This window comes from Corvus cornix, chromosome 3, assembly GCF_000738735.6.
Source record: "Corvus cornix cornix isolate S_Up_H32 chromosome 3, ASM73873v5, whole genome shotgun sequence".
In the NCBI taxonomy this organism is placed as follows: Eukaryota; Metazoa; Chordata; class Aves; order Passeriformes; family Corvidae; genus Corvus; species Corvus cornix.
The window spans coordinates 1647861-2144539 of record NC_047056.1 but is presented as its reverse complement, the minus strand read 5'-3'; the positions used below and the strand labels follow the sequence as shown (position 1 = coordinate 2144539).

The 496679-nt window shown below is 43.6% G+C and overlaps 10 protein-coding genes and 2 long non-coding RNA genes across 50 annotated transcripts in view; 5 read left to right on the top strand and 7 right to left on the bottom strand.

Annotated features, from left to right (window-relative positions):
* Positions 1 to 2923: 2923 nt before the first annotated feature.
* PPP4R3B (protein phosphatase 4 regulatory subunit 3B) lies at positions 2924 to 23836 on the top strand. 3 transcript variants are annotated; one of them, XM_039569642.1, is made up of 16 exons: positions 2924 to 3368; positions 4682 to 4737; positions 10583 to 10681; positions 11193 to 11813; positions 14743 to 14820; positions 15023 to 15139; positions 15745 to 15861; positions 16218 to 16349; positions 16772 to 16874; positions 17535 to 17576; positions 17829 to 17987; positions 18213 to 18382; positions 19004 to 19143; positions 19615 to 19778; positions 20245 to 20447; positions 21204 to 23836. In XM_039569642.1, the coding sequence occupies exons 1-16, from the start codon at positions 3227 to 3229 to the stop codon at positions 21297 to 21299; spliced, it is 2439 nt and encodes an 812-aa protein (XP_039425576.1). In that variant the 5' UTR covers positions 2924 to 3226; the 3' UTR covers positions 21300 to 23836. The 3 variants fall into 3 exon arrangements, with proteins under 3 accessions (XP_039425576.1, XP_039425577.1, XP_039425575.1); XM_039569643.1 differs by having other exon boundaries at positions 2925 to 3368; positions 19594 to 19778; positions 20323 to 20447; XM_039569641.1 differs by having other exon boundaries at positions 2925 to 3368; positions 19594 to 19778.
* A 1073-nt stretch (positions 23837 to 24909) lies between these two features.
* Positions 24910 to 39537, bottom strand: CFAP36 (cilia and flagella associated protein 36). Its single transcript, XM_010402999.3, has 10 exons — positions 39388 to 39537; positions 35770 to 35834; positions 34785 to 34886; positions 34267 to 34381; positions 33209 to 33296; positions 32523 to 32574; positions 31517 to 31643; positions 31079 to 31248; positions 30511 to 30666; positions 24910 to 29824 (listed from the first exon to the last, which is right to left on the bottom strand). Exons 1-10 carry the CDS (start codon positions 39500 to 39502, stop codon positions 29738 to 29740), a joined length of 1077 nt encoding a protein of 358 aa, XP_010401301.1. The 5' UTR covers positions 39503 to 39537; the 3' UTR covers positions 24910 to 29737.
* Positions 39538 to 56563: 17026 nt separating this feature from the next.
* CCDC88A (coiled-coil domain containing 88A) lies at positions 56564 to 121856 on the top strand. Of its 18 annotated transcripts, XM_019287956.2 has the most exons (35): positions 56756 to 57569; positions 57690 to 57790; positions 72145 to 72253; positions 75905 to 75974; positions 79603 to 79661; positions 80267 to 80350; positions 80918 to 81058; positions 82197 to 82366; positions 85195 to 85276; positions 85825 to 85983; positions 87371 to 87517; positions 88032 to 88176; positions 88771 to 88955; positions 90323 to 90460; positions 92568 to 93638; positions 94072 to 94199; positions 97051 to 97192; positions 97776 to 97952; positions 98460 to 98621; positions 100927 to 101204; positions 101391 to 101534; positions 102066 to 102252; positions 102605 to 102750; positions 103426 to 103518; positions 103719 to 103933; positions 108677 to 108760; positions 109781 to 109984; positions 110272 to 110343; positions 110898 to 110984; positions 111115 to 111171; positions 111316 to 111396; positions 112779 to 113044; positions 114249 to 114738; positions 118486 to 118585; positions 119124 to 121856. In XM_019287956.2, exons 1-34 carry the CDS (start codon positions 57507 to 57509, stop codon positions 118548 to 118550), a joined length of 5802 nt encoding a protein of 1933 aa, XP_019143501.2. In that variant the 5' UTR covers positions 56756 to 57506; the 3' UTR covers positions 118551 to 118585; positions 119124 to 121856. The 18 variants fall into 18 exon arrangements, with proteins under 18 accessions (XP_039425886.1, XP_019143491.2, XP_019143499.2 ...); XM_039569952.1 differs by adding an exon at positions 56564 to 56649 and having other exon boundaries at positions 57188 to 57569; positions 114249 to 121856; XM_019287946.3 differs by having other exon boundaries at positions 56752 to 57569; positions 97054 to 97192; positions 114249 to 121856.
* Positions 119979 to 124462, bottom strand: LOC104691497 (prolyl-tRNA synthetase associated domain-containing protein 1-like). Its single transcript, XM_010402998.4, has 3 exons — positions 124351 to 124462; positions 122254 to 123757; positions 119979 to 121077 (listed from the first exon to the last, which is right to left on the bottom strand). The coding sequence occupies exons 1-2, from the start codon at positions 124429 to 124431 to the stop codon at positions 123320 to 123322; spliced, it is 519 nt and encodes a 172-aa protein (XP_010401300.3). The 5' UTR covers positions 124432 to 124462; the 3' UTR covers positions 119979 to 121077; positions 122254 to 123319.
* Positions 124463 to 126679: 2217 nt separating this feature from the next.
* On the top strand, positions 126680 to 136553 carry MTIF2 (mitochondrial translational initiation factor 2). 2 transcript variants are annotated; one of them, XM_039569625.1, is made up of 15 exons: positions 126680 to 126885; positions 127173 to 127296; positions 128124 to 128355; positions 128831 to 128936; positions 129871 to 130042; positions 130219 to 130379; positions 130791 to 130967; positions 131369 to 131508; positions 131897 to 132021; positions 132766 to 132970; positions 133570 to 133822; positions 134501 to 134641; positions 135410 to 135574; positions 135788 to 135928; positions 136289 to 136553. In XM_039569625.1, the coding sequence occupies exons 3-15, from the start codon at positions 128131 to 128133 to the stop codon at positions 136456 to 136458; spliced, it is 2181 nt and encodes a 726-aa protein (XP_039425559.1). In that variant the 5' UTR covers positions 126680 to 126885; positions 127173 to 127296; positions 128124 to 128130; the 3' UTR covers positions 136459 to 136553. The 2 variants fall into 2 exon arrangements, with proteins under 2 accessions (XP_039425559.1, XP_039425558.1); XM_039569624.1 differs by lacking the exon at positions 127173 to 127296.
* Positions 136554 to 137103: 550 nt separating this feature from the next.
* RPS27A (ribosomal protein S27a) lies at positions 137104 to 138788 on the bottom strand. Its single transcript, XM_039569626.1, has 5 exons — positions 138643 to 138788; positions 138315 to 138369; positions 138039 to 138124; positions 137605 to 137736; positions 137104 to 137297 (listed from the first exon to the last, which is right to left on the bottom strand). Exons 1-5 carry the CDS (start codon positions 138688 to 138690, stop codon positions 137148 to 137150), a joined length of 471 nt encoding a protein of 156 aa, XP_039425560.1. The 5' UTR covers positions 138691 to 138788; the 3' UTR covers positions 137104 to 137147.
* Positions 138789 to 152121: 13333 nt separating this feature from the next.
* On the top strand, positions 152122 to 185613 carry LOC120411702. 3 transcript variants are annotated; one of them, XR_005604208.1, is made up of 5 exons: positions 152122 to 152271; positions 178648 to 178824; positions 181465 to 181524; positions 184222 to 184321; positions 185342 to 185613. It is a non-coding gene; the product is annotated as an uncharacterized LOC120411702 (long non-coding RNA). The 3 variants fall into 3 exon arrangements; XR_005604207.1 differs by lacking the exon at positions 152122 to 152271 and adding an exon at positions 165277 to 165447; XR_005604209.1 differs by lacking the exons at positions 152122 to 152271; positions 184222 to 184321 and adding an exon at positions 165277 to 165447.
* A 349-nt stretch (positions 185614 to 185962) lies between these two features.
* On the top strand, positions 185963 to 226713 carry RTN4 (reticulon 4). Of its 5 annotated transcripts, none has more exons than XM_039569200.1 (9): positions 185963 to 186522; positions 199882 to 199938; positions 200743 to 203184; positions 216225 to 216432; positions 218244 to 218382; positions 223380 to 223449; positions 224105 to 224151; positions 225190 to 225248; positions 225630 to 226656. In XM_039569200.1, the coding sequence occupies exons 1-9, from the start codon at positions 186069 to 186071 to the stop codon at positions 225670 to 225672; spliced, it is 3519 nt and encodes a 1172-aa protein (XP_039425134.1). In that variant the 5' UTR covers positions 185963 to 186068; the 3' UTR covers positions 225673 to 226656. The 5 variants fall into 5 exon arrangements, with proteins under 5 accessions (XP_039425134.1, XP_039425135.1, XP_039425136.1 ...); XM_039569201.1 differs by having other exon boundaries at positions 185964 to 186522; positions 200860 to 203184; XM_039569202.1 differs by lacking the exons at positions 199882 to 199938; positions 200743 to 203184 and having other exon boundaries at positions 185971 to 186522.
* An 8-nt stretch (positions 226714 to 226721) lies between these two features.
* Positions 226722 to 317512, bottom strand: EML6 (EMAP like 6). Of its 9 annotated transcripts, none has more exons than XM_039569195.1 (45): positions 317383 to 317512; positions 315425 to 316096; positions 290598 to 290757; positions 285070 to 285168; positions 283914 to 283982; positions 281196 to 281381; positions 279211 to 279346; positions 276980 to 277181; positions 272901 to 273038; positions 271459 to 271715; positions 270192 to 270404; positions 269373 to 269540; positions 268359 to 268468; positions 266399 to 266517; positions 265474 to 265660; positions 264633 to 264738; positions 261774 to 261867; positions 259045 to 259145; positions 257636 to 257838; positions 256331 to 256442; positions 255513 to 255640; positions 254669 to 254810; positions 253462 to 253614; positions 253086 to 253217; positions 252168 to 252256; positions 251363 to 251539; positions 251063 to 251264; positions 250729 to 250855; positions 243397 to 243411; positions 242167 to 242175; positions 241061 to 241139; positions 239946 to 240075; positions 238794 to 238892; positions 237581 to 237601; positions 237049 to 237222; positions 236162 to 236370; positions 235561 to 235718; positions 234810 to 234924; positions 234105 to 234293; positions 232874 to 233094; positions 232002 to 232164; positions 231405 to 231508; positions 230209 to 230362; positions 229845 to 229945; positions 226722 to 229234 (listed from the first exon to the last, which is right to left on the bottom strand). In XM_039569195.1, exons 2-45 carry the CDS (start codon positions 315619 to 315621, stop codon positions 229210 to 229212), a joined length of 5973 nt encoding a protein of 1990 aa, XP_039425129.1. In that variant the 5' UTR covers positions 315622 to 316096; positions 317383 to 317512; the 3' UTR covers positions 226722 to 229209. The 9 variants fall into 9 exon arrangements, with proteins under 9 accessions (XP_039425129.1, XP_010401280.2, XP_039425132.1 ...); XM_010402978.4 differs by lacking the exon at positions 317383 to 317512 and adding an exon at positions 316889 to 317020; XM_039569198.1 differs by lacking the exon at positions 317383 to 317512 and adding an exon at positions 316889 to 317020 and having other exon boundaries at positions 232874 to 233046.
* A 5507-nt stretch (positions 317513 to 323019) lies between these two features.
* SPTBN1 (spectrin beta, non-erythrocytic 1) lies at positions 323020 to 439946 on the bottom strand. Of its 5 annotated transcripts, none has more exons than XM_039569956.1 (36): positions 439188 to 439284; positions 405507 to 405706; positions 370441 to 370592; positions 365909 to 366082; positions 365196 to 365287; positions 364744 to 364824; positions 363917 to 364032; positions 362954 to 363066; positions 362163 to 362350; positions 360710 to 360827; positions 359280 to 359438; positions 358373 to 358675; positions 357416 to 357569; positions 355880 to 356750; positions 355606 to 355740; positions 354239 to 354995; positions 353819 to 354021; positions 348931 to 349021; positions 345072 to 345218; positions 343469 to 343732; positions 342946 to 343170; positions 342712 to 342801; positions 342192 to 342470; positions 340953 to 341083; positions 339436 to 339640; positions 338951 to 339325; positions 336994 to 337238; positions 336524 to 336662; positions 335538 to 335622; positions 334783 to 334979; positions 333601 to 333707; positions 332987 to 333050; positions 327814 to 328052; positions 326408 to 326581; positions 324724 to 324766; positions 323020 to 324447 (listed from the first exon to the last, which is right to left on the bottom strand). In XM_039569956.1, the coding sequence occupies exons 2-36, from the start codon at positions 405652 to 405654 to the stop codon at positions 324232 to 324234; spliced, it is 7080 nt and encodes a 2359-aa protein (XP_039425890.1). In that variant the 5' UTR covers positions 405655 to 405706; positions 439188 to 439284; the 3' UTR covers positions 323020 to 324231. The 5 variants fall into 5 exon arrangements, with proteins under 5 accessions (XP_039425890.1, XP_019143451.1, XP_039425891.1 ...); XM_039569957.1 differs by lacking the exon at positions 439188 to 439284 and adding an exon at positions 439768 to 439946 and having other exon boundaries at positions 323109 to 324447; XM_039569958.1 differs by lacking the exon at positions 439188 to 439284 and adding an exon at positions 439537 to 439592 and having other exon boundaries at positions 323109 to 324447.
* A 15755-nt stretch (positions 439947 to 455701) lies between these two features.
* Positions 455702 to 464109, bottom strand: LOC120411785. The gene is made up of 3 exons (XR_005604304.1): positions 463536 to 464109; positions 456152 to 456350; positions 455702 to 456071 (listed from the first exon to the last, which is right to left on the bottom strand). It is a non-coding gene; the product is annotated as an uncharacterized LOC120411785 (long non-coding RNA).
* A 21770-nt stretch (positions 464110 to 485879) lies between these two features.
* ACYP2 (acylphosphatase 2) overlaps positions 485880 to 496679 on the bottom strand; it is a 33745-nt gene continuing 22945 nt past the window's right edge. Inside the window, exon 5 of the mRNA XM_010402972.3 lies at positions 485880 to 486820. Coding sequence (XP_010401274.2) covers positions 486706 to 486820 — 115 coding nt within the window. The 3' untranslated portion in view covers positions 485880 to 486705. The remainder of the gene's footprint in view (positions 486821 to 496679) is intronic.

The following is a 496679-nucleotide window of genomic DNA, read 5'->3' as shown; positions in this document are numbered from 1 at the left end:
GGCTTTCTGCATCTGGAACCAGCTTTAGGCCCTCTGAGAAGGGGCGGGGGAAGAACACACTTGGGAACTGTCTGGGAGGAGCAGAAAGCAGCTGCTCTTACCTGAGGAGAGAAGCTCAATGGGAGCCAAGAGTTGAGTAAGCGTGTGCTGGTGTGACCCTTCCCGGGGGAAGGACGTCCCAGGCTCTCCGAGAGCCGGCGCTGGGGCCACGGCAGGAGGCACTCGGTTCTCAGGTGGGATCAGCTATGATCAGAAACCAGGTGGGTCCACAGTGCTCAAGAGGACAAGCTCAGTCCTTTTGCAGCAACTGGTTTTTCGTGTTTGAAATAGCGATTTAGTTCCTTTTTTTTTTTACTGCTCAACATAATTAACTTCAGTAATGACCTGTCTTAAATGGAGCTGTTGAAAGGAATTGCCTTGGAGAGTGAAGCTGGGCAGGTGCAGCACTGCAGCAGGTCAGGAGGGCCAGAAATGCCTTTATTTGACAAGTCTGAAGTTTTCATGCAGGTGCAGAGTCAAGAGCTGGGGTATTTTTAAATGCCACCAGTAAATATTACAAGTGCTATCATAAAAGTATAAGAGCTGGCCTAATTGTACTTCTGGGATTACATGCCAAAGGGAATGATAGAGTCTCTTAATTTCACTCCAAGAAATTTTAAGTGATTTAGGAATGAGTTGTCTGTCTTGCTTTGGAAAACAAAAAAAAGGAGCTCTCTGCTGCTCGTGTTCTGACACTTGGAGTTGCTCTGTCTGCTGTCTACCCTAATGAAATCCTTTGTTTTGATGAAGAACAGAGAATTCTCAGCATTGATAACTTGATGGTGGTAATGGGGAAGGATGAGCTGCTGGCAGGCGCAACACCACAGTGGAAAACACGGCTTTGCTTTCTGTTTGTCTTAGAGAGCAGAGACTCAGATGCTTTCCTGGTCTTAGCCTGGGTTTAAATCCAGTATGTAACATTTGTTGGGGCAAGTATTGTGTGTCTGGTCCCCAGAACTGACTTGCCGGTTGTGGGTACCGATGGCGGGGTCATGCTGGGCTTTACAACCCCCTGGATGCTGTTTTGGGCAAAGAGAAGCCCCTTATCTGAGTGAATGCAATCCCGGTGTGTTCTGGAGTGATATTTTTCCACAGAGGTCATTGAGTTCATGCCTGGAGAGATCATGGACTTATTTCACAGCTGAAGCATGAGAAATAGTTTTTCATGCCAATTCTAATTCACGTATCTCCTTTCTGTAGCTATTCACCATAAGAACTTGCTCCAAAATACTCTGCTGTGGTGTCTTGCTGTTTTCTGTATCCCGAGAAGTGCTGCATTTAATCATGAATAGAAGTCATGCTTTTGTTTTTGTGCATTTGGTTTGAAGAGCTAAAAAGCACGCACAGAAGTCGTGCGGAGGAGAGAGAGGGTTCATGAGCAGCAGATGTCCTGGGGCAGAAATATGCTGTGGCCATTGGGATTTGTGTTTCTTTTTGTGTGTTTGCTTTTTATTGAGCTTTCTCTAAGGTAGAAATATGCTCCGTGTGTAAAACCTTGAGAGAAAAGGCCACTAAAACATAGCAGGGAAGGTTTGTGTGGAACCCGACTGTAAACTGGTTCATGTGACTCTCAATCCAGGGTTTTGAAACCACTTAACATGGTCTTTTTATAGTTACTGACTCACTTATCCATAATGATGCACACAAGTGTGCTCATATACAGCTAAATATAAGTGTATATGATAATTCTCAGAGGTGTATCTTGTATTTTCTTGGTGACTGTATGATGAATCGTAGAGGCCTGTTACAATGAACGTCAGAGCAAAAGCTGAGACTTGAATGTTACTTAGATGCTAAGTTTTCTAAATCTGCCTAGAGAATGTTCGGAAAAGTTGCACATAGTTACGAGTGGCACAGTTTGTTGGAAACATTTCCTTTCCCTTCCTCTGGAACGACAATTGAACTTGCGAGCAGAGAAATGCCAGTCGTGTAAATAAGAGCCATACCGGTGTAACTGCTTTCACCGTGAGGCAAGAGCCAAGGAAGTCTGTCTTTGTCTGGGAATGAGGCACACCCTGGCCTCGGGAGCACTTGCCCTCCCCTCTCCTTCCCCTTCAGAGCCTCAAATATTGGGTTCGGAGACGCATTCAAGCTTCCCCTCGTCCCCAATTTCCCACTGTTTCACACAGCTTGACTCCCTGAACACTTTTGTGTCCTTTTTCCCTATTCCCACGCAAGCACGGAGATGTAATTATTTATTTGTAGTACAGAGGAAACGTGTAGATTGTGTTTAGTGTGGAAAACTTAAGATTTATAGACTCCACGATGCTTGGCAAGTGGTCTGTCTTAAATTGTACAGTGTGTGTAAGGGCTAATTAAGCACGTTTCTCTCATTTTGAAGCTTCAGCTCCAGTTTCGCTTTCGAGCCTTCTGTGGAGATGTACAAAGCATGCACAGACTGTATGTTACAGTATGGCTGTTGCTGTGAGGAGACGCCGCTCACTAACCTTTCCGCCGTTTTGCGATGCAAGGGACACCTTTTCTTCCTAAACATTCAAGCTGTGTCGCATGCGCTGTTTAAATTTACCCTGGCCGGGGTGTGGGGCTCGCCCGTCATTTTGTGTGACGGCGGTGGGTGGCACTTTCTGTGGCGTGAGCGGGGGAGGCGTGTGGTTCGTCAGCGGTGCCACCACCGCTTCTAGACAGACTTGCAAAAGAAAAACAAAAAAACGAAAAGAAAAAAAAAGTTTTTTCGGGGGGCCATGTGAGCTATTTCCCCCTTTAGACGCTGTGGGGGTTAAAAGGCAGTGATCTGCCCACACCCCCCTGGGGGTGAGGGCAGCCGCCATTTTGTTCCCGCCTCCCCGTTCCCGCCTCGGCGCCGCCCGGGGCCGTGAGGGAGCGCGCGCGGGCCCCGCCCCGCCCCGCCCCTGTGGCCGCCGTCCCGTCGGCGGCGCGGCGGCAGCGGGCGGCCGCCGTAGCCCCTGCGAGGGGAGCCCGTGCCCGGGCGGGGAGGAAGAGAAAGGCGGCCCGAGCCGGGTTACAAGATGGCGGCGGCGCTGTGGTAGCTGCTGAGGCGGAGCGGCGCCAGCGAGGCCCGGCACGGGGCGCGGCGGCGCTGACTCGCCATGGGAAGCGGCGCGTTAAGGGCCCCGCGGTGCCCCTGAGCGGCCCGGCGGCCCCGCTTGCTCCCCGCCGCCCTCGCTCCATCACCCCCGCGGAGGCGGAGCGGGCCCGGGGTTGCACCATGTCGGACACCCGCCGGCGAGTGAAGGTCTACACGCTCAACGAGGATCGGCAATGGGACGACAGGGGCACCGGGCACGTCTCCTCCAGCTACGTGGAGCGGCTGAAGGGGATGTCGCTGCTGGTGCGCGCCGAGTCGGACGGTGAGAGCGTGGCCGGGGCTGCCCAGGCCGTCCGGGCCGCTTCCCCTCGCCCCCCGCCCGGCTCCGGGCCCCCCCAGCCGGGCCTTCCACCCACCGTCGCCGGACTCGGCTGATGGTGCCTTCCCTTGGGAGACCCCACAGGATTATTGTTATTATTATTATTTCCATCCTCCGTGCCTTCCCTTATCTTGCGGCTCCATGTGAAGTTTCCTTACCCCCACAAGCCACAGCAGCGTTTGATACCGTGGTCCTAGACTTTTCTCCTCCCAGTTCACAAAATTATGGAATATGCTGAGCTGGAACGGACCCACAAGGATCATCCCGTCCAGCTCGTGGCCCTGCACAGACACCCCAACCCTGGGCATCCCTGGGAGCATTGTCCAGGCTCTCTGTGCTGGAGCTTTGGCAGCCTTGGGGCTGTGACCATTCCCTGGGAAGCCTGTTCAGTGCCCGACCACCCTCTGGGGAAAGAGCCTTTCCCTGATACCCATCCCAAACCTCCCCTGACTCAGCTGCAGCTCCCCAGCCTGAGTAGAGCTGAAGCTGTGACATGTGACGACATTTTGTTCGCTTTCAGAGCAATATCCTTTGCTTTTGAGGTGCTCTTTTCTTACTGCTGTAAAAAGTTGTTTGTTTGTTGCTTTTTTTCCCCCCCTTAGGAATTCACTGGTGGAGTTCGAGTCGGGTGGCATCCCTTGTGTTTTATTGCACTTTAAAGTCACCTTTAAGGGTCTTTTTTAGAGGGGGGAGGTACGTGCTCCCCACTTTGTCAGCCGACAGGTGCTAATGTGCTAAATAAACCACCTAAGACTGGTATAAATTGCTCCGGAGCTGTTGCCAGGAGACATACACTACTTGCATACACAAGATAAAGTCCCTGCGTTTATAGTAGCTGCGTGATTCACTTCTGAAGGGCAGCTGAAGGGAATAAAAGCAAGTGGCCCACGTGGCTTCTCTGGGCAAAAACATTTTTATGCTGGGCAGCACGTTACCTGCTGGAATCTGTATAGGTGGCCTAAAAGACCACTAAACAAGTTGGTTCTGGCATCAGATTTCAGGAGAAAAGAGTGCTACAGTGGATTTTGGACTAAATTAGAAGAGAAAAATGTATTTTAATAGGGGTATTTCTGTTGAATTTTGTCTTATCTGGCTTATTTTAGGAAATTATATTTAAAGGAGGCAGTTCTTGCGGATTTTCTGGGAGATTTGGATTAAGCTGAGGGTCTGTTGGCTGGCACATGGGCAGTGGTGTGAGATGTGTGGAGATGTTTGTTTTGTTGAGTTCAGTAAATCTCTCTTCGTACCTTTTTCAGGTTCACTACTGTTAGAATCGAAGATAAATCCAAATACTGCATATCAAAAACAGCAGGCAAGTATTACTGCTAGGCTTTACTTTCTCTGGGTGCTGATGCTGAGGAATTGTTTTGTGCTCGGAGTAATTGCATTTTTCAGGAAGAAAGGAAAAGCGGGACGACATGGAATTGTTGATGGTGTTTTTTTATAGAGGTGACAATCTTGCTTAGAAACCTGTGGGTGCTAAACACTTCACATTCTAGGAATTAATATGTGGGTCTTCTAGAAAAATACATTTTGGACTTCAGGCTTTGAAGTTAATCTACGCAATTTGGATAAATATTGAAATCATTACAGGAAAGGAAAAGTCACGTATATGTGTGACTTTTGTTTCCCATCCCAGGCTGTCTGAAGTAATTGCAAAATCAGGGAGGCAAAACTTTGGCCAGGTCTGTTGAAGTGTATTTACTTACCTCTTGAGTTCTTTTTCTGGAAATAACGTGAAAGAATTTGTCTTTATGGGACTTTGTTCTTTGTTGTTGCTGTTTAGTTTTTATTTTAAGCCCGGAAAGCTTCTGTTGTCCTAGGTAAGGCCACAAGCCATGGTGAGAGTTACCTTTCCTAGAGGTAAACCTGCTGCAAGACAAAGAAGGAAAACAGTTGGGAGATGTGTTAATAGGTTATTTTTGTTTCATCTACTGAAAAAATCAACTTACTGAATCTCTTCTGCTTTTACTGTTTTCCTTTTTTCAGCATTAATTTTTGATGTCTCTGCCTGCATTGTTCTCATGGGTTTTCTGGAGTTTTTTCTGTCTGTTCCTTTGTTCTACAGTAGAGTCTCTGTTCCTTTCATTCATTGTTTGATACTGTTCTTTATCATTATGGTGTCCAGAACTGTTCCAGTGCTAGAAAACAGTAATTTTGTTCTTCCTAAGTCACAGAGGGACACGTCTTTAAGGATTTTGTTATCGTGACAAGTTACAGTGTGAGAATTTGAGAAAGAGACTTTGTTATCTCGTGAACATTGGTTGGCTCACTTTAGGTTAGGACTGAGGTGGAGTTTTGGGCCAGCCTTTCCAGGAGGCTGTTTGCTGTGGTTTCTGCTTTTCACTTGTTAGGGATTGGTGGCTGGAGGCTTTCCTTGGGTGGGCCATGCTGAGGAAGGAGCTCTTCAGAGTTCCAGAAGCCGACAGTCTTCAACTGCTTCCTGTTTACTAGAGGGAACCTATACATAGAGAAATACAAATGCCGATTTTGTGGCTGCAAAGTTTTAAAATGCTTCCTTTCACACCCTGTTTCCTGAAACTACAACTGATTAGTTGTAGGCATTTTTTACTTAATTGGTAACAAAGTTTCAAGTGACTTAAGTAGCTTTTGTTGCCATTTTTCTTGTGGAAAAGGTAGATCATAGTTTAGGAAAACTCAAGCTGAGGTTTATTTTGGCTGGCTTTTATTTCTGATACTAATGCTTTTGCGTCCTTGTGGCAGAAAGCGTTTTCTTCGCTGTTCGCTCTTTAAGGCTTGTGTAACCTCGTGCAGCTTCACGCAGAGCATTGTCCTCAAGTTGGTGGTCTTGGATTGGGGAAAGCCGCAGGGTGGTGCAGCTTGATGGAAAAGAAACGTGCCCTGCCTACACATCTGTCTTCATGTAAATAACTTGAGTGGACTTAGAGGGTACTTAATGCTTAATTGTGGTTTGCATAACAGCGTCCTGTGAAAAAAGGAAACCAACCACTGATTTTTCGGTGCTGTGCATCCATCTGTGACTTCCAGTATTACTCTGTTGGTGCCAAGTCATGCAGTAGCTATTGACTAACCCCAAACAGGACAGGCCTGTTACCTGTCTGCTCCAGTCGTGTTTGCGGTTCCTGGGGAATTCATTCTGTCCAGGTGCTGGGCACGCTGTCATCACGACTTCTTTCTCGAGGGAAATAGGGCTTGGATGGGACATAGGTGCCAAGCTGCTCAGCATACAATGTGTAAAATTATCTCTAATTAGATGAATGCAAAGAACACGAGAGCCTGAAGAGCTTTAGGTCCCTCTCGATTTTGGAGCATAGGCTTTGAGAGTTACACATCTCTGCTGGACACCCCACGATAGCCAGAGGGCAGGGTCAGATGTGTTCTGGAGTCTCTGGCAGGAGCAGTTTTAAAAGTTGGCACCACACCCATTTGTTGTTTCAGCCTCTGCTTGAGGTTACTGTTCCCTGGCAGAACTGGCAGAAGAGAGTGTCCATGGCTGAAAGACCTTGAACTGCTGCAGAAATCCTTACTGGGAGTGCTGTCCTCCCAGCGGTCCCCAAAGGTGTTACCTTTCCTGTAGGTGTGCTCTGTTTGCAGCTCTGAGATGAAGATCCTGCGCAAATCCTGTCTTTTGCCCAGGGTTGCCATCACTCCTGTGACAACAGAACGTTTTGCTCGAGGCAAAATCGGAGTTCCTTTCAGCCGGGATTTAACACGTTTGCAGAGGTGCTGTTAAAGCCAGCCTGAGTGGTTGCCAGAGGGCTTCTTCACTGCTGTTTTATGCCAGCAGGAGTGTTCACATTACCGTGTGGCAGGTTAGATGTAGGACTGAGTCAGTTGAAACATGTCTTCCCCCTGGATTCATTTTTATCAGCACGTGTTCCCCGTCCGCTTCCCTGTGCAGCACTTCGGTGCTGGCGTGGGGATGTGGTGCAGTGCAGGAACATGGAGAGGTGGAGCAGCAGGCACTGTGCGCACCAGTACCAGAACTGGAGAGGGGTTTGAGCTGCTGTTGCAGTTTTTGTTCAGAATGAATCTTTTTTGTCTTTATATGGTGTTTGAGTGAATTAAGGAACGTTGCTGTTGCTCATGGATGGAGCAGCATCCCCTCTAAGCATGTGGGGGTGGTAGAGCCAGGCCTGGAAGATGTCTGTGCTATTGGTGGGTTGTCTGAGGTCGTGCAGGAAGTGTGTGCCAGATGAGTACATTTTATATTGGTATTGGACAATTATTTTCTGTTGAAACCAACTTCGAGTCTTTCTGAAATATTTTTGGAAAAGCTTATATAACTTCTGCTTTGTGTGGGCAGTACAGATTGTAACGAGTACCATTCAGTAACTTGAGAATTTTCACAAATTTTTGACTGCAGTCGCTGGGTGCCTGGAGTCATTTTAAGTTACTGCATTAATTCCCTTCCTTGAATCATCCTGAGCTATGAATAGGGCTGCTGAGTGTGTGTGTCCTTCTTTGTTCAGTGAAGCACCTTTGAGGCTCAGCTTACCTGGGAGTGCATTGATTTTGAGTGCCAGGGCATCAGTATTTGCACAGAATGTTTCAGGATAAACGTTTCAGATTTTGAATTCTGTAACAGCCATAAAATTGTACTCAAGAATTATTTTTTGATTAATCTCTGAAAGGGAACCAGATCAGGGAGCCAATGAAGCTTTTCAGTGCATGCAGTTGACAATTACTATTTTTCTCTCGAAGCCCAGTTGAACTCTTGACTCTGAAATGGCACACGGTAAACACAGAGATCCAGCTGTCCTGAGCTGGAGATGACGGGGGACAGCTGTGAGTGAAAACTATGTCTGCTCTAAGAACTTGGACCAGTTGTGCCCATGAGTTGGAGCCTGAGAGCAGAGAGGCTCCCTATTAATATTTGTCACTGTAGGAGAAAAATGTAATATGCATAAACAACTGACACCAGTGCTCCAACCACAGTGCTTGAACTCCGCTCTTTCCACAAGAGGGAAACTTTGTTTCTCTAAAGAAATGTTTAAAAATTAGTAAGAAAGGAAAAAAATTGTGTCTGTGCAAATTCCATTGTTTTTAGTGTGGCCTGTGATTATTTTGGGAGAAGGAAGCAGATCTATTGGTAGGCATTTGTCAACAGTGATGTCATTCTAAACTTTATTTTCAAAACAAAAAAAGGCAAAGACAAAACCCCCAAGATATACTACTCCACATGGATGTTGAAGGATTAGGATTACTGTAGAAAAGAACTGAAGGATTAATGCTGTTATCAGTGCTGCTGATGTTCATTCATGTTCCAGTGATAGCTGGAGCAGCTGGGAAGTTGTGCTTGTTGAGAGAGATGTGTGTTTTCCAAATACCTTCCAAATGATTGAAGAGGGAACCTACTGTCCTATGCCAGCAGTCCTTCCCAAATGTCAGTGTCCTCCTGGAAATACACAAGTGCTCCCTGACCCGTGTAAGCCCAGATAACTGCATTTACAAAGGGCTGTTTAAACCTCACGGCCCCTGAAGCTTCCTAAGGAGTATCAGGTATCTATAATCAGGCATTTCTTTGGGTTTCCTTGCTGAGCTTACAGATACCACTCTTAATATTTTGTGTTCACTAAAAGTGGTGCATAAGGTGAAGATCTAACCAGCCTTGATGAATTGTGTGGTGAATATTGAACATTGTAAATGAGGGAACTAAGTTACCTTACTGACCATTAAGCAAGGGCTTGCTAGTGTTTTAAAAACACTTCAGTATTTAAAAAACTGTGGTAACAGTTCAGGAAGTCAACAAACTTGGAATGTTGAACAGTTTTGCTGAAGCTCATCAAATATAGTGGAGAGTTAGCAGAGAGCTGCTCAGTTTGGATATTTTTATATGAAGATGAGTTTGCTGTGGGATGGGGAGCTGTTGTCCTGCTCTTGTCTGGGACAGAGTTAATTTTCATGCCAGTGGCTGGTGCAGTGCTGCGGTTTGGATTTAGGATGAGAATAACACTGATAACACAGGGATGTTTTCGTTGTTGCTGAGCAGTGCTTACCTTGAGTCAAGGACTGTTGAGTTTCCCGTGCTCTGGCAGTGAGGAGCTGCACAAGGAGCTGTGGGGGAGCGTGGCCAGCACAGCTGACCTGGCCAAAGGGATGTTCCATATCCCAGGATAACAGGGGCAGTGGATAAACTGGGGGGTTGGCTGGGAGGGGCCGATCACTGCTCAGGTGGTGCTGAGCAGCTCTATTGTGCATCATTTGTCTGTCATGGGGTTTGTTCCTTTCTTCACCTTCCTTTTCATTGCTGTAACTATTTATAATTATTCATTATATTTTACCTTATTTCGTTTTTTAAACAGCTCTTATCTCAAGAGTAAAAGTTTCACCTTTTTCTGATTCTCCTTCCCAACCCACTAGTGGGAGGAAGTGAGTGAGCAGCTGTGTGGTACTTACTTGGCAGCTGGGATTAAACCACAACCACTCTATATTTGAATGTTGAAGTACAGGCTTGCATTCCTTACAGGACAGCAGCAAGTGTCCTAGTAAAACCTCTTCAAAAACCATTTTAGTCTATTCAGAAATTCCATCGAAACTTCCAGATCTACTGTGCAAGTGCACAAATTGTATTGATGGAGACAATAGTAACACAGATAAAAAACCTGGCTCAAATGAAAATAACCAGCAAGATGGTTGTAACTTTAGTAAGAACTTAGGAGTTTTATATTATTCAGGTTGTATGGTTTTTAATTCAGAAAGGAATGTTTGAACATTAGCTAGGCATTATATCTCACATATCTAGGGTTGTCTTAAACCCTTTCTAAGGGGGAAATTGAAATTTTAGGGGTTTGTTTCAGCCTTGCTAAATATGACAATACTTAAATGGTCATATTGCAGGTTTTCTTAATCTAGTGTGTGCATTCCCATTTCAAGACTTGGTTCGAGAAACGTATCTTGCAGAGAAGTGCCATCATAAGTGGTGTGCATATGAAAAATAGTATCTTTAAATATGGTTTGTGTAAGGTAGTGGTCATAAAATAACAAGAAAGAAAGTTGATGTTACTTATGGCAGAACAGGTGATTTAGTGTTTTGGTGTCTTACATTCTTTTGCCAAGTGTAGCTTTAATTAAAATGATTTATTCTGTAGACATTGTCTGTAAGGGAATGGAGATTAATATGCAGTGCAGACCTGTTTCAGAAACAATTCTTTTCTTGGTTTTATCTCAAACAGGACACACTGATTGTTTGGTCAGAAGCAGAGAACTATGATTTAGCACTGAGCTTTCAAGAAAAAGCTGGCTGTGATGAAATTTGGGAAAAAATCTGCCAGGTACAGTAAACATGAAACATCCTGGTTTTATTCCAGATTTTCTTGTGTCTTCTGTGACTTGATGTATTTTTGCATCCTTTTTGAACCTGATTGTAAAAGAATCAAATATTCATTGTTATTTTCTGTGTAAGATCTTGACTTGCCCCTGCTTGGAACATGAGTTGTTCTTTTCTTAATTGAATGTCAGGCTTTTGAAAAATCACTGTAATGGTGGGACTCAGGTGGTTGGTGTTTTTTGGGAAGGGAGTGGTGTTTGTGTGATTGTGTTTATTAAAAAGGGACTGCCGGAGTTCCATGTTTTAATTGTCCTTCTCCCAGCCAGCCTCAGGAAGCAGCTTGTTGGAGTGCAGTGGAACTGCAAATATGCTGTAAGGAACCAGAGGGCTCAGATTCCCGAGCAGCTTCCTTGGACAAACGGGGCAATTGAGATGTATTGTTATTTCAGTTACTGACCTGCTGACTTCTGTGTGTAGTTTGGGATCAGACAGTAACTGTGTGCACTCTTTCTTAGGTTCAGGGTAAGGATCCTTCGGTGGAAGTCACGCAGGACCTTATTGAGTCAGAAGAGGAACACATAGAGGAAATGCCTGAAACCAGCCCTCTGATTGACCTTCCTACTTGTGAACTCAACAAACTTGAAGAGATTGCTGACCTAGTTACCTCTGTTCTCTCCTCACCCATCCGTAGGGAAAAGCTGGCGCTGGCCTTGGAGAACGAAGGCTACATTAAAAAACTGTTACAGCTTTTCCAAGTCTGTGAGAATTTAGAGAACACCGAAGGCTTGCATCATTTGTACGAAATTATTAGAGGGATTTTGTTCCTCAACAAAGCAACTCTGTTTGAGGTGATGTTCTCTGATGAGTGTATTATGGATGTGGTCGGATGCCTCGAGTACGATCCTTCTTTGGCTCAGCCAAAACGCCACAGGGAGTTCTTGACCAAAACAGCAAAATTTAAGGAGGTTATTCCTATTACAGACTCTGAACTCAGGCAAAAAATCCACCAGACTTACAGGGTACAGTATATTCAGGACATCATCTTGCCAACACCATCTGTTTTTGAAGAGAATTTTCTTTCTACCCTCACTTCCTTTATTTTCTTCAACAAAGTTGAGATTGTCAGTATGTTACAGGTAAGTGGTTTTTGATATGGTCTGGATGGATTGTGTGTTGATACCTGTAGTTGTAGTTTAAAAATGGATTACAGTTAATCACACACACTTCATTTGCTCAATGTTTTGAATGTTTCCACTGCTCTCTGATACCTTTGATTTTGTATTTTGTAAAGGTACATTTCAGGTGAGTATATTAATATTTTTTAATGGGCTGTAAAGTTGAAGATTTTTCTCCCTGATTCTCAACCAACGTACACCTTTTGGTCAAGTTTGTGTAGGTATTTAGGGAACAGGCAACTTCTTGTATTCTGTATTAGGGACATTGTAACATTGTTTTTGTAACAAATTCTGGATCTGTGATCCAAAAGGGCATGTTCAGACCCATTCCTGTTTCACTGTTGTTACATCATGGTACTAATTTCAAATGTTCGTGTTGTCTTAAAAATTAAGTAATTAGTTGCTGGGGTTTTTTCCTACTATGAGAATATATATCCAGAAGTACTAACTAATAAATAACCAAGCTGTTACTTTATGAAAAGCTGTCCTGCACACTTTGTAGTCAGAAGCAGGCTCCAAGGTGGTTGGGACCCTGTAAGGAGCCTCGGTGAAGAGCTGTGTGAACTTCATAGCATTTTGGGGTTTTCAGTTGGTGCTGCGTTGTGCAAACTAACGGGTACTGAAGTGGCTTTATTGTGTTCATCTGTGTCCAAAAATGGTACATTTGTGTAGGACAGGTCACAGACCTCTTGGGGTGAGTTTGGAGAGACTCTATAATAAACACCAAGAAGAGCTGAGAAGAGGAAGGGAGTAAAAATGGTGGAAAGAGAGGGGCACTGGAGACATAATATATCCATATGGAGTATGTTAATGAGCTCAGATATGGGTGAAATGCAGTAAAGAGTGCAGTACAGGACTGGAAAATAAATCAAAACTGAGTAATTGCAGAGGATTGCATGAGTATGCTATTTGGCTTCTTTGCACTTTCTTCTTTGTGGCTCAATAGCAGAAAGAATCAAAAAATTAAATCCCTCTTGCAAAATTAATGGCTTTGTGTTAAATAAAGATTTTCCTTTAAATTCTTTTTGCATATGTTTTCAAAAACTACAAATAAATGCAGTATTATTCTCCTGAGGCCACAGTCCTGTTTACATTTAGAGATCAAGTCTGTAGAGTTCTTTATTTTTCATTGAGGCTGTACAGTACTGAATGTTTAATTGTGCTGTAACAGAACTCTGATTTGCTGTTACCTCGAGTGCTCTTTACAGAAGGTTCTGAAATCCTGACAGTTCTTTGCTGGTTCTGTCGTGGCTGTCCTTGCCATCACAGATGGAGTATGTGGCACACAGGTTTGCCTGCTTGTTCTAAAGTCTGTAATTGAGGTGTGTGCTGATTTACCAATAATGTTGATCCTTGAGAATTACAGACTGAGAAGAAAGCACACATGGAGACGATGTTACAGCACACTTGAGGAGAATTCCCTGGTGGTGGGGACCTCAGATCCAGGACTGCTTTTGCAGCCCTGTAAATCAGCTTGTTGGGCACAAGAACTCTAAAGCTCCTTTGGGTTTGGGGAACACATTGGACGTCCTGTTACCCTAAATACACTGGCAAAGCTCCCTGGGAGAAGGCAGTTTAGAGGAGCAGCAGATTGTGTTTGCCACGGCAGCAAAGCTCCTTTCTACGTGCCACAGAGCACTAGATCCCAGTGCTGCTGCTGATGGAAGGGCAGCCATGTGGGAAAGGAGCCTCCATCCATCCTGTGCTTTAGGACACAGGTCTGGGCTGTGTAGCAGCCTTAGACATGCAGGAGATATTTCTGTGCTTAGGTGTTCTGCTGTAGGGATTTTCTACCATATCTGCTGTTGATTGTAGTATGGCTGGGGGTTTTTTTTGTAACAGGCTTAATTAAGCTGTTTAAGCCAGCAAAGCTTAAAATAAACTACTAAATCTACTAAACTACTATGTTGCACTCCCTGTGATGTTGATTCCAGGTATCATTTGTTTGTAAAGCACTTCTATCCCCACGTCTTAAAATTGTCAGGAAAAAGTTTGCCAGTCTTTGGTTGGCATTGCTGTAACTGTAAAAATTCTGTATTAAGTTACGCTAATAAAGCACAGAAATTTTAGTGACAGCACACAGCAAAATAGAGAGGTAAGCACGCTCTGTGTTATGCAATGTAAAGTTCATGTACATTTATTGGAATGCTGCTATTCTGTTCATTTTTGTTCAATGCACAAGTTTATTGAGTAGAATTGGTACAGTGATGCAAAATTTTGTAAAGCTGTAGCATGTTACTGTTTGCTGTCAGATTTATATTGTCTTTAAAAGGTAACAGAAACATTTGAGAGAATGCCAACACTGTTTTTAATGTGAACGAGTGCAGACTAATCAAAGGGCAGAAAGTGCCCAAACCCTTGAGAGATGCCAATGTTCACCCTGGTTTTTGGGTACTTCTTGATCTTACTCAATGGGGTAACTGAAATGCTTTGCAAGAAGTGCGGTGTTGTCCTGTATATACTTAAATATCTCTTGGTGTAGTAGAGGATGTGAATATAAAAAGCCAGTAATAGTCCATAAAGTTTCCCAGCTTGGCAAAGCAGAAGGTCTGCAAGTGGGAGAGATTGTTTTATTGTAAGAAAGGTAATGGGGACATGGGTGCAGAGTTGTCCCGTGGCCGGCACTTTGTAGTTGCAGTTTTAGGGACTATCACTGAGCTCAGCCTTACCTGGCTCTGGTCTCCTGGAGCTGCTTCTGCTGCTCAGAGGGAGTGCTGAAACAATGCCCTGGGAATGATCCCGCTGGATGTGTGCTCTGGCATTTGCCTTCTTTGGGATAAATTGGATGGAGAGGTGGAGAGCTGGACTTCTGCAGGGTTGGATCCTGTAAAGATGGAAGTTCTTTTCCAGAGGCGCTGTGTAAGGTGTGTTCCTTTTGTGTGTTGCACAGGAAGACGAGAAGTTTTTATCGGAAGTTTTTGCACAATTAACAGATGAAGCTACAGATGATGACAAACGGTGTGAACTGGTAAGTCCCAGCTCCCTGTGGTGTCTCCAAGGCTTTACCTGAGCGGGATGAAGGAGAAACAGTGAAACCCTTCTGCAGTCACTGGGGGGTTTCTGTAGAATCAGCCAGCGCACAAACTCTGCCACAGAATGTAGCTGTTTCATCCTTTCACAGAGTTTTCTGACCCAAATACACCTGTAATTACTTTTTCCCTGTGCAACAGGTGAACTTTTTCAAGGAATTCTGCGCCTTTTCTCAGACGTTACAACCTCAGAACAGAGATGCGTTTTTCAAAACGTTGGCAAAGCTGGGAATTCTTCCAGCCCTTGAAATTGTAATGGTGAGTGAAACTTAAAGCTGATTTTAACCCAAGCAGAAGAGCCACAGCCATTGAAGCAGTTTTGGCTCTGCTGAGCCCTCTGTGTCAGTTTTGCTGTGCTGGGAGTGGGAGTTGATTGGAGCATTCCCAATGCAGAGGCTGCCCCTGGCTCTGCAGTGCTCTGGGCATTTTTACTCCCTCTGTGTGAGCCTGTGGGCAGCACAGTCCTTGGGACAAGGGGTGTAAAAACTGGCAGCTGGATTGTTGTTGTGGTTGTTGCTGGCCCAGGGCCAGAGAAGTATTTTTAGATAATCTTGAACTGTTGGCTGGTTCCTCCCAAAAAAGATCCCGTAATCCTGTCATTAGCAGATTAATCTGTCCTAATCAGCAGTGGGAAAATGGAATGTCTTTCACTCCTGTGGTTGAAGCAGCTGTTGCTGCCTGACCATTGCAATTCATTTTGCTGGTTTATTGTTGTTTTTCTGTAACCCTATTACTGTGTTTCTCATAGAAACTCCTGTAATGTGATGTTCTCAACACTTTGAACTACCTATTATTTGCAGCTGTACTTGATAATAAATACCAAACTTAATTTGTTCTTGCTAATCAACTTCTCTTTTTATTAGGGAATGGACGATCTGCAAGTTAGATCTGCTGCTACAGATATATTTTCTTATCTAGTAGAATTTAGCCCATCCATGGTCCGAGAATTTGTGATGCAAGAGGCCCAGCAGAGTGATGATGTAAGTCACAGTGGTTTGCAGTTTGTTGAATATACCAGTCTTTGGGCAAGCAGGCAACAAACAAAACATCAAAACAAACCCCTAAAAACACAGGAAAAAGTAGATTTAATACACAAATATACACTTCTGAGCTTGTTGGTGTTGCGTGAGTTTACAGTTTTGGAGGTCTGACTGACAAGGATTGTAGGTGTGGAGGGTTGTGCTTAACAGAATTTCTGTATCCAAATGCAACTCTCAGTTCTTCCGTTTCATTTAAATTTGTCTTCAAAAAATGACAGAAACTATGGAAATTACTTTCCTCTATTGAAACTGTGGCTAATTGTTTGCTGGTGTGTTTGTTTGGGATTTTTCTGCAGGACATCCTCCTCATCAATGTGGTCATTGAGCAGATGATCTGTGACACGGATCCGGAGCTCGGGGGAGCTGTTCAGTTAATGGGGCTGCTGAGAACTCTGATTGACCCAGAGAATATGCTGGCCACAGCCAATGTAAGGAGATGTGGGGAGTGCAGACACTGCACTGTCCCAGCAGAGCTGAAAACCTGATATTCTCTGTGTTTGCTCTGATTCTGAATTTAAACAAGCCAAAAATAAGCTTAAAGTTTCCATTTTGGGGGATTGTGCAGGTGTTTATTAAAAAAGTTTTGTCAAGCTTTTTGAGTTGTTGATGTTTTTTCAGTAGATGTTTGCATGGTGGGGATTTTTTGGTGATGGTGAGCTTGGTTCGTTGTCCCAGAATGAAGAAACTGATCTTTTTTGAGCAAAGACAGTCCTGCAGGCCCAACAAATATACAGGCAGACCTGAAGGAGCCAATAGAATTCTGTGTGGGCTGTTTCCTGTGTTACTGTTCTTTCTTATTTAAAAGCCTGTGTACAAATCCCACTGTTTAATAAAGCTGTTTTTGTTTTAGAAAACAGAAAAGAGTGAATTTCTCAATTTCTTCTACAACCATTGTATGCACGTTCTCACCGCGCCGCTTCTGGCCAATACATCAGAAGATAAATGTGAAAAAGGTACTGAATATTTCCATTTTCTTTTTCCTCCTTGCAGGCCCGTAGTGTTTGGCAGTGGCTGACAGTGCTGGTCCCAGGGATCAGCCTGAGGTGCCAGCTGGGAATGCACTTGTGGAAAACTGCACAGAAGGGACAGGGCTTCTGTGGGCAGCAGTTTTCAGCTCCTTCCTGCAGCTCTGGATGCTGCTGTAGCTTCATGCTGTGCTTTGTGAAAGATGCACTTCCTTGATGTTCATCATGCGAATATACAGTTGTTGATTGCCTTGAAAAAATACTTCCTGTAAAGCAGAACGTGTCTGTAGGTCTCGAATATTAAGCTAAAAAAAGTTTTGCACATTCCATCTAAAATCTGTAGTACTTGTTTTAATGCATTATTTGAAAAATTTAGGATTGGTAGTCTTATTCTATATAATGTTCCTAAGTTTTAGGTTATACGTTTTCACCTAGATGTATTTAGAACTTTGTAAGGTAAATTAAATACAGAAATCTCAACTGGCTGTGTTCTTGCTGCACGTTTATGTCCCTGTAGCTCACAGAAACTTTTGATCTGATGAAAAATCTGACCATCTGGTAGAATTTATTGTTTATCCCCATCTTTTAAATCTTGACAGTGCTTTGAAAACCTTTTTCTGACATTTGTTTTTATTTTCTCTCTATTAGATGCAGTAGTTGGATCCACTAAGAGTAATACAATTTGTCCTGGTGAGTTTGAATTGATTTTGAGTTTTGAAACTTTTCTTGTGTGCTGTGTATGGTATTCTATTAAACAAAAAAGTTAGGTACGCCCATACTTTATTTCTTTTAATAGTTTTTATTGAAATAGATGTAAGGGCTTTGCTTCACTTGGGACAACTGGAAGCTGAAGGAACGTTTTCATCTGGTTTTAAGTTACTGAGGCTTTTTTTCTTAGTCAACCTTGCTACTGAAAGCTTAAATTGTTAATTTTTCTTGCAGATAATTACCAAACAGCACAACTACTTGCCTTAATTTTGGAACTGCTTACTTTTTGTGTGGAACATCACACATATCACATCAAGAATTACATTATGAACAAAGATTTGCTAAGAAGAGTACTGGTATTGATGAATTCAAAACACACCTTTCTGGCCTTGTGTGAGTATGCAGCTGTTGTGATTTCCTTCTTCCAGGCTTGGTGTGCACTGTGTGGAAGGTGTTCCAGTGTACACTTGAACTTGGAACTTGTGTTAATGAGTGTGAATGAGATTTTAATGCTCTGGGTTTGGGGGTGCATCTTCCTCTGGGTAACAGCAGGTGTTTCAGTTCTTTCCATGAGCCCTGGCATGTGGTTATTAACTCCTTGATTCTTTCTTCCCACAGGTGCTCTTCGCTTTATGAGGAGGATAATTGGCCTGAAAGATGAATTTTATAACCGTTACATCACCAAGGGAAACCTCTTTGAGCCAGTTATCAATGCCCTGCTGGATAATGGCACTCGGTACAACCTGCTCAACTCTGCTGTGATTGAGCTGTTTGAGTTCATCAGAGTGGTGAGTCCAGCTGCAGCTCCAGCTCTTAGAGGAACACCCAGCTCCTTGAAAAACAAGGACTTAAAGCAGCTCCTGAGCCACTTGCTGCCAGTGCCTTGATGTGTGGGAGGCTTTGCTGGGAATCTTTGTGGCCTGTGAAAGTGAAGGGTGGCTTTTAGTTGTAGGATATTGTAGCTGCTGTCTTTTCCAGCAAGAAGAACATTAGGAATGTTAGGATTTGCCTGATAATGGTGAGAGACTTGTTAGAGGGGGCTGACCAAAGTTCCTGGTCCCACATGAGCTGCTGTAGCTGCTGAGGACTGGGGAGAGCTGTAGCCTGTGGGGAGAACAGGGCACAGCTGTCCTACATAAAGTATCCTGGTTTAACAGAAGCATCACAAATACAGTTGGGACACTGCTGAGTCCATTGTCTGTTTCTGTGGGAAGCCTTATAAATATTTCTCGATCTCATCTCTTTTATTAAGGATAAATCTGATTTCATGCTTCACTTTTGTATAATCTTGTACAATAATGCTTTGGCTCTGGGCAAGAAATCAGTTACTTTCCAAAGTGAACTCAAAAGCTTTCTGAACTTCTGCCTGTGCCCATTTGAGGCTGAAATGCTGCTTTGTTCTTCTGCAGGAAGATATTAAGTCCCTTATTGCACACATAGTTGAAAACTTCTATAATGCACTTGAATCTATTGAATATGTTCAGACGTTCAAGGGACTGAAGACAAAATACGAGCAAGAAAAGGACCGACAAAGCCAGAAGCTGAACAGGTAGGCCCCGGTTTCTGTGCTCCGAGCCTGCCCGTGGCTGCCACTCTGCAGGGCTGCTCCTTGCTTTTCTCTTTCCCAGAGGACATCAGGAGCAGGAGGCTGGGATTGGGGTTGGGTTTCATTCTTGGTGAAAACTTCTTGGATTAGAAGAAAGCTGCATCTGCCTTTCCTTGTGGCCAAGTGTAGTAGAGCTGATGTTGGCCAGTGCACTAAATGCTATGTTCAGAAAACTCTCAGCTTAAGAGGAACAGAATGTTGCTCTGATTTGGGATTCAGTCTGGCTCATCATCATATGGGGTGTTGGTGAGTCTTGGGGTGAGGGCAGAACCAGAGGTGGAGCTGGATTGCCTTCTCAAATACATCGAGCTCCCTCTAAAACTCTGGAAGGTGTTTCTGGTCCCGAGTCTGAAACAGCAGCCAAGCTGGAATCACTGTGTGTGTCTCTTACAGTGTCCCATCCATATTGCGTAGCAATAGATTCCGCAGGGATGCCAGAGCCTTGGAGGAGGATGAAGAAATGTGGTTCAATGAAGATGAAGAGGAAGAAGGCGAAGCTGTTGTACCTCCAGTTGAGAAGTCAAAACAGGAGGATGATTTTCCAGATAGCTATGAAAAATTTATGGAAACTAAAAAAGGTATTTACTCGGTTTGAGCTTGTTGGCACTGGAAGTGCTCCATGGCAGATTCGTGGAGTATCACCTAAACCAGCCTGTGGTTTGTGCCCTGTACCTCGAGCAGCAGTACAGGGCATTCTGTGTGATTGAGTCATGAGATCCAAACGTGTCCTTGCAAGCCAGTCTAGGATTAAAAGAACAAGTTAAACTGCTTGGAGCATGCATCTGGTTTAAATGCCATTTAAAAGCAGGACTTTGAATGTGCCTGTGTGCTCCAGGTGAGCCATGTCCCTGGTGCCCTCAGCATCCAGGCCCTGCTCAGTTTGCTGCTGGTGGGCTCAGGATGGGCTTGGTTGGGGAACTGAGAATTGCAGCAGAATTGGAACCAAAAAAACCTGCTGGCTCTTGCCCCGCGATTGCACTGTGATGTGGATTGTACTCCTTGGTGTGCAGCTGATACCTAAGTGTGGCAATGTTTGTCCCTCAGCTAAGGAGAGTGAAGACAAAGAAAATCTTCCAAAAAGGACTTCAGCTGGGGGATTCAAATTCACTTTTTCCCACTCAGCCAGCTCAGCCAACGGTGCGAACGGTGCAAACAGCAAATCTGTGGCAGCTCAGACATCACCAGCGAGCTCCAACAGCTCCTCTTCCAAGAACACGGCCCTGAGCCCGGCGGTGCCGGCCCCCAAGGTGGGAGAACTCGTGTGGGGCTGTCCTGGTGCAGGGCTGTCCCAGGGTAACAGCAGCAACAGCCTGTGGGCAGTGGGGCTGAGCTGGTGATAAATTCACCCTGAGCCCTCCAGTGAATCCCTGACTGCTCTGGGGAGGTCTGAGCAGGGCTGGACTCTGTTGCAATCTGGTGGGTGCAGTCTCATCCCGCATCCTCTGCATCATTTCGCTGTTGCCACTTTTTTCCTTGCCCAGTTGCTGCTCTGTGTGTCTGATGTACAAAGGAAATTGGCGGTTTGGGGAACTCTGTTAGTGCCCCTCCAGATTGGGAATTGAGTGTTTTTAAGGGGACAGATGCAGGGAGTGACCCCTCTGTGGTGCCTGACTCAGCTGTGCATTACTGGAATCCTCAGCCCTCGAGCTCCTGAGCAGCTACAAAAAAGCGTGGCAGGAGTTGGTTTCCCACCCTAAGGCAGAGCAGCCAAAGGGATGTCAGCCTGCACGTTGGAGTTCATGTCTGTCCAGCTGGGCTGAAGGTGATTTTTAAACAATTTGCAGTCCAGACCCAGAGGAGCGAGGAAACTCCAGTACTTCCTGCAGCTTGAGGTTCAAACCCACTCTCCAGACAAATGGGACTTGGAATGCCAAAGGCATCACCAAGAAACCTTCAGGCTGGTGTGTCCCAGACAGGTTGGCTGGAGGTTGAGTACTAAAGTTGCAATTCCTGGGTATTTTTTCAATGTGAGAATTTCTTTTTTCCTTGTTTCTGATTGGCAGGGAAGTCTAGTTGGGCTAGTGGATTATCCTGACGATGAAGACGATGATGAAGAGGAGGAGACATCTCCAAGAAAAAGACCTCGTCTGGGTTCATAAAAGAAACCAAAACCTTGGAATAAGAACTTTTATTACGGGGTTTCAAATGCTGCAACCGTTTTAAGAGCTAAAAAGAATCTGATTCAGAAAGCTTTCTCCCATGAGTATATAAGATAATACAAGGAGTAGCAAAAGAAACTCGGTGTATCAGCTAGAAAGGGTTAGTTCTGTAAACACAAAGCTTCCAAGGAACTTAATGTCTTTCTAGAAAGTAAGGAGTCTGCCATTCAGGCTGTCAAAAAAATGAAAAATTAAAAAAAAAAAAAGGTGGGTTAGTATTCTCAGAACCTGGATGATGGCTTCTCAGCAAGGAAAGTCTCAGGTGTCGGGAGGGAAAGGGGGAGGGAAAGGTATGGTAACACTTTTTTTAAAATATTGCAGGGTTTCCCCAGTGTTTAACAGAACTAGGAAAAAAAATAAAATTCAAGCTTAAATTTTGAACCCAGTAATCTTAATTTTGTAATGGTGCTGTCAGTTGTGTTCTTTTAGCAATGCCTCTTTTAAAAAAAATTTTAAGGGAAAACTAACTCTGTTTGCATAAGAACAATCCGTATTTTGGGACCATTTATTACCAACTAAGCTGCATTTCTCATGGTTGGAGGGAGGGACACTGCAGTTATAGTGCATGTTGAGTTGTTTAAAACAGTTAAAATAAGTTTTAATTTGTATTTTCCAAGAGGAGAGAATGGAAGCTGGATTCAAAATTGAAGGTTTTGCTTGTTTTGTCAGTGAGACGTCCAGAAATATCTATGCCAAGGAGCAGTGGCTTCCCAAGGGTCTCCCGGAGCTGCTTGTGTCACAGTGGGGCTGTACCCGGCACATCCCACAGCTGTCGGCTTCAGGTTGGGAAGAGCCCGAATTCCAGCCACGCTCGGCGGTGTTCCAAGGGCCGCCTCCTCTCGGAGCAGCCGTTTCCCTGTTTGGGAGTTGAAATCGCGTGGGTGAGGTGGGAATAAAAAACACTCACAGGTTTTTCGTAGTGATGGACTGAGCAGCATTTTAACACCAAAGTCAGTTTGGACCAAGATGGGATTATTGCCAAGAGAACACCTTGAGGGCTTGGAGGCGGAATCCACAAGCAGCACCTGAACCTGGGGGTGGTACAAAAGCTGCTTTTTTAAAACACAAAAGCACATTCCACATAGGTGAGTGAACTGTGACAGGAATAGGTGAGTTCACAGCAAGGTGACAGAGGCAAACAGTCCAGGTTTTATTTTCAAGAGCAGCACATGAACTGTAAATATTTTAATGTTAGTTTGCCCATATGTGATCTGAGATCATGACAAAGTGAGAGGAGATTCCCAGCAACTGTGTCAGAGATGTTAAAAGATGGAACCAGCTGCAATCCACCACATAGATCACTCTTGTAATATGTGTTATGGGTCCATTTCTCCTGGAATAGTTTAAACTGAAGCAGTTTCTCTGTTTTGGAGATTTTTGTAGTTAGTTTTAATTTTAGCTCTTGTTTGAAAAAAGATGGGCTGTCTGTGTAGATATGAAGTATAGTTTTTTCCATAAAACAGAAGTTTATTTTGTATTAAAGATACCACTGTACTTGTTTTACACCATTTGTATACATGTGGTGATATTAATGCTGAACTGTAAAATTCAGGAATTAAAATGTGACCCTGTAATTCCATAATTAGTGCTTTTGTTTGGTTTGTTACACATGGTAAGTGAACTCAGAATTTTCAATGTGGCTGTTGTACGATATTGTTTAAGGTTAGTTATCCATGCAGATTTCAAAGTAACTCCGTACCACTGGATGGAATCCCAGAGGGAACGGGTCAGCTCTTCCCGATGCGTAAGCGAGACACAGGCGCTCTGATGGACCTGGGGACAGTCGTGGTGTCCTTGGAGAGCTCCAGGCTGCCCGGCACAGGACTCTGATGGAACACCCTGTCAGCTCCGGAGCCAAGGAAGCCTTTGCCAGTAAAGAGGAGCTTCAGCATCATCCTCATGTGCTCACTCTTAGGCTGCTTTGCTTCCCAGTGGGTCTTTCCATCAGTAAAGATGATTCACAGGCCATGAGAGCAGCAGTTACCTGGGATGTGCCTTCACTCACCTGAGGAGGAGAAGTGGCATCACCTGGACCCGTGTTCCCAATTCTCTTCAACAGCCTCCCAAGCCAAGTTCTCCATGGGACTCCTGAGGAGCGTCAGTCCTTGCTCTGCTCCTCACCACCCCAATCAATGGCTGCTGCAGTATGGCAGGAGCTTTAAAAACATACTCAGACAAACAGGAGATTGTTTCACAGCAAAACCAAGAATGTCATGAATTTTTATAGTTCTAGGAAAGGACTGGCTGAAGTGGCATTAGATGTCCCGTTAAACACAAACCTGCAGTCCCAGGAGAAGGTGACACCCAGCACTGTCTGGCTGTCACCCCTTGGTGCTGGTTCCCAGTCTGCCCTCGTGAGCAGCCGTGTTCTCCTGCCTGGGCTCCTTCCACTGCCACTCTTTGGGGAAAGAACAGAACATCTACCAACGTGTACCAGTTACAAATGCTATTTTAATAAAAATTCCATGAAACTCGAATGGGTAGGTTTGTCTGTTTTCCTGGGAGTTGCTGTGGCAGTCAGGGAGGTGATGCCATGGGCAAAGGGCAGCCTCTTTCCTCAATTTTTCACAGCCAAACGAGTAAAGGACTTTAAAAGATTTCTGCTACTCTGGCAGTGAATTGCTGGCAACAGCCTCAGCTTTCAAACTCAAGCAACTCCTTTTAAGTAAAAGTTGCATTTATTGCAAACTGGGACCTGGGAAACTGTCCCAAAAGCCTGTAAAATGCTGTAACCTGGAGTTAATTTGTGGATGTCTTGGCTCCCGAGGTCCATTGGCTTTCTCAAAAATGAGGTGGTCAAGGGTGCACTTCCTTGTGAAGTCAGACTTTATTACACTGTGCTGCTGGAAAAGCCATTTGTTTATAAGGGGCTAAGGAAAGGAACCAAGTTCTGCACTGTTAAAATGGGGAAGTTAAAACGTTGAGCCCAGAGCTGTTGCCACAGGAATTCCTTTCCCAGCTCTCCATCTCTGCCTCTGCTCTGCGGGCTCAGGGCTGGAGCAGGGCTGTGCTCTGCAGGGATGGCATGGCCTCGCTGCGGGACAAAGTCGGGGAGTTTCCAGCACTCTGGAAAAGGAGTGTTCATGGTGTGTTTCAGTGTCACTTGAATAGGGAGTGACCAGGTACTGAGCTGCTTGTCTGGAAGTTCTATAAATCCCACTGTAAGATTGGAAATCCCTTCACTTACTGATGATTTATTCTAAAGCATCTTTCTGTTCTTGCCTGTGTAAGTGGTTCAAGTATGGGGAAAAAGAAGTATATTTAAATATATGCTGTGTAAGGCAGTGCTCATAAAATAGTTCCAAAGAAAGGTGATGTCCCTTACGACAGAACAAGTGATTTAATACATGTCTTCTACAGGCATATATGGTAAGGGAATAGAGATTAATATGCAGTGCAGACCTGTTTCAGAAACAATTCTTTTCTTGGTTTTATCTCAAACAGGACACACTGATTGTTTGGTCAGAAGCAGAGAACTATGATTTAGCACTGAGCTTTTAAGAAAAAGCTGCCTGTGATGAAACTGGGGAAAAAATCTGCCAGGTACAGGTAACATGAAACATCCCATTTTTATTCCAGGTATTTTAATGTCTTCTGTGACTTGATATATTTGTGCATCCTTTTTAAGCCTGCTTGTAAAGTAAGCGAGTATTTGTTGTTTTCTGTGGCTTTTCTATGCAAGATCTTAAACTGCCCCTGCTTAGAGCACCAGTTGTTGTTTTCATGATTAAATGTCAGGCTTTTGAAAAATCACTTTAATGGTGGGACTCAGGTGGTTGGTGTTCTGGGGCAGTTTGTGTGATTGTGTTTATTAAAAAGGGACTGCTGGAGCTCAATGTTTTAATTGTCCTTCTCTCAGCTGGCCTCAGGAAGTGGCTTGTTGGAGTGCAGTGGAAAAGCAAATGTGCTGAAGGCAAAAGGAGCTGGAGGTGTCAGGGAGAGACAAAGAGGTGGCAGCGCTGTGTGAGCCCCCAACTGTCAGAGCAGATCTCAGTGACTCTCATGTTTTAGGGCTATTTTCATCTTTGTTGTTTTATTATGAAGCAGTTTAGATTTTACACTTGCAAAGCTGGGAGCAGCAAGGCAGTGGAGCTGCACCTGTGTGTCCTTAAAAGAAGCAGCACTTTCCCGTGGGAATCATCACAACCTTCCCAGACTGTGACACGGCCCAGTGTAAAGCTGCGAAGTAAAGAACCAGAGAGCTCTGATTTCCAGCAGCTCCCTAGGGACAAACTGGGCAACTGAGATGTGTTGGTAATCTTTGCATGCACTACGGTTTAACATCTGCTCAGGCAGTTCTGAAGTCCTGTTGCTGGAAGGAACCAATCCTAATAACCAGTCAGGAAGGAATAATACCATTTTCTAGGAAGGTCCATAGCAGCCAGCACACAAACTCTGCCACAGAATGTAGCTGTTTCCTCCTTTCACAGAGTCTTCTGACCCAAATACACCTGTAATTACTTTTTCCTATGCAAAAGGTTTTCAAGGAATTCTGTGCCTTTTCCCTCCTGTTACCTCAGAACAGAGATGAAGTTTTCAAAACGTTGGCAAAGCTGGGAATTCTTCCAGCCCTTGAAATTGTAATGGTGAGTGAAACTTAAAGCTGATTTTAACCCAAGCAGAAGAGCCACAGCCATTGAAGCAGTTTTGGCTCTGCTGAGCCCTCTGTGTCAGTTTTGCTGTGCTGGGAGTGGGAGTTGATTGGAGCATTCCCAATGCAGAGGCTGCCCCTGGCTCTGCAGTGCTCTGGGCATTTTTACTCCCTCTGTGTGAGCCTGTGGGCAGCACAGTCCTTGGGACAAGGGGTGTAAAAACTGGCAGCTGGATTGTTGTTGTGGTTGTTGCTGGCCCAGGGCCAGAGAAGTATTTTTAGATAATCTTGAACTGTTGGCTGGTTCCTCCCAAAAGATCCCGTAATCCTGTCATTAGCAGATTAATCTGTCCTAATCAGCAGTGGGAAAATGGAATGTCTTTCACTCCTGTGGTTGAAGCAGCTGTTGCTGCCCGACCATTGCACTCCCTGTTTGAGTGCTGTTGTTCCTCAGAAACATGAAATTCCAGGGAATTTCTGTGCTGCAGTAATAACCTGTGGACTGACCAAGGGACACAGACTGCAAGGAAAACATTAAGGTCCTGTAGATGTTCAGTGATTAGATCAACCTTAATCCTATTATTCTGTTCCAGGACTAGCCCAGTCCAAACGTGTCCTGTTGTGTTACTCTGTCAGGCTGAGAAGTTGTTCTTTTCTCAGAGAAAATCACATCCATAAGGAAGTTACTCATTCCTGTTGCATGCAAATGAGCACAGAAAGTTGTGTACAAGGTCATGTGTCCACTTGGTCGTTTGGTACAAAATGAGTAAATTGTGGATAACAGGTACAGAAGATCAGTGTCTCAGATATTCTGGCAAGTAGCACGAGGTGAATGTTTCCTGCCTGAATTAGGGCTGTTAAATCCACAGAAAGTCTTGTGTCCTTTCCAAAGGAGGGAAAGAGTGGGGAAAAGATGTTGCTCTTCTGTTGTTTTTCTGTAACCTTATTACTGTGGTTCTCATAGAAACTTTGTAATTAAATGTTCCCCAAACTTTTAACTCCATTTCTTTGCAGCTTTACTTGATAATAAACACCAAACTTGACTTATTCTGAAAAAGGAATCTCTTATTTATTAGGGAATGGATCATCTGCAGGTTAGATCTGCTGCCAGCCACAGCTATATTGTCAAATCTAGACAACCTTTGTCTGTTCATGGTCCAAGAATTTGTGATGTAAAAGGTCCAGCAGAGTGATCGTGGGAGTAAAAGTGGTTTGAAGTTTGTTGAATGTACCAGTCTTAGGGCAGCCAGGAAACAAACCAGCCAAATAAAATTTCTCTTTTCTATTTCATTTTAACGTTTGTTTTTTAAAAAATATATAAACATAGGGAATTCATACTCTTGTAGCTAATTGGTTTGTGTTTTGAGTAGTTTTGGGGTTTTTTTGCAGGATGCTTCTCATCACTGAGCTGATGCTGCTATCCTGACCCTGAATTTGGAGGACCTGATCAGTTAATGGATGTACTGTGCTCAATCCAGGGAATCTGCTGGCCACAGCTGATGTAAGAAAATACAAAGTCTACATTCTTGGTAGGCTGTTTCTTCTGTTACTTCTCCTGTTATTTACGACACATATGTGTGTGCCAGTGTTGAATGAAGTGATTTTTCCTCTTAGGAGTCACAAATATTTACATTCCTGGATTTCTTTTACATTTCCTGTGTTCCTGTTCTCACGGTACCACTTCTGGCCAGTGCTTCAGAAAACACATGTGAAAAAGGTAAGGATGATTTTTATTTCTTTTCCCCCTTTCAGGCCTGTGGTGTTGGGCAGTGACTTGGCAGTGCTGGTCCTGGGGATCAGCCTGTGATGCCTGCTGGGAATGTGCCTGTGGAAAAGTGCTATTGAGGAGTCCTGGGGCTGAGAAGAGGCTAAGCAGAGTACTGGTCTTGATGAATTCAAAACACACCTTTCTGGCCTTGTGTGAGTATGGAGCTGTTGTGATTTCCTTCTTCCAGGCTTGGTGTGCCCTGTGTGGAAGGTGTTCCAGTGTACACTTGAACTTGGAATTCGTGTTAATGAGTGTGAATGAGATTTTAATGCTCTGGGTTTGGGGGTGCATCTTCCTCTGGGTAACAGCAGGTGTTTCAGTTCTTTCCATGAGAAGCAGATTGGAGCCCTTGCTCCAGTTCTTGAGTTTATTCTTCATACACATGGCTCTTCACTTTATGAGGATAATTGGCCTGAAAGATGAATTTTATTACCATTACACCATCCCAAAGAGGGAAACCTCTTTGAACCAGTTATCAGTGTTCTGTTGGATAACGGCACCTGGTACAACCTGCTCAACTCAGCTGTGTGAATTCATCAGTGGTGAGTTGAGCTCCAGCTCTGACACATCCGCGGCATCTCAGGTCCAAAGGCAAAATGCAGCTCTCCAAGATTGCAACATCCTGGTTAAAGAAGTCACAAACAGCACTGGGACACTGCTGAGTCCATTGTCTGTTTCTGTAGGAAGCCTTATAAATATTTCTCGATCTCATCTCTTTTATTAAGGATAAATCTGATTGCTTCACATTTGTTCTTTACAACAGTGTTTTGCCTCTGAATGAGGAATCAGTTACTTTCCAAAGTGAACTCAAAAGCTTTCTGAACTTCTGCCTGTGCCCATTTGAGGCTGAAATGCTGCTTTGTTCTTCTGCAGGAAGATATTAAGTCCCTTATTGCACACATAGTTGAAAACTTCTATAATGCACTTGAATCTATTGAATATGTTCAGACGTTCAAGGGACTGAAGACAAAATACGAGCAAGAAAAGGACCAACAAAGCCAGAAGCTGAACAGGTAGGCCCCGGTTTCTGTGCTCCGAGCCTGCCCGTGGCTGCCACTCTGCAGGGCTGCTCCTTGCTTTTCTCTTTCCCAGAGGACAGCAGTATTCTAGTTCCCCCTGCACTTGTTTTACACTGTAAAGATGTTTTAATCTATTAATGCTGAGCTGTAAAACTCAGGAATTAAATGACTCTGTAAGTGTAGTAACATGTATTGTTTATAATAGTTGTTTTAATAAAAATTCCATGAAACTTGAAGGGGTGGGTTTGTCTATTTTGTTGTGAGTTGCTGTGGCATGCCATGGGCAAAGGGTGACCACTCCTGGCTTCTTTTTGAGTCTGTGAAAGCCAAACGAGTAAAGGACTTTAAAAGATTTCTGCTACTCTGGCAGTGAATTGCTGGCAACAGCCTCAGCTTTCAAACTCAAGCAACTCCTTTTACTTAAAAGTTGCATTTATTGCAAACTGGGACCTGGGAAACTGTCCCAAAAGCCTGTAAAATGCTGTAACCTGGAGTTAATTTGTGGATGTCTTGGCTCCCGAGGTCCATTGGCTTTCTCAAAAATGAGGTGGTCAAGGGTGCACTTCCTTGTGAAGTCAGACTTTATTACACTGCGCTGCTGGAAAAGCCATTTGTTTATAAGGGGCTAAGGAAAGGAACCAAGTTCTGCACTGTTAAAATGGGGAAGTTAAAACGTTGAGCCCAGAGCTGTTGCCACAGGAATTCCTTTCCCAGCTCTCCATCTCTGCCTCTGCTCTGCGGGCTCAGGGCTGGAGCAGGGCTGTGCTCTGCAGGGATGGCACGGCCTCGCTGCGGGACAAAGTCGGGGAGTTTCCAGCACTCTGGAAAAGGAGTGTTCATGGTGTGTTTCAGTGTCATTTGAATAGGGAGTGACCAGGTACTGAGCTGCTTGTCTGAAAGTTCTATAAATCCCACTGTAAGATTGGAAATCCCTTCACTTACTGACACTTTATTCTAAAACATCCTTCTGTTCTTGGGGTCAGCAATGAGCCTCTTAAAACTACCGCTTATTAATTACTTCTTCTTTTAGCTTTTCTGCAAGCATCTTCCTCTTCTGGAGCAGCCTTTGCTTCTCTTCTGACATTTCCTAAAAACAGAGTGAAAACAACACTGCAATGAGCAGCTTCCCTGGCAGGTACCAGCCTCCACCACAGACCCTGCCCTCTCCCAATGCCCTGATCCTTGTTTTGGGAGCCCCAGCCTCAGTTTCAGCTCCTACTGAGCAATTGTCCTGAAGGCTCCCCAGTCACCAGAATTTGGGGCACCTTCTGAGCATAATACTCAGCAACTCTGAAAAATATGTGAGGCAATAGAAAGTCTTTGGGATTAAGTACATGCCCTTAAGTACTTGCTTTGTAAAGGAGAGTAATGATTTTTGGATTTGAAATAGAACAATCACTATATTGTTTCGTAATGTAAGAGGGTTTCAAGGTCTTCTAGTATTTTCCTTTTTTGAGAGAGTTTTCAAGCATTTGCAGAAGTAAAAGAAAATCCCTGAGATTTAAGGAGCCCAAACAGTAGGTCACAGACTAAGAGCAAACTGGCATTTTATCCATTCATAAACTGAAGTTAGTCATGAGCATTTGATGATGCTGAAGCAAACCAATGCCAACCCCATCACTGAAACTTCCAGTGCAAAAAAAAACTTTCTGCAAAAGCAGTAACTTGGAAATACTTCCCTCCCCTTGTTGTTTTTAACCCATTCCCACTATTCAGCAGCAGCATGGACACCTGCACTGAAACCACCCAAGGGTTTATATGAAAGTCCTTCACCTCTTTGGGAGGTGATTCCTCCTCTTTCTGGTCAGTGTTTGGTGGTGGTGGTAGATTATTTTTTGACTCTTTCTTCGTAGCCAGCAGCAGGTCTCGTTTTTTCTTTAGGTAATCCTCACGTTGTTTCAGCTGCTGCTTTTCAGTTTCTGATAAATTCTGGAGAAAAAAATTAAAATTTCAATTTTTTTTTTTGTATCAATGTCCTGTGTGAGAAAAGCACATTTACATCCTATCTGCCTCCAAAATTACCAGGTGAAAACAAATCCGAGTTGAGGCTTCAAGTCAGAGCTGTCTCCTAAGAAACTACCAAAGGACTGAATGCTGAATTCTACTCTGAAACCAGAAATCATGAGCTGAACTTTTGCTAATTAAACTCTGAATAACATGAAAGAGTGTTTACATGTTGGTTTAAAAAAAACCCCCAAAATAACCCAAACCCACCTGATTACAATAACAGAAAATCTGTATTTCAATATAATACTATTTTATATATATATTCTACATGTAATCTCTCTTTTTGCATTCTAGTTCTATATTTGGCTTTTTTTCTTATTTGTTTTTAACTTACAGGTCCTTTCACCCCAGCTTTTTGCACTGTGTTCTCTGAACCTTTCCCAGCAGACCTTTTCTTAGTGTCTTCTTTCCCCTTGGTACAAGAGGGCTGAGGTAAGTTATCAGTTCCTTTTTGTACTGGGCAAACTGGTTTTGGGTCTTCTTTTGTAGATTTATGAGATCCCTCTAATTTGACACAGAAAACAATTAGAATAGAAAGAAAGAATAGAAATCCATCAGATAAAAATAGTAAAACAGAAGTTGAAATATCATGGAATAGTAAAACATCCCATGTTGGAAGGCATTCCTGCAGGGCACCTTGTGCAAACACACTTTACTCACAGCTTTATCCAGTCAAGTTCTTAAAATCTTGATACCAGTGGATTCCTGGATAATTTAACACCAGCATCACGTTGCCCACTCAGCATTGCTCTCCCCCCCGCCCCAAAATTACCTAATGGGCATTTTGGAGTTTCTTCAGAATCCTCAGCTCCCTCAGTGGATTCCTTAACTTTTACAGCTTCTCTCGGATCTCCTGGAAAACTGTGGGTAACATCTGGAGCTTTGAGTTTAGCATGTGCCTTGAATTAGAAAACAAATAAACCCAAGTGTTACACTTCCTGGCACTGTACCTCAGGCACTGAACTGTCCACACAAAGGAATCTCCCAAAAGAACTTCCAGTTAAAATTGTGTTGTTTACACTACAGACAATGCAGCCGATCTCTCAGAATTTCTGCCCAGGAAAGGTCTATGCTGTTCATGAGTTACATAATTCATGTTAGAAGCCCCCAGCATTCATTAAAATATGAAATTGTTTTGTGTTAAAACACTCTTTTAACAAAAAACATATCACTGAGCACTAACTATCGTCTTCTCTGGCCAGGGGAACTCGACTGGGGCCTCTGCAGTCTGGCTTGTTTATCAAGAATATTGATACTCTTGGTGGTCTGTAGAGATTTGGATAACCTGCCTGTTTTCCCAGTCAAGAGGAGGTTTATTGCCATGATTCCTCAATTTGGCCAGTCCCCATTTACATTCAGTTTCCTTTCTCTGTGGTTTACTCTGACGGACACCAAGGGATGCTCTCTGGGAGAGGATTTCTGGGTCCTGGTGATTAGTTCTGTATTGTGAACGCTTAATGAATAGCGACACTATCTATAGAGTGATCCTGAAGGTAATTCCTGCAGGATTATGAGTGCTGTCATCTCCAAGCAGCTTACACTTGGAAGTGTCTTTGATCCTGACAATATTAGTAATTCAGCTGCCCTCTGGATCTGAAAGGTTGACACCCGTTACCAGGATTTCAGGATTCAGGTGCTGAGCAGGGAATATGCTTCTTGTGGGATATGTGCATTGATGGAACACACGGCCTGGAAGGGATTCAGGCACAGCCAGGACAGGAGTATCAGGGGATTTCTTAATCATCCCCATAACTCCCATGCAAAGGTAAGATACTCACTTCTTCAGTCCTCTTTCTCTCTTGCTCTATTTCATATTCTTCCTTAGATTTTCTGCAACAAGAAACATGAGTAAATACTCAAAACTCCTTTAGTGTTAGTGATTTTCAGGGAAATTTAACACTGCTTAAATATTTGAGGACTATCAAAGCAATTACAAGGTAATGTGAATTTGTCAGTATCCAAAATATTTCCACAACTTAAGTCTTAATAGAAACAAATAATTGGGATAAACACACAAGAGGCCACTGTCCTCAACTGTCTTTGTGCAAAAGTAATTGTGTAAGAATTTCCATGGCTTATCTATCCCTTTATTTCATTTGCTAATTTAAAGACAGGAAGGGAGGTATTTCCAGAATACAGAGGGAAAATAGCACTATCTAACATAACCTGGATGGATTCATCTGCTATTCTTTATGTGTCTGTGAACTGGAGTGGGGGAAAATCTGCAGAAGTTGTATTGATCTCATGCATCTCAGATCACAGCAACAGTTCTCACGCACTATTTCAATATTCCTGAGCACACCCACTGTGCAGCACCACCCATTTTCCCTCAGGTGGGATGTTGACAAGAATATTCCTGTCATCTGTAAGATGAAGGCAGTTTCCTGGAAAAGGCTGGAAGAATTAGTTCCTACAGACCTTTATTTTAAAATAATGTACAAAGTGGGACTGATGGATTTCTTACCTTAGAACCTCCCTGAGTATTTTCATTTCTTCCTGTTCAATTTCACTGAATACATCAGAACCCTCTGTCAAACACTCAGGCAACACGCCTGGAAAAAACCAGCAAGATTTATGCATTATTCTAAAGAAAATGATTTTGAGCTCCAATGGGCAGAGAAGAAAATTAAAAAAACCCCAAACCCAAACACAAGAAAATCACATTCACAAAACCAAAGCTATGTAATTCTTCCTCTGAAACTGTTTCTACAAAGGTCCTAGATCCTAGAGGAAAAAATCCTAAATCCTGGTAGGAAAAAGGCAAAGATTTCTGGCAATTAAAGTTTTGACATCTAAGGTTAAGGCCAAACTCTGCATTGACCATGACGTGGCATCTCCTGCAGGCTGCAATTCAGTCATGGCCACCTGAACCATGCCAAATTTAGTTGTTATATGAAAGGTGAAATTTAAACATTATTCTCTGAAAAACACACATACAGTAATAAGGTAAAACAAAATAGTGAAACTAAAGACATGGAAGAAAGGAGTGGGATTAAAATCCTTTCAGAAGCATCACCAGAGCAGCAAAGTTGGGTATGGATTATTTTCTCCTTATCTTCTTTCTCATGCATGTATTAGCATCATGAAGGCCTTAACTTGTGCTTTCTTATATGGATTTTTCAGTGTGAATTGCAGAGTAAGCACAGCAGACACTAGAACATCCTTGCCATGCAAGGAGCAGAATTCCAATTGATATTGCCACATTTGAGGAACTGCTCTAACTGCTTTAACTCAGAATTGTCACCAAAATTCTGCAGCAGAAAACTCAGTCAAGTTTCACAGAGAAATTTAGACAAACAGACCTGAAAAATCTGTTAACTTTAAAATACAGAGAGCTGTCACTGAGAGTGCAAGCCAAGGACTAAGTAATGAAATCCCTGTCCCAGTAACATCAACTGGATGTTTTCCAGTAACTTGAACTGGAACAGAACCAGCATTCCACACTCATTTATGAATGGCTTAAAGAGTCATCGAAAGAACACTAAAAACCTGCAGTGAACCCCCACATTCACCACTTCTCACCATTTCTTTCTTTGATGATTCGAATTGCTTGCAGTTGCATTTCAATATTTTTCTGTACCATCATTTTTTTAAACAGTCTAAAATCTTCTGCTGCCAACACTGTTTGCAGAATGGCCTGTGGGAGGAAAGGTATGCACAAAATTAAACCCCCACAGAAATCCTAACCAGCTCAGTCTGTTTGAAATTAGCTTGATTTTTCAATTCTGAGCAGCATGTTTTTAATAATTACATTTCATTCTCCTATCTGTCTATTTTTCCAGATATACAAGAAGAGCTCACGGTCAGGAAAATAACTTGGTGGGTTATGTTTTTAGATCAACATGCCTACAATAACATTATGACAATATTATAATATTATGACAAAACTGGGTTTCCCAGTGTAAGTTTACAGCTGCGGCTGAATTGAAAATTACAGTTTCACCATGAAAGCTTTCCCAAGTTTCATCTCCTGCCAGCTGTGTAAGTGAAAGCATAAAGATAAGAATTAAATCCAGACATTCCTTAATGAAGGCAAATACCTGTGAGGTGTGAGTCTTTGCAAGAGGAGAAGAAAAAGCTTCTTGAAATTTCTCCTCATTAATTCCAACTTCTTTAAGGTAGTCCTCTAGTAATCTCTCCACCTGTAAAACAATACAAGCCTTACCTTCTAAGGTTTTTCCCTGAGAATCATAGGAATTTTTGTCATGGTTGTCTGTTCTTTTCTGTTGCGGTTTTTAAACTCAAAGGAAAATCATTACAATAGCATAACTGATTTTTCTGAACTCAGGCTTCATTTGCTTTCATGAACTGTTCAAAATGAGCATTTTTATTGCTAAATTTGATTACTCCTTAATGTATCGTCTCCAGTTTCCAGGATTCTCACTCGTGTACCTTTCCCCCAGACTCCTGGCTAGTATTCCTCATGGGTTTTTGATCTAAGTAAAAGACTTTTTGCCAGTCTGTGTCTGAAAGGGGTCAGAGCAGAAATGAATGTTGGTTTGTATTTATTCAATCAAAGGTTTTTAATATCATGTATTTCCCAGCCTCATTACAGAAAGAGTGTGTTAGAAACCTGCATGTATTGTTTTATAGGTATTTAAGCTCCAAAAATCTCCTGTAGTTTTTCCTGATAATTGAAAAATAATTCAAAAGATTTCCCAGAGTCATTAGTGAACAAAATACCAGTTGTGAGTGTTCTCAGGCATCCTGCTGTTTGTCATTTTAACTTGACAGAAAATAACATTATCAAGCTTACAAATACAGTCTTGAAGGTAGTGGATATATTAATTTTAATGAAAAATATGTAAAACAGCCTAAGAGCTATGACTGTGTTACAGTTTCTTTTCGGTGTACCTGGTCTTTAGGCATAAAAATGCCTATGACAACTACAACTCACAGGATTTCTAAGTAACACTTGGAAAAATTCTAAATAACAAAGATAACCCAATCAGAAGTTCATCTAAATACTCAACATTTTAAATTGTTTTGCTTAGAAATTTACCATCAATAGTGAATAATGCTCACCAGAGCTTGGTACTCCTGATAAATTTCTGTGTAAGACAACTTGCTTTCTTCTTCATCATCAAAAACTGGGGAGGGGGGAAAGAAAAAACATTTTGCAGTCAGTGTACAAACCACCACAAATTAATTTATGCCCTAAATAGCAAGATTAACCTTTACAGGGTAATATATTTAATCACATGAAAACATAGGCCATGGTTATAAGAGTCCTGTGTTTTTCCAGACACTCAGGCTAAGTGTGTGCTTTTGGTAAGTGAAAGTAATAAAGCTGCATAATTTAATATTGGGAAAATCTTCACAATAGACTTGTAAGCAAGTTGAGGATTCAGCAGATACATTCACTACAAAGTAAGTTTTAATACAATAATTACCCCATGAACCTGTGTAAGGTTGTTCCAAGGTAGCAGATGACACATCAAGCAGGAAATTTCGCACTCTCCATGTATTTACATGGAAGATGTTATTTATTAATGACTTAAACCACTTCTTAAAAAATGTCATTCATGTAGTGAGAAGCCAAGGTGATGCAGGAAAATGAGTCCCTGTCTGCATAAAACCAGATAAACCCGAAGAGGAAATGTGGTGCAGTTAAATTATATTTTAATTATATCTCTCCTGATTTAGGAAGAATGGACATTCCTATACTATAGGCCATATTAATAATATTCATGTTAATTCATATTAAAATCCCTGACTGGAACTACTCAAGCAAATGATCTCGATGCTGCAGGATAGGTAGAAGAAGCAGAAAATCAGAGAAACTGAAAACTAAGGTTTGAAGGGGTTCATTTACATTTTTTTCATGCCAACAACGAAGAGAGGTAATGTAAAACCTGGCAATTAAAGCGGAGGCTTAGAAATAAGTCTGCCTCAATCCCCTTCAAGATTAGCCACTTGGACAAGTCACTTCCCAGGAACATCCTTTGAAGTCATTTGAAAAATGGGAATTCCGCTTCAATTGGTGGATGAGCGTGATTTATTCTTCATGTGTACGTGACATCTCTGATGGTGGTGCTGCTCATGGAACCAGTGTAAATACAAATTTAGAGTGACTTTTTGAAGGCATCCAATATCTTTCCCAGCTGTGACAGCCCCAAGGCCATGTCACTCCGAACCTGGACGCAGCGTGAGCTGAGGTGGCACTTCCTAGAGTAGGAGGTACTTGCATCACTTTCTAACACCTCACAGCAGTGCAATGATAGAAATCCAATGACACAGTTCAGGTCCCCCAAAAGCAGAGGAAAATCTGCTTTTTAATCATAATTTGGAAAACCAACATTGCTTGTGGGTTTTGCACAAGGCAAAATTTTTTACGAAGAAATTAAAAGGTTAACAAATACCTAGGATTAAATTCACCTGGTAGGAAAAGTATTATAACCATCAGTCCTATGGCAATCACCGTATTACCAAGCTCAGGAGGGTGAAGACACTTTACAGCCTCTGTTGTCTCCTCCTGGCTGGGGATCCCTCACAGCTCTTGCAGACCCCAACTTTCACCTTGGTTTCTCTGTTCCCTTTTTCCCACCCTTCCTGCCCTGGGGATCCCAAGCAGGGGTGACACAGGGATGTCACCCTTCAGTGACAGCTGGCCTGGCACTGCCAAGGGGATGTTCCTCTTCCTCCTCCCACGGCTGCAGAGCAGAGCAGGAAGCCGGCACACACCGTGCTCTGTCCCCGGGCTCGGGACACAGCGGGATGAGGTTCAGTGCCAAGGAAAGCAAGCTGCAGTCAGCATCTCCTCCCAGCTAAGTGGCTTTAAGAAGTACTTGGAACAGAGGCCTTGGATTTTCTTGAGTCAGGGCTCCTGAATCACACAGTCATTATTCCTTAAGGTTTTGGCACAGTCTTTGGTCGCCCAACAGGAATGAAGAGCTGAAGAACCACGGTATCAAGACAAGCCAGGGGACACAGATGTCATTATTTTCCTATTAAAACTGAAAATCTTGGCTAGCACCCCTCAAATGGGATGATACACACCCATCAATGTGTTAATTTCAGTTTGATGTAAAAGGAAATTAATCAAGCTATAAAAAATTAATCACGTTCTCAGAAAGAGGGAGAGAGAGAAAGCAAATGCTTACTAACAGATAGAAAACCATTGCAATAAGTTTACAAGTTGAAGTGCAAGGACTTGGCCTAAGTAACTACAGTTCTAAAGTCCTTACATACCAATTACCAAAATCCAAATTGTATTTTCAAGGAATCACAAATTATTGTCAGTTACTCAGACTGTTGCTAATTTGCTTGTCCAGCCCAAAGATTAAATGTTTGGGGAAATGCCGAAGACTCTGTCCTGACAAAGTGTATCAGTACAAACCCAGCAATGGAATCAGCACAGCAGGAAGTGACCATCATGAGAGCCTGCCTCACACTATGTGGAAATTTACAGCGGTTCCACAAATCTTCTTACTGCCAGTAAATTCCCCTCAACCTTCTGAGGAGAAGGGATCATTGCTCCTGAGAGGGATAAATCAATTCCCTCGATACCTAAACCTAGACCCTTTGCATCATAACCAGAATGTTTGGCCCACCCCAAGTTTAGGCAGACTTTCCAGGAGAAAACTTCCAGTCTAGGTTTCTCTAACTCTTCCTAGCTGTGAAGGCTCTAGGAGCTTTCCCTTCCTCTTTTCCTAGTTTTAAGAGGGAAAGGCGTACGGACTCACAACAATCGTGCCTCATGCAAAGTTTGGGGCAGTAGAAATGATTCAGGGAGAAACTGAGAAGCAATTTTTTTTCAAGAATCACGAACAAAAGCTGCCTTTTTTTTCCAAAGGGCTTAGGCACTGCTTTCAGACCTGCCCAAATTGTCATTACTGTGCTACCAGAAGGATCCAGGTGGTTTTTGGCAGCAGAAATTGTAAGCAGCAGAAATAATTTAGCCAAATCTCTACATCAGAAAGTCTATTTCCTCCTTCCCTCTTTGCAGACACAAACCTGCACAGGTCTCCCTCCCCTGGCTACAGGGCAATCCCAGCCCCCCTCACTGCCGGTACTTCTACTTTACCCAGGCTACTATATGTCCCAAATTATGCCTTGATTGCCTCAAGAATAGGAAGGAAGAAGTGGAAGTTTTAACTGGAGTTACTTCCGACCTAAACTCACACACAGGATCACCTACAAAACATCCCCGGTAACCACTGACAGTGCTGACCATCATTTTTTGCGAGGTCCTAAAACTTAGGGGTTTTCACCTCTTAATGGACACCATTCCTGATAATTGCAGGAATTTAACTTTGGGCCTTCTCCTCCTCTGTCCCACGGACCGGATGGCGCTTTCGGTTGCCCTGCCCGGTTTCCTAAGGAAAACTCCTGCCTCTGGGAGAGCTTTGCAGGCCGTGCCGGGGTCCGAGGCGCCGCAGGGTGCAGCGCTCGCTCGGTGTCAGCGGTAAGATCATGCCATAATCCCAGGACGAGCTAATGGATACAAATGGCACGTCCTGACGCACGGCTCGCGCAGGGAACACCGCGGCCCCGGGGAGCGCCCGGCGGGAGCGCGGCCGGAGGGGCCGAGTGCGTGCTCCTGCACAACCCCGGGGGCCGGAGGGACGCCCCGCACACGGGACAGGCGCCCGGCGGTGGGCTCGGGGGGCCCACCCTGCCCTGCCCAGCGTCCCTGCTCACCCTCGCAGTTGTGCTCCATGAACTCCAGGATGGGGATGGACCAGGCGGGCCCCCGCAGGAAGCCGGCGATGGTGTCCACCACCCACTCCACGTCGTCCTCCTCCTCGGCCGCCATGGCCGGCGCCGCGGCCGCTATGGCAACCGGCGTCACGGGGCGGGACCTGCGGGCCGGGATCCGCCCTCACGGCATTCCCGGGAATCGCGGCACGGTGGGAAGCAGGCCTGTGGAATGGGGCCAGGGGGTGTACCTGGCGCGGGAGGAGCGGGTGGGGAGCGGTGGGAGTTCGGCTGGCAGCAGCCCGCACGCAGCATCCCCGGCCGCCTGGCGCGCGGGTCCTCCACAGCACTGGAAAGAGAAGGAATTAGTAACTACGGTGCTTGGTAGTCACCAGCGCTGAGGGTAATGGAGCACGGGAACAGGAGGTTCAACCAGGCTGCGGCTTCCCCGTGCTTGGGGATAGCCGGAATATGAGGGACACGGCCCTGAGAAGCCGCGTTGCACTGGCCCTGTGCCCTCCGGAGATCCCCAATTGTTACAACGCCTCTCTCACTCAGTTTCACAGTACAGTCCAGGTTGGGCTTATATATTTAAATTTTATAAAAAATTATCCCAGACGATGGAAAATTCCTGTTATCCCTTATTTTATCACGTGCAGAATGCAGTGACATTGTGGAGCAAACAAGAACACACGTGTTCTTTGTTAGCTGTTGAAGTTGGTGCTCTAATTCTAATTAAAATCACTCATCGGGCCTTCATAAGAACACGGATAATTTGTAACTTAGTAATACTGTAAATACCCTACAGTGCTAGAATTGGGAAATAATTTACAAGGCAATAGGTGGGAAAGTTTACATTAACACTTAATTATTTGGGTATTTCTTAGGGCTGCTGGTTGTGGCACGTTCCTTTTCTCCACTAAAATTAAGGTAATTTCTCTCACTGTCCTCGTCTCTTACACTGCTGACAAACTGAAAAGTTTTTCCAATGTTTCAATGTATGTTCTTCCCAATACTGGATGATTGCTTGCCTTACTGGTGCATGTCACTGGTAAGTTAAAAAAAAAAAAAAACCACAACAAAAAGCCCAACCCAAAAATAACCTCTTCATCCTTTTCAAAATATTTTAATGACCACAAACAGTGGCAGTTCCAGTTTGTTACATCAGGCTTTAGCTTGCTCAAGAAAAACTCTTGTAGCCATTAATGAGATTTTACAAAAAGCACAAAGTTTCAATGCTGGGTGAAGGCTAATTTCTTTTATCACTAATTTTTCTCAAAGGTAACAGTTCTATGCTCTCAGAACTGCAGAGAAGTACCTGATCACCATTTAAATAAGAATCTGCACTAGAAAAACTTCAAATTTTCCTTTTGCAAGCCACTTTTTTTCACCATCAGCACTTCCATTTCTACAGCCAGTTTTGTGGTCTGATAGCATCAATAGTATGACAGGATATTCACTTCCTATTTGTTGCATCAAAAGTTAAAGCATTTCATCACAGTTACAAGAAAAAGTTGCTGCAGTAATGACTATGAGGAAATCTGTCCACTGTAATCAAATCCATTTTATCACCTCACAGGAAACTGCCTGATGTTATCGTGTTCTGTCCGTGGATGCCAGGGGGAACACTGGAGCTGGGGTTTTAGCTGTTAGTAATACAAAAGATAGAGCAGGAAATGCTCCCTGTCTTAGTTACAAAAAGCATTTATTGCTTAATTTTCTGTCTTCTCTGAGCAAGTTGCTACTTCAGACATTTTGACATATATACATACATATACACACACACTAACAGGCAAATTTTGTCAAGCCTTTCCAGTCTCCGTGTTCTACTGAATTCTTTATGTCAGAACCCAACTCTCTTCACATCCAGTGCACAATAATAAAGAAGTTTGAAATTCCAGAATCTTGAGAATATCTGGCTTCTTTCTGGTGAATGCCATTTTTGATTTGCTAAATTTATAAATTTCTTTATCTATGTATAAGTAAAGAGGCAAGAAGTGAGGCAGATGAGCTTTTTAGCTATTGCCAAAGGTAGTTTTTACATAGCTTTAAATTTCTTCAGTGTGGATAATTTTGTAGACTTTGAGCAATTTAAAGGACATTGCAAAAGTGCAATTCCCAAATTAACTGTTAAACAGTATTATTTTTAATTACTCTTTTGCTTAGGCTTTAACTCTCCCATCCACCTAATTTGTCTTGCTACTGCAACAGCTATAAATATTTTTACCTTAGTAAACTTAATACTTCTTTTCCAGTTTGTTTTTATAAGTTTTAGTTTGGGAGGGATTTTTAAAAATAAATCTGACCTCAAGGAGAGCTCTGAGCTCAAGCTTCTGAGAACCTGTGGTGCAAAGACCTTTCCTTTCAGTCCAATAGAACGAATTAAACGTGACTTCTGTATAAAAGATTGAAAGTTAAAATACTAATCGGTTTGGGTTTATTGGCAATCATTTAGTGTGGAGATTTTTTGGTTAAATATGTTATACTTCAGGGACTTCACTGTACTTTAGTCAAAGCTAAAATAGAAGAGAAATTGGTTCTGAGCATGCAGACACGTTGAAGAAGTGCTTAAAAGTCAAGTAAGGAATTGTGAGTTGTCTTCATTTTCCTCCCCTTTGGGATATTGAGCTCCTGCAGGAACTTCTAAAGATCTTCCTATTTAGGTCATTTTCTTTCACTTTATAAAGCTGTTCTTTTCTCTTGTGACTTGAAGGTTTTATACAAATGTAAGGCTGTTTCAGAGAATCCATTCTGCCTGAGAGGCCATTCCTAATATAATTTTCTAATAATAAGCATATGCCATTGCTTTTCCTATAATCATGCTTCTTAGCTAAATTATCTAATCTTAAAAGCATCTCAAGTGTCCAACATCTAATGCTTTCACTTTATGGCTTGTGAAAATAAGAGATACTGGAACTACAAGAATATTTTTTTCTCACTTTTAGGTTTTTTCATTTATATACTTGCCACAAACTATGCACGTTACCCACACATTTATGCAAAAGTCTATCCATAAATTTGATTTCGTATATTTTTCTGAAGCAAATTTTGTTCTTTATTTGCCAACAACAGGATTTATTCCCATATATACTTTTCATAGGGATTTTCTCCACACACATTGACCAGGTGTTTTAGTAATTGCTGCAGTGCTTTTACCATTATTTTTCCTATGGTGTCTGCACCTCTTGAATTCTAAAAAGCCTTGTAACGATGTAGATTTTTCTGTCCAATTCCAGCTGATTGTTATTGATGGAAGATGAACTACAGCAAGGTGAAGTCTATGGTTTGATCTGAAGCCTGAGAGCTTTGTTATTCTAATCTCTTCTGGCATGGAGTTCTGCAGCCATGAGCAGGTTAAAAGGGGAAAAAGAAAAAGCCTCCTGACCTTTCCTTGGAAATGGAGAGTTTCACTGAACCAGGAGAGGCAGCATCTGTGGAGCATGAAATGTTATCAAAAAGGGTATGAGATGGTGAGAAATAGTAAAATAATACATTGCCAGATGCATGGGCATTTTACTCATTGCAGAATACAAGTGGGAGAAAGGGAACATGGCTGCCACAAGTCCATGATAATAGTTAAAAAAGAAAAAATTATAACCTTCAGTTGTGTATGGATTTTGGGGAAAGATCTTGTCTATTTCTGAGCTCAAGAGACTTTCTGCACAAGTCCCAGCTTCCTCTTTTGAATCTCTAACACCTTCAGCCAAGTGTCATGAAAGTTGAGCAGAAAGACTTCTACACACAAACTCATTCACTTTCTCTTCAGTTTTTACCACTGTGAGAATTATGCATTTTTAATTTCATTTTAGAACTTCCCTTAAAAAGGACTCCTCAATATTAGGATTACTGAAGTGCTACCTGAGGATATATGGGGAGTGGAACTAGAAGAGGTCTGAAGGCTCCCCAGCCTTGGGGTTTCCTTGACTGCACAGTGCAAGAGAGAATTTATTTGAGACATGAGTTTGGTTTGAGTCATTTAGTATTACCTCAGGGGTTTGGCTTTCAAGAAGGCATTTACAGACAAAAGTGCTGGGTCTGAGGGCTCTGGGGAAGAACTGGAGTTTGTATTTCTGAGTTTTATTACCCACATGTTTCAGTTGCCCCCAAGAACTTTGGCTAATTGCATTGTATTGTTGATTATAAAAGCCAAAGAAAACCCCCAAGAAAGACAATGCACTGGAGTGCCTCACAGAAACTGTGCTTTCTACTGCTGAAACAAAAAAATCAATTGGATGTTCAAGAAAGAAATACTTCCATGGAGATACAGATGGAAGTGCTTTGTACAGAACATCATCTGTCCTGTTTCATGGATTTCAGACGTATAGGACTTGTAGCAAGTTGGATATTGGAAGAATTATGCAAATTAGATTAGCAGAGATATGCTGGAGAGCAGAAGTTTATCCCATTTTCCAGGGTGTGTTATCTGGCTCCCAGGTGCAGAAGGGACTCCACGCTCACAGCTCATGCTCTTGCTGTGCCAGCTCACTGATGTGATGGACCCCCATGTCCAGGGTGACACAGGAGTGTCAGGGTGACTTGTTTTGAGATCTGAGCAGAGCCCAGGAATTCCAGACTCCTCACACCACACATTAACTCTCATCACTGCTGCAATTGGCCTTCCAGCAACTTGCGGGTTTCAGGGGCACTACTCCATAAGGGGTTTTGCCACCTTAGCCAGCACTGGGAAGAACGGAGGTGCTGCTGTGGTGCTGCTGCTTCCCTCTCGCTGTGGTATTTCCTTTTTATTTTCTAAGGTGCCATCTGCTCGGGCTCATAGCGGAGGCTCTGGAACAGAGGAAGAGCTGAGGTGTGTTGGGTGTGGCCAGGAGCTGCTGAGCTGTATCTCCCTGAATATCTGGATACAGCTGCCACACCAGTAGGTGTGACCTCAGGAAGGCACAAAAAACAGAGCTGAGGGATGAAGAGTGGAGCTTTTCTCAGGTTAAATGATAGCAGCATAAGTAGTGCTGCTCCTGTTCTTACTTGGAGAACACACCGTAGAATTTCCGTGTGTGCATGGTTTTCATTAAGTTCTGTGTTACTTTTCATAGTTGATTTTTATGAAAGCACCATGAGTTAGTTATTAAGTAGTTTGTATTTGTGGACTATGGGATTTTTACTTGTGCTTTAATGTTATGATTAAAAAAAAAAACAAACCAACAGTTTGGCAACTATGCTTTTATAGAATTTTCACTCTCAAATGATGCTGTGTGTGACTGTGGGTTATTTTGTGACTGGATCATGGATTACCTCACAGTGGAGTTCAGAGCTGGGGCCTGTGCTGTCATTGCATAGGACGTATTTCACCCCCTGCGTGTCTTGCTCATGCTTTTTAACCTTGAAAAACTTCCCAAATATATCAAGTGTGTAAAACTTGTCACCAGTCTTTACAAAGGTGTGAACAAGCAGGCTAGGCAGATTTAGTAGGAAACAAAGACAGCGAATGAGGTGAAATGAGTAGTACAAAAAATTGTGATTTCAAAGTAGTGTAACGATGGAAGGTGGACAGTGGGAAGTTACTGCTGCACAAAGCTTTATGCCCTGGCTTCTTCTGTCCAGTCCTAGTTCTACTTTCCGGAGAGGAGTGAAAGCCACCCCTGCTTTCAGCTGAAGGGGTCAGAAGTCAGCCATGAGCTTTTGTTTTCAGTAGCCTGCAGGGAGAAAGGCTGACTGGACAGCCTTGGAGATAAACCGCTGTCCCCAAAATGAAGGAGCTTTGGGGATCTTAGCAGACCAAGATTATCACTCCTTGTTTGTTGGTGGTTAGGGCTCTTGGGGTTTTATTGTCTTGGGGCTGGGGTTTTTGGGGATGGGGTGGTGATTATCATGTTTTCTTAGCCAGTTCCTGGTATTGGTTCCTCAGAGCTCAGTGTCTGTTTGGAAGTGTTTGCCCTATGTTTCTCTGCGAGGTTTTACGGAGTTCTCCTGGTTTGCATATGCCCACGGTGGGCTGGCAGACGGGGCTCTGAGGCTCACGGGGTGAAGCTAATCCGTGCTTTTGCACTCTTGGCAGAAATCCTGGCAGGACTTTACGCCATGAGGAGTGTTGGATGGAGGACAAGGGTTGGGGGGAGGTTGGAAATTGCATTTAAGACTCTGCTGGGAGTCTTAATACCGGTAATGTGTTCACAGTGATAAAGTAGGAAAAGTGCTTGTTGGGAAAGCTGACAAGAGACCAGCCAGATCCATTTTGGAGCTAGGGATCAGAAGGCTTCTTCCTGACACTTTGCTTGGCTGGACAGGCTTAGTTCACTATTTTAGAGCAAACTACAAAGCAGCTCTGCATTGTGGTGCCAGTGTAGTAATAGAGCACTTCCTGTACTTGGAATTCAATTTTACATTCCCTGCAGAAATACACATGGTTTTCACTGAAATAAATAGAGTTTAGCATGTTTGGTATTAATATTACTGGCTCCTTGCTGTTTGTATGCATTTTTGTGCCAGAATACTTTTATATGAGAAAAATATGTCCTGAAAGCTTTTGTAGGGATGAAATGCCATACTTTTTACTTGGAAAATGCCTCCAGAAGGTCTTGTGTGGTGTTGTGTATTAATCTATACTAGGATGGAGTGATTCAAACTGACCTTCACAAAGTGTTTAGCTGGGTGAACACTTTTTGTGGTAGGGTTTTCATTTGTAAATCCAGGATGCCAGAGGGAATAAGGGATGGGAAAGAGAAGTACTTCCAGAGTAGCAAACTCTGAAGGTGAACCAACATGAAGGAATGAGATAAGGAAGTCGTTGAGCAAAAGGTTCAAGTGAATTAAGTGGGTTTTTCTGCCAGGCCTTCACTGTTCACCACAGAATACATGAGTGAGGAGGTCTGACACTAAGAAGTCGGGACAGGGAGCTTGGAAAGAGAAGGTGACAGTTTGTGACAGGCTGAGTGGCGTTTGGGTTGGCTAGGAGCAGGTGACTGGAGATACACAGGGCAAGGGTTATTTTCTTTCAGGTGCATATTGAGTGAAGTGTACTGCTGATGGCATACAGCCGCAAGATAAACACCAACATCTCAGTTGCAGGTCTGCATCTTTGGGTGTGCACAGGCATTGAGAGCTGGCAGATAGCAGGGCTGAGAGATTTGTTATCAGGGCCCAGTCGAGCACTTGCTGCTCCTCAGGGCTCAGCCAGTCCCTTGCATAAGGCTCTTTGAGTCTAATGCCAGTCCTGTAAGTACAAAGGACATCGGGGCTCTACCGGTGACAGCAGATCCCAGAGCAAACTCCCTGGACTGCTGAGGAGGCAGGTTGGGTGGTAAAGCACCAGGAGGACTGCAAACTAAAGTACAGCTCTGAGGCATCAATATCAAAGTCAGTACCAGCTTACTACGCCTGCAAATCCCCACTCTGTAGCAGAAGCAGATGTGTGATATCGTGCCAGTTACTGACTGCATCGTATAGCTTCAGATCGTTTCAATAAGCAGTAACTGAGCTCAGTGCAATTAATTTGTTCCATTCCCCTATGTGGGCACACCCTGGAACAGAAGCAACTCTTAGATTTTCAAATCAGCAGTTCTCTTACGAGATTTTATACACGACACTTTCAGAATTTCTCATATGCCATTTCCTCGTATACTTTTGCCATGTCAGGGAACTTTTGTTTTAACATGCTTTCTCCTTTTCTGCTCATAATGTGGTATATCATAATAAATCTAGTTTATTTCTGAAATCTTTCTTACCTGGAATTATTTCTGAGGATTTTTTCCCATTTTCATCTTTTGAATCAAAGCATTTTTATGTTGGTCTTTACTGCAAATCAGCACTGTTATTTTTGTGAAAGATTTGGTAGACTTTTTTATTGCTTTGTGGAGGTGGACATTTAATTACGTAGTTTTATGTTTAGCCAAAATTACACAGAGGTTTGGAAGCAACAAGGCCTGTTTGGATCCACATCAGCCTAATAAAAAATCTGTAGAAATACTTTGTGCAACTTTCTGGGCCTTATTTGTAGGAAAAAGTACCAAGTTTAATTTCCCTTGAAGTTGAATAGTCACCCTCAAGCTGTCTACTCCTATGCATATATATATATTAAAAAAATCCTCACGGGGGCACTCTTGGTTTAAGCACACTGTAGAGGAGGTGCAGTTTCATCTTGATTTTCCTTTGTAGTACACTGACAAAAAAAAAGCTTAAGGAGCTCCTAGAATGACTTTCAAGTCACAGTTAAAAATAAGCTAAAATAAGTGTTACATAAGGTAAAGGAGCTTCAATTTTGTAATTCTGGTATAAAGTAAATCTAGTTATATAATCTCTACCGCCATAATTTTGACTTTCACTTAAAATAGGGTCATAGTAGGAATGAAAGGTCATTATTTAGAAATTTGGGGTTTAGTTGACTTACCTGTATCATCGTTTTTCTTATTTCTTTCGCAACCACTACTTTCTTTGTGTGTAGAAGCAGGGGAGAACTAAACTGTCACTGTATGTGATGTTGTGGCTTTCCTGCTGTGACAGATTCTGATGTATAACCCACAGTGACAGGGAAAACCGAGATACCTATGGGAAGAATTTATTTGGTAATTTGGAGGAAGCTTCCTGCTTGTGTCCATTTCCCAAGCCCTCGATAATTGAACTGAAATTATTTCTAAGTTTGTTTGCTGTTAAGCTTCTTGACCAGTTGGATTTCTCTTTGTTATCATTAATAATAAGCACTGGAAGAATTATTAGTTGTTCAAAGAGCAGACATATAAATATATTAACAATCATAACAATACCATCACAAAACAGCTCAAGAAAAATTGGCAGAAAGGGAAGAAAATTACATTAAACACCTATTTTTTCTTTTTTTGTCTTGCTGCAAGAACATTTAGTAGGTAAAACTGAACTATGTCATGGGCTCTTGAGTGAGGAATTCCTTGGAAGAAACAAGCCTTGTATTCTTCACAAGAAGGATTAGCAGTTCCTAAATGCCTGACTAATTTCTTAAACACAGTCCACGTCGCTGTTACAAAGGGAACTACAGAACTCCCAATACTTCACTGTTCCCTGCTTCCACTTAACTGCATCAGGACAGAAGCACTAAAAGAAAGAACTAGACAGGGCAGAAGATCTGAGCTCGGAGCAGTTATGAAGTCAAGTCAATCTGAATCATTTGCAATGTGTATTTCCACTCAGTGTAGAAGGATCAGCTCTGAAATGTTAAAAAAAAAAAAAAAAAGCCTCACAAGCTGGAAGCATGTCAGTCATCTTTTTAATGGAAGTATGGATGAACTGGAGGAAGTCTCCAGGGAGCAGGGGTGGATAATTTGAGTCAGAGGTTACTCGTGGGCTATTTCCACTGTTAGTACACAAGCCCTCTGCAGCAGCCTCTGCTTTCTTGCCAGCAGCTCCCTGTTCTCTGTGCTCCACAGGCACCCAGGCTGGGAGCTCCAGCTCCAGCAGGGATCTCATCAGAGGCAGGAGACCTCTCCATGCTTTGGGATAATGATTATTATTACTGCCAACACCCCTTTTGGGTGACTGTCAGCCTCAACTATAGCACGAAATTGGCTCTCCTCGTACGTTAATTAATTTTGTTTGTAAAATACTCCTCTGAGGGAGAGGGAATAAATGTTACCATTAAGGACTTAAATAGGCTTTCAGATGAAATACCATAACCAGCTGCAGGTCAGCAACAAACCATTCTTTGTTAAGGTGTTTTCCTTTTGCAGAGATACAGCCTGAATAAGCTGAATAATCTCATCCTTTTAAGGCGGACTGTTAAGGTAGACTAATTCTATGATCAAAAATATCCTATAGATCATAATAGTAGAAAGAATTAAATTTCAAACTATTCATTATTGTAGTAGAACATTTTCTGTGTGCAAAGGGCTACAATGTTCTTCTTACTTTGTATATCAAATATATCTATTATATTTTAATACTTTATATATTTTTGACCTGTTACTAATATTTAAAAGTAATAACCTCAAGAAAAATTAAACCTTCTCTGGCCCACACAAGAATTATCAAGTGCCAAAATCAAGACTGATATACATAGAAATCAGAATTCTAATATTACCCAGGTCATTAAAAAAAACCCCAAACAAATCATAGACTCCTTTAGATTGGAAAAGATCTTTAAGATCGAGTCCAACCATTCCCCCAGCCCTGCCAAGGCCACCATTAAACCGTGTCCTCAAGTGCCACATCTGCATGGCTTTAATCCCTCCGGGGATGGGAACTCCACCACTCCCCTGGGCACCCTGCTTCAGTAGTAATTTTAGGTAATTGCTGATTAATATTAGCATTAATAATCAGGAGTGTGTTAAATTGCTTCATAATAGATTTTAAAAAATCCCAAACAACTGACATCTCAGTACAAGCCTGAAATTAGAAGGAAATTTAGTATTTTGCTGAACCATCCTTTGACCTTTCAGCCACTGTACACTGCTATACCCTTAATTCAGACATTGTGTTACAGAGTGGAATGTAGAAATCATTAAGAACCTCAATATTGTATGACCACCTTAGGGAAAAATAGAGCATTTTATAGGTACATGAAGCTGGCAAGAAAAATCCACCTGAGGGAGATATTTTGGCAAAGGAAAGGAATGGAAAGGAATAGGCAGGAAATAGCTGTTGATGGCAATTGTTTGGAAAAGCCTAAACAAAATGACCAAATGTCACTGTAGGTTTTAGCAGAAGAAAAACTACCTGTCGTAGAAAAATACTTCAATAAGAAATTTTAAAGGGTGGTACATTTGGGTTAAAAAATGGCATATTTTCCAGGGATGAACAGGAATAGGTAAGAATCCCAATTTTGTGTTCATCGCCAATGAAATTCACAATTCAGCCGGTATCACAGTGAATTGAACCCTCTGGACTTAATGCAAACGAAGGGGTCACACAGTTAACAGTGGTGTCTGAAAGAGGTGTGAGTGAGCGGGTTGTTCCCAGTTTCAGGTGACTCAGAAATCCACCCTCTTGCAAGAAGCTTCATCAGGAATGCTATCTAATAAGTGTAATTACTATTTTTTAAATCCAGCATTAATTATTTTTTTATGACCTATGGTTTTTTCTGTTAATTAGTTCATATATTTTAATATCAGTCTTTTTAATGTAATGCTGTAAATAACTTGTGTTTTCTTGTTCTATAAGCTTGTCAAATGATTTTTCCAAAGGCAAAATAGGGATATCTTAAAAGCTTTTAATTGTTTCACCAGTATTTCATGGAGAGAAAAGCTGTTTTCAGACGTAAATAATTTGACAAATAACCAGGGGTAAAATCAGACGTGAAAATGAATAGGATAATCCTGAGGAAGGGAGCTCAGAAGAGCAGGGGTTTGAACTGGAATGATTCTACTACAGCTGCATTCTTAGTGCTGTATATTTTTTCATAACTAAGTCCATGTACACAAATGGAAATCTCAAAGACAAAATGCTCTCCACCCAGTTCATTATTTCCTGACCTTGGGAAGATCCATCTCCAGCTGGTGAGGAATGCCTCTCTAATGAGACATGCTAACATCAAAGGTGATGCAGGGCTCTGGAAATTAATAACCTCTCCTGAGCTCAGAAATCTGGGTCTCATGGCAGCACTGCCCAAGCTACTGGGGTCAAGTGACATCAAGACTGCAAAAACGTGGGTGAAAGTAGGGAGGCACCAGCAAGAGTCCACGGCAAAGGACAGGGAGCCAATTACCAGGAATGTGGTGCTGTGTGAGGGAAAGCAAACTTAATGTCATAATAAAGCACAACTGAGTCAAATGGAGTTTTAAGAGGTACAAAAGTCTTTCCTGGGGATACAAAACCTCTTCTGTTTTGTGAAGCTGAATGGGGAGAGTTCTCCATGCTGAAGGAAAACACTAGAGAAGAAAATCAGCTCAACATTTCGGTACATCAGGGATCTGAGATGGCCTAGCACTGTTGATACAATTCCAGTATCCTGCTTTCCTAAGCCACGGATCTGCAGATCCGCAGGCAGCTGTGACTGCTAACAATGAGCAGCCTGGGCTGCACTTTGCTCCTCATCAGAGGAAATGCAGAGCGTGCTCTGTAATTCATCTTTCTGACCCAGTTCATAAGAAACACTGCTCGCACTGGCAGGATCTCGTCCGACAGAAGGCATGTCAGCAAGAGCTTTTGCTCAGTCTCACTCCACTGGCCACAACAGAAGTGAGTACCAAAGCTATTGTCCTGGTAACTGCTGTTCTTGCTGTAATACTCAACGCTTGCTTTTAGGAAAATAACAATCTATTTCCTTTGTATGCAGCAAATAACAAAGGGAAATTCACAAACAGCATTATTAGGCAGTGTTGTAGTTCACAGATGACAGTCAGAAACAGATAAATGTTTTATTGGCTAAACAGGAAAAAGAGCTGAATTGTAATACTAAGTTCAAATGAATTTTCTTTGAAAAGGAGTATTTCTCTGACACCCTTTTAAGAGTTTAAACCTGTGGAAATACTTAGGAATGGCTGTTAAGTTTAAAAATCAAGATAAATACTTGGTTTATTTCTGATCACATCAGCTGGCCTGCCACAGTAACATTCTTCCTGCCTGTTCAACTGATTGAAGAGAAACAAAAAGCTGTAGGCTCCTCCCTCCTCAGAGGAATGCCAGTATTAAATATGACACTTTTACTAAATGTTTCATCTTTTAAGTACTGTCCATGTAGTCCTGGAAGGAAAGTGTGGACATGTTAGGTAGGCATGGCTAGAAATGGTCAATAGCTGTTCTTGCAATGAACGCTGTGCCTGACAGGAAATTCTGATGCATTTGACACTGGTACCCACTACAGGGTATTCTTTGTCTGCTGTCTCTGTACTAATTTATTGCTACTTGCTACAATTGGACGCAAACTGTAAAATGTCTGGGATCTGTACAAAATCTTAAATGGTCAACACCGACTTTCCCCAAAGCCCCTGTGGTTTTCTTCTTAATTTTTCACTCAGAATACCCTCATTTTGAGGTTACTTACAATTTTCTCAGGAAGTTCCCTTAAAGTTGATGGGGAATTTTGGTCACATCAGAGCAGATGCTGTAGCAGAGAAGACATCTTCAAGAATTGCTGTGGAATTTTCAGTTCTTTATTCATGTCACAGAGGGATTTCCCCTGCTTTCCACTCCTGTGGAACAAAAAGTAACTTGTAGTCTACTGTATTTGTGGGACCTGTAGGAATTCCTAGCCATACTTAAAAAGGTTCAACCCCTCAGTGCCCTTACTCTTCTCTTTATTGCCCCATCTATTCCTATAGTCTTGGTTTGATAGGGAAACGGGATTCTCTGGGAGAAACACAGGACAAGAAAGGTGGCTGTCCTTGTTACTGGCTTGCAGTTTTCACTAGGCACTGTCCTATGAAGTCAGCCCATATTCAGAACATTCCAGTTTTTGCTGTGGTTTCATAATCCTGCTGAGGATCCCAAACATCCACACTTGGTCCCTGTTTTTCCTGTTTTCTGAAGTCCCATCAGGCAAAGGCCGTCAACCCAGCAGTGCTGACTGGGAGGCAGAGCCAGCAACGAGAGCAGCGTCACCTCTTTCCTTTGCTCGTGCACAAGAGGAAGAGAAAACCACTGCGTCTTGCATCAGCTAAAAAGGGCAGGTTGGTTGTAATCTACTCCCCAAACTGTCCCCTCCCTTGCCTCACTGCGGGCAGGGCTGACCCAAAGTGTTCTGACAAACCCTGACAAGGTAAGAGGGGCTGTACATGGCTACACTTTCTTGCTTTCTGCAGATTTAAGGCATCAGGTTGTGTTCTAGTCATTCTTTTTCAATTTTTATTTTGCAATAGCAGGCACAGGAAATGATGCTACAGCAAAAAAAGGTCACTGAGAAGATGAAGTAACTGTAATTTGCAGATCTGGGATACAGGCACAGATAATTTATAATTTCGATGTCTTTTGTGTAGAGTCTTTGTGGTACATAGGAGATGCAAAAGAAAAGAGATGGGGATGCTTTAGCTGTGCAAGAACAAGCACTGCTCTTCAAACAACAAGGTTAAATCTCTAAATCTGTTTTTTTCAGAAGCAGTAGGCCACACTCTGTTTTAAATACTGATGGCGCTGTTCTAGAAAAGGAGATGTTCTCTACGCATTTTTTCAAATTATAAAAAGGATATTTTTTTTAGTTACAAAATATTCCTGAACGTACATTCTTAGAACAGTTAAAACTATTAAAACTTCAGTTTTATAATAATGTTTCTTCTCTGTTTCTGGGTCAGCTAACTTCAGCTGTCAACTTCCTCAGCTGGTACCAGATTCTAGTAACAGTTCTGGGATTTACCACTCTTAAGTGCAGTCATGAAACTTTCTTTTAGGAGCCTTCCCAGGTAAAAAGTGCTAAAACAATGCAGCCAAATATATCACAAGCTACAGGTTACAGTAATGCAGCCCTGTAGAGCTGTGACTTCTAAGTATTTCCTAGAACAATCCTCCTGGGACTCCCAACAGCCACGCTAAAAATGAAAGCCTTCCGTATTCAGTTCAGGATCAGAGAAACAACTCAAAAGACAAACATTTTAATTCATTTTAAGGGTTGTCTGTCAAACAAGGGCTCAGCAATCAAAGGCTGACAGCTTCCTGTCCTAGGGCAAGTTGTCTCACCTCGCTGAGGTGGCTGCAATCCAGGTTCTTCTGGCTCTGACTCCACTGCAAACATCTGCCCTGGCAGCGGTTCATTCTGGTTGGTGTCTGTGTGTACCTGAAAATGAGGTAATATTCTCACACTTGGTGGGACAAAGTGGAAGCCACTTAGAAGAAACTTTAGAGCTTCTTTACAGCTTTTCAGGGCTCTTAGTCTTGGGGAAAAAAAAAGTAAAACCCAACCCAAACCAAAACCGAAACCAAAACTCCTCTGACTGTGTCTGGATAACTTTACCGAAATTTTATCTTGTACTAATCTCCAGTTCAAATAGGGAACTGTAAATCATCCAAGATAAAACAGCTGACAATGCATGTTGTATCTAAAATGTAGCAGTCTTTCTGCAGGAAGAGTGAGCAACAGCCATGCTGAGCACACAGGCCAACTGCATGATGTGGATGGAAGCAAAAATACTTACAACCATTTAATTGAATTTTTAATGCTAGGGAATCTCAGTGTAAAATGGTTTCTGTGAGCCAGCTGCTGTTACTACTACATGGGCTATCAGCTTCTCCTGGCCGGTCTCTAATTCCTAGAAATTGCTTTATGCCAAAGTCATTACTGCCTAATTAGAGCCCGCAAGAAACAAGGGGATGAGCCAGGGAAGTTCCATGGCACTGAGGGCACAATCGCATGTTTACAGACTGCTGCCAGACACAGGGAGCGGAGCGGTTGGTTGGTCAGGCTTGTACAAAAATGCTTTTGTGGCTGCCTTTAAGGGCTGGGAATTTATTGGCAGTATTTCACCCATGGATCACCAGGTTCTTATTCAGAACCAAGACTGCAGAGTTTTCCTTTGCCCTTCCTTATTTCTTTTGTTTCACAGGAGGGCTGAGTTCACTCTAGAGATCTGGTTTGGAAGGGAAAGACCTGATTTTTGCTGAAAAAATACAGTTGTGAGAATCAAAGTCATTTAACTATGCAACATTGTTTAAATTTTAAAAAACCTTTAGAATGCAAAAGACAGACTAATATTGCAAGGCCCATAATTTATTTTTCTAATCTGTTACGTAGGCATTCTTCATGGAAAACAGGTCACAATTGGAATTAGTTTTTTTCCCAATCTTGGACATTAGGAAAAATGTATATCCAGTACTTGGGTTAAGAAAAGCCTAACCTGTTTAGTTGTTACTTGATTTTTTTTTCCCAAACCACTTAATTTCAGTCACTTCTATTGCAACGTTTTGTGGGGTTTTTTGTTCTTTTTCTTTTTTTAATTGGATGTGCAAAACTAAAGGTATTTGAAAGAATGCTGCTGCACTTTAATTTATACCACACGGAAGAGAAGCTGGATTTAGTTTGAGATTTTGTGAAATGCTTTGTCAATGAACCACATAATGTATTAAGCAGAAATATCCATGCATATTAATGCAGGATTGAATACTGGAAGCACAAGTAGCAGGAGAAGGCTCAGGGAAGGGACAATGGATCAGGCCAGCACACTGGTTGTCATCCTCTGATTCCCCACAAAACCCTTCCAGAAAGTTGGGGTTTGCCTTAACGTGTGTGCGTCTGAATTCCACCTCCTGAGGAGAAAACCTGTGCTGCTGCTGCTGCATTCCACTTCCTGAGGGGGGAACTTGCCGTGCTTCTGGATTCCACCTCTTGAGGGTTAGAGTTTTTCCCCTCACGGGCACCTTTATTCCCAAAAAGGGAGATGGAAGAACATCTCGCTCCTGCACCGACTTTCTCCCTCACGGGCAACTTTATTGCCCAAAGGAGAATGAAAGAGCATCTTTTCCTCCCACACTTTCCCCCTCATGGACACCTTTATTCCCTAAGAGGGAAACGGGAGGTCATTTGTGTCCCACACCGAGGTTTTTCCCTCACAGGCATCTTTATTCCCTAAAGGGGGAATGGAAGAGCATCTCCCTCCCTCACATGCTTTTCCCCTCATGCGTACCTTTATTCCCCAAAGGGGAAAGGAAGAGCATCTCCTTCCCGCCCTTTTCCCCTCACGGCCCCCTTCATTCCACAAGAGGTGATTGGAAGAGCCTCTCCCTCCCGCGCTTTTTCCTTCCCTCACGGGCACCTTTAGTCCGCCAAAGGAGAAGGGAAGAGCGTCTCCCTCTCTTCCTCCCTCACGAGCTTTTTTCCCCTTACGGGCACATTTATTCTTCTAAGGGAAATGGAGAATATCGCCCCTGGGCTGAGTTTTCCCCTCACGGGCACCTTTATTCCCCAAGAGGGGAATGGAAGAGCATTTCCCTCCCGCCCACACTTTTTTCCTCGCGGGCACCTTTATTCTTCTAAGGGAAATGGAGAATATCCCTCCGGCGCCGAGTTTTCCCCTCACAGGCACCTTTATTCCCCAAGAGGGGAATGGAAGAGCATCTCCCTCACGGGCACCTTTATTCCCCCACAAGGGGCATTGGAAGAGCATTTTCCTCCCTCAGGAGCACCTTTATTCCCGGAGCGGGGAAGGGACGACGATCTCCACCCCTCACGCCTCAAGCGGAGCGGCGACCGCAGCCGCATCTCGCGCGCGCGCGCGCCAGGCGCGAGTCCTGCAGCGGTTTCGCTGCGGCCCCGCCCCTTTCTAATCGCGCCGCCATCCCCGAGCGGCGGCGGAGGGATACCCGGCTCCGGGCGGAGGGATCCGCGCGCTGGAGCCGCCCGTGGGCAAGGGAGAGCGGGAGGGAGGCAGGGAGGGAAAGAGGACGAGGCGAGCGATGCGGCGCGGCAGCGCTGGCTGAGGCGAGGTGGCCCTGCAGATCGGGAGGAGGGGGGTGGGGAGCGGAGCTGGTGCAGCGGGAGCGGTGGCGGAGCGGCAGGAGAACAGCTGGGGAGGGGTCGGGAGGCGCTCCGGGAACGGCGAGGGGAGAGCGGAGAGCGGAGCCTGAGGGGAGCGGCCAGCGCGGGGGAAGGGCGAGGCTGCAGGGCCGGGCGGCGTGTGCTGGTCCTGCCGCTCTCTGGCGTCGTAGTTTAGTGGAAAAGGGAAGGGATAGAAAAGGGAACTGATTTAAAATAGCCCCCGATCCCTCCGGGGGCCGGTTCCCTGTCGGTGCCATTGCACCGGGGGGCAGCGGGGCTCTGGTGCAGCCGCAGCCCGGGGGGCTTGGCTGCGAGCGGGGCGGGGGTCGCTGCCCTCGCTGCTCCCCTCGCCCGGGGTTGGGGCTTTTTGTGTGGGGAAGGGGCAGGATGAGCTTGCGGAGTTTCGCTGGAATCCTTCCTTTCTGCGGCGCTGCCGCTGCTGAAGCAGATCTTTCCTTCCTCTCTTTTTTTTTTTGTCTGATGCAGAATCCCAGTAGCTAGGCAGCCTCCCTCTTTTCTTTCCTTCCTTCCTTCCACCCCTTCGCTATGTAGGAAGGGAGAGGCATCAATGGAAAGGCTGAAAATCGCGTAGATGGACTTTCAGATGCATTTTTTCTTGAAAGAGGAAGATAAATCCCGCTTGCCAGCGCACTGACTTTTGTTGCTATTGCATCGCTCGGTAAAAATGGGGTTCACTCACTCCAGCTGAATCCTTGGAGCATTCCAGAGAGTTGCTGCAGTGAAGGACTTACCTTTATTTTTTGCGTCAGAGGAGCTGCATTGATGTTAACCATTTTTTTGTAAAATGGAGAACGAGATCTTCACACCCCTTCTGGAGCAGTTCATGTCGAGCCCTCTTGTCACCTGGGTAAGCGTTCGTTTTCCCCTCGCTCGTTCCTGGGCTTTTTTGCTCATTGTTTGAGGAGAAGAGCCTTGCGGCAGGGAGCGAGGTGGCGTTGGTGTCACGGTGCTGCTGATTCTGTTCCAGGTGAAGACATTCGGACCGCTAGCTGGAGGAAATGGGACCAACCTGGAGGAATATGTGGCACTGGTGGATGGAGTGCATCTGAACGAAGTCATGCTGCAAATGTGAGTGTGGGCAAGCGCTGCTTTGGGGTTATCTTTTTTTGCTGGTTTGTTTCTCTTGTGTTTTTTTTGCTGCCTTGTGAAAAATCCTTTTCCCCCTCTCCCCATATTGACCTTGGTAAATTACTTTCATTTGTGCTTGACACGGTCATCTGGTGAGTTAAGAGACTTGGGATCGTGGCAGATCCTGACTCGCACAGCTGAATGTCCCAGCAATGTATTTGCAGGATGTATAGTGTGATACAGGCTGAATCATCATTGTAGAAGTTACTGGAAAATGGGATGACTGTAAACAGTTTCCCAGATTTCCACTGAGAGGCATAAAAAAGGTTCATCCCGTTGTAAGTCATGCTTATAAAGAAAATTTTGAATAAATTTGCTTGGCTAATAAGATTCTAATCCATATCTTGGTGCACGTGACATGCAACTTAAGGATGGCATGCAACTCAAACAGGGTTGTTCACTGAGTGAAAGGGCTGTCCTTAAACTCCTTCCTTCTCATTTTCCACGCTTCCAAATTAGAGTAGATAGCACTTAAGCAGTAAAGCTGATGCTTTAATTGTGAGTGTAGAGTGTTTTCTAGCTACAGCCCACAGAAGAAACATTCTTACATGCATTTATAAACTGTTTATTGAAAACTCCGGTTGTTAGAAAAAAATCCTTTACAGTGGCTCTCTGTTAATCATAATTTTGACTGGAATGTTGCCCACTACTGTCATGCTGGAGAGTAACACTTGTCAGGTGTCTAGTGATATAATTATAAAAGTGTTACTAGTGCAAAGATTTCTACATACCTTTTTTTTTAAATGTATTTAAAGTCTCTGCAGAGAAATACATCTATTTTCTGTATAGGTATGAAAAGCTATGGGCTTATTGCTGGCTGGGTACATCCATCAGTGCATGAGCAGCTTGTATTGGCAGCTGTTCCTCAATAACACTGCTCAGGGATGGGCATCCTCTTGCTCCGTTTATAGCTTTTACTCATATTTAATGATTTAAAACTTTTTGCTCTTGGTGTTCAGCTTGTGTAACTAATCTGTGTCAAAAGAGCAACACTTTACCACATTTAAGTGTGAATGCACAGCCTTTTGAAACCAATATTTTCCTTGTCACCTACTTCTGTGTAACTAAAACTCCCAAGTATTCACTTCTAATATTCACTCTATTGTTGAAAAACTGGAAAACTTGATGGAATGGAACTTTTTGAAAAAAAAATCCTAAGTGGATTCTGGCACACTTTAATAAGAATTTTAAGTGATGCATTTCACTGAAGAATACTATTTTTATTTTACAACTTCCTTCTTTTTTTTCTTGCACTACGTAAAGTAAGTAGATTGTCAGCTGTGGCCATGCATTTAATATGTAGAACTTCTATGGGATAAAATAGTTCAACAGCTGGAAGGCAAATTTGGCACTGGAACAAGGTGATTTTGAAGAATATAGTCTTCAAGTTAAGCTTTTATCAGTCAGTTTTTTAATACTGAGTATAAATTGATACCTGATGCGTGTATGTAGAATGGAAAATTGTGGAGAAGGAACATTCCCATGCCTAAGGTGCTGTGTGTTGAATTTGGCTGTGACTTTGTGCATCCTTGACCCCGTGCCATGATTGCTGTACTTAGGAAGCACTGGGTGTGTACGTGTGCAAAATGCACATTGGAGATGTAAATTTAAAAAAAACTAGTTTGGTAGTCAGAACAGTGAAACCTACCTCAGACTGGAGGTGTGTGTAAAAGCATTGGTGTACAAATAAAATTAATTTTAGAAATATGTCCCTACACTGGAAGGTCCTTCAGGAACTGAGATGTATTATGGCTGGTTACTGCTTAGAATTGCCTTTTAGATCTCTGTTCGTGTTTTGGGAAGGTTCAGTTTGTTTTGGGTTTTGTGCCAGGATTGAAATAGGGGAAAAATTGTTTCATGTTTTGCAGTGTGATCCTGTCTGCGGTGAAGTCACTGTGGAAACCTGTGTTAACTTCTGGTCCTGTTCAGTTTGAATATCCACCTATTAAGCACCTTCATTTGCAAAAACACTGCAAAGATGCAGCTCTAACTAATCACCAATATAGATTATTTCCAGTGTTTTCCATTTTTATTTCTCTTTTATTTTCCTTTCATTCGTTATTACTCTATATTGAGGAAATATGGCAGAAAAATACTTGTCATGTGACTTCAAAAGAAAAGTGTTTTTCTTCAGAATGTTGGGGTTGGGGAATTTTTTTGGTTGTTTGTTTTGGGTTTTTTTTAAAGCTCAGTGACTTCACATGAGAACTAGAGGTCTGTGGCTAGGAGCTGTGGCAGTGGAGGCTGTTAGAGGTGCTGCTGCATATATATTTTAATACTTACTTTATTCTTGCCAAATGTTGAAAAAACACATTCCGTGACCATAAAAGTGAGTGTTAATATTGGATTAGGCATGGTTTGTAAACAGTTACACAGTCAAAAAAAAAGTGGCTTTGTTAGTTAGAGAAGGTTTTTTGTTCAGTTAAAAAAGAGTTAATCCTGCCCTCCATCATCTGCAAGTGAGAGTTTGTCAGTCCAGCATTTGTTTCTCCTTGTGCTTGTCTGGATCAACTTTATTTTCAACAATTGTAATGATTCAGACAGGGAAGAGAGGAGTCAGCACTGGAATAGTTGCAGGATGCTGGTGGTGCTGAGATTGTGGGGTGCATCAGCACTGAGTTTATTAGTACCTCATCCATGAGAGAATTCATCACATTCCTTGTACGTTTTTTACCTTTGACTTTTTGGATGTTTTGGGACATGTGAAAATTGCACAGATTCTGTTCAGTGTCCAGTTACATCTGAAGGGCTCTTCCTTGCTGGAGATGCTGCAGGCCAATTTAATTATTATTTTTAAAACTTTATTTTTAATTAAGGAGAATTCCAGTGCTTATAATATTAGCTCCCAACTTGAGAGAATGTCTCTAATTTCCTGTTTAAATTTAGGTCCCATTCTTCAAAAGTATCCGGTTACTTACCTTCTGCTGGGATCAGTCAGCATCTGATACTTGTGGATAGAAACCCATCTGTCTTTCTAAATCTGAGCCTTTATCTTTGTGCTCTTTGATACAAAAAAGGGGTCATGCTTCTTGGAAATAAATCAGAGCACGAGAGATCACTGCAGTGGTGTTCTGCCATGGTAGGGAGGTGGAGAAACATACCAGGAATACTTCATACCTTCACTGGACCTCTGCATCATAGTGCTTCTAACATTATAAAGTGCTCATAGGCTGGAATAAAATCTGTTGTGTATGGTACTGAAATCAGTGAACCAGTGTGATTCAATGGATTAGTCACCTGTTGCACACCCAAGTACAATTGCAGTAAAATAATACTCAGTTGTCCTGGAGATATTTTTCCAGAGCCTGATTAACACCACCTCAGGTTTTTTCAATAGTCTTAGTGTTATACTGTTTATAAACGCCTCTGATCCAAAAAAATCACAGTATTTTTACAGAAACACTCATTTTCTGAGTGGAGTTTATTTCCATTTTTGATAGGTCTTGTTCTCTGATATTTGTTAACTGAATTCCAATAGGATTGTGTAAGAAATGCTGAAAGTCTTCTAGTATGAGCTGTGGTTCCCAAACTGACAAGAGTCTTGCTGGTTCCTTTGAATAAAAAGAGACAGCTGCAAGTAGTTACAAGATTGGGGCTTTCATTACATTTACCACCACCATTAATATTTGGTCAAGCAACAAAGACTTGAAACAGTATTTTAGCTTTAATTGTTCTATTTTACTATGCTTTGTGTTTGTGGAAGTAAATCTGGTTTAAAGGAACTATTGGACCCAGACTGTATGCAGAGTTGGTAATGTACAGAACCAAACTCTGGAACTGAGTTAATTTAATCCACTGTCTGGAAAACCTGGCTGTTTTCATCCCAGTGTGCCGTTTATAACTTTGGTCTTAATTACATATATTAAGTGATACTTTCCATATCAGTCTTTGCATCCAGACATGCTGAAAACTGCTTCAAAGATGAAGTCTTTTATTATTCTCCTGGGTTTTTCCCCTTTTACCATTCTCCCACTGTTTTTTGCTGACTGGATCCACTAGCAGGCCTTTCACACCATCAGATTTTCCAGGTGGACTGGCTGCCTGCTTCCTCCCACCACCCTGGTGGTGTGTGCCTAGAATGTGGACAGCTTCCTTGGCTGCTGTTCTGAGCTCTCAGCCTTCAGTTGTTTGCTTTTTTCCGAGCCGTTGAGCTTGCCAGCCCATACTTCTGGCTTGCCTATATCTTCCCCTGAAAACTGGACTCTGTCTCCAGTGCTGGAGCCAGCTGCTGGCTCTGTGAAAGAGTGCAGGAACAGCCACTCAATCCAATTAACTCCTTCTTGGGGACACCAAGGGGGAGAGGCAGCTTCAGCCAGGCTCTGGCTGGGTGGGGAAATGGAAAAGAGTTTTGAGGAAAAGGAAATGGGTGGCTTTGGCAGCAGAAGTAGGAACATGTCTTTTAGAAAAAGGTCAGGTATTTTTAAGTCTACACCTTTATCACTTCATGGATTAGATTCGCACTTCCAGATGTGCTCTGTCAGGTTTCCACAGGTGCAGGGTGTCACTTGGAATTTGTGAGAGTTGTTGCTCCCAAGAATGGTTCTGCAGCAGCAGGGCTGGGATTTTTCTTCACAAAAGCTGAATTTGTTACAGTCACTTTTTTTGTAAAGAAGCAAATTCTTTAAGAAGTGGTCCAGCACAATGCACACCAGGACTGTTGGAATTAAACCTTTTTGATTAGAGAAAAGGAAAACTTAGTTCTTAGTGTAAAGATGAATAATTTCAGACTGGACCATCAGCCTGCAGTGAGCTCTGAATTGGGCAGGTGAGGTGGACACAGACTGATACCTGCACTTGTGAGCTGATTGGGTTTTTGATAGATAAAGGGGAAAAATGCATGGGTTGAACATGGAATGCTTGAAGTTTTTGTTCTTCACTTGTCTCTGTTTTACTAGTTTTTGTTAGCTTTTGTGCTCTTTTCCACAGCTGATGTCTGCTTTCCTTCATCCTGGCTACCCTGATTTATTTCTGATCAGGAAACTACTCTGTTGTTCACTCTTGTTCCTTGCAAAATTTGAAGTTTAAGAATTAAATAATCTAATCTTCCTTTACACGTCCACATCCACTTCTTTCCTCTCCTTCATGTCCCGTCTTGATTATCTTTCTTTGACTGTGTCTCCTTATATCTTTTGATAGCCTGCTACTTACCCCATCCTTACTCTAGACTACTACCTTGGGCCAGGGAATAAAAACTGAATTAAAAACTATTTTTTAATATATACAGAGGTTTCTCTTAAGTCTGTCAACCTGTTCCATAAATAGCCATCTTAGATCTAATACCAAAATAACTTGTCTCAGCATTGAAAGCATTCTGTCAAGGAAAGAACCTACATTCACTATGGCTTTACAGTTTCTTTTTCAGAGAATTTTGCATTTCACATTCTACATGCTGTTTCAAAGCACTCCATGAGAGTAACAGCAGCAGTAAAATCCAGAGTTTTAAGTTAGTTACAGACCCCTGGCTGATCAGCTTGTACCCTTCAGTGGCAAGGCTGTCCTGCTTCAGATTTCGTGGCTGGTCTGGGGATCTCTCCATGACAAACCTTTGCAAAGTATTGCTCTGCTCTGATCTTTCTTTTAAAAACGAACCTGGTTAACTGAATTTGGGTGCTAAATCAAGCTCATCCTACGCCAAATTTGAGATTTACTTCTGGGTTTTCCTCACTTGTTTCTTCTGTTAAGAAGGGACCTGTAAGTTTTGTGTTTGTTCATATGTTCCTCTTATTTTTGATCCCTCCTCTTTTTTCTCTTAGCTAAATAGCAATTTCTTGCCTTCCTTGTCTTTCATAATGCACCACTTTTCCCTAGGTAGTAATTATTTAGGGATCAAGACATTTTTCCAAGATGCTGCTTTGTTAGCACACATGACCTCAGTGGTCAAAGATTATTTGGGACTAACTGTGTGAGAGTCTCTGTGTTTGTTTGCTTTGTTTTAGAGTCCAGTCTTTATCCTGAAGATGCTCCAGAGGCAGTTGTTGTTGAGCACTATTTGCAAAATGCCTCCCCTTTGTTTCATGGGATTAATTGATGCCAAGGCTTTGAATTGAAGCAAGGCTACTGCTCGACCCAAGCAAAAATTATCTGATGTTGTATTTTTGGGCTGGGAGATTGTATGGGATGAGCTCATAAATGGTGTCTGTCACATTCCTGGCCATGCAGTGAATCTTTGTGTTGCACATTTAGAGACACTCCAATGCTTGCTTCCTTTCCTATAGTGATGGAAGACAGTCCACTTAGGTTTATTACAGAATTTTATCTTGGTTTAAGCTGCAGGGAAATATTTGTTCCAGTTTTTCTCTGTGTGGTGTCTTTGTTTTTCTTAAATAAGCCCCTGAGCAAAAAACGTCTGGTGGAATTTCCTGGTAGCTTGGGAATACACTTGCTGTGTATTTATTGTGTGTGCTGGGCAAAACCAGAATACAAATACTAGGAGATGTATGAGAGAATGTAGGCAAATGTTACATTGTCACTAGTCTGAAATTGGGTGTGGAGAAAGATGAAAATGTGTATTTTATTGTTTGTCATTTACTTATAGTGGGTTTCTTTCCCTTCCTAAGGAAGGGAAATTATCTAAAGTCAAGGTGTTCTAACCAGAAGTACTTAGTGGTAATGTGTGTGGTGCTGTTTTTACAACTGAAGAGCTTTCTAGTCACTAAAACTGCAATATGTTTGTAGCTCTGGTGCCATCTTACTTGACAGATCACACATCAGTATTTCCTGCAGTTCTTAATATTCAGTGCTGAGGTGTTTACCTGTGGTCAGACTACTGTGAGTCTAAAGTAGTAACTAATTTTTTTTGAGAATTTGTACCTTCAGCAAAGTTCAAAGTCAAGAGTAAAATGAGTGAACATTTTTCCAAGTCTTTCAAAGGAGAAATTATTTTTGGTAGTTATATGATTATCAAATAAAGCAAAGTACATGCTGCTGTGATGCTGTTAGGATAGAAGAAAAAAACCTGTACTTACAAACTTCTCTTAAAAGTTTTTTTCAAGCTTAAATAAAGAAGGCTGCATAAATATGTATTGCTTTTAAATCCTACATAGTAATTTTCCCTTATATTAATATTTTAAATGTCTTAGAAAGCATATTAGCTCCACAAATGTAATTTGCTCAGGGCCATAAGTGTTTATTGTCTTCTCTGCTTGCTGTTTCCTGGCAGTGATGACAACTTGCTGGCCCTATTCTGCTTCTTTTATAACTGTGCCTGATGTTTCTTCCAAACTAATACCCGCATGTTTGCAGAGTGATCCTCCCAAGGTGCGCTGTGAAAACACTTCCTCACTCCAGTGCCCTGGGATGTTTGGTGCCAAGTCATGCTGCATCTTGTGATGCAGATCTGGGTGTGCTTACGTGTGAAGCCGATCTTACTGTTGTGACAGGATTTCTGGGGGTGGCAATGTTTGCAGCGTTCCTGTGGTCAGTTGCTTTGAGGTGTTAATCACAAAGTCGAGTAGTTCTCAACTACTCTGTTTGTTAATTGGTACTGAACTGAATAGGTCTTGAAAATCTGGACTCATCTCAGAAGTAAAAAATGTTGGCTCTGAGAGTGCTTGAAGTAGAAGTCAAAACTTCAGGCTTCATGATCCTTAGTATTTTGCTTCTATGGCATGTCCATCTCCTTGCTTTCTGGACCTTTAGCCTGTACCCTCTTGCATCCTGGGCACCTTTGGGGTTTAGTTTGGTTTGGAAGGTGATGTGGTGCAAGTACAGCAGTTGAATTCTCTCTTTGCAAATGAGATTTGCTGCTAAATTGTCTGTAGTTAAAAAACCCCTCCAAACCAACCAAGTAAACCAACAAGATGTCCCTTGAAAGATATTTAGATTGTTGCAGTAGTGTGTGTGTTTGTCAGACTTTTTGGTTTTCGTGTGTTCCCTGAATAAAAAGTTTTGTTTCTTGATGTTTCTTGTAGGAATTGTCAAATTTTTAATGCCTAGATGTGTTTATTTTGTGTATCAGTGTTAAGTGTTCTGTGCTGCACTAGATCCTATAGATTTTCCTTTCTGTGAGTGGCACTTGTTTAATTTGGTGGCAGCCAGATTACCTTTTGCCAGCTGTGGAGCAGAGAGGCTGCTCCACCTCCATTGATTTGTTGTGGGGAGCTCACCCAGGTTACTTGGTGCAGTCAGCAGTGACTCACTAGGTTCAATTTGTGGCAGAAAGCTTTATTTTTTTTACATACTACCTTCTAGTGTGATAGGAAAAGAATAGTCAAGATCAAGGTGAAACAATAGTAATAAAGTTATTTCATACTGTTTGATGATAAAGACAGTGGTTGCTCTGTAAACTTGGAAATTAGGATTTTTAGGGGGATGTTGATTCAGCTACAGGTGTGTGCTTAGTCAATGACAGGTGAACTGTTTTACCTTCTTTCTTGTTTTCTCATGCATTTTGTTCATCTGCATGCATCTTCTTTATTGCTGTTAGGGAAAAGAGAACAGAAATAAATTTGGGCTGTTCTGGACTCAGTTTGGTTTTTTTTTTTTAAACCCTGGGAGGAAGAAACTAAAGATCAGTCATCAGACCTGTTGAATGTACTTTGATTTTGCCTGGCTGTTGGCTCATTCACATGTAAACCTGGGAGTGTAGAGATGTGAGGGGATGTCTCTTCACGCTGATACTGCTGCTGCAGTGGGACCAAGCAGAGGTTGTGATGTGCAGCAGGTCCCCATCCCTGCTGGGAGCAGGCAGACGCGGGTTACTGGGCAGGACACAGTAACCTGTGCTGCAGCTCTTTTAGCACCCTCAGCTGTGAGGAATCCCGCAGCTCCTGTGCTGGGAGTGCCAGCCAGGCTGCTGAGGAACCGTGCAGCTGCCCTGCGTAGTTGAGCCCCCTCAGAGGCTGAGCTGAGGCTGGCAGGAGGGAGGCTGTCTGCATATGCTCAGTATCCACGGATACATTCTTGGCAGTGCTCCCTGTGATCCCACCAGCCACTCCATTTGGGTTAGGCCAGTTGGTCATGGTTTGATTGGTTTTTATTTTTAAGTAGGCATAGGGCTTCAGCCTCCTGACAGTTTATGATGTTGGACATAATCCTAGGAAGTGGGGTTTTGCACAAGGGCCAAAAGACTTTTGGTGCTAGGTGGGCTTCCTAAAGCTCGCATGATCACGAGGCAGAAAACGTTGGATACAGCTGTTGAACTTTGGGCACACACAGTCGATCCTTGCTAAGTGCAGAGTTAGCAAAGTGCCCTTAAACTGAGGTATTGGTACTGATTTTGTGGCAAAGGGTATCTCAGTGTTTGGGATATCTTCAGATGTTTGAGCAGATGTCTGCAGAACTACGTGACCATTTCAGCTGTTCATTGGCTGCTGCTCAAACAGTCTTGAGGGTAGAAATGCAGGTGTTGTACAACTAAAAGGTAGATTGTCAAATCTACCAATTATTCTCCAGGGAAAGCCCCAATTTTATTTTGACTTTTTTTATTGTTTTGTCAGTAAAAGGACGCTGCTGTATTAAATCTCTTTGTAAAACATGTTTTGAGCATGCTTATTATTTTCTTGCCAGTAGTAAATAATGAAGATGCCCCTTTATTACTTGAAATCTATCCCAAAATTTTGTTAGCAGTAATTATTGAAATATTTGACAGATACCCAGAGTGAACCTCAGCATTCCAGTAAAAGGACTTTGCAGAAAATATAACTTTATTAGGCAAGCAGCATTTGTTTGTACAAGTGAATGCTGTGCTACTGTAAGCCTAACCACAGGGTAGCATTTCACTGAACCCAATACATTCAAACAATGGTATATTTCAAATTAGGGTGCGTTATGATACCAGACTTAATCATTAAGTACCATCAAGGAACAGATGGCAAGGGAGGACACAACTGGTTTGCAGTCTGCATAGATTTAAGCATGAGGCCATTAAGCTATCACATTCCCATTTCTGATAGATTTTGGTCAATGAAAAATTAAAGACACATAATCCCTGATTATATGAAGTCCCAATCTGTGATTCATGACTGAATACTGGTAGTATTTCAAAATCACTGAAGTTCTCTCTGTAATCAGGAGTTTTAAACAAATGCATTATTGGGATAGATGCTCCTGTCTGGTTTTATTGCTATTGAAATTAATGTATCTTGTCATAAGTAGGTTGCTCTTAAATGTAAAATTGCTTAAGGGTATCTTTTAGTGCTCTGCTTCCTATTGACTTCTAGACAGATTTGCCCTATTTTGCCGGGCTGTTTGCCACTGAAGCAGCTCAGTATCCCCACCTCATAAAAGGAGCAGTTCAGAGCATGGATGGCCTTAAAAATGTTTATAGTAGCCACCAGAATCTTACGGTTTTAAAAAGCTGCTTTCTAAAGCTTTGTGATATAAAGGTCTGTCTTGGAACCAGTTATCTTCAAAATTCTTTGTGTCCAGTTTATTTCGGTGTCATTGGACCTAATGTGTTCTAATAAACAGAATTGCTTTGCATTAATAAAAATATAATCATTATAAACATTTTACTGGTCATAACAATTCAACAGTTCAGCATATGGGTATAAGTACTTCATTGAAATATTTAATAAATTAGTTTTCAAGAACTGTAAACTAGTTTAAAGATGCTCTTACAAGGTTTTGGCAGTTCATGTTTAGAATTTTATCTTTCTGTGTGAAAAATATTTGCACATCAGATTACTTTAGTTATTTCAAGTGCTTGGTAAAAAAACGAATATCCCCTGACTTGGACCAGCCTGAAAAATGCAATTCTACAAAAATACAGTGGAAATGTGTAGCCGACATCCTGCTGTATTATTTCCTCTTTGAGAGGGACAAATTAAGACATCAGTACTTAAGATGATGGACTATATTGACTAAATGAAGAATATTTAAAATGCTGTTTAGTGGATTAAGGAGACTGCTGAGCATTCAGGTTGGAGTCTTTGAGAAAATGAGACCTGGTTATCAGTAATGGAGTGAAGGTGGGTTTAGTTATTTTTTTAAAATAAGGAATCTCCCGTTGAAGGACCTGATTGCGGTCCTTTCAGTAACAGTGGTGTGAGGAGGGATCTGTCAGGCCTGTGCTTGGCTGTTCCATACACAAACCTGACAGTTCTAACACAATCTGAAAGGTAGAAGTAAATCGGTGACTGAAGATTAGGGAGCTCTGTTAAATACCAGCACAGAGGCCACTTGGTAGAAGAATCCCTCAGTTTTAAACATTTGCTTTTCAGCATGAGGTTAATTTTAGTAGGCAGCCTGTAAATAGTCTGTGTTTATAGTCATTTGATGACCTGATGTGGTTAGAAAGATCTCAATTACTGTAGCACAGAGGTAGAGTCCTGTTTGCACTGGAAGGTGCTGGAAGCAGGATTTCACTCTGGGAAGCATTGGAAACAATTTTCTTGCCAAGTCACTCATCCTAGTCATGGCTAACACTTATTGATTGGAAGTGTCAAAGACAACTGACCTCCCATGGTTGTAGAATAATAAGCTAAGAGGACATTAATTACCAAAAAACCAAAAAAAGGAATCTACTACCAACAGTGAGTTATTGAGGGTACATGTTTAATTAAATTTAAAATGATTGGCAGAGATTAGTAGTGTTAGTACTGATGTCTCACTACCTTGTTTTTATTGAACCTCAAAAACAGTGGGTTAAATTTCTTGTTACCATTTCCTATTTTAAAGTTCTGCTGAAAAATGTTAAGGGAACTTTGAGTTTGGGGCTTCTGTTGAGCCCTTTACCACAATCTTTTGAAAAAGTTTAAAATTACTAAAATAAATTTGTTCTGTGCACCAGGTTGTCCCAGGGCTGATGTTCTGATTTTAATTGCTGGTCATCTGCACTAGCAGAGCTTCTTATAACTGGACAGTTGAGTTTTTCAAGTGGTAAAAATACAGTTCCAGAGCACATCTCTGGCCCAAGTCTTCCCAGCAAAAATTCACAAGCTCACTAAACTGCTTCCTGCAATTTAAGCCAACAACAAAAAGCCAAACCAAAACAAAAAAACCCCCAGCTTTCTGTTTTAAGCTACAGGAATGAATCATTTTGGCACTAAGCAAGTCTGCTTGTCGTAGAGGAAGGTGAGGTTGTTAAAAGCAGCCCAAGCCTTCCCTGGTGGCTGGGTCTGATCCCCTGGTGTCAGGAAGATCCAGTGCTATGCAAATGTTAAAGTTTTTGCTCATCCAGGATCAATCTCGGTATCCAAGTACAGCTTTTGAAATGAGGAAATGGAAAGCCTGAGCTTTTATGACATTTGTGTTTTGGGTTCTTGTGGTTGCACACTAATTTTTGTGTTGATGCTAAAATAAGAGCTGTCACAAAATCCAGGAAACCCCTGTGCTCTGTTTTGAGTGCTCTAAAGGGAGAGGCATCTGAAATGTGTGGCTGTAGAAATGCTGCTGAAGATGATGAAAAAGCCCAGAGATAATCCCATGGTCATTAAGATTAAAGATGAAGATTAAGGGCCCAAATCGGCCTTTTGGAGATATGAATGTAGAAATAGGAGACTTCAGCTGATCTCTGTAGGTCAGCAGGATTTATTGTGGATTTTCTCTTCTGATTTTAACAAATTTGAATGAATTCGGCATAGAAAGGAGTCCAGTCCTTACATCTGCAAAGCATAATTATTTTTAGCCCATTTAGTTGCTTTTTCAGCTACAGGTTGGCTGAACTAATAAACCCAAGGTCACATCTTAGTCACATGGTTTGGCTAATATGTTCTAAAATGTGTTTTAATTGTTCATAATATTTTTAGGAACATGGTGATGAGCATTTAGGAATGAGGCAATTACTCCTGTCCTAATTTTCCTAGATTTGTAATAATAATTGCAGAAAAAAGATACTGTGCCTACTGCTTTTCTTTTAAAAATGTCTCTGTGTTGGAGGTGCATTTTTTATATGACCTGACTTCCTTTCCCAGCAGTGTTTTTTCTATTATTTCCAGTTGTGCTTATAAGCCAGGAAATGCTGATAGCAATAAACTGAAGAAAAGACATAAATATGTCTTTAAAAAATAATTTAATATGCTAAAAGTTAAGCAAGCTGTAAAAGGCAAATAAAGTTTGTGTAGGGAACTTATATATAAGTGAAAAATATGTAATTTGTACTGAGAGTATGTGAAATTACCAATCAGTGATAAATTGCATCAGAGTAAGTCATGATAACACAATGTTCAGGTCATTTTTGTCTTATAGCAAATGACTCCTCTTTCTGCATTTGATTCTGACTCTAATCCTTCGCCTGTGTGTGAGTTACTGAATTCCCTTACTTTTGCACGTTCCCAGGATCATTCTCCATTGCCATAGTATTTTTTTGAAGGTTGTTTTTTATTTTTTTTTCTCCCAAAGTTTGCCAGTGGCTGTTCTGGAAAGCGTATTCTGTATTCCATTGTCTAAATCATTAATGACAATGTTGAATAAAACCAGAGCCAGCAGACACATATCCCTGCAGGAAGCCCTGGTTTGACAGGGAGATGTTGGTAGTTTGTTTTTGAGTGCAGCATCCCAGCCAGCTCTCATTTATCTGATAATAATATCATCAAACAGTACAATAATACCATTAAACATCAAAAGTTACATTGTGCAACTGTATCAAGAATCTTTGTAAAAGTGAGAAACTTCACACTGGCCATCCCTTACGAAATCTTTAAACATTTCAGAGAGTGTTGTTGGGGGGTGCTTTGATTCTGCCTGGTTTTCCATGAGAAATCCCAGTGAATGGTTGTAGTGCTGTCCTGTGTGTGTTAATAGCTCGGTGTGTTACAAGGTACTGAAGAAGGGTGACTCACCTGCATTTCCTCAGATCCTCTCTGCTTTGTGAAGGAAAAAGTGACTGATTTCCTCTTTGAAGCCAAGACAAACTGGAGAAAAATCTGGTAGTATATGACACTACATGACAAAAATTCCAATTAATACTCCTTTGTTGACGCATCTCAACGATCTGTAAATATATTTAAAATAGTGTAGTGTGTGCTGGCATGATGTGTTTCATATTCATCATCATTCTAAAAGTTAAAAATTACATTTTGTTTCTTGTGCCTCATGGTAGTAAAATAACATCATGTAGCCACAAAAACTTCCCTGTCAGACCCATTCCCTGGGAATTGTGGTGGGTGCTCCCAGTTTCAGGCTGCATTGATGGCAAACAAGAGTGTGGGCCTGGCTGGCTGTGTCAAAGACACATTTCAGGCTATTTCCATCTTCCACAACTCCTTATTGATCTGTGGAGAGAACAAGGCATGGTAATCAAGACAAGGAATGGCTGTGCTGGCACATTAACTATACCATTTGTTTTATACAGAAAGCTTTAAAGATTAATGTAGTGTGTGTTTCATGTATTCTTTTTTCTTTTCTTTTTGCAGCAATCCAAAGTCTGCTAATCAGAGGATAAACAAAAAAGTAAACAATGATGCATCATTAAGGATTCAAAATTTGTCTATTTTGGTGAAACAAATAAAAACTTACTATCAGGTCAGTAATTGTTTGTTGTCTTATGTTTTGCCTGGAATTATTTCTAAACTTTTTTCTATAGTTACGGCTTTGAGGGTAACAGGAATAAGATCATCAAGAGATATTTGTATGGATGGTTGTTTATATATCTGGTCAAATTTTTTATCACTATTTACAGGTATAGGGGTGGTGTGAACACACTTTTGTATGAATGATGGTCTCTTTATAGAATAGATACTTCGTGTGTTCAATTACTCCTGTAGTACATTAAGTACTATTGGTTGGTATCTTCTGAGTTGAAGTAAGTTTTGTGCCAGTGAGAGAGATTATTACATGTGCATTTAGTCTTGTAAATGGAATTTTTGTAAGAAAAACGTGGTGAAAGTTACTGGGCTTAGAATGAACTCGGGAATTTGTAGTAAACGCAGTGAGGATCTAAGTCAGAGCTGTGAAAGAGCCACTGAAGTTTTATGCCTTTTTTATGCTGCTCCTGTGCCTGCTGGGTGCTGAGCTGGATAGGATGTTGTACACATGGACGTGCCACAGCTGGGCACTGCAGCTGTCACCAGCGTCCCTTTAGTGTGGCTTTTAGTGCCCCTCCACACTTCCCTGCTCCTTCCTGCCAGGAGAGCCCAGACCTGGGAGAAAACCTTTGCTCTGCCTCTCCCCACACATCCTGGCCAGCCTGTGCTGCAGTCTGCTTCTCCTCCTGGGTACGCACATAGCGTGTGCTTTCCAAAACTCCGAGTGCAGTGAGAATTCCCAGCTGTCACTGCCGTGACCAACCACAGAACATCTTCCCAGCACTTCCCACCCTTCTTTCCTTGGCAGCCTCTGTGCATGGATATATGTGTTGCCTGCTAAGGCCCATGTGCTTTTCCTTTTCCTAATGGAAGTCGTTTTCCACCAGGCATTAGTGTTCCACAACTGGTGCAACAGAAGGCACAAACACTGACAGGATTGATCTTTATTGGAACACAAAGCATTCCCTGTCCTGCACTGGCCTCATGGTATCGCCAGTCCAAGTCCTCCAGTATCGGGCAGAATTGCTGGCATTTAGGTACCTTTGGATGATTCAGGATTGTGGATGTTGCTCCAAACCTTTGTGATAGAAATAAGTTTATTAGAGCTTTTTTAAAATAAAAAAGTATTCTTATGTAAGAAATGTTAAAAACAGTCACCATGCCTTCAATGGTCCAAGCTATATTAAACTGCCCTTTCAACTGTTTCACACAGTTTTCCCCCCTTTCCCTCCCCAGTCTTTCAGGGTTTTGATCACACGTGAGGGACCACACAAACACTGAAGGGCTGGTGTTCTAGCAGGAGTAGAGGCATTTACTCTCCAAACTGGAGAGCTCCTTTGAATTCAAAATTGCTTTTTGCCTATGTAGATGTTCACTGCCCTCGTGCCTGCAGGGAGGTTTGTGCTTCGTGGTAGTGGAAGTGTTAAAGGATGGACTGTTTCACAGAGGGGTCAGTTGAGTTCCTGTCACCTGTGAAATTCCCCAAGGCAGGAAAGCTGGGGCTTGATGGATGCCTTGGAATCAATCTGAGAGGCCTCCCTTAGCCTGGGGTGAAGCAGGAGCCTCACACCCGAGTGCTCCTGAAAGCTGAGTGTACAGGCACCGTGCCTGGGGGTGTTCCCTGGGGATGCCTGGGATCCCAGGGGAGGGAACAGGAGAGCACTCACTGTACTGAGAGAGGATATTATTGTGTTGGAATCAGACACTGATGAATGTGGGAATCTGGAATTTTTGCAGTGTGTTAACCTAACTCTTAACACTTCTCATTGTGAGCTTGTCCATGCTGGTTTGTTCCATGTGTTTTTACAACTGTGGAAAACCTCCTCCCAATTTAGGGAATAATTGCATCAGTGCTGTGGATGTACTTGTCAAAAAGCCCGCACTGGTAGAATATAACATTCAAAATTAAGGTGTAATGTTAGATTGGTCAAGTTTATTTTGTTCCTGTGTCATCTTTGTTGTTCTCTGGAATTACAATTCCGGCCCTGAACCAGTAATTTGAGCGTGTACATTTCTTGGCAGGGTAAGAGTGTGGAACTGTTCTCAGCAGTTAATTCAGGACTGTGATTCTAAATTTTTGGTGGGCTTGAAAGGTTTAATCCAGTGAGCTTCCGTGACACTCAGCAGATTTGACTGAGGATGTGAAAATCTTCAGTACAATAAATGCTAATGAACTGTCAAAGTTTGTGCAAGCTAACCCAGTGCTGAGGTTTAACACCGAGTGACAGAAAAGGTGTCAGACATCTCTGGAGCAAGGCAGGGGTGTTGTAAGGAAACAGTTGATCATGTCCATACAGGGCACATATTCTGGTAACTGCTGCTCATACTCTGCTTTATGTTACATGATCAGCTTTATGATAGCATCATGGAATTATTTGAGGTACTACCAAAAAAGACCCCCAAAAAACAACAAAAAGCCACTCTAAAAATACGTGATTTTCTTTCATAGTAGCTATCGATACTCAGTAAATTCCTTATATTTTATCTGTTTTGTGTTGATTTAAAGCATTCTGTGGTGCACTTCATGTCTTGTTTCTATTTGAAAATTGTCTTTATCAAAGTCTGAGAAGTACAGGTGTCATGGTTGGTTGAAATTCATGATATTTGAGGAGGTCAAAGCTGTTTTCTCCCTCCTTATAATTTGTCTTAGGCATGCCCAGAAGGAATGTATGTTTTGCAGTCTACTATTAATCAATTCAGATATAATTTTAATGTCCTGTATTAACTGATGGGAACTTTCAAGTACAGCTGTGGCTAATAATTTCTACAGGTGTTTTTAAAGAAATACAGGGTTTTTTTTCAATTAGACCTAAAGCAAGTGGACTTGTGTTAGGTTTTTGCTTACAATATGACACCTGGTGTGTGCCTTGGACTCTTCTGGAATACATTTTTTTTGAGTAGGAACATTTTATATAGTAATGGATCTGTCACTGTGGAGAAACAAAAAGCCTGACTATAGGATGGGAATAAACATCTGGGAACAGGAGAAAGACTATTCTGCTTCAGGAGAATTAGACTCTGTCTAGACTGGGGATTTGACCCGATTACAGCCATTACAGGAGCTCCATTGATGGAATCCATGGAACAGATAGGCAGAGCTGCTGCCTGGTGTGTGGCATTTCCAAGCTGAAATTCCATGTGATTGTGCAGACAGGGGTTTGTACCTTTCTATTCACAGCTGGTCCAGTGTCACTGCAGCAAAAACCCCTGGGATTTTCACATCCACGTTTTGGTGAGGCCAAAGAAAGCGTGAAATAAAGGAAATGGATCCTTTGCAGTAGAAATGCACCTTAGAGCCAGTAAAACAAATGTGTATCAATACATTAGTCAGGGAAACGTGAGCATAATAAATTTAAAGGGTTTTGCTTCATTCTGAGACTTGGGATCTCTTTGGCTTAAGATCCCTAAGCCAGCTCATTGCCACAAGAGGATTTTCCTGTGTGAGATGATTGTGCAAACAAGTAAAACAAGGCTTTTGTAGAAGTAACTTGTAAGTTTGATTTTTTTTAATTGGAGTGCAAATAATTAAGTATTGAATGTCTATGCATGAAGTCCTGAAAAATATTAAACTATTTAATGAATACTAATTTCTCTTTAGTGGGTGTTGATGTACATATGATGTAAATAATGTTTTGATTAACTTTTATAGGAGACTTTGCAGCAGCTGATCATGATGTCTTTGCCAAATGTGCTAATAATTGGCAAGAATCCTTTTTCTGGTAAGTTTATTTTTGACTAAGGTAAAAATGTATGCTGGTGTGATAATTTATATTATTTCACTGGAAATAAAATTCCTATAGGATTGAGCCTTTCAGCAGAAGATTGTGTAAATACTTTATCAGATAAGTGGTTTAATAATGATGAGTAATGATTTAATAATGATTTTCTTTGTCCATACTAAGGGTCCACACTGTAAAAAATGTGTTCTGCCCCAGCTTCAGCCCTGGCTGTCACTAGGATTTATACTGAGCCCGAGTGCATTTCCCAGCAACCAGGGAACCACTGATGGCACAAAGTTGAAGTTTCATGTACTCCCAGCTACTGCACTTTCACCTTTCTTTACCTATGTCACCGCTGAGGGAATTGGCAGTTCAGTGCATCTCACTTGATCCAGCTCCTAATCCTTGTTTTTCCTTCCCCCAAACTCTCCTGCTTCTCTTGCATCCTTACCTGAAAAATACTGCAATTACCTTCTTGCTTTCTCCCCTGAACTGACACTGTCTTCTCCATGCTCCCACCTTCTCTGCTTCCAGCTCTGAGAGTTGCAATTTTCAGACCAAGAAAATTAGCCTGTGTGGAGCCAGCTGACTATCCACAGCCACTTGGGAATCTCTGCACCATGCTCTCAATTCCAGAAGCACGGAGCAGACACACCTGGCCTGCATGGAGCCACTATGGATTGGGCAGAATTTATTTACTTGGGTCTAATGTGTCCCAGGTGTTCTCCTCCTGATGTTCTGACACCTCAGCAGAGAGGTCAGGAACTGCTCTAACAGGCTGTGTAGCTTCCCCTGGCTGTTTTTATTTCTTTGGGATGTCTTCTCTGCCATGCTTCTGTGTCTGTGGGCCAGGGGGTTCCTCATGAGCCAGAAGAACCATCTGTGTTTCCTCACTTCTCAATCCCAGGGCACATAATGTTGGTATTTTCCGTATCCCATCTGCACATATCCCATCTCTGTAGGTATCTTGCTTTAATTCTTTTGGTTTTTACTTTCTGCTTCTGAATATTGCTGCTTTTGCTTCCGAGGTCACAGCTTTTTCAGTTTTTATATGTGCAGCTGCTGTCATATGCACCAAGAAGTGTGAATGTGGTCTCTTCCTTTCCAAAAGAGCAGAATGCATTGTGCTTTTGTAACTTTGATTCCAGACTTTCTTAAGGCTTTCGAAAGACTCCGTGGATTTGCCTAGAAACCAGATTTACTGGAAAAACAGATTAAAAAAACCCAAGGTCATAGTATTGTTTTGTAGTTGACATTTTTTATTCTGTTCAAAATACTGAGAGAAAATGTCTTAACAATATTGTGTAGTATAAGATGACATTTTATGGAAAATGCACTATCAAACCCCACAGAGATAATATTGCATTCAGTTGTATACATTCAATTTTATGGTTTGGTCATTTTTAAGGAGTTGTCTTTGTGTTCTGGGATCTGTGGTTTGGCAGCTGGAACCTTTGCTGGTGTGTGCTTTGCTCTTCTATGGGGATGTTTTTGGATTTGTGAGAAAATTTGGACTTTCCTGTAGCGTAGCCCTCACATGGAAGAAAAATTGTTATGCTTGGACAACATTCTTGAAGGTATTTCAGATCCCTGCTGGAGTTCAGTCACAGAGTTTGGACTGAACCAGCAGATAGACCTGTTCTTTTGGGTTCTATCCAGAACCTTTCCCCTTTGAAAGTTAGGACTGCTCTTGCTGTGTCAGCTTGGAAAAGGATCTCATCCCTACATGGATTTTTAAGCTTTTTTTGGGCAGTTGCAGGGAAATTAAACCTCAGTGACCTTTGGAGACACTTGCTGTGTAAATCTGGTTGCATCAAGGCAAGCCCTGGAGTAAAAGTCAATTCCCTGATAAAGACTTGGATTTGGTCCACTAAAACTTAGGCTGGAGGTGTGATTTTTCACAGGGATGTCTCCCAGTTTTTCCCCTTTGCACTTAAGGAATGATGAGTAGAGAAATCCCGGAAGATGCCAAACTGCAGATGGCAGGAGCAGATACCAGAAGCAGTTGGCTTCTGGAGGAAAATGCAGGGAGAAGGCTGGAGTAGAGGTTTGGTAAAACGGTTCGGCAGGGATTTTATCAGGAAATATTTCCTGAGCTGATTGGCAGGAAGGCAGTTGGAGGAGAAAACTGGAGGACAGCAGCTACAGCCCGTGACTGTAAATGTTAAATTAAATTACAAAGGGATAATGATGAGGCAAAGGGGAAGGGGAAAGATTAAAGCAAGTTCATATTTCTGAGGGAGCAAGGCAGGGGAGGATGGAAGCCTGCGGAGGGTGGGAAAGGGATAAGAGTGAACACAGGGAGGATCAAACGGTGGCACAGGGTAGGGACAAAGTTCAGCAGCAGCTTGGAGGGTGTAGAAGAGAATCATCTATTTCTGTGGTTTTGATGGAGGAAAAGGAAGAAAAACATAGATGATGAGGGAAGCTGAGCTGGTTCAGTATTTTGCCCTGGTCCTTCGGGGAATGTGGGGGAGAGACAAGGAATCAATATTCAGGCAGGCGTTTGAAAGCCAGTCAGGAGATGAAGAGTGAAGAGGAGCTCAGGGATTACTTAAAAATTTTAAAAGTGTGATTAATTTATTGGGATAAGTGAATGTAGGATATGAGCGGTTGGCATGGATTCCTCCTGTTCCACTATTCCTGTTAACCTTTATTGATAAGCCAGACAGGTGGAATTCCCCTTCTTCACCTGAAGCGGCTTCTGGTGAGACACATTCCGTGATGTTTTTTCTGTTTTGCCATAAAAGACTTCACAGCTCGAGCCTTTGGAACACAAAAAGTCTGAATAAATGATTAAAATTCTCCCATTTGAGTCCACATTTTTTGTAATGTGTTTATCCACCTGAGAAACCTCTCTGGAAAAACTCAAATATTCCGTGCTCATTTGGATTATACACATTATGTAGCTCCCTCCAAAAGAAGCAGCTTGAGTCAACGCCTGAACTATTTTGTCATCCTTGAAGCATTTGCCTCATGGCATTTATGTTCTAGATATAGAATATATTTCTATATTTAGTTGCAAGATGAGGACATTGTGAACGTAAAAAGTAAGAAACATTTTTATTAATCTGTAAAGAGTTCTTTAACTTAAGCTTCTTTAGGAGATTAAGATGCTTAAGGCCAGATTTGGAAACACATTTTGATTTTTTAGATGCGCAGATGAATATCTAATACAGCTTTGTAAGGAATTTAAATGAACTTGTCACCTAAGTGAAAGAATTTAAATGAACTTGTCACCTAAACTCTTCCAGTTGGGAGTGGCAGATAATTTAAGCCCTTTTGTAACTATCTTGAGATACTCGAGATTACCGTTGAAAACTTGATTGTAGGTCTCCAAAGCACTTCTAAAAATGTCACTCTGAAGTTTTGCTTTTTGAAGGGCTGAATTTTTTTTTCCATTTGAAATTGTTATGGCTGTTGAGGTGTTTGTTAACTCTGGAAGTTGGCAGTTAATGGCAAAAAGGACTGAGCTGAAAGATGGGCTTTTCCTCATCTGGTTGTTTTCTAAACTAGGTTAACATAAATTTTATGGAAATAATGAGAAAACCTGGTGTTTTCTGAGGTATAGGGGAAGAAGCTCCAATTAAAATTGCACAATTACCATTTTTTCTTGTTTTCTTCTTAGAACCAGGTACTGAAGAAGTAAAAAAGCTCCTCCTGCTTTTGCTTGGTTGTGCAGTTCAGGTAGGTTTAATTATGGTTGTGTCTCTATGAAATTTTTGAGTTACTGATCTCTTTTCTTATTATTTTAATACTTGGGGTGGTGGTATAAAAGTTTTCTTCCTTTGGTGGTACAGCTGGATTCCTTGAAAAATCTGAACATTCTGACAATTAAAATGGCTACAACCCTACACCTCTTATTGCACAAATACCTCCAACTGTGTATGTAGGATTTCTAATGGGTTACTAATTTCAATAGCGTTAATTTACCTGATATTGTAAAGGAAGGAAGGAAATGCTAAAGCACTGAAAATTCACTTACTGCAGCTATTTTTGTGTTTTTAATAAACCACAAAATTTGAATAAGTAACAATTTCAAGAAACCGCTTCCTTAACCCATTTCAATTTGTTTTCCTTGTATCATTTAATTAGTGTTGAAAGTTATAATTACTGTAGCATGGCATAAATTACAGATTTACTGGTCACCAGAATTATTGGATGATAATTTAGCCATGTGACCATTGCAATGTCAGCTTTATAAGTTTAAGCTCTTTGAAATACAAAAGAGGAGTGAAAATACTTGTGATTATACATACAAATGTGTATAAAATAGATGTCTCTATTTTTAGTGTCAGAAAAAAGAAGAATTTATTGAAAGAATCCAAAGTCTGGATTTTGATACCAGAGCAGCTGTTGCAGCCCATATTCAGGAGGTATTTTGGGGTTTTTCTGCTTTTAATATTGGGGGTTTTTTTGAGATGAGCTGTTGTATTGCAGGAGGGGGAGCTGCACATGTTCAATGGCAAGTAAATCAAGTATGTGATTTGCATATTGAGTGGTTGTACTAAGCAAAAAAAGGCTTTTATTTTTTCACTCGATTCACCAAAAGATTTCATGATTGAGCATTTTTGGATTATATTTTTGGAGCAGTACCAGAAAGCAAGTTTGTTGCTTTAAGGGTTTCTTAGTTACATGCAGCAAATTTAGTTTAGTGGAATCTTTGTATGCAAATTTATTTATAAAATACAATTCCAATCAATGTATGTGGTAGGTAATTTATAATACATCATTGTCACCTTGCCAGAAGGAACAAGGTGCTGCTTCCAGATAGATGAAAACCCCCCTCCATTTCATATAATTTAATATATTTTAAATGGGTATTTTCATACCTTGTATAGAGAATTTAACCTGTAGAGTTGCAGCTGTATTTTCTTTATGCTTCCTTTCTACTCTTAAAATTCCAAGAGGAAGTTTTTTCTCTTTCATTTCACCCCATGTAGGTAACTCATAATCAGGAAAATGTGTTTGACCTGCAGTGGATGGATGTCATTGTGCTGACACAAGAGTATGTTGAACCTCTCCTGAAAAATATGGCATTGCATTTAAAAAGACTTATAGATGAAAGAGATGAGCACTCAGAGGTATGGATGTGGGTTGGTGCTTAAGAGAAATACAAGAAATCTTTTTTTTTTTGGAGATGATGCAGCTCAGGATGTTTCTAACTAACAGTTTCATTTTCTTCTGACATGTTAAAGCAAGGCTTCCTGACTGCCAGAAAGTTGTTTCAGGGAGTTCCTTTGTGCAATTTGTTAAATAAATGTAGGAAAGTTAAAGTAGGAAGGATAGCAGGTGGTATTTTCTGTGTAACTGAAATGTGAAATAACTTCAACATTCATCTGTAGCTGAAAACAGAAAATCCAAAGCTGTTTCAGCTGCATTTACCAGGAATCAATAACCCATCAATTTGCAAGCCAATGACTGAAAGCTGCCTGTTCTATTCCTGTATCCTGTCGTCCCAGGTTTGAGGGGGATAAAGCAGAATCCATACCAGGAGAGGACGTGTTGCAGGCGTATCATGAGGCACAGTTGTTGTACCGTGTCAGAATCAAGGAACAGAATTGTGTTTAATAAAAATTACAAGTTATGAATCATCTCGGTGGTCCCAGATTTGCCCCTCAGTAGAGTGCATATGTCAGTGTTGCAATTATTCCAGATATTCCTTTGACATTTTTTCCAGATCACAGCCTTGACAGGAGTAAAACAGAGGGTAGGGGATGGCGGTGATGCCTTTGTGCAAAGGAAAAAACAAAGGAAAAATACCTTAAACTACAAGAGATGTTCATATTAGGCTAACCCCTTTATTTATAGGAGGAAATAGGGATGTTCCTGTAGGTCTGATGTTTTATTTAGTTGTTAAGGATGCTGCTGCTCACTGAAGAGCACAACTTTGTTTAGAGATACACGTTTATTTTCAAGAGGTGGTGGTTTTCAAGGAATTCACACCATTCATTACCCAGTCCATTCTGAGCACTGGTCATTTTGTGGGCTTAAAAGTCTAAATTTAAAATGAAAAATAAAATTTCAGATAGCCAGATGGTCCTGTGCAAGAGCTGCAGCTCTTTGCTTTGGGTGTAGAGGTGCAAGTAGAGCTTTTGTCTTCTTCTGTGGCCAAAACCTTTCCATCATTCTGGTGCCATTCCAGTGTCTGATATGAATGATAACTCAGAGATGGCTCTGTGAATGCCACTCTGGACTTTTGCCTGTGCTCTGCTTCCCCAGACCATCATTGAGCTGTCAGAGGAGCGGGACTGTCTCCGTTTCCTGCCTCACGCGTCGGCGGCGCAGTCCCCGTGCGGCTCCCCCGGCATGAAGCGCACGGAGAGCCGGCAGCACCTGAGCGTGGAGCTCGCTGACGCCAAGGCCAAGATCAGGAGGCTTAGGCAGGAGCTGTGAGTACCAATACACACTCAAATCCTTTCAAAATGCACACTTCTAGTCCTCTTTGACCAATTCTTCATCCTTTCAAGTGGTAAATTACAGCTTTAAATGCTTCTTTTAGTTGTTGCTTCCCAGGAGGGGTGTTTTTATAATACAAGAAGATTTGTGGACCCATGGGACAAATACAACTTTTCATCTGTGTTTGTCTCTGTTTGTATTCATAATGGTATTTTGACCTAAATTTTACACTCTGGTGTCCCTGAAATTGGGGAATAAAGGTGGAAGTCTCACAAATCTCAGCCTTTTGTTCTCAAACCAGGTGGTCATTAAAAGGAGATGGTGCAGGAGGGATTCCTTCTCAGTGGCATGATTAGGTGACCTGTTTCCAACAGGAAATATTTACCTATGGTTCATTCATGGTTTAATTTCATTGCAGATAGGACAAAAACTTTCCATTAGAATGATTTCCTGTTCCCCACCTCTTTGTTCCTGTGTAAAAGATTTCTTGTCTGCACAACACGTACTTGCCCCTGAAAACTACTCCTGATTCAGTAGGTTTCTCTGGGCACTTTGTCTTCATGGTCAAGAAGCAAATCTGAGCAGAGTGAGGAGTTACTTAAAGAGAAGATCAATAACAGACCTGTGGAGAATCTGCTTCTCCCTGTAGCAATGTGTCAGTTGTTTTAGCAGAGTGAAGTGTGTGTGTGTGTTCTGAATTAAAATGCTAAATCTGAAGAGATTCAATATGTGTGGAAACAGCACGAATAAAGATTTTTTAAATTCAGCAATGGAGAGAGGAGACAGGTAAATTCAATTACAAGCTGAAGGTGGCATAAGTCGCAATTCCCAGTTTGTTGATCAGATCATTTCTAGCTGGCTGGATTAAGGATCTTGTTGATTTAGTCCGAGGATCCCCTTCCCCCACTGCAGCGTGGTCTCCATGAGGAACAGAGGACAAAAGATAGGGCTCTTTTTTCCTGATGTCTGTATTATTATGTGTCTCCTGCAATGAGCCCGCCCAGGATATTCTATAAACAGCTGCACCAAGAAAATTAGTGAAAAAATTGCTGTTATTAGTTTGATTGACAGTTAATAGATAGCCTAAACAGTGAACACTGGTATGTTCTGTATAATTTAGTCCAATCCTCTCCAGTCTGTAGCTGAAGCGTGCAATTAGGGCAACACTGATGGCTCAGAACAGTCCACATTTTGCACTCTTACTTGAATTCAGTTGGTAAATAAATTCCCTTTACATGTAGCAGTATTTTAAAATATCAGATGGATGAATTAACTTCTGTCTGCAGTATTTGGTGTTAAATGATGCATCTATTTGATAAATTTAAAATTGCTTTAATTCCAGACTTGAAAATACTCAGCGTAAAATTTATTTATAATCTGGTTTTGGCAGTGAACCTTCATACCTGGTTTAATATGCACTGTAGCTGATGTAATTTCATATAAAAGGTCTGTAAAGATGATTTTTCAGTTGGATGCAAACCAGGGAATATAGAAACTCCAAAACTGGAAATTGCACACCTCATTTTCTGAGTGCTGAGTTCTGTGTGTTCCCGTGTAGAACAATCACAGGAATATGGATGCTGATGGAAAAGTTACAGAAATCAGGAATACATTTCTGTTTGTGCCTGGTTTCTGAGCACCTCTGGAGGGGGAGAGCTGTGACAGGGATGTTGCAGTGAGCTGTGCAAAGCTGAACCTCCTGTGCTTGTAGGCTCAGTGACCTTTTCCAAACAATGTCTGGTTGCAAAAAGATCATTCATGGTGAAATTGGCTCATTTTTAAAAACAGCTGCTCTAGTTTTGTTTGAAACATACCTATTCTTTGTTGGTATGATTGTTTTGAGATTGTATTATACATGTCAGTCCATTAAAGTCTCTTATTTCCTCCTTTTCTACTTTTGTGTCTTACTTGTATTCCAGAATGTGAAATATACAGTAACACATTTGTGTATGTAATACATCTTTTAAGAATGTTCAATATTGGCAGGTTTTTCAATAGCAAATACTTTTTGTTCTGAGGTGCAGTTGAATGTTGAACATCAGGTATTCTTTGTCTGTGAGAGAATTAAATATTTCCTTTGCACTTAGTCATGGTTTAACAAACTCATCTTTCAAAGATTGAGAAGTGAGTTGGAAGTTAAGAATGAATCCTGTAGGAATTGCAACATTCTATGTCAAATTGTTTTTAGCACAGGTTTCTGAGGAGACTAAAACAGACACTGTGTTGTTTCCATAAAATTAAAATTCATTATGTGTTTCATGAAATTACTGAGCTTATTAAGCAGTATCTTCTTCAGCTGAGTAGACACCTAAAAACCTTGATTCTTCTCTGCAAGAAAAAAAGGAATTATGAATCTACAGAAGTGCTTTTAAAATTGGCTTTATATGATTGTGACAAGGGATTAGTGTCTGGTTCTCCTGGAAAGAATCTGGGCCTTTTGAATGTATATTTTGACATTATTCTGAGTTGACTTTTGGATGTGAATCTCCTGGTACACATTCATGTGTATTGTCTGTGGTTTGTTAGCAAAAATCCCTTACTGCAAGAATTCCTTTCTTGCACCCTGTTTTCTACCCTGCATGAGTAGGAAACAACAATTTAAAGGACTACAAAAAGACTTAACATTTAAAATATTAGATAAAGACTTAAACCAAAAGAATAACTAAGTCATAATGGCAACCCTAAATTTTATACTCTGATGTCCCTGAAATTGTGGGTTAAAGGTGGAAGCCTCACAAATCTCAGCATTTCGTTCTCAAACCTGGTGATCATTAGCAGGTTTCATGGCCATGTTTAACTGGTTTGTGTTTTCTCTTCTAAGTGAGGAAAAGACTGAGCAGCTGCTTGACTGTAAACAAGAACTGGAACAGATGGAAGCTGAACTGAAGAGACTTCAGCAAGAGGTGTGGGTTTAATAATTTTATTATTTAAAAAAAAGTTGCCACCACCAGAACAATTCACCACTCTTTCTTTGATATTAAGTATGTTTCCATGTTTCTTTTTTTCTATTTTGCACTCTGAACCTGATCTTGTGTCATTTATTCCTTTATTTGGTATATTATGATGGAAAAAAGTGTCCTGACTTAGGTTAGTATTTCTTCTCTAATATTTTTGTTTCAACAGTCAAGCAATTTGCCCCCAGTGCATCCTCTGGGAGGATTTTCTTAAAATGAAAGCGCTCTAGTTTTGTCTGGTTTTTCTTTATACTTTGTATGTCAATAATGAGGGAAAAACCCCAAAATACATACATAAATATGCAACACACAAAACTACAGTGAGTCCTTGAAAAAGGCCAGTGCAGTTTCCTTGGAAATACGTCATCTGAACGAACCCTCTGAAATATATTCTGCTGTTTCTTTGTGTTTCTCAGAATTAACTGATACCTCTCTGCATTACCCTGATTTAAACAATGAAGATCTTACCTTTATTTCTGTGTCTCCCTTTGTGCCAGAACATGAACCTGCTGTCGGATGCCCGCTCTGCCAGGGTGTACAGGGATGAGCTGGACGCGCTCCGGGAGAAGGCGATCCGAGTGGACAAGCTGGAGAGTGAAGTCAGCCGCTACAAGGAGAGGCTCCATGACATTGAGTTCTACAAAGCCAGGGTGGAGGTGAGTAAATCCAGGGAAAAAGTCATCCACAACCACCGTTTTTCTCTTGGCTGGGGCTTTTTCAAAGCTTTTTTGGAGATTAAAACATTGGGATTTGAAAAAGGGTTGCAGCTTCTTGCTCTGGGATATGGCAGTCAGATTTTTGTGACAAACTGCGGTTTTTAGGGAATTGTCTCCGTGTCTAATGGCATGGAGGTCAGCAGTGTTCACCATAGCTCTAAGCTAGCAAGGCCAGTGGAAGCCTCTGTGAAGGATGGGTTGAGAAACCCACGGAGGAATTAATTCAAAAGATGCTATAAATATAATAATTTCTTTCTCCTCCTGTAGGTCTCCTAAGGGAAGGCAATTTTCTAAGTCAAGTGTTGAGGAAATACAGGCTGTTCACATAAATGAGTACGGGACAATGGCATAAAATACACTAAAAAAAGATGTGCCAACACCAGGCAAGGGGAACTTAGAGTTCTGCCATGAGTTAGTGATTTAGGAGTCAAATCAACATGCAGGAATTTTTCAGGCCATCATTCTGTCTGTAAATGCCAAATTTGATGGGCAAGTGCCATACGGCATAAAAATTAGTAAAGGAAAGCAGTCTGGTATACAGGATTTGACAACAGTGGAAGTTTCATTTTCATAGACTGTTTGAACTAATAAACCCCCTAAAATTTGTTTATATGTTTTCATTGCTTGTAAACTATTGTTTATTTCAAGCATACTTTAATGCAGATAGATGTTAATTAGTTGGGTTTGCTTCATAATAATTAGGAGTTAATTTAATATTTGTGTAGGGAGGAGTATGAAGGATATTTATGTGATCTTTTCTCAGCTTTGCAGCTGACTATGTGGTGAATTTTGAAAAGTTTTGTCTTTATATCATGAGGAAAATTGCCATTTATGTATTTTGCACATTACTTTCATCACATGCTATGAAAAAATCCTCTCTGTACTGAAAGCTGCTCAGGACCTTGAGAGTGGCTGGTTTTATTTTAAGATTGTGGTTGCATTTTCAGATCATGGCCTGACTTTGGGCCCAGTGGCCTATAAACCTAATTTTGGGCTGTACATGCAGGAGCTCTTTCCAGATTGCAGCCCAAATCACAGAGATACTGATGGTTTAATTATAATTATCAACACCTTATTTGTTCTTAATGGCTTAGGGAGTATTCCATCTAATTTATGTCAGATTTTATTTTCATCGAAATTCATAAATTGCATTTGTATGAAATTGCTGTAAGTGTGCTTTTTATTATTTTTATTTTTTATTATTTATTTGCAGCTCCCAGTTTTAGTTTAGGTTTCTGAAATAGCTTGTGATGGTGTCAAAGTTGGTATGAGCAGGGAAATATTTTCGGTTTGGGATTTATTTTTTGTTGTTGCTCAATTTTTGCAGGAGTTAAAGGAGGACAATCAAGTGTTGCTAGAAACCAAGACAATGTTGGAAGATCAATTAGAGGGGACACGAGCCCGTTCGGATAAACTGCACGAGTTAGAAAAAGAGAATTTACAGCTAAAAGCTAAATTGCATGATATGGAGATGGTGAGTGTCAGGGGAGGGTGGCAAAGGCAACTGATACACACTGAATTTCGTTTCCATTTTTAATAAAAGCCTTCAAAATAGTGGATAGAGAAGGAATGTGATGATAAATCAGCAGAGACTCAAGAGCAATAGGATTGGTATTTTGATGTGAATATAATGAATTGTCACTTAAGTGTTGTGTTTACCCCATGCACTTTGTTTCCTAATACTCAGAGAGAAGTAAACTTTGGAAGAGTAGGGAGTGATTGCTGCAGGTTATGAGGAGAAGAGGTTCTTCTTTGTAATCTTCTTTACTGGTTGTTCCTGTTCCCTTCAAAGTTCTCCCAGCTTTTGCCAGTTCCTCCCCATCTCACTGTGTCAGCAAATCAGAAAAGAGCACTTTGCCCTTCCCTGTGACAACATAATAAAGATAATAGAATATAGATATTACTAGAATATAATAATATAGATAATAAATAGATAATAAAATACTTTGCACATATTGAGACTTTTAACCTGTGAAATAATTTTCAAGGAGCGTGATATGGACAGAAAGAAGATTGAGGAGCTCATGGAGGAAAATATGACCCTAGAAATGGCTCAGAAACAAAGTATGGATGAGTCTTTGCATCTTGGCTGGGAGCTTGAGCAGATAAATAGGACTACTGAACTTTCTGAAGGTAAACATAGTTAATGCTTGCAAAGTGATTGAAATTAAAATCTCAGAGGCAGGATGGCATTAGGAAATGAAATGTCCTTATTTCTGAAATACAGAGCGTGTCATCCTCTCGGGAAATGCTGATTCCCATGTATCCATGGAGATACAGCCTACATGAAAACTCTGTTCTTGTGATTCTTGTTCAGTGGTGTAAACCCCCTAAATACCTTGCACTTACATTCAGACTTTTGTACTCCTCAGCACAGATTGAGACTTCTTGCTTTGCTGTTCTCAAAGCTAAGGAGAAGAGCTGTGGTAACAATTTTGATTGTTTCAGTATAACATGCTTGGATATAAACTGGATTCTGTGCAAAGCACTTGTGGAAATTTGGAGATACATCCCAAGTTGTGGGAAACAAATCTCTGCTGTGATTAGGAACTTTAGGAGAGTAGAACATACTTTAATTTTTAACATTTCTAATCCTAACCAGCTCTGGTCACCAAGAAGGCATCAGAGGGACCTTCAAAGGCTGCTAAACCCCCTACGTTTAAAAATGCAAAGAACTCAGGGTAATAAGTCACCTTTTATTTTAATGATGGTGTTTTTCTCCTGCAGTGCCCCAGAAATCACTAGGCCATGAGGTGAATGAGCTGACATCCAGCAGGTTACTGAAGCTGGAAATGGAAAACCAAAGTTTGCTGAAGACTGTGGAAGAACTGCAAAGTGCAGTGGGCTCTGTGGAAGGCAGCAGTTCAAGGATTCTGAAAATGGAAAAAGAAAACCAAAGACTTAGCAAGAAGGTAAAGGTCAGGGTGTGCTTGGATTGTGTGAGAACTGCCTAATGTTCTTTGCTATTTTCTTTCTAAAGGGTAATTTTATGAATTGCTGTTATTTTGGGTAAGGCATTTGGATAAGGGTCTAAGTGGAGTTACAGCGTTTGTAAGTTTATGGTAAAAAAAAAAACCACCTCCAAGAGGTTTTTATCTTCTTTAGTTTTGCTTGTTTATTGATGTGACAGTGTGACCAGTTTATTCAGAAAGGTCTTGGACCAGTGAGGGGAAAAATAATAATATATTGGGGATATGATGAGTAATGAAAGTGGTTTAGAATACTGGAGAACATTAATTTTGGTAATTGTGAAGCAGGAGAATGTGTGTGCAGAGGTGAAGAGTGAGGGATGAGTCTGAGCTGAAAACTTGGTCCTGTGTCCTCATTTTAGCTGGGGAAGGGAGAAGGTGGGTCAAGGAATTGATAAAGAGGGTAGTTTGTCAGGTTTAACTGTGCTGATCTGTTATACTTTACTTCTCAAATTATGGGTATCAAATAGAATAATGTAGTCAGTGGTATTTATAGAGAATAAAAATTTGAAAAAAAACCAGGGACTAATTACAGTGGAGTGAAAATGTCTAAAGTTCCTAAAATAGCTTTGACTTCAGCAGCTATTTCAGGTGAAAGACTACTCTTAGAGTGGGTGAGAGATAATTTAAAAAAGACAGTAAATTAAAGAAATCCCTGCTGCATTCCATGTTCCCATAAGTTTTCTGATTCCTAAGAAGCTAGTATTTTTTGGAGCAGCCTCTGTGCTGTGCCCAGAAGGCAGCTGGGAGGTACAAAAGAAAGGAATAGGTGTAAGAAGCACACAAACATCATTCAGGTCAACTTGGTACAACTTAAATGTGACAGAAAAATCATGCCTTGGGTATTTTAAATATTAAAAAGTTTTGCTCTCTGCAAGTTGGAACCATTTGACAAAACAAACCCATATATTTAATTCCCAAGGAATCATCTTAATTATCTCTTGAAATAGTTAAGTGAGATCAAACAACATTCAACCTTCCTAAGTTAAAAGGGTCTTGGAGGAGCAATATAAATCTCACTAAAATGGAATTTTAAGAGAAAAAAAAGATGCTTGAGGAAATACCCAGAGCCTGAGAAAATCTGACCCTTTTTTTTAAAGTACTTTATAGATGCTGTGCTCTGAGCCAGGGAGAAAATTCTGGCAGGAGTAAATATATTCCCAGAAGAAATTAATGTTTCAATTAAAGATTAGAAATTTCTGTTTTATTCTTCCCCTTAAGCTTCTTTATTCATTTCTATGAGGGTGCCTTCAACCCAGCTAAGAGTGTCATTTTTAAGTACATTTCAAAACTTCTGTTTCTCTTCCCAGCTTGAAGAGCTGGAGAATGAAATTAGCCAAGAGAAACAAAGTCTTCAGAACAGTCAAAATCAGAGTAAAGATTTGATGAAAGAAAAAGCACAGCTTGAAAAGACACTTGAAGCACTTCGAGAGAACTCCGAGAGACAAGTGAGTAGCAGAACCAAAAGTTTTAATGCTGCTTTGTGCTCTGCTGGTCTCCTTTTGTAGGATTTTACAGACATAAAGGGATTGTAAATGTAGTGGATTTGCCAAAAGGACGTTTCTGCAGGAAAACAGCTTTTCTGAGAGCTGCAGCCAGTGAGAGACGTGACTCATTTCTGGCTGGGGTTTTGCTGGTGGGTTTAGAGCTTTGTGATGTTTCTAACGCTCCTGTGGCTTCCGTGGGCATCTGCTGGAGTTGCTTGGAGGGTGTAGCTCAGCCAGGAGAGAGAATTGGGAACTTTGGAGGGAAGCCAGACACCTCCCAGAGCAGGAGAAAGGTCCCAGGCAGCTGGGCAGTGCTTGGAGTAATGTTGGAGTATTGATGAGAATTCCAGCAGCCTCAGGTCCAGCTCCATAATCCTGCCTTGCACTGGGATGGGTTCCTGCTGTAATGCTGTAATCCTGCCTGGATTTATTTGTGGCTGCCAAAAACTGGCATCTGAATCTTGGTAAAGATGTACCTGATGGACACTGGCACCTTCTGAGGTGCCTGCAGAGCAGACAGGTGGAAGGCAGCCACCAGGAAAAAGAGTTCTGGAAGCTTCTGGAAATGCCAGATTTAGGAGTTGAGTGTTTCAGAATTAGAACTGCAGCTAGCTTTTATAAATTCTATTTATACCTCCTGATGACATTGCCATTTAGTTTAAGTACAGTACTTTGAAATACAGAGTATTGTATTTCAGGAGATGCTGAAGATGTTTTAAGGCCCTATTTAATCAGTAAATGAAATTCCAGAAGAAAGAAAAAGGGAGAGGAAAAAAAAAAAGGCTTGGCGTATAAGGTGTACTTTCATTTAAAGATACATATCTTGTTTTGGGACTGATATTTCAGTGAGACTAGTTCTGCTTAAAAATAACATGCTTAAGGGCTGATGGGTCAACAGCATCTTTCTTATCTCTTACAAATCCTGTGCTGACACTGGAATTAACTATAGGACGTTCATTTGATCTCATCCAAAACCATGGAGGCATTTGTCAGGATTTTTTGTGGAATTTGGATTATAGAAGCAGAATTCATGGAAAGTAATTCAGTGCTGTGCCAGGTGCCCCAGAGTTGTGTTTTTAGGCACCTGTTAATGAGTTTCTGGTGAATATTCCAGAGCAGTTTGTCATTGCTGGGAGCAGAGCTGGAGCTCTGTAATTAATAGTTCCATTCAGATTCCACTATGGAAGAACAGCCTATAATTTTCTCAGTCTGTTTTTCATTGCAAGCAGCACTTTTGCTTTTCTCCAAAACAGTTTATTGTTGAAACATCCCTTACACTGGGTTATTGGTGTACACTTAAATATTGATCCAAACAGTTTTACTGGATTTTGCTGTCTGGTGTTACTTGCCCAAATAATTCCTGATGATTTGGAGCAACCTAAAAAGTCAAGAAATACTAAAAATTAAGATGTGAGTTTTGCTCTTATCCTTGAGGTAGATCTGGAGAAATGTTTCCTAGGAAAATAATTCCAGTATGGTTTACTTTCTCTGAAGCTGGCTTGGAACAGAATATCCAAGGGTTCTTTTTAACTCAAAAATCAGTGTAACTTTGGTGTGTTTCTTCTCAATTTGTTGTTGACTGTGATCAGGATTCCCTCATATCCCACCCATCACCTCCACTTTTTCCAAATGAAATAAAGAGATTTTAGTGGTTCCCACACCTCCCTCCATCTCAGGTTTGGTTTAGAACTTGCCTGCAGCCCTGTTCCTTGTGGACACACAGCTCTGGAATTCACTGAGTATAAGAAAAAGCAATCTAAATACGGGTAAACACAAATGAAAATTAAATTGTCCTAAGAAATAGATAAAGCTTTGCTTGGATTTCTGCTTTATTCATTTGGGGTTTATGTTTATCTATTCATATTCAAGAGGAAGAGATTTGAAGATTTACGTTGTTGTCAAACTTGAAATAGTGTTTGTAATTCCTCACATAAATACTGGCAGAGTGAGAGGTTTTTTAACTTAAAATAAAAGGTAAATATATGATTAGTATCTTTTAGTTTATATATGAAAGCAGTTCCTTGTTGGCACATTGTTTATCACTTTACCTTTTTTCTACCCAAATAAGATTAAACTCTTGGAACAAGAAAATGAACACTTGAATCAAACTGTGGCTTCTCTAAGGCAGCGCTCCCAAATCAGTGCTGAGGCAAGAATGAAAGAAATTGAAAAGGAAAATAAAATCCTTCATGAGTCTATCAAAGAGACCAGCAGTAAGTTAAATAAGATTGAATTTGAAAAAAAACAAATCAGGAAAGAACTGGAACACTACAAAGAGAAAGGGGAGAGGGCAGAAGAATTAGAGAACGAGCTGCATCGTCTGGAGAAGGAAAATGAGTTATTACAGAAAAAAATCACCAACCTAAATATCACTTGTGAGAAGATCGAGGCCTTAGAACAAGAGAACTCTGACCTGGAGACGGAGAACAGAAAGCTGAAAAAAACCTTGGATAGCCTGAAAAACCTCACTTTTCAGTTAGAATCCTTAGAAAAGGAGAATTCCCAACTCGATGAAGAAAATTTAGAGTTACGAAGGACAATTGAATCCTTGAAGTGTACAAGCATTAAAGTGGCACAGTTACAATTAGAAAATAAGGAGCTGGAGAGTGAAAAGGAGCAACTCAAAAAAAGCCTTGAACTGATGAAAGCCTCTTTTAAGAAGACTGAACGCTTGGAAGTCAGTTACCAAGGCCTGGACACAGAAAACCAAAGGCTACAGAAAGCCCTGGAAAACAGCAATAAGAAGATTCAGCAATTAGAGAGCGAATTACAGGATTTAGAGTCTGAAAATCAGACCCTGCAAAAGAACTTGGAAGAGTTAAAAATCTCTAGTAAGCGCCTGGAGCAGTTGGAAAAGGAGAATAAGTTGTTAGAACAAGAGACTTCTCAACTGGAAAAGGATAAGAAACAGCTGGAAAAGGAAAACAAAAGGCTTCGACAGCAAGCAGAAATTAAAGATAGTACCTTAGAAGAAAATAATGTAAAAATCAGTAATCTGGAGAGGGAAAATAAATCTCTGTTTAAAGAAATTGTTGTATACAAAGAGTCGTGTCTGCGCCTGAAAGAACTGGAAAAGGAAAACAAGGAGCTGGTGAAAAGAGCAACCATTGATAAGAAAACCCTGGTCACTTTGAGAGAGGTAAACACAGAGGAGTTTCTGTTCCCATCATACTCTGTTTGTAATGTACAGAAATTATATCTGGGTTTCTGATTTGGGGACGTTTTTCTGCTTTAATCTGTGTACTGTTAACACCTTTATGCATTAGATAACCAAAATTTCTATAATCGTAGTCATGAAAAGGAAGAGTATCATGCTACTGGAACATTTCCCCTTCACTGTCATGTTCCAGACCAAATTTAAAGGGAAACTGTAAAAGAGAGAGCACAGAGAAATCATATTCTAGTTACAGTGTAATGTCTGATACAGCTGGAAGCTGACAACTGGAAGGAGAGTTGAACATGAATTATTGCAGTCATGTAAAGATAAAACGCCCTTGTCTCAGCCCTCCTGGAACTAAGACTACGTTGTTTTATTTCTCTGAAGATACTGACTGTAGTTTTTTCTGTGCAAGGACTTAGTGAATGAGAAGTTGAAGACACAACAGATGAACAATGATCTAGAAAAACTGGCCCACGAGCTTGAAAAAATTGGCTTGAACAAGGAGCGTCTCCTGCACGATGAGCAGAGCAGTGATGACAGGTGAGAATGGCAGGGCCTACCTGAGAGAGAGCACAAATGAGGGTCTTTTTTATTCATGAAGTGGTTTTGCAGACTGGTTCTGTGCATACTCTTAGATTTTTAAGGCACACTCGTAGACCCAAAATGGAACTTGATATTTTTGGAAATTAATTAGTTGATGTGCTATCACATTCAGCTGACTGTGACAGTGACTTGCCGCTTTTTGTTGCTAAGAGACTCATTGAAGTATGTCAGGAGATACAGTTAATTATAATTAAAATGTTTTATGCTCTAGTCAGCAGCAGCAACAGTAGCAGTAAAAGATAATGAGCTCAAAGTGTTGGGGTTTTTTTTTCTTTTTTGACTGCCTGTCTGATACAAATGGTTTTTGTCACATAGTGATTACCTTAAACTGCCTCACTCTTTCCTTGCAACCATTTCCTTCTAGTTCTTCCTTCCTAAAGGAAGCTGCATTCCCACTTTCCCTGTCTGGGAAGTATCCAGTGCTCCAGTGTCTCCAGAACTTGGTGGTGGCTCCATCATTCCTCCACACCTGCCATTGGAAAGCAGCTGCTGCCCTGACATCTGTTTCCTCTGCTGTATTTTCCTCCTCTGTCTTATCCTGCAGGGATTTAGGGAAAATTGGTGGCAGGAGCAAAGCAGACTGGTGTGGGCTTCTAGCCAAGCTTTACTTCCCGGTGCTGTTCTGCTGTCATGATCTGTCATGAGTATGGAGATTGATTTGGGGCTTTGTGTGTCCAAAGGAAACCAAGTAACACTTGGGGTTTGAATCCAGTTCCCCTTTCTTGCTGCCAGTGCTCTGTCATGGGGTGCTGCCAGAGTCCTGTGGGTGAATGTGTTACCTGCTCTTGGTTTCTGCTGGTGGCTTTCACCTGCATTTCTCAGCTCCCAGATGAGTTCAGGCAAAGTCCTCAGAACCTGGACTGGTTGGATTTCTTCTGATTTAAGCACTTCTGTGTCCCATACAGCACTTGATAAGCATTTGATATGTCCTTAGGTGAATATACCCAGCAAAAAACTACCAGTCCTTGATCCAAGGTGAAGCTTAAGCTTAGATGAAGCCCAAATGGAGCAACATTTAATCAAGTTCTAGGTTAGAAGTGGTTGGGCTCTGCTGCTGGCTTGAGCTACTTCCCAAGCTCCGTGTAGAGCTGGAGGACCATGAAAGGGCAGTAGTTATTTTCCATGTGAAAACTTGGGTTGGTTTGAAATTTTGCTGTGCCAGTATCCTGCTTTTCCATTGTTCTCAGCTTCTTCATTCATCCCAAAGACACCTGGATTGCTTTCCTTACATAACAATGCATAGGTGAGGCAGTAGCAGTTCTTTAACCAGGCCTGTAAAGAGGGCGTTTTCATTATAGGCAAAATTACTCCTCAGTGTGGGCAAAATTACTTCTTTCATCTGTCTCTGTCATTTTGATGATGGAAATTAAAAATGTACCACTTTCCTCCTCCTGGCTGGAAAGAGCTGCTTGTGGTTTTTAGTGAATGATCTTGGTAGCACTTCAGAGTGTTTTTATTGAGGTCTAAACTGGCCACGTTTTATGAGTTAACTTTGAAGTGTTTTCCATTTTCTCTTGCCTGCTGTCCTTGGACAAACAGATTTATGGATTTTGACTCTCAATCCAAAGTAACCCAGCTTGCAGTTATGTTACAAAATTTGTACCATCTTTCATTGTTCAAAATGAAAGTGGATATTGGATCTCTGCTATTATTCTTTTCCCTCCTTTGTTTTCTATAGAATTGTGTAGCTTTTCAGTAGCAGGAATTAGTTGTAGCCAAGTCTGTACTTCAGCTCAAGAAGGTGAAATACTGTATATTCTGCTAGTCATAAGTTGCCTACTCTTCTGTAAATCTTTGGGAATTAGTTGTCATATCTTAGAATCTCAGATTCTCATCCTGCTGCATGATGCTACTGGACAGCTTTCTGCTTATTAATTCTCTTCCCGTTGATCTTCTGCTCCAGTTCCTGACTGGATCTGATGCCACTGTCCATTCAGGAGTCTCCTGCAGTTTATTCCCTTCACTAAACTGATGGATCCTTCAGCAGCCAGGATTAGAAAGGGGGATATCAGTGGTTTGGTTTATTTTATCCAGCTGTGGGGCGGAGTGAGGTGTTCTCCAGATTCTGAGCCACACACAGGGACTGAACTGCTTAGAAGTGATTCATGATTTTGGTTTCAGTATTTCCCATAAAGGATGTGCAGTGCTAAATCAATACAGTTTAATCTGACCACTTCTCTCTCAAATTGACATTTTGGGGGGTTTTAGGTGCCCTGCAATATTGTGAATATGGTTAAAAATGGAAGCTTTGCACATCAAGGGTGGCAGCAGTCTTAAAATATCAGCAGCTGGGCTGAGTGAGCAATTTACACATTGATGCACCAAACGAGTGTGCACCTGCACAGTCCTGTGCTCCATCTCCTTCCCTGTCCTCCCCTTTGGAGCTGGCAGGAAATGGGAACTGATGAAAATCTTGCTCTCCAAACACTTCACATTCTAATTGAGTTCAGGTCCCCGCTGGATTCGCTGGAGTGGAGCCAGAAGGAGGAGTGCAGGCACCACTCACTAATGATGCAGAGAAGCTCAGCAGCCCCCTGGTGTGCCTGAACGGGCCGATTTCTGTGTCTGACATGTTTTAGAAGAATGAAGGAGTCAAAAATGGTTTTGACAACATCTTCTGGTTATTTTTGACATAGGACTTGCTGGGGATGCTGAGGTGTCTTCGTACTTTTGTCTACAGCACTCAGGGATTTTTGAATGTAGCTATGAGACTGTTCTAGAGCATTTTAGAATTTAAATACCTCGAATAGTTATTTGAAATACTGACTCTTTTTTTGTTGTTCGCCAGTAGGTACAAGCTTTTGGAGTCCAAATTAGAGTCCACGCTCAAGAAGTCTCTGGAAATAAAAGAAGAAAAAATTGCTGCTTTGGAGGCTCGTCTGGAAGAATCAACAAATCTAAACCAGCAGCTGCGTCAGGAACTGAAAACAGTAAGGAAAAGGACATTTTTCTGTAAGGTTAAATGACTCCTATATGAGCTGTTGTTACTTCTACACTTTTTGGGTAAGACAGCCAAAAATGGCCATCGTTCAGGTGCCAGAAAGCAGGACAAAGGTGTGAATGCTTTTAAGACTGTGTTGACATCACTCAGTTGTTGAGTTTATTCACTGGCCATGAAAACATCAGCTGGATAAATCACCTGGAGTCGATTTGATTTGGGATGTCATTTCCAGTTAGGTTTTCTGGCCTACCTTGAACAGCCTGAGTAGATTGGTTAAAAAAGGAAATAAATCACCTTGCTTTAGAATTTTAGTATAACAGTTGGGGGATACAGTTGAAAGCACTGAAATAAAATAGAAAATAGAGGTCTCCTGTTTGTTGGGGTTAAACTGTCCATGCCCATAAATAATTTGTACCTCATCTCTCCAAATATGTACGAAAAACAGGTTTACAAATTCAGTAACAGCACTTCTGTTCTTTGAGAAGGGGCATGGTCAGGTGATTAATTAGTAAATTATGACATACAAAATGGAAAATTCTAAACCTAACTTAAGTTGTCCTAAATAATTCCAGGTGAAGAAGAACTATGAAGCTCTCAAGCAAAGACAAGAAGAGGAAAGGATGGTTCAGAATTCTCCTCCAAGAAGCGGAGAAGAAAATCAGTCTGTCAATAAGTGGGAGAAGGAAAATCAGGAGACTACTAGAGAATTATTGAAAGTTAAAGATAGATTAATCGAGGTGGAAAGGAATGTAAGATATATTTTAAATATTATTCTGGTGGTAATTATTTGTGGTGAGCTGTTCCAGTAATGCAAATGAGGGTGCTGTTGAGACACTTTAATTTATCACCTCGTTTCCATCCCAGGCAGAATCTGAATTAAATACTGTGCATGTAGCAGCTGGATTCTGCTCTGTGGGATGCCATAAAGCACTTGACAGGCATTTAAAAAGGAAATGTGAAAACATGAATTTGCCCTTTTGAATCCACAGCTCTCTCTCAAATCCCTGTTCTGTAATCCCTGTTTACATGAGTCCTGGAGGTTTCTCTCCTGTTTCTCCATAGGTGCCATATCCATTACCTGTTTTTCCAGTGATAAATCCCCCCAAAGGTTGTTACTTTGTTCTGCAGTTTTATCCCACCCTGTAAATCTCTGCACAGTCCTGCTGCTTTGTATGGTCTGGAAAACACTTCTGTTTTATCTTGGAGTTCCTGGAGCAACTGTGAACTGAGGTTTTGTGTGGTTTTAAACCCCCCAGAACGCAACGCTGCAGGCAGAGAAGCAGGCGCTGAAAACGCAGCTCAAGCAGCTCGAGACACAGAACAACAATCTGCAGGCCCAGATCCTGGCCCTGCAGAGACAGACTGTGTCCCTGCAGGAGCAAAACACAACTCTGCAAACTCAGAATGCCAAGCTGCAGGTAATGCTTCCTTAGTTTGCTTTCAAAAATAAAATTAAAGGGTTTTTTTCCAAAGGAAAACTTAAAATACATCTTCATCGTTGGCTTTAAAATCCCATTTTGCTTCCTGGAGAGACATGGGAAAGAAGGTGATGTGAAAATAATCTGCACTCAGCAATCAAGTAATGGTTTGTTTGCTGATGGAAAATTACATTTTTAGAAATTGGTTTAAATCCTTTGTCCAGTGTAAAATCTTGATTTTATACTTAGAGTAGATTCTCTTATCCAGCATTCCAAGATTACTTGGGTCTTTTACTGTATTTATACATGTAAATTAGGTCAGGGAAGTAGTGTGTGCAGCCATATTCTAGTAAATTTTATCTATTTTTTATAAATATCTAAAAAGAAAAGTAAAGCCATACCTAAAAGGAAAATCAAGATACTTAAATACAGAAGATTTTAAAAAAACAAAAGGAAGTGGAAAGCTACATAAATATGTGAAGACATGAATTTAGATAATTGAGAGGCAGAGTGTCTTGCAGCTCTTCTGGCCAAAATTCGGGTGTTGTCCTTATATTTTACAGGGTTATTAAATATGTATCTTTTTCTTTAAAAACGAAATATTCTTGTCAATGGATTTAATGCTTTTTGGAGTTCCAAGAATCAAAACTCCTTCAAGGGGGAATAAAAACCCCACAATGCAGCAGAAATAGTAAAGAGTGTCAGAAAGGATGGAGGGTTGATGGAAATCCGAGTGTCAAGGACTGTTTAAATGAAACAAGTAATGCATTTGGTGGATGCCTGGAGTCTCCTCCTGGCTCTTCCTGAAAAGCAGAACATTGTTGTTCCACGGATGCACTTTCTGCTGCCAAGCTGAAATGTCAGTAGTGCACAGCACTCCTGATAAAACGGGACATTGGTGCACACCCTGTGCCTCCTCTGGTTGTTAAAAACCAGTGGATATGACATGGAAATAGCCTGTTTAACCAGATGAGAGTGGATTGCTGGGATTCAGAGCTCTCTGAGTACTCTTGTAATTCCATTCATTAAAAAACAGAGGAATATCTCTGTAGTTCCTTTTTTGCCTAATGCCCAGCAGCACAGGCCTTTCCTCTCTGGCAAGACAGTTCTCCATGAGCTGTAAATCCAAGTGGAAGTTGAAATATGTTCAGGAAAATCAAGAGCGATGAACTGTTGGCTAAATCTGAAGCGCAGACTAAGCTGCTCTACCTAGACTGTGCCAAAACTGTTCCTGGGCAACTAATTCTTCTCTTCCTCCTGATAGCCATAAGGAGCAGCCAGAGAGAGGAAAGGATGTCTGAAAGGGTAACTGGGAATTCTGACCTAACCAAACTCAGGATTCAGCCTGGGAAGTTTCCCAGCACACCCATGCCATCAGACATGACTTCATTTCCAGTGAAAGGTTCAGCTTTCTCATGTGTAACAAAGAGCGCTGCAGTTCCAGCAGGAAGGGATTTGTTCCCTGGTAACAGCAGGAACTGGAGTGAGAGATGGAATTTTCTTTCCGTAATAGATATCCCGAGGGTATTAGAAGCCTCTGTAGTTTGTGGTTTTCATCTCTTGAACAGGAAAGAGAAGGAGACTGGTACAGGTCAGGTGACAAGCACCAATTCTTAAGGATATCCAAGGATTCAATTTGGTAATCTCTCCAGAGGCACAAAAAGTGAAGTTCTTGGTTGTTTGGGGCTTTTTAAAATTGTCTAATGGTGAAGGCTTTGGTGTACTAATACACATTAATACTGTTCTGAGATAGTTGTTGGAGAACTGGTGCTGTTCCACGAAGAGCACAGAACAGAACATGCGTAGTTCCTTCCAGGTGCTATTATATATCTCCCTCTCTGTGTTAAATGGATGCTCCTGTTGGAACTCTCATTGTAAAGGAATGTGTGGATACCATGAAGATTTTATGGTGACAGCACAGAATTTTTAAAAATAGAGATCTCCATGCCAGTGTGAAAGTTCCTTTTATTTTAGTCATGTCACAGATTTTGCTTTTATTAGCATCACTGGGGATCCATTTCTCCAAGGTATCTTGATGCTAGAGGAAAGTGGCCCTGTCAGCAAGATAACACTTTAACAGATGTTGAAAGGTAAATAATGGTTTGATCCATCCCTGTCAATTTAATCACACGCTTCAATGCTTTCTGCTAAAAAACTCTCGTGGAACGTTTTGAATTGGAGCTGTCTCCTGGGATGTAAGAAAAAGTTGTCAATGGAACAACCAGAAGGTCGTGAAGGGTTCAACCCAAGAAATCTTCAAATGGGAGATAAAATAACCCGGGCTGTGCAATGTTCCTGGCTGCAGGTTGAGAATTCCACGCTGAATTCCCAGAGCACCTCGCTGATGAACCAGAACGCGCAGCTGCTGATCCAGCAGTCGGCCCTGGAGAATGAGAACGAGTGCGTGCTGAAGGAGCGCGAGGACCTCAAGGGGCTCTACGAGGCCCTGCTCAAGGACCACGAGCGCCTGGAGCAGCTGCACGAGCGCCAGGCAGCCGAGTACGAGTCCCTCATCGCCAAGCACGGCAGCCTCAAGTCTGCTCACAAAAACCTGGAGGTGGAGCACAAGGACTTGGAGGATAGGTAAATACTCAGGGAAGTGAGTCTGCCCTTCAGCAAAAGCTGCTGTCTAATGAAATGACAGAATGAATAAAATCAGCATCACTTAATCACTAAGATTTAAAACTTTGACAGAGGCCATTTCATCAAAATTCCCTTTTTTTTTTGTCATTCCACAAAAAGGAGTGTAAGTACTGTCTTCCTCTGCAGGTACAATCAACTGCTGAAACAGAAGGTGCAGCTGGAAGAACTGGAGAAAGTTCTCAAGACAGAGCAGGACAAAATGCTGCAGCAAAGTGAGAAACATGAAACTGTGGCAGCAGAATATAAAAAGCTTCGGGATGAAAATGAAAGGTAAAGAGAACTCTGGCACCTGAGCACCTGCCAGCGCAGCCTGACCAAGTGCTGTGTTCCTTCACATTTCTTAACATCTAATGCTGCTATTCCAAATACCCGTGATCCCAGAAAAATAATCATTATATCCTGAGGGGACATGTGGGACAAAAGGACATGGCAGGGCCCAGGAGGGACAAATAGGGAATGGGTATTTGTAGCCTCCATGATTGCCAAAGTTTGGGCCATTCCTATTTTGTGTTGTCAAGAAATCCTGGCTGTTTTGTAAGATTCTTTTGTTCTGAAAAGTGGCATCTTAAAACTAGTTATGATGTAGAGATACTCCTTTGTATTTAAATATACAGAGAACAGTGCTTGGCTCAAAGGCCAGTTTCCTTCTCAAAGGAAAATGAGGCTGGGATAACTTACAGTGTGTGATAGTAAGGAATTGGTATATGTATTTCATGGAGTAGTTGGAAATGTCCTGTTTCAGAGGGAGTGTGGGTAACAAACTCATTTCCAGCACTCTCTGATGCTGTCTTTGCATCCCAGGCTCACTCACACGTACAGTCAGCTCCTGAGGGAAAATGAAGTACTCCAGACTGACCACAAGAATCTGAAAACATTATTGAACAATTCCAAACTGGAACAAACACGGTTGGAAGCCGAGTTTTCCAAACTCAAAGAACAGTACCAGCAACTGGATATTACATCAACAAAACTAAATAATCAGTGTGAGGTATGTGGGGATTCTGGATGGATCATAGGAATATTTATATCACTGTATTTATAGGTTTATAAAATCATATGAAGAGCTGGAGAATCAGTTTACAGATAATGAAGTGGATCCAGAGGCTAATTAATTTGCCTGCTCTACAGGCAATACAAAATTTCAGGCTCATATTAGGGAAACCGGTTTAAATTATTTAAAGCATCAAAGAGGCTTTTATCAATTGATTCGTGATTTAATTTTGGGTTTGATTTGACTCTCTGAATCCCTCTGTAGACCTAAATTTTCTTGATAATCTCATTATCTGTATGTAAAATACACTCACATATAAGTGCATGGGCAATTTAACCTGTTTTAACAGCTGCTCAGCCAGCTTAAAGGAAACCTGGAGGAGGAGAACAGACACCTGCTGGATCAAATCCAAACTTTAATGCTGCAGAACAGAACACTACTGGAGCAAAACATGGAAAGCAAGGATCTCTTCCATGTGGAGCAAAGGCAATACATGTGAGTTGTGACAACAATGGAATCACTGTGATGAGGGCAATTAGGACCCCAATACTCGTATTTTTAAACAAAGCTGTTATATATAGAATCTAACACGTGTGCTGCTTCTGAAATGTTTCTTTTTAAAATAAGAATTCCAGTAACAAATGTAAAGCAGATAATTCAGTATCAACATTATATTTGTAGTTGTAAAGGATCAGTACAACTGTGTTCATTATTGATGATGCAAATAAGGAATAAAAACGATATTTATTCCTCATTCTACTACTGGCAAAGTTTAGATTTGTAATCACTGTATTTGTAGGTTCATACATTCATACATGAATCTACATCAACTGAAGATTAATTTGTAGATTTGTAATCAATTTCTTTAGTGGACTCGAGAGAAGGGAAGAGAAAATGTGCTTGTCTAAATGATAGAGCACTTTATTTTAAAAGGAGAAATATGTAATAAAGGCAAATGGAATTTTTTTCAATTTTATATCATGAAGTTAAGCCTAAGGCTGATTGATTGTTTGCTGTATCTCTTGTTTTTTTCAATAAGAAACACGTGCTGTGTAAGAATTCCTCACAAAAGGTGACAATTTTCAGATAACAGATTCCCAGAGGAACGTGCTGCCCACGCATTGTGTATACGTTTTTGAGGCATAAATTATCATTAATTTCTGTTTGCAGTGACAAACTAAATGAATTGAGGCGCCAGAAGGAGAAACTGGAGGAGAAGATAATGGATCAGTATAAATTTTATGAGCCATCTCCACCACGAAGGTACTGATGAACATGATGTAAAAATCAAGCACAGCTCTAAAGCATGACAGACGTGTTCTGTTCTGTTCCCACTGAACATCGAGATTCTGTGACATTCATGGGATCAGAATCAAGTCTGTGTCTTGCATAAAAATTAGGAGAATCTGCAGGCCTAACAGTGTGTTATAAATGCAGTGAATGTGCTGTGTTATTGGTGACAGAAGGGGCAACTGGATCACCCTGAAGATGAGGAAGCTGATCAAGTCCAAGAAGGACGGGAACCGCGAGCGCCTCAAGTCAGTGACGCTGACGCCCACGCGCTCCGAGTCCAGCGAGGGCTTCCTGCAGCTGCCCCACCAGGACAGCCAGGACAGCTCCTCCGTGGGCTCCAACTCCCTGGAGGACGGGCAGACCCTGGGCACCAAAAAGAGTAGTAGTGAGTACTGCAAACCACTTCATTCCGTGAATAAACCTTGGCTAAATGTTGGAAAAGACTGCGTATTCTGGAGGATTTGTAAAGATCGTTTTTAAGTCTGTAGGAATGAAGCCTGGATTAATTTATTAAGGACAGAACTTGTTGCAAACTCCCTGAAGTGTTTGGGCAGAACTAGTTTTGAGCATTTCTGTTTCACCATGTAAATGTTGAAGTACACTCACAGTGCCTGGGTAAGATGAAGCAGGCACTGGTACTGGGTCAGATGAGCAGGATTTGGGATAGAATGTCAGATGTCATCTCTAGGACCCTTTTTGTTTCTCCCTCTTGTCCCAGCATGACTCTTTCCCCTTGTCTTGGAAGTGTTTTCCAAGCTGTGGCTGTGCTAACATCCTTGAGTTGCTAAAAACACCTTCTGTCTGAAGGTGTTCCCCCAGCATCTCACAAAACCAGCGATGAAATTTGGATATGCAACAAGAAGTGTTAATGCAGAGACATAACCTGTTAAAAAGATGGGAATTGCTACTGATCCTGAAATTGGAGTGAAGTAGCTGAGAGGGAGAATGAGGACTTATAAAAGTGTGATTAGATGGAATATTCCAGGCACAATTTGCTGACCTTGAAAGATCTGATACCCATCCCATTAGGGTGCCCATGATATATAAGGCCAGATTCTGTTTATTATTATTTATTACCTATGGTTTTTGTTCTCCGCTCTTGGCATGAATCATTAACTGCCCAGTTTCTCACAACTTGAGAGATAATTACAGCCAAGTTATCAGGATGTAATGGTTCTATTTAATAACTGTGCACCAAAAGCATTTTGGCTGTGCATGTAAAAGCATCAGAATCCATGTGCATTAACAGTCACTTCCGATCTTTGCACTACTACTTCTAAATTTAATGTATGGGGTTTTAAAAGACAGCAGGTCTGGGGTTTGTGCCAGCTGTGAATTATTGCAGCCACTATGATGTGGTATTTTTTCTTCTGTGCTTCTTGCAGAAGCTTAGTCAAAGTTAAAAACATCCAAAAATGCTATTTCAGGGAAAGTTAAAATCAGATGTGTAATTTTTAATAACTGAAGAAAATAGTTCAAGGGTACATTTTAGCACTTTTGTTACTAACTTCTTCTCCCTTTGGGGAGCTCAGCCTTTTCCAGTGTAAGCTTCAAAACAGGTACTTTTAAACTTTTTTTAAAAGCAGCTGTTGCTTTTACATCCAAACCGTGAGTGGTGTGGAATTGGGGAGTGACTGAAGCTGTCCTGGATGTGTGTCAGTGGGAACTGAGAGTGTGCACGCTGTCGTTCAGCCCATCTGCATCTGTGTCAGCAATGTCATGTTCTGGAAGGGCTTTTCTGTGACAGTTTTCTTTGCATGATCCTTGGGACCTTGTAGTGTGCAGTTACCCTCCTGGGGAGCCACGGCTGCAGTTATGGTGGCTGAGCCTCAAAAGAGGTTTGAAGCTGTTCAGACCTCATTAATTTTTCTACTCCATGGACCTTGTTCATGTTCCTCTTAATCCCAGTGTATTTATCCACAAACTGGAAGGGCTGATCTAATTCCGGATCCTGACCTTCCTCCAGCACACATGTCGCCATGGAAACCACAGTTTTGGAGAGAATTCGGATGCATTTTGTGCCAACTCAGCTCTGACAGTCTCTGAGACAGCGATCTGAGACAGTTTGTGCCTCACAAAGCAAAGAGAGTATCTCAGTATGACAAGTGCTGGTGATGGTGCACATTTTGCAGTCTATTTCTTCTGCTCCTAGAGTGACCGTAAATCCTAAATCCCGGGATCTGGGGTCCTTTCTTTTCCGTGGGAAGCAGTTTGGCAGTAGCAGCTTCCACTGAAGGAGCTACAGGAGGGAGCAAATGTGTGAGTGCCCCCTGTCTGTGCCAGCGCTCAGGTGTTGGAGCTCTCCGTGCTGGCTGAAGGCAGCTCTGCCTCCAGAGGAGTTCTGTGCCACCCTGATCTCCGGCATCTGGGAAAGGAGCTGGTTCCACCGGGAACTGCCGAGGTGAAATGTCCTGTGTGTCCTTGAGGAGGCAGGAGAAGGTAGCTCACCTTCCCTGGCACAAACCAGCGATGTTCTGAGCTGCAGGACTGAGTGTCTGACATAGAGATCTCCAGGATAGACAGGGCTCACACCCCACATTCCCTGTCAGAGATACTGATTCCAAAAGTATTTGCTGTGTGTGACATCTGTAGTTTTTCCTCTTTTGTGGGTGGTGATGGAGATTGTGTTTTCCCAACACAGGCCACTTTCTCATGCAAATGTTTCCAAGAGAGCTGTTATCTCCCTGGGAAAGGTGATCTTGGCACAAAAATCAGGTTACCCTGTTCTCAGAGAACACCACCCGAGGTCTCACAGTGCGGCCAGAGCCTGTGTCTGATCCCTCTGGGAAGGAGGGGGTGCCTGGAGGGCTGTTGCTGTCCCAGCAGAGGCTAATCCTGCAGGAAGTGTGTGTTCCCGACTGCAGGGTTTCACCTTGGCTTTTCATACCTGCTGGCAGTACAGCCTCCTTCTTCCCAGGTACTGCCCACAAATTATTACTGATCACCCCTAATGATCAGGTGAGTGCCATGGATCTGACACCTGCTATGTGCAGAGCTTTTCCAGAGAAAACCCAAGGCAGGCAGAGGGGATTTTTGTTTTCTGTGGAAAAATACAGATACTCTTTGCTGACTTCCACTTGAGCCATTTCAGGGGATTAACAACTTCCCAAGGAATTAGGGCTGTTAGTAAACTGTCACCTCTGCTAGGAACACCAGTAGCAGGCACGCCATGTCACAGAGGGAATAAAAGAAGTATTCTGGGCTCCATTTTCCAGTACCAAGGCATTTTAAAGATTTCTGTCTCGTATTTTCTTCTGTGCCTGAACAAAACAATGTCAGGATTTTAATACAGAATTCCCCAGAGGATTTCAGGCAAGCAGGAGAGTTAAAAAATGGAACGTTTCCTGCTTAGTTGAGGAATTCTGCAATAGTCATCATTCATTCTCAGCTCAGAAAGCAAGAATGTGTTCATGGAATACTGAAAAGAGAAAGAATAGTTAATTGCTGCAGTAGCTCTTCCATCCCAGTATTAATTACTATTTCTTGAGGTGAATTCTGTGCAGACATCACTGACACGGTTTCCCCTCCAAGCATTTTGCCTTGTTGATGCAGGATTTCCAGACCATCAGTGGTTGCAGGGGAGTTTCCTGGTGGGCACAGTTGCTGAGAGCCATACATCAGCCCTTTTGGAGGTGGTCTGTGTTAATGGACAGGAAGGACAGCTGACTCAAATGGTTCTTGAGCATCCTCTGGTTACTTTTTCATAAGATAAAGGCGTTTTTGGTTAAGAGGGATCAGTTATCTTTCGTAAAAAGGATTACAGAGGGATGAGTTATTTTGTCTGTAGAGGATTATAGAAGTTAGAGAAGAATTTTTTTTCTGTGTTGTCTTGCTGAGAGAAAGTAGAAATAGACCAGAATGACCTCTTGGTCAGATTGGTTTGAGAACCTGTTCCTGTGGGTGCAGACACGGGAAGAGCTGATGGAGAGGGAGGAATATGGAATATTTCAGTGCCAGGGTAGCTCATGTGCACTTGTAAATGGTATATATGATATATATGCACTGCTCTGTAAACAGAGCTGCTGTGTGCCAGGCTGGGGGAGCAGGGCACACCTCCCAAAAGGGGCTGCAGAGACAAACCAGGCAGAGCGTGGTCTCACTGACCTCTGCATGAACCAGAGCTGCTGCTGTCTCTGCAGAAATCACCACTTTGGGGAATTCCATCCTGTGTCCCCTTTTGGATCTTTATGTGGTGGCTCCTGTGCCTGGCATCAGCCCCCTAACTTACCCAAGGCAGGTCAGCAGCTCCTAATGCAGAGTTCCTGACTCCAAGGACAAGATTAACTCGTGACTTCCCCCTCCTCCCTCTTTTAATACTATTTGTAATTTTAACTCTGTAATTCTCCTGGTAGAATTTAACTCGGTTTTCCTTGGGCCCTCCCAAAACGTTACAGTAACACTCACATTTGAAAATTTTTGCTGGGTTTTTTTTTTCCTTTGGTATTTTTTCAGCTAAAAAATTTGCACATTTGAAGCAGATTGATTTGAATTTAGATTGATTTTTACCAAAATACTACCCACAAACTACATTGATCAAAAGGCCTATGCAGGTTTCCTTTGAGACAGTAGATGACCAAAGTTATTACTGAGCACAAAATGGAAGAACTGAAGACTATTAATAATAGACTGTGTCCTCTTAGATGTGCAGGCAAAGCATTATAGAAGTTATTAGCCCCCAAAAATAATGATGTGAACATATTTTAACATAGAAATTGTCCTTAGAGTTGCTTTCATTTTCAGCTTTTTTTGCTTCACATTTTTTGTAATGTTCAAAAAAAGTTATTTTTCACAGTAAAAATTACATAGTGGTCAATTTCTGTAATCACCTGCAAAGAAGTTACATTTACTTTTTTAAGAGCTTCAAACTGTATTACCCTCTGCACTGTAATCTTCAGTGCATTTCTGAGTTACCTGTGGAAGTCTTCCTAGTGCAGTTTTCCTATTTCAGTGTAGCTTTCATATTTCATTATCACCCAGAAGCAGGAGAATGATAGCTTTTAGCATAGCATAGCTTAAACTCAGACATTCATTTCTGTCCTTAGTTTCAACATTTAACTTCCATCTGTTCTTCTCCCTTTTTTTCTTTCATTTCCCTGTTTCCGTTTTTCCTCATGCTATGACATAAAAGTGGGTGCACTGAAAAGACTGCCCTTTTTGAGGAACAGACCGAAGGAAAAAGACAAAATGAAGGCCTTCTACCGTCGCTCCATGTGTAAGACTTTATGACAGTTCAGCTTCTTCTCGATGGCTACACTGGCTTCCGTTACTAATTTTTCACTAACCTCTCCCTGGACTGCGCTCTATTTTTCCTCCTCTTTTGCAATGTGCAAGTCCTGCTACGGTACAAGGAGCTGGAGCTTTTTCTTTTTACCTCCCCCGCCCCCCCCCCCCTTTTTTTTTTTAAACTTTGGCACTGAATACTTTATATCTGTGCAGCTGTGCACACAGACATAGCCACACGTTCCTGTGCACATGCATATAATCTATTCAGTGCAGTGTGACTGCATATATTTGTATACATAGATGTCTATATACACATGGCCCCATGTGTATATAAATTTACAGTGCACTGTGTTAACGGAAATAGTTTTAAATGACACGTTTCATAAGCCTTTTGTTAAGAAGTCACTGTAATTTTTTTTTTTTGTTTAAAGCAAGTGTAGGAGATTGTGCAAGGCTCTCTGGTGGTCTGTCACTCTGCGAGTGTTCATCAGTTCTCGTTGCCAAAATGTTGCATTGATTTCTTTTGTTTCGTTTTATTTTCTAATGAGAGGTGGACAGTTTTCTCGAGTTTGGGGAAGTGAAGGTGAATATCATCAGATGTGGTATTTTTCAGATCCTCTCTCTGTTGCTCTGTAACCCCAGTGTGCCTGCAGTAACCTGCACTGTACAAGGATCCCGTGTCAGCGCTGGCACTCCGTTGTATGAGCACCTGTGCCCGTTTTGTCCCTGCTCATCCCATTTTCTCATGGCAAGCAGCTGTCAGAGCCTCTAACAGCACCTGGCGCATGGCGACCCCCTGACAAGCCTGTTTGAGCACCTCCCTGGGCTGCAGGAGCCTGAGCCCCCTCCCTCCCGCCGAGCCGGTTGCATGCGGTGCCGGGGTGTGGTTTGCTCCTGCCGGCTGCGGGCGCTTTAATGCTTAGAAAACTGTCCGACCTTTGCAATGCAGATTAAGAACCGGAGCGGGTACATTGCCCACGCTGATCATTTGCTTTCATTTGCATCCCAGCCATGAATGACCTGGTGCAGTCCATGGTCCTGGCAGGAGGACAATGGACAGGTAGTTCTGAGCATCTGGAGGGTCCTGATGATATATCCACGGGTAAAAGGAGGAAGGAATTGGGAGCTATGGCCTTCTCTACTACAGCTATCAACTTTGCCACTGTCAACTCCTCCACAGGCTTCAGATCCAAGCAGTTGCTAAATAATAAAGGTATAGGTAGAAGCTTTTTGCACCATGATGTGATTATGTAAATATTGGTTTTACTTATGTTTTACGTTTTTCAATCTTAATAACTGAGTTGCAGTGCTAAGATAATGAACTGGTTTAATAACTGCAGTTATAAAATGTTCCAAGGTTTTTCCTACAGAATGTTTCCTAAGTAAAAATGGATTGCTTTGAAAAATATTTTAATTTTTACCATTTTACCAATGATAAGTATTTTAATAATCTTTCCATTTTATTTTATTTTACATCTTCCTTTATGTCTCTGTGTGTAGATACTACATCCTTTGAAGATGTAAGTCCACAAGGTATTAGTGATGATTCTAGTACAGGATCGAGAGTTCATGGTAAGATGTGAGCTTTAATTAAATGAATTAAGGGTATATGATGTGAATGTTAATGAATTTGTGAGAATACAGTGAATGGCATCATTGCAATGAGCATGCTCTCTCTGATTTTCATATCTCTCAAATGTATTGTATCATTTCTTCAGACTCTCTTTTCTCTCTTAACTACTACATCAGACAGATGTTCTGTATCTCTGGTAGAAAGTATTTGTGAAGTGCATCTGAACAGGATCAAAACATTTTCCCTTTTACTGGGAAAATGTTTTAACTTCCATTGGGAGTTAATAGTAAATAAAGGAAGTTAGCATTTCAATCCTAAAATATCGAGTCCAAATCTGGCCTGAGTTTTCAATGTTTATTGTTCAGTGAAGCCCAAATTTGCCATGTGCTGTAGTTTATAAAATCATTGCAAGTTCCTTCAAGCAAAGCTTTGGAGTGAAAAATAGGCTATTATTAGAAGTGAAGTTTTAACTGTACTATAAACATTTACAATGAGGACAAGCAGCAAACATTTTGGAGGCTACTAACAGTGCATTTCCCTTGTATTGGCTTAGGAGTACAGGACTTTATCTGTGCAGATGCTCTTGCTCCTCCTGTCCATGGCATTCCAGCCCTGTGCAGGGTTCCCTGTCAGATCTGTTGTAAGTGACCTGACCACAGCTGCCCCTGCATGCCCCTGTCTGAGCCCTGCTTTCCCACTGACCACTCAGTTTCAATTCTAAACTACACTCTTTCTCTTTTCCTCTCCTCTGTACCTTGCTATTCCTGTAGTGCCCTTTTCCAAAGTGTCCTCTTGGACTGCCTGGAAATTCCTTCGCTTTCTGATCTGTAAGAAACCACTTTGTTCCCATGGGCATGTTCAGCCTGGGAGGTCGTGCATGATCCTCTGAACATTCTGTGAGCAGAATGTGAAGGTGCCGTGTCCTCTGCTAAAATGTTGCTCATCACGGTGTCTCCTAATTTTCCATTCAGCTTCCAGACCAGCCAGCCTTGATAGTGGCAGGACATCCACTAGCAATAGCAATAACAATGCTTCACTCCATGAAGTCAAAGGTATGCTGGGGGTGAATTCGCATCCGTGCTTCATTTCCGTTCTTTTCTCTGTAAGATCATCTGTAGAGGTTCAAAAACCCCCACAACCAAAAACTTCCCACTGCACAGCACAGCATGTGCTTCCTCAAGCGTTTCACAGCCTCCATTCCCCAGATTAGGAGCGCAGGTATTTTATGCTTTAATAAATACTAAAAGGGTGGTGTTAGTTTTTAAGTTACCAACTATTTTAAACCAAACCTAACCCAGATAACATTGTTACAAAATAAGAATTCCCCCCCAAATTACTTTAAAAGCTTTTTAGGATGAGAAGTTGCTCTTTTTTTTTTTTTCTCCAAGCATCCTCTTGCACTGCACTGCTGCTGTGAGCTGTGTGCTGCACCACTGCACAAAATGGCACACGTGATTCATGCCAGAAACCTTTCTATTTTGGTTTTAATAGATTAATAATATCCCTGGGTTTATCAGTATTCTCTAAATTTGATGTATTAAGAACCCTGGTACATTTTTGTGTCTCATGGCTTTTTTAGCTGCAGACTGCTGTACAGACTAGACTAGGGCACTGCCAGCTCAAGACTTCATTTAATATTCATGGCTTGCATCTATTAAATGGTGCCTGTCTGGAAATTTAGGAATGAATGCTAGCTGAATATTTCTAATAGTTTATTTTAGATCTGTTTGATTACTCCCTTCTGTAAAAGATTCCTTGAGGTCCTCCTTGCCCCAGTGTCTCTACAGGATTAGGCGTTTCCATTGTAAACAACTTATCTTTGTTCAGACTTAAATTCATTTCTTAGGAGTAACACAAAGTTGGAAATACTTGATTATCCATCAGTGGTTTTTAAGCAATTCATAGTTACTGACTATTTACAGATAAAATGAACTGGTGTCGTGGAATTCATTTTGCATCTAATACCATGTGCTTCCTTCAGGTCCCAGTTGTAACAAACTAGGAGTAACAGCAGGAATTGTTGGAGAAGCAGCATTCTTGAGTAGTTCTTGTTGGAGAAAATATTTTCTTTCCACTCAATCCTTTGCATTTCCTTTAACATTTAATTACCCTGTGCCTCTCAGTGATGCTGAACAAGAGTGGAGGTGTCTCTTTAGCCTCTTGGAATATAACATTATGCAGGTGGAGGCCCACATTACAAGTGAAAGGTAGTTCTTAGTCAAAAAATCATGCATTGTTTGAGGACCTGCAAAAGGTAAGTCAGGGGAGTGCAATTTTACGGAGTAAAAAATGACAACTGGACTTTTTTTTAGTCTTTTAAATAGAATGAATGTTAACTGAATCTGGTAACATTCCAGATTTGAGTGGGATTATACAGGTTTACAGCTTTTTTGGTGTATTTCTAATGGACGTACTTAATGCCTTCCCCCCAAAGCAGGTGCAGTGAACAGCCAGAGCAGGCCCCAGAGCCACAGCAGTGGGGAGTTCAGCCTGCTCCACGAGCACGAGGCCTGGTCCAGCAGCAGCAGCAGCCCCATCCAGTACCTGAGGGGGCACACCAGGTCTAGCCCTGTGCTCCAGCACAGGATGCCCGAGACGCCGGAGAGTCGTGGGAAACAGACCAAAATGGGCTCCCCTGGAAGTGAAGTTGTCACCCTGCAGCAGTTCCTGGAAGAAAGCAACAAGAGTAACTCCAGTGAGGTCAGTTCAGAGAGTGTTAAACTGCGTAGTGTGCCATCGGTGGGCTCAGAATTAATGCAAGGATCAGTGAGTGGAATTCCTTAAAGGCTTGTTGGAGCTGTTGTCACACCTCCATTGAGAGGTCACAGGCACTGTCTCCTGATGCACTGTCCGGTTCCACCAGCAGGAAATTTGTGGAATTTTGCGGCTTGACCCTCTGTGGTCCCTGGGTTGGGTAGGAAAGTCGACCTGTACTGACAAAGCTGTCCATTGTCCGGTGCGTGGGACACCAGGGCTCGGAGTGGGTTCACTCTTCTTCTTCCAGTGCAGCAGCAGCTGTTGTCACATCTGTCCTGCATCAACAAGAAGGAAGATGTTTCACTTCATTCCCTGAGGAGATTCTTGTCTGCTTCAGTTTCTTCTTCTTAACATACTGGGAACCTAAAAGTGACCTTGGAGCTTAATGAAATCTGAGAGGAGTAAGACGAAGGGAATGTTTCTGTCAATCAGTGGCAGTGCCTTAGAAGTTCCAAATCACCTCATCTCTGCTGGTATTTCACATTCTGCATCCCTAGTTCTTGAGTAGACGTGCCCAAACTCCAAAAGTGCTGTAGGATAAAGCCAGCCAGTCGCTGTGACTGGGGCCTCTGAGGAGTGAGGAACCGGGCTTGTCTGGGGCAGTGACACAGATCTGGAGAAGATTCTGCATTTTTTGCTTAGATACTTAAAATTATTCTTGCCCATTTTGGACTTTGGTGTTTTAAGCACTAGACAATTGTCTTCTGGCAATAAAAAATAAAAAACCTCACCTAAGTCATCAAGCCAGGTCCGCTGCAAGTCACAAATCCCAGAACCCCTTTCATAGCCTCCCAGACCCATGCTGAGTGGAAGGGTATTCAAGGGGCTTCTTTCCAGTCTTCTGCCAGAGCATTTCCTTAATGTCTTTAGCTTAATTCTTCCCCAATTGTCTCTGGTACCATTTTGAAAACTACTGCAGTCTTTCTTCACTGAGTCTGAATATTACTCACCTAAACCCTTTTTTTTTGTAAGCTGTACAGAAAACTCCTAAGTATGTGTCATAAGTGTTTCATATTGCTTAGAGAGCTGAGAAATAAAAAATAAAACCCCAACAAATCTTTGTAGAATTGTTCATTTATGTCTACAAAAATTGTTTAAGGAAAGGCAAAAATTTCAATTTATAAACTTACATTTTCTGTTTTTACAGATGAAATCTGCAAGTGAAGAGAACCTTTTAGATGAAGTGATGAGAAGCTTGTCCGAGTCTGCGGAGCTGGCAGGGAGGGAGAAGCTCCGAAAGCAGCCAGCAGCTGGCTGTGGGATCGTGAGATCCCTGAGTGTCAGAAACACAGTTGATTTCTCAGATGGACGATCCCTTAAACCAGAACAGCTGGTAAGGCCCAGCCTCCGGAAGACTGAAGATCTCTACTTCAGTAGCTCTCCAATCAAGTTCACCCCCGGCGCCCAGGGGAAGGCCAGGTCCGTGAAAGAAAAGATCCAAGCAACTGTGACCCAGCGACAATCCAGGGACTGCAATCCCTACGCCACCTTACCTCGTGCCAGCAGCGTGATTTCCACGGCAGAAGGGACCACCCGAAGGACAAGCATCCATGATTTTTTGTCTAAGGACAGTAGGCCGCCCGTGTCTGTGGATGCAGCCCCGGCCCCCGCTGACGGGAGTGCTCCGCCCACCTCCAGTGAGTACTCGGCACTCCGGGTGTCCTCTCCTTGTGTTCACTGTGTGCCTGGCAGGGGGGAGCGTGGCCCGCAGGGCGAGGCAGCTCCCTCACTCCCAGCACGTAATTTAGGAGGTAACTCTGAGTTTCCCAAGCCGGCCAGGATGGAAAGGCCGGGTTGTCGTGAGAGGACTTTGCCGAGCGCGAGTGTGTTCTGGGATAAAGCCAGCGGATCTGGGAATGGCAGCGCAGGGTCCTTCACTGCACCCCAGCCGTTCTTATCCCTCAACACCGAGTTAGTCAGCAATATCAGTGGATTGCCCCCAAGATCCACCTCCAAAGCAGCCAATCAGGCAAACGTGTCGGCATCTAGGTCAGTGCCGAGGAGCCAAGAACAGCCTTGTGCTGCTCAGAAGGCTCAGGGTGACCCGCGGGCAGCTCTGACCGGGGACCCTGTCCCTGCCCCCGGCCCTGGCGAGGCCCAGTCCCCACTGCTGGTCTCGGAAGATAACCAGACCCTGTGGTATGAGTATGGCTGTGTATGAAAGAAGGCCATGTTATTAAATCTGTATAAGCCTAACATGCCGTAGAGGTGTTCTCCATGTCCACTGGATGACAGAGAAAACTTCCCTACAATGAAGGAATCATTCCTGGTTGATCCGCGGGTGGTCGTTCCCTGCGGATGGCGGCTGTGGACTGTGGCATGTTTGAATGTGGAATTGTAACCCCACCAAAGTCTGCATGAAACATTAATTGCACTGTGTATATTTTGCATGCCTTTATAATACGAGCTATATTTTTATTTGTCACGCATTGCAAATATTTTGGTGTTTTCCTGTTGGTTACTGCTGCATGTTAAACCAAGCGCATGCCCGGAACGGCGCAGGGAACAGCATTCATGGGACAAGGACAGCACTGGCACTGGTGCTCAAGCTCTCAGAGCTATCAGCAACGCAACTGAGTATCTACTTGCAGGGAAAAAACCCTTTTTTCCCCCCTCCTTTCAAATATGAGGCGCTAATGGAAAGAAGTGTTTGGGACATCTCAGTGTCTTCTTACCCTTTTCATTTATGCCGTGTTGTGGCATAAATGCACAAGGAACAAGTGCCCAATAATCCCAATAATCCAGTGCCTCTGGTTTGCACAGCAAATATTAATTACTGTCCATACAGAGCAATAAACAGACCATTCATAATCCTAAACAGAAATGATCATTCTTACAAAGAGGTGATAAATAGTCACGATACGCAGCACTTGTCATGAAAAAATTACCTTTTCCACCTTTTCCCTTTGGTCTGCTTTGTCATTCCACATCGTGGGTACAACTGTAGTGAAGTGTCTGGTTTTATCAGGGGTCAAATAACAGGCTCCTTGTGATGTATAGCAATAAAAACCTGTCTTGAGTATGGTGGAAATTAATTTTTTCTTCTCAACGGAAGTAACACTGATATAATAGAAAACAAATGGTGCAGCAAAATAACAGGGAAAAAAAAGTGAAATTAACACAGTTAAATAAAAGAAAAAGAACAAAGTTGCTTGCAAGGTTATGGGAGGATATGAATACTTCAGCAAATAACTCCTTAAATTCCAGACAAGCTGCTAAAGACAGATGTTGAATAGTAATTACTTGATGTGCCACTGTTTCTGCAAGTGCTTGAAACTTTGCAATGGTAAATTTAAACAGTTTAAAATTGTATCAGATTTAAGCTATAATTGCATGAGGCTTTAGGCATGAGCATTTCTTTGCAAGAAGGCATCGGTTATGCCAGTTGTGGGAGCTAAAATACGTTATAAAAATTTTAAATGACAGTATAGCTAGAGGGAAAATATTTAAAATTGAAAATAAATATTGAAAACAACAAATGTCACATTCGGATTTTTACAACTGAATTTATTCTGCCAGCAGTTTTGTGGCAGTCACAGAACTACTGCGTGGGCTGAACTTTTAATTCCTTGGTGCTTAATTAGGGAGGGGCAGTGAATCCATAGTTCCCCAAGAAAGAGCAGCAGATATCCCGTGTGGGAATCTGGAAGGGCTCTGTTTTATAAGGGATAAGAAGCCCTGCATTTCAGGAACAAGGGGAGGATATTCAATGTCTGTGGAGAGTAAAATGACTGTTTCAGGATGTGACACAGGCCTTCCCCAGGTCTGCACCACTCGTTGGTATTGGGCTGATAAATCTCTCACTTCTCCTAGTGCTGGGCACAGCAAGCAGTCGGTTATTGCTATGTTCCCTCTGGAACTGCCTCAGCAGCAGAAGAATGAGAAATCTGATACACAGAATCTTAATTTCACACACATTTCCTCTGACAGAGCAAGATCAGTGTTCTGGTCTTGGCTCATGCCATTTGACTTCACTCCCGTTCGTCTGTAGCTGTGTTGGGATTAGGTGGGAGGTGAAGAGCGCTGGTATCCCAAGCAAAGTGCTTCAAGTTATTTAAGCAATTACAATCCTAGCTCTGAGTAGTACAAAGTAGCACAGGGTGAGTTAGTACAAACTTGCCCAGGGTCTGGCTTTTCTTACCTTTCTGCAGAGATGCTGATCAGAGCACAGTGTGTAGCTGCTTTAGATCGACTCTGGTTGTAGAAGTCGGAGCAGCTCTCAGGTGTGCTGTTACCTCCTCGACTTGCTTAGGTCCTTAGACAGTCACACCTACAAGAACTGCCAGTGTTGTCCCCAGCTTCCCTCTTAAACCCCAAGGGCTTCGGAATGACCGAGCATGAGTGTCCTGGAGCACTAGTGTCTCCAGTCTGCTGGAGTTGGAGACCAGCCTTGTCCAGCTCAAGCCACTCTGCTTTGGTTTGTAAATTTGGATTGAATTGCATTTCAGTTCTGAGGATAACAACTTGTTTTGCTCCACTGAGTTGGGCAGCAGCAGAAGCATTCTGCAAGAGAGTGTTTAATGGCTCTGAATAATGGCTTATCAACATTGTTTGTTACATGTGAAAGAAAATGGTGTCATGGTCGAAGGATCTTTTTTTTCCTCCGCTCTTTGGTCCTTAACAGGAAGTTCATGGATGTCTATCTATGTTCAAACAGTGGAAGGTTCCATGGAATTCTTTTCATTCCCAATCCCTGCTGCTCCTCAGCCATGTGCATGGCAGGCTGTGAAACACACGGAGCCCTTGCTCATTCCTTGGTCCCTGCTGCCTTGGGCAGTGCTAAGTTAGGACTCTGCATGGTACTGGTAAACACTAAATACGTGGCTGCTGCCCAGAAAGGTTTTGTTGTTCAGGCTCAGCCGTTTGCTCACAGTTGAGGTTTGCTTGGCTCAGGGTTTGCTTGATGCTTTGCTTTCAGTGACTGGTGAATTCAGATGCTGCATTTTGCATGTTCAAGCTGTTGCATGCAAAGACAGTTTTGTGGTTTGTGGAACTGAATGTGAACGTTTGTCGGTGTGCAGCAAGTCAAAATACAAAGAAGGAAGTTCTCTGCTAGGGTCAGTCAGCTGTGATTGCACCTCATTATTACTTTGTCTTTCCACACATGCAGAAAGGTAGGATTGGTGACATGTATCTGACTGTGGCTTTAGGAATAACACCTAGCTGTTCTAAATGCTGAGATGAATGTCAGTGAGTGTAGCTAAGCAGGCACTTGCAGTGAGTTTCTTCTGTCCCTCTCCTCTGTCCTTTCCTCTTAAAAACAACCAGAAAGTGTTTATATATCCTTTTGCTCTCCTAATGAGTAGAATGTGTTTTAATGCATGAGGGGTTTTTTTCATGTCCTGATAAACACAATGAATAACCTGAAATGCTTTTCTCTGCAGATGTGGAAGCTATCCCAGAAAGCAGAAATTCAAAAAGCAGGTCTAGGGAGCAACAAAGCTCCTAATTCTATTACCCACTACCTGAGCTGTGGGCCAAGTGGTGAGTTTCCTGCCCAACCTGTAAATGAGATGAATTTCATTTACAACAAACTAACAGCATTCCATCTCAGCCCCAGAGCACACTGCATTAACCAGATGTAAATCCTGCTTGCTTACCTGGCTTCTCTCTCGCTCACTCACTAGGCCGGGGCCGGTGGCTCTCCAGAGCTTCTTCCAGAGGCAGGGAACCTTGTCCTGCTTAGCCCTTTGCCTGTAAAAATGACACTTTTATTTTTTCAATCTCCTGAAGAAGAAAGTTCAGAGAAATCCCATTAAGAAATAATACTGAAGGCAGTTTTTAGACAGGGACAGGTAAATCTGAAAAGAATTGTTGAACAAAACTCAAGAGTATTCAGTACCCCACAGAATCTGCCTTTTTATAAAGCTTGTTTTTGGTGTTCTGTCCTCCTCTTGACTTCCCTGAGCCCCTTTGGTGCATGCTGTTAGTGCTGTTAGTGACTGAACTCTGTGTGTTGTGCCTCTACACCTGAAGCTTTTTCTTACATTCTTTTCTCTTTCTGCCTTTCGACTGAACACAGAGAGAAAAGTGTCCTTCAGTATCTCAGTGTGAAGCCTTTTTATCTGAAGTAACAAGACAGCGACTGTAGGAATCATTAATAAAAATTAAGGGAATTTTGTACATTCTTCGTGACTAGAGCAGGCAAGAAATAAAAACCTACCTACCTACCTTCCTTCCTTCCTTGAATCAAGGAGCTCTACTGGAGTCTACTGCCGAAAATGTGTAGATGGTCTTAGGAATTATTGCACATTGCACTGTTAAGATCTACTGAATAAAGGACAGTTCTCATCTCCCTAAGGACCAAGGATTTTAAGGTCTCAAGAATTACTCCAGGGAAAACAAAACAAAACAATACTTCTTTCATCTTCTGTTTTTGAAATTAGCCACTGATTTGCTTAAGCTTCTGCTAATACTAGCCAAAAACCCCCATACCTAGCAGTTTCTATTTGCGTCTGTAAATCTGAAGGAAATGCTGTAGAATTTTGTTGAAAAGGACTGTATATACAGATACAAAAACCTCACAGCTACTGGCACTTCACTGCCTTATTTGGTTAGCATAATCTGCATGAAATTGCTCTTAAGAAAGTTTATGCTGATTTTTGTTGCATACTGCAAGAGAAAAATTTGTTTACATCCATGGAAAAGCTTGGTAACTAACAGAAGTGGGAGTCATGGGATAATGGTATTATAGAGACATTGTTTGTCCTTTGTGTTTTTCACATTCCCGAGTTACTCTGCATATGTATGTTCAGATGTTTCTGACAGGAAATTGTCGGGTATGGTTTTTCTGTAACTTTTATTTTAATATAAGGCTGTTTTCCACAAATGCCATTTCCAGGATAAGACTGTCCTACGATGTTTGTGTATTGACTAATTTTTTTTTTTTTTTTTTTTACTGTTTGTCTTTTGACATGAGCTGATTGTGGCTTAGGAGGTTTCTTGATGGCAAAAAGAAATGTAAATAATATCATATGCATTTTACAATCAGTTCCCTTTAAGGTTATCTTTTACTAGATACATTTTGTTCATTATTGATTTATATTAAAGTCAACAAATGTTATTGGTACAGTTGGTGGTTGCATATATTTGTCTGGAAAGATTTGCAGCGAGCTCAGAGGAAGTGGACAGGAACTGAGACCCAAAACGAGTTGTTCTATTTTATTAAAGCCATTAAGCACATTCCTATTCCTCATGTAAAGGGTTGAGTTCCCTGTGTCACCTCCGAGCATCCAGCAGGCAGGTGCTTAATGTCACCTGCAGCTTCCTCAGTGAAGGTGAGCCCCACTGCTGAAGGCTGTTCAACAGATTCAAAAGCATGAAATCTTGTCAAAAAGGGCAAAAAAGAGGCATGCTCAATAAGCTTTAGAAGGGGAAATTTTCTGTTTGTTTTCTTCAAAATGAGTTTCTTCTGAAAAATTTTCGTGATAAAATGGGCTAAAAGATCTATACTAAGGGCATAGCGGCTATGACAGACAATTCAAAGGCCATGAAGATTAGGAAAATCTCTCTTAACTCTAAATGATGGCATGTTCAAGCTCATTTCAGGGCCTGTGCCTGGGTTCTCCTCACTCTGCTGACAGAGGACTGATGCAGCTCAAACCCCCCAAACAGAACCATTCGTCCCCTTACTGTTACAGGAAAATGCATGGCTTGAACCAAGAGATTGAAACTGCAGTGCCAAATGCTGCCTGTGCTGCCAGGATCCGAGCAGGTGGCTGTGTCTGGGGACACTGTCACTGTCAGGACTCTGGCACACACCCCCATGTGAGGCACGTGTGACTGCCCTCACCACACCTCGATGTGTCATTTCCATCACACAGGGATCCCCTCCCGTTCCACTGGCCAGCTCAGCTCTTCTCAACTTGTCCACGTTGCTTTGCAGGGAAGTTCCATGGCATTTGAGCAGTCAGGTGGCTCTCCGTGCTCTGCTCATTCCCCTCTTCTTCCTTTCTTAATCTTCCCAGTTTGTGTCCCTAAAGTAAAACAAAAAAGCAAATTTAACTTGGGAGCAGCTTCACAGTTCCTGATACTCCCAGTCCCAGGGAAGCACATGGCAGCTGTGGGACTGTGTGCACAGGAGCACACACACCCCCTTTGTACCCCAGGAATCCCAAACCCATCACTGCCAGTTCCAGGTTACAAAGGAGGTTCTCATGCCATCCAATGTGTACGTTTTGTTTACTTTTCTGGTAGTCTCTGAGGATTTAGTAACATTCCCAACACGTACGATTATGATTATTGTTGTTGTTATTATTATTATTATGATTTCTAATCTTTGTCCAGGACATGATGCAGCCTAACAAAGGAGCTCATGTGTGATTTTTAGGGGTAGCTGATGATGTATATGTAAATAATGCTTTGATATTAATAAAACTGCCTTAAAGGAATGTACCTAGGTGTGAAACAGAACTTAAAAAGCTCTTATTTAAAACTGTAATTTCCTTTACATATTGATTTTTTTAATGTTTACCATTGTATACATTTATTAATGATGTTATTAAAATGCCAAACCAAATAATTTTTATTCTTATTTTGTGTGTGTATATTTATACACACTTTTTCTGGAAACTGATGTTACTGGAAGGGTATTGGTGTCGTGGTGATGTGTGCAGTGAGTATTTCTTCTGGAAGGAAACTGATAAAACTGTAGCAGAATTTTTCTGGACCATGTGTAGTTTGTTCTGTGTGATTTGTGCAGAGCTGGGTAGCTTTTAACTGTACACTGTTTTGATACTATTATTTAAAAAAAAAAGGACACTGATTTCATAAGTAAATACAAAAAGAAATCATTCTAGATTTGCCAAATGTAGTATTTGAAGCCTGGTAGTTATTTTTGCTGAGACAAGTCCAGGATGCCTTCTGAGGATCAAGGTAGTCACAATTCAGGCAGTGCAGATTCCAGGATTCTGCACATCCTTCAAATAATCTGTCACATTTAAAACATTCCAGATTTAAAAACCTTAGCAAGTTAAATCTAATATTCTTTTTTTTAAGTGATAAGGGAATAAAACCTGAAGCAGGAGCGAGAGTGAATGGCAGAGAGAGAGCAAGATAAACTTTACTTTTAAAGATGTATCTTAACACTGAGCTAATTTAGTGGTGCATTTGTCAGTCCAGAGCTCATTCATCAACCCCGTATCCCTAAATACCAGGTGTTCCCTTCAGCCTGTACAATCACAAGCATCTGGCCATCTCTCCAGTGACGACTCCTGCAGCTTCAGCAGTTTTGGTCACTTCTTTCCCACTGGACGTGACTCCCGGGATAGATGGGGTTGGTTTGTGTCTGTCAGAGGTGGAGAACCTAAACTGCTGGGTGGTGAAGTGTTCTGTCACTCAGAGCTCTGAGAACAGGTGCCAAATCCTTTGAAAATGATGGAAACTGTGGTAAGGCTGAGGGCAAAGGAACTTGCCCTAGATGGTGTTTTTTTCATACTCAGTTAATAGTAATTGTTCATGTACCCAACATCACAAATCCTTTGACACGTTTTTAATTCCTGCTCCGGTAGTTTTGGTTGCAGTTCATCCCAGCCTGCACTGATGCTCCTGCCCTGGAGGCATCGCTTGTACGTGACATTTTCCTTAGGGTGCATCCAAAAGCCTTCACCCCCTTCAGCTTCACATTCCATCCCTCACTCACTGCTCCCCTGGCTTTGGGTTTTGGGGGGTGCTCGTTGCCATGGGATGTTTACTGGACTGATGGAGTTTCTGCTGCTTCTGTCTTCAGCACACCTTGGTTGAAAAATGACAATCAAATGCATTTTCTGTAGTGTAGGTGCGTTGTTTTTTTAGGTAAAAAGAATAAAAGCGATGTGTAGTAGGGCATAAATGGGTGCAGGGACACAGTGGGGGCAGCTCTGTCCTGGAGGTATTGACGGATGTTCTACAGCTTTGAATTTGTTCTTTCCTGGTGATGTCAAGTTTAAGCCTTCAAGGCCAATCCCACACCCAGGAAATTCTAGTTGTATCCATTTATTGATAAATACTATAACAGTATTTAAATAATGCCTTTTGATTGCAAAATGTCTTATTAAGAACATTGTTAAACTTCTAAGAACTCAAAGGCACTATTTTTTCTCACAAGATTATACGATATAAATTTACATAATTGAAACAAAAAGGAATAAGCCATTTTTTTTCAAGTTTTATTTGTACCGAGATTTTCCACCAGTTTTGCTCTACAAAATCTGTGAGTAGTAGTAGAAGAGTGAACTTCCTCTACTCAATGTCTTCATCGAAGTGTACAATGATGGGATCGTGGCCTGTTGATCTCACAAACTTCAGGAAGTCGTCGGGGCTTAAGCCCATGGTTGCAGAATTTGTCATTGGATGAAAATACACCTTCTCGTGGCCCCCTTCGAGCAAGGCAGCGTCCAGCACCAGCCTCACGTCTCCCTGGTCACAGAAGAGGGCGAGCGGCGTGGCACAGCCCTGGCCCACTTTGAGCTTTTCCAGCATGGCATTTTCATCAGCAAATCTTAGGTTTCCACTTCCAACGCCCAGTTTTTTACCAAGTTCGTTTAAATTGACCTGCCTGTTGTGCAGGACGGTCACCAGCCAGAACGCTTTCTTCTTTTTGTCTTTAAGAAACAGGTTTTTACTGTGACCTCCTTTCATATGTTGGACATGGGGCATCATTTCTTCAACAGTGAACACCTGGAAAACAGCACCAGTGCTGTGTCAGACTCTATATCCCATTAGACTCCCAGTCGTGTGTACTGGCAGGCATCTTTTGTTCAATATTTAGAAAATACTGAATGTTCTAATCGGCCTAAAAGCTGTACCCTTTTATGAAGGAATTTTAACAGAACACGAATAAATTGTGACGAACTGCTCCGGCACACTTTCAGAATCGTTTCTGTCGCGTGCGTACAGCAATGCCTCGCTTTAAAGGCAGCGCTGGGAGCGCTCCCGTTTGCGACTCCACACACTGGAATGACGTGGCTTGTAAGCGGGAGCGAGCAAAAGTTTGGAAAGCATCTTGGATGCCGCCGACTTCAGGGAAAAGAAGTGGGTGGGCCACTCCTCAGACTACCGGAGGAAAGGGAGGGTGGATCGGGAGGCAGAGACAGAGTCAAAGCCACCAAAAAACACCCCCAAGCATTCTGCCAGGCCCCGCGAGAACTTCCACGTTGATACTTCTGCTAAAACCCCACGCGCAGGGCCTGATCCCGCCCTGATCCCGCTGTGCCCCCCGCTGGCAGGCAGGGGTTTATTCCCGGGTTTTCAGGAGGCTGGGGGTGCCGTACCTGGGGGTGCTCGGCGGTGACGGTGGCGATGCCCAGGTCCCGCAGCCGCCGGTCCAGCGCCTCCCGCAGCTCCGCCGCCATCGCGTCCCGTCCGCTCCGCCCTTGCCGCCGGGCCGGGCCCGCCCACGGGCAGCATCCTGCCACCAGGAACGGGTCAATTGGCTCGATTTGCACTCATTTTAGCTAAGGAACAACCCCCACGGTTCAGACGTGGGATATAATATGTCACCGTCCCACCTGAGCCTCCCCTCCCGCGCAGTTCAATACATTTCATGTGCCTTAAAGCAATTTCCTTCTTAAATAGTGGCATTAACACATTGCTTCGACACGCATCCAGTGTGAACTGTATTTGGTTCAGATGTTGTTTCAAACAGGTGTTTGTCTCAGATTAAATTAACCTATTAATTTTTTTGTACGTGCCCTTGCAATAATTTCAGGTTCTGGCTTGCTCCTTACGTACAGTTTTGCTGAAAACGCTGCTAGATAAGAGAGTTAAGAAAAAATTCAAAGCTTTAAAGAAAATCAAAATTCATGATACACCCTAAAAACAAAAACTGCATCATTTGCATTTTTTTAAAGGCAACCAATAATGATCAGGAATTGCAACTAAGGGGCAAAGCCAAGCATGAATGGCCACACAGTTGGAAAGTATTTCTACAATCTGAACCATTGCCCTGACCTATGACACCAAGAATTATTTGTTTTCAGTTTGCCCTTCAGAAAAACGGGCAATCTGTAATAAAGCTTTAAATTAAAACAGTATGACTCTGTGGTTAAGAGACATGTGGATAAAATATGATCCCACGCTAATTCCCAGAGCCTCACAGCAGCGCACAGGAAGATTTCCAGGCAGCATCCAATGGAAGATCAACTCAGAAAGCAGATTTGCAGTAAACTCTGATGCCCGTTTCTCACGCTAAATTTATCTTTCCAATAAAACCTTTTTCAGGTCAAGCCCAGGCACTCCCAGGATGTGTTGCCCTGGCAGTGTCCCTGTCCAGCCCTTCCTTCCCAATGTGCCTCCCTGTGCAGGAACAGGAGTGCTTTTAATGCGCTTTGCACAACTTCTGGTATTTAAGGGAGTTTTTTTCTGTGATCTCTTTTTGAGATGATTATTCCCATTTTACCCATGGAGAAACACTCAAGGGCCCTGTGCATTTCAAGGTGTCAGTACCCAGCCTTTGAAATTCAGAACACTCTTTTTTTCAACACTCAGCATCATAAATGAGCAAATACTTGTAGGAGAGATACTGAGGGCAACAAAACACGTAGTTACGGCTCTTGTAAGCGTGTGGAAAACCACGTGTGTGAAACTACCACAGGTCCCACATTATGGGCAAAGAGCATGAAATACACAGCTCAAATATATGTAAAGGAAATTATGGTCCTTACTCATCACACTCAATTTGCAGTGGCCGGACAGGGATCGCCGCAGCAGCAGCACTGTCCCAGGCAGACCCTTGGGATTATCTCTGGGTTTTGCAACCAGCATTAACCAGGTAACACTAAGGATTTTTCATTTATAGAGCTTCCTCTTAGATTTTCGTTTTCCCTAGTCCATTAAGTGGCGCTATTTTAGAGACGCCAAATTAGAGAGGACTTAAAAATCAGCCACGTTAAAGCTTTAGGTTGGAGGTGGGCGGGAGGGCTTTGCAAAGAAAAAGCTGCTGTCTCCTGGCAGGCAGGAGTAAAACGAATTTAAGTGTGTAGATAGATAGATAAATAGATATTTTTAAAAATTAGTTTCAAAACCCTAGAATGGGGATAAACTCAGAAAATCTGTCCCGTGACGGGCTCCGTGGCCCCGCTCCGCTGAGGGGGTTTCCCGCCTCCCGTGAGGGACTCCATGTCCCGCCTCCCCTGAGGAGAGCTCCCGCCTCCCGTGAGGAGCTCCATGTCCCGCCTCCCCTGAGGAGAGCCTCCCGCCATCCCGCTGAGGTGCTCCATATCCCGCCTCCCCTGAGGAGAGCTCCCGCCTCCCGTGAGGGGCTCCATGCCCCGCCTCCCCTGAGGAGAGCTCCCGCCTCCCGTGAGGTGCTCCATATCCCGCCTCCCCTGAGGAGAGCTCCCGCCTCCCGTGAGGGGCTCCATGCCCCGCCTCCCCTGAGGGGCTCCATGTCCCGCCTCCCCTGAGGGGCTCCATATCCCGCCTCCCGTGAGGGGACTCCATGTCCCGCCTCCCCTGAGGGGCTCATGTCCCGCCTCCCGTGAGGTGCTCCATGCCCCGCCTCCCCTGAGGGGCTCCATATCCCGCCTCCCGTGGGGCGAGGCCCCGCCCCCCGCCCGGGCCGCCCGAGGGTCGCAGCTGCGCCTGCGCGGTGCCCTCGCGCCCCCTCGCGGCGCGTGCGCAGAGAGCGGTGCAGCGGGCGTGAGGCGCGGAGGGGACGCGGAGTCTTTTCCCTTCCCTGCTTCCTTCCTTTCCTTCATTCCTTTCCTCCCTCATTCCCTCCGTCATTCCTCGGGCTGTCAAGGCCGGGACCCGGGGCCTCGGAGAAGGGTGCTGCCCTCGCGGGGAGGGCGGGCTGCAGCTGACAGGTATTTATTAGCCAGAACGATGGGCAGGAGAGCAGCGGGAGTCACTCGCCCGCCCCGGGAGCCGGGAAGGGTTTTCCGCAGTCAGAGCCTGGCGTGGGTTTCGCCGCTGTGAGCTGGCCCAGTGTCTTCTTGTGTTGTTTGTGTGTGTGTGTGCAGCGGCTTGTGGCAGCTCCGCGGCTCCCTCGGTTTTACCGATTCAGCCCCTTTAAGGTTCTCTTTGGGCTTAGAAGAACCACCAAAATAGCTGGGTTTGGTTGGTTAGTTTGTCATGTGCTCGCTTTCTGCAGGTGTCCGGGTGCAAGGGAGGTTTTAAAGGGCCCACAGGCATTCTGAGAGGAGCCCAGAGCATTCCCTGCCTTTGGAGCTGCTGGGAAGGTGACACAAGGACACCTGTGAGAGGGGACATGGAAGGTACAGAGAGTCCATCTCTGAGCAGGACAGAATCACAGAATCACTGAAGGGTTTGGGTTGCAAGGGACCTTAAAGCTCATCCAGTGCCACCCCCTGCCATGGGCAGGGGCACCTTCCACTATCCCAGGTTGCTCCAAGCCCCGTCCAACCTGGCCTTGGACACTTCCAGGGATGGGGCTGCCACAGCTTCTCTGGGCAGCCTGTGCCAGTGCAGAATAGGCAGCTCTGAGCAAAAGGAGAAGCTCAGAGAGGAGACTGTTGTCCAGGGCAGTTGGCAAAATGACTCAAACCAAAGTTAAGATGGTTAAAAGAAGATGTGGGATGATCTGACAGAAGCTGAATTGCTGAGCCAGGGCTCAGCCTCACAGGATGGTGTCACTGTCATGCTGTGGTCTTTCCGTGGTGCTTTTGTCTTGAAATGCTCAGGTAAAGGGCATTTTGTAGGTGTGTTTTGCTGCTTAGAGAGGTAGGTGGTACTTGGGTATTTCTGTCAGTATAGCATGAGGAGTGCAAATGTGGGGGTTGGTTTAGGAGATGTCAAAGAACCTCGAAGGGGGAATTAGTAGTTTATATCAAAGATCAGTGGAGAAAGATGAAAGATCTGTAAGCTCTTAGTAGATCTGTGTGTCTGCAGTAGGGGAGTGGAGAAAGGTGAAGCACGGAAGGAAATGGAAAAACTGGATCAGCTCCTAAATAGTTTAATTTTGTTAGTGTTAAAAAGCCTGTTTGGAAACATAACATATGCCTTGCGTTCCTGTTCATTTTATCCTGAGAAACAGGGTCTTTGAGCCTCGAGGCTGATCTTGGTGTGTGCTTTGTGTTTTCAGTGGGGAAATGAACCGAGAGTTGCTGCTGAGGTTTGAAAACCTGGTACAGCTCCGCGGTGCCTGCCGGCAGCTGCGTGCCCTGTCCTCCAGGAAAGTTTGTGGAGCACCATGGAAGCCTGTGCAGTTCTCTGCACATCCCATGGGGTCCCTCCTTCTGCAACCACAGCTCTGGCAAAAAGACAGATCAGTCAGCGCTGCCTTATCACAGTGCAGACATCTAGCCACAAAGGAGGTAATTAAGGACATCCAGTAATCCCTGGGTTTGTGTGGAAGTACAAGAGCTCAGTTGGAATATTTAATTTTTTTTAAAAAAAAGGTGCTTTATTCTTGAATATAGAGAAGTTGTTAGAAATCTGTAAGACAAAATGTACTTAATGTGTAATTTTTTTGCCATTCCCTCTCAAATACTGACTTAGGCATAATGAATTTTTGCTGACACTGGAGGAAATGATTGCAAACAAAAATGGAAATGGTTTTATTGATTTTTGTCCTTGTTCTGAAAAATTAAAAATGCAAAAAGATTAAGGGTAGTGTGCTATACATTTAAAATGTTCATTATGATGTGTCAAGTCATTAATTTATTGCAATTGGTATTGTAGTAAAAAAGATGTCTTTACCTCATATGGCTCAAGAGCATTGTCTTTTTAATATTGTTTTTGTTATTTCTTAGTTTATGTATTCCTATCTATGTGTCTAATTCCATGTAGGAGACAAAAAAGAAGAAAAAGAAGATTCCCCTGACTAGAGGTGAAGTGGAGATAAGGCAGAAGATGACTGTGGAGGAACTGGCACAAGCTATGGGCAAAGACATAGGTGAGAGCCTGCTCTGGGGTCTGAAACAGCAAAATCTGCCACACCCCTTCCACCAGTGGGAAAGGCAAAGATGTCTTCAGTGGCCTTAAGTGGCCCTAGTTAGTGGTTGTTGATCCATCCCTTGGGAAGGGAGGTTGTACCCAGCCCCAAGGAAGTGTTGGGAGACACAGTGCAGACTAAAGAGAAAAGAAGTCGGGCCAGCCAAAGTACCAGGCCAGACATCTAAATGTGAAGAAGCCAGGTCTGTCTGCCACCTCCAGCAGAAGGGCCTCAGATCCATGCGGGCTGCTCCTTATGGCTGTGCTTCCCAGGGGCTAAATTATTCTGGAAGGAAAACATGGCACCCTGCTTTGTAAGAGCTGGACCCCTGTGAGTTAAGAACTCGTGGCTGAAGAGCTTCAGCCCAAAATCCAGAGTAGCAGTAGGAATTTGGGATTCAGGAGCAATTTGTGTTTCATTAGAACAGTCATTTGATTAACTGGGAGTGGGCAAGACTTGTCTGGCATTGCTCCCTGTAGCAGTTTTTGACTACTGTAATATGTTCTGTGTTTCTACAACCAAAGAGAGGAGCATATGGTCAGATGTGTCAAATTTCCTTCCTCCTTGAATCGCTCCTTTGCTGTTTGCTTTAGATGAGTTTCAGTTGTTTTCTTTTTTGGAGTTAGTGGAAAAGTAAGCTAGGAATATCTGAGTGAAAAATAAGATGGTAGCAGCTAACAGAGTAGTAATTTTCAGTAAATCTGCAAAAAGTTCTTCTCTGCGAGTATGTAGATTAACGGCAACTTTTAGATAAATCTATCTAAGGGAAAACTCCCTTGTGAATAATACTTATTAGCACAAAAAAAAATTAAAAAGCCTAATTAAGTGGGTTGGGTGGGTTTTTGTCCCACGTTTTTGTGGATGTAATTGTTAAATGTGTTTATGTTTTCCACAGATCATATTTATGAAGTGCTGCTGTACACAGACATTAACCTTGATTCAATAGAACCAGATTCCATCTTACATGAAGACCACATCAAGATGATTGTTCAAAAATCAGGAATGAAGTATAAATCAGCAAAACTGAAAGAGGAAAAGGAAAGAAAAAACACAGATGCTGTGAAGAGGCAAGTTGTGAGCTGTTCTTTTTGGCTCTTTTAGTTCTGTGTCTTTCTGCAGGTCTTCGGGGAGGAGGCAGCCCCAACTGTGAAGCACCAAGTGCTGGTAGATGCCTCTTCTTAGCTGTTGTGGCTCAGTGAATTTTTTTTGGCGTTTACAACCCCCATTTTTGCTCTAATTACAGACCTCCTGCAGACCCAGCAGTACTGACCCCACGGCCCCCAGTTGTCACCATCCTGGGACATGTTGACCATGGGAAAACAACTTTACTGGACAGCCTGCGGAAAACCCAGGTGGCGTCGATGGAAGCAGGAGGCATCACACAGCACATTGGGGCTTTTCTTGGTATGGTCCAAGTCCATGTGCTCATGTCTAACACAGTTTCCTCTCCATCTCACACAGCAGGCTGACTTGCTGCCAGTTCACTCGGGAAAAAAGGTGCCACATAAATGGTGAGAAAGGAAACCATAACATAAAATGTCTGTTGCTGATACCTGTCATAGCTATGTTGATGGAACTTCAAAGTGAATTGTCTGCACAGTTGAAATTAGACTGTTTTGGATTATGGAGGATCCCAAGACACTTCCTCCTTCCTGAGGCTTAAACAGCACCTGTGATCTCTGTGCCAACAATTGCCTGACTGCCTAAAACATGTCGTTATTATTAGAATGCTCTCAAAGGAGTGATGCTTGATGTACAATACCTCAACTAAAGCTGGGTGAAGTGCTGATTTTGAGCCGTACCATTTGTTCACAGTGCACATGCCTTCTGGGGAGAAGATAACTTTCCTTGACACTCCTGGCCACGCAGCCTTTTCAGCCATGCGGGCGAGAGGCACCAACGTCACCGACATCGTGATTCTGGTGGTGGCAGCAGAAGATGGAGTGATGCAGCAAACCATAGAGTCCATCCAGCACGCCAAGAACGCAGGAGGTACAGTGTGGGGTGCTTTGGGAACCTGGCTTTTACCTCTCAAACCTCCTTGGACTGGGATCCACAGAACTTGGGGAGTAACTGTCCTACTCCCATTCATCATCCCCTGAGATGTTTGAAAATGTACTGAATGTTGCAGTAATACATAAAGATCCTAAAATACAAATATTTCCAAGACAGGGGTTCATTGTTTGGGTTTTTTTTTTTCCTTCCCTACATGGATAACTCCTCCAGCTTCTTCCTGGTAGCTCAGATCTCAATGGCTGCTCAGGGAAGAGGCAACAAGTGAGACGATGATCTGTTCTAAGTGGCCATAACTTGCTGTAACCTTTTCTAGCAGCTGTGGTGCTAGCAGCAGGTTTTGGTTAGGTTGGTGCTGAGTTTGTGTGTTCTCTTTCTAGTTCCTCTTATCCTCGCCATTAATAAATGTGACAAACCTGAAGCTGATCCTGAAAGAGTAAAGAAGGAATTGCTGGCTCACGATGTGGTCTGTGAAGAGTTTGGAGGTGATGTTCAGGCTGTAAATATTTCTGCACTCAAGGTAAGATTGTGGTAGGAAAAATGATGGTGTTCATGGCTGTCTGATACGTGCAGAGAGATGCATTTTTATTTGGCAGCTGGAAAATAAAATGCTTCTCTTCCTGGTATTTGATACCTTGCCATGAGCTCAGTGCTACTGGCTCTTGCCAGAATTATTTGAAACACACTGAAATGTATTTTGAGGCTCAGACTTCCAGCAAGCAATAATATCTCGTTTTTTTTCTGGTAATCCAGTCCAACAGTTTTGTCTCTGATATCCTGAAGTCTTGCCTGGGTGTTAAATGTCATCACATTTCAGTGGGGGAATTTGGCACTAAGGGTTCAACTTCTGATCTCACTTTGATTGGGCACTTCCTTTATTTGGTGTGGTTTTGTGTGGTTTCATGCAGGGGGAAAACCTGATGGTTTTGGCAGAGGCAACTGTTGCTCTGGCAGAGATGTTGGAACTGAAGGCAGATGCCACAGGGCCGGTGGAGGGGACTGTCATTGAGTCTCGGAAAGACAAAGGGAAAGGGTGAGTCAGCTGCCACCTCTTCGGCTTCAGTGAAGCACTTTGTAACAACACAGACACGCTGCTCAGGGCACCTGTGCCTCAGTAAATAAAGCTGGAGCACTTTCTTTGCAGGGTTTCTAACTAAAGCCTTGAAATACTGCTCTGCAACACAAGAGGTTGTAAACCAATGGGGCAAAATTCATCATATCCCTGAAATGAAATCCTGTAACAGGAAATAGTTTAAAATGGTAGAATGTGTTTTTTAAGATGTTATTAAAACAGTAGGAATGATGAAGTTAACAGTCAATACATAAAAAATTCTTTACAAGTTTTGTGTAACGTGACATTCTACCCTTAAGTATCTTAGTCCTCCATTTGCAGGTTCTGTGTGAATGAGGTGTGTTCTGCCCTCTTTAAAACTGAACTGAATTCTAGGAAATTGTTGGGATTTGTTGTTTGGGGTTGTTGTTTTTTGTTTTTTATTTTGGGTGGGGGTTCACTTAATGTGTAAAATCATTCTCTTCCTGGGTTCACAAATGCCAGATTTTGGATTGATCTGCAGAAATGAAGAGTACAGTACAGATTTTGGGATTTTTTAACTCACTTAAAAATTAGGTGAGTGCTCTAGTAAATCATCACAGGAATATTCTGCCTGTGATGGATCACAAATCCATCCTGGTTATGTTGTGCCTACACTGACCGTGAAGACAGGGAGAAACATCACTTGCATTTTGTCTGTTATTTTTCTCCTCTGCTCTTCACTAGTCCACTCACCACAGCCATCATCCAGAGAGGAACTCTGAGGAAAGGCTGTGTTCTGGTTGCAGGGAAGACCTGGGCAAAAGTGCGTTTCCTGTTCGATGAGAATGGCAAAGCTGTGGATGCAGCCTCACCAGGCATCCCTGTGGAAATCATGGGCTGGAAGGAATCCCCTTCAGCAGGAGATGAAATCCTTGAAGTAGAGTCTGAGGTACAGAAAGAACTGTTCAATGGAAAGTTCCCACTGCAGGAAGGTGGATGGGAAGGAGCTGAGTAACAAAATAAGTGAGAGCTTTAAATCACCTGGATAATTTCATGAAAGGTCGAGCATGGGGATTAAGGGACCTGAGTTAGATGCTCTAGAAGAGGAATGAGGGCTTGCACTTTGCCTCTTTCTTTTTCCACCTTTCCCCTGCTGGAGTGTCCTCATCTCCATTGGAACAATCCAGTACTTCAGGAGATCAGTGTTTTAATTTGAGAAAGAGAGAACTCTTGTCTGACAAAGAGAAAATGCACAAAATACAGCTTGAAATAGGTGTTGCGAGAGCTGGAAAAACACCACATGAAAGAATGAACAATAAATTCTCTTCTGCAATGCGGGGATACTGTAAAAATAGGCCTTGAGTCATGTGGTAGCTTAGGGAGGAAAAGCTCTTGTCTCATTCTGTGCCATCTGTGCAGCAAAACCTATAGTTAAAAGTGAAGGAAAATGAGTGAGCCTGTAGAGAAGATGCAAAAGGATGAGACTGCATTATTGCAGAGCATTCTGATGCAGTGCTTTAAAGGTAATCTTTCTGTCTTCCTGCCCAGCAAAGGGCACAGGAAGTTGTGGCTTGGAGGAGCTATGTTGAAGAACAGGAGAAGATGAAGAAGGATCTGGAAGTTATTGAAGCAAAGCAAAAGGAACACAGGTTGGAATATGAGAAGAAGCAGCAGAAGCTGTCCCACCTGACCTGGAGACAGAGGAAGGCAGCGCTGTACAAGGCCAATAAGCATGTGATGTTCTCAAGGCCTAAGGAGAGAGCAGAGATGGATGAAAACACACTGTCATTAATAGTTAAAGGTGCTGTCCCTGTCTGTTTGCTGCTCCTTTGATGCTGTGCTTCTCAAATGCTCAGTCTGAAACAGAGCTCTAAATTAAACACAGTTTCTGTTACCAAAAGTTTAATCAGTTTAAAACTGATTATTGAACTGCTCTCCTGAGAGCAGGGGCATCAGAAAGCGTCCAGTGGGCAGAAGGACGTGCTTCCAGCAGGGCCAGAACAACAGGAAAACTTCACATGCCCAACCCACTTATCCAGGAACTCCTAAGTAAAATCCATACATATAAACCCCTATATAAGCATATATATACACATATATAAAACCCTATATATATAAATAATAAAAAATACAAGCTATAAGCATTTTGCGTCAGCAAAATAGAGAAGAACAATTATATATTAAAGTGGGACAGGAGGAACTTGGTTTAACCTCATGTAGTGATACTCAAGCAGTGACTGTAGTTGAAAACCTGGAAACTTGACCTGACAGTGACAGCAGATGTAGAGTCTCTGGCCCTACTGTATTTATCCAGTTTATTTTTGGAATTAACAGACTTTTTGGATGAATTTTAACATACTACTCGAAATACAGTGACAGATGTCAAAAGACTTTGTTGCATAGTGTGGAGTTGACAGTAGTTGTATTTCTGTGTCTTTGACTTGCACAAAGTCAGCAGTACTTCCATTTATCCATGCAGGTGATGTGGATGGATCTGTTGAAGCTATTCTGAATATCCTGGACAGCTACGACTGTGAGGATGAATGTAAACTCGATGTTGTCTACTTTGGAATGGGAGATATCAGTGAAAATGATATCAGTCTTGCTGAAGCATTTAATGGTGTGTGTTTAAAAATCATTTTACAATTTTGGAATTCCTGACTTACTGAAATGGATAGGCCTCAGTCAAGTTTTCTTTTCTCAATAAAAATTAGCAGCATCAATAAGGTAAATTTATGTCAATCTTAAAAATGCTTTCTTGAACCTCAGGCTGGTGCAGGAGGGGAGCCTGGAAGTCTCATGGAAATGGAAGGACTCTGGAAAAGCTGTTGCCAGAAACTCAGTTGTTAAGGTTAAACTCTGACTCTTCACTCAGGGTGCTTTATGATGTTCACACAGGGCAGAGCTAGAAAAGCAGGTTAGAAAATCATTTCCTTTTGCTCAGGGAGGCAGCTGGATCTAGGACTGAGTCAGTTGTTGCTGTTCATCCCCTGTAATTCTCACCTGTTGCAGAGGGTGAGGTCAGTGCACCTGCCATAGCCCACAGGTGGGCAAGAATCATTTAGAATTCACTTCTAGCTTTATTTGGACAGCTAAGTTAGTTCTCCAGCCCAAGAACGAGAGATCTGTGTCCTTTATATGAGCTGTGTGTGTTATTTTCTGCTTTGATACCTCCAGCTCTGTCATCAGGGACTTTCTATGGGCTTTTTTGGGCCATTTATTTCGGTAGCAGGTTTGTAGCAGTCCGTGTGCCCTAGTGAGTGAGGCAAACGGTCCCCCCTTAAAAGAGAAGGAGGAATAAAATGTACCCTGTGCTGCAAAATTTCACTTTAACTGTTCAAAGACTCATCTCTTGTAGTCATCACTTGACAGTTGTTTCATTTATCAGGTGTAATACTTGGATTCAGTGTGAAAGCCAATGAAAGTATCAAAAAGCTGGCTGATAGAAAGGGAATAAAAATTAAACTTCACAACATCATCTACAAACTCATAGAAGACTTGAAGGATGAGCTGAACAGCAGGCTGCCCCCAACTGTGGTGGAAAGTACAGTAGGTGAGTTTTCATTGACTGATATGTTTTTGCCTCAGAATGTGGCCTCAAGTTTATTCCCCAGAGGAGTGTTCCTCTTTTATCAGCTATTTTATACTACCCTGTAACTGCTTTTCTGTTTTGTTAAAAAGCATGGCAAGTAAAAAAATGCAGCCTGCTTCTACCTTGTGCCAGTTTGTTATTCCTATGGACTTCAACTTTATTTTTTACTTTTAGGAGAAGCTTCTGTTCTTGACACCTTCTCTGTCACAGTAGGAAAAAACAAAATTCCAGTGGCTGGATGCAGAGTGCACAAGGGGCTGCTGGACAGAAAAATGAAGTTTAAGCTAATCCGCAACAAGGATGTCATTTGGAAAGGTGAGTGGAATTCCCACAAAACATGGATTTGTGTTTAGTATTTTTAGACATTGCTAGTCCCCTGGGAAGTTAGTACCAAGGATCCTAGGGCAATCCTGAATTCTGTCCAGGATGGAGAGGAAAGCCACCAAATGCTGGTGTACTGTTCCCAGATCTTTTTCCAACCATCCACTCTGGTAGGAAAGAGTCCAAAAGAGCTGGTGTCTGACTTCCATTAACCCCAACACCCACAATCCCGACGTTTTCCTGCTTTCCTTGTGTAGTCACAAAGTGAAACATTAATTCTGCAGGAAGGGCAAACCAAACCACTCCTCTGCTCTGCTGCTGGTGGCCTCTCTTTCATGCATTTTCTCTTTGTAGGATGTTTATCATCACTGAAGTACCATAAAGATGATGTTCAGGTAATAAAAACAGGAATGGATTGTGGATTGAGTTTGGACAAAAATCTGGAATTCAGTATTGGAGATGAAATTATCTGTTACGAAGAAAAAGAAGTTCGACAGACAACTTCCTGGGACCCGGGCTTTTAAAGACATTTTAACACATGAACACTAAAGGACATATATTATATTCCTGGCTGGCCTTTTAAAAAACTCTTAACATTAAATGAACTTCCAGAGATGCACAGGAGCTGTTCTTTACATCAGAGCACTTCAGATACATTTTGTATCTGAAATGTTCTGCTTCTCTATCATGTCAAGCAACCAGCTTCCCTCAGTGGAAGATGGGATAAACCACCAGAGTAACTACAAGCACTTCAAGTGTGTAAAACTATCACGGTAAAATATTTCTGATGACAATCTCTTGGCTCCAAAACAGCTGAGCCATCTCTGCCCTCCCCTCCCAGTGCTGATGTGCACTATTTCAGTGTGTTCTCTGCATTCTGTCACCAGGACTCCCATACCCCATTCTCCAGCACTGACCCACTTGCAGACCTGACTCTGGACCTCTGAATTTCCAATTCTTCCAGATCAGAACTGTCTCATGTTAAAGAGACCACATCTAAGGTTAGCTCAGGTGTTGGTTTTTTCCCTTTTAAAACTGGTACCCAGTATTCTTTAAATCAAGTTGCTGCTTCGGTGTTATACCAAGTATTTCACCCTAGCTGGCAGGCAGCACCCAAAGGTCCACAGGTTTTTCTCACTGATCAGCAAACACAGCGCCACAAAAATAAATCCTTAAACCGTACAGAAGCTCAGATTTTTATTGTCTGGTACATTTACTTGTCTTCTGGCTTATTGAAGCAGTATGTCAGACAGCACTTGCCACAGTAGTGTCTGTCAAAGTGACTGGCCATGAAGACTCCGGCGCCACACTCCTCCGAGGGGCACTCCCGGCGCAGGCGGCTGATCTTGCCGTTCTCATCCACCTGGGAAGGACAAACAGGCAATGGCTCACATACACTCTCCACCTCTTAGCAACAAAAATAATTCTGAGTATTTTCCACTGGCATAATAGTTTTTGTAACAGTAACTACATCGAACTTTTGGAGATAAAAGTCAGAAGGGCTCAGCTGCAATAGATCGTGTGCCTTTTATTTTACACGTAGGATGTTTGCAAATAGAATGAGTTTAAATATTAAATACAGCAGGCTCTGTGCAGACCAGTTACAGGCTCCACATCCTCCCTGGTGAGAGATGAGTCTCCATCAAGCTTCTCGAGTTAGTTCTGCCTACCTTGTAGTACTTGAGCACTGCAAGCTTAACCTTCTTTCTCTTATGCTTGTTCTTCTTGGGAGTTGTGTAAGACTTCTTCTTCCTTTTCTTAGCACCACCACGAAGTCTCAGCACCAGGTGAAGGGTTGATTCCTGTTTGTAAAGCACATGAAAGAGACTCAAAATGCTTTCTCAAAGCAAGTGCAGCATTTAAGCAGGCTTCCTGCTTTTACCTAGAGAAAGTACATCTGAAGTGCCAGGCACTTAAGAAAGCTCTAAAAGGATTATTTGCTATTAAGGTGGCATCCCAAGCTCCCAGCATCAACACTGCCCAATCCCTTGATTTGGCTAAATCTATTAAGAAATATTTCTTAGTCAGCAAAGAAAAGGTCAGTCAGCTCTGCCTGTGCCAGTTCCTGGGTACTGCACTGTTCTGTCCACCCTTTCCTACTCACTTTTTGAATGTTGTAGTCGGACAGTGTGCGTCCATCTTCCAGCTGCTTCCCAGCAAAGATCAGCCGCTGCTGATCCGGAGGGATGCCTAGTGGTGAGATAAATCAGGAATGACAGGAGTGAGCTACAACAGGCTGCAATAAAATCAAAAATTGCTGCAGAAAATTACAACTGTGTAAGGCATACATCAATCCACTAGAGTGCACTGACAGTAATACATACAACATATACGGGTTGATATCAATATTTAATAATCAGTAAGTGCCGATTGAACCTACCCTCCTTATCCTGGATCTTCGCTTTTACATTTTCTATAGTATCAGAAGGCTCAACCTATTACGAAACACAACAACAGAATCAAAACGCGCTGCACATTTCAATTAGCCCAGATAGGCCGAAAAAGCACGAGGAGCTCCCGGCACACGCCCGGTGCTGCCACGGCCATTCCGGCCTCCACCGCGTGGCCCGAACCGCCCCAGGCAAGGCAGGGCCGCGTTTCCCCACACATCCCGGGCTTTCCCGGTGCATCCCGCTGCCTCCCGGCACATCCCCGCGTTTCGGAACACCGGCAGGCACGGGCGGCGCGGTCCGGCGGCGGCGGCTCACCTCGAGGGTGATGGTTTTCCCCGTGAGGGTCTTCACGAAGATCTGCATGGCGAGGCGGGCAGGGGCGGCTGGGGCGGGGCGGCTGGGCCGGAGCGCGGGCTGCCCGCGCTGCTCGCGGAATGGCGGCGGCGGCCCGAGAGAGCGCCGCGCCCGCACGCACGGGGTTTCCGTGCGCGCCGGGGGAGGGAGGGGCCGGGCGGGCGTGCGGCGCGCCGGGACTACGGCTCCCGGCATGCCCCGCCGTTGGCGGCCGCGCCCGCGCCTGCTGGGAGGTGTAGTCCCGCCACGAGAGGTGTGGGCGGGAACTGCGGCTCCCACAGTGCACCACGGCGGCCGCCGTGACGGGTGAGGCGGGGCCGCGGTGAGGGGAGGAGGAGAAGTCGCCATGAGGGGATGAGGCGGGGCCGCGGTGAGGGGAGGAGGAGAAGTCGCCATGAGGGGATGAGGCGGGGCCGCGGTGAGGGGAGGAGGAGAAGTCGCCATGAGGGGATGAGGCGGGGGCTGCGGTGAGGGGAGGAGGAGAAGTCGCCAGGAGGGGATGAGGCGGGGCTGTTGTGGAGGCCGGGTTTTTCAGCCGCCTGACTCGGTTCTGCTGTGCATTTTTCTGTCGCTTTTTCACGTACCTGAGTCTCTGTCAAGGCCAGGTTGGACACGGCGTGGAGCAACCTTGTCTAGTGGGAGGTGTCCCTGCCCGTAGCAGGGGGTTGGAACTGGATGAGCTTTAAGGTCCTTTCCCACCTAAACTGTTCTGGGATTCTATGATTTTCCCGCGGCGTGCAATCCCAGAATTCGATGTCCTGGTTCCTGGGGAGGCAGTTTAAACACGCCTCACAGCCACTTTGCCACCGGCGGATTCCTTGAGATCAATTCCAGGTTTATATTTGGGCAAAGATTTTTTAAACTGGAAAAGCTGTAGATAAGTTGGGAATAAAGGAGCCCTGAGTCATGACTTGGAAATTATTTTTTAGGTGGTTTTATGGTTATGAGTCTAATATGGGAAAGGCTAAAGCAGAATAGGACCTGCTTGAATAAATCAGCTGGGACCATTTTAACAATTTCAACCCTTCTGTGTTTTGATCAGAAACCGAGAAAGCAGGTTGTGCTGGGTAAGGACTGTCTGAGGAGTGCTACATTATATACACTAATGCATTTCACAACATAATAAATATTTTTCAGGTAAATGAGCACTTGACAGTATGTAAAAAGTGGTTTGCTGGTTTTTTTTTTTTTCTCCAGTTGGTATGAGCAGACCGGTTGTGACCTCTGTGTTGTTACAGAAATCAAGGATTGATACATTTTCAGCTGGTTTTTGTACCCCCGTGAACACTGCAGCAGAGTCAGGAGCACTACAATGAATTCATTATCCCAGGAATAACAGTAGGGTTCATGCTTGAAAACCCCTTTTTGGGAGTTTTGAAATGACAAAGCTGTCCTAAACCAGGAGAAAATCAACATAACTAAGATGACCTGTGACATTTATCCCACATGCCTTGTGTTAGCATTACCAACCCTTCTGTGCAAAGGTTATTGCTGAAGTTCCTGAGGGATTCCTGCCTGCCTGCCTATGTCTGCCCTTTTCAGACACTGAGATGGGAAAGGCCTAGAATAAATAAAAATTCTTAGTTTTTGAGATAGGTAGGAATAAGGGATACTGGCTCTGCTTTTAAATCTTGAATTGGATTGGTATTTTAAGACACTAAAATGCACAGCCCCTGCTCCCTTGGTTTTCCACAGCTGTAAGTGCAAAGGACATTTAGTGCCCACCTAGAGAAAATATACTATATACACAATATGTTTGATGCTGCAGCTGTCCAAATAAGTGCTGGTTACCTTAGTTTTAAGTAATATTGGTGATTATTTAATCTCAGGTGAATTTAGAGAATGCCTCATAATGAAAAGTTTTTCTGCATTTTCATTGTCTTGAGCAATGTTGCTTTGCTTTTGGGGCTGGTTTTTGTTATCTTAGAGCAGCACAGTGGAGCTTGCTCTATTATTTTCTCTATTCATTTTATTTTCATTCTACCATATGTACTTAATAGCTTAGGATGTCCCAGAAAGTTGTTTGCCTGTTCATTCTCTCTATACAAACCTCATATCCAAAAATACATCCACGGATAATGGAGTATGTTACTGTGTGCAAGGACATCCTCCCTTCAGCCAAATGGGAATGTGAGGTGTTTATTGCCACAATCAAGAAGGGTTAAAGGAATGCAGTTTTTTCTTCATAGGAGATTAAAAGCTCTGGAATCTGAACCCATAGCTCTGTAACACTATTGGAAAAGAGCAATGGAGCTTGAACTAAATTATAATATTTAAAATACATGCAAAGTATGTTGCTTTAATTAAGACATTAATAACCTAGTTATCTCTGCCTTCTCTCATTTATATTTTTAAATGTTTCCATTCTTGTTTTATTTTTATATGGCAGCTGCTAATGATTGTGTTAAACCTCACTAACGTGAAAACCTTAATTTAACTGATGCTGCAAAAGGTGTTTCATAAAAAATCATCTGCCTGAGGGGACTTTTTTCAGTTCCTAAAAAAAAATTCTCAGATTTAGAAAATATATTTTCAGTGTATTAGCTTATAATGTTTGTAATTGTTTGGTTTGGGTTATTTTTTATTACCACTTTTTAAAGGCTTTAGCAGTTTTGACTCTGAATTTGACTCTGACATCTGAATTGATGAGACGGTACTGGGGTTATCCTGCCCTGCCATGTTTTGTATTTCAGCTGTTCATGTCCCTGGTAAAACAGCTGAAGAGTTGCTTGGATATTTGGAAAGGAAAGTAGAAAAGTTTGTGTGCTGTGCTGTAGCAATTTGAAATATCACAGTTCACACGCCACACCGAATGCAGCCCTTCCTTGCCACGTTCTTTTGGTGACTCTCGTGGTGTTTATAAAGTGCTGGTGTGGCAGCCATGTGCATTAAGTCCGTTTTTATCCATTTTTGGGTTTTTCCTTGGCCCCTTCCCTAAAGGAACTGAAATTGGAGAGCTCAGCTGTTCTGTGTGTTGTGAAAACTGACAAGCTAATCTTAAATATATCTCTGTGTGTACAGATGAAAATGTATGACTTGAGGTTTTTCCAAAAGAATCCAGAGTCCTGGAAGGAATTGGGCATTCAATGCTGTTGAAAACCTCAGTAATGCAACATTCTATTTCTAGGTGCTTAGATCTCATTGCTAATGTAATCCCTGGATATCAAACACACAAATTAGTTCATTAACTCATCTCCTATAGCCTGCTGAGTAACAGCTACTCAAAAATAGCTTTCTCCTGTTTCTGCCCATTGGTTAATTAGATTTGTTCTTCCCAAATCACAGATGTTATATTTTCTGAAATTTCACTGGAAAAGACTGTATGTTTTAAGGACCTCCAGCCCCCTGAGATTTACTCATTATCTGCCAGTGGTAAAATGTGTCCTTTTCTTTCATCTGTGTTTTCTTCCTTAGACTGCTGTTGCTTAATTAAGATACAATTTTTAATTCTTATTTTATTTCCTGGCCATATTTCAGACCATTTTATGGGATCATTTTCAGGTTGCCGTGTCTTCTAGTGTTTCTTGATTTTGTCACTCCAGGACATTTCTATTTACAGGAAAAAATATTCTTTATATCTATGTTTTCAAGTAAAAGGTTAGATTTTCATTTCACCACTAGCTTTTCCACAGCTTGACTGACAAATCAGTCAAGATCATTGTGGGGCTTTATGGCAGGGAAAGGGAGAGTTAACCATACATGAATACAGCATGATCTTGCTAGTTGATTTTTCAGATGATTGCTTCTTTCTGTTGGAAAGCTGTCCTAACACTGCATTAATTCACTGTCTCAGTCAACAGTGGATTAGAAAACTACAATTTTCATTTATGAGGGCTTTTTTTATCTCAGCCCACCACAAAAAGGATGGATTTGGGCTATTGGAAGAAATAAGCAAGAAAAGAAAACACAACAAAATTTTAATAACAAACTTTGAAACTTGAAATTTTAACTTAGCTCCCATTCCAGCCTGCAAATTACTTTGGATTCAGTGCTCCTTTGGGTAACTTTCCATGGAGAGAACTCTGCAGGCACTTGGCTTTTAGTGGAGCCTCTATGAGCAGACTCTTGGGCAACCTGCAACCTCAGCACTTAGTGCTTAGGACACACAAAAATAAACAGAGTCCTGCTTGGTTCCAAGGTCTGTAAGTTTTCAGAGAGGCTTTTTCTTGCACTGCCAGACCCAAGGGCAGAAGCTCTCCAGGCAGCAGGAACCCAAGCCAAGGGCAGACAGCTGCAGCAAATCACATGGGCAGCAAGTGCCAGGGAACCACTCTGCAGACAAGCTAACATGTATCTGCCTGGACTTAGCTAAGAGAAGTGCTTGAATTGAAAGACAAAATTTCTGAAAATTAGGTTTTCTGCATCCACACATGGTTATTTTCATCTATTGTGCTTTTTGTGTCTTGCTCCAATAAACTGCCCTTGACTTCTGTGGCTGCAGCTCCTCTGTCATTCTGTTGCTGTTACGGGTTTCAGAAATTATTTTGAGTGCAAGCAGGGATTTTGGCCTTTAAATCTTTTAAATTAAAATAAATTATGTGTCATTCATTTCATCACCTTTATTTTTTTCAACTCAGTCTTTGGATTTCTAATCTACATTGAAATTAGTGAGTGAGCTCTGCAATATGCTTAATATGAATAGTAAAAAGCTTTTTAGGGCAAATGCAAGATATTTAAAAGTGGTTTTTACTTTTTCTTAGGCGCGTTGTTATTCTAAATGATACCGCTGGTACTTTGGAAGACTGGGACAAGACAGAAGTTGCTTGGGGAGAAAATAAGCAAGAAAAGTTATCTCAGGATGGAGTACTTGAAGATCAGAAAGATGCCAGGCTGATGGAACATGTTTGCTGGTAGTTCTTCTGCGCGGCAACAGAGGGAGCGCTTACAGCAGGCAAGTGAAGACTCCTCCTAGCTCGGAATGAGCTGTAGGAAACACTGAGCGTTACAAACAGTGCCGAGAATTCTTTTACCAACAAATAGCAGTTATTTTCCCATTTAATATGTCTGTGTGAGAATGTGTGCATGTTTGTATTTTAACTGGAAATGTATTCTCCGTGAGGAAGAAAGCTCTGGAATGGTACGGAAATGGTAAATGCACCTACGTTCTCAGCTTCAGTACATCAGGCCTGGCCTTGCTGTGGTCTGCGCAAGGGTTTAGAGTCAGTGGGAGGGAACTGCTCTGAATGGCTCCTCATTAGGGAGCTGGACAAAGGGGATGCAGGTAGGCATGTCCCGGTGCTTGGTCTTTTTGGTTTGTTCCCTGCTAGGTCATTGCTGGAGTCATAGCACAAATTAGATTATCAAGATAATCTAACAAATCCTGCCAAAACAGCAAACACCTGCCTAGAACAAGTGTAGGCTTTGGTTAATGCATCCACCTGCTCCTTGGGCTGCTGTGGGAGTTGTCTGGGTTGTGGACCATATAAAACTCTAAGAGCCAATATGAGAGCTTGGCCCAGGATATCCTTAAGAAATGGGTAATTCCGCCTTAAGGAAGAGAAAATGCCCGCTGCAGATTCCCTGGGTGCCTGTTGGTAGAGCCTCTTTTAGCTCTCAGCCCACAGCCAGTATCCACAGGAAGAATACTGAAAGTCATTTGCTGTTGCAACCTGTTCCCAAATAACATTTATCTCGATAATTAAGCTACATGTAGCTACTGCTGGTTTGATTCAGATTTAATACATTTTGGCACTCTCTAAAAGTATATTTATTATATGGATGAATCTGCAGAGTTAGAATTCACAAGAGAACTGTAGTTAAAAGAATTACAAGTCTACAGATATTGGAAGTATTGTGTGGATGAGTAATAGAGAAAGGTGTGCAAGTTCACTTTTCAACATGTAGAGTGATATGCCCTTAAATATGTAAGCCTTACAAATGTAACTCAATTTACAGTGTAATAGAGATCAGATATTGACCAAAAGAGTGAAAACAGTGAATGAAAAGGTCACTCACTGACATTGTTACTGCACAGAAGCTGACATCAAGAAAGCAGTGCAGATGTAACTGCCACCCTTCCTAGAGTGATTTCATGGTTCTTGTTTAATGTTTGCAGCAGCTGAGAAATGAAAGTGCTTGTTATATCAAACAAGATGGTGATGGACCAAACCACAAAGTTTTGTTCTTTTTTTTTTTTTTCCTTTGTGCAACAGGGATTTCTAGCAGGGATGCATGATCAAATGGCAAGCCTGAGTTAGGTGCTTCTGTTGTTGACATATTTACTTGTTAGTTGTTTTGTATTCAGCATCCTCTGGAAGTTTTAGAAATCAAGCTACCTAAGAAAGTGCAGGTGAAGTGTCAAATGAATACTATCTAAAGCAAACTGGGAAGGATTGTACTGGTGTGGCCTTGTATGTCTGTGTTTCCTTCAGAAGAACTTGCTGTCTCCCAATCCAAGACTCAGTTGCTAACCGTCCATTGGGATTTAAACCAAATTAGATGTATTATTCAGCAACCTCAGGAATTTTCAGTCACTTTTATCTTGAAAAAAATAAAAACTGTCTCCAATCTCAGATATTATTAGGAAGAAAAGGTAGGTGGTTTCACAAAAGGAGAAACACGAGTGCTGTCCTGTCACCTCACTCACTGATGAGAGATTCTGAAACGTTTCAGATACTGGCAGTACTCATATTTCTTTTTTCTTATTTATTAATCAAACTCAGAATTTATCATTTTCTCAGTGTCTGACTGACTTTTGGATGAAACTGTCTGGTCAAAATATGTCATTGTGGTCCTATGCAATTTATGATTGCCAAGCTCTGAGAAGCTGAATTTATTCTTGTCTGTACTTGTCTGGTGTGCTGCAGTCACTCCCAAAGATCAGCCACAGCTTTATACCTTGATTTATGAGGAAATTAGGCTGTCACAAGATCTTACTGAATGGGAGATTAAAGATATGGGAATAAGAGGAAATGGCAGGTTACTTACATAGCCTAATGCCCAGGACACTTATCTAAAGGAGGAAGTCATAAGCTGTTCTTCCTACTTCATTGAATTCTTCCGATTTAAAAGTAATTCATTATCCATCTTCTGTCTTTAATTCGTTATTCACTGGCCAAAGTGCAAAGCCCATCCAAGATCCACTTCCTGCTGAGTGCCCTTACCACATATAAGATGGTTATAAGATGGTTTTGCTCCACCCCCTTGCTGAGAAGTTTCATTAGAGCTTGAGAAAGTGATAATATTATTTTTATTGAAGTCTTGTCTTTGTGAGTTTTTTTTTAATACTACTCTGACAAGTTTTATGGAGTGAAGATGGGCATAACTAAGCTTTTTGCATCCTTTAATCACAAATCTCTTATGTGATGTGAGAGTTAGGTTTTCTGAAGTTATCCAAAGCCAAATAAAATTTTGTGATACAGCTTTTACCAAATGAAAATCACAGGTAGAAGGTTATCTGTATAAAAGAATTCATGTTGATAAACAGATAAATGATAAATGTATTGGTGAGGGTTTATATTGATAAGAGTCTATAAGTGATATTCAATAGGACCTTTTAAGGGAAATCAGAATATTCAAATTTTTTAAAGTTGTTTCTTCAAGCTCTTACCATTATTTCACTTTTCTTCTTCTACCTTCCTTGTACCCCCCTGGGCCAATTATCCTTATACTTGAAATCTCAGCATGGGAGGAGCAATCTTTCCCTGACAGAAGATTAATGATATTAGCATGGTGACCTAATATGGTAAATGTGGTCTATTTCCATCCCTCTGTAATCCCATCGAAATCCATGAGTCACACTAAGGATGTTTGGCCTTAGTCCCTTTCCTCGCCTGAACTCCATGACTCTTTCTGCTCTAGAAGCTGGATGCAGCCACCTGATTTGTTGAAGCCATTAGTCAGAGCTGTGGAAAAGGCACCTCTGGCCAGTGATCCAGGCTCTCCCAGGCACAATTACCTATGGCCTAGAGACAGCAACACTTTTGACAGATGGTTTTGAAACTTCCAGATACCCTGAGAGATCCTGGTAGTTCTATTCCAAATTAATTGATGGAATCTGCTGTCTAGTCACAGCGCTCCAGACTTCATCAATTAAAGCTTCTCCCTGAATTTGGTAAGCCATAAATTCTGGACTGTGTTTTGCTCCAGTGATACTCAGTCTGACTGTTCTGCTGGATAGCTGAAAATGGAAGTAGGTTATCTCTGAAGAAAGCAGAGCAAAAAATGAAGGATTAGCTTCTGAGCTTTTTGTGGTTGGGTCTGTTGGGCTTAAACCCCAGTTGTTCTCTATTTTATGCTGAACAAAAATAAGCATAGTCTAAAAGAATTTTTTTAAAAAGCTCTATAAATACAGTGCAAGGGACAGGATTAGCATGCAGGCAGCTGCTGAAGGCAGTTGGATAAGATGGAGTAAATTAATTTAGAATGAAGCTCACATCGATATGAAATTTTAAAGGTCAAATAATTTCCTAATAACTCAACATTAGTGCCTGATGCAACTGGAACATCTAACTAGGAGTAAAAGTTAAATTATAATAAAAAGAGAGTGAAGTGTCATAGTAGCTACACTCATTTAAGATGTATCAGGACAGATATTCCGTGCTTGATGTTCCAAGTGATAGTTGCTCAAAAGCAGGAAAACCCGCACAACCCTCCCTCTTGTAATCATCAGAGCAGCAAGTAGCCAATTACAAGCATTTTGATCATAAACCATCAAGGGAGGGGGAGGCAGCCCGTGGAGTTTCATAAACTGTAGGAACACAAAACCGTGTAAGAAGAATGCTATTAAAAAAGAAAAAAAAAAAAAAAAGATTTCTTCCAATAAAACGATATTAGAAAAGAAATCTCTGCTGGATATCTTGCAGAGATTATTATTTCCTGCACAGCTATAGCACCGAGACTACATTCTCATTTCACCAGATATTGTTCAAATACCAGGAGACAGACAGCAAAGATGAAAAGAAAGCACACTACAAATATTGAAGTAGATCTGGAAAGGTCATTGATAGACACTTTTGTTTTGGTTACTTTTCTGAATTCTAAAATACACAATGAAAAGAGCAGAGGGGGAGAGAGACACTGCATAATAATTTGAATTTTTTAGAGCAGTTTCTGATTCTAGAGATTAATTGCTGGTTAATTTGTACATCTGAGTTCTACTAGGACCAAAATTAAAGAGTAACAAATGTGATTGCATTATGAATATAATCTAGGTGTGTAGATAAGCTGAACAACTACAGCTTGACAGCCTTGAGTGTTAGGTTATTTTATTCGTAATTGCACAAAAATATAAGGTGGTTGCAAAATCCCAGCACTAATAAGGAGGTTGCACCTCACTCAGCTGAACTGCTCATTTCCTGAGGCTGCTGCTGTGGGCTCAGAGCGCAGAGCTGCTGCCAGAGCACACGGCTGGGCCAGGCCCCTCTCCCTGCTCCCCTCCTCAGCTGCCGTTGCTCAGGCAACAGGATCATTCAGCAGCAGAGGAACACAGAAGGAAACTGTAAGGAGTGGGAGGAGAGAGATTTCCCGAGGGCTGTAGAAAGGGTGGAGGAAAGAGGAGGGAGAATATTAGTACATGTTTCAGAGAAGATATTTGCCCTTCTTGTAGAGACAATGGTGCCAGAGGCTCCTTCAAAGCACTGCAGTTATGCTGCTTTCTAAGTTTCCCGTTTGGAGCAGCTTCTTTCCCTGTCTTGGCTTTTGCAAGAGGTGAGCAGATGGAATGAGGTGCCAGGTTCTGGATAGTGTTAATATCCTCCTGGAATGGCGTGCTTGAGGGTTCATGCAAGTGACTTTACCTGGTAAACTTGGGATGAGGCATCTCATCTGATCTGTGTTGGGCCAGTAGCAAAGCTCTTCTGGCTCACAGACAAGCAGTGGGACCTCGAGGAGCCATTGGCAGCACTCAGGGCTTCTCCTCCCCTTGGGTCTCAGGAGACCATGGTCTATGTTTTGGGAGGGCCTTGCCCCAAGAATCAGAATCAGAAAGTTTCTGGTAACTGGTTTACCAAGTAGGGAAGATGGTGTCTATGATCATCCCCTCTTAAGAAGGAAAATATTAAAAGGAAAAAGATCACCCCTCCCACTTTCCATTAGCGTTTCTACAAATGCCTTTGCAGTATTGATCCCATTATCAAAGCTGGTCAAAGTGAGGGCTTGTTACTGAAATGTCTTTAAACTTAACACTGATGAAAAAGAAATGTTTCTTAATTCTTAACATTATCTCTTCATTATAATTTGATTTAATAGCTATTACTTCATCAGTAACAGAACATGAACACTGTAGGCTTTACTGCAGTCTGTCTTTGCAATTCTGATTTCCAGTTAATTAAAATTGATTGGCTGAACTGACATTTATATCTATCACATCTTATGAAGGATCCAGGTTTTCCTTCACATAAATTTTACTGCTGTTCTCTGTTAGCTGTTTAGTGGAAAAAAGCTTTGCATTATGTCAGTTACAGTAAAAAAAAGCATCTTAATCTTTACAAGTTGCACTGCAGTCAAAGTTTCTATCAACAACAAGATTTTTCTCTTTAATTGCAAAGAATTATGTTGTTTGGATCAAAATGATTGTTTTCATGGTCATTTTTTGAAAGTTCTGAAATGAATTCTTACAGTGATGCTGACAAAAATCTTGATCATAATTGTATGATTAGCACTTCTCATGTTGGCCAATACTATTATCTCATTACTTCCCTTGTAGAAAGTTTACATGTGTTGTGTCTCATCTCAGAGGATAAATTCCTTGGAGCACTGATTGTCTTTTGTTCTATATATAGTTGTCCTGCAAATGAATCTTGTTCTTGAGCAGGGCTCTTGTGCAGCATGGTAATAGAAATCGTAACTTCCTCCTGTGTATTTTCCCATTAAAATGGGTAGTGAAGGCAGCAGCAGAACAATGATGTTGGCAGACTTGTTCATGCTGATTGGGCTGCGGAGTGCTCCCAAAGGCTGCAGGGGGCTGGTGGAAGTGGTTTTGCCACTGCTGCAAAACAAATACTCATTCAAGTTTTCACACTTTGCCTCCAAGTTTGAAGTTCATCTCTTGAGAAGAACAGTTGGCTATGTTTCTATCAGTCCCCACTGAGAGAATTCTTTGGAATGAGATGTAGAATTTAGAACCAATAAGAGGAATAAACAGAATTTATTAGATCAGGGTAGGGAGTGGTAAGGTAAGTGGAAAGGTGTCAGAAGGGGAAGAAAAGTTAGCTAAGAGTCATCTGCAAGATAATGACTGCTATGGAAAGAACAGGAGATAAGAGCTGGCAGAAGGGATGGTGATTCTGTGCTGGAATCTGAGGCACTTAACTGGTATTTAATGTTTTTCAGCAGAGCATCCAGGATCTCACATTTGGTAGAAAGCTGTGACTTTGTACCGTGTATGTGTGATATTATTCCATAAAATTGTATGTGTCACATCATCAGGTACATAAATAGGTTTTGTTTTGTAACCCTTTTCATCAGTGCTTTCATGGATGAGTGGATGGCTCAAGAACAGGAAGAGCAGAGAAGGACAGTGTATTGCTGCACAGAAAGGAAAGCTGGAAGAGGAGACCTGGATGCAAGTGATGGAGGAGGAAAGAGAAGAGGGAAGTTTAATATTGTTTCTGAACTCTCAGATGGTAGAAAAACAAAACAGGAGAAAACTATAGGAGAGGATAGAGAAATTTAAGGGAGCATAGGCACTCCTTGAGCTGTGAAAATCAAATAATGCAAATGTTTCTGGGCAAACAGCAGGCAATGCTCAAGAAAGCAACCATGAATTCATTAAAAAAGACTGAAGGAATGTCAGAAGACAGGTATATCTTTATTTTTCAGGTAGAAAAGATTGTCATCCAGTGGCCCTTCAGCTGGTGGGTGTACAGCTTGTACACCTTTCCTTTTTAGTTCCTCTAGGGGAGTCTGTTTTGGTTTTTTGGGATTTTTTTTTAGTATACAAAAAGCTCCTTTTCACTGAACTCTTCAGTAGAAGGAGACATAGGAGCCCAAAGAATGAATGGGATTGTTTACATTCCTATCAGCCATATCAGTATTGAACTGAAAACTCTGAAAAGTGAAATTATTCTGGTTAGGAGGAGGTATTTCTTTACAGTGTGGGTATTATGGAAGTGTTGTTCACTTGTGTGTAGTTTTCTCCGCCGGGATATTTGAAACTGGATTGAAGACTGGTGGGTTACTGAAGGTTCTGTGTGAGCACAGGAGCAATGCAGGATCAGTGCCATGTGCAGCTGAACCAGCATTGCTTTGCCATTTGCAGCAGGTCTGTATCTTTAATTAGACTCATAGACAAGTAATGCTGCGTGAATTTGCATCCCAACAGTTGCATTCCAGGCTGGGATTTGAAGTGCAAACAGGAACTGGCAGCTGTTCATGGAATATTTGAATACAAGGTTATATTCAGGATTTTCCTTCAGCACTGAGTATGGGTATAAATATTCTTATGCATCAGGATTAATATATCCCTCATTAGTTGCACATGTCTAAATCCTCTTTGCACTGAGATACTTACAGGGTGGGTTTAGTTATTCTTAGGGTTGATCCTTTGGCAAAAAAATGTATGACAGGGTTTAATAGTTGTACACTTGCTTCTGCTAAGCCCTGCTATTAAATATACTTCTCATTTCCATTTGGTGAGTATATGCAATTTGTCTTCATAGCTGTGGTTTTAGGAACAGGTTTGTATTTTTCTTTAGCTAATGCTTCCAAATTGAGTTTTGTGTCATTGGCAGAGAATTTTAGAGCTGAATTTCTTCCTCATTCTACAGCCTACATGTGGCAGGAGGTTTTTTTTGAAGAGGGACAGCTCAATGGTCTTCTCATTCTAAAATGCTTCTGGAAATTCCCTGTTTGATTCATACACTTGTAAATTTAGATTCTGTTTGTCACACACAAAAAATGGCAAATTCTCTTGTGCCTCATGGGAATATCTGACTCTTGGAGGTATTTATTCTTCTGGGTTTGGAATGACAGAGATCTGTACAAACAACAGTTTGTTCTTTCCAGAACAGTGTGTGATGCCTTTGTCTGCAGAGAGAGAGTAAGTCTGGACTAGGAATAGGCATGAACTGGAGTCTTACATCCGTGTGTTTGTGAGCTGCAGGAAAATAGTGATTCATGGTCTTGAAGGATTCATGGGTTTGAGTCCAGATCTTGGCACAAAACACACTTTTATCTCTTATCAAAAGGTGAATCAGCCTCACTGCTGGTCAGAATGACCACAAGGCTTAGAGTCATGCAGTTGAGACCTACATTTTGGGGCTTGGTATCAACTGTTGAGACACGGTGGGGTACCAGCAGCAGCATAAACAGAACAGGGTATGCTTTAGGAGCTTTGCTGGACGTTGTGGGTAGCACACTTCGATCTCTGGAAGGGAAAATTCCTCTTGGAAGCACAGAGGTGGCCGAAATCAATGAGTTGCCGGCAGGTGGAGCCCGAGAACACAGAGTGCCTCGCCGGGTCTTTGTTCGGCGTCACCTGGTGCAGCTCCCAATGGCCTCCCCGTGGGATGCCTCCAGGAGTTAAATCCTACAGCAACAAGTAATGCACCGAAGCGACGCCCACCCATTGCTCCGTGTAAAACCGAAGCTGTGTGGAGGCTGGCTGCAGTGCTGGTGACAGGGACAGAGAAGCGCTGCAGGATTCAGAGGGTAATGCCCGTGGCGGGAGGAAAAAAATCCCTCATTCCAGATGTGGCTTCATTAAGTAGTGACTTGTGTGAAACAAATTCATGTGGCAGATAAACCCCTTGTAAAGCCTTGCAGAAGGTTGGCTCATTGCAAATAAATAATTCCTTGGGTGGGTGTAACAGGGATGGCATGTCAGGAATGATTTTTTTTTTTTTGCTTAGTCATACTCTGCAACATGTGTTCAAGTATTTCTTTGCTCTCATAAATACTGGAGAGAATAAGATGGGAGCCTAGATGTTGGAGCTTTCTTCTCTTCTTCTCAGCACTCAGGTGAAAACACAGAGGGATTAAAGATGGATTAGATAAGCATTCTTGAGGGAGTAGAGAACTCTGGGAACAGTGCTCTGGCCTATTAATTGTGAAGGATGCAAAAAACTGCCTGGCCCTTTTCTGGTTGGAAAAGCACAATATTTATATTGGGTTTTATCTGGTGTACAGCTTGGTTTGGTTCTGTTGGACTGGATGATTATTTTTTCTGCCACATATCTTTCTTTTTAACTGTTTCAGGGTACCCAATGTGTCTGCACAATTCTATTCAGGTGTCCTTTCCCTGGTGTGTGCCTTAAAATGTCGGCAGGACTGGAAATAAAACTGTGATCCATAAATGAATACTAAAACTGTCATGTAATGCCAGCTTGTCAAGTTACAAAAATTTACTTTTAGGCAATTTATTCTCTACAGAATTCTCTGCCTGATTATTTCAGATCTTTATTGTTGAATTCAATGGGAAGGAAGTGAGGCCATGCCACGAATATACTTTGTGCGCCTATTTTGATTTAATCTTGTATGTTTGCTAGATGATGGGTGTGGAGGAGAGTCAGAGCATGTAATTATTATGTATTAATTAGTACCCTAAAGCTATATTTAATTAAACCTTTAATAGCAACAGATTACAAATATTCCTGGGAAATAAATTCCTCTTTGTGAAGCAGGGCCATTGTAGTGCAGCCTAACTACAGACCCACAGACTGACAGCTTGCACCATCCAACACTGATTTTTCTGTGGGGAAAGATAAGAACACGGGTAACGAAGGGCAAAGTGTCAGTGTCACCATTTTAGCAGCTGAATCTATTCTGTCTGTCTCCTGCCAAACAGCCTATTAAACCTTTTAGCATTATGCTGTCTGTGACAGTAGGAGTTGGTCCCATTTGTACTAATAGCTTTACTGAGAGAATAGCAGGAATACCCTTCAATAGTCCTACAGATACAATCCCACAGAGTACATGGAACAGAAGTTGCTTAAAATATGTTGTTTTCAGTGTATTGTAGCATATAATGTATTACCTACCTATGTTTAACATAAAGCCTAAATGGCACGTCACTGAAGTTGTACATTGGATTGAAAGTATGAAACTGGTGTCTATAATTTCCATTTATTCTCTGGCTTCTGTTGAATTATTTGACCCTTTACAAGTCCATTTGTCTCTTCTCTTCCATGTGTCCTCTTTGTAATTCTCAGTATAGTTTAGGGTGGCACAAAGAAAATGTGCCAAGCTGAGCAGAAGTCTGTTCCTAAGACCTGTCAAAAACATTTTCTCAGCCTTGCTGCACTTCAAAGCAACAATGTTATCCTTTCCTAAGGTTTGCTTCCTTACTTAGCAGTAGTTCAGAAATTCAATATGCCATTTGCTCATGTGCCGTGATTTGTTTCACAGAAAAGCTATTTTTTTGCAGTGATGCTAGTTAAGAACCCAAATTTGGTTTGGTTTCCCAAAGTGCAAATATTATTAGAGGTTTAAGAGTTACGGTACTGCTTAGAAACAGATCTCAGACTTTCATTGCACTCAGCAGGGACTCTAGAGTTCTGTGAGATTGCAGTGTGCAAGGTACTGAAGGAATGGACAGAGGCTGAACTCTTGTGCATGGTGAGATACCACACTGTGCTGATCCAAAAACCTAATCAAACAAAAAGAAGTCCAAGGTAGAAATGTAGCCTGTGAATATTTAGTCAGAATTAAAAATAAAATTGTGGCGGTAAAACTCCTCAGATCCTATGGAAATGTTGCTACTCACTGAGCACACTTGGAAGAAAAAGCTTCTAAGACTTGGAGTCACTGGCAGAGGCCTCCTGCTGCGGAGTGTTTGAGCATGTTATTCCATGAACAAAGACAACCCTCAGCCTCAGCAAGACAGACCTGTGTTCTAGATGAACAGAACCATCAAATAAAAAATAAGTAATTGGCAGTGAGGTGAGCAGAGAGGGAAAACTGCCCCGATTTGCCTATGCAAATGCAGTTCCTCCCTGCTGTGTACGTGCACTGTGGGAAACAGCTCAGCAAAGCCACACCAGGATTTCTCCTGTCCACACTTGTGCTGCCATGCTATGCAAATGTCTACGTTCCCACATGTTTATTCTCTGCATTTCCCTTCTCTTTAGCTCCCTCCCCAAATAATTAAATAATTAAACAGCTTATTTCCTGCAAAGATCTGTTGGCCAGTAAGTTTATTTCCAACTTTGTTATTGACCAGGGTTGTAATTGCTGCAAACTGTGGTGTTAAAGCAGTGTTTCTATTTCATGGTCTAGTTTTTTCTCACACACAGTTGGTTTTCTTACTCAGTGTACCTTACTCAAAGGTACTGCTGCTCCGCTGTGAATACCCATTTTGTGGTATCTTTCTGGTTAAATGAAGTTTTCCTCTCTCAGGCTTTTGAGTCACCAGATGCTAGTGAGACAGGCTGAGAGGTCTAAGCTGATAGAAGATTTTGTCCCCAAAGCTGCAGTCTGGGGAAACCTACAGTAAATTCCTGGTCCCCATATGCTGCTGTACGGAACAACATGTGGTGTCCTGCTGTCCTTCCCGGGGAAGCAGTGTTTGGGAGGGTGAGCTCTGTCTGGCACTAAGATGAATGGATTCATTTTTGCAGGGTTTTGTACACAACTATTGGTATTACTTCCAGGCCCTGGTTTCTGTGCAGAATGAACTGATCTTGAGACTTCCAGGGGGAAAAAAGCATCGAAAGAGAGAAATTCAGCATTTCTTCCACTAGATGTTCTCTAAGGAAAGAAGATATGCAAATTTCTTTGGCTTTCTTTATACCAGACTGCATGCTGCTGCTGCTGCTAGCTGTGTCTCCACTCAGCCCTTTGCTCCTGGATGGGCACTGCAATAAAACCTCAGAATACTTACAGTGCTGCCGTAGTGTTTGTGCCTCACACATGCAGTGGGTTTGGCTTTCATTTTCAGAATTTTCTTGTGCCACTGAAGGTTTCTTCATTTAGGTTTACTGAGCAGAGATCTTCCAGCTCCTCCTTAAAGCCTTGCAGAAAGCCTTCCTGCTGAGGCCCCACCATTTTCTGTTAGGTAATTGAGGTTATTGTAACACACTACTTGAGGGGCATACAAGAGAACAGACTTCATCTGATATTCCAAAATAAATGCTGACACAGTTTTTAAGTTAAAAAAAGTTAGTCAGAGTTATTTTAGAAACTAACAATTAGATGCTAATATTTCTAGTCTAACAGGAATAGAAATTAGAATTAATGAGTTCTCTGCAGGTACATCTGTCACATACTTAATGATATGAGGTATATTTCATGCTCCCGGCACTCTGCCAACATTATGCAACCCTTGTAATAGCTTTCTGCAGTAAATACCAATCTTTACCTGCTTTGTTGCTAGGGAAAAGGAAACTTAGTTCCAGGCATGACACCCTGAGCCTTTAAGAGTGTCTCCCCCTAAAATCAGTGGATATAGACATTACTTGGGCTGTCTGTGGACTTGAGGGGATTATTCATGACAACAAATGTCCTTGTCTAAGCCCTCTGCACAGCGTGGAAGCTCTGGCTGCCATCACTCTACATGGCCTGGCTGGGTGCATCAGTTGGCTGCTGCTGAAGCCCCAAACACAGAGAAGCAGCAATTCCCAAACATACCTGTTGAGCTGCTCATGGCTTCCGGGATAGAGAGAAATGCTAAATAAATATATTTGCTTGCAGAACAAAGTTTACCCTGGAACAACACTGTCAAGCTTTCAGTGGGTGATAATTAAGGGACCTGATTAGTGTCTGTTACCATTCTGCCCTGTGTAAAATTACAATCATAATTGCACCTTAGAAGAAACTGGAAGGATAAATATTTTCCTAGTGCTGAGTCAGTGTTGATCTGATAGAAATATGTCTTCATCTTTCTTATGATAGAATAAGAGTACCAAGCTAACGTGCCAGGCGCTGCTGTCCTTGAGATTGCACATTCATTGACAGAGACATCCTCTTCTTTTGGCAAACTCTGTTCATTCCAAATAAACCGAGAGACACTGGACTGCTTCAGTCTTCCCACAATTTACAATATGGCCATAAACAAATTGCATCTGTGGTTCATTTAACCTGAAGTTTCTAAAAGAGTTTACTCATAATTGGAAATTTGCTTCAAATTTGCTGCTTTTAACTCATTTGGCTCCCTCTCACTTTTAGTCACAAGTAATATAACTGTTACTACTACTAGTAGTTTTTGAGGTAAAAGTTGAATATAAGGAACACAGGCATGATAGTTGCAACAGCTGCTGCACTTCTACCTGAGATGTTGGTGTTGGCAGGCATTGAATTCACTTCCCCAAACCAGAAAACCCACTCCCAATTGCTTTGAGCCTGGTCCTGGGAGATGTTCATGTTTCTTTTTGAGCTACCACACTTCAGGACAGGATAATTCCATGTATGATAGATGTTTTCAGGCATACAGGGGGACCTAAAAGAGAAGCTTCAATTTGGATCTTAACTTCCCTTGCATCTATGGGCTGTTTGAAGGTCTATGGGAATCCCATTAAAAGCTTGATTTCTAAAGCTCAGTTCAAGTTCTGAATTTTCCTGGGCTAGAAATAAGGAGGATTTTTTTCCATCTAGATGTCAGGTATGTATATTGTGTCTTTGACATCACTCTTGGCAGAATTGACAGAACAGAAAACCTTTCATTTCTTCCACTAAGGGAATCTCCATTTATCCTGTGTGAGAAAAACTTTTCTCATGAACATAGGCTGTGCCTATATAATTTTGTTCTTGAACTGTGTATGAGAAGTTATTCCTTATCCTGGGAAATGGAGACAGTTCTGCAAACCAAAATACTTCCATGTAGTGCAATCTCTTGCTGCACATGAGTTAGGAGGCTTCCGTGTTGCAGTGCTAACACACCTGGCAAGCTCTGTGGTAACACTATTTTCCCCTTCCTTTCTGGTGCATCAGAACATCTGTTGTTTTAAAAATGTGCCTGTGCTTTAAAATTGGTCTCTTCCTGCAGACCAGCATCCAGCCAAAAGGACCTCTTTGCACATAGATCATCTTGGCTACTGCCTAGGAGATTCCCAAGCATATATCAGTGATCAAAATTACCCAGCAGCACTCATTGTTAGTTCCCTCACAAGGGCTTTTCAAGAACATCTTCTTTTTTAAGGATATAGAAATAAGAGTTGTTGATAAGAACTGTTGATGCCTCACCACTGGACTAAAGAAACCAGTGTACATCTGTTGCTGTTCTTTTGCTTTATTTTTGAGCTGTAGCATCTGGAAGAACTGTTTTTAAAAAGGAAAAGTAAATCCAGGATGATGTAATCCCAACAGGACACTCCTGATGACTTCAGGCTGAATGTAAGTGCTTACTTTCCGCCTCAAGCCATGTCTGCACTGCAAATTGCATTGTGACTTCCAGGAATCCAACCTGACCCTGAACTAGGCTGTCCAGAAGCAGGGAAAATTAGCCCATGGCAGACTCTCCTCAGGATTGCTGCAGCCATGGAACTTCCAGGTCTCAGTCAAACAAGCTGGGCTTGTTTAAAACTAGTTTTGGTTTCTATGAATTGTATCTCAGGCTTCAGTAAGGATCCAGTTCTGGTTTTCCCACTTCAATCTAGGGAAAATATTCTGTGTGCTATAGGAAAAGCTTTATCAGTTGTGAATAACGATTGTTAGGTGGGGCCAGTAATTTCTGTAGAATGTTTTTAAGGGCTGCACAAGCATCAGCAATTAGGCAAGAAAGGATGCTGAAGTGGAAGGAGATAATGTCTTGGGTCTCTTCTCTATCTGAAAGGGATGTTGAAACTGCATCCAAATAGCAATAACTCTTTTGATACTACTAAAATGAATTCCTGAGAATGATGTATGAGAAAAAAAAGGATGGTTTTAATTCTTTTGATGTAATCTGTGAAGTTTAATTAGGTGTCCAGTTTGAAATCCAGTTAGGTTTGCATGTGGCTTTAGCACTGCCTCTTAATTCAAGAGGCCATGTGTCCATGTTAACAGACCGCCCTGCAAACGGCCTGTAAAGTTGAAATGCCCATCAGAAATATTCATTAGTTTTCTTCGTGACCTGCCTTATTTTATTTCTGAAAATTTGTTTACTAACAATTTAAAAATGTGAGTCAGCTTTGCTTAAAAAGCCAGAAAAACAGGCAAACTTGAGTCAGCCAAACTGACTGTTCCTTCCTTTTTCTCAGAACTGAACCTCAGGGAGGTCACAGAGGAGGTCTCGCCTGCCTTCTTACTTTACTGAAGAAACATTGCACCTTGCATATAATTCCAATTTGTAAGGATTTAAATTGTAGAGGGTGAACTAAATTGTCCAATGTTCAGCAGCCTGCACTGTTCCTGATCCCAGTTTGTGTTCTTTCAGGCCCCACAAGGGTCATTTGTGTATTGGTCATTGCCTCAGCTTCTCCTTGAAGTCCAATGTGAATAATGATGAGTTGGGATCTAGGCCTGTGAAATCCCAGAGCAAGGGCCATGTTTCCTGCTGTGCAGTTCATGTTTCACTCTGAGTCATGCTTAGACAGGTTCAGCAGCTGTGCATGTTAAATTGCTCTAAAGGCGTGTTATTTTCATGTAAAGGGAGATGTAAAGGCAGAGTCTGAAATAAATCCGGGTCGATAAATACCAGCTGTGCTAATTTTAGCTAGAATTAAAGATTTGCATTTGAGCCTGTGGATGGTTTGGGAACACCATGGACAGTTGTTTCTCCAGTTTTGATTCCTGTTGTTTTGTATGCCCACCTTTTGATTGAAATAGTCCCTTCCAAACTGGCAAGAACAACGTGTGAATGTCTGGACCTGGCCATCTTTATTTAACTACTTTGGCACAGATGTTTGAGATAACTCCCAGCTATAACCAATCTTCCACCTACCCTTTGATTTCACTAGGGTTTGATTCTGGGAATCACATCTACCTATCCATACTACCAACTATCTGTAGCAGCCAGGTACACAAGCACATACTGCACAAATTGATAGTGCATCATGTGTTCAAGTTCAGCCTCCTCCTCTGAATTCCTCTGTCTCCTATTGTCAGTTATCTGTATTATATATTTCATAACAGGGTAGCTCATGCATTAAAGATCCTTATTGATCAGCCATGATTTGAAGAGGCGCTGCTCAGACCTGGTACAGAGTTAAGCAGGAGTCAAATCAAGGACAGGGCTGGCAAGTGTTCAGGCTCAGGCACCACAATGCTGAAATCTGCATTTATTTTAATCTGTTCAGATACGATTTCTGCAATGCAGCCAGTGGCTAAGGCTGACCTTAAATCCAAAGAATCCTTGGCTGTTGGTCTGTTTCCAAAGGCTTAATCCCTTTTGGTCTTGAATTTCTTTTGTTCCTCCTTGTATTTCCACAGAGTTTAATGGTATTTCTATAGCTGTGTTAGTTTTCCTGAAGAAGTCCTTCAAATTACTTATGGATTATTGGTATTTTTGCACTTTCTTCTTGAAGTATTAATTTCCCTTAATCCTACTTCTGCAGCAGTGTTTCAGCTGACATGCAAGCACACTTGGAATTGCATCAGGGCTGCCCTGTGAGCCCAGAGGCAGGACCCAGTGTGGTACAAGGCACTCCTCCAAAGAGCCTGAGCTGAGCACTCAGCCTCTGCTTTTCTCCCTGTCTCCCTGTGGTTAAAGTCCAGCCCTGTCACGCCACAGATCAGCAGTTCAGTGCATTGTGTTACAAATGTTATGATGGGAACAAAGAGGGAGAAGTAAGAGACAAGCTGTGCTGCCCCAAGTCCCCATCTGTGATCCTTCTAGGTAACCTGTCAACGTTTTATTTTATTTTAATAGGTGAAATCTTCAGTAGGTAGAATCAGCTCTCTGTGGCTGTGCAAGCAAGACATTTTATCCCTTTTTGCTCACTTCCTGTATAGCATCCTTGCGTCAATCTGGAGAGAACAGCTGCTTTCTTGCACTGGGGAGGAGGTTACCATGGGCAGAACAGGGGTAACCAGGTTCCTGGCCCCATTGTCAGTGCCTTTGTCTTCTAGCACCTGTTTTCAGCAACTACAGATCAAAGTCCTGCAAGTGGGTAGTGCTTGCACTGTCTGATTACAGAGAGAGTTGTAAAAGATGTTGAGATCTCTAGAAATTTATGGGCTTCAAATTCAAGAAACTCTACAAGGTACATCTGAGTTAGAATTCTTCTGAGGGAGGCAATTCCCCCCCTCTATTCTGTTCTTGTGAGACCCCACCTGGAATATTGTATACAGTTCTGGTGCCCCCAACATGAGAAGGACATGGAATTGTTGGAGAAAGTCCAAAGGAGGCCAGGAAATTGGTAAGGGGGCTGGAGCACCTCACCTGTGGAGACCTCCCAGCACCTTCCAGTATCTGCAGGGGCCTACAAGGACGATAGAGTGGGACTCTTCATCAGGATCTGGAGTGACAGGAGAAGGGGGAATGGCTTCAAACTGAAAAAGGGAGAATTTAGGCTAGATACACAGAAGGAATTCTTCCCTGTGAGGGTGATGAGGCCCTGGCACAGGTTGCCCAGAGAAGCTGTGGCTGCCCCATCCCTGGCAGTGTCCAAGGCCAGGTTGGCCAAGGCTTGGAGCAACCTGGGAGAGTGGAAGGTGTCCCTGCCCATAGCAGGGGGTAGAATAAGATGATCTCTAAGATCCTTTTCAACCCAAACCATTCTATGATTCTCTATAATTCTAATATTTATGCATTTATTACAGGGACAACAAGATGCACCCTACCAGTTACATGCTCTTCCAGATAAAAAAAAAAAACCAACCAAAACCCAACCCTCTAAAAACTCTAAAAATTTCTTTTTTACTATCACCATGACAGTGTGTTTTTCCCTCTGACTTATTTCCTGGAAACAGCTGAATCATTTCTTGCTCAAAAGCTCTCCAGAATTTGCAGCCAATGGCATGGAAAATTTTGACACAAAGGTTTGTAAAAAGCTCAAATCAGATTGTTTTAATGGGGAGTGGCAGGAATGTTCACAGTATGGAATTCTGGGAGCCTAGACTCTAATCCATACATATATAAGCAGAACTATAATGTTAGATCATCCAGGGGGATAGAAGAGGAAAAACTTTTATTCTGGTTAAGGAATGCAAAAGATTTTAAAGCAATCATTTTTCACTACGAGTAATTGAGTTCCTGTGGGTAAGCAAGGCCAGCACATGAGATTTGCAAGTATTATGGAAATCTGCCCTTTCCTGTAAATCTGCGTGAGATGACATGCCTTTGGTTTCAGCCCAAGTGTAGATTTGTATCTTAACACGGTGGCTGGAAGCTTTTCTGGTTGTGGCAGACGCTGTTTAGCCACAAGCTGAGGTTCCCTATCACATGCTCAGTGAGATTCCGCAGTACAAAGGCTGTGTAAATTGAATTACACTAACACCACCTATGGATTCGGGGCTAGCCCATTTGCATTACAAATGCCCTTACAGTGTGCATGCCCTACACTCACCAATTAGGCTTTCTTCTCAACCCTCTTGGTCCTTCATAAAAAGAGGGAAGGTTTTTTCTTTCCTGATGGAGTTGCAAAGAAAAGCTGCTAATGAAGGACTGATGAATGGTCTGATTGTGTTGCTGTTTGTATAGTTTCACCTTCATTTGCATCAGTACCAGGCACAGATCCCAAGGCTCATTTTTCACTTTTCAGTGCTCCTCTTCTTTGGTCCCCGCCTGCACTAGGACCAACCAAACAAGCACATTTATCTTTGCCTCCTGGAACACAGAGAATATTTCCCTCTGTTCATCCCAGGGGCCTACACGTGGTGGGATGGGACCTCTCCCCAGCACATCTGGCTTCTGTTGCAGGTTGATTTGGAAGTCTGACACCAGCTGGAGCGACACAAAATGTACTGGGAGCAATCACTACTTTCCCTCGGGAACTCTTAATGCAGCATCTCTAAGTGTGTGTCTCCATTTCCTGCTCCAAGGAATGGATTTCCTATTTAGTATCTCTTTCTAACAGTTCCCACAGTGTGTTTGACACTGTAAAATAACTCCCCACACCCCCATGACCAGAGAAAGCATACAAAACAGCATGTTAAATTGCTTACATAGAACACCCCTAAATGATTCCAATCAAAACTCTGAGTCAATTCTGCAAACAGTGGAGCAATTCCTCGCTTCCTGTAGGAGCAAACGAGTACACACAAGCCACATTTGACAAGTGACTCTTCAGTTCTGGAGTTCTTGGGTTCTTCCTATTTTTCCTGTCATTTTGAAAATATAGCAACTGCCAAAAAATAATTATTTTCTTTTTAAAGAAGAAAAAAAAGAAAATGAAAGAATGTGGCCCTTTGTTCAGGGAACAAGCTTCATTGATTGAATGCCAGGAAGAGGATAATGCAATCTCCCATTAAGCTTGTTTGCATCTTTTTCCAGGATGACAGTTTAAGTCTGCTGGCTACAGATGGCCTTTGACAACTGACAACACTCGCTGTTATGCCAGTGCATGACTTCATCTGTGTGACACTGCATGTGACTGCAGCTTTCTTCCTCTGCTTGCAGGAACTGTTCTCCATTTCAGGAACACCAGAAGAACAGAGGTTTCCCTTGCCAGAACCAGAAGCCTAAAACTGCCCTGCAGGCACCGGAAAAACAATATTGTTGGAATACTGTTGTTTGCTTGGGGCTTTAACTGCCAAGTCTGAAGTTAGGTGGCCGGATTTGGTAAAGCTTCAATACTTTTTTGAATGGACATTTTTCTATACTGGCAAGGCCCACATGGGCATTTCAGAGTGTCTGTAGTCCCTATGTCCCACGCTCCAGAGTGCTTCCCAAAGGAACACCAAGCTTTGCAGCTTGTGCTGGAGGTGCAAAGCCTGCAGACCTGTGCTGGAATTTGGAGAAGTTTTGTCTTCTCCGAGTCTTGGCAACCTCAGGGAATGCTGCAAGTTGAATGAATGAAGTCATCCATCATCTAGCAGTAACTGGAGTAGGTTGAACTCATTCCCATTCTGTCTTTTGCTTCAGAAGCAGGAAAAAAATTAAGGCTTATATTCTAGACTTTTCTGTTTGCTACTTTTAAACAGGGGCCACAAATTGCTTTATGGTTAGTAGCTACTGCCTTGTCCTAATTTTTATTATAACTGTTTGATCTAAACTTGGTTCTCAGACCTGTTCTAACACAGATAATTTACTACTGGCTTTTTTGAAAAAAGGGGGAAATACTTTTATATTTTCTTCAACGATTTTTCTGCTTATTGCACCAGGCAAATAGAGAGCTGAGATAACAGTGGTGTGGCTCATATGCAGTGCATGCAGGTGCTGTCAAAGTAGTCCATCCCAGGCCTGAACTGGGGATGAAATTTAGCAAATACTGGGCCTCATATCAGAAGATGACAGCCAAAAAGCTAAATAGAGACAAAAATACTAGGAGTTGTATTTTTCATCCTTTTCTTTTAGTTTTAGTGGAACTCAGGGAGCCTCCTCTGAACTATATGGCACAAGTGTTTCAGAGTCTTCATATTAGTAATTCAGTTTTAGCAAAATGATGTGTTTTTCAATATCTGGGGAACAATGAAGAGTATGTATAATGATCTCTGTTTCTTGGAAGGCCACATTTCAAAGATGATCCTGTCTTCACCTTGGAGCCACGTTACTGTGCAAATGCCACTGCCATGAGGCTGTGAACCATGCTAACGAATAGGGAAATTAATGTCCTTAGCTGAAAATTTATTTTCTTTGAGTGATCGTGTCCTTGAGTCTGGCCCACTGTCAAAAACTGTGGGCAGCCTGGGAAGGAAATAAAAGCTGACATCCCAAAATTTGTTTGGTGTTAGTGAGGAGAGCCCTGCTTCTGCAGAGCATGAGGAAATTCCATAACAGTTTCAAAAGGCAGTTCATTAAAATAAAACTTAACTGTCCTGGATAAATAAAACGTCTTAATTAGAGAGGAGTTTAGGAAAAAAAACAACATTCTGAGAAGCTGATTCTATCTCCATCTTGCAAGCAGGCCAAATAAGCCCTTGTGTGCTGAATAAGTCACAGAATAGGTCTGTGACTCTTCAGAGGATAACTTCTTCAAGTATCACTAGTATAATAATATGTTCCCCACATCCTGCTAATAATGAGTGGGACAGATGCTGCAGATTTAACTTTGACACCCCATCTGGTCAGATGGTAATCTAGGGCATGACAAAACAGAGGAATGACACTGACAAAAAGAATTTCTATCCCAGTTCCTTTAGTCATGTGGTGGACGTGTTGGATGAACAGTCAGGGTGACATCCAGCATGTTGGAAGCACTGAGTTATAGTTCCTGTTCTGTTCTGAAATCCATCACCTCCTCTATCAGGCAGTGATTGATCCCTTCAAGCTGGGAGGCACGTGGCCAGCTAAATGTCACCTCTGCTGTGATGCTCCAACCACCCTCTTCACAGGCTTCGCTACCAAAATGTTCGTATTATTCTTACAGTCTCCTAAAGCGACACCGCTTCCGAAAGATCTTGGACCAAACAAACTGATTGCTCCTTCTGCCCTTGGTTCTTATGACAGTGGATGAATCTGCTTTCTTGTTTTGAGACTTAAAAATGTGTGAATTTTCCCCTTGTTCAGGCTGATCTTTCTCTATCTGCTGATGTGAAGTTGAGCCCTTGGAAAGGACAGGGAAGAAAAGCAGCAGCTTGGCTCTGAACAATCACTTTGGCTGGCAGTCTGGGAGAGAACACAGTCTGTTGACTGGCAGTGATATAAATATTCAGGGCTGGATTGACAGTATGCAGGACATAAGCCTGCTGGGAACAGTGAAATTGAGACATGACTTCTTTTCTGCTCCTTTGTGAAGGCATGAAGGGTGTCCAGCAACAAATTTCTTTCCTTCCCCAAAATAAGCTGTTAGAGGACAAATGGAGCTGAGCGGCGAGGAGTTGTTGGTATTGTTTTCCACTTGGTTTCAAGTTCTGCAAACAAAGCTAGAGCTGGTAAGTGAATATTGTTTAGCCTGGCTGGCTGGACCTTCCCGAAAGTGCTGAGTCTCAAGGCTGTTCTTGCTTCTCCTCAGCTGAAGAGGGGCTGTGTGAATGACAGAGCACTTTGGTGTTGGCTACATGGGGCCATTTTATTTCTGTAGTTCACCTCATTGCCTATCAGTTTGAGGCTTGATGCAAAAGGTAATGAATTTCTGTAATGGTGAAGAAGAAGCTCTCAGTGATAGTTAGGGGGCTGCATTTAAAATCAGATTAATATGGTGACATCAGTACTGAGGAATGTTACTTGTGGTTTCAAAAGTGCCAAAGAGACCAAGGGTTCTACTCCAAGATGCAACCATTAAGAAAAAAACTTTAAATGGCTTTCTAGTATGCTTGTTTCCTGAACGCTGAACTGATCATTAGAGCCCTTTTTAACTTGTCCACTCATGGATCAGGTAAAACCAGTATGATTACTCAGCAGCACTCATAATACCCAGCTGGGTTGAATATGAGTGCTAAAGTAAAGATGTGCAATCCTGCTTATCAACAGACCTAAAACTGCGTCAGGTCCAAGATTTTTCCCAGTTATGTAGACAGGACCTTGAATATTTGTGTTGTGGAGTTGCATGTGAAGCAGAACCATTTAATCGCTGTACTTACATTTATGCCCTTTATTTCCTCTTTTCCTTTGGGACATTTTTGTGTGCACAGCAGTGGCACACCTGAGATGGGCTCTGAAAATCGTTGTGTAATCTGCAGGGAAAGAGCACAGCAGGGGAAAGCCATGAAAGGAAAACTACCAGATTGTGAAAGGAAACCAAGACTGACTTTCTGCATTGTTCTTATTGACACATGCAGTTTCTGCTTCACATTCTTACGTTGCTGAGAAACCCTGTCATCTGCAAACAAAACCAGCTCCTGCAGGCTAGAGTGTGTGCAGAATGTAAAGAGGGAGGTGTCTGTAGGCAGTCTGCAAAAGCTTGCCACGTTGCTTCCATGCACACAAGAAGTTCCTTACTTTTTGGCACCAGATTCACCACCCTGAGAGGCAACCTTTCTGCATTTAATGTACTTTATGTCAGGAAGTTTTTCTGAAAACTTGTCTCCCATATTCTTAAGCAGGAAATATGAAGCTGATATTAAGTTATGCATTATGTTCCAAAGCATTGGTCAGTGTTGTATTGAAATTACAGCATGTGGAATTACAGCATGTAATTTTCACCGGGAACACCCATCCCAGGGTTTGTGACTATTTCTCCATACCGTTGAAAAGATAGGTAGTTTTAGCACTAGATTTAGTAAATTCTTGCAGAGTATCTGTAGTTCATATTTTATTGATGATAGCATTTGATCCTGTAGTATCTTTAAGAGTTTGGTTTCTGCCCATTTTGTGTGTCCTGCCATCCTCAGGAAAATAAGGAAATAAGCATCAACTCTCAGGATGAAAAAAGGTGCTTAGTTGTGGATTCCTTTCTGAGCTGTTCACCAGCATTTACCCACTAAGGGCCAAACCTGTCCTTGAACATTTAGAAGTGTAGCTCTAACTAGGAAATGCTGAGACTCTAAAATAAAAATGTGTTCCCAGTGGTGAAACAACTGAACATTTTCTCAGTCAAAAGCTGCTGAGCCAGACAGCCTGAGAGCAATGGCCTGGCTGCATTCAAGATCCCGAAGGGAAGACACTCCTGGTAATGAAGCCTTGCCACCAGGAGGCTGGTGGTAGCAGATGGCAGTGCACAGGCTGGGCCAGGGGTCTCCTCACATTCCCATTATATCTGCAGGGGTCTTCTCTCCTTAATAGGGAAGTCGGAGCTGGGCTTAATGGGCTCTGACTAATGACTAAAAAGGGGAAAAGATGAAGAATTAGCTCCTTTGTGATTTTCCTTTCTCTCTTTCACCCATCTTTGACAGGCTGTAAATGGATTTTCTGTAGCTGCTACATTTCACTGGGAAAATGAGCAGGGTGTGTTTTTAGATGATTAGTCATTATCTGTAGGGTTTGTGCTCAGCTCTTGCACTACATCCCTGTGAGACCAAGGAGGCCTTTAAGTTTCCAAGTGAGAATGCCTGCTGGGGTGTTGATGGGGAAAAAAATTGCCTAAATGCTGGTCATGCCCAAGGCAGTAACAAGACCTGTCTGACCTCATGGCTTGTGACTAAAGCAGGCTCTGGGTAAGCATCGTGACTACCTGGCTCCTCTTTAGGAGCTGCATCTGTGTGTAAACGTGTGTAAGGTGGTGAGAGAAAAGACTCCATTGCCTCAGCCCACCCTCTGCCTTTTGGAAGGCTTCAGATTTCCAGATATTCATATATATGTTGAACAGACAGCTTTTTGTTGATAAGATTAAGAAATGTAGATGTTTATCCTTCAGGCTTAGCACGTAATTCCAATTTACAGGAAAACTCTGTGGAGTAGATTCCCTGATGCCCCATGTTTGTGCTCTGCTGGAGCTGGACATATGCCATGTCCCAGTGTTTGTAGGAAGTATGTTTGTTGGCTCAGTATTTCACTGCTGCAGTCTTGAAATAGAATGAGGGAGATTCATGAACTGAGAATACTGCTGTCTGTATAGGAAAAACCAAAAATAAACCTTTATAATCAATTTGTAATCCAGCTAGAAAAAAGTGCTGTCTGTAATGATATGTCTTACTTAGGTGAGGCTGTAAGGTGGGGGAGGAAAAGCCTTTAGTTGAGGCAAGCTTTTTTCAGAGCTGAATAACCTGAGAATATTTGGGTTTTTTTTCAAAGTACGTGGAGTCCCCAGACAGATGCAGCCATCAGCTTCTTCCAGAAGCCCAGTGTGGTTATGCCATACTGCTCTGTGGTGAAAGAGAAATTGCAGAGGTTATTTCATGGGGATTCCCACTTGGGTGTTTGTGGGAAGAAATTTCCCAGTGTTAGTTTTTGGCAGGTGAAAATGTGTGAAGCACAACAGGGGCTGGGAAAGAGAAACCTATTTCACAGACAGGTAAATGTATAGATAATTTAGGCTACAGATTTATGTAAGATGGGTAAGTCAAGCCATGAAGATTTAATGTCTGTGGAACTCAGAGGAAAGATTCCCTAAGGAGTTGGTGTAATCTGGAGGCGAAGGCTGGGAGACAAGGTTTGCTGTCACCTCACAGCTCTGTGTCCCCTTTATTAATCACCAGTGAATTTCATCACTATTTCCCCAAATACAAAAAAATTAAAATATGTTTTTGTTTAAAAACCATAAAAAGATTAGAAGGTGTTTGAAGGAAACAAGCATAGAAAGACGGAAATAACTATAGAGGAAAAGAGGAAGGGAAGGAAGGCAGAGTGTTGAAGTGAGGTCAGAAGTTGCTTTTAAAACTGCTGGATTTGGGTGTATGATTTGAGAAGAGGCTACTCCGGGCTTACTCTGGTGGCCTTTGCTGTGTTGGCTTTTACAGTCAGTAATTCTGCTTCTCCACAAGAAACAAGGGCAAGTCTAAAAACCAGACACCTCCAGGAGGCAGTTAAATTCAGCTGGCCTCAATGACACAGGTTAATTAACATAATTGGTGTCTCCTTGTTTATTGTAGCTGAGGATCTGGCCAAAATAAGTACAGTGTGTAGCACAATTGTAATGTACCTTCAATTAACAAAAAATTAGAAACACTTGTAATTGCTGGTATATCCGGTAAAATAACCAAAAGAGACTCAGTCATTCATGTCTATTTGAACTCCACCCGGAAGAAGCAATGGCAGATTTTCTGACTCTGAAATGTCAAATGAACGCTTTTGTTCTGCCATGAAGCGAGACATTTGGATGTGGTAGACCACCCACACTTTGATAACATAAATAATGAAGTGGTAAAATGCTCTTAGTACCCTTTTAATTGGTTACAATGGAAGTAAATTACCTTGGTTGAAAATTGCTTAATGGGCAAGGTGAGATAGGTTTCCTTTGTTTCAGAGGTTGTTTAGGTGTTTATTGTACTGTACAGATAAGAGAGTTTTGGTCAAAAGTTTTTAGCCTAAGTCAAAAGAGCAAGATCAAAGCTCTGAAAGAAAAATCAGTCTGTTTCAGACAGGCTTTAATTGCATTTTGGAACAAGAAAAGGACAAAAATTATCTGTCTACTGTTGGTGGAGGAAGAGAAAGAAAAGGATGGTCAATAGAGCGTGGAAATTAAGAAGAATAATTGTAGTCATGTCAGTGAAAAGTTTTTTTTTTCAAGCAGGAACTCAGTTTCCGCTGTCTCAGTTTACCCACTGGCTGCTTCTTTCAGTACTTTCACTTTCAGTGGCAGAACTTTCACTGATCGTTTCTCCAGCTGGACATTCCACATTTCTGCCTTCTCTCCAGAGATAAATTCTGAATATCCTACAGTCCAGGTGGTTGCTGTCTGGGCTATAAGGGGGAAAGGGACAGTTATTGAATTAATTTTTCTGGTCAGAATTTAATGAAATAACTCTCTGCTTAACTTGCTGCTCGATTTTTTATTATGCTTGAACAGGATTATGTCATGCTTTTGCATGACTGCTAGGAAGTAAGTCTCTACCAAAGGTTTTACACATCTGTCTGCTGTTCCTCTTTACCATAACGAATCTTCTGTAAGATCCCATTTGGAAAAGTCTGAAGCTGTGATAGCTTTCAGTTATGGTTAAGTACTCTTGGATCCCTGGGATCATACAGGGCTAATTCTGCAGTGCCTTGGGGCTGTACAGAAATAATGGGAGCAGGTGCTCCAGCAAGTTCTCAGGGATAGTTCCTGAAATTCAGGTCCTCTCTTTGGAGCTAATTCTTTATGCACCTCAGTGTTGCAGTTAAGCAACACAGGCTTATTTCCCTGAGTAAAAGTCACATGTGCAGGTGGGGCTTGCTGGGTTTGTTTGGCTCCAGTGTAAACATGAAGCAATGTACATCCAAGTGTGCTGTATATATTTTTGTTGCTGTTGCAATCTTGTTGCTTCAATACACAAACAGTAAAATAAAATTTAGGGGAAGCTAGAAACATTATAAGATTTATTGGAATATTTACCAGTGCAAAGGCCCAATCTTGATATCTTTGTAATGACGTAAATTATTACACCCTAATGTAAGTATCTGCTGATGTATGAGGCCTGGAAATATTTCTGCATCTTTGAAGTCAGAGGATGGATATTTGGCATGAACGGTTTCATAAAAATTGAATGCAGATCACTGCCTGACAGCCTGGTTTTCCCTGTGTGTACTAAAGACAATTGCAGGGGGTTGTACTGTGTGCCATCATCTTTTTGGCTGGAGTCTGCAACTTTTATACACATGAATTATTATATTTATGTGAATACTTTTATTGAACTCTGCATGGAAATATTTTCAATGTGGAGCCTTGGTCAGTGTAAATTCTTCAGAGGAGCAATTATTATGCCTAATTTTTGGCTCTGTTGTAACAGGAATTATAATTTAAACACATACCAGAAATATATTTGTAACAACTGAGGAGGGAAATACTTTTTTTAACATGTGTTTTGAGAAAGGCCATATCACTTGCTAACCACTGAGTGGTTACAGTGGTTACAAATTTACAGGAGTGAAAAGGCATTGGATTTATGTAGGCTGGGAGACAAAATATAAATTTTTCAGATAGACTTGTCTGTGTCCATGCATTTGACTTTTCATGCTACAGATATTTAGGAAAACGGAGATTAATTTTTTAACTGACTACATTTGAAAAGAAACTTATAGTCAACGGTGTGGGCCAAGTAAAATCTGGTCTCAGTGCTTTCACTCCTGTGGATTTTAGTTGGAGTGCTTATGGTAAATCAGATTGGGACTTGACTATCAACCATTTGTTGATCTTTTCACAAAAGATCAAATACAAGTCTTGCTGTGATCAAGCAAATTTCTACTGAGGTTACCATCATTCCAACTAATTTCTGACCATGTCAGCCATTGCCCCTTTTTTCACATAATGGGATACTTAGAGTAGATTATGGTCTTTGTATGGATATGTGGGAACACTCACATATATTCTGCTAATTTGACAAAAATTTTGAGCCGAATATTCCATGTTAATTAATTATATCTGGATGAAGTTATAAACTCAGATTAGTACTTTACACTGCTGAGTAAGTTTCACCAATTTAGTAAGGAAATGTGTTAGATTGTGTAAGATTTCCTGTTGCAACACCTCTCTTACTGAAACCTTTCCTAACAGAGAAAATCTACTGACTCGGGTAAGAACACTCATTTTTTTCCTGAACCATGGAAGTGTAGGCATTCAGAGACATGTATCAGGTCTTGTAATTTATATTTTCTAACCGCTGTATAATGTCAAGGGCTTCAGCAGCATCTTTGTGTGCCAGGCTGGAGCTCACTTTGCGTGCCCAGCACTAGAAATGCCTGGCTGATAAGCTGATGCACTTTTTATCTACTTTGGAGCCTGACTGACATCTCCAAACACTGTTGTATCTAAACAGCTTGAATATGTGACCTCATTCCTTAAATACCATCACTTGAACAGCTCTTGTTGCTAAAATAAAAGCAGTGTTGATTCTCTGTTGTGAAAACTCCCCCAGCCCCTCTGACAGGCGCAAACCAAACCACACCTTCTTTTTACTATGATAAAAAGGTTGGTTTGTAGCAATTCCAGGGTACCTGCAGCGAAGGCACAGTGAGTGAGGGGTTTGTCACTCTCTTTATGTTGACCTGCGACTGCCACAGAAATTCAGGCACATGGAATAGGACTAGGGAACAGATCTCAAGGAAAATGATCCCAGAAAGGTGAAGTGGCTGAGTAGTTTTGTTTTCTTAGGCTGACAAGTAGTTTAACTACTTTCTAAATGGAGGGAAGATTGGAGTTGAGCCAAACTTTCCAGTAAAAAGAGGCCAGTATCAGCTTTCCCCTTTTATGCTGGCTTTTAAAGCTCAGAAATAAGCCCTCTGCATTGCAGGCCTGTGTCAGTACTTTGTTAAATATAACCAGAGTTTTGAAAACACAAGCTATGCCCTCCATTCAAACACAACCACATGTTCCTCTGCAAACAGCGTCTGTTAAAAAAAGCTTAAAATTTTAATCTGAAAACCATTTTTGTGGGAGAGCTGAGGTGCACATCCCCTGCAAAGTAAATAAAAAAGAAAAAACTGTTCTTTTGTGAGTGCCCATACTTGCTGCCTAATGCTGAAACAGTATTTTCAGTTTGGTGCCGAAAATCTCCAAAGAGAACTCACTCTTTTTAATCTTTTCATCCAGTGATAGGAACTGTCATCAGGGTTGGTGTCTGATTGTCACCTTCTTCTTAAAGCTCAGTATTGTTTTGGTGAGGGAAGAGTGACCGAGAGTGACAACTGCAGTTTGTATTTTAATTTATAGCAACCAGATGCAGCATTTACTTAGAAATAAAGGACTTCCGTGTAGCTTTGGACACCAAACCTGCATTTTGGGGTAAAAAAGAGTAAGAACTCCTGTGTAACTGTGGTGATCACAGCAGGTTGGACATGTCTGCAGGAGAAAGACAGTCCGTGCTGCTGACTTGCCCATTACCTGGGCACACCTGGTACCTGCTGGTGGGACAAGGAGGACTCAGGTGAGCCTGGGTTTGGCACTTGGAAGGTGAGGGAATCACTGTCATGGAGAAAGTGCTCAGTGGCGACTCCACAAGGCTCTAAAGGTCAAGAGGAAGCACCTTGAGGCCAATATTGAATGTAGCTGCAACCAGGGTAACTAAGCCTCTAAAGGAGTTATGTGCTTACTCTGCCTGCTGCCAACAAAACTCCTGCCAACATCTTTTTGTAGCAGATGAAGTCTATTAATTCTGCATGCATACACAGCAGCAGAGAGGGTCTGACATCACGCTGGCCTCAATGGAACAAAACACAGACATGAGGAAGGGCAGGCGCATCCCAAAGTGGCAAGGAAGTGGATTGGCAATATTCCCAAAAAAGCAAGGAGGAGCATTTCACTCCCACGAAGGCACACTGGTTGTGTGCTGGTCCCTAGGGTTGAGAAGGAGCACTGTGAGATGTTGTAAAGGATCACAGGGTTTAAGGGTACCTAACAGGCATTTTCTCTGCTCATACTGCAATAATTTGCAGACTTCTTAACACTCTGCCTACAGAGGAGTCAGGTGCACTGACAGTGCACAGAAGTGGCAGATGAAATCCTGGTAATGATTTTTAATTACATCTTTGTGATACTTGGCATATGAATGAAATTTAGGCTTTGTGATGGTTTTATTAGATCCATAACTGAAAAATTTACAGACTGAAGGAAAGAGCTGAAAATAGGGCTGTGAGGAGATCCATAATGAGTGATTTAATGAAGTAGTTAAATCCACTGTAGAACACAAACTGGTTTTAATTGGAAACATTGGACAGTTTAATCTTTCTATCAACTGTTCAGAGGAAATCAAATACCCTGTTGTATAAAAAGCAGCTGGGACATGGGGAGAATGGCCCTTATATCAGTGCTCTGTAAGAGGTCAATGACGATTTTAATTGATGCTATTTCAGTTCTTGTGGTATGGTGGTAACTAGAATAGAAATATCTGAACTGCTTGTTCTTAGAAATATGTAGACTTTATCCAGGAGTATTTTCAGCTTAGAATCAAGTACAAAGATTAGATGAAATCTGCAAACACAAAAAAATGGGTGCAGTTAAAGATCGTTTTTTTGGGTACATCCCATTCCATTAATTTCTGAAAAATACATGGAGTGGCAGCATTCACTTATTATCAAAGACACAGAGTTAGCAGTGAGGCCAGGTATCACTAAAAATGCATGTTGTACAAAACCTAGTATACAGTTCTAGAAAAAAAGTTTATAAACAACAATTGCTTTAAAACCTTATCTTGATTTTTTAAAAAGCTTTGCAAAGCCCTTTTTATGCCTCTTTCTTTGTCCTCCTGAGAGCACAGCATGGTCCTACTAAATCCGTCTCTTTGGTGTCAGTGCTGCATACCATCCCAAGTAGAAACTAAAGGAGTGCGAATATGGGCTCAAGTTGGAACAATAGCAGTATTCCCAGCTTGGTTTTGCTTTTTTCAAATACGCAGAGGAAGATTGCTGCGGGGGATTAGAGACAATAACAGGAAACAGAATGTAACCAATTTTGAAGGTAGAGTATTTCTAAAGTTTATCTGTCAAGAGACCTACATTCATTCATTTAAAAAAAAAAAAAAAAGAAGAAAGAAAGTAAAAAGAAGAAATCTCTGGTCTTTTGGTGTTTACTGTGGGCTGAAAGATGTAGTAGGGCATTGGGAGGTGGTTTTTGGCTCTGCACTAAACATCTGGAAGGTGGGCTTCAGGAGTCTGTGACACAGGGTGAGTTTGGTATCAGCCCTTAGCTTGGAGCGTTCAGCACAGAGATACCTGCTGGTACTGTGCTTTTCATGTAGCCCATGTTTCATGTAGGTAGTCTTTAACCTCTCCAGCCTGAGTGCAGCCAGCCAGGGGCTGAGCTCACATCAATCCCCAGCAGGGGAGTTGCACTGGAGCAGCCTGAATCCGTGCAAGCTGAGGGTCTCATCCAATAGCTCATTGCTTAAGAAGCTTGGATCTTATTTTAGTGACAGTTCTCTTAAATGCATAATGTGAACTCTCTAGAGCTAATCTTTTCCCAGGCTGGTAAAAATTAAGGGTTGCTTCCCTTTTCCCAGAAGCAAATACACCTTTGCAAGGTTTCACACATTTCCTGGGTTATCTTTTGAAAATGATGTAGTTTACCAATGTCATTAATGTGTAAAGCTGTGCTGTGTATTCTTAGAAGGAGGTTGTTCTCCTTCCACTGCAGAGCTGTGCAGAAAAGCTCCCTCTGGAGAACCAAGAAGGAGAGGATTTCTCTGCCCTGCTGCATGCCCAGAAAGTGGTCCCTAATCCACAGCTCCAACCACTGCAGCAAGGCTTCACATCAGTGGAACTTCAAACCCTTGTGAGTGCTGAGGATTATATCAGTATTGGTAACTGTGTTAGGATAACACCCACTTTTAAAGTGTCCTTTTTCCCCTGCTAGCTGGGCTTCATGTTGCTTTCCCAGACCTTTGTTAGTTTGGCTCACTTGTATTTCTCCCTTGGTCCCAGCAGTCCCTGGGTTTGAGTGGCAGAACTGTCAGTCCTGTAGATGTACAGAAGGAGAAATGCTGAGCTGAGCAGCTGCATCTCTTCAACTGTACATTTCCAAGTCTGAACACCTTTTGATTTTTCTCCCCAGCTCCTTTGTGCTTTCTAGGTTTTAGGTGTAATCCTTCCAAAATGCATTAATCACATTAAAGGTTTAGTCGTACTGATGGTTTTGCTTATTACTATTATTATACATTCAAATATCTTTTCAGCTTTATTTGTGGGTGGGATTTTTTGCTTAATAGTCAGTTGAGGCTGGATTCTTAGTCTACAAGAAATTTAATCTGAGTGATATTCATAAATGCAGAGACTCAAATTTGTTATTATTCGGTAAATGAATGCATGGCTGTTTCGGAGAATTGTGTCAGGACCTTCCTATTTTGATATCTTTGTACAAGTGGAACAAGCAGAATGGAAGGTCAAGCTGTAAAGTCAGTCCTGGTCATACTGAGAGCACTGTAACAACTGTCTCTTGATTTATCTTGCACCAGATTTTAGTTCTCTTGCCTTCAGATACCCAGAAGAAGTTGCATTTTACTGTAGTAACACTTAGATACACATCCCTGAGAGAAAAACTGGTCCTCAGAAATAAATATGAATAAAAAGGTGAGTAGAGAAAATACAGACTTAATTGTATGTCTAAAATAACAGAACTGACTCAAACTGTAGATACATTAAGTGCAGCAAGGGAACCTGAAATTAGAATATTTTTCTTTTGTTTTCTGCCTCATCTGGTTTTCTGCTTATAACAAGGGCTTTATGCCCTTTCTTTCTTCTGTCATCTTTTCAAATAAAACTGAATCAAACTATTAATACATTCAGTACAGCAAGGTAACCTAAAATTACACTTTTCACTGTTTCTCTGCCTCATCTATTTTTGTGCTAGAAAAGGGGATTTCTTGCCCTTTCCCTTTTGTCTTCATATGTTACAATTTCTGTATATTAGGCTCATGATTCATTTCACTCTTTTCTCCTAACCCTCTCATGTCTGGCCACAGGCCACTTTTGCAAAACCTCATGGATACGGATTCCATTTTGTTCTGTTTTCTTCTTTCTCCACCTGCTGCTGACTGAATCTGCTTGGCTTGTCCTCTGTCCCAAAGCTTGCTCAGCGACCAGCACAGCTTCTGTCCACAGCTTCCATTCACAACTTCCCACCTATCCCATTTGCTGTTTCAACCTCTCCCCCACGTAACCATTGCCGGTGAGCCCCAAAACTCCCAGCTCCAGTGTTGGTTGCTCTGCCCAAGAAACTGATTTTATTCAGGCCCATGGGCAGGAACTGCCAGCCATTCTCTGTGCTGGCTCTGTTGGATGACCAGGATTTTTGGAAGAGCAGCACACAGCTTACGGCAGGGAGAGAGTTTCTGTGTAGCAGCACTGAGAACACAAATACATGCACGAACCATGTGCGTTCCTTATCTAGGTATTGCCAAACCCCAAACCTGCCTGTCTTGTCCAATCCCATGTGATGTTGCCCCAGGTGACACAGCTATAAACACACATATCTCACGCATCTGTGTGTTGCCAAGGCTCAGAGAGGATTTTAGACCAAACCAGTCCTGTGCTGACATGACACAGAACAAATGAAAATGAAATTGTTCTTTGTATCATGCCTTAACTCCATGGGCAGAACGATTCCTCTGAAGTTTGCCAGTGTGGGTTACCAGGTTCGGCAGTGCTCCCAGCTGACGTGTCTGGTCTGGCTGCCAAGTGGTGAGAAATCTGATTGGAAAAGATTTGAAAAAGCCCATGCTGGCAGAAGGTATTTATAGCCCCGCCACAGCATCAGGGGCTGCCTTCGGCATCGTGGGTTCGTGGTGCTGCGCTCTGTAAATCGCAGATTATGGGGGCTTTGCCTTAGGAGCTTACTGCTGAGGAGGGCTCACAGGAGTGTGTGCCATTACCTGTCAGAGAACAGATAGTGCCTGGATATGGAGCTAAACCGAGTATTATGGGATGTTATTCTGAGCTCTCTTTTATTTTCTCAACGCATGTATATCTTTCTTTACTTGTTCAAGACCTGTCTTGCAAATCCAAGCAAATCCCAAACATCTGCAAGAGAAAACAACTACCCAAGAACGAGAGGTGGCAAAGCTGACTGCTCTTTTTCCACTGACCCCTTTGGTTTGTTGTTGCATCAGTTTTCCAAAACACCCCTACGCAACACATCTTTCATCCACCTGTTATATTGTACTTTGTGAACTGTGTGTAGGAGGAATTGACTTTGTAACGTGCCAGTGTTGTGTAACACACTGAGCCTTGATACTTGACTGGGGAGCCTGAGCACTCCGGAGGGTAAACTGAACCTGACGAATGTCCAACAGCCAGTCTGATACATTTGGCTTTTTTGGTTCACATTTTGGATATGTATTTATCCATCCGTCCATATATATGCCACGCACAACTATAAATGTAAAAATACTTAGACTGAAGGAAAAACTGTAATTTGTACCAAAGTTTCTAAGCAGAGAGGAAAAAAATCCCTAACAGTGTGTTAAAAATTACACATTGGTGGGAATGCAAAAAAAAATACCATTCAGTTGCCATAAAACGATCTGAAACTGAACCCATGTATCATATACTATGTATTTATATTGTGGCCCCTGATTTCATTGTCAAAGCAGTTTAAATAGCTCTTGCTATTTCTGAAAAATATGAGCGATGATATCCTGTGCTATTTTTAGGAATAATAAGTTTATCTTTATTTAGTTGCGCTTAGACGGATGCTATATGGAGAAGTTAGAGTTACCCAGTCCTGGGCTGTTTCAGTCTGGAGAACTAAAGTTAATGATTTGAGATGGTGCCAGTTGCTGGTGCTGATCTTTCTGTTCTGTGGGTCAGCGGCCGGAGGTCTAGTCCATTTTGGAATCTCTTCTTGTCTGCTCCCAGCTGTCTTCCCTCTTATTCCATAGTGGGATCCATAAATTACTTTTACAATTTCAGCATTCTGGAGCAGTCATAGAAATTGGGTTTTATCCATAGAATGTATTTTAAGGGAGGGGGGGGGGAAATATACTCAAATGAGGGAAGAGAGGCTGATTCTCCTGAGGTAGTAACCATTGCCCATCTCATGGAAAAGCCAGGATGGAATATTACACTTATTTAATATAAAAAGCATATACTTTGTGGTGCCTTACAATTTTCTTTTTCTTATATTCTTGAAGAAAAAGAAAGAATACTTTGCTTCAAAGAAAGAATTCAGTGCAACAATTGAACATGTGTATGAACTTCCAAGCTATAAGAAGGGCAGATGAGCAGAACATGAGGGCAGTGATGATCTGCTGAGGGGATTTGGCTGCAAGTGGACTGAATTTGAGGATTCTCTGAGGCAAGAGTAGAAGGTAAGCGTGACACTTCCGTAAGTACTGCAAAGACATCACATGAGTGACCAGAGGTACATTTGACCATCACATCAGCTACATGAGCACCCCAAAGTATCAAGGAACTGCCAATATGCAATCTGGGATCACCAGTTGCTGAGCAAAATGAAGGAATTTTTAGATGTGACTAATACAAACAAGGAGGTTGTCTTCTGAATACATCCAAAGAATGTATTTAAAATGCCAATCAATAGGTGTTTGTTTTGAGTCTGGGCTTTTTTGCTAGGACATCTACAAAACAGTTCTATCCTGTAAGAAATACAATATGCTGAAAGAACAACTAAAACTGATGTGAATTCAGTGGCAGCCTAAAAGGGAGCACATATCTGTGTGCCTCGTTCCTCCTCCAGGTTACAGTGTAGGTAAAAACCTGCTACTGCTGTAGTGTCCAAAAACTGCTCAGGGAGATTGGCTTTACAGCCCACTGCAGAGTTGAAGAATTATATGATTATGTGATTTACACTTCCCTGGAGTGTTCAAGGCCAGGTTGATCTTGGAGCAACTCGTTCTAGTGAAAGGTGTCCCTGCCCATGGAATGGGGGGAATGAAATGGTCTTGAAGGTCCCTTCCAACCCAAACCATTTTATGATTCCATGATATTATTCTTTTAAGCAGCCATCATCTAGAAGAACCGTGTTGAATCAGTTTAGCTGGATAACTCATAAAAGACTGCTAGTTCTGAATTCTGATTTTAGTTTCAAAAACTTCTAATGGGTAGAATTGGATAAGAAACAAATAACATACAACTAACTACCTCTAAAGCCAAACTGATTGGTTTTTTTCAATTTACCCAGGCATTTCTACTCAGGATATGGTCAAGTTATGTCCAGGCTCATGTATTAAAACTTGCACTGTTTAGCAACCTGATTCTACCTGATGGAATAAATCCAGTAAATCTTAGCTAACAACCTGTGCTGAGGTAGTAATTTGAGCAGATGTTACATGTCATTCAAGTAGCTAGTTTTTACTGAAATATGTTAGTTTTTCAAAAGTTATAATGAGAAGAGTAAAAGCTGTGCACTGAAAAAAATGCATTGAAAATAGTTTAGACTAAGGGATACCTGCCAAACATCATGCTCCACCAGTCTGAAGAACTTTGGTTTTCTGTAGGGGAATAAAGTAGCCCTGTGCCACTTCTTTTTCGTGTGCTGTTTTCTCAGTATCTTTTCCTTTTGTTTCTGCTCCTTTTCACAGGATATATCAGAAAGAATGTAGCCTACAAGATTTATTTTCCTTTTTTTCCCTTGCCAACACTGTGGTTGCACTTAGGTAGTCTTCACTACTGGCATGACTCACCTAAAATATACCCCTATCTACACCAGTCAGAAACTAATTCCAAAACCAGTAAAACAAGCAAATTCAGGTTTCCTATGGCTCCAGGTCTTACATTGTTTGCATCTCTATCCTGGAATATCTTCAGTCGTTCTCACACCTCTCATCCTCCTTTTTGGTTTTGCCATCTGGGTAAATGACAGACAGGCCTGTAAAAACTACTTATATATACACCAGTGGAATGGGGAACCACCAGGTTCTCCTGGCTCCCTCTCCACAGGAGAGCTCATCAGCTCTCTGTAATTTAGCCAGCTGTTGGTTTCTATAAAACTATCAGGGGTTTAATATCCTTGAATCTTCTGCCACTACCACAGTTAACTGAAATTGTCCGAAGTGTTCGAAAGCTGGAATATTTTATCTGGGGAAGGGTGAGGGAGGTAAAGGGCTTCAGTGTATGACCAGCTGGCCGTGATGCTGCGAAAGCAGGGAAGTCATGTTGGACATTTCTTAGCTGTCCTATCTTTGTCTGACCCAGATAAAAGGAAGAGCTCCCTAAATACTCTAAGATAGACATCCCAGTCCTGGTGGTGTTTTCCAAAGCTGCCCTACATTCTGTCCCTGGAAGTCAGAAATCCTCTGTGGCCCCAAGCACCACCATGACCCAGGTGAAGACTCCAGCTGCTGTAGCCTGCTAAAAGCAGTTGCAAGGGACAAGCCATTAAGCAGTGAGAGAAGTGGAAAGTAGCAGCTCTTCCTTTCAAATGTGAGTTCAGATCAGTGCTGCTGCTCCCTCTGCACACTTTGCCTGTATAGTTAAGTTTCCTAATTCCAGCAGTGATGATATCAGCCTTGTCTACAGTAATGGTGAAAATGTTGCCACCGTCAATCTGTTTTCTCCTCGGGCACATTTGGCAGCTGAGGGAATAACCCTGAATGTTGGTTACTAGGCTGTTTCTCTCCTAAGTGAGTCAATATCAATGCTGAGAAAGAGCAAAAATTGATTTCTAATATAAATTAATTATATGCACTTTTCCCTTTACAAAGCAAACCAGTTTAAATTCCAATTTATTATAACTGTAATAAATCCCTACGTTTTAAAAAAGCTGTTAAAATAATGTAGGTAAAATGCCATGATTTCAGTGCTCATTCTTACTGTTGGAAGTTCTAGTCACTGGGTGAATAGCACCACTAGCTCAGTACCTGGAGTCAGTGTGGAGGTGATTTAAAATGAAAAGTAGGAGGGGGGGAACATGAATTAGAAAAAGTAGTTGGTACAACCTGGAGCCGTTTGCAAGAGGTGTTAATAGAGAACGGATTTTTTGTGTCTAGGTCCAATGGAGCTGATGGTCCTTATGTTCCTTAAGAGTGACAAGTATTATGGCCAAGCTGGTAAGTGAATAATTTAATTGTATTTCTTGAAAGTGTGAGGGGCTGACAAGTAGTAACATTAAACCTAATGTGGGGAAGTACCTGTATTCTGAGAATTAGAAAATTCTTGGAGTGTCAATAAGACATAAAATTAATTGTATTGTCCTTTAAGTAAGACCTAAATGGTTTTTTTCCAAGAAAAAGAGTAATCAGACCAAAATCCCATTAACAGTGGATCCCTGTGCAGCTTTAGTGAGGTGAATTTTTCATGTCATAGTCTCGTTTGCTGGAGAGCATTATCATTTCGGTTCCCTTCAAATGTTACTTATTTTAATGATGAACAGATGTATTCTTGTTCACTGTTGTAATATCATTTAATGCCGTGCATCAGCTTTGGTCCCTTTGAACGAGAGCTTACAGAGACCAAAAAGAAATTACCTGGATGTAGGAATTTAAAGCTACAGCTAATGGCAGCTTTTCACTGGTGGCACTTTGTGTCTTGTAGAGCTGTCCTGAAACTGCTCTCATTTATGCAGACTTAGGCTTAGCACTTGGCTGGCTGAAGGGAGTGCTAAAGGCTGTGTTGTGACCGGTCTGAATCAGAATACTGTATACTGACACGGTTACTAGGACATTTACTATAGAAATGGATGGGCTTGATTCCAATCAAACAATTCCAGAATAAGAAGTGCCTGCAACACTAAAGAATATAACAGGTTAAAAAAGTTATCACCAAAAAATGTTATTTATAGCAGAGGACAAGGCAGGCCCCACAGAAGATTCTGATACAGCCCAGCCTGGCTCAGTTACCATCAAGAGATGGAAATCCCTTTGTTCTATTGTTTTCACACCTTCCCCTCTCCATATGCTGCATTTGTATTAATAAACTAAACAGTGATTTTTGTCACAATATCCCACTGCTGATCTTGAAAAGAAGTACAGCAGGTGTTCAAGGGAAGACAAACCTGTGAGGCAAATCCGCTTGACGCCCAAGGCTCTGCAGCAGAGGCATAATCTGAAAACAAAGAATTGCAGAGTTTTATCCTTCCAGAGATAAAGACATTATGTCTGAAACCTGGGAGATTGTCCGTAAAGCTTGAAAGGAGGGACAGAAATCCAGCCACCTTCTCAATTTTAAATCTATCTTTTAAAATCAGTATCTGAGACCAAATTGGGGGGGGGGGGGGTGTTTCTGTTGGATCATGCTGTGAAGAGACAGTACTGCATTTATCCCATCACCATTATTATCCTAGTCTGTGGTAAGCTGTGATATCATGACTTCTGTGTAAGATCAAGCAGAAGATCGGAGTGGACTGAAAAAATCCCACCAGTACATAACCATTGGCAGTACCACTGTGGAAATTCAGAAACATCCCTCCTAGGGTTTCACTCATGGAATGCTTTCCTTCCTAACTTTGCTGTAGGAAAACAGCTCACGAAAACTAAGTTGGTAAATTAAATTGCTGAGTATCTGCAAAATAATCCTACTTGTTGACAGTCTTCCTAGCAAAATTGTAAAGTACTTTTCTAAAGAGCTCAAATCCGGGGTGTTTTGCAATATACTTTCAGTACTGCAGAGCTCTGTTTTCCTCTCACTTGTTAATTTGACTTGCTCAGGGAATCTGGAACTCCCTTCCTGTTTCCCTCCAAGACTTTTAGTCACTTCCTGTCTCTAAATAAAAACCCCTTTCATTTGTCCTTAATTGATGATAGATACTCTTCCAAGTATTCTGATAAAATCAGCCAAATTATATATAGATTTTTCCTTCTTGTAGATGACCAAAAATCCCTGTAGTTAAATATGTTAAATTTGGTTTCAGCACCGTGTCTGTACTATACTCAGAATTTTACAAATTTTTAAAGGTACCTTGTTGCCTTAGGTTATATTATAATGGAATTTTTAAAATCCATTTTCTTGTTTAACCAAGAGATGCAAAAAGTAGATTTGCTGATGAAATTATAAAGACCTTATTGAATCGAACTATTTTATTTGCTGTGCATCTATTCTGCTGCTGCTGTAACATCCCTTATATCACTGTAAAAGGGGCTGACTTGAAAATAGAAATGGATAATTTGTCAAAGAACGTACAAAATCTTAGGGGCAAAGAATGACTTACAAAGACCTCACAGGTTGTCAAGAGCTTATTCACCTCCTGGAAACATTTATTTCCATCAGGATAACAATGTTGCCATCACTTTGTTTATAAAAATACTTTGCACATATGTTCTGGTAATTTCTGATAGCGATAGGGAATATTGATGTCTTTGTGCATTCTTGAAAAAAAAAAAAAAATCTCATCTGGAATTTCCTGTGCCTGATCTGAGACTGGATTGGGTGCAGGGAAAGGCTGCTTGGAGGAGCAGGGGAAAGGGTGATAGCACAACTTCTCCACTGTTAGCTTAGGAAGGCAAGGGCTAGACAAAGTGTATTGTTGGGAATTAAAACTCAGAGAAAAAAACCGATATAAATTAAAAGAAAAAGTGGTAAGAGGATATTCATTGGCCTTGAGCAAATTAGGACTGGAAGCTGGAAGGTCTCTAGTTAATTGGAAATGGGGGTATCTTAGAATGGCCTTGCCAATACAAATAGCAGCAACAAGTATTTGGGTTCAGACAGTTCATGCAAAGAACACGATATGTTTTCCTGAGGCAAGAGAGGACTCAGTGCTGGGACCCCTTGGAGCCCCTCCATTCACTTGTTGCCATCCCGTTTCTCAGACAGTAACTGAAGCTGGTGATTGAACTCCGGTTTCCAGCCAGAAACTCTTCCCTCTGCAGTGTGAGAGGCAGCTGCCCCTCAGTCCCTCCGTGTGCTCAGGTACACTAAACTCATCCCACTCAGGAGCTTCTGCTCCAGGGTGTCAGTCCCTGCCTAATGGGACAGCTCACGGAATGTCCATCTCGGCAGCCATTGCATCCTACACGGCAGAAGGGAAGTGACAGGAGAGCTGCTGCTTTTCCTTCACTTCTCGTGTCTCACTGAACTGGCAGCTGCTTGCTCTGAATGTTTCCATGAACTAATCTCTTTATATGGGCATATGTGGGAGAATAAATAATCTGTGGGTTAAAAACCCATAATAATGTTGGAGTAGTGTTAAATATAGAATTATAAGGCCTTTTGGTCTTACTGAGGCAGCTGTGTGGGTGGAAATTGCATCCAAATAGACGCTATTTTAGTTAAATTCAGTGTTACCCTAAGGGCTTTGGCCAATGTTCCATCTCTGAGCAGAAAGCTGGAGACCACACCAGAGTCTAACACCAAGTTTTCTTCTGCTCTCCCTCTCCTCTTTCCTTACCTCTTTCCATTCCTCTTTTTTTCCCCCATCCCTCTTTCCTTAAATTTCTCCTTCCCTATTTTCTTTCTCATCTTTCCTTTCCTCTTAGTCCTTTTTCCTTTCTTTCCTTCTTCCTTTCCTTCCTTTTTTTCTGTTTCCTCTTCCCTTTCCTCCCTTTCCCCCCTTTCCTTCCTTTCCCCCCTTTCCTTCCTTTCCCCCTTTCTTTTCCTTCCTTTCCCCCCCTTTCCTCTTTCTTTTGTTTTTTCCTTTTTCCTTTCATTTTTCCCCTTTCTTTTTTCTTTTCCTTTCCATACTTTCCTCCAGAAGATGCACAATTTAAATTCATACTCTAAAGACATGATGAGATCTGCTCGTAGTGCCTTACACTAACACGGGTGGTTAAACAAGTTTGTCTCTTCTGACAATGTTTCCTCTCTGGTGGGGTTTTTTTTTTTGTTTTTGGTTTTTTTTTTTTTTTTTTGGTTTGGTTTGGTTTTTTTTCCAGACACGGGAAGGTTTTTGCATCATGTTTTGGTTAAAACTTCCATTCCCATCGGAGGAAGGCGCTGCCTGACTCCGCTTTCCGCCCCAGGGGGATGTGCCTGCGGTGATCGGCGCGATGCCCAAGGAACAGGAGCGGGACGACGCCTCACCCTTCCCCGGCCCCGCAGTGCGGCGGCGCCCGGGATGCCTCGGGATCCTTCGGTCACATCCAGGGTGAGAGAAGCCGGGCCAGGAGGGATCGGTGCCCTGCACCATCCGTACCCAGGAGCCCAGCCATCCCCTTCTCTTTCTGGAAAGCGCTGAGGGTTTCTGGCCGCTGTTTAAAACAAACAAACAAACAAAAAAAAAAAAAAAAAAGAGAAAACCGTACTACTCCTGGCAGAGGAAAGCGGTGAATCATGACACGCACTCTCAGGCTGTCTGTCACGGGGGGATGGAGGGTCCCCGGGCCGTGCTCCCTTTCCTTTCCCGCCCCACCCGCGTTCTCCGCGCTGAACTTTACCCGACTTCTCAGCCCCTCTCTGCCAGCCCTCGGGCCCGCCCCCTTGATGCATATTCATGAGGGACCGCGCCCGGGACCGCCCCTCATTGGCTGCTCCTTGCCCGCTCCCGCTCCCATTGGCCGGCGCCGCCGCCGCTCCGGGCGTTGGGCGGGGCGGCCGCACCCGCGCCTCCCGGGCGGTGACTCACTGGGCGTGGAGTGCGGGTCCCGCAGCGGCGGCGGCAGCGCAGCCCGCGCCTCCCCCCGCACCCGCACCGCTCATTGTTCCGCCCGCTCCAGGCACCATGGACGAGCTGGACCAGTCGCCCCTGGTCTCCTCCTCCTCCGGGCCAGCCCGGCCGCAGCAGCCACAGTTTAACTACCAGTTCGTGCTCGACGACGAGAAGGAGGAGGAGGAGGAGGAGGAAGAAGAGGAAGACGAGGACGAAGACTTCGACGAGCAGCTGGAGGTGATGGAGAGGAAGCCCGCCGCGGCTCCCGCCGCAGCCCCTCAGGAGCGGCCGCCGCAGCTGCTGGACCTCGGCGCCCCCGCCGAGCCGCCCCGCCCCGCCGCTCCGGAGCCGCCGCAGCCCGACTGGAGCCCCCGGGGAGCCGTGTCCTCTTCCTCCTCCTCCGCCACCACGCCGTCCCCCGCGCAGGAGCAGCCCCCGGCCCCCGCCCGGCCCGCGCAGCCCCAGCCGCCCAAGGCTGAGCCTGCCGTCGCCCCCCGGAGAAGAGGGTCCTCCTCCGGCTCAGCTGGTGAGTGCTCCCGCCCCAGGCCCGGGGAGGGCGGCGGCCGGCCGCCGGAGCCTTCGCCCGAGCCGCTCCGGTTCTCGAGCCCTGCTGCCCCGCCGGGAGGTTCCCTTTGTCTGCCGGCCCTCGACCGCCTCCTGCGGCATCCCTCCCTCCCTCAGCCGCTCTCGGGCGCGGCCCCGCTGCCCGCGGCCCCGCTGCAGCTCATGCGGGAGAAAGGGCTCCCCCTCTCCTTTTTTTTTTTTTCCCTGAATTTTTTTAATTGTAATTTCTTCTGTTTCCCTCCTCTTCCCGTCTGGGTTATGCTAATGGCGGGAGGGGGAAGCGCCGCCCCGGCCGCCGCCTCGCACATGGGCCGCCCGGGGGCGAGGCCGCCGCCGCCGCCTGGCAACGGCCGCGTCGCGGGGGGAGCGGGGGGCAAGCCCGGGCTACCGGCCGAGCCCCGAAGGACCGGCCGTGTGCGGGGTACCGGCTGAACCTCGCGGGGACGGCCCTGCCCGGGGCACCGGCCGAGCCCCGAGGGAGCGGCCGCGGGGTCCGCGCGGCTCCGGCCGGTTCTCCCCCGACGCAGAGCCCGCCCTTCGCCGCATTGTCCCGGGCACGGTTCCCCCCGGGGCGGCCCGGCACTGCGGGTTTGGGCGTGGGAGCGCGGGGGAGGAGGGCAACATAAGATACTTGTAATCTTACTCATGTTTAACACGGCGCCTGGAGGGAGGGGCGAGGCGAGGGACTGCGGAGCCGCCAGCCGTTCACCTGGCCGGCACAGCCCTGCGGCCCGCGGCCTGCGTGGGGACGCCGCGCCCCGACCGCGGACTGCGGGGCTGAGCCCTGGAGAGGGAACCGCTGACCTAGAGAGGAATGTGTGGTAGCACAAAGGGCGACCAGGCTGCTCGCTGTTGTAGGTGTGGCAGTCCTGGAGAAGAATGTCAACCTCGCGTCCTGGATGGCCGCCGCTTAGCCACGGCTGTCACCTGGGGCTTCTCCAAGGCGTCGCCCCGTGATGTGGGGGTTCGCTGGAGTCCAGGCTGTGGAGCGGAGGGCGTGTCACCCCCCAACAATTGCTTGTGCTGCCTGAGTGCCAGAGCCCTTCTCAGGTCTAATCCGGGAGCTGACCCGCATGACTAATGCCTTGCATGCAGATTGCGAGTGTGCTTTGGCTCCACTTCTCCTTAATTCAAAGTGCAAGAGCTGACTTGAGGCCACTAAAACAGTGAAAAGGAACAAATTCAAGTGCCTTGAGATCATCATGGTGTGTGCTTATCTTCATTGCTCTTGTCGTGTTTGTCATGTTGGTATGTTGTAAAGATGCAGGATTTCAATAATAACTGAACAGGATGAGGGGGCATGATACTCAAGATCTAATAAAAAAAAGCATCTGGAACAATGGTTTTTTAAAAAAGCCTGTTAAAACATGAATTTAGTTTTGTCAGGGGAAGTTTCACAATGCATTTTATTTACATGTGTGACAGGACTTGTGCTGTTGTCTTTCGTGAAGCCTACTTTGTTTTGTTCCTCTGGAAGCTCTCTATGTTGCAATATGCCGAGGAGATGAATTTTTTTTTGTTTCCACCATTTGGAGGGCAGATGATGACAAAAGCTTGCAACAGACTGAAGAGGAGGGATTCTATATGATGGATGAACAGAATTTTTCCTAGGCATGTTCTCTGACTGGAGCTCTGGATGGTTTAAACAGAACTGAATGGAAGAAATAGGATCTACCAAATCATGTTGCTTTGAAAAGGAGGGATGAAAGCGTGTTTTCTGGAAATGATTTGGTTTTTTTTCTCTCTGACCCCTGAAGGATAAGGCAAAAAGAGCACAGTAATTCCTGAAATAGTTCTCTGTTAAGAGACCTATCTGTGAGAATTGCGTAGTATAGCTGAGAAGTGGCATCAAAGAGTTATTTTAGTTTGTCAGTGATGATTAATTTAGGGCTCTGAAGTAAGGACTGGTATCTGGGGGAGGCCTGGTTTCCAAAGACAAGGTGGTGTAACACAATGCTCATCTAATGATGAGTTGAAATATTAGAAGCTCTGTACTTGAAACTCCTAGATGAGAGCAAATTGATGTTGATAAAAGCATTGCCAGGTTATCTAATGAGTACTTTGGCCTTCTCAGATGCAGGAGCATCATGTTAAATATCCATTTAAACATCAAATATTTGTTAGTTTTGCATTTAGCAGTGGGTGTTAAAACTGTCTGGGTCAAGACATTTGGCTTGGCTTCAAATGAGTTCACTCTGTCATGCTGGGAGACTGGCAAAATGAATTTGCTGGCTGCAGCTGGTGGCAGGGCGACCATGGCAGGGACAGCCACGTGGCCCTGTGGTTTGCTCTCTGCAGAGTTGTGGTTTCACTTACTTTGACCTCTGCTGTTTGAATTTAAGGTATAACTGAAGACTTACAGTTCACAGTCTAGAAATTTTGAAAAAAAATCTCTTTGTATTTGAAATCTAATGCTTTGATTTATGGGGATTTGAGGCAAATAACTTTGAAATTCTGTTTCCAAGTGGAGGAGAGTAAGGCCTGTAGTAAGTACGCAGAGAATAGTAGGGTTTCTTTTATCTGCAACAATTGGCTGTGGTGCTGCCTTTTGTCAGGGGAACAATAGCAAAAATGTATTGCCTACTTGATGGCCCATTGAAATGTATTTTATGTATATATGGAGGTGGTTTTTTTAAAAAAAAACCCTTTGTAATTGCTATTAGTTACACACTTAAGAGTATCCAGTATCATTGTGACATAATTATATGTAATGCAAGTCTCTGGCAGGGTAACAGCAGCCTACCATCTGAAGAGCTAATATAAATATTTGCAGGAGGAGAAAACAAGCAGGAGCTCTGTAGTCGAACTTGGGTTCTCCTGAACAATTTCTGGGGTTGTGGTACTTGCTGTTTTGTGAGTAGCAGAAACTGCAGTTCTGGAGGGATTACTGCTTAAATCTTTTGATTACTTGAATTTACATAGGGTGCAAAAAAAGTTAGTTTGAGGTAGTTATATATGGTCAAAGTAATACTCCCCTCTTTTCTGGCTAGCTGCCCAAAGTAAGAATAACCAGTGTACTATGATGAATAGATACCACTTTCCTTCTTTGAGTCCTACATCCTGCAGCAAAAGGAGGATCATATATATCACTTTCCTGGAAGGGACTGTTGTGTTTTGCAGTTAAACTCCACTTACCAGAAGCCTGTATACAAAATCCACCAGACTGGCCCTAGGCCAGCATGCAGAGAGAATAAAGATGTTTCCTTGTGTGTCCATTGCCTTCAGCTGACCTAGGTTAAATACCTATGCAAACGTTGTGAAGGGCCAGTTTATTAATTAGTCTTGCTTTTCCATTTGATTATGTAGGATTTTTTCTTTAAGTCATCCATGTTGAGAAGAGGTTTCAGGAAGGTTTGCCAGACAGTGTCAAGCAGAGGTCAGCAGAGCTGCCCGGAGCTGTCCCTGGCCAGGCTGAGCCCAGCCGCAGGAGGTGCTGAATAAATGCAGATCTATACACGCTTCTGCTCACCCCAGCGAGTGAACCTTTTACCCTGCACATCCTGCATTTGCATTTTATACAAATTCTAAACCAGCATATTTGCTCCTCAGATTCTTTCTGCTTCTGTGTCTGCATGGGCTCCTCTAGAGGAGTTGTGTGCATTTTAAGGACAGGATGCAGCAGGACTTGGAAAAAACAGAGCTGTCCTTGAATACTACCACTGGTCACTTTCATTTGCACCCTTCATTTATTAAAATATGTACCCACTGATTTTCAGTGTTTCTCTGAGAGGCAAGACCCTTTCTCTTCCCTCGTACAGTCAGCACAGCCCTAAGGGAGGTGTTCATAACCTAGGTTATCTAATTTAGAACGTAATTTTCTTTCTGTTGTAAAGAGGAGACTAGTGGGCAATTTGACTGGTATAGTAAACCTTCATTTTCGTATTTCATGTTCCCATCTTGGTGAGTTCAACCAAGGATCATTTTATTCAGTTTTATTCATTGTCACGTGCAGTGTCTAGCACTGCGGCCTGCGTCTGTAACTGAGCTGGTGTAAGAGTTTCAGAAGCCAAACAGCTCTGTCTTCTGTTAACCAGGAGTGTGTGCAAGGATAGTCCTGCCACGTTTGATGGTATGTTTGCTTTGTGTGTGTATCCCTTGACTTGCTTTCCAGGATAAAACCACACAGCTTCCACCTACCCTATAAAGATGTAGCCCTCAGGGAAGTTTTGAATTGCACTGGGAGTTTTTGCCTTGGAGATGAAATCCTACAAACCACAAGTGAGGAGACAGTGAAGAGCCACTGTTTGTTTGCTCTCTTCCCCGTCCTCCCAGCCTGTACTTAAGGAAGCTTGGAGCATGGCTGTGGAGTGACCACTGTCTTGTCCACCTTGTTGCATCATCACTGGTGGCCACAGAACCTCTTTCTTATCTCACAGATAACCACAAACAGCTGCACTTGTGGAAGTTGAGGGGAGCGTTCAGGCTTCCCAGTCAGAGGTTTTCTCAAAGTTGCTGGGAAAGTGGATGTTGTTTTCATTTTCCTTCCTCTTCCTCCAGTGCCCAGGATTTTGGAAAGCACTCAGTCTGGGAATCTGGCTACTTAGCAGGAGGCATTTATGCATCAGTCTTCTTAACCCTGGAGCCCAGTGTTCCCATGCTGCTGGAATTTTGGGGGCTCTGGTGCGAGGCTTTGTCTGCCTGTTTCCATGTCCATTCTGCCACACCCAGCTTCTTGATGGCTCTCCTCATATCTGCCTGGCCTTTGTGCGCTGGGAAGGAACAAAGGGTGGTTAACCTTCAACTGGAGCAGAGAAAAGAAAGTTATATTTCTTTATTTTCTGTTAATATTTTGACAGAAGTGTCTTTTGTGTGTGTGTGTGCTGGCAGGTTTCTATAGTAACTATGAAACTCAGATAGAAAAATTAGCAAAGCATAGTTCCATCTGAAAATGTCCTTTGGGTTCTAGTTTGGAGGCAAGGAAATAGTTCTTGGTCTTTTATTGGCTAGAAAATGGAAAGCAACTTGGAGCTTACAGGTAAATTATCTTGAGATAGTCAGAAGTGCTTATGCATGAAGTAGGAGGAAAATTGTGTAACTCAAGCTGCTTTAGAAATGAAAGAAAAAAAAAGAGCTATTATTGCCAAGTAAAAATAGCGAACTGTGAGACCTCAGTAGAAAAGTAATGTTTTCGTGCAGGTTTTTTTAAAATTTTTTTGTTTATGATCTAAAATAGAAATTGTTCCTGTGTATGCTTTGGAAACGCTGTATAATGTTATCTACTTATTCTGCAGTCTCAGTTTTTAGGGCAGCACAGGACAGCCAGCACTGAGATCCTGCACTCCAGACCGATGACACGTGCTTGGTGGATGGCTTTTCTAACTGGTTTTTCCATCAATAAGAACTATTACAACAGCAATGAAATAATGGCCTTATTAATATTCACAAAGTCTGAGAAAATCAAATTATCTCAGTAGAATGTTTTTTATCTTTCAAATGGAAATAATCAATCTGCTGCCAACTGTAGCTGTCAAAATATGAAGATTTTAAGTTAGGTTAGATTTTATGGTTTTAAATTACTGCTTTTCCCATTATTTTAATGGGTTTGTCTCAATTTGTTGCTTTCTGATGTATAAAGAAAAAGTACTTTTAATTTTATCTTCCTTCTCTGGGTAGAAGTATTAGAAATACCAGTGTGACCCTCCCTGGTTTTGCTTGGAGACTTGCTTTGTGTCTGAGAAAATACTCTCAGCTTCTGCTGGCAGCTTTTTAATGAACAGGGCAATCATGTCATCAACTTCATCAGCTAGGGAGAATATGTTAGTTAAGATGTCTTCAAATAAGATGCAAGACTGAGATAAATATAAACTTTCCTGTTGCCAGTTAAAAATGTTCTCAGTCTGTTAAAATCTCCTCCTGCTTATCCAGTCAGCACTGGTTTGTGACAGTTTTCCTTGAACTCTGCTGTCCCCTCTTTCCTGACAGGAGAGAAAATTCCTTAATGCCTGTTGTTCTGCATCCCCTGTGTGTGGCAAGGAAACCAGTGCCAAGGAAAACAGATGAAAGAGCATGTGTGAGGCCTTGCAAAGCAGGTTGTAGCTGCAGAACAGAAAGGAACAAGGAAGAAGAAAAATGTCACCGGTGGCAGAGAGGCTCCTTCTTTCATGGGCTTCAGCCAGGTCTGCCTGGTGGTGCCTTCAGCCTGCTTAGAGGGATGGATTTAGAGTGCTTTAAACCCAAGTTTTCCTTAAAAGATCACACTGTTAGACAAGAAAATGGGTTTTCCCGTCTGTGTATTGTGGCTTAAATGACAAAAAATCAGATGGTTGGGCAAAACCTTTTTTGACCAAAAATCTGTTGTAGAGCTGTTGATACCTGATCCACTTGGTTTTCAGGAGGGCATCAAGACTCTGAATCTTCACACTGCTTTTTCCCTTTAATTAAAAGATATTCTGCAGATACTAATGGCTACAACAAATCCATGTTCTTGCTCCTTGTTTTTCATATCTTATACATCAGACATCTTATGCACCAATTTGTTTTTATTTTGCAGACTGTAAGCTCTTATGTCAGAGGCTTGTCACACAAGGTAATGTGTTGGGAAGAGATGCCAAAAGAAATCAGTAGCATCTCGTCTCCATTCTTTAAAGATTATTTTAGCTAATAAATACATTCTTCTGCAATGATAAGGTTGCTCATCTAAATACTGCTTAATTTGTTTAATTGTGGGGAAAGCAGGGAAAAATCCATCTGTACAAATCAGTGAAAGGGAATCTTATGATTGGTATAATCTCTAAAATTAAATTGGATAATGTCTGCATAATGATAGGATTTGCATGGCTCTTTAGACCTCCTGCCTTTGAATAAGTTCTGATGTAATTACTGTATTTTTCTGCTTTGTGGCACTGCCAGAACTCAAATTTCTTTTTGTTATTTCAACGTATGGTTAAAGAGTCTGGGTCTTAAGGAAAAGTTACTTCATTTTTAGAGGAATTATGTAGCATTTTTTTGGTTACAAATGTTGCCAAAGACTGAGTACGTGGCTTCAAAGCTATGTCTAGCTGGACGCATGTGTTTGCAGTTGGCTAGATGTTTCTTTCTGCTTCTCTTTAATCGAATGGATTGAAACAGTATAAATTGGTGGCTGTAAATGCTGAATCTGGGAACGTTCATATCTTAGATTGTTCTAAATTAATTTTTGGTTTTGCTATTAAATACATTCAATTTCTATATTAAATGTAGTTGTGATTATGAAGTGGGTATTTCAGGCCATCAGAGATAGGTTGTGAACAGTTGGGATTAATTGTGGCCACCTGACTTCAATAAAAGGAGGCTTTACCCAGCACCTGATGCTAATTTGGGTAATAAAGCAGAATTTCTGTGATTGGGCAGTTGGGAGCCTTGAGGGGAAGGTACAGTCAAGGTGTGTGGTAGTCGTGCTGTGCCATTTACTCCTCCCTGAGCTTCAGTTGTGCTCAGGAGCAGAACACTTTTCTCTTTGTTCCTGAGAGGATTTAATTTCCTCGTGGTGAGCTCCTGCGGATTGCTGGCCTGGGATAGGTACGTGCATCCTGTTTCTGGGAATTCTCTGTGTACGTGGTGGGAGAGTAGTGAAAAATTTCTTTGGAGCTGAGCTGTGAGACTTTTTTCTTTGTTTAGTTTTAGTAACAAAAGGTGGCAGATAAAATCCTGTCCCTGTTCTGAGGGGATGGGGTGACACTAAGTAGATGAGAGACTTTTAGCAGAAAAACCGCTCTCTGAAATACTTTGGATCCTGGTCTGGTGTTACTGATCAAAATGGTTGCAAGAGATGAGAGTGGCAGTTGTGTCTGAAGTATTTCATGGCCTTTTAAAAACACCCTCGTGGTGGGTTCTTACTTTGGCAGCTTGGAAATTGGAACAGGGAGCAGTATTGATAGAGCCAGGATTAATGTCTCTTCCTTGTGTCCCTCTGTTCGTGCTTAGGTTGGCACTTGGGTATTGCAGGGGAGTGGAACTGCCTTCTTTTCACTCAAGAGCTGATCAAAAGAAGAAGAAATGGCACATAGCTCACCTCTGTCCCGGTCCTTTACAGCCCCTGTGTTGCTGGGCAGCTTGTCTCAAGTGGAGTTTTTTTAAAAGAGGAGATGCTGCAAAATTGGACCATATAAAAATGATATTGAAGAAAGCTTGCCTAAACCATTTTGGTTATAGATTTGTGCTTAGACAACAAGAAAATGTTACTTGCAGAAGCAGACTATTTAAAATGCTTGTTTTGGACTTGATTTCTGTATGCATTTCAAGTAGTGCAGGACAACTCTCCTTGCAGGTGATGCATGATTCCACTTTGCAGTAATTGCCATGAAAGCCTGAAATGACCTATGGCTAGGGGTTGTTAATGATCAAAGGTCTTGGCTCCTTTTGTGATCCCAGCTGTGATGCCCTCAGGATGTCCAAAATGGAGCTCCTTTTTCCCCTTAAATCTTCAACAATCCCTATCTTTTGTAGCAGTTTGCATGCTTTTCTCCCAAGATTTCCAAATAGTTTCCTAAACTGGAAACTTCTCTGTAAAAACTTGCACGTATAACTAAAAAGAGCCAAATGAGAAAAACGAATTTTGCTGTGGCTCTGCTGCCTGATCTAATGATGTGAGAAGGTGCTATTAATAGTTAATGTTCTTAATCTCGAATGGTTTAAATATTTGGCGAAATCCCGTATTTAGAACAATCACATCATAACAGGAGATGATTTAAATGGAGTTTGTGTAGGTAGCTGCTTTTCTCAGGAATTCTTGTGAAGTTGTGTGCCCTTGTTTTGTACTGCAGTAGGAAAGTAGGCATCCAAGAACTTGAAATAATTAACTTTTAAATGGCCACATGTGTTGCGAAACAGCTTGAGATAGAAATGCTGCTGGGGCAGCCTCCACTGTGGGCACATGAACAACTTGATGCATTGAAGGAACAATTCCTCTTTCATATCTGTCCTAGAGGGGTTGCTGCAAATGGAACTTTTACAGGATGTGCGAGTCATGTCACAGATGCCATTCCTTGGAGTATTAATTTTACCCTGTTTTCCTTTATTGTTAAATATTTATGTTAACAGGAGAGGCTTCTCACAATGTCCCCCCTGTGGGAGGTCTGTAAGGTAAATGCAGTCCCTGGCCTGTTAGTTTGGTATCTTGCTCATTTCCTAAGCTTGCAAAGGTGGATTCTTAAAGACTCCATTTTTGCTAATTTTGTTTTAAGAATAGCACACATTTTGCAGCAAACTAATCCAGGAAGTGGTTTGTGAGTTCAGAAGGCTGAAACTCCCATCTAGCAGCCTAATGCAGTCTCCTGCCAAAGCTAAACTGGGCATCAGGTGAAGTTTGCTCTGTATTTTTGCAGGTTTTTTTCTGTTTTAATGTTGAGCTCGTGCACAAAAATAAGGAGAGCAGCAGAACAATAAAGCCACTTTACTGCAGTCCTGCTGGTGCTGATTGGAAGGAGGCACATGGGAGCAGATGGAAGGGTCCTTCACTTACACAAATCCAGCGATGAGGGATAGGAATTGTTCTGGCTCAGTTCTTATTTTCTCTGAATAGCCTGATGTCTTCTGCTTTCCTTTGTCAAGTCTGTTTTGTGGGAAGAAAAAAGGCTTTTTTCTCATAAATTGCTTTTCTTGGAATTGTCAGTTTACCACTTTTTCATTTTAAATATTTTTCTCTTTTTCTCTGGAAGTCTTTGCAGATAACTTTCATTTCATTAGTTGTATAAGAAATCTCTCTCCATTTATTTCTCTCCTTTTTATCTGAAATGTTGATATTTAAATGTTAAGTTTTATGCTGGTAATGTCAGCATCTTGTGGCATCAGCAGTTAGTGGGAAATCAGCAAAAATTGAAATGAGGGTTTAAAATTACACATCTTTGTCACACTGGTGTCAGGGTTCTTTATTTTTAAACAAAACTAAAATCTGATTCTTGTTATGTTTTAGCTGAAATCATAATGCAGTTTTAAAGTATGAGACTTCATGCTAATGAAAGAAGCTATGGGGCTATTTGTGGGTGATTTGTCTTTTGGTTTTGGAGGGTTTTTTAGGGACTATTTAATTTGCGAAAATCCAAGGTAAAATTTACCAAATGTTTAAAAACAGGAATGCAGTCAGACAGGCTGAGTCTCTAAAGTTCTCTCTAAAAGCCATCAGCTGGAGTGCCTCAGTAACTCATATAAAGTGGTACCACTCATAAATAAGAGGTCAACCTTTATCTTGGCTGCAATGCTGAAAGTACTTTACTAACTTACATCATTACGGATTTTTGGCAGAAAAAAATTGGAGTAAAAACTCTTTTCATGGAGATTGTGTTCATTTTGAGGTCTCATTCTTCTGTGTTTCATGAAACAAAATCTGCCTGCTGATGGAAGTGTTTATTGAGCAGTTCTTACTGAAGGAGTTTTTAGTTATGATTTGTAAAAAGTGAAGATCACTGAGATTTTTTCTGTACTTATTTGGGTGGAGCTTTGCTGTAGTGAAACTCACTTTGTAGGTCAGTTAAGGTGTTTTGAATATCTACTTTTGCTTGACAATAATCTTGCTTAGAGCTCGATGTATTCTGAAGTTTTTTTACTTGGTTCTGTTGTACTGCTTGGTTGTGTTTGTTTTTGTCACCTAATTTCTGCCACTGAGATGCAAATAGGAGAAGCCACCCCTGGTGATGGATCCTAGAAGTGTCCTACTTACCCACAGAGCTGTGTTTCTGAGAGGTTTCTACCTCCACATGGGACGTGGGGATTCTTCAGCAGTGTCACTGCTGGAAGAAATCCCTTTCACCATGTCACTTCAATTCCCCTCTGCAGAGAGTGGTGGTTCAGTCAGCAGCGATGCTGATGGGGGAGTTGTCCTACTCCATTTTCCCTGCTTGCCTGGAGGTGTTACACAGGACCCACAAGGGCAGGAAAAAGCCCTTGTATCTTTTTCCTTTCAGCAGGAAAAATGCCATTTTGATGTGGGTGGAGGGAAAGTGGGTGGTTCTCCTTGGCTGGTTAGGAAACACTGCTTTTATGTAATCTCTTTTCACACTCCAGCTATGTGTGGAAAATAAAGTTTGGGTGTGGACATAATATCCATCCATTAAGACAACCTGGGAATTCAGTGGCTGGCATAGCTATTTCATGGTTCTGTGCTGAGTAAATGGAAGCCAGACCTCAGAAGGAGTTTTTTGCCTTGTGCTGTCTTAAGGAACCACTGAAAAATGAGAGCCCATGCTCTTAAACCCAGTGCCCTTCCCTAGAAACTGAAATCTCTTTCTCTGGGGTTGGAAAGCATTCAAAAGATTTTAAATGTGGAATTTTTGGTAGAGATTGCAGTTGGCCTTTAGACAGGAAGGGAGCTGCACCTTTCAGGGATGACTTGTGTGTTTTCCCTTCACCTCCTTACACCCCTTGCTGTATTTCTTTGCCCTTCCTCCTGCGTTTCCAGCATCTCCTCTCCACTGTCCTGGTGTTGGTTTCCCTGGGAGGCCCTATTCTTTAGGGCTGTCAGGGTCTCTGTTCACAATGTGGTCCCATCAGGTCCATCCTGCTTTCTCTCCTGCCCGAAAGCGCAGACCCCTTCCAGGAAATCTGGGTTGTGCTGCTCTGAGATGATCTGGAGGAGGGCAGGTGTATGGTTTCAGGAAAGGTGTGGGCTGAGGAGAAGTCTCTGCTTGTGGAAAGGATCCTGGTGAGCCAGGGGATGTGGAATCAAGCAGCTACTGGAATAAAGGGCCTGTAGTGGTACATGGTGTTGCAGTTCTGTGACTCTGTGTCACATACCCATCAGCTGTCCTCCAGCGTGGCTTTTGTCCTTAAAAGCTTTGCCACCATTGAACTGTGACACTGCTTTAATGTGCTCTAAATTTGGAATTGAGGTTTCTCTCTATATGGTCCTTAATTGAAAAATGTAATTTTTAGAAAACTGAGCAGAAATCCCTTTGGCCCAGCAGGAGTTGAGGAACCTTCTGAATACCAAGTCCTACACTCGGCTTTATTTCTTACTCTGTTTTCTGTCATATTCAAGTGGTACTTATAATCCACAAAATACAGCAAGAGAGAAATGTTCTGTGAAACAAACCCAACTGACTGTGTATTGTGACAGGAAAGGCAGGTTGTGAGGAGACTTGATTTTTGGAAAACTGCTGGTGGGATTAACTTGAATAAGCCAGATGGGTCATGAGTGTCTGCAAGTGGCCTTGCTTCTGCACAAGTCATGGTTTAGTGCCAAAACACAGCTTAGCTTAATACCTTGCCTGACTGGGTTATTATGTATGTGCTGCTTCATCTACCATATTTCTCACTCTTGCCTTTCATCTTTTCAAATCAATTGTTTCTATTATTTCTTGCTTTTAATAATAGTTTAAAAAACCCCAAAAAAACAAACAAGCCAAAAATACCCCCACCTCTTTTCCACTACTTGGTTTTGTCCAGGCAAATAGCAAAATTAAAGACTGTTGGTGTCTGTACTGAGAATAAAAATCTGATTTAAGTGCTTTAATATAATTTAGTGTCTGCTAATACAAGTGTCTGCTAATTGATGTAAATTGCAAATATCCTTTAACAGCCTCAATTTGAAAACTTTATGCACTTTTAGGTAAATTTATTTCATTCTGGAATGTTAGAATTCTTAGATCAACGTAAAGCAAACAGGCCATGATGGACCTGGGAAAAAACACTGCTGCTGACACAGAAATCCAGAGAAGGACTGCTTTTGCTTTACCTGCTTCCTCGTGATGGCTGCTACTGCTGCTTTGAGTGGAAATTGGAGAGCTGGGTTTGTCTTAGGAGATATTAGGCTTAAAACAAACTCAGCAAAGCCAAATACACTCCTTAGATCGTGCCAAAAAAGGCTTTAAAGCTGTCACCTTCCTCTGGGGTCTTGTCTATGTCACACAGAAAAGAAAAGAGTTGACAAAAAGCAGACAGTATGGCCATGCCTGAGGAGTGCTGCGTTTGTGGGGTGTTTCAGAGCTTGCTTTAGCCATTTGAACTTTCACCGGTGTTTGGCTGAGTTTGTTGGGGCTGCGCTCACACGCACCGAGGGGTGTGAGGAGAGCAGAGTAAGGACCGTGTGCCACTGGCAATGGCAGGTGTAGCTGCTCAGTGGTGTGCAAGGTCAGGGAATGAAAATAAAGAGTAGCTGCCAGGGTGTGTCTCACCCTAAGGTTGGTCACTGGCTTGGAGGGTGGAGATCCCTCAGTAAAGATCCCATTGTGAATGGGGAAATCTGGGTGTTAGCTGCCCCAAATCAGCTGGCTCCGATGATGGTGTTCCGTGGTTCTCTTGGGTGTTGGCTGTGGATCTGTTGGGTTTATTGGGAACTGACTCCTTGTGTGCTTTCTCCCTTCTTCACCTTGGCCCTTCCTTCTGCTGAGGTTATTTGTTTGTTTTTCAGATGAGACCCTTTTTGCTCTTCCTGCTACATCTACGCCTCTGATGCACTCCTCTGCAGGCAAGTTCTTTCTGCTCCCCTTTGTCTGAGTACCTCCTGCCTTTCTGATCTCATTAACCCTTTCCCATTAGTCTGCCTCTACTAAAAGTCAGCATGGGTCCAAGAATAGCCTCTGTCACATTTTTCAGTTTTGACTTTTCAGTTGATCTATTCCAGATTTTAATATGCATTCATTTGTTTATGTGGTAAACTGTTTCATAAACAAGATATAGCCATCTGTGAATTCTTGGACCCTTGATGTAGGAGAGAAGTTGATACTGTTAACAGGTTAACACATCAGAGCATAGTTGCTTTGCTGTTTGAGCAGAAAGATTTAATCTATAGTAACTTTCTGCAGTATTTTAAAGAAGTAAAATTTGCACCCGTAGTATTGAGTTAGTGGTTTTTATTAGGTACACCATCCACAAATTCCCATTTTAAAAAAGGTGCCCAAAAAAGGCTTTGGCACACATTTGTGCAATATGTTTGTGCCCAAGCATCCACACATCCCCTCTCTCTGTCTCCCCTTGCCACCCTCCTGTTCTGGCTTTGTTAATATTGCCCCCTGTACTTGTCTGGCATCTTCAACTTTACTGAGACCTTTGCACTGCATAAAGTTGCTGCTTCTTGAGCCTCTTGCTCACTTCTCTCCTAGCAGAGAAATAGAATAGCTTTAAGTGATACTGTGTATTAATGGCTTATAGTATCCATGCCAGTACTTGGAAGAGCCTTTTAGTCGCTAAAATCACGTGAACCTGTTGAAAGTTTGCATTGACTTTGAGAGCACTTGCATTCTCTAATTTTCCTTTCTGTCCACGGTCACAGAAAAAGTTATGGACTTGCAGGAGCAGCCAGGTAGCACTAAGTCGCTTGGTCAAGAGGATTTTACTGCAGTCCCGCTTGATCCTGCTCCTTCTCTTCCCTCCTTCTCTCCTCTCTCAGCCGATCCCTTTAAAGAGCACACAGCCTTTGGTACCCTCTCAGATGGATTTCCTGCAAGAGGCACTTACAAAGAGAGCTCCGGGGAGGTTTATAAAGAACCTATGAAAAATTCCAGAAACCCCTTTCTTGCAGAGGGAAATGACAAAGACGTTTCAGAGACGAAATACTCGCAACCCCCATTTGCTAAAGAAGAAGCAGCCATTTTGTCTCCAGCTAAAGAAAATACACAGCTAGAGGGCCCTAAAGAATTACCTAACCTGGAGAAAATGCCTGCAGAGCAGCTGAAAATGTCTCCAGAATCTCCCCAAGATTTGTTTGAGAGGAATGAGGAAGATCTCTTCGATAACAAAGACAAGTACGGAGGAGATGGTGATCATGGTGAAAAAGGGGTGGTGAAAGAAGATCCTCTTAGAAGGGAAGAATATGCAGACTTCAAACCATTCGAGCCAGTATGGGAAGTCAAAGGTGCTAGTCATGGATTGAGCAGCATGAGAGAGGATGTTGGAAGTAAGATCGATGCCAAGCTGGAGAGCAGTTTGGATGAGAAATATGGTGTGGGTATGCTGAATGTGCAGAAGGATTACGAAAGAGAGAGTGAAGGCAGCGCTGAAGATCCCTCTTTCCCAAGCACCCCAGAAGCTGTAAAAGAACCTTCGCAGACTTACATCACTTGTACTAAATTTGACTCCTCTCCAAGTCCAGGTGGTAACAAAGGCAAATCTCTTTCTCCACTAGAGGAAGGCACTTCAGAAAATAGAACTGATGATGAGAAAAAGATTGCAGAACTGAAAGCTCAGACAGGCCCAGAACAAGGTAATTTTGGTGCTGGAGCAGTTGGGCAGGAAGGGCAGGGAGCTGAGTCCCCTAAAGCACAGGGGGTCCCACCAGTGCCGCCCGACAGCGCCACAAGCATGCCCGAGGGTCTCACTCCTGACCTGGTGCAGGAGGCGTACGAGATGCACGATGCAGCCTGCACAAAACTGGCTTATGAAACCAAGATTGATTTAGTGCAAACCTCCGAGGCGGCGCAGGAGACTCTGAAACCCACGGCGCAAATCTGCCCCTCCTTCGAAGGCTCGGAAGCTGCTCCGTCGCCGATATTGCCGGATATTGTTATGGAAGCCCCGCTAAGCACTGGGACTGCTGGGGCAGAAGCATCTGCTGTGCAGCTGGAAGCTTCCCCACTAGAAACGTTTATTCCCACTGCCAAGTATGAGAATGTAAAAGAGGCTGAAAAACCTCCTGTATACCAAGAGGCAGTGAATGTACCGCTGACACAGACCCAGGAAGCAAAGGAGACATTGGCATTTAAACAACCTGATGGGGAGAGTAGCACCACTCCTGAAGATCTGGAGACTCCTTATATATCTATTGCGTGTGACTTAATTAAGGGAACAAAGGTGTCTGGTGAATCTCCTTCTCCATCCTTCGCAGAGTATTCAAAGACACCGGTAACAGAAAGCATTTCTCAGGATGTACCTGAACACAAGGAACTAGATGGAAAAATGTCTCCACAGTTTGGAAAAGCTGGCCTGTTTAATAGCCAGATGATATCTGACTTTGCTGAGGAAGCGAGTGAAGATCCATCTCTCCTCTTAAAAAGTAAATCCACTGAGAGTATTCCAACTGATGAAGAACATGAGGAAGGACTGGTGGATTCAGTAGCTGCCACGGGCAAGCCTTATCTGGAGTCATTCCAACCCGAGCTGGACTCTTCCAAAATTGTTGCTGCTCCACCATCTGAGCCAATACCTGCAAAAACAGCCAAGGCAGAGAAGATTCCTCTTCAAATGGAAGAGCTGGATGCTTTGGCTTATTCAGCTGATGAATCTGTTGCTATGGAACCAAAAACAGGAGATGACAAAGCTCTCTCACCCATGGAGTCTTCCCCAGGCTCAGTGGAAGAAGACTTCGTGATGTTAGGTCATCCTAAAACTGCTCCTGAATTTGTGACAGAGGTCACTGACAGAGAAATAATGCACAAAGATGAAGGTGAAGACATCAGTAAGGTGATCCAGGGTGAGAAGAGGCAGTTGCCTTGCCCAGAGCTGCCCTGTGATCTGTCTGTGAAGAATGTAGAAGTAAAAGCTGAGGAAGATACCAATGCCTTGAAAAAGTCGTTGGAGGCTGTGGACAAAGAAGTGCCTGAAGTATCCACCACGTGCTTACCAGCCACAGATACCTCACCTCTATCTGCTGAAAAAGAGATAGTCAGTGTAGTAAAACCAGGAGCTTTTGAGAAGGAAGCTGAGAAAGAAGCTGCTTCTGTTAAAGAAAAGAAAAAACCTACTGCTGTATTTTCAGCAAAGCTGAATAAGTCTTCAGGTAATCTGTGTATGCTGTCTTGCAGTTTGCTAATCTGCATAATTCTTTAGCTAAACTTAAGCATGTCACAACTTAGTCTTTTTAAATCACTTTCTGTAAACTTCTCTGTAGGCTGAGGGTAAAAGAAAATGTCAGTGCCTGCACTTGGACCTTTTTCATATTCTGATTGCTTTAGTGCCTTTTTTCTGTTTATCAGGGATGGACTCAGCATCTCCAGGTTTCTCCTCCAGCTCTGCTGCTTGTGGTCTGTCGACGCAGAAATGAGTGTCTGCTCACTGCAGGCCCTCCCATGGTTGTCCACAGGCTGGGCATTGGGTGGCCTCCCAAACTCTGGATGTGGGATACTGTTTGCTGTGTGCACATGATTTGAAGAGGCATTTCTTCCTTCTCATTAGCATTTCAGACATCAGATTGTAAAACTCAGGAAAATACTCCTGCTGCTCCTATATGTGCCTGGAATCTGTACAAGAGCCTGTGCATCTCCGGCGTGCATTAGATCAAGGCCAGTGGTTTAAAACAAGTGGTGAACATGAGGGAGCTTAGTATGCAGGTTTCTAGAAAAGTGGTTGTTAAGAAGTTGAGTGTTCTGTGAACACTAAAATTGGTTTATGCCCACAGCACAGGTACTCATTTCTGTTTCTCTTTTCAGGTGGGGCTTGCACTTCAGTGTAACCCTAATTTTTCTTAGAGTAATGTGTAGTTACAGTAGAAGGAAGTTGTATTCTTTTCTGTAAACTGAACACCTCATGAAATTCCAGCTTTTTGTAGACTCTAGGAGTACTTTGCTTTTTGATATCGCAGCACTCTGCTGCTATTTAAGCTTTGACCAGAAGCATTCACACCAAAAAAGACAGCCACTGCAGAAAGCACAGTGCTCTAAATAGAAAACCAGGAGTTAGTTTGACTCAGCAGCAGTACTGTATTTATGCAGTAGCTGCAGCCTACAGCTCATAAAATAGAATTATACCCTGAGTTGGAAGAGAATAGCAAGTGTATGTTGAAGTGAACATCAGTGTTGGTGCAATTGAAATAGGTTTGGGAAATAAGGCAGAAGATGTATTTCTTATGTTTACCTTTGCCATTTCTCATGTCTCACCTCCTGTATATGTACAGGTAAGGCAGAAAGGAGAGAGTTTTGCTTTTCCCTTGGGGCAAAATTTCAGTGATAACCTGCACTGCTAAAACTCCGTGTGTGTCTGTGTGTTCTGTGAAGGCTCCCCAGGCTTCCAGCAGATAGTACTGTCTAGAGAGCAGCTGCTGTGTATCTTGGACTTCATGTCAAGGGGTTAATTGCTTAGAGCTCAGACTACTTAAAAAAACAACAAAGCAAAATGCTGCACTTAATAGAAGAGCTTTTGTTAGTTCTTTTAAAGGGAGACCTTTGCAGAGAGTCTTTAATCATTGCATGGGTGTAGTAGGCTGGCGGTAGCAAGTCCTTGCCTGGGGAAGGCAGCCCCTCACTGTGGGTCTGAGGAGGACACAGCTGCTGCTCTTCCATCCGTGGGAAGCTGCCCCAGAAGCTGCAGAGACCCAGCTGCCAGAGCAGAGAGGAGGAAGTTGAACTTGAACAGTGTCATCGCTCTCCCATCCATGGCCCAGTGCAGGGACAGGGCCCAGATCTGTCCAGTGAGCTGGGCTGGGGAGCTGCAGCCTCTCAGCGTTGTGTTCACTCTGGAAAGCAGCTGCAGCTTTCCTTTTTGACATGCTGTGTTGTTTGGGAAGAAATTTTTTTGCTTTACTCCAGAGGAATATTTGCTTAAAGCTAAACAGATGAGAATACCAACTCAAAAATGGGCCTTTTTTTCTGGATTTTTCTCCACACTCTGCTGTGTTGCAAAATACAGAACTGGACTTCTGAGGCAAGCCACAAACAACATCAGTTGTCTGCTTTAAATACCACACTGCTTAGGCACAATTTCAGAGAATCGTTGAGGAACTAACAAGGAGGGATTGTTCATCACAAGGCCAAGTGCATTTGTGCATGTGTTTGGCCTTCTGAGTCTACCTTTGTTCTTTGGGGTTTTTTTCCTACCCATCAGTGGAACTGAAATAGATTTTACTGTGTCTTAAGACTTGTGGAATTCAGCTGGTGTGATGGTGTGACTGATGCTTGTTAAAGCTTTAATCTGAGCTGCCTTACTGGTGCGCTTAAATCCAAAGTTGTGGAATGCTTACTTAACAGTGCTATTTTTTGGAAGCTAACCTAAATGCCAGTATGTTGTAACTTCCCACAGCCCCAGTGGGCTGCGGGGAGCTAACAGGGATTCTAAAAAGGCTGCAGACACTTTTTAAACTTCCCTACTTCTCTGAAGCAAATGTAAAGCTCTGAAGGGCCTCCTGGGTAGAAGGAGGTTTGTTAAATGGTGCCTGGCACACCTTTGGGTAACCTGGATAGATTTAAGAAACAGAAAACCAAAAAACCCCAAACCCAAACAAATTCAGAACTGTAGGTAGTTATACAGAAACCCCTCTCCTTGTAACAATTGGAACCATTTCAAGGGCAAACACCTCCCTGCAATACCAGCAATTTCTGATGTCTTGAATACTGTGGGGTTTTTTTTTTCAAATTTGTATTTCTCAGTAGGTGCTGTATTTGGCTTTGAGCAAATAGCCTTGCTTCTGTCACCCTCACCAGACCTCAAAATACGCATTCCTGAGCTCCATCAATGCACTGCCTGGTAAGATGTGACCTCAGAGGGCAGCTTCTGTGGGTTCAGGTGCTGCTGCCCCAGCTCCTGCAGGAAGGTGTGAGCACCAGGCCAGTGCAGCGGGCACTGGGGAGCCATGGATTAGGGCCAGCCTGTGTGACAGGGCTTTAATGCCATCTAGTGTTTGTCACCGAGGTGGAACCTCAGCTCCTGCTGGACGGGAAGGGATCCATCCCGGGTTTGGAGAAATTCCCAACTCCTGAAATGAGTTTGAGAGGTGAAAGCTAAATATACACATTACATCTCTCAGCCCTTCTGTTGCACAGTCTATCTTCTCTCATACAGATCATTAATCCTCCCCAACTTGTGCTTTCCACAAACCTGGTTTTGATTGACAGGATGTGGAGGTTTTTACATTATTGATATTATTGAATTATAGACTCAAAACCTCTGACCACTACAAAGTTATGAACTAGAATGGAAATTGGCAGTTTAAATCTCTGTGTGTCCATGTTGAGCATTACAATAATATTTGGAAATAATGTTGAGATCTTTGCCATCAAGACACTCAGTTTCTCAGAACACCCTTGTTTCATGGCTCTGTAGACATTCCTTTCAGGTTAAATCTAACTGGTTTATTTGCTTTCATTACAGGCACTCAGAAATGCAGCTAATTACTAATATTGTACATTTCCTGGATTTTCTTGAGGGGGCAAACACAAAGGTGAAGCCCAGGTGGGAAATGTGCTAATGCTGAGTCTTGCCTTTTTCCCTCTGCAACATGGGGGCAGAAATCAAATACTTCCTGTGATGCTGTAACACAAACCAGGTCATTGCAGTTGTGTGAAGCTTAAAGGGCATTAGATGTTCTGCTTGATACCAGCTGTACCCATTTGGTGAATTTCTGTTATTTTCTGTGTTTGTAGTGAGTTAAATGGAGCCACTCAGCAGATGGGAGGTGTTGGGTTCTATTTGTTGTTTTTCACTGGAGAAAAAATGCCTTGGAATGTCTCTGGAGTTTCTTTCAGAAGCAGATTGGTTAAATGCCATTTAATTCAACATAAAATATCTTGATTTAATTTCATCTCATTGTATTCCTAGATTCTTTGCTTGTTCAGGTCATCTTTTATGCTAGCAGGTAAATAATAATAATTGGAGAGTACCAGAGGGCAGAGAATTTGGAGAGGAGTAGGAGGAATGAGGAAAAAACCAAACCCAATGAGTGAAAATTTTCTGAAGGAAAGACACAGAGCTGCTGTGTTTCATTAGAGCTCTTGTGACCCCTGTTGAGAGGCAAAGACTTGTTGTGTAGCTGAGGCTGCTAAAAGAGCAAAGCCTGAGGGATGTTCCTTCAGAGTGGCAGAATTAGGGAGAAAATGGAGCATTTGGGCTAAGTTTCCAACTTTGCCAGGAGCACAGATAGGCACCAGCACTGAGGGAGAGCAGAAGGAAGTGCAGTGCAAAAGTGCTGTTCTCAGTGCCCCTGCTCAGGGTGATTTACGGTGTGAGTAGGGACTGAGTAAAGCCCTCGCCCTGCCAGGCAGCAGCTCCTTGGAGCCTGGGGCGTTCCGTGACACGTGTCCAGAACTGATTGTGTCTGACTTGTCTGGGGGACCTGATAATGCCACCTCCTCTGGACTTGGCATTCAGGCGTGCTGTAGAGGCAGGTGTGCAATATCCCTGCTGAAAACAGAGCTTCTCCAGAGGTTTGGCAGTGCTGGTGCCTGGTTTATGTGCAGAGTAGGGTTCCCTCTTGCTGGAAAGGGGAGATGGATTTCATTACGGGTGTGTTTGCATGGAGTGGTGAGAGTGAACACTGAGTATGCAAAGAGTAAAGAGGAGGGTCTGGGGGGCAGTGAGGGCGCACTGGAGATGAGAGGAAAAGGACAGGTGGTGCAGCCTCTCTGCTGTGGCCACAACAAACCCTCTGGTTAGAGAAAGTTGCATAAATGCACTATTTTAAGTATAAGATACAAAGAATATAAATACGAAATGAAGAGGCTTTAATTGGGTATCTTTAGAAATTAGATAATTAGTGGAAAGACCTTTGAAAGCATGATGTTTTTTGGCAAATACAGTGGCAGTGCAAATATGGAGAGAGACTCAGGTTTTGGTGGTTTCCAGTTCAGCTTGAAGACAGAAGCAGATTCTCAGATGTATTTTGTACTTTTTTTTTGGTACAGTGCAACTTTTCACATTTGCTTGCACTTTGATGTTTGAATATACACTCCCTACTTCCCTCCTAGTTTGGATTTACCTGTTGAAATTGGAACTGAAATGCATGTCTTTGTCTAAGTTAAAAAGAGATGTAACTGGTAAAGGAGGCCTTAAATTTATGTAGCAGTTGAAGTCAAACCCAGGGCTTTTGGGTATCTTTGTAGTAATCTTTCTCAGTGTAAGATTGTTCTAATGAGAAGAGAAACTGTCTATTTAAGGTCTGAATCTGGATCTCTAGCCCTCCTGGTCTGCTGTATTTTTGTGGAAATGTGGGAATGCCCTTTTCTAGTTCTTTAGAAAATGGTGTATTAGATTTTTAAGAGGCTTTGGAGCAGCCCTGGGAAGATTTTAGCTTTTTGCTGTCAGCCCCAGATCTTAAGAAGAGACTCCAAACTGGGAAAGAAATGGTGGTTTTTCCAGCAGGGTTTGAAACAAAATGACAACGTGATTCCCACAGCTCTTCTCTTTCAGATTTGGAGTTGCAGTTCACCTCCTCTCCTGTTTGTGCAATACTTTCTATATGTTACCTTCTATATGTTGGTACTGTAAACTGTCAGGTTCCGGTTTTTATTTAAATGAAGGGAACAGTTAATTGTCAGGTCAGCAGCTGCTGACAGAGAATGCTGATGTAAAATAAAAAAGGGGAAGGTGTTTGCTGGTAGGAATTGGGTAAAGGGCTGAGTAACTTTTTCTGCGGGCTTCCTTAAGAGGAATAAATACGGCTGAGCAGCTCCTGAGGACTAAAGATACCAGCAAAAGGATTAATCGTGTTCTTCATGAGCCTCTGCTTTTGTTCCAGGCACAGAAAGGGTCCTTTTCTGTTTCCCTTCACGCTGCTTGTTGTGAAGGGAGAGGTGTTACAAAGATGTCGCTGTTAGTCCTCCAGCAGCCAGACATTAGTTTACAGAAACCCGAGGGGAAGCCATACATCTGGGAGCTTTGTAAACGCCTTTGAACCTCTGTTTGAAAAGCAATCTATTTAAAGCTCGTCTGGTGACTACTTTTAGCCGGGCCGCGAAAAGCCGCTTAGCGCGGCCGGGCTCCGCGAGCCCTCGCTGCCGTCCGTGCAGCGGGGCCGCCGTGCCGGGAGCAGCCGCTCCCCCGGGGCCGGCAGGAGCCGCTCCCGCCGTGCCAGCGGCTCCGTGCCGGCGCTCCGGGCTGCGCCGGGCGCAGCGGGGCCGTGCGGTGCCAGCACTGCGTCAGCTCCACACCCCGTCAGCTGACCCGCTCCTGCAGCACCAGTGCAGCACCACTGCGGAGCCCGGGGAAGCCCATGGTTCCCTCCCTGGGCTGCAGGGCGCTTCTCCCGCAGCTCTCCCCCTCTTGGAATGCATAATTGATAATCGCAGCTGGAGAGATGGACAGTCAGCCGAGCAGTTGGAAGGATAAGGGTATTTATTCTTTCACCTTTTTTCCTTATTTTATTCCTTAAAGATGCCGCGGGTTGTTTTCAGCAAATGGTGTCTGTAGCTTGTATTAATCTGATTGTGAAGTGTAGCCGAAGGTGCGGGGTCTCTTTGTGCTGCATGCAGAATTATAAAAGCTGCAGGTTAAAATGGGTAAATATGAGCAATACAGAAGAATAAATAATTTATGTAGGTGAAACAGCTCGTGTGACACTGCAGATCTTTTCCAGTCCTACAGAGCATATTAATGAAGGGCTTGTTTTGGTATGCGTGGCACAAATACTGGCATAGTCCGAATTTAGTCCGTGGTCTTTGGAAATTTCGAGATTATTAACAATCTAACAGCACTAACCATTAACTGAAAAGCCCCACAAAGTCTGCAGGTCATGCTCTAATATTTTTAAGAGGAGAAATTGCATGCAGGCTACAGCAGGGTGGGGGGATTTTCTCTAAAAATCTGTTTGAAATATACCCTTAATCCTATTTGCTTTGTATTGTTCATAATTCTGTCGAATTCTAGGTAAAACTGTGTCTGATTTTTCAATATTTACAGCCATAATAACAAATTGTTTTAGGTAAATAAGTAGCTAACCTTAAATTAGTGTGGTGCTGACCTTTGTTCCTGTAAGCACCAATGGGAGATCTCCGGTGTAAATCTCTGTGGATCATTACATTAGTGCTCAGTGTGTTAGAGTTTAAGCCTTATTTGAATACATAATCTTCATACTTTATCAACAGGACAAGCTTTAAAAAAATGTCATCATCTCTGGATACTTGAATATATTTTAAAGGGCCCTATCGTGCTTGGTGCTTGTGAAGTTTTCATCTTCTTTAGGGAATTATTGTTTAAAATCCGGGGTTTTTTATCTTTTTCCACTTGTACAAAATTGCCAGCTGTCTGAAATCCATAGAATGCTTTATCAGAACCTGAATATATAGCAAAAAAAGCCCTGCAGGTGAAAACACTTTGCCCCTGCAAAATCAGGTTCTCAAAGTTTAATCTTTCATTAAAGGGCTGTAAAATATTAGGAAAAAATATTATGCGGTGTTTAGTAATATGTTATTGATGTGTAAGTAATTTAAATGTTCAAGGCTTTGTACCTCAGGCCTGAAATTCTTGGGGAAGAAAGAAAGGAAAGGGGGAAAAAAAAGAAAAAAAAAAAGAAAGGGGTGAGGTCAGAAGGTTTTGGTAAAAATCGAAAGGCAGGTTCCCTTTTTGTGCTCAGGCCCAATTTGCAGGTTTCTTTTACAGCCAGCCAAGCAGGGGTGGTGCTGATCTGAAAGCACTTTTCCCACCCTGGAATTTGAGGCCTTGAGAATAATGGAGTCTGTTTGGGTTTAAAACCCCTGAATTGCCCATTCTGAGCAGAGATCAGGTCTAAAAGAAAATGGAAGCAGAAATGAAGGTTTTCGGGGAAGCAGAAGACCCTGGTTCCTCTCCTTTTGCAGCTGCTCTTCAAGCCTGGTTTAGTGTTGTTTTTTTGTTTAGAACAAGACGAAGACGCCGTGTTTCACGTTCTTCCTTCCTTAGGTCAGGCTCCAGTGGCATGGAAAATGATGGGTAAAGTTCAGGGACTGATTGCACTATTCATCAAGCCCCAAAATAAATATAGAAGCAAATATTGCAACATGCTTCTTTCCATGCTAAAAAATGACTTTAAAAAAAAATAAATCTAAAACAAGAGAAGAGCAGAAAGTATGGTGGTTCATAGTTGGATTTTGCAGCTGAAACACTACATGCTAATGAATATAGTCTTAAATTTAGATTTGGTATATGTGTTGTAGTTGGGGAACAAGCACAATGCAAGTGGTGCAACTTGTGGCATTGATTAATACCTGTGGTATTGATCATCTAGATAGGATGAAAGAGGTCTACCCTGGGGGGGGGTAGAATGATTTTAAATTTTAATGCTTTTAAAGATAGGCCCTATGGAGTAATTGATACTAAACTGTAACATTTTTTAATTTAATTTTTAATAATTTCAATGAATTGTCAGGTTTTAATGGCTGAATATTGATAGGTGAACAGCACAGCTATACTTCCAGGTTATCCCAGGATTCTTTTCTAATTAATGAGCAGAAAATCTCTCTGAATTTTGGTTCAACTTAGTTAACTGATGGCAAGGACTGCATAGGCAACCTTTATCTTGAATATTTGGGGCTTTGGAATGGTTTTCCCAGTTGGTACATTGTGCACACATGCACGAGCATCTGGCCAAGTAGAAACGAAAGAAAAACGTTGGTTTTGGCTTATCAGTATTTGGGATTTTTTTTTTTCTTTTTTTTTTTTGGAATCTGTTAGTGTTGGTCATGTTGTTGTTTTAACATGTACTTGTGAAATCTGTATCACTTTTCTTGCTGTGGGTTGTGGTGCAGATGTGCCAAGCCTGTGCGTGGTGCAGCCTTGTTTTGTGCCCTCTGGCACCCATTCGGAGCCGCCTGTCCCGCTGGACGTGCTGCTCCGCGGGGATGCCTGTCCCTGGGACAGGGACAGCTCTGTTGGTGGCAGTCCCACGTGCTTGGCACCACCTGCAGTCCTGCTGTCACCACCCAGCTTCTCCAGCCTGGGGCTGGTGGTTGTTCCTGGCCTGTAGGGAGACAGTCAAGGACCGAACTGGCTTCCCATGTGGCTGATGAGCGTAAATGGAGGCTGCAATTTTGTGGCCTTGTCTCTGCTCCTGTTAGGATGTCAGCCAGGATTTTGAATAATCATCTTGATGTAGGAAGCCTTGAAAATGCCAGAGCCCAGTCTGTGGTGGTGCTGGTGCTTGACACACCAACCACTGGATGGTTGATGGCTTCTCCTGGAGGTTGGGCTGTGTCCCGGCCCCACTCCAGTGGAGCTGCGGGGTCAGCAGTTGGATTCTCTGCACAGAGATCAGTAGAAGCCCTGAAGATCGCATATTTACATAACATCCTGTGTAAATATGAAGTTTTTTACGTGTAAGTGGAAAAGGCCTCTCTGAGCAGAAATGCAGAGCAATTTGTGGTTGTGGATTTTGTCCCCAGCAGCTTTTCCTGCTCGGTGACAGATGGGACACTGCGCCCCAGCCGTGCTGAAAGCTGCCCGTTCTCAGCACTGCTGTCCCATTTCTCTATTGGCACAACGCTAAATGGATCCAGAAAAGGCTCCTCCCTGTGCCTCCACACTGTTACTAGGAGAATATAAAGGATCTGTGCCTACCTTTCACGTTACAGAAAGGTTCCAGTGTAACAACGCCCGTAAATCACACAGTGTTTCTTTCCCCCTCTCCCCTCCCCTTTGACACAAACAGCCTTTCTTTGGCGCTGAAGCCCGGCGTTTGTTGGGCTGTAAATACTGGATAGAGGGGAGTTGTTCATTGTGCAGGGAGCCCGTGGCTCCGCAGCTGCATTCCAAGGATTTAGCGCGCACGCAGCCATTGGCGGGGCCGCTGGATTTGGGATGGCAGCGGGCGGAGGTTGCGTAGCTCCGACCTCCGAGTGCCCTCGCAGGAAGTGGAAAGCGCCGGGAGCGAGCCGTGCCAGGGCTGGGTGCTTGCAGCACGCTCAAGATGGATGCCAAAATGGGTTAGTCCCTTTTTCCTGGTTTTCTCTGGTACACGTGAGCTCAACTCGCTCGTAGGTCTCGCTTTTAACTTCTCTTTCAAAAGATGAAAAAGACAGTTTCTTGGTTCAGAGTTTTTTAAAAAAGGATTATCAGGTTAAGTGTATCAGACCGCTTGTTTTTGTCATCAAAACCCGGTATGACTTGCTCAGTTTTAAGTTAAATATCTGAAAGGAAAAGACTTTAAGAAATACAGTGCCAAAGCTACCGCAGCACTTGCTTTAAAAGCAAAATGTAACTGGATGAGTTGTGCATGTAAGGCACGGATGGTACGGGACTATTTTTAGACGTGCCAAGTGACAGTTCGTGCTTACCAAATGTAGGCAGCTGTTCTTGTTTTAGAACAGGCCTGCAAGACGTGCATTAATATTATTTATTTTATTAGACTTCATATTGTATAGAATGCAGCTCAGAACAGTTTTCATAAGGAAAGACATTGTGGGGCTGTTGCTGAGAATTGGTTTGGGGGTTTTGTTTTTCTGGTTTTATTTTTAATCTGCTGTGAATATCTCGTGTGTAAATTAAAGCCAGAAAGCTGCTTCTAGTAATGCTTTCAATCTTTTCCTTTTGAAATGAATGAAAATAACCTCCTTCTGATCAATGGGAGAATACAAATCAGTGGTATCATGTGCTTTCTTGGATTGCAAAATTACAAAGCAGTTTTTCAGTGACTTAAACGCCGAATTTCCTTTGAGGAATTTAGGATGAAACCAGATCCATATGCCATTAAGCCGGAACTTGTTTGCTCGTTCTCCGAAAGGAGTGAAGATGGAATGAGGAAAAATGTTTTATGTGCAGCTTAACTCTGACCCAGGAGCTCCTGGTGTGAGGATTTTTCTTACTGATTACCGAGAACAAAAGACTTGATGGGTCGTTAAAGGCCATTTAGCTTTTGGCCGTGTGCTTTAATTCCAGCAATGTACCTTTGTTTCTGGCATTCTGGAACTGTCATACAGATGAATTACTCTCTTTACATTTCCCATAACTGGTATAATGCATTAATGCATGGGGTAAGTGATTTCCTATGGAGCGGGAAGAACCCACAGCTTTAAAGCTGTGCAGAGAGGAGGGAGCAGCTCATTTACAGAAATAATGCTGTCTGCAGGCAGAGAGGAGCAGGGCTCATACTGAATGTGACACCTGATACAGGGGCAGCCCCAAATTCGAGTGCATGGATGCTCAAATTGCAACATTTAAAAATAAACACAGTTTCAGTGCTTGCAGCAAATGCTCCAAAATAAATGAGTTTGGGGTTTTTTGGGTTTTTTTTTGGTTGGTTGGGTTTTTTTTTTTTTTTTCCCAAAGATGCCTTACATGATTTAAGAGCACAAAATCCATCAACTGGTTTTGGCAAGACTGGTTGTGAAGATCTCACCCAGGTGTTGAGGCTCCTTGGAGCTCAGTTTAGGTTTACTGGTTACAAGGATTCTTAGGTCAATCTCATGGTTTTGTTGATGCTTAATGCAAGGTGTGTAGAGACACTTTTGTGTCCGGAAGCAAAGAAAGAACCCAAAGAAAAAGTTAGATTTTGGGATCGCAACCCACACAAAAGGAGATCTACAATGACTTGATTTTGTTTGTTTGATTTTTACAAATGCTAAGGAAAAGTTGTATTGCTTGGGGCCTGGGCTGCAGTGGGAGGAGGAGTTTGGATTGGAGATGCTGGGGAGAGCAGGAGCGTCGCCTCCGGGCGATGCCGCTCTATCTCTGCCCCCATATGTTTGTGCAGTCACATGGTGGCAGCTCCAGGCCCTGATCTGGCTGGCTCCTGGCTTTCTGGGATGGTTTTGGCACAGCACAGGCAGCCAGGCTGGAAGAAAGGAGTGGGATGGATAGTGGTGGAGCGATCAGGCTGTTCCTTCCACAGCACTTCTGGTCTGTGATAATTTGAAGGTGTTGGTGCAGCTGTAACCTGGCTCTGTCTGTGAGGCTGCAGGAAACTTCTGCTGAAATGTGAATTAAATATCGGGGTAAGATACTTTGCATTATGGTATGTTTAAGTTTCTGACTGTGGTTTTCATTTTCCTGCTATGCAGTACAGTTTCCCTGTGGGAATAACTGGAAAGGATTTCAGCTCTTGAAAGTCTGGAAAAACACACCCCAGCCCCAGGGGCTTTGGCATATTGTACCTACAAAAGGGTTTCACAGACTTTGCCCTGCAGAGGTTACCAAGTGTTGAATGTTGGTGCATGACTGTGTGTTCATCCTGCAAGAAATAATAGACAAATTCTACTTTTAAATGGTTTTATAGTCATCCAGACAAAGACTCTGTTCTAAGTTGTGGTACACTGTTTTGCAGTCAATTTTGCTGATGTTTAGGATGAGGCAGGATTACTAAATGTGCAGTGCAACAGTAATAATGTTTCTGTAATTCATCTTGAGCTCTGTATCTAGTAGGTTATTGCTGCTCTGCAATGAGTGTGTCAGGCCATTACCTATGCCTTGTGTAAGGGTGTAGTTTGCTCTGAACAGTGATGCTAAAAATGGCATAATATTGTGTTCTCTAATGAGGGTCACTTAAGGAAAACTAAACGGGGTTTGCAAATGAAGTCTTCTGCATTGGAGCACAGTAGATTTAGCCTGGATTGACATTTCAGGGAGTGTATTCCCTCTTGATGGCTCAGTCTGTCACCCATAATCAACATTATAAACTCCCATGGGAATGCTTTCATCAAAAGAAAACAAAATGAACTGTTAATGAGTCTTTGAGCAGTGCCTTTGCCTCTACCAGGCTTGGAAAGATACAATGGTTTGGAGATCTGCTGGTGTCTTGTCATGTGTCCTAACAGGGGAATTGGAATCAATCTCTCCAGGGAGTGACCTCCACAAAATGCCCGACAATGAGAGGAAATGAAGCACAAAGTGCTGTGATTCTGGTGCAGAACAGAGCACAGTAGCTGAAGAGATGCATTCTGACATTGCTTTAAGGGCAGCATTGGTTTAAAATTTGAACAGTTGCATCTGAGGTAGTCCTAATAGCAGTAATTCCAATAATCTGAAGTCCAGAGCAGAGCCAGTACTAAATAACCTATTTCTAGTTGTGATTTCAGCTCTGGTTTGGCGGGGGTTCGCAAGTTCCACTCTTGGTGACTCTCAGCAGTCGAGTGAATAATGAAACTTTACTGTCTTCATATGGCTGTAAAAGGTGTCTTGTTCTAATTTCTTACCTCTTTTAAATTGTAGTTGTTGACCTCCTTTACTGGCGAGACATTAAGAAGACCGGGGTGGTGTTTGGAGCCAGCTTGTTCCTGCTGCTCTCATTAACAGTGTTCAGCATCGTGAGCGTCACAGCCTACATTGCCCTGGCCCTGCTCTCTGTCACCATCAGCTTTAGGATATACAAGGGAGTTATCCAGGCAATCCAGAAGTCTGATGAGGGCCACCCCTTCAGGTGAGATTTTTCTTTTAATCGAGCAAAAGTGTGTAGTTTTGGAGAGCAGCAGTGTTGGTGCTGCCAGAAGCAGTGGGTGACACGTGCTGGAAGATGTTGCATAATAATGTAACAAGACTCTGCACTGAAAAATGTGTTCCCCGCTTTCAGATTTTCTCAGGAGTCATACAATAAATACAGAAAATGGACTGAGGGCTTGGTACAAGGGATGGAAAAATCAGAATAAATGTAGCAGGGTTTAAACCATGACAAGGGACTACTTCTATCTTTTGGAACTTTTAAGGATGTTCTTAAAACGTGTGGTTTGGTGTGCAGCAGTGTAGCTGTGCTCCCCACTTGCAAGGCTGCCCTGTCAGTGACAGGATGCAGGTACCCACTGCTGCAGAGCTGCCTCTTAAGAGAAACAAAACTTTATTAATCTGTGTTGGAGGACTTGTAGGAGTGTGTGTTTCCTGTTTCCCTGCCAGCCCTGTCCCACTCTGCCCAGCCTTCCTGTTCCCTTTTATTAATGAGTGAAGTGGCTCAGTCTCTCCTTGCAGCCTTCAGAAAGTCCTTTTTGCCCCTCTGTCTACAGCCCTCTTACTAATTCTGTGGTATTCCCTTCTTCCCATCTTTTGTAAGGCAAAGCAAAGTGTTTCCGTAGGTTTCCCTCCATTCCTCCCAGACCACGTGCAGTGGCTCCTTTTCCAGTGGAAGCCAGTCTGTGGGACAAAACTCTATGGAGAAAACACCCCCTCGTCAGGGTGAATATTCCCAGTTGAAATCTCGTTTGCTTCTCATTATCCAAACAACAATTTCAAGTTTTTTCTTAGCAGGAACAAGCAGAACTTGTTCTACCTGTGCTCTTTCTACAGTTTATTTCTGAAAATACTGATATTCTTGAGCAGCTTCCAGACATTCTTGCCCAGCATACCTGGTTGCTTACTTTTTTCTGTATAGCTTAGCTACAAGAAGGGTGTTTTTACTTGAAAAATCTCATGAGAACAGTTGGATTTTAGATGCAGGTACTGAGTATTCTGTGGATGAGCTGGGAGGGGTGAGCAGATGGAAGCCAAGGGTGGATGGCAGAATGCAGCCCTGAAATGGCCAATTGCTGCATTCACCATTTGAAGTATTTTCATTTGTCTTGGACTTGCCACAAGGTCATGTTTAGCTTTGCCTTAAATTGCACAACGCTCCCATGTATGTCATTTTCTTATTAAAAAAGCCCAAACAAAATCACCCCGAAGCAGAATCCCCCTAAGCAAAGTTTTAACAACTGTAAAATGATTGCATTGCTCCTTCTGCCTCCAGCATGCACATTAGAAAATTAATTTATACTTTGTTTAAAGACTCCTAATTGCCATAGCCACTACAATTACAGATAAAAGTGACAGTGGAGTGGAAAGAACACATAACCAGATAGGGGCTTATATCTTTATGTAAAAGAACTGCTCTCACTAGCTGTAAGAATTTTTTCTAGCAAATGAGGAATTTAGCCCATTTTCTTGTGCCATAGTGTGTTACAGCTTAATGGTAACTCCACAAGGTCCTTCCAGGGGCAGAAATGGATATATTGCTTTTGTAGGATTTTTTTTTTTCCTTGTCTTAGGCTGCCCACCTTTTCTGCCTGGTGCAGGTGACTGAGTAAGTAGCAGTGAGAAAAAAATGGTTCACGAAGAATACCGGAAGTTAGTTCTGTTCTGTCCTTTCAGCATTCCTCGCACTGTGAAGTTTGTTTCTCTAGAACGCAGAAAGGAGGTTCTAGTGATACTGTATCTAACACACAGCTCTGTTTGCAGCGCTGTTACAGTGAGGCTTCTCTCCTGCAGGGCTTACCTGGACTCCGATGTAGCCGTGTCGGAGGAGCTCATCCAGAAGTACAGCAACGTCGTGCTGGGCCACGTGAACGGCACCGTCCGGGAGCTGCGGCGCCTCTTCCTCGTCGATGACCTGGTGGATTCCCTCAAGGTGAGTTTGCCTCTGGGAGGACATTGCTGCTGACCCAGCTTAGCAAAGCCTGCTGCTCCTTGCAGAATGAACAGTGGCTCTGGTTAAGTAAATAACGAGGTGTAGTTTGTTGGTGGAAGTGTTTGGCACAGGGCTGGCTATCGAGTGCTGCCTGCAGTGATAGGGGTAGCTGTAAAGGATAGCTTGATCTGCACCTGGGCAGAGCAGGAGAACGAATGGAAAGCAGAAATAAGCTGTGGCTGCCTGCAGTTCCCTGTTCCAGCTCCTCGCTAGTGCCTCTCACAGCAGGAATCTTCTGAAAAAACAAGCCATGCTCCAGTCTTGGGCGTTGGGGGTGTGTCGCTGATGTGTGTGTCCCTCTGGAAAACCTGGCTCTGGGCTGGATTGCCCCAGCCTGGTTTGGAGTTGGTTTTCTGTTTGTGGTTAGTGCACAGCTCCCTGTCTCAAACAGGAGTTCTTGTTCCACTTCTGCTGGAAGAGTGGGGGCTGAGCAATGCCCGTGTGTTACTGGGAAGGTGGACACTTGTTCCAGCCCCTGGGTTTGGGAGTGAAAGCTGCTGCTTTTAGTGATGGGAATTACTGAAATGGGGTTTGCAAATTACTCTACCCAGTGTGAGCGGTGCTGTGTAACAGCTTGAGTACATCCATGTAGAATTTAATGGGATTTATTGAGGGTGGCAGAGCACAACTGACTGTGAAGAATAGTAATAAATTAAACAAAGTGTAACCAAAAAAGAAAGAAAACAACAAATCACACCAAAAAAACCCTCCAGAATAAAAGAATTGGCTGAAAATGCTTCAGTTTTGTTCTGGGAGAATTATATTCTCTCCTTTCAAGCTCTAACTGCCTTTCTTTGTTTTTGAAACTGGTTCTTCCTTTACCAAGTAGTGTGTTGTCCACTTCTTTTTCAGTTTGCTTAATCTTCTTGAAAAAAAACTTGCATTTATCCTGCAGTAAATCCCCTTACTTAGTGCTTTATAAAGTCCTTTGAGTTGTTGTGGAGTTGGGGGAGGGGTTCCTTGTGAAATGTGGGGAAAACCAGGAAGGCTGTCCAAGTCCTTGTTGTATTTGTGCAATAGAAATCTGCAGGCAGATCTCGGGATCTTACCCAGAGTTTGTAGATCCAGTTTCTCATTATGCTCCAAGTTAAACAAAGTTTGTGCCAGCAAAGCTGCACCTGATGCCCTGCTGGCTCCTGCAGTGAGGCAGTTCCCTCTGGCAGCAGGAGGGGTGGGAGCTATAAGGGGGCTCTGCTGCTCCCAGGACAGATCTCTTTTCTCAGGAGGGAGAGAGGAGATGGAGTATTGGCCTGGGGGTTGTACAATAATTTCCCTGCTCCTAAAGGGCTCTGCAGGAAAAGGCTTTTTAGGAGCTGGTTGTGCATTCCTTTTCTGGTTGTTTTTTGAGACATGATCAATAGTGCTGCTGCTTAAGTCCTGTTTGGATCTGATTATCAACAGCACAGAAAAACTCAGAATCACAAAGTCGCTTGTGCTTCTGATTAAACCCTTTGTGATCTGTGCCTTGGTCTGAGTTTGGAGACTTCTCACAGTTTGTGTAGAGATCCCAACCCATTGCAGTGAGCAGCCAACTGCTGTTCCACTAAACACTGGTCTAAAAACAAGGCCTTCTGGAGGAATTATGTTAGAAGCAGAATTAATTCCAGCCAGAATGTCTTCAAGGCACTGTAATCACTTAAAATACTACAGTCCATAGGAAAGATGTGTTTATTCAGCTGAACTAATTCATTTCCCCTCTCTCCTTCTGACATTTAAAATGTTTTATGTAGGTTAATTAGTCTAATTTATGGTAGTTGGAAACAGCCCTTTATCAGGAACCAGTGAATGTCAGGACAGTTTACCAGCACAAGTTACTGATTTTGAAGAGTTTGTGCTCGAGGAGAACATTGGGATTCCGGGGTCTTATGTAATATAATGGCCCTGGTTTAAAAAATAAAAATACCTTGGCTTGTGTAGTTTAAACATCTTCACTATAGGAAACCACATGTTTGTGTATAATTCAAGTTACAGAGCTCTAATGTAGAAAATGTCTGCAGGTCAGTTTATTGTGTGTAATAGTTCTGACTGTAAAATCTGTCTTGTTAAGATTTCTTTTCTTCTTTATTAAACAATGCTTCAGTCAGGGAAGTCTTAAAATGGACTCTAAATATTTATGCAGCACAAGGAGAAATTCCTCACAGCTCTTGAGGAGTAATTCCAGACGAGCCCTTGCCAGAGCCCCAGGAGAAGCTGCATTTTGTCCTGGTAAAGGCTGTGCTGGCACTTGGCATGGCTGCTCTTGCACTTGCTCAGCTGAGGCTTTGAGGAACAGAGCTCTGTGCTGTATTCTGAGTATTCTATAGTAGAGAAGGGGTGCAGGGGCAGTTCTGGATTTGCCCATTTTGGCTGGCAAAACTGGGTTCAGTCCATCATCCACACAGGGCTTTCACTGCCTGGCGTACATGTCCTTGGAAGGGTCAGGCCAAGCTTGGCTCCTGAGCTTCCCCTCACCCCAAGTGGATGGGAGGGACAGTATCAGCTCTGGAAGGAGGTGGAGCCTGGGCTGCCTTCTGCTTATTTTTCTTGTCTTAGAGCTTTATTTAGAGATGTTTCAGGGAAGGTTTTTGTGTTTGTAAAGGTCTCTTAGGTGTGTTTCAGGCAAGCCTTTTTGTGTTTCTGAGCGTGTCTGGGTTTGCATCATTTATAAGAAAAAGAAAATAGGGACCAGTAGGTAAATGTGGGATTGAGATGGATTCCAGGATGGATAATCCTGGGAGAGCTGAAGTGTCAGAATGGTGCAGGGAGAGAAGTTGTGGGATCAGGGTCCTTCTCCCACTCAGTGCTAGCAAGTAAAGGGGATTAAAACCTGCACATGCAGCAGTTTATGGTTCTACCCCGACGCTGCTCTGGACAGACTTTGGGTGGAGAAAAGCTTGTGTGGTCAAGTGTGAACTTCTGGATTTTGCTCTTTCTTGAACCATAAATTTAATGCTCACTAAATGGGAGAGTTCTGATAATTGTTGGACTTTGGGATTGATTTGTCTTGTTACCCCTGTGCGTACGTAAACTCACATATTCTGCCCTGGGCAGAATCACCAGCAGTGTTGCTGGCTGCTGAGCTGGCTGGGGGTGCTGAGCTTCAGGAGTTGTGTCCATGTGGAGCAGGTCATGGATAGCTGTTGGGATGCAAGAGAACCATTGTGAACCATCACACGCTCAGGGGCTCTTTGCCCAGTGCAAGCTGGTGCCTTTTGTCCCTCTGGGGGCGTGCTGCACCCACATGGGAGTGTTTGCTCCGTTAAAATGCCTGGTGCAAAGAGGTCGGCTCCAGGCTCACCTGGAGGTGAGTTCTGCAGGGCAGAACTAGGCCAGGGTTTGAATCAGTCATGAGGGAGTTCAGTAAAATCTGCATTATTTTCCTTGAGAAGCCTGCCAGAATCCTTCAGTGGGAATGCAGCTGCTGGGAATGGTGCAGCCTCTCCAGGGGTTAACTTTGTGCCCCTCCCTGGTGCTCCTTTGTCACATCTCAAAAGTGCTGACAGATAAAGAACTGCATCACTTGCAGTTAATGCACCTGAATTTTGAACAGGATCAGTTTTGAGTGAAGCTCTTGAAGTCAACTCGATTTCATTGTGGGGATCATGGAATTAAACTTGTATTGATTGTCATGCCCTTATCTTGTTGCTGGCTGTTGATTTTGTTTGGTTTGGATATTTTACATCTTTTGATAAGCTAAAATTGGATGTTGGGATACCTAAGTTCAGAGTACCTTGGCTGCAGGCCAGTTACCAGCATCCTGGCCCACACCCGCAGTCCTGCACTGTGCATTGTTTTCCTTGCCAGCACTCTGTACCCATCCTTTCCTTGGGTGCAGCTCCTGCTGTTGGGAGTGTTTCCACCTTGGGTTGTTCACTGTGCCCAGGTCTGCCCTTCCTAGTGCCAGTGCCAGCCTTCCTGTGGTGCCTGTCTAGGGTTCTGCTGGAAAACAACCCTGTGTGCAGAGCTGACCAGGGGCTGGAGATCTCTGCTCTGTGCAGAGCAAGGAGTAAACACTGGGAAAGCCACTGTTCCTGGCTGCTGCTCAGCTCCTCACCAGCCCTGCAACTCTAGAAGAAAGCGGCTGATTTTCCTTGCGAGGAATGCTGCCCCAAAATAGAGCTGGCAGCCCTTGGCCCCTTCCCACTGCTATAGGTCAGAGGTGTGCCTGGGACACTCCACCTGGCACTAAACGTGGGCAGACCTTTGTGTGGAGCTGGGAAGCAGAGCCTGTGTCCCCCTGGGAGCGGGACAAGTGCTGTCAGCAGGGAGGGGGAAGGGGGCTGGGATAGGGAGCCAGCAGTGATGGCAGTGCGGGGCTTTAGGGATGTCTTTGCCTCTGAGCTTGATTCTGACCTGGAGCCAGCTGGAGCACTGTTGACTCCTCTCTTTCCTAAATTTTTTTATTATATAATATCCAATATAATATCCAAAGTGCCTTTGGGTTTTTTTAAGCCCACCCTAGCCCATTACCTTCCAGATGGGCTTTTCCTGATGAAACAGAGCCTCTGCCTGGTCTGGTCAGAGCGTGGCTGGGCAGGTGGGTGGGCACTTGGGTGGCAGCAGGGCCACCACACACACAAGTGACCCCCTTTCTCTCTGGCTCTGTCATGCACCAGCTCTTTGGCCTCTCCTAGCCTGGCCTGTCTCCTCTCTCTGGAGGATGGGAGGTAGGAACTGTGTTTGCCCATCATTCCTCACCATGGAATTGGCAGTGCCCTGTGAAGGCACGGGGCAGTGTTTGGTCACTGCTGACTCGGGCTGAATTCAGCCCCGTGACCTGGACGCAGGAGGCCACGTATCCTATTACTGAATCCTTCAGCCATCTCATCACCCAGCTCTGGTTACAGGAGCTGTACAGGGGTGAAGTGCAGTTTGGGGCTGGTTAGTTCGTGTTTACAGCAGACTGTGGGGTGTCCTGGTCACAGACTGGGTGCTGACGGGCTCTTTTTCCCTTGCAGTTCGCAGTGTTGATGTGGGTTTTCACTTATGTTGGTGCCTTGTTCAATGGTCTGACATTACTGATCCTGGGTAAGTGTTTGCATTGTGTTACACACCAGGCACACAAAATAACCCTGGGAAAGCAGTGGGGTCTGGTCAACACTGGGAGGCTGATCTGTAGCCTTAAGATGTTGCACTTTTAGGTCCTTTTTTTTTTTTTTTTTTGGATAACACAACAGAACAAGTACTTTTGTGTTGTTGAATTCCTTGGGATTGCTGGTGTCCAGACATTACACTGTTTACAGGCAGGTTTGCTGTGCTTGTCCATGTCAGGGTCAACCTGCCCTGAATGTCCTTGCTGTGCTGGGGCTTTGGAGGAAGTGCAAGATTTGCTGTGGCCCTGTCCCACTGCAGGATTTAATTTCTTGTATCCCAGAGCAGGCTGGCTTCAGGTGTCAGAACCAACTGATGCCTGAGCAGCCTTTGGGAAGAATTTGCATAACCCACAGTGAAAAAGTGGCCTGTGACCAGACTTGTACTGTGGCGAGACCTGGAGAACAGCCCAGGCTCTCCTTAACAGGGATTATTGAATTTACTGGCCAACAATTGGTGCGTGGGGCTTAGTTGTTACTCCTTGTTCTTGTACCTTTTTGCAAGACATGCTGAGGTGTGGAAACCAGTTCTTGTTCTGCCTGAACACCATCCCTGTTCTCAATATTTATACATGCGACGTGCTCTTTTCCAGCTTTGATTTCGCTCTTCAGTGTTCCTGTTATTTATGAGAGACATCAGGTGAGTGTTTAATAGAATTCATTAAATGTTTCATAAAATCAGCTCTGGTGAAGCAAAACCAGAAGCAAATAATTAATTAAAATTAATTTCAGTCTTCTGAAATATTTAAAGCCTTTTAAAATAGGCCTTTACCCAGGAGCCAGGGCCAGGGAAAGCTAGTTCAGTTTGAAGTTCAGATTGTGTGTGCTTTCCCTTTTCCTGCTTGGTAGAAGTGGAAGAAGTTTCCCCAGCAAAAAGTCCTGGAAAAGGCCGGATGAACCTGGAGGCCTTTTCTGCTGGTCCAGCCTTGGTCAGGACTGGAGCAGCACAGGGTATGGTGTGTTAATCCTGCTGTACCTCTTGGAGCTGCTATTCAGGATTGGTGTCCCAAAGCTCTGTGGAATTTGTAGCCCTGGCAAAAACAGGAGGTGGGAGCTGCTTGGTCTAGTCCAGTGCTGCTCTTAGGGAGAGACTCCCATGTAAAAGGAGGAGGGAAGAAGGAGCCAAAGTAAAATGCTTTTGATCAAATTATGGCCAGGGCTGATCTTGGGCAGGTCACTGCACAGGAGGGGGGAGCCAGCTCTGGCTTAGCTGTTTGTCTCCCCTTTCAGCAAGGAGGCCGCCGTGGGCCGGGCGGGGACTGGGGGGAGGCAGGAGCAGATGGTGAAGCCTCATGGGGTCCTGCCCCAGCTCCTCCCCCACGGGGAAAGGGAGCCCTGGAGCCCCAAGGCAGGAGCATGGACAGTGTGTGTGGGGCTTAGCCCAAGCTGCTCAATCCTCTGGCCAGGCTGCAGCCTAAGCTGGTTACCTGGCCCAGCCCAGCTAAGCAGCTTTTGCTGCTCCTGTGGGGCCCAGAGGGGCCCAGCCCTGCATCCACAACTGGGGATTGATGGACCAGGGAGAAGCCAGGGATTGATTCTGGTGGGTGCATTCTTGGAGTTCTGGCATCACCCTGGGAAATACCCCTGGCTGAGCTCCCACTTGCCCCAGAGTTCTGTGGGACTCTGCCAGGCTGCAAACGGGGAACTCGACTGTAACTTCTATCTGCTTCTATTCCAGGCCCAAATTGACCATTACCTGGGACTTGTGAACAAGAATGTCAAAGATGCCATGGCCAAGTGAGTTGGTTTGGGTTTGTTTCCCTTTGGACTGATGACAGTGCCTGACATGTGGCACTCCTGTCTAGGACTAATGTGTTCTCCATGTGCCAGGCCATGGAGTCTAAGAGGTCTCTAAGTCTGGACTGGTGAGGAAATGAGCCTCTATTATTTCTAATGGAAATCTGTGTATTTCAACCCATGAGTGGCACCTGAGCCCCTCAGCAGGTGCAGCTGAGGGCAGGGAGTGAGGAGCTCAGCAGTTTCATTGGGCTCTGAGGATAAAACTGTGTGTTGTGAGGGTTCTTCTCACACGTTGCTCTTTCTAAGATTGTGTTGAACCTTCTCTTTTTTGTCTGTTACTCAAACTTACTTTTGTCTGTTTCCTTCTTCCTCTTTCAGGATCCAAGCAAAGATCCCGGGGTTGAAGCGCAAAACTGAGTAAAAGAAGCCTGAAGCAACTTACCAATAGGAAGTTCATCTTTTAAGGGGGAAAAATACTCATTGGATTTACACGGGGAGGGTCAGGGAATAGCAAACCCCTTGACATTGCAGTGCAATTTCACAGATCTTTATTTTTTAGCAACGCAGTGTTTGAGGAAAAATAACTGTTTTGACTGCCATGTGTTTCATCATCTTAAGTATTGTAAGCTGCTATGTATGGATCTAAAACTAATCATCTTTCCTTATCCTGTGTGCAGCACTGGCTAATACAAACGACTGAGACAGCTGTACATTTGCTTCATCAGAGGTAGTTCCTGCTGCGTTCCGGAGGTGTAGAGCAGGTGGGGCAGAGGAGAACACTTCCCAGTTTGTGCACTGTGTATGGTCTGTGTAGATTGATGCAGATTTTTCTAAAATGAGATGTTTTAGAAGAATATACCAGTTTAGCAAGTTTTGAAAAATCTTGCCTTTTTGGTATGAGTATAGCTGTATTGTGATTTTATTGTTTTATCAATTGCCAATATATATATATGTGTTTCACAAAGCTTAGATCTTTCAGCTGCTCCACAGTGCTTTGTACTTCAGAGAACTGACTGAGGCCTGGACGAGCTCCAGAGCACACAAGCTTGAGAAACTAAAAAGTCTCTGTAAACACTGGCATCTGTTGGAAACAACAAAAGAGAAATGAACAAAGAACCTCCACATAGAGTAAAAGAAAATTACAGCATACACTTTGTTGCACAAATGTACAGTAGTTGATCTTGAGCAAATAATTCTCCAGCTCTCAGACTCTGATAATCTGTGGACCGAGTATCTAATGCTGCAAATGTTGTTTGGAAACTTAAAGCCCTGTCCTGTTATGCAAGAAATGATAAGTGAAAATTTATACACTTGCAGTTTGAGCTGTACTGAACTAAGTCTGTGGAATGCATTGTGAAATGTAAAAAAAAAACCCAACAAAAAAGCAAAAAAAAAAAAAAAAAAACCAACCAAACCAACCCCAAAACCCCAAGTATCAATAAAGCTTATAGACATAAAATAAGACCGGTATTTGGCTTTCTTGAGGCAAGTTTAATACATTTGTGTTTATTTGAAGGTCGTTGTGATAAATATCCATTGTCCATGGTGGTGGCAGTAGTGTCCGAGTAGAGCGCGGTGCAGGGTGGGTTTGTCACGGTCCCTTTTCTCTCTCTGCAGTGTGAAGGAGTTGCTCAGGGGCAGCTCCAGGGTCCCAGGGAGCTCTGGAGGGTGTTGGGTTCTTGGACTTCTGAGACAGGAGTGGTCAATGCCATTTTCAAGTTTGAAGGAAATAAGTCCCAGTAATCTTTCCAGGTCAATGTGTTAAGAGCTGGATATTGAAAACTTGTGTACAAATTTATTTGAGATGCAGATTTTAAATGAATGGCTTCTTGGCCATTGAAAAATACAAATTCATGCATTACTATTTCAGTTTACCGTGAAATACAGCATCACTTCTGAGCATTTCATACAGGAAGCCAGACCACAGAAACATACAAACCGTAAGTGTTTTCCTGACAGACACTATTGCTTGAAGATATTTCTCACATCACTGTTGGTTAATTCATTCTGCCACACAACTGGTTTTATTTGGGATACAATCAACACGGAAGGAAGGCAAACATGAGTGGTTACAACATAGGCAGAGGTGCCCACTGATGGCAGCACCTAACAGAACAGGATTTGATCCCGAAGGTTTCTTTAAAAAAAAGACTGCATAGGGACTCGTACTGTGTATCTGACAAACTGCTCTGCTGTATAGTCATATAAGGCATTAATAAATTCAATTGTAAAAAAAAAAAAAGGTGATTCTTTGAGGTTGCTGAAGCACTTTGTGTGTTAAACAGGAATCCACTCCTTTAATGGGATGTTTTTGCTACTTTTCTATGCAGAGGTGGGCAGCAGAAACGGACTGGCAGGAAGGTTCCAGAGTTCAAAATCCTATTGTCCTGAACTGGGACTAAAGCACTATTGCTTTTCAGAGACTGCATGTAAGTCTAAATGGTTTATTTTGGCCTTTATTTCTTTTAATTAAGAAAGGTAATTCCAAACTATGGATGTTGTTCCATGCCTGGAATCTTAAATAGCTTAAGTACATATTTCGATACTGCCCATATCTGCTATTCCTTTCTAAACTTTCTCCAAGTCCACTGTCCCTTGAGTTTTTGGTTTTGACAAAATGTTGTAAAAAAGTAGTGCTGGGCTTGAGTTGCCTTTTGGGAATATCTGTCTGTGGTTCCACTTCCCCACAGTGTCAGCTGTCCCCCAGGCCCGGACAAGGTGCTCTTTGGGGTGAGGGAGAAGCAGGGATGGGGAGAGGAGGCCAGAGTGAGCCAGGATGAACTTTTCCCAAAAAAAAAGCTGCATTTCCTGGTACTGGGGATTTTATGTTCTGCTTACAAGCAGCATGGAGTGGCTGGAGGACACACACAGCCCTGCTATAGGGACATTCCAGGGATTCCTTTGGAGGCTTAGGATGCCCCTCCAGAACAGGAAATAGGGACTGATGGAGGCTTTCCTACCAGGCCGAGATTCTGGCTGGCCACTGCCTGTAGGAGTGTAAAGCACATTTTCCCAGAAATGGGGAGCATGCAGGAACACTTGGGGAATGGCTCCCTCAGTCTTGGTGTTAAAACGTCTTGAACCAAGTCTGTCCAAACCCTCTCCTCTCACTCACTGTTGGAGTTCAGCTTGCACTCTCTGCTGGCTGCAGGAGCAGCTGCCCAGGAACTGGAATGCCGTCACTTTGGCCTGCTGACAGCACAGAGCCGCTCGCTGTCCGAAACAGTGGGGAATTCACTTGTGAAGGTATAGAAACCAAGCAGAAACCAGGGATAATGTAAGTACCCAGCTGGAAAAGGTGAGAATGGTTTAGCCCTCCTCTGGGTGAGAGTCATAGCACCGTGTGTGGAAAGCAGGTGGGGGGAGGCAAAGCTGCCGCCCAAACTACTAGAAAATTATTCCAAGGCACTTCATGGATAGAAAATTCTGCCAAGTATATATATTTAAAAACAAAATGGACTTAAAAAAAAAGGTTACTTTGCTCCTTCAATTAATGAAAGCTGAAGGGTGGCCTCCCCCCTCCCCAGCCTGCTCATTAAATGCTCCCAGCTTTACTGAGTGCACCAAATTGGAGTTTTAAGCAGGTGTGGTTAAAACCCACCCACTTCTTGAACTTTGTTCAAGCCACAAATTTGGAAATTAAAGGGCCCAGCCTTTTGTCAATGTTTTCTCCCTTTTCAGACATGGTTTGAACAACACAGTATTAGGCAAAAGCAGCTTTGTGAGTGAACTGTTCATCCCTTTGGGATCCCCAGGTTACCCTTCAAACCTCAGCTTCCTTCGCAAGGGCGTCAGGCTTTCCAACGCCAGCTCCCATTCCCTGTCAGTACGTTGGGATGAGTGATCTGGAAATGTCAGCCTGCAGCAGGGCTGGGATTCCTGCAGCCGGAGGGGCATCCCCAGCTGTCCCAGCCAGCGCAGCCCTCACCAGGGCAGGACAGCAGCAGCCAGAGGCTGCTCAGAGGCAGCGCCACACGAACACACTGTGGAGACAGGAGGGAGAGCAGGCATCGGCCTTCAGCACAGCCCAGTGAGACAGGAGCGGAAGATAAACACACTGGGTGTGAATACATTCTGTGTGTGTGTGTGCGTGGTGTGTGTGCGCCTCTGCAGCTGGGGGCTGTGTTTACTGTGTCTGAATGTGTCCTGTGTGTGTGCACTGTGTATGTGTGCAGTGTGTGCACACTTTATGTGTCTCTGTGTGTGTGTGCAGAGTGTCTGTGTGTGCACCGTGCACGTCAGTGTTCTCTTTGTGCATCTCTGTGTGTGCCCTGTGGAGCTACAGTGTGTGTGCACTGTGTGTATCCACGCCTGCTGTGTGAGCACACTGCATGGCCATGTGTGCACACTGTGGTTGTGCACTGTGTATGTGCAGTGCATGTGTGGGGGGTGTCTGTGTGTGTCACATTACCGCGGCTGTGTGTGATTGTGTGTGTGTGTGTGACTCTGGTCTGTGTGCATGGCCCTGTGTGTCTGTGTTTGTGTGGCTCTGTGTGCGTGTGTGTCTCAGTCTCCATCTGTCTGGCACTGGCACTGGCACTGGCTCTGTCTCTGTGTGTGTTGTTCCCCGTGCCCCACTCCGGCCCCAGTTACCTGCAGTCGTCCCCTCCGGTGCTCACCACGAACTTGTCATCGTGCGAGAAGCGGATGTTGGTGACATGTGCCGAGTGCCCAAAGTACCGCTTGTGTTTGGCCTGTGGGACAGGACAGCAGCTCAGGGATGGCACCAGGCACAGTTCTGTGCCCACAGCCATCCTGAGCCCGAGGCCTTTTCACTCCATGGGGGCTGCCTGTGGATGGATTGTGCTGTTTGGATGCTGTAGGAGCTGCCCAGGGGACAGCCCAAGCAGCTTGGATGCTGTAGGAGGATGGATGACACTGGTTGGGTGCTGTAACTGGTGCTGAGGAGTTTGGGAAAAGCAAAAGCTGCTCAGATGAAAATAAAACAGGCACTTACAAATTTCTCTGTGCATGGGAAGTCAAACAGCTTCACCAGCCCGAAGTCGTCTCCCGTGACTATATTCAGGCCAGCGTGGGTCACACAGGCACAGTTGACATCTGCTTTATCTGCATTTCGTGGCCAGATCCCAATGACTTCATCTCCAAGAATGCTGTTCCAAAACCAAGGTAAATAAAAGACATTAGACCATAAGACTTAACTTGCTGCTGCTCTTCCACAGGGTGCTGAGCCAACACAGCTCAGGAATAAAAAATCCCTGCATTTAAAATAAAATTGTCCCCTCTAAATGATTGCCTTGAGCTCATCGTGGCCACACATCATTTTTGTGTGATTCTTAAGGCAATCTCTATCCATAAACCCTGAGGTTTATTTCCCATGAAACCATTGCCATCATTCTATGCCAGCATCTTCTGCAGCTCTGGTGTCTGTGAGCCTCCCCCCAGGATTTCTGAGTGCAGTGTTCCCTTAGCCATGAGTTCCTGAATGAGGGAATGCTTGTCTGGATATCGACTCTTTCTCAGAAATCAGTGTTCTGCCCCTGGCTTCAGTTCTCTGTAATCATTTACCCAGAGTCACTGACTGAGGCATCTGCCCCTCCCACCAGCTGTCAGGAGTCCTCAAGAATAGGGAATTTGGGGCGGATTTTTATGCCAGCAGAGCAGTCAGAGTAGGAGGATTCTCATTTACCTTCTCCTCGCCCTGCCTGGTTCTCACCCACTGTCAGCTCTCCCTTTGGCCTGTCCCACTTCTCACAGGAAGAGCACAGCCACAGTTCTGCAATGCTGGGGGGAGATTCCTGTGTTCATCCACATCAGGAAATGTATTCCAATGACACTCAAAACTCCTTAACACAATCAGTGCACATTTCCAGGCCTTCTGTGCTGCTGGTGTTTGCTGATGTGTGACAAGGCAGCCTGGAGGGGCCCGGAGGCATGGGAGGGGCCAGGGACAAGTGGCAACTAGCCACTGTGGCTCTGTGACAGCCCCTGGTGTAATTAGCACAGCACTAATTACTACAGACACCAAACAGCCAGAGCTGTGTGTAAAATCCCAAGGGTGTCAGGTGGAGCTCTGAGGAAGCAGAGCCCGGGTGCGCTTGCAGGTTTGCCAGGCCCTGGGGACATGTCAGCATTTCCACACTCAAACCTGTGCCCTGGTCCCAGTTCTGGCCCCACACTCTCGTTGGGTGTTACCTGGTCCATGTGGCCCAGGTGATTTTCTCTATGACTGCAGGGTCTGTGATTTGCTTTCCCAGTGGCACCTCATGAACTTGACGCTTGTAGGCTCCTGTGGATACCTGAGAGTGGAAAAGGAAAAGCCTGGAAACTCTGCTATAAATAACATATTTTTCTTTAAGATTTCCAGCAGTCTCACCAGGTTTTATGAGGAATTAAACATCTAGGGATAACATTTCTCTTTTTTCCTCATTAGCTGGAATTCAACATGTGCCATATGAAGGAATAACAATGTCACAGGATGATGATGGAAGGAGGTGTTCAGAGCTGACAGATTTTCCTTCACTTCTATACTTTACTTTATCTCAACCCAATTTTACTAAATTGGAAACATTTCTAAAGGAAACCCCCCAAATTAACCCAGCTCTCACACACATCCCAGGCTCAGAGAGGAAGAGAACTGCTTTTGCATGGTTATAATCCACAATTTCCTTTTCAGTGTTGTACCTGTTCCATTAACCTGGGATAATGCTTTGCTCTTAGCACAGCTCATGCCTCCATCTCCTTATGGTGGCACAAGAAATCCGAGCACTCCAGGGGCTATCCCAGACATACCTGGATATACCTGCTGTCTGCAGAGAAGTCCATCTGTATGACAAAACTGGCAATGTCCTTGCAGTAGCCAATTCGGTTTAGGGTCGTGCCTTGAGTGAGATCATAAAAATCCACAGTATGTTCTTGTGAGCCCACTGCCAAAAACCTGTTATCTGGGCTGATTCTAGACAATGAAACATGGAGAGGGGATGTCACTGCCTGTTTTGGTGCAAGATTTGATTTTGTTTTTCATGCTAACAGTAACTTTGTTTACTGGAAAACATGAAAAGTCTTCTATTGACAGCAAGACAGAACTCAAATGAAACCTTGTTGCTTAACAGCAGAGGAAGACTAAAGATATCTCTAACAGTGGGCAGGGTTAGATGGGATATTGGGAAGGAATATTGTGAGGGTGGGGAGGCCCTGGCACAGGCTGCCCAGAGAAGCTGTGGCTGCCCCATCCCTGGAAGTGTCCAAGGCCAGGTTGAACGGTGCTTGGTGCAACCTGGGATAGTGGGAGGTGTCCCTGCCATGGCAGGGGGTGGCACTGGATGAGCTTTAAGGCCCCTTCCAACCTAGACCATTCCATGGCTCTCTTCTATATTGTTTGTAGTTAAGTGATGTTAATATTGCACTCACATAAAGCCACAGCACAGTGTGCAGAGTGACACTAATCCTCTGGGAGTCAGTGACAGAAACTGCAGTTTGGAAAATTAATTCCCATAATCACAGCTGTGCAGTGTGGATGTAACTGAATTCATGCACCACCACAATGCCCCCCTCCAGCTCACACAGGTTTCAATAAACATGGACTAAGAAAACCTCTGCAAATGCACCTGGGACTCGATGGCCATTTCCTTGAGCCAGAGCCGTGTATTTTGAGCACTTCCTACCTGATGTCCTGAATTGCAGACTTCCTGTCCCGCTTCTTGCCCCACACCTTGAGGCTGTTGACCAGCAGGACGACGAACTCTCCGTTCCTCATGCCGATGGCCACCATCTCGCCGTCGGGGCTGTACGCGGCGCAGCGCGCGGGGTGCCCCAGGCTCACCTTGTTCACCAGCTTCTGCGGGGACACACGCAACAGGCTCACACCTCCCCAGCACACGGAAAGCTTCCAAACACAAAGTATAAAACTCACTTAATTCAAAACAAATCATCTCTGTTTCCCTCTAAACATAAACCTGAAATGTCACACCGAGACTCGCATCCCACCAGGCATCTGTCACTAAGCAGACTTCAAAATCGAGATGTGATTCAGATGGGGGCTTCATGTTTGCATTATTTTGTAGGGTGACATCCAGTTTCACACCAGACGAAGGTCTGTTTAGCAGAAAGAGCTGAAAAACCAATTTCCTACTTTGTTTCAAAGGTGACTTTGACAGCTGCAACAACTGCTGACTGGCACAGAGCTTTCCCATTTCATTGGATATGTGAAAACATCCTAGAAAGCTCTTACATTTTCACCTAGCTGGTTGTATTTATAATATATTAATTTTCCTCATTAAAAATTACCCTTGTCAGCTCAGGTAGCAACCTTGTGAAAAGGTTTATGCTGGCTAAAATGAGCAGAAACCTTTCTGGTAGGTTTTTTTTATTAATGTTTTATTTGTTATTTTTTAAAATGGTTGTTGTTAGTCAATCTGACTTGGAAAAACCCCTGAGGCAACATGCTGAGCTCCAAAGAAAGGCTCTGAAGAGGAGGGATCCATGCCTGCCAGGAAGGTGGAATGATGGGCAGGGGCTCTGTGTGTGACAGCACAATTTGTGTCACCCGGACTGGCAACATGGAATTAAAATGCCTCCTTGATCCCCCAGCCTGCAGATTTAGATTAAAATAAGCAATGCCCAACAAGAGGCACTCCAAGGGCAGGTGTGCTGGTGAATCCCCGCATTCCTCTGGGAGTGCTGGCTGTGGGACAGCCCAGCACCTCTCCCACAGCAAGGATTCGCCTTTGCACTCACAGCAAGGCAAGAACTGGGGCGAAACAGGACCAAACCCTGCTCAGGACAGAGGCAAAATCCTGCTCTCATTCCAGGGCTGCTCAAAGGCACAGGTGGAAAATGGATGCTTGGATAAAATGTTCATTTTTAATCACACACCTTTACGTTCACGGTACTCACTTTGTCCGACAGGTCCCAGATCCTGGCTGTTCCGTCGTTGCTTGCAGAGATAAATATGTCTTTGGAGGGGTGAGTTGCCAAGCCCCAGATTTCCCCTTCCATGTGACAGTCAATTAACAAGTTTGAGGCAGCATTTTTTTCTCCTACTTCAAGGATTTCTCCATCTTTCGTTCCCACTAAGATTTTCCCCTGTTTGTAGCCAAAGAAAAAGAGTGGAGACAGATGGTCAGTGTAACAGTAACTGCCATGGTTTAAACTTCCAGGGCTTTCTTAGCAAATACTTGGAAAAAGCATAAACAGAGGAAGTTTGGAACTGGTTAATGGCTACTTGGATTGGAAATACAAAACAACATTCTTCAGTGGTGGTGTTATCAAGGAATGTGTCAGATTCCCAGGCAAAGTGAAACAGAGACCATCCCTGGAGCGGTCGGCTGGACAGGTCCATCCTGCGCAGCATCACGTGCTCCTTTCTCATTTCCAGTTTAAACACTTGCTCAGGAGTGACTGCAGCAAGTCAAATTACTCCATTATTTCTCCTGTGTTCCACTTTACCAAAGCTCAAGGTCTCTCAGTAACTCCCAGTGGGGGTTTTGTGACTTTGAAAGAACCAGCGGAAGCTGTGCTCCGCTGTGCCTGGGGAAGCAGCTGAGCTGTGCCCTCTGCCCCCGTGGCCCCGGCTGCCCCGGAGGAAGGGCCGCTGCTCACCTTGCCCCGGCACACGGAGCGCACGCACTCGATGAGCTGCCCGGTCTCCAGCTGGAAGGCTCGGCACCGCTTCATCTCCTGGTCCCACAGCTTCACTGCTCCCCCCTCCTTCGTGCTGCAAAGGAGGCCTGGTGTCACCTGGATGGCTCCTTTGCACATGGAAATCCCACCAATCCCACCAGTACTTTTCTGCTTAAATCACAAAACATACATTGATCCACCCTCCACTCTATATAAGGACACTTCTCTATGATGCAATGAGAAGTAAGTAACAAAAAACTAAATGCTTTCACACTTCATGTTTTAAACAGCACCATAATTTGTACAAACCAAACTGTTCTCTTGTCACTGATCTCAAACCTCTGTTTCTTGGCAAACATGTTACTTGTGGTAACCCTAAGACATGCAGCATCTCCACTGGGAGAGGCTGTCTGTAGTTTGACAGAACTAACAAATGAAGAAAACTCCACTTATGGCAGGAGCTCAGGCAACAAGGACCTTATCCAGGTGTTTGGACCAATCCCTAAGAGGTTCAGAGTGTCCTTGGCATGGAACATGTGTGTGTGGAACCCTCAAGTGTCCTCCTTTAGTCCTTCACTTACTGAGCCATCTGGGCAGGTTGTGCAAAATTGAGAGTGAAACTGCTACAGCACAGAGACCGTTCACCTCTGGGGTGCTGGATAAATAATGAAAACAAAAACCACACAAGAGAGACAGAAGTTGGGCACTTTAGGAAGATTCTGCGTCTTACGGCCTCTCCTTCCCTCCGGTGACAATGAGCCCGTCCCGCAGAGTCGTGTACATGGTGAACACTGGTCCTGTGTGAGCTTTGGCCACCAGCCTGACCAGGAAATGATCCTTCCACACGTAGACATCTCCATTTATGGCACCAGTGAAGGTGAGGTTATTCTGCAACAGACAGCAGCAACCTCTGCTACAACAGACACCTCGGTGTTTTTGTTCAGCTTCAAGTAAAATTCTTTAAATTAAATTTACAAGTCCTTAACAACCCACACTGGACTGTCACCATTGGTGGCACCACTGGCATGTGTCACACCACATACTATTAGCAGAAAAAATGATACACAAAGTAACAGATCGTGGTTTAAGTTAAACAGCTAAATAACCAGCAAAAAAAAAAATAAAAGCCAGGGCAGTAGGTGTGCACGAAACTTAATAGAAGATATTCAGCCACTTGTGCTCAGGAAATTTAAGGAAGGATCTCAAGGTGCACAGGTTTTAAATCCACATTTCACTAACAAGTGCTGGTTGGATTTCAGCAAAGACAACTGACCCTTGCAGATTTAATACAAAGGTAACCTAAAATCCCATAGCAGGTAATTTGAACTCACTGCTCCAAAGGCAACAGAAAGCATGGTCTGCATTTTGGCATCTTCCATGGAACCAATGACTCCTTTCTTGTAGAGCAAAGCACTGCCAGCCAAGGTCCAGAACTTCATGTGTTTGACCCCCACGGACACGAACTGAGTGTCGGAGTCTGGGCGGAACTCCACAACGAAGATCCTCTCCAGGTGTCCACCCCTGCTGGCAACTTTAGCCCCTGGTTTAATTAGGAAATCATAAAAATAAAGCTGAATTTACCTGAGAAATTAAAATCTGATATGATTTTATCAAATAAGTCGAGCTGGTATTGGATTAGAGATCTGGATCCCAGATGCTGAAAGCTGCAAATCCCAGCACTATTTAGTGTATCAAACATCTTAATGCAACCCCCAAGGTCCCTGGTTATTCCATTGTTTCCCACAGATTTAGGAAATGCAGATTTAAGGCCTTCATAACACAATTTGTCTCCTGGGTCAGTGAGAACACAAGAGAAATGCTGGATATCATCTGGTGAAAAATGCACAGGGACACACTAATAGGCTGAGGCACTTTTTCTCTCCCTTCTACCATTTCCAAAGATAATTATTTTCTGGAAATTACTTCCCAAAGGCCTATCTCCATCATAGTATTTCAAGTGTTTTAGGAAAGAAAAGCAGTAATTCTCCTTAATTTCATGTAATTTTACGTTAAGCATCATTCTTTCCTTAATTTCCACTTACCATAAATGTTTAAAACTTACCTTCTTGCCCATATTTTCTAGCCCTTTGCCATTTTTACCTGATTAGCTGGGATACTCAGAGTGAGGACACGGAAGTCCAAAGACGTGAAAGGCAAAGCAAATCATTGTGCACAGCTCTGCTGGGCTGAAGGAACACGATTTCCCCCTGGGTTTTACCTTCTTGCCACCTCCACACGGTGATGGTGTGTTCTGGGTCGACTCCCACTGACACCAGAAGTTTGCCAGTGGCACTGAAGTTGACGTAATTGACCCCTTTGGTGTGGAAGCAGCGCAGCATGGAAAGGGTTTGCTTGCTCATGGCATCCCATATATGAATTGTGGGGGTTGTACCTGCGGGCAGAGAGAGGCATTAAAAGTGAATTAATTCTGGAAAGCTTCAGCGCAAACCAGGCATTTTGCAAGAACATTTAACCTGAACAGACATTAGTTGGGGGGTTGGATTTGTCTGAGGATTAGCACTACTGGAAAACAAAGAGAAATCAAAATAGCTTGCAAAACACGGGGGGGGGAATCATTGTAGTCCATGAAGTCAGACAAGTTCTAAAAGAACAACATAACATTCATGAAGAGCCTCATGCAAAAGAAATTGCCTGCAGATGTTTCACTTGTATCCATGGTTCACACAGATACAACGAGGCAACATGGAACTCGTACAGGACTGCTAAATTCACAAACAAATCAGCCTTACCTGGGAATTCTGTCATGTCACCTGCATTGTGAGAGCAATGGCAAATGAGGAAGCACCAAGGGAAAACAATAGGTGAAATAAGTCATGTGTCTCGTGCTGAAGTGCCAGCATCAGCACCAGAAGGAAAACAAAATTAAAAACTTGGAAATGGATATGGATTAAATCAACAAAACAAATAAGCAGGAATATTGTTGAAGTTTTTTGGGTATATTGGCTTTTATACACAAATATTGCAACAATATTTAGTACTTCTAAGTTTTTAAAATGGTATCTAAAAGAAATGCTAAAGGCATGCAGGTTTTAAAAATTATTAGATTCAAAAGTGGAGTGAATCTGTAGGTACACAAAGTATCAGCCAAACTCAGAAGCACTGATCTCCCGGGGCCCAGGAAAAGGGCTTTGAGCATTTTCATGTCACAGAAATCAGCACTTTGCACAGCTCTGGCACCACGTGTGGGTTTGGGTGCTCCCTTCACATTCCAGCTGAAGTGACCGTGCTCAGTACAGGCAGCAGAGGGTTTGTGTTTGTCACTGTGTTCATCACTACCGTTCCCTGCCCCCTGTTAAGTGACTCCTGTCCTCCAGTTATGGATTCCATTCTCCTTCCGGAATGGTCTGAGGAGACGTTCTGACCCCGTTCTCCTCCATAAAGTTAATTATTCCAGCACTAAGCTGAAAGGCAGCAGATCCTTCTCAAGGCTTGGGACAACTCATCCTGCATTCCCCATGCAATGTTTACTCCTGCAGAAGGTCCTAGGGAATCTGGCAAGACTCTCCATGTAAATAATAAACACACAAATACGTATGGATTCCCAACTGTCCCCTGATACATGTCCTAACTTCTGCTGAGATCTCACTGTTTCTGGCCTTTTCTGTACAGCTCCTGTATTCCTGCAGAGAAAATGATGCTCAGTGTATTCTCACTGCTAAACAGTGCCTTGGACACAAGAAGGAAAGAAGAAATTCTATAAATCAGATGATTGAGATGATTAGGCAGTTTATCAAATCTTGCCTTGTGAAATACGATTACACAACAAAGAACTCTGAAATCCATTCACTCACAATCAGAGATGGAATTGAAATCCTAAGTAAACCCTGGAGCTTGATTACTTATTCAAAATCAAACAAAAAGTAAAAGTCCTCCACAGAAAAGCCCCAAATAAGTCAGGGTCCTGATAACTGTGAGTAAAGCTTTGCTGTGGGGGTCACGTACCGATCTGGCTGGTGGCCACCACGTTCTTGTACTTGGGGTGCTGGTTCACTGTCAGGCACAGGATGTCATCAGTGTGCTCCAGGTAGAAACTCTGGCTGCCTAATGACATCCAAACAGGACTTGAGTCACCACAGGACCGAGGAAGGAGCCCACACAGAAGCACAGACTACTGGGCAGCTTGTTACTACTCCCCAGGGGGCGTGGGGGGCACTAATGCTGCCCATGGCTGCTCTGCTCTCATTCCCAGGCACTCTTCCCAAAATGTGCCATGGACACAAGCATCAACACACAGAGGTGGATACAATATTTGGGAAATTTTCTGTATGTCCAGGGAATCAGCCCAAGAACAGCCTGTAGCCACCATAACTGCAGGAAACACCAAAACTGCCAATGCAAAGCCCAGGCTTCCCAGTGAAATCCCAGTGAATTGAGGCAGTGAGTGGGAAGCCAAGTGGAGGCAAAGCCCTCCCAAGGGAACAGGCCCAGAAAGGAGAGATGGGGCCATGCTTGTTTCCCAGCCCACAGGTCAGAGGCTGCACTAGGACTGGAGTCCCCAAAGGCCACCAGATCTGACAGCTTTTCCCCCTGGGCCCTACCTCAGCAGCAGAGCTGCTGAGTGCATAGCTGGGACCATATGGGAAAAAATCAAGTCAAAATTCCTTTAACTCCTCTCTTTTCCTGAGAGACATGAAGGACACAGAGATGTTGGTGCCACAACTTAGGGCCAGATAGATTTTTGGTGGTTTTTCTCCTTTGCATTACCCAAAAGGCAGGGAATATTTCTGTCCCCTCCAAAGAGCAACTTGCTCAGGCTGCATTGCACCAGAACGTGCCCTTCCCTGGAGCATGGCTTTGCTAAAACAACTCAAAATGAAATTATGGATGTTACAGCTTCTCACATTTTTGGGGGTACTGGTCACTTCACCAGCCAGGCTCTCTCCTGCTGGGAGAGAAAGCCATTCCCATACCTTCAGCCACAGGATGAGAACCTGCCAGTGACACACCAGCCACCTACAGTGGGTTTGTGCTATTGTATCAAGATGCAAAATGTGGGAAAGTCACAGGAATATTAAAAAGTTCAGACTTTCGATTAAAAATATTTTCCTTGCAAAGCATTTTCTTATCTCCAAGTAGTGTTTCAGGTGGAATTACCAGTAGAGAGGTTTTGGACAATGCCTGCTGCAGCTGTGTGGAAAATAATGTCAGCACCATCGTTCAGGTAATGGAGGTTGTTGCGACAGTCAAATCCTCTGTATCCAAACACATGGTCTAAAGCCAGCTCCTGCTCCAGGAATACAAACAGATTAAGAGTGAAATGAAAGAAGAAACAAGGAGATTTCAGAGTCTGGACCGCTTAAGAACGATTCTAAATTACACAACTACAAATATCTTGTAGGGGCAATAGAATAATAAAACAATAATTAGCTATCCCCATTCTGCTCATTTATTGAGGTATTACATTATCATAGGCTATCAACAGCCTTTAATTGGTCAACTAAAGCACTGCACTATTTTTTTTTTTTTTTAATAATTATGGGGGCTATAAATGCGCTCTGGTTCTGTAAATTTTCATTCCAAACAGATACAACTCACAGAACAGGCTTGGTTTTATTACTCTTCCCATCACAGTTTAGTATTTCTATAGGGTATCAGATATTTTAAAGGACATACTTGCAGAGTTTTCAAAAATCATTCTCATAAACTACCAAATTTCCACAGACCAAATTCTGATCTTAAAGTCCTTAAAGAAAGCCAGGGCAGGCCGTAAGTAACTCTGTAATTAAGACATTAATCAGAGGTGTAACTGCAGCTTACAACGAGCAGTTGCCAAGGAAATTTCCTCCAGGAACCGAGGATGGTTAATGGATTGTTGTTACTGCCTTGGAGCCCTGAAGCCAGACTTAATGACTCTCCCAAACACAATCACAGCTCGCTGGGAACAATCCCAATTAGCCACAGACCAAGTATTGCAAACTGCCCACAGGTCACAGAATATTCCTTGTTCTGCATATTAGGTAGGAATTCAAACAAGTTGTCTGGGGAGAAAGGGAAGTTCCAAAGTCAATGAGCAAATTCCATAATTCAAAATCCCACACAGGATTTTTCCTGGGCCCAAGTGCTGGCCCTGGCTGTACCTCCCTTGGGACTGAGCAGTGAGCACAGGAATGAACACACTCTGTGATTGTACCTGCCCTTCACTAAGCCACAAAATGGATTTCACCCAGCCATGTTACTTTTAAAGAAATTAAAAAGGTATTAATCCTGACCTCAACCAGTTTCTTTTTTTTGTTGACATTGTTCTTTCGCAGTTTCTCAGGCTGAGGAGCAGCTCTGCTCACTGGTGGCCTGAAAAGAACATTTTAAAAAAAGAGACAATCAATATGTTTGAAAGTAAAATACAAGCTTCAGAATCACAGCATGTGTGAGCAGCAAATGGACAGTAGCCCCCTGTATGAGCTTTTTCCAGAGTTGTAAAATAAACTGTTTAAAATCCTACACTTTTTGATAGAAAGAGCAGAAACATTGATGTAGACTTTGCGGATGAGTGGCAGAACAAACAACCTTACACCATTCAAAAGACCCCAAAACATAATGATTTAAACCCATGGAAAAATCCTTGACATGAAATAACGGTAAACTGGTGCTTTCAGAAATGATCTACAGTAATTTCTGCAGCTGGCAGTTGACCTCTGCCCAGCCTTGCTTCTTCTGAGAAGGCCCATCCCAAAACCTTGACATGGCTTCAATAAAATCTTCTCAAAATCATATTAAAAATAAAATGGTTGCATTTAAATGCACAAGTCTTTCATCCAAGGGAATTTAGGAGACTAAGGCCAGCAAAGCTTTTTTATATAATTACAGTTGCTAAAAGTAGCTAAAGAGACAAATGCAGAACACAGGCTGAGATGAAATCTGATGTGTGCAAATGGTCTGTAAGGCCAGATAACCTCTGCTGCTGCTATTGATCTTGCTGGGAAAAGAGGGACAGAGCTAAGGGAAGCACTTGGAAAGCATTCCCAGGGCTTATGATTCCAGAAAAATGTGACCTTGCTATTACATTCCATACGCTGTGAAAGTTGTTCCTGTCCTGAGACTGTAACTACCAGTAATTCCCATTTTGCAAAAAATTAATTGGAGAAGAATGAATTCCCTTTTGTGTATAGGGAGCTGCTTTTTCTGGAGCTGGATTTTTCATGGAAGGTATTAAAGGCACAGTGGGGACTGAGCACTGTGGGAATGGGCAGCAGGAAAACCTGAGCTCTGAGACAGAGCACAGCTGGAGATAACCAATCCAACCCACTTCTCAGGCACACCAAGGACCAACAAGCACATCAGCAGGTGACCCGTGACACAAAGAGAGTGAAAGAGTTACCTTGATCCCCTTGTAAGCAGCAAATAAAGCCAAGCAAGAAACTTAATAGAGTTTAGGTGTCACTTCTGAGCACAAGACTCATGCACAAGCACTTTCAGAGCGCAGCAGTCATTCCTTGGGCACAACACGTGCTATCCAAGCATGCCAGCAAGAACTAAAACAGAAACCAAAGAGTGCCCCAGTCCACAGACCCGGAAACATCGCACCTGGCATCCCTGGGCAGACTCAGAGCTAAAGATCCTACGGGATGGAGGGGAAAGGGAAGCTACATCCGAGCTTCCTGTCCACTTTGCACCGGAGCAGAACGGGACTCCACGGCTCGTTTACTTTCAGGAGCCACACAGAGAGGAACTGGTAGGAAGCTGACAGTCTCCTTAGCACTGCTGAGATTGCACACAATGGATGATTGTTCTCTATCCCAGTTCAGATGCAATTTAGCCCACGATTGCTGTGGGGAGGCCAAGTCACTCCCAGGACAGCCTGTCCTGCCTTGTCCGCAGGAACAAGTACCTTTATTTCCTCAGAAAGTGGTCACTCGTGTCCCCTGGGGTGACCCTGGGTGGAGCAGGACTGAGCAGCGGTGCTGTTACTGGCAGGGAAGGGACAGGGGAAGTTATTACAAAACAAAATAAATTATTTCATTTCAGCCCAGATTTATGAGGGCCTCTGAATTGGCACTTAGGAAAAGAATTGTTTTCTTGTATGCTTTTTTCTGTTTTAGTATCATTTCAAACTGGATCATTTCCACATTTCTTTACCTAGGAATATCAAAGTTTATGACAAGAGCAAGCCAAAATACTTCACGAAAGCCAAGAGAGCACTACCACTGTGACATGCTTGATAGTCACTAGATTGTAAGCATGAGGCTTAATTTGGAGACACACATACACAGATACTTTTATAGATATTTACTCACAGCACACACAAGCACAGATGTTGTGTGCATTGATATATACATAGCCATGTATATATACACACGTGTGCATTCACTGCCTCATCACTATCTCAATAAAACAAACAAAGCAGCACATTTTTCACATTTTAAAAGTCATTTCACTTTTAACAAGCCTGTGACTACACCTAATTTGTTTTGATACAGAAGGTGACACTGCCAAGACAAGAAATTTGCACTGCAGCAAATGACATCCCTTTGCCCTGTTGGACCTGTGCAACCTGCATGGCACATTCCCAGCAATCCAGGCCTCTGCTGGGCTCCCCATCAGTACTTACTTGACAATTCCCTGCCTCCAAAGGACAGCAAGTTAAAACATAACACAAGCATTAACGGTTTCTTTGCAGCAGTTTAAAACAAACGCGCTTAGATTACGTTATGGGATGGAGCAGTTCCGGGAAAGATAAGACACAGTCAGACATTCGAGGGTCTCAAGTTCTTTGGGTACTGTGAATACAGCAGAGAAGATTTCTGTTACTCATGGCAGTCTTGAGGATGTTCTCACACGAGTACACACAGGTGTCAGACAGGGATAGAACTCCAGACCCACAGCGACAAAACCTCAGCACCACCTTCATGCAGAAATGTGAAAAGGTGTGAGTGAACATTCCCTCCAGCCATGGAGGGAGAGGAGCCCAGTCAGGGGTGGGGTGGACAGGCAGCACCAGGATGGAGAACAACAGGTGGACACTACAAGAGCTGGGCTGAGGGAATGGGGTTTTGGAAGTGTGAGGCACCTTGAGGGAGAAAAGAGATGGGATCTTAAAGAACAGGGCCAAACTATGGGGGGGGGGAGAAGAAGCTACATTTGTTTAGATGGAAAATAAAGGAGAGAAAAAGCAGATCAAAAACTGTTATGATAAATTCTGTGAGGGAGGGGATATAACCAACTCCTGTTTCCAGGGCACGGGCCATCACTGCTGTCTGGCTGGAGATGCTGCCTGCAGTGGGAATAAACTGGGGAGAACACAAGCATCCTGCTCAGAGGCCGGTGGGAACAGCAAGGGAACTCCAGAAGCAGCAGCACGTGAAAGGGGCCAACAAGGTCTGGAGCAGGGACAGATGGACAGGAGTGTCCTGCCACCCAGAAGGTGACAGGCTGAGCCAGCAGGAATGGGTAGGGAAAAGCTTAGAGCACAAAAGGGAGACTGATATGGATTTACATGGCTGCAAACTGGAGAGGGAACACACTTGGATCTACACAAACATGAGCAGGACTGCTCCTGAGAAGAGAAAGCAAGGTTCAAAGAGAGGCAGGGTAGTAGGGTTGGGTAATAGAACAAAAATCCAAGATTTAAAAAATATACTTTTCATTTCAGAAAATATGCAAAAGCAGCTTTAAAAAGTGCCTTTTTTAAAAAGTCCTGCCCAGTGACAGGAGAGGACTCCCAAGTGCCCCCAAACTGCTGAGAAATTCCCTGAGCTTTTTTTAATCCCTTCCTAGAGAAGGGATTAAAAGATTTTGTAAATTCTAAAGCCTTGTATGTAAAACTCCTATGTATGTTGGAATGGGAAAATCCAAGTTTTCCTGCTGTTACTTTTTCTTAACACTTTGTAGCTATCATAAGACAACAAAAAGAATAGGATTCAACATGAAAATATCTCACTCTCAAATACAGCAGATCAGAGCAAAGCTCAAACAGAACCAGAGAGAAACATCAGTGGCAAACTGAATTATTTTTTTAAAGCACTGAAAAAGCCTTACATGGTTACAATACTTATAACTTCACGTGTATGCTGATACACTCTTTAAAAAAAGAAAAATTTAAAAAAAATCAAAAACTACTGCAGGACTTTGATAGGGCCAGCCATTGTCACAGCCTGTCAGGGCAGCTGGTCACTGCATTCCCAGGTCATTCCAGCCCAGTGTCCAGTGAAAGGAGCACTCCAGCAATTAGTAACGAGGGCAATCACTTTGGAATGAAACCTGAGGGCCTTTGCTCTGGACACCCTGGGAAGTTGTTCCCTAAACAACTCCTGTACCACAGACCGGCCCTGCTGCACCAGGACCTGCTTTCCCTCACACTCTGGACTCTCTGGACATGCTGTCCCTCACACACTGGAGGAACAGTCTTTTCTAGTTGTTTTGGTATTCCCTGCATAAGTTTCAGTACGTTTTGCAGCTGTATTGTGTAAATAAAAACATTGAACCAATCGTATATGGCAGATCCCCCCTCTGCATGACAAAACACAAGAAACACGGCTTTTTCCATCAGTCCTGGACTACTTCTCAAACAACAGCCCTCAGAAAAGCTGAGTATTTCACATCACCCTCAGTGCAGAGAGCACTCAGGTTCGGAGACAGAAATGTTGGAAACACACGGCAACGTTGGCATCCCTCAGTTCAACCCCCCCCGAGTGTCACACAAACAGAGAAGACCTTTGGGCCAGCTCTGTGCTGACCTGTGGGAGCAGTGAGATTGACTCTGAGTTCAGCTGCTTGGCAGGGACTGACAAATACCAGTCACAATGTGTACAAGCCTTGGGGACAACTGGGATGAAAGCAGCAGGCTGTCAAATGCATTCACGGTGCATTAACTTGACATAATGCTGCTGAGAAAGTAAAAGTGAATATTCCAAAGGATGCACCTCATGCTCAAAGAGTGGCTTTCTGCCGGAATAAGCCCAAAGTTATTTTCTCCACTCCAAGGATGTGTTTTTCCAGATACATTTTGAATAGTCCCCACCTACACATAAATACAACACAGATTCACACTCAAAACTTTTGCACTGCACCCACAGACGTGTGTGTGTAAAGGTACAGGAACCAAGGCTGTAACCATGTGTCTAATCATTCACTTTATGGTGCAAAGGCTTGTGGGGGCTATTTTGAAAACTTAAATAAGTCAGTTCATATCGTTTTAGAGAAATCAATAATCTAAAGAGTAACATTTGAACAGAAAAATCCAAGATATTTAACTTCTCATCTTTATCAGGACACATGATTATACATGAGGCAAACACCATGATGGAGACCAGGCTCTGAGGTGGGTAATTCATGGAGAGTGAGACAAGCCAGGATGCTGAGAAAACAGAAAACCGGACAAACATGCTAATGCTGCTTTTTGTTTTTCTACACATTCCACCTGCTTTGAAGGAGTTCCCATCACCAGGGCTCATGTGGAGTCATGCAAATTGAGCCAAAGGAGAGCTGCAGACGCAGGGGGTGTGTTAGGGGTTAGTAGGAGGCCAAATGCAAACAGATCTTTGCCTTTAGGATTAGTAACATCAATACAATCATCAGCAAGCTCATGTTACTTCTCATCATATCAACTCTTGGTTAAAACGGTCCCAATTCAAAAACTGGCCCTTTTCTGAAATAGCACAATTCCTCTGTGACACAGCAGAGCTTACAATTGTCCTGGATTGTCTGGGACAGTCCCACCAGTGGCCAGGGGGTCCCGAGGAGTGGGAGCGCCGCGCTGGGAGCTCCCACCCCGCGAGACTGGTCCTGCAGCCCCTCTCGAGGGCACCCCGCTCCTGCACCACGGGCACGGCAAGGGGTGCCAGCCAAAGAGGCAGAGAGGGAGAGAAGGGGGGAGCAGAGGAGGGAAGACATAGAAAGGGAGAAGAAAAACAACAAGGTCGGGGAGAGGAGAGAGAAACAACAATCGATTAATGATCTTAACCAAACGCACCAATACAACTGCAAGACATTTTAGAACTGTCCCTCAGCCTCAAGTCTCCTGCCACTTTGCCATCCTAAAGCTGTAGCTGCTGATAGAGACAGGAAATGTTGGATTCCCCCAAAAATACCAGGCCGTGATTTGATTCAAATCCTGCAAGTAAAATCTATCATGTAACTTCTACACTCCTCCAAGATACTTGCAGAATCATGATTATTTTAATTACGTTCAAGTTAGACAGGAAAAATAAATTTCATCAAGGGCTCTCCTTTTCTAAGGGAAAACCTTATTATTACTCCTGAGTTTGTATAAATCATTGTACAGTTCAGCTCCCAACCCTACACTTGCAATCTTCTCAGGAGTCCCATCACAGTTCCCAAGACCAAACTCCTCCTGAATCAAACAATGATTTGTTCTTTCTAGAGAAATAAGTTTCCCGGAGTTTTTCAGATTCACCACTTTCTATTAGAGAAACACAGAGTCCTGCAAGCTTATTCCAGCAAACAGAAAGATTAAACAGATGGACCTGTCTCAGAGGTGCCACATGGCACCTTTGAAGCGTGTTTGATTATGTAAGCTGGAAAATAACTTCAGCAACAGTTTACCCTCTAAGCATTACTATTAAAAGAAAAAACCCCAGTGAGCTCCAAGCCTTTGCCCCCAAGGAGCAGCTCAGAGCAGCAGCCCCAGCTATTCCTACTTCTTGCTTAAACCCAAAGCTTGCTTTTTCTCTTTTTTTTTTCCTTTCCTTAATTTAAACTTGCTTAATTCCGAGTTTCTTCTCACTACACCTTCACAATTTTTCCTTTCTCAGACTCACAATGAAAACACAGCACAGGGGACACTTCCAAGATCCTCACTGCATGTTGCAGTGAAGGGAGCCAGCAGTTTTCCAGGCCTTGGGATTAACTCACGGTTTCTGTCCTAAGGGGCCTGCCAGCTTGTCCCACAGTTTTCAGCATGTGCACAGTAAGTTACAGTAAGTTACCAACACCAGAGTATTCCGTGCACAAAAGCCATTAAGTGCACAGTCACTGGGTCTTCAGACAGACGTATGGCAATCAAAAAGGGAAAAATTTGGAATACTTCCTCCAGAAAATCTTCCTCCTCAAAAGCCTAACAAGTTTCCCCACATGCCTGCCTGAAAGAGAATGCGACACATCCTCTGGGTTCCCCTCTTCAAACCTGGAGGGACCGGGAGAGCTACTTCAGCTGTGCCTTGGCAGAAAATTTAAAGCTTTGGGAGCTGCCTCCAAGATTCCTTGTTGCCACTTCGCTCAGCCCTGTGCACAGAGATTTCAAGACTCCACAGCCTCAAGACCTGCTGACTTGGGCCTTGATTTCCCTGAACATTTAGGATTTCTCTGAACACCAACAGTTGAATACTTGCAGACTTTCCATTTCACCTGGCTTGATCGACTGTCACTTCGGACCCTTGGAGGTGCAAAGAAAAGCCAGCCCAAGGATTCCAGAACTCTGTCATGGGCAGACAAACCCTTTTCCAGCTGCTCTGTTCTTTTGTGTTCTCAGAAGAGATGGAATCTGGCACAGGTATGAAGCTTCCCTCACACTTAATACGTCTTGTCAGAGAAGACAGCTTTAGCCTGAGGCACTCACAACTGGCAGTGCCAAGATTCTGCAGGAATTGTGCACACATTGTACCACTGTGACCAGGAATCGCAGTCTTGCAGTAGCCAACACATCAATCCCATCTTACTGCACCCAAAACACGGCACCTTTCACAGCTTAAGGCCCTATCCAAGTACAACACCCTCAGAAAGCACAGTTTTGCTGGCACTTCACCATAAAGTTGCTGCTTCTGATTATCTCCCTATAAAGTGTCACTATTTGCATTTATCCCCTGAAGAAAGGGAAGTCAATTTATCTTTGCCTAATGACTGACATATGAAAATTATGGGGTTTGTTGTCAGATTTATCAAAACAGCAAATTCCAAATACCAAAGGTGTGATTGTACTGAAGCAGCTGTAATTTAAAAAGAATATAAAAATGTGCACAAAAGCTGTGACCCTCAAGCAGAAAAGATGGCAAGGACAGCGATAAGGGTTTATTTTTAACCTAGTTTAGAATGAAGCACAAAACTGTTGATGACACAGAGACAGCAAGAAGAACAAAGATAGGGAAAATTTTAAGACCTTGCTTTTTACTCTCCTCAGTCCAGAACTTGGGGATATAAAATGGGATAGGTTATTCCCTTGGAATGCTATTTTAATGTGCAGCCATTGTGAAGGGACTATTCTGGAAGTCAGGGGCAACCTCACTGCAGAGGAGGTGCCTCCCCATTTCACCAGCCACCAGCAGAGTGGGAGGTGTGGAAACAGTGGAGCAACTTCCAGCTTCCACAGGGCTTTGTGGTGCTGCATAAACACAGCCTGCTCTCCCTGAGAGGGGCTGAGGATGAGGACAGGCTCCAGACCCTGTGGCACCACACAGCACAGCCATGGATGCAGAGAAGGGAGGTTTCCCAGGGACCTGAAGGGTGATTTTCACTCCTGGACTGGAAATGGTGCTGAAAAGCTGCACAAGACACTGATGCTCTTGCTCAAATTGTTGGTAACTCATGAGCACAAGACATTTTAAAGACCAGCTTAATCTGTCAATTAAACTCATTCGACAGTTGCTTTTGCATCACCAAAGCAGAATAAAACAGCTGGAGGGTACAAGGGTTTCTGGTGTGAAGCATCTGGGCATTGTGTGCCACTGGAACTTATTATTCCTATAACAATTTAGCAATTCACCCAAAATAAAATAATAATTTTCCTTTTTTAAACTCAACTTGCAAACATGTATGTTTACCAGATGATACATGATGCCTTTTTATAGAAAAATGGAGGAACAAATTCTTTATTTGAGGAAAAGAGATATTCTTAAAAGAAAGGGAAAAGCAAAGGTTATTATCCAACATTTTATTGTAAAAAACACCGATCCTCCTCCTGCATGGTATCGTTAAGACATTGTGATAAAAAAAAATGGGTGCAACATTTTTCTTATAGTTCATATCCCACGTTTCACACCCAATTCTCCTATTTTGCACATTTACTGAGCAAAATTATTAATTACTTTCTGTCCAAGAGGTTCAGCACTGCATTCCTTGAGAGCTTTAAAGACAGAAACTTATTTTTCCAAGGCTTGCATGAGATCAGGAAGTATTATTAACTGCATTTTATTTCTTGCAATAACAGAACAACTTAGCTGAAATCCTTTCTGTGGGCTAACCCACAGCAGCCCTTTGTGCCAGTGCCCAGTGTGGGGGCAAGAGCAAGGAAAGTCCTGACAGAAGAATGATCACTTCTAAGAAAATACTCCAGCAAAAGAGAACGGATTCACAGCTGAGTCACCAGCTGGATTCACAGGTAAGGATTTACTGCTCCAGATTTTGAGGGGGAATATACTTTACCAGTTACAGATGCTCCTGTTCTGTCCCATCAGATTTTACCACCCCCTCCCTTTAGGTCTGTGTTTCACTGGACTCATCCTCTGTTCTTAGCTCTTACCTCTTTTCTTTGCTGCCCTTTCCAACACTGTTCCCCTTCCAGCTAATTTTTTTTACAGTATTTCAGCCTAAGGCCAGCATGTGCCCTGGGAAATTCCAGCTTTAACGGTGACAACCCAAAACAGTTACATGTGACTGAAAACCTTCCAATAAAAGGACCACCCAAAGCCTTAACCACAAAATATTTACAAGCTTACCACTATCACAAGTGCTCTGCTGCAGACATACACCAGTTAGGAGAGAATATAAATGCTCATGTGAACTGCAGAAAAGAACGCAACACTCCCAGATGCATTATATACACGTGTTTTTCCCCATGGTATTATCATTTTGTACTCTTTGAACACCATTTTAAATGTCTGGTGAATTTCAAAATCCCTGTCTTACTTCTAAGGACTAATTTTAGTTGCATGAAAAGAGATGCAAAAGGGCACAACATACACTTGAAAGCAAAAGCCTTTGTGGGACATACCTCTCTTCCACTGACACTTCCTTCTGCTGCTGGTGGGGTTTTGTGCCTTCCATTTCTCGAATGCTCACTGCATAGATCTTAGTGGTGTAGTCAATTGCTTTTTCTCTTGCAACATCACTATCATAACCTTAGAAAAATAAAACATAGAATAAAACAAACTATCCTTGTTTCATAGCAGGAAAGTAGAGAACAAGAAGATCTGCACCAATAAAAGGAAGGAAACAAATCCTACCAAGCTCTCCTTACACTGAAATTTAGTACAGCAAAGCTTCGAGTTAAATGCCTGTGTGAATCTCTGATTCAGGCAAGGAAGACTGAAACAAATCCTCTTTACCTCCATCTTCTTCTGCATCAGTGTCTGACTCTTCGCTGTCCACCAGCTTGCTCTCCTGGATGCCCAGGAACTCCCTGGTCCAGATCATGAGCGCGGTGTCGGCACCGCCGACAGTGAGCAGCACGGAGTCATTGTGCAGCCACTGCACGTTGGTCACCTGGGCACTGTGCCCCACGTACTTCTTGAACTTGGCATGTTGGCCCTGCAGCACAGAGAATCCCCCAGCTGGCAGCCTGACACCCCAGGAACAGCGTCTTCCTTACTTTTCTTTCCAATTACTGAAATAAATACACTTCTTACCTTCACTGGGTAGGAAAAGAGCTTCACAAACCCAAAATCGTCTCCCGTGGCCAGGAGGGTTCTGTCCTTTGTGAGACTGGCTGCATTGACAACGGTGACATCGCTGTGCATGGGCCAGATTCCCTCACAGGTGGGACCAAGCACACATGTCCAGGTGTCCCATTCAATCTTCTCTATCTGCAAGCAAAATTCCCCCAAAAGAAGGCTTCGTACTTCAAACATACCAAATACACACTAGTGTCATATGCATAGTTTCCTATGTTTGATATTAATTTTTATTTTCATTTTTTTAGTTCTTAAGAAAATGTGCTCGTTCCAGCTTGTTAACACAAACTATGTATCTTCATCCAAAGGCTTAACACTTTGAACGGTCCTGTGTTCCCAAGGCAGAGCACGATTTGAATACAAATCTCCCTAGAGATTTTCTGAGGTGCTAAACATCGGCAGTTTTGTAGCAGAAATACAGGCCACAAATAATCAAGTTGATGAAAAGCCAGGTCCTGCTGTTTGAAGGTGGTTTATAGCCTGTATGTGACTGGTTACACAGAAAACAGGTGACTTTGGGAAAGGGGATTATGGCAAATGGCTGCTAATAAAGAAACAATAATAAATTTAGAGATACAAGCAGAAAGCTGCACATTCTGCCATTTACAAATGCTAGGAAAGACACTGTGGAATGATTAAATAATTCTAATTCTAACCACTGCAAATATAGCATTATAAAAGGAAAAAAAATACACCATTTGAAGACAATTCTTAAAGATAACTTTCATAGTAAAAATAATCCAGTAAACATAATTCATACCTCAGCAATTCTTATAATATGCCTTTTCCCCCTCGGTGCTTCAAAAAATAGTTGTTCTTTGGCACCAGAATTGACTTGCAATAACTTTCCTGGACACAAAAGGGGAGTTCATTATGAATCTTATTAATTATTATGACTACTAAAGACTTTCTTTTGATTGAGTGAAAAGATTTCTGGGGGTAAATTAAGAAATTCTTCTCCAGAAAGTTACTCACAGCAAAAGAACACAGATGCTTAGAATCACTTGTAAGGGTCCTATCCTCTGGTTCAATGAATAAGTAATATTTTAAATACCATCCAATATCCTTAAGAAGTTGCTGTCTCGCAGCATATCAGTTTCTGCTGACAGGGAATATTTTGCTTGTGTTTCATCATCACACTAATGGAAGTCAAAAATAAATCCATGTGCTACTGATTTTCCTAACAATTTTACAAGGCAGCTTTGCCAAAAGTGGAACATTTGCCAGCTCCTATCCCTTCTGCACTGCCCCTCTGGCAGAGTCGGCTCCACTCCAAGCTGTCCTGGGATGGGAAGTTTGCTGTGCCCATGGAGGTGCTGTGGTGGTGCTGCCAGTGGGTCACACCATATTTGGGGACTGGCACACAGCAGGGACAGGGCTCAGGCACACAGAATCACATCCACTCTGGGAAGGCTCACTGGCATGAGCTCATTACGGATCCTGCTGGACTTAATTAGCTGTGACAATCAGGCTCTAGCTTCTTGCAGGGGTTGCCATGCAGAGCTCAGCAAGGAAAGGAAATTGGATACCAACAAATGTAATTGCACTGGATCCATACAGTGCTCCATGGGGAAAAAGCATTTGCATCAGTGGCTGATCTCAATAACTGGAGAGGAACAGTTTCCTGATATTCCATTTTATGGGTATTTCCAGTCTGTATCTCTGGCCAACACTTTACCTCTGGAGTCCCAGTCGATGTGGGTGATGTAGCTGGAGGCACCTTTGCAAATGCCGACTCTTTTGCTGGTAAGGACATTGTAAATATCTACAAAGTTATCGTGGGAAGCCACAGCCAGGTACTTTCCTGATTCTGTAAGGAGGAGACACTGAGGTTATTAAAGGGCACAGCTTCTAACTAATATTGGTGTGATTTTCACCACCGTAGTGAATTCACCAGACAGGGGTGGGCTGTAGCACACAGCTACATGGAACTGTAAAATATTTGAGGCAGTAGAACACACACAAAGCCAGCCTTCCGGCACAACATTCAACCTTGTCTAGACAAGAGAAACGAACTCCAAGATAAACACTCCCACCTTAACATCTGGTTGTACCTCGTGAAAACTTTATATCTGAGATCATCTCCTTCCTGTGATGAAAAGAGACCATGTCCTCCACAGTGTCAGCATTCACCACCAGAAAACTGCCGTCGTTCAACCCGACTGCCAGGGCTTTCCCGTCGGGAGAAAAGGCACAGCAGCGCCCGCCTATGGAGGAACGTGGGAATGAGTCTCTCAAGGCTTAAAAACTGCGGCTGAGAAAACCAACGATGAACTGCAACTGAAAGGTTTTTACATCAAGTCTATCGTTTTAAAATAGACTTGCTATTTATTAAAACCTATATGTTACAGAGGGCCATGATCAATGCTTTGCTACATGGGAATGTTCCCTCTGTACAGGGTGCTCTGGAGTTGACAATGCTGATCTGATCCCTCTTGAAACAGGTTTATGAGAAAATATCACCTTCCAGCTACATTTTAAACACTCCAGTGACAGAAATAAAACAAATCCTAAAACATGTACAGAAAGGAAATCCAGATGGAAGATTCAAAGACTCATTAAGGGCAGTGTAATTCTGCCTCAGCATTATTCCCAACCATACTCTTCCCTACAGCTATCCTCATCCCTCCCCAAATTCGCCTCTCCAAAATATTTAACTCTGTTTTACCCCAGCCAGTTAAGGGCTCCTGTGCTCCAGATCTGTCACTGAAAATGAACAATGTAAAATTTCCTGAAGGATATCAATAAACTAATAAAATAAGAGTAATTTTGAGAAGACAACATTTCAACATAGCTCATCTAATTTTATACAGAGGAGAGGGCAGGAAAATTGTTCATTTTAGAGAAGTTGGTTTAACAGGTAAAGCTCATATTGGCACCGAAGGCTGAGAGTGCTCAACACGCAGGAAATTGTACACTTGTCTTTATAAGGAAAATCTTTTAGGTCAGCAACAAACATACCGGCCTTAAGTATTCCTAGGAAGGAAAGTGATTCTGAGGTCAATTCATTCCCCTTGAAACTGGGGGAAGTTCATTTTATTATTATTCATTACAATAGATTACAGTCCTTTTTCTTCCTTCCCTTTGCCCTGACTTGACACATGCCAAAGATAATTTATTTCCTGTGCTCCCAATTTCTTAATGACTGTGTCCTTTGCCTCCCCAATTAATGCCCGTGATGTGCACTGAAAGCAAAGAGGGAGCTGTTAGAGGAACAGAGGGATCCACGGCTGCCCCAGGGCCTGGCCAGAGCAGAATCACCTTTTTTGAGCTTCCTCACTGCCAGCATGCGGTGCTGCGACGAGAGCTCCCAGATCCGCAGCGTTTTGTCGTCGCTCACGGTGGCGCACACAGGCAGGAGAGGATGAGCTGCCAAGCCCCACACTTCTCCTTCCATATGGCCCTGGAGGAGAGCATTCCACACAAGAGAAAATAATGCATTTGGGGCCATGTAACGTGTTCTAACCTTGCCCTGCCTCATTTTACAAGTCCCAGGCAATAAACCCTTCACCATCTCCTCCCTCCAAAGCTTTCCGCATTCAAAAGACCTGAACATCATCTGTCTCCCCTGACAGCTGTCTAAAATACTCTTCCGTAGTCCCCTCCACTGCTACTGGCTGTAATTCCTGTTCTTCCAATACTCTCTTTTCCAAGCTTGAGATGAATAGGGAACAGTTACACCCCAAACAGGACCTTATCCAGACATCCTAATATTGGCTAATCCTCAAAGTTTATGTCCTTTTTTAGATCCTTGTTTGCACAACATACACTACTTCGTTTTATTCTTGCCTCAGATTCTCAGTTTTCCAACTTGTTAATCACTCTTCCTGCTTTTTTCCAGCTTTCCTTCAGCTTGCATACAGTTTGCTGGCACTGCATATCAAGGTTAAATAATTTCTTACTACTCTCAATCTGCATTAGTGAATGAGTTCAGTATTTTATAAAACACAACCTCACACATCTTGGTTAGTAAGGCAGTCATGCAGGCAAGACAAATTTGAAGGATTACTTCACGTGACCAAAATTCACTGAAAAAAGAATACCGGAGAACCAGCATTTTAAAAAAATACAGGAAATAGTTTGCTATGGAAGATCCACACAGTACCTGAACAAGCAGAGTCATAGGCCCACTTTTATCAATTTCAAGTATTTCTCCATTTTTAGTTCCTACCAGGATGTGCCCATGTCCCAGGCTGATGGCTCGGATGGAGGGGTTGTCTTCTAAAAGTAAACCTGAAGAACACAAGATACTAATTTTTTTTTTTTTTTTTTTTTACATTTCATATCATTTGCAGTTTATATATAATTCAAATCTGTTTAAAATCATGAACATGAGATACAATTGCCTGATCAAACTTCCAGATAATTCATGGATTCCTTACTGTTGAGGGAGGGGAGTTTGTCTGTACTAGTGGCAACATAAAGACGGCTATTTTATTGCTTTAACAATGACAGGGTCTAAGGGGCTCAGGAGTTCCAGCACCTTGGACTAATTCTGTAATTACAAGTGAATATCCCTTCCCAGACTTCCACACTCAGGTCTGGGGAATTTAACAGGTCTTTCCAAATCACAGGGCCCTTGCTCTCACCACAGGGAATGTGGCCAGCCAAGGAAACTGGATTGACTTTGGAACTGCCAAACTCAAGGCTGGGGACATTTCTCCTTAAAATCATTTCACCAATGAAAACAAAGCTCAATATCATGAAATAGAGAAGGGAATAGCAGAACAAACAATAAATGACAAGGAGTACAAGAAATACATCTTACATGGATCAAACCAGAAAATCCCAGCACAGAGTAAGTGGTGTGTTGCTGTTCCCTTTGCGTTCTGGTAAGATTTGACACCCAGCACTACCCTTTTACTACCATTGTACCGCCCTCCATGCACACAGTCCTTATTAAAACACACTGAAAAACAATACCTTTAGAACTAGCAGAGAGTGCTGCTCTTTTAATAGCATATGTCTTCAGACATCTCTCAAACATATCATCCCAAAGGGCCACAATTCCATCTTTTCCACCCGTTACAAAGCCCTGCACAATCACAGCAGGAAAACACACACAGATGTCAGCACTCATAGGGGGAGATTCAAAAGGACATGTCCAAAGGCACAGTAAAGTCTCCCCTGCACTTTATTCATGTGTCAAACTAAAAACACTGGAGCCTGTACCTATGAGGGAAAAATTCAAGTGGACAAGATTTAGAGCTGCTTTTCTAAGGTTATAAAGATTTACAACCATATGGAGCACACACTGTAGTAAACAGGAATGCTGGACCAGGACATTTGCCTGCATGTAGAAATGAGCTTTGGAAAAACGTGTTTTGCCCTTAGAAGAGGCAATAACAGCTTCTCAAGTTATTCCAAATTCAGTTGACTTAACAGATGCTTCAACCCGAGTTCTAATAATGCATCAGGGACCAATTCTCTCATTAATTCCCTGGGTAGATTATCTGGGCCAAGTGAATGCAAAAGAGCATAAATAACTAACCAACAAAAATCTAAGTGAAGAGGATGTTCAGTGCCAAGATCAAATAGAAAAATTGATGGGAAAGCTGGGAACAATCAATTAGGGCCAGAAAGGATTGAGCCACAGGGATCTTAATTGACCTTGATATATAAAAATGTTAATAGCTAACATTCTTCTCATCCTTTACTTCTACAGTTGAAAGCATAACCTCAAAAGGGATATTCCATTATCAACATTATCTTCAAACTGCCAAGGGCAAAACTTTGTCCTCAGCTCATTAACGTGATGCAAATAATGTATTTTGCCATAATTTCTTTTATAGATGTATTGATGCAACCGAAGGAGAATTCTTTTGATACCTGGAATAGTTAACTCGAAACCCAAAACCTTCGGATATCTAAAGTCTTGACTAAGAGACAGTGATAATACTATTAGAAGATCATGTTTCATATTTTGGAAACTGCTAATGCACAATAATTTTTGGGATTGGGTTGAAGAGGCAATGAATGTTACCTGTTACTCTTCTGCAATTTACACAAACATGAAAATGACACTCCTGAGCAGAGTGAGAAATAAGTTCTCCATTTTTAGAGGGCAGAAAGCTGTTGGTCAGGTACCAGCACATGGAACAGGGTGTTTACAAATCCAGGCCTATCAAATAACAGAACTCATTCCTATTGTCTTTGTGATTTTAATCACAAACCCCTCTAAAATCCATTACTGTAACAAAAATCAACATGAAGGAAGGTGGTAAATACCTTGTCCAGTGCATGCATGGCAAACACAGGTCCATCATGGGCCTTCACTGTCCTCAGCAGCAGGGTCTCCTTCCAGATGTAGATGTCCCCAGTGGCAGCCCCAGAGAACACCAGCTCTTCCATGCGCCCGTACGAGACGCTCATCATCGTCTCCAGCTTCCCTGCACTCCCAAACGTGCCCCGTTTGGAGGTGAAGCCTCCACCTGCAACACCAGCACAAGGCTTTTTCTACGTGGGATTGTAGCCACAGTGCTGTAAAGGACAAATGTTTGACCGCAAGATCTCCTGTGGCTGCCTACGGTGCAGCAGATAATGGAAATCCAGAATTCACTGCACAATCAAAGGAAGTGAACCCAGCAAGGACAGCTCTGAAGCAGCTCAGATTTTCAGACTGTCTTTCCAAGCAAGTGATAAATTCAGTGAGGAATTGTGCAGAAAGAACTACTGCAATGGCTAGCAGAATGTTTTTTGCCCACAACAGCTTCTGCCATGCTGCCTCTCTGTAGCGGTGACCACAACTAGAGGATTGGTTTAGTTGTCCCTGGCACCCTGAGCACTGGGCAGCAGTTTGGCAGAATAAATGGCAGGGTTTGCTCCTCCTCTGCTTGTCAGAGAACCAAATCACCACAGCCTTGCTTTGGTTCAGAAAGCAGAAGCAGCCATAAGGCCCAAGAACCAATGCTTAGAGACAAAAATACACAATTACAAAATATCACCTGCAGTGGTGGCCTTGTGTCAAGGCACTGTGGGCTTCACAGCCGACACCACACTGAGTCCTCACTCTGCTGAGCAAATCTGAATTCAAAATACACCACTTTCATTGCAAAGAGGCTATTCCTGGAGTAAGATGCTGCTTAATGCACATTCCCATCATGGAATTTGGCAAACAGCAATGCAAGTCTATTTAATCACTGCAAAAATAACTTAAAGATTAAAATAAAAAGCAGAAAAATTTTTTTTTAATCTGAGAGCACCTGAACCACTCAAACACTTCAAGTATGGTACGAAGTGTAGGAAACTCTTAAAATTACCTAATTTTGAATAGTCTTGAGTACTTGTGTCATGTGTACACAACTAAAAAGTCATGAAGAGAGAGAAATCCAGTCCTGAATAAAAAATATCCTCAAACAGAACCTGATTTTCTGGGAACCAAGGGTGCTTACTCAGGAGAACTCCTTAATAGTATGACTAGAGTTTAAGCACAATTAGCTGGAAATTCTTTCCGAGGAGGAAGGAATATTGTGACATTTGCTTTATTCAGAGGTGGGTTTTCACTCCTTCAATATTTTGGTTAGTGGAAAATTGCGTAACAAATAAAACAAATTCTTAAACTGAGAACATGATGTTCCTCTTTTAAAAATATTCACAAATTCTCAAGTAAATTAAAGATAAAATATTCAATACAGTACCTGTTTGCTGCCAAAATTTGATATGCTTCATCCCAACTGTGACTAGTCTGTCCACATGATGTGGATTACACTTCACTACAAATATTTTATCTTTATGGCCCCTGCAATAAAGGTAGAAATTTTAAAAGCTTGGCAAGAGATGACTTAACATTTCAAACTAATTGAATCATTGATATAAATCGTTTCCCTGTCTAAGAAAAATTAGAGAGCCATATTTCTAATCTGCAAGGGTTTAGTCCTGGGAGTTTGCCCCATGGAGCTGGCAGAAGAAATTTGAGCATACACCACGTGGGGAGCACAGAAATGTGGGAATAAAAGTTCTCTCCCACTGAATTTCAGTTCATTTAAGTCGTAACAAAGGAGCAGACAATAAAGGTCAAGGCAATTAAGAGAAGACATAAAGGTCAATGTAAGTATTTAAATGGATGAGACCTTAATAAATATTAAATAATACTCTAACAGGAAAAATGAGGAAGTGTTTAATCTGTGTGCTTCAAGATAGAAAATAAAATCACAAATTCTAAAATTATAGTGTAGGAAGCAGTTTACTCAGCAGCACATGCACCTCCAGGTTTAGTTCTTGGGTAATTAAAGTTATCCTTGTTGATGTATTTATGGGAATTTACAAGCTTGGGTTTTATCATAGCAAAAAATATTCCCAGGTGTAAAGCATTAATTACATCCATGTCAGTGTTTTATAAAGCCCCCAGAGCAGGAACCATGAGCTTTTCAATATGCATCTGCAGGTTTTGTGCTAGGATTAAGTCACTTTTTCCTGACAGGCTCAGCAGACCTGGAAAATCATGTGGTTCTGGAACCCTTCTCAGGCTCAGGATTTCCTTTTGGTGGATCAGCCTGGATGCAAACCAGTCCTGACCACTTTTGACATCTGCAGCACATCATCCTGCAGTGCAGAGGTGTTTGATTCCACTTTATTCAACAAGGATTTTAATGAGACCAGACAGGAGGCTGCAGAGCCAGGACAGGGAAACAAGCTGTATAATTTAGCTCTGAAATAATTAAAGCAAGTAAATAAGTGTGTTCTGATGTTGCAACAAAAACCTGAGAAGTCATGCTGAGATAAAGCAGCCTAGAAAAATTAAGCAAAAAAAACCATTCACAAAAACGACATCTCACTGCAGAATAAACATAGTGGGTGTCTGTATATGGTGAATGGACACCTCATTTTTCAGGTTTATATGGGTCCACATGATTGCAAGGAAATGTCCTTTTATTCTCGTGTGAAAGGCCACATGAGGGCTTTTGTCTCTCTCTCTCTCTCTGTCCTCCTGTGCTCACCAGAACAGGGGACTTGCCTTTAGGTGCTGCTAAAATCTAAACAACAGATTAAACTGCAGCATTTTAGAAGATTAATTTTTTCTGCTCTCTGTGAGGACCCTGCATATTTTCAAGATAACAGATTAGCAATAATAGATCCACTACGTGCATGCAGCATTACATGGTGAAAAGAATCCGAGTGCTCCATGTTTTATCTATCCTGTGAGCACCAGCAGCCAGGTAGTGACACAGCTCATCGTTATCTTGTTTTTAAAAGCTTAAAGGTCAGCATGGGAATATATAAAGTATTTCTTTGCTTGCAAGTCAAGCACAATCTGTCTGGGGACAGCAGAACCAGGACTGCAAAGCCCAGGAAAATGTCACGTGTTACAACACACACAGGGCGGTTGCTACGCAAAGCCTCCAGCACAGATTTTAACAGGATTTAAAACCTCACTGCCTAATAAACTGCATGTCTGAGATGGAACTGTGTAGCTAACAGATTGTGGTACACACACACGGAGTAAAACACTGATTTCTTCAGTAATGGTACACTGCTAACAGAGAGTGCTGCCACCAGAAATTCTCATTTCTTCTGCAACATGTCACCATGGAGCCATTAAAGTAAATTAACCTTTCACCGGCACTTTTTCCTACTGAGCAATGCTACATTACATGGTTGCAGAATATGGAATTCTCTCCTTGCCCTTCTGGTACATGCATCCACACTCACAGGAGTTCTGCTCAATCCCAGTGACCAGGAGCACATTTGCTTTGTCCAAGGCTGAGACAGAAACCAGGTTCTCAAATAGTTTGATTCTCCTACACTGAACAACTATTATTACAATCAATATTTGAGTATAAAGTAGCAAACATGTAACTTTAATCCAATTCTCTTCCCAGCACTGGTCCCTTCATGCAAAGGACTCTTCACTGTCAGGTTATTGGCTGAGCTGTCAGTTGGCAACTGAAAAAGCAAATAGCTCAGAAAAAGCAGGCTCAGAAGAAAGGCAGGATCAGCAGTGCTTGAAATATATAGATAGATAGATAGATAGATAGATTAGAGGGAACTATTTTCTTTTCAGAAAGTGATGGAACCCAGCACGCCATTGAATGCATAAAGGAAGTGACACCTCTGATGACTTCTGCCCTGAGCCAGGACATGAAACTGGAAGAAAAAACTTCACTTGAAAAGTCCAAAACAAGCTACAATGCCCACGGGGCTCTCCCAACAGAAAGGCTGAGGAACTCCTGACAGAAATAGTTCACAGGATTTCCAAACACTGGGCTCTGCATCCCCAGGTTTTTAATCTGGGTATATTGCTCTGAAACACCATCCTGTTTTCAAGAGGGGAGTTCTGCTTTACTTCCTTGTTCATAGGAAAAATGTGGATGATGCTATTCAGGAAAATGTAATCAGAGGGGACATTTTAAACTGTGGGTATTCTTACCTGGTTGTTGCCAGCTTTTCTCCCTTTTTCCAGTCCCAGAACACAATGGCATGATTATCATCCAGCCCAACAGATGCCAAACATTTCCCATCAGCTGTACAGAAGCAATACTGAGCATTAAAGGTGCTAAAGCTTTAGCTGAAAATGTAACAGGCAATGAACACAACAATTACAGTGCAAACTGAATTTCTAATGATGTATTATAAATGAAACAAAAAAAACCCCCCCAAACTAATAGTTTGAGAGATTGGAGTTCAGATCTTTCCCAAAGGCAGACACAAAACATTCCTATGTGTAAGTACAAGGAAAATAGGAACGATCAAACAATGAAAGTCAACTTCATAAAGCCCAAGCACTCTAAATTCACATTGCATTTTATTTGAAATATTTCTGATCAGATGATGCTTCTTTTCTTTTGCTTGAAATGGTACAGAGAATTATTTGTGTATGAAACATTCATAGGCAGGGTGATGAAACTATAAATATGATATGAAATTTTAAGGCCAAAAATAACTGCTGGCTATCTTCTCTTTCACTGCAGGAAAGACACAGCAGTACTGATAATGAGAGGAAGGAAAGCCAGAACAGAATATCATCCATAATTCAACAGTGCCCAGGCACTGCTGCCACGTGCATGAAATAATGATAAACACAACCATCTCTAACAAACTTACTGAGACAAACTTCTGTCCTGAAATTCTAAAAAGTTTATAAAACTAAGCCATAATTATTGCAGTTTCTGATAAGACAATTGACCCTTATACGGTGTAGGAGGAGCTGATCACCTGCTTGGTTTTTTTTAAGTGAAGGAAAGTTAAAGCTGGAAGAGCAGAGCTGGGCAGAGACTGAACAGGAGCACTACTGATGTGGGAATGTGCTTCTTGTAGAAGTGAATGATGTGAAGGACTCGGGGCTTGGGCATATTTGACTTGAAGAAGAAAAAGAGAGTAACTGCTATAAATTATTCCATCAGAACTACTCCAGAGTTCACAGAGCTGAGTAAGTTCTCACAGACTTCAATGACTGAGTTCTGTTAGAAGCAAGTCAAGAAGGAGTAGGGGAATTTCAGAACGAGGAAGAGAATTCATGGCTGAATGAAATAGGACCAGATGGAAGAAGCAGAACTAGGCAGGAAGGAATGAAGTTAAAATACAGGACAGGAAACCAAAACTGAGTTTATTTAAAAAACCCCAAACAACACCACAATTTAAGCTTTATTCACTTGAAAGAGGAGGTTTTATGCACTAATATGGACTATACCCTCCAAACAAAATCCCAAGGTGTCACAGATGTTAAATTAGCCACCAGAGGGCACAACCAAACATTGCAGGAATAAAATGGAATCACAGTGTCATGAGAAGGGTCGTAGCAGAGGGATCCAGCTTTCATAAACGCGCAGCAACAGATGTTTTAGAGAGGGAGTAAGGGCAGAGAGAAATGGGGGAATAGAATCAGCTGCTGCATCAACTACAGCCAGAAAAATTTGGGAGTTTTGGGTTTCTTTCTTTAAGCTCCAACTAGTGTGACCTGAACCTAATTCTGAAATCTCTGTTTTTAAGACAATGCAAACCCCCTACATAGGGCAGCCTCTGACCCTGCATGGACGTGCACATTTGCTCAGCTCTCTGTCCCTGTCTGTGCCAAGAATCCCAACCAAAGCCAGTTAGGAATGCAGTGTGTGCATTATTCTTGGGATCAGGTCCTAAAGCAACACTGTAATGTTGAGGGGTTGCTACTTTTTAAAAGACATTCAGTATTCTTTTACAGATTTATGCCCACAGAATATTTGGCCAGCTTATTCTTTACAGGTACATGGGTTCCAACACCCAGAATATTCCTACTTGGACAGGAATTTACTTGGTGTTAAAAATGCAAACCACAAACTATTTTCAAATATAGGAACATTCGTTCAACTAAGGATTAACAAGAAGTTTTTTGACATCTATGAACACAATGTCAGTTAAATCATCCTTATCCATTTTCCCTCCTTCTGGCACTTTATCTTGAAGAGAGTGAGCTTACACACCACAGTGGGTCAGCAATTTCATATTTGAATTCCAGCTCTTGGATGAACACCAGGGCTCCTGTCCTGATAATGGAACATGACTGAGTTCCACAGATTTATCTAGTCTTTCATATAGTCTTGTCTTATAAATGTGATCTACATCCTAATGAATTCTTACCACATTTCTGGAGAGCATAATATGAAATAAGTTACGTTAAATTGAAAAAAAAAATTCAGATCAAATAGAGGATAGTTCAGATAATCTTTTTTTTTTTTTTAAACAGAAGAAGGGAGAATGAATTTTCAAGCCCTTTTATAAAGATGTAGAAGTATTTAAGTCCCCCCCATATGGATGATATTCTTCAGTGCTGCACACAGGAATTATCTCTTAAAAACTGAGACAGCTTAGGGCAGCCAGCTTGGAAAGACAAGTGGGAAACACAGCAGACAACTGTTTGTCATATTTACTACTTCTGTAAACTCACTGAAAAATGTGGCAATCGTTAGCAAATGTGAAGCACTGGATGAGCCCAGAGGTGACATTTCCAATTCATTTATATGCTTTGAGTCACCATCCTGCCTGCTTTAAAATTCTCACACCACCATGTAGACAGTGACCAGAATTCCAGCTGCACACTTGGTATTATCTATCAGACACCACCAAAATCAATCACTGACTGAGTGACCAAAGGCCCATGACTGACTTTACTACACACACTATTTTTATCCCAACAGTCAGCAGCCTTCCACGTAAAACTGGTACTAGCTGTAATTTTACACCTCTTTGAATTAAAATTTCATCACAAGGACTGTCTTTTAATTAATCATTTAGATAAACATAGGCTGTGGCTGACCTGAAAAATCCAGAGCACACACTCCTCTCTGGTGCTGGCCTTTGAGCAATGACAAACATTTCAGGGTCTGGGTGTCCCAAACATGGATAGCAGCATCTCTTCCAACCTGAATCAGAAGGTTAATTGGGATCTCTGCCCACAGAAGTTCGAAGCACACCAATAACAGTAATTAGCAGCATCATGTCTTTAAAACACTATAGAGGTAACTACTTTGTCATGTTTTTATCTTTTTCAAGATTTATTTTCTTTTTATCTTTTTCAAGATTTATTTTCTTTTTATCTTTTTCAAGATTTATTTTCTCTTTCAGAGAAGTATCAGTGGATAGTCTCTAAAACGATCATTGTTCAGCAGAATATTCATGGTATCATTTATCCTGATGTCTGAACGTGTATGTACACACCGAAGACATCATACTCAGTACCAAATATCAGAAAGAGCCCAACAGCTTTTATCTGAGCAAGGCTGTTGAAAGCTCCTACAGTACAAAAATACTGCAACTGAGTAATGGAAGTCCATAACTTTCTAGAAAGTAGATAAAATACAGCTCCTGCATTTCACAGCAGGGGTTCAAAGCGAATGTAAGATTTTTGAAGGCCACAGCACAAGACTGGCAGTGTTTATGCTATATAGGAACGGTTTCATCATCACCTCCAACAGTTTTGGCAGGAAAATAGGAAACAACACTCAGCTTGGCTGGATTTAGGAGGAAACACTACATTTAAGTGTAAATTAAATTTACATTACTTAAATTACATTTAAGAGTAAAGGAAAATTGAAGACAACGGCGTTTTCCCTAATTTTCATACGTAAATATTATTGCTATCCCTTTGAACTCCCCACCTGCCCAGTAGCCACATAGTCCTTGACAGGGTGGATGCTGAGGCTGAGGATGTCGTCGTCGTGGCCGAGGTAGAGCCGCTGTGAGTGCTGCTGCCGGTTGTAGACGACGGCCACGGCGGCGATGTGATAAACCACCTCTCCTGCCTGCGTGTAGAACAGGTTGTTCCTGCAGTCATAGCCCCTGTACCTGCAGCAAACACCAAACACCTCGTGGCTGCCCCAGAACTGCTCAGGAAATCTGTGTTACACATCATTTGGGCATTAGAGGAAGGAGTCCTGTGCTTGAGCACAGAAGTATCAGAGACTGCTCCCACCAAGAGCAGGAATTCAGGAATCTTCTCAAGGGTTACTTTGCACTCAATTCTTAAATCAGCACTGATTTCACAAAAAGGCTGAATCGTTTACATAAAACTGTGTCCAGGTAGGCTTCACAGGGAATTGGATTGGAGCATAACTCTACCAGGCATTTTAACAAATCACAACTGTCACAAGCAATTAACAGAGAATCTTTGCTTCAGGAAACATCAGGGGTAGTGAGCAACAAGTACAAAATGTAATTTCATAGAATTCAACACTGGTGTATTATTTATCAGTGCTATAAGCTTCCCTTGTTCCTTAACAAAGAGAATCATGGAATGATCTGGGCTGGAAGGGACCTTATGGATCATCCAGTTCCACCCCCTGCAACAGGCAGAGACATCTTCCACTGGACCTGGTTGCTCAGAGCTCCATCCAGCCTGAAATACAACTGAAAATAGAAAAGCTACATCTGATGTTCTAAGAATTACCACAGTAATAATGACAAACAAATCAGTTGTGGGTAAGCACCAAAAACTCCTTTGCCTGTGCTCTGATATGAATTGTTAGAACAGCCCAGCAACATGAATCCATCAGAAAAAGCAAATCTTATCTGATATTACTCTACCCATGTATAAACTGCAACTTCAAGCTGTCCTCGGGCGCTCGCTCTCTCTTAAGGAAGGGCACAGAATGGTTTTTCTCTTTACTTTGCTGTTTCAGCTGAGGTAGGTCTTCTTTGTAAACCTACAGAAGAAGTGCTAAAGTTAACTGCATGTCTCTGGTTTTCTAAATACTTGTATATGTGAGTGAAAGTGACTTTAGGCATGAAATTTAATATATGCTAATGTGATGTTCAGTGGTTCCAATGCAGAGTCAGGCACTGTTGTTCCCAGCCTTTAGATGATAATAAATGTTTTCTGGAGAATGAATTCCCTGACAGAAGTGGCCCAGAACAGCAATCTGGAATAGCAGCAGCAGGGTCTGTTTTTTCTAGAAGATTCCAGTGTCGCTTAGTGAAAAGGAATGTAAATGTTGACTGGAAGTTTCTAGGTGTTGTGCTTCAGTGTTCATGCTCAAAGCTGAGCATGAAGAGCTGATTCTGCCTAGGGATTATGGTGACATACACAGGAATCAAAACCACTTCAGTAATCTGCCAACATGTCCAGCATCCCAAAGTACAATTACAGCTCTATAAATACACAAAATACTTTCCATTTAAACATTTCAGGCATGTTAAAACTGTGGAGCCACTAAAGGTGTTTGAAGCATCCTCAGAGCTGTGGCCTCAAACAAAATCCGTTACTATGCTGAAATGTAGCTTTAGCATTTGTTTTCTGTGCCTACATCTCTTGGACAAATGGACAATGAAATTGCCACTCCCACAGAAGTCTACCTGACTTCCAAGATGCAACACTGGATTTTTGGAAGAAAGGAAAAGAAAGAAACAAACTCAGTGAAACAGAATACTGGGGCATCATGGTCCGATGCATCTCAAAATGTAGAATCTTCTCTGCTGCTTCAGACATAACATTAAAAAGAAAAAAAAAAAAAAAAGAACCCCAATCCTCAAAATAAGGTTAATGGTTTTATTTCCCTGTGCCTTTGTCAATTATTTCCTTTAACAAAATGCCAAGTGCAGCTCTTGCTTGGGGCTGTCTCACACTTCCTATATGAGATGCTATTTAAAGTTGCTTCTGGTTTTCCATGCATTAACCTGCCTGGAATACTGCTGTTTAACTGCCTACAACGATATTGTCACTTGTAATTTTTAAACCCAGACGTCCTTTTTGACACACAGGCAGCGTGGAGGAGGATGATGATGACTGATTTGAATACAGATGGAAAATCAGGAGGAGGAGGAGGGGAGGAGGAGCATGGGACCAGCATTCTGATGAAACTCGGAGTAAAAGAGAGGGGAGGGAGAGAATTTGACAAAATCTCTGTTTCATTTGCCAATCACAACTGATCTCTGTAATAAACAGGTGAAAGAAGCTGTTGGCAGAAGGACCTATGCAATTTATTGCTGTCTAGAGAGTGAGGTGAAAAGATAAAGGATGCCTTTGGCTAAAGCCTGGAATGTTAGAGGTGAACTTCCCACATTCCAGAAAGCAGCCCCATGTCAGCCATTAAATCTCTTAAATCAACATGAACCAACTTATTCTGTGATTTTCCCCCTTAGTACAAGACCCCAGTCCTGCTCTAAGGAATTTCTGACCTCTCCCCATTGCAGCTACAGGTCATTGGAAAGGGGCCAGGCAATACTCAATTTATAATGACAACACCCCTGGAATCAGGTTCAAGTGACTTGTAAATAGAATCAAGATCACAGAGTGGTATGGGTTGGAAGGGACCTTAAAGATCACCTAGTTCCAACTCCCCAAAAAACCACTTTTAAATTATTTTCTCCGAACTCTTTCAAATTCTCATCTCCAGCTCAAGGGTTTATGTATATTGGTTGCATAATCAGCTGAATACCACCAAAGTAACTGAGAGCAGTCTATGAGTCAGCAGTAAACTTCTTCTCTTTGCTGAATAGTGATGGGAACTTGCCAGGTAATTGGCAGTGTGTGTTATTTCACACTCACCTGGCGGTCATAGTTGATTTGAGCTTCCTGCTCAATGTCAGAATCCAACTCTGGCACATCGGATAAATCTGAATCCGATTCCTCGCTGTAGGAATCAACACCACCCTCTGCTTTAAAAAAAAAAATCAATATATTGAACACGTGGAATTGCAAGAAAATAGTTAGTGATGTTTTTATATCATTTGGACTATGGGCAAAGCACTATTCAAGAAGTTTCAAAGCTCAAGCAGCTTGTAAAAGTCACGGGGGCTGACTGAATGTGTCAGACTTCATTTCTGTCTCTCCTGTTTCCCTGCCTGGGGCAGGAGGGTGGCAGAGAGAAGCAAAATCACTGAACAGTTACTGGTACAGTTCCAGCATCAGAGAATTCTGCTTTCTTAACAGGCTCTGGAGTGCAGACACACAAAAATGGCAAATGAAAGCTTCCACTGATCACTTTTTGTGCTTAAAATATTTGCTGTAGATATTTTACCAAATTGTGTGTGTACAGAGTGAAGTTTTGCCCTTTTGCTGCAGGGAATCTAGATTTTAGCAACCACCATGACACAGTGCATATGGCTGTGTTAGGATATTATAAGGATCACAAATAGAACAAGAAGAATATCCGAAGCACAGCTATTGCATAAATATGAGATATTTGTTGTGAGATATGTGAGATTGCATTGAAAAATAAAACTAAACAATTAAACACGTGTAGTGTGACTTCTGAATGCAAGTTAGATGGCTAAGGTTGAAAATTCAACTATCCAGTCCCTCGAAATTTCTTCTTCCAGACACTTAGAAGAATGCTGCTCATGTATTCCCAAACACAAATATTGCAGGCTGCAGCAGCTTTTAATGTGCCCCAAACCAAGGCTTGTCTTTGAGAACTCCAATGTCCCCAAAATGTTGAGCATATGCAATTCCAAAGAACTATAATTTTTTTTTCCTGTTAATTCAATGAAAGCTCTTCCAGCAGTGCTGCATTCTCTGTTGATTTAATTTAATAAATACTAGAGCAGAGATGATGTTTACCTTGCAGAGAGGCTTCCAGGATGCCGTTGGTTATCCCTTCTGGAACAAATCTCCACTGAAAAACAGAGTGATCAGCACCTCCTGTGCTCAAAACCCACTGGAAATCATGGGACCAGCGCACATTGGTGACATGGGCTGAGTGGCCAACATATTTCCTGAATTTAGCTCCTGAAAACAAGAAGAGAACTGCTGGTATGTAAGGGGGGAAAAAAAATAACCTTGTAACTACTGTAACTAATGAAGTTAGGCTCCTAACAGAAACACACACTTGTGAAATCTGAAAACCAAAAAATACTCAAATGCCTCATTTGATATTCTAATACAAAAGTAACTATAAGGATAAGTGGCATAAAATAATACGGACAGTATCTTCAGTTGTCAGAAAAGTGCTTCAATCTTGGCAGGGAGTACCAGACACACACAAGGTTTAATTTTCATCTTTCTGGCCATGAGTGCCAGTGTGAACTCGACCCATGCATTACATATTTCCTAAGAACACCGATTTTGAAAATTCACTGAGATGTGATATCAAATTAAACACTGAAGCTCACAGAAGGGCAAAAGGTTGTTTGATTTGGATTGCTGGCTTTATGCTAGGTAGAGTTCAAATCCTGAGGAAGCAGCCACACATGCTCTACACTTCTGAAAACAACTACACAGGGACGGTTAAAGTCTGGTCTCTATATCCATTAATACTCACAGGAATTGTGCACACTAATTTGAATTATACACCAGAATGAAAAGCCACCATTAGAAAACACACTGACACAGTGTTGAGATAAATATTGCATTTTTCAGCCATACAAAATTCCATCTTACCTTTCTTTAGGCATGGAAACCTGAATAATTTCACCAGCCCAAAGTCATCGCCAGTCACCAGCACGGAGCTGTTGTAATTCCCATCCACAGAGTTGACATCTGTAATGTTTGTGTATTTTGGCCAAATTCCACTCACTTCAGATCCTATCACACAAGTCCACGAGGCCCAGTGAATTCCTTTGATCTCATCTTTGCTCGTTAGATGCTTCCCAGCTGAAAATGTGCAGGTGAATAACCAATTTCATAATTTGCTTTTAAGAAACTGTTTCTTTTCATCATATTTATCTGTATTCTAGTTGTGATTAATTTTTAACCTCAATTAAGAAGAGTCACAATCTTCTTTAAATTACTATAATCTCTCATTTGTGGTGTTTGAGGACATCACACATCTGAGGAGTTCTAATGCAGCTGCATTCGAAATAATTAGAATACTAATGAGAATTAGCATGCTAATTAGAATTAGCATGCTGAAAACATACAAAAGTGGAAAAACTTCATAATTCCAAATCACTTCTACCAAAGAAATGCCTTCAGTAGAAAGTACTGTGAATAGCATGAGTTCCTAGAACACTTTCAAGTACTAGGTTAATAATACAAATTTCTAAATCACGCTCATGTGCTACTAGGAGTTTTTCGTCCACATTGTCTTATATCCCTGAAATGTGAGTACTTGGTCAGTCAGCCATTCTGTGGTACTTTTTACTTACAGGGCTGTTTTAGAGTTGATTGAAGGCTGCCAAACTAGCTCAAAAGAACTCAAAATTTTCTTTCTAAAGCTCTCTTCTTCAACAGTTTCCTCTAAATATTTTAAAGCATTCTCAAGTAAAAGTGAGAGTAAGTCAATTAGTTATCAGTGCTGTTTCTACTCACAAGCTTTAACACTGAGAACCTCAGCAATTTGAGCTGACCCAAACAGTTCTCCTATTTTTAGTTACATTTTTAAAAACATTCTGATCACTAACAGGAATCATTTATCATTTGAAGGAAGCACAACAGGGTCAGAGGGGCTTTGGTGGTTACCTGAGAGTGAGTCAACCTGGAAAAGTTGCTATGAAAAAAATGTATGATTTACACAGCAGAGACAGCTTTTCCTTAAAGCTGAGGCTATTCAGTGAGTACTGATTTGAAAACAAGCAGTGGGTATTTCTCTAAGTTCCAGCCAGAAAACTCCACTTGCAGCTGTAATATTTATATCTTATTTGTGGTGTTTTCTTCAAACCAAAACCAACATTTAATCGCTCATAACACGAGCCCCTTGTAAACTCACAGGGCATCTTGTAGAAGAGCCTCTCTCCAGCACCATCGTTGGTCTGCAGGAACTTGCTGTCCACAGACCAGTCAATGTGAGTGATGAAACTGGAGGATTTGTTGCATTCCCCGATTTTTTTGTATCGCTGGGCGACGGCGTAGATGTCCACAGGCCCGTCGTTGGAGCCCACGGCCAGGTAGGAGCCATCCGGGGAAAACTTCATCTCATGGATCACCTCCTTGCGGTCCTTGATGTGAACCACCTCAGTCATGTCCCTGCAGGAGCCAGAGGTGAGAATGGCAACTGGGAACCCAGGAACTTGAATCCACAGATAAGAAGACAAATGCACTGAATAATGTGTACAATAAAAATCAGATTTCACTTTAAAACCCCTTTTTTTTTGTGGATAACTTCCCACTGCTTCCTTCTTTTTTTGTGGATAACTTCCTATTGCTTTCATTGGTTCTAAGCATCTTCTAAAGCAACAAATAGAAACCACACTGTCTGTCCACAATGCTCTTCATTCTCTCCACTTGCTCTAATGAAGTACTGCTAGTATCATCCAACCCAAATTTATTTAGGTACATTTTGTAGGTGTATCTTTTAAATCCTGACACACAGTACTTTTAAAAGCAAAGTCCTGAAAGGAGAAGCATTCCTAACCCAAGACAGAGATTTCTAGGAGGCATCAGACAAATTAGCAGGACAAGATTACAGGGAGACAAAGAAGATTACCTTCTTTAGAAAAATAGTAATCATTGGGAAGACTTTTAAATTAATATGAACAGCTCACTTAAGTTTTGTTAAAGTCATTGAAGCAGAGCATTACAGGGGTTTTCCCAGGCTTTTCCCTCCTATCAGCTAGGAGTTCCAAGTATTTTAAGTATATGCTTGGCAAACATATGGAGTAACGGCCAAGAGGGGGTAAACTCTTCCAGGTATCAATTAAAACATGTTTTGTGTTTTGAAATCACCCTGGGGATCTGCCTATTTCACATTGGCAAATTTCACGTTTTACCTGCTTTTGTGCGCCCTCCATAACAGCATTCCAGACAGAAAATGCCTAAGAGGCAGCCATGCAAAAAAAAGCTTTCCTCTAACACAAAAAGGAGAATTCAGGTATACCTTGAAAGTACTTAAAAATGTCTTTTGATCACCAATTATTTTGCCTGGTATGTGTATGACAGGAAATAAATCATGCAGTCAAGGAGATCCCTCTCAAAACTATGCTCTCTCTGTTATGCACATTTCTTCTCACTAAATACCTGTATAATTTCAGACTACAGGAAAAGAGCCAAACTCGAAAACCTTAAGTTTTATCAATATTATTACTAAGAGCTAACATTTTGAAATTAAATAAAGCATAGATTTTCTCCTCATTGCCGAGCTACCACCTCTTAGAAGTGATATGGATGCATCTGCAATTATTATTTCTTTTTTCTGATAAAATACCATCTTACCTTACTCTGAGGACAATGAAGGAGCCATCCTTCATCCCAAGTGCCAGCTGGGATCCATCAGGACTGAAGGACACGCTCCGCACGGCCTCTTCCATATTACAGCGAGCAATCAAGGCATGGTCAGCAAGGCTCCACAGCCTGCCCCAAAGGGAAGGGAGAGCAGGAGGGGGCTCTTCCTGACTCCCCAGGATTTGGGTGTCAAGAGGAACCCCAAAGGTCTAACTCAGTAAAATCAATTGCACACACCCCTTGCGTTAATATTGTGTAAAGGACTGAGTCTCTTTTAACCTGAACACATAATGTGGAAGAAGAAAACAGAGTGAAGCTCAATTACACCATCACTTGGTGCCATTTCCAGACTTATCTGATAGAATTCCCCAAAATGAATAAGAAAAAGTGCAGCTTCTGTAGACAGGAAGGGTCAGTGCAGCTCTGAGTGAAATTTTCACTGAAAGCAACACTCAGGGAATATGAGCATTCCAACCACAGGGAAGATCTTCTTGTCCTAACTCTGAACGAGCTAGGAGACAAAACTGCATATTGATTCCCTCATTTACAGCAGTGCAGTTAAAAAGAATCAACCAGTAAATTATGTCCTAAGATAAAGGCAAATAATGGCCCTATATTTTTCTGAAGGAATGGAGGGAGCTTCCCAGATCACTATAGGCTGGTTAGTCAGATCTCAGTAGCCTGCAAAACCCAGAAATTTAAAGAACAGTTAAAAGAATGGGGAAAATGCATAAAACACCTCTCTCAGCGTAGAGAAATTAAGCCAACAATACCCAGCTATTTTTATTTTGAGGACAGTCATAAATGCAATATATTGGTAAAATCTTTGGTAAAGTATGAGAATTACGAATCAGCAGGTGAGATTATGTGCTAAACTGGACAAAAGAACAATTTGTGCAGGAACTGTAACGTGACACTGGACCAAGTTGTAGAGCAAAGCTGGACAGGAAGGAACGCTCAGGCCGGATGGGAGATACTACTGAGAGTTGTAGCACAAACTTTGGAACAGTAACAATTCCCGTTTCCAGTGAAGGCACGGGCACAAAGAGAGCTGTACTGAGCTCTGCTCTGCACAGGAAGCTTGGAGGCACTGGGAGCACAGGAGTGCTCCAAAGGAGAAAAAGTTACGTTGTTGGCACTAGAACAAACAGTATAAACACAACTTGGATGGAGCTTGAAAAGAAGGTGGAAAACAAACAGATGTAAAACTGGTTTCGAAGACAAACCAGAAGCAGGATCAAGAATCTTGCAGCCTCATGAGGCAGAAGCTGTGAGCTCAATACAAAAAGGAATGAACCAGGAAGGCTTTGGAAAGATTTTGGAGGAAACACTAGGATACAATTGTTGCTCCAAAATATTACTTCCACAAAAATCAGTTTGTCCCATACTCTAGAAGCCTAATTGCAATACATGACAGTCTGTTTAGTAAATGTAATAAATAATTCCCTGTGCCCTCAGAGAATGATAATTTCTCCCGGTTCCTGTGGTAAGAGACAGGGAGCAGGCAGTTTTCCTAGCTGAGATGCTTTGCTTTGGAAATGTAAAATGTAAGAAGCCTATATTTGGGTAGAGCCTTCTCTCAGCTGGGCTAGGGAAAAATACAGTAACTCCTCATTTAGACATCGCAGACACAAGAATATCATCTGACTCACTAAATACTTTTATTTCTAAACCAATTTAGATTTATATTATATACTCACTCTTTGCAAAATAGTGTGATAATCAAATACTAAGAAAAATTACCCAGTGAAGTGCAATACAGAAACATCCCTGTTGATGCAATTTTAGTGTTACAGAAAAATTGTAGGGAAATCCTTTTGCGTACTTTTTTATCTTAAAGGAAGTATTTATACATTTCACTGGAATTCCTCACATGAAGCCATAATCTATTAAAAAATCCACTAGGATTCAAATCCCCCACTGTTCTAGTGCCCAAACAGCTCAAAGATGTGCGATGTAGGGCAGTAAAATCCCTGCACACTTGAGAGATGGCATGTCCAAAGGCATCAGGGATATCATAACTGCTCCAACAGTGATAAGAATGATAAGAGCAGAACTCATCAAGGCTTGATGAGCACACAGATCCTGCCGTGCTTCCTGGAGGGGCGCAAACTGCGTCAGGCTCTGAGTCAGCAGCACCCTCCCCAGCTCCAGGAGCTGAATTACTCTGCTCACCAAGAGATAAACCCAAGACAAGAAATCCCATCTTAGTGGGGTTTATTGGCTCGAGGGCAGTGCAATGCTAATCCCAGCTTTGCAGCCCTTCCTCCAGAGCTAACCTGCATCCTGACAGGACACTTGTGCCTGTCTGTAACACTGGACAGGCAAACCCCAGCAGAAGAGACAATTCACGCACTGCATAAACTGAAAGAAATAATCCTCCTGCAGGAAGCAGGGAGAAAACAGGACTGTAGAGAACAACTGGCAGTTCTGTTGGTTTCACACACAGATTTTAATTGGGGTTAGAAACAGATGAGGGATAGTATGGATAGGAAACCAGTACAAGTGAAAAGATTGAAAGGGAAGGAAAAAGAAATTCCAGCTGAGAAGCAAGCCTCAAGGCAGAGGTGAATCATAATGTGCAATCTGAAGGAGCATTGATCAGAAGATGGGTGTACAGTAGGAGATGGATTTTTCCCATTGAAATAGGGCCAAAGGGTAAAATCCACATCTATGTTTCCAAAATAGGTTGTCTAGTAGTCCCTAAAAACTGTAAATCTCTTTGGTAACTGCCTGGGGTTGATTTATAAATATGCAATCAAATCATCTGTAGAAGACAAAAAGCAGTGCAATGGGTTTGGAAAAAAACTGATGGAGGAGTTAGAAATCAGGATAGCAGAGTGAGGAGAAACCACCGAGCGGGCCATCAGGGGACAACCAACCCGGGCCTGTGCTGTGCTGCAAGGGTGGAACCACCACGGAAGGTAGGACATGGGAGACTGCCAAAACAAAGCCAGGTCTCCCCAAAACGTCTCCAGTAGCTTTGGCACTCAGGAAAATCTCCATCTCTTTAATCACAGGTAAATAATAAGTTCCACTGGGCAGAGTTCATGCTTAGGTGAGAACACACAGCAGCTCTGTGGTTGTGGACTCAGGGAGAGTGTGAGCTGGACCTCCAAACTCTACAGTCGAGTCTCACTAAGCACAATAAAATGCCTTTTTTCCCCCAGAGGCTTATCAATTTGCCAAATTTTCATAGGGACAAGAAAAAGGAACACCCTTCACTTTGTGACAATGTCCACAAATATGTAGACAAAATTTAAAATCTCTGCTACAAAGCCTCAAGGCACAAGTGCTACAACTAAACATAGAAACACAGAATATCCTGAGTTGGAAGGGATCCACACGGATCAAGTCCAGCTCCTGGCCCTGCACAGACACCCCGACAATCCCACCCTGGGCATCCCTGGGAGCGTTGTCCAGGCTCTCTGTGCTGGAGCTCTGGCAGCCTTGGGGCTGTGACCATTCCCTGGGAAGCCTGTTCAGTGCCTGACCACCCTCTGGGGAAAGAGCCTTTCCCTGATACCCATCCCAAACCTCCCCTGACTCAGCTGCAGCTGTTCCCTTGGGTCTTGTCACCGGTCACAGAGAGAAGTGATCAGTGTCTGCCCCTCTGCTGCCCCTTGTGACACAGGTGCATTTCATCAATCTCATTTTCTGGCATTTTAACTGAATTGGTTTTAGATCAGATTTCCTAAACACTCAAGGCTGAAGCAGACACCTTCTGAGTAAAACACTGGATGAAGGTATTTAGGCTTGTTGCTTGTTTTACCAAAAGAGAAGTACAAGGTGGCCACTCTCTATTTAGGTCACTTTTACACAACAGGAATAAATCAGTACTTCAAGCAGAACACATAAATCCAGCACATTTTGAATATAAATTCTGATTACTTTTACCCAATGTGTGGCACCCAAATATGAAAACTGAAGAGAAAAAGCAAAGCTGCTAAGAAAAACACGGGGGAAAAATGTTGTCTTAATAGAGTCTTAACGTAAGGCCAGCAAGTCAATCCATTACAAATTAATGGGCACGTGAAGTAATAAAATCACCAAACCAGATGCAGCCTTACCGCACAGATCGATCGTCGCTGCCCGTGACTGCCAAAGGCTTCTTGGGATGCACGGCCAGGGCCCAGAGCTCCCCCTCACAGTGGCCCTGCATGATCAGCATGGGCTTGTCCCTCTCCCTCACAAGCACCTCGAAGATCTCGCTGTCCTGTGTCCCCGCCAGCAGTCTGTCGGCTTTCCAGCACACGCTGCGGATGGACAGGCCTGGGGGGCACACCGGGAGCTGCCCTTAGTGCCAGCCGTGCCAGGGGATGGCACAGCCAGCACTGCTGAGAATTCCAGAGGTCATTCCCAGCTGGCATGTTTGGCACCGGGGTCACACAGAACATCCCAGCTGATTCGAAGCTCAAAGCAGTTCTGTCAGATTTTGCCCATTTGACACACAAAGAGAAAGCCCAATCCTGAGAAAACATGCTTCCTGCACACCTTGGGAATTTAAAAACCAGCTCCATTTCACAGGATTTAAAGATCTAAATTTTATATCAGCCAAGGGGTTGCTGTGACTGAAGCTGGTTCATTCCATTTTTCAGTACTTTACTTTCTTGCACATTCAAATAAAATTTTAATGGTGAATTTAAATGGTTTGTGCCCACGTTATCACCCTTACCCACTTCAATCAAAATGGATTATTGAAACAAAAAATAAAAAAAGAAAAGGCATCCCTCCTCCCAAAAGCCAAACCAACAGAATTTTGCTTTGCATAACTTTTAGAGAGCTTGATCTTATTCCACAAATCTGAGCCTAGCTTTGGAGCTGGAGTTTTACTGATCATGAGCTTAAAAACACCCTCTCAGCAGTCTGAGGAATTTGGTAGCACTCTGGTCAGCTGCTTGCAGGGTTCGTATTTTCTCTTCCAGTTCATGCAAAAAAGTTTGGATATCGGATCTAGATGCTGTGAGACGTGAATGAATAAAAAAATCCATTTGTCATGTAGTCAAGGTCATCCACACCATCATTTTCTTTTTTTTTTGGAATCAAATACATAATGCAATGAACTACTGGTCACACAAATAAAATATTCTCATCTCCTGAGAAGGTTAAATGAATCTTCATTTATTTTCTTGTCCAGTTCCAGCAGCTTTTAATTTTTATAATGCCATTTTATGACTTAGCTAAATTCATACTGAAGTTCTGACTGCCATCTTCTTCTTGATAGACACCTATGACCACACAAGGAATGGAATTCCAATTGGAATTCAGCAGAAGATGGGCACTGTTACATTTTGGATTACAAAGCACATCTTTGGACGTGGGAAAGGCAATGCTCTCTGTGAACATACTGCACATGAAGAAAGATTTCTCAGGGTTTGTTTGACAGCCAATGACTTTGCATGCTTTGGAAAAAGAACTGGAAAGGAGGGACAGAAGGTCCCAGGTAAGCATTAAGGCTCCACCACTGCTCGAGGCTACAGATGTGCTTATATTAATCAGTGCCAATGACAACTGAAAATGAAACCCCACTTCCAGAGGTTGGGATTAGCCTCCAAGGCAGTTTTCACTTGCCCAGATCTTTGCTTTTTGGTTATTTGTTGCTACTGTTTTCTAGAAATTCATGTTAATGAATTCATTATGATTCAAGCTGCAAAACCTACGTAACGCCAGGAGTGCAGAGCACAGGGACTGCTGCTTGGGTGTCTTGGACAACTTTTTGAGGGCTAAATTCCATGAGGGAACACTACACCCTTGATAACGCATGCATTGTGATCTGTGAGATTGTAAGTGCTTCAAATTATAAAATAAAGTGATGACTGAGCTCACAGGAAGCAGGATTAGATTCAACAAATGTAATTATCACCAATTTAATAACATTCTCTCTAACAAATCTGCCAAGTGCTACCATTCCAAATGCATGAGTGGAGTGTTCAGATGGTCAGCACCTGGGAGTATCGGGTTCCAGAAATCTCAATTAGTTAAATGAATTGCAAGTAATTAATTAATTAAGGTCTGGCTAACTTCATTCTCCCATCTTAAAGTGTTTAATTAGTTCTCACTTATCTTCTTGCATTTGCATGGTGGGGAGCAGTGACTGGATCCCTGTGTTTATACCATGAATCAAGGAACACTCCACAGGTTACAGAATTGTCAGAGAGGGAAGGGAACACAGATCCAAAAATAAGTACAGTCATTAAGTAAAAAAATCAGCAGTATGCAGAGACATTTATACTTCACATTAAATGCTGTCACAATCCATTATCCAGATGTGTGAAAAACCATTAAAGGAACAGCTCATTACCTTTGTATCCTTGTTCAGTCTCCCTGAGATCAATTTTAGTAATTGGTTTGAACTCGGTGTCCCACAACCGAATGCAGCCATCTCTCCCTCCAGTGGCAAAGCCTTCCTCACAAGCATACATACTAAAAATTCCAGCCTGCCAACCAACAGCATCCCAAGTTTTAAAGGTCTTCACAACAAATTTAAACACACAAAGCAAACGTTTTCAAACAGACTCTTGTTAAAGGCCAGAAACTGCTGGGCACAAAAGTGTTGCCCATCCAGAAAGCAAACCAGCAAACACAGCTTTTATTTCAAGTGCTCCACTTGAGTGGTTTATGTAGAAACCTTTGTGCAAATAGCAGTGATACAGCCTATCTGCAGAACTTCAAATTTGGGTTTGTTAATATTATGACAAGGACAATTGAATAACTAATGGAGCACTTAAAATAAAGAGTTACCCGGGATAAACAAAACCAAGCAAACAAGCAATACAAATATTCTTACAGGAGCAGAGGTGACTGAGACATTCTTTCATGAATTCAGCTCAGACATCGTTTGGAATCTGACAGGAACTGAAAGAGTGTCAATTCATTCTCTTTGTTGAAAACAAGGTTTTATTACAGTTTGAGTTTCTCCTTTGTTTTGAAAATGCCTCATGATTAGTGACTGTGCTGAACCACCTTGGAATAGCTCAAGGAATGCCTGCTGAGTCAGTATTTTATCAGGAAAACCTTGGTTAAGAGATAGGTTGAACTGCATGGAGATAAATACAATGGAGAGAAGACCTCCATTTTCAAAGTGGCCTTGTACAATGTCTTAATAGATTAATATTTCTAAATATTAATTACATAGAGATTAGAAATTGGGCAAGAGATTGCATATCAGCCATGGCAAACTCCATAATTTATCACATTGTATACAGAGTGATTGTATTTAATCATTCTAATGAATCTAAATAAATTTCTGCTAATATACTGCAGGGTGTTATTGCTTGCCGAAGGCATTCCTGTGTTATTGCAGCTGCAGTTTCACAGTAGTTCCTCAGGTAAGATGTCTCACTGACTCCAGTCTCTTTGCTTTCATAAATTAGGGGCTACTTCTACAAATAACCAGAACTCTGCTGAACACTTAGATCTCCTTTGAATCCTAATGAACTGTCACCATAACCAGTCTGGGGAGGTCAGAAAAAACACGTTATTTTTGCAGTGCTCTTCCTAGAACAAAACTATAGTGACAAGTGTTAGAAGTCATATCACTCTCCTTAAGAAAATTGTCTTGCTTCCTTTTTTTCCAAAAACCCCACACCAGGATGCCATTACGCATAGTCATATTCCAAATAGGAGCAGTTCTCAAATACATCTGAAATAAGACAAGGAAGTCCTACTGTGTCTTTATTGTAGTAACAACAGAGGCAAATTAATTACATTGGAGTGGTTAGAAATCTAACACAACCCTGTACATCCCCCTTTCACTCTGTAATTATGAGAGCTCCAGACTGGGGGTGGTGGTTTGTGGGTGTGTGTTATGAAAGCAATTGGAGTAAACTGTCTCTGGAGTATGGCTGGAATGCAAACTCACAGATTCAACAGGTTTGCTCCACACTGAAGCTCTTCTGAAGAGTCAGACTCCAGTGTTGGGAATTTTAGTAATTCTATAATAATAGTAAAATTCTATTTAAGCCCAGATAATCTGCTTCCCAATTATTTTTAAGTAAACCGATAATAACTGAAGCTACTCAATCTGTGAAACTTTAGATTTAGAGACTTCATCTGACATTTGGTTTATTTGGTTAGATGGAGGCTATAAATATCAACAGTTCTGGCACGATCAGCTCAGCATCTGTTGGCAACACGTACAACATTGCATCTAAGTTCTTAATTGCTGAACAGCCTCAGACATCCTTCTGACCCGAAATGGAAGGAAATCTTTGTAGCTAAGCCTTCAGGAAGTTTTTCAATTCAATGAACAGTTCCTTATCAAACAGACATGAAAGCACCACTTACACTGTGTGCTCCTTGAATTGTGCGGACCAAGTTGAGCCCTTTCCAAACATAGATGTCTCCATTTAAAGCCCCGGAGTAGGTGATGTCTTCTTTAGCGCAGGCTAAACACAGGATTGTTTGGAGATCTCCTGTTTTACCAAATATTCCTCTCTTTGCTGTCAGGGCATTTCCACACAATGTCCAAAACTGTGAAATGTAAATGGCAGATCAGGAGAAGTTTCTGCAGAATTTCTGGTTTTTCACATTAATGTGAGGATCTCAGACACACATCCTGACAGAGCAGTGCCTGGGCAGGCACTGAAGTGATTCCTGTGGTGCTATCAGAACACCCACCACTCCAAAGCCTGCCCATTTACCAAGGAAATATCCAGGCAAATGTAGTACATCTAAACCCAAACCAAACGATCAAACTGCTTAAGAGGGTGAGGTTCAATGCTGCCTCACTATAGCCACACTGCCCCTTCTCATTCTCTCACTGTCCTTCATCAGGTTTTGCTGGGAAATGCTGTCCAGACAAGTGCATGTTTTTAAACCCAAGAAAATCCCATTTTTCTTTTCTGCAAAACACAGCTACAGCACTGAAGTGATAAAATGCTTTATCTTACACCACCTGCGTGCTGGAGCAGACATTTCTGCCCTTCCCTAGTGCACTGAAAGAGTTCTGTCCCTCAAATATAGTCACAGAGAAACCATCTGTTCCACAGGGACTGCGAACGCTCGTACATGAGACAGCTCCCTGACTCCCAGAGTAACAGGTTCCCAAGGGTGGAATGGGGACTTGCTCAGCTGCCACACAGAAGTCATCAACATTCTGCAAAGAGGAATCTAAGACTGACTGGGGAGGAGGAAAAAAGTGAAGAAAACAGCTTGTCTCAGAAGGTTGTCTTTGGAGGAGAGCTAGAAATATCAGATGTTTGTTTCTGAATAAGAGAGCTTTTTTTGATTTAAATAAACAAGCAGAGAGGACAGTTTGTGTACTCAGTTGTCCCTCAAGGACCAGACCTTCTGGGGAAGGCAGAATAAAGAGACTATCAATGAGAGATAGCAAGAGAATTGCTGAAATCTCCAGTCCTGTCAGCACCAGGACATTCTAGACACGTGCAGATACAGAACAGCAAATCCCTGGGGTGCAGCACAGCACAGTCTGTCAGTGGAGCCATCCCTGCTCTTCCATCCAATGGACACTGGACAGACACAGGCAGAGACTGGACAGGAATAATGATGTGTCTGACATGGATTTATCACATCCATCTATTCCCATTTCTATTCATTTGCCTACAGCCAGATTTTTAGGTATTTTTCTAAAATTCTTTATTCCAGAAAATCCTTGGATCAAGGCTTTTTATTTCAGCTCCTTCTCTATTGTTAATTCAATTAAATTTTCCCTTTGCCTCTTAACATCAGCCAATTTAGAAGGCAGAGGGAATACTGCCCCCAGGGCTCTCATTCTGTGAGTAAAACCTAAACTCTCCTCCCTTCTGGTCTGCTGACGAAGGGTGGGAGAGCAGGCAGCACTGTTAGAAGGGTGGAGGGAGGATCCTGAGCTCAGTGTGAGATTCCTTTGCTCCTGGGCTTTACCTCAGCTTCTAATCCCTGCTCAGCCAAATGAGCCAGCAGAACTGGATTGCTAAAGGCATAAACAGCACAATTCCTAAGCATTAGTCCCAATTCTCACAGTGATACTATTCCTTCAGAGCTGTTATTATCACATTCCCGCCACTTTGTACTGAACAGCAAGTTCAGGCCTCTGCTGGAGCACCACTGGAGGGAAACATGGAGTCACTTCCCCTCCATGCTGCATTTTTCCTATTTGTTGGCATTCCTTTTTCTCTGTGTATCTACAGTGCCTGGTATTCTCTGTGTTCAGGGTGATTATGGCCATTTTAAACAGAAGACAGGTGCCAAAGACAGGTTTTGGAAAACAGCTTGTGGAACACAACAGATGGTATCAGTGCTGCCAAAACCACCCACAGTTGAAAGCAGTGGTGGTTTAAGGGCACGAGCTTCTCAGGAACCAGAACTAGAGATATTAACTGGTTTCCTAAACTTCTAGTTAAAGCTCTTCCCACCCCAGTCATGTGAAATAATTGCCATCTGTTAGGAATGTTTTTGAGGAGACTAGAGAAAAATAGAAACCTGAAGGGGATATTGGCAAACAAGGATTTGTTTCTAAGCTTTCCACAGGCATGAGAATGTTTTACCCCAAACATCTGATATATATTAGGTTTACATTTAAAACACTTCCATAAAGGGTGACTTAGAGGGAGCAAATAGTGGGGCACCAGAGTTTTCTCTCTGCAGGCCCTGCACATTTCTCAGTGGTGTTCCATGAGAAGCCCAAGAGCAGGTCATTCTGTTCATACTTTGTATCTTTATTCCTCCTACAGCTGCTCAGGGACCCTTTGTGATGCTGGAAGAGGGAAACCCCTAAAGGCTGAGACCATTAGGGTGGAATGGAGAGGGCAGAAGACCCAAAATTGTAAGTATATAATGAATGAAAATTACACCAAAGGATCTTCCCGACTTTCTTGTTCAGGGAATCTGCAGCTCAGGCACTGCTGAATGTCTCAACTGGCTTCAAACAAAACATTTTGCAAAATGTTCACAGCGTAAAGAAAGAAAAATATAAACAGTCCTATATTTCAAGTCCTCATCAGGTAAGAACCCAGATTTTTTTGTGCAAGTACTTTTTCCAAGTAAATAATGAAAGCTCTTTACCTTTATGTGTTTTACTCCACAGCTGACAATCCTGTTTGGCTGATATTGATCCCAGGAAATATCAAATATCTGTTAAGAAATACATTAAGCTGATATTTTAACCTATACAGTAACGGCATCTAGGTTCAGCTTGCTTTTACCAGTGCTTAGCCATAATTTCTCTTGAAACGTATTACTACAAGTGAAAGAGCACTCTTCAGGTAAATTTGGAACTCTTTGTAATCAAAGGTCAAGGCAAATATGGAGGGTTCCTCACAGAGTTCTGTCAACACACTTCATCCCTGACTCCACACTGCCAATCCATTCCAGCTCCAAGATGTTAATGAATAAACAATACTTACATAGGCATTCTTTCCACTCCCTCTTCTGTGCAAAAGCTCCTTTCTCTGGGTGGGAAAGTCAACTGGGACTAAGATTTTAATACTTCTTGCCTGTCCTGGAGAATTCTGCTAATTCAGAACCTGATCTTGTACCTACTGAGGCCAGCAGCAAAACTTCCACACATGCAAAACTGGGAAGTGAATCAGTTCTGGAAGAGAAAATCTGAACAAGGACTAAGATGCTTTTTGTATTGGGAACATGGCAATGTACTTTAATGTATGCATCCATGTGCTTTTAAATATGTCAGGCAGGTATTTTGCTTATGCTAAACCCGGTACAACATTCCCTAATCCTGAATAACATTCTAAATTCAAACCTGGTCAGTTCACATCTTTATTTAAGTTATGATCCTTTACCTGAAGCTAACAGATATAAAAGAAATATTTATCCCAATTAAGTTTCTTCCACAGGCAACTGTCTTAAGGAAAAGTGAAAGGGATATAAGTAAATTTTCCCTCAGAATAAATTGTCTTTTTGACATACTCAGAGACAAGATGATCTTTGGCCATTGAGCTCCCATTTCACATCCCATATGAAGACCTACAGATCACCCTACTCAGTGTGTAGGTACAACATATTTCCTCTCTAGGCTTACTAACAGTGCCTTGTGCTGGGTCTGGCACAATGAGAAGGAATAAATATCTTGTCCAGTATTTTACAAGTCAGGTAGAATGACCAAAATTGCCTTTGCATTAACCTAACACAATCAAAAAATTACTTTTAAAACACCCATGCAGCTCCCAGACAAAATCCAGGAATGCTTCCATACAATTACCCTGTCAGAATGGCCTGTAGCTGTCGCCAGGAGCTTTCCCCTCTTCCAGTCCCAAATACACACTGTGTTTTTGGCATCCAGTCCCACAGAAGCCAAACGCTGAGGAAAAACAACAACAATCCAGTTAACAGGAAATCAACCCCAAATCACTTTGCTGTAGATCCCAGGATTATGTGCACAAATGGATTTTCCCACACATGACCTGGGTTTGAACCACATTCCAAAGGCATTCACACTCAACATTTACTCACTGGAGAGAGCACCGAAATGTCTCATCTCTAAAAGGTCAGGTTATTGATTTCAGGCTACCAATGTTCCAAGCGAAATTCTTACCCTGAAATATCTGAGGTTCAGGTGCACACCTCTCTAGCACTTTGATTTATTAATCTGATAATAAAAGTGAAAGGGAAATAAAAGCTTTCACTATTTCCAACTACTGCTTTGTTCATTATGCTCATTTTGTTGAGCTTTAGAACCAGAACTGGATGTACTTTCAATAATTACCTTTTATATAGCTTGATGTATCAAATCACCAGTTAAAATAACTAATTCATTAATAACCAAGCTAAATTCAAGTTTTCTTGGTCATCAATTAAAAGAACCTAACTTTAACACTTTTCAATCTCAATAATGCAAGAAATAAAAAGAACAGAATAAAATGGAGGGGGAAATCTGGAAGGGAAAAAGCAGAGTGCATCCATCTCTGACATACCCAGAAGATCAGCAATTACTATGGAAGTTGTAGGTCTTTTCCCTTCCAGTGACTGTCCTCATTTTGTCCAACTTAACGTGAATTCCGTAAAAAATGGGCTCAAACTTTCAGTAAGCAAAATGTTTAAAATCTGGAGCTGTCTGTGATAACAGAAAAGGACTGAGCCACCAAAGAAAACAAGTGTCATTACCAGAAACTCCTCTGACATGCTGTATTAGAAAAAACATTTAATGCAATAAAGCCCTTAACAACCATATAACAGAGAGAGAAAGTAACTGTTCAGAGCGGAACAGAAGGCTCCAGTTTTCATCCTGTAGCAATAATTCAGAGAGCAGGTACTCAAGGCCTTTTCATCCCATTCCTGAGTGTAAATCCACAGTGCACATTTTCCCTTTTGGGAGAGCCCCTCAACAGCCTCCGCATCAAGTGCAGTAGGTTCACACACCCTCTGCTGTCTTAACAGTTACAGTTTCCTGATTTAGAGGAATGAAAAGATGTTTTGGGACTTGGGTTTAATGGGAGCTGACAACAGGCATTATCCCAATGCAATACCTGCCTAGTGAATAATGCAGAACTTAACCACCGTCCCACCAGAAAACGCACTAAGCAATGTGGAGCTAATGAAAACAACAAAACAAAAACCATCCAAAAGACCCTACTCAAGACCCCTCACCACCAGAAAAAACTATTTACAGACTTATACCACAAATTCCTCTGAGTCCAGTCTCCTTCCACTGGAATCAAAATACAGAGAGAGGAAATGAGCTGCTCCTAGAGGAACAGAATGTTTTCATGAGGCAGTCTAGATCTGTTCTCAAATATTGTTGGGAGGAACAAGGTTCCCTTGGAGGGTTCACCCTATGGGGGGGGGAAGGTAGAACTCTGTCAATGGGCTCTGACTCATAACAGAGTTGTGAGGGGAGAGTTAAAGAAGTTTGTACAGTGGAACAAAGAAATAAAATGATAGTTTTTGCAGGATTTAATAATATTTCCCCTTAAGAAACATAACCCTGTTATAGCTAGAACTCACAATGTGGATGGAGTTCTGTGCTTTAACATTACTCAAAATGTCCATAGAACTTAGGGTGCTGGAGCTGGTCAGTGTCACACCACTCCCAGCTGCAGGGCCACTGAGAAACTCCACTGGCCCAATGGCACTGAGGACACAGAAGAATCACACATCTGAGCCCTGCATCCATCAGCAGGCCAACAGTGGGAAATAGGAAATCAGACCTTCGGTACTGGGAATGGGACCTATTTTATATGTGGAGACAATGCCTATAAGTGGCTTCCTAAAGGTTCCTATTTCCAAGCACTATTAATGTCTCCCCGCAGGGTACTTTGGCAACAACCACGAAGAAGAGTTAGGGCCAAGAGAACATTTTCCATCCAGGGAGTGCAGGACAATCTCCAATTATACTCCTTTGATTTTGGAAAGCAATTTAATTCAATGCTACAGTTGTTGCAACACTTTGTGCGGGAACATGAAGTATTGAGACTTGTCTGAAAGAGACAGTCTCAAGAGAAGGGGGGACTCGACAGACAACATGGAGGATAGAAATGCTCCATTCCCTTGAAACTGCAAAATAGAGTGTAACAACTAACTAGCCAACTAGATAAAAGCATATAAAAGACCCACAGGATACTAAAGGTAGCTGGAACCAGTGGATAAACAGATAATGAGGAACCTGAGCGGGTTTTGTGGCAGTTGTGAAACAAGAAAATCCAATGCACGCCCTAAGAGAAGTTCAAGGCAAGGTCATTACAATATTGGGGGCTCTCAGTGAGTACAAGCACCAGAGACCCCTTTAGACAAAGCTCTAGGACCACAAACGGAGCTCCAGTAAGGGGCAGAGGCATGGAAATTAGCTCTGGGGAAAATGGCGTTTATGTATTAGCTGGGAAATACATTGTAATATGTCTGATCAGGATGGAATAAATGACCTGTTGTAAAGTTTCATGACACAGAGTTGTGATTAGTGAAAAAAATCACTCCTCCAACTGTGTCCAGGGCTGGAATACAGAATGGCTGCTTTTTAAAACTTCAAATTGTGTTAGAAAGTTTATTCCCTTGCTGACTTTGGTATCAGCAGTGAAAACACTATGGGAAACTAAGAAGTATTTTGTATTTTCTTTTAACACAGGCCTGCTGAGGAAGGTCTCCTGCCGGCAGAAAAGTGATAAATGCTGAATTTCCTTTTTGGTAGAAACACACTTTTAGTTCTCCTTCTGGAAGAGAATTTGAATTCTATTCAGAGAATTCACAGAACTACCAGAAGAAAATATCTGCCAAGTAGTTCAGGCACAAAATTAAACAATTATTTAAGAATCTATATGGATTTGGAAGATCTGGCTAAAGAAGCCTAATGTTGCATTTCTAAATTTTTCATGAGGTGTGTATGAACTATGGCAGTGCCCTTCCCACTCCAGTAAAAAATATTTTTAAAAGCACATAAAAAGGGTTAATCTGAAATAAGTCAGAGCAGAAATTGAACTGTGTAGTACTGATAAAATACTTCAGTATGAGGCACCTGCTTTGTAGGTAATTCTGTGAAGGGGAGATGTTAGTACTTTTAAGGACAAACTTTAGTTAACTCATGATTGAAGACATTTTAATTGCAGGCAAAATGACAACTCCTCATTAAACATTTGAACAAAGTGCAGTTTCCCTCCTGCTAAATGGCAGCTCCTGCTCAGACAGAAAAAGCCCAGACTAAACGATGTATTTTTAAACAGCAACACTTCTGCAAGAAATTCAGCTCCCATCAGGACTGCATTAAACCCAGGTAAAACAAAATAGGAAGTTCACTCTGACCCTACTTGTCGCCAAAAGCTGTACTGAAGGTATATAAAACAAAGGTAGCATTCAAGCTCTCCCATGTGTATTGATCATCTCCATTTATTAGAAACAATAACAAAGCCTGTGCACACCGATCTGCGTTCTCCACCCCGTGGAACACGATGCCAGGGAAGCACTTGCAGGAACGACTGTGCTGTCTCCGTGCAGGGTCAGCTCAAGTCTGGCCAGGAGGAATATTTCCCAACTAATTCATCCAAAAGGAACAGATATCCCAGAGTTTCTAGTTCAGTAAGAGTCAATTAACTTGGCTCAGGGAGAGGTAGGGTGGCCCTGTGTTTGAGACCTGCACATGGCGCAGCAGTCGCACAGGAACGCACAAGGAGCCAAGCTGAATCCATGGAGATCCCCTCTGGGAATGCAGCAGAGTCACCCGGGCTTTGCTTCTGCGTACTTTTATTTAGGAAATGGACAGCTGGCAGAGTTAGCAGTGAAAAGAATACAGCTCTTATTGCATCTACACCATACCTGACTGTTGCATTTATTTGTGTTTTGAGGCTGAAATGCAAATCTTCCCTGCCTTTTAACAGCCTTTGCATATAAAAGAAGGAAAGCTTTGCACTGGGAGGTGCAAGCAGCGTCTGCACAACCTGTTTTGCCCCGTCACAGACACCAGCTCCCTTGGGAATGCTGCATAACAAACCAGAACTGCCAGCAGCTCTGAGTTCCAAATACTCACAGACTTCCTACCATGCCCTTTAATTCTGGCTCAGTGCAGCAGCTTCTCCTGCAAAGCCAGGAAGAGCAGCAAAAGCCAAGATGCATTATCCATATTCATGTTCTCCAGCACTGGTTGTTCTCCAGATAGAAAAGTGTTCAATGCAGTTTTTTATTTCCAGAATAAACTGCAACTTCCCAAGCACTTCCAGAAAGGGAATTGTCACTGTTCTGCAAGGTCAACGCGGGAGTGAGTTTGGGTTTTAATTACAGCAAGCACCCAGCAGGATCTTCAGGAAGGCCTCCACCTCAAACACCCTCTGGGCTCCTGAGTCTTCATTCCCATGAGGTGCTTAAATAGCTTTAAGTTTAACCACCAGTCTCACGAAGTTAAAAATGAGGGGAAAAATGAAAAGCATTTATTTCTGAATGAACAGTATCTTAAAAAAATATTACACCATTAGAAATTTTGTTCTGTTGATCCGAGGGTTTTCTTGTCTGAGGTTTTTGGTATCAACTAATCTAAGCATTCCTAAAAATACTTTAGCAACTATTACATCAAGAAACTCACCAGGACAAAATTGTCATCAATAATGACAAAATTGCACAGCCAGATATTTATTTATAAAGCTCTGTGAAGTATTTCTCAGGTATATGTGAATTTTAGGTCTGTTTGCCTCCTACTTCACTCAAAACTGAAAGCTTTTAATACTGCCAGGGAGAAAAAAATCCTTGTGTTTAGCTGGGAACAGCCCACCATTTAGTTATACTTTAAATTTTGTCTCAAGGTATCATCTAGACTAACCCAATTGTACAATGCAACACTGTGTGTCCTAATGCCATTATTCAATTAAATTGCCTGTGCACCCCAGCCAAGGAGACTCTCCCAGCAGTGAAATTAGTGCAGCTCTTCTGCCAGAAAAGCTGCAGGGTTGTGAGGGCTTTGCCAGGAACTGATTTCTTGGGACAGCAGGTAACAAGTACATGGTGAAGCCACTGCAGTTAAGCCACAGAGGGGCATTTCTGCTCTGGATACCTGTCCAACACCTGATGCCTCCACTCCACTCAGAGGCCAAGCTGTGATTTCATCCCAAAAGCACCTCCTGTGCACGAGCTGCATTTGCAGTCCTCCTACTGCAATTACAATTACAATACAAACCTAGGCCTTGAACTGCAATCACAATTAAATCGGAACAGCAGTTCCAGCACTGCAGCTACTGAAACACAAAACACGGAACGTGCATCTTTCTGAGAACCAGAAATCCAGCTCAGTTCAGAACCCAGAGAAGGAGCTGTACTGACCTGGCCGTCCGAGTCGAAGGCCAGGCAGGCGACTCCGTGCGTGTGCGCATCCTTCAGGACAGACACGGTCTGCACACGGTAGGAATCCCAGATGCAAATGTAGGGGTCCTTCCCAACCTGCCCTGTGGCTACCAGCGTTTTATCCGGGTGAACTGCAAGGCTGCAAACAACACACTTCAAGTTATAACACACCTTGGGAATGATCACAGCAGCTGTCTTCAAAACGCAGTCTCTTCCAGTATTTACTTAGAATGTTTTGCAGAGAGTGACATGGTGAGTGCAGAGTACAATTTATCATGTAATAATATTTTAACTAGAAAAAGGAAAAGCATAACCAGAGAATTTTTAAATACTTTTTATTGATAAGCTGATTGAAAACACAAACTTAGATATTAGTCTTTCACAGGTTTATAATGGATGATTTTCTACTATTTATTCCTCTTTTGCACATCAGCTCAAATATTCTGAAATATGGACCAGAGGCTCAATAATGAGTATTGTTCACTATGAGAAATACACACAAGAAATCCTTTCATCTTTATATGTTTAAACATAGCAATCTCAGGGTGACACAGAAATAAATTGTTTCACCAGCATCAAACCATATTTCTGTTCACAACCCTTCAAATATGAAAATAATAATAAACCCTCCTCTGCAAAGTCATATGAATACAAAGGCAGATTTACACAGTTGCCCAGGAAACAAATTTGAACAATGGCTGAGCATGGGAGCTACGCATGGAATAAGGAAAAACATCCTATTAATAAACTGGCACTCAACAGGTGGCTCAGGGGAGCTGAATACTTCTGCTATCCCAGGAGCAGATAAAACTAATTATTAAGAAGAATTAATCAAAAAGCTTAAGAAAGTTTTGTAAACATATGCATTTAAAGGAAAAAGAACAATGTTAGCACACATTTAACTGTTCTATCTCCCCTGCCCATTCCTCCTTTCCTCCCCAGGCTTGGGTTGTACATTATATAGAGTACCAGCTTACCTCAGTTCTAAACCTATACAGGCAATAAAAGGTGACACCACAAACTTAAGGTGTGATAGCTGTAATTAAGTTAGGATACTTTTCTTCAAGAACCAGAAGGAAAAGATTAATTGGGCTGATCTCTTCTCACTGCTAGAGGAGAACTTAATCACACGTGCCACCATTTAGCTCAGAGCAGTTCTCACACACCAGAGCCTCCTCTTGGGTTCAGAGCAGGAACATATTTCCTAAACATCAGCACATCTGTACTGAATGTCTCTGGTATTTGTTTTATCCTTTCTGATGCATGAAGTCAGCCAGTGGGGGAACTAAAATTAGGGAATAATATCAATTTTTGGCACCTAAATTAGCAATCTGATTTCCCACCCCTGCTGAGGACATCATCTCCCGCCACCAGCCTTTCCGATGCACACCCCCTGCCCACGTTCAGTCTGGCTCTTAGATAATCAAGAGCTTATTTTTGGCAGATAGAACAGTGGGTTAGAGGAAGGAAATGAAGCCAAATTTCAAGAACAACTCTTGGTGACTGTTTGATACCTGTATATGACTTACACGTTTGATGTGTGTTCAACTATAAAAATTCTAAGTGTACCTATACAATATCTCTGTTGCAGAGATCCCATGCTGTCTTCAGGGTGTAAGATTTCCATGCCCTTCTCTGCCTCCTTAAATGGGTGTCAACTTCACTGCCTGTGTTTTGAACTGTAAAGGTGCATTTATTCAACTTTTCTAAGCCAACATCCCACAACTAGACCATTTGTAATGAAACCGCATCACTATTTGCACCACTGGAAAACACTGAAATACTGTTATATTTTTATGAAAATATGATTAGAAGAGACAAGGCATTCAAATAATAGCAATTTATGGTACAGAAAACAAATTATTACAGGGTTAATTCCTATTCTTTCTACAGGGAGGATGAGATCTAAGGGGGGGGGGGGGGTGTGGAATGTGAGCAGAAGAAATTTCCCAAGAAAATGTCTCTGTTTTCCAGGTTTGAGGGAAAAGGACACAAACTCCTTTGTGCTAAGGAGCTGGGATGGAAACAAGGGATCAAAGCAGCAGCAGTTGCTGCTGGTGCTGCCCACTGTCCCTGGCAGACACTTCCCCACACAAGAACTTCTTTCTGTGGGAACAGCAACAGGAACAGGTGCACACAGAGGGAAAGAGGCAGAGATCAACTCTTTGGGAGTGCCCATTCCTTTCCTTCCAGGGAAGGCAAAGAAAGCAATGGGATTCCTGGCTGAATGTACCTGTGTAAATTCCAAAAGCACTCTGATGTGTCTGCAAAAAAGCTCTTTAAGTGCATCCACAGGCACTTCTTTTACGCAAATGATCCATTCAGGATGAGCCAAGAAAGCTCAGGTAATATTTTAACATTATACCTCATTAATAAAAACATCTGCTAGGAAGATGATCTTTCAGGGAACATTTCCTTTTCCTTCCCTTCCAAGATCAACAAGCCTGAATCTAAGCATCCAAGGCTGGAACCGTGTTAATTTAGGATAATTAAAGATGCCGCACTCGTGTTCCAGCAGGGTCTGATGAAATGCTCTATAAAAGTCATTAGTGGATCCATCTGGTCTGGGGGCCTTGCCAGATGGGAAACTCACACTACCTCCGCAATTTCTGTTGCAATAATATCCCGCTCCAAGATTTTTTTTTTTTTAAATAATACATTAGAATTCCAGTGGACTAAAAGTATTTGCTTCTTGTCTACACTGTATTTCTGTCTATATTGGCTTTCTCTAACAGGTTCCATACACTTGTAAGCAGAGTACAAATCTGAAGTTCCAAGGTAGAATTAAGTAGAAAAGTTCAGAGGTGGCTCAAGCCTCAAAAGCAGTTACAGAGAAGGTGGAGATGCTCTTTTCACATGGATGCACAGGGAGAGGACAAAGGAAAGAGACACCAGCTGTTTTGAGGGAAACATTGTCTGGGTACAAGGAAAACATTCTTCACTAGAAAAACTAAAGATCAGGATAGTTCCCTAGAAAAGTGGTAGAATTCCTCTCACTGGAAATGGTTCAGGACTTAATTGGCTTGACAGGACCCCAAACAATCAAATCTAAGGCCGTGCTCTCAAGAGAAAGTTGGATTGGATGATGTCTGAAGGCCCCTTCCAAACTAGACTTTTCTATGGCTCCAAATACTGAAATACATCAAGAAAGCCTAAAGTAATCAAAGTAAAAATGCATTTTGGCTCACAGCAGTTAACTTGCATTAGATAATTGCTCCCTGATGCTGCAAAAAGTAAGCACTTCTGTTATCTTTAATACAGGCATAGGGAATTGATGGAGACCTTGAAATGGGTGTATCAGATGAGAGATAGAGGTTTAAATCTCACTACTCTGGGTCTTTTAAATCTATCACTGCACTATCCTATTTATCAGAGAGGCAAAATACTTTTTCACTGCAGCAGCCAAAAACTGAACATTTGCTTTTGTAGTTTTGGTGCATAATTTTTTAAGTTATGTTTTCTATTTCAAATGTCATATTCATTTGAATCTTTTAATAACCATCCTATCAATGATTCTTTGTTCATACAAACCAAAGCTGGTTTCCAGAGCATCCCACCTGACAAAAAAGAAAGTGCTTTTTGAAAAGGAAACAAACACCTGCAGTTCTGAACAAAATCACTAGACTGGTTGAAATCACCTGCTCTTGACAATATAATTCATCCTCCATGCTGGGATGTTTTGCACTTTAAAGCAGCATGTAAATTTGATGTTAATCTAAACTAACTCGAGATAGTTAGACACTGATCAATTAATCTCTATTTCAAATGCATCCAGTTTTAAATTTGGAATAACCTTTCCTGTTTAGACAAACCTTCACAGAATTCTGCAGTTTTCTGTAACAGCGCTAGATCATGCTAATGGAGACTTTGGGAGAGGCAGATAGTGTCTGTACTCTATCAATTCTCCTCAGGAAGTCTCTTTTCACAATGAAAGAATTGATGGTTCTTGTTAAAAACCACCTACAAACCCCACAGTTTAGCAGAACAGAGAACACAGCAGGTCTTTCCTCAGAATTTAGGTGAAACTTGTGAAGTACTCAGGGCACTGACTCTGCTATGCTTGAACAAAGGACATATTAGAAAACAACAATTTTTCTGAGGCTTTTTTCTCTGCAGCAAAAATATCTCTGAAGAAACATCATTTCCAAGAAGCTCCAAGCCTGTCCCAAAATAGCCACTATGTGCCAGCAGGTATTTTCTCCTTTGTTGCCTCCTCTTGCTCCTGGCAGGACACTTCCAGGCTCCTGGCAGGCCAGCCGCACATAGGAAAACCAGGGATTTTACTGCTTACATAGTGCTAAGGGACAGAGCTGTCCTCACATGGCAGCGAAGAACACAAACACTCACTCAGCAATTCCCCATTTCACAGAGCAAAATGAGTTTCTTTCCTCAGTTGTGGGGTCAAAAGGGAACTCGCTGTACAGACAGAGCTATTTCAGCAGCAAAATAAGGCAAGATGCAGCCTGATCCCTGTTTCTGAATACAACACAAAACATCACCAAGCCCCATGGAAAGGAATAATGGAACAAAGACCAGCAGTTAAATGGAAGCAAACGCAGGGGCCTTCACGAGCAAGGGAACACCAGAAAAGGAAGAGGAGCCAGAAAAAAGGGAAGAGTAACAAGGTAACAAGAAAACAATCCGCACAAACCCCACGAGATCTGTAAAAATTGAGAGAGCATTGAGACAAAAACTGCAGCAATCTGACAGGCTAATGCTACATCTTATCTCCCCCCCAAATAACTTCTGCAACACCACAACCATCTTTTGAGGAAAATCCAGCTCTTAACAACATAGGAGATTGTTGCACGTGCACAATCACAGCTCCCAACCTTTGGCTCCTCCAGCACAAGCCCAAGACCCGCAGAGCAGCACAGAGCTGGCAGGCAGATCACATGCCACGATAACCAATTTTAATCGGCATGTACCATTGGGCAGGTGATGGAGGCTTTGGGAGGGCACTGCAAACATGTGGAACAAGTGGGAGAACAGAGGGAGCAGATCTGTCAGCCCTGAGACACAGAGACTCTCTGTGTGCACATATAATACAGTTAATGCACACACTCATACAAGTGAATTTACACATCTGAACATAAAGGTCTAATGATACTTTTAAATATACTAAATATTGCCACATGCTTCTTGCAAGCAACTCGAGTACAGAGCATATTTATCCTGACAAAATAAAAACAAATGCTGATGGAAATACTGCAATGGCAATGTTTTAATTTACTGGCTTGATTTCTACATGGCAATATCTTGTTTATATATAACAGAGAACAGGATATGTGTACAGAGTGATAGGCTTTTATTAAGATCACTTAGGCATGTTTTAGTTCCAAGCTCTTACTAGCTGTTCCACTGCTGGTTTTCCCCTCCATGCTCCCTGTGTAGGAAGAAGAGCCACACAGCCACAGGTTCTAGCATTTACTCATCACTCTGCACCAGCTTCCTATTTCCAAGAAGCCAGGCTGGCTCTGCACTGCAATTCCGGAATTCAGTGACCTGTCCCAGACAGATCCCATCTGCTCCTCCAAGGAAGCAAACACCCCCAGATCCAAATGAAGTCAGAGCAAACTGTGACTGGAATCACTGCATTGGGCTGGGCCACAAACCGAGCCCAAATGGAATCATTTATGAAGTGGATGTGCAGCTCAGACCTAATAAAGGTCCTGGAAACACACACATTAACAGCTTGCTGTTCCGCTCGAGCACACTTAAAGTGCCCTGGGAATCCAAGGGGCATCTTGACAAGGGTTTGATTTCTGACTATTCTGCAGAACTCACCTAGGTGGAACAGTGACAGAAGCAAAGTTATAAGCATTCCTGCCACTCTTTATCCTGGGAAAATTCCTACTGACCTGCTCCTTGTGCCAGTGTTTGTTATTCAAGCCCATGGAGTTATTCCACCACATTTCAATAAGGTTTATTCAGCTGCCCAGGGCGTATTAGAACTCTTGACAGATCAGTTCCAAAAGGCCTGAGCATGGCAGAACACGGAATTTCTCATGGCACCATGGAACTACAGAGGGATCAGAGTCAAGCCAGATTTAAAAATAAATAGCTATTGAACAAGTGATTAAAATTTCCCCAATAACAGAAGGTGAAAGAAGCAAGAGAAAAAAAGCTCTTAAAATGCAATGCTTTGAGCAAAAGCATTCTGCACTTTAAGATCAGCTCGGATTTACATTCATATGCATCTGCACACGCAGAAATATTGGGCAGATTCCCAAATAAAAAGGGAACAGCACTGCAGCACAGTCCTGAAGCACTTGGGGCTCCTCTTCACACACAGCTGCAATTCTCTAATGATTTATTTCCTCATACATGTTATTTCATGGATAACTCAGGGATATTTTGCAACTCCGAGCTTCTCCCAGTGAAAAGTAATCCTAGGAGATTTTATCCAAAGCCCACTTTATGACACTGAAAACTAAGCAACAACAGCTGCTGATGTCCTCATGAATTGTGGGTTTTGAGCAACAAGTGATCAGGAGAAAATGTGCAGCCACACTACCCCAAAGAGACCCCACTGTGTAACTCTGAAATTCAACCACCATATTCCAGTTTTCCCATGCATGCTCAGAGTTTCTATTTGAGTCTAATGATATTTGAATTCATGATGATGAACCAAACACCCGTTTTGATGGCCAAAGCAGTTGTCAATAAATACCGAAGACAGATACACATGACACCTTCCTTGATAAAAGCATTGTGATTTGATGCAATCAGTAAAATGGACCTGAAACTATCAGCTGTAAAGAAAAACCTGCTAGAATTGGAGACCAGAGAGGTCAGAAAAGAGCAAGAACTGTACTTAGTTCAGCATTGTATTTGCCCCTGCCCTATTCTATGCTTACGATACTTTTATGGACAATGTAACACATTCTGTAATAAAATACACAATGAACCAGCAAAAAGATATTGGTTTATGATGCTGAGATAAAACCAGCAACTTAAATGCTATCAGCGATTTCTCAATACATGGAAAGCTAATGAAACACTGCTGTAAATCTAGTACTGCTCACCAGGAACCAGCAAAACTTTAATGGTCATCTGGTATAAGGAATTTGAAGGCCAGTCTGAACACTGTAATCAAAAATATAAAATTCATACATCAGATGAAGTCTGGAAGTGAAGAAATCACTGTCACATGTTGGAGCCTCCTTCATTTCCTGTGTTCACCTTATTCCAGCCTGACTGTGGAAACACCCGAACCAAATGCAACCCAAACCAGACACACAAACCACGCCCAGCTGCCGGGAATCAAACCCTTTATTTTTCCCATGTCACCACACTCCAGGGCTGAAGCAACTGAAAACAGCCTGGATGTAGCTGTGCCTTTCCCCCAAAGGCAGAGATGTGATGATCATTCAGGCAAAGCCTAAGCAGACAGGCCTACAGCTGGTGGTCACAGTGAACAGCAAATCTGAGCACTAATTAATTGCCCACAGGCACTAACTAATTAACTGCCCGAAGCACAGTGATGGGTGCAGATGGCCCCCCGTGCTTGGCAGCACAGCAGGAGGGATTCCCAGGGGGATTCTCCTGTTCTCTCCAGAGGCTGACTCAGGCACAACTGCTTTGGCATTTCCTGGATCTACTCTGCTTTTTGTATAGCCAACAGTCAGCACTGAATATGGGTATAACTATACAGATCACAGTCTGAATCAAAACATTTGCAGGAACAGCTGAGAAAAGAGGAGAGGGAAAATGGGAAGAAAATTTTGGAAACAGGACAGACAAAAGATAGAGCTGACAAAAAGAGGAATCGTGGGGGAGCTGCAAAATGAATACAATATAGAAGATGTGATAAAAATAACCAAAAAACCCGGAGAACAGCCAAGGAGAAATGGGAAATACTGCAGAGAACAAGGAAAAAAACCCAGCCATTGTCACAACTTTCCTGGATCACTCCCACTTTCATTTTTAGTTTAAGAGATTTCATCTTATCTCATCATATCCCCAGGTATATTCACATCTGTGACAAATTGTGTGGTCTGACAAAACTCTCAGGCTGTTGTTAAAAATTCACACTGGGATAATAATACTGTTTGCATAGGTTTACCCTCATCTGATTATCAGAAATAAGGATTTTAAGCCTTTTTACTTCAAGTGCAACAAAGACACAGCTGCCTCCTATTTGGGCCTTCTTCTCATGGCTATCCTGCCCTACAACATTTAAAGTTTAGGCACTTTAGTGCCTAAGAAGAGAAGAGGAAGGATTTAATTCCATAATATATCAAACCAACACACCGCATTTCATGGGTCAGAAGCAGATGATTCTTTGTACACTGAATGTCTACAGGAATGATAAATGTGGCAATATTAGATGTGGCTGGTAAAAAACGTTCATTTTTACACCTCTCAGGGTAGGGGGAGTTTTCAGTGCTACTAAGAATGCTTTTTTTCGCTCATTATCTCACAGGAATGTGAAGCCAAGACCAACAATTGTTCTCAAGGAAAATATCTTTCTCTCTATTTTAGAGGTTGAAAATCAGCAGAAACAGCAAAGAAATAGAAAGTTCTTATACAATCATATGGAAATTCTGCTCCCTGTTTGGCCATGCTGAAGTGAATAACAACAAACATCAACTGGGGCAGAAACCACTGCAGAGCAAATAGGAACCATATGTAACATCAGAATGGGTCTGTTCTCTGAACCTCCAGTCACAATGGATCAGCAGCAAAGTCATGAGTTATCAGTTCTACGAGCACTCTTGCCAGGCTTCTGAAATTCTGCTTCACCAGTTAATTGTACAGAACACAAATACAAACACCACTCCTAAAAATTCAAACACTGTTTATAACAAATACTAAATATAAATCCATTTTCCTTTTTTCTAACAATTCAGACAAGAAAGATTTCTATACAGTTAGCCACAAAACAATCTTATTTTTTTGAGAAGTGCACTTACTAAAGTTAAGTGTGACTGTTTTTGTCTTGCTTTACATTGTCTGACACAGCCTGAAGATTCTAAGTATCAAGTGTCTCTTTTGTGTGGGACAGATTAAACAAAACCTCTGTTAAACTTCTCAGATAACAGAATTTACCTGGTTTCCCAGAGCCTGTTTTAGCTGCAAAAGACCTTACCCAGCTATAGCCTAGTATTAAACAAAAAGCAGCTAAGTACCATTGCTTTTAGAGCCAACACACAGCAACTAAAGATTGAAACCAACACCTTGATTTCACCGTACCCTGCTGTCCTGCTGATGACAGAATTATGCAGCACCACAGTAAAACCAACAAATGATTCACCAACAGCATACCAATACTCTGCACATAGAGTCCAGAAAGATAAGCATGAAAACACCAAAGCAACACACTCAGTAATTAATGCTGATTAGAATTTTCCACCGCTTCCCTTTTAGCCTTCTCTCCTTTCTACCACAGGCTTTGTGGGTTTGGGTTTTTTTGGCTGTTTGGTTGTTTTAAAAGGCATAAATAAATAAAAGAAGCACTTACCAAAGCTCCAGAGCAGCTTCTAAGAGGGGAGTTTTACCGGAACCCTTTATATAACCTCCTACTCCCACCCCCCCCCTCCCAGCTGACCCATGTTTGTTACAAACGAGGGCCTGGCAACTCAGGTGCAGGGACTTTCATTGCTCATTGCTTGATTAGTTCTGTTACTTCCAAATTCTGCAGATTAAATTCAGGTGAAATGCTCACCTGAGAGCAATCTGTGCTTAACAGGTGGCAGACAACAGAAAGTCCTCAGAGGACAGAGCTGCTTTTTATCAGAACAAAAGCTAAGACTATAGTTCACATCAATTTGATACCACAAAATTCACTCTCTAGCCAAGGTCTTTTTCTCAGTGGAATCTCTGATGTCTAAGGCAGGGATGTTACACTAAACATCTCATGGATCTGAGGTGTTTGCTTGGCTGAGTGGAGGTTTCTAAATGTCTAGAGAAAGGAAGTTCATTTTGAAGCTTTTTACTGAAATAAAATCCTTATTAGGTGCAAGTAAGCAAAGGACACAATTTTAATGGGAGTCTGGCTTATGGACTGCCTGCAGATATTTGAAATGTTCACACTGAAGGATGGTGTGTATTTTGCTCCACTTGTGAAAATACACCTCAATATGCTCAATTCACAAGTCTCAATTCACAAGACACATCTTCCTTCACTCAGCACTTACAAATATTGTTGAGTTTATCTTTACAGAAATTACTAAAATAGTAGGAAACTGCTACCGTTTGTGTAAAGCCCAAAAGATCTGTGAATTAAACAAGTTGCACCTGTATCTACTGAAAGGCAGAAATTCACTTTGGTCATTTTTAGAAGTTAACTGAATATAGAAACTATAATAAAGAAAAAGGTTTGTTTTAACTTTTTTGTGTGTTTCTTGGTTTATTGGTCATTTTAATGTGTAAAACAATAATTCTATTATGTTTAATAGTCAAATCAACTTTGTATGGTCACTTAAAAATGTTTTAGTTGTTCCACTTTTAATTTCTTTTTAATCCATAGTATTTTCCTGTGATGTTATTGAATATTTCCTCTAATTCATGTACTGCCATGTTATGTAAGTATTTTATCTGCTTTTATTTAAAAAAAAAAAAATTAAACTAAGGAGAAAAGAAGGGAATAGCTTCATTAGTTACTTAGAAAATCAAGTTCACCCCAGTCTGGAGGGCCATGCAAAAGCAGGCTTCCTGAGGAGTTAGGAAGCCTGTTTTATTATTCCATCAATCCACTGTCTAAGGAAGTAAAAGAAAGAAGCAGCTTCAAATGTAAACATTAATAATAATTACAAAAGCCAAAGTAAAATATTCCTTTGCCTTCTGGAATCTCACAAAGGCTGTGCAAGCTCTAAAAACGTGTTTTTTCAGACTCACATGGGTATGAGCAGTGCTTTCAGATGAGAAGCTGTAATTCATCAGAACTAGAAAATCGAATTACTTCTTAGACTTCTACAATAGCAAATCTTACTCTAGAGAGTCCAAAAACCAGGAGTTAATACCAACGTGCCAAGTGCATCAGGCATCCTGTCTCTGCTACAACTACTGAAGTAAAATAAATCAAAATGCTGTTTTCCCAAGAGTCGTCTCCACAATCGTAATGTTTTAAGTGCATATTAAAATGTAGGATTTGAACACAATAAATTCACCTAACTCAAGTTACTCTCTCCCCGGGGTCTGTGGGACATACGTCAGGGGTATCGTTATCAGAATTTTGTCCTGCAAACCAGCTTCTGAGCTGATTCGGGGATTCAGATCTTTTGTTGTGCTCCCAGTATAGGCAAACAGATCAAATGGGAGGCAGACTTAATTTAGGTAACGGTGCACTGGAGGAATTCCCAGATTTGCCATAGAAGGAAGAATAAAACTGAGGAGAGTTCCATGCCAGTGTACCTAAGTTTGTTGGTTAAAAATATCTATATTACAGACTGCAGTACTGATACACTTGCAGCTCAGCTGAAAATACAGCTGTCAGTATTTTCTGATCAGGTTTGTATTTCTGAAAGCAAAAGATTAATAGAGATGACTGATGTGTGACACATTATCCACATTCTGCTCTCTCTTGCAAAAATACCAGACGAGTTGAGAAACAACCAGAATTTTAATGCATGTTAATTTGAGCAATGTATTTTGCATACATTTGCTTTTATTTTTGTATTCTGCAGGCAGCTGGAATAAGTAAAAAAAAATCTGTAATCATCTCAGAATTAGAAAAAAAAAATTGAAAGCAAAATCTTTATTCCATATTTATTATTTAAATATTAAAATAGTAAAATTATAAACTTTGGCTTTCATGATCTTACAATGAAGCCATAAACAGATCTAGAAATGTTTGCATTTTTACTTTGGAAATGAGCTTCATAACTTGACTGGAACCCACCTGAAAACAATTTGTTTTGTTTAACATGGTATTAGATAATAATAATTTTTTTATTTAACTAGGAAACGACTGAACTGATTGCACTTCAGTTTAATAGCATTCAGGTTATCTTATTTGGCTGAAAATAGGGCTTACTAGATGGGGTTTTTAACTTTTTTCAAATTATCCAAACCAGGTCCAACAGTATATCACCCCTTATCAGTGTCTTAAAATCTCCAGGTGCAGTTCAAAAAACCCCCCCATAAACCCTGAGGATTGCAATCTATTTTTCCAACAATTACTCATTTTAAAACCACCTTCACACTGAGATGTAGGTTTAGGAAGAGGAGCCTTTGTAGGATTTCATTTAATCTCTTTACAGGTAATACACACATTTGAGTCACAGTTCCTCCCCGGCAGATGGAAATAGCTTGTTCCATAGAAAGTTGGTCTCAGGTTTTAGGTGAGTGTTTTGGGAACAATCCAGACCCTTCTTCAGAACAAATACCTCTACTGATGAATTTAATTGCCCTCAACCACTCAGGGGAGGAGCCACAACATAAATATGGATTTTTACGAAGAAGGGTGAGAGTGGAACAAGCAAACAAACAAAAAAAGGATGCAAGAACAGAATGAAGAGGAAATAAGACATCAAGGAAACTTCCCACATTAGTCCAAGAATGTCTCGGAGTTAGAGAGACTGAGGCAGCCTTTAGGGGGGTGACTGTGGGGTCATGATGCAGAGCAGATTCCAGCAGCTGAGTGGGAGTTTAATTGATAACTCTGAAGTCATCTCCCCGAAGGCTGGTGAGAAGCACTCATCTTTATTCACTCTGTCAGCTGCGCCTTCTTGTTACAAGAAAGTAAGAAACAGAAATAAAATAAATTTGAGAAAAAAGGAAAAAATATTCAATCAATCAAAGCATACTCTAACATATAAATGAGGATTCTAATTAAGGAAAATAAAGATTATCTTCAAAATATATGATATGCTGCCAGATTTGTCTATGAACCAAATTCCTCAGGGTTTTTTGCTGGTTTCTGAAATAGCTGATCAAAGACACATGCTAATATTTTCAACAGAAGACAGGTGAAATGTGTTGGCATGCTGTATGAACAACCAAGTCTGGGAAGCCCCACATCCATAAGCAATCCAAGAATTAAACAGGAGACCAACCTACTCTAGTAGTCGTTCCATTGGAATTTTCCCATTTGGGGTGGTGGATGCCAGGGGTACCAGTAAAGCAGTTCTACCTCACTGACTCAAGGGAGCCAGGAGAAAAACTGAAATCCAGCATGTTACAAACAGTATGCTAACATTCCTACAGGAATAACCAGTGCAGGACATAACTGGAAATGACATCTGAAACGCCACAGTCTGTCTTCAGAAGAGAGAAATGAAGAGCTAAAAATCCCCAGGACCTCCTGAGCAGAATGCAACGTCGTATGCCTTAAATTCATGCTGACATACAGCGAAGCTCTTCTGTTTTAACATATTTGGGCATGTTGTCCTAAAGCCTCAGCCCAAGCCCCAAAGAACAAACCATGGTTGTGGCAATTGCTTTGTTTTGGCGACTCTCACCTTTTTTTTTTTTTTTTTTTTAATTTCTATCACATACTAGGGGAAAAAACCCTCCTGTCACAATGCAAGAGATTTGTTTTTACTGGAAACATTTCCTAGGAGCCTAAATTCTGCCACCACTCAGAAAAAGCTTAGATTTGCCAATACTGAACATCTCTACATAGTCCCAACTGCTTAGCAATTCCAGGTTTAAGTGCAGTGCGTTCATAAATGGAATGAAGGGACATCATCACTCCCCACTGCTTCCTCCAGCACAGAAAAGAGAGAAGTGAAAGGGGTAATCGAGTGATGACATTTAGTCAACAACTTATTTGAAAGTCAAAAATATCAAATTCTTATATTTATGCATTATATAATACTGCAGAATTATATAATAATATTGTGTATGTATATATATACACTATATATATTTATACTTGTGTGTATATATGTTTAAAAACCCAGAACACAATCCTGACAATGGCTAAGGTGGATCACAGAAACTCCAGCTCTGTTGATAGCAGCCTGTGACAGCTGCAGCAGATGTTCAGTTTTGAGGGGCTGAGGCTGATAAAATTGTTATATCTGATAGGGAGGAAGAAAGCAGAAGAAAATGTGTGCAGTGCACTAAACTGTCATCATGTATAAAATAACTTCTACCAAACTAAATGACAAGGTAAAAGAACATTTACCCCTAGGCAGTGGGGAGTCCCATGGATTGAAAATGAAAAATAACAGATACCGCGGGGAAAATGGGAAATGCAATACACGTTCAGAATATTCCATCAAACAACTATTTAATACAGCAAGAAACAGGGCATTCTGAAGACCTGACTTATTTAATGGCAGTGTATACATACTTCATTTAGCCTGACTTCTGTTGAAACACAGAATACATGGTTATTCTTAATTTAAATTATCTTATGACCCTTCACCAGGTCTAACAGTTAACCAAAATACCATTGTGAAGTTATACTGATATAGACACAAGTGCCAAAATACTCCTTGCTCAGACAAATGCATGCTGCTTTCTCAGCTCCCTTACAGGAAAATTATGTTTTATCTCACATAAGGCCAGCTGTCAGAGAACAAGACTCTCTGTTCAGATTTACAATATTCTTAAAATAGGCATTTACAAAAATAAATAGCTCTCACCCATCTCCCATGCAGATCTAAGATTTCCTCACATGCCTAGTCACACTCGTGTATCCACCAGGCTCTGGAAAGCTAAAGATCCATATCCCGGTTCCCATCAAAACACACAACCAAGCCCTCGAAATTCAAGTATTTTCTAGAAATTTTAGACATGGAAGATTAATTTACTTCCAAGCTTTTAAAATGATCCATCTGTGTAACAGAGCAATTCATATGTTCACACATAAGGCAGTGCCCACAGAGCCATCACCATGGCTGAAAAGCAAATTATGTCTGTGGCAACTCCACAGAAAGGGAAGAGAAATAGCAAAAAAGTGAGGACAGAGTCTGGGAATTTAGCAAGTTCTCTGAACCAGATAACTTCCCTTCTGTGCTGGCTACAAAACGGATAGTTGGGGAAAAACATGAAGGGAAATGGTTCAGAACTTCTATTTCGTGTTATTTTAGGCAACAAACTTGGTAGAGGTTTGAGGAAAGCTGCCCTTGCACATGGAATAAGCTCAGGTCCTGACTTTAGGGTCTCAAGGAGCACCACAGCCAGACAATGGAAAGAAACCACACAAATACCTGACACACTGTTCAAAGCCACAAGCCACATCCAAATCGAACTCAACAGTAACTTAAGTCATGTTCATGGGACTGCTTTACAGTCACTTCAAAATGAACTCTCATCAAGATAACATAAATACAGCAAGTTTCAAACAGAAAGTTATGCCATGTTGTTAAATTAATATTTTCCATAAGTAAACCATTCAGTATTACATTTCTGAGGAAGCAGCATGTCACTGGAAGTGTTCACCAATCTTCCTGCTCTACTGAAAGACTGATCAGACATTTTGAAAAGATATTTGCAAACCACTTCAGCTTATCTCTCCTTCCATAGAACCAGCTGCACTAGGCACCCTCAGAATATAGGACCCTCCCTATTATTCAAAACATGTCTTCTAATGCAATATACAGTAATTAATTATCCAACTAGTAATTCATTTTATCTGGGTTTTAATGGATGTGCAGCCAGTCACAAACAGGAAAGAGCAGGTGTGAAGTTAGGACACCACCAAAATCCATGACATGCTGTATTTAAGGGAGATTACCATGATCCAAAGAACGCCTTTCAAACTTCTGTTTTGTGAGACTAATACCAGGAGTTATATAAACAAACATGGAATTATGATTTTCTATGTTTTTATGTAAGCACTGTGACTCACTTTCTTGCCTATTACTATTTTTTCTCTTTTTCTCTTGATTTCTTAGCCAACTCTTCAGAGCAGAGATTGGGAACCTGGAGTTGTGCTTTCAGTGAAACCTCGGAGAACCGGACTCGTGGGAGCCCTTTTTGCTGTATTTTAGTCTCAGTGCTGCAGTGGAGGCTGAAGAGTTTTGTGCCATTATGTAACTGCCTGGCAGCATGTAGCTTCAGGCGGTTATAATCTGGTTTACTGCTTGTCATTTGCTAATACTTCGGGTTTTTCTCTAGCTTATGCTATCAGGGATGTTACGGGGGGGGTTGCCTTCCCCTTCCCAGTAGGAGAGAAAGCAGGCTTCAGCCACAGCTGCCAGGTTCATGTGGAGAATAAACCACATCTCCCTACTCGTCCCATCCCCTGTGCTTCCCTCTGCCTCAGCACACAGAGCAGTGCACTCTGCCCTGCCACACAGGGCGTGGGCTCTGCTGATGGCTCCTATGGCACAGGAGGCTGAAGCTGAGCAGAATCTTGGAGCACAAGCCCAGGGTAAGATGCGGGTGGTGCTGTTCCAATAAAATCTGCTAATCAAGTGCATTCAGCAGGGTTGGGCAGACTTCCAGATTTAACCATACCATGGCAGACAGCCAGGAGCGGGAAATAGCAACACACTTGGTTGTGTGCAGGGACAGACAAACAGGTCTCTGCATCACTGATTGAAGATCCTCATTTCTTTCAGAGCTTCAAAAATTACAGGCTATTAAAGAAGGCTTCACATGTCCTTGATAACAGTTCAGATATCTACTTGCTCTTCTATTCTCTTACAGTTTTCCTGAGCAAAATATCCTTTTTCCTTCATTCTTTTCATCCATGCCAGGTAAGATAAAAAGATATAGCACACCGAATTCTTCAGTATACCTGAGGTAAGAATTACAGTGGACAAGCTCTCTCTGGGAAGGGAGCAGCCAAGAGCCAGTGTGAGGTCTCATTAGGCGTCTACACCCTGCTCATATTGCAAACAAAACTAAAATGGTATTTTTCGTGCTGTATTTTATTTCTCTCTCCATGAAATCAGTCTCCTTACAAGGAGAGAAAAAAAAATTAAATCTGAAAATCTGACAGAAGCCCAGAATAAACTAAATATGAAAATAAAAAGAACAGAAAATGCAGAGCCCTCAAAACTCTAAGTTCTTGGCTATGTTCTGTAAGGGAGAAATTACTTTATATCTATTTTCTAAAATATAAAATCACTATGTGTTCTTCCAGGGAGGTCCTGAATTTATGAAAAGTGATTTTTAAAAGAACATAAGGATAATTTAAAAGGATAAAAGAAGAATTTTTAATAATCTGAACTGTTCTTGCTAGAGAGGAGATAAGATGGAATAGAGATGAGCCTAAAATGGATGTGCAGATTCCTTTCAAAAGGTGTTCTTGCTCCACTTAATGGAAGAGAAATAATGGGAATTAGCTCTCTTAATGTATTCTTTGTCAAAATTTTCTGTCACAATACGAAATGTCAAATTTTCATTTGAAATTAATTTGAAATATTTATTTGGAGATGTGATACAATTATATCACAAATTCTGTACTGCAAAGAGTGACATATCCAAAAGAAAGCCCCCAAAATTTTGACTGCATTCTGAATGGTATGACCTGTAATATAGAAACCAACTGATTAAAGGATGCAGTGTGGGAAATAAAAAGAGGAGGAAAATGCCACACACAAAAGAAAAGAAAAGGAAAATAACATTTCTTTAACACCATTATTTAACAACATTAAACAATCAAAAATATCACCAAGTTTCAAAGAGGAGGAGATTTTCTTGCGCGAGCCCATGTCCAATAAGCTCCATCTTCTGAAAGTATCCAAGCTTTTGGACAAGCAACTTTTCTACCACAATAAATGTCACATCTGGTTCTTGCAGGTGCATCCAGCAGGTTCCTTGGAATAAGTTCTGGTAAAATCTACTGTGAAGACATCCTAGTGCAGCAATGGGAGTGCCTATGAAAGGTGATAGATTTCTCTTTTGTGCATCTTTTGCAAATGCCTAATGAATTATTACTTATTGACCCAAGTAATGAAACCTGCCAGACCCACGTCAACCCAGTGCGCAGCTATGAAGGTAAAGCAATATTCCTGTCTGGGATTTGAGTGGGCTCCTTGCTCTAAGGATCTTTTGTAAAATGCTCTTTTCTGCAACCCCATAGCATAGGTGCAATTCTTTAAAATTTAGTTCCAGTATTAAGACATAAAAGGGCCACTCCGGGCAGAACCTGGGGCATGTCTGGAATCAGTAACTCTGGGTGAGACCCTCAGCTGTACCAAGCCTCACGTTTACACAGCCAGCCCAAGCAGGGGAGGTGACAGCAGAGGGACAGTTCACTGCAAGGCCACTGCCACACACCCAACCAAAGCACAAAGAGAACTCCAAGGGAAAGGCATGCACATTATTCCCCTCTTGGGAAGGAGGGACTGCATTATAAGGAATACAGCACAGAGCTGCCCATCCTAAAGCAGCTTGAGATGGTTCTACTAACTTAATCCCAGACAGAGCCACACAAACTTCTTCAGTCTGACAAGCAAAAGCTTTAAAATAGCTCTTTCAACTAAAGACAGCTTTCATACAGACTCAATATAATATCCTTTTAGATACTTGTGGCCACCTCCAGATGCCACATATTTTAAAAAAAACAAACTAACCCTCTGTGGAAGTAGAAGGCCAGCACACGTGCAAAGATCACTGTATCTGCACAAGACCTTGAATCAGGAACATAATTGCATATTATAAACTTGTTTTACAGCCACTAAGAGACAGAGCAGTTTCACTGAACAGCATTTCTTTTTCTTTTTTTTTTTTAATAATTTCTAAACAGATTAAAATCTCTCAGAATCCTAGAGGGATCAGGAACCTGCTGTAGACCTACTGCTAAAATCTCATTTAGGTGCAGTCACACTCATACATGTTCAGCACCGGTGTGACCAGGGCCAGAGAGCAGCTCCCAGTAGTGTCATCTCTGATCTGCTGTCAGAGAGAAGCCACAAAGCTCAACTTTTACCTAATCATAGATTCCAGCAGTGGGAGAAGCCAAAAGATCCTTTAAGTACCTTGCAAATAGTGCTCAAACACTAGAGAGATGAAAGAAAAAGTTTAGGAAATTTACATTTAACACTTTTTCTGGTCAGACAGCAACTGACTGTGACTAACCTCCAGTTAAAGAGCTCTCAGGATACAGAGAAGGAATCATGGTCTGCCTAGTCAGGGTGAAAGAAAAAGGAATCCAGCCTTAACTGCAGGTAGAGCTGTGAAAAACTGAGGGCGCACTTTATTGTCTTTTTTACTACAGGTAATTTCTAAAATAAACAACATCTCTTTAAAAAAGAATCAGAAAATTCTTCTTCAAAAGTATGGATCATCTTGCCCAAAACTGTTACTTTGCAGTTAATATTTGCAAGTAGTAGGTTACTACCACAGTAAATGACACTTGCAATATTTGTCTCTGCATATGGAAGACATATGAGGACGAGGAAGCAGATGTTTGGCATGAAGGGATGCCCAATGTCCATGTGGAGGCATCAATATTAGTATGACTACATATAAACTGCAGTGCCAGGCAGCAATTTTCATGTGGGGTTATGCCTTTAACATTCAAGTCTGCTAAAATAATGGAGGCACTCAAAATTCCCTATAAAAAATCCGGTAAAATCTTTTGTAACAAGGAGTGTTAGGCAGCCAAAATAACGGGGTTGCTGTATCACTCTGAGAGTAGCCTTTATTTTATGTTCTGTTCTAATTACCATCATTTTAGTGTATTTCCATCCATCTGTCACAGAAGAAAGAACAGACTTCACCTCCAGCACCCACAGAAGTTCCAGCAATCAGATGCAGTGTACCAAGGTTCATCGTGCTGCTGGAATGCTTAAAGGAGCTTGACATAAACATACACTTGGCCTTAAGATCAGGCCTCCCTAAAGCTTTGGAGGTCTGTTCCCAGGCCTTTATATAAATACCAGCTCCAAAGGAGAATTTAAATTCAACATGTCTCTTGGACAGCCAATGCAGACAACTAAAAGTTCCTGAGGCAGAAACACACCTCATGAAAAACAAGGTGCTGTTCCTGAGAACAGTCTTTAGGTGGGAAGAAAAGGAGGCATTTTTGCTCTTTACCAAGGTTCCCACAAACCTGAGCAGCTGGCAAGTCAGCAGAAGACCCTTTTACAGACCACAAACCCCCTCCCACTTTCACAGAAAAGCATTCAAATACTTGGAGCTGTAGAATTTTTTGTTTTAAATTTGAAATTAAGTTAACTCATATGAAAACATTTTCTATGTAGGTTTTCTTCCTAGTAAAGAATGATTACACACAACTGTGTGACCATCATGACTCCTGGCCATCTGAAATCAAGTTGAAATAAAACAAGTAAAAACATTGCAGAGTCTTAACACATAGAAAATGTTAAAAAATATGCTTAAAAATTAGGGTTAGACTGCTCTGGTTAAAGGGTTTGGTTAAATGATGACCATTCTCATTGACATATTGTGACAAATGCTTGCTGAGTTTCTCTCCACTTTTAACTGATTCAAGTATTTCTAAATCACTTTCAATAAGAAACTGTAGCTGTATATTCCAACACAGCAGATGCATTAATACAGATATTTAAGAAGCCAATGTATGGCAGCTCATGCCCCAGTAAAGACTTCAAATCTAAATGCAGCACAGCACTCAAGCAGAGGCAAAAGAGGCCACTGGAACTTCACAGAATAAACAGCATTTTCCCCAGGTTTTCCAAAACTGAAAGCAAAGGAAGCAACAAGCTGATTAAAGGATTTTTTAATGGGGGATTAATTTCTTTCACATGAAACTCATTTAACAACTTGCTGCCTCAAAACAGTTCCCAAAACCCTGCCTCACTCGAGCCATGCCATGTCTGTCAAGTTTGGATGGCTTGGTGCAGGAACTGGTGTAGCATCCACATAAGAAACAGGGCTGGAACTTGTGCTGTTGAAAATCTCAGATGGTGCTATGGCTCCTTTGCTGCCTTTTAGGGCACTGAATCTCAGCGGTCCTGTGTGTTCACCTTGGGTGTCTGAAGTCCAGGGTTACCCCAAGCTGCAGACAGTGCTGCTACCGTGCACTGATGATAAACAACAACCACAGTGACCCGAACACCAGTCTACATCAAACGGCTGCTGTTGCCATCCAGAGGGTGGCAACTGAACAGAAATTTAAAGTATTTTAGATCCCTTCAAATAAGCATCACCCCATAAACAGAAATAGGATAACAAGTAATTTTAAATAAAAATATTAAAGTACAATTTAGATCTTCTCTCTCTGAGGCTTTGATTTGCATACCTCTGTCATCAATTCACTAATTCCAAAATTCTACTCGCTGTGGCCAGCAATACACAACACTGCTTTAAACATACTACTCCTTTTTTTCCTAACTGCAGCAAGACAAGAAAACGTGTTCTGACACATATCCTGTCTCCTGAAACAACCCTCGTGGAGAACAAGCCAGGCCTCCAGTGGCTCCCGCAGCCCAGTAAATCCCATCCCCGCTGGCACAGCCACGGTTTTAATCTCAATCTGTCAGCACAGCGGCACCCCCCAGCACACTTAGAGCAATATTCTGATAAATCCGACACTGCTGGTACCCTGTGAGCAGCCTTACATAAACAACAGCTCTGGAATCCATGGATAACAGGATGGCTTTGCAGGTAGTACAGAGACCTGGGAGAGGGAGCAGGCTTGCTGCCTCATGAGAGACTGGCATGGAGGCAGTCGGGATGCAAAGCTGCTTTTGTGAATGCATAACATACAAAGTATCAGATTCCACAAGAAACCAGGGTGTGTAAAAACTGCAGGTGAAGTCTTCAGTATGCTGCCGGAGGTGCTGTGTCAGAAAGTTTTGACATATTCAGGACAATGGTTCAATACTGCAAAAACTCTCAGAACTCAAAAAGAGAGAGACATAACTTCGTCACTACACCAGAGGAAGAATTTCTCGGGGTTAGGAATCTCTGTTAACAAATGACTTCTGCAGATACAGATAAAATCAATTGTATTTTAAGTGATAATGAGAAGTATCTCAACTGGTTATATTTTTATTTTTGCTGTTTGTTGTGGCTTTTACATACAAATGCTGGTAAGTTATAGGAAAGAACTGCCTGCATTCAATACTTAATTGAGAGAAAAATGAGGATTGATCTAATTGATCAGTGTTCTACAAGTAACGCACAATATAAAAGTAAAAAAACCCGTTCTTTTGAAAGTTTTCCATTACTGTCAAAGCTACTGCTGTGGAGGTTACCCACAAACCCTTCTGCAAAACAGGGCTCACTTGACGGTTCAGGACCTCCTCTCCTCCTGAAGTTAAAGGAGGAAGAGCTGGAAGCACAGCACCTGGTGGTGGCTTTGCACAGAAAGCAGGACAATTCCGAGCTCCCTTGCTCCTTCTCAGAACATCGACCTTATTAGCTGAGTGCAGAACATTCAGTTCTTATACATGCAGAACTCACCTTTCAAATGTGAATCTTGGAAAAAATGGCATTTCTCCAATACAACACAATTTAATCCAATACACACTGGTCTGCTTTAGCCCAAACTAAATTATGTCCAGCTGCATTATTTTGATGCAAAACAAGAGACAGAACTATTAATCTTGGAGAACATATACACCTGCCCTTTTCACCAAGGACAAATATCCCCTTTAAGGACTTCAATAAACACTTCCAGGTAATACATGGTGTTATCCCTGAGAATCATGGGTTTATCATCTTTTTTTTAAACAAAACAGCATTCACAAAACCACAAAAAAAGCCACAGAAGGAGATAACAGCAGTCCTTGGAAGCAGAAGATCTTCCCTCTTGAAGGTCTCCCAGTCTCAATGATTCACAGTATTTTCCAAAATTCAATTTTTCTTTTCTAAACAGTGTTTCAAACCTCTTTAGAGATTACAACCTGTTGGACTGCAAATGCATACCCTGCTGTTTAGAAGCTGGTCTCAAGTAAGTAAATCCCAAAAAACCCAGAAAAATTAGGTAAGTACATTCATCCCATTCATCTCAAATGGATAAGGGCTGTGAAGCTTAAAATGTGAGAGTTTAAATTCCTGCATTTATTAGTCATATCAGCGATGATCACACAAGGCATCATCTACTTAAAAGTATTTTCAGTGATGGGATGCATTTCAGTGCACCAGTGGCAAAGGAGGCAACCACCCATGCCCCGGTGCAAACAACAGAATATTCCAGCAGCCTTCTGGATAGTCTGTCCTTCCTTAAACCCCACACGGTGACAGCAACAGTTCTTGGCCACTAAGAGCTGCTTGGGTTCTGCTGATGCCTTCTGGACCCAAATGTTTCATCCTTAGTGGAAACTACAGTTTTCCACCAGAATTCTGATGGTGCTGCAGATCAGAAACAAAACCCATTTTTCCAAAGCATGCGTTGGACATTCGGCAAGTCCCCCAAGACACAGCTAGTTTGAACACATGGTTCTAGTTCCCTTTAAAGAGCACAATAGGCAGAAGCAGTGTCAGAGTACAAATTTGAGACATTCATTCTTTCCATCCCAGCTGTACCTTCTAAAACACGACACTGCCAAAAGCACACTCCTAATGTGACAGATCTCAAAGTAAAGGGTACTGAAGCTGTACAATACATTTGGTATGGGGAGGGAGGTGCTGTCAGGTATAATAATAACAACTCAAACATAAGCACGGAAATACACAACTCTCTACATGGATTACACTTCCTATTGCAAAGAGTATCAAAATGTATGCCCATACAACATACAAAGGAAAACATTTTAATGTCATGATCCTGCAGATGCCTCTAAAATACTGATTCTTCTCTGAGCAGCCCAGTGTCTATTTCAGCAGCCTTTTGGAGCTGATAATACCTTTGGAACCAAAATAAACTTTGATGCACATGCACTGTACTTGATGAAATGCTGCTGCTTTAACACACCCTAGAGAGGAGGAGAAGGATGCTATGAGGATACACAGCAGCCAAAAGCTCTTCCTGGGAAAAGTGAATGGCTTTCTGCAAACAATGTGACAATTGTGTGGTTTGGTTACGGAGTGTCAAAACTCTGGCTTCAGCAGATGCTTCCATAGCACTCCCACACCATGAGTCACCTGGGACTGTTCTGGTTTCACATCATCCAGAAATCGCTTCATTGATGCTGAATTGGGTGAACAGGGAGGGCAGCAGATAGCTGTGCTCAGAGGAGTGGCATCACCAGGCAACATCCTTCATGAGGATATTCTAGGCTCAGATTTATCTCCTCAAGTAGTAGCTACATTAATTTTCTATTTTACTGATGTAAATTTCCTTATTCTGGAGAGATTTTTTAAAGGGCTACCTTGAACACTGTAACTGTGTCTTTATTTTGTGAGGTGCAGTAAAAAATCAGCATTTCGGTAGGACAAAAATGCCAATTAAATCCACTTCTCAGGCAGAATTTGAGAGAAAGAGACAATAAACTGGACAGATGAGGAGCAAGACCTGTTCTTCTGTAGCCATCTTGCACCAGCACACTTGGGATATTTTGTCTGTAGTGCAAACAGCTGAACTTGATTTTGATTTAGATTTTCTGGATATTAAAACAAGATTAGTTTGAGCTACGTGTCAGATTTATGGCACTCTCGTGCTGGGATTTGCTGAGGGCAAGGAGAGCTACACCTGCCTTCTGTACGAGGTCAGAATTGATGAGCTGGGGTCCCAGCTCTGGAAACATCAAGGTGCCGGAGCCACGATTTTGCAGCACTGTTGCACTGAGATCTTCCCAGTGCTGAAATGAAGTGCTTTGCTTTTGGTGCAGTGCAATAGAAAAACTTACCTTCCCTCCCCTATTATTGCAACATTTTGAAGCTTTGCTACAAAATAATGATAATCAACAGAATCTAGGCATTCAGCTTTCACAGCGACTGCTGCTAACAAATCTGAGCTGCTCTAAAACGGCAGGTACAAGCCGAGCTGTAAGAGGCGAGGAGGGGGTATTTTGCCAGCACTACATTCTCCTCCCTTCCCTTTAAACCCCACCCCACCCCACCACCAGAGAAGTCAGCCCCCTTACCTGATAATATCATCGTTGTGCCCGAGGAAGAATTTCTGGCTGTGCTCCCTGGTGTTGTAAACCACGCCGACTCCAGCCACGAAGTACACCACCTCTTTCCCTGCCGTGTAGTACAGGTTGTTGCGGCACTGGTGGCCCCGGTAGCCGTACACCCACTCCAGCCGGAGCTGGCAGCGCGGAGCCGTCCGATCCGCCATGATAACCAGCCCCCTGCCCACCGGCACACACAGCCGGGCGCCGGCCCGCCTTCCCCCGGCACGCTCTCCCCTTCCGAGCGGTGGCGATCCCCGCCCGCCTGCCGAAGCCTCAGGTGTCCCTTCCGCGCGGGGATGGGGATGGGGATGGGCAGCGCATCCGCGGATCCGGGATGCCGCCGCCGCCGCGCTACCGCCGCGCCGCCACCATCATCTGCTGCCGCCGCTGCCCAGGACGAGCCGCCGCCGCTCCGCCGCCGCTGCGCGACCCGGGCAACTTCTCGGGGGCACAAAAACACACCTACATAAGCAGCAGACCGGGCTTTTTTCCTTTCCGAAGGCAAAGTTACTTCTGTGCGTCACCAGCACCACCTGCCAAAGACTCCCCGCTGCGTCTCCCGGGTTGCACCTTCTTGGTTTCCTGCAAAAAGCTTCCTGGGCGCTCTTCTTTTTAACATATCTACCCTCGGGGCTAGAGCTGGAAGAGAAGAAAACACAAAACCCGTGCTCTTGAACCGCAGAGCGCACCGTGTGTTTAAAATGCAAAGGGACTGCCTGGATAGGGGAGCTCTCCTTGGATGGGGGAGCTCTCGTTCGATGAGGGGAGCCCTCCTTGGATGGGGGAAGCTCTGCTTGGATGGGGGGAGCTCTGCTTGGATGGGTGCTGTGGCCGCTCTGGGGGCTTCTGAGGCTTTTCAGCAGGATCCAGTGCTCCGAGTTCTCATACAAACCCTCTCCTTCAATATCATCTCATATATAACATCCAGCATAAATATGGGAATATTACCCCACCTTTCCTCACGCCCCAGCAACCAAAAACTTTCTCCTTTTGGAGTCTATAGCAACTATGTAATTAAGACAATCTTATTTTCCCGTTTTCAGTCACAAAATACTCCAAGTCACCATGAGGTAGTGGGGACTGTGGCCTTTTTTTTTTTTTCCCTTTTTTTTCTTTTTTTTTTTTTTTCTTTTTTTTCACTGTCATCCTTTGGAATGATATTATAGGGAATACATTTCCTCTCTTGCCTTCTCCTTTTCCTAAAGCAGAATTCATACTACCATTGTCAGTCGAGCGTGGTTGCTGCATGTTGTTGGTGATAAGACTTTATAGTATCACTGCACAGGAACCCAAACCCAGCCCTCCAGACATTCGGCCACAACCGCAGGGAAGAGGATGCTGGAATCAGAGGAGCAGAACCAAACACCCATTCACAGAGCACAGCGCCAGACGGACGGCAAGAGGGAATTCCAAGGCTGACAACCCCTGTACCTTTTCCCACACAACACGCCTCACACCGACCGAGCTGAAGAGCGGCGTGCCGCCACCGCTCGCACACGGGGTCACAGCACCAGCAGCACTCCAGGACACGGCACAGAGACACCCGCCCTCGGGGGAATGCGAGCCCCGGAGCCTCGGGAGCCGCCTCCGACGGGAGCGCCGGCCCCGGGCGGGCGGGGCGACGGGCGGAGCCCTCACGGCGCCGGCCCTGAGGCGGAGCTTCCTTCCCGCCTCACGGGGCGCGCGCGGGCGGCGGCGCGCGCCTTTCCCGCCCTGCTGGGGGCGCGCGGCGCTTCGCGCCCTTCCTCCTGAGGGGGCCCGCGGAGCCCTCAGCGGCCGCCGGCACAGCCCAGCCCAGGCCGGGCCAGGCCAGCCCTGCCGCGCAAGGCACACGCAGATTTAGGCAAAAAAACCCCATCTTTCTGCTTTCCCCGTGTGCAGTAGTCTCCAAAAGTCTCACAAAATACAGCCAAGTTCGCACTCACCTTTTTTAATTCCTTCCCCAACAGCCGCTCACCACAGCCACCTTGTTTTATCGTAGAATCGTGGAATACGTTGAGTTGGAAGGGATCCACACGGATCATCCAGTACAGCTCCTGGCCCTGCACAGACACCCCGACAATCCCACCCTGGGCATCCCTGGGAGCGCTGTCTGTGCTGGAACAGGCTCCCTGTGCCGGAGCTCTGGCAGCCTTGGGGCCGTGACCACTCCCTGGGGAGCCTGTTCAGTGCTCCAGCACCCTCTGGGGGAAGAGCCTTTCCCTGATCTCCATCCCAACGCCCTGACTCAGCTCCAGCCGTTCCCTCAGGTCCTGTCCTGCTCGTGGGAGTGAAGAGATCGATACCGGCCCTTCCACTGCCCTCACGAATTCTTTGATCCTTTCCCACCCTGGTATTATTCAAAGGAATAACTTCCATGTGATCATAGCTTTCTTTTTATGATTTTTTTTTGTTACATTATCTAATTTACATTAAAAAATTAATCGATGTGACAGATAGGCTCTTCACCTACCCAACTAGGACAAACAAAAAACTAGTTTCAAGCCTCTGCTGGCATGGCTGACACTTCTCTATGAACAACAGTGGTCAAGCTGAACTTTGTATTTAATCATTTGGGAAAACTTATATCCTCAGTTTAAAAAAAAAAAATTATAAATCATTATCATTATTTTAGCAATTAAGTACACTAGTCATGAACGAACACCCCATAAAAACCTCAAAGAAAAACCTTAAAATAAACATGTGGAGCAATACAAGTTCAGTTTCATTCATTTTTCTATAATCTGTACTCTCAAGAATTTGGTACATTTTCAATAGTGATTGAATTAATTCAATTTAAGCATGAGGTTTTGTGTATTTTTTTTCCAATTAAAAAAAAGGCATTATTACTTTCCTGTTAGGAGCTGTCGTGTTGCTGAAAATGTTCCTCAATGCTGCAGCCTGCTGTTCACGGTCAGCACAACGTAAATATCCTGGATGCTCTCATGGGGGTTTTTTTGGGTGTTAATTCTGGGTTCTGAAGTCCTCAGCATCACAAAAAGAATGGAAGGAGCAACACAAACCAAGACAAAGTGTGAACCTAAGTAAAAAAAGGGGCATTTCTGTTAAAAAAAGAGTAGTCTGGATGTACTTCCTATTTCACATAACTGTAAAAATGAACACTTTAAAATAGACTGAAGAACTTAATTAAAAGAGACATAAAAATTGGCAATACCGGCAGCATTTTTCCTCTTCGTTGTGGCAAGGAGCCCATATCCTGTGACTTTACTACTTGTGGTTTTTTTATATGAAATGTAAAAACCAACTAATGTAGCATCCTGGACGAGTAGTACCTGAATGACAGTCACCTCTCTGCTGAAGGGACCATTTGCTGCTGCTGTTGGGTTTTTTGAGGGCTTTGGGGTTGGTTTTTGGTTGGTTGGTTGGTTGGGTTTTTTTGTTTGGTTTGCTTCTTTAAAGCAAGCCTTGTATAGAAGATGCCAGAAAGCACCACATCTCGAACTCCAATCCTCTGTGATACACCCTGCCCACTCTGTACATATCCAAGAGCTGTGATTAACAATGAACACTGAGGTTTTCCCTCCCAGAAACATCTGTGTTGTGTCCTAGATCTCTGCTCCACAAAACAGGCTTTATAACTCTTATTTTTATGGATGAATGTACAGCAGATGCACAGAGATGACATTAATTGGTATTTCAAAATTGGTACCTCTTATTTGAGCTGCAAATGCTTTTTAAAATTATATAAAATCCCTAAGAACTCAGGGGAGGGATCAGAAGCAGGAGGTGTGATCTACTTCTGTTTATTTGTTGCCTGGCACTACATTTATCCAATCCTGACTGATGCCTCTCAGTGTTTTTACCATTTAACTACAAAATCTTAACAGGGGAATTGGCTCTAAGCTCTTATTCCTTGTGGGCAGAAATACTGATTTGCATTAATGAAACACTTGGATCCAGCCAGAAACAGCAATAGGAAAAAAGGAGAAAAATTGGAGACTTTTCCATCCTCACACCCATTTTGGAGAGAGACCTGGCAGACCGGACTCTTTCCAGAACCAGCCTGGAGGGAAAGCCCTTCTGACCAACGATGACAGATTGGTTCTGCTGCCATCCCAGAGCTGTGCAGGACAGCCAGGAACAGCAGATGGATCAAGGCTCCCCATCCCACCTCTGCACTCAGGACACAGAGGCCCGAGGTCTCCCAGACCCCCTCTCTCATGGGATACTTCCTGCCTTCATCCAGCCTGGGGGGCTGCCTTTCTGCCATCTCTTCATGGAACCTCAGTGACCAATTTAAAATCACTGCAGAAAGCTTGATCTTCCCACAGAACCTCCTTTTTTTCCTGCCACAGCAAGGATGGTGGTGTTTCTCGCCTTTCTGTATCCTGTCTGCCATACTTGACTCAACTTCCCTCCTACGATGATTCAGCTGAGACGTGTTTAAATCTTGCCACGAGTTTACATAACTCCTTAGAAATCTGACTTTCGGAGTGAAGAGAACTTTGATCCGACCTCTTCATTCTCTCGAGTGCACCAATAACCCCCGGCGTGCAGTCCCGGGAGCAGCGGCTCTGCCGCAGCTCAGCATCTCCCTGGATACAGTGACCTCTCATGGACGATGCCGGCACTCGGTGAGCAGGGGACAGTTTTGTCTCAGCTGGGCGTGGGAGGAGAACAACAGTAGCAATAAGAGACTTGTAACAAAATTCATGGTGGGCCCAGATAATTTTTGCCGTTACAACGTAATGAGCCACCCCAGCGTCTCATCTAGCAGAGAAGGAGTATTGTGTGACATTCCTTACTTTGGAATACAAAGTAAATGCTATTTCAGACACAGAGAAATGTGTATTCACGCTGCACCGTAGCTGTGGCGTGCACCTGCACCGGGCTGATCAGCTGGGCGGTGGTGCTGAACAGGGGAGGATCCGGCGGGCACCGACGCACGAAATGCTTTCCCTTCGCTCCATTAGGCGTTCCAAAGCCAAGCCGCCCGTTCGATGTCCGTGGCCGCGCGTCCTGGGGCTGCCCCGCAGCCGAGGGCCCCGGCAGCCCGGCCCGGCCGCTCGGCTGTGCTGCATTATGACACACTGCGGATGCGCCCACGTGGGGCTCGGGCGGCCCCGCGGCGCCCGGGCACGGCAGCTGAGGCGCCCGCCACCCTGCACCCCCTTCCGCAGCACCTGCTCCAGGCTCCCCGGACACACCGCGGGGACCTGCTCAGGGGTGGCCTCCACTGCGCAGTCCACGGACACGGCTGAGGTGTCCACTTTTTCCAGTAATTTTATTCTTAATATTGATCAGGGATTTAGCAGAGCCTGATATTCTGGTTGTGTTTTTTAAACGAAAAGGACTAATGTTTGTTCCGACTCACTGTGATTCAAGCTTCTGTATTTCTTCAGCCACTACATTAGCAAAGGTAGCAAAAAAAAAAAAAAAAAAAAAAAACCAAAAAAACCAAAAAAAAAAAAAACCCAACCAAACAACAACCCAGCCACCAAAAGTAGCAAAACTATCATACCTGCAAGTTATTTATTGCAAAGTTGGATTCTTGAAGACCCTACCCATTTAAAGTCTGTGAACTCAAGCATAAGAAAGGAGACCATGGTGAAGGGAAAAAGCATCTAAACCAATATTTCACCAGGACACAGATTTCACCAGGACAGAGATTAAGAATTCCTTTCTTTACCATTACCATTAATCTTCCTCATACAGAGTACAGCCCTAGCACAGAGCATGTTCCCTGTGCAGAACAGATGGATTAACAGATTATTTGCATTAATCTAAAAGAAAACCCTTCCACCAACACATACTAAATTCTGATGGCCAAGGAGTTCTGGGTTTTTTTCCCCACATTGTACTCAATTTGCCAGGATATGGGAAGGACCCTCTGACACCTTCCCTTAGCTTAGAATGCAATGTGAGGGTCCCTCCAAGATGGAAAAAGGAAGACTGGCCTGACTACAGGACAACTCCTCTTCTTACCAATGACAAGCAACACAGCTGGGAAGTGGTTTGCCTTAATTAATTTTCTTTGAAAATTTTAAGGTTCAGGTTCTGTATGACTTTTGTATCTCCAGCAGAAATATCCCAACTTAGGTACAAAACAGCTGAAGTAACGTGTTACACTGTGCTAGAAATCCTTACCCTTCAGTGAGGCTCCAGGAGGAACAGAACATTCCATCTGTCAGCAGTCCAGCCAAGGCCACTGGTGCAATTCAGAAAGTGTCATGGCCACTTCTGAGCGGGTGACACTGGTGGCAGTGACAGCCTGCTCCTGTTTCAGCCCCATTTCCATCACCCACCTTCGCAGTTTCCTCTTCCCCTGGTGTTTTCCAGCAGCAGTCCCTCCCTTCACGTGACCCAAGAGATTCCCACACTCCTCTCCCTCCTGCCCTGGCACACGGATGTGTGCACTGACCTGACTTCTCTGACCTGGCTCTGTCCGGGGAGGCTGCTCCTGACCTCTCTCTGCAGGGAACTGCTCCCTGAGGCTCCAAGGCTTACTGGGATTCACTTCTGCTCCTCAGCAACTTCTAATCAGTCCCTAAACAGAAGGGATATTTATTCGAGTCATTCTTGGGAACAACTTCCAGTAGGGAGTGAGACAAACAAGAAAACAACTCTAAAGGCAATGTTCAACTGAATCACTACAGAACCACACACTACAGGCAGTCAAGATCCATCTACCTGACTGCTCATGGCACCAGTTCATTTGAAGTGACACATATGTAAGGCATCAACATCTCTGTGCACATTAATCAACTCACCAAATTGTTTCACAGCCTCTAAGATGGTTAAACCTCAGCATTTTCTACTGTATTAAATTTTACATTTAGGATACTTGCAGTGATAGCCCACATTTTACTAATAATGAGACTGAACAATATAACATTACAGAGTAAAAACTTGTGTGCATGAATACTCCATTGTTTAATAACCAAAAACTTTGGAAAACAAGAAAAACCCAGAGAACACTGTACACTCCATGAAAATAATTTAAGACACCGTATAGGTCACAGGTTCAGGAAACTGTCAGTTGGAAACACATGATTTTGCAGTTTATCTGCTTTCCGTCAAAATTAATATTTGAGCATATTTTAATAATCACAATACATTAAAAACCCAGATTCCTTACATTTCATTGATTTTAAAACATATTGGAACTTCTTAGAGCTATTCCTATTAGAAGGTTCCCTAGGTGGCATCCAAGGCAAGGAAAGGATGCAAGCACTTGAGCAAAAAGTGGGTAAAAAGTTGGAGACTGGTGCTTACTCAAAATTATGTCCTTTTGCTGCCAGCTGGAACATGGAGCTTTACCTCCATCGGGTAAATGTTCAGGGAACTCCATCACCCCAGCCTCTGATGTGCTTACTCCCATCTACTCTGCTGGTTTCACTTCCCACAAAAAGTATCTATATCAGAATATTTTGCAAACTATTCATTAATTCCTTTTCTCTTTATTTTTGGCACTTAATTTGGGAGGCAGGGTAAAAGGGAAGGCAGGTGGGAAGTGAAGGGAAAGAAAAGTGGGAAGAGAGAAAACAACTATTGCAGAATGAACTTTCACACAAAAGAATGGAATTACATTTGAAGACATCAGTTTCAGTGCACAGGAGAGATGACATTTTAAAATAACTTTATTTTTGATCCTCTTTCAAAATTATGATTTAACATCGTCAGAAATGAAATAAGAAACTTACCCAGCATATTTAGTTTTAAAAGCATTTAATGACATCGCATATATTTAACAGATAGGGTAAAAGTCTAGAGGTACAGTTCGATACAACTGAAAGCCAGTTCCAGTACTACTCTTGACTACAGGCCCAGTCATTGAAAGTTCATTCCTATTAAATGTAATTTTTGATTGTGCAGTAAGATGAAAATTTTTCATTACAATAGTTACAGTGACAGAAATGCACACTATGTATCAAAGAGCAAGGTAATGTAGCAAAATTATAACACACAGTGCTGCAGCTGACAAGCAAGTAACCATTTGAGTAACATTACTTTTCCAGTAAATGCTTCAGTTCCACTTTTACACTTATCGATGATTTTAAAGGGTTTATTATACATCTAGTCTTATTATACTTTGTACTAGAATTATCTGAAACATACAATATAATGTATTTTGGAGAAAAAAAAAAAAAAAAGAAATTTGAAATTACAGCTTATTTAAAACTGTACCAGCCTGTTAATCCATCTTGAACACCAACATTCTTATCTGTCGTACTCGATGCGGGGACGCTTCAGGTGGTGTTAATACCAACGTTGGGCTGTGAGTCAACGCATACCTGCACTCTGTTACAGCAAAGAGAACACACTACCACTTTAATTCCTGTTAGAATTGCAAGGGGAGGCTCTACTAGTCAGGACTCAGCATAACAACCTTAACTGGAAGTGAACACCTTTGAGAATTTGTACATTGGTTTCTCATGTGCACAGTAGATTCGAAAGCACCGCTGCCTTGCATACCAATAGCATTAGGAGTGGGTTATTTTCCAAGACAGCCTCACAAAATTGAGGAACAGTTTAAATATTAAGATCTAATCTACATTAACTTCATTTAAAAAAAAACAAAAACAAAAACAAAAAAAACCCCCAAAACCTGGTCCTCCCTCTCCTACAGAAGCTGCCCAATGCACCTCATACATTTGTAACTTTAGGTTCTTTTTTTTTTTTGTTGGCTTTTTTTATTTTAAAACGCTCTATAAATAAAAAAATGTCAATCACATTGAGGAACATGAGGCACAGAGAGTAACGTATTGGTTCTGAGCTCGCATGCTGGAATTCCACTGGAACGGTCAGAGAAGTGCAGTGTGTGGAGATGGAATTCACTTCTTTTTACCAAAAAGGCTGAATCTTTTCTCTTTGTCTTTCTCTTTGTCTTTCTCCCGCTTGCCAGGGCTGGACTCGCTGGTTATTGTGACGCTGGCAGGCAGGGTCTGGGCACGGCTGGAGGCTGGAGTGCTCTGGGTGGTCGGGGACACTTCGATTTTGTCCGAAGAGATCGCTGATGTGATGGCCTGAATCCACGTGTTCATCTCCTCCTTCAAGAAGCCCCAAAGGCACAAAACTGTTACAACCAGCGCGCCCCTCTGACTCCCGCCACAGTGCGGAGGGGGAACAGACACAGGTGGGAAATGCAAGGAAAAACAGCCCCAACCATCCCCTCTGGCTATGCACCTCCAGAGACACCTCCTGAGCAGCCCTGGGCCTACACATCACCCACACACAGAGTGCACACCAGCCCTTAACAGCTGCTTCTCCCCGTGGTACAACAGCACAGACAGCACAGTAATAAACTGTAAGAAAACCACACTTACATCGTCTTTGGCTTGGAAGAGGTATTCGTTGCCATCGGTCAATCTGGAAAGAAAACACCATCACAAATTTAGTTCAGTTGTGGTCACACTGCTTCAAGTCCTGCTTGTTTGGCATCAGCACATGAGCAGCCAGAGGCACACAGGACTGCACAGGACAGTGCCCACGTGCCAAATGCCCCCAACAACCCCCGTTGCAGCCACACACATGGTAGCTCTGGGCTCTGGACATTCTCAGGGTGGTGCTCATGTTCTCGTGTGGCTGCTGGCTCAGTATTTGCTCTTTCAGGTGCATCTTTTCTCCTTTGCAAAACACATTATCAAAGTTGACTCAACACTTTAAAAAGAAAAAAGTCACAGGCAGCACCCAGAGTTTTCATGGCTCCTGTGAAAACCCAGCAAAGTTCTGCAGCTGCTTTGCTCTTGTAGCTATGGTGGTGCTGGCTTGAGGTCCTGCAGAGTATTAGTGATGAGCAGCTACCTCTCCTCACAGTGAAGGCCAAAGCTTCCCTTCTGCTTGATTCTTGTGCTGATTTTACCCAGGTGGTTTAACTAGGAGACATTTAACGATGTATGTGATGATACATATAAATTAAAAACCAACTGAATAACACCACAACAAGCAGGAGGCAGGGGCAGCAGGAGCTCTGCTGCAGGCTTCCCCATCTTTCCCAACAAAAAGTAAGCATTTTAACAACTCTTTATGAAATGAAATGAAGGTTTAAACAGTAAAATAACAGTGCCTGAGTAAAGGAAATATCTACATGCAAGTAACCGAAGGGCCTGATGCAGGTGATGGAGCACTGGGAAAAAAGGGCAGTTGGTTTTTTTGCCTAACTTTGCATTTGGAACAGCACATCCTTCCATTAGCAATTCAGAGAAGTTTAAAATAGTCCCGAGGATGAATCACATAGCTGCAGGCCTGTCTTCAAGAAAGGTACATTTCCCTAAATATTTGCTATATATTTTCTATAAAGCAAATTTTCCCTGTGTAGGGATTCTATGATCTTTAGAGGATTCCTGTACCAATATAAAATTATGCCACCACCACCCCTGCTCTGCCAAAAAAACCCCAAAACACCTGTCTTGGAATACATGACCCAATCAGTTCTTAAAGTGAGTCTTCTTTGACAGGATTACCTCGCAGCTGTGTAATGATATATATTTCTTAACTGTTTGCACTAGAAGATTTTTCAGTAAAACAAAGAGTTTCCCAAGGAAAAGCCTTTTTTTTAACCTTTGAACAACAGGTCCTTCACATATTTAGAGTGAAATGGTCTGTAACTGTATGTTCTAGACCTGAATATGTGAGAGATGTCTTCAGTAGTCTCCTAAGTTCATAGTGAAAAAATTAAACATGAGGCTTGATTTGGAAAAGAGCAGAGCCACGACCACTGTTGTCAATCAGTTCCAGAGGGAGTGGTTGAAAAGCCCAGCACTGTGAAATACAGGCCTCTAACTCCAGGCACACACATCTGGTCTTGTCCCAGGTGAAAGTGCTCTGATTACTGTGACACTGTTCTGTGCTTGCTCACTCTGATGAACAGACCACGACTCAGTGTTAGAAGAGCTTGCTCAGAAAAGCAGGGATGCTGCAGTTAACATTCGTGGTCAGTTCCTGGGCTGGGTTTCCCAGTGAACACACCCACCACGGCTTTCCAATGGCAGAACACTGCCCCAGGTTTACCTGAGCTTGAACACATGCTTCTTCTTTTTGTAATCGACCGCTACTTCGCAGACTGCGTCCTTTAAGCTGACGGGGATCTCGTTGTGGTAGGGGATGCCAGAAGCAGCAGCTTTTGAGTCCTTGTAGAAGCCCATCTCTTGGTTGTTTATGACACAGTACACGTTATGCCATGACCTTTGAGACATGGGAAACAACAAGAACATTTATAAATCCAATGCTCTCCCCTGCAGAACTGGAGAAACCAACATAATTATTTCTGTAAGTTAATGGAGATTGGTTCAGTGTGAGGACGTGAATACAGCCTACACTTCCCATAAAGTGCAGACAGGGAATTATTTCATGGAAGCACAGCTTGAAGACAAAAGCCAAAGGGAACAGAGATTCCCAGAGCTCCCTGTGATAGCACATCAGCCTGTCCTCACAGTGGGAGGACTGTTTGGCAGACTGGGCACTTTGCATTCTTGAGACAGAAAATGATTGACCTTTTAATGGCAGTGCTCTGTTGTAGAAGGAATTCTCACTGTGCTGCAAACCGATGAATGGAACGGACTGTGTGTGAAATCCTTGACTGACACAAATACTCTTAGTGGCATCAACTGCCTCATTCTCTAATTGAGCTGGAATTACTGGAAATAAGAGTACCCAGACACTAGTACTCGTGGCTGTCACTGCCTCAAAGGCGTTGTCTGGTGTGAATAACTCCAGTGGAACAAAAATCCTGGTACTGCTGTACTCACTTGTGATCTCAGCTCTGCCAAGTGCTTTGGCTCCTACCAAATCCCACAGATGTTGCTGCAGCTCAGCACTTACTGTGAACATTCCCCTTGTCAGCCAAGTCATAAATCTGGTTTCAAGAGTTCTCTCAGGTCACGAAGGACTCCAGTCTGCTTTTTCAGTGTGGACAAATCTCAGTCCTGCCTGTTTGAAACCTGCAGGACATTCCTTGGGAATGGAATTGACTATGGCACACCGATCGTCCTCTGTTCATGCTGAACAGATTACGGAGTAGGTGGAAAGTGGTAATGTGCAAACAGAAAATGTCAGAAGAATACGAACATTTCTAATCTCACACCTACGTGGTTTTCTTTTCTTGTAGTAATGTATGACTTGAGAGATCTGGAATCAAATCCCACTACTGCCACAAATCCATCGTGTGGAGTGGGAAAGTCGTGGTATCTCTCTGCTTCGGTTTTCCACCTGACAAATGTGCCTAACGCTGCCTTTTGTACCAAATATCTTTAAACTGCAGTTCCCCACATGCAATGCTCAGCACTGCAGCCTCTGCCCCTACAGCAACAGGAGCCTGGGAGGTCTCTGGCAGCTGGGAGAAGGCTGGAGATGGTTGTGTGCCATCCTGGGCAGAGCCCCGGGGTGCCCTGCCCTGTGTTATGCATCAAGCACTTTACCTGCTGGAGGCTTTCTTGCTGTGTGTCTCCCACTCGTGCTTGCGGTGTAAGAAGCCCTCCATCTGGGCTGAGGGGATCTCCTGGGTTTTGGCTGGGAGGGTAGCAGCAGTCTGGGCCTGAACGCCGCTCTTGGCTTTGCGGTCTGATGTCGGGGAAGGAACGGGACTGGACTCTTTGGAACTCGTCCTCTGTTCTGCAGCTCCATTGACCATTTCATTGGTTTCTGCGGTTTCTGCCACCTGGGAACAGTGGAGAACACGTTCAGCCAGAAGCCCCCAGCACTGAGGCATCCTGAGTTAATCTGTCTCCCTGCACAACGTGGCTGTGTATAAACTTTGCCTGAACAATGACACAGGCCAGTAAGTTCTTTCTCGCACTCCATGGAGACACAGGAGGCCAAGGAAATTAGAAGGTAGGAATGGATTAGTACCCATTTTATAGGTGGAGAGACGGGAAAATAAGAGCAGCTGAACATCAGTGTGAATTTTACTGTGCTTTGCTCTGCTGGTCAATTCTTTTAGGTATTGTTATTCCTAGAATGAGAGCATTCAATTCTGTTGCTAAGTACTCAAATATTTGGAACAGTAACAATCACACTTTCTGCAAACCTAGAGGAACAGTAGAAGTTATACACATCAGCCACCTTAAATACATTTATGGCATTACTGGGGCATTAAAGGTCCATAAAAGGTACTAACTATGAGTCAGCAGAGAAAGATGTCACAATCTCCCAGGAGCATTTACAAAAATGTGGGCAATTGATTTGTTTCTGTAAAAGCTCCTTTCCCGCTTTCCCCGTTCCCCTAGTGACACAACAAAATCAAAACATGCAGAAATTAGAAAGATTACACCATGCATTTCATCTCCACCATCCCAGTTAGGATATTGGATTGTAAAGACAAGGGGAATGAGGTCATGTGTCAATTGATCGAGGTCTGGTTCAGACTGGCGTTATTAGGTGGATTGGATTTTGGTTAAAGGAACTGAAAACCACCACAGTCACACAGCATCACACAGCTATTTACCCCCAAACAAAGACAGAACCAAGGCCTTGCCCATCACTTGCTTTGTTGGTCGCGTTGCCTGGCGCACTGGGATCGATAGCCTAGAGAGCAGCCGTGTTTCCAGCAGCTCTCACTGGTCAAGCTGGCGACGTCTTCAGGAGCCATTCATCCAAAAATCATTTAAATTGGAATCCTAATGGCTATAAGCTTTTGAAATGCAGCTTGGTCCCAGTTTTTTTTTCTTGTACCATTACTTTGACGTGTAGAGCCATTGGTAGCAGCTCAGGAGTTACACAACCAGTGTGTAGTATTATTATTAGCAAGTTACTAAAGCTCAGTGCTGCTAATGCTCTAGTAGATTACAAACATTCTGGACTGGTTTTATGCAGACAAGCAGGTTTTTGTGAATGGCACAATAATTAGACATTCCCACTTCTGCACATGGCCTGGACAAATCAAAAGCAGCCGAATTATTATGCAACAAACTCAATTTTGCCACCTTTTGCTAGAAATTCTTATACCTGCCCAATATCCATTATTGTGCCTCACACCTTGTACCTCACCATTGGCCTAGGAAGATCTGAGTGTTAGCTTGCTCTGAACATGGGAAGGATTGGTTAACTGCCTTTAGCAACCTAAACCTCCAGAGTACAGACACTACACCCTCAAACAGGGAGAGAATCACAGTTCACATTGCACTTCAGTCAGATCTGGTTTACCCTGTCCCTACAAACACATAGCCTTACGCTGCTCCTTCACAATTAGGATCAATCTAAGCCATCAACCCTCACTACTTGTATCCAAATCTCAAAGTAGAACAAAAATATTGCATTAAAGAGGGGGAGAGGGTAAATAGATGAGGCTGAAGATTATGCAAACACTGCCAAAACACAGGTAGTGGAATGAACAACCCCTGAGTCACCATTCATCACCCATGTCAACCACCCATGGCCAACAGATCCCTTCAAGAACAAGGAGAGCCCTTTGCACACCTTTCTGTCCTGTGACAGCTCCTGAACCTGGAACTCTGCTTTGCCGCTGGCTGGAGCCCTGTCTGAGGGACCTGAAACCTCTGAGCAGCACTGAGGAATCACACAGCCCACAGGAACTTGTCTCCACAACTTAAATAAATTCCCCACATGCACCTGGCCCCTGCCCTGACACAGAAAGCAGCACATTTGCTGGAATGCTACCAACCAGAGGTGAAAATAGGGCTGATTTGGGGGTACCTAGAGCCCCTAATCTGAGGTAAACCAGACCAGTTTCAAACTAGCAGCCACTGCACAGCTACTCAATGTGTTTTATGGGAAATAATATAGAATTCAGTGCTGCAATCTGCAACCCTATGGCTTTGAACAGTAACTGCTAACTTCAATCACACCACCAGACCTGCACCATCTACATCAAATTCTACTGGTTGTAAAAGGCCTATGAAAAGCTTTTCTGATGCTCTTTCAGGTTTTATTTCCTTTCACGTGTTATCTACAATTAACAGAAAACAAGCAAAATAAATCATGAACAGCTCTGCAAAGGACGTGTCATGAAAACGGAGAAAAAACAGGAGCTGAACACACTTCAATGGAAACATGCATGGGGCATGCGGCGACAACGCCACGGAGGACAAACAGCAACAGCAAACTCCTGTTACAACACGAGGTCTCGTGTACATGATACGGTTCTCTCAGTGGTGCCTGAGGGGTTAGTTGGAAGTGCTTTAGTGGCAACAGGCTACTCTGGAAATCTTTAAAGCAGGACTGAGACATGCAACAAGACAGGTGGTGACAATGACAGAGGCGCCCCTTTGGATTTCACAGTGCTTGAAGCAGCATCTGCTCAGTTCATCGACTCAAGGCTCTGCCCCACAGCTGAAGAACCAGATGATTTGCCTGGTTCAGATGCCAACCTCTAGGCTGTTCTAGCAAAAGGACCTTCCTAACACCTTTAGCCAGATGCACAGGCTGCAATAAATAGGTGAAATCCTACTCTTCTAGTGCCTGTAATGATGACCTTAATCAATGACTTACTTTTTCTTCATCATCATAAAAGTGGAATTTTTATGTAAGTGTACTAATACAAATAAAAAAAGTCTCTCTGTAAATTCCTCTATAGACTACTTTTTCACCAGAATACATGTGAAGGCTCTGCAGATGGTAGAGTCTTAAGCTACAGCTATCCTGACCTGAGAACTGGCACACTTTCGAGGCACATGGCAGCCACCAGAGCATCCCCATAAATTCATATGGAATTTTAAAAAGCATTAAGAAGCTATATGTTGTTATCCTGACAAAAGAAAAAAAAAACAAAAAAACATGCATCATGAAGTGGAAAGACAAAAGTACAGTTACTGAAGCACATCCTTTCAATCACCGCTCTCAGTTCACAAGCTCAGCCCACACAGAACAATTCAGCTGCACTGCTCAGCCAGTTGTCAGAAGCCAAAATTCTGACCAACAGCAGCACACCTTGTGCCTCACAGCAGAACTGACACAGCTCTGTACACCCGAGATATTGCAACACAGGACTCAACAAACTGAGCTTGAAAGTTCTCATGGAAGACTAAAGTGCAGATAGCAAAGATGAACATGGAAATGCATTATGTAGCATGGCAATAAAATAAAATTTCAAAAGAAGCAAACGTGATGTATAAGGCTGTGCTAACCAACAAGGCGATGATCTGGGACGTGCTTGAAGATCACCTCACATTCCCTGCCTCAACTGTACAGAATTTATAAACACTAGAATGTACAACAGCTCGCTCCAAATGCTAAAGAAGAACCAAAAGGTTTTATTTCCAGAAAGAGAAAGGTAGAACTGCCATGTACTGTGGCACATTGGCAGAGTCTGTGTGCAGATTCAGACCTAACTGGGATGGGCTTCTTAAAGCCAAACTTGTGCTGAAAGACATCTCCTGCTAGAGCCCTCGGCTAGGACCCATGTTTGATCTGCAGCACTGTAAGAGCCCTGATATCCATGGGTCCCAGCCTGCCAGGAGCCTTTCCTGCACTGAATGTGACCCCAGAGAGCCAGGTTCCGTAACTAAGAGAAGTGTCCTTTCGCTCAAAGCGTTAACTGCAACAAGGAGGCTCTGCAGGAAGGGGATGGGGACGGGAGCCAGATTAAGCTCCTGTGTTGCATTAACTCCAGAGACATTTACTGGCACTGTCACGGCTGCACGTGAGGATTCTTGGCATGCACCCTGACTCCACTGGGACACTGCCTATCAAGAAGGAGCAAGTAAGGCATGGAGCATTCAGCCTACACCTATGTAAAATAAAGAGCTGGGATCTTAGACAATGTATTTTATTTAGTTTTTAAAGGAAAGTATCACAACCTTTCCCCAAGAGGCTACACCCTACTCCTGTCTCTCTGGTGCCCAGAAATCAAATTGCTGTAGTGCCAACTGGACAGGACTGAGGCCAAGGGGGCCCCAACACAGCAAGATCACAGCTCTGCATGAGGTCTAAACCCCCAGATAAATCTAGATACTGGTTTTGAATGGTTTATTTCATGTTTATTTGTCTTTGCAGTCAATGAGTCCATTCTGCATGGAATGTTATACAAACTAACCTTAAGGCTTTTATTTGTCCAGTCACACTCCCCCCTCCCAGCCCTTCCTGCCCAGCTCACTCATGTGGATTATCTTTGGCCTGGTACATAACTCTTGCTAATGCAGCTGATTTAATAAAGTTGCCGTGCTGAGACCTGTTAGTATAACTCGATGCGTCATACCTGTCAGGTCCTAGTGCTCTTCTTCATTAGGATGTAATCTCATTACATCTCAATTACTCATATAAAGGACGCTTTCGCTGGAAAATCTTAATACTATTAGCAACATGAAAAACTCACAGTAAATAACATGAAATAAATGTGTCACCTTAAAGCAACTGAGTGTCAGTGGGGAGATTCAAATAAACAAAGATTAAAGTGAAGCAAATATATGTCCAAGGGGCTGCTAATTAAATAAAAGTCAACTGATGGGAAGGAAGAGAAAAGCAGCAGGGAAATCTGAAGCCAGAAGATTAAACCAGTACCAGTAAACCATACTGAAAAAAGGTTTCTTTTGCTGCAAGTGATTCTGTGGGTCACAGTCCAGACCACGAGCGGTCATTGGCTGTCCGTCTGCTAATAAAGTTTTTGTAGTTTTGGTAGGTTTGGGAGCGGTAACTAACCCGTGGAGATTCCTGGTCTGAGGGCAAACCGTTTTGGGAAACCTGTTCTCCTTTTGTCCCATCCCTGTTGGAGAGAGGAAAAAGAAAAGAAACTGTGTAAGGTTCTTGGAAGTCACCCATCTTGTTCAACAAAATGAGATTTTCTTACTGAATATTAATTTAAGAAATTTAAGCATGTTCCTAAAATCCTCAGGCCCAACTGAATAAACCCAGTGTGAAGTGAGATTTAACCAGGCTTTACTGATGGTTACCCTACAAATAAACATCCTCCTATCACATAAGCAATTTCATAAATGTCAGTGTTCCATGGACACAGCTTAAAATCTGTAACTGATGCTCATTAAAGACAAAAGCAAAGATTGTTCAGAAACTGCAATTGATGGCCCAGGGGATGTAAAACCAGCATTCCTATTTTTGGGCCAGGGCTGCCTCAGCAGTGACAACTGGAAAATGGGAACTTAACAGGGAATTCAGGGGTTTGGGAGGGGTCCTGTCCCTATAAACCACCAAGTCTTCTAACAAGGGTCCTGTTACAAACCCATACAACCTCCTCTCCTTTTACAGACCATTGTCAGCCCAAGGGTTCCTCGAGGGAAGTGCAGAGCCCGGCTCACCATTGCTGCTGGGAGTCTCCATCCTCTTCAGCCTTGGTCTCCGGAGTGGGCGGCTGCCTCTTCCGCTCCTCCTCTTCTTGCTGCCGACGGACTTCCAGCAGTTCCAGCTGGGAGAGGAAACATTTTTTATTTAAAAACACTGCTCATTTTTCACAGGGTGTTCTAGAAACTAACAATAACTCTGTATGTTTTTCTGAATCATTACTGAAATTAAAGTGAACGGGGATAAAATTGGAAGGCATCAGTCTTTAAAAGCATCATTCATGCCAAATTTGTGGCACTGAATTTGTCAGGGAGGGCATCAGCATCAGACCCTCTGACAGCAGCCCACCACCGGCCATGTCTATTTTCCAATTCATTCTATGAGAACAAAACCCAGACAAACAAGGAAACAGACCAAGTTATTAAAATATCCAAAAGCAACATCTTCTTGTGTGCTTGCCAAACACAGAATAAAAATGTTCCATGTCTGAATCCCTGAAATTACCCATCCCCATAAAACCAGCCTGATTTGTGAAGAAGCTGAGAAACTCCAGTTCCTTTTGTCTGCAGCTGTGACGCTCAGTCTGTGTGAAAACCCAGGCCACTTCAACTGTAGTGGCTAAAGCCAAATTGTTCTCCAAAGATGGTAAAATGCTCTCCAAGCATTAATGACTGACATCGCAGCTGTGTTTAAAATGGGGCTTGGGGTTCTTTTTGCTTACTGTGTCTTCCTAGGGGACAATACAGCCTTGCAGTGGACCAGTCACAAGACAACAAACATCATTATCACTGCCCCCTTCCCACCACTGTCATCTTTAACCAAAAAGAATTTAAAGTGTTTGGATCTGGGTCTCTTCACTCAGATTCACCCTTCCCTTTTAGGACGCAACCAGTACAGCAGAAGGCTGGAGCAAACTGCTCAGCTCTAAAATTTCCTTCTGGGTCATCATTCCCAGGCCCAAGACAGCTCCTGTTGATCTTGAGGTCAATTATCATTTAAGCTTTTTCCTTGCAGGTTGTTGAGTTCAAACTAACCGGACAGGGTTTTTTAGTATGGCTGGAAACATGAAGCCTCAGGCTCTGGGTAGTTGGCTGAGGTCGACCAACAACAAACCAACAAATGGAGATCAGGCTCGTGATGCTGGCAGCTATTCCAAGCCATCAGCCAAGAGGAATGGCCAGGGAGGTTCCGCCACTCACCGTGGTCAGTCTTTCCAGCGCTGCAAACCTCTCGTCCCAGGTAGCTGCGGATTTCTCAAACGCTTCATGCCGCTTGATTAATTTTTCCACCTCATCGACGCTCTGCCCTATTTCACGGCTGGACAGGTAGGGCTCCTGGCCCAGCAGCCAGGCCTCAGCCACGCTTGCATCTCTGGAGAACTGGTGCACCTCCAAAACTGAGCAAAGAGAGCACAGGAGTCAGTGCCATTAATGTCACAAAGAAGAGCATCATGGAGTCATCAGGCAGCTTTGGCATTTACTTAAACACAGCCCAGGGAACAAAGTACATGCACTTGGCTAAGTGTTCCCCTTAGCTAAGTTCAGTGAAACTGATCATTGAAAAGACAGAAACTTCTCCTGTTGGCTTTGTTTTAAGGAAAAATGCAGGATTCATTTTGCAAGTTTAATGTGTTATTTTTATTCTAATCTGCTGTAACCTACTAACTTCAGCAAAGAAGTTGGAATGTGACACCTGCAAAATACAGCAGAGCTACTGCACCGAGCTCCAAATTTGATCATCTAGAGCAAGACCTTTGGTGCAGGTTTCTTAGTTTCAAATTCTCCATTATTTAACAACGAACAGGTGTGAACCTTGCAGCTATTCCAGCATAAACACACTTCCAAGCACTGTAACAGAAAAGTGAGGAGCTGCAGGGTTTTTTCAATGCCCAGAAAGGCACAAAGAAGAGAGTTAGATATGGCCCAGCCCAAAAGAAATCCAAGGGTGTCCTTACTCAGTCTCAGCCACTCCCATCTGTCTTCCCATTTGTCAATCATTTCTTTTCTCTTTTCGGTCAGCTGCAGGAGCTTTTCCTTGATCTGGATGGAGAGCAGAGAGCAGGGCTGTTACACAAGCACCAGGCAGCAGCTCCCCCCCCACCCTGCACTGACAGACACTGCACGAGTTCCTCAGGAAGTGACTTCACCGTGCAAACAACAGCTGCTTTTCTCTTCCAAGTATAAATAAATGTGACATTTTCATTAAAATATCACATTTGCATAAGTATTCAGTGTCTGTGAAAAGCTACGGCACCCAGAGTATTTGATAAAAGGATGTAATGGGCAAACAAATGTAAATAGTACAATCAGGCACTGAATCTTCTGCCCTTTTACAGCAAATAATGCAAAATGTGCTGCTCAGGATTGTTGCAGAAGCTCTCCCCTTCCTGAGAGGGAAGTGCCTCTCAATGTTTGGTTATCCTCCCTTCCCCAAAGGGAGGCAGGAGAACCAAGGGCTAAGCCTCTATCCTCTGGCCTATACATATTGAATAATAAATCAAGGCTTTAAGCAGTTGGATATGCTTCTCTTAATATTCCTTGAATTTACTCCCTACACAACAAACATTTTCTTGCTCATTCCCCCAGAAGGCCTCTCCACAGCATTCCATTTTCTCTGTAGGAAGTTCAGGCTGTCTCACAGCTGCCTTTGCCCTTGCTCAAGGAAGACACCTTTCCATCCCAGAGCCATTCCCTACAGAATGGAGTGCAGCAGCTTCTTTGTACTTTTTGAGATGAAAAGGACACTTTAAATCTCGATGCCACCTCTGCTACCCACCATGAATTCCCAGAGTGAAGTTATACCCTGATTTCCCAGCAGCACATAAGTGCACCAGTCCCTGAGGTGACACTTGTCTTTGTTCCTCTGTGGGTGACACAGGGCAGGTATCTCCCATGGAAAGAAGCCCCAGGAGCCCATGGCTGTATGCAGGGAGCACGGTACCTCCTCAGATGCGTAGTGTTTCCTGGCCAGCAGAGACTTGCCAAGCTCAATGCACGTAGTGAAGCTGTCATTTCGGGCATCAATTTCCGCTTTGATCCCCTGGTGATTGTTCATGAGGAGTTCCACGGATGAAACGTCCCTAAAATGACCAGAAACACAGATTTCAAGTTTAACAGCTGTTACATTTTCAAACTGACCCACAACTCAATGAGGAAAAATTGAATCCTAGATTGTCTTTGTAGTTCAGGAAGTCTTTCCTTAAGAACAGCACCACTCTGGCCTGAATCAGAGATCAAATAACCCCAGTGTGAGACTGAATCTCTTTGGCTACTATTTTCCAAGGCTATTATTCCAGCAGCCACCCACAAGCTGCTGCAGCAGCAGGCTCTGAAAGCCACTCTCAGTGATACTGAGCCCTACAGATGTTCCTCAGCCTTATCTTCTGATGGAGAAGAGATGCCTCACATTACCTTGGCTTTTCCTGGGCTTCTATCTGCCGGATAACGTCTTCCATCCAGAGCATGAGATCCCGAACCATGCTGAAGAAACGGAATTTGTCTCCTGTGTCCACCAGCCTCACCCTGCGGCCCTCACAGGCATCCAGCAGTGCCTTCCATGCCTCCAGGACCTCGTTTTCCCTCTTCTGGATGTCATCGGCCTTGTCCCCAGCGTAGGCAGCCTGGAGGCGCGCTGCATCCTCCTGCAGCTGTCGCACCTGTGGTGGTTTGGGAGACACAAAGCCATCAGTGGGTTTGTGACTCCTGAGTCACAGATACAGGGACACTTATCTGCTAATTCATCACCTGAGGGGCTTTCTAAAGTCACTGCAAATGCATTTGGTCTGTTGACAGTAGAAAGGTCTGTGCTGTTATTAAGCCAGCATTATCCCTCAGAGAACACTGTAGGGTCAAGGGACCCCGAAAATAGCAAAGATTTGCCACTGCCTGAACTCGCTGCAAGACATGGTGCCAAAACAAGCTGACTGTTACATGTCAGGGCAAATGGGGACCATTTTCATCATCAAACTCCCTTCCTCTCACACAAGTGACAATGGCACTTGGGAACTCTGTATCCAAACCACTACTCCAGCTGACAGAGGTCATTTTTCAAAAACGTAGATAATGACTTCACAGAGAAGAAAATTTGGAAATGTTAAGAACCTTCTACTATTAGAAATCTTTTCCTTTCAAACACTGTCTTGGGATGGCAAATGCTAATTCCTGACTGTTTTCCATATTTTTCAAGCCAGGAAACATTCCAATAGCTCTTGTCTAATTATGTTTTTAGCATCAAATCAAACAGCCTTCTAGCTACAGGCACAGAGACCATGCCTCTCTCATAATGATCTATCTCAGTGCTCTGGCTGCTTCACCCAGAAATTATCCTAAGTGCTTTCCCCACAGCTCTGTACTGTGATTACATATTCCTTCATTTAGGTCTTGATTATAATTACCTTTTTGAGAGACTGGGATTGATGTTTTGTGAATGTCTCCCATTTTCTGTATAAAATCTACAGCTTCTGAAAGTAAAACACCTGGAAAAGCAAATGCTTGCTCTATCTCCTTTGTTTTAGTGTAAATTGCTACATAACTGAGAATTGGCTGGCAGCTGGGCCATAAAAGCTCTTTCCTGACCTACTGAGATAAATACAGTCAGTTGTAAATTCCTCCATTCCTTAAGCAACTTGCTCCCTTCCCAAATTCTCCTTGTGGCAGCTGAATGTTGTATTTTGATTTAGAATCCCCCCTGTGCTGTATGAGCAGCTGCCACCTTCTACTTGACACACCTTGGCTTCAAAAGATTCAGAATTAGATCAAGTTTGGATGCTTTTAAAAATCTTAGCCTGAACTGTGGATTTTAAATCTCTTTTGCTCTTAGGAAGCACCAAGAAAGGCCATATTCAATTCAGAATGCCCAGGTTCATAACCAAGTCAGAAAGCCTCTGTGTGGGTCTTTGCCTCTCAGAAAGGAAAAATAAACAGTACCTGGCACAAAGGGTTTGACCAGGGCTTTTTGTTGTTTTTAAAACCCAAAAAAACCCAAACTGACCAACGAAAATAAAACCAAACCTCAAAAAGCCAACCAGGCTTATACATTCCTTCATATTTTGTACTTTAAATCAATACAGAAGCTCTCTGCCTTTCTCATTTCTTCTTCAGCAAAGGACAGGAAATGGAATAACATCCAACAATTGCCAACATGTTCAGAAGCCCGTGTACTTACAGATTGCTACTTTAGATAATCAACTGAATGCAATGGTAGAGCAGCAGACAGACAGATAAGAAAAGGATGCAGGTGAGGTTATTCCCACAGCACAACACGTGGGAAGCAGCTGGCAGCACTCTGTCTCCCAGCCACGGAGCAGCCAAGGGCAGCAGCAAACTCTGCAGCTCAGGCTCCCACACCCACAGTTCACCTGCCACACACCTGGGTGCCCAGGGCCTGGATATCGTGCTCAAATGTCGTGTGCATTCTCTGTAGTGTTTCCACTGTGTTTTGGTCTCTACCAAGCTCCTCGGGCAGTTTCTTATGTTTGTCTTGGATACGTCCTAAGACCTCCTTGGCATCGTGGTAAAATTTGTGCAGTTCATAAGAGGCTGCAAGGATCTGTGTTCTCGTGTCAATGAGCTCCAGGAGATCTGCCCAGGCCTCATTGAGTCCGTCCTTCCACTCGGCGATCGTGGCAGCGTCCGAATGGCCGGAGTTGATGAGTTCATCCGCCATGTGGTTGACAGTATCCACCCGCTCCTGCCCGATGTTCCCGGTGTCCCGGGCGAATTCCCGGAACCGCTCCTGCAGCATCTGGAGGGCACAGAAAGAGCCTCATGCAGCGCTGTGACTACAGAGAGACCTGAGCGAGCCCAGCCACCCTCTGTGAGCAGCACCCAGAGAGGGCTTCCCCAAGGACTCACTGTGACGTGTTCGTAGTCCTGGCCCAGCTCGTGGGACCCTGCCACCACCTCCCTCTCGGCGATCCACTGCTCCAGGTCGTCCACCTCGCGGTTGAGCTGGAACAGCCGGTGCCTCTCGTCCAGCTTGCCCCTCCTCTCCTCAGCGAGGTCCTTCAGGCCTGCATAGAGCTTGTCCACCTTGGACTGGCGCATGCTGATGCGCTCGCTGGAAAACCAAACAGCACTGAGTCTGCACTGCCTTTGCAAGCAAAACCAAATGGGGAAAACTGCAAGGAATAAAAGTCATTCGGGGCATTTAATCCACAGAACGCACGTCTGCTGCAGGCAGGAATTCAACTTGGACACGCTGGGCAGATCCTCTGCTGGCAGAGGTGACAGCAATAGCTGGGAAACTTGTCTGTCCTGTACTGTAACCCCCTGGCTTTAGAGAGGGGAGCTGGAATCCAGCTCTCCATTTGTCTGGCCACAGATCACACCAGAGTCTTCTCCCAAAGCTACAGGCAGGATCTGAGCTGCTGAGCCAGGGAGCAGTTCCTTTTCAGTCAAACTCTGCTTCAGAGTTCAGCAGCACTCATGGGTTTCTTACCCCCTAAAGCTCAGCATTTGCACAAGGGATGAATATTTCTACTTGCTGTATCTTTTGCCTCTATTTTGTCTGAGCCATACAGTGCTGTTAAAGTGCCTTCCCTCTGCCTTGTAAAGCTGATGATGTTATTCCGGTACTCAGACAGCTCAGCCAGGAAATCTGCTCTCATCAGAAGCAATCATGACCACAAGAGAGTGCTTTAGAGTTAAATAACAACCTTCCACCGGAGGCAGAGTGTGTCTGTCCTAGGCCAGTGCCACCTTCCAGCCTGTGCAGGCTGAGCAGTTAAATACATCAGCCTCAGAGTGGAATCAGCCTTCCAGCTGAAGCCAGTGGAGAATTGTGTCTGCTGAGCTGCAGCTCTTACAGCAAAATGTTTCTTAAGCTTCCTAAATTGTCCCCCAGGGAAAGCCATTTATGAAAGATGAGCTAAATTTGCCAAAAGTAAGATGTTAATGTGCCCATGTTTAAAGCATCTGATTCCAGGTTCTGCTTCTGCTGGAACCTCAAAGAGAAGAGGCAGATCTTGGGGAGCACTGCAGAAGGATTAACAACTGTGACCTTCTGTGCTGGACGTAAAAGTTGGTTGGAGGAGCAGATCTGGACCGTGTCCCTGAGGACTGCCCCACCTCTGTGAGGTTCAGCAGTGCTGGCAGACCTGACACTGCAGCCTGCACAGGGGACACAACAGACAGGTACTCCAGGTGTCCAGAACCACCAGAAATCAGCAGCTGCACATACTGACCCTGTCTCTGGCCAAATCAGGGTGGTCCAACACACACCCTGAATTGAGTGAGGCTGAACTCCTCTCCTCTGTACGAGCTTCTGAGCTACTTACTCTTTGCTGTGGTCTTTGTGTGTCAGAACCACCCAAGGAACGGACTGAATTGATAAAACAACTCATGATCCAATTAAAAATGGCAGTTAATACCTTTCTGGGTGATTATCTGCCACCAAAGTTCTGCTGGTCTTTGAAAGCTGGTGCACAGTTTCAGCATAATCTTCTACAGCTTGTTCCAAAATCTGGTGTTTCTTCAGCATGGACACTGCACTCTGTTCATCCTGTAAGGGTGACAGAAAATGATAGGAAGAATTATAAGGAGCTGCTCCCAAGTACAGCCTGAAGACAAGCCCTTCTTCCAGCGGTATAGAACAGTTGATGTCACAGCAAATGGTACCCCCAAAAAGCAAAATAATGAGTGAAAGAGATAATGCATCAACCCCTCTGGGGTACAGAACAAAATTACATCAGCTGGGCATTGAGCATGTCGAGTTTCCTCTTCTATGAAGCTTTTTGTGTGTTTCCACAACACTGGTGCAGGGCTCAGAAACATGGAACAGATTAAGACACACCACTTGTCAGGTATCTCAACAACAGCATGGGGCAAAGAAAAGAAATCCTACACAGCCCATGCCAATGGATTCTCCACCAAAGTACCTGGAGAAGTTCCAATCAAAACTTTTTATGCACTGCTATAGCTAAGAAAAACAGCCCCCACTCTCAGTGCTAACTGATACTGTCCGTAAATCTTTTCAATACAGTATTTTGCACAGTCAGCTATTTGCAATAGACAAAAAAGAAAACGAGCCATTTTTAACTGGAGACTGAATTGAGAACCTTTGGAATGTGTTCTCCTGATACAAAGCTGTGCTTTATTTTCTCAGGGCAGTGAACATGGTGCATTTATGTTGATAACAAACAAGCTCCAGCACTAACATCTCCTTGGAAAACAGGAGTTTACTTTCTCTTTGGTATGGTCTGAAGCTGGGATTCAAAGCTGATGGTGGCTGGGAGTCAAGGCTGGTGACAGTGGTAGCAGCTGACTGACTGTCAGGCCCTCTTTCACAGCCAGGTGAATTGTGCTGTCATTCAAAACTAACAGAAAACTGGACCTAACTGGACCGCACTGGCAATCCTAACCTTGCAGTGAAGGCAGGCACAGAGTTGCCCTCTGCAGTGTGAGGATGCTTACCTGGCTCCACACAGCACAGCCTATCCTGCACACTATCAGCGATGTCAGAACAGATAGCAGCCATGATCACTTGAGGCTTCACCAGGAAGTTAAATTTGTTTATGTTACCATTCCATAGTGCCACTTTAAACTATGTCACCTGCCTCCCTCCAGCAAAGCAATTAAGCCCACAGCAGTGTCACTGTGGAGCTGCTCACCTTGGCTTTCTCTTCTGACATCATGTAGAGCTCCTGCTCACTCATCCAGGCCTCAGCCTCGGCTGCATCGAAGTAATACTGCTGAGCCCTGTGAGACTCCTCCAGGCGCTTGTGGCGCTTCTCCGTCTCCTCGATGAGGAGGTTCCACAGCTGCTTCAAGTCTGCAAGTCTCTGCTGAATGACTTCAGCATTGGGGCTGCTCTCTGTGATAATGTTCTGACTCCTCTCGAAGATGTCATCGATACGAGGCTGGTGGCCCTGGATTTCTTTCTGAAGGGTCTACATGGGAGAAAATTGACTGATGAGACAATGCACAAATGAATAGGAAATGCAAGTCAGGGGTCTTAATTCCAGAGGGGCAGCCAAACACATGCCATGAGCTCATGTGGGCAACCTGGCGCTGTGCCACCACCTGTGGTCACACCACAGCACCCACTGTTTTAGCCCAAACCTTTCCTTGCCGAATTAGTCAGCACTAAGGAGAAATAGCAGATATGGAGCTCTAACAGCACCTACTTACCTGATTTTTCTTTATTAGTAGCTGCACAGTCTGGAGGTTGTGTCCATGATCAGTAGATGTAGCTATGGGCATCCTCTCTCCAACCCACAACTGAAAGAGAGAGAACACATGATTTCAACCAACTCCAGATACAGTTGGGGCAGCAGAGAGAGGCTGGTGCACACAAGCTGCAGAAAGCAGCAGTATTCCAAAACTGTCCTACTGGCGCGGGAGCGGGATTTCTTTAATACTCACAATTTCATCTTCCACATCCCGGTTGAACTGGTGGATCTCTTTGGAGGCCAGCAGGTTGGCCTTTCTCTCATTCAAAGGCTCTAGCAGCTCCAAGAATTTCTTTTCTACAGTAAGGCGTTTGCCATCGACTTCATCTGTGCTCTTGCCCTCTTGGCTCAAAGCCCTTGCCTGGCTTTGCAGCTCCTCTATCTCCTTCTTACGGACATCCATTTGATTCTCCAGCATCTAAACAGAAACATGGCAAAAAGGTCCTGAAAACTTGAGATGAAAGTTGTTGATATGATTAGGGCACATCAACAGCTTCCTCAGAAGGGAGAACAGATGCTGGTCACTGAGGATTTACCGTGTTAATAATTAGTGTCTGATTTGTTGCTGGATATATTTCTTCTTCTTCTTAAAGATACATGAAAGAATAGGAAGAAAGAAAAGCAATTCTTTCTTTCCAAAACTGAAAGCCTGCCCTGCCTGTTCCTTTGAGTGCAGGTATCTGCTGTCTGCCCACTGCACCCCATGCTCTGTTTACCTGCTGCTTCTTCAACAGGATGTTGACACTGGTGAGATCTTTTCCGTAGTCATCTGACTGGATTTGGCTCTCCAAACCATTCAGCCACTTATCCAGGTCTGCACAGCTCTGGGTAAAAAGCTCTGCCTTGTTTGCATCAAAGAGACGCTGAGCCTTGGTCTGGGTGGTGGATTCAAGCTCGTCCCACATTTGGTGGAGACCCGTCAGCTTCTCCTTCACCACGGCCTCGGTCTCTGGTTTCTCTGCAATGAGCTGCATTCCCTCCTGCAAAGCAAAGAGCAACCAAATGGTACCTCCTCGGGAGCACTCACAGCCCGTTAGGGCAATTACCCTGATTAATAAGCACTCAGGATTCCTCATCTGCTGACAGCATCAACCACTCATTTTCTATCTCCAATTATCCAGTGACTCCTTCCAGAAAATCAGCTCCCAGGTCCCTCTGCTGCCTGGAAGACGGGTTTTTAGCAATGGGAAGGTCAAGCAATGCTTCCTTTCTCTTCTCCATTCCACACGTTCCCTGAAGGGAGCTCCTGGGGCTATGGCTCCGGCACCATGGAGCAGGGAGCTGGAGCTGCACACACTGAGTCTCCTGAGGCCCCAGCTTCTGGGGGCCACATCACCAGAGAACCATGAACACCCAGCATAACGCTGGGAGAGTTTGGGAAATATTGTCTTTATTCTAATTATCCTTCTATCTCTGCACCCGGGTGCAGATGGGAATGCTGCCCCCAACCCAGCACATTCCATATGAATGTTAATCCAGGGACTGTCACAACTCTGTACACAACCCTGGTCCTTTGCTGCAATCTGATTTTCCAGAGGCAAAGGAGGAGGATTATTAGCATCACTAAAAAGGAACTTCCAGTACTAAGAGCAGCCTTCTAATTACACCATTAAAGGGTATTGCTATTTGCAGATCACAGAAAAGCCTCTAATGGGATATGGAGTGCCAAAGTGGGAGAGGAAATGAGCAATTAAGCTAACTTACACTGAACAGAAACCCACTGTCAGAGCTAAAGAGGAGACTCCTCAGTGCTCCAGAGCTGCACAGGAGAAACAGGGGGGGAAGCACAGCTCACCACAGCGTATTAAGGCTTCAAAGTAACTTGATACAGAGCTGTGAATCTTAATTAATCACAAAACTGGATGTTCTTTACCTCATGCCCTAATTTTGCATGGGGAAAGGCAACTTGGTTATAGTCCTAAATGAATGAACACCAGCTTAGCAGCACAGGAGAATAAACTCAGCTATTCCCTATATTCCGTTATTTCCCGGGAAGTGCCTCTACTTCACTGGCTCCAATCCCAACATTTGCCCCACTTACCCTTCGGGTATGAAATTTAGGCTATGCCTTCCTTCTGAAAGACTAGACAAAACTAAACTGGCACCTCAGCCAATGTCTGAGTGAATGTCTTGGATAAAAGCCTTTTAACATCAGTGAGGAATAAAATGGGTTGGATGGAGATACAGTGCACCAGAAATCTCCTTTAGCCTCAGCTGTGGGATGATTTAAGGACCAGTTCTGCAGAGCAGCAGATCCCATCTTGGTGCACAACCACCCTGGACAAAGATAAGGGCATTTTTTGAATGTTCTTCACTTACCTTTTCAATCTTCTCCAGCCACTCTTTGTTGGATGCAAGCTCTGCCATGAATGCCTGATGCTTCAGCCACTTGCTGTGCAGGTTCCTTGCCTCATCATAGGACATATCCTGGGCTGTGAGCATCTTCTCATTGATCCAGAGGGAGAGCTGGAAAGGAAAATACATGGGGGTGTGAGGAAACATTTCTAGTGTGAAATAATGCAAAATGCCTCCAGATCAAGGGTAAAGAGAGGCCTCTACAGAAGAGTTGTGTGAGACTCAGAGACTGCTCTTACTCAGGGTTCAGTCAAGGATTTGCCTCTTTAACAGTTCAATTCAAGCATCCATCTCCAATACATAAATAAGACATGATTCAAGCAGAAAGGAATCACCTCTGTGATAAGCAAAATCAAACACACAGGTCTCACCCACTTCAACAGCAAGAGAAAGGCATCACAGGGACACCTGTCCTACTTATTGGCCAGATGGTTTTGTAGAGATTGGTAGAGATGGTTTTGTACCATTAACTCACAGCACATTTGTACCTTTTCCCCTCAGCCTTTTCTCTGTATATGATTACATAAGTATTTTGTTTATTTGTCCAGTCTCCAAGAGTGTTTTGGTGTTGGAGACTTTCCTTTTCCCATTATATAAAATCCAAGACTGTTTTCTTTCTGATTTTCAGCAAATGCAAAGGCACTGGGGACAATTTTCATAGCACTACTAGAGAAAACCAATACTTTAAGAGACAGTTGATTTGCCAAGGGCAAATGGAATGTGAAAATGATCCTAGCAGCCAACATCACATTTCCTCCTAGGGTGAGTCTGAGTGCCTCATCTATCCCTGAGGTGTGGATAAAAACCACATTCGCATGAATGTTTATAGAATTTGAAAAGGTTCATTTTTTGCATAGAGCGGAAAATGTCAAAACAAATCTTAGTTTGGTTTCTAGAACAGCACTTGGGTGAGCAAGCAGCCCAAAAAGGGGAGGAACAGAGGCCTCTGCTGTGTGCTCAGGACACAGGGCAACAAATTCCATTGAGCACTCATGGACCTCTTTTCAATTGCTCTTTAAAATTTAAATTGTCCCTTAAATGCACCCCTCCACAAAAAGGGAAAACTTAGAGCAATCAGAGAAACTCCTCATTGGATCTTCCCATCAAGTCTAAACAGAAAAATGCTCATGTTGGTGAAGAGCTTTGTAGGCAGAAGTTTACATTAGAACAGGCTACTGTGCTGCTGAACAGTCAAAGGCTACATGGGGATTAGGATATAACCCAGAATTAGTGGTTTTACTCCTGCCTTTCTGGGGAGGAGACAGCTGCTCTGCTCTGCAAATTGCACTGCTTGGCTTTCACTGTTTGCTTTTACTCAGCCACAGCATTAAGGCTTCTGGGGATTTAAAAGTGCTTCCCAAGGAGAGGCTGGATCATTCCTGTTACCAGCTGGGGGGAGGCAAGACAGGGACAACATGTGGCTCACAGGCAGGGCCTGTAAGGATAAACCCCTCGGAGCACAGAAAAGCAGAGAAAGTATTTAAGGGCTCACTGCTAAAATCTGGGGTTTGCAACCACTACAGGCACTAAAAACCAGTACCTTGAGTGTTAAAAGTAGATTTTCAGAAAACATTTCCCTAAACTGCCTCAGAATGACACTTAAGAGTATTTATTTCTCCAGAAGTTGTTAAGGCCAGGAGAGGATGAGGCTTCCTCCCATCCTTTGCACCTGTACACAAGATCCTGCTCCCACTCCTGGCTCCCATTCGGCAGTGCCAACCCGGCATGAAGGAAGGGAAATGCAGAGACAGCAGCAAGGCAAGGGGAGAGGGCTCCGAGTGCTGCTGCACTTCCCAGACTGTGCCAGGAGCCAAGCTGACACAGCCCATCCTGCAGGGAGGCTCACATGGCAAATCCTGCCAGCACACTCCAGGAGAGAAACTTTGGAGTGCAGGGTCTTGCCAAGAGCTTTCACCATGTCCCTGGAGAAATGAGCCCAGACAGTGCTGGGACTTCCAAGCACTCAGAGAGAAGGTCAGCTGTAAACTCCTTAAAGGTGAGCTGAGAAAGAGCAGGAAGTCAAAGAAAACTAAATTTTAACATTTATCACATCTCATCCACTCAGGATTTTTTGCTGTCACTGTTTCATTCACTCAGCAAATTTATTTAACACATTCATATCGATGAGTGGAAGAAATAGCCAGAAAAGCAGCGCCCCAGGACTAACCTGTGACAGTGTTTCTGACTCCTCCCAACAAGAAAATCTGCTGTTTTCCCTCACCTGTGACCCCGCAGGGAAGGTTTATCACTGCTGAGCTGCTGTGAGGAGCATTATCCTGCTGCTCCCCGGCTCTGCAGGAAGGAGCAAGGGGCAGGAGGCCACAAGCACAACACCACCTCAGCACAGGGTGACAGTGACAATGTGGCTGCCCTGGGGAGGGCAGGGCTGCAGACAACACTCTGCCTTTCCTCAAGTTACACACAGATGGGAAACTCTCCCTACGGCAGCAGCGGGCAGGAAGGCCAAAGGGTCACTGCCAGGTGAAATGGGGACTGGCTCAAAGCTGTTCCCTAACAATTCCCAACTTCACAGGCAGAGCTAAGGAAAAAGCCAAGGGGGAGGTGTTGCCTTGACTCCCTTCCACCCTGAAGGACCGTGCTGCTCCATCGCTGCTCCATCACAAACCCTCCAGGCCAACGGAGGTGTCAGCAGGCCCCACACTGATGTAAATTCTAAGTTTTCTCAGGAAGCAGCCCTTCAATTATCACCAAGGTTAATGTGCTCTCCAAGAGGATTGGAGGAATCCCTGACATTTGGGTAATTGTAAGTTTGTCTTTGAACCATGTGGTCGAGACATCCACGTTTTAGTGTCTGGAGAGAAACAAGGGAGAGGAAAGGCATTCAGGCAGCCAACACTAGAGCTTTTATGCTTTCCTATTTCTTCCAGTGATATAGGAGAAAAAACAGCTCCTAAGGAACGCACCCACACTGACACTGAGGCCAGGAGAGCCCCGAGAGCCAGGGGATCTTTGTACCAGAGCAGTCACAGAGGAAGGAAGAAGCTGCTGCTAAGAACAGCAGAATTTTTGCTAATCTGTCATGTTTTAACTACTAAGGAAGGAGCATTTGAAGGGAAGCTCATAGACAGCTTATGCAATGCTGAGAAACAGATTGAATCCAGGCAACCAAGCAGCAAACACCACTTGCCCAGCTTATGATCAAAACCTCACAGGCAAAGCTCTTTATTATCTGCCAGTACTCCATGAAATAACCTGAAAATTACTTGATTAATTCCTTGTGCTAGGAACAAGACTATTCCAAACTTTCAAATGTTTTCTTCAGTGTAAACAGTCCATGTAAGTGATTAGAAAATCTGGAAAAATGTTCTCTTTTCAAATGTTATAATACTTAACAATTTTAAACACATGTAAACTATCAGGTAAATCACACATAAATGACCCAGCCTAATCTTGCTCCTTTTTTATTCTTAACCTCCTAGTCTTCTAATGTTTGCTAGACATCACTGAAATCCCTTGCACCAGGCCACATACATCTGTACAGCTGTAGACAAAACTCTTAGTAAGTGCACTGCTAATCCCACCACATTCCACACGGTCATAATTTATATCACAGCAAAAAATCTTCACTGCTTTCAACAGTTTTCTATGTCTTTAGCTTATATGACAAAAGAAAATTTGGCTCGTGGGAAAAGAGAAAAGAAACATTCTTTTTTGCAGCGGTATGGTCAGGGGGTTTTTTATGTTTATTCCACACTAAATACTACTGGATGACTGAGCATTTCAGTCCTCATAAAACGTGGAGTAAGAATGCTCTTCTGCAGGATGCAGCTTTCAGCAATAAAAGTGAAAGGGCATGATTTACCTCCTGGCAATCCTGAAGAAACTTTTGGAGATCCCTGTTATCTTTCAGTCTCATCAGAAGTTCACTGGCTGCTTCACGGTTCTTCCTATGTCTGGTCAGAAAAAAAACAATAGAGAAAGGAAATGAAATAGGCATTTCATGAAAAGCTGCCACTGTTGGTTTCTGGAGCCTCTTTGGACTACAGGTGCTGATAAGTTTGTGGTGTGTGTCCTTAGCTGCCTTTCAAAGGACATTTTGGAGTGTGTTATTTAATGGACTCCCTGAAGTTCAGCATCTCCTTGTTTTTGTGACCCGTTAAATACACAGAGAAAATTCTGAAGTCAGCAGGGCTTTACAACATGTTATGGACAGAATTTGGCCCACTCATTTCAAGCCCACAGGAGAGTTCAGGCTGTTTGCCAAAAACCATAAGAGAACTGCAAATTGCAACAATAAGATGACGTTGTGTGGCCCTTGCAGGGTGCACCTGCTGTAATGCTCTTTGTAAAACTCCTTCAGCACCTCCTTGTCCTGCACAAAGCTGAGCTGGGCCACAGAACCTTCCCAAGGCTGTGTTTAACCACGTGCAGCGCCCTGTGCGGTTCTGCACACAGAAGCTTTATGCATTTGGAACATATTTTTCAGAGTGTTTAAGAGCAGTCAGAAGAGAAGGAAAGGTTAATCCAGAAGCCCTAATTTGATTCATCACTGTTTGCCCCTTGAAGGATGAGTCATGCTGGCAGTCCCAAAGGTTGTGGTGGGTCCTTCAAATGGAATGGGGCTGATTCCCAAGGTACCTCTGGCCATGTTTTTAAAAATGCTTATTTGGAGTAGCTATCCCTCACCTTCCATCCTTTCATTATTTATGAGGCAATTTACAAGGAAGAGACAGAGTAAAGAAGACAATTTCTATTTACTGCTCATTGTGCTAGGCTTGTTCCTATTGCACTGTACAGGGGTTTAAAGTGAAATATTGCTGCCATTTGTAGTAAGATAAATATGGATTGAGAGTTGGAAATTATTTTAAAGGGTGGCAGTTTATAAGATGAGCTCAGCACATGCTGGCAAAAGCTAAATAAATCCATGTTAGTGGAGATCTCCAGAGACTCATGATACTCCAGAAGATCATAAATTACATTTTGATGACAACTGGATTATGACACCACTTTTCCTGATCTGCAGTAAGTTACCACAGCAAGCTCTCTGGCACCAATTTAGTGACTTCAGAAACATAAGAAATACTTGGAGATACAATTTCTATAAAAGCAAAAAGTCTGTAGGCAGAGGAATAGGAGAAAACCCTCTACAGGACAACAATTTGCTTCTCTTTGGCCTCAACAGCTGCCTTCAAATAACCAGGCAAGCAACATCTCTACAGGTGTAGTCAAGAAAATGATTTATAGATTGGATGGCACAGAAGACACATGGAACCATCAAAGCAAGAGCCTGGAGTCCAAGCCCAGGTGATCCTGAAGTTTTGACAGAGGTAACACAAAGGAAAAGACAAACTGTGCCTTAGGAAAAGCCTCTCTAACGAAGCAAACATCCCCGGGTTTGATTCCACTCTTTCTTGGCTGGCTTTTATATGCCTGGGCAAACACACTACATTACTCAGGTTGTTAAAATGAAGCAAAGAACTCTCTGGGTGATTTTATCAGGCCAATTTCAGAGATTTAAGGCTAGATTACATTACAGACTCATGTACTCTGGAGAGGACAGGAGTTATGCAGTTAAAAGCAGAACTTTCACAGCACTGGAATAGATTTAAGACTAAGTACAGAAGTTCTTCTGTTGAGAAAACCTGAATTTTAAAAAACTAATACAAATATCTCCCATGGAGTGTTGGAAATACTGACTTGAAGGACTTTGAAGGAAACCATGCAGGGATATCAAACAGATGATGCCATAATATAACAAATACGATCTTCGGTGCTTAGAGCTATGTAACTGTAAAAGGTGGCTTTGTTCAAGATGACCTGGAGTGAGACTCGACAGTGAGTTTTCTCTGAAGAACAGGGCTGAACTGTAACAAGGGAGAAGCATTTTGAGGATGGGCACTGCTCGAACAGACAGGAATTCCTGTGTTTTCATCACTGACTTTTTTTTATGGGAATAAAGGACTTTAAGAAGTTATTTAGTCTGTTCTCCTGCTCCAGACTGGCTGTACCTAAATATTATTAACTCCTTGTTCAAATATCCTTAAATCCTTTAAAAGAATTCACACTTAAGCTTGTCAATGACTGCTTCTTACTAATTTGCTAAAATAGTTTGTGGAAGAAGAATAGTTTGCTCTGCAGACTCCAGTTATTTAGAATGACTTCGGATTCTGTATCACACATGTGACTTCCACCGTAAGTGTAAGATCTGTTCAGCACAAGGAGATGTCTGACGCAAATTAATCCAGAATTTGCCCAGTGTCCCCAAGCTGACTCCCAGCGCCCCCTGAAAATGCTGACAGTGCTGAAAACTGACAAAACCACTTGTGGTTTAACTGTAAGCCTGTGGGTTTCAAAGCCTGTGCAGAAATAATAAATCTTACACGTGGTGTGAATGCAGCTCCCTGCTAGGAATCCTGAGATATATGAAAGGCAGTTTTAGCTTCTTTCATTGCTCCACAAAACGAGGCACTCTCCCTTCTGAATGGACAAGAACAAAACTTACTTCTGTTCTCTGTTGAGCAGAAGGTTGCACAAATACAAAAGTTGATGTAAAACAGGCTCAGATCACAACTTGTGCCAGATCTGCCACTGTCTTTAGACTAAATCTCCCTTGCAGAATTGGAGGCCATGTGCAAGTACACAGACTGGAGCAGTTCCCCAACACTTTTCCAAGAGAAAATGGAGGAGAAAATGCTCCAGAGCAGCAGAAGTCACCCAAGCAGAGACAGCTGCACAGGGAGAATAGCTTCTTCCCCAGCTGGAGAAGCTAGTTAGTGATAGCTGGATGCAAACCCACCTTCTCCTTTCCTCACCCTTACTCCGTTGTCCTTATTCCCATTGACTCTTGCCTGTGAGCTGCTCTAAAAGGTTGTGCTGAAGTATTTCTTTCCTATTGCACTTTCCTCCCCCTTGCGCCATCCCGACTGAGATGGGAACCATTCCAGGGCAGAGCCTGTCTGCTACACCAGGGCCAGTGGGGTCTCCTCAGGAACAGCTCAAAAGCACAGCTCCAAAACCTACTCTGAACAATACCAGAAACTACAAAGAGCTCCCTATGGGAAGTACGGAGCCACTGCACATAGTTGCGCTTGTTTGTTTTGGTCCTTTGTTAGACATGCAGGTGGAGCTCAGCTGGGACAGCCACTTTTTGTGAAAGCAAAGAGGCTTCCTTTGCTACCCCTCCCAGTGCATGAAGCCCCAGGGCTTTGTTCTGGAGGCTTATCAGCCCCGCAGACTCAGGGAGCAATCACACAGATTTCCTGGATAGCAGCACACCGGATGCTTTTTGCAGCGCTGGGCATAAATAGCTTTGGAATTGAGGAAATGCTCCGTTCCAGTAGGAACTCCAGCACACGTCCCCCAGGCAGGACAGCAGGGACAATGGAGCACAGAGGAGCAGCTGCACTGGGGTGACAGTCACCAGAGCCTCTGCAGAGCACACAACACAGGCCAAAGCTGTCTCTCCAGCCACCTCAGACAGGGCTGCAAGATGCTGCTGGCCATTTGCTATGATATCCTTGGATGCTTTCTTTTAATATTCCAAAAGCTGCAAAAAGAGGACACCTGACCAGAAGGCCAGGATCAAGCTCTCCTGCTTTCCTAAGCGGATGGGAAAACTTAGAGCAGAGGACCCTCAGAGAGGGTACCTAAGGAAAATCACTGTCCTAGTTGTCCCCTTGATTGCTTTCATGTATCTCCTCTTCCTGGCCTTGCAGATTCTCTCTGGGATCTAGAGCCAAGCTGGTGAGAGAGAGAACGGAAACATGGGGTATCCTGGGGGTTCAGTTGTCAGTGGGCTCAGCAGACCTCAGCAAGCTCTGGGAACAGAAAGAGCTGCTTTTCCTGAAGCCATGAGGCACGGCTAAAGTGGTTCCACAGACAGTGGGACATCTCTGCCCAAACCGGAAAGGTCCAACATTTTCTGAACTACTTCAGTTTCTCCTTGGAGATGAAGGCACCTGGAGAACTCTGAGCTTACCAGCTGGGGGGGGATGCAAGTCTGATGGGAGGGTCATCAGTGACATTTCACAGCTCACTGCTGTGTTCTGACACTCACAGTGCCTTGAAAGACTCCACTGTAATCCAAACCAAAAGTAGAAAGAACAACAGCCATCAAAACCGAACATTTAGGTTTCAAAGAAAAAGAAACTTTTAATGTTCTATAGCATCCCTGCCACAGCCAGAGAGAGAAAGCAAAGGACTTGTTCTGGGATGAAAGACACACTTGTACCAGTGCTTCCTAATCTGATCTCAAAGGGGCCAGACAAGCTGGAAGAGGCGATCAAAGGCGAGCGGATGGGGTGGATGCAATGCCAATTACACCCTTGAAGAGCCACATTCCTTCTCCAGAGGAAGGACAGGAATACGTTATTGTAATTACACCAGCTCAGGGGCACCAGAAGAAACTGAGACTTGTGGAACCAGACACAGCCAACTGCTACAGCTCCCACCAGAGCATCAAGTCTGTTCATACTCCAAGAACTACATGACAACACTCACACAGCCAAATTCTGGGTAGGGAGCTCATTACCTACCAAGCCTCTACAAAGTGGGAGAGGTATTATTTAACTAAGATTAGCTTCGTGCATTCTTGAAACATGACAGTTCCTATTTTTCCACGAGACAAAGAAAACAGTCAGGAACAGACATTTTCTAAGCTGTTACTTTGCCTTTGAATCCTCGTAAAAGGTCATCTCTCAGAACAGAATTAAAGCAGGAACAGCTACATTGTGCCACTGTTCTGCCCTTACCTGTCATCAATAGAGTCCACTTTCTCCTGGATTTTATCAGAGTTAATGTTCCCATCACTAACGAGCCTCCTGCCTGTCTCCACAACTGCATTGATCTTTTCCTCATTGGCATCCATGGTGGTCATGAAGTCCTCCTGCTTTTTAATAGCAGCTTCTGCTCCTTCCAAGGTAGTTGGCATCTCCGTGTGCGCCAGAACATACTCCTGGGATTAAAGAAATCAGAGAGAAAATTGTTACACTCAGGCTATGCTGCTGTTCCAACAACAAACATCTCCCAAGAACAGTTTGAAGTAAAATACAGTTAGAAAAGGGCAATTTGTCTGTTTGTGGCTCTCCTGCCAATAGATTTTGTCTGTTAATTGCTTGCAGTGCACAGTGCCAACCTGTAGAAATGAAGTCAGGTATATCTTGACCACTTGCCTGGTTATTAAGGAAAGCTTCTGCTTGCTTGGTATCTCTGAGAAACAGCTGGTAGGCATGAGACTGGGAAAGGAGATTTTGCCTGTTCTCCCACATTTTGTGCAGCTCATTCCATCCCGTGTCCAAAGCTTGGAGGCGCTGGCGTAGGAACATGTACTGAGCATCAGTTTGCCCTTGCGTCACCATCTCACCCATGTCCCTCATCTTTTGATAATCTTCCTCATAGTTGTTGATTTCATTCTTGATATTCTCATGCTGAGTGAGCAGCTTCTCAGCCTCTGTCAGGGTGTTGGGCATATCTTCGGAGGCGATTGCAGTCTGTGTTCTGGAGAGCCAGGACTGGAAGTCATCCAGATCTCTCAGGAACTGCTGCAGCTTGCTGGCCTCTCCCAGGGACTCTTCCCGGTTCTTTAGGGTGGTCTTCATTTCTTCCCACACATCATTGATCTCTGCAAGCCGTGAAAGGATGGCTTGTGCCTGGTCAGGATGCTCTGATTCCAGCTTCTCCGCCTCCTTTTGCAGGTCACTGAGCTTGGCTTCAATGGCCACCAGGTCCCGTTCCATGCCCGTCAGCTTCCTCTGCAGGGCCATCACTCCAGCCAGGTCGTTACCCAGGTCTTGTGTGGATTCGATCACTTTGGTCTTTTCCCTGATCCAGGATTTGGTTTCATTACATTCAAGATGGTAGTTCTGGATACTCAGAGCAGAGAGCAGAGCATCCTTCTTCCTATCTACCAGTTCTCTGAACTGGCTCCACCTGAAATGTGTGAGGAGAGGAGAGCAGAGAAATTGAGCTTTGTGGGAAAAGGATATGGCAGCATTGCTGAGTGAGCAGCTGCTCCCACCAGCTTGGTAAGCCCTGCTGTAACCCAGCTACTCACGGTTTCCTCAGTCCTTCCCACACCATCAGTATTTCTAGCAAAGCAACCATTAACCCAGATATGGTGTGTATTAGAATGTGACAAGTACCAGCACACCGGGTATAATTTTTCCTCAAGTGAAAAACTGGCAGTTACACCAACTTTTCACACTCCCTTGGTTCATTCTGAAGCTAAGAAATGAGGGAGTTTACATAAAACTGTATTGATTTCTTTTTTATCATAATAATTGTTACAGTCAATTTCCAGCTCTCAGATCAAGGTACTGACACACTCAGGGCCTGATTAAGTCAAGAGCAAAACTCCATCTGATAATCAAATATTTGAAAGGCACTACTCTTTCCTTTTGAAGCTTTAAAGGCCTACCTTGAAAATACTCCAGGTAACAGCATCAGAATATCTTAAAAAAGCATACCTAAGATACACAAATGACCCCACCATACTTGTTCCAGCTGGTGTGATGTTCCTGAGCACGAGGCTTGCACTTACCTTGTGTTGAGTTTATCTTGCTGTGCTTTGATCTTCTCACCGGGGTGGCCACTGTGCATCAGCTGCCTGGCAATCTGGTTCACCACGGCCACGCGGGACGCCTGGTTGTTCATTTCTGGCTCCAAGCTTTCAAACCTGGGGTGGGGGAAAACAAACAAACACAAGATCCCCCAAGCATTAGAGAATCTGAGCCACAGGCAAGCTGGGAAAGGCAGCTGGGGTAAAAAAACTTCTACCCAGTATTCCCCAAACTTCCTGGTAAAGGCATTCTCACCTGTGCTGGATCACTTCCAGGTCCTCCAGCTTCTCTGGAATCTGCATATTATTCAGCCACTTCTCCTTTTCGTCGATCCAAAGCTCGCAAGCATCTGCCTCACTGAACATCTTATAGAGAGCGAGGGTATCCTGCAGGGCCTGTTTACGCAGCCGGGTCAGCTCAGCAACCTCTTTGTATCTCTCCTCGATTCCGGACAACCTGCCTTGCACATCTGGGGACCCCGCGTGCTCCTGTGGCAGGGCCTTGGCCTGCTCGTGAAGAGAGTCGATGGTCGGCCGGTAGCTCGCAATCTCCTCAGCCACATCTTTGTGTTTCTTGACCAAGGACTGAGTGGAATATTCATCGTGGCCAACATCATTGCTGGAGACAATCTTGAGGATGTCCAACATCCACGCATCAATATCATCAGCATCGGCCTGGAACTGGTGAAGGAGAGAGGCTTCCTCCAGCCGCTTCTTCCTAATGGCAGATAACTGCTCCAGGTTAGCCCACTGCTCCCGGATATCCTTAATTCTTTCTCTGATCTTCTCAGACCCAAAATGCTCTTCCGCAATCATGTCTTCACCTTCTTTTATCGCCTGCTGAAAGTGGCCGCTGCGGCCACTCATCTCGTCCTCAAACGCCTTGTGTTTACTCAAGAGTCGGACGACACTGGTTAGGTCCTTCCCATAGTCATCAGATGACAGGATCTGTTCCTTCTCCCTGATCCAGCCCTCCTCTTCAGCCATTTCCCAGAAGAATTTCCAGAGGCGCCGGGACTCCTCGAGGCGTGCGCGGCGCTCGGCTGCGAGCTGGCAGAGCTCCTGGTAGCAGAACTCCATGTGAGCCACGCGGTCCCTGATCACCTGCGGGTCGCAGGGCTTGTAACCTGCTCGGACAGAGAACACGCGTTACCACCTGGGCTCACTCACTCCCATCCCCACAGCTGGGGCCTACACGGAGCTCTGAATTCCTGTGTGTTCCAGCTACAAGGTCTACATGAAAGAATCCATAGTTAGTCTCATGAAAGTGAGTGGGAAGTGCTCAAGCTCCACCACACAATAACACAGATCAGAAAATACTATTCTTTCCAAAAGACAAAAAAACCCCAAAAGGAAAGATATTCATGACTGTTTCCAGTGAGGCGAAATTCACTGAATTCAGATTTATACACAACTGCACAAAATGGACGTAGTTTACTCTGGTTAACGACACTGGGTTCTAGGGAATTGCTTCCTTTTAGGATAAATTGGGACACCATCTGTGTTGTTCGCATTAGGAACACAGCATGGGGAACCGTGGCGACCTCTACAAAGCCATGGCAGCTGCTGCTGAGGAGCGTGACGTCCCATGCAAGGCACAATGCCACACTCAATTCCTGAGCAGGTTCCTGGACAAGTGAATCATTGACACGCCGAGTACAGAAGACACAAATGGAGCTGGATTCTCTCGTTCTGGTGGGGAGTTTAGCTAACCTATCTTGCAGAACTAATGAGTCTCACCGATAACCTCACAGGTAATTAAGACAAAAGGGGTATGTTGGGTGCTGGTTACCTTCTCCATCGGTGGCAAACTTCTGAGCAGAGGCATTGACTCCTCTCACTCTCTCAGCCTGAATAGCAATGTCAGCTTCCACCAGAGCATGTTTCTGCAGCAGGTCTTCAACTCCCAACAAATGTTTGCCGTAGTCTTGGGACAGCAGAAGCACCTGAACAAAGTGAGAAAGACAAGTAAAACAGGCTGAAGGCCATAAACTGTTTACTTCTTTGGGACTCCAGGCATGGCACTGTTATCTGTTGATTCATTAGGTCAGAGAAATTCCAGGCCCCTAAGGACAGCAATTCCAAATGTAGAGACACGGCTGATACAAATTTGAGCCAGTATTTTTGAAATCACTGGCAACCACGAAGAACTTGACTGCCCTTTAATGAGTTCTCAGTCTAGGATGCTGAGAGGCTGAGTTAGCTCAGCAGGGCCAAGGAGCAGCACTCAGCCCAGATGCTGTGAGCTCCTGCAGAGTTACACACAGCTTTCTTTCCTCCAGCAGTTTCCAGGTTCTGCTGGCTGATGGACAAGTCGTGGTCCTTTCCCTTCCCAGATCCCAGGAGAACAGACAGGAAAAAATTCAAGCTTTTTAAAGCAGAGAGGTGAAGAGGTGACTTGTTCCCCATGTAAATCATGATGGAGAGAGATTATTTAATTCATTTTCACCAAATCTGTCATCTTTACCCAAGCACTGTGACCAAAACCTCAAAGGCCTCTGGGCCTTATGAGACAGACATGAAGCTGGAAAGTAGCTTTTTATAGGGGTAAACTTCTTTTTCCTTGCTTGTTTTTAATCTTTATTGTTAACAAATCATCATAAGGAATTTGTTCACTACTCTTGAATGTGTATCATCTGGGTCTGTCTACTAAATCAGAGGGGCAAAATGAATCTTAAAACTTGACAGAAGAGGACACGTACGCCTCTGAGGAATATTTGCTCTGTGTTCTCAAAGGACTTCCACCCACCTTCATTTCATCCATCCAGTCCATAATGTACAGCATTTCCTGGAAAATCTTCTGCAGCCCAAGGTTCATCTCGAGCCGCTGTCTCCGTGCCCGGAGCAGCTCCAGGAGATACTCCCACAGGCGGATAACATTGTCCTTCCTCGCAGTGATGCGTTTGATGTCGTGGTAGTTTTCAGTCTCGAGCTCCTTGGCCACCGCCACCACGGCCTGGACCCGCTCCTCGTACGCCGCAATGTCCGTCTCGATGGCCTCGTGCTTCTTCGTGGCAGCCTCCACTGCTGGGAGGTCAAAGCCAAAATTGTCCTGCAAAGACAGAGGCACTTCTTCAGGAACAGCTGCTGAGGACAGAAGTCCCACTGCTCAACCTCTGTCATCAGTTCTGACTCAGCAAAACACACTTGTTAGCAAATCTGGGATCTCAAAACGCTCCCAGGAGTCTTCTTCAATAAAATAAGAGATACCTCTGATAATAAAGAGCCACCGATAAAATCAGAGATATTATTCACCACCTTTGGGGGAAGAATCATGTGGCCATCAGGATTAGGTTGGGGCTAATCTAATATTATCATCTCTAATATTAAACAATAAAATTAATTCCTGGGCTAATTTCACTGAACTCACCAAAATATTCAGATAAAGAAAATGTTGACTGTGGGTAGCTATTTCCTCATCAAATCTCCCGACCACAGGCTGGTAGGTTCGAGGAAGGGAATCCCAAATGTATAAAAGAGAGGATGTACAGTACATAGACATACAGAGTAACTAAATACAATAAATAAATACACACATACATAGATGCAGTAAAATACGAGGCACAGGGAAGAAAATGTTCTCCTTGCAAGAACTGCATCCTGTAATTACTCATGGGAACCATTTTAGTCACCCAGACAATTTCTGAGAGCAGCACCTGAGAAACGAGACGTTGATTTTCACTCAGCCAAGTTTCTCTCATAGCTGCCTTGCGATCGAATCTCCGTGCAAGTTGTTCCAGTTTCTCTTGTCTGATGAGCTCATTTCGCAGTGCCAGTTCTCTTTCATGTTCAGCTTTTTCCAGTCTTTCCCAGGCCTGAAGACGTGGAGGAAAAACACACGGCTTCTAAACATACATTCTTACAAGATTATGACAAATCCCATCTCCTTTGCATGAAATCAGGGCTGAAGTCACTACAGGCAACTTTCACCAAACTGGCTCAATTATTTATAAGCCAATAAATCCAGTTCGCACTGGCTGGCCTTACATTTTGTTTGCTAATATAAGCACATGATTTAAAATCTGGTCTCAATTTAGTCAGTCGTTTTGTGAGCAAGTCGTTTACCTCACATGCATTTTCTCTGGTCCTTTCTTACACCCCTTCCCAATGAAGCCTAAGGAAACCACCTGGCTTGAATGTGTAAGAAAGTGTTTTTAAAAAAATAAAATCTCCTGAGTGCTACTCCCAAACAAGCAGATTCTATCTTCCTCCTTTAGGAAATGGGAATTAGAAATTCATGGCCTCTCACCTCTAAAATCAACATACAATTGTTGTTCTTTATTACACCTTGGAAAAGAAAACAACTGCAGAATTTGGTTACTTCTGGTGCTTACAAGTCCTTTCTTCCCCCAAGCCAGAAGTTATTCACATGCACGACACTAATAATACAAAAATCAGAAGTCTTAGCAGCATGTTGAAAGTCAGCTAATCACCCTTCAGATCTTGCAGACAAAAAAAATACCCTTAATTAAACACAAACTAAATCTAAATCCGAACAGATGTGAAACTGCATGAAACATGACTATTTTGGGCATTCCTCCTGCAACCAGGAGAGCTGAGCAGTTTGCTGCTCCCTGGGATGAGGCCACAGACACCCACAACAGCTGGTCTGGGAATGCCAAGCATGATCAAACACAAAGAAGGAAGCTGCCAGGCTGAAGCTGTTTGTTACCCTTGAGAGAGCCTGTCAGCTCTGCCTAGCTCTGCCCTGCCCTGCCAGCTGCAGCAGCAGAGAACAGGCTGCAGGACCCCAGAGGGATCCACTATGCCCAGGCAGGGCACTGGGAGGTGAAGGGGAGGGCACAGCACCTACTGCTGCTGCCTTCTGCCACTTCTCTCCAACAGCCAGGACCATGAGGGGCAAGGCAGAGCTGGCAGCCCCAGGAGCAGAAGCTCCTACAGACGCTGAGGACACCCAGGGCCTGGCCCAGGGCAGTGAGTCCGAGCTATAGGAAAAGGTCACCCCACCTCACCCATCCCTTACAGCCCCCACATCAAGGCTGGAGATCACAAATGTTTTTCTGCCCAGTTTTCTGAGAGAGAATAACAATATTTCGAGTCACAGGGGAGGAGCTGCTCAGTTTACCTTATTAATGTCAGAGATGAGTTTGCCCTCCCTCGGCATGTACACTTTCTGATTGTTGGCTCTCATTTTGCTTTGGATGGTAAAAAGCAGCACTTCCAGGTTCCCTTTTTCTGTAAATCTAAACAAAATTTTTCAGGATAATTGAGTTACAATCAAACTTTCATTACTGCTAAGGTATAATCATAGAATCACGTACTGACAGAATGGATTGAGTTACAATCAAACTTTCATTACTGCTAAGGTATAATCATAGAATCATGTACTGACAGAATGGTTTGGGTTGGAAAGGACTTTAAAGCCCGTCCAGTTCCAACCCCTGCCAGGGCAAGGTCACCTTCCACTGTCCCAGGTTGCTCCCAGCCCTGTCCCACCCAGACTGGAACTCTTCCAGGAATGGGGCAGCCACAGTTTCTCTGGGCAACTTGTGCCAGGGCGTCCTCACCCTCATAGGGAAGCAATTCTATAAAATATTGAATATAGTTGACTACAATAAACTATAATAAAGCACTTGTTCAAAATGTTGACATGACGAATGGAGCATTCACATAAACACCTCCATCTTGTGTGGAAGCTGGGAGCAATGAAAATAGCCCACACTTCCCCTGGAGCCAGTTGGGGCAGACAGCAAAAGCAACTTCACAGAAGTCAGCTGTCTGAGTGTTTGAATTCAAACCCCTTGGGGGTCAAGAAAAGGCTTTTTTTTTTTATTCTAGTACACGCACTGTCCTAGTTTACTCCATCAGCACAAGAAATGGAAATTTTATTTAAAGCCCACTGCAGTCAATAAACTTTTCCCACTGTTTTCCCTGTGTTGTACGCCTGGGAAATAAACAAACTTCATGGGCATTAGGGAATAGTCTGCAATTTTAGAAGATGTCTGCATCCTGTGTAATGCTTTGGGTTGTGATTATTATCCATTAGAACTCGTATTAGACAAAAATAATAAACAGATTTGATATCACGATGCTAAAAGAGGCTTTCCAGAAATAAGTTGCCCAGTTTTGCTTGTATCAGTTTGAGTAAGCAGAGCTGTTTGACAAAGCCAGACATACTTCCTCTTCATGTGGGATAAGCAGTAGGGATCTTTTAATAGCAGCGTTTTGGTATTATCCACTGCTATTAAAAGCACGAGTGGTGACATTACTGTACTACCACGGTATGCTATTACCACTCATATGATAAGACAGGCATCCCAGGGCAGGGACAGCTTCCACGACTCCAAGATCCTTTTCTCATTGCTGCTGCTATCTGCACATTGAGCAGCACAAAGCGAACGGGCCCCGAGTAATATCGAAAAGTGCCAATCAGGAATATGAGAATTGGGCTTGTTCAGGAAAATAAATTCTTAAGTCACAATTAAAATTACTTGGATGTGTTAGTTTTTAAAAAAATCAATGAGTGACTAAGCCAAACAAGAGCACTGACTGTTGTGTTAAGCTGAGATTAAACTCACTTGGGTGGTTTCTCCACTGTGCGGTAAGTGTTGAACGCCTGCAGCTGCTGCTGCACCCCAACCAGGGAGTTGGCAAATTTGCGATTGTTGAGGATGATAATGGTTTGCTCAATCCACTCCAGCAGGTCAGAAGCCAGGGACTCGTATTTTTCTATCATTTTCTCTGTTTCAATGGCATTGTCAAGCACCTGCAACAGCAGCACAACACACATGAGTCACAAGGGCAGTACTCTTCAGTCATTTAAATCCAACAGGCCACATAAAAGGAACTGCTGGGAGACTTGAGTTGTGAATCAGAGCACTCACTGCCGGGATCCCTGATGAATGAGAGCTCAGCATTTTCAGCGCTGAACTCCCAAGATCCCACAGCAATAGGGGGGCAGAGATGAGGCTCACACAAGGATTCATAATCAGCCTGCCCAGCTGTAAGGATGGGGGCAATGTCGCCAAAGGACAGAGAATGACTGCACATGTTTTAAATGAGAGACTTTTCCAGAGGAGACAGAGGGCCCAGAGGGTGAGGAGCAGTTAATGAGAAAGGAAAAGTAGCCATGATGCAAAATTAACAAGGAAAAATAAAACACCAGCCAAGTGTTCTCTAATGTGAGGCAGCTGGAAATTAACTACTTCTCAGAGTCACATGGGAATATTTAACATTCAAAACATGTTCAAAAGCAAAAAGATAAAAATTACCACAGAGTGGACTCTTAAAAAACTAACAACCAAGAGGAAAAAGAAAATCAGAAATATTTCACCTGCTTTATAAAAATTTATAATTTAAACTTGCAAACCTTTCCAATACGTTTTCCTTCAACAGCCAAAGCTTTCATCTTGGAGAAGTAGTGGTAATACGTCACCACATAGGTGATGATTGACTTTTCATCAGGGTGATCAACACTGATATCTGCAAACCAAAGAAGAGTTACCTCATCATGCTGAGTGTGCAGGGGTTACACCAACAGAGCCCAGAGTGCACCAAGGATGTGTTTGGGAGTCAGAGATGGGTTCAGTGGTAATTCAGCCCCTAAGGTTTGTATCCAAAGCAGAAGCAAATTGAGCAGCTTTGCACCGGTTCTGGCAGTAGTGTGGGCTGGGGCTAAAGCGTGGGGTCTTTGGGCTTTACAGTCAAGTTCCAGACTTTGCTACAGCTTGTGCACAGCCAAAATAACTCCTCTGGTGTCTGTGTGAGTTGACACAACTACTGTTAATTGACAACTTCAGTGCTGTGTCAGCATTTGGAGAGAGGAATCCAAACCTATGTCTGTCCAGGCGAATCTGAGAGATACAGGTGGAAAACAAGATATTTCCTCTCCTGCAGCAATTCTGAGGCACTGGAAAACAAGCAAGACGAAACTTGCCCAAACACATCACTCCTGCCCTGTGACACAAAAGGCTCTTGCACCAGCACTGGGAGCACACACACTCCCACAGAAGCACGGGCTGAAGCTTTTCTGCTTCTCAGAGCACATCAGAAGGAAGCCTCTGACCGGAATGACTTTATGAATATGTGGCCAGGCCAACAAACTTGTCAGATGGCAGTAAATAAACACAGGATTAAGGGCTCTTGTGCTACTGCTTCTCAGTCTGCTGCCGGAGACATCTCACATTCTCTCCCTCCCTCTCTGCCTGTATCACCAGGTGAGTCAGCAGCATCCAGCTGCTCTTGGACACAAAAATCTGTCACAGAGATGTTCTCTGACATGGAGGGGTGGGAGGAAAGAGCCCTTAAGTGCTGAAACTGCTGGAATTCTTACCCTCAGGGTCCAGGAGCTTGGTAAGACCAAGGTGCTGCTCTGCAAGGTTAAAAGCATTCTGCAGATTGTAGTGTGCATTTGATTTCTTCAGCTTGTCAAAATCAATCAGATCAGGCCTAGACAGGATGGAAAATTCTTTAGATTTCCCAAAGCACAGTGCAGCCACCCTTAAATGAACTAAGATCTCCAACCCTCAGAAAACTCGGCCAAGGTTTCATGTGCCCCACGCATTTCCCAGCAGCGTTAAAGGAATGAAGCAATGCCCAGCATATGGTACAGCAGGACCTGGCCATGGGAGAGAACAGGGGAGAGCTTAACAGCAGTGAAGGTGACCCTGGAGAAGAGAAGAACAAAGTTGTGGTCACGAGTCTCTCCTCACACCCATGGAAGTGTGCAATCCATCCGGATAACTCTGCCTGAGCTTGCCATGAGCAGCATCCCCAGCCATGGCAGCCTGGCACCACATTTGGCCATCCTTGGGCACGGATTTCCTTCCCCTCCAGGCTGCTCTGGGTGTGCTTCCCCACTCCTGCCCCCAGATTCCAGACCTGGGCATGGGTTACTCACTGAGGTACAACAACCAAACCAAACCCAAATAATCACGAGTGTAATTTATTCCCTTGAAACCAAACACAACCTGTTTTGACTTGTGGTGTGAGAAGCTGCTGCCCAGCTGAGCTCACAATGACCACAAGAGCTGTAAAGCTCAAAACAAGGCAAGTTGCTATAAAACTCTCAGCAACTCCTCAACTTCCTGCTCTTCACAGATTTTTAAATCAAGCTCCAAGGTAGCTGCAAAACCAGGGCAGACCTTGAGCCACACATACCTGTGCTTATGGATCAGTGCATTGAACGCCATCCCATCCCTCCAGCTTGTTGTAAAGTTGTGGATATTGACGTTGGGGTACCTGCAGAACAAAAATCAAGGAGAGCACAATCAATACACCGCCCCCAGTGCAGCTCTGCACGCTCTGGCACCAAAACCCAGAGCAGGCAGACATTAAGTTTCCCTTGAAATTGTCATTATTTCTTCAGAATAGGGTGAAAAGAGTCAGCATATTGCTACATATATTCATGGATTATCAGATTGCTGTGTTTATCACCCAGCATTAATATCACAAATTCAGACTTTTCTGACTTGTAAACATCAGCTCACGTCTCTTGAATTCCTTCTCTCTGAGTCCACTTAAGAAGAGATGTGTTTGCCCATTTAAAATTATTTCAACAAAAACTCAAAATGTGTAAGAGCTTTAAAGATAATCACTCAATCCACACTCACCCAGCTGTTTTCATCTGGCACCACAAAAGCAAAGCATCTTTAGCAGATTTCTTCTCTTTATTGTCCTCAGTTTCAACGCTGATATCTTGGATCTAAAATTAACATAGAAGATCTCAATATTTCTCTGAGAAAACACATGGCCTTTTTTGAAAAGATGAAAGGAATGCTGGGAAACACCAAAATTAAAGCTACTAAATGTTTATTACTATGCTATTTATTATGAGTTATGTATTCATTATATGGATTTATTATTCTTTCTGCAAAAGGACTTCCCAGCCTTTTTTATCTGAGGGCAAAGACCAATATGCAACTCGCTGGAAAACAAGAAATCTCAAGCCTTAGCTGGGACACTGAAATAATTCCTATGTGCACCCTTAATCCATGTCAGTGCCAAGTCAGCCAGGTTATGGATAACCAGCATGGAGATGGAGAGCAGCCAAGGGCAGCATTTCCTCCTGGGTCTAGTGTAGAGACTGGAGCTTCACATTTATTTTTGATTTAGAAATAAAGCCATATGAATTTCCCCACAGGAAACTCCCACCACAGGTCAGCAGCACCACGGAGACTGATTTATCCTGAGAGGTTCCCAAGCACTTCTCCCTCCCATCTGCTGGGAGCACGTGGGAGCGCTCTGCTCCTAAAATGCACAGTGAAGTATGTTACACACAGGCATGGAAAGCTCATCCATGTATCTGTGTGTGCAACAACCCTACCTGGAATCTCAGGATAATAGTCCAAATAAGGCCAAGTGTCAGCCTGTGATTCCCATCCACAATATCATGAGATCCCATGTTTTCTAGGTGCACTCGTTGCTCTTTCAGGAACTGGAGGGCTTTATCCACGTTCTCCAGGCAATGGATGCGCATCCTTCCTTTGGTTGGTTTAGGCTAGAAGGTAAAAGGAAGAATAAAATCATTTATTACTGTAGATGGGAGGGGAAAAGCCAAACAGCTTTAAACTCTTCAGTTCTGGCTGGCGCATCACCTCTCCCAGGCAGCAACTTCACATTTGTTCCTCAAATTCCAGGGACAAAACCACCTCTTGCATCTTCCAGCCCATTTTCACCAGGGTAACGGTAGCACGTGTCAAAACCATGGTAAAAAACCAATATCCTGCGCCTGAGCTGGACACAGAGGCCCAATTTCATTTGCCTTTCAAAGGATTTTTCCTGCTTCCTTCCCTCATGTTGCCTCTCTAGGATATTCGCTCACAAGCTCAGATTTGAACCGCGAACTAGTCAGTAAAACTCCTCAAGAAGGAAGCGGCATTGCTTTTCTTTGGTCAGTAAATCAGATAAATAGTAAGAAAATAACAGAGATTGATTACAAAGATTTCTTCATAGGAAAAATATACTAATTACAAAATCAGCCACACCAACATAACACAGTTATATGAAAGCCCAGTGCAACTGCAAAAAAGCAATGAATGTGTTATCAGCATGCAGAATTCTGCTGTAAAACTGAATAAAGGAACTTTGTTGTGCAGATAAGGATTACAGCTGAATAGCCCGTTCAGTGTTCACTGGGATGTCACCAAAGGTACTCAGCCAAACAACTAATTGCCATAATTTCCTTGTTTTCTACAATGATTGTAATTAACTGGCCATGGAAATAGCTCAGGCAGTATCCTTGCCCCAGCCTGCATTCAAGGGGAAGAGTTTCAGCCAGTTCCACAGTACAGTCCCTGGAAACACAGCCTGTGCAACAGGGGATGGTGGAGAGGGAAGCCATGCGGGAAGATGCCCTTTGGGACACACGAACCCTGAGTCCAGCAGCTTTAGCCTCAGTCAGCCTGGGTCTGTTCTCCTCCTGAGGCTGGGGAATGATGCAGAGTTAACCCGCAATTCTCAGCAAAAGGGAGATTTTCCAGGAGCCTCCCCCTGCTTCAGGGCATAAAAGTCCTTCCAAAGAGGCCCAAATTGCATGTCCAGCCTGTGCACACCCCATCCATCCCAAACACTGCCAGTGCAAAGAGCCACAGCCAGAGCAGGAACAGGAGGGAGCTGCATGTTTGGCTGAAGCCAGCCAGAGATCCCTCACCCAGCAGGGACAATCTGGGATCCAGCCTTTAGCTGGCACCATCAATTACCAAGAGTGTGGAAAGCTGGACCTAAGGCTTGACTGAACCTTGCAAAACACAGGTAGGAGGCTGTTCCAGGGCAGGAGGGAAGGCGGAGGCCCGGCTGCACCCTCAGCTCCAGCCCACAGCTTGTCCCAGCCATGGCCACACCTGGAGCCCTGGAGCAGCTTCCCAGGCCTGCTCACCTGCACAAGGATGATCCCAAGGCTCAGGAACGACTGTGACTGTGGCCATTTCTCAGCAGCAGTGGCAGAGCCCAAACTGTCCCCTCGGCCTTAACACAGCCTTTTCCACTGCCCAAAGCAGTACCTGCACTGCCTCTATTGCCTCAAACTACTGAGCAGAAAAGGATTTGTAAAAGCTCTTTTTGTGCTCTCAGAACCTCCAGTACCGTGGTGACGGAGCCAAAACCACTCACCAGAGATGTTTTATGTAGAGGAAGAGGCATCTGAGTCTGGATTGTGCAAGGTGTGGCTGTGCTTGCCACACTCCCCTGCATAACCTCGGGATGAGGCATAGTGAGACATATCTTGCGCATTTTTTGGGCTAACACAGATCCAGACACTGAGTGGAGGGAAAGCAAGTACCAAACCCAGAGTCTTCACACGCACATTACAGGAAAACTGGTTCTACATCAAAACCCTTCCTCTTTTCCAAGAGAAAATGTGACAGAACTCACTACAGAGAACGTGCTTAAGTGATTTGACCTTTGAGCATCCAGGAATTGTAAGGAATTTACTAATCCTTAATTTAGTTATGGGAGAAACTGCGCTAAATGCTTAATCTTAGGCCGAAAACAATTCCCAGCTTTATTTTTCTGTTAGGCACAAGCTGGTTTACCAGTGTGTGCAAACCAAATTACAAGTGTCCTTTCATGCTGGCTGGATTCTTTCCCACTGTTCTCAGTGACAGCATTGCATGCTATCAGTTTCCTTCCAAACGCTGCTGTGCAGAGGACATGATGCTGTAAGGCCTGGACTAAACACTAGGATTAGGAATCAAGGTGAGCAAGGTCAAGAAGATGTAGGTGTTGCCCTTATTGGATGCTCTCATTTTGAGTTTCTCCAACACACCTACAAGGACTGTGGGTTTTCATCAACAAAAATCACAACAGGTATCAGAAAATGCAGGGTTTGTGCAATTGAAGTGAGAGAGCAAAGAGCAGCCCTGCTTCCCTGATTGGCATCCAAAATCCTGGACTCTGCTCCCCAGGCTCCAGCTCCAGAATCTGAATCCCAGTTTCAAAAGAGAGGAAACAACTCCTGTTTGTTCCACTGCACCAGTAAACACACCACATTTATGGGATATTTATCTATGCTAGTTTCTGCTTTCTTACCATTTGATGTTTCCTGTCTTATTTTAAGCCTTCTACATAAGGCCTGCCTTTAGATTTCCCTGGCAGGGGGCACGGAGTTGTCAGAACCTACCTAATATTGACTAAAATAAATTCCAAAAAACTGAAGAGCAACAGCAAGTAGATGCTGTGTGGCAATCCTCCTGGAATATTTTTGGTGTGTGTAAGATCCTCCTAGAATACTTTTGGTGTGCGTAGTTGTCTCAAGGTTTAGTGCATTACGTTTACTCTTGTTTGCAGAGGAAGGTGTGGTGGAATGCACTGTTCAAACAGAGCCTGCTGTCCTCCAGCCTGCGATAAGGAAGCTACAAAAAGAATGTGTGGTGGTGCAGGCAGCTGCCAATGCCAGACACAAGCGATGATGCAAGTGCAGCTCCACAGAGTCTCCTGCCCTCTCCCCACCCCGCAGCTGCCTCAGCCCTGCTTGCGTTTTCCAAAACCTGGAGTGAAAAATGTAAATGAACGGTGCAGCCAGAGTCATGGGACTGCTCTGAGCTTCCTATTTGCTGCTGAAAATCTTGGCAGGCAGACAGGCAGACTTAACCAGAGGTGACACAGTTGGTGCCTCAACCCTCAGATAATGGGGCATGTTGGTCTCAACTATCCCTGTGTGAGGAACACCTGCTACCCGCAGTGAGCACGTCAAACCCAACACGTCGCTGAGGTGAGCAGTCTGGCAGACACAGAGAGGGGCTCTGAGCAAACTGCAGCTGATGAACACCAGGATCTGTTACCCCATCCACACAGGCACTTCTGTGCATGTCACAGCTCCCTCGCCCTCCCAGATGCACACAGAAAGCTCCTCTCCTGCCTCCCGCACACACACACTACACTGGGCCATATGTTCCACTCATTAACCAGAGTCTTAAGCCATGGAGCTCCACTAATAGGAGAGCTTGATGACAAGTGATTACCCAGCCCACTGGAGCCTTGGGTCTTAGCTAAAGACCCGTATTTCTTTGAAAAGATTTCTCTAAATTAGGCAGTTAAGAGCATCGCCATCATTTAAGGAACCGAAGGAGAAGCTGATACCCAGCCATTTCCTGGCACCCAGTTTTCCTGTTGTGCAGCAGCATTTTTCACTACAAGGACTTTCTTACTCACCACTCCTTGTGCTGGTACCAAGGGGGTGCCTCAGCACACCCAAAGAAAGAATTTCACCCATTTATTTAAACTGACTTTAGATATTCCCCCAATCAAAGAAAGCCCAAGCCTTATCTATCTGAGTAAAATCAAGTACACTCAGGGACATTCCTGAGCAGTTGGGTGCAATGAACACCACAGCTCCAGCTACTCCCAGGGTGGCGTGGCCCTCTCCAACTGTTGTCCTGCACACCCCTGGCACCCTCCAGGAAGGGAGTAGGGATGTGCCAGGCCTGCACACCTGCATCAGTGCAGGGCTTGTTAGCAGAAAAATGGGCCACTGCCCACAGGGCCCAGGAACGTCCCCCAGCACACCTAACTCACCACCACCGAGGGATCTAAGGGGCTCAGGAACATTTTGTGCTCTGTGCCTATCAGATTTGGGAGCAGGGAACACGCTGCTAGAAGCACTCAGCATGTTACCAGCAAGGAACCTTTGAAGAAGGCATCCTTTGATTCTCACTGAAGCCGGTAGGAAGGCATTTTAATGGTGTCTGGATCCAGCTGAAGCAATAGAGCCCTTTTTTTTTCCCTTTAATATATAAAAAGACATTTTCAGTGCTGAACCCTCAGCACTCAGATTTCCTGTACTGCAGTTGGGCCAAGGATTCACAAAACCCCACCCAAACCCAAACCAAACCCCCCCAATGGATATCAATAAGCACTTACAAGTCTCTCTCCTGAAAGCACTTCCAGGAGTTTGATGAGCATCCTCCCATCTCGAAGGTCAGTGTACAGGTCTGTAATTCGGCAGGACACACGAGCCAAGTGGGAATTCACCCACTTTGTGAAGGTCTTCTTCTGAACTGCCTCACGTTCATCTGTGGGGAAAACAACACAACCTTACTCGAAATGAATCACAGCTCATGTTTCCATGTGCAAATGGGATGTTCAAACACCTAAGATTAAATCAAAGGTATGGCTTGTCTTTTTTGGAGAATCATTGATGAAATTAGGACTTTTCATTGAAAACCCATCGTTTTTCACCTGCTGAGTTCACCTGCTCTGGAACACACACACAAATCCACAACAGATCCCCCAAAATACCACAAGTCATTTTGGATTAAGACAGGTATGACAGAGAGCAGAGACCAAAGCTTACCACTGACGTTTTCCCTTCTCATGACAATATTTATTTGCAGATTCAACATTTATAACTGTATTTACACAATGTCAAGATGAATTTTTCCATAACTGCATGCCTGAGGTAGACAAGCATTTATATCAAGCCATAGAAAAATAGATTCTTTCCACCTTCCCAGAGTCTTTCACAACTGTTTATAGAGGAAAACATTGGCTGTGGGAGCACTCTTACTGCACAGGCTCACTGCAATCCACATTAATTCCCAAACTCCTACCCAGCTATCTGCCAAGCCTAGAGCTCTCAGACAGAAAACATTATACATCTCTGTGGTTACATTCTCTTGCCAAGGGCTTTGGATGAAGCCCTTCCTTGTTAGCCAAAAGTCATTTCACTGAGCTGGGAAATACTGCAGACCAAATCTGTCAAAACACAGGTGCTCTGACTCGGACTCTGAAAGCTACAGTTAGACAGCTGAATGGAAGTGCTCTGCTTTCCCAGGCAGACAAGATTCCAAGCCTCCCATCAGTCTCTATAAAGTTGTTGTCATGTGCAGGAACAGGACATGAAGACAGGTTAATCCTAAACTACAGCATCCCCAGCTCTGAAAGCTCCAAGAATGTTGCTTGAAACACAGAGAACATTCCAGATATGACTGCCCAGGGGTTTGGTGGATGCTGTCCTGCCAAAGGAAGGATGTGCTCCCTTCCTGGCAGTGCAGCATGGTAGAGGCATGGTCCCAGCACATTCATAACCAGTCACTGACCCCAGGACCTTGGAGACAGCAGCAAAAATCCAGTCTTGGTGACGTGGGATGACAAAGATGCTGAGTGTAAAGAGGACAGAAAGATGGGGAAGAAGTAAAAGAGGAAAAGACAGTAAGAAGAGAAATCAGATAACAGAACAGTGGTGAGTGGGAGGGAAAGCAGCCTGAATTGTGTGGTGGTTTGCCCAACTGCACAAACCCCACCCTAAGATTTCCGTTCCTCCCACTTATTTCTGAACTTGTCCTTCCTACCCATGTGGTTGGACATGACCAAAGCTACAGCACTGAAACTGCCCCGTTTTGACAGCTTTTACCTACCTGTAAGGTGTGAAATTACAAATGTGGCTTGGAAAGCTGTCAAAGGTGGGGTTAGTGACAAAACAACATGCTTTGGGTGAACTGACAGTTTGCATTACTTGTGTTTGCCCTCACTCTGTGTGGAGCAGAGGATCCCTGTGATAGAGGAAAAGCACAGGAAATCAGCAGGAACTGCAACTAGTGTCTACCAGCTTTAAATATATATTTTATGAACTATTTATAGCAAGTGCCTGGGAATGCTGTTCTTGCATATCTGCTTGTCTAGTAATCCATGCCTTTATTTTAAGGGGTTTTTTTGAAATTAGTCACAGAAGAGAAACCTTGCAATAGTTGGTGCTTTTAAAAGAAAATTCCAACAGAAATTATGTCTCCCTTCACCAGCTTGAACAAGCCCCAAAACAGCTCAGGAAGTTTGTTTATTTAATCACTGTAGTCTCTACACAGAAACACAACATTCAGTGATCCCTATGCTTACATTCATTCCAAAGAAAAATGCCACTGTACAGGATCATGAAAATAGAGCTGGATATACAAAATATGATGTAAAACAAGGAAGCTATCAAATACCATCTTAAAGCCAACCATTAAAAAAATCTTTGGCCAAAAATTATGGTTATCAATAATCCTCCCAATCGGGGGTCACAGTGAAAGTAAAGAGTGGGAAAAGAACATCCACGTGTGTTTAGTAAAAGGAGATAAAGAGTCAGGGCCTAATTTTGAACAGATGAAAGACATGATGTGGGAAATGCAGTGACACAACAAGTCACGTTGTGAAACCTTTGGAGCCGTGGTATTAACTGACACCAGCTTGGGACCTTCTAGTGTTGAAAGCAAGTCAAGGAAGCCAACAGAGCAAGCGGCCCTTCCAGGACAGGGAAGATGGGTCCCTCCTGGGGACACTGTCCATGTGGCTCAGGAGCTGCTTTCCCAAAAAGCTTTACCACCCCAGCACTTTCAGCAGCCCCAAAGAAGGACAAAGTGCATTCTTCAGGCAGTGGGGACTCAGGGAAAAAACCCGAGAAAGCTTGACTGACTCCTTGTCTGGAGTAATGCCTCAGCATCCTCAAGCACAGTGAACTATCAGGGAGGGAGAAGATGGGAGCCCAGGCTGGCTGGAGGCCCTCTGTGCTGGGGGAGCCGATGGTGGTGCCGTTAGGAAGTGCTTTCTTTACTCTAGAGTTCAAAGCCAGTTGCTGCCTCTCCCCTTCTGCCTTCCCGTTTCCTCAGCCTTGCTCTCGGTGGCCTCGATTTCCTGTTTACAGCGAGAGGCTGCAGGGCCCGGTTGGTTTCTCTGCCTCCCCACCTCTGCCCCCACCCCAGCTCGCTCTTGCCTGAGCTCCTCTCACCTGATCCCCACCCATCTGTGGCACCGGCCTCCTCCCTGCTGGTCCCACCACTTAAAAATAGTGTGAAAGTCTCTACTGGGACCACAGCTGTGCTGGTTCCAACGCTAACTCCTCGTGCTGAGCCTACAGTTGTCTTTTCACATGAGCTCCAGCAAGTTCAGTGCTGGAGCTATTCATGGCTTTTCACTTTCTTTCCATCTCTCCTCTGATTTATGGCAAGCAGGGCCCAAAGCAGGGAGATCCTCACGGGTGCAGCCCTGTGGGAAAACCCTGTGGCACCACACAAGGGCCAGGCCCCACATGCCACTGCCAAGTTTTGGGGACAACCAGCAACTTATGTCAGAAAAATGCCACTGGAGAGACACAGCAGCTCTTTCAGGCTCCTAATGGGGCAGTCACCCAGGAAGGCCGGGCTTTATCCCGCACTTGGCACAGGCGGAGCACAGCTCTAATTCCCCCTGATATTCTCAGCCAGAGAAGCCCCTGGAGGGAGAAGGCACAGCCCTTCTTACCCTGCATCACTTCACTCCTCTTGCACTCCCACAACGTGGGAAAGCAAACCAAGCCCATTTGGAAAGTGGCATGACTGGAGTTGGTCATGTTAAAACCTCTCCTGATTATTTCTACATGGTGTTTCACAATGACAGCAGGTTTTTGCAATGCTTTTATCAACCCTTTCTAACTGATAAACTATTTTTCTGCTCTGGGGTTTCAGGTTAAAACACACACAGAATTAAAACCAAGAAATTTTGGTTGTAAAGAAGAAAAGAAAGATACGTACAGAAATGGGCTTAGAGCCCTGACAATTTGGTTAAGCAAACAACACAACTGTGACTCTCTTAATGTGCAAAAACCTCCACAGTAAGGACTAGGTACATCCATGAGTGATGACTCCAGGGATTTAACATCAGCCATGGGCCCTGAGTGCTATTTACGAACGTCATGTGATGGTTTTGACAAATGTCCTTCATACTTTCAAAAACACAGTTATGGATTTTGAAGATTAATTAAAATGAGAGGATATGGGTGGAGCTCCAAGTGTCCTACAGCTTGTGAAAACATTTGTTTCCCAAGGGTAAAGAGAAATGAGCAACATGCAAAACATGAACAGCAGGAAAACGGAAGCCACTCTCAGAGCAGTATCGATAATAGAGAATCCAACTTATCTTGAAGCAACACTGGGAAGGAAATTTCCTTTATGCGGAAGGCCCCATGACAATGCTGCCACCAGACAGGCTTGCAAACTCTGATGCTGTGATTGTGACGCATCAAGGACTGACTTTGTTTAGGAGTTTAATAAATAAACCAGAATTTGTACACTGAAAGCATAAACTGAGCTGGACAGGATCACAAACAGGCATCTAACCCTTTCCTCGCTTGGGGGGAAACACTTCTTCCTCCACTAATTTGATAAGAAAAAATCCTGACAAAAATGCAGTCAACTTTCTGAAAGCCCAGAGCTCAGTCACTGAGTCCCCACTGTGGGACAGTGGTACCAGGGTCACATGCACCTCCCCCTTGTCACACACTCAGCTCTGCTGGGTGAACTCAATAGGGCTGTGCCAGAATAATGGTGAACTTGTTTTAATAACTGCCCTGGGAAAGGCAGGGCTGCAGGAGCAGACCGAGACCAACGTGGGCCCCGTGACCCTGTGCACTCCCACATGCCAGGAGGCGTTACGGGCCCCAGGGCCTTCGCGCGCAGCAGCGCTGACCGCAGCTGTGGCAAAGGTTACCTGTGCCACCACCTGCCTGCTAAACACCGCTTCCAGACACCCTGCTCGCTTCCATACCAGTCAAACCACATTTCCAACAAACTGACCTTGAATCCCTTTCAAACAGAATGGTAAATCTGCTTGGGCCACGCTGCTGCCAGCCCTGCAATGACTTTGGGTGTGGGACAGCTCCCACCAGCCCCTGGGCAGGGGCAAAGGCCTCCACACAGCAAAGGGGATGCTCCCAAAAGAGCCCAAACAGGGAAAGTGGAGCACAAAAAGAAGAGCTGAAAGGAGCAGTCTGGGACTGCTGCTGGGCTCTCAGCCCCTCAGGACAGCCCAGCCATCAGTGGCACTGACAGCCTCCCTGCTGAGTCCAGCCCGAGGGCAGCTGCTCTAGGCACTGTCACTGTCCATGGATCCCTGCAATACCTCAAGCAAGACAAATTACAGATAACTTTTAATCCCTGACTCCAAAAGCTCTGTCTCTTGCCGGTTTACATCTTATATTTCCATGCTGGAAGTAATTTTTCCAGCTTAAAATGATTATTTTTTTCACTATAGCATCCAGTGTGTGTCCTACATGAAGCACTGCTGCACCCACTAACTCCGAGATCAGCTGAGTGCTGCTCTAGGCACACCACTTCTGCTAATATCCACTATCCACAGCTTCCCAGAATTTCCCAGATCATATTCTCATTTAACAGAGCACAGAGAAAACAGAGCTTCCTTTCACAGGACAACGTTCCCATTGCTGTTGGTTTTCAGGGTGCAGGATATCACCCTAAGCTTTCTCACAGATGCAAGGATGTGGAGTGAATTAACCAGTAATATCCACAGCTTCACAAATTCCAGCTGTGCTTAGAGGTTTTTCAGTTGAGAAAGAAGCCTGAGAGAAGGGCAGATCAGCTACTGGGACCAGAATGTGGTGATCAAACAAGATTTTATCAGGAAACAACATGAATGGATGTGCTGTGATAACCTTCACTGTTTATTGGAATAAGAAAAGAGCGATAGTGAACATGAAATAACTCTAACATGGGTCCAACCTCTGGTGTTCCAGGCAGGCTTGAATGGAGTGACCTGGCCCTGAGGCACAGAGTCCTCAGTGGGTCTGACACAGCTCCTTTGGCCACCACTCCAGCAGCATCTTGACAAACAAAACAGTGTTGGTGGCTCCTGCTCCTTAAATTCCCTGTCCAAACTGAGGGCTGTGTGCTCAGACAAGGCTGGGGACTGCCAGCAGCCCTGGGCTGTGCCCCAGGCTGGGGAAGGAGGCTGAGGCTGGGTTTGTTCCCACCTCAGCCCAGCAGAACCCCACCCTGGGGGAGACCCACTGTGGGACTGCGGCTTGTGGGGTGTGTAGCTATGCAAAGCACACAACTGATGCACCACTAAATATAGCCCAGAGGGGAAAACGCACCTCAGTGTATCCACTGAGGATCAGCTGAGGAGAGAAACACCTGCTTGGGTAAACACTTCCAAAATGATGGCCTTTCCACATGGTCCCACACATGCTGTATTAGTCCTTACGGCATCAGGAAGCCCAGAGAACAATGCATAAGCATGCACAGCCAGGCACTGAGAGTCTAAATGGAAATATATTGGAATTGATCTATAGGGAGGAAAATGAAGGAACGAGGAAAGATCACTACTAGCTATCAGTAGAGAAAAGGAAATTTTCTCTTAACATTGAAGTGTCCTATAGCAATAAACTAAGCAGTGGACGCTGCTTTTCTCCGGCTGCAGATGACAGGTTAGGAAAACTGGGATTGATAAAAATGGAAAAAACAGATCTTAATGTAGAAAACACAAGTCCATAGTGCACACATACAGGGACAAGGAAAAAACTAGAACCAAACCTGCAGGGAGTCAAATTTACACGACATACAGAGAACATGATACACATGGGTCCAGTGCTTAGAAAAAGGCATCTCCTTCACTTTAATCTTGCCAACAGTTTACCACGGAGGAATGGGAGTGGAGCAGCTGATCATTCTGATGCAAATAGGATGCATTTGTTAATGGTTATTTTATGGCACAAAGTAATCTGTGGAGTGACTTCCCATCTAAACTGGTGAGATCACACCAAAGCTTTTACATGCTCCAGCATGACTTAAACAAGAACTTGAATGCAAATGTTAAAGATGACGAAGAAATGAGGGGATTTTGTTTGTGCTGTGTTTAGCTGGTGATTTCATTAGAAACAAAATCCTTGCTGCTTTCCCAACTCTGCTACATGGAGACAATTGTGGAGAAACCAGGGGTGTGTTCAGCAATCCTTTTGCTTTTACTAGGAAGCACCAGCCAGCTACTAAATCCTATTAAATATCTACCCTTCCCTAACAAACATTACAGCATGTGACCACTTTCACTGCTGAAAATGCTCTGGAAAATAAAAAAGGGAAAGCTACATAATGGAGCAGGTGGAACAAACAATTCTGCTGCTTTCTGTCTTTGATGGCACTAAACCTCCCTCACATAAACATGATGCACAGAACAATGTCCAGGAGCCAGCCAAGCATTACGGGGTGTGGAAGGGCAGGTCCTTCCATTGTCTTCGTTTTTACACAGAGTTTATGACATTTTGGCGTCAGCAACACAAAAATAAACCTTCCACAAGCCAGATGCAGATTCATGTACAGGAATGATTATGTTCATCTGCAAAAAGTCATTGTAAAGCCTCCCACAGCAAATAGATATAAAAGTCATCTGGGTTTAACAGATTAAGCTGGTGGAAGAACTCAGCTTGTGATTTTTAACTTTTGTTTCCATTCAGAAGATGAAGATGACACATTTAAGCAGATTTAGAGGAGCAGGTGCTCAGCTCTCCCTGCATTGGCGGTGGATGTTTGAACTGCTTGTTTAACTTGGGGGGGCTGGAATACAAACCTGTGTAACCATCTCCCACAACACGTCCAGCTCCCTGTGTGGAGAACACCCATCACAGAGCCCATTACAGCAACAGCAACCAGTCAGCTGCTCTTCTGGTTCCCCAGGAACCCCCACCAACTGCTTGTTCTTCTGTATGAAATGCAAAGCAGCTATAGAAACACAACCTTTCTAGTGGGTGATTCAAATGGTTTAACACTTCCGCGTGCTGCTCTTGGAAACACCTACGCCCACCTTCAGCCTCAACCACCAGCACCTGCCCTGGGTTGCACATGACCACTGAACAAAATGGTCACAAAGATCAAGGCCTGGACCCCAAACTGCATCACAGAATCACAGACTGCTTTGGGTTGGACAGGACCTTAAATATAATCCAGTTCCACCTCTCTGCCATGGGCCAGGACACCTTCCACTAGGCCAGATTGCCCAGAGCTCCACCTAGCCCAGTCTTAAACATTTCCAGGGATGGGGGCATCCACAGCTGCTCTGGGCAATCTGTGCCATGGCCTCACCACTCTCATAGAGAAGAATTTCCTCCCCATGTCCCATCTAACCCTTCTCTCTGTCAGTGTAAAGCCATTCCCCCCCTTGCCCTGTTACTCCAGACCCTTGTAAATAGTCTCTCTCCACCTTTCCTGTACCTTCTTCAGGCACTGTCATGCCACAGTCAGGTCACCCTGAAGCTTCTCTTCCCCAGGCTGAACAATCCCAATTCTCTCAGACTTTCCCAAAGGAGAGGTGCTCCATCACTCTAACCATCTTGGTGGCCTCCTCTGGGCCTCTCTTCCTCCTTTCTGAAGAAAGATGTTACAAAACCATATTTACAGCAAAATAGCAGAAGAACAGATGAATAAAGGAGTAACTTTCTGGCCTCATGGCGTGCAGTGTTCAAATGGGCCTCCTCTAAAAAGCAACGTGGAAAATGTCTCAGTGCTGTTGGCATTTTACACGAAAGGACACAAACCCCTCGCAGCTATTTGATGTCAGTGCTTGTTGCCACTTTTCCCTCTTACGTAAGGAACAAATCACTTCATCAAAAGGAGCATGGAAAAAGCATCTGCCTGTCCCAGGACACTGACTCTGAAATTTCCACAGAAGAACAATGAAAACCTGAGGTCACTGCACTGTTTCAAGTACACACAATCTGGGGGGTCTTGGCAGTTTCCTTTGAAACACATTATATGCATAATGCAGGGAAGTGCCAGGGGATTTTTGAGGGGGACAAAAACATTTTTCTATACTTGTCCAAACTACTCTTTGACTGACAGTGTTGAATGAGGATGAGAGCAAGGCTTGGCACAGGCAGGGAACATGCCAGGTACTTCCCTACATCAGATTCATCTTATTTCTTCCCATGTTCAGCAAACCCAGCAGAATGAGAATTTTTACAGTGGACTCCCGCTCGTCTGTGGGAAGGAAAACAAGGGTAGGAGGAAGGAGCTGGGGGGTTTTATTATTTCTGTTGTTCTCTTTTCCTTTCAGTGTTCCTCCCTGTTCTCAGAACTGCAGGGAATGCAGCTGCTCTCACATAAGACTACTGGCACTGCTATTCCCACAGTGCAATTCCTACTGGTCCTGTGTGCCCAGCCTGGGACCCTCCTTAGCTAGGGATTTGGAAATACAGAATTGTAACTGACATTAACCAGAGAGAAGCCACAGAGAGATGGGCTTCAGGAGTCAGCATTCCCTGTGAAGACAGCAAAATGCATGGTGAATCCCATCTTTTCCAGAGCAAACCCTGGCCCTGTGGGCAACCACTTCCAGTGGCACACACCACCCTGGAGAGAGGAGACCTGCCAGGATGCAAGGCTGGGGGGAGCCAAGCAAGGGCAATCCTGATGGGATATCCAGAAGAAAGCTGTCACTGTGAGGGTGTTGAGACACTACCTCCCCCACAGGCTGTGGGGACTTCATCGTTAGGGAGATTCAGATCTCAGGAGGACAAATCCCTAAGCAACCTGATCTACCACGGGAGTACCCCTGCTCTGAGCAGGTGTGCTGGACCAAATAAACTCCTCTCCCAACCTGAACTATTCTGTGATTCTATGAATTCCAGCAAGCTTAAACAAGAATAGGCCAGAAGACTGCACTGCCAGTATTCTTATGGAATCCCACCGAGGGATTTCAGAGAGCTGTGGGATCTCTTCTTTCATCTGAGGCACAAGTTGAGACATTATATGGAAAGCAAAGTCAAAGCTGTGGTATATTTTGACCATGCTTCTGTAAAAACTCACTGCAAACAGAATGAAGAATAGATGAAAGAAATGCCAAACCTTTGTTGGTTTCATGTTTAAATCTAATTTCACCTTAATGACAGAGAAGCATGAATAGAAAATAAAGAAATCTATGATGATTGCATTTAATCCTTTCAAAATATTAAATCTCTGTGCTAAGAGATGTTATCATTATAATTAATTGCTGCTAAATTATAATTTTCATTATCACAGAAATATTTTAAATGGAAGAACATGTATTTAAACAACCACTGTGCTGATCAGGGATTAATAAGAGCTGAATTCATAGCCTTGCTGAACAATGTGTTTAGTTCCTGCAGTTTCCATGGCCACACAATAATTTACTATTGTTAATTGCGTGCCACAATGTAGAGTCAGATGCACTACACTGTGCTGACAGGATGCTGAATAAAAGCAGCACTACATAAAAGCAGAACCACCACAGGTAGGACAGACCATAGCCCAGCAAACTAAATCCCAAAGGTGAAAACTGAATGAGTAACAGCAATAAAAATACTGTAGGTTACAATAAAAATCACTTGTATAACTGAAGGAACCTTGATATTTATAAAATGCCATTATTTCTAAAAAGGGAGTTTTAAAAATGCATTAATTTTAATGAGATTTGAGACAAACTGCTAATAAGAAGCATTAGAGGAAAAATCCCTAATCTTCTCTGACTCTAATCTGCAAACCCATCATGCAGAGCTCCCAAGAAAGTCCTGGAGTTGGTGTCTTTTGAGACTGGCAGAACTGACACCTTCACCTGTTTGCTTGCTTAAGAAAAGCTCCAGAAAACTGAACCATGATCTCAACTTGAACACACATTCCAACCAGTCACTCTGTGTAGTAAAGGAGTTCTTTAAGAAATCCATGTGGCAATTTAAAAAAACAACAATTAATAATAAGAAATCTTTCTTTTCATGCCACATTTGCTTTATTGCGAATTCTGAGGCACAAACTAGTTGCACATGCATTCTAGCTCCTCACCTCAACATTTTCGTACTTGCCTGTTTGATTCCAATCCAAAGGTCATTTACTGATCTGCTTTTGTGGGACAATGTGGCATGTTTAAGCAAAATCATTTTAGCCTTTGGAATTATGCAAGAGTGGGGAAAAGAGATCCCTTTCCAGCACAGTATTTCCTGCCCAGGTAATAACTTTCAAAGCAGTACCAGAAAAAAACCCTTTGTTTGAAACCCTCAAAGGTCTCTCTGAGATTTAAAAGGTGATGCAAATTTGAAGAAATTAGGGTAAAATTGTACTTTGAATACCTTACATGTGTATCTTCATCCAGAAACATCACTTGTTTCTTGTTTTTCTAGTCTTAAAAGTGGACTTGTGAGTTGTACTGATTGTGCAAGGCCTTGACTGCAACAATTGAAAGGCCCTACACAGGGACAAAGGTGTGGCTCCTATGGAAGGGATCCAGGAGAGCTCCCAAGAACTTACCTTTACTTACTTTCTTTCATTTTTAGCACAATGAGGAAATTATGAAAGCACTCAAAGACTCCTGATAACAGTCGTTTCACTGATGCCTCTTTAGCCATGTTGCACATGGGCTCCATATTCTGGGCTTTTCCCCCTCAAAATGTGAATTGGTGACGTGGTGTTTCCTTTAAAAGCCCCAAAATACAGAATAAAGCCCCAAACAGACTATGGGGTAATGGCAATTAATAAAGGAAAACAACTTCTGAAAGTTCAGTGTCTAATTAATGCTCCCAGTTGTCTGTTAGTGCAACAGCAATGTCACTAGAACAGAGTTCAGGTATTGGTTAAGCACAGAACTACTGCACATTTGCACAGACTATGTGTGCTTGCACCCATCTTACACACCTCCAAATCACACAGATACAGGGGTACACAGGCACCAGAATGGCATCTTACACTCATTTGTATGTTCCTGAAGCCTCAATCACAACTCACCGATTTTCAGGTCTCCAAACTTACAAACATTTCACACATTTCAGCGTAACTCAGATACACCAGATGTTTATGCAAAAGGAAAAGCCCCATGAATACACTTCTGAATGTGAAGGCCACGGTGACCTGCAGCTGATGCCAGAGAAATGTTTCTAAACTTGGCAACAGGAGCGAAACCAGAAGGAAAAGCTGAGTTGTGCAGCACAGAAAACAAAAGGTGTTCTGGCATTAGGTGGCTCACACAGGTACACCTGAAACCTGCCAGGAACTGGCTGGGGTGGGCCACGCTCACGAGGCTAGAGGAGAGGGAAAGGACAGCCCCACACCCAGCACCCTGAAATGGGCACTGCAGAGATCACACCACCCTGCCCAGCCATTTCAGTCATTTGGGAAAACCAGGGGGAAGTCCCCTTGGAGCTGCTGTTTTATTCCATGCTTGTCCCAGCCCTGCCATACCCAGCCTGGGGAGCAGCTCTGCTGGCGCCAGGGCAGAGCTCCAATCCATCCCTGCGGGGGATGGCACTGCCAGGACATGCTGCATGGTAAGAGGTTTTGCATACTAGGTGTCCTTAAGTGTTGTCTCCTCTCCAGGACAACTTGTGACTGCTTTTATTTAGGAAAAAAGTATGTGCAGTGAGGAATTGGCTGGAACATGGCCGGCGCCAGGCGCTGAGGACACAGGAGCATCTTTCAAGTGGCACAGAGCACCATTAGCATCAGTGTGCTGGCAAACACCAGTGCAAGCCAACTGTTAAGAGCAAAGGCTCCAGTAAATAAGGTTTGTATCATGGGAATTTTATTATATACCCTATCAGACATATTTACTTTGGAGGAGAAGCAGAGAGAGAAGCATTTAATAATATATCAGCAGCAGGGGATTTATGGAAAAAATGTTCCACAACTTCCATGCCTCGCCCTGTGAGCTCCTTCCGTAAGGACTTAGGCCACAGCTAAGAGCAACCAGGTCCAGTCCAGATGCAACCAACCCTTAATCTGCTATTAAAAACTGACAGATTATCAGTGCACCTGCACAAGTGACAATGGCCAGGACATCACCCAGGGAACAGTCAGGAAACCGTCTGTGGGCAATGCCAGTTTTCTGAAGAGACTTCCTTGAGCTAGAAGTGACACACTGTTCCTGATCCCAGGGGAGGCTGTGAGGGTGAAACTCAACTCGCACCCCACAGGGTGAACAAAGACACAGGGAGGGAGAACATGAGACACTCAGCACTCAAAAGTAAAGATAACCCAAATTATTGAACTTCCCGTGACGAGGATAACAGAAAGGTCAGAAGTTCAGAACACCGCCAATATTTGATGTTTCCAGACACCTCCCCTATTTACTCAGAGCCTGCCTTAAGTGCCATTCTGTAATGGCTCTTACTCATGTCAGCCTGCAATCACAGTACAGTCACATCTGTGATTTCACAGCAGTCTCTCCCATTATATTGCCAGGCAATCTGAGTTGACAGAGGAACACACCCTGAAAAAAGCAGCCGTTGCACTATCAAAGTCTAGCTTCCCTCCAAATAACCGTGGAAAGATACTAAACTAGATGTAGAATTAATTATTACCCAAAGCAAACCGTAGTTAGTTGACTGCAGATGGGATGGTCAGGTTTTCAATTATCTTTTTTCCTGGAACCAAATCATAATCAGATCATATTTTCAAAAACTGGAAACACTTCCTGGACAAAATGAGCATTAAGAATTGGACTTCAGAGGTTTTTTGAAAGGAGATGGCAGAACCAGTATTTGGTGTTAGCACAGAGAAGCTGAAACCAAGAGGAAACTGTTATTTGAGAAAAATGTAGGTACAGGACTGGATTTGAGAGACAAAACCCCTCAGCACTGTGTTGTTTGTGCAGTTCCTTTTAACGGGACTGCATTGGTTTAGACTATCTGAGAAGTGGGTGCTGCATACTGGCTGATTTTCTGCAGAGGTTGCCAAGCCATTAAGTGAAATTTAGGTATCTTTATTAAACCATAGGGGTTTCATTCCAAGAAAAATCTGGGCAGCCAGCGTTTATTCTTTTCAGATAAACTCTTAAATCTCTTTGTAACCACATGTTGTTTTGTTTAATCTTTGAAGGCATAAGGTCACCCTTTGCTTGTGATTACAGTACTGTGGTCACACAGATCATGTTTGTACCTTGCCACTGCGCTTTTTCCACTGACCCTTTGGTGAGCAATTCTCCAGCTACTCTGCCTGAAAACTCAGTCCCAACAGAACTAAAACAGGCAAGAGAACTTAAAACCACTAATCTCAAAACCAAACCAATCCTCGGAAGCACATGCCTGGCCATTTTGGCAATATTGTAGGCAGAGATGTTTGAAGTCTCTGCTAGGGATACCAAATATGCCTTCTGTACAATGCCATTTGGGATGACACTGCTCATTTTTGCTAATAGAAATAATGCATAAAAATCATATTTATGACCTCCTCCTCAATACAGTTTAGCTAAAATCAGTGCAGGACTGTGCATGCTACTGATTCCCACCAAAGAGCAAACTGACCCTGTTCAGTGTCACTTTGTCACATATGTGAAACTGGGCTTGCACTTTCCAGTTCCAGCTTATATTTTTATGAACAAACCAAACTTGACTGAACACAGAATTATCAGAACTTCCAGTTATGCCACGAAAAGGCCACTTGGTAATGCCAGCTCTTTCACAAGCCCTTTGAAAAGGCAAGAGCGTGGCCCCCAGACCATGGCCCAGTGGCTGCCTGCGTGTCTGCCGGGCTGTGCTGTTCCCTGCACACTGAAGGGCCTTTCTCTGTAAGCTCCTTTCTCGGGAACAGTGGGGCATTGAGCAGGGCTACGAGCCTGGTTAATATTAGTTTGGCTACAGCAGTGCTCTCCAACAAAGGAGGCTCTCAGCCCGGGATACCCTCGCTCCAGCAGCAAGTGCACAAGGGCTTTTGTGTGAGCGTGGGCTCTCCCGGCCACTGCGACCTCGGGCTCCACATCACAAGTCACAAGCATGAGTGCTCCCCATCCCTCTGGGCCTTTCTCCTGTGGCACAAATGTGAGGACTCAGCTCGATGCATTTTCAGGAGCAGTGAGCAATTTTGGGCTCACGTGCTCCCCTTAATTGCACGAGGCTCTCCATGAAGACAGGAGGGCCACAGTGACTCTGGGTGCCAACAGGGACATGAAGTGTTCGAGGCGCAGCTGGGACTGAGGCCCTGCTCCCCACAGCACCCCTGTGCTCATCAGGTTCCCCTCTGCTTCTGCAGGCCAGGCCACCACCTCATTCCTGTTGCACTGAATTTCAGAGCTGGTGGAATGCAGAGTAATCCATGAGTTCCTTACTCTCTCCACAAATGACCCTTTACTTTGAAAGGACTCATTTTGAGTTGGGAGGGGAGTTGTTTACTAATACTTGTTAAACAACTTTAATCGTTGATGAAGTGTCACTTCACTTGGACAATCACACTGGGATAAAGGCCGTTACCTGCCAGGCCCAGATATAAACTTCCAAATGGAATTTCAGATTTGATTTCTTGTGGGAAGAGCAAAGCAGATTCTCAACCACCTTATTTATGATATTCTATCTCCTTCACCACAGCTTTGAAAGTCAACAGAGACTAATTCCCAAGCTTTGGTGTAAGAGTTTTCCCAAAACCATCTATTCAATGAAGATTATTCATTTTCACATGAGGAAAAAATGTCATTGTCATACCCTGCTACTTAATAACTGATACTTAATACTTCTCAATTCAACTTAAACAGGAACAAAAAGACCTTCAGAGTTGTTAGTAATCAAATACTCATGAAATTATTTGAAATTCAGACTCTGAGCAGAAGGGGTGCAGTTACCAAAGCACACACCCTGTGCTGGGATCTCACAGGAGAGGAGTTTAGTACAGGGAGAGGGAACGGGGATTTTGTCAATCACGTTGTAATTTGATTTTCTTCGCCATTTCTACTAAGCTTAGGTAGCAGCTCGCCCACTTTACTAGTCAAGGCATGCACCCAACAGAAAACAGAGAGATGAAAGAAACTAAGGAAAAAGAGGAAATCACAAACCCAAATTGGGAAAGAGCTCAGGAATGGAAGACAACCATTGTTCTGTTGTTTTATCACCACTTTCATCTCTGTCCGTAGGCTTGTTTTATAGCCCTACTTTCCACACAAGTTAATGGCAAAACCCACAATCCATTTGAATAGGGCTCTTGGATAGGAAAAATATTTGGAATAGGAGCTTGCACTCCCAGGTGATTACAACATGCCCATGAAACACTGGGATGGTCTGTGACACGGAACTTCTTGGAGACATGGAATGCAGAAACACCCAAGGGCTGATTCATGTGCTGCATTCCCAGATCCATGAGCTGTGGAGATTTACACCAGCTGAGCACCACACAAATAATTTTACTGTTTTAACTCTGGCTACATATCTCCCGCAGGGTATTCAAAATACCCCACTGTCCCATGTGAAAATATCTGCTGACAAGCTCTGTTTACTTAATTTCAGAGCCACAAAAAGTGCTCCAGAATTGCCCTTTTTTTAAAAAAAAAAATTAGGCTAGAGCACCTAGAGATTTCTGTTTGTTTTTAAATTAAGTTCCTTACACACACAGTTAAGAAACCAAATGTTACAAACATATTCTAAATGAAAACTGAAGAGAACAGACGACAAAAGACCTGAGCCAACAGTCTGAAGTTGTAAATGTTCACAGTTACTTCAGCGAGGAGCCAAATCCAATTTAAATGTTTGCTTTTCGACCTGTATCAACACTGATCACATAAGCAGAAATACCTTACCCTGAGATCCTTTAACGTGCCTTCTCTATCTCCACAAGTACCAAAATCCATGACCAGAAAAAGTAAATTTTTGCCCAAAAATTGAGTCAGGATTTGGATATGTTTGCAGGAATCTTTGCATTGGAAAGAATAAGAGCCCAGCTATCAGAGAAATGCACATTCAAGTCAGTGTGAGACCCCTTTAAAACTCTTTGCAAATCTGACAGGGCTTCCAACCGTGCAGCTTGTGCTCAGGTGTTCACCCAAACCAGAAGACTGAAGTATGCTGTGATACACGCAGGCTTTGGAATATTGCAGACACCAGAAAATCGAGCAAAATTTGCCACAGGGACAGGAATTTGCACCTTTGGTGGATCTGAGAACATGGAGGGGGAAAAGCCAAAGATCGGTGTAACCCAGACACATTTCATCCAGAATGAAATTCAGCCTCCCTGCATTTCAGCTTTAACAGAAATTACCATGACAAGAAATGCCAGTGACCCATTTGGTAGACAAAGTAGGGTGTCCCAGGTCAGTAATCAGCGCCTGGAGCTATGCAGGTCACTGCTCCCAGGAGACTCAAAGCCTTAGCAAGGTAAATCTCCCAACCAGGAAGGTGGCTGCTGAAACTGGCTGCTCAAAGGGCACCCACGGGAGGAACTCCAAGGATCCTGGTGTCACAGAGGGCATCTCTGCCCTAGTGCAGGACAGGGCTGCAACTCCTGCAAACTGCTCTGTTGGCAGCAGAAGCTCCCTGTTTAACCTTGAGCATAGACAGGGATTTGGGGGGAAGGTTTTCTTGCAGGAAAAGCTGTGGGAAACCCCTGCTTGTGAACAGAAAACCAGGAAAATTCTTCTGCTGTCCTGCAGCCTGGATGGGAACCAATCAATACCTATATTCATATATTACCAAGCTGATTACCAGTGACCACTGAAAAATAGAAGTGGTGTGTGTCTCCTTTTATGCCAAACCTCCTTGGGTCATTGCAGATCAAAGGATTCCAAGCCAAGGAGCTTCCCTGCTGAAAGGCTCTGCTATCAGAGAGAGGGGGCTTTGCCCAAACACCTGAAATACAGTTGCATTGCCTTTCCTGGTGCAGGTAGTGCTGTGCAACCACAGTCAGCCTCGTATTCCCATGAACCAGAGCTTAGAACTGATCTTAAACACCTGTGATGGGAAAGGCAGCTCACCTTTCCTACAGCTTATTCCAGCGTCCAGTTTTTCAAACATACATTTCTAACACAGCTCAAAATAAAGGCGCTTCCTCCCAGGCAGCCTGGGCTCCCACTAAAATGCCAATGCCCAGCCTAAAAGGCAGCATTACAAAAATGCCCAAATCTGAAATGTCCCACACAGCAGGACACACGGCAGAGCTCCTTTAAAAGCTGGCTTTCCACCGCGATTTATCAGGAGTGCCGATCTAGCTCACCCCCATCCCCCAAGATTCCACATTTGTAATTACCACTGGAAATCTCACACCTCGGGCACAGCCCCGGAGCTGAGACCCAGCTTTCCAATGACGGGGCAGGAGCTGATAGAGTCACCACGCTACCGAATGCCAAAGATGTTAATAAATACCACTGTCCTGCTAAGCAGGTGGGAAAGAGCCCCCGGAGCAGTGATGATAGCTGCTTCCCTGTGCACCCTTCTCGCTGGAAGGTGATACAGCTGCAGGGATCTCCTTCCAAATTCTTGACTTGCATTAACCTCTTCTTGCCAGCTCCTACACACGTGCCCAGCCAATCCACAGGATCCTGCCACATTAACATACCACGGGTGACAGCCTTCGTTTTGTAACAACAGCAACATATCTGGTTTGATTTGCAATTAATTCCTCATTGTAGCACGCCAAATTTTCTCCACTGACAGAACCTACGCAAGCTCCATGGCAACGTGTTTCCCACAAACAAGTTTTGGGGTTCTGTCTTTACTTGCAGCAAGCAACTGCAGCCATGCAACCTGATCCCTTTCTACTGCACAAGTGGCCATGAGAACCAAAACTCCACACCTAGGTTTAAGAGGATAGTAACCACTGATAATATCGCTCACTTATCATTCCAGGACCGGGTGAACTAACCATAACAGGAACTTACTGAAACTTAATAAAGGAAACACAACTTGCTAAAGCATTTTTCTCCCCACACCTGTGCTGACATTCTCACGAGCACAAGGACTGGGTATGCTAAACTCCTGGATTATCATACAAAGGACTTCAGGGCTTCTTTTGACACAAAGACAGTCTTGATTCACTCCTAGCAATGGCTTCTGCCACATCCTGCTTCTCTTTGGCCCATCAAGGCAAATGGGAGCTGGGATCCCCTGCCGGGTGACCCTTCCAGGTGCTGAAGGAGCCGGCCTGGTTCCTTCAGTGCAATCCCACAACCTGCACTGGCTTCATGCCCCAGTGGGATTGGGCTGGAAAATCTGCTTTAATCACCCCACAACCATCATCAAGTTGAATGAGAGTTTCCTTACGATCATCACTTCAAGGCGTTTAAAAGAGGTGGAATGTAGGAGTGCCTAGGGAATCATGTATGTTGTGAACTTGCTTTGTCCATACCGTTTTGGGGCAGAATTAGGCCGGCTCCTCTCCTCGTGTGAAGCTGGCTGGCAATGCCAAACCTCATGTACTGTCTATTTTAGGAATTAGGAGATCAGAGAGAGTTGTCTCCTACTCATTGCTGATTCAGACTTCTCTTTGTACAGGGCCTGAGCACTTGCTCTGCGTTATTTTAGACAAAACAGTATACTCCCAAGTGCTTTCTTTGAGGAAAACTCAACATTCACTAGATCTAAACAGTACCTTGCTATAATCTAGTGCAAAGCTGGGGATTCACATGATAATTGTAGGAACTGTGAAGAAAAGAGGGGTAAATTCAGTGTGTGAAGGAGCAGAAGTTAGAGAAATCTGTGTGGTGCCAACACCTGTTCTGCTCTAGAGAGCCCTCCTACCAGATGTAGGAGGGGTGAAACAGTTATCAATGAGTATTTGATTATTTGAAATGCATCTGCTCTTGTTTTTACACCTCCATAGTGAAAGAGGTAAAACTGGTGATAAATCCATAATTTTAAAACATTACATATATTTAGTTCATCTTTGCTGGGCTTGAGCCTTGCCCAGCGCCACAGAACACTCCCTGTTCCCACCAGAGCCTTCCAGCAAGAATCCCCTCAAGATCTTACAACCCCAAAACAATGGCTTTGTAGACATTCCTCAAGCAAAGAGCCATTAATCCAAGGAAAGACGTCTTCTGTGTCAGCAGAGTTAAGCCACTCCCTTTCCAGCACACACGATATTTTGTATGGTTATTTAGCATTTTATGGAGTATCTGGTGCATAATTTACAACATTGTCTGCACCTAAGCTCCACCCTGAACAAGATCACTGGCAGCACTCATTTCAAGCCTGTGATGTGAGTAAACAGCCATAGGATGGTCTGCTGCAAAACTGCACAGAATTTACTGCATTTTATCTCTTTTGCTGGAGGAAATTGCAGTACTTTAGGGAGAGCACTACATCTTTTTCTAACCTTTTTTTTTAAAGTCAACTCAGTGCATTCCACTGAAGGGAAAACTCACTTTCTGTGCTTTCAACAATGCGGTCTGCTTTCCTCTTTCAGTGTGATGTAAACACACAGATAATGGATTCCTGAAGCAGTGACCCTGAAAATGATAAAATCTGCCTTCTTTATACTGCTAACTAAACCAGCAAAGAAAGAGGCATGAGCCAGGTTTTTCTTCATGCCACAAACTTAGTTCTTTCCAACACAAGTACCACAGCCTGAGATCTGACAGATGTCCAAGATAAAGCCTGTAAGGTATTCCCTCGTGTGCAAGTCTGGAGCCTGGATTTTCCATGCCTTGCCCCAGGAATTTCCATGTTCCCAGTGTTTAGGATGCTGTCATTTTGTCTCACTACATGCAGTATGCAGCCATTGCTGTGCGCCAGTTTACAAGATAAACAAAGTGCTATGAATGATTTTTTTTTTCCCCGTCCCTTCTTAAACCAACAAATGGGAACATTCTTAGCACTAACCAGGCTCTTCCCCTCTGACATGAACCACAGACCACACTTGCAGCACAGAGCAGAGTAAATTAAGAAACGTGCACAGAAGGGCAGCACTTCGCTGTACTCAGGCTGGTCTGGGACTACCTCCGGAGTCACATGGATCTAGAGGAGGAGGAGGTTTGGTTTCAGTGAAGAATTCCTTTTTCTTTTGCAACTGCAATCCCAGAGTTCATTCATTGCTGGGACGCGTCTTCCACAGAGAAAACAGCAGAGCTTGTTTTGCCCTGCCTGAGGCAGGGAGCTGCTGGGCACCATCCTCCCCCTTGCACTGGGGGTTTGCGGCCCGGGCCGAGGCCTACCCTCCCTGCCGAGAGCATACGGCACCCCCAAAAGAACCGTCTGGTTCTCACACAGACAGGGAGTTTAATGGGAAAATATTAAAGAACATTCCACCTGTCTAAAAGCAAAGAAAACTGGGAACGTTGAAGTACACGAGTGCTTTCTCAGAGATCTGTGGTGTGAGCAAACTAATTCGTTAGGGAATTATGCAACAGTTCCTCATTTGAAGAGGTGAAGCCACCCGCCTTTGCAGGAGGTGTGCAGGGGTTGGAAAGGGCCCTTGCACTGCAAACTGCACCCAAACACAGCTAGGATTTGTGATTGATGGCCAGTTTTACTTGTATTTTATTTAAGGATAAAATAAATGGAAGACTGCTTCCTCACTCTCCCCCTTATTGTTCTAAGTGACATGGTCTGGCTTAGTCCTCATCTGCAAGGCTGAGGGGCTCAGAGGCTGGACACACACCTTAACCCTGTGTAAGGCTCGGGACACCTTCGGAGTGTGAAGAGCCACACAGGATCCCTCTTCCCACAGCACCACTTTCGTCCTCTCTAACACCTTGGTGCAATGAGAACACGCCTGGACTAACATGTTTACAAGGATCAGAGCATGGCAACACCTCCAAAAAACCCGCACAGACTTACCTTGTAACTGCTTGAATCGTCCTTCTAACTGGTTATAGTTATACGGCACCTGAGCTGCATATCCTGGGGACAACGGCCCGGGCATACTGGTTGATTTTTGTAATTCCATTTACAAGTAACGCAGGGATACGATGAACTGCAGCATAAAGGAACCACAAGTTTCTTTACCACACATCCAGGTAAATCCCAGCTTCCTCAGTAGTTTGGCGTCAGTCCCTAGCGAAAACGCTCCCCCCTGAGCCCTAAGTAAATAACAGCTTCGGTTCAAAATCCAGCAGTGTGGCTTGGCGGTAAGCTCTCTGTAATGGATTCAAACTTAAAGCACCAGGAGGGTAGTTTCTGGTTTGGATTTTTTTTTTTTTTTTTCCCCCCAGTTCCACAACAGTCAACTCTCAAGTGCTTGAATCTGGTTCAAATGCTCTGGCAAAACCAAGTAAAATAAAAGCAAGCGTGCGATTCAGCCCGAAGTAAAGTCAGCATGGAGCCACGCGCTGCCGCCCTGGCCGGCGCTCCCAGGAGCCGCGCACACCTCAGACCTTTCTGCTGGTTTGTAATATAATCAGCGGCCGCCCGGGCGCGGGCTGATGTCACTCGATTACCATACGGCTCGGTGGAGGAAAGGAAGGCTGTACCAAGGGCGAAGGGGCGGCGGAGCAGGGGAAGAGCGGCCCGGCTCATGCAACGCCCCAGTGAGTCCTTCCGCCGCGCGCCCGAGAGCGGCTGCCCGCAGGGTCCCGGCCCCGCGCTGCCGGCACCGCCGCCGTGCACGGTGGTACCTTCCCGAGCGAAGCTGCTGGAATTACAACCTTTTGTTAGGAGCCTCATGTAACGGAAAAGTCTCAGATTACTATCACTTGAAAAGGAGGGCACTTTTCTTTACTTATCTGCCAGGCTCCCGGCTTGCAGAAGCACCGCACGCACACAGAAGCGCTCATTCAGTATTTAGCACCAGCCGAGGAGGGGACGCGGGGAGATGTACGCTCCAGCACACCGGGAACAAACGAAAGCTTTGTCGAAAGGTTCTTAAAACCGCCAATTCCTGTCACTTCGGTTTATGTTACTTGACGATATTGAGGATTTTGACATGCCCTGTGCATGTGGCTCCTTGCCCAGTTATCAGTGTGCTGGGTATTACTGCAAGATTAATGGGCTGTGCACTGGAGGGGGAGGGCTCTAACGTAAATAAGGATGCCTCGACGAGGTCTGACTGGCACCTCAATACCCTGCCGAAATACAAACGTGCACAGCAGCAGCAGCAGCTGGGCTCGGCCCTGGAAATCAGCTCCTGCAGATGGTATTAGATACAGGATGTCAGTTTTCCCTCAGGGACAAGAGCTCCCAGCCCTCCCTTATTTGTAAGTGAAATTAAAAGGTCAATTCCACATTCACAGTCTCAGTATATAACATTTGCCTGTTCATTTTTAAAACTGCTGATAATGTTCACACAAATGTTTTCTCTTTTCTTCTTCTCTCGCATTTCCAAATTCCTTTCCACTGGAATCCATGTTCTCTCCTCCTCCCACTCCATCCCCTCATTAAACATTTCAAAATGTTGCCTTTGTTTTGATACCATCATTTCACAAGGTTTAAGTCTCATAGTAATTTCTGTGAGGACAATTTCTGTGGGAGAAGCTCAGCCCACTCCCCCGACTCACTGCAGCCCAAGGTCCTGCTTGGTGCAAGGTGGAAATTCAACCAGCCTTTACCAGCACACCAGGGAACAAATGTGCACAAAGTCCAAGCATGAACACCACCAATCTAGGGAGAAGTGATGGAAGTGGACACTTCTCAGCTGAAGCTGGGGTTTCCAAAAACACACGGACTATTGAAAATGCCTGGCATACTGCTCCTGAGGTCATAAATGCATTTAAAATATTTCTGGCTTTTAACTATACTGTTTTCCTTAAAACACCACCATAGCCCTAGTCCAGAGTTACTTATTTTGATACAGAAGGGCTTTTTCTGGGGTATTGCAGTGCACCCCTTTATTTCAGCTTAGTTGCATTTACGCAAGACTCCTGGTACTACAGCACACCTCTATCAGAGCCTAAACATTTCTGAAAGCTGGCCTTCAATCCTTCCAGTGCTACCCACACTTGGCCACAAAGGACTCCTCAGCTGCCCCAGCCAGGTTTTACAGTATCAGGGAGGACAGTGGCTGCAGACAAGGACAGCCCAATCAGGGCTGTGTAGGGGACCAGGCCCTACAGGTTCACCCCCTAAAAACGTCTGGAAGGCGTCAGGGGGACCTGAGGAAGCACCTGCAGCTGCAGCCCCAGCAGGCAGGATGCTGCTCTCCAGACAACAACAGGCTGATGTGGCAGGCTCCTGCTAAACCCTCCCCTGATAATCTTTGTGCAGCCAGCTGTCCCTCCAGCACACAGGCACCCATGCACCAGCCCTGGCCATAGGATTTCCAGGGAAGAAGGGCAACACAGAATACCAAAGGCTCCCAAATTCCCAGGAGCAGAGCTGGGTTAGCTGAGCTGTTAACATACCAAGGTTAACTCCACCAAGCTGGAGGAGCACGTTTTACCCAGCACACAAGTACAGACTTATTTCCGTCACAGATATTTCTCCTGCAGCTTCCTACCAACAGCAGCTCTTGCCTGCCATGCCTGACCTACGTTATAATTAAACACAAACCCTTCCCCTCAAGAGCAGGCAGGCAGCCAGAAACCTGCAGGCATATCAGCTCATTCTGTCCCACCTTGAGCAAACAGGTGTTGCTATGGGAGCTCAGAAGGTAAAACTAAAGTCCAAGTGACTGACGGGGAAACTGGAGCATTTTTAACACCATGAAGGCCATAAGTCAGGAACTTTTCCCCAGCTGAAAGTGTTCCCAAAACCTTTGGCAGGCGACGCACTAATGCACGTGGTCATTATCAAAAATATTAAAAAGTAAACTATTACAAAAGGAAAATATTAAAAACTAAAAATAATTATTTGGCTTAGGCCCATAAAAAACACAGACTGGCCTTACCCACCCCATCATGAAACATTAACATCACACACAAGAATTTACATTTCAGCTTGTCCCCTGTGGGACAACTGAAGCTGGCAAGCTTCAGGAAATACTGAACAAAATTTGGGGTTTGATAATCTTTTTTGTCCCTGTCCCTTCTCTGTCCCTCCCAACTCTGGCCTGCCCAGTAGCACTAAACACTACATTAAAGGGAAGGAATTGGAGCAGGAATGGAGCAGTGCAGGCTACACAGTGAGTAGGGTGGAAAGCTAAAGGAAAAGAAGAACCTGTGTTTGAACTGAGCTTATTTTGTTCAAGGTTTGACAAACAGAGACACTAGAACCTGACACGATATCAGCAGCACTCGCTGCAAAAATCTGACCTCATTTGAGCTGCCATCCAGGTTGGCATTTGGGCTGAACAATGTGCCCCCCCAGCAGCAGATGTGACAGACTTTGCTGCTGATGGTTCAGCTCCTTGGGGCTGGCCCTGATGCCAAGCTCAACTGCCAGGGCCTTCCTGCCACTTTGCTGGGCGCTGCCGTACATCTTGAAGGCTCTGCTGAACAGGTTGGTGGGAATTCAGTGGAAAGAGCAAAGCAAAATGGGGACATGTCTGTGTTTGTGAAATGCTACACCATATGTAGCAAGGCTGCTTCCAAACAGGCACACTGCCAGCTCCCCGTTTTGTGAGTCACACCAAGCCTAATCCATTGGTCTGCTGTTGACTACAAACGAGTGAACCTGAGCCCTGTTTTCTGCTGCCGTGTGGCGATGCACCGGATCGATCACAAGGCTCTGCATGCACAAAGCCCTTTGTGACACTCCAGTTCTACTCATTTTCCCTGTTTATCTTTAATTGACTAAGCCCTTGACAACACTAATTAGATAAAACCTTATGGAGGGGATTGAATGCTTTAAAGCCATAGATAGCTTTGGAGCACTGGGCCAAGTGCAACTTATCAACACAGCTGGAAATTGTCTGTGGTGTAATTCATTACTGATTACAGCACTGGAGGAAAAGAAAGGCCAGAGCATATATTAAGTTTAACAAATTGAGGAGGGATGGGTGTGCTGGGGGTTTTTTTCACCCTCTAAATTTTGTTCTTAATTTTTTGCCCATAACTGCGAAATAACTTTTGCTGGTAGAGTCTGAATTGTCCCTGTCCCATAGCACCTGCCAGGTGATGGTTTACTTGTACAGAGTAAATAAAACACAAATGATTATCCACTTAGCCATAATGCAGAGTGTCCTAGATGACATGATCAGAGCTTTGCAAAGCCTCAAGGAGAATGAGAGGTTGATTACAGTAATATTATGAATGTACAAGTGACATTTAGAAACAGCTGCTTACCCCAGAACACAAACAGGTCTCTCCTGGGCTCTGTCTTTACGTGGTTCTGAAAATTGCTGCTGAAGTGAACGGGTTCTGACACAAAGGAAAAAACTAAAGTTTCTAAGGAAGAAACTAATGCTAGATCTAGCAAAATTACCTTCCAAATTCCTAATTATCAATGTTTCTAAGACAGAGCTTACAATAATTATGAGCCTGGTTAATCATCACACTTGTCTTTACTCTTTCTTGCTCCTGTAAATTCTCTAGTTGGTGGGTAACTAGAAAAAAAATTACAAGATAAAAAGGATGATTTATTAAACTAAAATGCCAGAGAAATCACGTAACATTTTGCTCCTCTCCTGAAGGAGGGTAAAGTTCCTACACATCCACTAAGTGCTACAATTAGGAACTGAAAACTCATTATCACACTTGCCTCCATCCTCACAGTAAAAACAGAACCTTTCCTTATATATTGAACCAAGGAGAGACAGGTTTTGCTGTGGATTGTTCTAGAATGTAATAGGAAATAATATTTTTACCCTATTTGACAATTTGCATAACATGAATCCTGAAGAGTTAGCTGGTTTCCCTCCAGTTTTTATCTAAGATGCTGGAACCAGGCAGCAGCAGCAGCCCACACACCAAGCACAAACGAGCTGCCAAGCTCATTACCTCTGCTGCAGGTATTGGAGGGAACAGAACCCTTCAGTTCCTAGCCTGCCGTGTGCTGCAACACTTGGTAACTGTCTCACAAGGAGGTGAAATAAATACAGGCAAACCAAGAGATCTCTCCAGTAACATTTCCATTGCAGAAAGTATCTCAATGTTTCTGTTTAAAGGGGATTTTAGGTCAGTGGCAACTACCCTGTGGTTGGGTCCTCCCAGTCCCTTCCAGACACATTCTCTGTGATTCACGTGGGCTTTGGGGAGCCAATGCAATCCAAAGGCAAGGAAAAGAGGCACATCAAAAAGCAGGAGACAAGGATTTTTATTACAGAAGGGTCTGTTTACATGTTTCCTTTTTGCCATGTCCAGGCTGGCCTTCCAGCACCTCCATTCGGAGGCCCAGGTACAAACCAGCTTTGGGCTCCAGGTGAATCTCTAGGTTGTGACATTTGAGACCAAAACCTTCGGGAATTTTCTCACAAACCAGGCCAGAATATCAATTTATTACTGAAACTGGGTCAGTTCCACCTGGTTTCAGGTTTCAGTTTACACAAGTCCCAGATTAACAGGAAAGTTGACATGACTTTTGTAACAGCATGTCCTTGCTAACTGCAGGAGTCGAACACCTGCCAGGAAGGCCAGCAGGGAAGAGCTACAGGAGGCATTTGCGGAACATTTCAGAAGAAATGATGGTTTCTGTTGGTTTGCATTCCAACCTGTACTGCTTCCCATATTCCATGAACTCACCCACACAGGGGAGTCAGCCCTGCAAAGTTGTAGCTACATTCCCAGGTTTTATTTGTTGCCCATGAAATGCACTTGGCTTGCTCCCTGACATAGATGGATAACCCTTACAAAACCTGTTCAAATCAAACACACTGCACGGGTACACACTTAAAATACTCACTGGTTGTGAAAATTTGTCATGAAAACACTTCTTCATTTTCATGCAGAAAATTCTTTTTTATGGGTTTTGATGTGCTTTTTCAGAAGCTGGGATTATTGTTGTTGCCTCTCCCTCCTTTCTCTTCCACCTGAATTGCACCTATGTTTATATGTATGGGAGAGAGACAGAGAAATTCCCACCCTCCTTTTTCTCTTCTTCCTTTTGCACCATTTTCTCTTTTTCTTTTCAGTCTGACCAGGAACACAGAAGATACACTGTTGCTACACCATAATCACTCAGGCATGACAATTCAATGTCCTGCTACTCTTGAGCAAAATGGAAATTGGGTGAAAACAAGCAGCAGAATACACAGATCTTTACAAATCTCCATAAGCCAGAGTATGTCCCCATCTGGAAACTGCCTCTCCCCACAAAAAGGCTTAGTGATCAATTGACAAGTATTAATCGTGTCCAATTCACAAAGTTATTGTTCCAGAGCAAACAACTTCATTTTTATAGGATGTATTGAAAAAGTAATATATTATCCAAATGGATGTACAAACACTGTCACTTGACACCCCTCTGCCTTCAAGGCTTAATAAAGGAAGAAAAACTTGAAAAAATCCTCATACAACATACACATACAAAGTGGTTGGCAAAAAAAAAAAAAAAAAGTAGTGATTGCCTTGCTCACTAGAAGAGCTCAAAACTGTTAGGAAGAATGCCGGAAACTAAAGAAGTGGAACTTAGAAATAGATTTTCATCGCCCTCTCTACGTGGCTGGTCCTCATCCCTATTCCTGTTCTTTTTGCCTCTTCCCGTCACGGAAATTCGTCTCCAGGCAATCTGGGTTTATATCTCTCCAGGATATTACCTCAAGATAAGAATCAAAGCGCTGATCTGAGGGAATGATTTCATCACTAATCTTTCCCCATTAGAAGAGCTCCAAGGTTAACAGAAATTAGTAAACATGTTTGAATCCTGCACTGAATTTCACTTTGCAGTGTGCTCTGTTAGACATTATTTATACTTCAGGGAGTGCTTTCAGGCAGTATCCCAGCAACAAATAGAAGGGAAAAATGCAAGGCACATGGCAGATTTGGCTGAATAAATAACATAAATACAGAAACATTGCTAGTTAGATGCTAAAGACATGAGACGAGAACATTCTCTTCTGCATACGCATTTTTTGTGGAAAGACTTCTTTTGAATTACAGACTCATGACTAGGTTTTGAAATTCATCCACAGCTAAGCTCACCCCTGTGAGAAGTCATAATTTAAAAAATATATACATATTGCCAATATTGGCATGTAGTTTCTATATAGAAAAAATCCTTCCCATTAAGATTATTCAGCATATTATTTTTCAAAAATTTTATTATCTCAGTGAAGGGTCTCATGGTTTCTCTGTATTAAATATCCCTCAAACATTGACTCCAATAGCAAAGAACATTTGTAGTCTTTTCAGTCTTCAGGTTCCCCACAAAGGGCCACTCCGGTCAGGTTCCCAGCTGCTGTAAGACAGCATGGCCTCAGAGAAGCCAGGGGAGAATGCAGTTTATACCAGGTGACAATCTGGCTGGGAGGTCTCCTCTAAATCATCAACTTCAGCATGATATTATCCCAGGCTTAAGTCAGTGCCTGGCTCAGCTCTCACTGACTCCATGGAGGGTGTCTCCCAGGGAGCATTTCTCCTTTCCCTGAGCAGCTGCTGCAGCCAGAGCTCTTTACTCCCATTCATGACTCCTGCCCTGCTGATGCTGAACACTGCCTCCCACTCAGCTCAGTGTTTTGGGACAGCCAAAGGTACGTCGCCTGGTACTCTTACTCTTCACTGATGCCATGGGGATGAATGGATGAGGAAAACCAGAGTAGACAGGAGAGCAGTGTGCTGTGCTGCTCTGGGAATGAAGGCATAGCTCCCACCTAAAATCAGTGTAAGGAAGCTCACTCTGGAAGTCAGTGCAGTGCCACGGTATCGAAAGGCCCAGGTATGACCATGCAGATTGACCTGCTGCAGGATTATCCCCGTGCACATTTCACGGGTAATATCCCAAAGGCAAATACACCTATGCACACAGAGTCAGCACATATACATCAGCTTTCCATTGGCTTCCTCTGGGTACAGATGGCTTTTTATATTTAAGCTTAACTAGAGCACGGAATTCTCTTGTACCTTATTTTGTTAAATTACTGAATTGCTGTCCAAGCACAGAGTCCTCTGTGCATAGGGACTGGCGTATGCCTGGAGCTCTCCGCAAGGAACTGTGAGAAGCAGATATGGCCCTGTATTCCAGCCCAGGAGCTTAATGCACAGGAATCCAAAGATCCAGGGATCAATCAACACAGGCTCATGCTGGCAAGATGCTGGGCTCTCCTGCATACGTGTCCAACTCGACAGTGTTTAGTCCTGAAGGGATTTCAGCGAAGACGTAAAATGACGGCAGCATTCAGACTTTCCAGAGTGGGGCTGCCAGAACTGCTCCTATCCTGCTCCGTCCCCAAAGAAACAAAAAGCCTATTTTTCCAGCCCCAGCTCATCCTGCCTGAACAATGTGTGCCACATTACAGCCCTTCACCAGGATGCAACCACTGTCATGCACCACTCTGTTACTAAGTACTCATAAATCCTGTCCATGGAGCAGAAAAGCACGCGTGATTCCAGACAAGTCCTAAGGTACATGCGGCAGGACTTCTTTTCAGCAGCTTGGCTCTGTACTCAAGAGGCTACACGGGACCACGGATCTAATCAGACTACCAAGAACCTGACTTACACCTCCATGTAGTTTTCAACACCACTTCTTTGATTCTGAAGAGAGAGGGCAAACCGCCAAACCATGCCCAGCTGATACCAAAAATCCTGTTGTTACAGCAGTAAGATACAAATGACCTGTGTACCAAGTTACATTTTCGATCACGGAATACATTGTTTGCTTCTGCTTGGGAGTTATTTTATGTTTCACAGACACACTGGCTCTTCTTTTTGGGTCAGTCTACTGATAATCTTTAAAAATAAACCCACTAAGAAGAAAGTATTATTTATCAACTGGTTTTTGCTATCTGCTTTAGAAACAGTTCTCCAGAGCAACTTTAAAAGCCAAGGCCTTAATGCACAGTGACAGATGGCCTGAGCTTTTCCTCTCTCTCTGGTAAGAGTACAGTGTGCATCAGCAGTCCCAGCCAGCACCACAGGTGACATGTGGCAATACAGCAGCCTCTCTGCTGCCCTGCTCCTTCTCTTCATGCCTGCATGACACACAACACACCAAATGACACTGCTGCTCCTAACACCTGCCCCTATGGATTCTGGGAAGGTTAGAACAACAGGAGAAATTGTTCCAGAAGTAAAATCCAGAAGGAAAGCATTGGATGAGCTCAACATTTGGAAAAGCTTTTCTTGAAATAATTCCATCAACTTTTATCTGAGCAAAACAAGATTTTTCAAAATAAGCTCTTTCATGCTCATCTGGGTACGCCTGCATTAAGCCTGTGGCTGCTAAACAAACCCACGGGCTGATAACCATCTCTGCCACACCAGTGCAGAGCAGATTCCACTGCTCTAAGGTTTTTATTTCTGTTTAGTCTCAAGTGAATCTTTCACATGCCCTTCCAAGTTGATTTGTGAGCACCACTATACTCTTTCCTTAACGCCTGCTGCTATTAAAATTAGTGACTGATTTTTAAGCGCTGGATAGCTCAGGTGCAGGATACTCAGGAAACACCCTGCAAGAGCTTATTCTCAGTATGCTCTTTCAAAGCCAAGAATAAATCCAAAGTGTATTCTCTCAAGCTCTGAATCACTGTACTTTGCCCTTTTTTATTGGTTTGAGACCTGAAACTTCATTCTGCATGCTCAAAGTGAAACAGAAATTTTGCTATGAGAAAGATGCTTGACAGCAGGGCCAGGCAGGTGTGTGATACCTGGAGAGTACTAGAAGCAGAATCTTCCTTTTCACATCTTTGTGGGGTTGTTCTGCTGACTTTTTGCACTGGAGCTGTGGGGCGAATGGCTCAAATATCAGGACCACAAGGGGCTAATTAGCCCCACGTAAGGAACCCAGAACTTTCCCAGTGGAAGTTTTCCCTGATTTTTTCAACCTTATGAAATGGCTATTCCACTATATTACAAAGAAAAATTTTTCAATAGCGTAACTTCAGGAACAATTTCAATGCTTTTCCCCCTCTTGCTGCTGGGAGCATGTAAGTTACTGGCATGAATGACAAGCCTATTTTGGGCAACTAAGGAAAGCTGTACGACAAATGCAGCCTCCTGGCTTGCCCAGTAAGGCTCATGAACACCACATCATGCAACACCAGTGAGTGCCCCAACCTAGGCATGGCCACTTGGGTGAAGCTGGAAAAGGAATGCACAGCTCCTCCTGCCCACACTAGGAAACTCCTTTCATTTCATAAACTTTGAAACTGGTTTTAATTCATGGGCCAGACAGCTGAGTCACAGACCTTCCGGTCACTTGCATGAACCCAGAGGATAAAAGGGCGAAATACAAATGAGCAGAAAAGCGAGTAACTGTAGCCAAGATTAATATTGAATTAGCTAACTGAAGAAATGGAAAGTTTTGGAGGTGACAACTCTCACACTACCTGAAAACAGCACCTAAGCTGGCAAGCATGGCACACTTGAATGTCACAGCCCAAAGGCTGAGTGTGAAAAATTCTGCTGAACAACTGAACTGTTTCTTAAGATTTTTGCAAGAGCTTCATGCACCAAGCAGCTGCACAACAAATCTTGTTAGCTAATGGTCCTAGATAGACGAAATCCAACCCTTGAGGATTTGTGAATGAAGAATCTTGCCCAAACACGATATCTTTTTGGCTCCTACAGAGCAGGTAGAATTACCTGGTCTTCCAGCAAGACCTTCCAAAGAACCACGGAGAACAAGGACGGGTGAAAGATGATTTCCTACAGTGGGATACCTTACTTGGCGAAGAACGGATCAGTTACCTTCTTCTCATATCAGATGCAGAGTGAGTTAGTTCAACATGATTGGCAACCAATCTGGCTGCATATCCCTTCAAATCTGGATTCTGATTGAAAGTTGTGTTCCCAGATGATTTCTTGGTTTTAAACTGAAACAACCCTTCGCATTCTGGTTTTCATGGTACACAGACCACTTTAATAACATCAGCTATCTGCTGCTATGCTAACAGTGGTTTTCTACTATTATTATATCATACCTGCTTTACTTGAGCTTTTCTCCAGGACATTGTTCCAATCACAGATTATTCTGACCACCACCTCCTGCCTTTGCTGTTTAAATATTTCAATATCCTGATGGAATGTGGGGCCATCAGGATTCTTACTACAGTGGAGTATCAGACTCTACCTACAAACCTCACTTATTTCCTCACTCTTTACCTTACTTTACCTTAAAGGAAGTAAGTTTCGCTTCAATTACAGTCAAGCAGAATGAACACGAGATAGAAGCTCTGCCAAAGAGGCACTTCACAGCTTGTGGAAGAGGATGAAAAGAAGATGCCTGCACCAGCAGAGTACACAGCCATTAGTCATGCAGTGTAACATGCCCACAGCTGTTCTACTTTGGAGTACAGCAGCTTGCATCTTGGAGATGAAAAATAAGGAACCAGTGCCTGGTGTGCTCATTTGAAACCTTTCTCATTAGGACAAGGGGATAATGAAGCATGAACGTTTCATAGACTGAAAGACATTGATAGTCTTGTTATATCGTGTCACTTACACACTGCCAGTGTGGGACAGCCACGGACAGTCTTTAGATACAAACCCATCCATGACCTCTGGAGAGAGAAATGCTATTGTCAGAAGGTGGCCAGTCCTGGAGATGCGGGAAGGTGCTCGTGCCCCACAAAGAGCCAGCGCTCACCCAAGTCACGCTGGAGTGTTATTCAGCAAACCCAGACCCCAAAGGTGGCACACAGCTACTTCTGCTTCAGAGCAGTGAAGTTCACCCAGAGGAAGGTGATGGTGCAACAGCTGGTCCAATGCAGGGGTTGCAGGGCCCAGAAGGACCTCCTGACATCCCCCAGCTGACTGTGTGAGCACCAGACTTTCACCCAGTGGTCATTGTGCCCGGTCCCGTGACACGCAGCTGAATCAGAGAACACCTTTCCAGAAAGGGCCTGTCTCCACAGAAAGAGGACAATGACAGAGATTGCTGCCAGCCCAGCTCCAGGCTGCAGCTGTTAAAAACCTGCCAGTGCCTTTCTGGGGAGATGAAAGGGAAGATTATCCACCAGGCACCATATCTGAAAACATATGTTGAACAGTGCCAGGAGTACCACAGCTCAGCCTTTAACCATAACCTTGGATTCGAAATACAAACCTCTCCTCGCTCCTCTCTCCCTGCACCATGATTAAGCTTTCAAGCAGTGCTGCAGCAATGCAGGATGCTAAGCCAAGTTTTGGCAGCACACAGCATTCTCAGCACCAACCATAGAGAATTACAGGTATGGAAATGTATCAAATCAAAATAACTACAAGTAATGCTTATTCAGAAGAAAAATAAATACACCATACTGTGGGAAAATGTTTAAATAGCTGAATCGAATCTTCAGCAAAATTATTTGCTTTGACATTGGTATGTGTTTTAGGCCAGCTAAATAATTTAAGTACTTTCCTTACATTACTTCTCCTTGAAATAAGAGTTTCATGTTTATTATTCATTACTCAGGTGGGGAGCTCTGCTTGCTATAAAAGTAAGTGGAACAAGCAGTTGCAGTAAGGTGAGATCTGGGACCCAAACACGGCTCATGAGCTTTGTACTAAAAGCATTTCCCACCCAAGGAACAGGATACAACCTACAACCACTAATGTGGCAGGAGTAAAACACAGTTTCTTCCTCAAACAAGAGTAAACTATTAAAATAAAGCAACCCAAGCTGAGATTCATTTTGTCTATCACCACAGGTACCAGCAGGCTCTTTCTGACCCCACTCAGCACAGCCCCGCCCAGGTAAGGCATTTTCCCTGTCATTCCAAATGCACACCGTGATGGGAACTGCTGTAATTAAAGGCAGCAAAATTTAACACACATCCCCTCTCTGTGAGCAGTTCCACTAAGTCAATAGCATTACTATCCCCAGGAAGAGTTATGTGATCTGCTCTCTGCCCACCTGCATGAACTACTTCATTTCCCTGTTGCTGAGCTCCGCACCTGATCCTGCCCTATACCTGAGATGTAGCAGTGTTCTGCATCTAATGCATCCCCGTGGCCGGAGCGGAGAGGAGAAAGGGCACGGTGCACTCTGGACCCAGCCCCATTGGAATCACAAATGGAACAGGTGATACTTTTGTCTCAGTGCAGCTGATTTAATAAACCTGTCCCAACACCTTATGAAATGTCAGGTTTAAAACCATCCCTGCAGCTCAGATTTCACCAGCAGAGTGCTCAGCATATTTTTGAGCTATTTTCTATGTCTTTCCCATACTGCCAAGGCATTTTCCTCAGAGGTCAGAAATGTGGGCATGCTACCATAAAAGTCAGGAAATCATTTACAGAATGCATAAAAATTGCTTTGCAGGGCAGTGACTCAGAGCTGAGAGGACATGACATAATCTCTTTGCTCTATAAACAAACGTGGTTAATGCATAGCCTTTAATACGCAATAATCAAACGTTTCAAACAAGAAAAGATCCAACCCAGTTTCATTTCTCTGCTGATGACAGTGGAATTCAGCAGAAGACAGCAAGTATTCAGAAAGAATGTATAGTCCCATCATTCATTACTACATGACAACTACCTTCACCTGCCACATTCCTCCTTTCCAGGACAAGTGAGATGGTTCACACACATCCAGATAGAGGTATTTTGAAGAAGAGTTTAGTTATCCATCTATATTTTTTTCCAGATCTGAGGTCAGTGCTTACCAGCCAAAGCCTTGATGCGGGAGCGCTCAAAGAGCCGAGCAGAACTGTTCTCATTGTCCCAGTCGTCGACATCCCAGCGGTTGTTGACGTCGCTGTACTGCTGTTGGATTTCGATGTTGTCGTAATCTGTCGCTACCGTTGTCGTCATCCTGAGTCTTCTCCTTAGCCTCTCCTCACCATCAGATTCTTCTTAAAACCCTCTGCCAAAGAAAAACACATAAAAATAATCATTTAGATGATATGTATATACTGGAAGAAAGCCAGAAAGGTCAAGCTCAGGAGTTCTGGTTTCAAAAATCAGTGATTTTTACTTGAAGCATAAGCTCAAGAACAGGTGAGATACCAACCACTCCTTCAGAGAACAAATATTCTTTAAAAATTAAGTGCTTTAGCAAAGGCAGTAGCTTTGCTGCATGCACACATCCAAAATTGTCATGTTCAGCTCCACAAAGAGGAACACGGATGGAATGGTGCAGTAAAACAGTTTCACAATTGTCATTTTCAAAAGCAGACCATTGGCTTTAGAGTTCTGTAAGTGTTGGCTATAGCATATGGAGCTGTGGATAACCCATCTAAGAAAAACCTCAAGCACAAAGATGACCTCAATACCTTTACAAAATGGTGCAAATACTGATGGAAAAAAAATGCAGATTCTTAAAAAGCCACATAAGCATTTGACAAGAAAAAGCCTTTTAACATGAGTCTGAAGAAATACTTATGTCTCCACATGCAAATACTGACTTTGTGACTGGTCCTGGAAATTTATTTATGAACTAATCCAGATAAAACCAACTAAATGATGCATTACTTTGAACTCTCCGCAGGAACAACATGGCACCCACCAACGCAACCCTTGGGGTGAGGCTCTCCTCTTTCAGGGTGCTGTTTGCATATTTATTCTGTTTTCTGATTAGGATTTGCAAGTATTTATCAGTACTAGATATAAGAGAGGCAGACACCTCTGGAGGAGGAGGAGGGGGGAGGTTATGCACGGCTGTGAGCTCAGCTGGAATAGTACTGAGCATCCTCTTTACCAGTCAGTGCTCAGAGAGACCTGGAGGAGCACAGGGTGCTCCTCAGAAACACCAAAACACACAGTTCACCTTTGCAAAACGCAATAATTACCAGAAACGCAGTTATATACATGGGCAAGGGGGGAGCCAGGGGGCCGCCCTTTTACCTGGGCGGGGCGCGCGCTCCCCTCACGGCGCCCCGTCCGCGGCCTCTCTCGTCTTTTCTCTCTTTTAGCTCACTTTCTTATTTGAAATTTTCTTAAAAAACAAAAAAAAAACAAAAAAAAAACAAAAAAAAAAACCAAAAAAACCAGCCACAAAGCCGCCCTCCCGGGCAGCCCGGAGCGCAGGGCGGGGCCGCGGCCGCCCCTCAGGCTGGGGCCGAGCCCGCCCTCCCCACGGCGGGGCCGGGGCCGCCCCTCACGGCCCTCCCCGCCCGCCGCGCTGGCGCCACCTGCCGGCCCGGCCCCCGCCGGCGCCCGCATGTCGCGACATCAGTCCGCCTCGCGGGCGACAGACGGCGCGGCTGCCGCGGCTCACCAGCGGCGTTAATTCACCGTCCGGGCCCGGGATATCAGAGCCGGCTGGTTGTCCCCCGTCCCCACCCCACGGCAGGTCCGTCCCGTGTTTCCGCGCGGACAAATCCCGGCGTTTGGCGCAGAAATGGGAACGGAGCCGCGCTGGGGCGGCTGTTACATAAGGAGCTGTCACCGAAGGCTGAGTGCGAGTATTCAACCTTCACGAAAGGTGGGAAGGAATCGCTTTAGTCACGGGAAGCTGCCAACAGAGCGAGGGAACGCGGGGAGAACCGGCTCTGGGGAAGGTCGTGGGGACGACGCTCCCGCGGCGCATCCCGCAGGAGCCGGGCCATGGATCAGCCGCTGCGGCCGGATCCTGCCACTAGGAACAAGCAAAAGCATGGAGCAAAGACAGGGGCAAGGATTAAATCCCACTCGGAGCGTTTCTGCACAGCACTCCCCAGCTGATCCTCACTGAGCATCAGGCCTAGACAAAAACCTCCCATTGATCCCTGCACACAGGCTGAAATCAGGGTTAATTCCAATTAAATCCACGGAGCAACCAGGGTATAAACAACGAGTGGGAACAGGCTGATAGACAGCATCATTTTCCATCTTTTCTATATTCACCAGTGCTCAAGGAAGAGAAGATGTGCCACTGGAAAAGCTGCAGCTCCAACTGTAAAAATAAAAGCAGTGACCGCAAAATCGGGATGAAGTGACATGTAATTTAATATAGATGGAACAAGCCATGGGATTTAATTTATTTCTGTGTCACTGCTGTTTAGAAACACACACAACTCGATCCAGAATAAATTCAACTCTAACTTGTGCTTTATCTCTTCTCCCACTCTGAGCAACATACAAGCAAAATCTATCCCAGATAAAGCTAAATTGAGCATGAAATGGCCTGTTATCCTACACCTATAGGGCTGGAAAACCTGCATCCTTGTTCTGATTCTAATAAAAGCAGTGCCTCGCTCCCTGACATCAGGCTCCCTTTTCTGGGATGCGGCTCCCCGCCACAGGGAAGGTGGAGTGGGGGAGCAGAAAAACGCTGCAGGGATAAAAATAAGCACCTTGCAGCAAAGCGAGGTGAGGAGAACACAACGGAATTCTGATTCCAGAGACAGCTAGAGTGTGCAGCCACCGCCTCCAGGCCCTGCTGGAAAACAGCTTTTCTTGAGTCCTGCTGCAGCTCTGATCCAGCACAACCCGCTGGTGCCTCCGGGAACAGGGAGGGAAGATAAACACGAGCCCCGGCAGAAAACTCCAGGCTCCTGACTGCAGGGATGGAGGTCCTGCAGCTGGGACGAGATACAGCAGCACATCTTGTGTCTGCGTTAAGGGTGTCCCAATCTGACATGAATAACACCAACAACTGCCCAGGGAGTAACAGGGGAAATGGTTTGGAATTTTCCTGGAGCCCTTAATGTAGCCAAGTTCATTGTTAATGACCTTGAATGTAATCCACCCGTGAAATCAGCGCTGCACTTGAAGGACCACGCTGAAAACCCTCTGTGTGTGTGTGTAGCACACGCATACACGTAACACACGTATATTTACAGATTTATTTTAAGCCTCTGCACAAAGCACCCACCAACACCCACAGAGAGATCACCATGGAGCACAGGGACAGAGGGAAGCCCACTTTCCAGCAGGAACAAGAACAACCTTTGTCACTTAAACATCCTGGCCTGGCTTTAAGCTGAAATACCCCTCTAATAAAGGAATGGTGTTTTCTGCAGAGAGCCAGCAGTGACAGGAATTTCAGCTGCCAACATCCCGAGCAGCATCCTGCAAGCCAACCACTCTTAGGATTGGATAAACACAAGGCATTTCAGAAATGGCAGGTCACAGTTTCATTACCAACCACAATACAGACTCACTCTAGGATGTCATACAGGACTTAAAACCAGAGAAAGCAGGCACTCGGATTTCTCAGTTAGTCCACGCCCTCTTAAACTCATCTGCCAGTGCTGTGGGCACCTGGCTTGGAGATGTTAGCAGGCAATTCCAGGGATAAGAAGGCACAGGAGTGAATTAATAAATAGCATGGAACTACTCCAGGCCCTGATTCTGCAGGCCCACCACAATAGGTCAAGAAAGATCTGAAAATTCCCAAACTTCTTCCTCAATGATAAAATATAACTCTGTTGCCTTCTGCGGTGGGTACCATGCTAGACAACCTCATGAGACAAAAGAGATCAAACCACTTCATTTCAAAGCATTCCTTAAAACCTATTGCATAATCTGAGGGTGGGGGGTTGGCATTATCTTCAAAAAGAAGAAATCGCTTGAAGAAAAAAATCAGCTACCAGGAAGAGCGTTTTCTCAGACAGTTTTCAAAGGCCACATCCAGGGGTCAGACCTTTCGCATTTACTTTCATAAATAGCCCAGATTCTGCTCTGTTTGTTTCTCAGATAATAGAAAATAAACAGTTTTATTCGGCCCATCTGAAGAATGAATTCATTTTAAAAAAATTCATTGGCTACTCTTAAATGCAATAATGTAATTCACTAAACAGGCTATGACTACAATCCCTGAAATTCTGCCATAACCACACATCTGGAATTACTTCCTAATAGTTACATTTATCTTTAAAGTAAACATTGCTTTTTCAAGAGTTACTATTCTTCCAGGAAACATGCTAAGCTGCAGTTAGATTCTTGTTACTCTTACTAAGGATTGTCAAGAGGTTTTTATGGTGTTGTGATTGAAAAAAATATAGTTTGAACAGCAATCCCCAAATGGTCTCATGGCTTATGTAAATAGACTGTTCCTTGGCTAACTCACAGCTCAACCTATTGCAGCCCTCCTGGCGTTAAAGATAAATTGTAAATTCATCTTTAACTCCCACTGAATGCGCAACAGGACTGAAAAGGGGACACAGACACTCGCATCTCCAGGTCACCAGAGCACATGGGTCTGGTGACAAGCATGGACACAACCACTGTGACAAAGAGAATAGTGTCCTGATCCCACAGATCAGATATGTACCTCCAAGAAACCAAAATTACACACTGCCTCCTTTCTGGTAGCCCTCTGAAACCAAGGCTGGACGAGCACAGAAAGCAATTCCATTACCCTCTTTGCAGGATACTTTCCCTCCCAGTCGGTCCTTCTCCCCTACTGATGGCTCAGACCATCTCACCAGTCCAGCTCTTCACTTTAGAGCAATGATTATTACTAAAAAGAGGGAAATTTAGATAAAATGTAACCAAAGTTTGCATTTATTCTGAGCAACATTCAGCTTCCTTCTAACAGCAGCACAACAGACATTTAATGATTTTTAAAATGTCATTTTAAGCCAATATTTAAACTGGAAAATGGAAGTTCCTCTGAACTCTCGGGGTCCACTCACATCTTGTCATCCCAACAGAGTGAGATTCTCACCCTAAGCTTCAACAGAGAGGAAAGTGGCCTGGTCAGAGGTCAATAGGGGCACCTTGGGAGAGGCTCAGGGCTGGATGCCAAATGAACATACACATCAAACACCCCCACAGGCCAAACTCTGCAAGTATTTACAAAACACTGTGTAGAAACTCAAGAGTTGTACAGAACCCTTGGATTGAGAAGCCGAAGTCCTGAGCATAAAGCTTAGAAAGACTGGAAAGTGCATCTCCCCATCCCAGCCATTTCTCAGCCTGAAGCCCAAGGAGGTGTTTCCAGCCTCTCTCCCTGCTCAGCCCCTGTGTCGCTGAACTGCAGCACATTCCAGGGACAGGAGCTCCCCTGTCCTGACAGGGCAGCGAGGGCAGCACACTCACTTGTGTTCTGGCTTGTTGTTTCAGCTGCTGAACCAATCCCAAAATAATAAAGGCGGTAACTCAGCAAGGCTGTAACTCCCCTGACCTCCAATATCCCCTCTCCCAATCCCATCTTTCCTTCCACAAACAGAACCACACTGTTTCTGCATCTTCCAACCCAAGAGTGCTCCATGCGTTTGTCTTTGCTTCCCAAACCAACCCACTTTGTGGTGCTGACTCCTCTGGCTGTCCATGCTCCAGGACGTGGAGCCTGACAGCCCAAAGCACCCTGAAATGTCACAGCAAAGGGGGACAGGCTGTGCTACCAAATGCCACAATCAGCGTGTGGGGCACTTCAGGAATGCACAAACAAGGCAAGACTGAAGCCTCTTTATCCCCAATACAGGCTGGGAAAGCGTGCAAAGGTCACTAAAATGAGGCAGCCCATCTTTCACGAGGGAGGTCTGCTTCCCACATCTCAGATAACGCATCACTCCAAAAACCAGGCAGTTAAGAGTGGATTCCAGGCTCTTGTTTTCCTTCTGAGGACCCCAGGATATCACACTCTAGCTGGGAGATGGGTACATAAATAAATAAGCACTGAAACAACTTCAGAAAGTGTTTGTGCTGCTCCCTGAAAACAGACACAGCCTCACTGTACTGGAGCCCCCAGTGCTGTCAGCAGGGGTGACTGGTGCACACCCAGCACCACATGCCCCACACAGGACAAGCATTCCAACAACCAAGCACAGTCAAGGGCACCAAGGGCACGGAGAAACTCAAAACGACTGAAAATAGGTTATTTAAAAACATCAATCTCTAATTTCAAATCCTTCAGTTCCAGCACAGACCATTAAAACCTTCTGGTCTGATTCTGTCTACTCTTAGAGCAACAAAGTCTCACCCAGTTTCTCATCCATCACCCAGCAGATCTGGACTCCAATATTTTATCCTGAAGACTCCAGAATAATTTAATTTATATATATGTGGTCCAAATTTGCCCTCTGTAATCTGAGATAGCTCCATCCAGCTGAGGGTACAGGCCAAGATGTGCCAACATTATGTGAAGAGCCTCCTAAAAACACAGAGGGGGCAGAGGAAGGCTTCATATGGATTTCATCCAGGGTCAGACACATAACAGGAGTTGTGGGGTGAGACTCTCCAGGCTTCTGTATTTCCCTGTGGAACATCCCAGAATAGACCCATCCCAGAATTGCCTCTGAACCATCCTCTAAAGAAGGCCATGCCCTGCCACCAACTATATACAAACCATGAATAGACTAAATCAGAAAAAATCTGAGACATTTTAGGTAGAAAGTGGCTAATTTTGGAAAGAAGTTAATAAAGAGGAGTACAAAGATCAAGCAGAACTGAACTTACTACACAAAACACTTCAGGGTGGAGCGAGCACCGAATTCCTTCTGGGACTGCCCTTCCTTTTCCCCTCATCACTTGAAGAATGTAAAACACATTTTGCCAAGCTGCTGAGGGGAGGGCTTTGTCTCAGCCATCAGCAGCTCCGAGGGAGTGGCATTCCTGCATCCCTACCAAAAGGGAAAGTCTACGGGGATCCAGCAGGGCCTGGAGTCACACACAGAGCATGAACACCCACGAGGCCTGTGAGAATAAAACTCCACTTACTGCAAGCGCTGGGCACAGCTCAAAGAATGCAACCTCCTTATTTAGCTTTTAAGCAAAACACAGACTACTCGACCTCTTTGCTCGTGTGTTTGTGGTTTTCCCTAAACAAGCACTGCTGGGCAAGGTTCGTAGTATTGAAGCAGTAGGAGCTCAGTTCAACTCCAATAAGTGCATCACGAGATAGTCCATGGCTGCTCCTGTGAGATCTGTGGGTTAAATACGGCTTCACTCCAAGTCACAAACCACCTTTGAATCCAACATAGCCAAAAGAGATGTAACTCAGGACCCAAAAAATCTTATGAAACATCAGCTGGGCAGTTTCTAAACCCTCCATCCTGTTTTCTGCTTCTAAGTAAGTCAGTAAAGAAATTCCCATAGATTTAAATTCATGCACCTCTTGGTCATTTGCTTTTAAAAAACACTTTCATCATCCTCTTAGTCTTTCCTGTGCCAGTGGAAGACAGACCCTGAAATTATTAGGATATCTGGGAATGTCGTGCCATGCAAATGGCTTAGCTGGAAAAAACCTGGGGAACCAGCTCAGCTCAGCAGTTTCTCTTTCCGCCTCCATTCTTGCATTATTTATAACTTCTATATCCCAATTATTAGATTTCCCACCCGTTCTCAGAAAGAGCTGCATTTCTGAGAAGGGTAACCCATCCAGAAGGTGCCTTTTCCAAAGCTTAGGCCAAGGGAGGATGTTCCCATGGAGGAAAATTCATGTGCCAGTTCATGAGTTTTAATTGAACCTGCTCTTCAGACTTTGCAGACTTGTTCTGGTGCAAACGCAGCTGGTCACTTTGAAAAGTGAGAAATGAGCAGCAAACCCAGGGATTATGTTCTGGTCAGGACTGGAATAGCATCCTGAATGTTGTGAGGGCTTTACAAGACAACCAATATGTGCTGGGGCACCTGTGTGCTCTGATCTGTGGGGTCAGCAGCTGGCATGCCACTCCTTTTTCTGAGGAATACGACCGTCACCAGGCCAAGAGCCCTTCAGCTCTTGCAGCCCACACCCTTATTTCACTATAAATTTTTAGAGAGGAAATTTTGACCATAGAATTGCCTGAACTTTTTGATAAATAAAAGAAAGTAATAGAAAAACATTCTGATGCTGGTGAATTAATATAAAGTGATGAAAAATCTGAGTAGGATTAACAATATGTTGTCTGTATCTACCCCTAAGGGTGCTCTGGGTTGTAACCCAAATGAAATCCACAAGAGGAAACGAACTGGAGCTGGAATCAAAAAGGCTCCAGGCCAGCTGAATCCCTTCTGGAACTACAGGAAGGACTTTTCTGACGTAGGCTCTCACTCAAGATAACCTTTACTCTGATCCACCCCTCAGCTTTAGCACGACTCAGCTGTTTCACACCTACCACGGAGGACACCAGGAGTCTTCACAGAGACCTGCCATGGAGATGGGACCCTGTTTCACCAAACCAGCTTGTGAAGTTGTTAGAAGCCTCTGCATTTCACCTTCGCCATCCTGATCACGGAGCAAGGCAAAGATGCACTTTCCAAACACCTCTAAGTACTCGTGGATGGACTGGTGGAGGAACCAGGGATAACTGGTCTGGCAGGAAGGAAACCTGATGTATTCCACTACTTGTTAACACATTTCCAAAGAAAATACCCAAAAAATTCCTTCCACAGTCACGGAGCATTTAAAGGACAGTATTTAGTATCACCCTGTGCTCTAGAAGCTATCTGTGGGTTGACCTTCACCAAAAAAAAGAGTGAAAATACAGGGCAATTGTCTACAGTGGTATTTACCTTTTTCTTCAGGAACAAAACAAAAAACTCTTTTTTAGTATTTTTCGAGTGCTCACAGAGAGCAGAGCTCCAGTAAAAACCAGGTGCCCTCGGAAAGGAGTTTCCCATTTTCTGGTCTCCACTCTCTCATGACCCAGCTTACAAGAAACAGAGCTCTGAGCTTTGGGAACCCGCTGTGTGTCAGGGAAGGACTGAAAGCGGAGACGCTCCCACTGCCTCCGGCCTGCCAGACAGTTGGCCCTCCTTGGGATGAGGGCACCGCTGTCAGTGCAGGAAAAGCTTCACATCTTGACTCTGGCCATGACCCTCACTTGGCAGGAAGTCCCAGGCGACCTGAATGCCCTCGGTGACATCACTGTTTACTTGGACAGCAAACTGGCAGCGCCAGGTGGCACCCAGCTGAGGGGCATCATGGAGACAGTGCCTCAGTTTGCAACTTACAAGGAAACTTTCCTCAGGAAAAAATTGATAACTCCGACATCACCAGGGCATTCAAGAAATGCTGTGATTGCTTCTGTGTGACCAGATAATTTATCAATATCCGTTTACATCTGTTGTATTAATTCGAATGAAAAGAGCCACAGTCAGGTTTCTGGGGGTGGGAGAGGGACCGGAGGTGCTGTGCCATGGGTCTGGGACTGAAGTTCCTGCCCCATTTTCCGCCCCTACCCCGAGGGTCTCACACAGAAGCGATGGCCCTGGATTACATTTAGAAGGAGAACATCTCCAAGCCTGCCCTTGCTACAGAGCTGACTCCAGGCACTGACACAATTCCATCCGGAGCACATTCCTGCTCCCGTGGTCCGTCTCCGGAGCCGAGATGCGATAGCTCTGACCTCCTTACAGGAGGAGGGCTGCAAAGTAAACAGGCCCGGCTTACCAGGCAGCCAGCTGCTGCCTCCCCTGCCCTTCCATTTTCCCTCTCCACTCCCACACCCCACCCTTCCGAAAGCTCCAACCCATGGATGAGTGGGAGTGAGCCAGAGCCTCTGCCCATCTTCCCTTCCCGGCATCCCTGCGAGCTCCCGTTTCCTTCCCACAGGGAGGAGGCTGCGACGCCCACCTGGGTCATGCCGCAGTGCTGAGCTGAGGCACAGCCAGAACAAGATGCGGCCGTGGGAGGCTGAGCACACTCACGGCTTAGCAATCCTGGAGTGTCCCTGAGGGGCAGGGCACAAAACCAGGGAGTAATGTCAAGCTACGCGGATCTACGCCTAGGCAAACCTCCTCCGTGTTGGAGGGTTTTATGTCAAGGCAGGGAAAGGCTCCATCACGCCCAGCCAAGGAGGAGAGATCGAGGACGGACTGTGCCCAGGCACCTCCTCCCTCCTCGGAGCTGCTGGTCGGGGTAGGCTGCCTGGTGACAATTTCCAGGGAGGAAGAATGAGACTGAGCTGCTTTGGCTCTGCCCCCAAACTGCAGAGCAGCGGTGGGAAACCGCACCCAGGGAGACGCCCAGGGAGAAAAGGATGTTTTGTTGTGGAGGCTTTTGTTCTGGACTCTGTTTATTAGCGATATTTCACAGGCAGATGGAGCAGGGAAGCAATTTAAAGGGCCAGCCTGGAAGAAATAACCTGCTACGCAGTCGGCAGGTTTGGAATTAGCAACCAAACAAACAACAAAAACCAGATTCTGGGGCGGGAATGGGGAAGGATTTGCTGGCAACCTCCATAAGGCAGGCAACAGAGCTGAAGCAACAGCTGGTTTCAGCAGCTCCAGCACCAACCCAGCAAGGAGCAGCCCCGAGTCCAGACACCCAGAGACTCATTAAGAGGAAACACAAGACAGCACTAATTACCCCACAGCAGTGCTGAGATGATCCACCTGCTCCCACACAGGTACTGGCTCCAGGTACCAGAGATTCCCGAGACCTCCCTTGCTGAGCAAGCTCTGCTATAGCCAGAGATGCTCGACCGACTCATGAGGTCTGGACAAAGAGCGGGCCTAGGAAAGAAGAATTTTAAAAAAACCTCGGATTTGGACAGTGTGGTGGTCCCACAGGAGGCACACCAAAGCCTGCTCCAGAACAAGCACCTCCTTCAGATGCCAGAGCCCAAGACACAGCCGGGATCATGAAAAGTTTTGTCTCTTGCACTGGAATATGTTACAGGTACCATACGGGTTCTAACTGTTCTCTCTTGAATGAAAATAAACCCAGAATAACCAACAGAATGGGACAACTTTTGTTTTGGGGAGATGAAGACAGTACTTGACTGTGGGTGAGTGAATGCCAGCATTTCTCTGGATTAGGAAGTGAACTGGTTGGTAGAACTCTGGTTGGGAAGTGAACTGAGAAATGGAGCAGTTTAATAGTAAATATCCCCTTGAAACAGGGATGCTAAGAATTGTTCTGCAAATCAGCACAGCCTGCAGCAGCAGCAGTGCAAATCTTTGGCTAGGCTAAACCAGAAACATGGCTGAAGGCTGAAAAGGATCCTTCCCCAGGAAGAGGGAAATGTCAGATGTCAGCAAGTCAATCACCAAGGCAGACAGTGTAAGGCACGATTCTACCAGGCCAACAAGATTCCTGGTTCAAGTAACCAAGCACAGCTTGAGCCACTGGTTCCCAAAGAGCAGGAAATGTGTCCCATCCTCCCCAGGGGACACACAACACGCATCATCCGCTTCTTGGCAGGGGAATCAAGAGCACCACATCCAAACTGGTCTCCTGGCTTCTAAACTAAACCTTTAGTGGGCCAGTGGGTGCTGACCAGAGGAAGACAACAGGTAAAACTAAGCAGGCTGCCTGCATTTGCCCACATGGAAGTTTTAAATGGACACCAGCTGTTAATTCCTTTCTACATTCTTCACATTTTTTTTGGCCAACTCTCGACAAGACTAACAGAAACCTTTCCCCTCCAACTTTCATCTGATGCATAGATAAAATAGTCAGGCAAGGAGAAGAAATCTGTGGCATTATTGCCTTCATTTAAATGCATGCCTGTAGGTCCTCAGTGCATCCCTGCCCTTTGAGATGGGTTAAAGAGCCTTAATGCCGCCTAAATTAAGTCAATTTGTTATTCAGAGCATTTGCGAGCAAACAATTTGAGATGCATCCTGGGAGGAGAAAGCACATGGGCCAGAATGTAAAATCTTGGGAAATAAGATGATAGATGGGAAGCAAAAGCCCAAAAAAAGCCACATCTTCAATAACTCGGGTCAGTATTTTGGTTCTTTGATGTTTCCACTATGGTTGAGTCTTTTTTTTTTTGTATAAATATTTTAGTGCACATCCTTGTGTGGTGATTCATGTGAGATAAGGGATATTTATCATTTTATATATGATATAGTGATGACTCTTTCCAGGTTTTCTATGTCACCTTGCTACTCTTTGGAGTGCTGTCTCGTCCACCATCCCCAAGAGGTTACTCCCAGTGAGTCCAGCCAGGACCAGCCCTGGCCAGCCCTGATCCCTCCAGCCTGGAACTTGGCTACACAGCCAGCCAAAGGCCTTTTCCAGGAGCCAGGGCCGGGAGAAGGGCTCCTCAGCTTCCTGGGGCCACAAGAGGAGCCCAGAGCACGAGGTGCCGTCCTCTGAAGCACGTGTTACTCACAGCTCTGGATTCTCCAAGAAAAACAGACAAATAAACACACCAATGACATTGGCTCCTTCAAAGCCTCCAACTATTGGATCCAAACAGCTTCTGGCCACATGTAAACAGGGCCTGGCTTGCACAGAACCTGCCCTGCTCACCCCGGGAAGGGGAACAGGAACAGGGACTAAACAACAGCCACATGGTCTAAAAGCTTTATGGTCCCTTGCATTGACCTCCCAGGGAAATGGTACCAAGCACTGTCACACCAAGAGCTCCAACCTTTCTCTTGGAACAGGAAGAGCCACTAGGAAATACACTGGAGCTGTGTGATGACTGCAGGTGCGAAGCCCAAAACCTGCCCACAAACCTCACCATCGCAGCACCGAGGAAAAACCGGCATAAGGCAGTGATATGTGAAATATCTGATTCTTGTTTCATTCTGATCTGAGGTTTTTGTCTGGGAAATGGATCCTCAGCTGGCACAGCCCCAGCCCAACAGCTGCATTGCTTTTCTACTTCCACAAGCACTCGGAAAGTTCGCCAAAGCCCTGTTTGTGCTGGCAGACAGCCAGCACTTTATTATTATGTACTATTAGTTCATAGTGAGAAACGTGCACTACAGGAAAAAAAAAAAAGCCCCAAGAAGCTCAGTAATTTGGTACAGATGTTGAAGATTTATGGAGCTCTCCCTGCTGGACAGGATCTTACAGATTGTTTCTATCACCTGTTTGCTTTTGGAGTTTTTAATAAGATAACTATGTGTGCTATCCTGGAAGAATCTTCCAGAATTCCTCCTTCAAAAACCAATAACATTTGATCTCCACTTGTCTCCTCTCAGTAACAATCTCTCCTCAGAGTTCCATAAATGCCACTTGATATTAATTTCATATTTAAATACAATCTTGGCTGTTGTTTTCATTACCCAGCAACTTTCGAATGCAGTCAGTCAATTTCACTCTTACTTCATGGCCCAGAAAATATACCTGACACATCAAGTCAAGTCCCCACCAGTTAGAATCCATGATTAAATCTCTCAGCATTCAAAATACCTGATAATTTTCACCTTTTTTCCTATTTTCTGGCAAACAACATCTGCTCAGCATTTTTGGGGACTGCTGCTTGCCCAGTGCACAGAGCCCAAACCTCACTCGGGTTAAGCTGCCTGCAAAACTACGCCTGTCCCATCCACATTTCTGAACCTTGGTCCATTAAATTAATTCTGCAAAATATTTGAAATGTGCAAAGCTCTGCAGCTGACAGCAAACACCGTGAAAGTGCAAACACAAGGAAGTCCCTGGCATTTTTCATAACTGACCTGTAATGGTTTTGCCATTTCAAATTACATCAGGAATTATTTCTTTCCACCAGCACAAAATGGCAAAACAAGGTGCATTTCACTCAGAAATTGTTTTTCCAAGCATTTATAAAGGAGGATAAATCACCAAAAAAGGTTATATCTCTGCAAACCAGCATGTGGGACCACTGAGTTTCTGCTCTGGCACCTATCAAGAAGCATCCAGGCTCCCTCCCTCCTCACCCAAGGCACACCTCAATTTGGCTGGATAACCTGACATTGCCCTTCACCTTTCCCACAAGCCACAGCTGCTGATAAATTCTTCCTGAAAAATGATTTCATCCTTCCCGACTATGTGACTTACACAGCACAGATCCCATAAAGGTCAGGACCTCATTACGGATTTAGACACTCAGTTACCATCCGAAAAACAGTCAGTCTGGTAAATTTGGAGGGTTGGAAACAAATCTATGGAGATAATGTTTTTCCCACAGCTCTGAAATCGACTTTATCAGTCACAATTGTACTTCCTAGCACAAAAAAAGTTTTCAAATGTTTTACAATTCCTGTTTACAAGTTCATACAAGATGACTACAGCCTCTACACCAAACATGGGTAAAGAGACATTGAAGAGAGCACACAGGTGGGGTGTGTCCACCTCCCCTTCCTGAAGGGAATTCAGACGGCAAAAAGCACCATTAGGAAAGGACAAGTAGAGAAGTAGAGAAAAGTAGAGAAAAGCTCCATTTCACACCATGTTCTGTCACAGCCACCAAGCCAACATCTGCCACAAAAAACAACTGCCTGGTGTCTCTGGTTTCTTGAGTCACGCTCCCTGCATTCAGGGCTTCCTATGGAAAACCTCCACCTTTCCCTGAATTACAGAAGACTAAGGTCTGGAATTGTCTTGGGTTATGGAAATACATGAAGTAATTCCCATACAGGAAGAAAGACACATCCTTCACTTGCCATGATCACTTGCCTTGGATCCTGAACAGATTTGGCCTAATGTCAATATTATCTTATTTCATGTTCCTAAATGATTCTTTAATTTAATAAGAATTAAAACATTACCTAGGGAGAATTAGTACAACAGGGGTGATATGGTCATGAAGGAATACTTGCAAACAAGTGGAAGAACCTTCTTTAGCTTTTACTTTTAAAAAGCTCAGATTCTCACAAATTTCAGATTTACACCTGCAGATTTACAGTAAAAAAAAAAAAAAAAAACAACCCAACAAAATCCAGAGCAGCCCTGGAGCCATTTAGAAAGCGCTAATCCTGATCATTTTCCACCTAATGACTGTTTACTACACAGCCCTTTTAAATGCTTGGCAGCTCTCCAGATCTTCCTGCTTTTCCTTTCTCCCACACATCCCTCCTGACAGCCATCTTGGGCGAGGACAAACCTCCGGAGGAGAAAGCTCTCCACCGCCTTTTCAGCCTCTAAAAGCTCTGCTTCCCCGGGGAAATCCTGAGCCTTGTTTCACTTTCAAGGCAAAAACAAACTCTCCAAGCTCTCAAAGCCTCGCCAAATGAGAGCACAGAGCAGAAAAATTAAAACCAACCAGAAAAGTTGGGTTTTTTCAAGGTTTTAAAAACCAACACTGGTTTTAAATGAAGTGGGACCGGTTCTGTAATTCTCTGACCCCTACCAGGAACAGATTTGAGCAGACCCACCCCAGCACTTGTTCCAAATGCCATTCACTGTCACTTGGCATTTCAAGCTGGAACAATTATTTGTGGTTGGATGCTCTCCCCGCTCCCAACCAGCTGTGCTTTGATCTCCCCCTCGTAGCTCCCATGGATCTGGAGGAAGCCCAGCTCCCCTCCTTACCAAAAATGCAGCGTAACAGTTCCTTGGGGAAAGTGCAGCCCCACTGCAGCTCCCAGACCTCACACACGCCTGGGATGGGACCAGATGTCTCCTGGAGCCCCGACCACCATCCTCTTCCATGTCTTCCACCCACACGCCAGACTCCAGAACCCCCGGTGAAAGTGAGGAATGAGATGTAAAAGCACAATGGAACTTTTAACTGAAAGGATCAGGTCAGTGCTGAGTCCCTTTGTGATGGGAATTGGGATAAGACAGGACCTCAACACACAGATTTGAGCGAGGATGGTGGCTGCTCCAGGAACAAAGCAAAGGCATAACCAGTCCAATGTGCTACAATCAATATTTTAAATTAAATCAGTCCAGCCCATATTCAAATCAGGTCACCAGTAATTAAAGCATCCTTATTTGGAATGGTAAACCCAGAGAACGCCTGGATCAGAGCATTTCTCAAAGAGAATATATTAATGGGAGTGTTTGGAAATGCATGATGCACTCGTAAGAGGTTTTAATATAAACCTCAGGATTACACTATGCCAGCTTTTCAATTATGATATTCTCCATGAAAAGCCAGGCGCTGGCAGCAAGAGGTTAAAGCAGACCTTGGAGCACGACTTTGCCCTTTCTCTTCCAGAGGATCCCGCTGTTGGTTCCTACTCCAGCACCACGTGCAGCTGAACAGAAGCACTGAAGGTGGGATTTTAAATAAAACATCTCTATTAGTGATGCCATCAATGCCAACACAACACACAGGGGGAAGCCTCATAACTTCACCAGGGACAGCAAAATCACCTCCTGTAATTTCTAGAACGATCTGCTTGGCTGACTCCATCTTAACACTCACCACACTCCGACTCAGCCATTTTAATTCCTGAATGGCTGGAGTTGGCTTTCCCTTCACATGGCACTGCACAGCAGGCTCGGCTCTCTGGAGACCAGGGATCTCTCCCTGTAAAAGCACATGCAAGTGAAGGTTGGAGACAAAAAAAACCTGAGTGAGGCTGAGGGGAGGTGGTGAGCAGCAGAGCGAGGTAATGCGACTGAATAAGTAAAAATGCAGAATTTTTAGATTGTTCTCGTTCCAAACAGGCATCTCAGGAAAAGCTCTGCGCTCTGGTTCTCTCCAGAGGGTAATGATGAATGCAGGCTGTGTCTGTGCTGCTTTAACAGCAGCCCCAGAGAGAAATCTCCCATTCCCAAGCCGTAGGAGTGGGCTAGCACCCACTGGAGGCTGGTGTGCAGACACGCTCAGAGGCAGTGCAGGAGCAGCAGAGTTGAGCCTTTTCCAACAGAACCTGGGAACCACAAGGATGCACAAGTCCCACTCCCCCCGAGCATCCCTCCTGCAGGCCCACCTGCCCTGGAGCCCCTCAAGGATCTCTGGACCCTGCAAACGGCCCTATTCTCCAAAACCAGGCATCCCCTGTGCAGAAGAGGGAGTAAAACCCAAGTGGCCACAACGCAAGTTACACATCCATGCCCACAGCCCCCAGCTCTGCTCCAAAAGGAGATTCCTTCTCTCCAACAGTAGCTCCCAGTGCAGCAACCTCTGTAATCCACAAGGACACAGGGCACTGCACCAGCTTTGGAAAAGCATCAAAAGAAAAGGTTACCTGCAAATCCCAGGGTTTATTTTTGCCCCACTGCGATGCTGTTCCTTGCACTCCTCCAGCACTTCCAGCTCACACAGACTGGCACAACGGAGCAGAAAGGAAACCAAGTCCTTTTCAATATTCCTTTCTGACATTCCACCATCCTAATGCAAGTTCCAGGCAAACAGAGCCTTCTCAGAGTAGCAGAGAACAAACAGAAAACAAGCTCTGGCCAATAGATCAAGCTACAGGACCCACTTTGGTGCTTGTCACCCTACAAGTGCCTGAAGGATGATCCCTTCCCTCAGCTCTTCCACAGGAACTGCTGGAAAGGTGCTGGAGCTGTAAAATCCCTCTGGTCAACCATGACAAAAAGATATTTGTGCTGACTACCACATATTTTTTACCAAATACATTACAAAATCTAGCACCAAACCCATGTTTGTTACCTGAGCTAGAAACATCAAGAGAAAAGTATTTCCCTGACCAGAAATTTTAATTTAATCTGCCAGAACAGGCTTGTGGAAGGACAGACCCAAACAAGCCATATTTGACACAAATAGATTAGACAGATGGTACAGTGTGGTATAAAGGGGATTTGTGCTTGCTTGACTTTGGCATGGCTGAATTACTTATTAATTGCAGATACACAAGAGTTGTACTGGGTATTTTACAAAGATTTAATGCCTATTAACACTTCATACCATTCAAAGTTACCATAGGTTCTGTACAACAACACAGGGTTTGTTTTGCAACTTAATTCTGCTGTCCATTTCAGAGCCTATTGTGATGTATTTTGCTACAAAGTGGGTATAAGCAGCAAAATTACCAGTGCTACACTGTTCCAGAAGCTTTGAGCTACCTGTGAACTTAGTGAAATTAGCTGAAAGATGAATAGAAACCCTGATTTAAAATAAAACCTCTGAATTCCTGAAGGCTGCTGAAAATCTCAAGCATCACAAGGAAAGCACCTTCCTCTGTATACCTCTGCTCCCTTCCCCAGCGGCTGCTATTGGATTATTGCAGGATCCTGGTGAAGCACAAGATTTAAAGACATTGTTGCAGGGATGAAACTCAAAACTGCGGACCATTGAAGCCCAAGTTAATGCCAGGAGCCCACACATATGGCAGGAACAGCAACACTGAGCACTGATTGAAACAAGGCCATTTTCCCTGGAGCTTCATGTCCCTCAGGATCGGTGTTTCGGGCGCCTACTGACACCACCCCAGCCCCATCCAGCACTGGAATTCCACAGTCTGGAGCACGCTGAGACTTGGTGGGTTTGTTGTCCTGAGAGTGGCAGCACAGCAAGGCACCTCTCCAAGCTGGCCAAACCCAGAACAAAGCCGGGTGTGGGTTCCAGGCAGGAGGGGGATCTGGAGAGCAGGAAATTACGGAGAGCCTCAGACATTCTGTGCAGAGCAAGGGCTGCCAGCTCCCGCCTCCCCTCCGAGACGGACCCAGCCAGGCACCAGGGCTGGCATTTCACAGGACAAAAATGACTCCTTACTCACAGCCTCCTCCCAGGCCAAAGCAGGCATCCATGACCTCATCTCCCACCGGCACAAGGGGAGGGTCTGGGCTCCTGTGTGGAAGTGTCAGTCAGGATAACCCAACCACAGACAAATTATCAGCTAAAATAGAACAACCACTCTCCAGTGTCCGACAGGAGAGTCGGTTGTGTAGGGGAATAAATAAACCAGCAAGGGGACAGACTGTGGGTTTGGGGAAATGGATACTCACATTTTCACTTTACCTCTCATGTTAAACCTTTCCCTACTGATTCGTGGCTCTGAGTGAGCACAAACAACACATTAATTAACCACTTCTACTGAGGGGTTCAAATTTAGCCTCACCATCACTCCCTCTAGCAACAAAACTGGCAGAAAATATCAAAAGCAACGTTTTACTCCCAAAGTAACAATTCCTGTAACTTTCTAGGTCTCATTTGAGACAAAACACCACCGAGATCCCAACCCAGAGCTACTTCCTTACCTGCAGCATAATGCTGGAAGCTTCATTTTCACAGGTGTTGGACACCAACAACTCCCATCAAAATTAATTGGGTCTCCAGTGCTCCAAGCCTGAGGCAAAACTCTGATCTCCTTCCTTTCATTATCCCAAACAGTCAGCCTACAGCAGCTGTGTCTCTAGCACAGGGATTTTGGGATGCCTCACCCTGTCCAGGCTTTGGGAAGGCTCAAAGGGTCGGAGCAGGGAACACAGAGTCATCATCTGCTCTGCAAGTCCAGGGAATATCCACAAAAAATTCAACCAAGAAAGAAATCACACCCATCAGTCCATTTAATTCAGTGCAAGTGAAACAGGAAAGTGGACACACCACAAAACATCCTGGGAGGAGCCCTGAGAGCAGCAGGCGGTCACAGGGCTATGCAGGAATTCTCTAGCCCCAGGAATGCTGCTGTAGGGCTTTGTCTGGCCTCTTTTTTTCCCCCTTTTAGGGCTTTTTCCCCAGGTCACAGGGCACCTGAGCACACCTGAGCCCACATCCTACTCCCAGGAAGGCTCTCCCAGCCTGTGTCCTGGGAATTCTGGTCCCTACCTCAGCCCTTACTGCTGTACTCTGACAAATGAAGACATGGACAAATTTGCCTGCAGGTACCCATGCCAAGATTAGGAGAAAAGAGGTTCTGAATCAGCAAAATTAGGGCCATGTTTGAAGCTCTACAGGAATTACAGCTTGGATTTGCCTGCTCCTCAGGCAGATTTTCTTTCATCAAGACTAATGCAGCTCCCTCTCCTTCCTCCCACTTGGATCTGCTACTAAATTAATCAAGGATGGTTTACGAGCAAGTCGAGGACAACGGATCTGCAACTCAGCCCTCCTGAGAACAGCCAGCCATAAGTCTAAACAACTTCTTTTTCTTTCTCTTCCAGAGCAACATTCAGCACTCTTCTTGACATAACTTTCAATTTTGCTCACCTTTCCAAAGCTGGTCTGGATTTTGTCAATGAAAAATAAGCACTGAAGCCAAGGTCCCTTAAGCTATTCCAGATACTTTTACTGTCATACCCTCCAAAAGTCATCTGAGAAAACTCAAGACATGGCTGCAGCAACCTGGGCATGGGCGGGCAGGTTCATGAGGACACTGTGATTTGAAAATGAAAATAACTGAATAAAACTGAAGGAGACAAAAGATGTGGGGATGCCAGGCAGAAAGGTGAAGGTGGGACCTGGCAGAAAGCATCAGGATCACTGACACTGGCAGTGCCATTACAGCCATGGAAACGCCACACCTGGACTATCCAGAGCTGACACCGCTCACCCATGCTCTTCATCCAAAGCTCAAATGTAACAGAGAAGAATAAAAATTAACTTACTTGGGAGGCCTGGTAACCTCTGTTATCTCCTGTGAGCATGCTCTGGCCAGGAAACAATGCCAGTGTGCAGAATTTAATCCCTCCAGGATGCTACTGAATTCAATAATGCACTTAACTGCTCACCCAAGCACCAACATGGTGTGAGAAGTGCATCAACACCTCTGTATGTGAAGTGGTTAATAGGACTCAGGTAAAGACATTTGGGGGACACTGGTGGCCTGCAGGGCAGCTCCCTGCACAGCACACACGGACATTTCATCACGTCAGTGTTGCCTTCCAAAGACAAGCCACTCAATTCTCCCTGGATTGCTAAAGGAAGGGGAACTAATAAACTCATTTCTTGCAGATCTTAGCTAAGACAGCTGCCTTTGGTGTGACAACAGGCACAAGCACCACACCTGAGGGACCTGATACAAATATAAAGCCAGGAATCCTGGCTCCACTACAGCAAAAGGCGACCTGGACAAGGGAAAAATCACTGGCTAATTGAGAGACCCCGACCAGCAGCCAGAGGCCACTGCAAACCAGGACTGAATCCTGGTGTGTGACCAGCCATGCCGTGCCCTCTCCGTAGCATGGTTTTTTTCTGGGTGTTTCATTTGTGACTGAAATTTGTGCCATTTTGGGTTTCCAAGATTTGGGCTTTGTGACCAGAGGAGGGTGGCTGGGTGCTAGGAGAGATAGAAGAACACACAGGGACCTTCCCTATCTCGGAGCACCTCCTCAAGGAGGGAAGACCTCCAAAGGCAGCTGCCAGGGCACAGAGAGGGAGCATTAGGGCGTTGAAGTGCTGCAATCCCAAAGTGATTCCAGACACAGCGACGACACAGAGATTTATCAAGCTCTTCCCTCACTGCCAGCCCTCTGGCAGTACACATGCCCACAGCCAAAATGGCATTCCTGCTGGGGGAAATCCAGGACAAGCCTGGTAGGCCATGGAAAATACTGTCAGAGACAAAAAGCATTCTGGTTTTGCCTTGTGGGATCCACCTGCTCCAGGATTCTCTCCCAAGAAGACTCCAGCAGTGATGGATGATCATTAGAGGGGTTTCCAGCTGAACACAACTGGTTGAACCCAACTTAAGCTGATAAATGTTAGTGCTGGTCTCCTCCCCACAGAAAGGGAAAAAGGATCTCCTTTCCCTTGGAACTTCAAAGGCAAAGAGAGCAGCCCTGCCATCACTCACCTGGGCCAACAGGATTATATGGTCAAATTAGATTTTCCTTCACCCTTATTTTTGGCTAAACAGTGTTTGCTGAAAGCCTTTCTGGCCTTCATTTCCATGATAAAAGGTGGGCATTGTTTGGTTCCTTCCTTGCCTCATAATATCATTAAGATGACTTTCAAGCCACATGACAAATCCATTTTTTCCCCATTAAATCTACAATGGTCATTTCTGTTTGCTTGTCCTTTATTTCACCCTAGAGGAAATTCTCTTTTCCAATACATCTTTTGTTGATGGCAAATGGAAGGAAATTATTTTGCTGAAACGGTATTTTATTATTAAATTTTGCATTAGTTAATGCCCAAGAGCATTGGAAGGGGGAGAAAAATAAACACCTGCCTTTCAATTTGTGCATTCTTGGAGTGTGTAGGCTGAGGATATCAGCACTTGGAGCACACACCCCAACTTGCCAAGCCCTTGATCTTCCCGCCGAGCTCAATCCTCGGGATGCTCCCACCCTTGTAAGTGGCCTCCCAAAGGCAATTAGTGGCTTGCTGCAATTTTCAGTGCTCCTGCCACAGACACGGAGGGTTGAACCCACAGCCCTGGGAGAGAGGTAGGTGTGCCTCACACCCTCTGCCAGCTGCTCCCCAAATCCCTGTCTGGCAGCCATCGGGATTGGAGCCTTGTTCTGATGAAACATTCTCAATGCAGTTTTCTACCTTAAATCTGGATTTTTCTTCTCGCTTTGCTTCCACTCTTATTTCCTCCATTTCATTTTGGCTACTCCTCACTCTCTTTTGATCCACTTCCTGCTCATTTCTCTCTCCCACCCACTCGTCCTCTGTGTTCAACAACAACAACAGCAGATGAGGGGTGAAGAAGCCTCGGCTCAACTCTCACACAGCTCCAGCCTCAGGAGCGAACCTTTGACTCGCTCAATATTCAGCTTCTCAGCTAAGAATAAGGAAAGGATTTCTCTGCTCACAGCTATTTTTAACACTGCAGAGAAGGTTTAATATTTGAATATCAGAATTGTAATAGCATTTGCAAGAGGAATGGCTTATTTTTAGCAAAGCACTGGCTTTATGGATGCCTCACAATCATGGCACTGTAATAGGGAGAGGCGACCAAAGAGGAGATTGTGACACAGCCCCGTGCAAAGGCTTCTGCTTCCCATGTCATTTTGAATTCTGCATGGAAACAGAGCTGAGGAGACTTACCATAGCCTCCAATAGAAACCACTGTGCACAAAAGCATTAAAATACTAATTATGAAAGCTTTCCAACATCCAGCTGCTAAACCCAGCCAGGTGTCACAGCTAAAACCAAGTCTGGGAGGTCCACATACACACACAACATCCTTTCTTCCCCATCCCTCAGCAGACCTTGAAATGAAAAGCCATTAAAAATACCTACATCCCAAACTCCCAGCTAAAATTAACCATAGGCTTGTAAAAAAAATCCCTCTGCTGCATTTCTTCTGGCCTTTGCCAGGTTTCTGTTTGCTGCAACACTCAAATTACAAAGCCTCTTCCCCCTCGTTGTTGACATCACCAGACAGCTCTTGGCCTTCCTTCTGAACCCAGCAACTCGGGAAGAAGCCCACAAAGTTTGGGTTGTTTGGATTCCCCCACCACAAAATGCAACTTTTAAACAACACAAACTTCCAAACATGAAGCTAATCCCATTCCAATCCATCCCATCTGACCCTGCGGAGGATCCCCTGGCTCCCATGGCTACCACCTGCCAACATCAGGAACAGGTCAGAGTAAAATAACTCCATACCAACAGAGCCAGGAAAATTCCTCATTGTCCCTGAGGAGACCTGGGTTCCCTAGCAATAAATCTAGGAAAACGTGCCAGTCACCAAACAGTGGCACATCATTTCATCAAACATGTCACTTCTTCTGGGAATTGCTTCATCAGTCCTTGTAGGAGAAACCCAAACCCCAGGCAAGGCTGACATGGCCATTCCACTGATGGAGGAGCTGTTAACAGTACTTCACAGCATTATCATTATTATTATTATTAAGAAAATAGGTTGCAGTTAATTTGGAACCTCCCATCATAACACCCTGATTCCCAAAACACCACCCCAGGGAACAGGGAGCTCTCTATGGCAAGTCACATCCAGGACTTCTCCAAGGAGTAGCAAAGGGTTTTCCAAGTGATTCTTGGGGAACAGATCCCCGAGGTACAATATTCAAGGACCAGGTATCTGCACAAAACCCACGAGCACTTAGAGGCAGAACCCAGCATCCACCCAGCCTCTGATTCCTGATCCACTCTGAGGCCCAACCATTAACCCAACAAGGCCACCACTGACCATGTCCCCAGGTGCCACATCCACACAGCTTTTACATCCCTCCAGGGCAGTTGTGCCAGGGCTGGACAACCCCTTCCATGGGGAAATTTTCCCTAATATCCAACCTACACCTCTCCTGGTGCAAACTGAGACAATTTCCTCTCCGCAGAGACATATCCAGGCAGCAGGTGATGTCAGTCAGAACCAGAATGGACAGATTTTTAAAAGGAACAAAGATTTATTGCTCCTGATGACAGCCCAAATGGGAAATCTTCTTAAATTTTAACTTCATCAAGGAAGGAAATTATGTACCAAACATTCCAGTCTGCTCCTGTATGCTGAGGCCAGTTCAGAGAAAGAGGAATTGAGTGGTATATTCCAATTACTACACAGGTAATTTCAGTGCTTTGTGTTTGGGGAAAACAAGATTATCATTTGGAACACGGGGACAAGTGACTTGGCCATTTGCAAGGCATAAAGCAAATTCAAAACCTGCCTTGTTGCTCCAGTAATATTTGCATAATAGTTATTTATATGTATGATGAGCGCAAGCACAGTTTCAGGACAGTTAGCCAAGGTGAGTCGCCCAGCTCTTTAATCCTCTAATAACAAGCTTGGGATGCAATTTGGGAATTCATTCCCCTCTGATGGAGCAGCTGAGCTGCTGCATAGTGACCATTTCTCAACACTCATCCCCATCAAATTGCACTGTTTTGATCAAGCCACAAAGCAGAGCATTAAAAATGCATACAAGGATACTTTTGCCCCTTGTTTTATGTATCTGCACGCCCTCCTAGCTCTCCTTTAGATACGATGGCCAAGCTACTAAATACCAGCAAGGAGCTGCATTTATCCCAAAATACACATAAAATTGTAGTGGTAAGTCTGCTACAGGCACCGATCTAATCGAGTTGGCTGAAAATTAATTTCAGGCCCAGGGCTCTTCCATGGCTCCCTGGATTCCTGCCACATCTTATGACAACCAGAAGTTAAAACTGCAAACAGCTGTCCCACTGTTAGAGGCACCCCGGAATAATGTGGATGCTCTGCTCGGGAAACTGCCCTAAAGGTGACGCAGGGGTTCATCACCCCATGCCAGGAATCCAAGGAACTTTGGGACTCTCTGAACTCTGCAGCAGCTCTGCTGTGCCACTGCAACCCCAAGTGATTCATGTTATTTTCTGCTGGTCAGCAGCAGCTGTAGAAACATCCCTCAGCGCTCCGCCTCGCCCTGGAATGCCCATGTGCTCCTCACCTGTCAGCCCTGCTGCAGCCAACACATCATTTGTCTTCACTGAGCTTCTTCCCCACTCCTTCAGAGGAAGATCCTACAAAGCCTCCAAAGTTCTGGTTTGCCTCCTTGAATATCCAAGCAGGCATCTCCAGATCCCCCTCTAGCCCTGCAGCTGATCTTTGCTGCACTCGCTGCAACAGCGTAATCTCACTTGGGATTTACTACCTGATTAGGATTACTCAGACTAAAAACACAGCTACATAAGAGCTGTGGGCTCCCTGCCCACAGAGAGGGATCACCATCCCTGACTCCAACATTTTGGGACCTTGTCACGTTTTTTAACAATCTTTACATTTTTAACATGGTTCTGAGACATAACTGAGCAACACAAAATTATCTCCGATATAGGTTGGACTCAGTGATCTCAAAGATCTTTTCCAACCTAGTTAATTCTGTGATTCTGAGATGTTCTTTTGTATATTTCTCTACGAAGAGGACTTAAAACCTCAAACCCCAGACTGTGATGATGTAAATGGACACGACATCCCATGCTGGGATGTAGTTGTATAACTTGGCACAAGTGGGGATTCAGATCCTTCATTCTCAAGCTTCACAGAGCGAGAAGAATCACAGTACTGCAATGAAAATGAGCATGGAAGGTCCCTCTTTTCTTACTAAACAGTGAAGAAGCAGTTTTGAGTCTGATTCCTAAGCTGGCAGATAGTACAGACCATTACTGCACCATGGGGATTTGTCTGGGGAAAATATCTTCACTTCTTTGTGGTACATGTTTAATGCAAAGTCACCTTATTCTTGTTTGTCTAGCATACAATGAGAATAGGTCTCTAAAAATAACCTACTTCCCCCCTCTTCCCGTTCCTCATGGCAGTTTCACTTATTATTAGCCATTATTCACATCTCTTACATAAACTGCAATTTCTGGAAATTTTTATGCCTCCTGATACAAAACCTGAAAGTGAGCAAGACTGGAGAAGGCAGAGCTCAGTGAAACTCCATTGGATTGCAGGCTTTTACCTCTTTTTCCCTTTTACCTGGGTTTGATGTCATCACGTCCCTCCTTGGAGCAGCAATAAAGCTCCTTTACACACCCGGGCGCTGGGAAGCTGGATCAATGGGGCACCTGGGGTCAGGGAATCCCCCCGGGGCCACAGGGGTGGGGCTGCTGCACCACATCCTCCTCCCCAGCCAACCTCGGAGCACAACCACAATGCCCCACTTCATCCTGAGTGCCACAGCTTTCCCTTCCCGAGGGATTGTGGAGCAGGATAACAGAGAGCCTGGCAGCTGCTGCTGAGTGAGTGTCCTCCCCATGGAGAACCTCAGAAGCACAGGGGATGTGACACCACTCTGCTCCAAGCACAATCCATGTGGATCTAATTGCCGGGGCCAGGGATGTCAGTCCTGGTCCAGGCTTGTTGGGAGTCACATCTCGTGGGGCTCAGGAGCTGAGCTGACACCAGGCTGGCATTGCACACCAGAAGCTGAGGGATATTTTCCACAAATGACCTCTAATCCATTTGCCTTTCCAAGAGCGCAGCTCGTCCTCAAATCTGCAGGCACTAAAAGGTCATGACTTAGGGCACTCCAGGCTTTTTGTACTCAATCTTATGATTCCCTGACAAGCCCACTTTTGTTTTCCCTTTCACTGAGCTGCAGTGCAAACACACATCCAGGGAATGGTTATTTGGATCCATACTTTCCTCACACAGCCTCTCACCGGGGCTAAACAAGCACCTGCTGACTCAGGATCTCCCAACCTTGCTCCCAACCCGGCCGCCCCCGCACTTTCCTCACACTATCCCATTTAGCAGCCAACTCATCCTCTTTCCTAAGAAACTAATTCAGGCACCCCAGGTGTTAAGTTTAACTGGCTTATGCCAACCACTGAAGCTGCACAATCAGATTCTTCCCTCAGCAAACTTGACACAGGGCCGAAAATCAAATTTGCTTCTTTTTCCCCTTAAACAAAACCATCTACGGTCTGCAGTGGTAAACCACTGCTCATTTGAATATCCAAACACTGGCTGTTTGCATCCAGGGGCTGGTGCCAAAATGCTGTCACCCACAGCCAGCCCAGGCACGTCTGAGGCCGCTGAACTGATTCATCTCTGCCTTGATACTTCCAGATAGTTCAAGATGAATTTGAAGAGGCTCCTACTGACCTACACTGAGGTAAAACCCATCTCATTTCTCATTCAGGTGATGATGAGGATGATACAAGTGGCTTTTCCTGGGCTGGGACTTGTGTGGTTTCACCACAGCTTTTTCCCTCTTACCTGCAGCATAAGACTTAAGAGGGACATGACTGCTCTCAAAATGCAAATGGAATGTATTACCGAAAAAACCCGCCTGAACCCTCAGTCAATAATCCATTTTTAGGAAAGAATTTGTGCGAAAATGAGGTAAGTGATAACTTTGCAGATCTCCTGTTATCCACAGTGCTATTTTAGGGAGAGTGTGACTGCATTGGGCTTGTCGCAGAGTCCTGCTTCCAATCTCCTGGCACATCCCCAGCACATTCCAGTATTTAACGCACAAGGCTCGTTGGGATGCAGTCCCACTTATCTCCCAGACACATTGACTAAGACTTTCCCACATAAACTGACCCACCCTTTAGTAGCAAGAGGTCACTCAGTACAATCAGCCTTCAAATGAGGAAAACAATAAGGAAAAGCTTCTCTGATGCCAAAAACACCAACAGAATAAAACACAACAGGCTCCAGTGTTTGTTTTATGAAAACTTGAAGACTGCAAGGCAGATTTTTAAACTTGTGATAATCAGTGTAGCTCCACCAAAATCAACCAGATTTCTTTCAGGCTCAGGACCTGGCCTCCTAAAAGCATCTAAAATTGCTATAAGAATACTTTACTCTAAAAAAGTGTTAAAAATAAAAAGGTAGCAATTAATCCATTCATCTTGTACTATGATGAAATTGTAGAGAGTTATTCATGGCATTATGGTCCAAAAAAGGTCACAGTATTCCACATTATAAAAGCAAATGTTAAGCTAACCAGGTTATCCTTACCCCATATGAATCCTACATGACAAGGAATTCCTGTTGAGTCATGGAGAACTGTCCTGACTTCCTCACTAGACTCCTGCATGATCCAGGCTCTAGCAAAGGGTGCTCTACTGGATGATCCTCCTTTATCAAATACCAGACTTCCATAAGGCAGGTCTAGGCCCAAAGTCCCTTTCCAAAAATTAGCTCCAAGCTGCATTCCAGTGTTGTTGTAAATGTGTGTGCCTCTGGCACCCCAGAGCCACGAGCCATCCACCCCATCTGCAGGGACCAGTGCAGATCACTCCGAAATATTTTCATTAAATATTTGTTTACTTAGAGAAAAGTCAGTGAAAGCCCTTGGCAAGAAAATCTCACCATTGGTTTAGCTCCTGAAAAAAGCCAACATCTGGAATGCCCAAACCCAAAATCTGTGGGTGTTCAAACAAATGTATTTACGTTAAATCAGTTTACATACAGCAGGCAGCACCTTTTCCCTTCTAAGCCAAAAAAACAGAGGAGCTACTTGCTATAATTAGCTAGAGCATTTGTAGTGTCTAGGCACTAAACAAAATTGATTTTATGAGTGGCAAAAATCAGCTTTTGGTCCTGGTGCACAACCCCAGAGTGATCAGTCCCACCGTACCCCAGGCTCTGCTCACGCTGCCAGAGCTCACCATGCCCTGAAGAACAGGATCCATGCATAGCTTCCTTGCCCTTCCAAACACAAGGCTCCCTTTTATCATGTAAGAACCAAAAGCAGACACCCTATGTCATTCTGTAATAAATCAATCCATAGAGCAATAGGATTAATTCAGAACAAAAGGCAGGAACTTACAAAACCAAAAGCTGCAGATCTGGATTACTGCTGGATGGCAGAAAATCCCCACAACTCCTTGTAGAAGACCTTGACCACGTTCTTGGGACACTACTGGGGCTGAATCCCACAGCGAAAATAAAAGACTTCCCAAAGATGCCTGTAGGTCTGGCTTGGGAAAAATGTCTGGCTGGGATAAACTGGGTAATCAGTATAACCTTAAAATGTCAGGGCCAGGCTTGGAGAGGAACCTCTGCGTCACCTTGGAGCACCTCCCACCCAGCCCCGGCCACTGACGCCTCCAAGGAAGGGGGAAAATGGAAAATCCAACTCCACCATTTCAGGGTGGGGCATGATCCTCCCTGATCTCTGCAGGCACCACTGCAGCCCTGGCCAGGAAATTTTAGCGCAGGCATGACCTCAATGTGATGCTGTTTTACAAAACCTCGGGGCAAACTGAAAAAACAAAAGCTACAACTAAAGGTGTGCAAGTCCCCATGGACTGAGGGCAGGAAGGATCACAACAGCCACTCCAGCACTTCCTACAGGAAGACTGAACACATGAAGCATAAATGCTTTATTCATTAAGTTGGCTACTTCAAACCCATTAACCCCGTGCCAGTCGCTCACGTGGGCAGTGGGGAACGGCTGGGCGGCTCCAGGTCTGCATCTCCTCTTCTCTGATCACATCCTAGATCTGTGTCTGCAACTACGTCTCTTCCCAGACCCCACATCTCATGCAGAGTAGCAGCTGCCCATTCCAGGAATCATTCCATGCTGTATTGAGACATGATTAACGAGACTAAACCCAGTGGTCACACCAATCAAACTGAGCTGTCAGCCAATCCCTATTCCTGTCTTAAAAATAAAATACAAATACTTTGCTTTTCAAGGCAAGCCCACAGCTTCTCTGATGACTTGCAGAAGCATCTGTGTTTCCTGTTCTCACAAACAGAGAAGGAGAACTGCTTTCCTCTTGTGCACAGCTCTGGACACGTGAACAAAACCCGGGAGATCAAATCCAAGAGCATCACTCCTGAACATGTTTCACAGATTACAGGCTAATTGCTCAGCAGGTGGAACTTCAGGTCTGGCTACTTCTCCCAAAAAGGGAACAGCCTATGTTTGGAATCCCAGTAAACAGAAAAACTGCTAAATTTGGAACATTTACCTGTGAACAGTTTGGTGGCAGAGTATTTTTAGCTCTCAGGACAGAGTGTTAATGGCACACCTCTCCTGTTCCAAGGGCACGGCTGGTATGACCAGCGAGGCTATTCCCAGTATCCAACAGGTGTGGGTCAGCACCTGCTGCCATAAGGGCTTCACATGCGGTGCCTCTTTTGTTCACTCCCCACTGCCCTCTTGACATGAGGGGCTGCTGAACAAATCAAACCAACTTTCCAGCTCTTTTTAAAGTTCTAACACTCAGCACATTGTGGAATAAAAGTGGCTGCACAGCGGCATAAACGTGTTTCTCCGGTGGCAGTGGTGACACACCAAAGGAATTTCTGGTAGGCTAAAACACATGCAGCTTAAAAACAAATATGAGTTTGTGCAATGTAATAGGGGAGTAAATATGTTAAACAACCAAATAATATATTAAGAGAATAGCAGGAAAGTGATGAGACATGACAAAGTAAGAACACCCTGAAATGATCACCATTCAACAAGAAAAAACCTCACAGAGAAGATGATGAGAAAAATGTTAACAGTGATGAAAAACAATAGCTCAATATAATCCTCAACCTTAATCTGTCCTAGGCCACAGAAAGATGTATACAATCCCTGAGTACAACCTTTATACATTGGTGCATATCTTTTGATAATCACATACATTTCACTGCAAGCAGAAATAACACCTCCAGACACTGCCCCCCCAGCCATAAAATCTGTTATGAACTCAACCCTCACCTAACAATACACATCAAAGCTTTTTCCATGCAAAACTGGCCTTTTTTAATGAGGAATGGACAGTAAAAAATGTGTCTGGGATTAACAACACAGGAAAAAGAAATAAAGTGGGACAAAATAGAAAAAAAGCTGCCTGCTTATATATATATATATATATATATATATATATAGAATTGATTTATGTTGCTCTGATCAAGCTCTTGAATAAATTGGGGTCTACTGGGCGTAAGAAGAATTTTTCTTATGTCTTTCTGTTTTTTCAAAAAAAACCACGTAACCTCTCTGAAACCCTTTTTTCATTACAGGAAAAGCCTCCAAAGGTCCAGCTGTAACTGCTGCAACGTTGTATTCATGTTCATTAGAAAAACAAATTCACAACAGATCATTTTAAGAGTAATAATAAAAGGCTGACAAACGAAAACCACATGTGGGTGGGGGGAAATGAACCCAGCAGCGGGGGAAGCAGGCTCCAAACCAGGCTCTGCAGGACACAGATCCTAATGGATCACACTCCCCTCGGTGTGGAGCTGCAGCTCCAACACTTGCTTCTCCACACAAGTGGTATCTGGTCAGAGCAATCCAACACGAGATGGTTTCTCAGGTTTAAAGCAAGAGGAGGCAACTGGATTTCCACATTTCCACAGATTCCTGCTGGTTGCACTTGGGAAAGCTGTCATGAGCCTCAGCAAAGGTAAGGGTCCAACATGCTGGCAAACTCCCCAGCTCCATCAGCTGGAAACGGGAGCAGCCCACGGCAGGAGCTGATATGCCAGGAGAGCCCTTATGGCGCCACACAGCTCCTGCCATGGAGCACAGGCCTGGTCTCATCAGGAGTTTCCAGGCACCACAGGAAAGAGCCTGCACTGCTCTCCTGCACAACCTCAGATGAGCCAGAGAGATCCGAGGGGGGCTGGTGGCTCCTCGCCCTGACGTCAGGTCACCTGTCCGGCCCCTGAGGCTCCAACACTTCCAAAGGTATTCCTAGACCCGGGAAAGGGCAATCAGGAAGCCTGTGGCCACAGACACCAGCCTGGGCAGGATTTAGGAGCTGACTCATGGCTAATGGGCAATGATAAACTAATGTACTGGTTGTTCACTTGTGCCCAGATCAGATGACTAAGGAATTTAGGTGCCTATGGAGATTAACAGTCTAAATAACTTTTGCAGTCTGACCCTTAAACATCTGCATAAACAGACTTTCTCCTCTGTGCTCCACAAAAGATGTCCATGCACTCCTCGCTAATGAAATACAATTATTTTGCAGGCAATCCAGCTACAAATATTAAATCCTGTAACTGACCCACATGAAAAATAAATCCTTACTCAGGTGACGTAATGCAAACGAGCAATCCAGGCCCATCCAATAAAGGGGGTTTAACTCATTCCATTTTCTAGATGATGAAGGAAAAAGAAAACATCTTTCATAAAATGGTTTGTACTCCTGCTCCCCAGGGGCTCTTGGAGCCGCACACAGCAGTATCCTGGTCTCCATACATGCAGCAGGAGGGTTTTGCCCCTCTCTGTCCCACTCCTGTGTGCAGGGTTCAGTGACACACAGCAATTCCAAAGGCTGCAGCATCCGTGCCACCACAGAGATGAAACAGCATCTCTAACGCTTTTTGCCACATGGCTGCTGCAAGCTCCTATTTTATCCCAAAATGCTGCATCCTGCTTTAGTGAGTGTCATTTGCTGCACTTAACCTGCATTACAGAAAAACCTAAAGCGGGTTCTGGAACAGAACCCAACCTCCGGATTCCACATTCATAATTCCATGCTAATGCTACTGCATGAAATAACAAAATATTCCCTGTTTTCCTGCCTTTCCAGCACTGGTTGTGACACATGAGCCAGCCCCTCGTCCCTCCCCACAGCCCTACAACCATTGCTAAGTCATGGAGGCATCACTACAGCCATTTCTGTTCTCCCCAGAAACACGGGGGGAAAAAAAAACGCTAAAGGATAAGAACGATTCTTTAGAAATCACATCCCACTGCCATCACCCACCTTCCCAGCCCTTTATCCCATTCCATTTTCACTCCTGTCTCTCGCCCCAGAGCCTTCTGAGCATATGCAAGTCCTTCCTCCAGCGGAGTTTTCCTGCAATGGCCTGAGGAGTCACAGCCTCCCCTGACATTTTCACACGGCTGCTATCTCTCAGAATAAATTCCTCTCCGTGCCCTGCCTCTCTAACCCCGGCTCCGGGGAGCATTGTTCCCCAAGATGCCTGTCAGCACGATGCCGGGCTGCGGGAATTCCAGCCCTTTTCCTGAACTGTTCAATAAGCAGGTTTCATAATGCTGGTATCCTGTCAATAAAGGTCGAAGGATGAGCCAAACGCTCCGGATCTTGACAGTTTGTGTTTACTCCCTCTCCCTGCAATCTTGATCTTGAACATTTAGCATTTATACCTACGGACAATGCGGAGCACAACGTAGAAACACAGATCACTACTCACCTTTAAACAAGAATGCAATTTCACTCACAATTAAGATTTCAACATCACAAATTCAATGCTCATTCGGGATCATCACTCCAAAAGGAAAAACATCAGCTACTGAATGAAACGTCAGCCCCTGTGCCATGAACAAGGGATTTTCAGAGCTGCTGCAGTCTCACAGACTCTAGCACAAGTCTGCCATATTTTTTTTTTTGTTAAATCAGGCCTGTACCCACCTAACAGCCAGAGCCATCCCCGAGACAACCGAACCAAGCCCACGCATTGTGCCGCTCACTGCGGGCACCGCGGCACCCGCGGCGGCGGGCGATGGCCGCGCCCGGACCGCAGCCCCACACCCGGAGCGCGGCGGGGTCAGCGCGGCGCTCCCGCACACAAAGCCCCGCAGCGGGCCCGGCTGACAGCGCGCCGCGACCCCCGCGCCGCCCCCCGCGCACCGCCCCGACGAAGAAAAATAAAGAAGGAATTACATCCGTCTAGCAAGGAATACCGCAGGAGCAGCAGCCGAGCCGGGCTCTCCGCACCGCACCGCGCGGGGCGTGCGGCTGCGCGGCGGAGGCGGCACCGCGGGCGGGGAGGGAGGGAAGGGGAGGGAGGGAAAGGGGCGGCGGCCGCGGTCCCCGGGGACGGGCCGGGGCCGCCGCAGGGCAGGGCGGGGCGGGGCGGGGCAGGGCGGCTCTGACAGCGCCGGGCCCGCTCCGCGCCGATCGGGGCTGCGGAGAGGCTGCGGGAGCCGCCCGCGCTCCGCGCTGCGCACACGCTCCCGGGACGGGGGGCCGCCCCCCATTCCCGCTCCCGGCTCCCCGCTCCCGGCCCTACCTCGGCTGCCCGGGCGGCGGCTCCGCGCTGTGCGGGAGGAGCGGCGGTGCCCGCAGCCCCGCGCGGCGCTGCGTGAGCTCCGTGTGCCCCGCCCGGCGCGGAGCGGAGCGGGGGCGCGGGGGCGGGGACAGCGCGGGAGGAGCCCCCGCCCCGCGCCCCTGCCCTGCGGCGGCCCTGCGGCGCGGGGGGCTCGGCACGGCACGGCCCGCACCGCCCGGGGCGCGTCCTCACCTGCTCCTGCTGCTCCGGCTCCTGCTGCTGCTCGGGCCTGCTCTGTGCTCACTCCAGGTCTTCCCCCTCCGCCGGCCCTCGCTCCCAGCCTCCCGTGGGTGTTATCCAGCCGCTCCCGGCTCCCCTTCCCTTCTCTTACATTTATTTGGTTATTGGGTCTCTCCAGCCTCCTCGCTCCTCCTCCTCTGACACCCTCTCCTATCGCAAAGACAATGTTGGCTCGCCCCCAGCATCCATTTCCTCTAGTGCTACTCTCCCTCCCGCTGCTCTGTCATTCCTAGTGGAAACCCCATCCCGGGTTTGACTTCCTCCACTGCAGTCATCCTCTCCTGCTCCAGTCCTGCCACCTTCCCACGTAAACAGCCTCCCTTTGCCAGTGCAACCGAATCCTAGAATCCAAGCCCAGCTGTCCTTCTGCCACACTTTCCCTTTTCCTCTTTTCCTGGGCAGGATTTTACCTGTCTTTCCAGAGAAAACTGCTGTCCCACAGCCAGTGTGCCTTTCCTCCCTTCCCCTCTTCTACAGCCAAGGTCAGAGGCAGACACTGCTTCTTCAGGTTTCCTTTGCTAATCCTGGCCCCCTGCTTGCCTCCCTGTCCTGACCCTCCTCATGGTCATGCTCCTTCCCTCCTATTCACTCCCCCTCACCTCTCACTTGCTATGGACCAGTGCTATCCATGTCTTTTATTAAAAAAATCAACAAACCACTCTTGGATTCATTTGGCTCCTTGGTTATCTCTCCCTTTTCTCCTGCTCTTCATCGCTGCACTCACTCCTATTTAACTGCTGTCTGGAGTTCCTGTCCTCTGCCTATCTTAAACTCCCTCTTATCTGGCTCCTGCCCCTTCACACTCAGCCACTTTGCCAAAATTTCCAATATCCACTTCCTGGCGTAATCTCTGGAATATTGCTTCATTTCCAGCCTGTCAAATTTATCAGCCTGGCTCTTTTGGATATTTTGTTCTCCTTTGATTTCCAAGACTGCCCTGCCAGAGCCACCTCCTTACTGCTCCCACAGTGTGTCCTCCTCCCAATTTCCAGTGAGAGCCCAAAGGGACTAAGTCACTTAAACTTGGGAAAAGCTCCTCTGGCATTCAGAAAGTCTCTTTAAAATGTTCTGTCACATGAAGCCTACAAGATTCTTGATAAGATCTAAGAACATACTTTCATGTTTGTCGCTTGTGCTGGTTCATATCCAGACTTTGGGATGCAGTAAAAATGTGTGTATATGGATAGAAATTTTTAAAAATATATTCAAATGCTAGGATGTTAAGAAACATCCTAAAAAATCACCCTTCACTCAATTATTAATATCCATCAAGCAAGCTGGCAGGGACAAAAGTCTGCAATGCCTGGGAGTGAGCAAGAGCATGCAGCATATTTTAGGATTCCCTAACCCCCATAGCTCAAAGATGGGTGGGCCATGGATTCCCATGGAAATAACTGGGTAGGAATGAATGCCTGGAGAAGCAAGAACCAGAATAGCAGGGGACACTGTGGGCTCTAACCAGTTATCCCAGTTACTGACAGTCCTTCTCTTCTTTTTAAAGAGCCAGCATTTGGTAAAGAACAGGGCAGATACAAAGGTTTTGCTGCTGATACTTCACAGCAGCATCTCCAATTTGACAGAGAGCATGCTCAGTTAATTTTAAAAACTATGGCACCAATTTGTTTGTATTTTCAGCACGAACAAAGCCTACAGCCTGGTGACAATTCAGCAGGGAATACTCACAAGGTAAACTAGCAGCACTTCCTAATGTCAGCGAGTAAAGCCAGTCAGACAAACAGGTTGTTCCCACTGACGTCCACATTCCTGCTCCTTTAACCAAATGAAAGGACTGGAATGAATGGCCATGACAGAAACTGTTATTAAGTGAAGTGGAAAGGGGCAGCAACAATGTTGGGCAAAGTCACTCCCCTTCAGCCCCGTTACTTTGTAGTTAGTTTGACCCTGAAGCCCAACGCTTTTCCCCTCACACATTTTGCCCAGGCAAACATAGGATTTCTTCACCATTGAAGCAACATTTAATCTTCGGGTTTTTTCCTTTTGAAAATCTACCAGGCATCACACTCAATATTATTGTTTGATGCTCATCCCACAGAAACAGATCCATGTGCATATTGACACCTTCAGCAAGGGGAAAACACGGCACAGGCATGTACAGGTAATCACATTCCAACCTCTCTGAAAGATAATTTAAAAATAAATCCTAGTTCAAATAATGCATTGTTGAAATTGCATTGAATGCAGTGTTCAAAATAAAATGAATCAAAATTGGAATCATAGAATGGTTTAGGTCAGAAAAATCCTGTAAGATCCTTGAGTCCAACCATTAACCCAGCACTGCCAAGGCCACCACTAAACCATGTCCTCAAGGCCCACATTTGAATTTGTATAAGGGTACTTCCAAGCAGATACAAAAGCAACACATCTAGACGAGACATTAAGAGCCACAATTGTTAAGGCAGTACTAAAACTCAAAAAAATCTACTGAAGGATGGTGGCAATTTCCAAGAACACAATAAAAATGCACACCAAGAAACTCACACTATAATAAAAAACGCCCTCACTGTTCCATTAGACTGGAAGAGCCTCCTGTTATCAGACAGTTCCAGTTCCGCAGGTTCCCAGCGTGACTGAGATCCATTCCCCTCACCAGACACACCTTTCCTCCAACTGCAACTCCTGGTTGCAGACACACAGTGGGGCTCCAAGGCACAAATCCAGACTGGAGCTTTGTCTTTTGTCTCGTGGCAGACTTGGCCAAGCTCTTGAGAAGAAAATCAAAGATGGGCAAGAATCTGCCCAGAGGGAAAACTCAGCTCCCTCATTGTGTGCACAGCGTGTCTGGAAGCAGGATGGCTCCTCTTACAAACATTTCCTCACAGAACCCTCTGTCTCTTCCTCTTCACAAACATTTCCCCACAGAACCCTCTTTCTCCTCAGCACCTTGGTTACACCCAGCTCAGGGTTACACCCTTACCTTCAGGAACACTTTGTAGCAATGCATTTCCCGGGATGGATTTACTGGGATATTTCTGTTTCCCAACAGTCACTGAAAACATAGATGTGTCTGATCCTCAATCCTTAGTTTGCCTTCTCTCTACAACCAGCTCAGGAGGCTGACCAACCCAAAATTCTGCATCAGGGAGTAAACACTCATCCAGGTATGCCCATGCAGTAGCCACAGGGAAAGGTGCGTGTGACACAGGAGGGGGCTCTACTGGGAGAAACAAGCAGCAAGGACATGCAGATCACTGTAACTCTACGCTCAGGTTGCACCTCAGAGGTCTGGCAATACTCTTTTGTTGAGGAAGTCTTATTTTTGTAAGTGCTCCCCAACTCTCTGTGCCTACCCTGTTCCCAGAGTATCCATTCTCAGCTGTTTACTCTGCACCATCAGTTCCCGTGAGCTCCAGGCCTATTTCTCCACGTGCCCAACATCCCCAACCCTGGAAAATGACTCAAGCACAGGGCACTTACAAAAGTTTGGCCTTGGCCTCAGCCAGCTGCTGTCTCCTTCCCACGCCACCGGAGTCAGCAGTGGAAATGCTGACAGTGTGAAGACAAGATGGCTTTCCTGCTCTCCCTGCCAGCATCACGGCAATCTCCAGTGGCCGGGAGGAGTCCTGGCAGGAATCCCTGTGGAAGGACAGGAAGCATTAGTGAGAGCTGGCAGGGGCTCGGGGCCAGAGTACCACAACATCCCCTGCAGACGTTTCCATTGTGTCCAAGGCAGTACATTAAAAAACTAAATAAATGGCTTGGGACCTGCTCTCATGTCCTGTGGGCTCCATACGGAAGAAATCCAATCACAACTGCAAAGGAAGCTTCTTGGCCCTTCAAAGCCCCTTTCGTGGTGCAGTAGTTTGAGGCTCAATGCCTCAAAGGTGTTGATGCAGCAAGGTTTCCTCACCCAAAGAGAAATGGGGAGGAAAGCAGACCAAAATCCTCAGCATTTATCTGTCCCACAAAACCCTGCATAATTCTCTGCAAAAAGCTTTGCCCCTTATTGCCAAACATTATTCTCTTTCCTTGTGTTTCACCATAGTTTTAGTCCTCCATTTCCTCTGGATGCATCAGAAATGCACCTGATCAGAAATTTAATGGCTTTAAACTGAAAGAGAATAGGTTTAGATTAGATCTTAGGGAGAAATTCTGTGAGGGTGCTGAGGCCCTGGCACAGGCTGCCCAGAGAAGCTGTGGCTGCCTCATCCCTAGAAATGTCCAAGGCCAGGCTGGATGGGGCATGGAGCACCCTGGGATGGTGGAAGGTGTCCCTGCCATGGCAGGGGGTGAGACTGGATGGGTTTTAAGGTCCCTTCCAACCCAAACCATTCCATGATTTTATGAAAAACACACATCAGCCCGTGTAATTTGACAAAACAAAGTTGCCAGTTGCAGCTGGTCCATTAACTACTGCAGGGAAAACAAGTTAAATTCTTAGCCCTCTCCTAGATTTTATTCATTTTTCTGACAACCTGCTTACTTTTCCTACAGGAACTGAAGCTTTCAGGTCAGCTTAAGACATCAGCACATACTCCAAGAACCCATCAGCATAAACAAATTTTTAAATGCTTTCTGTGGTGATTACCTTGCTCTGGTAATGCTGGGCTTTAACTGCTGAGGCTGTGATTCCTTGTTCAGTTCCATGCAGCTGGACCATGTACAGGGATATGTCTGACATCAGTGGAGCCTCATCCAGGTGCAGTCATCTGCTCTCCCTGCCTTAATGCTGCCACACAGATGGATGAAATGATCCTCAGAGAGACACATTAACAGGAATTATTTACCAGAAGAAAGAGGCTGCTCTATCATTCGGAGCTCCAGGCTGGAGTTGCTCCCTCCCATGCTCACAACTTCCACGTTGGATCCTGGACACTCTCCACACAGGGGCTGTTGCTCAGGTGCAGGTCTGCAAGCACAAGCTGGCAACTTTTAATTCTGTGGGAAGCTTTAAGAAGATTCCCCTTTCCTCATTTAGCAGAGATCTCTCACCTGCCTCCATGCAGGACTGCTTATTCTAAAAATGTCCTGGCCCTTACCAGTCACCGCCTTAGTGAGGAACTCTCCACATGAATCCCAGTAATGAGGAATTTGAGTGTGACTCTCCCATGCTCTGGTGGGCAAAAAGCCCCCAGTGCCATGATTCTGCCTTACAAAGGATTTGGCCAAATTTTAAAAAGTCAAAAGCAGCCAAGCACAGTGGATTTTAAGGGCTTAAGTCATGGCCTGCAGGATTTCCTCAGAATCCCACACAGTAACACACCTTTTCCCAAAATCTGACTTTCATACAGCAGACGGATGTTCTGGAGTGACTTTGAAGTACCAAGCTTCATCTTTGAGTGTCATCAGAGTGTGCAGGCAACAGAACCCACATTCCCACATCACTCCCAAAGCAGGATTAGATCCATGCAGGATTTGCTAACAAGGAAGCTGGTGAATCCAATTTTATCAGCCCCCACCACTGCCCAGCCACGTGTCCACAAACCACCAGCAACGTTCAGCATGACAAGGGAAGCATGAAACTGCAGTTGGGAAAATTCTGGCAGAGAAGGGAAATGTAGGCTCAGCTATTTATAAGTGAAGTCTGGAGTCAGCTTCAGTGATCGCCCTATAAATAGTGGCTTGCCTGAAATCCAAGGCAGAGGATCTGGTATTCCATACACTCCTGCTCCTTGTTCTAGAGCAGCAGGTTTCTGCAGAATGCTGCTTTCCCCCTCTTGCTGTGGTACTATTTAAATGCTTTGCGAACTTTACTCCTACACACTTCAATTCAAGGTCCAAACATCGTTATTCCACGAGGAGAAAAAAATCAAGAGCATTATTTAGACCTTTGCAGAAAGGATATGAAGGGAAATCTTCTTCCAAGGCCGTACCTGCAACATTTCCTTCAACATTTTCACTTCTTCCTTGAAAAGTCCCTTTTGCGGGATAAAACCCTGCAGCAAACCCTGGAGGGGAGATGGGAGCCTCATTAGCACAGCAGCTAAGGTAGGAGGAAGGTTTAAAAGCCTGCTAATATTCTGATAATAACAGTTTCTCCACGCCTCGAGGATCCCAGCCATCTGTTGGAAATTTCATCACAAAGCAGCATCAGTGGATGGCTGAGGGGGGAATGGTGAATTGCAGGATTAAATCTTAATTGTGGGCTAGTTTTCTTGGAAAACTCTCAACTTTTATCTGTATTATAGTTAGCCAGAGGTCACAATGTCTAAATTCCTGTCTTTCAGCGTGTATGTTATTCCCAAAACTGCCAAAGTCTAGAACAAGTCAGAAGGCTATTGTTTAACACACTCACCCTCTAGGAACAAAAACAAAGTGAGAAAAAAACAGCAAAACTCACACAGCAGGTGATGCTTCTTGCATCCTTCCTCTCCAGGAGCCCTGTCTCCTGGAAGGCAGCTTTGTTTCCAGTTAACCGAGTGGTCACCTCATCTTCAGAGGTTATGACTGGGTATTTTCATGAGGAAAATCCAGGGTATTTTCATGAGGAAAAATGTAAATTTTTCAGAGCCAAACAAACTGATCTTTCCCTGTGAGCCATAGGGATGAACTCAGCACACTTATTCCTACCTGGATAACACCAGGTAAATATCGTGCTCTGGTCCTGGGGAAGCAGCAGCTCCAAACGCACACGGGATCCTTTGCCACTAAAATTGGGGTTTGGATTTCACAAAAAAAAATATCCAGAGGTTTCTGCATTTGCAGGGAACCCAGTTTTGTAGAAAAGACTTTTATTTGTGGAAAAACCTCCAAAATAGGAAAGTCTGAAAAGCGGGAAGCTGGTGGGAGAAGAGGCCCAGTAAAATCAGACTGCCTTTGCTGCTTTGCCCCATTCCCAAGTGCTTTTAGAGCCTCTGTGCTACCCATGGAAAACGGCACAAACCCAGGGGACAGATCACTGATTTTCTCAGATGAATGTTTTTAAGCACCTGACAGAGAAAAATTTGATTTTTTTTTCCTTCAGTCCCATTCAAGGTACCACAAAGCACTTTCCAACTCAATGCTTTGATCTTCTCTAAAATGGAAACCTTTCCATTTTCTAGAATGGAAAAGTGGCCTTTAATACATGACAAGAGAGTCTGATGCCAGAATTTCACGATGAAATAAACGTGTAATGGTAAAGATTTGTGACGCACCTTTCCTCTCAAGTGCCTGGAACTCACTGTTTTATTCATATAGTTATTCAAAATCCATAGGTATAATGTTGAATAAAAACAAATGTGGGTTACATAAAACAGGTGTTGTGATACAAGGAACCAGAACCTGTGAAACCCACACAAGAAGAATGTCCACAAAGTTTGTAAAGAAAATAAAGGGGAGGATTTTTGGGACAGCACACCCCACACTAGTTGTGGTTCTTCCCCAACCTTATAAACACAGCTCCACACTACAGAAACAAACTGGAGCTGTGTTTATCCGGGAGGAAGTCGTAGCTTGTCAGGATACAGTTGTATAAATAATTTAAAAAATAACCCAGTACATACTGCATGTTCCTTTTAAAAAGGAAAATAATAGAATGGAAAATTCTATTTTCCCACCATGCAGAGAAAGTCATTCAAGTGTCTTTGACACACAGGCCAACGCCTGCTGGAAGTTTCCTTCCTTGAGCTTTGGATCAGGTCCATGGTGAAAACAGGGAAAGTCATCGACATCTTTCCAATTAAGGTGGAAGAACTCAGCGTGCACTTATCACTTGGAATAAAAGTTTTGTGTTTATAATGCAAAATAGGGAAGGGAAGTAAGGGTTAAATGTAAGAGCAAAGCAATACAGCGTGAAAATGCAGATTTTTTGGTGACCTTCAGGTGCTTTTGTTGCATTTCAGAATGAGAGATTCACAGGGAGCTATAAAAAACACCCAGTGGTGATAGGGGTAACTTTGGATATCCCTGTTCACCCTTGGCGGTCTGGTCTCATCTCACCTATTTTTCTCCCATGTTTTGCCACTTCCACAGTGGCTAATATTCCCTGACTTAGAACCCTGAGCTGCTGGGCACAGGAAACCAGCCTGGAGCCTTCCCTTCTCGGAACAGTTGTTCCCAAAGAGGCCAAGATGGAAATGAGATCCAGATTCAGATCCAGCAATTTTTTCTAAATTCCTTTGTCCAGATGAATCCATATGGGCAAACTGCTCTCTGCAGAGTGTTCCCATGGAGCAGGGAGTGCCCAGGGACAGCAGCCTGGAGGGTGCCAAGGCTGCAGCTGTGCAAGGGAAGGGTCATTCCATGAGCCCGAGCTCCCGGAGCTGCTGTCCCCACATTGCTCCACAGGTCACCACAAGGCACTGCTGGCCCTGCCCATCCCAATCCACACTCCAAACATTGCCAGGTCTTTGGGAGCAGGGTTCCAGTGTGATTTCAAGGGACCCACTCAAAACCAGGCTGGCACCTTCTGTGCTGGCTGAGGGGAAAGCTGCACACCGCAGGAACGTGCCAAGGACATCCCGCATCTCCCAGAGCAGGGAGAACACCCAGGACTGGGATTTGTCATTATTTATTTATTTCACAACATTTCTAGTGTTTATTGTGACTGATGGGTGTTGGGTCAGGGGAGCAGAGAATGATGCCTGAGGTTTTTTCACATTCCAAGGAGCAGCACACTGAAAAGTGTGGAATTAGCTTTGTGTTTTTACTCAGAAGGCTTTTCTACAAATCATTTCTGTCCTAGGACAGACTAAAATATTTTATCACAGGAGGCCCAACTCACTATTAGCATAAAGGTCACTGAAATGTGTTTTATCAGGGCTTGCCTTACAGATTTTAGAAGAGTAATTTAAAATTTTACATGTTCAGATATCTTCATAACTGACTTTGACATTATGACAAGGGGAGAATCTGGGTCAACTCCCAGTCCCACTCCCCCCGTTCTCCAGAAGAAAAAGATGCCATTACTTCTGTTGTTACTGGGAATGCTGCTGGAATGTTGCACCTGTTCTTGAGGACTACGCTTGGAAAAAAAAGTTTAGTACAGGAAAAGGATCAGACAGAAGTATAAAACAAGTTTCATTTTAGGAAACATGTAAAAAGTTAATTATTGATAAAAATTCAGATGTTGACTTCAGCCACAGCTCCAAAAGATACTGGGGAAGAGGAAGACATAGGTGTGTAATTCCATGTGAAACCAGGCTAAAAATGACAGTAAAATAGTCCAGGTTTGTTATTGCTCTTATTCCCTCTGTTTCAGTGGAGTCAACAGCTGAAGGAAGGAAGCTGGAGAAGCCTTCTCTGCCTCTATGTACCCCTGGATAGTTGTCCAAGTCCTTCCCTGGACGGAAAGGCCTCTTTGCTTCCCTTAGTCCAGCACATCAGTGCTGCCTCTTTAACTCACAGCTGGAAGTTTGTGATAAGGAAAAGCAGGAAACAATCTCAAAAATAAACAAAGACCTGTTCAGGGTGGATCCACATCCCCCTAAAAAGGGAGACTTTCCATTATGGAATTTACCTAGCAGTAATCCATATCTGCTTTTCACAATAAAGCCATATTCACTCAATGTATTTTTGCACTAAAGTTCATCAAAACTCCCAATCAGATCTTTGCTACAGCCCAGAAAAGCAAAGCATAATCTCGGTTTCCATTCCAGGGCTGTTGTTCGGAAATATCTTATTATCTCTCCATTAATTAAACTAAAATAAAGGTATGACTAATATACTTTAATTGTTCACATCATGACAAAAAAGGAAAAGTAAGTTTATTTTCTTTTTTAGCCATTGAAAAATGCTTGAAGATGCACCTGAGACCTCTGAAAGGCAAATCTAGAAATTCACCCACTTTCCTTTTTTTCTTTGGTCTTGCGAGATTCCAATCTACCTCCTCTACAGGAGGATCTGGTTTGGGATGGGGTGGAAGTGCAATGAGGGAGCGGTGCAAGACAAGAGGAGGACGTTCACCTTCTCCCCTAATTCCAGAAATCAACAGCACTTCGGGAAGCCAAGGAGAAATCCACTAGTCTATGTTGCAAAATGCCCGGTGCTATCTGGCCACTTAGGCTTTTGGAATTCAGATCGTCACACGAAGTGGAAAACAAAACAACGTGCCAAAGAGGAAGCTCTTGTTAGGAGATGGGACATAGGAATGGAGCTCTTCACCTCTGTGATGAACCCTTCAGGCTGTGGTTGAAGCACAGCAGCACAGGAGGGTGGAGAATCCTGCAAAGCCAGGCCTGGGGTTGTATCGGCACTCTGTATATATAAACACAAAGCTTCACTTTGCTTCCATACTTAGGATTTTCCATAAGGCATCGATTCCATTCTAAAATATGACTTTTACAGAAGCAGTACATTCTGTGCAAAACTGGTTAACTCCGTGCCCTCAAACTATCATGCGCTTTCCAGCATATAAATCCCAGACCTTGACATCTCAAGAATGCTTGGCAGATCCAGCAAGAAGCACAGCCAAGGGAGAAGTCAAAGGTATTTGTTAGGTTTCCAGCCAGCCAAGAATATTAACACCTTGCCCAAACTTAAAAGGAATAAAATTGTTGTGGTGCACGTGAAGAAGGGATTTTAAGACAGTTTTTATGTGTTCTGCAAAAGATTTGTGTGCTGGGTTGGCTTTGAATGCACTGTCATGGGGAGAACCCTCCAAGAGCTGCAAATATTCATTCAGAGTCCTGGCTGGACTTGGTAACCTCATCTCAGGACAGAACCATTTTTCATGTGTGCACATAATGGAATTATCTGGAAGCCAGGAGAGCTGAAAGGGAGAGGGATGCCCCCAGGTGACAGCCTGCCTTATCTCAGCTGCATTTCACTGAGTGTCTCTTCAGAAAACTGTCACTGGTCCAGTGCCTTGGACCAGAGGAAAACGGGAGTGAAAGGGATCCCAGAGGACTGCTATTCCTAGGGCACACCCAGATCTGTGTTTGAGATCCTTCTTTTGACAGGCCTTCAGTCACAGCCTCCACAGTGCTCCCTCCCTTCTCTATGCACCTCTTCAGCTTTTCCAATGCTAAAAGTTTGCCCTAAAATCCAGTCCAAATGACGGCACATCCTAAAGCAGGACAGTGGGATTTTCATACTGGATTGGCATCTCCCAGATTTTTACTGCCATTACTTCAGAGTGGTTTTGCACCAGCTGAGGGTCCCAGTCGTGGGCAAGCAGGGCCCTGCAGAATATTCCCCCAGACTTGGCAGAAACCAGTATATCTTTTCCTACAAGTTCAGTAGGGATCTCGCAAAATCCAGGCGAGATTTGAGTGGATTTTGCAGACAAACACCCTGGGAGCAGCGAGGGAGCCGCGCGTCGGCTGCAGGGCTGGGAGGAGCGGAGCCCTCCGTGCCAGGAGATAGCAGAGGCCACGGGGCTGGCCTCAGCCCACTGGCCTCCTTCCCACTCCTCAGAGCCAACAGGTCTCCACCCAGGACACAGCCTGGGACTTCTCACTCTTTTCCAAGAGGCCAGCAGGCTCCGGGGTTTGTAGTGAAGATCCAGAAAAGATCTTTGTTTCATCTGCGCCATTGCTCAGAGCCCACAGGACAGAACTGCCTCCATAGCAGGTATTCCAGTGGTTTCCCAAATGATTTCATCGATTTCAGCATATTTCAAGGCATCGATATAATTCTCACATTTGGAGGAAAAATGAGATTTCCTTCTCTTCGCCCTGCCTCCCTTCCTGTGTCACATCATTGCTGCCTATGTCCGGGCTGCAGGAAAAATCCCTTGTCTCCAGGGACAAGCAGAGGTCTGAAGATCAGGAACAGCTTCCTCTCAGCAGCCAGTTCCCACAGGGAAGGCTGGAAGTGGGAGCAAGCAGGCAGAGAATAAAAAGCACCTTCTAGAATCATCTGGTCCCTGATGATCTTGGAACTCCAGGAGAGATTTGGGGCCTCCAAAGATGACTCCTCCTCTGGCTTTTCCAATGATGCTCACACTGCTAGGCTAGGCTTGTGCAGCAGAGAGGAGCCAATGGAACTGATTCAGCTGCCACCAAATCAGGGAAAGCCTTTCTGTTCCTTCCTGCAGTTCCACGTGCTCATGGAAAGTTGACTCTCTAAGGAACAGCATTCAAGTGGTGGTCAAGCAGAGCAGATGTAGAAATGTCAGGATTGAAGGAACAGGGACTTCACAATTAGGAGTAATTGCCTGAATGCCACTCTTCCACAGGCCACAACGTCCCCCACCATCATTTCCTTCCCCAGCAACAAATCCTGGGCAAACTGGATTACATCTTTGTTAGGTTTGTCTTCCTTAGAGATTTGGAGGTTCCAAGGGGAAGAGAATTCATTACTCATTCATTATGCAGCCTATTACATTTTTTGCAGTGATTATTTACCCTCCTTGTTGAAAACAAAAAAAACCCCTCAGAACAAATAAAAAATACCAAACCACTCCTCTGACTAATGCAACTTTCCAGTGCTCTCCCACCTCCACAGATGAAGAGTTGCTTGTGCAATTTTAATTCAGCCCTCCCTGTGTTATGAACTATTACACACTATTTTTCCCACTGGGCCCCAGCCTTCTTTCTGTCTCCAGGAAAAATGATCCCTAATAGCAACAAGTAGACACTTGGTTTTCTCCTCATTTTTCTACATGTTACTTGATGCCTGGCTTTCTGCTCTTAACTTGATTTCTCATCTCTGTGCTGGTTTTTGGGTTGGTTTTGTTTTTCCTGGTGCTCATGACTAATACCCTGCTGCTTCCTAGCCCTCCCTGTCAATCCTCATTATTTGGCTTCCAATCTTTACCTCTGTTTATCTTGTCAGACTCAGGCTCCATGAAACCTGTTTCGTTCATGCTGATCTACTAAATTCCACTCCACCAGACCTCATCCTTGCACCGATACATCCCTGGAAGTGCTGTCTCCTCCCTCCTATGTCAGAGTCAGGCTGCCTTGCCTTGCTGGCTGCCTTCAGGAGCATCTTTCAGCAGCCTGTGGAGCAGCAGCCCCATGGAAATGCCCCTGTGGCCTCAGTTTGGCTTCCCAGCCATCTGTCACCCCTGGACCAGGCCATTCCTTGCTCAGTGTTCAACCCAGTTTCACTCAGAGACTCTTATCCAAGGCCTGTTTCACCACACAGACTCTTCCCTGACAAACTCCAACAAGCCTCTCCCTGGCAGAAGGTGGTGTTACTGAGGTTTTATAATGTCTAAATTTGGGTTACTTTCACAGATGTGGCAAATCACATATCTGTGGCAATCACCTTCCTAAAGAGCAAGTCAATAAAGTTTAACCAACCTATAAAAAAACCAAATCATGTAACGTGGGACACACTTGGTTATGAGGAAGAGCTGAAGTGCTTTTGTTGAAAGTTAAAAACCCACGGCAAAAGCAAGTTCAGCCTGAGCCTGACACTGAGGGCAGGATACTTTGGTTGGAAAAGTTCAAATCTGACACTCACAAGCTACTGGAAAAGGGGAATTGGAACTCTCAGACACTGGGAGTGTGTCATTTATTGGCACAGGCACCTGAACTTTCTATAATACATTTTTTCAGCAGTTGAATTTCTTGGGGCATGTCAGTATGTTAAGACAGTCTCTGCATGTGGCTTTTCCTTTTGAGATATTCTATCAGATATAATTTTTGTGAAAAAACAGAACCTGTTCCCACCTTCTGATCTCAGCTGAGTGGGAATGGCTGCAGCAGAGCAATCACCTCCAGAAAATTACAGGCAATTAATTCCACCAGCTGCTCCCCTCTCCTGCAGCTCTGTTTAGGAAACACTCAGCCATGTCAAGCTCTTTTGGGTATTTTTACACTGCTCAGAGCCAGGCCCTGTGGTTCTCACACCAACCTGCTCTTCTGCCCACATCCAGTGATGCTAGAAAGGATTTTCCTAAACCAAAACCAAAATCCCAGCCTTTCCTCTTCTGGGGAGAAGCAATGTAAATGGATTGCTAAGCCTGAAAGTCCATCACTGATGTTCCCAGGATGGGAACATTTATTTATCTTCTCCTGAGGTCACAGCTCAGCTGTGCGAACCAGGAACACTTCTGAGCAAGCTAATAAACCCGCAGTTAATACCCAGGGATTGTCTATGGGAGCAGGCTGAGTTATTCTTACAGTAACAGAAAGACAGGAGTGCAAATTATATTTAACCCCCAGGCAGCCCATTGAGCAAAAAATAGCTCTGGCTATGCTAAGGAACAGCAAAGTTGGGAGAAGAGCAGCCTAGCAATTGAAAACAGGCTTTGTGATTCCAAATTAATGTCAGAACAAGGCCTGGGCTCACACAACGTGGATGTCCTCTGTGGTCCCGGATGTATCTGTGACTCTGACCTGGCATGCAAAGCTCTGAGGTCTTCCACCTTCCACTTCAGTTCAGGCACAATAAATCAGCCACAGTCACGCACCAAACACTGAGAAAATGGTTAAGAGGTCTCCACACCCTATTTTCTCTGTCCTTTTCCTGACTGTTTGGAGCCTCCCAAGTCCCCCTTAGTCCCTTCAAACTAATTGCACTAAGATGTCCTGTCATCACAGAGAAATCTGCATGTTAAGCATCTGCAGGGTTTCTGCTCTGAGTTCTAGAGGGAGTCCCATGGCAGCACAGGCTCTGCAGCACATCCAGGGATGAAATGAGCCCTCACTCATCAGAGAGAGCACCACTGCTCCTTAGGCTTTGAGGGTTATGGATGTTGGGACATCATAACACACAGCTCCTTTAAGCCTAGCAAAGGCCTAGCCAAGTGTTGAAAATAATTTGCTTTAAGTTAGCAGCAATCCCTAGTGATCAATTTATCATCTCAATTCCATAAAATTTTGCTAGTCTTAGCATTCCCACTCCTTCCATGGGAATCTCTACTCATTACTAACTGATATTATATGTATCTATATAAGTATTCTGATATTATTAAGACTGAGATTCAGCACAAATCTACCAGACTATTCACACTCTGGTCAAGTCAGAGCCTCCTCTGCAGTAGCACCAGAGGCTGGACCATGGAGACACTGCACACACATGTTTTATTCCAAGTAATAAAGTGTACATGGAAATTGGAGAGCAGGGCAAGACAGCAGGACTGGCAGTGCTGAGCTCCTCTGAAGTTTCACAGCTCTGAAGAGAAGGTTTTCAAGGGTCCCATGTCATTCAAAGTGATGTGATTTTTTAATTGCTGCAGAAAGAGCTCAGCACACAGACCTACGCCTTCAGATCCCTGCTTTGTTCCCGGTCCCCAGGTATCATCAACACTGCCACGGAAGAGCTGTGAACTGGAAGAGCAGTGCAGACATTGAAATGGAAATGAGGATACAATCATCTCGCCTGGCTCCAGGAGCTATTACTTACCCCCAGTGACTTCTGAACCAGTGGAGGGCTTAACAGAGCAGGGCAGAAGCACTCGATTCTTATGGACATGTGTTTACCCTGCAGATGTATCGGGATGGCTCCAACTGGTATGGTAGGAAGGATGTGGGATAATTTATAATAACAAAGTCAAGTGTGTGCTGTTCCTCTAAACTCTGCTCATCGGCCTCAGATCCTGTTCTCCACGATGCTCAAGAGCCCTGCCTTACCCTCACGGATGCTGGAGTGCCTCGGACTCGGGCTGGCATTGTGGGAATCTCAAGAGAGGGAACAACCCCTTCCTGCAATGAAAAACACTCCTTGGGCAAGCAGAGATGCTCTCACTGGTGTCCTGGAAAATGGCTCATGCTAAATTGGACCAACTCTGCAAAAGTCCAAACAGCTTCAGCTGTTCCATGTGTTCCACAAATTCCACGTGAGTCACTCCCACCTGTTCCAGGTTTGGGTTTTCTCAGTGTCTCTGCCCCAGCACTTCAAGGAATGTGCTGTCATCCCCTGCATGTGTCACTCCCGCTTGAATTGGCTCCACTGCTGCCCAGAGTTCCCGATTCACCACCGGCTGTGCCTGCCCCTGCCCCTCCAGCATTCCCCTCCCGGGCTTGCCTCCCTGCTGCACTGTGCCAGGAGCATCCAGAGGTTCTCCTGCCTGGCTCAGACACACATCCTGGGGACACAACTCCACCCCAGTGTCACTTGCTGTGAACAAAAAGACTCTCACTGACACTGACGGTCATTTCCTTTCAGGTCCAGGACAGCTACCTCCCCATTTCACTGGTGACAGTCTGGTTCAGCTTTTATGTTGAATTCAAACCAGAAGTGCACTCTGCCCAAAACAGTTAAATCCCAGCCATATTCACCTTTGCTTTGACTGATAAGGCTTCACATCATTCTAATCCATAAGAAGCTGCTCCAGAGATGGATCCATTGCATACAGGCTTTTCTTTTCACTTACCCAGGTGCCCTTTGATCCTGTGGATCTCTGTATTTAATTACGAGAGCTGAACGACATTCATATCATATCTCCTGGTGCACTTTGCTCAGGTCTGGCTTTTCTTTTTCTGTTTGGGGAAGGAGAGTGCAGTTCTTGGAAGCACAGCTCTTTAATTTTAATATACTACAAGTGCAAGAGTAAGCTCACCTTCAAGTGCTCCTCATTGTCGATGCATGAATAAACAACTGGCAGGGGAGGGAGAACATTGCAAAAAGGTGCTTCTAGATGAATATGCTCAGCAGCCATAAAGGACCTCAGTGATTTCCTGGGGCACAAAGGCCTTGGTGGTACTGCTCTGCCACTTCCAATCAGCATAAATGTAGTACTTGACAATTCTCCTTGACTGCTGAAAAATAATAATAAAAAGATTAAAACCAAAACAGAACTAGGAGAAAGAGAAGTTTATGTTAGACCCCAAATTGGCAGTACAGAGCATGGAAGAAGAACTGTCACTTTGCAGTGAGTAGAACAGGTAAAGAAGTGGGATACAACAGAAAATGAAGCTGGGAAAAATTCCTCTAATTGCATTTCTGCCTCTCTGTCTGCTCTGACTGAGAGTTTGACCTCTTCTAATTGTAGCCCAGATCATTGTGGGGTGCACTGACAGCAATGGGATCATGGCAGACTTAGATTATTGCACAGGCAGGTCAGGACTTGGGTCACAGATCTTCAGTGAAATGGACCCCATGCCAGCTTCATGCAAGCTTTCTACCACCAGAACACTAAGGATTGAGGATTTGGCCAAAGAGCTTGGATCCCAAGCTGGAGAGCTTCTCATTTCAGCACAGCAGCTGCACAGTGGAGTTCACCTTTGGGCAGGATCTTCCCGACCCTTGTGGGCAGTGCCAGGCACTGGAACCAGGCAGCCAGACACTGTTATCAGTGCAGCAGTGAGTACTCTGCTCCTTGGCTAATTAGCCGAGCTAGTACCCCTCTCAGATGATTTATTTTTAGACCTTGCCTACAGGGAACTGAGCCTTTAAGAGGCTCTGGAATGGGTCAGCTGGAACAGACTGTTACATTATGTATGTACCAGCTGTGCTTGGCAATATCCACAGGCTGGGACTGAGGCACCTGCAGGACCACCTTCACCTGTGCCTCCTACCTGGTGGTTCCAAGGCACCACTGAACAGCACCCTCCTTGTGTCACCCTAACTCACCACAGGGGTTTACAATGTTCCCTAACAGATAAAACCAAAATCTGTGTCTAAAATTAAGCTTCTGCATTAGCTATGCATGGTGTAGCTCATTAAAAATGGATCCTCCTTTAGAGCCCTGACACATACGTAGGGAAATATATTGCTCCATGTGCACAAAGTACTGGAATAAAATATCCATTACCTGCATGTCCCTGTTTCAGCACAGGACTACGGAAAGTGGTGGTGGTTACAACAGCAGATTTGGCTGTCCTGCCACAGATTGTCCCTGCTGCTGGGTTATGCTTATAAAACCCCTGGGAAGGTGGAGGAAGTGAGGTCAGTGAGAGGCTGAGTGTCCCATGGACACCAAGTCCCGGGCCATGGGAACAAGCCTTTGTCCCAGAACAATCCAACTTCGACTGCTGCTCCTTTGAAGGTCACTCAGAACAGGAGAGCAGCAGTGCTGGAGAGCAGCCAACTTCTGCAAGCAGAAAACAGCCACAGGTACTAAGGAGAGTTTTGCTATGGAATAATGAGCTCACAAACTTGTTCCTCCAGAGCCAACAAGCAGGACTGCGAGGTCATTCACAGCAGAGCCCTGTGCCACAACCCTAAAGGCAGAGGGCTTCTCACTCGAAAAATTCTCCATGCCCAGACATTTCTTGAAAGGCCAGCTGCTTCGTTATAATTGTTATTATGGCTACTGCTATTATGTTAACATAGTAATACTACTGCTACTACTAATATTACTACTAATAATAGTTCTGCCTCATTAACCAAATGAGGGCTGCTGCTCTCTTTCTGAACACATTGTCTCACACGGAGAAGACAATGCACTGGTTTATTGGTACCTGCTGCTTCTAATCCAGGTGTTTGCTACAAGTGTATGAGGGAAAATCACACCCAAATATTTTAGCAAACTATCTGCATGATGGTCTGTGAAAATGGTGATGAACCAAGGCACAGGTGAAGAGAACTGGGAGTCCCAGGGACAAGGACTGCAGAATGTAATGCTTGTGTATCTGCTGTGGGTCCACGCCTTATTTAGAGGAGACAGACTTCTCACAACGTGTTTCTTAATATCTGGGAGTAGTGCATGAACCAGCATTATTGAAAGAAAAACAAAAAAAGGCAGTGTCTTATGTGCTGTAATAGGATTAAACTGTTTTTCAAGCTCAATTATCTGACTCACAATTATAACTTGCTACCAAGACAGCAGCAAAGCAATTCGTGGGATAGATGGCAAATACCTCCTCAAAAGGATGCATTCTCCAGCATGTAAAGTTGCAGGCATGTGTGAGCAAGCTGCACACAAGCTAAGCAGTTTGGGCTTCACCAAAACATTTGTTTTGTACCTGTGATTTGGTCACAGAAAAGACATCATTTACCCGGTATGGTTCCTACATTAATCCTGCAGCCTGAGGCTCCTCTTCGGAGTAACTCGCTAGACAACAGGTCTGCGTGAACAAACACACATTAAATCCCTTGTGTACACGCCCAACATTCGTTCTCACCGAATTCTCTACCAAATCCCTTCAGCTGTAATTGCTGTGCTCCAGCCCCATCGCGTCATCCCGGGTGCCGCAGGCTCAGGGACCAATTAGTGACACAAGCCCCTGTCACCTAGGAGATGGGAAGGCAGTGTCTTAGCGTTGCCATCTTCAGAGACTCTCCCTGAGACTGGATTTGGGCTCTGCATGACATTTCACCACACCGGCAGACTCCCAGGACAGCTAATTAAATATTAGGGCTGGCCATAATATTGCCACAGTTATCGTGGTGCCTTAAATTCATGAGAAGCTTTAAGGATTCCTACAAAGGAGGAAAGCAGCGTCCTTACAGAGGAAGTGCTGATGCTCCTAAAAACTGCCTGGCTCCCTGTCACCCTGTGGCTGGGGAGCTGAGAGGCAGGGATCAGCGATCTCCCCCAGTCCCACCTGAATGCCTAAAGCCCATCATTCTGTTCTAGCAAGTTCCTTCCTCTCTTTCTGATAAGGAGAACCAAATCTTGAAAAGCCTCTGCCTAGAGATACAGATCATGGTGACGCTGCCAGGATATGTTGCCTTTGCAATGCTTATATGAAAGGTTACTATAAAATCATGTAAATCTACGGTGTATTGACCCATTTCAGTGACAGGAGTAGCAATTGCTCCATGAAAAAAGTTTATAGCTCAGCAAAGCACCCCAAGTATGTAAAAAGCATTAGAAAATCATTCACTATTAATTATTTAAACAAAGGTATTTTTCTGTAATTTTGTACGGCTGGGATTACTCCAATTCTTAGGTTTAAAAATGAACAAGTCCACAAGTTCCCAATAAAACAGTGTGGGAGAAGGTTCTTTTTTAGATTGATTTGGATACTCAGCAGCAGAATAAACACTGCTTGGATTGCCCACGTTCTACCTTGGCATTTTATTAATGTTTAATTGACATTTGCAGTGAATAAATGTTTTAGTGTTTTCTCTGTATTGTTCTCTCACAAGAATAATTCTCGAGCAGCTGAGCCCAGTCTGTTGCACTCCCCATCTTCAGAGACATTCCACTGTCCAGAGCTGTTTCCAGGCAGTCTGCTCCAGGGAGGAAGGAGCAGGGAAAGAGATCAGTGCCAAACCTGTGTGCAATGCTCACCTTCCCCATGTACCTTCACTGCTTCTTAGCATCTACAAATTCAGATTAGGACTTTTTAATGATCCCATTGCTCTCACATCTCCTCTCAAATACTGGCAAATAGGTTTCACACTGAAAAATGTTCTTTTTGAGGAGAGTTGGAGGGAGATTGGAAGCAGAGAGAAGACTTCAGGCACAATTGCCCTGAGCTGTACTATGAAGGGGTTCTAGACCACCTGCCGAGCTCCCAGTGAATCTCTGCTTACTTACTGCTACATTTAAATAAAATCTTAGTCAGGACAGCGATCAGGACACCAGCACTTACGCTACAGGATGATTCCCTAGAGCAAATTTCAACCCTTTTGGTCACTGTGTCTGGGGTTTACTCACTTCATATCAGATATTCCTCACTTTCAGCCCTGGTCTGACCACAGTGTTTCACAGACACTCTGTGGTTGCACAAACCACTTCCCCTGTCATGTGCAGTGACAGCAGTTGTATTCACAGAGGAGTTCTAGTAGGAACTTCCATGGGTCACAGCTTAATCCCTGCTGATCTGTGCCAAAGAAACGCAACGGCGGGGCTGGGGCCTTTTCCAAAGACTGCAGTTTTGTCCTGCCCCCATTACTTACGGCAGAGGGGGAATGTGTGTTCAACTGGGGCTCCACTCCTTTTGTTAGGCTGGAGCCACTGACGCTGCAGTTTCATTAACTTGGGTCTCGCTGAAAGCCACGGCCCTCGGAGACAATTGGAACACAAAGTGCCGCCACCCGGCCGGATCCAACTGCTGCTGGCAGCACTTTCATTCACTCCAGCCCCACCCTGGAACTAAAGATTGACTGGAAAAGACTTCTTAGTACCTTACAAGTTATTTTGATTTTCAAGTGCGTTCTGTTCCCCACAGTGGCTGCTGCTTTACTAAAGGTGCTGAGCATCAGCTGCCACCATGCACATAGATCATGGCACATGCCACGGGAATGTGAGGCTATTCCTGCTCCAGTTGCCATGGAAAATGACAGCACAGTGTGATGCTCCAGTGGGGCCATCTCAGGCTGCTTCACTGCCCTTCACGAGCAGTCCTGCAGAGAGGAGATGTGAAATTCCTCTATGGGATGCAAGGAACGGCCCCCACACCTTGCAATTGCAGCCTCAGCACTGCAGTTTGGTGACCCAAAGTCTGGGCAGGACACCATTTCGAGCCTGGGACTGGCTCTGGAAGCTGGTGATAAGCCATAATATCACGTATTGCAGCTATTTTGGCTGAATTCCTGCATTATGGAAGGATGGAATTTATGAACTTGCCACTGGACTGGAAGCAGACACATCCCTGTGTCTCAGTCAGCTGAGAGCAACACAAAGTCTTAGGCTGCACATTGCAATTACAGCTGCTGATTAATTGTGAGGGGTTCCTAAAATTCACCAGCTCAGCCAGATAGATTAAATCTCACAAGTTCTGTTAAATCAGTGCTATGGAGATAATAACAAGGCTAATCACTTGCTGTCTTCATTCCACAGCAGAAATGCAGCAGCCTTGAATAATGAACCACCTTCAGCTTGTCTAGACTGGGGTTTCCTGCACACTGTGGAATCTCCCAGCTTTCTTTTCACATAACTCTGCCTGTCCAGGTGTGCAAACAGATTGGTAACTCACATCACAGAATGACAGACACACGACCCAGACACACTGAGCAGCACAGATCCCAAAGGAATTCCTGGTGACTGAGCTCTGGACAACAGGCACACGTGTCTGTCCAGCTGATCCCTACCCACCATCCCGAATCACCTCTCTAAGGACAGAAAAATAAATAAATCTATGTTCCCTGAAGTTCCTCTCATATTTATATTCAAAAAACATGGACACTCCATTGACAAGAGCTGCCTGGGAAGGATGAGTGTGTTACAGACCAAACAATGCAGCCAGGAGCTGCCAGAAGCCTCAGCCACAAGTTTTGCCATTTTATGATCAGCTGAAGCAGTAGTAAACTGAGTTCAATGCAAGATCCTTCCCTGTGGGAGTGGTGAGGCCCTGGCACAGGTTACCCAGAGAAGCTGTGGCTGCCCCTGGATCCCTGGCAGTGTCCAAGGCCAGGCTGGACGGGGCTTGGAGCAACCTGGGATAGTGGAAGGTGCCCATGGCAAGGGGTTTGTCTCTGCCAAGCCAAATCATTCTGTGATTCTGCTGTTCCCATCACCTAAACCAGGACAGAGATTCCTAGCCGGTGCAAGGATGCTTCCAGGGCAGGACTGTGGAGTCTGCTCCAGTGAAACACCCTCTCAGGGCTGCAAGCTGAGGCACAGCCCGCTCTGGGCAGCTGCTCTGCTCTGATCCACATCAGCAGCCAAGGGCAGCAGGGTCTGTCTTGTTGGCACCTCTCCACTGTGCCTGTTTGGGCGGCTGTAGGCTGGGCTGCTGACCTGTGACAACGTAACCAGTGCTTTCATCCTCCTGTTGCTGCCTCACAGGATTTTTTGGCTGGCAGATGAATGAGCCAGACACGCTGGTAGCACAGCTCCTGAGGAAACTCCTTGTGCCTGAGTTCCTAACAATGCATCTAAATGTCACAAAAAGTCAGTGAACACTCTGAAGACTCAACTGCACATACTGGGAACTTCTGAGTTTAGTACCCACTATCAAAAGTCCTAAAATGTTGCCACATTTCAAAGATTTTACCACACGATTTTTAGCCTTGGGCTCACAAAATCTCTGATTAAAAAAGAGATGTAAAACAAGACCCATCTCTTTTATATTACACTTATTTCCTAAAACTCCTCAGGATACAGAAATGTATTATATAACAGGTTCACACTAAATAGCACTGATTTCTCACTAAACACAATAACCAATGAATTGATTTTACTGACACTCAATGAAAATAAAAAGATCTGACAGAGAGAAGTCATCAAACAGCTCCGAGTACAGGGAATCCTGGTGTGGTGCCTCAGAGTTGGTTGGTGAAGATGATCCAGGCACTCATGACACTGAAAAGGCACTACATGTGATGGCAACACCCTCTCCATCTTGTGAACTTGGTCTCCCATCGATTTTAATTTAGGCATTTTGTTCTTTTGAGGCATCTTGTCTAAAACTGGACTTTGCAAAACCTCCCAGCAAATTAATGCACTTTGGGGATCTGTGTGGGTTATGTAAGTATCTGATTAAATATAATGCTGAGCTGCTGCCATTTTATGTTAAAAAACCTACCCAGAGAAAGCGTGCAAGAGGAAATGAACAATTATCACAGCATGTTGTACAGGGGGGTGTTTTTGAGTTAAAAAAACAAGAATACGGGAGACAATCTATTGGGAAGACCAGTGGACAGTACCGGGAAATATACTGGAAATATATTAATAAAACTTGTCCTTCAGCCTCTTGAACAACTATTTTCTCTTAGTCTGGGGGGGAAATCCTGAGTAAATTTGCTGTTTTCTTACTTAACGTACCCCAATATGAGAAAAAAAAAAGTAGACTTAAATCTTAGGCAAAAGCATTCTCTTCTCCCTCAAAAGAGCTTGCTCAGAGGGTTTGTCTTCATTAGCTGTGGAGAGCAGTGACATATTATTTTTGCATTCCTGTGGACTGCAGCAAATTGTCCCTCTTGGCTGTCATTGTTTCCTACGGAAGCGACAATGGCTCTCATTTATCATGAGCTGACACCACCGGGCATATGGAATTAGTGTTCACACTGCAGCACCCAAAGGGACGGGGTAAATAAAACCCCCAGAACACCTAGCAACCAGCAAAAACATGAAAGGAAAAGTACTACTGGTTCGGAAAACGAAGTACCTTTGCATGAATCACAGTGGCTTCCACTTCTAAGCAGCAGCTCTGAAAGCACTGACGAACTTAAAAATCGTCTCACGGGATGCAGGGAAGGAATCAAGGGGCTGACGGTACCAGGGAGGCAGTAAAATTTCACCATTAGAGAAGGTTCTGATAAACACAGAGTTTTGTGGAGACATCAAAGCATGGTGCAGCTGCTGGTACGTCAAAGGAGGATTGTGCTGCCTCCAACAACTCCCTGGTGTCAGCTCGTGTTTGGCGTCACTGACACACTGGAATAAGCGAAGAGAGCGACTCCAGGCTCTTTTTGTGTCACTTGCTGCTGGTGGGATCAGTCTCCATGTTTTCCTGTGCAGGAGGTAAAACCCCCCTCCCGTATGGATGGAAGGTGTTTCACGGCAGGACGTGAAGGGCTCCTCCCCAGCAGGGCAGCCAACATCCACCTCAGCTGTCTGAGAAATGCCTGAACTTTTGTGTCCTCCCGCAGGAATTCTGGGGTATGCCTTGGCTATTTCTCTGACGTCTGGTTTTGATAAGTGATTTTCAGAGCCTACTGTCTCCCAGGAATTCTGCAGGAAGAAAGTGGGTGAGGTCATTCAGCTTTTCACTAAGTTTCCTTTCTCTGTTTTTGGCCGTTCTGGTGAACATGACCCTCCAGCGCTCGGGAATATTTCCGTCCCCTTAGGAGCTATCGACCACTCACTGGTTTTATCTGTGCACACACAAAAGTTCCATGCTGCTGGAAGGGGAAACAAGGTTGACATTAAGCAGGGGAACATAAGCAGCTCGGAGATGCAGCTGTGAGCTGAGTTCATTTATGAGCTCAAGTGCTGGCAGAGCCCGCGCTTGTTTCTCGGCCGCTCCACTGGCCCCTGGCCTGGCTCCGAGTAGCTGAAGGCCATGGAATAATGGCTGGTTTGTCAGCCCCTTTTATTCATAGCAGGAATACTCAGAATGAAGCAACAAGTAAAAGAAAATGCATCTTATTTTCTCTGCTTCACCAGCCCTCTGCCTCGGCAAATGTGTGACTCGCATACGGCTCTCCTCAGCGAGACTCTTCATATCAGATTTCATTTCTTGCTCCATGGGTTGCCATGGAGACGATGCTGAACCGCTGCTTTTGTAGGCCAGGAGATTTATGACTGCATCCCCAACCATTCTGCTCATCAGAGCCACACAGGATTCACTTCAGCATTATGGCTTTTTACATAAACAGAAGAGAAAACAAGCATGGCTTGCATTTCTCAAAATATTTTTCACAGTCAAATCCTGTATTTTGGATTTCTTGAAGCCTATCAGAGTCTGTTTATATATATTACAGCCTATTTATGCTAAGTTACTGATTTATAAGGAATGTATAATTACATGTACAAGCTCCTGAGAGCCAAGGCCTGGCAAGAGTTAAGTGCCTGTATCAAAACAGACCCTTCTGCATTAGCCTTGTTCTTATCTTACTCATTCCAGCTTTTTCGCAGGCAGAGACAGTGGGATTCAGTGAAGTCACAGCATAAACACCCTCTTTAGAAATCCAAATCATGTGATTTATGATTAGGTTATTGTTTATCAAGCCCACAGGAAGCCTGGGTGCTACAGCACACACAAATACAAAGGGGAGCATGTCCCAGCAGCACAAAAGAGCATGTCGTTAATATTAATTGCTAGCAAATCTAAAGCATCTGACAACAAATCTTCCTATTGCCCAGACAGTCGGAAGCTCTGGGATAAACGTTCTCCTCCACCTTCCTGGATGCCATTAATCACACCGGATGCACATTGTCCCACCTTCCCTCGGATGGGCTCATTACCAGACTCCCTGGCATTGCACCAATGGCCAAAGGAGGTCTGTTCCTGGAACAGCTCCAGGAGACCTTCGGATGCTCTGGGAGCTGCAAGCAGAACTGAAAAATATGTTGTTATAATATTGTCAGGGAGCACTTGCAGGACATGGCCAAGGAAGCCCACGGGGAACAAACACAAGTGGCAGCTGTTTCTCTTGAGCTGCTCGAGTGCCTTTGCCAGACAGGGAGACCACAACACTTCCCACAAGGGGAAGTGGGCGCCAGGAGCGGGATACTGGGCTGGGCTCACACATGTCACAGTAACACAAGGGTTTGCTGAGGGACAGTGCTCTGAGGTGGCTTCAGGGCAGCCCTTTGGCTGGGTTCAGCATGAAAACCACATCAGAGGGATCATTTGTACTCCGCAGAGCAGAAAAGGCCTGTCAGATTACTTGGCATGTAGCTGAATATTCCTTAGAGTATCTTTCTTCTTGTTTTGCAGTAAGTGTTTTACCTCTTCATGTGTCCCGTCCTCCTGGCAGGGCAGTTCAGAGCAAGGGTTCAGCACCAGTTGCCACTACACCTTTACCAGCAGCTTTCCAGGCAATTTTCCCTCCATTAGCACAGCAGTATTACCCTCTAAACGAGCACAAAACATTTTCCCTGTTAATATTTAATGAAACACAGACTGACCCATTACACTGAACCACGACACATCCAGGCACGAGGGGAAGAAAACAAGCACCAAGCACAACTTAAATTATCTGTATCAAATCCTCCAAAACTGCCAGAAATTCTGAATTTTCAGCTTGAGGCATGGCATCAGCCCAGGTCCAGTGGTGGACAAGTGCTCCCAGCTGTCTGGAGGCAGGGCTGGTTAACATGTTTCAAGTGGGTCAGGCTGTCTCACTGATCACCAGGGAAATGTAGGCCACTGCACTTCCATTTGCACAGCAGCAACACGGCAGAGTTGTCAGAGTCACTAGGAAACAAACTCCTCAAATAAACCCTGAACGTGGAAGCAGAGCTGAAAGAGAGTAAATCTGTAGCTGGCATCCCTGTGATACAACCAGCAGCCCTTGAACAGATGCTAATTTATTGCTACGACATTGCTGGACTAAGGCTTGCATCTGCTAAAGGGTCTGGTCCTTTTGAAAATTATATGACATCCCATTAATATGTTGAGAGGCATCTATTATTAACTAAGTAATTAGATAATTATTAACCTCAAAAGAGCACAGTTTCTCAAAAAAAAAAAAAAAAAAAAAAAAAAAGTCCAAATTGCCCTAAATCAAGTTCTCTGCTGCTTCAGCCAGACTGCTCCCTGTAACTGAACCTGCTAATTTAAGGACATTTATTTTGGGAACATGCACCATCACACAGAAATAGTGGTCTGTGGGCCCCTAATAGCAGCAAAGCCAGATCAGGTCCAGGAGTCTGAGTGTGATGACCTGGAGTCCTTTGTTAGAGCAACAGCCAGGGAATCAGGATATGCTGCGGAGAGGATCGGGAATCTGAGGTCGGCAGCTCCTCAAGGTCACTGTGGCTGCCAGGCAGAGAGGCTGGGAGGGAAGGAGCCCACAGAGGGAAATGGATCTCCTGCTCTTCCCAAACTGGCTGGCTCAATGAAGTCATAATTAACACGGAGCAGCTCGTTAGATTAGCGTCCATCCAGTATTGACACATATAGCCAAGGCTGTTAATATGCTGGAAGTAGTTAATTAGTGCTAACATGGCTCTGAAGATAAGGCAGACCTACATTCCAGCAGGGTGGGATGGAGCAGTTTTGTAGGAGAATGCAGCAGTTTTAGGTCAGTCATTGCAGAGCAATCCTTGGCTCATCCCTGGCTTTCACCAGCTGCAGGAGGGGAATGGCAATCCCTGCAGCTCGGGAATGCAAACATAACTTCTGGAGTTCCCACAAAAGTGCACACACATGGATTTGTAGCTGTTCAGGAAGCCCTACAAGCTTGAGGCATCCCCGGAGCTACAACTTTCTGAGCAGGAACAAGGCACATTTAAAATGAGCACTTTTCTTTTATATAGAGAATTGTTTGGTGTGGTAGAACTATAAATTGCCTGATGCCTGATGTTTAACAGCCAAGTCTATGCAACTGAGGAGGACCTTATAAGTGAAAAATAAAAAATTAGATGGAAATTTGAGCTCCCAATTTTCATGTTGGAAGCCAGGGGTATACATTTATATATATTCACACCAACCATGGCAGCAGCTGCGTGAACAACATTGTTATCAGTTCTAGACTCTGGCATCTTTCAGGCACCAAAAGCATTATTTAGAGACAAGGTAGAATCCACATTGCTCAAAACCACATGTGAATAATGCCATTGTTGACATTTTGAGTGTGCATGTAGCTCCCATAAAAGCAGTGAGCATTTTTTCCTCAATATCCAAACACCTGCTCGGAAGATCAAAACTGTTTTCTTAATAAATCAAAAAGTTGAATACATTATGTATCCTCATACACCTGAGTTTTTCAAATGAATCTTCTATTAGAAGACATTAGTTCATTCCTCTGAGTGGAACTTTAGGCATCAAAAATCTCTTCAGGTCATGTAATATATAAATGTAAATATTCCAGTTGGGAGTCCTAATAAGTTAATGTTTCCAATAAATAAAAAAAAAACCCCAAGCACATGACTGAAAAGGAACACAAATTTGTGTCTCTGTTTTCCTTTCACAATAATCCAAGTCTTCCTACATCTTTGGCTTTCAGCACTCCAACATCTCACTCCATACCTGTCCAAGCAGTGCACAGAGAAGATCATCCCACGGTCAATACACAACCCTGAGACGCTCAAAGATATCACTGCAAACATTTCCAGAGTTAAAACGCCAATCCAGCCTATTTCCCTAAATGAAATGCGTGTGCGGCAGACTGATTTGATGTGTTCTTTATTGTCAGCTGGAGGAAGGAGCATTGCTGCAGTGATTTGAGTGGTTCTGCCTACTGTGTCTCACAGTTGCAAAGGCTTTGGGCTGCAGAATTAAAAGCCTGATGATTGCTCACCATTTAGGGAGGGAAAAATGCATTTTTTATAGTCACAGACCAATTTTATCCAGAAGGACTGGCCTGGATATGACACAGAATGAAGTCTCTGATGACCTGTCTGTCCTTTTCAAAGGGGGTCATGCACACACAACTTCTACTGCAGGTTTTGTTGGCAGAGTACAGACTCCTCAGGAAGGATGTGGTGATCCCTCATTGGCTGCATCACCATCAGGGAGCTGTGCTCCAGTGGTGGTGGTTCAGAGAATCATGGATAACTTGGGAACTCACAGAATATTTTAAATTGGTGGCTTCTTGCTATGCCAAAAATACCCTCTTCCAGCAGCTTTTAACTTACCCCCCTCCCTGGGGTTTGTACCTGGGCTTGATGCAGGGCCTTGGCATGGAGAAATCTTACTGATGAAGTTTGAAAATTACATTAATTTGTTTGTGCAGCAATATGCAACCAGTTTGACACTTTACAAAGGAAATCCAAACCATCCCAAAAATCCCAAAATTACGGGTTTGGTAGGTGCAGGGCATCTCTAAAATCTGCTTTAAGAGCCCAGTTTCCAGCTAAGCAACAAAAGCTAGATCTGGTTAACAAAACTAGATGTAGCTGTTAAAATACCTCTAAGGAATTGGGTTAATAAGAGGGGGAATCCTTCTGAGCCTCAGCAGGCAGCAGCCCATGCAGCCAAGTTAGCAACATAACCCAGCCTCAGCTATTGTTTTATTGGATTCCTTTGGGGGGGAGAGTGGGCCATGGAGCAGGATGGAATTTTTATGCATATATGCATACAGAAAAGTCCTGTTTTTTCATCTATGTAAAGTCAAAACATACTGGAACCATAAATTACATCCTGGAGAAGTGTTCGGAGTTTGTATCCTTTTAAGGAATACAGCCTAAAGTTAGCACCCCTCTTCCAAGGTACAATCTTCCATCACTGTGAGATGCTGCTGCCTGATCGCAGCCAGACAACTGGCTCGGCACCAAGAGCCCCAACGTGCCAACATATGGAAACAATTGCTTCCCTTCAGATTGGAAATGACATACCCTGGGTGTGTGCACAACATCCTCCATCAATCACCCCAAATGGCTCGGTACTTGGACTTTAACTTGTTATCCAGTGGAGATCCCCAGAGCCTGGTGGGAAGGGCAGCAAAGGTATTTACACAGAGCAGAATGCAAAAGAGCTGCTGCCCCGGTCTGAGCCTGTCTGGACAAGGCTGGGTCTCACACAACAGCACAGATCTTGCTCCAGCTTCATATAAAAGCAGCTAAATCTAGAAGTTAGACCTCCTCTAGCCTTTTTTCTCCCCCCTTTACCTTGAAATAGAGCCACATTTGCCATTTAAAAGTACCTGCAACCCAAAAAGTTAATGAGAAAAAAAATCTCTGAAACAAAATCCCAGCTACTCTAAATAGAAGCAGCCTAGTGAAGTCAAAAACCAGCCTCAGGACTCCAGGAAATTCCCACACCTTGGCAGCCTCAGCAAGAGAAGTGAAAGGAGAGGTTTAAAGGTGAGTATCTGTCCATAGGTTACATGCTTTGACACCAGTGACAGCCTCTCTGCCTCAATGAAGCTGCCATGGGCCTGCAACACAGGGGAAATATCAAGAGGATTTTTGTTGAATGATCCAGAGATAGAGAAAGCAAGAATGCAAATTCTTGCTGAGAATACAAGGAAAGCCTGGTTCAAGGAGTTTTCTGGGCTCATACAGCAAAGGATGGTGAAGGAAAGAGAGGCAACTTCCTAAAGAACTGCTGCAACAAGTGAAAAGCCAGGAGGGGTCTGTGTTTTAAATCAGTAAACACCAGTGATGGTGGCACTTTTGGAGCCACTCCTTAAGTATCCCAGGAGACTGGAACTGTGACTCAGTAGAGGTGAACATGTATTTTCCCACTGCTTTCACCAGAGCCAGGGGTTCACCAGAATGCTGGAATTCTATGGGTGATGCGACTGATTATCTCATGCTAACGTGACCTCTGGAATTAGCTCTTCTACGGATTATAGGAAAAGCAAGGTTTTCACACAGAGGACAAGAGGCAGAAGAACTGTACTGTACAGGAGACAAACCAGCACCTGGGCTTTCTGCAGGAGAGAGGCTGTTCTGATGGTTAATGTCCTGTCTGGGCAACCAAGATAAACAGACTGAACCCCCATCTCTGTTCTGCAGCAACTCCAAGTTCTCTCCAAGCCTCTCCAAGGCAGATTTTCCAAAAGCACGTGAAGATGCAGACAAGCACCATGGAGGATCTACAAACACCTCTCTGCAGGCTGGATGCTTATCAGCACCTGTTGGTGTCCTTTGGGTCCTGTCTGAGGGAACATTACAGATGTCATTACTCAGATGCAGCCAAATTCTGCCTTCAGGCACAGAACATTTCCATGCAAGTGAAAGAGAGCAGTGAGCTCATATCCAAGGATGGGACTGAACCCCAAGTAGAGTAGGAAAAAGGATTTGCTGTGTGACAAAAATAGGCCAAGTGCCTTGTCACATCTGACAAATGCCTCAGATGGCAGCAGGGCACGGCTTTGGGGGACTATTAAAAGAGTTCCTATTTCCATGGATCAACTGATTCCTTGTCACAGGTAGGTTGGTGGCATCTTTCTCACTGGCACTAAAAATGGGTCTCAGCATCAGTGGGCAGCAGGGAATTAACCATTATTATTTCCTCATTCCTAATGTTTCCATCACTGTCATTTGTTGATGAGCAATTCCAGGCTGGATTCTGCAGGTCACAGAGCTTTTTATCCTCACTTACTCACAGGAGATGCTCAAATCCAAGGAAAAAATTTGCAGCCATTTACAACAGATGCTGCCAAATCAGGCGCTTTCTTGCTGAAAGTGGGATGTGATGATCTGCCTGGGTTTAGATGTTTCCAAACATAAAATAAAATTAGGTCAGACCTGATTCCTAAAGTCAAGGGCCCTACCGCAGACAAGGATTTAGGTAACAGCCGTGATCTGCTGCTAACGAGCAGTTAATTTGTGTTCCTTTCTTCCATTTATCGTTTGTAAATAGAAAGGCCATATTAACAACTAACACTCGAGAAACCCCTTCAGTTGTGGGTTTTGTGTGACTCATCACAGTTTATGTTCACAAAACAGCTGAGGAGAAACCAGCTTGGCTTTGCTGCAAGGAAAGCAGAGTGCCCAGATGAAAAGACCACGGTCTCTAACTCATTTCAGTTTGAAAAACCAGAAGTGGGCAGTTACATTTCCCAGCAGATACTACTCTGGTGCAGGAGAAATATTTGTTGGTCTGCCCCCGGCTGGCAGACAGGCAGTTGTTGGGTGTGTACCACACAAAGAATACTTTCATTTTTTGGCACGGTGCAGCATTGCTGAAATACCAAAGACCATGGCTAATTAAGTGGAGTGATGGAACAGAATGATTTGATGATAAGATTTAATTGGTATGAACGTTCACATAGAGGAGTTACTGTGTCTGTCTAGGAGGAGCAGACACTCAGCTCAGGGGGGCATTGCTCAACTGGAGCTGAGGGATAAAGGGCACAGGGGTGCCCTGTGCTTGCTCCCAGTCCTGGCACTCCAGCAGCAATTTAGGGAACACTGGACCAGTCTCCTGCTGTCACAGTGGTTGAGAATCACCAGGATCAATCATAGTCCCTTTCCCCCACACTGACTGCTGGGGAATGGAGTCACAAGGGAGCTCCTACGGAACCTGAGTAGGGATGGGACTGCTCCAGACGCTTCACAGGAGCACAGACCAGGAGCCAGCCATTAACTCCCTAAATGCTGGTGCTTTCAGCTGATCGTTCTGATTTTTCAATAATAAAAGATGATTATCTTAACTTTCTAAACAGCTTTGGATAAGCCACTCATTAGACTGATCCTTACTCCACAGCTTGGCTGACATCACTGAAACAGGTTCCCCCAGTATTCCCACCTGTACCTGCATGGAAGTTCTCCACAAGTCTTCAGTTTGGGGCTCCAGACTAGACTAAACTGGCAGTGCTGGAGTCTCTAGGGATACAGAGTTCCATGAGGCAAAAAAATCACTGCTCAAAGCACAGGGCAGTAACCATAGCCATATTAGGAGCAGTAAATTGGTATTGCCAAGGGGAAGAGTTGGCCCTTCAGAGCATTCTCCTTCCTTGGACATGGACAGATGATCCAGCATTCTGTTACAGGCCACTTCCATTTGCCTGGACACAATGCCAACACCAAACAGCCAGGAGAACAGAGCCAAGATCTTTCCTAGAAGAGCCCAAAAGACTTCCCGCAAAGAAAGAAGAGATTTGTCACGAGGGAACAAAGATTTTGTGCTCAGCATATGTTTAGGTCACTAAGTCAGCAACACCACCCATGGAAGAGTCACAGGCTTCAGGATCCTCCAGATAAAGGTAAATACAGAGTATTCACGCTCCAGATTTCACTATTACCTCTGCAATGACTTTTGCTGCAGAAAGAATCAGAAAAACAAAAATAATTCCTTGATTATATCTCTCACCCTTCTCAGTGTTCAGCAAAATCTGTCATGGTTCTAAATGCGGCCTTTTATTTTCTACTATGCAAGCTTGACTATACAGAGTAAATCTTAAAGCATGGTTTCATAACTCCCATTTGGCTGTGAATTCAGTGCAAGAGGGTCTGCACAACTAAAACCTTGCAGCAGTTGGGCTGTAACAGCAGCCACCCTGAGCACCAGGTGACACTGGATATAACAGAACATACACCTATGAGTTAAGATTGTCTCTGATTTTCACTCCTTTCTGCTAACACTTGGCAGGGATCCTCTGATGAGCCAAGAGCACTGATTTACAGAGATTTGTGCCTGTCTGTATCATGACATTACTGTCTGTGCTCCTTTCCTTCACCAGGAGGGAAAAAGAGCCAACAACTGCTATTCTCTTTCCCCTCCCACCCTGGAGGAAAGAAAGCCAGCACATGATAGTTCTTGCTGCCACATAAATGATTTTCTTCTGATGCTGTTTCCTCCCTTTGCTGCCAGAGACCTGGGGAGCTCCAAGATCTGCCCAGTCAGCATCACCTTGGCTTCTGTGTCTTGCAGAATGAATCTGCTTCATCAATTACTCAAGAGCCATGAGCAAACAGCTCTTCCCCTCCTTAAACCAGGGCAGACAAGAAACTGTCCCTCTGTTCAAGGAAACATCTCCCCTTCTTCCTCCTCTCTCTCAATTTCCATAATTGTCAAAGGCTTTTCCCTCCACATCTCAGATTGCTCAGAAGTTGCCAAGTAGGGAGCCCCTCTCTCCCAACTTGAAACTCTCAGTTTCTATCAGTGCACAGAAACTGAGCAGCTCAGAGCATTGGAGGAAAATTATACTTATTTCAAATGTATCAGACTCGGGTAGTTGGGAAAATACATTGAGTTGTTAGAGTATAATCTGCTGTGTTTCCAAGTGGTTCTTGGCATTAAAACAGTGACCCATAGGACAGGAGTTTTTTAGCTGAAGACAATGCAGTTCAGCCATAACACTGGCCTCCAAGGCTGCTGCCGCCACCCTGCTCTCCTGGAACACCCTTTGGTGACAGCAGCAGGCTCAGCTGATCCTCTCGGCATAGTCAGCAAGGGTGTTGGCTCCCAAACCAGTTGCCTCAGAATAAGTACACACGGAGTGAAGAAATGCAGGATTGCAGCTGCTCTCCAGCAAATTCTTCTTGCAGAAACAAGCTGCAAATGATGAAAGTCACAGCAGCAGCAGTTGAGGGTGAGTGGCTTGATCAGACAGTGCTCCCAGGCCCCCCAAGGGACACCTTCACTACTCTGCCAGCCAGGCAGCTCACCTGCTACAGACATGCTTTTAGATGAGGCTTTCCTGCTCACCTAAGTCTGATTTTATGGAGCACTTAGCTCCCCAAATGCCCTACTTGCAGGGAATAAAAGGCCAGTCAGTCATTATGCTGACAAAACACCCACAAGAGAGAGAGAGCCTGTCTGAGCAGTTGGTTAAAAATTGGTCTAGACTTGGTCTCATTCATTTGCTTTAGAGATGGCTGGGAAAAATGACACGAGACTGAATTTTACCTGCCCTGAGACAGCCCTTGTGGCTCAGTGCTACCTGTGCTGTTCAGCCAGGGGACACTGCAAACACTTGGCCTCCCGTGGCCCAACTCAGTCAAACTCTCTCAAAACCAACAACTGTACCTTCAAATAGCCAAAGGGAGGCTCTTCCAACCTCACAGCCTCCAGACGTGGAGCTTTTAAGTAGAAGTATTTCCTCATGTGGTAACTCCCAAATGTTTGGTTTATCCATGCCAGAGGAAGGGTTGTTACTGATATAGGCTTATACAGCAGGTGAACTCTCAGTTTTTATAGCTGTTTACTCAGGATGGGGGAGAGAGCCAGGAGGAAATACCTCAAGTGACATCAGCAGGGTAATTTTTAACATGTACTGTTACAAAGAGTCAAAAATCATCCCTCACACAGGTGCTCCCCATAAAGTATAGTTTGAAAAACGTACCTTTTTTCCATTGCTGAATATAGGCAACAATGAACAACAGAACTGCTAAACCTGTTGGCAGAGAGCAACTGATTGACAGTGTCCACAGTGCAATCGAGCCAGGTAACATCCAGTACTGGAGAAAACTTTGAGGGTTTTCACGTGCTGCCGACTGAACTCGGCTGGCAAAGCCAACTCAGGCTGGTGTCTGGATCGGTTCTTCGGGGCTCTACAATTCAGTGCAGTTTAATGACACTCGTGGGACCTTAAAGCTCATCCAGCCCCACCCCCTGCCACGGGCAGGGACACCTCCCCCATCCCAGGTTGCTCCAAGCCCTGTCCAACCTGGCCTTGAACACTTCCAGGGATGGGGCTGCCACAGCTTCTCTGGGCAACCTGCGGCAGGGCCTCACCACCCTCACAGGGAAGAATTTTCCCTAATACCCAATCTAACCCTGCTCTCTCTCAGTTGAAGCCATTCCCTCTTGTAATACTGAAAGAGGATGTGCAAATTGTTCATACCTGGTTTGTTTTGGTGTCTTTTGCTCCCCAATAGTATAGCTGCTCATTTAGCAGCCTTACATTGGAGCTAATTAATCCTGCACAATGTAATTGGAATTATCGTGCCACTGGTGAACACGAGCAGCATTTACTTGGGAGAGATACAAAGTCTCTGTTGGCAATCCTTGTGCCAATATTAAACATTCCATCACTATTTGGGCTGGAAGAAAAAGAAGACAAGGAAGGAATTTTTACACCAATATATGAACTCTACTCACTGATAATATTTAAATATGTTCATACCATTATGTACTGGTTCAGAAGTCAGCATGCCCTCAATGATATTATTGCTTGCTCTAAAACCAGAACAAGGAATAATCTAGGTTTAAGTTTCTGCAAATGCCAAAAATTAAATTTTGTTCTCATTCACGATAATTTTCTTCTACTTACTCCTGATTCATATGAGGGAAATGAAGGTCAGGTTGTACAAAAAAACTGCATTGAAAATGACTCCTTGGTTCTCCTAAACTAAGAGTATGACTCATTCACATCTACCAATGGATCCTGAAGGCACAAAATTAATTCCTGGACTGGGCTGCCTATTTTGAGAGTTTGATGTTTTGGTGTTTAATTCCTGATTTAGTTCCGTGATTTTTTCCCAGATCAGGCCATGGTGCCAGCTCTCCCAAGTGCTAATGACTTGCTGATTTCAATGGTTTTGACTGCTCTTATCAGCTGCTTTGGACACTGATTAGCTGAGGACTCTATGCCTCATCAAATACTGCTTTCCTGATTTGCTTGCCAGGACTTTATCTCTAGCGATCTTTCCCAGAACCCCCGATCGCCTCTCTGTGAGCATTCCGAGATGCTCCTCAGTCTCCTCCTCCTTGTCCTTTGTCCTGTCCCACCTCTGATCACACCACTGACACCTTAATAATGCGCAGTTACCACGGGCTCCCCCATCCTCTCCTCTGTGCTCTGTCACTTGGATCCGAGGCTCCTTTGCAACAGAAACCGGTTAGAAGCAACTAAGCGCTTAAGTTACAAAAGGAAATGGTTCTCAGTTACAAAACATTCACCAGGCAGTTCGGTCATTTCGAGACAACGGCGAACTGAACTTTTATCACGGTGATAAACCAGAACTGATACTGTGATCTACAGTTAATGTTTAAAAAAGAAATGCTCTTCATCAGGGCCAAAGGCTGTTTTCTGATAATCTTCTCACGGTGGAGACTTCTCCCATTGCCTCCTGGAAGAGGGGGAATCACATCTCTGAAAATTTCCAGTCTGGTTTTATTCTGTGTTCCAATTCCATTTACAAATAAATGTCTTTTATAAAGAGATTTTCTTGGACTTGGCAAAGATGTTTTTCCTGTCTAGAAAATTAGGTATATTTTTCCACTGGAATTCAGACATTTTTATATCAGAAATTTTACACTTCCAGTTGAGGCACAACCCTTTTTTATTTTCCTGTGCATGTTTTGTCACTGCTGAGCGTGAGCCCTTGGATCCAAAATGCTAATTTTTGCACCTTTCTCAGGCTGCTAAACCTTATGTATTCCATCTTTTATACATCTCTCTTTTGGCTGGCAGTTAATTATTGTCCATTGTTCTGCACTTCTCCTAAAATCCTGGATGTGCCCAGAAGAACAAACACTTCCATAATGGACAGGGGTTTTTTACAACTTTGATAGCTCAGGAAAGGGAAGCTTTTCCCTGTATGGAGTTACTGGATGCTTGATGCTTTCCAGGATCCCTCCTTGGCCCCACACAGAAAGCCCATAAGAGCATCTCTAGAGGATCCAGGGTTCGCCTGTGGACACCACTTGCCAGATTTGGGGATTTAACAGGGCCTGAGTTTCCCCTACAAGGCTAAATCCCCTTTAAAATACCAGTATTAGAAGTAGGCATGACTTCAGAAAGCCAAAACAGGGTTATTCTGCAAAATCAAGATTGAATTAAAGTTGATGACATCTATCTATTATTTGGCCCTGGATATTTCCAACTACACTTAGAATACAACAGCAAAAAAAATGCAAAAAGAGGGATTCCTATATTTTTCCTAGCCAAAGTTCCCAAAAGTAGTTGATTTGCGTGAAGTAATTAATGTTATTAACATTTATACTTCTGCCAGAAGAGGCAAGACCTGGGGTACTTAGAAAAAAACATAAAAGGTCTTATGAAAACCTCATTTGTAGAAGAAATAAGGGAGGAAGGAGCTTAGCTTTTAATCCTATAATGAGGGACTCACTAATGAAAAAAATTCCTTTAGAAGGCTTTCCCAGGAAATACCTCACTTCATAAGATTAATCTGTATAACATCCCCATCTTTTGGATTTGGAAAGCTCTTTGAAACTCTGTTTATCCAGCCTGGGAGTGGCTAAGTTGAAAAAAAAAGAGAAAAAGGAGAAAAAAAATACCAAAGAGGCAGTTTGATAGAGGAAGTCCCTTAAGAAAGGTATCTGTACATAGGCTAGAGACATCCCTGCTCCTTCCCTGGCCTGAAGCACCTGGAACTGCACACAGCTGGAGCTCAGCTCCACATGGAGCACTGGGCAGAGCCTTCCACCTTGGCTGTGAGGAAACAGGTCCTGAAAGGATCTGTTCCTGCAGGCAGAGAGGAGGAACAGGCATTGATGGAGATAAATGGCCTGGATAGAGTCTGTTTCTCCCCCTTCAGCAGTGTGGGATGGAGTCTAGGACAATCCACCTTGGGTTGTGTGAGCTCCCCATTCCTGTTTCCAGCCGGTCAGCTGCAATATCACTCCATAAGGAAGTCAGGGAAGTTTTACCTTCCCGCACCCTGCTCAGTGTCTCCATCACCAGACACTTCTCAAGCAGCCTGTGGGTGCTCACAGCCTTGGAAAAACAACAGATCCAGAGTATTTTTCCTATAATTCCAGTTTACACCAAAAAACTACTTACTACTGTTTCAGCTCCAAGCAGAAGTGAGCTGCAAAGGAAGAACATGACCTCCAGCGTGATGTTTCTGCAGCCAGACCCAGCTTCCAGAGCCTGGGGAGACACGTCACTGTGACAGGAACTAAGACATACACCCATCCCCAGTTTAAATTACCCTTTTGGAGGTTTCTTCTCTTGGGACTGGATAGCTTTAGCCCATATTTCCTTCAGAAACCTCATTTATTCCTAAGAAATAACTTACCTGAAAAGGAGGAGGGTTTGGGGTTTACATTTACAGCCAGCACCTGAAGAAAGTGACCCTTAATGTGTCACTGGAGCCACTTAACCTGATCACAGGTGGATTTAAGTTCCTCAATGGCAGATTTGCTCCCCCCATGCAGGATCCCAAGTGAAATGTTTCTGCAAATGTAAGAGGGTGCACTGCAGAGATCGAGGAAGGCACAGAGAAAACTGTCTGCTGTACCTATACCAAGAGTTAAAAATAAAGGAACTTGCAAAGTTTGGTACCTTGCAGAAGGATTTAGGCACTCTTCATTCCTGAAGAGAGCAACGAGGTGCCAAACTGGGTTTCCACTTGTTTGCCATAAGCCAATTGCCTCTGAAAGGATTGGGGGATGCAGTCACAGAGGGATTAGTGGGGGCTCCAGGGAAGGAGCTAGAGGTGGTGAGGGAGGGATAAACTAAGTTTCAGGATCCTAATAACACTGTTTACTGTAAAGCAGGATGAAGAAGAAATAAGATTGGTTCACATAATTTTGTTTTCTTGGATTAAACTTACTTGACTCAGGGCTAAACTGATGGGTTAGTGATAGAACTTCCCTAAGCCTGCACATACATGAATTCACTCTTTTAATATTAACATCTTCTTCGCAATGAGAGAAGAGCAGATGAAGTTTGAACAGATGAAAGAAAACCCACTGGATACCTATTAGAAAAAAATCCCACAAGCTTGATGGAAAAGCTTTAAGATTTGAGGGAATCAGAGGGTGTATTACTATACCTGCACAGGGGAGGGCTTCTGAAGCACACTAGAAACCCCAGCTCTACCCCTGGCTGGCAATTTTTCCCCTTGTGTGTTTATTTTATTACACTAGACAGGCACTTTCTCTTTTCTGCATGCCTGGCTAATGCAATCCCCAGTGGGGTTACGCTGTCAGGAAGGATCACCCCCAAGGATCCAATGGAGTGTGGCTGGTGAGGGAGACTGAGCCCAGCACAAACAGGAGCCATTAGAGATCACTATCAGCTAAAGTGGAATAGCTGGAGGAGAGCAGTGAGCAGGGGCAATACAAGGTTGTTCCTGGCTTAGCTTTAGGCAGGGAGATGGATCAGTGGTGAAAGCCTGAAACGAAATGGAAAGGCAAAATCCCAAAGGGACACAGCAGAGCGACAGAGGTTTCTGGGAGTTCGGAGGCTATAAAACTCCAGCTGACCTCAGACTCAAGGGGACTAAAAAAGACTGGAGAGAAGGGAGTGCCTTGGAACTGGCCAGTGGGATATGACAACTCTAATCTGATACAAAGGACTGGAAAAAAAAAATGGAAGCAGCTCAGTGTGGAAAAGCCTGTGGATGGTCCCACTGCATCTGCGCTGCAGATCTCAAAGGACATCGAGAGCTCTTTAAAGCGCTTTAATTTTTTAGGCTGCTCCACTTGAAATTTTAGGTTGTCAATATCCTGCATCCAAATCTCCAGCTCTTGGGTAAAGGAAAACGGTAACCAGGAAACAAGAGCCTGAGATTCCATCTTGGACTAAGAATAAACATCTCTGTGACAGACAGATGGATTGCAGCTCAGCTGTGCAAAACACGAGAAAAGATGTTTGAGGAAAAACAAATTAGTGGGGAGATGTGAAGTAGGGTATTGGTAGGATTTGTCTCATCAAAAGGAACATTTTTTGTGACAATTGTGATATACAGAAGCAGAACCAAACAGTCCTCACCCATTGAGCAGCAGAGATTACAGGTACTAGTCCAGCCAAAAAATACAGGACAAAAGAGGTAAAGATCCCCATTTTCCCCTAATTTTCTAGGTAGCAGATTTATTTTCTTTCCTGAATCCTTGTTTCAAGTGCATTAGTTCAGTGGTTGCTTTGGGTCACTGTGAATAGGTTGTCCTCTCAAGTATTCTTCTCATGGCTTTGATTTGTGGTTATTTGGTATGCTGCCTCAATTAGATATTTAAAATTCAGAGGGTATTTTCCCTTGCTTCTCTTATTAGATGCATCAGTTGTTTGATACTAAGTAATGTAGAGCTGCCATCCCATCTTTTATTTCAGGGAATACAAGCATCTAAGGTGAAACCCGCCTCCTACTCTTCTCCAGAAGTGAATTCCTCCTGGCTTGTAGCAGCACAGAGGAAAATCCATTTTTTCTCTTTTGCTCTGTAGTGAGGGTAGCAAAGCTACGTTGTTGGTAAGCTTCTTCAGCATTGATAATTCTGTGGCATTTTTAGCTGGATGGCTGCAAACAGTCTCCTTTACACCACTTGAAAAACCCAAGGGCTTTCCTATAAAGCAACTTAATATATCCCAGCCTTTCCCCCAGGACCCAGCACCAGGAATTCTGTAGTGATTTGCTTCAAGGCATCAAGCACATCATATCATGTTAATTATCACAGCCACTCCAGCTTTTAGTGGCTTCATTCCCCCACAGACAGGTTTTAAAAAATGCAAGTAAGTCCTGGCTGTGGCTAAAAAAAAAAAACCAAAAACAAAAACCAAAAAACAACAACAAAAAACCCCAAACCAACAACTAGAAAACAGACATCAAAAAAATAAATCTCTCAGCTTTCCTGTGTGCTTTCATTCCTTACACTTCCTGAATGCTATCTGAAAATTCAAAAAAAGCAGCTGGCAAGTGTTACCTCAGTACCTCCAGAACAATTCACTTATTTCATTCAGAATAATTGGGGGAGTTTCAAACTTACCTTGACTAAGCCAAAAATCTCAGATGTTGTGGCCATTTCTGTCCCTTCCTCTTACTTTCTTCCCAAAATACAGAATTCCCACTGAAGGGCAGCTCAGAGTACCACATTTCCTACCACCCAATGAGTAAATTTTATGGCTGGGCCAGAACAAAGTTATTTCACACATGATAATTTCTAGAAATAATTGTGTGCACAGCTGTGAGGCTGCTCTCGGGAACCTCGGGGTATTAACACCAGAAAAATGAATTATTACTTATTCCACAGGACAAATAAATCCCAGTCACATAAATAGAAACTGGGAGCACCCACACACTGTCAGCTTTAAACAGGGCTGATGGAAGCATCACCAGCACTTCTTATAAGTATGGAATGACATCCCCCTGTATCCATCAGATAAATACACCATGATTACCACTTTAAACAGCAAAATGTAAGAATTCAGTGTGTTTAACACTTCACACAAGTGTTACAAATGTTGGTGTGGTACCTTAGAAATAAGACAAAGCACAATCTTGTCAATCACTCTGTGCCTACAGTTCAGTTTAAAACAATGGAAATAGTTTCTTCCTTCTCACAGGCACATTGCTGCCTGCTAGATTATACTGGCTGCATAATGAATTTAAGGAATCAGCATTATGGTATTCAGGCTATGGCTTAACTGTGATAAATAGTGCCTAAATCCTATTCATCTTGGTATATCACTCATTCTTTGGAGCACACACTACTATTCAGTCATCATTTTGTTTCCAAAGTGTCAGCAAACTTAGATAACTGCACAGGGCTTTTTTTCTCCCCGAGTTATATTGTGGGTCGCTAATGAGTTTTAACTTGGTCTGCAAATTTTTTGTCTGCCTGTTTCCTGACAGCAGACAGTTATTTCTGGGAAGAGATGGTACTGTTGGAGCCCCTCACACAATTCAGGGGTGTTTTCCTACCTGGCACTGAGACTTCTCCTCCCAAGTGGGCTGAACTACTCACAGCAGTACAGCAGCTGTAGGCTCAGGAGTGGATATTTAAGAAAAGTTTGAAGCTGGTTTGTTTTAAACAGGGAAAAAATACAAAACATCACCAACAGCTGAACAAGATTCACAGTGAGTCTCCAACATCCCCTGCTGTGACCTGCCCAGAGCACCCAGGTGCTGCCATCTAAAGTGAGCATTCCCTTATCAGTTGATAAAAATTGGCCTCTCTTCTCATGCTCCAAATATGTCCCGAGCTTTTCCTTCTGAACACATTTTCAGACCCTCTTCTGCCAAGCCCCTCTTCCCCAGCCACCCCTTTCCTCTATGCTGTTCACACAGAACTGATTGATTTCCAGTGGTGCCCTTGGCTGCAGCTCCAAATAAACAACTGCAGGTAAATTTCTCCACATTAATATTCTTAAAACTCCTGTCCTTCACCCTTCCTGCTCTATTTACCATCCCTATGCCAGCACTAGAATTTTATTTTTAATTTTATTATTACTATAAGGCTTTGAAGGGTTGCATGTATCCACTTCTCTCTGCTCCCACCCTTTGCAGAACAACTCTGTAACTACAAATTGGGAATTAGTGGCTTGCTTGGGATAGTGAGTGCCTGGCATGGCTTCAAGTGCTGAACTTCGTGCAAGAAAGTTCTGGCTTTTCTAATGTTGCTGAAGCCACAGTGATTCCTCTGTAATTAGGAAAAAACAAAACCAGCACCAAGAAAGTGACTTAGTCTTTATCTTATCTGCCCCTGCTCAAACACTGTGCCATTAATAATGCATTTCCTTGGTTGCATGACCAATTACTGTTCCCACTAAAATCCATGGCAGCATTCCAGTGGAACATAAGTCGGTGCCTGCAGCACAGAACTTGTGTCTCTCCATTGTTTGTTTTGTTACCTCCCTGCCAAATCCAAGTGAATGCCAGGTTACCTTCCAGCTAGTGGAGAAACCCTGGGATGCTGGGTATTCCTCTAATTCAGCCTGTCAGACCCAGAAAAGAATTGCTCCCAAAAATCCACAAGGGCATTGCCCCTTTTATTTCTGGAATACACACCAAGGTTATGACAGACAAAATTTGCTTCTTGGTGCTGATCAATTGTCTGTGAAACAAAAACATGGCTTAGAGCTTCTTGGCCACTTTTAGGACAACACAAACGCAGCATGAAATGTTACAAGACTTTCCCATTTCCAAACTGCAGGAATCACAGGTGTTAGTTCCTAACACCAAGGAGTTATTACAGCTATGGGGGAACCCACAGTGCCTTTCATCGGAGACAGAGCTGCTTGCTGGATTTTGGGCAAAAAACTTCTACTCCCCCATTAGTGCTGTTCAGAGTGTAATTCTTCACTTCTGGGGTAAAGACAACTTCATATCACAACTGATTTACAGAGTGATTAATCAGAAACTACTTTTAAATGTTTATATTTGCACTTATCTATATTAATATTTACAGTAACATCATCTAATTGTGGAAGACAACTGGTCTCCTCCTAATTACTCAAACTATTCTGGAAATTTGATTGGTAAAACCTTCCAATCCACTCCTGCAGCCCTTTTAACCAAAAGTGAGGTTGTTCCTCCTTTGATCTTCCACGTCAGGACTTTTTATTCAATTATGCCAGTATTAATATCAAATTAATTGAGGCAAGTTTAGTTATTTTAAGTCCCTGTAGTGTTTTGAGGCAGAAATAACCTCTCTTTAATCCTAATACTTCTACCCACTACACAACAGACTGTGAGGAGCCTTGAAGAAAGAATGATACTACAGAAATCCCAATTTATGGGATTGCTGTTGTCTAAACAGACTCTAAAAAATAAAGGATAGCACAGAGCAGTGTTTGCCCTCATCCCTCACTGCAGCATTCCCTTCACATCAGAGTGCTCGCAGCAGCACGGAGCCATGCATTAATCAGGAAGCTCGAGTGACTAATCCAGTTCACTCTGCGTAGTAAGAGGATTCCAGCAGCAAACATGGCCAGTTTTCTAAGAAGAAAGCAAGCCAAGCAAGGCAGCTCTGGAGGACATCAAGAAAATCAGAAGTGATAGATTGGTGTCACCTAAGAGAAAGTATGGCAGGAGATGCTACCACGCTTTTCTCCACACAGACACCAAGAAGGAGCAGGTCCAGCAGAACATCCCTGTTGTGCAAGGTTACATCATTCCTGATGAAGCACAAAGCTCTCCTTCTGCCCATGGCTTTGGCAAGGTTTCATTTTTAAATTCTTTAATCAAATACAAACAAATCCATACATTTCTGAAATGCCTGTCATTTCGGAGTTAAACTCTGATTTTAATTGACATGTCTGGCCTCTAGGCTTAATGAGGTGAATTTCCTTAAATTCTAGTAGAATACAAGTCAGGCACAACATTTTCCCCTCAGGAAAGTCAGTATTGTCCAAAATTCACAAATGACTTCTGAAAGTCTGTTCCCACTATTTATTTCCAAGTCTCAGCCCTTTTTAGATAGAAACTATTAGGAGAACAGAATAGAAACTACAGATAGAAACCTTTTTTATTTAAATAAAAACTCTTTCACGGAAACTATTTCCACTTACAGCAAGAATGAAGCTGGCCTACACATCATACATTCTTGCTGCACTGCATTTTGAAAAAATAAAATTCAGGTGTATCTACAGTCATAACTGAGTGATATTAGTAAGGGGTAGAAAAGGATTCCAGTGGAATCTCAACTCAGTTTTGATGTCTAATTATCCAACTGTTCTTATTTTTCTATCTTACCATTGGGATTCTTTGGCTCCTCAAAATCAATGATGTTCTCATTAAATCTAGAGACACTGCTCTGCTGTTCTGTACACACTGTACTTCCACAAATGGGATGCCTTTGGACTCAGGATACTTTACCAGAATCTGAGGATTAAATAAAATGAGAAGATTAATGCCCACAGCACCAGCCAAGGCTCCATTAGGTTGCAGGAACACAGCAACACATGACTTGCAGCACAGAAAAATGCTCTCTTCACATTTCCTCCCCCAAAAAAGTGAGCACTTAAAATGGCTGCTTCCCTCTCCTCAAGCCTTGCCTTTCTAGGGGAGTTGGTGTAAAATTTTCAAGTCCTTGTAAGCACCCAGCTCCACCCCTGGAACACATCAAAACAATTTTTGGCTGCTCTTCCTCTGTATCTTATGTCCCCTGTTTTTTGCCTTCCTCTCTACTTGTTCCTCAAAATATGAGCAGAGCACTTGGCTGGAAAGTCTTTGACTGAAGGGGTATTTTCTGCCAGGTAGCTCCAAGGAAAATGTAAACTACTTTGTTAGGCAGGATACAGTTTTTCAGGAGGATGGAACAGCTACTGAGCTCCTGCTACACTTGAACTTTGCCATTTACCATGAGCTGAACAAGAGCTATTGACCACGACTTCAACAATGGGGGCTTGTGTATAATCACAGAACAATTCATAAGCAGCTCCTGCAAATTCTAGAACGGAGATTTTACTGCTTAATGCAAAGGTCCAAAGAAAATCAATCTAGTGGTGAGCAGAAATAACTTTCTAAGCACACCTTGCACTGATGGAGAAGTGCAGTACTTAAGTTAGGAAATCTCCTTCCTGAAATTCAAACCATGAGCTGCAGATTTGGTGCAGCTGCCCAAACTGACACCACCCACCCCAGGAAGGGGGACAGAGCAGCCAGTGGGAATACCAGCTTCAGTATCCTCATGAAGTCTCCTGGAATGTTCCAAGCCTGACTCAACTACTGCAGGTGTGAGGGTAGGGGTCTGACCCAGCCCTGACTCCCAGGTGCCTGTGGAGAGAGTGCTGGATACAGGAACTGGATCCACAATGCATCAGACTTTTCCAGGATTTATTGCAAGCCCATGGCTCAGGACTTCAGATGACAGATGAGGGTGCAGGTTCCACCACACAGTCTGAACTCAGGGGCAAACACACATCTATTTTCCATAAGGAAAACCACTCAAATCTTCAATTTTGGTAAGAATGTCAAAAAAGCAAAGACATTAGAACACCCTTTATAGTCAGAATGGATGTAAGCTACAGGTAGACAAGGAAAAAACAGGATGAGAGGCCACACATTTCATCACCTTGGAACAATTTATCTGCATTGTCACAGAGAATTTTAAACCACAGCTGGTTAGATAATCCTTGTTTGAAACAACATATTTATTTTAAATTACCACTATAACTTAATTAATTATCACACTGAGCCTGGTCTATAACAGTGGTTACACAGCACTCTCAGTGCTCTCCAGTTCTGTAGTTATGTATTTTTGGTGAGATTACGAACAGTAGAACATAAATTTATTATTATTTTGCATCTAAAATACAACTCACAGTGTAAAGATTAGGTACCATCTGGTTGTATGTAACAAGTCTCATTGTGCACAAATAACCAGCAGCACTTCTAAGCTTTTATCTGTCTTTCAAAGCTGCAATAAATTAGATATTGGCATTTTAGACACTAAATGTTGACATTCATGGTGTAAGATGTCTAACACAGCAACCAGGAATTCTTACTTGGTGGGAACAGGGAGCATTTATGTTTATCCTTAGCACAGAAAAGCATCCAAATGCTCTTGCAACATTTGATGGAGGCACAGAAAATACCATGCAGCAGAAATGTCAGAGTTTTGTGCTTAGTGAGGTTCCCTCCTCTTAGTATCTAGTGTTGAAATCCGAGAAGTCAAGCTTGGAAATCTCCTTTTCGTTGGAAAAATTTGTTTTGTCGATGCGGGAACTTGGGCTTCCAACTTTGCTCAGCCAAGATTTCCTGCAGGAAAAGTAAGAGAGAGTTGGCAGATAAGGAACTGCACATGTGGGGGTTATTCTCTGTCATGCCTTCACTCACTTATACTTTTTTAAGAGCCATAAAAAAAAGCATCTTTCAATAATGAAATTACCCCAAATCTGTTCTTTTCTGTTTTCCCTCCCTTTCCCCTTTGAAAGCAAACTAAGCTCTTTAAAGGTGTCAGTGTTTCCAGAGGATTTACACAATATTACATAAAAACACAGCTGACAAAAAAGCTAAAGTAGATTTACTGCAATGATCCCTCCTAAACACTATTAATAGCATTCCAATAGGTATAACTACCTTTGCAGATTCAATACTGTGCTTTTAGCAAGGACCTACAAATCACTGATAACCGAAAAATGATGGGAAAACAGAATCCCAACAGCCAGTTTGCCCCTTGCTGGCAACTAAAAGAATGGGAACCAGAAAAGAATGAGTTCAAAGCCAGCAAAAAGACATCAATTATGTCAGAGCAATACTGATTTGTAATAAATACTGAATGTTACCCTGGATAACTGGATAGCCAAACATGGAAATGCAGCAGGTGAGTGCTTACATAGAGGTTTATTTACAAAAAAATACTTGGTCAGTATTTTTGGTTGTACTAAACTCCCAGAAGTAGAAAAGAGAAAGTATTTTGTCATACCTTATTGAAGGAGAAATATATTCCCAGACAAATAATTTTTCTAAGTTAGTATAGACACCTAACTGATTAGTATTAAAAATAAACAAATATTCACTTAAATTTTGATTTGAAAACAATAGAAATTGTCTTATTAAGAGTTATGCTAATTAATCCTTTGCAGAATCATGCTGAGCAATATTCTTGCAGTGAGACCTAATTTTGATGTCTTTATAATGAGATCATGCACAGAAATTACTTACCTTGAGCCAGTAAATCAGTGTATAACATCTGAGATATAAAAACACACCTTGCTAGAGACCCTACATGCAAGATTTTTTTGAAGAACAGTTCCTGACACCCAAAAACACTGCAAAACATCTCAAGGGGCTTCACTGGTTATCAGAGACAAATAATTTCCCCATAAATCACATTAGTCCCTCACAGACAGTTCAAAACTTGCATTCAGTGTGACTTGAACACTAAACCAGAGGCTCTATATGGAAAAACTTCCTACAAAACAGCAACCAGACCCAGATATCTAATGTTCCAAGTGTGACTTGCCTTATTTTAGCATAGAGAAATTAAAATATCTGTCAGGTGTTTCCACTTCTTCACACCTCTTGTTCTTTGCTGCATGTTGTGAACAACCTCCCTTCCTGTCTGTTTTCGATGAAGCCTTTCCAGTAAGGAATATAACACAGGAATAGGAGTCCAGGAGCAAAACAAGAGAACACAACTTCCCAGTTCTGCTGGAAGCCTCAAGGCAGAGGGGATATTTCAACAGAAGGAAACAAGCCTAGGGACAGAGCAGTCCCTTCAGTTTCATATCAAGAAGAATATCTGAAAAAGGCCCTTATTTATTTAGCAGGAAAGTCTCTAATGAAGTTGGATGTCCTTGAGTGAGAAGAAAGAACTCAAAATACTGAATTAATCTCCTAAAAATAGTATAAATTGTTTTTTAAGTAATGTGATTGTTTGTTCACTATTTCCTTTTTTCTTCCCATTTTGAAGATGAGCTTATCCTAGACAAAACCAAAATGAACGTATTCCTTGTCCAGCCTTCACAACAAAAATTTGTCCCTGGGTGCTTCCAACTCCCAAGTTCGGCTGGGTGAAGAAATAACCACAAACTCTTCTCCAGAGCAAACAATCCATTCTTAACTCCACGGACTCTCACATGAATAAGGGTGAAGCACAAATTACAAAAATCCAGTTAGAGCAACCCAGCTCCATGGAAACTCTTTACAGAATGTGCGTGTTTTATTCCTTATTTAATGCAGGAGAGAGGAGAGGAGGCAATACCTGGGAATCTCATAAATTTGGGGCTCAGTTCTTCACTGAGATGCTCCACATTGAGGGGACTTTCCTCAGCCATCTCCTCTCCCCATTCAAGTGACAGCCCAGTCACCAGCACTATGAAGAAGCACATTTTTTACAAGCTAAGAAAGCAGAAAATCAGTATTTCCTAGAATTTAAATGTCATCTCCAACCTCATCACTACCAGGGGTATTTTTAAAAATGGTTTTAGCTTATGAGTATCCAGACCAAGAGTGAAGAAAAGGTTCTGCACCCTCCTCTTGCTTCACTCAGCCTTCTCAATTCCCATTCACCTCAGATCTCTTCACGTGTGCCAAGATAATCTACAATTACTTGCATTTGCAGTCTTAGCTTGTCACTTATAGCATCCATGTTAAAATTCACTGTTCCTTCCCACTTCTCCTCAGGAGTGCAAAACTTCCTCCCCCTCGCTCGTCTGCAGCAAACAAGGACACTCCTGAGAGGACACCACACTGCTTACTCTTGTTTTAAAGGATTTATCCCCAAAATGACTGCTCCAATGAGTCCAGAACAAGAGCTAATTTCCAAATAGTCATTTCTGACCACATTTTATTTTATAGAATAGTTTGGGTTGGGAGGGACCTCAAAGCTCACCCAGTTTCTGCCTCCCCCCTCCTCCCCCAATGGGCAAGGACACCTTCCACTATCCCAGGTTGCTCCAAGCCCCATCCAACCTGGCTGTGGACACTTCCAGGGATGGGGCAGCCACAGCTTCTTTGAGCAACCTGTGCCAGGGCCTCCCCACCCTCCTAGGGAAGAATTCCTTCCCAATATCCCATCCAACCCTGCCCTCTGTCAGTTTGAAGCCATTCCCCCTTGTCCTGTCATTCCATTCCCTTGCAAACATTCCCTGTCCAACTCAAGCCCTGCATGTCCATGAAGTCACTCTGGGCCATGTTCTGATGCCACTGAGTTGTGGATAGTCATGGATTTCTGAGTTACACAACCTCCCTTGTCCAGGGGAGAAGCCAGTGCTCCTGAAACAGCTTCCCAACCAAACCACACAGCTTCCTTATCTCCATGTTCACGGGGGATACTCCTAGGAGCTCTAAAACAATTGGATCTGCCACTCTTTCCCTTCTCTCATTTCATTAACGAAAACAAACCTTGCTAAGAGACACTGTCTTGTCACCCAGGCAACAGAGCCCTTCCCACTCCACATGTTCTTGGAAAACAACTCTCGAGAGCTGGGTTTGCACCATTCCAGTTTGGATCTGTGCAGAAACAGCCTAGCTGTGCACAGCATTCCAAGCAGGAAAATACTCCTACCTGTTAACTTGGCAGAATGGAGCCTGGCCAGGTAACTGGAGAGCTCCCTGGAAATGTTACTTAAGGAGCTTCATCTCTGTGACACAGGATAATCACAGAATCCAAGGCTGGAAAAGACCTCCAAGATCGAGTACAACCTTTGACCAAACACCATCATGTCAACTAAACCATAGTACTAAGTGCCATCATTATTAATAATAAAAATAATTAATAACACTGGCACAGCCCTAAAACCCACTGTGCTAGGAATACTAAAACAACAGAGTGACCTTCTGATTTCCTGAATAATATTTATTTTTTAACTCCAGTCTATGCTATAAAACAGATCTCTCTAAAATAAACAGCTTGCTTGGCATTATTCTCTGAAGTATTTCTTTATAACATGAAAACTACTCCTGCAATAGCTCATTTTTTTGTAAGCAAAAAGACATACTTTTATCCTGATATTGGAGAAATTTACAGTCTATGGTGCTAGGAAAGGACCTGGAAATGCCCTCCAGCATTAGTACATGAGGAACTAGGCACAGGTTAGGAATATGTTCCATGTCTCTTCACCTGAAGCACAGTGTCACTGAAGTGGAACAGTGTGCTTTTATTTAAAGGGAGAGAAAATAATGGCACTGGCTTGTTTACACTTTAATTTCCCTTTGTTTAGGATAAAACACTGCAGAGAATGTTACTTTTTGAAGATTATATTTACATCTGTGACAGCATATAGATGAGGCTTGCAAGTACTTATAAAAATCCCTCCAAAAATATTGCTGCCTTCTACAACAGCACTGTCCAATTTTCATAAATCCTCATATTTCCACATTTGCAGAAGAAGTGTGGAATTCTCTCTCATGGCTGTCTGGCTTCTGAGCTTTCGGGAAGAACTTTAGCCACAGTTTTCAAGCTTTGCTCTTAGGGCCAGGAACATTTACTCAAAAACCTTTGTTTTTACAAACCCAAAATTCCTCTAGTAGCCTGTATAAAGGTACCTCCCACCTCTCCCTCCTAAACTTACTGCAGAGCCATTCCCATTGTCCCTACACCTCTGCTCCTCCTGCCAGGAAAATAGGTAACTGTACAGAAAATTTATAGGGTTTCTTGTTGTGAAAAAGTAGCAGGAAGAATAAAAACCCTGGTAAAAAAATGTGTGTTGGGAACACTGGGATTTGAGAACAAGGCAAAGCACAAGGGAGGGGAATTTTAACCCCTTTACTAGGATGGCCCCACCAGAGTCCACCACATCCAAGCCAAATGAGGGGTTACTCCAGAGACTTAAAGCAAGGAAGCAAAAGCAGCAGGATTGAAGGATACAGACCAACCAGTGGGTGGCTGGAAATGAAAGAACCTGCTGAGGCGTGGGCACTGGGGCCCAGAATAGAGCTGCAGCCTGGAGGTGTGTGGGAGCCTGGCTGCTCCATGCATCCCAACAGCAGGAATGCCTCAGCCCATTGGGTATTTAACACAAGGTCTGGAAGCATTTTAGGAAGGGGAGAAAGGTAGTTAATCAAAACTGGTGTTTGACTCTGTTTTTAAACACAGATGTCAGATGAATGTTGTTAATTTGTTTGTGTTTCTTCCTTCCCTGCTGCACTCAGGGCCAGCATTTCCCTGGGGAATCCACGATGAGCTTTTCCTCGAGGTATATTGGAAAGGATGTCAACAGCAAGGGCAGATGAGCAGGATCTGAGATATTACAGATATTGTGGGACAGGGCCCCGAGTAAGCCTCAAGTACACATTTTGGTGGTGCACTTCTAGTTATAAACTTGACAAAAGTGACTTACATGTTAATCATCACCTTCTGCATGGTATTGGCAAGCCTTTTTTAATGTAAAGGTGATCATGGCCAGTTTGCATCAGGAGAGAATTTGGCTCTATGTAACTCAGACTTACTCTGACACTGGTATCTGATCTGTGTTAAATGTCCTCACCTATTACTTTAAAAAGGAGGAATTATCCCACAATGAAAGAAACCAAGCCTGGAGTTGTTCTGTTTTTGTCACATATAATGCCAAGATCTGTTGTGCATTTTCCTGTTAATCATCTTGGTAACCTTCAAGGAGGATTTAATCATTTCAACATGAGATCATAAGTATATTTTTATTAAAACTTATCAGCATACCTCTTTGTTTAGGCCATGTTAGGCAAGTCACTTTTGGCTTCTTTCAGAGATCTTATCAGAAAAATCTCAGCAACACTGTGGTCATTTGTTCCAAAGTAAAGAAGTGAGTGAAAAGTAAACCCAAATTCAGCCATTCCAGTAACTCAAAGCTTTTATGTCCACACTGACCTACAGAAAAGTAGGAGACAAAGGGAATTTCCAGTTAAGCTTGTGTCCTGTCTCCCAGAGCAGTAAACATCCCAGGAAGCCAGCAGCAGCCAAAAGGCCCATTGTGCTTTCTCCCTGGAATCTGTCTGCCCCTACAGGGACACTTGGCTCCTCAGGCTGACTGGGAATTTTGGCTAACCCCACTCACTACACAGAATGCCACTCAAGGTTCTCTCCCATTCCACAGCTACTAAACCCAAGGCCACAGGAAGCTTAAATGAGGAGGAACTGTTGCTGTGGGGGTACCAACAAAAGAAAAGTTCCTTCTAAAGCTCAGCACCCACAACCCACATAAGATTGAACAAGGACTAAAAGACTTCAGCCTCCAACCAACTTTACCCCTCAAAATGTTAATTAAACCCTTACCTTGGCCATTTCAGAGCCATAATGAATCATCACACTTGACCAGTTCACCTTTACTTCAAATCCATGTCCTTACACAGCCTGGCAGAAGCCCAAGAGCCCTGAGTCCAGCTGACCAACACAGTCAGGAATTTGAAAGACAACACTTCCCTGTTCTCCAGCCGCAAGGCTCAGCCAGACAAAAAAGCCACGAGGAACACCACCCACAGTTCCACCCTCACTGCATCTCCTTGGAGGAGACACTCACACTGAAGAATAATTTATTATGCAAGAACTAAAAATAATGCCAGGCCAAACTAGAGTGAATTCCTTTGAGCACCACTGGGATTCTGCTAATTTCCTCAAAAGTCTCCCTTACTTTACAACTCTCTTTGGATAGTTAAAAGACTGAAAAAAAAAAATCAAGTTAGAAGGCTCAGTGAGAAGTTGCCATTTCCAATCATAAAAGTCTTAAATAAGAGCATCAACACTTTTAAAGCATCCTCTTGCAGAGCTCTGAGCAAGTCTGAGGGCCAATATTTAACATTTCCAGTGTTGCAGTGACTGTACATAAATTTACCTTTTCCTAGAAGGCCTCTGTTGGAACATTTCACAAGCTAACAAGGTTGGCTTACAAGTAAGAACTTGGGGTTTCTTTTTATCCTTAGCTTGCAAAAGAGTTTTGAATTTTTTTTGTCAAGCATTCCACCAGCTCAGCTCTATTTTTTCCCCCTGATTTTACACTATGTGATCTAATTTGTTAATTTAAATTGCACACTTTCCAAGGAAGCAGTTACACCCCTTCTTTTAACCTCCCATCTCCAGCTGCTTTTTTTATAGCAACTGTGATATAACATTGTAGACATTTCAGAATATAAGAGCAACAAGAAAATGTTTTAAATATGTAATATTAGAGAGCACAAGTGTTCAGGAAAACACCAAGTGGAATCCTAGCTAATAGCCTGCTTACATTTTATAAGCTGAGAAAATTTGAGCTTTATCAAGACTTTTCATAATGCTCTATTTTTTTTTTTGGTATTACAGATATAGCTCCAACAAGCAGGAAGCAAAAGATTAACATAAGGATGTAGCAGGGATTCTGTTCTTGATTTGACAAGAGCTCCTTGTGGTTTCCAGCACACCAGAGCACGGAGGTGCATCCAGCAGGGTGTGTTTACAAGGCAGAGAACACTGCACCTGTCACACATGGCATGCACATGCAATATTCCCTGGAAAGCAGGGCCCTTTGTTAGCAAGGACTAGGATATGTATCATTTATTGTTTCCATCATGTACCCCCCAAGACCCTCTGTCTGCTCTGCCTCAAGGTAAAGCTCCAGACACAACAGCCTGAGGCAGGAGGGGCTCCAGGATGGGATGTGCCAGGCTGTCCCCTCAGGGACCTTATGGAAGCAACCACCCCTTTCCACAATCATATCCCAAGGAATTGTATTCCAATTACAGTCAGAAAACAATTTTCATTCTTCAACATATTGCTTCTGTATCATGTTTTTCTTATGACTTCACCTGTATTCAAAACACCATTTCTGGCAGATCTAATCTCAATTTCACTTTTCCCTGGCTTTCCAAGTTCCATGAAGTTATCCTTTCACCCTTTTCAGGCAGGTATTAAACACCTCACCCTAATGAAGCCATTCAAGCCCTGATCCCAAACCACTCCAAAAGGAGGGATGTTGGATAGATCAGCTGAGATACCAAATAAAAGAACCAAATATAACTTAACCAAGGCTACTTGATTTCCCACAAGTTTACATTGCAACATCTGATTGTTGGGCTTTGTATTTTCTATTAATATTAGAAAATTTGACAGAAAATAGACTTTTTCACCACAGCATGCCAAGGGCAAAGCCCATCCTGGGGTCAAAGGACTGTCACTATGGATATTCTCACTGAGGAAAAATATACATACTTAAAGCTCCCAGCTATTTAAGGAAGCCATCAGAGCATGAAGAAGAATCCCAGTTCAATGTTTCTTTGTGTAAAAAAATTGTTAAACAAGGCTTTTAATACATGCTGAAATGAGATCTGATACATGTTCTTGCTGTTCAGTGTTGTACTACACCTTGTTTTTATTAAACCTCATTTTCAGAGGTTTACCTAAAAACATTCTCCTGTTTATTTGCAAGAATGATAAAATTAATTAATCAAGAAGTAGATTTCTTTAAATAATCTTTCCTATAGAATAAACCCGGACTGGAAATCCCAAACCACTACCTTCTCAAGGCAGCTCTGGTACTTCCTCCTTGAAGTTAGCACTTACAGAAAACAAACCAGATGGATTTTATTATCATTGAGGGTAATTGGCTTCATCTTTCCACCTAAACTTCCCATGGGTTTGGACATCTTCCTGCTCATTCCAAATCTGCCCTTTAACCATACATGATTTCAGTAGTGAGAGCTTCAGACTTCAAAAAATCAGAATAAAAGCAGAATTCTGCTAAAGGCAGCATCTTATTTCTACCAAAGTCAACAGTAACACTTTCAATAATGACAGAAGAGATAGACTTGACTTCTGTTTTTACAAAATTTAAACAAAGAACTACAACCACTTGCAAGAAAAATACCAAAATCAAAAGAAGCCATCTTTGGAAGACTATTTCATACTATTTAAGTATTCCCAAATAGGTCTTGTTAATAACTCTTTATAACTACCTTGTCCTGCAGAAATTTTTAGTTTTGTTGTTTATGCCTCATAATTCCTTAATATACAGCAGGTATTGATATTCTGTGATACTTGGTAAGAAGAGAATGACTGGCACAGCATAACTATGTTCCTAAACTCCATCATCCTGGGTTTTTTCCATTTTTTCCTTCAAGCTTCAGGGGCTGTCAAGAAATATCAAATATCTCATTTGTTTTCTGTAATTTATGCCATTTTCCTTCTTTCCCTTCCCCCTTTGTTGAAGTTTCCTTCTGCCTGGACAGACATGTTCCTGATGGCTTTCCCGTGGAGTCTGGCTGCTGCAGGAGTTACATGGGTTGGGATGTGAATTGAGAACTACAAAAAAATCCTGGAAAGCCACAAATCTCGCTAGTGGTTCATTTTACTGAAATTTATGTGCAAGTATTTAACAAAAAACCCTCAACTCATTTCAAAATAACACCTAAGTTCCTTGGTGCTTTCAGTGACAAAGACTTCCAAAGGCAGGGAGCTGAAGCACATGGAGGCATTCCTAGAATTAAAGCCTCTCAAAAGGCAAGCTCAGGCTCTTTGATTTTGTTCTTGGTTTGAACATTTCTAAGTGCCCAGAGAATAAAAGATGTTTTCAGTTTTTGGCAACACCAACACCTTCGAAGCAAAACAACAGAAGTAATAATTTATAGGAGGAATTACGCAGACTTGCAAACATTAGCAGTGTAGGACTGGGGGAGCCACTCTGAAATTATAATTTCAGAAAATTCATGTCAGAACCGTTCATATCATTGTGCCTTTTATAAAAACAAGCTGCCTGGCTGTCCAGAAAAAACAGTCCAAGCACTATATAAATTATATCAGTTAAATATGAACTTCACAGCAGCTGCACTGAAATTCAGGACAGAGCACGTGTGGGATGAAGAGAGTGGTTAGACCATAGATCTGCCTCCAGATAAAGGCACTAAAAGCCTCCAGGAATTCCCACTCCAAGATAAGGACCGAGTTTTAAGAATATTTATGATGATATGACAGATTTTACCACCACACAGATGTAACTGAGATCAGGAAGGAGCTCAAGAGCACATCACCTCTGTGAGTCACATTCCAGGCTGTCAGGCTGGGTACCAGTAAAGGGAGGAATCACTGCAAGTCTTTCCAAAGGCACAGGAAGATCATTTCATCCTTTATAATCCCAACAAGCAGGACTAATTGCCATTTCATTCAGCACAGCACTAAGACACAAGTGCAAAGTCAGTCCCATTTCTTACATCACGCTGAATCCTTCTGTCT

Excerpts from the sequence above, each read along its gene's own strand:
- MTIF2 (XM_039569624.1), top strand. The coding sequence starts at position 128,131 with ATGAACCGAGAGTTGCTGCTGAGGTTTGAAAACCTGGTACAGCTCCGC. Across the intron at positions 128,937-129,870 it reads AGCTATGGGCAAAGACATAG|ATCATATTTATGAAGTGCTG; the intron begins GTGAGAGCCTGC and ends TGTTTTCCACAG. Across the intron at positions 130,380-130,790 it reads GCACATTGGGGCTTTTCTTG|TGCACATGCCTTCTGGGGAG; the intron begins GTATGGTCCAAG and ends ATTTGTTCACAG.
- PPP4R3B (XM_039569641.1), top strand. The coding sequence starts at position 3,227 with ATGTCGGACACCCGCCGGCGAGTGAAGGTCTACACGCTCAACGAGGAT. Across the intron at positions 15,862-16,217 it reads AGGCCCAGCAGAGTGATGAT|GACATCCTCCTCATCAATGT; the intron begins GTAAGTCACAGT and ends ATTTTTCTGCAG. Across the intron at positions 20,448-21,203 it reads CGGCGGTGCCGGCCCCCAAG|GGAAGTCTAGTTGGGCTAGT; the intron begins GTGGGAGAACTC and ends TCTGATTGGCAG.
- RPS27A (XM_039569626.1), bottom strand. The coding sequence starts at position 138,690 with ATGCAGATCTTCGTGAAGACCCTCACGGGGAAAACCATCACCCTCGAG. Across the intron at positions 138,370-138,642 it reads GGAAAACCATCACCCTCGAG|GTTGAGCCTTCTGATACTAT; the intron begins GTGAGCCGCCGC and ends GTTTCGTAATAG. Across the intron at positions 137,298-137,604 it reads CAGTGCTCAAGTACTACAAG|GTGGATGAGAACGGCAAGAT; the intron begins GTAGGCAGAACT and ends TGTCCTTCCCAG.
- LOC104691497 (XM_010402998.4), bottom strand. The coding sequence starts at position 124,431 with ATGGCGGCGGAGCTGCGGGAGGCGCTGGACCGGCGGCTGCGGGACCTG. Across the intron at positions 123,758-124,350 it reads TCACCGCCGAGCACCCCCAG|GTGTTCACTGTTGAAGAAAT; the intron begins GTACGGCACCCC and ends GCTGTTTTCCAG.
- CCDC88A (XM_039569952.1), top strand. The coding sequence starts at position 57,507 with ATGGAGAACGAGATCTTCACACCCCTTCTGGAGCAGTTCATGTCGAGC. Across the intron at positions 101,205-101,390 it reads CACAAGGACTTGGAGGATAG|GTACAATCAACTGCTGAAAC; the intron begins GTAAATACTCAG and ends CTTCCTCTGCAG. Across the intron at positions 103,934-108,676 it reads GGGCACCAAAAAGAGTAGTA|TGGGTGCACTGAAAAGACTG; the intron begins GTGAGTACTGCA and ends ATGACATAAAAG.
- CFAP36 (XM_010402999.3), bottom strand. The coding sequence starts at position 39,502 with ATGGCGGCCGAGGAGGAGGACGACGTGGAGTGGGTGGTGGACACCATC. Across the intron at positions 34,887-35,769 it reads ATCAGGAGTACCAAGCTCTG|GTGGAGAGATTACTAGAGGA; the intron begins GTGAGCATTATT and ends ATTGTTTTACAG. Across the intron at positions 29,825-30,510 it reads AGGAATCACCTCCCAAAGAG|GAAATGTCAGAAGAGAAGCA; the intron begins GTGAAGGACTTT and ends CTCTGTTTTTAG.
- SPTBN1 (XM_039569957.1), bottom strand. The coding sequence starts at position 405,654 with ATGACGACAACGGTAGCGACAGATTACGACAACATCGAAATCCAACAG. Across the intron at positions 342,471-342,711 it reads TACTAATAAAGAAAAATCAG|ACCCTTCAGAAAGAAATCCA; the intron begins GTAAGTAGGTGC and ends TCTCCCATGTAG. Across the intron at positions 336,663-336,993 it reads GAAGCCCAGGAAAAGCCAAG|GGACGTTTCATCCGTGGAAC; the intron begins GTAATGTGAGGC and ends TGGTCATTTTAG.
- EML6 (XM_039569195.1), bottom strand. The coding sequence starts at position 315,621 with ATGGCGGATCGGACGGCTCCGCGCTGCCAGCTCCGGCTGGAGTGGGTG. Across the intron at positions 265,661-266,398 it reads AAGTTGCAGTTTATACATGG|GTACAGGGGCTATGACTGCA; the intron begins GTAGAGTAATAT and ends TGTTTGCTGCAG. Across the intron at positions 232,165-232,873 it reads TCTGCAATTCAGGACATCAG|AATCAGCCCAGATAACAGGT; the intron begins GTAGGAAGTGCT and ends TTCATTGTCTAG.
- RTN4 (XM_039569200.1), top strand. The coding sequence starts at position 186,069 with ATGGACGAGCTGGACCAGTCGCCCCTGGTCTCCTCCTCCTCCGGGCCA. Across the intron at positions 216,433-218,243 it reads GATGAGGGCCACCCCTTCAG|GGCTTACCTGGACTCCGATG; the intron begins GTGAGATTTTTC and ends TCTCTCCTGCAG. Across the intron at positions 224,152-225,189 it reads TTATTTATGAGAGACATCAG|GCCCAAATTGACCATTACCT; the intron begins GTGAGTGTTTAA and ends CTTCTATTCCAG.